We start from the raw sequence: 568,528 nt of genomic DNA, 5'->3' as shown, positions 1-568,528 counted from the left end.
GAGGAGGGGTGGGGGGGGGATGGGAGGAGGGGTGGGGGGGGTGGGAGGAGGGGGTGGGGGGGGGATGGGAGGAGTGTGTGGGGGGGGGGATAGGAGGAGTGTGTGGGGGGGGGATGGGAGGAGTGTGTGGGGGGGGGATGGGAGGGAGTGTGTGTGGGGGGGGGGGATGGGAGGAGTGTGTGGGGGGGGGGGGTGGGAGGAGTGTGTGGGGGGGGGGGTGGGAGGAGTGTGTGGGGGGGGGGGTGGGGAGGAGTGTGTGGGGGGGGGGGTGGGAGGAGTGTGTGGGGGGGGGGTGGGAGGAGCGTGTGGGGGGGGGGGGTGGGAGGAGTGTATGGGGGGGGGATGGAAGGAGTGTGTGGGGGGGGGGTGGGAGGAGGGTGTGTGGGGGGGGGGGTGGGAGGAGTGTGTGGGGGGGGGGTGGGAGGTAGTGTGTGGGGGGGGGGTGGGGAGGAGGAGTGTGGGGGGGGGGATGGAAGGGAGTGTGTGGGGGGGGGGGGTGGGAGGAGTGTGTGGGGGGGGGGGTGGGAGGAGGTGTGGGGGTGGGGGGGGGGGTGGGAGGAGTGTGTGAAGGGGGGTGGGAGGAGGGGTGGGGGGGATGGGAGGAGGGGTGGGGGGGGGTGGGAGGAGTGTGTGGGGGGGGGGGGGTGGGAGGAGGGGTGGGGGGGGATGGGAGGAGGGGTGGGGGGGGGATGGGAGGAGGGGTGGGGGGGGGTGGGAGGAGGGGTGGGGGGGATGGGAGGAGGGGTGGGGGGGGAAGGGGTGGGGGGGGATGGGAGGAGGGGTGGGGGGGGTGGGAGGAGGGGTGGGGGGGGTGGGAGGAGGGGTGGGGGGGATGGGAGGAGGGGTGGGGGGGATGGGAGGAGGGGTGGGGGCGGATGGGAGGAGGGGTGGGTGGGGATGGGAGGAGGGGTGGGGGGGGGATAGGAGGAGGGGTGGGGGGATGGGAGGAGGGGTGGGGGGGGATGGGAGGAGTGTGGGGGGGAGGATGGGAGGAGTGTGGGGGGGGGATGGGAGGAGTGTGGGGGGGGGGTGGGAGGAGGGGTGGGGGGGGATGGGAGGAGGGGTGGGGGGGGATGGGAGGAGGGGTGGGGGGGGATGGGAGGAGGGGTGGGGGGGGATGGGAGGAGGGGTGGGGGGGATGGGAGAAGGGGTGGGGGGGTGGGAGGAGGGGTGGGGGGGATGGGAGGAGGGGTGGGGGGGATGGGAGGAGGGGTGGGGGGGGATGGGAGGAGGGGTGGGGGGGATGGGAGGAGGGGTGGGGGGGGATGGGAGGAGGGGTGGGGGGGATGGGAGGAGGGGTGGGGGGGGATGGGAGGAGGGGTGGGGGGAGGATGGGAGGAGGGGTGGGGGGAGGATGGGAGGAGGGGTGGAGGGGGATGGGAGGAGGGGTGGGGGGATGGGAGTGGGGGGGGTGAACTCACGCACACAAGCTCGCAGCACACGGCTAAGCCTCAGTGGCGTAGCGTGCTGTGGGCATGGGCCCCTGGTGCAAGTCATTCAACGGGCCCCCCACCTCACAGCCCCCCACACACGCTGCTTCGTTAGTCCCACGCCTGGGCCTCTGCGACACGTGCGGTTAACGCTGCAGTTGCACCGCCTGCACACTCGACAGTCGTAGCTGCACCGCTGCCGCCAACCTTTTACATCGCTGAGAACTCTGGCGTGGAAGACGAACCGGGTTGAGTGCAACTCTGGTGCACATTTTAATTGACTGTTTGGACTATCCATGCAAACCCGCGGTTTAAACGCAACATCGTTTCGTTTTAAACGCCGTTTCATAACACGGCTTCGACAGGCAAGGTAGTGACTTGAACACGACTGAGCAGCGTAAGCGGTGCACACTGAGTGGGTTGACTATTGCAGACGGTGAGCTCCCCCCCCATGCCCAATGCGCACCGTGTTTAGCGCAAACGATTCCGCCGACAGCCATCGACGCAGATTTTTGACCATTAATCTCCCTCGTTAGGCGAAGCAACATTCATCAAACACGTTTTAGGTAAAAGAAAATAAAGCTTTATAATATAAACTACCTCCCTTTGGCGTGGCCTATACAAACTGTCGGATAAATGAACTGTTTGAGAAGTGGTTTCCGTTTGAATTATTTGAAAATGTTGCGACGATATTGTTTTCATCCCGTTTTGCCACTGAACCCACCCAACCACCCAGGTCTCCTTTCAAAAAGGCACTTCGTAGTCTGTCTCACGAGGGGCTCACCCGAGCGAATAAAGGGAACGAAAAAACGCGTTTAACACGAGTTCACAGAGAACACTGTCGTGGAATCGGTCACGTCGACGTTTTTCCGGATAAATGTTCTGCCATCCTGAAATTGCGAATCAACGCGGGGCGGATTCGTGGAGCGAGCGACTCAATCCGACCGCTTCCCCAAGACGCTTTGCAGAAACCAGTGATAGGTGACTACTGCCGAGAGAGACAAAGGCGGTCAAGTCATAGGCAGAGGTGATTCAGGGATAAGGACTTGAACCTGGACATGAACAGGGAGTCTACAGCACGGACGGCCCAGACTGTGGGTTAAGCGGCTTCCACTGAGCGAGGCTTTGACTGCCGAGGGGGTCTTTAACAACAAGCCTTGGTTGGTTGCTGAGTTAAGTCGTCACCTCGGTCTCGTTAACCCGGTGGTCTAAGCTGTTGAAATAGCCCCCGTCAACCGGGTCTTCCGATCTCAATGCCCAGTTACCGTCACCACTTGCTTGCGTCTACCTGCAGTTGGGACGGTTGGCTAGGTACGGTGCGAAAGAAGTTCAACGTACATACGTAAACACGCGTCTACGTGCTACTCGTGCATCGTGCCTGTGTGCACGGTGTGGGCTCAGAGGAGGCTTTTAAGTAACGTCCACCGCGAGATGGCCCACCACCTGACCTGTCTTCTGACAGTGCGTGGCCGCGTGTCGGTCATCATACGCAACCGAGCGCTCACATCATCGTCCAGCAGTAGACCATGTGGGAACGGCCACCTAGCAACATTGCCCCCACTACTGGCAGACCAATGTCCACTTGCAGGCCAGTGCTGTGTTCACATTTTGCCACACAGGGACAGCTGCCGGGTCAACCCCCCCACCCCCCCTCCATTTAGCCGGACTGTCATGGGAGACGTGGTATGATCAATAAGTGTCCGACGCTACGGGGGAGCAGGGGCGATGTGGTCAACAACGCTCAACCTGGCCACCTCCGTTTGATTCCGGGCCACGGCTCGCGTACTTGACGAGTGATACCTGAACCTGTGGCATCGCACCCCACTTAAACGACCCGCACCGGCCAGCGTGGTGAAGTATGCTGAAACAACATAAATAACCGGGCAGGGCGTGCGTAGGAAGGAAGGCCATCGTCGAGAGCGGTTTGACAAATGGGATGTGAATCATGTCGATGTATATTCGCACAAGCAGGATGTAATTGCGAAATGATTTTTTTTTAAAAAGCAACAACCATTCATTTATGCACAAATTCAGTTGTTCACAAATTCAACCACCCACAGTGCTACCCTCTGCGCAGTTCACTGTGCATTTGTGCATGCATATACAAGCGGTGAAATGTAGTCTATCATGATATTACAAAATCATATATGCCTCCAGCTTCCTAGCTGGCTGCTGGCTGGGCTTCTCTCGACCCCAACAATCACTGCGGGCCGTTGCCACCGAAGCTAAGCCGGGTTAAGTGGCGACCCGGGTTTTCTGTTTTACAAACATCGAGTTGAATTTAAACCGCAGAAGAAGCTCAGAAGACATGTATAATAGAGTTTGGAGTAACGAATACAGAACACTTTAAATCTGGGAGATCGTTTCTTTTTCTTCAAATCACAATACATATTATCTTGGTATATTTTTTGTTACGTAAAAAAGCTGATTACTTTTAGTACTTCGAGTACAGGATCGTGAGTATGAAAATGACAGCTCTCTCTTATTTTCCATTGCACAGCAATTGCACAACAGGTAACACATGTTATCTTCTGAACATGTCTTCTGAACTTCTTCTGTGGTTTAAATTCAACTCGACGTTTGTTCAACAGAAAACCCGGGTCGCCACTTAACCCGACTTAGCTTCGGTGGCACATGTTACCTGTGACGGCTTTTTTATTTGTATACCTGAATGAATTCGAATATCACTTTGCGGCATTTACAAAATGCACGTTCAACTGTTCGCAAACAGGGTCGTGGATTTGTACCGCAACGTTAGTGCGGATAACAAAATGACTGGGCAGACAATGTTTCTCTTAACGTACGGGTATCTCCACATGCAAAGGAAATATGAAATTAATACATTTCAGAAGCATTGAGTCAAGACAAGCACAACTCTGGACCGGTTTCACCATGCTGTGGTCTCATCAGCAGTTGGAATTCTTGGAATCAATGTTGGTGAACTTCCGATTTGACAGTCAACGACCCTCCCTTCACGCTATTGTTCCTAGTTTGACACAACATTATACGTAACTAAAATAAGTATTCAAGTAGTTTGAAAGAATATAATTTAAATATCCATTGCTATATTCTCCACAACGACGCTCATGATAATTTTTAGTGCGGAAAGGTGATGTGTGCACGTACTACATGTGTATTCATTCAGCTGTGTATACAAATTATACACGCGTTTTGAGTGTAGATATACTTTCTCTGTATACCTGCTAGGTATACGGCATTTTATATTTGCTGCCAATTATATAACTGTGCTGGATACATGGTGTTTGGGGGAGGTGGCGCAATGGGCCCGCACACCGCCAAATTAACTCGGCCACCGATGTTTGACTCCTGAACCACGACTCATCATCAGTGGCGAGTGATTTGAACAGTTCCGACTGGAACTACCACCCCACCTCCCCCCCCCCCCTTCTCACATCCGCAATGACCACCGTGGTGAAGTATGGTCAAATATACCCCGTGATCGATATGGGGGATTGTTTGCTATTTAGGCTGATTATTATTATTGTGTTGTGCCTACATTTCTAATACTCTGCACACAACACCATGTTTGGCGCAAGTGTGGACATAGCACTGTGTAATTGGAGCACACCCGAACCCCGTATGCGCTTATCGATTAAAGATTTTTAACGATTCGTTTAAACTGAAATCGCGTCTCTGTGGATCATTCATCTGATTGCAATACTAATGTAACGCAAGGTTCATGGATGAACGACAACGTGCGCGTGTTTAATACAGGGGGGGGGGTCTCAGTGTTTTAAGTCGTCACCAGTGGATATTGTAGCCTGTTTATAGACTGCCAATGTAATTCTAAATGCACTTCTTCATTTAAAAATATAGCACTCAGTAAGTAGCAACAATACTTACGAAGCAGCAAACGGCGCCAAGCAAAGGATCGCTTGCAAGAAGTATGCAAGGATACAATCTTGGAATTACAGTACAGTATTTGTGGATATAATAGTATTACAAGTTAATATAATATAGTGTGTTGTAATTTCTATATTAAAACTGACTTTTTCTTAATAGCGGTCTGTAGTCAGCGTGTAACGGCAGCGTGTGGAAATCACAGTCAATACAGTAATGCGTATCGACCCTTGTATCAGACTACTGCTGGACGAATGAATGTAAGTTGGAACTTCTTTCTCACCGTACGTAGCCAACCGTGATAATCGGAGGTGCGTCGTATCGGTAAATGGGTAAATAAGTTCGGTATAAATGTGAGTTATTTCACAATTACTTAACCACGCCGGGGGGTTCGTACGGGTCGGTGATGGGTGACAATCTCCCAGGACCGGGTCTGGAATCTCCCGCCACGTCATGTTAATCAAACTCAGGCGATCGAGTTCATAGTTCAGTGCGCTAACCCCTGCACCACCGCTCCTCGCGATCCAACCTTACTGGATTTACGTACTGGGGAATTCTCAACTTTATAATCATTGCGACTATCGAATAAGTGTACCTCCCTGCTACCGATCTCTGCGGCGTTGAGAATATTCGTCGTTTATATATTGGCAAGCACGGCCTGGGAAAACTCACTGATATAAAAACAGTTCTCATATACTGCAGTTTATCGAATGTGTCCGAAAGAAATGTTTACATTTAACGTGATTTACACGGCGATTTTAACAAAATGGACAACTCCATTCCAGCCACGTGTTAGATCCGGTACTGGATTTCAGTTTTCCGCGTCGTCGCAGCGTTCAGATGAAAGAATGGGCGACGTTAATCGATCCGCTGCTGGATGGAAGGAGGCCTCACCAAGCCCAACTCAATGCAAATGTCATCCTGCACCCTGGGCTCGTTGGAAGACCCGGACTGGCGAACATTCGCGTTTGGCCAGTGGGCGACCAAGCTGGCTGGAGGCCGACTTTTTGAACGTCCACACGGTTGAGTTAGTTTTTTTTGGTGGGCCATAACTTTTTTTAATTCGGTGAGACTGATTTAATATTATTACAGCAGTTGCATTTAGTTGTTGTTGATGATGTTGTCAATTACTGACCGTCAGAAGTAGCTATTTTTTTTGCTTCGTGTGTGTGAAGTGAACTTGACTCTAAACCATCACCAACTAAATTGCGGGTGCAAGCCTCGCCATTTGAAAGTGCTGCCTTTTTGCTCGTTAATCAAACGTTCAAATTGTGGACGCGCTGCTTAAGTTAAGAACATTCAATCTAGATTGTATCAACGACTCTAGGACTAGGAGAATAATACAATATATCTACACGCTCGCACTTTACAAACGTAATTTGCGCTCGCCGCTGGTCAACTCGTTGAAGGCAAGCGACCCTTGTTTAGCTTATTATAGAATATAGACCAGAGCAAAGTCTATATTCTCACAACCATTAATGTATAAAGCTATTCGTCGCCGTGTCTGGGACTAGCAAATAAACCCCAACAATTGCATACTTCACTCAAAAGTGCAAAACGTCCTTCTTCTATTAATTTTTGTTAGCAACTTTGAATAACATTTTAACAGACGGGTGTATTTTTATCGTGTGTGCGCGTGTGTGTTAATAACCCTAACAACTTAGATAACAGTATACTCCGTGTCGGTATATACTGCAGCAGCCTACAAAGCCCGAGCCCGACTGCCCGTGAACTTGACACATGGTGCGGTCGGTCTCGCACGGGGTTTGTGGATGGCTCAAGGGGGGGCCTACACCCCCCACGGTCTATATTACAACAATTAATAACCAACTCACATCATCCAAAGCGTCTAGCTCTTAACCCCACCAAACATCAGCATCATCATCAGGAACTGGACAACTCTAAAACCACCCCCCAGTCCCAGCTGCAGCATCACCAGTCTCTCCTCTTCTCTCCCCGCGCGTCGCTCACTCAACTTACCTTGAAATGAGGCGGGGGGGGGGGGCCTCAGAGCCTCGAGTGAGGCGTGGGGGGCCCCTGCCTGGCTGTGGAAGAGCCGGGAGTGCTGCGGCCGCTGCCTTTGATGGGGGGGCCCCGGGTTTTTGTTTTTTTTTGCCGCTCTTTGCCCGCGATTCGATTTTACAGTTTCTGGAATTTGGCGCCGAAATCTGGGGACCGCGGCGAACAGCAGCAGGCCGCGCACGGTGGTGGGTGGGGGTGGTGGGGATGGTGGGTGGGGGTAGCGGGGGTGGTGGGGATGGTGGGTGGGGGTAGTGGGGGTGGTGGGGATGGTGGGTGGGGGTGGTGGGTATGGTGAGTGGGGGTGGTGGGGGTGGTGGGTAGTGGAGGTGGTGGGGGTGGTGGGTAGTGGGGGTGGTGGGGGGTGGGAGTAGTGGGGGTGGTGGGTGGGGGTAGTGGAGGTGGTGGGTGGGGGTGGTGGGGAGGGGTCCAGGACAACCCCTTCATTAGAATCTGGGTCAAGGTCACATCAAAGACAAAGATGAGATATCTCTCCTCCCCCCCCGTGGTCGCCTGGTCAGACCGTCGGTGGCAAGTGCTGGTCGCCGGCACGGCACACGACGAAGGGGGGGGGGGGGCAAAACACCACGCCCGGCCGCCTTTGTCTCCCCGGTGTCGATGTTTACTACAGGTACTCGTTTAAGGCTGAGTCGAACTAGGGGAGGCCCGGGGATTTCGGTTCAGATAATGGTCACCGGTATTGACCCTGAGCGGGAGTCGGACTGGGGTGGCCGGGTTCGTAGGGCTAACCGCTCCCGCAAATATATATACAGAAGACACAAACACAGTCCCCCTGTAGATGTTGCTGCATTGCCGAGCCTGGGAAAAAGTATATTGACTGATGTTTATGATGTCCTCCTGTATGTTGTACTGCTACGTGTGTATGTATGCGTTGAACTTCTTTCGCACCGTACGTAGCTATCCGTGCTCATCCGAGGTGCGGCGGGGGGGGACAAATATATTGAATGTAGTGAGATGCCACTCGCCAATTACTTAGTTTTTAAATTGTAGATAAGGCATTTACGAAAGTATTAAAGTAAAACATTATAATTGCGTGTGATTTAGCTACTGCCCATCTCTGAATTAACACCCGTGCGAGAGACGAGTTGTTTTACCGTGATTTTATTTCGGTGATATTTAAATTTCGGTGTTTTAGTTGTCTATCTGCAGCGTCTGTCCGTGAAGTGAAAGGGCGGTTTGGATTCAAGTTCAGACTGGGTGGGTGGGATGGCCTGGATGTGGGTTCAATCAGAATCTTTATTGAGACTGCAGGTTGGAATCCGATGAGCTATGAAGCGCTTTTTCACCAGGTGTCCAGTTAGGGGCACGGGGTCAGCAAGTTACAACAGCAAAAAAATTTAACTATAAGAGTGCAAAATAGAGGAAATGATAGGTAAGTCACTCAATATAAATACGTTAATTATATTTTGATTTAAAGCTTTCGTGACTGCAGGGATTCATATTCTTGGTTCTTTCGGTAAAGTCACGTAGAAGGGAAACAATAAAATAATAAAAATATAAAACAAATAAATTCTCACGACATTTCGATTGCAACACAAGCAATCATCGGTAAAATCACGTAGAAGGGAAACAATAAAATAATAAAAATATAAAACAAATAAATTCTCACGACGTTTCGATTGCAACACAAACAATCATCATCAGGTGTGAAAACCACAGCACCTGATGATGATTGCTTGTGTTGCAATCGAAACGTGAGAATTTTATTGTTTTATATATTTTTTATTTTATTGTTTCCCTTCTACGTGAGTTTACCGAAGGAACCACAAATGTGGACCAGTTTCATCTGAACTGACCTGTACACAATTAACAATGCAACATATTCATCAATAACTCCGTGGCCTTAAATTTAAATAAATATGCAACATTAGAGGTGACGTTTTGGGAAATTCACCTTCATAGCACATATACTGTGTACACACAAGTGTTCACGTATGTATGTTATATATATATGCTATGCCATTTCCTGAATAATCGATTAGATATTTTTTTTATTTTAGGGCCAGAGTTAATTTTGAATGTTTGTGTGATTGTGCTTGTGCACTGTCAATACAGCATCACCCGAATAATTTGTACAAAAATGTATTTATTTCACACCTCTAGTCAAAGCGTGTACAGTAATTAATGCAATGTTCTTGGGTTATTTTGCTACTTTTATTGTAGACAGGTGTTAATTTTGACACGTAATGTTGATATTCAATTTGACACGTTATTATTATGTATGTAGTGACATCGTTGCACGCCACTATGTGAAGCCGGCCTGGAAGAGGCACGGCGCGCGATCTATCGACATCGCAGACACCACTGAAGATGGATGCAGTACCGGCCCGAACACGCAGTAGATGGCACCACGTGCTACGTGCAGTGCCAGCCCTTACAGGATAGGGTACAAGGGTGCCGGCATCGGAACGGGGTTTCAAGGGGCCATGGCACTCTGGTTGACCCCGGAGGACACGTGACCGGAGGTGTTTACCCGGGGACCCCCAAAGGAGGGGGGCTGGGGTGACCACGTGTCGAGTTGGAGATCCTCCTCGAGGATTCTAGAAGGTGGTCGTGGCTAGGGGCGGAACTAGCCCCACCACGCGGGATATAAGCCGGGCCCCCAGTGGGACCGGCTGCTGTTGTGATCCTGAAGAATCTACGTTCCACGTTCCACGTCGGAGACGAGTCACCAACACGTGGCCCTGGACCCAAGCTGGGGTCCCGTCCATTCGTAGCTACTCCGAGTGTAATTAGTGTAGTTAGCTTGGTGGTCCACCACCATAGGTTGCTATCTGGTGAAGGGGCAGTTACCCCTTCGTGTTAGTGTGTGTTGGTTATTAATAAATGTGTTGCCTCCGAAGAGAACGTCTGAGTCTCCGTTAGAGCCCACTACATATATAATCACGACTTCATGAAAATGTAATCCAAGCGTAGTGACGACTTGACACACTTCTCTTGAGATGGCACTTTATTGAAGACACGTTCACTTGACATCAGGCAGACACCCCACCGCAACAGCCCCGAGTCCAACGCGCATCTCCCCCTTATATACCGACCGAGGCCACGCCCCCCTTCTCGATCATTCTCGCTGACTCGGGACGCTCCCTCTACCGGCAGACTCCACCGTCCTCATCCGTCACCTGACCCCGCTCCATTCTCGAACATTCCCTTCGCCACCAGTCCCTTCGCACTCACAACTGATGCTCCTGTCATTACCTCCCGTGGCCACTAGTGCATTCGTACTGCAGGCTGACTTCCCTGTCATTACCTCCCGTGGCCACTAGTCCCCTCACACCACATGCAGTCTCCATTGTCATTACACAAGCTAACAAGGTTTTCTCTTCAAAATACAACGGCACAAGAGAGTTGTGATGGGCAGTTCTGTTTTTTTACGCAGTCCATATCGCACGAACACACACTGACAAATCCTCATTAGCATTTAAACAATGGGCAAACATTTCGGGCATGGAGCCTTCGTCAGAGCAGAACAAAATGGGAACTTGAACGTATCAACGACCTACACTGATTTTAAAACAGTGAGCGCCAGGTTGGCGAGATTTTAACTACCTCACCTGGTATTCAGGAGGTTGTGGGCGATCCCGACCCTGACGACGCCTGTACATTTGAGGTTTCCATGTCTCTCTCCTCGTGGTCATGTGGATTTGTTTCCGAGTCCTCCGGTTTTTCCCTCCACATATATAATCAACATCACGCGTTTGGAGTATTTGGCTGCTTATATATTTCCACGTGATAAACCACCTTGTTGAGCTATCATTTGTGGCCAGGTCGCTTCTGAAAAAGAGTTACATAGCTCAATGGGCCTTACCTGGTCAAATAAAAATATGTGTTTTAGTTTATTATGATGACCATATGCTTGTCTAGCCAAGCCAGGCGACGGTCGCTTCATCGGTAGCGTGGAGGGATAGCCCTGAGGTCACCATCGAGTCCGATCAGAGGACACTCGTCGGCCATGTGTGGGCCATATGGCCTGTCACTGGCCTTATCCACAGAGTGTGTTGTTGTGTTCACTTTGGCGCCGCGTGTGGAGGTCTGTGGTTACCAGGGTGGACTGGTCAGTGCAGTGGCTTCACTACATTGTCAGCTCAGGGGGTGCAGCAATCGATCAGCCAAGGCCCCAATATTTGATCTGTCTCTCATGGTGGTTGTCAAGGGGGCCCCAACTCGTAGCTTTGGCCACCAGTGAGTGGGGGTGGAGGGGTAAGGGACCCCCTGCCCCCACGCTCGTTCCGCTACTGTGTCAGTGGTATCCAGTTGGACACTTCGGAGGTATCGAGCTCCAGGGTGGCTGCACACGGAGCCTGGTTGGTACGGAACCTGTCGAGCAGCAGGGCCCGTGACTTGGCGTGGTAACTCGAAGCCAGAAAGACGAGCGGCGGGATGGTTCTCACCACACCAACCGTGATTTTCGAGTGGGACTCTCCACGCGTTCACTTTGAGTAGCTCTGTGCGACCGGCCACGGTAGAGTAAAGTGTAGGGCAAGCCAGTTGTGTTGGGAATTATCTCTCACCATACCTTACCATGTTAAGTACAGTATAACCATATTTTATAAGGGCGTGTGTATGAAGGTGTATTGATATGCATATGGTTGCGTTGAATTGGCTTGTGCATAATGACACGTGGCTTCTTACCAGCAAAGTATTACTTTTAACATTGCTGCCTACTTCTGAGCACACGTAAAACCAACTCAACACATTCGTCAAAGGAAATATATAATAGAAGACGTTTCGGGCAATGCCCCTTCTTCATGGCACACAGAGACGCTGCGGAGGTGTTTCGATAAGCATGCTCATTTTCAAAACAAAATCTGAACTGTCAACCCACCTCCAAAGCCGTTTCAAATTAAACTTTGCTCATCATCACTAGCCATCGTCTACCCACTGCTGGATTAAGGTCTCCCAATGCCGTCAACATCTTTCAAGGACTTCTGCTGAAATAAAAATGGACATTGCATTACAAAACTTCAATTGGTGTTCTCATTGCCAAGTGTGAGACATGAACAATATACCACAATAATGTCGCCCAGTGCCTGTGAAACTCCATCGGACAGGGTTCCAGACGTGCCATTGCAGTTGGGTGCGTCTTTTAATCCAGTTGGGGTGTGTGTGTGCGTGTGTGTGTGTGCGTGTGCCACTAAGAGGTGGGGCCTTACCATCAGCCCCACCAAAACTAAGCACCTGCCTGGGTATTTTGTACCATCGGACACTCCACCCCCACAACTCCCAATCGGTGATGGGGCAGTTGTGGAGAGAGTGGAGAGTTTCCCATACCTGGGCAGTGTGCTTATGACCGGCTCCAGTTTATCAGCAGAGGTCTCACTCGGAATCAGTCGAGCGGCAATATCTTTTCATCGGTTGCGTAACGCTGTGTGGAAGCTACCTGGTCTGTCGCTCCGCACGAAGCTTCAGGTCTTCTCGGCCACGGTCATTCCCTCCCGTCTCTACGCTTGCGAAACGTGGACCCCCCTAGTGGAGCATCTTCGCCGGTTGGAAACATTTTGGCTGGCCTGCCTACGATCCATCCTGGGTTTAACCAGGCTGGATTGTGTGAGGAGCTCACAAGTCCTTGAAAGATCTGGGCAAAGTCCCATCAGTGAGCTCCTCCGGCAGGCAAGGCTGCGTTGGCTGGGTCATGTAGCCCGCATGCCCAGCCACCGCATGCCTAAACAGCTTTTGTTCGGCCGGATCGAGGGGGCTAAACGGTCGCGGCACGGGCTAGAGAAGAGATGGAGTGATGTGGTACAGGAGGACGTGGAGCTGAGTGGACTTGCCGATGACTGGTACCAGCGGTGTCAAGATCGGCCTCAGTTGAGGAGGCTCGTGAAGGACGCTACTGGGCAGTTGGAGGCAGTCGCCCTCCAGCAACAACGGAGGGCGGAGGAGCGACGCTCACAACAACGAGCGGAGCGCCGGGTGGCTAAAGCACAGCAAGTTGGTACAGTAGGGGGCAAAGGTGGTGCATCAGCCAGTCATCTCGGTCATCTCGGTCAGTCGACCAGTGGCACCTGCTGGGTCTGCCCCGTGACCTCCTGCCAGCGGGCGTTCGACACTTCACGTGGCCTCAAGGTGCACTTGGCCTGGCACAAGCGTCGTGGTGACGTCACCGCCACTTAGTGGCGAATGGCGGTTGTTGTTGTTGTTGTGTGTGTGTGTGCGTGTGTGTGTTGTGGGGAGCGACCCGGGTTCGATTCCCGCTCACGGCTAAAACCAGTGACGATTATCTGAACCGGTCCTGGGCCTCCCCTAGGTCGACTCAGCCTTAAATGAGTACCTGGTGCGGTGTGTAAACATCGCCACTGGGGAGACAAAGGCGGTCGGGCGTGGTGCTGGCCACCCACCCCCTCGTGTACCGTTCTGGCCTTCATAGGTGCTCGCTAACAGCACTTGCCCCTACAGTCTGTTAAGGCTATACGGGGGATCTTTATCTTTGTGTGGGTGTGTGAACAGATTTGTATAACCTTGCTGACACCGGCCAGCACTTTGGGGTGCGTCTTACATTGCAGAGGACAGGACATATATAATGAAGCGGTCATTCACACCCGTGCGAGAGACTAGGCATGCGTGTGTGTGTGTGATCGGGTTTGATACCGAATATCAAACAGAGCCATGAACAACGGCTACGACAACATCCTGGGCGTAGTGCGCACTGCCACCTCCGATGAGATCAAGGAAGCTTTCTGATCCCATCAAGGAGCATAAACCACCACGCGAGTTCCGGTCATCCTCGCAGCGGCTTTTGGCTTAGCCATTGAACAAAGACGGTGGCCACTGCATCGCGCGCTTTCAGATGCGCTTCTGCGGCCGTCTGGAACGCTCTTCCGATATTAGGAAGTCACTGGAGCTACGCACTTTAAATCATGTAGATTGAAAACTATTTTTTGGAAACTGCTTTTGGTGTTTCATTTGTTGTCTCCCCCCCACCCCCTTCGATTGGCACGGTCGGCTACGTACGGTGCGAAAGAAGACCAACATACAATGAAAGCGCTGTCGGGGCGCGTGCCCTCTGCCCGACGATGGCCGCTACTTCGGCAGTCGTCCTCGTCACCACAGCCGTCGTTGTCGCCCTTGCCTCCCAATGCGCTATTTGCGAGCTCTGCCTGCTCCTTGGCTGTCACAAGCTCATCTTCGGCGCCATCGGCACCCAGCCGGCGGGCGTGGCTGCTGCTGGCACGGCCATCGGGGCCCTGTTCTCTCGCCCCGCACCCTGTCATGTGCACCCCCCCCCCACGGTAGTGCGAGGGGACAATGTGTGGCCCCCACCGCGTGGGTCTCCGCAGTCCGCGCCACCATGTTGCTGCCACCGGGCGGACGCTGCCTCTCCACTGCCACCTCTTCAGCTCAGCTCTCCACATCGTCTGCCTCGCTTTCGTCTTGTTTCTATTTTCTTCTCTTTCTCGATTCCTCTCCCTCCTCTTCCCTTCAACCCTCACTCCATTTATCCATTTTCTCCATTCCCTCCTCGCCCCTCTCTGTATTTCCCACTCACCACTTTTACCTCTTTTTCTCTTCCTCCTCCGACCACCATCCCTCCATCACCCCTCCTCCTCTCCCTGTCCATCCCCCCTCCACACCTCATGCCCCCCCCTCTCTCTCTCCCCCCTTCTCTCTCCCTTTCTCACTACTCCGTTGCATCCCCAACTTGTCCTCTCGTCTCTCCTGTTCTCCCTGTTTTGAAAATAAACCTCCACAATAGAGGCCTACATGTAGGCCTCTATATAAACCTGCAGGTTTATCTGCCTGACAATCTATCAGCAGACTGCTAGTCTTGCTTATCCTCCTTGTAGGTGGAATAGAATGTAACCCTGGGCATATTTTGCATCTCCTTTCCTCTCCGTCATTTGATGCTTCTGAATTTCCAAGCTATTCCAGTCTGGTAAACCTTCATCTGAACATTCGTGGTCTCTCAAAAAAACAAAATAACCTCAAACTTGAAATTGACAAGCTCCGCCCGGACATTGCCTCTGTTATTGAAACTGTGGCTCTCGCATCAAGAGAACATTGACACACTTGGTATCGGTAACTTCAACTCTTTCCAGAGGTCGCAATCGGGTACCCGATACCCGTACCCTACCCGATACCCGGCTACCCGTACCCGGCCGGGTATCGGGTACGGGTACCCTACCCGGCCGGGTACGGGTACCCGTTTGCGACCCTGGTGCGGCCGGGTACGGGTACGGGTAAGGAATCAAAACCCGTTTGCGACCTCTGACTCTTTCTGACGTGACAGACTCTCCAAGGATGGCGGTGGTATTTTGATCTTCGTCCGGAGCGACATCGCAAGTTCCTTACTCAATTCCACCATGGACCAGAACCATTTGAAGCCCTCTCACTGAAAATCAACCTACTTGGCCACCAACATATCATTCTCATGTGCTGTTATCGACCGTTAAAATATCATAGATTTGAGTCACTGCGACTCTTGCAAAGCTCCATCTCAGCCATTCCTGAGGGGGAGTTGATCATCACTGGTGATCCCTCGACTGAAGCCCTAGCACTCATTGACAAATGTAATCTTCCCCAACTCATCTGTTCACCTACGTGACATAACCTGGAAAATCCAGATCGTTCTTCAATTCTGGATGTCATTTTGTTGAACGCTGCTGAACGCTTCGTGAAAGTGGATTCTCTGGGAAACCAGCTTAGTGATCATTCAATCATGTGGTATCAGACACTCAAAGCCACCTAAACTCCTACATAAAATCATCTTCAAACATTCCTTAAAATATTTTATCGTCAGACCTTTGCCCATGACCTTGCCAATTCCGATGTATTCGTTGTTAGTGAGATCTCCACTTTCATACTGCGTGGTCTTTCTTAAGAAAGACAATTTTCTCCAAAGTTGACAAACACATTGCGGTGAAAAATTTCAGAGTTAAGAAAAACTGGCTCCATAGTTTAACCCGGAAATCGCCCAACTCATACGCTCCACAAACACAGCATGGACGCTCACAAAACAAACTAATTTGGACACAACATTTGACCAATCACTGAGTATTAAGGAACCGCTGCACCAAGATAATTCAGCAGGCTAAAATAACGGTGTTTCCCAGACACTGTCTTGGATTCACAAGCTGATCCCAAAGTTTTCTGGAAAGCCAGGAAGACCCCTGAAGGTAACACGGCTGAATGTGGAGTTACCACAAGGCCCTTGCTAAGTAGAAGTTGTCTTACTGATCAAACTGCAATTATAATTTGGTTTAACTCGCACTTTGCATCTGCAGGAAATATCTTCGGCACAGGCCCCTCCCCGTCTAATGGTACACCTTTTGACCCTCCAAATGACCTTTCTAACTCCCTCCCCCACTAAACATAAATTTAAATTCCTACCAATCTAAAACCTTGAAGTCTTAACCATGCTCTCCTCTCTAAAAAAAATGTCCTATGGTGATGGTTCCGATGGCCTGTCCACATTTGCCCTCCATCATATGGCAAACCTCATTGCAAACATCCCTAGCCCGTGTATATTTTTAACCTTTCCTTTCTTAAGGCATCCGTCTCTCTTGAATGGAAAACGGCCTTTGTACATGAAAGCGGTGCTTCGGATGACTCCAAAAACTACTGGCACAATTTATATCATCTCAGGATGTTTGAAAAGATGTTAAAATTACAAATCAACTGATCTTAAAAAAAATACCTTTTTCCATCTCAAGCAATCTGGCTTCAGAGAAACATACAGGGCACATCCACAGTACTCGAAACGAGTGACTTTCCCTTCGCCAGTCTTGAATCTCGTCGTCATCGTGACATCCCCTTTCCCTCGACCTGCCCAGAGCATTTGACTCCTGCAGCACATGATGTAAAGTTACAAAGATTCAAATGCCTACGTTTTTCAAAGTGTGGAAGCAACTGGATCCACATCTACTTGTCTGATCGGTTCCATTCATAAAGTATTTTGTGAAGGCCCGCTTGCTGTTACTCTTGGCGTTCCCGTGATGGTAAACTGTGTTGTTGCATCTGCTCCATCGTGTTCTGCTTCCGCTCACACACACACGTCTCCTTCCAACCATTCACTACCTCGTCATTATTTTTGGTGCAATACGCCTGCATTTTTTGGCGTTCAGGTGGCAAGATGTCATCTCCCTCACCGGGTATGCTACAGGACGTCTCGTGGGTTCGATCCTGATCGTGCCTGCTGTAATATTTGGATTTCGCGTGTTCCGTATCTCCGTGGTAGCGTGGATTTATTTTTCTCCAGTTCCTCCGATGTTGCCCTCCACATTGAGAAAATGCGTTCAGATTATTTGGCTCCTAAAAAAGTTCCCACATGGTTAAGCCTGCTCCATCCCTCTCAACCCATACGGTGTATCCAATATTCTTGTGCAGGGAAATTGAGTTTTCAGGTCCATATGGCTACAGCCATTTAAATTTGTTTAAATTTTTCTTTTTTGGTTTCTCCGTTGTGATGGGACTTTGTAGGATGAACATTGAAATGTATAAGGGCACGGGGTGTCTAATAAGGTCTGAATTGGTCTGTAATAAGGTAGGCACTGATAAGGGGTTGACAGCTATGCAGCTCTGAAGAAAAGATAATAACTCAGTCGTCTTAAAAAAACACTTTTTTATTTAAAATATATTTTTTGTTCTTTACGCATTATTTTTTTGCCTGGAACTCCGACGCGTTCTGTTCCCGATGTTACCCTGCTCCTCCCTATTACTTTGATGTTGGTGTTCAGGGCCGATGCACCACGGATTTTCATTTGCAAACTATCCGGGATTTTCCATGGAACAATAAAAAATGTATGAACGCTGCTGCTGCTGCTCCTGATGCTGGCAGAGGCAGCGTTGATGCTGATGTGTTGGCGATGCACAAACAACAAAACCTGAATACATTCGTCAATAACATCGTGGCTTTAAAAATATACATTCCTTAATAGGCGACGTTTCGGCCAATGGTCCTTCTTCACGGCACATAGAGGCCAGAGAGCTGTGAGCAGAGAGTAGTTGGTGTATAAGTGGAGCCACCAATCATTTCCCACTCCCACCTCTCTATGCTATGTGAAGTAGGCACATTGCCCGAAACGTCGCCTATGTTCACTTTCAAGCCCACACCACACACGCGCGGTGCTATTGTCGAATGTGTTGAGTGTTCTCCAACTACTACGAATGCGTGCCGAGTCTGTAATGTATGTATTATTGTTGTTGTATGTCAACGTTGGGGGATAGGCGAGACCGGAGCGGATTTGCCGCGGTCCCCTGAAGCAGGCCAGACGGAACCATCCAATGGGCGCAGAGGGAGCAGTGCCGCGAGGCGCGCGCGGACGTGGCCGGGCGCGCGCGCCACTTCACAGTAAGAGTCCCCCCCCTCTCACCCCCCTCCCCTCTAACCACCCCCACTCCCTCCACTCCCTCCAACCCCCACCCCTTTACCCCCTCCAACCCCCACTCCCTCCAACCCCCACTCCCGTCCAGCCCCCACCCCTTCTGCCCCCACCCCTTCTACCCCCACTCCCTCCAACCCCCACCCCTTCTACCCCCACTCCCTCCAACCCCCACCCCTTTACCCCCTACAACCCCCACCCCTTCTACCCCCACTCCCTCCAACCCCCACCCCTTCTACCCCCACACCCCCTCCAACCCCCACCCCTTCTACCCCCACACCCCCTCCATCCCCCACCCCTTCTACCCCCACACCCCCTCCATCCCCCACCCCTTCTACCCCCACACCCCCTCCAACCCCCACCCCCTCCAACCCCATTCCCTCCAGCCCCCACCCTTCCACCCCCACCCCCTCCAACCCCATTCCCTCCAGCCCCCTCCACACATCCCCCTCCTTCGCCAGCCCCCAGCCCCCTCCACACCCCCCCAGCCCCTCTCTACCCCACTCTGTGCCCCCCTCCACCCCTCTCCCCCTTCACCCCCTCCACCCCCTCCCCAAGACAAAGATCCCCCGTGTAGCCTTAACAAACTTTTGTGTCAAGTGCTGTTAGCGAGCACCTATGAAGGCCGGCACGGCGTGCGGCAGGGTTGGGCGATTGATGGCCAGAAACTCCACGCCCGGCCGCTTCTTGCAATTCCTCGTGTCCGATGTTTTACACAGCAGGAACTCGACCTAAGGGGGAAGACCCCAGCAGCGATTCAAATCTTCGTCACTGGTGTTGGCCGTGAGCGGGAATCGAACTCGTGTGGCCGTGGTTCGTGACCGCTACACTACCGACCTTTACCCTCCACCCTGGCTGGGCCAACACGTGGCCCGGCCAGCCAGTCTCTCTCTCTCTGCCTTATCAGTGCATCATCGACTTGTAACATCTGTTATCATAATTACACTTTTAATATACATGTAAATGTAGTTTATTTATACGCCTTAATCGTTTTAAGGGTGTGTCTGTTACTCAATAGCCGCTATTAGTGTAACTATTCATATGGCTATTAAAATAACTGGTCTTCAGCAAACTTGTTTAAATTTAATCTTTAGGCTCCACGGTGGAACGTGTTGTCCATTATGTTTCACTCTATCTCGCTGGCCTCTCTATGTGCTAGACAGAAGGGCCATTGCCCGAAACGTCTATGCTTTATTGTAAGATCACATTGTTATTGGGGAATGTTGTTGTTTCTATGCATATCTGTTGCTCTTCCAAAAAACACTTCAGTCCATAACGCTGACCTTAAAATAAATAATAAATAAATACTTTTTTTGTTAATTGTACACCACTGCTAATGTAGTATTAGACATAGTTTGTTTAATTTAAAAAAATCACCTGCTTATCTGCAACAGGCCACCAATCTACCAGACTGACTGGTTCGTCTCATCCATTCTGTGTACTATCTCACCCATAATATCCATACTGCCTGTGTTCAACTACAATGGGGGCCATCCATTGAGTAGGGATGCACAAATCTGTCAAAACTTGACCCCGGCTAGCACCGGCTAGCATTCCAAAAACAATCGGGGACGATTGTGTAACGCTGAGTCCTTGTCCCCTTCCATACCACGCGGCTGGCTGAGATGGCTGGGACACCTTCACAAAGAGGGACCACGAGTGGCTCTTTTAATGGCAACACTTTATTCAAAAGTGCTCTTCTGGGTTGCTTTCGTATCTCTGAAAGGGACCAAGAGACACGACATCAGCCCACACGCCGCACAACGCAACACTGCTTGCTCAATCCCCTCCGTCTTTAGTGTTGCCAACTCTGAAGAGAGCTCCAAAACACGAATCTTTATACAGCTGCCCTAATGTGCGCGTGTGGCTTAGGGTCCAATCCCCGAGTCGCTATTGCGTTACTCTGGCTGCAACATGCTGGTTCGTGCACAATTGTAAAGATCTCTAAAGTCCCCTTAATAAATCAATAATCGGCACAGTGGGGACGCAGAGGATTTGTTGAGAGATTCAGGAAGGGTAAAGAGCTGTAAAATGGGTAAGGAGGGTGGTTCGGAGGAGCTGAGAGGGAGCGTGCGACGCGATTGGTGAGAGGGAGGGGGGGGCCTTGGAAAACCTGGAATGTTTTATAGCCCCCAATCAAGGATAGGGTGTGAACACGAAGTTTTTCCGTGGAGAATATTCCACCTAGTTTGTGTTGTGTGGCTTAAACAATAAAGCTCCCTTGCCAGGTGGACTCCGTTTCACAATTACACGTGAGATTCATCACGTAATTTATTTATGATTATGGGGCAGTTCACTGAATATACCCTTTCACGTCCGTAAACCACTCTGGTGTTAATACACGTTTACTCTTGTAACACTGATTCGCCGTGTGCTTAACATATATAAAAGACTGAAATTCTATAGGCCCGACTTTTTTTATTTGATTGTTGGAAAAAGTGTACTTAATGTCTCCATTACCAAACATGGGGCAAGTTGCCAAAGGCCATGTTTTGATGTAAAGCTGGACCAGCATTGTCTTAAACTCAGTCTCCATTACCAAACATGGGGCAAGTTGCCAAAGGCCATGTTTTGATGTAAAGCTGGACCAGCATTGTCTTAAACTCAGTCTATAACCACACTGATTAAGTCTAAATAACACGAGCAATAATAATACCTTTGCACTGAAAATAAATCAAGGTGACCTGTGTACATAAACACATTCCTGCGGAGGGAGCTGGTAGGAACGTTGGGTTGCTCGGTCAATGGTCAGGGTCAACGGCGGCGTGGTGTATTCCGCAAATATGGCCGACTGTGAGAGTGGGCACAAGTCGGCGTGAGTAGGTTAAACGTTGAGTTTTATCAGGGTACCACGGGGTGACCAGCCACCCCCCACCCAGCCCCGCCCTCCCCACCCAGCCCCGCCCTCCCCACCCAGCCCCGCCCTCCCCACCCAGCCCCGCCCTCCCCACCTAGCCCCTCCCCTCTCCACCCAGCCCCTCCCCACCCTCCCCTCCCCACCCTCCCCTCTCCACCCAGCCCCACCCCTCCCATTTTTTGATGCACGACGGACGGACACAATAATCCCCTGTGGGCTGGTGGAACCAGGTGGTTCCTACCAGTAAAAATGTTATCTACAACAGTGCCACTGACCACTTCCCACCACGGCCTTGTGGACCATCAGTGATTCGCGGGCCACTGGTTGGGAGCCCCACCGAGTTCGACCACGCTCCTATTTGATTCGTTACCCTATGACTTTTATTTCTCTGTGGTCAAAATGCTTCATTGAATACATTCCCTTTCTAACCCTTTAAAAATAGACATTAATTTTCTTTGTTTTAGTGGAGAGACTGTATATATGGAGATGTTGCAACAGTAGTTGACTGATTCACCGTGAAAAAAAATCCGCGCCTCTGATTAGCACGGTTGGCTACGTACGGTGCAAAAGAAGTTGTACATCATAGCTATTTATATTCTCCACATTGACGCGAATTATTGTTTTGAGTTAAGTATTAGGATATAAATTTGTGTGGAACTTGGACCCATTTACAGACCGGGTCTTTGCCTCTAAATTAGGAAGTGAATCGACATTTATTCATGAAAACCTGGCTCTGCTGATTAATTTATTTCACCTTTATTAAACCAGGAAAAAAAAAACCTTGAGGTTAAAAACCTCTTTTGCGATGAGACACTGCATGTCAAAACCGGTCCACAGTACTTGAATAATTGCTGCAAAATGTATGCACTACCTGAAGGCCATGAGACTGACTGTGTTAAATACGCGAGTTATTGTTTACGTCAAGACACGGATGTACGAAGGAGACGTCCATACTCAGTTTTTTTCGGTAAAGTCACGTAGGTAAAAAATAAAATAAAATCACGACGTTTCAGAGGCAAGACAAGCTTATGTCTTCTTGTGTTGCCTCCGAAACGTCGTGATTTAATTTATTTTTATTTTATTTTTTACCTACGTGACTTTACCGAAAAAACCAAAGAGTATCGACCCTTGCAGTCACGAAAACTTCAAATCGTGACCTTGCTTCCCTAGCAAGGGGAAAGGATGGGAGATACATATACTGCATGAATACATCACTGATGGTGGTTTATGCGCACGTGTCGAGGCTGATTGACGTTAAGCGCGTGTCGGCCATCGAGACAAGTTAGCAATGATGACAATCTTCATTGTTGAAAGCGCCTTTGATGCCTCCCAAGGTTCGAGGCCACTTCGCACAAGTTGAGATAAAACAAAGCGGTGATGCGTTCATTATGTCAGGAGTGCACCGCATGTACTTTCGGGAAACGACCAAAAGGAGTGAGAATTGTGTTAAAGGACAGAAGTAGATTAGGAAGCTGTGAATTATAGAGAGGTTACGAGCTACGGACAGTATTAGAATAGGATTTTTTAGAAAATGTATACACTGAATACGAGATTGTTTCAAGTATGCTTCACACGTTTGTTTGGAGTTGTACATTTTTTTCGACAAACTAAAGTTTAAAGTTAAAGTAGATCATTACATAAAAGCAATTACACTTAGATCGATCTCTTTATTAGATAACTTTTTATCGAACAGTTTGTATCACACGTAACATTTTAACGAGATCAGAACGCAACAGACTAAGTTCGTCCCATTTGCAAGAGTGACCGGGGGCATTATCCTGCCAGTAGGGGGCGATGCCTGCTCCTGTGTATAATCCCAACTCAGTAATGTGCGGTGTCATTTAATTTGGCATGTTTAGACCCTGGCGCTGGGACACTACGTGGCCTACTCTTACCAATTACGTCAGGGGATCCTTCAAATTCACTCTGAGTGAAGCAGACGATGCGTGGGTAGTTGTAAGCAGATGCGTGCGGCGGTAGCGAGATGTTAACTACCTCGCTAGGTATACAGGTAGTAGTGGGTTCGATCCCGACCCTGACGCATGCTGCTGTATATTTGGAGTTTTCGGTGTCTCTCTCTCTCCGTGGTCGCGTGGATTTTTCTCCGGGCCCTCCAGACTTTCTCTCCGCATTTAGAAACACGCGTTTTAGAGTATTTAGCTGCAATAAATGTCCACATAAGCCACTTTGTTGAGCTATCATTTGTGATAGCCAGGTCGCTACTGAAAATGTGCTATTTAGCTCAGTGGGCATACCTAGTAAAATAAAATAATTAAGTTTAAAAAAATTGTTATTAAACCCGCACAAATAATCAGACCGGTTGCTGGATTCGTACCGCAAGCCTCGACAGCAAGCGGAGAACGCGCTGCCGCACTGCTGTGATCTTACACGCAATGTCGTTCATTTCTATTCCTTGCAAAGGGATAAATTGACATTGTCTTCTAAAATTGGCTGACTCCACGTTGTCACCACTCCCCCATCCATCGTCCGCCAATGGGACAATCCAACTCGCGTCTGCAATATGCCAATCTCATCAGTCCACGGCTCCACGCTGGTCGCCCTCTCGGGGGATGATCCTTACATAACATTGCTGCCCACTCTGTTACCAGTCTCGTCCAATAACCAACACCTTTCAGAAGTATACCAATGGTGATGCTGCTGGTTGCGTTGGCAGTGGTGCATAAACACAGTACAAAAAGTCAATACATGGCAAAAGACGTCTAATGATGATCAATACATTCATCAATAACACTGCCTTAAAAAATGATATACGAGGCGACGTTTCTGGAAATGGGTCTTCTTCATGGGACACCACGTACTGACGCGTGTGCTATGAAGGACCATTGCCTGAAACGTCGCCACGGTTTTAATTTTTTAAGGCAGTGTTATATTTTGCTGAGTCTTGCAGAAATGTGTCCTACGCAAGTCGATTTTTCTGAACAGTCACTGCCATGTGTCCGATTTGCATTTCTTCTCCGGTTCATAAATGATGCTTTCCAAAAAAAAAACCTGGATTGTAAAAACAAAGCCATTCCTAGTATTAACTCCACATATAAACTATAGAACTCTTGTTCCGTTACAATAGCTCTTCTCAATCAAAGACAGCATAAGAACCCTATCCAGTTACAATACATCCGTTTTGTCCTCAAATTAACCCCATATACGGTACTGTATAACCCTTATCAAATAACACGTGCACATTTACTGTACTGTATCTCAATACACCCATCAAATACAACCAATAGCATGTGGTGTAATCTAGCAGACTTTGTTTAAACAAGTCGGACCTTGCCAATAGGCTCAATCAAATATATACTCAAATGTTAAGAGACATCACAGAGTTCTGCTCGTAACAATTCACCCATCATAGCAGGTTACTGTACCTACATCCAGTCCACGTGCTGTAGAACCCTAAGAACCCTGGCTGAGGGAGAGGGGGCGGGGCGGGGCACCCCCCCCCCCACACAAAACCTCAGACCCCTCCCCCCGCGCTCGTCTCCGACGTCACATCCGCCCGGCGGACCACCATTTCCGGCTGCCCGTGCCCCCCCCTCCGCGTTTGGACTTTGGGCGCCAAAGCGAAGGCGCCTTGCTGAGGCGCGAGTGGCGGAGTCGGTGAGCGCGGCGGCGAGCGACGGAGGCGGCGGCGAGACGCGGCGGAGGAGAGGCGACGACCTCCATGGCGCTCTGCAATGGCGAGACGAAGGTGCTGAAGCGAGCGGGCGCTAGCCGCGGCCTGCTGGCGGAGGCTCGCGGCGGTGCGTCGATTCCACGTGCGCGCGTGTAGGATGCGGAATCGATTCTTGACGACTACGGGGGGGGAATCGTGTTTGTGTCGAACAGCGCGATGTCGATTCCTAGTGAGTGTGTGTGTTCGTCTTGTAGCGTTCACGCGTGCTGCTGCTGCTTTGCGTTGAGGACGCCGGGCGAAGAGACCCTTCTTTGTTCGCAACAGGAGGGCTCAATTATGTATACGTCGATACGAGAATCTTAAGGTGCGAGAGTTTGCATCTTTTTGTTAAAGGAATCGGATCGACGACGGGGCGATTCGCCTGTGCGAGAAGTCCATGTAAAAGACCCCCATCCCCATCTCCACTTCAACCGGCAATGACCAGCTTGGTGAAGTATGGTCAAACCTCCTACACCCCTGCCCCCCCACGGCCGACACGGCGTGGGGAGAAGGGGGCCTTCGTCCTGCAGTCGATTGGCTCTGCACACAGTCCAAGTTAAAGCTCTTGCACGAGATATCGGGAGCCTGTGGACATTTTTTTAAATGCACCTTAAAACCTACTTATACGCTTCCGCTTATTAAACTTTTGGTTATTTTAGTAAATTAATTTTAAAATGTATTTATACTATAATTTGTATGCTGAGTGTCTGCTGCTGCTGTGTCCTGCACAGCGCTTTGAGATCCTTGATGAAAAGCCGCTATATAAATGTAATTATTATATCCACGCGATAACGATTAGAACATTCGTGTCGTGTTTTCCTTTGGGTTTTCACGAAGCCAAGATGCGTTGGCACGGACCACTCGGACGAATCTGGCGAGAGGTGCTCTTCCGCCATCAGTGCAGAGCCAGTAGTGGGAAATTACACGTTACTAGGGCGGGATTTGGGATGGTGGGACCCGTGACGATGTTTCGTTACTTCGCTGCGCTGTGACCTCGGCCCAACCATAGGTTCGATTCACGGACACCGGCAAATAGTAACGGACGATATCTTGAACTGGTGATTGAGATCGTCTTCCACCAAGTCGCACTGACAATGTTGGTGGCGTTTGGTAAAAACAAACACCAATGTACGACACGGCGTGTTGTCGAAGCCTTTAATCCAGCGGTGGATTGACACGAGGGCTGTGAAAACAAAAATTGTGGAGATATTCTTAACCACTGACTGATGTTGAATTCCTGCCGTAGTGCGACTGATCAAACATTGATTGACCACAATGCCTTAGGTCAAAAATTTCAAAGTATTGGACTTCACTACAGCCTAGTACAGTGTAGTATCTTGGTTTTTAAAGTTATATTTTACACGCAGTTGCATTGTTGACAATGATGCCGAAAACGTCCCGATTTATATGGGTGAGCCGGACCTTTCTGCTGGATAATTTTGCCTGCAGAGTAATATTTAGCACATGGATAGTTACTCATTTGTACGTTTTGAAGCCTTCAAATCTTAACGAGGATAACACCGATATCTTTCGCTCTCCTGATATATTTCACAACAAACTAAAATAAACATCCGCTGAAGACGTTTTATTTGGTGACAGCGGCTTAAGCACTCTCAAATGGTCCAGAATTTTTACTTAAATAACAAACAAGAAAATGTAAAAAAAATGTTTTACCAGGATAGGCCCCACTGAGCTATATAGTTCTTCAGAATTGACTTGGCCACAAATAATAGCTCAACGAAGTGGCTTACGTGGAAATGTATAGCAGCCAAATACTAAAAATGTATGTTTCTAAATATGGAGGGAAAATTCGGAGGACCCGGAGAAAAATCCACGCGACCACGGGGAGAGAGACATGCAGCGTTGGGATGGAACCCACAACATCCTGTATACCAGGCGAGGTAGTTAACATCTCACCCTAACCTCGCACTTGTGACGAATGCAAACTGTCTGTTTCAGAGTTGAACTTGGAGCGTGTAAATGGGGCCGCAAGAGAGTCAGTCTCGTGTGCTGTTTAAGGGTTGCGGGTGTCTGCAGCGCGTGATGGAGCTGCGTGAAATCGTTTTCGCTTCGTGTTTATTTTTAAGCGATCGCTTAAATTACAGCAGCGATTATACGGCTGCCGTCAGCCCTCTAGCAGCAGCCGGGCGCACACGCTCACAGGACAAATTGTCTTTCTATTGTGAAGGAATGGACATTTAGTGCTTATCGTGATGGTATCGGGTGACCTGTGTTAAGTGCTTTGTATCTCAAATGATTTACTATTTGTCTGAACTCGGCAGTGTGTCTGTTGTGTGTGCTCGTCTCAGACTTTTGGATGTGGGCTCTGTCTGTCTGTCTCAGATTACTTATGGTTTGCTCTGTGCCCATCTCAGACGATTTTGTGTGCATGCCGCATGTATAAATGAGACACATTGGTGTGCTGTGTACTCCTGTCTCAAACGTTGTGTGTGCTGTGTAACTGTCTCAAATGGTTTGGTGTGTGTGCTTTTGCGTAATGATTAAAGGTCACCCATGTGCTAAATCAAGAGGGCATGTTTTGAGTACAGTATGTTCTGTAACACCACGTGTTTTCATAACGCGAATTGGATATAGCACGTTGAATATATGAGAACTTTTTTTATCACGCGGATGCGAATTTCGATATAACGCGATCGAGTGAACGGAACTACATCGCAGCGCGAGTAGGAATAAGCAGTTGTACGGCTGTCTCAGAGTAGCATCGCACAAGGCATTGGGATGCTGCTGGATGCTTCTAGATGCTACCCATGCGCCTCAGTCTTTGTTTAGCCTGCGTTACGCATCTCACGTGTTATCGCGGACTGTGCTTTAACTATATTATTTATTATAACGTGATTTTTCCATAACGCGGAGTTCTTCAGGAATGCAACAACTCCCGCCGCGTTATAGAAGACCACAAGTGTATTGCTGAAAGTTTTGTGTTGCTGTGTTATCATCCCTCAAGTAGTAATAAAGTCCAAGCGTCTCTCTTCTCAAAGAAGCATTGGGGTGGTGCTCATCTCCATTGAAAGCCCCTGAACCTGTGGTGCTAACTCCATATTTCCTTGGTGAGGGCAAGTCATCAAAAACTGTGGACTTATGTGAAAGGGTTATGATTGTGGCCTGAGCTGGGATTCAAACTGGTGAACCTCATGATTGCAAATCAAATGTTTAACCGTCGTGTGCGAAGTCGGTTATGGTTGTTGTATGGAGAGACTGGTTCATCCAGTGAGAATGTGGAATTTCCACTACCAATGCGGGCGAGCGCTATCCATCATCACTTGTTTCAGCGGGGAATGAATTAATAATAAATACGTGACATGAAAATAACTCGGTTGGGAGTTCCATTGTCTTACACCCAGTTCGATGCGCACATTAGGGTAGTTGTAGGTCATTGGAGGTAACCCTGGCAGAGTCAGTGGGGGGGGGGGGGTGGGGTGGCACGTGCCCCCCTAATGATCTGATCGAAATCCCTAATTTCGATCAGATAATTGGGGTTTGTTAGTAATAAATCGCCATTTTGCGACCCCCACTGCCACTGTGTAGCATATTAGTATGTGCCAGGGACTCTATGAGATGATAGGACAATAGTCTGAGTCGATAAGTGGCAATAAGTAACGGCAAAGCAGTTATAAGTGACTCAGAATTGTGCGCAGTTGCGTATACAGTACACGACTTCCCTGAAGGCATATCTTCAGCGAGCGCGATGCCGATCACACACAGTTCGAATTCGACCCTCGATCGATGGCTGCGCCATCGCCGCACACGTGTCGAATAAAAAGCAAGGGACAAGTCCTTACTTGCTAAACAACTCCTATAATTTTTCATTGCTGGAGGGGTTGCCCCCACTACCTGAAAATCCTGGCTCCGCCATTGGATGGTAAGTGTTATTCATTTTATCATTTGTTTTTCATAATATGGATTTAGAAAAAAAAAGACATATTTTTTATTCTAATCATTCTGATATCGCAGCGCTTGTTTAAATTAGTGCTGGATTTGTTTGGACCGAACAACTAATTCCATTTAAACAAAAAAAAACACATTTAAATTGAAAAGGTTTCTAAACTTTGAAAAACTATTACTTCTAGCCCCTCTTAGACAACTCCCTTCCTTCCGTAATTTTATGTTTTATGATGCTAATTATATTTTAGTTCGAGGCTTTTCTCTTGCCCCCTAAGGGGTTATGACCTGCATCTGGGAAAATGTCTTTATTTTAAAGGGGACACAAAGTAGGTGTATGTCACCTCCAGTACAAAAGCCAAAGGATAGTGATCTATTGTAATGCTAATCTTGCCGCTCAACTCACAGTCACAAGGTCACGAGTTGAAATACCAGGCACAGGTCATCGTCATTCCCATGCGGGACCGAGGTGGAGCCTGGTGTGATTGTGTGGGGATGCCTTCCAATGCCTTGGAGGCAGTGGTTGGTGGGTCACGCAGATATGTGAAGTGCTCGAGGCTGTTGGTTATCTATGAGATTATAGTGTGTTCTTTAACCTGTCAGTGGACCTTTTGAAAGGCGATCCCCTCATGCGTTTGCTTTTCTATGGTACTCTGGATTCCTTCCCCATGCAAAATAATTCTTTAAAAGCAATTGACCAAACTTTCAAGTGCAGGTTCCTCCTGAAAATTAGTACCACTTTGTAAGAAGTCTGTGTTTATTTGGTTTAACTGGCTCCTGTCATAGAGATGTGGAATTTCCATCGCTATCTGAACAATGTAGATGAACTCCGCCCAACATAATTTTCAGAGACTTTGGCTTGTAATAATAATCCGGCAAAATAGCAAATTTTTATATTTCACTTCCATTTTACTTCAGACCCATACATAGTTGCTCATTATGGCATTGCTTTTGCACAGTAAATATATATTGCATACATAATGTTTGGCTTGTGGGGGAACACATTTTAGCTCCCTGCAATCGTCTGCAGTTCTATTAATGTTGATTGCCTTTAAATGTCAGTTGAATTTTTGCCACACATTGTAATTCGCTGTTGATCCCTGGCTTAAATTGTTGCTGGTTGTTCAACAGGTAAGTGCTGCAAAATGTAGTACGTGCCGTCGATAGGAATAATAATGCAATTTGTAACAAGCACATAATTTCACGGAGATAAATGAACTTAACCCTGAGGTGCAGAGCCTAATCCCGTGTCACTCGAAAGACCGGCGAAGGAAGTGAGCATTTAAGTGTCTCTTAAGAGTAGATATAGATTGAATGCTGTGAATGTGAAGTTGTATGAGGTTACAAATGGCAGAGCTACCCTGGAGAAACGACACCTTGGTGTAGAGAGGAGGTTGTGAGTGTCTGTGCGGAGAGTTCTACCATGAGCTGTAATGGGGTGAAGGGAGCGAAGAGCCATACGGTGGACGACAGAAAAGTAGAGACATGGTGGCACAAGCAGCATATCTTGTAACTGACCCTGCCGGCGATGGGAAGCCAGTGGAAGGAGTGAAGCGAAAGTGACGGAATCTAGCCAAGATTGACAGGTGCTGTGGATGACGCAGGCGAGCATAGTTTTACAACCATTGGAGTTTATTGAGGTTACTTGATGAAGATACAATAAGGACGGAGTTGAAAGGTGAGACCTGACTGCTGCAGGAAATGGTATTGCGAATTCAGTGGTGATGAGTGGACATCAATGACGAAGGGCCCTCAGGTGATGGATCCAACATCTGATGATGTGGTTGGTGTAGCTGTCAAAATGATAATGCGGATTTGAGAGTGATGCCAAGGAACTTTGGATGCAGTTGGAGAAATGGATTGCGGAGCCGGCGATCAATATGCTAGAAGGGAGTGTGGACATGGTGAGACTGCCTGGGGCTGACGAGGATGGCTTTGTATTTGGAAGCATTCAAGGTGTGATAGTGGGCCAAGAACCACTGCTGTACGGCAGCGGTGTACTCTTGAGAACCTCTGTAATCCAGAGGTGCCTGTCAAATCGGTTAGAGTGAGAATGGGGGTGGTGAAGGACTTAGCGTGTCAATGTAGCAATGGGAATAATGCAGGAAATTGTGACACATTGTGAAGGGAAGGATATTTATATCTACTGCGTGAAATACTTTGGAATGGCAGAGAGCAACTTTAGTGTGAATAGACGGATGTTTGAGGCAGGAGTAATGTCTGACTTGAGACACAATGTATTGGCTGATAAGACATTTAAAGCGGGCTTAGGTGGGCAATGTCTCTTGAAGGAATGATGGTCCACAGTTGAGAATAATGACAGAGTGTCAGCCAAAGGAGGGAACATGTTCGAGGGGACATCAACTGCAGAAATGGAGTGATCAGCTCTTGTCAAGGAGTTAGGTAGATTTTTTGCGTCAAGAGACCATTAGAAATACTGACGGTTTGGGGGAGACGTACATCCAGCAGTGTAAGACCATGGCTTATGATGATGTTGGTTTAATACCACATTTACACTTATGCAACACTACAGCGGGCTCACAGATGAGTGAGTATGGCGTCATCATCGTGTAACCGGCACTGCAGCTCTGAGGCACCTCGGTCCATGTATTTGTGAGGCACAAATCAATGCTTGTTTGACATCTCGCCTAAACTACAGAGATTGCTCGATTGAGCAGGGGGGGAGGTGTGGGATCATGCTGGCTCGACCCTTACTCGACTACTATACTAACTTTCTCGGTTCCAAATGCGCCCACTGTTAGCTAGATTCCAACAATGCTGATCTCAGCAAGCCAAACCGCCTCGGGACACGACTTAGAATGTGGTGGCGTTGTGGTGAAAACGATATCTAATCAGAAACACATCGAATCAACTGCTTTGTAACGTCGCGTTACGTTATTCTGGGAAAACTCGTGACCTCTCGTTTCAGCGCTTCACAAGCTTGTGAATCCACTAGTGTGCACTGACGAGATCGGGGCAGTCAGCGGCTGCTTCTACACAACACGTGTTGTCTGTTAACTCCTACAACGATGATACGGAGTCTCAAATGGATACGTTTGAGATCTGCCAATATTTGTCGAGTTATGCCTCCATCCAGCAGTGGATTGATCGAGGCTGATTGTGGTGATGAATATTTGTTTTTTATAATATGGAATGAAGTGTATAATTTATACAATACAACTTTTATTTTTATTGTGAAATTGCTACTTCATTAGTATGTTGTACATAACAGTGGAATATGGATAAAATATTTCTATATATGTATATATACAGGCTTCCTGCGCTTTGTGGGTTTGGTTGGTGCGATTTCACGTAAATGTAGCTAACCTATTTATAACCATGATACGCTGTATGCGGTCGGACGCGAGACAATGTGCGTACTGTATGCGCTACTCGGCAGACAGATGTCTCATGCGGTTTCGCTTTGTCTTTTGAGTTGGGCGACTGGTCTCTTGCTACGTATTTCCGCTTTGTGCGCTCTTGTTTTTCGAATGCATCAACTGAATAAAGCGAGGGAAACCTCTATACACAAACGTGTATAGAGGAGAAGATGAGACGGTCTTGAGCCTGACGTTGGAACATGTGTAGTGAGTCCAACTGAGTCGCAGACATTATTCTTCAGAGGCAACACATTTATTGTAACACGTCTATACTAAGGGGTAACTGCCCCTTTACCAGATACAGCCTGGGGTGGTGACCACCCAGCTAACTACACGATACGTTGGAGTTACAGCTACGAAGGGTCGGACCCTCACTCGGGTCCCCGGCCATGTGTTGATGTCTCGTAGGATGTAGAACTTCCAGCTTGTAGACGTGGAGCTTCCAGCTTGTAGACGTGGAGCTTCCAGCTTGTAAAACGAAGCGACCCCGGTCCCTCTCAGGGACCCACCTTATATCCTCCCGGGTCGGGGCCGGCTCCGCCCTTGGCCCTGCTCGCCTTCTCGAGCGTTCTAGCTCCCTTTGGATCCCCCTCGAGTGCTCTCGCCGGACACGTGATCACCCCCTAGCCCCCCCCCACCTGGGGCCTTCTCTGTGGACACTCCAGATCACGTGTCTACGTGGTCAACCAGAGTGCCATGGCCCAGGGCAACCCTGTCCCTGGGCTGCCACTCTCCCGCTTCCCCTTGTGGGAGCCCGCACTCCACGCTATGCGCGGTGCCCGCGCTATCCCAGCGCTCACCAAGCCCCACTAGGGCTGGTACTACACCCGCCTACGGGGTGTACGCGATGACGATGCATAGCACGCCGTGCTGTGCTAAAGCCGGCATCACACAGCAACCCACCCGGTGCTGTCCGCGACGTAAGAACATCGCACGACACGGCCCTCCTGGGCCGGCACCATACAGTGACATCCCCGATGTCACTACACATAAAGGATGTTCACTAGGCCAGGGGTGGCCGATCTATAATAGACCAAGAGCCAAATAGTACCCATGAGTTCTGCAAAGAGCTAAGTGTATATATGTAAAAGTGTGTCGATATTTTTACAGTTTTTGACATCGTACGGGAGACGTTCATTATTCTTTGCTACTATTGGGATAGTGCGTTTGACGTGCCCCTTCGATAGAGCCGCACGTGGCGGATTAAAGACCCTCGTGTGGCTCGGGAGACACCGGTTGGCCACCGCCGCTCTCGGGGTTTGTTGGTTATTCATTCTGAACCAATCGAAAATACTCTAAAATTGATTCCCAGCTGGCCCATATGTGACAAACAGTTTGTCATTCTTCCTAATTGCTTCTCACGCAATTCAGTGCATGTATATGTGAGCATAATCATCCGACTGAATTGATGAATCTGTGAATCGTTAAGGGCCCAATGTCAGGCGGTGGGGGGGGGGGGTTTGGCATATTATTTTTCTCGGGCACATTACATATCTAAAGTGTGATCACCAACCGCTTAGTCACTCAATCTGGCTGTACCCCCCTGCTCTGAAGTGGGGTCCTTTGAAATTGTATCCTATTATGTGTAGGGTTTCTTCGGTTATAAGGCACTGCTTAATGAATGGGGAGGTGAGATTGATTTTAAATGGAGCACGACTGGGGAGGGATTCTCATTAGTACGCCCCGCAACTCGGGCACATACAGTGCGCTTTTCACTGCCGCACCCGCCCAGGATTTCTGCAGCCGCTTTGGAGTGCGTTAAATTGTGCGTGTAGAAGCGTCCAAGGCGTCTGCTTTATTCGTGGCACCAGGCAGCCTTGGGCACTTAAGAGGGGGGAGGTGGGGGAACAAGACTGGATTGTGCTCAACACAGCACACTGCTGGGTCACTGCTTCGCTTAATCTCCAGCTAGGAAGTAAAAAACGTCTACTTGCTCCAACGAATGTCGGGCGGTACTCTTGTCAGCCACCCCGAGCTAGCAGGGGGGGGGGGATTCCACGTTAACATGACGGAGACAGTTTCTCTGCCGGACAAGACAACCCCGCTGTTCGTTTTCTACAAGGTAGTGCTCTGTTTTACAACCCCCGAAGGAGTGATGGGTTTAGTCGACCCCCAACTGGGAAAGTAAACTCGTGTCTTTCTGATTGTGGATTGAGTAGTAGGTTAACCACAGGGCTGCACATAGTGATGTGCCTTGCAGCAGGCAGTCCAGCAAATAGGAAACATATCTTTACAGAGTTAGTTTTTTTGTGTACGTGTACTTCTGACATATTAGGGGTAAACATCTCAAAATGTGACTGTCCCGTGATAGAGTCTAGAAAACTGTGATGGTCTCCAGGCTAAAATAGTGAACACGACTCCTTAGTCTTAATTGATCAATCTTGCATGTGTCTGTGGAGTGTATTGCCAATCCTTTTTAGCAACTCGAGCAAGCACCAGGCCCATTCCTGCTAGGTGTACGTCTCTGGGGTGGCGGTATTTAAACCACACTCTCTCAAAAACTTGTGAATGACTTTATCTTTCTAACCTGTTACCTTAAAATGCGCAACCAGATTTGCAGCACTTGCACAGTTTTTGTAAACATCGTTTACGTCCGTTATTACTAGTTGAATTCCAACTACACGAATTATAGGCGTCAGTGGAATATTGCCAAATCCATTCCTGTATGTGACTGGCTCCCACCATAAGAATGTGGAGTTTCCACCACCCTCACAGTGCCACTTGTAAAGATAATCACCACCCGACACTAAGCTTGAGAAAGGAGACATTTTGACTTTTACATGTCAAAGAGGAGTCGTGAGGACCCGGTGTGTGAAGCTTTCTGGGTTGAACATCATCAGTTCTCCTCCACCGCCCTGGTGGATTAGGGTTTCTGCACACACCATGCAGTCATTTACCATACTTCACCATGCTTGTCAGTGCGGGTTATTGAAGGAAGCGGAGAGGTGAGTTACAACAATGGATTTTGCTGCACTGACCTCCACGTAGCCTTGCAGCCTATAGCACCTGTTGTGCATAGTGGTCAGCCTTCAAGCGCAAACCTTGCTCAACCCGACTTAGCTGCCGATATCTGACGAGATTGGACACATTCCCGGCGAATTGATAACAGGCCTTCCTTTAATAGACCATCAAAAGTACACGCCCAATGGTACCTTTGAGTGTGCTGCTGTGTGGCGCTGTCTCGCAACTCTGTTGGTCTGAGAGCCACCGCCTTCCACAGTGGAGCATGACATTAAGCACGCAAATGGGCAGCACTTTGATGCTTTCGGTCGGTGGAAGTCTGCCCCTACAGTCCTCTGCATGACTGCGATGCAACCTCAAACCCATGCGCCAGATGAGGGGTTGGGATCAATTATCTCGATAGTCCAATTTAAGGCAAGATGGGTCCTTTGCCCCAACAAGCAAAGGGGCAGTGCTAATTTTTGTTGATGGTCAACGGTCACAATTTGACATTCCCATCATAGGGATCAGTTTGCACATCTGACAACCACTGCTGACTTCACACAATCATGTGATTCAGTGGAAGTTATTTTTTTATTAACCGTGGAGAACACATGGCTGACTCGACTGTTGTCCTAGATTTGAACATGATGCAACCTTCCGATTGTGGGTCAAGCACTCTCACAGCTCCACCAGCAGCCATGTTCATATGAGAGGGAGTAACGATGAAGCTCATGCCACCGGGATAATTACATTTTCTCTCATTTTGTTAGTCGTGCGGCCTGCACAATTCTGAACTGCTGCACTGCACATCTCACGTCATGCTCTTCGCTGCCCACAGCCGATCAAAGCCGGTTTATACAGAAGGAAAAGGTTACTTGTAGATAAATTGTGGTGGAACTCACTGTGTCGTGCGCTCCTGTCACAGTGTGCTCCGCCCGTGTAAACAGTTGGTGTTGGAGATTGATGTTTGCCACAGGAGACTGTTCTATCCCAGTGTGTGTAAATCGCTTTATAATGCGGTGAAAACTTGCTTGAACAATTTATCCAGTCCAGTTTTATCGGCAGTGGTCATCCTAAAGAGAGACTGGCCCCTGCCATGGGAATGTGGAATTTACACTGATATCCCAGTGTCACCAGTGGTGATGGAATTGACCCATTCTCCCGTTTTAAGAAGAGAGACACTGACATAAGTTGTGTTACATTTGCATTTTTTTTTTGCCAACAAATGACAAAAAAATATGAATCTGGAAGGGCCTTTTTATATATAATATACTAGTGGGAAGTACCCGGCGTTGCCCGGGTCTTAAAAATATTTCAAAACTACTCTTAAAAATCTAACAGCAGTGCGTACTGACTGTGGTGGTACCTGCTATGATTACAGCAGTGCATACCGACTGGTGGTACCTGCTATGATTACAGCAGTGCATACCGACTGGTGGTACCTGCTATGATTACAGCAGTGCGTACCGACTCCATAGCAGTATATATCGACTGTATAGCACAAAGTACTCACCTGACAGAGTGGCGTGGTGAGGCCTAGTCCCATGCAGAGTCTCTGGCCTCGCCTAGATTGTCCAGCCGGCCGAGGTGGCACCTTGGCAGGTTGGGGCTGAGCTGCTACCACTGACCCCCACCCCCCCAGCGACGATGTCCCCGGCCGCTCTGCAGTAATATCTACGGCCTATAGTGGTAGCATTTAGCGACTGTATAGTAGTGTCGTGGGTTCCAGGGAGACCGGAGACGGAGCGCTTGAGGCAACGCTTTAATTCAAGATAGCTGCGGGATACACAGATCCCTAACACATAGGGGTGGCGGCCCCTCGTCCCGATACCCACGGAGATATAGCTTCGGGCTAATGTGTCCTAATCACTGGGACTACCCTCATGTTCCTCCGGCTAAAGGGGACCTAGAGGGAGGCTATCTGACCCGACCCAGCCAACGTCCTCGGGTCCCGACCGACCACTGGCCCACTCGGTCCCGGCCCTTAGAAGGACGTCGGGTCCCGGGGGTTCCCAGGGTCTGACCACTGGCCCACTACAGCCCCGGCCCTTAGAAGGACGGCGGGTCTGGGGGTTCCCAGCGTCCTAGCCAAGCTGGTCTTCTTTCTTCAGCTTGACGAAGACGGCCGGACTCGTCCAGAGATCCGGCTTTTATACCCGTGGCCAGGTCTCCCCGCCCCTGGCCACGCCCCCCTTCTGGAACTCTCTAGGGGGCTCTGGAATATCTCCCCCAACCCCTCTCTTGGGGTTGTGAGAGCTGAGTGTCCCAATGGCCCGGCTCATCCTGCCTATCCCGGGTTACCACCCCCTATGGACACGTGTGCTACTACAGGTAAGTGTGCATAACAATTCTATATACAATGCCTGACACCGACGCTACAGTAGTAATAACTGCACGCATCGGGGTGGGGGGGACATCACACAGTGAAGAATTAACGTCAGCGTTTAGTGTATTTTTATAGCATTTTTAACGCGAAAGAAAATGTCCCCCTCACTCTCATCGAAAGCGTGCGACTTGACATGGGCCATCCCCCCACCAAAGGCGCGTGAGTTGGTATGGTCGTGCACGCGTCATAAATAAATACATAAATGGAAAGTGCACAAAAATCGCACTAAATCGCTAATTATACAAATTAAAAGTTGACTGATGTGAAAAAGGAATACCGCTTGCTCACCGCGGAGCTTACGGCGTGGTACGTTAATCCCACCGTTGGAGAGGCAAATCGTTCGCAAGCGCGCGAACACACACAAACCCACAAACAGACAATTTTCGACTATTTTACATATATATAGATTAGTCCACTCACAGCCCTGAGCCAGCTTATGACAATTCCTATTACTTTGGCAGGTACCATTGATTCTTTGACCAACCACTGTCAACTTCCTACAAGAGTCAGTTTCTCTGCTTAACCGTGCATGGGCCAGTATCCGTCTCTTCACGGTTATGTTCCAGTGGTTGGAATTTAACATTTCTGTGGTGGGGACCAGTCTAAACTTGTCCATGGAAATTTTTGGTTGATTCACACAGCGACACCTATTTTATGACTCCTGTATACAAAAAGACTAAACATTAAATTTGGTTAATAAAGATTGGAGAGCCGTGCTTGTAGGCAATTATTTTCAGATGATCTTTTCATTAACTTTGGCCTCATTTAAATAGTTCCCCCATCACGTCTTTCATGTAAATTAACTCATTGATTTTTGGGAGTTATTGGAAAGCGGGTCATGCTAATCGCTGTACACCACAATGCAACCATTGTGTGAGAAAGTGGCAAAACTTTGCAAGAAAATTTTATTAATTACTTAGTGAAATGAAAAGAATGTATATAAAACTATAAACGCTCCATTTCTTGGCTGCAGCTCCTCTGGAGATATTAGATAAATGAAACATTTTATCTGATTTATTTTTGCATCATCGAGCTACAGAGCCAGTTGTGGAAATTCCACATTCCCTCGGCAGTGGGCGGTTCCTCTCGAACAACCGCTGTTGATTTTTGCGCAAAGTAAAGTCGGAGCGCCTCCCGGCTCAATCTTGCACTGGGCCGCTCATATCCATTGACGGCCCTAGCAAGTGCCATAAATTCCACATTGCTGTAGCAGGAGCCATTCCCTCCATATTACCACCACACAATTGACTTCCCACGAAGCGCTTCACATTTCATCATCCCCACGGCCCGTGGATGATATTTTCCGAGTCGACCCCCCCCTCTTCCCCCCCCACCAATTGAGACAAGAACCCAGGACCCTCCAACCTGCCAGTTTGAGCACTCCAACCACAGCGTGCCACTTTGCTTCGCCAACAAAACGCTTGTGCGTCGAGACCTCTCGAGCAGACGAAATCCTGAGTCAGTCCCCTGACGATCGGGATGCACTTTTCATGGCAAAAGAGAGAGAGGAGAGAGAGCGTGGACGCCAGCCAACGGCAGTCATGCGCCTCCGCAAACCGATTAGGCGCGGGTCGGTATTTGCGTCTTTTGTGGACACTCGTGTAGTTGTTTGGAGAAAACAGGCGTGCGCTTGACCCCCCGCCAGCCACGATGGGAGTGGGGTTGGCGTGGGGCTGCGTTTATCCGCCTCCACTGCGGCCTCTCTTAAAACGGCGGCCAGGAGAGCGCAGTGGGCACTCGACGAGGAGTCCCGCTCAGTTTATCCTTTCACCACGAGCCCGGGGTTCGGGTGGGGGGTGACGGTGTTCACTCAACGGCAGCTGTTTTGGCATAGGGTAAGCACAACGTGGGAGGTGTGGTATAGAATAGCGATCGAATAGTCATAGAATGTGGGTCAAGAAACTGTGTAAATATTTTCACGAAGGGAGAAGGTTTTGATTGTTGGGCGATGTGTGCAGGATAGAAGAGGAGGGCAAGTTACTGAGACGGGCTTTGGAGGGACACCAAGAAGTCGGCGACCAAGGGGGGAAGACCTAAAGCCAGATAGCAGCGGTGGTGGTGGCGGTAGTGGTGGTGAGACTGGAAGAGCGGCCCTTGGAGATTCGGTGTCGACACTGGAACAGCTAAAGGATCTAGACCAGGGGTCAGCAACCTGCAGCTACAGAGCCCCATGCGGCTCTTTAAGGACCGTCTCGTGGCGATATTAATTTATTGTGACCGCCGTCTCATATTCACGTGCGCTGCGGCTCTTAGAATGTTGGGTTTTTTACCGAATTTGAGAAAAATGGCTGCTCTTGTTTTGGTTACCGACCCCATGATCTTAGCAGAAGGAAGGAAACGTCCGTGTGAGGTATGGTGGGATGAACGTCATTGACCCCCGATGAACCTCTTCCCTTAGTTTAATTTCGTTACTTGTTTAATTCCTCAATTCAATACAATTTTTTGTATATTTTTTGTTTATAATATATTCAGTTATCCTACTAGCACTCTGTAATTAAATTAAACACTTGGAGCTGTCCAATGCTGAGTCGAGCTCCAACACTTCCACGGGAAGTTGATAGCACTGTTTTTATGGAGAGACTCATCCTTTCCATGGCAAGGTGGATCTTCCACCACCTGATAAGTGCTGCTCATAGGGGATGAACGACGAATGATGCTCGTTTGTTCAAAGAGACTTTCAGAAGTATCTGTCTGGAAGTGTCTCTTGTGGAATAAGTGGAAGAGGAGGAGGAGGAACAGTGGCGGGAAGGCAGATACCACACGTGTAGGAATCACAGTATTCTCTCGTTGTTCGCGAGGGATACATTCCGGACAGGCTCATGAATAGCAAATGTCGCGGATAATGATATTTTCATGAATTACCTAAAATAATGACGTAAATAAGCTTTCTATTTCATCACTATCTCATCATTCTGTCTCGTCACATTCTCTCTCATCACTTTTTTTCATTACTTTTTTCATCACTTTTTTCATCACTTTATCTCATCACTTTCTCTCTCTCACGATGCAGTCATGTAGAGTTCCAGATGCGATTTACAGATAGCCAATATCGCGAATAGCCAAGTTCGTGAATAACGAGGAAATGCTGTATATTCACACGAGTGGAAATAACGTGAATTTTACAAACCAAATTTCGTCGACCTGCATTACTCGCGCCAACGTGGACAATTAAAGTAATTCGGGAAAAAAAAGAAGCACGATGCGATTTCTTGTGAAAGGATTGTGTAACGCAGCTCTGCGGTTCGTTTTGTCTCGATGACCTCCATTTCATCTGCTGTTGTGTTCTGTTTGTTCGTTCGTTTCTCAGTCCGCTTGTCATGGTGAGGGTCGCGGCAGCAGCATGTTGAGTAGGGCGGTCCAGACCTCCTTTTCCCCGGCGTCCCCAGGCCAGCAGAGCGACATAGTCCCGCCAGCATGTTCCTGGGCCGGCCCTGGGGTCTTCGTACAGTGTTGTGTTTTTGTGCACCCAGGAAAGCATCGTTGCTGCGTTGGCCACTGGAGCCTTCAAATGTGGCCCGTGTGCTTAAGTTACAACGCGAGTGGCAGCAGCGGGAAGGGTAGAGTGTGACCTGCGAAAAATGCCGTAATCGTCATACAGAGCCAGCCGTGTATAGTCCGAGTCCTCACCTTTAAGCTCTAACCCAAAATCAAAGGCTGGCTCCCAGGTCTTAATACGTATGTATATTGAACGTCTTTCGCACTGTTCTTAAGAAATTAGTTTTCAATACAGAGCTCCAGTGGGTTTCTAATATCAGAAGGAAGAGCATTGCCAACGGCCGCAGAAGCGCTTGAGAAAGCGCGCGATGCAGTGACCTTGTAAATACATCCTGAGCTCGAACTTGAGCCTCGTCCCTATTGGGAGATTTGCATTACCTTGTGGCTATCTCTGTTCACGCTTTTGTTCCCTTCGTTTTCCTGTTTCGCCACCGCCTATTTCTTCATCGAGCAGCGTTTGCTCGCATCGATTTTTCTCCCATTGAGAGTCTGGCTGGCGCTCGTGGTTTATTAGGGTACTAATGTGTGTCATGCATGACAATGCGTTTGCCACGCTTATGTATTTGTTTACATGACCAGGTATACCTATGTGTAAGGGCTCCTGCTAGACGGGGTCCCAGACGATGAATGCCTCGGAGACGAGATATCTGCCTGTACCTGTAGCCGGGCAATAATGCCACATGCCCGTATTGCAGCACTGTGGAGGACATCAGGGTTGGTGGATCGCACAAATGTCGCGAAATTCCCTTCCCTTGGGCACCGAGGTGCCATACCCTGGCGGTACAGCTAATGTGGACCCCCCCCCACCTGTTCCATCAGTATGGGAAAGAGTATTGCCCCCTTGCACAAATCGTTTATTTTTTCTAGGAGTTCCAGTTTCCTCCCATATGTAAACACTCATGAATTGGCCAATAACACCTGAACATATAGATGATTACAGAACTTGGGGGTAAATTTGGTGCTGGATCTCCGCGGAGCTGCCTGACCCGCTTGCCTATTGTTTCTCACTCCTTTGAGTCTGTCTCTGAGAACGAGCCAATACTGTGTGCTTGTTTCGTTTCGAGTTGAAGTTATTACTTATAAACTCTGCGCTGCACAATATTTATGTGCCTCATTTCGTTATGCTTAAAAGGCCACGTTGACCGTACATGAGTTAATGCGTGGTTCTGTGTCTCCAGATTCGGGAGACAATGGCACCATTCGTAGCGAGACCCACGTCTCTACCAGTCGGGAGTTGACTCCACCTGGTTAAAATGAGGGCCCACTTTGTGGGTCGTGAACAGCCGTTGTGGCTTGGGTCAGTGGAATTTCCACCGTTGGCTGAGAATCACCAGTCGAGGCGAGCACCACGCCGTGGTCTTGATCATTTGAGAAGTGAGATCAAATCGAGTGTAGGGCAGGGAAACCTTCAGAGCGGCTGCCTTACAAGCAAAACGTTATCGGCTTGTATCTCGCAGCAGATCCGCTTTTAGCGACCATAACCAAAAGCATGGCTCCGTTTGCCTGCAGGTGGGTTTTGTGCAGATAGACGAGTGGACCCTTGCTCTTTGCTTTTCATACGTTTCCCTGCAACTTGCTCACATCGGAATCCTGTGTGAGAGTCACAGGTGTTGGGAGTTTACGATTATTGGCTTGCTGGCTACGTCCGGCCAATCACAGGTTCCGGGCAGAAATGTCGTAAGTGTATTGGCAACGTTGTTAGCATTACCACATTTCTGTTTATAGCGACACGTTTGCCCCTTGGGTGATATCACATGTACCCCTTCACAAGAGTTGCCACTGGTGTTAAAGCACGTGCGTCTACGGTACTGATCACTTTCTTCCTTTGACATTTAGCGTAAGGCGATCTAAGTAGGTTTTAATTTAGTTACTCACGCACAGCAATAGCGCAACAAGTGTGGCGTCTTGAGACTTGGTGAGGCTTTGCTGGATCATTAAACGAGATTAGGATTCATAATCTATATCAAAAACCACCCTCCACCCCTGCTGGATGAAGGCTTCCCCGAGCCAAAGCCATCTCTCGCCATCCTGCTACTCAACAATCCATCGGGTTCCTCCACACGAGCTCACGTCTTCAGCGGCATTACACCTCTTTGGCACGTGCCATCTTTCGGCTGCCACTCCGTCGTTAGACTTAGCCACCGGCCATCGTCACTTGATGTGAGGCCTGCCCAAGCCCACTTACTTGACCGTAAATATGGTGCCTCCGATTGGTTTGTGTTTGCTAATCCGCGCGTTCCCTGTTTGTTTTAAGTACAATTGCAAGCATGGACCTCCTGTGCTTATTTGTGCACTTTTCAGCTTTTGTTCCATTCTCTTTGTTGGTGTTTCCATGTTTCTGATCCGTATGTCATAGTCAGGTAATACACACACAGTTAAAGGCGCCCAGACTTTGGTCATTAGGTTTTCACGGCCACCAACCATTGAGCAACCTGTCCTGCCCAACGCCACATTTCTTAAAGTATATAAGAGCGGTCCTTAGAAGGTTTAATGTCTTTCTCACGTCATTCTCTCTTTGTCTTCTCACCATTCCCCCCCTTGCCCTCACCAAAAAAAGACAGATCCCCTTATAGCCTTAACAGATTGTTGGGGGAAGTGCTGTAAGCGACCATCTATGAAGCCCGGCACGGCACACGAGGGGGTGGTTGGCCAGCAACACGCTCGACTGCCTTTGTCTCCCCAGTGGTGATGTTTACTACACACCGCACCAGGTAGTCATTTCAGGATGAGTCGGCCTAGGGGAGGCAAAGGACCGATTCAGATATTCGTGACTGCTGTTATTCATGAGTGGGAATCGAACTCGGGTTGCCGGGTTCGTAGCGCAGCGTGCTAACGGTTGCACCACCGCTCCCCACTATGCACACATACACACGCAGGCGGAGGGCGGTGGCGCGGTAGACAGAATGGCGGCGGAGGGTGTGCCGCGGTATGAGGAGGCGGTGGTGATCCTGGACGCAGGCGCGCAGTACGGCAAGGTGATCGACAGGCGTGTGCGTGAGCTGCTCGTGCAGTCCGAGATCCGGCCGCTGGACACGCCGGCCTTCGTGCTCAAGGAGCAGGGCTTCAGGTGCTCGCTGGCAACGCGCACATGCACTCACGCTGCTAGACCCACACTCGCATAAACACATACAGACACAACTGCACTTATGTATTTATGCATGTTGAACTTCTTTCGCACTGTACGTAGCCAATCGTGCTAATCGGAGGTGCACTTACATTGACATACAAAGATCCTCCATTAAGCCTGAACAAACGTTTGAGGCAAGTGCTGTTAGCGAGCACCTATGAAGGCACATGAGGAGGTGGTTGGCCAGATCAGGCCCACTGAGCTATGTAGCTCTTTTTTAGAAGTGACCTGGCCACAAATGAAAGCTGAACAAATTGGCTTATGTGGAAATGTATAGTAGCCAAATACTCTTAACGCACGTTGATTCTAAATGTGGAGGGAAAACCGGAGGACCCGGAGAGTAATCCACGCGGCCACAGAGACACGCAAACTCGAAATATATAGCAGGCGTCAGAGATGGGTTCGAACCCACGACCTCCTGCATACCTGGCGCCCACCTCAAGGGGGGGGGGGGGGGTGATACCCCAAGTGCCTGCCGAACGTACAAATTGAACGCTGGCATCTCTGTACGTTGTTTGTGATGCAGGGCGATCATCATCTCCGGGGGGCCCAACTCTGTGTACGCGGAGGACGCGCCACGGTTTGACCCTGCCATCTTCACGCTTGGCGTCCCCGTGCTCGGCATCTGCTACGGCATGCAGGTGCGTCGTAACTGTTGTTGGCTATATTTTACTGTTCGGGAAACCTGTTGTACCTTTTTGACTCGCCACCCAACTTGGACATCTGTTTCAGATGCTATAAACTATAAACCAAACTATTAACTATTAAAAATTTTACCAGCTATATAGCTCTTTTTCAGAAGCGACCTGGCCACAAATGATAGCTCAACGAAATGGCTTATTGTGTGGAAATGTATAACAGCCAAATGCCCTAAATGCACGTTTCTAAATGTGGAGGGAAAAACCGGAGAGCCTGGATGAAAATCCACGCGACCACAGGGGGAGGGATCGAAATACAAACTCCAAATATACAGCAGGTGTCAGGGTCGGGATCGAACCCATGACCTCCAGCATACCAGGCGAGGTAGTTAACATCTCGCCAACATGGCACCCTGTTCAGATGCTGAACAAGGTGTTTGGTGGCACGGTGCACCGGACCCCGACGCGGGAGGACGGGCAGTTCGCCATCAGCATCGACAACAGCTGCTCCATCTTCCGGTAACGTGGCCCCCACGGGCGCACGCGCCGCCCACACACAGCGGCTTCTGGAAGATCCGTGACCGTGCTTACTGGAAAGCGCAACCTGAATACCCAATCTGGCACCGTTTTACGTGTTACCGATGTCGGTGCACACCATTGCGGTCGGTCGCGTAACCGAGACTCGATATTCTGAAACTATTAAGCGAGTTAATCTTCTATCCTTATGTAGAAGGATCATCGTCCGTACCTTTTTGGTTCTTTCGGTAAAGTCACGTAGAAGGGAAATAAATGAAATAATAAAAATAAAACATAATAAAATATAATTCTCACGATGTTTCGGCCACCAACGCAAGCAGCCGTCCGAAACGTCGTGAGAATTGTATTTTATTATGTTTTATTTTTATTATTTTATTATTTCCCTTCTACGTGACTTTACCAAAAGAACCAAGAAGATGAATCCCTGCAGTCACGAAAGCTTTAAATCGAAATCGTCCGTACCGTTAGCATACTAGTAATTTCTTGGTTGTTACCCAGTGTTAGTTGAGGGGAGTGGTGGCGCAGTGCCGTTGTCACTGGATAGGGAAATTTGGCGGTGCGCGTGAAAATGACTTTACCGCGGATTACAAAAGAAAACCTTGTTATAAAGACGTCAGATAGCACGGGACGTTCACACGAAAGCAGATTGCGTCTACCTCGAAGAGGAGCTCGATGACGGCCTTCTGCCGCTCACTGCAGACTGACGGGGCTGCTGTGTGCGCGCGTTCCGTGCTGTTTGTCCTCGTGTAGGGGCCTGCAGAAGGAGGAGGAGGTGCTCCTCACGCATGGCGACAGCGTGGACAAGGTGGCCGAAGGCTTCAAGGTCGTGGCACAGTCCGGGAACCTCGTGGCCGGTGAGAATCCGCGACGCCGTCGCCCTCCTCCGCGTTTTTGACCGCGCACTTCGCCAGCGGTGTGCGCTCAAGGTCAAAGGCGGTTAGCCAAAGGAAGTGTGTGCGTGTGTGTGCATGACGCCACGTAGGTGGGCTTATTGCTTAACAATAAAAATTCATATCTTTATCTTGTGTTTGTTTGGTCGGAGAAATAATCAACCAGACTTCCTTTAGTGTCATTGCCATCAGCCTTGATCTATTCACTGGTGGCTGAAGACCTCCCCACGCTGCTTGCCAATAATGAACCTCGCTGAAAACCATCACGCGAACTCCGGTCATTCTCGCAGCGGATTTTGGCTACCCATCGAACAAAGACGGCCACCGCATCGCTCGCTTTCAGATGTGCTTATGCGGCTGTCTGGAACGCTCTTCCCTCTGATATTAGGAAGCTACTGGAGCTATGCACTTTTAAACCTCGATTGAAAACTAATTTCTTTTAGAACTGCTTTTTGCATTAAGTTTGTTGCCCTTCAATTAGCATGGTTGGCTTTGTACGATGCGAAATACGTTTACATACATAGAAAGCGATGGCACTCGTACTGACTGATCTCATCACTCCATCTGTGTGGTAGACGTACTCACGAGGGTGTTCCCTCATTTGAATGACAGTCCGTCATTTATCTCAACCACCCGCCTTCATGTTTGCCAGTGATGTGTCCTGCCCGAACCCACTTTTCCTAGTCTACATGACTCTTAATTTGCATATATTATCTGATCCATGTATTTAGTTTTAAACTCTGACCCCGTTGTTTTATTGTCGGCGGCTACAATTCACCGAAATCGGCGTGTGGTTATAAAGCCACAGTGACGAAGGCTGTATTGCTACTGTGAACCATACATTTACAAGTCTATTATTGGAATAAGCAGCACTCGGTCATAAAAATAAATGTGCGGGCAGGCTATTGTAACTCACCGAAAGGAAAGCACTGATGCCAACACACGCTATTGATGTACAGTTTATTGTTTTAAATAACCGTGCCGACAATGTTCTTCAACAGAGTCGTTATTTAACAGCGTGCACTGCTAATTTAACGCTGTCGGCACAAGCATTTTACAGTGTATTTCACGCGCAAATAGTTGCGACAGTTTTGACAACCTACATCCCAGGAAATGCAGCCACTGGCCATCAAGCCATGAGGTCACATGGCCTACAGCTGCCATCGCCAAGCGCATTCGTAAGAATTTGCGGAACGAGTAAATGCCATTTAGCGTCCATGACTCTCCCCTTTGTATATAACCACCCCCTGGTCCGCTCCCATTCGCATGCAGAGTTGCCCCCGACTTGGGTGCCGGTATCCTGCGTTTACGCTCCCCCCCCCCTCCGCCAGGAATCGCCAACGAGGGCAAGAAGCTGTACGGCGTGCAGTTCCACCCGGAGGTGGACCTGACGCCGAAAGGCAAGAAAATGCTGCGCAGCTTCCTCTACGAGGTGGCGGGCTGCAGCGGCCTCTACACTGTGCAGAGCCGGCAGGCCGAGTGCATCCACACCATCCAGCAGCGAGTGGGCACCTCCAAGGTGCTGGTGAGTGACTCGCGTGCACAGAGGTGTGTGGGGGGGGGGGAGGTCGGAGGGAGCAGTCTCGGGCCTGCTTCTAATGGTGACCTGGCCCCTTGATGGATGCGTGGCTACTGAGGTTCCGTGATGTGAGGCGATCGTTCGGGGCGACTTGGAGGGTTGAGGGACACGTGCGAGCACCGTGAGAGTATCGCCCCCCCCAAATTAAACTGGGTTATTTTTAAAGGTAAATTTTATCACAATTGAAGATGTTATGCAATGAGAAATTAATTGATTGCAGTGCACCACTTTGTGTGGGAGAAATGGTCCTGGAAGATAGTCACGGAACTACTGAATTCACTTTTTGTCCAGACTAGGAGCATACAATTCATAACCCTTACACGCAAAGAGTGTTCGGCGCATGGCAATGAAGCCAAATGTTTAGAACTCGCAGACCTGGAATCGGCTGAATTAAGTGAAAAACCTGTATTTACTCTGATGTGCTTCAGCCACCCCTGTGAGTAGGCATTCATAGGCGGTCACTCCCCAACCCCCACCCATCCTCCCATTCATACAACCATCACTGCCACGAATACCATCACCACCTGCACCTCGACTACCAGCACTACCACCTCTACCACCACCAGCGGTACCACTAACATCAACACAACTACCGCCCATGCCTGCAACCACAACCTCTACCACCTACACCGTCGCCATGACTGCCACCGCCACGAGCACCGACACGGCTCTATCAACGCCACCGTCGCCACTCTAAGGCCACACCGGGTGTTTGTGTGGGGGGGCTTGCAGGTGCTACTGAGCGGCGGCGTGGACTCGACGGTGTGTGCGGCTCTATTGAGCCGCGCGCTACCCGAGGAGCAGCTCATCGCCGTGCACATCGACAACGGCTTCATGCGGCGGCGCGAGAGCAGCGCCGTGGAGGAGGCACTCAAGAAGCTCGGCCTTAAGGTTACAGGTCAGTGGGGTGGGCGGACGGGCGGGCGGGTGGGCAGGCAGGTGGGTGGGCAGGCGGGTGGGCAGGCAGGCAGGTGGTCAGTCCGGCTGGCGGGCAAGCAGGGTTGCTGCTATGTCATTTTTCATCATACTATGCGACGCAATGTCAAAGTTTGCGACATGAAGATTATCGCAACGTCAGCTTCCTATAACTGTGTAATTGTACTCTGAAATTTTATTGTACTGTTTTGCTCCGCTATACACACACACAGCATGAGTGGAGATTAATTGAAGGGTAATCGACTGCAATTCACTCCTCTGTTCCCCGTGCCTCCAATTAGCACGGTTGGCTACGTACGGTACAAAAGAAGTTCAGCATACATACACGTAGTGTAATGAATTATCCACCGGGGACCTGCACATGGCGTCCATTCCTTGTTGGACCTCCTCCGTGATCAACATCAACTTTGGGGGAAACAAAGGCAGCTGGTGGGGGTGCGTGGTACTGACTCCTCGTGTGCTACGCCGGCGTTAACGGGCGCTTGCTGGCACCGATGGCGCCGCCGGCTCTGTGTACCCAGGCTGATGGGTGGTGTGCTGTGTCATTGCGCCGTGGCGTCTGTTGCAGTGGTGCGCGCCATGCACACGTTTTACAACGGCACGACGACGTTGCCCATCTCGGAGGAGGACCGCACGTCCCGCAAGCGCATCAGCAAGACGCTCAACACCACGAGCTGCCCGGAGGAGAAGCGCAAGATCATTGGCGACACCTTCGTCAAGGTCCGACGGCTGAGCGCTCGCAGCCTTGCCGAACGATAAAGTGGGGGGGCGGGGGGGGGAGCCTCCGGCAGGGTGTTTTCAAATCCTTGAGATTGAGTCTCTTTGTCGCTGTGGCTGGGTGCCTTTGTGGATGAGAGTACGTCTGTGGAGGTGTGTCTCTACGACTAGGCTGAGAGTCCGTGTGTGGATGAGTGCCTGTGTTAATGAGTTTGTGTGTGGATGTATATGTGTGCATGCATGTTGAACTTTTTTCGCACCGTACGTAGCCAACTGTGTTCATCGGAGGTGCAAATCCGAATATATGTGTGTATGAGTGTGAGGAGCGGTAGTGTAGCGTTTAGCAAGCCATGCCTTGAACCCGGAGACCCGAGTTCCATTTCCTCTCACGGTCAACACCAGTGACGGTTACCTGAACCATTCCTGGTCCTCCACCTAGGTCGACTCAGCCTCAAATTATTACCTGGTGCAATGTTTAAGCATTGTCACTATGTAGACAAAGGTGGCCGGGCTTGGTGCTTTCCACCCCCACCCCCTCGAGCACCATGCCGGCCTTCTAAGGTGCTCACTAGCAGCACTTCCCCCAACAGTGTGTTAAGGCTATACGGGGGATCTTTGTCTTTGTGTGCATGAGGGCCTTTGTGGCCGAGTGTTTGTGTGGCAGCACTGCTGTCAAGTGCACATGGTGTGTTGTGCAAAATATTCTTAAGCATTTGTGACACAGGTGTGATGTGGTGATTTGTTGTGGCTGGCATGCAGTAGTGTGGCTGTGCGCCTATCTGGTTACCTATCCCCCGCGGCTGTGCACGCGTCCGACTCCACGATCGCGAATTTCCATACCAGACGTCATGACGCGTCCGTCACATGTGCCTGCCGTGCAGGTCGCCAACGACGTTCTGGAGGAGATGAACCTCAAGCCGGAGGAGGTGTTCCTGGCGCAGGGCACGCTGCGGCCCGACCTCATCGAGAGCGCCTCCCTGCTGGCCAGCGGCAAGGCTGACCTCATAAAGACGCACCACAACGACACGGAACTCATCCGGCAGCTGCGAGACAAGGCACGGCTCCGGGTGGTGGTGTTAGAGAGGGGGGGAGGGGGGCGCCCGACTTATGCCGGCACAATCGTTCGTTGCTTGTTACCTGCCATCGCACGTCGATTGGAAAACACGCACGTCGACAAGTAAAACGGAGCTGAAGCTGTAATATGTGCGCAAAGAAGCGCGGAGAGGGAGGGGAGCCGTGCTTGGAATTGCACTGAGAGACAGCAAGAGGAAAAACATTGATTGGAGAATGACAAAAGTTAAGAGACATGATGGTGTCTGTTGAGTAACGAAAAACTGAACGTATTCGTCAAGAACACTGCCTTATAAAAGAGCGTATAATCGAGCGGCCAGAGAGCACAATTGTAAATGTTGTGGGTTTACTCTCCAACACACTGATGTAATGATCTCACTCAAAAAACCTTTATTATAGAGAGCACATAGAGAGGCCACAGAGTTACCTCTCTGGCCTATCTCTGTGCTGTGAATAAGCGGCATTGCCCAAAATGTCGCTTAAGCCATACTTTATTTTAAGGCAGTGTTATAAGATTAGGTTTGACCCTTTCTGGCAATAAAACAGGTGTTAAGATGTTAAAACACCAATCTGAAACCTTTTGCAAGGAATTATATCTGCTTAAACCACATATATTCGTGGTGAACATGCATTGTCTTTGAAACTGATTGGTCCACACCAGCTTTCATTAGAGCCTCGTCTCAAACAGACAAGTGCTGTTCCATTGTTTACTTCACCATAGAGAAACTGAGCTTCGATATCACTTATTGCGCCGTGGCAGCGTTGTTGTTGCCGCCGCCGCTCATGTGTCTCGCCGTTACCGTTGCTCACGCTCGTTCCCTGTGCCGCCACCCAGGGCCGGGTGGTGGAGCCTCTGAGGGATTTCCACAAGGACGAGGTGCGGGCGCTGGGCCGGGAGCTGGGCCTGCCCGAGGAGATCGTGTCGCGACATCCATTCCCAGGTTCGCGCCACTATGGCCACCAACATCCGGGGTGCCCGCGTGCATCGGTCAGAAAATTTGGGATTTATGCCGTGAAGGACTGGATGGCTCGCAGATTGGAGAGTGATGAGCTGGGATTTATGCCATGGGGGGCTGGGTGGCCCGTGGTTCCTTTCCCTGCGGTGAGCTTGCTTTTACTGCCGTGCGATGAATGTTGCCCTCAAGTTGCAGTGTGAGTGGGAAAGTGCTGCATCCCACGGTCCATCTGCTCATGATCTGCTTGTGCGCAGGACCCGGGCTGGCGATCAGAGTGATCTGTACGGATGAGGCGTACATCTGCAAAGATTTCCCCGAGACGAATCTCCTCTTAAAAATCATCACGGACTTTGCCGCCAGCATAAAAAAGGTGCGGCCCCCAGCCCTGCCGTTCGGACTGCGCAGCGCGCCCTTCCCACTCGCGTGCTAAGTCTGTGGCGTGGTGCAGGCACGGATGTCAACTCCTGGTCACGCAACAGCTGTGGCATTTGGCCATGGTCCCCCCATAGGGTGCCGCGGTGGCGAGATGTTAATGACCTCGCTTGGTATGCAGGAGGTCGTGGGTTCGATCCTGACCCTGACGCCTGTATATTTGGGGTTTGCATGTCTCTCTCCCTATGGTCGCGTGGATTTTTCTCCCGGTTGTCCGGTTTTTCCCTCCAAATTTAGAAACACGGATTTAGAGTATTTGGCTGCTATAAATTTCCACATCATAAGCCACTTCATTGGGCTGTCATTTGTGACCAGGTCGCTTCTCAAAAAGATCTACGCAGATCTCTCCGTACACCTATCCTGTTAGCGCCCACATTCTAACTCGCCCCTGCCGTCCCTTCCCTTGCCCTCTTGCGTGTGCCCTCGCTCTCCCTCCTCCCACAGCCTCACGCGTTGCAGCAGAAGGTGAAGGACTGCACGACAGAGGACGAGCAGGAGAGGCTGACGGAAATCACAGGACGAAACTCGCTGCACGCCTTCCTGCTCCCTGTCAAGTCCGTGGGCGTGCAGGTCTGTACACACTCACACAAAAGAAGCACACAGACGTTTGTTCATTTGAGTGACGGGGTGTTAATCAGCAGCGTGACATTTTTTTTATTTTGCTATGGGAGACACTCACTCTGGGGTGGGTGCTGGGTTTCAGATGCTAAACTAAAGAGCATGAGCTATTTTTTATTTTACCAGTTAAGGCCCGCTGAGCTAATAAGGCTCTTTTTCAGAAGCGAACTAGCCATAAATGATCGCTCATCGAAGTGCCTATGGGGATAATGATGCAAACTCCAAATACATATTATGTGTTCATGGGGAGGTTGGTGAGTGATCCAGTAGTGGACGGTTTAAGGAGTAGCCTGGTAAATATCTGAAACGCTGCTGGCGAATGACCGAATGGGGCAGTTGGCGGTACTATGTGGTCCATGGTTGGAGATTAGTCACTCCGGAGACGCACTGTTGGCTCGTCTTAATTTGCACATCGGTGTAAGAGATGGACACATTTGCCGTGTGATGTTCTGATGCGGTTCAGCACAGGAGCCTTTTATTAAACTTCGATTTAGCGTGATGATTGGGCATCGGCGGTGTTGTGTTGTTGACGTGGGCACTGGCGTATGGAACAACATTATGGGCAACGTCATAAATCTTTTATGCTTTTGAGACTGGTGGCTATTGGTGCTCTGGTGTAGCCGAGCGGGAGCGAGTATCCTACGACTACCGATGGTAGTTAAGCCTACAGGAGCCTTTGCCACCACAAGAGGGTAGTGGCACCCTGGATAAATAATGGCATTACTCAAGACAGCTGAGCCATCGATGGGTTAACTGCATCCACAAAGGCTGACAGATGAATACCTGCTTCATAATAATTGATTTTTTACCCTTCTATCTGGCAACAAAACTGACACCTTTTTACAAGGAGTCATGTTTGCATATACCGCAATACCTGCAGTCATAAATACAAACAAAAGACATAACTCTGATAATGTGCACTGTCCTTGAAGTTGATTGGTCCACACCCGAGACAGCTTTCCTTAGAGCCTAGTCTCACATGGGTTGGACCAGATGACGCCAAAAGGCGCACAACTCAAAGAACAATGCACCATCAGAGTATGAGAGCTCGGGGCAAGCATCTACACTATGGGAACCTCATTTGCCAGTAAAAATATGATAATTGATTTTTTACTCTTCTATCTGGCAACAAAACTGACACCTTTTTACAAGGAGTCATGTTTGCATATACCGCAATACCTGCAGTCATAAATACAAACAAAAGACATAACTCTGATAATGTGCACTGTCCTTGAAGTTGATTGGTCCACACCCGAGACAGCTTTCCTTAGAGCCTAGTCTCACATGGGTTGGACCAGATGACGCCAAAAGGCGCACAACTCAAAGAACAATGCACCATCAGAGTATGAGAGCTCGGGGCAAGCATCTACACTATGGGAACCTCATTTTCCAGTAAAAATATGATAATTGATTTTTTACCCTTCTATCTGGCAACAAAACTGACACCTTTGACATCAACTGACATCAACTTCAAGGACAGTGCACATTATCAGAGTTATGTCTTTTGTTTGTATTTATGACTGCAGGTATTGCGGTATATGCAAACATGACTCCTTGTAAAAAGGTGTCAGTTTTGTTGCCAGATAGAAGGGTAAAAAATCAATTATCATATTTTTACTGGCAAATGAGGTTCCCATAGTGTAGATGCTTGCCCCGAGCTCTCATACTCTGATGGTGCATTGTTCTTTGAGTTGTGCGCCTTTTGGCGTCATCTGGTCCAACCCATGTGAGACTAGGCTTTAAGGAAAGCTGTCTCGGGTGTGGACCAATCAACTTCAAGGACAGTGCACATTATCAGAGTTATGTCTTTTGTTTGTATTTATGACTGCAGGTATTGCGGTATATGCAAACATGACTCCTTGTAAAAAGGTGTCAGTTTTGTTGCCAGATAGAAGGGTAAAAAATCAATTATCATATTTTTACTGGCAAATGAGGTTCCCATAGTGTAGATACCTGCTTCATAGGTGCGCTCTTCAGCGTCCAACCATCTACGCAGCACCACGCAACCCTACGATGTGGCATCGTTGCCAGCGTTTCTGATGACCTCGACAATCACCTGGCCTTAACTGGTTGTGGCGTGCGTGCTCGCACATGCAGGGAGACTGCCGCACCTACAGCTACGTGTGCGGCCTCTCCTCCAAATGCCCCGTGCACTGGGAGTCACTCTTATACCTTGCCAAGCTCATCCCCAGGATATGCCACAACATCAACCGGTGAGGAACACGGGCCCCTCCACACTAGCACCATTTCATCATGAACTCTCGTGCATGCCGTTGGCTGCTAGGCAGACGGCGTGAGGCTCAGGAGTGGATAGGGGATATCTCTGCACCTCCGATTAGCACGATTTGTTATGTGCGGTGCCAAAAAATTCAACATGCATACATGTGCCAATCTGTTACTGTGAATCTAATAAATAAGACCTCCCTCCCCCCAGCTGTGATTGGATGAATTATCGCGATTCACAGTCACGATTTGTTTAAAAAATAAGATCTTATTTAGTTTTTTGTTCCTATACTGCAGTTGGGTTTCACTGAGCCTATATATATTTAAGTTTGGTTTTAAGTTTTATATAAAACTACCCCTCCTGCACATCTGTGCAAAAGAGCTTTATAGCTCCTCGCATTCCTCCAGTATAAAGATTCTGATTCTGATATATGAAATAGGTGGAAGCTGTGACGCAGTGGTTAGCAAACTGTGCTATGAACTCTGCCAATTGAGGTCGTGCTCAGGGCCCAATGCTTTGTGGCATAGTCGCCTGAAGCCAGATGGTCGTGCCGATGAGTCTGTAAGAGTGGACAAGTACGAGGTACTTGGTGTGTTAACAGCGCAACAACTACGAGGTCTGGCAGAAAGACAAAAAGGCGATTGTGTGGTGCGGTGGCATCAGCGGGATTGGCCGTAGATATGACCTCTTGATCCGCGACTTATCTTTTTTTATTTTACCTGGTAAGGCCCACTGAGCTACATTTTTCAGAAGCAACCTGGCCACAAATGATAGCTCAACGAAGTGGCTTATCATGTAGAAATTTATAGCAAGCAAATACATTTTTTTATTTAATTTTACTAAGTAAGGCCCATTGAGCTATATAGCTCTCTCAGAAGCAACCTGGCTATGACAAATGATTGCTCAACAAAGTGGCTTATCATATCATGTGGAAATGTATAGCAGGCAAATACTCTTAAACGCATGTTGATTCTAAATGTGGACGGATAAACCGTAGGACCCGTAGAAAAATCCACGCGACTGAGGAGAGAGACACACAAACTCCAAATATACAGCAGGCGTCAGGGTCGGGATCGAACCCACGGCCTGCTGTATGCCAGGCGAGGTGGTTAACGTCTCGCCACTGTGGCGCCCCTTGACCAGTCCTTGACCAGTCCTCCCCGACTGGACAGGCCGTGAGTTTTTCCACGCTTTCCTTCGCCACCCATTCCCCCCCCCCCACCCCTCCGCCACTGACCAATGTGCTCGCTGCCCGTCATCGTCGTCGTGTCACCGTGGGCAGGGTGGTGTGCGTGATGGGGGATCAGGTGAGGGAGCCACCCACGGATGTGACGCCCACCTACCTCACCTCGGGGGTGCTCAGCACGCTGCGGCAGGCTGACCACACGGCGCACACCATCCTGAGGGAGTCGGGTGAGCGTGAAGTCGGGTTGTGTGCAGGCGTGGGGCATCTTGCTGGACGCACAACGGCCATTATACGGGCTGGAGTATGTATGTTTAGATTATTTGGTGCCGTAAATTTCCACATGATAAGCCATTTTGTTGAGCTATCATTTGTTGCCAGGCTGTTTCTGAAAAGCTGTATAGCTCAGTCGGCCTTACCTGGTAAAAAAAATAGTTCATACAAAAGATGTATAGGGAAGAACAGAAGTAGATTGGTTGAATAACAGCACCTCCGATGAGCACGGTTGGCTATGTACGGTGCAAAAGAAGTTCATCATACAGCAGTAGCAGCCGTAATGAGTGGTGGGCAGCCAAATGATAATGCAAACTTATGGTACAAAAGGAAGAAACAGGAGAGAAAGTGGGCATATGGGAGATTATTGACATGTATTTGTGCGTGTTTATATGAGTGTTTGTTTTTCAATGTGTGTGCTTATGTGTGTGTGCCGTGCCTCCGATCAATAACGGTGGCGAATATTTTAACTGGACGTGGGCCTCCCCCAGGTCGGCTCGGCCTCAAACGAGTACCTGATGTAGTGTGTAAACATTGCCACTGGGCAGACAAAGACGGCCGGCCACGATCCTGGCCACCCACCCCACCCCCTCGTGTGCCACAGTGCCGACATTTGTAGGTGCTTGCCAAGAGCACTTTCCCCAACAGTCTGTTAAGGCTACACGGGGGGGGATGGATCTTTGTCTTTGTGCCTCCACGCAGGCTACACGAGCAAGCTGAGCCAAATGCCGGTGATCTTGGTGCCGCTGCACTTTGACCGCGAGCCGCTGCTCAAGCTGCCCTCGTGCCAGCACTCGGTGGTCGTCCGCACCTTCATCACCAACGACTTCATGACAGGGACGCCCGCCCTGCCCGGCAAGCACCTGCCTGAGGAGGTGTGCGCCCTTTGTGGGATCGTGAAGAGTGTGCCCGGGGCTTCTCCCGGCAGGCGAGAGGATGCGTTGTTGTTGTTGGACCGAGTCGTGCGACTCGCACGCCCAGTAACACCGCGTGCCCGAGCAGCTTCTGTGTGGCGGGATAGAGAGGGGGGGGGGATAAACGGATGTGGCACGGCTAGAGCAGGGGTCGGCAACCATTCAAAGAAGAAGATTTGATCAAAATAGTTTGAGGGCCGCGTTGCACGCAGAGCTACTTGTACACAAACACAGCAGCAGGTGAACAGCAAGTTGACTCAACAAATTATGACTTAAATATATTTGGTGATGGAATAAGTTGCGTCTATTTAGTTCCCCCCCCCCCCCCCCGAGTTATTCTTTGACAATAACAGTTTGACTGTTGCACATGTTGTAGTCACCAAGACATTCCATCGTGACCCATTCTTATACCATTTTTTAAAATCAATTATCTTAATATTAAATCATGTTTAAGATTTAAGTAAAATATGTATGTTGTTGAACTTCTTTCGCACCGTATGTAGCCAACTGTGAAACAGAGGTGCGGCGGAAGGACAACAGAGGAGATGGGCTGATAGTGGTGCAGGACTTGCAGCTGAGCAGACTTTGCCTATGACTGGTACCAGCAGTTTCAAGATCAGCTTCGATGGAAGAGGCTGGAGGCAGCTGCCCATACAATAGAGGAAAAAGCACTGCATCATCTCTGCCCGAGTAGAGTCCCTCACAAATTTGAACTTGCGACTTTCCAATTGTGAGTTAATCGTTCTGCCACAGTGGCCACTCATTGGAAGGTTGCTCATCCTCTGCTGCCAATATCGTCTCTCTTCCTCCAGCCATCTGTCGACTCCCCTGCTCAAAACCTACATCTTTACCTCTGCCTATGACCGACCGTCTCTCTAAATCAAACACGCCCGCTGTGTCTGTGAAGCATGTTGAGATGCGGTTGCATTTAGACGCTGAATTGTGTGAACAGCTGTGTGTGTGCGCTTTGCCATTTTAGCAGCATTAATATAACGGTTAACGTGGGACGTCCGTCCGGCAGGTGGTGTACAAAATGGACGAGGAGATCCGCAAGATCCCGGGCATCTCTCGGGTGATGTACGACCTGACGGCCAAACCTCCTGGCACCACGGAGTGGGAGTAGCGCCGGCGACGGCTTGAAAATCCTCACCGACTCAATAATAAAATACCACACATTCTCAGGCCCTTTCATTGTTCGAATGGATGTACAGGAGTGCATTGTGTATTTTAGTTTTTAATAACTCTGTTATTATTCTCTTGTCTGTTTTTAAAGTGCAGAGGCAGAGTGAGTAAGGGGGGGGGGGGGTGATTGGGTACGGGGTGAGAGGTGCACACGTGGTGCCTATTATTTTTGCAAACCGCAGAGCTGGGATGGGTACGTGTTTTTTGCCAGTGAGCTTTTTGTTCTTGTGCGCATTGTTGCGCCCCGCTCACCGAGATATCGAACTCAGTGTTTGTCGCGGATTAGTCCCGGGAAAGTCAAGAGGATCACATTTTCTAAATGACGTGGCAAGCTTGACTCTCTATGGTTTTTATCTACAGGACTCATGTTGCTTGTGTCCGCAAAACCGTATGCAGCAGAACATGAGATGGGACGTTTATAAATCTACAAAGTCCCAAACGTAGCGCTGCTGTTCCTGCATTGGCTTTATAAAATATATATAATAAAGTGAATTCAAAAGTGCCGAAAGTTACAGAATGTTCGATGGGAAAATTGAATGTTGCCAAGAAAGACATGGACGCATATAATATTACTTTATCCCCAATTTCGCCTTGCATATCATCATCCAGGCACATATTGTTAGTGAGTGCCTATGAAGGGCCAGCAGGGGTGTTATGGCAAGGACCACATCCACCCTCCTTTGTCTCATCAGTTCTGACCTTTGCAGAGCACCGCGTGCACTGTCATGCAAACCACTGCTCCACAATTTACACGCCCGTTGGAGGGTTGACATAGAAAGCTCGGCTATGAGCATTCCTTGGCAAGTTCAGCACAAATAAATGGCATGTGCCACAGTGTTATTTTCAGGACTGGGAAAGACAAAGGTTGCCAGGGCCTGGCGTGTTGCCACATGCCTGCAAATTGGTGCTTTGAGAAACCATTGCGAGGATTGCGGGGCGACCATGCGGTGTGACGGTGCAGCAGCGAGGGTTGTGTTGTATCCCCGCGTATGCCAAGGGTCTTTTGATTTCGTCCCACCCTGCAAGACGCCCATAATTGGGAGTGACCAAACAGCCCCTGCAGGAGCCTCCGGGAGAAGCTCTCGAGACTCTGGGACTTTCCGTTATAAAATAACATGGTCATCTTTTTGTATTATATTGCTGGTGACATGACTAGTCCCTTGTGTTAACCATGCAAGCCTTAATAGGTGCTCGCTAACATTTTATTGGAGGATCGTATTTCACTCGCATACAGGGACCATGGTTTTGGTAGATGCCCTTAAGGTATTATGGGGTAGGGCTGAACAAAGTTGGTCACTACTGACGCCCTTATTTTGCAAAGTCTTTAATTAATGCTGATTAACAATAAAAGTTTAAAACTGAAAGAAGTCCTGTTATTTATCGTATTGTGATAAATCTATATTCTTCGTTTAGCTATCATGGTTCGGGCGCCACACTGGCGAGATGTTAACTACCTCGCCTGGTATATAGGAGGTCGTGGGTTCAATCCCGACCCTGACGCCTGCTGTATATTTGGAGTGTGCGTGTCTCCCTGTGGTCGCGTGGATTTTTCTGCAGGTCCTTCGGTTTTCCCCTCCACACTTAGAATTAATGCGCGTTAATAAGTATTTGGCTGCTATACATTTCCACGTGATAAGCCGCCACTTCGTTGGGCTGTCATTTGTGGCCAAGTCACTTCTGAAAAAGAGCTACATAGCTCAGTGGCGCCTTACCTGGTAAAATAAAAAATGCTTTTTATTATTTTTGGCTTTTTATAATACAATGGATCTCTGATGCTACCTTTTGAGTCCCTCCACAGGGCACTTGGGTCACACGGCCATGCGTTAACAACGTGCTGATCGTGTGTGGGGTGGGGGCTCACCCAATTGAATTCACCGCAGCTGGAACTACCGAAATACAGGAGGATTGAGTACCGTGACGCGATGTGTCCAAACTGGGGAGGGGGGGTCTACTATCTGTGGAAAGGTTAATCTTATTGCAATGGGAAAGTCATGTTTTATACATGTTACATATACAGGTGGTTTGTTTGGGTAAAGAGATTAATCTTGATTTGAAGCTTTCGTGATTGCAGGAATCCATACTCTGGTTCTTTCGGTAAAGTCACATAGCTAGAAAATAAAATAAATGACGACGTTTCGAAAAATATAATTTTGAAGGCAGTTTATATTTTTTCCGCCTGAGGACGACCGCTTGTGTTGCGATTGAAACGTGATTTATTTTATTTTATACCTACGTGACTTTACCGAAAGAACCAAAGAGTCGAGATAGATTAAGTTTAACCTCGATAGGAAAAAACAGTTCCATTCTACTTCGTTGCACGGAGTAAGTGTTTGCCCCCATCCAGCCCTGTCAGCATTCATTGCTTTTCTTATTCTCCCGTGAGACCATGACAGCTGGGTGCTTGTGAACGAGCAGGACTGTGTCGAGAGAAATACGAGCGATGTATGGAATTGAGTAGAGGTAGAGAGCCATGGAACAAGCTGTAATAAATCACGTGGTGCCGGTTATCCAGTCTCGGCCAAACTTTCTTGCACCGGTACAGGACAAGCATCACCCACCTGCCTTGTCAATCGGCTAAAATACATTGCGAATAAATGATACTCAAGATGAAGAGGGTGTAATCATGACGGAAGCCGCAGCTGCTGCACAGTCGACCTGCAACCTCCAAAGTTTTGCCCGAGCAGTATCCCATCTCCTGGATTTCTCCCTTGGGTTATCGGACTTGTCGAGGCTACTCCCGATCCCGGTCTTGGCAGTCGGCCGCTCCTCCCTTCCTGCACCACCGGCTAGCAAGGTTGGCTACGTACGGTGCAAAAGAAGTTCACATGTCTCACGCAGCACAACCGTTTTTGCCACGTTCTCTTACAGGCGTGTGCATTGCTTATCCCGTTCTGCCACGAAATTCCGAGCATTCATCTGGGACGCCTGTGCTCAAATGCTACAATCGTGTTTTTTATTGTTTTGGATGTATGTACGTACAAGTATGTTGAATTTCTTTCGCACCATGCGTAGCCAACCGTGATAATCGGATGTGCGGGGGAATGACAACAAACAAAACAAGCAGTTCTAAAATATTTTTATTTTTTCATTCTAGATTTAAAAGTGCGTCGCTTTAGTGGCTTCTGAATATCGGAAGGAACAGCGTTCCAGACGGCCACAGAAGCGCATCTGAAAGGGTGCGATGCAGTGACAGTCTTTGTTCGATGGTTAGCCAAAAGCCACTGCGAGGATGACCGGAGTTCGCGTGCTGGTTTATGCCCCTTGAGATTAGCAAGGCATTGTGGCACATTTGTGGCAAGCATTTTGTGTGTAATAAGTGCGGCCTCTCATCCATCCATCACTCCTGACTCACACCCCACCCTTGACTCCGATTAATCTCTCGTCTCCAAAGTGCTAATGAATGATCCTCGGTCATGTATATGTTAAAAACCAGCAACTCTAAACAAAGAACCGGAATTTACCCTCTGATCTTAAGGAATGTGTAACAGCTGGGGGCTTGTTTTCGCACTATTTTCCGGGTCGCTGTATGGTAGAACAGAGTCGGCACGTGGATAGCAGTTACAGCCATATGAAGAGGGTATACTGTATGTGGTGTACCGGGTACATACATTTTCTGATCTTTCTGAAATGAAGACTTGGTTACAACTAACAACATTGCTGTAATGGGATGACTACTGCTCTACCAACATGTTAGAAACATGTACACTACACTGTAAGAGGCTGATATTTTGTCCTGGCCAAATTCGAATCCGAATATGTATTTATACTAGAGGAATATTTTACCGGTACCACCTGAGGTTGCATAGCTTTAGTGGTTCGAATTTCGTTGTGGCCAATAACAGCGAATTATGTGATAAACCATTATCCAAAACTCCACTCTTATTGGTGGTGAGATGTTCGCTACATCGCGCGGTATACAGGAGGTTGTGGGTTCGAACTCGACCCTGACGCCTGTATATTTGGAGTTTGCATATTTTCCCCTCGGTCGCGTGGATTTTTCTCCGGGTCCTCCGAGTTTACCTTCCACGTTTAGAATCCATGTACGTTTAGAGTTATTTGGCTGCGAAAAATGTCCGCGTGATAAGCCAATTTGTTGGGCCATGAATTTTGGCCAGGTCGATTCTGAATAAGAGTAATTTTTCCCAGTGGGCCTTACCTTGTAAAATTAAATAATAATAAAAAGCCTACGTGTTAAACGTAAATTTAAAAATGTGATGTTATTTACAAAGGGCACGACTAAAGTTGTGTTACGTTTGAGGTGGTGCCATTATCTTCTCTGGCCCACGGACTATTCGTCAGTCCTGTGCCGTTATCACCAGCACCACGTGTATGTTGGAACTTCGTTCGCACCGTACGTAGCCAACCGTGCTAATCGGAGGTGCGTTCGCGAGCCGTGCCAACCATTCGCAGCATCTGCAGTTGGAGATCACCGCTGTGGGGCCCGACGGGGTCACCGCTGGAAGAAAAGAAAAGCATCAGCCTCGTCTACTTTTGCTTTAACGAGGTAGAATTATTAATGACGTGTCACGGTTATTAAATATGCAGTATCCGGAGCTGGAACGCGCCACTGCCGGAGCCCAGCAAACCAGCGACTGCCAACCCTAAATCATAGTCAACACAAATAATAGAAGCTGACGAGTCGCCTCCTCCACACATCTGTCTTTTCACGTGATACATACGCGGGGGGGGGGGGGTACCCTACCCTACCCATCTCATCAGCCACACGGCCTTTTGTTGGGAGTGTATAATTTCAGCAGAATTGGTTTCATCCGTGGTTTCGACATTCAGCACAGTGTTGTTATTTCCCATGTGAATTTATATCAATGTAAGAAAAAAATGATCGGCACCACATTAAAGCAGCAGCTCTCACACCTGTGGCCACGGTGACGCTGGAGGGCCGCTCAGGTGAGCACAGGTACGCGGGGGCTGGCCCCCGTAGCTCCCAGGGGCTCGGTTGTGCTCCGCGAAGACGGAGTTCTGGCTTGGGGGTTCCAAACCCAAGTCGCCTAACTGGAGTCGAACCCGCCACGTGGATCTCGGGGGCGACCTTTAACTGGAGCTGTGGGGGGCTCGGCGCTCGGAGCCCGAGACCCCGCGCGTGGAATAACACCCAACACATGGAGCTAACAACTTCGCTCAAGCTGCGAATAGTTGTGAGGTCCAGTCCGTTGATTCCTTCTACGATGGGACACAACTGCCCGGTGGGAAACAAAAATGCACATTCTACGAATTTGAAAACAAATTAAAAGGGAGCAAAAATTATCGCGGCTCAAGCTTAATCTAAATCACAAATGTGAATGTGTTTTTTTAAATCGTTGATGTTGGTTGGAACATCATCCGCCTCGTCATCACGGGAGCTCATGCCGATCTTGGGCTGTCCGAGTCAGAAAAACGGTCTTCGCCTGCATCAGAAATCACGTGTTTTAGAAAATAATGTCGTTATCATGCTCCAGTCTGTTGAATGTTCATCTTAAGTTCAGTCCAAACTCCATCTGGTTTCGATTCCCAGACATGCATTTCGGTCGGCGGTGAAGTCTACGTGTAGATGGATAATTAGGTTAATGAGTTTGTGAAACAAGCCAATGTTTTTTTTTAAACGTAGCAATGGCATATTTTAGAACCTTCGGGTCTTGCTATATCAGGGATACATCAACGACTCTTGCTTTAAAGGCCCATATTGTTTACGTTTCATATGCTTTGCACTCATATCATTTGTTTCTATTGATTGTTGTTGTAACGTTCCGACCCGTCCCTACTGCAAAAGAGCTTTATAGCTCATCGGATATCTGAGGGATAAATAAAGATTCTGATTTTGAAATATGACCTCATCCTGCACCCTCCCAGTAGGCCTTGCGAACCAACCAGCATCAAGGCAGCATCCGTTTAAACAGATCGACCCTGGGCCGGTCTGGGTTTGATGAGCAGCCCCTGTGGATCAATGTTGGGCTGGGCGGTGGAGCCGTCAATCCGAGGTAGCGAGATGTTCACTACCTCGCCTGGTACACAGGAGGTCGCGGGTTCGATCCCCACCCCGCTGCTGCTGTATATTTAGAGTTCACGTCTCTCTCCCCGTGGCCGCGTGGATTTTTCTCCGGGTGCTCCGGGTTTTTCCCTCCACGTTTACGATTAACATTACGCGCTCAGAATATCTGGCTGCTCTACATGTCCGCATGATGACAAGCCACTTCGTTGGCCTTTCATTTGTGGCCAGGTCGCTTCTGAAAAAGATCTGTACAGCTCAGTGGGCCTTATAATAATCAATCAATAAAAGTGCAGTTTTTAGTTTATGCGTCGCCATAGCTGCCGCTAGAGGCGGCTATGGCGCAAAAATACGACGATCGCGAGCAAGAATCATTCTCGTCGAAGGGAGCCCGTTGTTATTGCACGAGATAGCAGTATGACAATGGGAGCAGAAACTGATACAACATCAAAACAGAATTCTGCCACAAGCAATCATGTCACAGCAGGAGTGAGGGGCCGTCCATAAATGACGTCACGCACCTTGGGGGAGGGGGGGGGTCAGATATTTGTGACGATGTGTGACGAGGGGGGGGGGGTTTGAGAAATGTGACGTCACATCAAAATGCGCAATTTTAAATAAATGTAGAATTTATAACACTAATTGTTATAACAACACTCCTACAACATCAGAGTGCAGCGCCACATTAAATACGCACTACAATGACAATAGTTTAAAGCGATTTGAAGCATCTTTTATTTTCAAAATGGAAACATGGTTTTGGGGGGGGGGGCAGAGCTTTATGACGTCATATTTGAGGGGGGGGGGGTCAAAAATCGTCCAAAAATCGCGTTACGTCATTTATGGACGCCCCTTAAGGACGGGGCGTGGAGGGGAACGCAAGGATACGTGGAACAACGGGTGGTATTCACTCTGGACGCAGCAGGCAAGAGTGAGGCTTCGCATTGCGGATACAAATCGCATTTACAGACTGAAATAACCACAACATTTCGACAGGATGCCTTGGGTTGGGGGTAGGGTTGGTGTTCGGGATATGGTTGGTGTTAGACAGAGGTTTGGTGCAGGGACGTGCGGTCAGGGGAGGCAGGGGAGGCAGAGCCTCACCTGTCAAACTCCAATGAAAATAGCTGTTACGAAATGTAAAAAAAAGAATAATCAAATAAAAAAAATATTTAGATTTTTCCACTGATCTGTGTTATAAATGTTATTTCTGTACGATTCCAATCATTTTTATATTAAAAATCGCCAAATTTGCGGAGCTCCGCTGCAAATACAGGAAGAGACGAGAGGTGAGGCAGCGACGAGCTCAGCCTCCCCTCTGATTGCGCAACCCCTCAGTAACTGGATGGAGCGCGGTCAATAAGCGTGTGCCTGTTACCATCTCAGTATGTCACCAATGTAATGTTTGTAGACCCCTTCATTTCATGTCCTCGCCTTCCATACGCCAGGTAACTTATTTCACGTGTGTGTATAAAGATATTTAGGATCGCTGGTCTCGTCATGAAACTGCAATGAAAAAGCACCAGGGGAGGCAGCTATCACATCTGCCTCACGGAGGGGGACGTGTCTAACACGCCCCCCTCGGTGAGGAAACGCCCCCTCAGTGAGGCCACGCCCCCCGCAGTGTGTGAATCTGGCTCTGACACGAGCCAGTGCCTCCCCAGCCATTGACCTCTCAGCACGTCACTGGTTTGGTGTTAGTTCTCGGTTTGCTTGAGTTACAGATTTGGCGATAAGTTTCGGGATACGGATCGGGGGTTCACGATTTGGCTGCAACTCCCCTGTGCGTGTAGTCTGTGACAGAGCAGCAGCAGCAGCAGGCGGGGCGTGTCCACACTCTGGACGCCTGGGCTACGAGGCTGGGGTTGGTGGGCCGCGTTCAGGACGGGGAGGGAGGGTGGCGTGACTCCCTCCTCTCACCGTGCGTCCGTGGCTCGCCGTCGGCTGGGCCCCGATGTTTGTTTCTTGGCGAGGAGTCGGAGTCGTCTCCTTGCAGTGTTTTTTTTCTCCGTAAATGGATGGTTGTGTTCATCCATGCAATGCGTTTTCATTATTTCAGAATGCGATCAAAAGGATATTTAAAAGGACCCAAAAAGGCCCCGTTTTGTAGCTGCTCATTCCGAGCTATGAATGCCCTGACAGTGCCATGGTCATTGTGGTGTTCTACCGTCTGACACTCGTGAGACGAGGCCCCCCCGAAGAAGGAATTTTTAGTGTAGCCCAATCAGTTTCAAAGACAATGCATTTATTATATTATCAGAGTATATTTGTGTTTGCGTGTTCACCACAAGTACCGTGTGTGGTTAATGCAGACTTGATTCCTTGCGAAAGAAAGGGTAAAACCTATTCTTATTTTTTCATAATAAGGATGTTATTTTTTTTAAAGAAATATTTTTTAGAGCGTTGAAATAAATACTTGTGTCCACGAGGGGGCGCTGTGTCACCACCTGAGTTTACACAGGGTACGGCAATACGCTCATTTAAACATGTATCGTTTAATTACAGACACATTTGAGCTGTAAGCCGTGGCATTGTGCAACAAGATCACTGTGAAACTCGAACGCTGATATGTTTTTTTGTAAAAAATAAATCAATCGTGAATTAGTTTTTCACGTTTTGTAATTGCTGCGAACACTTTTATTATATTGTTGCCTCAAGCCAGCGGTTTCACTGCGAGTTCCTCACAAAAGATGAATAACACAAAATAACCCCCCCCCTGTGTGGCGAGGAAAATATCAAAGCACATTGACAGCTCTTGTGGCGCCCTTCATTATGTGCAGTGCTTGGAAGGTTTCACGGTGGCTTTGAGTGAAGTCGCGGTGAAGCAGCGACAATCGATTCCCGAAAAAAACGTTCAGCTGCCTGGACTGACCCGACTCTTCACCTTCAATACACAGCAGCGGAATTTCTGTGTCAGACAAACCCTAATGCCCACCTACAGACCCAACCTCATGCCCACCGACAGACCAACCTCATGCCCACCTACAGACAAACCTCATGCCCACCTACAGACCAAACCTCATGCCCACCGACAGACCAACCTCATGCCCACCTACAGACCCAACCTCATGCCCACCTACAGACCCAACCTCATGCCCACCTACAGACCCACCTCATGCCCACCAACAGACCAACCTCATGCCCACCTACAGACCCACCTCATGCCCACCGACAGACCAACCTCATGCCCACCTACAGACCCAACCTCATGCCCACCTACAGACCCAACCTCATGCCCACCTACAGACCCACCTCATGCCCACCAACAGACCAACCTCATGCCCACCTACAGACCCACCTCATGCCCACCGACAGACCAACCTCATGCCCACCTACAGACCCACCTCATGCCCACCTACAGACCCAACCTCATGCCCACCGACAGACCAACCTCATGCCCACCTACAGACCCACCTCATGCCCACCTACAGACCCAACCTCATGCCCACCTACAGACCCAACCTCATGCCCACCGACAGACCAACCTCATGCCCACCTACAGACCCACCTCATGCCCACCTACAGACCCAACCTCATGCCCACCGACAGACCAACCTCATGCCCACCTACAGACCCACCTCATGCCCACCTACAGACCCAACCTCATGCCCACCTACAGACCCAACCTCATGCCTACCGACAGACCAACCTCATGCCCACCTACAGACCCACCTGATGCCCACCAACAGACCCAACCTTATGCCCACCTACAGACAAACCCTAATGCCCACCTACAGACCAACCTTATGCCCACCTACAGACCCACCTCATGCCCATCTGCAAACAAACCTCATGATCATTTGCAGACCAACCTTATGCCCAACTGACGTCATTCTTATTCTTGGTTCTTTCGGTAAAGTCACGTAGAAGGGAAATAATAAAATAATAAAAATCTAACAATAATATTCTCACGACGTTTCGGCCACAACGCAAGCAGCCGTCCTCGGGTGAAGAACAGAGCTGTCGGAAAAACAGCGTCCTAATGAACACTGCTAAGCTTGGCAGCGTATTTTAAGCTGGGTGGGAGGAGCAGAGAGCCTTGACAAAGGAGTTTACATATCAACAGGAATTTAGCGTCATTCTATTCTAGTTTCATGTGTGTTGTACCTCACGTTTTATAATCTCAGAATGTCTCCGCCTCGGCAGGGCAGGGGTAAAACTCCTTTCATTGAGCACCGGTGGTGACTGGGTCAAGGAAATAATTCCTGGATGAATTGCACTGTGACCTAACAAAGAACAAATCTTCCCACTATGCATTGTGTGAGCTCATTTAGTCGTTAGTTTTGAAAATGAAACGTGTCTGTTACTCAATAGCAACTATTCATATGCAGATTAAATAACTGGTCATCAGAATTAATATTATTAATATTATACTGGTAGGAACCGCCTGGTTACACCAGCCCACAAGGGATTATTGGGTCCGTCGTGCAGGGAGGGGCTGGGTGGGGAAGGTGGGGTGCGGCTGGTCACGCCGTGGTGCCCTTATAAAACTCAACGTTTGACCTACTCACGCCGGCTTGTGCCCGCCCTCACAGTCGGGCATATTTGCGGAATACACCACGCCGCCGTTGACCCTGGCCATTGACCGAGCAACCCAACGTTCCTACCAGCTCCCTCCGCAGGAATGTGTTTAATTCTAATAAAACCCCATGATTTAACGTCTCTAATGATTAATATCCACGTCATCTCTGGGTTCTCTATTTGTGATATGAACTGCCAGAACCGTCGCCTCGTGTATATATATTTTTGACCTTTTAAAGCCACAGTGCAATTTACGAATTTATTAAATGTTTTTTTTGTCATTTGTGCACCACTGCCAACGCAGCAGCAGCAGCATCAATCATCACCGACGACTTTGATTAACGGTGAGAATACTTCCCCTTGGCGGTTCTACAGATTCATACCCACAATGGGCTCGATTGATTTCACTCACAGGTAGCGAGGGGAGTGATGATGGCGTGGGGTGACGGGGGAGAAGGGGGGTTGTGGGACGGAGTGCGAAGTCTGTGAATGTAAAATATTACACATTTGAATTGAAACTGTGAACATACTTATTATTATTAAAAAAGGTTTGGTTTGAACCTATCTTCACAAACTCAGAAGCCTCGGCACTCCCCACTCGGCTACCCGAGTCGTGGGTGGCTGCGTCGGAGTTTCTGTCTGTTTGTTGAAACTCAGATGCGACTGGGGACATCAACTCACTCGTGGCTTAACTGGGGCTCGAACCTTTGTTGTGTGAACTTGAGCATCAAAACGGTGTTAACGTTTGCATTGAACATGAGCACAGAGCGAGTTGTGCGTTGGGAGACAAAACAAGAGTTCTCTCTCTCACAACACACATCCCACGCTACGCTCATATTGTGAAGGTATTGGGCGAAGATGCGTCATCTCCATGCAGTTAGCCAGTAGTACCGACCACATGCCAATAGGGGGCAGAAGAGGGGGGCTGAGCCCCAGTGTTAAGGGACTATGGCCCACAAGCCCAACGGTAACCCCTATGGAGCGGCATGCAGACCCCAGATCCCAGGAGGGGGCTGGGAGATGACGTCACCCCCAGGTCCTGCTGGAAGGTTCGAGAAGGAAGGCGTGGCCGGGGGGGCGGAGCGAGCCACGGCTCCTGTATAAAAGCCGGACCTCTGCACGGTCCCGGCAGTCGTCGTTCGCCTGAAGACTGAAGAGGACTCCTGGAAAGAAGAGCCCAAGGGGCAGAGCCGAACCCCTCTGGCGAGGGTCGGCTCCAGCTGATAGCAGTGAAGACTCAAGCCGCACTCACGAAGGTGGACATTAGTCAGCGGGAGGCGTAATTGTCAGGAGGGGCTACCTCAGCGTATCGGGTGTAAGGGGCCGTTACCCCTTTGTGTGTTACGCAGTTACTGTTCATAAACCGCGTTGCCTCAAAGACACTCTCCTACAGTTATGTACCCACTACACCATCATATGCATTGCATTGCAGTAATATAACATCTACATACAAGCCAGTGGCCAGACCGGCCGAGGGACGGCTTAAAACCTTTCCAAGCCACGACCCCTTTAAAAAACACATTGCACAAGTGACATGGAGCCTCCTTTAGCTACTAAACGAATAAACTATTTTACGAGGTAAGGCCCATGGAGCTTCATTGCTCTTGTCAGAAGCGAACTGACCACAAGTGATAGCTCAACGAAGTGGCTTATCATGTGACATCTCAGGCAGCCAAATATTCTAAACGCGTGATGTTGATTCTAAATATGGAGGGAAAGAACCGAAAGACAAATCCACGCGACCAAGGGGAGAGAGACACCGCAAACTCCAAATATACAGCCGACCCTGACGCTTGGATCGAACCCACGACCTCCTGTATACCAGGCGAGGAAGTTAACATCTCCGAGCCACCGTGGCGCCCTCTAACACACGATCAGTCACTGCCACATCCGTGTTTTCCATCGATATTTGTTTCCAAGTTATTTGTAACGATACCTGCAGCCGCTACAGGCCGCTATATTTACCGCATTGTTTACATATTTTAGATGCAATCGTGGGGTATGGGTGAACGTGGTTGCAGCCTCAACGTGCACCTAGTCTGGCACAATCACCATGGTGATGTCACTGCCGCTTGATGTTGTTGGCTCGTAGCTACACGGATTCGTAACACGCTCGGGACTGGACGCGAGATTTGCTTTTAATGCCAATGCACACGGTCGATCCACTGCTGGATTAGAGGAGCCTCCCCCACACCCTGTGGGAACACGTCGGGTGTATTCGACTATACTTCACCACGCTGGCCGGTGCTGCTTGGCGAAGACGAGGAGCAGAGACGTTGGGGCAAAGCACCTCGCAACAATGGAGGTTTGTGCACCGCCCGCTGTAGACAATGCAGCCCCTGCGAGCCTGTTGAAAGCGCAAGACTATTTGCCATCAAGCGGCAATAGGACATGGAGGGACATCTTCTCGATCCAACGAGAGATGGAGTGGTAACCGTGGATTGGAGAACAAGCTCTGGTTTAAAGACATCATTTCAAACCTAACCCATTCCAGTTCCGATGACGTACGTGCACATCATCAAAACGAAACTGGAAGAAAAGCGAAAATAAAATAACTGTATCCGCACCGAGGCTCCCACAAGGGCGTGTGGCACAGGTTGGCGCCAGCTATCGCAGAGTGCGGTGGTCGTGTCGCCACAGTTCTCTGCGGTGAGTAACGATGTCGTTAACATCAACGGGCGCTGCTACGTCTCTATCACTAAAATGAACGTTTAGCCGCTTGCGAGTTCCGAAATTCAGCGGCGAACGGGGACACCCAGCCTGCAACTTGCAGACCGTCTCGGGATGGGAGAGGGTTAATTGCGAGCCAGTGGGCCGCTTGTGCTGGACGTGTTCGCTTGGAATGGTTCATGACCGATGGCGAAGAACAGCGATACAGGGGAAGCCACGGAACACCGCCGAGAGCAAACACGACTTCGCCATGGGCGGACTGCTGCGTCGCAAGATTGCGATACTGCGAGAGACGGCGAGACCCCTGGGGGGTTGGTCGGAGGTCTACATCCAGCAGTTGATCGATCACGGCCGATGGCGATTTCGATGACGCCGAGATGACTTTGCAAACACACGCGGGACACGCGCGCACATGGCGAGCGAGCGCGCGCAAAGGAACGACGACTCGTCACCAGTCGTGCGGCAGGTCGGTTCCTCTCAACGCGCGTGGGGACGTGAGACTCGTGCCATCCGGGACCCACGCGAGAGCCCAATGAACACACGCAGTCACATCACTCTGCATACACGTCGCATACACGTCGCATACACGTTGCACGCCTTTATGTAAACGTCAACCATAATAAACGCGTTCACAAGTCTCCCCGCCCCGCCCGACATACAGCAATGTGTGTGCGCGCACACCAAGGCAGGAACGCATGAAGACACCGAGTGGCGTTTTGCATCGGCGCGGCTTCGGAGTTGGGGAGGCAACGCGCGAGACACCTCACGCGTCGCGGCGCCCACATCGGATGACCAAAGGCGATTGCCGCCAACGCAGCCGTATAGAGTAGAGCCCCTCCTAGCGACTCGTCGCTTAACGACGGACTTCCATAGAGCCCAATGTGTAGTGTATAGTATTGTAGTGTATAGTGTATAACAGTGTAGTGTATAGTATTGTAGTGTATAGTGTTGTAGTGTATAACAGTGTCGTGTATAGTAGCATCTCCATAGAGCCCAATGTGTAGTGTATAGTATTGTAGTGTATAGTGGTGTATAGTATTGTAGTGTATAGTATTGTGGTGTATAATAGTGTAGTGTATAGTGTAGTGTATAACAGTGTAGTGTATAGTGTATAATAGTGTAGTGTATAGTATTGTAGTGTATAGTGTAGTGTATAACAGTGTATTGTGTAGTGTATAGTATAGTAGTGTAGTGTTTAGTATTGTAGTGTATAACAGTGTAGTGTATAGTATTGTAGTGTATAGTGTAGTGTATAGTAGCGTCTCCATAGAGCCCAATGTGTTCGCTAACCGACCATTGCCCCGTTCATGATGGGCTGTTGTAGGTACAGTAAATATAAATTAATGCATTGACTAAACCATATTTATTTTATTATTATGCGTGTATGTTGTTAGTATCTTCGTGTATTAATATAAATTGTTTGAACATGATAAAGCACGTTTTTTTGGTGAAAAGGGGTAACTTTCGATACGATCGGAACTAATTAAGTATTTAACGTGAAATTCCTCTACTTGCTTAACGACTAAAACACTTAATGACCGGTTTGGTGGAAGCAATTACCGTCGTTAAGAGGGGTTCTACTGCTGTCCTTTCACTTTAGCATCGCCTTTGATTCACAAACACCAATGATAGGAACGACGGAGCCCGCAGCTCGGGGCTAATGCAAAGTGCACGCAGGAGCCCATGTAGACCAGGGCAGCAACTGGAATCGGGCCCAGGTGGCATATCACAATTATTCGTAGCGATTCATTAATATGGCTGGTGCGGATGAATTATGAAGGTGAACCCCACTCACTTGAAATGGGTATCACAGACTTCACCGCTGTTGACCCCGTGAAGAAATGAGAACGAGGAACGCGATGTCATCTCAGGTGGCGCTGACAAGTGAAAAGATGTCTAAACTATTGCTAAACTTTTATTTATATATTTTATCAGGTAAGGCCTCACTGAGCTATGTAGCTCCTTTTCAGAAGCGACCTGGCCACAAATGATAGCCCAACGAGAAGTGGCTTATCGCGTGCAAATTTATAGCAGACAAATACTCGGAACGCACGTTGATTCTAAATGTGGAGGGAAAAACCGGAGGACCCGGAGACAAATCCAGGCGACCACGGGGAGAACACCAAAACTCCAAACATACAGCAAGCGTCAGGGTCGGGATGGAACCCACGACCTCCTGTATACCAGGCGAGGTAGTTAACATCTCATAGCCACCGTGGCGCCCTGGTCTGGTCTCATTGCCCACAGATTTAGTCACTGCCACATGGCGAGAGCTGTAGCACAGTGCTGGATTTTCTTAGGTGAAGCCAGATTACATTACTTGTAATGTAACAAAATTCAGGAATACATTAAGTTCATCAATAGTAATCAAAGGCGGATGGCTTTTCAAGTCGTGCGCCCCACACTGCTGCGTTGCTCAGGCAGGGCTGAAATTCACCGGCGTCTGTCTGGGGTCAATGACCCAGAAAACATTTTTCAAAAACCCGGCACACCGCATCTCAACTTGCGGCCAAGTGGCTCGTGTGCCACCACCTGCTCCAGTCTACCCGGGAGATATCTCCGCACGCGCAACACCCCATCCAGCAAGTGCGTCCATCTCCCCTCCCGTGGCCTGCGAGCCACGCCCCGCCGCCCGACTCCCGAGTCGAACCGGCGAGAATTCAAAGTCCTGCGCTCGGGACCCCACTGGCAAGCGTGAACGTGCAGGAGGCGTGCCCGGCAGCGGACGTAGGTTGCACACGCTGGCTTTACTGAACAACAACAACAATAATAAGTTACAACGGCCGAGAGCCCCCCTCCCCCCCATTCGCTTACCCTGTGGAATATCACCCCCGCCCCGCCAAAAAATCTTCCCTGCGCATGGGACAGTCGTAGGAAATGCAGTCCCTTTTCACACGACACTGCCCGCCATGGGCCCTTGACACGCAAAAACACGGCACGAAGAAGAAGACCGCTCGAACCCACGACCTCCTGTATACCAGGCGAGGTATTTAACATCTCATAGCCACCGTGGTACCCGGTAGCGGTACACACCGGTTTCCCAACCCTCCGCGTAACACCAAGGCGACTTCACCGCAAATCATTGTCGTTCAATAACCCAGTGCTCCCTTGGTAAACTTTCTGAATTTACCTCCAATTCGATTTTAATATAGGCGCAATATACAAACGTATGACAAAACGCGTCATTCTGCCAAGCCAGACTCATCAAGGCACAAGGGTTCGTGGTCGCGCTTAAGGAAATCATTTAACGTCATGGTCTTTGTGGTGCCGACGCACGTGGTCTATTGTTGTGATGGTGGATTTGATGATGATGACGATGAGGACAATGCTGTCGATCGTGAAGGGTTGTTGGGGGCGGTGATGGCCTATTTTGGTGGCGTTGATGGCGAGGTTGGCCGAGGGAGTTCACCGTGGTGCTGCTGCTGCAGGTTGTGATCCAGTCGCTTTTTATAATTTGACGGTGGCAGTGAAAGTGAATCCCAGTGGAAGTGGTGGTGCAGGTTGCTGTAGCATGTTAACAATGACGCTTGCGCATGACACCGGTAGAGTAATTCACTGTTGGTGACGGTGGGTTTGGCAATCCTTGAACTTACACAGGTGATAACAGTGACGCTGCCGCCGCTGTAGGTGGTTGGGGCAGCTGTTGCTGGCGGCGGCGGCGATGACATTGAGACAAAGATGCCATGATCATGTACCAACTTTCTGTTTGGCTATCCATCGAACAAAGACGGCCACTCCATCGCGCGCTTTTAGATGCCCTTTTGCAGCCGTCTGGAACGCTCTTCCGTTTGATATTAGGAAGTCACAGGGAGCTACGCATTTTTAAATCATCGAGAACTGCTTTGTGTGTTTAGTTTGTTGTCCTTCACCCGCACCTCCGTTTGCATGGTTGGCTACGTACAGTGCAAAAGAAGTTCAACATACACACACACACAACACCACCATCACGAACAATAACACCACCACCACCGCGGTCATTATCGTGGCAGCCGCCGCCGCCGCCATCGTGATCGTCGAGGTCCCGTGGTCACCACACGGAGCACCTGTCGGCGGGGTTCATGGGAGTGCCGGGAGCGCAGGAGAAGTGGCGCGCAAACTCCTCCGAGTTGGAGACGGAGCCGGCGACGCGGAGGTGCGATGGGCTGTGCGGGTCGGCGAGCAGCCCCTCGTGAGCGCTCTCCGCCGTCCGCACCGCGCACCACATCTGCGGGGCGACGGCACCGGCAGCATGCAGATGGCGATGGCACCAGGGGAGGGCGGGAGGAAGGGAAGAGGGAGGAGGTGGTGATGGGTGGGAGGCGAGTGCAGAGTCGGGAGGGGGAAGGGAAGGTCACCGTCAGTGTTACGAATTCAAGAGATCGAGCGACTCTTTTGAGTTTCCCTGGCGACAAAACCTTTAAAATAACCAAAAACTCTTTTTATTTTACCAGGTAAGGCCCCATTGAGCTCTTTTCCAGAAGCGACCCGGCCACAAATGGCAGCTCATCGAAGTGGCTTATTGCGTGGAAATGTATAGCAGGAGTCAAACATTTCAACGTGACAAAATCTGGCGAGACTTTCTGGGACGAGGAACATTGCCAGCTGCGTAACAAGCACGTCGGTTAACCGTGAGGAGCCAATAATAGGGACCGCATAACGAGTATGCATACTCTCAGATCAACACAATGTGTGTGTTGAGCTTGTGTCGCGCCCTGCACGTGGCCGACCATGCTAATCAGAGGCACAGGATGGGACAACAAACTAAACAGTAAACCTTTCCATTGTATGTTGTTTAACTGTGGATAACCCAACCAATAATAGGTGCTACATGTTCTCAGATCAACATGATCCATTGTCATTTATATGACGACATAAACCCTCGCCCCTCTGGTCTTCGCACGTGATAGGCCCACGGAGACGACATCACCTTTACTCCCGCTTGTGAAGTATTTCTTCCTGTTTTTGGCCTTAAATATTCTGGCTAATCGACCGATGATGCCGGTTGTTGTGATTACCGGCGAAACGTCGTACCCCGAATTGTAAATGTTGTGGGTTCACTCTCCAACACACCGGTGTGCCGTACTAGTAACGCATTGCCACGTTTTGTTTACGTGACAAACCTCACCAGGCTCTCACAGGGCCATTCGATCTTCTTTCCCTCAGTCGCTTCGGGGTGGATTCATTGACATGCTAATTTCTCTGCTCCAGCAGCTGCCCCAGCAGAGCCACCTCTCTCTCTGCCCAACCCCCCTCTCTCTCTCCAAGGCCTCGACACAGAGGCATTGGGTCTCTGTGTGTCTATGTTGTGTGTCTCTCTGTGTATCTGTGTTGTCTCTCTCTGCTTGTGTGTCTGTCAGTGTCTCCGTGTCTGTGTTTTGTCTCTCTCTCAAATGTAGTTCTACCTGATGACGGTTGCTTGTGTTGCAATAGAAACGTCGTATTCTGTTATTTAATTTATTTATTTCTACGTGACTTTACCAAAAGAACCAAAAAGTAAAACCTTACGAATTTGCAGTGTCGGATGGTGGCGGGTTTAACGACGCATCTATTATTTACGCAACCGAACCCCAAAACAAAACCTCAACTTTATCGTGGATAATATTTGTCACGAAAAGCCCACGACGACCACTCCTACAGCGCCGCGGCCCGCGATGCCTGGCGGCCTCGTGACACCGTTCCCGGGCGCGCGTCAAAAGCATCCGCGGCACCGTCGCACCGCTGGGGTCACACGTGCCGGCCGGGCAGCCTCGTGTCACCTGCGCGAATCCCACGAAGAAGAGCTGCGAGTTGGTGAGTCCCACGCCGGGCAGCAAATCCTCCTCCCCGTGCGAACTCACCCAGCTCTCGTAAGCCTGGCTCACGCGCACAGAGACAGAAAAGTGTTGTTCGCGAGGAGCACCCTATGAAGGCCGGAACGGCACACGAGGGGGTGGGTGGCCAGCACCACGGTGCTTATACACCACACTAGGTACTCATTTGAGGCTGAGTCGACCTAGGAGAAGCCGTGAGTGGGAATCAACTTGGATTGCCGGGTTCGTAGTGCAGCGCGCTAACTCCCACACTACAGTTCCCCATACAGAAATCTACACACATATATACACGAAAAAAACCACGTGACCACGGGGAGACAGAGAGACACGCAAACTCTCCAAATATACAACAGCAGGCATCACCAGGGTCGGGATCAAACCCACGACTTCCTGCGTACCAGGCGAGCTAGTTAACATCTCGCCACTGCGGCAGATTCCCCCCGATTCGTTAATCGCACGGGGCGCACTCGTCCACCGCCCGTCGTCCCCTCCACGTCGTTCTAACCGCCGCTTTGCTCGGCCCACGCACGAGACCCACGCACGAGACCCACGCACGAGGCCCACGCGTGAGACCCACGCACGAGGCCCACGCGCGAGGCCCACGCGCAAGGCCCACGCGCAAGGCCCACGCACAAGGCCCACGCACGGGGCCCACGCACGGGGCCCACGCACGAGGCCCACGCGCGAGGCCCACGCGCGAGGCCCACGCGCGAGGCCCACGCGCGAGGCCCACGCGCGAGACCCACGCACGAGGCCCACGCACGAGGCCCACGCGCAAGGCCCACGCACAAGGCCCACGCACAAGGCCCACGCGCAAGGCCCACGCACAAGGCCCACGCACGGGGCCCACGCACGAGGCCCACGCACAAGGCCCACGCGCAAGGCCCACGCACAAGGCCCACGCACGGGGCCCACGCGCGAGGCCCACGTGCGAGGCTCACGCACAAGGCCCACGCGCGAGGCCCACGCACGAGACCCACGCACGAGGCCCACGCGCGAGACCCACGCACGAGGCCCACGCACGAGGCCCACGCGCAAGGCCCACGCGCAAGGCCCACGCACAAGACCCACGCGCAAGGCCCACGCGCAAGGCCCACGCGCGAGGCCCACGCGCGAGGCCCACGCGCGAGGCCCACGCGCGAGGCCCACGCACGTGGTAGGCCGACTTGAGGCCGCCGTTGTCGGCGATGTTCTCCCCCAGCGTGCGGCGGCCGTCCACGTGCTCCCCGGCCACGGCGAAGGAGCTGTACTGGCGCTCCATGCACGCCGTGTGGCTGTGGAACGCCGTGAGGCTCTCGTTCCCCCACCACGAACGCAGGTTTCCCTCCGCGTCGTACTCACGGCCTGTGGGGCGGGGCGGGCGGGACACGCGGCAGAGACGTCTGTCCCTGTCTCTCCACAACACCTTCGCTGATCTCGTCAAGGAGCATAAACCGTCAAGCCAACTCCGGTCATCCTCGCAGCGGCTTTTGGCCGGCCATCAGCTAAGGCTGTCTTAAGTTACGTGAGGTTAGGCGAGGCTGCGTGTGCGTTAGACTGGGCCGCCAATCCAGGTTTAGGTGAACCGAGTCTGGGTGTGTGGGCTGCTGCGCTACGGCCGGGGGGTGTGCGAGGCGCGTGGCTGGGCCTGGCAGGGTGTCGCGGCACGAGCGCGGCCCTACCCTGATCGTCGAACGCGTGCGTCAGCTCGTGTCCCATCACCATTCCGATCCCACCGAAGTTCAGCGCTCTGCACCGGAACAGGGGACACGAGAACGCACGCACAGATACACACACACACGCACAGATACACACATACACACACGGTTAACTACAAAACACACACACAGTTAACTACAAAACACACACACAGTTAACTACAAAACACACCACACACACGGTTAACTACAAAACACACACACGGTTAACTACAAAACACAAAACACGCACGCGGACAACTACAAAACGTACAGCGAGGGCACTCCGGCACATACGTTGTACTCTTTACAAGTACGCGCGCACGCCACCGAGTCGTACGGACGATGCACTGCTCACTTGGGGAAGTCGCTGCTGTAGAAGGGGGGCTGCAGGATGCCCGCGGGGAATACGATGACGTTGCGGCTCAGCCCGTAGTACGCGTTCACCGTGGGGGGGGTCATGCTCCACCTGGGGGGTGGGGGGCGACGTGGGAACAAAGACAAAGATCCCCCACAGAGCCTCAACGGACTGTTGGGGCAAGGGCTGTTCGCTAGCAGCGCCTATGAAGGGAGCGGGTTGCCAGCACCACGCCCAGCCGCCTTTGTCTCCTTAGTGGCGCACCAGGTACTGTACTCATTTGAGGCCGAGTCGACCTCGGGGAGGCCCAGGACCGGTTCAATTAATCGTCACTGGTGTTGGCCGTGAGTGGGACTCAAACTCGCGTTGCCGGGTTCCTAGCCAAGGGCGCTAATCACTGCACTACCGCTCCCCGGGAACACACGCGCACACGCACACACAAACATCAATCCCTTGTGGAGCCTTCATAATTTTTACTAATTACACTTTTTTTACCCAGGGAATCCTCACCGAGCAGCATGACTATCTTTCAGGAGGGTCCTGCCAAGTTTTCGCAGAAGGGGACGACGTTGCTACTTGTCTTTGTGTGTGGGTGATCCCAATTACCTGTTGGGAACCAAGGCCACAATCCCGGTTCCAAATACCCACTCGTTCCTTGCAGCTCACTCCTCCACACCCCAGCGTCGTCCATCACTCCCTGTCACGACCCGAACCCTGACCTTTATCCTGCACGTGCGTGCATCATGTTGGGTGCCGCGGTGGCGAGATGTTAACTTCTTCGCCCGGTATGCAGGAGGAGGTCGTGGGTTCAATTCCGACCCTGACGCCTGCTGCTGTATATTTGGAGTTTGCGTGTGTCTCTCTCTCCGTGGTCACGTGGATTATTCTACGGGTCCTGTAATTTTCCCTCCACATTTAAAAACACGCGTTTAGAGCATTTGGCTGCTATAAACTTTCACGTGCTAAGCCACTTCGTTGGGCTATCATTTGTGGCCAGGTCGCTTCTGAAAAAGAGCTATGCAGCTCAGTGGGCCTTACCTGCTAAAATTAACAAGTTTCCTCTTTTTTAGTTTCATGCGTGCACGTACGTGCGTGTGCAAGGGTTCGCGCGCGTGCGAGCGCGTACGTGTCTCTCTCGGGAGTTTTCCGCAGTTGCTTGGCCATCGTTCGTGCCGAGAAGTTGAAGAAGCTGAGGACGTTTGCGAAGTAGTCGTCTTCGCTCACTTTGTACTACACGCGGCACAGCAGAGACAAAGGTCACCCCCGTGTAGCCTCACAGACTGCCGGGGCAAGCGCCGTAAAGGCCGGCACGGCACACGAGGGTGTCGCCAGCTCTACACTCACACCTGCCTTGGTTTCCCCTGTGCTGATGTCACACCAGCTGCTCATTTAAGGATGAGCTTACCTAGTTGAGGCCCAGGACTGATTTTCACATATTATACTCCGTGGCCAGTTGTATGTACGTACGTTAAACTCCCCCCTCCTCTACCCCCCCTCCTCTACCCCCCCCCCCTCCTCTACCCCCCCCTCCTCTACCCCCCCCCTCATCTACCCCCCCACCACCCTCTACCCCCACCCCCCGAGTTAAGAAGCGCCCCGCCCGTCAACCGGGCACGGGACGGGAAAGGTGGAATGGAGCGGCGTGGAGCGGCGTGGAGCGGAGCGGAACGGAGTGGAGTGGAGTCGCCACTCACCCCGGTGTAGACGCCGTCCAGCTCCGTCTGGTTGTTGAGGAAGTCGGGGAAGCCGATCATGTCGTGGATCGCGTTCGCCTGGACACGAGACAGAGACCCCCCGTGTAGCCTCAACAGACTGTTGGGGCAAGTGCCGTTAGCGAGCACCTATTGAGGCCGGAACGGCGCTCGAGGGGATGGGCGGCCAATACCACGCCCGGCCACCTTTGTCTCCCCAGTGGCGACGTTTACTACACACCGCACCAGTCGACCTAGGGGAGGGCCCAGGACCGGTTCAGATAATCGTCAGCGGTATTGGCCCGTGAGCGGGAATCAAACTCGGGTCGCTGGGCTCGTAGCGCGGCGCGCTAACCGCTGCACCACCGCTCTGCCCACATACACACACACATACACACACACATACAAACACACACACGGACGCGCGCACTCACACGCAACGTGGTCCTGCCCATTGTGGGCACTGGAGAGAGCCCCCCCCCCCACCCTCCTCACCTTCTGCTTGGCAGCCACTCTGGTCTCTGGATCCATCCACTGGAGCGAGTCCAGGTTGTGCGTGAACGCCTCTCGGATCTCCGCGATCATCTGTTGGGCCTGGGGAGGGGGGGAGGGGTGGAAGGGGGAGGGGGGTAGGGACGGTGAGGGGGGGGGTCCAATGTTTGGACAGTTCTCACAGTTGGCTCCAATTAGCAGCGTTGGCCACGTACGGCGCCAACGAAGTTCGACGCACGTACAACACGCTACCACCAGTGGGGCGTACGGCAGCAGCAGCAGCTGTCGTGAGCTGTCCAGAGGGAGCAGACACAAGGGCCCTGCTGAGGGGGACAGCACAAGCCACGCTGGCGAGGAAAAATCCCGCATCGTGTCAAGCTGCTGCCCCCCCCCCCCCCCCCCCAGGACTAAAACATATTCCCATATTCAGGGTGCTTCAAAAAAATGTTCAGACTTCTGAGAATTTGCAACAATACCGATAGTGCCATATAAACTGTTAACATTTTTTCGAAGCACACTCACATATTCGCAAAGACACGGAAACGAGTTCCGCGTAACGCGCAATGTACACAACATGCAATTCGTGGCATTCGGACGTGTTGACGATCGCTCTTTAACGAGTGCTCTGCTAACAAGAGTGAGCGTGTGAGCGTGAGCGTGGAACGTTTCCGACGACGAGGGGGCCGGAGGTGGTGGGCGGGGGGCGGGGCGGGGGGGGCGGCTGCGTTACGTTGCTCTTGCTGGAGTTGTCGAAGCTGCTGTGGATGAACATGGCGCCGAGAGCGAAGCCCAGCGTGCTGTCCGTGTCCTCCACGCACGTCTGCCAGCGCGGGGTGCACGACGCCTGCTCGCCCACACACGCCACACGTGACACACGCGACACGTGACACGCCACACGACACACGCGACAGGCGACATGCGACACGTGACACACGCCACACGTGACACACGCCACACACGCTAAGCGCGACATGGCACACGTGACACACGTGACACACGTGACACGCGACACGCGACACGTGACACGTGACACACAGAGCAGCGTTTACGAACGTATCAAGACAACCGCTCTAGGGTGTCTTCTCGGGCCGTGCCGTGCGTTGTTTGGCGCGACGTCCACTGAGAGCTGCACAGCCGAGTGACTACACTAACGAGTGGCCTCACTGACGAGTGGCCTCACTGACGAGTGGCCTCACTGACCAGTGGCCTCACTCACGAGCGGGCTCACTCACGAGCGGGCTCACTCACGAGTGGCCTCACTCACGAGTGGCCTCACTGACGAGTGGCCTCACTGACGAGTGGCCTCACTGACGAGTGGCCTCACTGACGAGTGGCCTCACTGACGAGTGGCCTCACTGACGAGTGGCCTCACTGACGAGTGGCCTCACTCACGAGTGGCCTCACTGACGAGTGGCCTCACTGACGAGTGGCCTCACTGACGAGTGGCCTCACTGACGAGTGGCCTCACTCACGAGTGGCCTCACTCACGAGTGGCCTCACTGACGAGTGGCCTCACTCACGAGTGGCCTGACTGACGAGTGGCCTCACTGACGAGTGGCCTCACTGACGAGTGGCCTCACTGACGAGTGGCCTCACTGACGAGTGGCCTCACTCACGAGTGGCCTCACTGACGAGTGGCCTCACTCACGAGTGGCCTCACTGACGAGTGGCCTCACTCACGAGTGGCCTCACTGACGAGTGGCCTCACTCACGAGTGGCCTCACTGACGAGTGGCCTCACTGACGAGTGGCCTCACTCACGAGCGGCCTCACTCACGAGTGACCTCACTGACGAGTGGCCTCACTCACGAGTGGCCTCACTCACGAGTGGCCTCACTCACGAGTGGCCTCACTCACGAGTGGCCTCACTGACGAGTGGCCTCACTGACGAGTGGCCTCACTGACGAGTGGCCTCACTCACGAGCGGCCTCACTGACGAGCGGCCTCACTGACGAGCGGCCTCACTCACGAGCGGCCTCACTCATGAGCGGCCTCACTCATGAGCGGCCTCACTCACGAGCGGCCTCACTAACGAGCGGCCTCACTCACGAGTGGCCTCACTCATGAGCGGCCTCACTGACGAGCGGCCTCACTGACGAGCGGCCTCACTCACGAGTGGCCTCACTCACGAGTGGCCTCACTCATGAGCGGCCTCACTCACGAGCGGCCTCACTAACGAGCGGCCTCACTCACGAGTGGCCTCACTCATGAGCGGCCTCACTCACGAGCGGCCTCACTGACGAGCGGCCTCACTCACGAGTGGCCTCACTCATGAGCGGCCTCACTCACGAGCGGCCTCACTAACGAGCGGCCTCACTCACGAGTGGCCTCACTCACGAGCGGCCTCACTGACGAGCGGCCTCACTGACGAGCGGCCTCACTCACGAGCGGCCTCACTCATGAGCGGCCTCACTCATGAGCGGCCTCACTCACGAGCGGCCTCACTAACGAGCGGCCTCACTCACGAGTGGCCTCACTCATGAGCGGCCTCACTGACGAGCGGCCTCACTCACGAGCGGCCTCACTCACGAGCGGCCTCACTGACGAGCGGCCTCACTGACGAGTGGCCTCACTCACGAGCGGCCTCACTGACGAGTGGCCTCACTCACGAGCGGCCTCACTCACGAGCGGCCTCACTGACGAGCGGCCTCACTCACGAGCGGCCTCACTAACGAGCGGCCTCACTCACGAGCGGCCTCACTGACGAGTGGCCTCACTGACGAGTGGCCTCACTGACGAGTGGCCTCACTGACGAGTGGCCTCACTGACGAGTGGCCTCACTGACGAGTGGCCTCACTGACGAGTGGCCTCACTGACGAGTGGCCTCACTGACGAGTGGCCTCACTCACGAGTGGCCTCACTCACGAGTGGCCTCACTGACGAGTGGCCTCACTCACGAGTGGCCTCACTGACGAGTGGCCTCACTCACGAGTGGCCTCACTGACGAGTGGCCTCACTCACGAGTGGCCTCACTGACGAGCGGCCTCACTCACGAGCGGCCTCACTCACGAGCGGCCTCACTCACGAGCGGCCTCACTCACGAGCGGCCTCACTGACGAGCGGCCTCACTGACGAGCGGCCTCACTGACGAGCGGCCTCACTCACGAGTGGCCTCACTGACGAGCGGCCTCACTGACGAGCGGCCTCACTGACGAGTGGCCTCACTCACGAGTGGCCTCACTGACGAGCGGCCTCACTCACGAGCGGCCTCACTCACGAGCGGCCTCACTCACGAGCGGCCTCACTCACGAGCGGCCTCACTGACGAGCGGCCTCACTGACGAGCGGCCTCACTGACGAGCGGCCTCACTCACGAGCGGCCTCACTCACGAGCGGCCTCACTGACGAGCGGCCTCACTGATGAGCGGCATCACTGACGAGCGGCCTCACTGACGAGCGGCATCACTGACGAGCGGCCTCACTGACGAGTGGCCTCACTCACGAGCGGCCTCACTGATGAGCGGCCTCACTGACGAGCGGCCTCACTGACGAGTGGCCTCACTGACGAGTGGCCTCACTCACGAGCGGCCTCACTGACGAGTGGCCTCACTCACGAGCGGCCTCACTCACGAGTGGCCTCACTCACGAGTGGCCTCACTCACGAGCGGCCTCACTCACGAGCGGCCTCACTCACGAGCGGCCTCACTCACGAGCGGCCTCACTGACGAGTGGCCTCACTCACGAGTGGCCTCACTCACGAGTGGCCTCACTGACGAGTGGCCTCACTGACGAGTGGCCTCACTGACGAGTGGCCTCACTCACGAGTGGCCTCACTGACGAGTGGCCTCACTGACGAGTGGCCTCACTCACGAGTGGCCTCACTGACGAGTGGCCTCACTGACGAGTGGCCTCACTGACGAGTGGCCTCACTCACGAGTGGCCTCACTCACGAGTGGCCTCACTCACGAGTGACCTCACTGACGAGTGACCTCACTCACGAGTGGCCTCACTCACGAGTGGCCTCACTCACGAGTGGCCTCACTCACGAGTGGCCTCACTAACGAGTGGCCTCACTCACGAGTGACCTCACTCACGAGTGGCCTCACTCACGAGTGGCCTCACTCACGAGTGGCCTCACTGACGAGTGGCCTCACTGACGAGTGGCCTCACTGACGAGCGGCCTCACTGACGAGCGGCCTCACTGACGAGCGGCCTCACTGACGAGCGGCCTCACTGACGAGCGGCCTCACTGACGAGCGGCCTCACTGACGAGCGGCCTCACTCACGAGCGGCCTCACTCACGAGCGGCCTCACTCACGAGCGGCCTCACTGACGAGTGGCCTCACTGACGAGTGGCCTCACTGACGAGTGGCCTCACTGACGAGTGGCCTCACTCACGAGTGACCTCACTGACGAGTGGCCTCACTGACGAGTGGCCTCACTCACGAGTGGCCTCACTCACGAGTGGCCTCACTCACGAGTGGCCTCACTCACGAGTGGCCTCACTGACGAGTGGCCTCACTCACGAGTGGCCTCACTCACGAGTGGCCTCACTGACGAGTGGCCTCACTGACGAGTGGCCTCACTGACGAGTGGCCTCACTCACGAGTGACCTCACTGACGAGTGGCCTCACTGACGAGTGGCCTCACTCACGAGTGGCCTCACTCACGAGTGGCCTCACTCACGAGTGGCCTCACTGACGAGTGGCCTCACTCACGAGTGGCCTCACTCACGAGTGGCCTCACTCACGAGTGGCCTCACTCACGAGTGACCTCACTGACGAGTGGCCTCACTCACGAGTGGCCTCACTCACGAGTGGCCTCACTGACGAGTGGCCTCACTCACGAGTGGCCTCACTCACGAGTGGCCTCACTCACGAGTGGCCTCACTCACGAGTGGCCTCACTGACGAGTGGCCTCACTCACGAGTGGCCTCACTCACGAGCGGCCTCACTCACGAGCGGCCTCACTCACGAGCGGCCTCACTGACGAGCGACCTCACTGACGAGTGGCCTCACTGACGAGCGGCCTCACTGACGAGCGGCCTCACTCACGAGCGGCCTCACTGATGAGCGGCCTCACTGACGAGCGGCCTCACTCACGAGCGGCCTCACTCACGAGCGGCCTCACTCACGAGCGGCCTCACTCACGAGCGGCCTCACTCACGAGTGGCCTCACTCACGAGTGGCCTCACTGACGAGTGGCCTCACTCACGAGTGGCCTCACTGACGAGCGGCCTCACTCACGAGCGGCCTCACTCACGAGCGGCCTCACTGACGAGCGGCCTCACTGACGAGTGGCCTCACTGACGAGCGGCCTCACTCACGAGTGGCCTCACTCACGAGTGGCCTCACTAACGGTGGCCTCACTCACGAGTGGCCTCACTCACGAGTGGCCTCACTAACGAGCGGCCTCACTAACGAGCGGCCTCACTAACGAGCGGCCTCACTTACGAGTGGCCTCACTAACGAGTGGCCTCACTAACGAGTGGCCTCACTCACGAGTGGCCTCACTCACGAGTGGCCTCACTCACGAGTGGCCTCACTCACGAGCGGCCTCACTCACGAGTGGCCTCACTAACGAGCGGCCTCACTCACGAGCGGCCTCACTAACGAGTGGCCTCACTAACGAGTGGCCTCACTAACGAGCGGCCTCACTGACGAGCGGCCTCACTGACGAGCGGCCTCACTGACGAGCGGCCTCACTGACGAGTGGCCGCAGTGCACAACAGCGAAAACCGACAGCGGCGCAAACTGCAACGGGCGCAGGCAGCGTCACACAGCCCCATTCGCCCCGGGGACCCCCTCCGCTCCCCGTGAACTTGCAGGCGGCTTCCAAGGGGTGGGGGGGGGGGTGCTCGTCACCTTCGCTCCGAGCAGAGCCTCCAGGAGCTCCTCCCTGGCCTGGCGGAAGGAGCGGCCGAGGCTGAGTGTGAGCTTGCTCACGAGGCTCCACAGCACGTACGCGTTGAGCACGCTGAGACGCAGAGACACGAGGAGACGACGCAGAGACACGATGAAACACGCGGAGACACATTGCGATGCACAGAGACACGCGGAGACACATTGCGATGCAGAGACACGCGGAGACACGCAGAGACACATCCTGAAGACACGTGGCAGTCACATTGGGACGCGCGCTGAGCACACCGAGACGTGGAGACACATTGAGACGCGTGGAGACAAACGGAGGCGTGCGGATGCACACAGGGACAAGTGGAGACAAGCGGAGCTCGGGCAGCACGGGGAAGGGGAGTGAGGAGCGAGGAGCGAGGGGCAGCAGCGACTCCAATTCACGCGGCCCGCGCTCACGCGAAGCCTGCCCACTGCAGAACGGCCCCCTAATTATAGCTATCGGTCACCGCGGGCATCTTAGACCGCACTGATCGGGTACTGGAGGGGATGCACATTTTATCTGGCAACGCGATTTGTATCGCTCAGTCACTTCTGCTTCTGTTCCTGCCAGGGCCTGGTGCGGTGAGAGAGCGAGCGAGAGAGCGGGCGAGCGAGTGGGGAGTGGGAGCGTGGCGGTTCGCGCGCTGCTCAACGAACCCGGCAGCCCGAGTTCGAGTCCCGCTTACGGCCACCAACGCCAGTGATGATAATCTGAACCGGAACTCGGCCTCTCCTCGGTCGACTCAGCCTCAAATGAGTACCTGGTGCGGTGTTTAAACATTCCTACGAGGGGAGACAAAAGTCCCCTATGATGGCCCTCCGCAAGGATACCGTTCCCACACACCAACTCATGGGACAAAGACCCTGCCACTAAGAAGGCCGACACTTACAATCACCTGGGGTCGGTATCCTGCTCAGCCCATCATCCACGGGGAATCGATAAAAATAAATGCCACTTTGCAGGACGTCGATCGGACCATCGGAGAGACTGGCTCCCACCACGGGAATGTGGAATTTCCACCGCTGGCACGGGGCCATCGCCGGAAGCCGAGCACCGGGCCGTTGCTCGCTAGAGCAGCGATGCGCTTTGGCTTTTGACTTGGAATCAGACTCCACACTGACCGGCTCCTCATCATCGTGGTCGTCATGGTCACCTGGTGTCGGTGCGGTTGATGAGCGCCGCGGCGTTCTGCAGGTACGTGGGCGCGTACACGACGAGGGGCTCCGCCGCCGCCAGCGCCACGGGCTCCAGCACGCGGCCAACGAGGCGGTCCCAGCGCAGCGTCGGCGCCAGCTCCTGCGGCGCCACGCACACGGCACGTCACGCAATGCGACTTGCAGACGGCACGTCACGCGATGCGACTTGCAGACGGCACGTCACGCGATGCGACTTGCACACGGCACGTCACGCGATGCGACTTGCACACGGCACGTCACGCGATGCGACTTGCACACGGCACGTCACGCGATGCGACTTGCACACGGCACGTCACGCGATGCGACTTGCACACGGCACGTCACGCGATGCGACTTGCACACGGCACGTCACGCGATGCGACTTGCACACGGCACGTCACGCGATGCGACTTGCACACGTCACGCGATGCGACTTGCACACGCGCGTCACGTGATGCGACTTGCACACGGCACGTCACGTGATGCGACTTGCACACGGCACGTCACGCGATGCGACTTGCACACGGCACGTCACGCGATGCGACTTGCACACGGCACGTCACGCGATGCGACTTGCACACGGCACGTCACGCGATGCGACTTGCACACGGCACATCACGTGATGCGACTTGCACACGGCACGTCACGCGATGCAACTTGCACACGGCACGTCACGCGATGCGACTTGCACACGTCACGTGATGTGACTTGCACACGGCGCGTCACGCGATGCGACTTGCACACGTCACGTGATGCGACTTGCACGCGGCGCGGTAAGCGATGCGACGCGACTCGCAGCACGTCGCACATGGCGCAACAACGCGTTGCGTGCAACACGTTGCTCATAACACGTTACACAACAACGTGCTGCATGCTGCATTACACACAACAGATTACGTACAATGCACACACTGCATAGACCACATGCAGCGCACACAACACGCGTGTTATCGCACTGCAATGCATATGTCTCGCACAACATGTTAGACGTAGTTCATTACATTATGTACAATTCAACCGTCACACACAACAAGACGTACAACAACACGGAGGCAATAACGATGGTAGCCGCCATCCGCCGCTAAGTGCTTGTGCCAAGCTAAGTGCACCTCGAAGCCAAGTGAAATGTGTAAGGCTCACTGGCAGGTCACGGTACAGACTCGGGTGAATGCGATGACCGGCTGATGCACCACTTGTGCCCCCTACTGTGCCAACTTGCTGTGTTTTAGTGGCTGGGCATGCGGCCGACATGACCCAGCCAACGCAGCCTCGACTGCCAGAAGAACCCACAGATGGGCCTGTACCCAGATCTGTCCAGGATCTGTGACCTCACACCATCCAGTCTGGTAAAACTCCGGGACGGATCATAGCCAGACCAGCCTGAATGTGTTCTAATCAGCCCAGATGCTCCTTCAGCGGGGTCCAGGTTCCGCAAGCCCCGTTAAGGGAGGGCATAACTGTTGCTGGGAAGACAGCATACACTCCACATCATATGCCACACACCCAGGACATGTTATGCACGCCACACGCACCGCAATGCGCCGCACGCAGGAAATCCGAATCGGCGATGCGGGGTGCAGGGGGCCGGGGGATGGAAGGGGTGGGGGGGGTCGTGCCGACGTCCCACCTGGAGCTCGGTGAGCGCCATGCGGTGGTAGATCTTCTCGTCGTCGCGCCGCTCCTCCATGGGCACCGTGATGAGCGCCAGCTCCTCCTCCAGGCGCAGCACGGAGCGCGCCGCGGCGCTGGCCGCCGCCTCCTCCGCCCCCAGCAGCACGGCCACGCGCACCATGTAGCCCTCGTAGGCCGCCAACACCTACAGCCACCACGTGGTACAGAGAACCTACAGCCACCAGCACCACGTGGTACAGGGAACCTACAGCCACCAGCACCACGTGGTACAGAGAACCTACAGCTACCAGCACCACGTGGTACAGGGAACCTACAGCCACCAGCACCACGTGACACAGGGAACCTACAGCCACCAGCACCACGTGGTACAGGGATACTACAGCCACCAGCACCACGTGGTACAGAGAACCTACAGCCACCAACACCACGTGGTACAGAGAACCTACAGCCACCAGCACCACGTGACACAGAGAACCTACAGCCACCAGCACCACGTGGTAGAGAGAATCTACAGCCACCAGCACCACGTGGTACAGAGAACCTACAGCCACCAGCACCACGTGACACAGGGAACCTACAGCTACCAGCACCACGTGGTACAGAGAACCTACAGCCACCAGCACCACGTGGTACAGAGAACCTACAGCCACCAGCACCACGTGACACAGGGAACCTACAGCTACCAGCACCACGTGGTACAGAGAACCTACAGCCACCAGCACCACGTGGTACAAAGAACCTACACCTACAGCCACCACGTGGTACAGGGAACCTACAGCCACCAGCACCACGTGACACAGGGAACCTACAGCCACCAGCACCACGTGGTACAGGGATACTACAGCCACCAGCACCACGTGGTACAGAGAACCTACAGCCACCAACACCACGTGGTACAGAGAACCTACAGCCACCAGCACCACGTGACACAGAGAACCTACAGCCACCAGCACCACGTGGTAGAGAGAATCTACAGCCACCAGCACCACGTGGTACAGAGAACCTACAGCCACCAGCACCACGTGACACAGGGAACCTACAGCTACCAGCACCACGTGGTACAGAGAACCTACAGCCACCAGCACCACGTGGTACAAAGAACCTACAGCTACCAGCACCACGTGGTACAGGGAACCTACAGCCACCAGCACCACGTGGTACAGAGAACCTACAGCCACCAGCACCACGTGGTACAGAGAACCTACAGCCACCAGCACCACGTGGTACAGAGAACCTACAGCCACCAGCACCACGTGGTACAGAGAACCTACAGCCACCAGCACCACGTGGTACAGGGAACCTACAGCTACCAGCACCACGTGGTACAGAGAACCTACAGCCACCAGCACCACGTGGTACAGGGAACCTACAGCCACCAGCACCACGTGGTACAGAGAACCTACAGCTACCAGCACCACGTGGTACAGGGAACCTAGAGCTACCAGCACCACGTGGTACAGGGAACCTACAGCCATCGGCACAGAGAAAGTGAAACGCCATCCAGGATTGGACGGCAGCCAGGCAGGAGGAGATACGAGAGGAGAGGTCACGGGGGATTAGCGAGGGAAAGGAGGAACACACGACTTGGGTGACGTCTGCAGGGCAACGATGAGGAAAGTCGAACGAGGAGGGGGGATGGATTCGAGAGGCGAAATATCGAGAGAGAGAGAGAAGTGAGGGGCTCAGAAGCGACTCCTGCAGAGCACCGACACCGAGAGGGGAGTGGGTGGATACGGAGTGATGAAGGAGACAGAGGATGAGCGAGTGGAAAGGTTGAGACTTGAGCAGACAGCACACACACACTTCACAAATCTGTCTCTCGCCGCGTAAATAAGGAAAGTTGTTTTGACACATTCCATCTGCCTCTTGGCTGTTTTATTGCACGCGTGTTTTTGCTTTCAAGAGGGAACGTCGGATGAAGGACAAACTCCTACCTTCTCATTGGCCGTCAGGTTGATGTAATAGTCACGTGACGGCAATCCGAGACCCGATTGGTCAATCTGTTGAGATACAGAGGCGAGAAAACAACGCGCAATCGTTCGGAGTCGCTCGCGATAAAGTCACAGAAATGCCTCGCGAAACATGCCACGTTGCTCCAACGTTGCTCCAACGTTGCTCCAACGTTGCTCCAACGTTGCTCCAACGTTGCTCCAACGTTGCTCCAACGTTGCTCCAACGTTGCTCCAACGTTGCTCCAACGTTGCTCCAACGTTGCTCCAACGTTGCTCCAACGTTGCTCCAACGTTGCTCCAACGTTGCTCCAACGTTGCTCCAACGTTGCTCCAACGTTGCTCCAACGTTGCTCCAACGTTGCTCCAACGTTGCTCCAACGTTGCTCCAACGTTGCTCCAACGTTGCTCCAACGTTGCTCCAACGTTGCTCCAACGTTGCTCCAACGTTGCTCCAACGTTGCTCCAACGTTGCTCCAACGTTGCTCCAACGTTGCTCCAACGTTGCTCCAACGTTGCTCCAACGTTCCGCGTTTCCTGGGCAGTGTTAAGCATTTCTCGGTTTGCTGCAATCGACGACTCCTCAGCAACATTAATCACGCATTCGGTTTGGTATCCGTGCCACTGTTTACAGTGCACGGCTATCATGAAGATGCTGCGGTGATGCTGAAATGACCATCAGGGGATGTTCACCATCCTCCGTGACCAGGGCGGCCTGTCGGACCCAAATCGCGAACCTCCACGGCCAACGGCAGCGGGGGCGTTGCCGCCAGGGTGCCCCACCGGCCGCATGGCCCCCCCCCCTCCCCGCGGGTGGCAGGGTGGGCGAGGCGGCGCCCACCTGCACGATGTTGCTGTTGGAGTGCTTGGCGTCCTGCCCCACGTAGATGGCGAAGAAGGGAGAGGCGCGGTAGGAGCCCATGACGACCTCCAGCAGCTCCTGCAGCGAGTGGCCCGTCTCGTTCCACGTGCCCAGCATGCTCCAGCCTCCCAGCTGCAAACACAGAGATAAGGAACCCGCCCCCCGTGTAGCCTGAACAGGGGCAAGGGTCGGCCACCACACACCCTCATGTGCCGTCCTGGTACCACACCCAGCCGCCTTTGTCTCCCCGGTTGCAATGTCCACGCATCGCACCAGGTACTAATTTGAGGCCGAGTCGACCTAGAGGAGGGCCCCCCGTGCCCCTGCCCCCGTGCCCCTGCCCCACATGCCCCTGCCCCCCGTGCCCCTGCCCCCGTGTCCCTGCCCCCGTGCCCCTGCCCCATGTGCCCCTGCCCCACGTGTCCCTGCCCCCGTGCCCCTGCCCCCATGTCCCTGCCCCCCGTGCCCCTGCCCCCCATGCCCCTGCCCCCGTGCCCCTGCCCCCGTGTCCCTGCCCCCCGTGCCCCTGCCCCCGTGTCCCTGCCCCCGTGCCCCTGCCCCCGTGTCCCTGCCCCCGTGTCCCTGCCCCCGTGCCCCTGCCCCCGTGCCCCTGCCCCACGTGCCCCTGCCCCGCGCGCTCCTGCCCCCCGTGCCCCTGCCCCCGTCCCCGTGCCCCTGCCCCACGTGCCCCTGCCCCCCGTGCCCCTGCCCCACGTGTCCCTGCCCCCGTGCCCCTGCCCCCGTGTCCCTGCCCCCCGTGCCCCTGCCCCCCGTGCCCCTGCCCCCCATGCCCCTGCCCCCGTGCCCCTGCCCCCGTGCCCCTGCCCCCGTGTCCCTGCCCCCCGTGCCCCTGCCCCCGTGCCCCTGCCCCCGTGTCCCTGCCCCCGTGCCCCTGCCCCCGTGCCCCTGCCCCCCGTGCCCCTGCCCCCGTGTCCCTGCCCCACGCGCCCCTGCCCCACGTGTCCCTGCCCCCCGTGTCCCGGCCCCACGTGCCCCTGCCCCACGTGCCCCTGCCCCGCGGGTCACCTGTGTCAGCAGCTGCTGCAGTGGCGCGGCTCCCCGCTGCTCGATGCTTTGCTCGTCCATGCATGCGCGGAAGTAGCGCCGCGCTTTCCCCTGCGCGTCGCCCAGCTCCCGGCCCGCAGCATCCTCCGGCAGCTCTGTTCAACGACCACGACCACCATCGTCATCATCCCCAACACCATCACCACCATCAATGGCGCACCGCCAACGTTGCCATCATCAAAACAAAGATAAAGATCCCCCCCCCTCCCGTTTAGCCTAAACAGACTTTTGGGGCAAGTGCTGTTAGCGAGCACTTATGAAGACCGGCACAGCACAGAAGAGGATGGGTAGTCAACACTACGCCCGGCCACCTTTTAAACACCACACCAGGTACTCATTTGAGGCCGAGTCAACCTACGGGAGGCCCAGGACCGAATCAGATAATCGTCACTGGTGTTTGCTGCGAGCGGGAATCGAACTCGGGTCGCCGGGTTCGTAGTGCAGTATGCTTACCGCTACGACTCCCCACAGCATTAACACACACAGACACAAACACCAAAGTGTGCAATGCATAAGCAGACACGCAAATACAGACCCACGCGCACAAACTCTAAACCTATAGTAATAGGTTTTTACCCTTTCAACTGGTACAAAAACTGACACCTTTATTGTTTGCATTTTGACAGCTTATGTTGTGGTTATTGCAAACATGATGTCTTGTATAAAGGTGTCAGTTTTTGTACCAGTTGAAAGGGTAAAAACCTATTACTATATTTTGCCACTGGTAAAGGAGATGTCTCATAGTGTGAACTCTAAACCTTCCAAGAGACATCACTGCCACATGGCGCAGCACCCTTGACACGGCCACGCGAACCCGTTACAGAAATCCCATCCTCCTTCATGGAGACCCCTCATCATATCTCTATGCGAGCGAGGCAAGGGTCCTGCAAAGTAACATTCGGCAAAAATTCCGAGATGAGCGGTTTCAAAAAAGTTAAATGCCCAGTGAAAACCCACGCGGAGACGCGGAGACCACGGCTCGTTTGTGTCGAGCGACCACACGCCGACTTGCCGTAGCGACATCTCTCGACCGCCGCCTCGCCACCCAGCGGTGCTGGACGGTCCCTCAACACCAGGCCTCCCACATCCAAAGCACTGAATTACAGGCGTGCCCCAACTACACCCAACCAAACTTACATTCGTCAAATTTTTTAAACAAATACATATCATATTTACGTTGTACGTTTTCAATGGGTGATAATCAATGTCCAGGCACTTTCCTGTTGTGGTCGCTCACCTCCCTGCCCCCCCACCACTTCCTGCAGAGGAAGCGTCGCTCCACAATGGTGCGAGGACAGACGCCAGCCTGACCCCCCCCAACAGCGCCCCCACCCCCCCCCCCCACTGTGCCGTTGTCGGTACGGACGACGCTCAGAATCAGAATCTTTATTTACACTGGAGGAGGAATCCGATGAGCTATGAAGCTCTTTTCCACGGACGTCCATTCGGGGGGGGCACGAAGTCAGAAATTTATAACGAACAAGAAAAAAAACAGAACCGGAGTATAGGGAAGGGTAAGAAAATCACTAAAAATATATTTATTTTTATTTTACCAGCTAAAACCCACCGAGCTATTAGCTTATTTTGTCGGAAGCGACCTGGCCACAAATGATAGCTCAACGAAGTAGCTGATCACGTGGAAAGTTGTGGCAGCCAAGCAGCCAAGCAGCAGCAGCAGCGGCAGCAGCGACGGAGCGGAGATTCGCAAGCTGTGCCTGTTAAACGCTTCCAAGTTGAACATTACCGCTGCCCGCAACAGGGAATCGCGATTTGTGTTGCTGGCAGTGCGCTGCTCCATAACGCTGCGTGTGCCGCCTGTGCGGCTTCACGTACACATGCACACACTGCGCGCGGTGTCATCTGCGGAAGAGGAGTGCGTTTTACAAAAGGCACAGCAACGTGATCCCTGCCCATATACAAAACGTCAAAAGCGCACCACATTCATCCATAACACTGTGGCCTGCAACACCCACAATGCACCACATTCATCCATAACACTGTGGCCTGCAACACCCACAATGCACCATATTCATCCATAACACTGTGGCCTGCAACACCCACAATGCATCACATTCATCCATAACACTGTGGCCTGCAACACCCACAATGCACCACATTCATCCATAACACTGTGGCCTGCAACACCCACAATGCACCACATTCATCCATAACACTGTGGCCTGCAACACCCACAATGCACCACATTCATCCATAACACTGTGGCCTGCAACACCCACAATGCACCACATTCATCCATAACACTGAGGCCTGCAACACCCACAATGCACCACATTCATCCATAACACTGTGGCCTGCAATACCCACAATGCACCACATTCATCCATAACACTGTGGCCTGCAACACCCACAATGCACCACATTCATCCATAACACTGAGGCCTACAACACCCACAATGCACCACATTCATCCATAACACTGAGGCCTACAACACCCACAATGCACCACATTCATCCATAACACTGTGGTCTACAACACCCACAATGCACCACATTCATCCATAACACTGTGGTCTACAACACCCACAATGCACCACATTCATCCATAACACTGTGGCCTGCAACACCCACAATGCACCACATTCATCCATAACACTGTGGCCTGCAACACCCACAATGCACCACATTCATCCATAACACTGTGGCCTACAACACCCACAATGCACCACATTCATCCATAACACTGAGGCCTACAACACCCACAATGCACCACATTCATCCATAACACTGTGGTCTACAACACCCACAATGCACCACATTCATCCATAACACTGTGGTCTACAACACCCACAATGCACCACATTCATCCATAACACTGTGGTCTACAACACCCACAATGCACCACATTCATCCATAACACTATGGTCTACAACACCCACAATGCACCACATTCATCCATAACACTGAGGCCTACAACACCCACAATGCACCACATTCATCCATAACACTGTGGTCTACAACACCCACAATGCACCACATTCATCCATAACACTGTGGTCTACAACACCCACAATGCACCACATCTATCCATAACACTGCGGTCTACAACACCCACAATGCACCACATTCATCCATAACATTGAGGCCTACAACACCCACAATGCACCACATTCATCCATAACACTGTAGCCTACAACACCCACAATGCACCACATTCATCCATATCACTGTGGCCTACAACACCCACAATGCACCACATTCATCCATAACACTGAGGCCTACAACACCCACAATGCACCACATTTATCCATAACACTGTGGTCTACAACACCCACAATGCACCACATTCATCCATAACAGAGGCCTACAACACCCACAATGCACCACATTCATCCATATCACTGAGGCCTACAACACCCACAATGCACCACATTCATCCATAACACTGTGGTATACAACACCCACAATGCACCACATTCATCCATAACACTGAGGCCTACAACACCCACAATGCACCACATTCATCCATAACACTGAGGCCTACAACACCCACAATGCACCACATTCATCCATAACACTGTGGCCTGCAATGACAACAAGGCACCACATTCATCAACAATGCCACCCTAAAGAGGAAAATGCATTCATAAGGTGACATTTCGAGGAATGGGTCCATCTTCACGGTTTTCATTCTACGTCCCCCCCCCCACTGCCTACGCAACACCGCCCGCCCTTCGCCCGGCAGACTAGGATATGTGCTTTCAGCAAGGCTCCGTTATATCCAATAAAGCTCCAAGCACCGCGTGGGCCAGATAGCAAACAGTCTAGGGTTTGTGTGTGTGTGTGCGGGGGGGGGGGGGGGTTATGTTTATTTAAATAAGCACTGGAGCTATGCACTTTTAAGTCTATATTGAAAACTCATTTCTTTAGAACTGCCTATTTGTGTTTAGTTTGTAGTCCATCCCCCGTACCTCCGATTAGCTCGGTCGTCTACGTACATACGGCGCGAACAAAGTTCAAAACACGTACGTGACACATGCAAGCCCAAGGGCATCTCAGGAATGCCATATTTTTACAAACAAGGTGAAACTAGACGGCCTCTCCAAGCGGGGCCGCTCCTCTACCCAGAGCCGTTACCGACGAAGCCAAACAAGCGGTCCTCCCCCTCCAGTGCTACAGCCTCTCCGCCCGCAGCACGGAGCGCCACTTGGCCTCCGGTGAGTTCTGCGTTTTTTCTCTCTGAAGTTTGCTGCACCTCCCTCCACCTCCCTCCAAACCCCCTCCTCAAGCCCCGGCCAGAGATCGCGTCCAAAACAACGCGGCGTGGTGGGATCATCAACCAACGTCTCGATCTTCCGCCGCTCTCAAAGCTCCGCCGGATTCGGGTTCTTCGGCGTGCCGACGTCAAGACGGGCCGAGTGGCGCTGCGGGTTGAAGGATTTTGTGGACGACTTTCCCCTCCCCCCCCCCCACCCAATTCCACCGCGATTGTGCACGTTGGCGTCACGAGATGGAAAATAATTTGTTCGTGTTTCTCACAGGGCAGTGCAACCCTTTGTGGTTGGAGAACGTCCCGCAGAAGCGGATACCACAGAGCTAACTCTAAAGATCCCTTCTTCGAGTAGCTGCTGGTACCCACAGTACTACTGCACTGTCTGTGAAAAGAGCGTCATAGCTCATCGGATTCCTTCAGTCTAAATAATTATAATAAGGGCACCGCGTTCCCACCGACCTTGGCACTGACAGTAACGTTCACTATATTAGTCAAACTGGTATTTTACAGAGCTGGAATTTATCCGAATTAAATGAACAACCAATTTTGATGCGAGAATTTGTAGCGCACCCATTGGCGACAGGGCTGCGACCATCAACTCGCATCACACGAGAACCCGGTTCAATCACCGGCAGCTGTCACCTGGATTTGAAACCCAGGACTTGTATCTACACAAAACACTGCGCGCTGCAAGCAGCCGTACGGTACTTATACGTAGGTTCGTACTGCATCGCTCTCCGACGCTTTTTCGAGCTGCACCTTGCGTCGCTCCGACGCTCCTGGAGAAGCTACCAGTGCGCGGAAGGGAAACGTCGGAAGTCGTGCCAAAGGACGCGTGCCGCGGGGAGAGAGTCATGCCAGCGCGTGCGGTGCCAACGCACTAACGGGCAGCACGGCTCGACGCCACGCTGGGCCGTCTCCCACACAAAGCGGCGGCCATTCCCTCGCCCGAGCGGACTCGGCGCTATCTTGAATTTGAGATAAAACCACAAAACGGGGGAAAGAGGCATCGTCTGCCATCCAGCGGGGCTTCTCACCCGACTAGAATCTCTCTCGACTAAGCGGGGAGAGCGATCTCCGTTCGCCACGGCCGCTGTGCGAAGTGCAAAGTGCGTGGGCTCACTGTACACGTGACGACTCTGCATCGTGACGATATTGTCCCGACTAGACATCAGCACTCCCCCCCCCCCCTCACCGCCCCCTCACCCCCCCTCCAAAAACTCTCAATGTCACTGCAGGCCGTGTACACGCACAGAACGCCGTAGCGGTGGCTGTGCGCCAGCATTGTGGACGCGGCGAGGGTTGGTGGGTCAACGCGGTCCAGCAAAAAATGTTGACTGGACCTGTTCTGTCCGTATGGGATGAAGTGTTTCTCTACTCGGATGCGTGGGTTTTCTCTGGGTGCTACTGTTTCCTCCGACATCTAAAAACTTAAATCTTTTCGGCCAATAACGCCTTCGTATATAGCGGACCATAGAGCTTGGGTAATTGTTGGCACCATTTCACCCTCTGGTTGCCTTCCTGCTTGTCTGCGATTCCTCACACCTCTGAGTGACTGCATTGCACGTTCCAGACGGCCGTCTGGAACGCTCTTTCTTCTGATCTTCGGAAGCCGCTAGAGCTATGCACTTTTAAATGTAGATTGAAAACTCATTTCTCTAGAACAGTTTTTGTGTGTTTAGTTTTCTTGTCCTTCCCCCGCACCTCCGATTAGCATGGCTGGCTAAGGACGGTGCAAAAGTTCAACAACTTACAACACACGAGTCGCCCTCTCTCTCTGCGGATACTCTGCGCGCCACAAGTGGATATCATTACGCATCATAATTATTATTTATTCAGTAAATAAATGGGCCAATAACCAGCTGATTCATTAATTAACCGACAAGTCATTTGAGGACCATATAAAGAACTAATGGGTGCCACGGTGGCGAGATGTTTACTACCTCGCCTATTATACAGAATGTTGTGAGTTCGATCCCAACGCTGCCGCCAACATTTTCTCTGGGTCCCCGGGGTTTTTCCCTCCACATTCAGAATCAACGTGCGTTTAGATTATTCGGCTGCTATAAATTTCCACGTGATAAGCCACTTTGTTGAGCTATCCATTGTGGCCAGGGCGCATCTGTAAAGACTTACAAAGCCCAGTGGCAAAATTGTGACCATTTTCTCGTTACCGGTGTTTTGTCCGTTCCTTCCAAACCGAAATTCTGTCTCGTGCCAAAACTGGTTCGGAGGAAATCTTGCGCTGCCGGCGAACGCCGCACAACGAGGGAGCGGATCCCGTCGTCGATGCTTTTGTAACTTTTTTCCTTTGGCTCCCAAAGTCAGGAAGCAAATTATTATTACTTTTCCAAAACAGCACCACGCGACCACCGTCGAAACCGTTTTAAAACACGCGCCGTAATCAATTCAACATGCGGGCTCGCAGAGACACGCGAACGGAGGAAGACACGCGAGGGCGCACAAATACAAAGATCCACCGTATAGCCTTTAACAGGCTGTTTGGGGCGAAGGGGGTGGGGGGGGGCAACGCCACGCCCAGTGGCAATGCTAAATAGACACCGCGCCAGGTACTCATTTAAGGCTGAGTCGACCTCGGGGAGGCCAGGGACCGGATTGAAATATCCGCTCCCCTCGTTATTGTCCGGGAGCGTGAATCGTACGCGGGTCGCCAGGTTGGTAGCGCAGTGCGCGGGGACCACTACACTGCCCCTCCCCACAGGCGTGCACACACAAATACTCACAAAAGCACACGCAAGTAGGCACCAGCGTGCACCTAGGCAGGCATGCGGAGGCACACACATGCACACAAGATCATGCAATGACACACACACACACTGGAACCAAAGCAGAGATCCCAATTTAAGCTCGTTTGCTGTGGATGCCAACGCCGCTAGCGATGGTCCACGCGGGAGGGCGCGTGGCACAGTTTGCTGCCAGCTATCGTAGAGAGCGGTCATGTCGCTACGATTATCTGCGGTGAGCGCAATGTCTTTTAATACAGCGGCGCTACCACGCCTCCATCATTAAAATGTACGCCAAGCCGCTGGCGCAGTCCGAGATTCAGCGGTGAACGGGACACCGACACCACCCTGCAAGTCGCGGGTGTCTCGGAGCGGGGAAGGGTCAAGGACGGCACACGAGGTGATGATGTGGCCAGAACCACACACTCACAAAAACCACACTCACAAAAACCACACTCACAAAAACCACACTCACAAAAACACCATTTCTATCTTTTGTTACACCAATTATTGTTGTACAATCCAAAAATACGACAAAGACATCACGGCGATTACACTCTGCGCTTCTCCAGATGCGGTTATTTGGGCTTGACCACCTTGAATGTGAAACTGCATCATCGTTTTAACGCTGTGGGCTCGCACGAAATTGATTTTTCCAAGACGGAGGTACTCTGCAAACCTACCGGCTACCTTCAGAGATTTGTTCATGAAGCCATCCAGATATATAAACACAAACACAACTTCAACCGAGAGGATGGGTACAAACTGAGCAATCATTGGAAGGACGTTATTAACCAGGTAAAGTCTTAACTGACTGTGATGTTTCCATCCTACCTGCCTATGTCAGCTGTTATTTCCGACTCTCTGTGTGTCTCTCTCTCTCTCTCTATGCCTCTCTCTTAGATCTCTCATACTCACATGCCCTTTGGATTGCACTCATTGGGTTGCACTCATGCCTTTGGATTGCACCACTCTTCGATTTCACATTAACATGCTAATCTCTCACATTAACATCATGCTAATCTCTCACATTAAGATCATGCTAATCTCTCACATTAACATCGCCACTTCCGTGCCCTCGTCGAGGAGGCCGCTCTCCTATCTTACAGTTACATGCTCATTTCTCACGTTAACATCACTAGACCCGGCCACTTCTTTAAAACCCTTGGGCTACACCCATTTAAAACCTTGTAAAACAGTCTGCCGCCTCAGCAGCAGACCATGCTTTCCCACCTGATGACGGATGCTTGTGTTGCGCCCGAAACGTCGTGATTTATTTTATTTTAAACCTACGTGACTTTACCGAAAGAACCAAAGAGTATGAAACTGCAGTTTGTCGCTCCGCGTCTAAATCAGCCTTACGCAAGACGAGGAATATTGTTACGACGATGATGTCCCGTTTCAAATAAATCTTCACCGCAGTCTCTCGACCCTTGAACAGGAGTGTTTGGCTCATCTATTTACACATTTATATAAATGGCTAATGATGTCTGCGACAACTCAGCTGGCGTCCGGTTCCTGAATCGTCGGCTTTGGCTCCGTCGACGAGACACGATGGAGGAAATATCCACGATGTCTTTTGTGAATCGTGAACTTTTAGCTGCACAGCGTCCGCGTAGCCTCCTTCGGTCGAACTGTCAAGGGTTTGAATCTTTTCAGATTTCATTTTTACGAAAGATTTAATTTTACAACTATTACGTAGCTCAGAAAGACACGATGGAGGCAATATCAATGACGTGTTCTAGATTTGAAGTTTTCGTGACTGCAACGATCCATACTCTTTGGTTTTTTCGGTAAAGTCACGTGGGTGAAAAACAACAATTACATATAAATAAACACATTTTTGCTTTATCTTATTTATTTTCTTTTGTTTTCACCTACGTGACTTTACCGAAAAAGCCAAAGAGTATCCATGACGTGTTTATTTAAAAGTGAAATTTTATCTTGGCTTTTATATATATATGTTTTATCGATCTTTTTATTTTATATCTTCTTTATATTATTTGTATCCATCTATATCTTCTCACCATCTTCTACCTATCGTTAGACAATCTTTAATTACAAAATATAAGTAAAAAAAAGTGTGAATCCTTATTTAAGATCTGCTAGATCGGCTTATGTTATGCCGGGAGGGCACGTGTAATGTAATTACTAAATTAGTTGAATCGCCGGGTAGTGATTTTTGTTCACGTGCTGCTTCCATCCTCTCATTTCCCCACGTTTCCATTGATTTTAAAACGCGACACATTACACGCTGGACAAAAACAACCTCGACAAAAGCCACAGGAAAGTACGCTTGGTAACGGCAACACGATTACTCGCCGCTAAAGGAGCAATTACTCCACATTGCTGGTGCCCGCCCCTGGGCGATTTGATTACGGTGTCCGGCGACCGTCAGTGGTGTGGCATGGGTGGCACGGTGGGCCCTGGTGCAAGAAATCATCCGGTTCAATCCCCCCGCTCATCGCAGCCCCGTGGGCCCCGGGTGCAGCCGCACCGCCTGCACACTCGACAAGCCACGACGCCGGATACTGCCTCACAGGGAGCAGCGCAAGCGCAAGCGCCGCACCACCGCGCTGAGGAGCCTCGCGCAGCGCATTCCTGTGGCTGCAGGTGCGCGGTACAGCCGACACCTCGAGCCCACAAGCGTCCGCACCCAGCCCCTTCCCCCACCCCTCGGTACCGCAGTCCCCGAGCGGGCGAGTCAATGAGAGACGCCCCCTCGCTCGCCACCGTTGGCAGGGGCGCCACGTTCACGGTTTTCCGCGAGCCGGAGACTCGGCGCGCCGTTTGTATGCGACGCGACCACAGTTGGAACACGGAGGGACCCGGCTGGAGCGCCTTCACCGAGCGGTAGCGCTGGCGGCGGCCTGGGCCTGCAACACGAGCCGAGCTGGTCGCGGCCGCGTTGGATTTGAGTCGCGTTGGATTTGAGTCGCGTCGGATGTGAGTACCCAGGTGGATGTGAGTACCCAGGTGGATGCGGGAGGGCGACGGGAATCCCAGAAGGTAGGGGCCAAAAGTCAAGTCAAGTTGGAAGTTCAGGACATAGCTCGGCAGGAGAGTGACGCGGTTGTAAGCACACGGAGCAGGTTGTGCCGGCGGGGATTATAATCGCGTAGAACCCACCTGGCGTCACTCTCATTTAAAAAATCGCACGCAATCCCACGGGCGCCACACCGCTGAACACGTCACGAGCGCCGCGCTCGTTCCTCCCGGCCTCCGGCTGCAAGAAGCGTTCCCCTTGATCGCCCCCGGTGACACAACCCGCGAGGGGCGTGACGACGCACGTGAAGCCGGCCTCTTGTGCGCGCACTCGTGGCACGGCGACCGAGTGAACGAACAACAACGGGCGAAAGCGTCAATTGCTGAATGAACGGTCGACTCAACGCAGCGAGCGTAGAACTGAACCACCTACGGAGTGAGCGGACGATCGAGCGACTGATTGAGCGAGAAATGGGCGAGTGAATGACCGAGCGAGCGAGCGGGTGGACGTGGGTACCGAGGAGGTGCTTGAGCGTCGCCTGGTTCTGCCTCCACACGGAGCTGAAGGTGGTCCAGCGCGAGTGGCCGTCGGGGAGGGGGTTGAGGCGCTCCCACCTGCCGCACGCGAAGCCATAGAAGTCCTGGCACGGCTCGACACTGCGGTCCATGGAGGCGAGGACGCCGGCGGCCACGCGCACGCACCTCTCCGACAAACACACCCCTGACGCGCGCACGCACGCACACACACGCACGCACACACACGCACGCACACACACGCACGCACACACACGCACGCACACGCACGCACGCACACGCACAGAGAGACAAAGATACCACCCCCGCACCGTGTAGCCTTCACTATGCTGACCCACTGAGCTACGTAGCTCTTTTTCAGAGTATTTGGCTGCTATACATTTCCACATGATAAGTCCACTTCGTTGAGCTGTCACTTGTGGCCAGGTCGCTTCTGAAAAAGAGCTACGTAGCTCAGTGGGTTTTGTCTGATAAAAAAAATAGTTTTCTTTTGTCAAGTAATTTGTTTACCTTTCCCATACTTTGCTGCACCCCTATCGTGTTTTTTGTATTGTTTGTTGTTGTTGTTGTAACGTTCTGACCCGCCCCTCCTGGACGTCTGTGAAAAAGAGCTTTATAGCTCACAAGATTCCTCCTGCAGCATGAACACAAATTCTGATTATTCCGACTTGTGATTAAGGTCGTGGCGGCGTACGAGGGGGTGGTGTGGCCAGCACCACGCGCGGCCACTTTTGCTTTCCCAATGAGCATTCACCTGTTGGGAACGGAGCAAGAGGGTCATTAGAAAAGAGTGGGGTATCTACAAATGGATCATCAGCCATGGTCAATCCGCTGCTGGATAAGGACCTCCTCCCCAAGCCACTGCCACATCTAACGAGCCTGCGATGTTGCAATCCGCTGGACCCCCCCCCCACACACAAAAACCGATTTAACCGCTCCACCTCCTTTGGTGGGCGTCCTCTCCGACGCGATAAATCGATCAACGCCGTAAAATTGCCCTCTAATTTGTCGCATTTTCCACGGCTCTCGGAATGAGAACGCCGCGTCCGCGAGAGACGGCGCCTTTCGCCGCGTACGTCCGCCGCTCTGCCAGCTCCCCGCTGAGCTGCGTAGCTCTTTCTCAGAAGTGACCTGGCCATCCACAAACGAGAGCTCACCGAAGTGGCTGATTGTGCGGAAATGCATAGCAGCCAAATAGATGCACGTTGATTCTAAATGTGGAGGGAAACAACTGGAGGACGCGGATAAAAATCCACACCACCACGGGGAGAGACACGCAGACTCCAAATATACAGCAGCAGGCGTCAGGGTCGGGATCGAACCCACAACCTCCTGTACACCAGGCGAGGCTGTTAACATCTCGCCACTGTGGCGTCATCGATACACGTGGGGGTGGGTGGGGCACAGCACGAGAATATATCGGAAACAACAAGATTTAGTGAAAGCAGAAATTAATAAAGCATCTCAAAGATACGGCTCGACCAGGCCAAACATGTAAGAAACCACTGTGACAATTGGTTTGCATTATGGGAACATCTCAAATCCCATGGATGAGAGTTTTGGGCCAAATTTTATCTCAGTCTGTGGGGAACTGCACCAAGTTGTTTACCCATCACGCAGCAAAATAATTCTTCACATGTCACTCAAATCCGATCTTTCATAAGCCAAAGAAAATAACCCCTCCCCAGCTCATGTGCTCAAACACAAGGGCAATGGTGCTGTTAGTGAGCAACGGATCTGATAAGGCTGAATAAATAAGCAGACAATGTTTAAACAAGCAGACAGAATATCTGGATAAGGCTGAGTCAGTGGCCGATGAAATAAACTTCTCCAGCCGCACACTGGAACGGCCACCTTTGTCTCCCCACGGCTGATCTCTGTCATACCAAATCGGATAACTCTGTTAGGCTCAGTCTATCGCTACGAGAGCCCCAGGCCGAGTTCAGACGTAAATTGGCACTGGTTGACAGCACCGTTGCCAGAAAGTGAACCAGAGATCGAATGGAATAGCGTATCGAGAATGACGACGGCTCTTTATCAGTCCACCGCTGGATGACGGCATCACTACACCGTATCGGTCATCGGGGTTGTTGGACAAAGACTTCCTCATGTTGATTAGTGCGGAACGGTGCAAACGGGGCCCAGGATCAGTTCAGATATCAATCTCCGCTGACATCAGCGGCGGAAATATTGCAGTATCCAAAATGCCGTGCCGTCTTACAGCAGACAAAACCCTCCATTCTTGCCTCACACACCGTAGGCACAAGCGCTAGAATGAAGTTCTGTCAAGGACTATCACGGGGTGAAGAGTCCTGATAATGGGCTGGCGTGTCCAGCACTATGCCCAGCCGCCTTTGTCTCCCCAGAGCTGACAGTTCACACGAAGGGCACCGGGGACTCACGCAGACCACCGCTCGCGCACGCGCGCACATTTACCCGAGCCGTTACGAGAGCAAACGACAGAATGTTTACGCGGGCCCCGCATGACCGTACCAAACTCCCATGACATCTCGCACACAGCGGCGTCTCTGTCGGAGGAGTCTTGCTCGCAGTCGGGCGCCAAAGCCCCCCCCCCCTCACCCTCGTGTGCGGTCCCATCGTTCACTTATTTCTGGAGCCGTTTCGGAACGGTGGTGAAAAGAACCTCGGCATATTGGTGACAATAACAACAACATCGGTTGTTGTGGCGTTTCCCTTCAGCTCGTTTGTCGGATTTCTCAGTCTACCACTTTGCTACAAAGAGTGTTCTCGAAATATCGGATTAATTCTTCAGAGCTGTAGTTTTCCTTCACAAATCCCCACTTTTCCATGAAGCGAAAATGCAGTGATTTGGGTGATAAATATCGCCTGTGGACCATATCGCAGTGGTAGGCCCAAGGCTTCGTTTCTGCCAGGTCTGTCCGGTCCCAGTGACCCGGAAAAGAATTCCACACCTGGCATACAACATCCAGTATTCCTCTCAATGTGGCTACGACCAGTCATACCAAATCCAGTCCAACCGACGATCCGGAAATAATCCAATGAGATCTTAATCCCTGGCATGGCCTCCTGCACGTAGGGTGGCCACCTGTCATTAAAATTGTGACTACCAGGTCTATGCTTTGTGACCTATGTCTACACAGGCTGGGGGTAACCACTTCTTGTGGTTGTCCCAGGATCGTCTTACAATTAACACCAAGAAAAGACCACTCAAGATGAGTCAAAAATCTCCCCTCTTCATGTATTTTGAGAAAATCTTCTTCATCTCTAACTAAACTAAACTTTTTATTTAACCAGGTAAGGGCCCACCGAGCTATGTAGAGCTCTTTTTCAGAAGCGACCTGGCCACAAATGATAGCTCAACCAAGTGGCTTATCACGTGAACATTTATAGCAGCCAAATACTTTAAACACGTGACGTTGATTCTAAACGTGGAGGGAAAAACCAGAAGACTCGGAGAAAAATCCCTGCGACCACGGGGAGAGACACGCAAACTTAAAATATACAGCAAGCGTCAGGGTCGGGATCGAAACCACGACCTCCCGCATACCAGGCGTGGAAGTTAACATCTCCAAGCCACTGCGGCACCTAGAGGTGGCCTCACGCGGCCGCGGGCCGTATGAAAAAGAGAACCACTAGCCGTGCTGCGTGAAACCGCACGTGCCGTTACGAAATTTAGCAGAAGGCCGATGGGCCGCAGCTTCCACGCCGCTGCCGCCACATCAACCAAACGGCGCGGCCACGCGCTTGGGCCGGCGGGGCGCCCGTTCGCTCGGCACCTGTGTGTCGCGCTCGCCGCTCGCTGAGGCCCCAGCCCAGGCCGGCGATGACGAGGCCCAGCAGGGCGAGCGCCAGCAGCAGCAGCAGCGAGCGCTCGCGCCGGCTCAGCCGTCCTGCCGGCACGCCCAGCCGCGTCGCGGCGCTCGGAGCCGCGGGGGACGGAGGGGAGCGCGACGCGACTCGCGGACTCGACTCCAGCCCACCGTAGCCGGGCTGTGAACACAACGCAGAGACACAAAAAAAGACACAGATCCACCGTGTAAGCCTTCGTTTAACCCTTTCCCGTTGCGATGACGTACCGAGGCTCCCACAAGGCCACGGGATGGCGTGTGGCACAGTTTGGAGGCAGCTATTGTAGACTGCGGTCGTGTCGCTACGGTTCTCTTCAGCAGTGAACGCAATGTGTTCACAAACAGCGGCGCTACACCTCTATAAATAAAATGAATGTTGAGCCGCTTGTGCGTTCCGAGATTCGGCGGTGAACGGGACACCCACCCTGCCGCTTGCAGTCGTCTCGGAGCGGGAAAGAGTTAACAGCCTGTAAGGGGCAAGTGCTGTAAGCAAGCACTGAGGAAGGCGTGGCACGGCGCTCAAGGGGGTGGGGGGCCAGCACCACGCCCGGCCGCCTTTGTCTCCCCAGTGCTGATGTTTACACATCGCATCATGTGCTCGTTTAAGAGTCGACCGAGGGGAGGCCCAAAACCCGTTCAAATATTCTCCACTGTTATTGGCCTTGAGCAGGAATCAAACTCTTCAACAGTCAACTACGGAACAGTGCGAGAGGTTCTTAGCGTGAATTACCAAAGGCGAGACCATCACAAACAATACCAGTTGCACAGGTCAGCTGAGATAATGCTTTTTGTTGTTGTAATTATTTAAACTGCAATTGCACACCATCTACAACTGCTCCGTTGCAACATGAACCCGCTCTCACAGCCACCTGCGCGGTGACACACGGAGAGCGATGGAGGAACCACAGTAAACGCGGAGGCGTCAGGCCAGCGTCGCACCAACAGTTCTAACCAAACTCCGACGTTGGCCCAACGTCTACTGGGTGCGGGACTAATGCGATAGAGCACATGGACACACACAACATGCCCGGCCTCACACCCGTGGTTGTTGTTCCAGGAGCATTATTCATTTATTTCAATCACCTCCACTTCCTAAGGAGTCATCAAGCCTGAGACGAATATCCCACCACCCCGCTGTGTCACGAGAAACCACGGGGATTGAACACAAATCCCATCACGGCTCGGCTGAACGAACTGGCTCGTATACAGACAAAGGTCCCCCGTATAGCCTTTAGCAGTCTCTTTGGGGCAAGTTCTGCTAGATGACCACCTATCACGGCTGGCACGGCACACGAGGGAGGGGGTGGGCGGCCATCACCACGCCCGTCCGCCTTTGTCTCCCCAGCACCGACGTCTACACACCGCACCAGACACTCATTTACGGCTGAGTCGACCTAGGCCAGTTCAAACGTTCACCATTGTTGTGTTATCCACGCAAAAAGGACAAAGATACCCCGTGTAGCCTGTAACAGACTGTTAGGGCAAGTGCTGTTAGCGAGTAGCATCTACGAAGGCCGGCACGGGGCGCACGAGGGGCGGGGTGGCCCACACCACTCCCGGCCGCCTTCGGCTCCCCAATGGCGACGTCTACTACACACCACACCGGGTACTCATTTGAGGTCGAGTCGACCTAGGGAAGGACGCAGGACCGGTTCAGACAATCGTCACTTATCCACACGCACAGAGACACTCAGTGCGCACATCCTATTCAATACAATGCCGAGCAAAACAACCCACACACCAGGAGATACTGCTCAACCATGCCAAGTCAAAAAGCCCCCCTGCTCAATCATTCGTAGTTGCTGCAATCATATGCGCCGCCGGCTGCTCTGGCAGAGCGGTGGAAACTCAAGTGATTATTTTTTTACCGGAGTGAAATTGCTTCAAGCAAAAGCTACCGGGTCCAAGTTAACCTGAGCGACTTGCAGAGGGATTAATGTAACCCTGTTCCACTCAAACGAGACTATAAACTAAACTATTAACCGCCGTTACCTTCTCATTCGTTTCATATTAATTCAAGTGTGGGCGAATCGGTGGGCCAGTGGTTGGCGCATGTCAAGGCGCTCTTCCTCCTCCCTCCCAGCTTAAATAGACGCTCCAAGCCTGGAGTGTGTCATTCAGAATCTGTCTTCTCGACAGACCTGTTCTTCACCTGAGGACGGCTGCTTGCGTTGTGGCCGAAACGTCGTGAGAATGATTTTATTATGCTTCATTTTTAGTATTTTATTATTTCCATTCTACGTGACTTTACCGAAAGAACCAAGAAGATGAATCCCTGCAGTCACGAAAGCTTTAAATCGAAGCACTGACTTCAAATCCCGGCCGTGGCCAACATCACGGAGAAGGTGAAGTTGTCCGAACCGGTCCCGGGCCCTCTCGATATCCGTCAACATCCCCGCGTTGACTGGCGTGGTGAAGTACGGTCAAGCCAGCCCCCCCCCCCGACACGGCATGGGGAAGGCCGTCATCACCCAGTGCGTGAAGTGACAAAGTGGCTGTGAGTTGAATTACAGCTGCAACAAAATGCAGAGCCGTCAACCCCTCATCAGTGCCCTACCTTATTACAGACCAATTCAGACCTTATTGGTCACCCTGTGCCCCCTATACATCTCAACGTTCATCCTACAAAGTCCCAACACAAGGGAGAAACACAAACAAATTGACAAAATATGTTGCCCGTATTGAAACGGCTGTACACCGTATGGACCTGAAAACTCTATTTCCCCGTACGAGAATACGTGGTAAACCGTGATGGGTTGACAGCCATGATGTTTGGAGACGCAAATTCCCTCTTTCTGATCACGACCGGGAATGTCCCAAATCTCCCGGGCTGTGCCCCACGTCGTATTCACCACGGCACATGCCCACATCGCCTCCCGGTTACGCCGCGTGGCATCGGCGCTCAGCGGCTGCAGCCCTGCTGATGAGGACGGGTGACGGTGTGAAGCGACCCGCGACCGCCTCGTTGAGACGAGGGGATTTTTTGGGAAGCTGAAACAGCATCACATTTCCTTTGAATGCTTAAACCTTGATGCCTTAAGTCGCCCATTCGTAAAACGACCTCGCTTAATTTAATTGTGCTCCGTTCTCTCGGCCGAGGGCAGTTTGAGTAAAATCCAGCGTTGTATCGCACTACGGCCCCGACATCTATGCTCCCCGCCGTCGCCAACCCCCACACGGAGCAGCGTGGCGAAATATGGTCAAATAACCCCGCGGTGAACAGCGACATGGCGGCATGTCCCCCCAGACCCAGCAGCGGGCTTGGCAAACGGCTGCACACACTTGCACGTCAGAGACAAAGACCCCCCCCCCCCGTGTAGCCTGAACAGACTGTTGGGGCAAGAAGCTGTTAGCGAGCACCTATGAATGCCGGCACGGCAACACGAGGGGTGGGTGACCAGCACCACGCCCGGCCGCCTTTGTCTCCCCAGCGGGCAATGTTTCACACGCAGCACCGGGTCACTAGTCGAGGCCCAGGACAGGTTCAGACAATCGTCGCTGAAACGTGAGAATCGAACTCGGGAACCACCAGGCTCGTGGCGCTGTGCTCCAACTCGCTCACACCACCACCAGCCCCCCACCCCACGTGTTCACGTCCCACAGCAGCAGAGCGAGGGGAGAAGTCACACAATCGCACAACGCAAAGAACACAAAGAGCACCGCCCCCCTCCATCCCCGTCCAGGCTGCTGGGGGCGAGCGATGTTCCAGCGAGCGCGCCCAATTTAAAACACCACCACCGCCAGGACACGCGTGAGCTCGACAGCACACCTGTTCACCCCTCGTCAGTGCCCTCCCTACCTTGTTACAGACCAATTCAGATCTTATTGGTCACCACGTGCCGCATATCAATCTCAATGTTCATCCAAACAAAGTCCCATTACAACGGAGAACACAACGGAGACAAACGGTTGTTTTGTTTGACCGGCTGTAGGTCGTATGGACCCGAGCACTCAATTCACCTTAACAGGAATTAGGGAGCTACACCCGGTGGGTTGACACGAGGCATGCGGGATGTGGGGCAAAGCGGTAACGCCCGCTCCGCCTGTGCCCTCGCCCCGGGGCTGAGGTTGTCCACCCAACGTGGTGCATCTGGCTCGGAGAGCGGAGGCAGCGCCAAGGGCAACACCAACACCACCCCCACCAACAACACCCCCACCAACAACACCCCCACCAACAACACCACCAACAACACCGCCACCCCCACCGCCACCACCCCCACCACCACCACCACACACACATCAAAGTCGACCTATGAAGGGCCGGCACGGCACACGAGGTGGGTAAGGTGGCCAGAACCACGCCCGGCCGCCTTTGTCTCCCTACCACCGAGACACACACCAACCCCATTAGTCAGAATGAGCGCCCCCCCCCCCCCCGGGAAAGGCTCAACTCAATCGACTCAAAGCAGCAGGGGGAGCGCCATGCCCCCCCCCCCGCTGCTATAACAAAAACATTTAACTAAAAATTAAAAAAGAAAACTCACCCCGGTCAAATGGACGTAGAGGACTTTCTTGGCCATTGCCGACTGCGGAGACGGCGCGAGAGAGAGAGGAGAGAGACACAGAGAAACCTGCTCCTGCTCCTCCCCCGGTGTCTTCAAAGATCAAGTCGCTACTAAAAACGAGGCGTTTCTTGTGAAGGGGAGCCGCGGGTGTGTGGGGGTGACGCTGGCTACACGTGCACCGGCACAGCAGGAACCGCGGTGGTGGTGGAGGTGGTGGTGGAGGTGCTGCAGGGCGCGCGCTCTGTGTGCGCCTGGAGGAAACGGCTCACAGCGCGCGGGCTGCAGTGAGCGCAGTTAAAGCCTCCACCCCCAACACCCCCAGCGCCAACAGCACCACCCCCACCAACACCACCACCAAAACCCCCAGCACCGCCCCCACTAACAGCACCACCCCCAGCACCACCCCCACTAACACCACCCCCAGCACCACCCCCACTAACACCACCCCCAGCACCACCCCCACTAACACCACCACCAACAGCACCACCACCACCCCCACCAACAGCACCACCTCCACCAACACCCCCAACACCACCACCAACAACACCAACAGCACGACCCCCACCAACACCCCCACCACCCCCAACACCACCACCAACACCACCCCCAACAGCACCGCCACCCCCCTCGCTGTCACTCGACACTGCGGAGTGAGCCGCCACCCACTTCCTCATTCCTTCACCTCTGCCGACAACAATCCACCCCCTTTCCTCACTCACACAGCAACACACACACAGCTACACACACACACAGCAACACACACACGCAGCTACACACACACGCAGCAACACACACACGCAGCAACACACACACGCAGCTACACACACAGGCAGCAACACACACACAGGCAGCAACATACATACACACACAGCTACACACACACACAGCTACACACACACACAGCTACACACACACACAGCAACACACACACGCAGCAACACACACACGCAGCTACACACACAGGCAGCAACACACACACAGGCAGCAACATACAGGCAGCAACATACATACACACACAGCTACACACACACACAGCAACACACACACACAGCAACATACACACAGCAACACACACCGGCAGCAACACACACCGGCAGCAACATACACAGCTACACACACACACAGCAACACACACACACAGCTACACACACACACAGCTACACACACAGGCAGCAACACACACACACAGCTACACACACACACAGCAATACACACACAGCTACACACACAGGCAGCTACACTCACACGCAGCTACACACACACGCAGCTACACACACAGGCAGCAACACACACAGGCAGCTACACACACAGGCAGCTACACACACACAGGCAGCTACACACACACAGCTACACACACAGGCAGCTACACAACAACAACCGCCATTCGCCACTAAGTGGCGGTGACGTCACCACGACGCTTGTGCCAGGCCATGTGCACCTTGAGGCCACGTGAAGTGTCGAACGCCCGCTGGCAGGAGGTCACGGGGCAGACCCAGGTGCCACGGGTCGACTGACCGAGATGACCGAGATGACTGGCTGATGCACCACCTGTGCCCCCTACTGTGCCAACTTGCTGTGCTTTAGCCACCCGGCGCTCCGCTCGTTGTTGTGAGCGTCGCTCCTCCGCCCTCCGTTGTTGTTGGAGGGCGACTGCCTCCAACTGCCCAGTAGCGTCCTTCACGAGCCTCCTCCACTGAGGCCGATCTTGACACCGCTGGTACCAGTCATCGGCAAGTCCACTCAGCTCCACGTCCTCCTGTACCACATCACTCCATCTCTTCTCTAGCCCGTGCCGCGCCCGTTTAGCCCCCTCGATCCGGCCGAACAAAAGCTGTTTAGGCATGCGGTGGCTGGGCATGCGGGCTACATGACCCAGCCAACGCAGCCTTGCCTGCCGGAGGAGCTCACTGATGGGACTTTGCCCAGATCTTTCAAGGACTTGTGAGCTCCTCACACAATCCAGCCTGGTCAAACCCAGGATGGATCGTAGGCAGGCCAGCCTAAATGTTTCCAACCGGCGAAGATGCTCCACTAGGGGGGTCCACGTTTCGCAAGCGTAGAGAAGGGAGGGAATGACCGTGGCCGAGAAGACCTGAAGCTTCGTGCGGAGCGACAGACCAGGTAGCTTCCACACAGCGTTACGCAACCGATGAAAAGATATTGCCGCTCGACTGATTCGGAGTGAGACCTCTGCTGATAAACTGGAGCTGGTCATGAGCACACTGCCCAGGTATGGGAAACTCTCTACTCTCTCCACAACTGCCCCATCACCGATTGGGAGTTGTGGGGGCGGAGTGCCCGATGGTACAAAATACCCAGGCAGGTGCTTAGTTTTGGTGGGGCTGATGGTAAGGCCCCACCTCTTAGTGGCACACTCCAGCCTCAGCAGCAGCGTCTCCAACTCCTCTTCTGAATGAGCAGCTATTACCAAATCATCGGCATACATAACGTGGTTGACCAATAGGGAGCCATCCCTTGATCGCACCCGGGCGTCGATCAGCCTCCCATTATATCTGTACCAAATGGTAATTCCCCCGGTACAGCTATTGAAGGCTTCACGAACTACGCAGTCGAAATAGATGTTAAATAATGTGGGAGCCAGAGGACATCCCTGTCGCACCCCAAGGTGTACAGGGAAAGGCTCCGACTCCCGGCCACGTAGTTTTACCCGGGCCCGCTCACCATCATGAAGGTCCTTAATGATCGTGAGCAGAGGGTCAGGGACTCCGAAAGCACGAAGAACAACCCAGAGCCCAGTCCTACTGATGGTATCATAGGCCTTGACCAGGTCAATAAAGCAGAGATGTAGGTCTTTTTGGAATTCCCTACACCTCTGCTGTAGCAGACGGACAGAAAATATGGCATCTGTGCAGGACCGCCCTTTCCTGAAACCACATTGGGGCTCCGCAAGCCTCTCCTCAGCATGCCTAGCAAGGCGATGTTGAATAATCCTTGCCAGGACCTTACCCGGCACACTGAGGAGTGAGATGCCCCTGTAGTTGTTACAGTCTGTGCGGTCCCCCTTCTTAAAGAGGGGGACCACCAGGGCATCCTTCCAGTCCTGCGGAACCCGTCCAGTGGTCCAGACTGTTGTTATGATGTCATATAGGGCAGTCTGTGCACAAACGCCACCCTCCCTCAGCATTTCGCCTGGGAGATCATCTCTGCCCGGTGCCTTCCCTGGTCTCAGACTCCGGATCGCCCTCAGTACTTCCTCAACAGCCGGTACCTCAGCCAGCCACTCACAGGGGGTGACCTCTTCCAATATTTGAGGCACCGCAGCCTCAGCAGGGTTATCCCCACTTTGTGCCATGATGTTTTCCTGGCTGAGAGATTTTCCCTCCCCCAGGACCTCACAGAAATGCTCAGCAAATCTGCAAACCTGTTCCTGGGGGTCGGAGATTGGATCACCGTTTTTTCCTCTAATGATGGTAATAGGTGTGGCGCTGCAGGTTACTTTTTTGATGGAGTTAAATAGTGATTTGTGATCGCGGGCCACTGAGGCAGACTCCATCTCCTCAGCAACCCGCGACCACCACCCATCCTTACAGCGCCTTACGGCTCTCCGAACCTCCGAGCGAAGGCTGCGGTAAACCTCCTCATTCTCTGACGTGGGATGCTGTAGGCGATGAGAGTGGGCCTGTCGATTTTTCTCAATTAACCTGAACACCTCCTCCGTCAGCCAGGGTTCCCGGGGAGGTCTGGACCGCGTACCCAAAGCAGCCATTGCAGCTGCATGAGTCACAGTCTTAAACCTCGCCCATTTACCCTCGACATCAGGTGGAGTGGGGGACGATGCCAACCCCAGCTGCAAGCGATGATGAAATTCTCGCTTGCAACTTTCATCAGCTAACTTAGACCAGGCCACTTTTGGTTGGAATGGGATCCTGGGTGTACACCCACCACCGGAGTGGAAGAATGGCAGGCGCATCTTACAGATGACTAGTCGATGGTCAGAGGGCAGATCAGCTCCACGGTAGGTCCTGGTGTCAAGGACATGGGCTCGCATCCGCTGGTCCGTCACTACGTAGTCCAGCAGATGTTCTTGCTTGGACCCGGCATGCATCCATGATGTTGTGTGGATGTGCCGATGCCGGAAGAGCGTGTTGGTAATTACAAGCCCATGGGCTGCACAGAAATCTAGCAGCCTCCTACCGTTGTTATTGAGCTGATCTGGCCCATGCCTTCCAATCACTCCAGACCAGGTGCCAGCATCATGACCAACTCGGGCATTGAAGTCACCCAACAAGATGACTCTGTCCCGAGTGGCCACTTTAGCCAGCACCTGTGACAGTAGGTCATAGAAAGCGTCTGACTCATCGGCTTTGCCTGCATCCCTCCACGGATGTTCGTCTTCGGTGGGGGCGTAAGTAACCACGACCACCACTCCTCGCCTCTGGTTGATGGGAAGGCGAGCCCAAAGTATCCTGGGGCTTACAGCTTCCCACACCTCACCGCCACGCTCCCACGCCCCCTTCATTCTTTTGTTCAGAAGAAGAGCCACACCCTGTTGTTTGGCAGTCTCCTGCCCCGAGTAGAGGACTGTCCACCCCTCATGGTGGCAGGAGCCAGAACCGGTCCACCGGACCTCCTGAATGCCACAGAGATCCAGGCGGTACCGGTCCAGCTCCCGACAGAGGAGTGGCAGCCTCTCCTCCGCAGTGAGCTACACACACAGCTACACACACACACAGCGACACACACAGGCAGCTACACACACACAGCTACACACACACAGCTACACACACACACAGGCAGCTACACACATAGGCAGCTACACCACACAGCTACACACAACAACCGCCATTCGCCACTAAGTGGCGGTGACGTCACCACGACGCTTATGCCAGGCCAAGTGCACCTTGAGGCCACGTGAAGTGTCGAACGCCCGCTTGCAGGAGGTCACAGGGCAGACCCAGCAGGTGCCACGGGTCGACTGACCGAGATGACCGAGATGACTGGCTGATGCACCACCTGTGCCCCCTACTGTACCAACTTGATGTGCTTTAGCCACCCGGCGCTCCGCTCGTTGTTGTGAGCGTCGCTCCTCCACCCTCCGTTGTTGTTGGAGGGCGACTGCCTCCAACTGCTCAGTAGCGTCCTTCACGAGCCTCCTCCACTGAGGCCGATCTTGACACTGCTGGTACCAGTAATCGGAAGTCCACTCAGCTCCACGTCCTCTTGTACCACATCACTCCATCTCTTCTGTAGCCCGTGCCGCGCCCGTTTAGCCCCCTCGATCCGGCCAAACAAAAGCTGTTTAGGCATGCGGTGGCTGGGCATGCGGGCTACATGACCCAGCCAACGCAGCCTTGCCTGTCGGAGGAGCTCACCGATGGGACTTTGCCCAGATCTTTCAAGGATTTGTGAGCTCCTCACACAATCCAGCCTGGTTAAACCCAGGATGGATCGTAGGCAGGCCAGCCTAAATGTTTCCAACCGGCACACAAACAGCTACACACACACACAGCGACACACCCAGGCAGCTACACACACACAGGCAGACACACAGCTACACACACACAGGCAGACACACAGCTACAGACACACAGGCAGACACACAGCTACACACACACAGGCAGACACACACACACAGATAGAGATCCCTGGTATTGACTGAAACCAAAAACATTATGAAATTATGTTTAGCTGAAGGTTGGAACGGCACACGCCCGGCCGCCTTTGTCTCCCCAGTGCCGATGGTTTTGTTTGACACCTCACCAGGTACACAGTATTCGTTCAAGGCTGAAGTCTACCTAGGGGAGGCCCTGTACCGATTCAAATGCAGCAAATACCCCGGTTCACGTCGGGGATGCGTTCCTGAAAGATGCGACGGCGACGACGAATATCGAAACGGCGTCAATCGGAGCGACGTCCAGGGCGGTGGTGAAGGTGGTGGTTGGAGGTGGTGGAGGTGGTGGTGGTGGGTGGTGGTGGGTGGTGGTGGTGGGTGGTGGTGGTGGGTGGTGGTGGTGGCTGTGGTGGTGGTGGCTGTGGTGGAGGTGGTGGTGGTGGCGGTGGTGGCGGAGGTGGTGGTGGTGGCGGCGGTGGTGAAGGTGGTGGTGGTGGTGGCGGCGGTGGCGGAGGTGGTGGCGGTGGTGGCGGTGGTAGTGGAGGTGGTGGTGGCAGTGGTGGCGGTGATGGCGGTGGTGGTGGAGGTGGTGGCGGCGGTGGTGGAGGTGGTGGCGGTGGTGGTGGAGGTGGTGGCGGCGGTGGTGGTGGAGGTGGTGGTGGTGGAGGTGGTGGAGGCTGAGAGGCGACGGATAACGAGAGCAGACGGACGACGCTGTCAGCGACGTTGAGTTGATTATTGACACCGCTAGCTACCTAGCGCTAGGTCGCGAGCGGTGTCAATAATAAAGTGGCGACGCGCTTGCCAAACGAGGTTAAATCGGGAGACGGGAATCGAACTCGGGTCGCCGGGTTCGTAGCGCAGTGCACAGCACCGGTTGGCAGGAAGGAGGTCATGGAACAGACCCAGGTCGTGCCGTGGGTTTTGACGGACTGAGCTGACTGGCGGATGCAGTCATCTCAACTGCTCGACAAGCACGTGCAGAATAAAGAAGAAGATGCTGCTCGTGTAGCCTTCAACAGGCTGCGGGCGAGCCGTGCCGCCGACACCACCATTGTCTGCCGTCATTCATTGGGCCACAAAACAAATGACGTGCCGAGCAGAAACGGGAATCAATTGTCTATGGAGAGGTGCCAAAAAATGTGTAGGGGGCCGTCCATAAATGACGTCACGCGATTTTAGACGAGTTTTGACCCCCCCCCCATCGTCACACGGCGTCACAAAAAGTCAGACCCCCCCCTCAAATATGACATCACAAAGCTCTGGCCCCCCCCCAAAAAAAATAAATCGCTTTAAACTATTGTCATTGTAGTGCGTATTTAATGTGGCGCTGCACTCTGATGTTGTAGAAGAAAACATTTATCAAAACGTCTATTTAATTAAGTAGAACGTGTTGTCTATATTTATTTAAAGTTGCGCATTTTGATGTGACGTCACATTTCTCCCCCCCCCCCTCGTCACACATCGGCACAAATATCTGACCCCCCCCCCACCCCCAGGTGCGTGACGTCATTTATGTGCGGCCCCTAGCAGCACTTTGGCAGCGATGTTTCTGCCCGTGCGCGTGGCAGCGGTGACGTCCAGGATCTCGGTGGCGGCAGTGTCCGGGGTGTGGTGGCCACGGCGAGAGGGGTTCTGCTGCAGAGAGTTCGTGGACTGTTTTGGGGTATTTCTCCTCCACTGGAGGAGCGCAGACCACAGCGGTCGACTGCGGTTTACTGCCCACTGATGTTGTTCATGGCTGGGAATGTAATCTAGGTTGCCAGGGTCAAAGTGCAGTGTGCAAAACCCCTTACTTTCACACGCACTAACAATGATCAAGATCCCCCGTGTAGCCTTAACATACTTCTGTGGCAAGTGCTGTTAGCGAGCGCCTATGAAGGCCGGCACTGCACACGAGGGGGTGGGTGGCCGACAACACGCCCCACCGCCTTTGTCTCCCCAGTGGCGATGTTTACACAACACAGCAGGTATTTATTTAAGGTCGAGTCGACCTAGAGGAGGCCCAGAACCGGTTCATATCGTGACTGGAGTTGTTTGCCGTGAGCCGGAGTCGAACTTGGGTCGTCGCTGGGTCGTCAGCGCAGCGCAGCGCTAACCGCTGGACCACCGCTCCCCGCACACGCGCACGCAACATCCACAACTCCCTATCCCGACCCAGCCGCCGTCTCTCCCTCCACCCTCAATTGACTCTCCCCTCTTCCTGCCATTGAACACGCTGGATCCGTGCAAAGAATGAGACATTGTGCGTGGTTCTTTTCCGTGCGCCGTTGGGGAACACGCTCGCTCGGGGGTGGGGGGGGTGTGAAGGCACGGCGGCTCCGATTAGCACGGTTGGCTACGTACGGTGCAAAAGAAGTTCAACAGAAGTCATCTCCCCTACCATCACCACCGCGACCACCAACCTCGCCACACCAATCAACAAAGCAACATCAAAACCAGCGGCACGTGACGTATCCACTTCCCTCCCTTCGAAGCTCGGTGTGGGAAATTTCTTCAAAAGTGTCAAGACACCGTTCAATAGCAATCACTATACTCGGCAATGTGGACTCTGCCTTGCACTCAGCTGTCCGGAGTGTTCGTTTAACGCTTCGCCTTGTACTGCAACATCGTGAGTCTATGGCCACCAGATTGGGCAGCACAAACTCACCCCTGTACATTTTATATTGGTCATAACACAAAGACAAAGATCCCCCCCCACATAGTCTTAACAGACCGTTGGGGCAAGTGCTGTAAGCGAGCACCTATTAAGGCGGGCACGACATATGGGGAGGTGGATGGCCAACACCACACCCAGCCACCTTTGTCTCCCCTGAGCTACTGTTTTACAAACCGCTCGAGGTACTCATTGAAGGCAAAGTCGAACGGTTCAGATATTCGTCACCATAGTTGGCCATGAGCGAGAACCCAACTCAGGAGCAGTGTGCTCGGCACTGCGTTACTGCCCCTCAGTCACACGCGCGTACGCACGAACACACTCGCACAAAGTATCGAACGTGGCGATCGTAGACTGTTGGCCGGCACAGCACCTGACGAGGGGGTGGTGTGGACAGCACCACCAATGTCTCTTCAACGCTCATGTTCACATACCATGATGGATACTCAATTAAGGCTGAGTGGACCTAGAGGAGGCCCAGGACAGGTCCACGTTTCCGCTTGCTGCCGGTTATTGAGCAAGGCTGGGAGTCTAATCTTAAACTAAACTAGTTTATTTTACCAGGTAAGGCTCCACTGAGCTGCGTAGCTCTTTGTCAGAAGCCACCTGGCCACAAGTGATCGCTCAACCAAGTGGGTTATCACGTGGAAATATATAGCAGCCAAAGACTCTAAACGCGTGATGTTGATTCTAAATGTGGAGGGAAAAACCGGAGGTCACCGGGTTCGTAGTTTGCGGCAGCGTACCAAGCTATACAACTCTGCTCCGTGCACAGACAAATATTCCCCGTGTACCCACAGGCCAGGTGCTGTGAGCAAGTGCCAATTTACACCCCACAGGTAAACACTCACCCTCGTCATCCACGTACCCACGCACGAAAGGCACCGCAGATTATCACGTTCATAAACTCACACATAAACAAAGATAAAGGTTCCCCAACCTCCAATAGACTTTAACAGGCTGTTGGGCCAAGTGCTGTTAGCGAGTAGCACCTGTGGATGCCAGAACGCCGCACGAGCAGTGCCGGATGAAGCTAGTGCGGGGCCTGTAGCTTACGTTATAAAGGGGCCTTAAATAATAAAAAAACACACGTAATTATTCAAACACAAATGTTTTACTTGCATAGTAAAGTAATTGTATTTTTTTCATTTGCTTTACAACGAGATAATACGACAAATCGCTAACCTTAAACACCCAGTCGTTCATAAAAGTTGAAGGCGGTATTGTACTACAGTAATAGAGCAAGTGCAGAATCACTGAACCGGAATTGATAGCTTGAAAGTGCAGGGCCCGTAGCTACTACTACATGTGTAGCTACTACTACATGTGTAGCTACTACTACATGTGTAGCTACTACTACACGTGTAGCTACTACTACACGTGTAGCTACTACTACACGTGTAGCTACTACTACACGTGTAGCTACTACTACATGTGTAGCTACTACTACATGTGTAGCTACTACTACACGTGTAGCTACTACTACATGTGTAGCTACTACTATATATGTAGCTACTTGTGCTACGAGGATAATCCAGGCACTGCGCACGAGGGGTTTGTGTGACCAGCACCACGCCCGACCACTTTTGTCTTCCCAAGTGGCGATGTTTACACGGCGCACCAGGTACTCATGTGAAGCTGAGTCGACCTAGAGGAGGCCCAGGACCGGTTCAGGTAATCGTCGCTGGTTTTGCCCATGAGCAGGAATCGAACCCGGGTCGCCGGGTTCGTAGCGCAGCGCGGTGACCACTAACACTACCGCTGCCCACTTGCACACGTAACCCTATACACACACACACACAACCCTATACACACACACATGACCCTATACACACACACATGACCCTATACACACACACACACAACCCTATACACACACACACAACCCTATACACACACACACACAACCCTATACACACACACACACAACCCTATACACACACACACACAACCCTATACACACACAACCCTATACACACACAACCCTATACACACACAACCCTATACACACACACACATAACTCGATATACACACACAACCCTATACACACACACACACAACCCTATACACACACACACACAACCCTATACACACACACACACAACCCTATACACACATAACCCTATACACACACATAACCCTATACACACACACACGTAACCCGATACACACACGTAACCATATATACACAGACACAGTGAAGTGAATAACACGCCGACGTACAGGCGACACAAGGGTAGGGGAAACAGAGTGCGCACAGCCGACACGGTGACGCAATGAGGGTGACACATGGGGGGGGGTGGGGAGCGGGTGGGTGGGGGGCATGTGGGTGGGTGGGGGTGGTACCTGTACATCGATGGGGCCCCCCTTGAAGGGATCGCCTCTGAAGGCGCCGTCGTCCACGAGGCTCGAGACGGCTCCCAGCTGAGGGCGGCACGAGACAAAGCGACGATCAGCGTTGGCACGGACGGCCGTGGCCCCCTCCGTCTCCAGCGTTCACACTCGAGGTGCGTTTGGAGCATTTGGCCGCCGCTATAAATGTCCACGCGACCAGAAGCCCGACAGCCTGTTGGAGTCTATTGGGGGTTGGGGAAGCTTTGTCTTTGTCTTTGCGTGAGTTTATGAACGTGGGAATCTGCGGTGCCTTTTGTGTGTGGGTACGTGGGTACGTGGATGAGTGTTTACCTGTGGGGTGTAAATTGGCACTTGCTCACAGCACCTGGCCCTGCGGTCTCTATGGGTACACGGGGAATATTTGTCTTTGCACGGAGTCGCCACGAACTACGAACCCGGTGACCTCCCGTTTTCCCCTCCACATTTAGAATCAACGCGCGTTTAGAGTCTTTGGCTGCTATAAATGTCCACGTGATAAGCCACTTAGCCGAGCCATCATTTGTGATCGCCAGGTCGCTTCTGACACATACAGCTCAGTGAGCCTTACCTGGTCGCAATAAAAAATAAGTTAAGACAAGATACAGTTCTCCGTCACTCCCTCTCCACGAGCCATCATCATCTCTCGCCACTGCCACCCGGCTTGCTGCTCCAACCCCTCTCGTCCTACATTCTCATTTTCCCTCGACCTCCCTCCTCCTCTGCTTCATCGGCTGCCGATCTGTTGCCAATCTCACAGCCGGCTGCCACCTGACTTCCTTCCTAGATGTCCTGCCTAGCTCACTTTGTAAATGGCAATCTGCCATCGGAAATTGAGTTACGAGGAAAGACCCAAAACTCCACAACAGACGCTGCCGCTTGGACGTGAAACATGCGGAGATGCGTTGGCGGAAGTGGCTCGGTGGGTCATCGTGGAGAGATTCCTCAAGTCTGCGTCAATACACTGGGAGTGACAACGTCAAGATCCTGGAATCAAAGCTGGGCTGAACTGTCGAGAGATTCATTTGGGCTCCTGGGTGTTGTGAGTTGACGGTCTCCGACCAGTCAATCATTTTGGATTATTCCAGCTTTGAGCGGTGCCAACCCAGCCAGGTACACAATTTAGTCCGCCTTTGCATTCATTCATTCTCTCATTCATTCGTCCTTCTTCTCTCGTTCGGTGGTGGGTCGATCGGCGTCGTCTAGGCTTTGGCGTGGAGGCTGGCGGGCGAGCGAGCCAGTGGACGGGCTGCTGGTGCTACTCGGTGATCCGTTCTTTCATTTCACTTGGCCCAGTCTGGCGCCGGAGGGGATAAACGTCTTGGACGGATTTTCACGCAGCACGCTGCTTCCGCCGGAGACAAAAGCAGCGTTCATCTAAACGGGGCCTATTGAAGCGACCCCGGACAATGAGCTCTGTGCCAGAGAGCCCCACTCAAGCACTGTACTGGATCCGATCTAGAAGGGAATGGGTACACATAATTTAATACATAGGGCGTACTGGCACTTGTCACAGAAATGTGGAATTTCCACCACTGGCTCAAGGGGCTGTGTTTGGGTTTGATGTCCTTCCCCCGCACCTCCGCTGAGCGCAGTTGGCTACGTACGGTGCGAGAGAAGTTCAGCGCACACGCATATATAATGCTGATGTCAATGTGATACGTCTCCAACTTGTGTTCGCTCTGTAATTCATTAATTTCTTTAGAACTGCTTTTGTGTGTGTTTAGTTTGTTGTCCTTCCCCAGCACCTCCGATTAGCACGGTTGGCTCCGTACGGTGCGAAAGAAGTTCAACACACGCGAAGTACGAAGTTCGTTTAAAAGAAAGACAGTCGACAGCCGAGATAGGGTGCGGCGCATTGCAGGGGTGTGACGACGCATCCGTCCGTGAGTCAACATCGAATCCCAAAAGCTCACGATGCATGCATCTAGCCACGTGTGTGACAATTCATGTGTTTTAATTGCATGCAAATGGGAATGCAGGTGGCATGCAAATGTGATGCCAATGTCACAGAGCCCAGGTGTCGTGCCGCGTGGGAGGGCACGTCGAGACAGCGCGTAGCAGCATCCACCCACCGGTGGCGACCAGGAGAACATCCAACAAAAGTGAGCCCTCCTAGCCAAGACTCCCAGACCATCCTCCTGCCCAGGGATATCTCCTTTCAGTTTCATGTATTAGGTATAGCCCTGTGAGCCATTCGGCTCTTGAATAGGGTGCAACCGCAACAAACAAAAAACAAAAACATGAACAAGAAAACATCTTAAAGTGACTGCGTGAAAACAGAAAATCCAAGAAAAGACAGCTAAATATTGCAGAAAAAGCACCGTACACCAACGCTGTGTGCAAAAATCCCAGTGGGATGCAAGTCAAACAACAACAACAACCACAAGACAACTTAGATTAAGGCCATCAGTCTAACTCCGTACTACAACAAAAAAACATGGCTAAACCAAAACATTTTTCGAAATCACCAAAATAAAGCCATAAAAGCAATGAAACAGTGATCATCGGAACCGTGACTGAATTTTCACAATAAACGACATAAACAACATGTACCACCAGACCCGAGCAAAGCCCCCCCCCCCAAACCATCCCCCTGCCAAGGGTCTCCATTAGCCAAGTCCCCCAAACGAGCCCCCTTCCTCGTGGTCCCTCCTAGCAAAAGCCCCCAAGCGAGCCCCCCCCCCCTTCCTATCCACAATTCTAGACGGAAACGGGTGGCCCTGCATGGCCACGCGGTGGCTCGTGGCTCGCAATGAGAAGACTGTGAGCTCAGATCTCAGGTCGGGCTCCCATTGGTTGACTGCCCTGTTGGGGGTGGGGGGGGTATCAATAAAACGAGTAACACTGCGAGGTAGACTGGGCCCAGCCATGGCACTGTGGAAATGTCACACTGGTTCGTGGCTGCCAATGGAGATGAGTGTGTGTATTTGGAGATGAGCGTGTGTATTTGGAGATGAGCGTGTGTATTTGGAGATGAGCGTGTGTATTTGGAGATGAGTGTGTGTATTTGGAGATGAGCGTGTGTATTTGGAGATGAGCGTGTGTATTTGGAGATGAGCGTGTGTATTTGGAGATGAGCGTGTGTATTTGGAGATGAGTGTGTGTATTTGGAGATGAGTGTGTGTATTTGGAGATGAGTGTGTGTATTTGGAGATGAGTGTGTGTATTTGGAGATGAGTGTGTGTATTTGGAGATGCGTGTGTGTATTTGGAGATGCGTGTGTGTATTTGGAGATGAGTGTGTGTATTTGGAGATGAGTGTGTGTATTTGGAGATGCGTGTGTGTATTTGGAGATGCGTGTGTGTATTTGGAGATGGGTGTGTGTATTTGGAGATGAGTGTGTGTATTAGGAGATGAGTGTGTGTATTTGGAGATTAGTGTGTGTATTTGGAGATGAGTGTGTGTATTTGGAGATGAGTGTGTGTATTTGGAGATGAGTGTGTGTATTTGGAGATGAGTGTGTGTATTTGGAGATGAGTGTGTGTATTTGGAGCTGACATGTCCCTCTCACTCGCTCTTTCTCTCTCTGCCTGTGGTCGCGTGGATTTTTCTCCGGGTCCTCCGGTTTTCCCCTCCACATTTGGAATGAACATCACCACGCGTCGAGAGGATTTGTGCTGCGATACATTTCCACGTGATAATGATGAGCCACTTCGTCGGGGTCTCATTTGTGATGTCCAGGTCGCTTGCGAAACAGATCCACACAGCTCAGCGGGGCCTTACCTGGTAAAATAAAAAAACTAGTTTAGTTTAAGTTTAGACTCCCAGCCTTGCTCAATAACCGGGAAACAAGCGGAAACCTGCACCTGTCCTGGGCCTCCTCTAGGTCCACTCAACCTTAATTGAGTATCCATCATGGAACATGAGTGCGAGTGTTCAGAGCGCTTTCACACTGCTCGGGAGGTCGGGTGGCGACGAATCTTGCCGGTGCGCCGACGACACGGGGCGTTGCCGGCTTCATTCGGCAACGAGTGCCCTCGCCGAGCGGATGAACGGAGATCAAAGCCGCGCGGAATACTCCACGCAACAACGGGTTCTTTGTGCTGCTCTGCAAAGAAGCAAAAGGCACAAAGCGCTCGGAGCGCCGGTTCCGGCGCGTTTGTGCGCGACTCGCCGCGGCACATCTGAGCACGTTCACCACGCGGGGAAGACGTCGCTCCCACGGCGCAGCGACAAGACGGCGGCGTGGCCGCTCACGGCCGCCACACCTCGCGGAACGCGCTCCCGGCAGAGTCACGTTGGCGTCGTGCGCAGATGAAAGTAACGTTTGTAAAGTAAATAAATAAAGTGCCATTTTTTTTTTAAAGCTAACGAATATAATAAACGATTTGACCCTTCGCAAATTGTAACGCCGTGCAGCCTCGCAGCTTTTCGCTCGTGGCTCTCGCAGACGGAGGTGCGGCTCGGAGGGGCACGGAAGCACAGATAAGCAGGAAGGCGGCCACGTGGTGAGCTGATGCCAACAATTGCCCAAGCTCTGCCGTCCTTTTATGTCAGTGATTAATTTGGGAGAGTTTCACACTCTCGGAGCACGCGGAGAAAACCCACGCGAGCGAGGGGGAAACACGCGATTCCCATCCAGACAGAACATTTGGAATGAAAAAATAAGAATAGGGTTTACCATTTCTGGCAATAAAACAGGTGTTAAGATGTTCAAACATCAAATGAATCATGTCTGCGTTAACCGCACGTACTCGTGGTGAACATGCAAACAAACGCGTTTCTGCCGCAAGCTGCGAGCCAGGGTACGGCACCCTCCTCCTCAGCACCCGCGGGAAGTTTCGCAACATTTGTGCGATCCACCAACCCTCGCCTCCGCAGTGCTGGATTACAGCCCGTGCACAGCCACCACCGCCCGGCTACAAATAAGCGGGCGAGATGAGAAGAAGCCGCGGAGTAATGAGGCTCTCCCAGCATGGCTGGCTCTCCCCTCATCAGGCCGCCCCTATCGGGGCTCGTACGGCCTGACCGCAGTCACGCGATGAGGGTGCGAAGGCTTCCCGATGTGCGTCACTGCCATGCAGGTCCCCCAGCTCGCACTGCCCAGCAACTACCGGCACCACAACCACCATCGTCGCCACCGCTCCCACCATCACCTCAACCACCGCCGCTACCACCACCGCCACCACCACCGCTACCACCACCGCTACCACCACTGCCGCAACCACCACCTCAACCACCACCACCGCCACCGTCGCCACCGCTCCCACCACCACTGCCGCCACTACCACCGCCACCACCGCCTCCACCTCCGCCACCGCCGCCGCTCTACCACCACCGCCGCCACCACCACCACCTCAACCACCACCACTGCCACCACCGCTACCACCACCACCGCTACCACCACCACTGCCACCGCCACCACCGCCGGTCACCCCGCTTCTCGCTCCGGCCGATTCCCCCAGCACGGCTCCACTTTGGAATTCCCTCCCATCGCCTCTTTTCCCATTTCGTATGACAAGAATAAGGATAACAAGAATAACCTTTGTTCAACTATAAAAACACGCATTGACTCTTGTCGATTACAACTTTCATCCTGCCGTTAATTGTCTTGGCGTTGTGGGTGTTTGGGCCCCGCGATCGGTAACCGTGAGGAAACTATCCCGCGAGGAGCATAGCGGGGAGCACGGACTCCGTGGGAGGGGTGGACGACGTCTAGTTTCCAGCACGTGGGAATAAACAGTGTCTCCTTTGTATATTTCCCTTCGTGTTGTCCGCCTCTGACATTTTGCAGATTTTTTTTGCTCCGCCGCGGTGGATAACGAAGCATTTTGCTTAGTGTCTTGAGCGAAGGCGCTCTATAAATGCAACAAAAATATATATCCTGCTGCAATTTATTCCATTACGCACCACGCAATTGCCGCATGCAAAACAGACTAAGGGAGGGCCCTCTGTGCTATCCGTGTCACCTCCACGCGACTTTCCCGTGGATATTCCGTGCAATGAAGGGCCATTGTTAAAGACGTTGCCCATTATAAATACGGCTTTTATTTTAGGACCAGACAGCGTGTCTGATGACGAATGTTGTTGAGTTTGTTTTCGTTGACTGCGCTTGTTATTGGTGCTTGTGCACCATCGCCAGCATCGCCGAGCATCGCTGTGCCAGGTATCCCGTGGATAGCGAAGCAGCTGCTGCGGGGACTTCCACGGATTCTCGGGGCATCACGAGGCGTCGCGCAACTCCTCGCGTCTGAGCCAAACGGACAAACGGGCGGTCCTCCCTCTGCTATCCGTGTCATCTGCAGGCGACTTTACCATGGATATCCCGTGCTATTAGGAAGGGCCAAGGTGCCCCACGGATAGCGAAGCCGGTGCTGGGGGGCTTACACGGACAGCTTCTTAGGGAATCTAGAAAACAAAGAAACTTGTTCTGGGGAACGTTACTTGCTGACGCCGTGGACATTAAAATGGTTTTAGTGCCTGTCCACTTGCCCCTATAAATCTGTGAAATTGGAATAAACTAATAAAAATATAGAATAAATAAAGTGGCCAGTCATAATAAAGTGGCCAGTGAAAAAAAAGTGGCCTCTTAAAAAATAAAGGGGCCAGTCAAAATAAAGTCATTACAAAGAAGAAATATGGATAGGGGGGCCACAAGTATTTTATTCTTTGGTTCTTTCGGTTAAGTCACGTCTAAAGATAAAATAATGAATTAAAGTAATAGCGACGTTTCGATTGCAACACAAGCAATCATCATCAGGCATAAGAGAAATAGCAACAAAAATCTAACTAGAAAACTATATACAGACATACAAGCAGACAGACATCACAAGGACACACAGAGAGAGGACACATATCGGCACAGAGAGAGGGGTCGTTTCTGTGACGGTCCCTTAAATATAGGGAGGGGGGCGGGGACGGAGAGAGGGAGGGGGCAGAGAAAATTAGCATATCAATGAGTGGACGGCAACGTGTTGCTGCTGCGCAAGTAAGATGACGACGTGGCACGGCACGCAAGCTTGAAAATTAGGAGAAAGACACACTAAAATTAAATAACCTCGCAAAATATCGAAATGTGATGTAATGCAACACAGAGAGTCGGTCAACACACAATTAACGCATAGCCTGGTTGATTACGTATTTCAAAGATTGCTAAGTTAGAATTTAAGTGTGAAAATTCCAAAGAGAGGACACAGGCAGAGAGAACAAATAGCCAGAGAGAGAAAAAAGATAAGCTTAAAACTTCCCCGTAGAAGTGGTTCAATCTTAATTTTTGGAGCTTTCGTGACTGCATAATAATTGCTGCAGTCACGAAAGCTCCAAAAATTAAGATTTCACAAGTATTTTGTTTACAAATAAAGATATAAATGTACATTTAACTAAATAGGCATGTGGGCTTAAGTAAATACAAAACACAATGCGACACCAACCCAGTGAACGTGGTGCCAATTTTGGGCCAACGCTGCACGTTTCCCGGGAAGGCGTCCAAGCGCAGGGACGTTGCGGACGAGCGGACCGACGTCGGCGGAGCGGTGGCCAAGCGGCCGCTCCGGTCCACGGCCAATGCCATCAGCGCGACCCGGGGGTGGGGGGCGGCCGAGAGAACAAGCCCAAGGGAGATGGTGGAGACGACCTTGCAGTCGCGCCCCTGGGCTCGCCAAGCTGACGGCGGCGGAGCGCGTGGCCTCTCCGCTCTCAAGCGGCGCTCAACGCGAACGCGGCGCCAGCAGCCTCCCCGGCAGTAGCAGCGCCCTCTCCACCCACAGCCGCAGCTGTGCTCAACCCAGAGGCGTAGCGAGGGGGGGGCAGGGGGGTACATATGTCCCCGGGCGCCAAGGTAAAGGGGCGCCAAAATGAGGCTTACAACGTTACATAACTTATTGCGGCGGGCGCGGCAGCCTGAAACTGCTGCACAAATCTACACCTCAACCTAAAAGTTTATATATCCCGCACACACAGCCTACATGTCATGTAATTACATTTTGGTACGCGTGCCTATTAAGAACTTACATGGAAGAACGTCCCAAACAACAGACAGGCGCAGTCTTTCAGCCTTAGTCACTGGTCTGTTTTTTGGTGGCAGTAACTACGACGGCCTATTTTTAGTTCTTATTAGTGACACCACGCTCCAGGCGGCTGCAGCAGCCAGAGCAGCCCACGCACGTTCAATTACATCAGCATGGTTTAAACGCCGACTAGCGAATGAAGAGGAAGTGAATCGTTCGTGGCTATTATATTCACCAATCAATAAAGCGGCTTACTGTTTCTGTTGTCTATTATTTACATCATCGAGTTCACACTCACGAGCTTCGTTTGAGTTAACAAACGGTTTCAACAAGTGGAGAAAGCCAGAAAAACGAAATTCTCATGAAAACAATTCTAGCCACCGCACAGCTTTTACTGCATGGAAGGAAGCCGAACGAAGGATAATTGATGGTACTGGAATTGACGCAGTGGTTCAAGCTCAGATTCATTTGGAAAAACAACGTTGGCGAGATATATTGCAAAGAATACTCACCTGTATTAAGTTTCTGGTTTCACAAAATTTGGCACTACGTGGCCATGAAGAAAATTTGAATGCGGATGAGGATTAAAATGTTGGAAAAATTATCGCGCTGATAAAACTCGTTGCGCAGTATGACCCATTGTTAGCAAAACACGTACAGCACGCAGGAGAAAATCCGGGATCAGTTTCTTATTTGTCACCGGAAATCCAGAATGAATTCATCCACATACTTGCGTCGACTGTAAAGAACCAATTGTTGAGTGATATCAGGAAAAACAAGTACTACGGTATCTTACTTGACTCAACTCCTGATCTAAGACATTGGGAACAGCTTTCTCAGGTCATAAGATTTGTGGATGTGGATTTTGAAACTAAAAAAGTAACTATCAAATATTTTTTTTTAGGTTATATTGATATACATGCAAAAGATGCAGCAAGCCTAGAAAGAGTCATCGTCGAAAGACTTAAATCTGACAACATACCTCAAGCCGACTGTCGGGCACAATGTTATGACAATGCTGCTGTGATGACTGGGTATATATCCGGCCTTCAACAACGAATATGTGACAAAATCACAGAGCATTGTCAACTGTGACAAGCACAGCTTAAACTTAGCAGGAGTACACTCAGCTAAACAGGATCCACATTTCGTCACATTTTTTGGAACAGTTGAAAGTATATATTTGTTTTTCTCTCGTTCAACAATTCGTTGGGAAGAGTTAAAAAAGATGTGCCCATCACAGTAAAGTGGGAGTCTGAAACATGCTGGAGTGCACGATCAGAAGCTGTTAAAGCTATCTATGAAGGACTGGATGAACTAGTAGGGCTGCTAGACAAATTATCGGAGGACGTAACTATAACGCCTGAAGCCAGACGCGATGCAGAACAGTTACAGGCATGCGTATTCAATTTTAACTTCATAGTTTTATTACATTTCTAGAATGTCATTCTTGGAAAAATGTATCGTGTTCAGAAGCGCTTACAGGAATTTTTGGAAAACGGGGCATAGATACAACAGGATCCTACTATGAACTTCAAGGAAGCAGCAACTGATCTTGAATCTTTGGAGCATGAATTTGTCAAGCTTCGTGATGATTTGAGCCAAGTTGCTGTAGAAAACGCCAAAACAAGATGCACAGCCTGGGGGATAGATGTGGACAGAAGAAGATGCCAGGAGAACTGGCAAGAGATGCAGGACTTTCAGCAGAAGAAGAAATTGTGCGCGTTATGAAGAGCGTACTTTATCGACTTCAACAGGAGATGTCAACACGGTTTTTACGACTAAAAGACCTGAAGACAAAATATGGATTTCTGCTGGACGTCAAAACTCTTCTAACCGACATAGATGTCGATCCAATTCGTCTAAATTGCACATATTTTGGAAATTTCTATGACACCGACATCAATGGCCACGAACTTTTCACAGAAATTGGAGATTGCAAAATGCTGCTCAGTAACCGGAATGAAGTTCTACCAGAAACTCCTTTGGATCTTCTTAGTTTTATTGTGTTTTATGGAGACGACATATTTCCGAATTTGCGAATTTTATTAACAATAGCAGTTTCAATTGCAAGCTGTGAGCGGTCATTCAGCAAATTGAAACTTATTTTGTCGTATTTGCGTGCTTCAATGGGACAAGATCGTCTCAGCGATCTTGCTCTTCTTAGCGTTGAAAGAGAAACATTGCAAAAACAGATTTTGATTACATGATTGACCAGTTTGCGACAGTGAAATCAAGAAAAATTAATCTTTTGTAGACTATGTCAACCAGTCTACGACAGTGACTGAGTGAGCCATGTAATATAATTTCTATAAATTTGCTTCTTTAAATACAATGTTTCATTAAAATTTAAATTGTTATTCCTTATTCGATGTAATAGGAAAATGTGATTAAACGGGGGGGGGGGGGGGGGCGCCAATTTTATAGTTCGTCCCCGGGCGCAAAATATCCTAGCTACGCCTCTGGCTCAACCATTCTGGTTTTGTGCCACCCAACCCTCCAACCCCAAATCAAGACGAGTGGTCGCCCACACTGCACAGCTAAGAACACTGGGGCCCCAACACAGAGTGCGCGATCACGTGCGTCGACGCCTTTCGTGTCGGCGCGGCGCTGGGGAGGCGCGTTCCACGCTGCGTCCTCGTGTCGCTTGTCGCCGCGAGGTGGCGCTGACGCTCCCTCGCGCGCACGCTCTCCTCCTGCACGGTACCCACCATGTCATAGCCGCGTCTCCCTGAAAGGTTCGACCGGCCGTCCCTTCTACCCCCACGGGTTGAGCACCGCTGCACTGCCCTATCAAGTGTGCCAGGCTCCCCCCAACTCCCACTTCGAACCAGCCCCCCCCCCCTCTCTGCCACCCCCCCTCTCTGCCACCCTCCCCCCCCTCTCTGCCACCCCCCCCTCTCTGCCAGCCCCATCAGAGTATGAGAGATCATATTTTTTACTGGCAAATGAGGTACCAATGGTGTAATGCTTACCCCGAGCTCTCATACTCTGATGGTGCATTGTCTTTGAGTTGTGCGCCTTTTGGCGTCATCTGGTCCAACACCATGCGAGACTAGGCTCTAAAGAAAGCTGTCTCGGGTGTGGACCAATCAACTTCAAGGACAGTGCATACATTATCAGAGTTGTGTTTTTTGTTTGCATTCCGACTGCAGGTATTGTGGTCAATGCAAACATGACTCCTTGTAAAACAGGTGTCTGTTTTGTTGCCAGATAAAAGGGTAAAAAAACAATTATCATATGTAGAACGCGTTGTCTATATTTATTTAAAGTTGCGCATTTTGATGTGACGTCACATTTCTCAACCCCCCCCCCCTCGTCACACATGTCTGACCCCCCCCCCCACCCCCCGCTAGGTGCGTGACATTATTTATGGACGGCCCCTTAGTTTAGTGGTTAGTCCCCAAGTTCCAATAATGCCACAGTTTCGACTCCGGCGCCTCAACCGGCCCGATCACGGTTACGCAATCGCGCGTGCACACTCTGCCAGCCGCTGGCTCGCTGGGCGAGTGCTAAGAGCGCGAAACCCGACCAGATCGGTCGCCGTGCAAACAACGCCGATCGAATCCGTCGTTCGCGTTCGCAGTGTTCGATGGATCCAAAGTAACAACACATTTCCAGAGAAATAAAAACACTCTTGCTTCCCCTGCGCACCGGGGGTATTGCATTCATTAGACACTCCGCGCCGACCCGCGCGCGAGATCTGCAGCCCGTACAGTAGAGTCACGATCACCAATTCGCCCTGCACGTGCTTTTTTTTTTACAAAAGTGCACGCGCGTGGCCTTCACACCCCTGCCCATTGGTTACCGTCGCTTGCCTGTGCAAACGTGCTGTGGGGGGGGGGGGTAACGCGGCCCTAAGGCGCCGCTACGCGTTTTACTGCCACGCGCGCGTGGGGTCACCGGCCCGAACAACCCACGTGGTGTCCACATTCCGCTCTTTAAAGCCACGGTCGGTGGCGTCTCTTGGAGCCCTGCGGGCCGGTCTCCCGTCGTGACGCATCAAACGACAACGTGACCGGTGCATGAACGTTGAAGCCCAACGAAAGATAACGACGACGACGTCGGCTTGGAACGCGCCGCGTGGAATTCGCACCCCGCCCTCGAACAGAGAGACTCGGAGGCGTGACGAAGAACCACAGACGAGCCGGAAGGCAGCAGCCACGCGGTGAGCCGGCGTCTCATTTCCCCCAAGCTCTGCAGTCCTCTGCATATGAAGGTTGTTACCAGCCAGTTGATGACTCTTCTTGGTTCTTTCGGTAAAGTCACGTAGAAGGGAAATAATACTGGTAGGAACGAAGTGGACCAGACCACCAATAGATTATATATATCGTCCGTCCGTCCGTCCGTGTATCAACATCGCCCCCTACTGCAAACACTTGGCATGACCCTGTCCGACAAGATGGCCGCCCGCTCCCCCTGCGATCTGTGAATTAAACAAGATGGCCGTCGCTTCCGGCGCCTCACGGCGAAACTTTTTGATCGACTGACTATGGGCGAACTCATTTATTCTGGTGGGTGAACAGTGGCGGGGAGGGGTGGAGGAGGAATTGATGATAAAAACAAACTTGCACCATCGTTACAGCTGCCGCGACGAGAGATGTGGGAGGAGAAGCGGCGACCGCTGCCTTGCAGGTGAGAGGTGCGTGTGTGTGTGTGCGCGTGTGTGCGCGTGCGTGCGTGTGTGTATGTGTGTGCGTGTGTGTGTGTGTGTGTATGCGCGTGTGTGTGCGCGTGTGTTTGCGTGCGTGCGTGTGTGTGCGTGTGTATGCGCGTGTGTGTGCGCGTGTGTGTGTGCGTGTGTGTATATGTGTGACTGTGTGCGTGTGTGTGCGTGAGTGTGTGCGTGTCCGGCCCACTCGAGCGGCGTGATGAATGGGCGCTATTGGGCTTCGGATCGTTATTCACGGCGAACTGGAAGCGTAGCAACACAACTTCATTACGTGTGCGTGCGTGCATGTGTGTGTACGTGTGTGTGTGTGCGTGCGGTGTGTGTGCGTGTGTGTGTGTGCGTGTGTACGTGTATGTGCGTGTGTGTGTGCGCGTGTGTGTGCGGTCGATATCCCTGTACCGGTATTAGTATTATTCCTACCAGCCCACCCCGCAGGGTCCTGTTAAAATAATAAAAATAAAACATAATAAAATAATTCTCACGACGTTTCGGCCACAACGCAAGCAGCCGTCCTCAGGTGAAGACTATGTCTGTCGGAGAGACAGCGTCTGAAATGCTTGCATTGTGGCCGAAACGTCGTGAGAATTATTTTATGTTTTATTTTTATTATTTTATTATTTCCCTTTTACGTGACTTTACCGAAAGAACCAAGAAGATGAATCCCTGCAGTCATGAAAGCTTTAAATCGAAATTCAGTTGATGACTGTTTACGTGTGGGAGGAAACCGCCCGGAGAAAACGCATGCGAGGGGGGGGGAGCAACACGCTATCCCATACAGGTGGAACAGGCGGAGTCAACATTTGTCGTAGGGCCTTCTTGCGAACCAGGCCACAGCACCTCAGCGACACCCCCAGGAAGGTAGCTGAGCAACATCGGTGTGTGCGGTGATCCACCAACCCTCGCTGCTGCCTCCACAGCGCCGCGTTGCAGGCAGCCACGTGCAGCGGAGCCACCACCGCACGGCATCTTTGGAGGCTGGACCCCCCCTCACGCGCCCGCCTACCCTACACCCGGGACGGCAAGCCACGTAAATTTGACCGAATTAACGATTCTCAGGGCCGCTTACAACTGCACGTGTGACTTATTACGCTGCCAGTCGACGTCGCGAGGAATGCACCACACGGCCTTGGCACGTCCAGCCGTGCGAGCCGTCACCGAGGGCGCAAACACGTCCCTGTCCGCCAGCTGGGAGGCGGCCCGATTGTAAACGGGTGGGCGCTCTGAACAAAATCTCTTCTACTATTTGTTTTGTTTTACCAGATAAGGCCCCACTGAGCTGTGTTTTTTAAGAAGCGACCCGGCCACAATTGATAGCTCGACGAAGTGGCTTATCACGTGGAAATTTATAGCAGCAGCCAAATAATCTAAACGCGCGATTCTAAATGTGGTGGAGGAAATAACGGGAGGATCTGGAGAAAAATCCACGCGACCACGGGGAAAGAGACACCGCAAACTCCAAATATACAGCAGCAGGCGTCGGGGTCGGGATCAAACCCACGACCTCCTGTATACCAGGCGAGGTAATTAACACCTCCTAGCCACCGCTGTGCCCCTCAATGTAGAGAGTCACCAAACGAGCCTCACGGGATCCCGAGATGTTGATCGGCGGGCCTTCTGAAGTCGTCGACAGTGTCGTGAGACAATCTACTGAAGCAGCAGCCCCTGTATTGCCTCGGCAGACTGTTGCGTAACTGCTGCTAGCGAGCATTTATGAAGGCGGGCACAGTACACCACGGTGTGGGTGGCCAGCACCACGCCTGGTCGCCTTTGTCTCCCTCGAAGCGATGTTTACACATCACGCCAGGTACTCGTGAGGCCGAGTCGACCTAAGGGAGGCCCAGGATTGGTTCAGATAACTGTCACTGGCGTTGATCGTGGGTCGCTGGTTTCGTAGCACAGATCGCGAACTGCTACACTACCGCTCCCCACGCTACAGAACTGATACAGGCCCCTTAATACATAAACCTGTCACTGGTTTATTTACCAATGCCGTATATTGAGTCCCCCAACTCGCAGTGCTCATTGTGATCATCATCATCATCACCTTATATCTGAAAATCGTTCTCTCCAAGTCGAAACCCTGATACGTCTGTGATTGGCCCCTGGTGGCTCGAATCTTTACTCTGGCACGGCGCTTGTGAGAGGCCACTCCCAAGCCTGGGTCATAGGTCATGGCTTACTCGGTGAAGAATGGAAAACAAAACCCCAAATTTTCCCTTAAGCTGCTAACTAAAGTTCAAACGAGAACTTGAAACGTACCCATGCAGCCTGGCATTTACATAGCGTCACCAAATATATAGTTTTAGGCTAATCTAATTATTATAATTGCCACGGTGGCGAGATGTTAACTACCTCGCCTGGTATGCAGGAGGTCATGGGTTCCATCCCGACCCCGACGCCTGCTGCTGTATATTTGGAGTTTGCGGTGTCTCTCTCCCCGTGGTCGCGTGGATTTTTCTCCGGGCCCTCTGGTTTTTCCCTCCACATTTAGAAATATGCGTTTAGAGTATTTGGCTGCTGCTGCTATAAATGTCCACGCGATGAGCCACTTTGTTGAGCTTTCCTTTGTGGCCAGGTCGCTTCTGAAAAAGAGCTGCATAGCTCAGTTGGGCCTGACCTGGTGAAAGTAAAAGTCGTATTTTTTTTGTAGCTGAAAGTTTTATGATAACTTACGTAAAGAAGGCACCTGTGAAGGCACCTGTAAGGAATTGACGTTTTGAGAGTCCGTGGGGCACCATGGCATCCCACGGACCATAACAAAACACAGTCGCTCACGCAACAGGCATTCAAGGTGTCAAGAGTGTCAACCCCGCTCGAGCGAGCTGGACACTTGAAGGTTGCGTCATCGGCTTCATCAGCGTTTACGTCGACCTTGATGACGATTGAAAAAAACGCGAACCTCAAAAAAGTGCCACGATGTTTTTGTTGCCAAAATGTGGTGGTGGTGGTGGTGAGAGCGAGTCTCTCAGTCACAAGAGCCAACGCAGAAGATTCCTGGGGTTTGATCTTCCATTAAGCTGCTCACGGTCCACCCTAAATCGCAACCACTCCATAAACCATGACAGATGCGGACACCTGATGTACTAAATGGAAAGTTTAAAAACTCTCCGGCAGCAGTGGTGCCACTGTGGTCATCCAGAGCAGACCACGAACACAACGTATAACGACGCAATGCCCCGATTCACAAACACTGAAGGAGACATCACCACAGCGGTGCATTCCGCGCTACTCCTGACGCGGTTGTCTGCCGGCTTGACCACCTGGATGTGAAATTGTAGTTGCTGCTCTGCATCTACATCAGCAGAAGCAGGGGAAGGAAGAGCAGTGGTGAAACATTAACTACCTCGCCTGGTTTACAAGAGGTCGTGGGTTCAATCCCAACCCTGAGACCTGTGTTTTTGGAGTTTGCATGTTCTCCCCGTGGTCGCGTGGATTGTTCTCCAGGTCCTCCAGTTTTTCCGTCCACATTTAGAATCGACGTACCGGTTTAGTCGCATCAAAGTCACATTAAAAAAATGTCTGGGAAGTCCGGACACTCACGGCTGCGTCCACAGGACTTCTCACCAGGCGGGCCTCTCGCACCGCACCACACAGCACGGCAACGGCGGAGTGAGCGTGGCATCAACAACAGCCACGCGACGCGCACGCTTAGCTGGGAGACGTGAAAAGTGCAGCAAACGAAAACGCGGAACACCGCGAGAGAGAAAGAGGTGGGGTGGGGGGAGGGAGGGAGAGCAGGGCACGATCGTGCGTGCGAACGTGCAGGCCGGATGGCGTGGGCATGCCAGTGCGTTGCGCATGCCCGCTACTCCAGCGACTCGCAGGCACGGGTTGGTGGATCGCACGCAGGTGGAGCCAGGTGCACGTGCGGACCCCCGACTGGACGACTACGAAGTGACGGTGGCATGCGGTACAGCGGGCAGGTTTCAAACCTTTCTGTGCCGGGTTTGGGAGTTTTCTCTTCGCAAGCGCGTGTATTCTCCGGGCACTCCAGTGTCCTCCCACAAAGCAAAAGATATCCACGTTGGTCAAGCTCTCTGAGCGTAGGCGTCGCACAAACCGTGTCGGGACATGTCCCGACTGTCCCGAGTAGGTGGCGGTGACCTGCTTACAAGGCCACGTCTGCTGGGGACTAACAAACACGTGAGCCGCTGCGAGAACACGACGTCAGAATCCCTCCGCACAGGTCGCACGAGAGCGATGCGAGGAGTCTTCGTATAACACAGCCGCGAGCACAATGGCGGGGAGAAGAAAATAAACCCGTAACATTACGCACTTTAAAATCGGTTGACTGCACCGATGGCTAAACGTGGCTAACTCCTGCGCTCCTCAACCGAGGCAGCGCTTGAGACTCGAGACGCCCCGCAGATGAGCGAACGCCGCAAGCGTGGGTCACAGAGACTCTCCCGAGCGCTTTGCGTCTTCTTGCCATTTGAACTGCCGCTCGCCGTTGTGCAAAAAAGACACCGCGTGCTGAAAACGCACATTTCAGGGAATTGTTTTTTTTTGGAGGGTGCCAGGTTTTTTGTTTGTCTTTGCTTCCCCCGAAGGTCACGGGGTGAGATGCTGTGACGAGGTTGAAAAGGGAACGAGGCGTGCTGTGTGTGACTCGAGCCATGAGCGGCCCGGCGAGTGAGTAAACATTCCAGAGCGCGGTGATGGAGTCTTGCTCATTAAGCGGCCTCATTTTCAGTTGAATACGTTAAACAAAGTTTTACGGACACGTCACTGAATGCCAGATCCATGATTCATTAAATCAAACACGTTAACAATTGTTCGCTTAAGCCTCCCCCCCACTGAATTCACGTTTCCAGCACTGCATACAAAAAATCAGTTCGAAAGAAATGAGTTTTCAATCCAGCTCCAATTAGGAAGCCACTGGAGCTAGGCACTTTAAAAACTCATCTCTTCAGAACGGCCAGGGGCAAACCCCGCCGTGTGTGCACCCTCGACGCCTTCAAACTCAACGGGAAGTATCACATCTGACGTGGACGCCGTGAGGTCCAAGGGCGGGCCCTAGGGACGGGATCTGCACCCAGCAGATGGAGTGACGAGATCGGCTCAAGGTGGATCGTGAGAGATGCCGACGGCTTGGGGAGGCCTCATCCAGCAGTGGGTAGATCATGGCCGACAACGATGACAATGATAACGCCGACGACGACACCAACGGCAACGAATGTGATCACCCTTGCCGACGACCACGCGTGGGGTTTTGTTAGAAATCACGGTCGCGTTTGAAGCGTTACGATTATCACGAAGCCGAAATGGTCGCGTCGGCGTCTTTGGTGAAAGGCTACGGAGCGTAACGAATGTTCAGCTCCCGAATGGGCCGAACGTCGGACATCGATCTGAGCAACGCGCGGCACGACGTGAGAACCAGGTCGGAGCGCCGCGCAGCTTTGCAAACTTATTATTGTACATTTATGGAATTATTATAAGAAATTAATGTGAATCAAAAACCAATTCGTAACAAACGCACACGTTCTTAAGAGAGAATACAAATTAATGCCCGAATCACGGCGAGGACATTAATACCTAACCCAGTAAAAATGGAACGTTGAGGTCAACGTTTTTGGGCCCACGTTGTTAGTCCAACGGTTGCAGCCGCATGCTAACGTTGACCCAACGTTGTGGCGTGTTCACCGGCTCGTTTTCAAGGAGCAAGTGGACTCGAGTCGAGTCGAGTGGACGCGAGCTGGCTCTCCCGTGGGAACCTGGCGTGGCGAGTGAGAACAGCGGCTGAGGGCTGTGTCTACCCAGCAGCGAGGACGAGCAGGGGGAGGGAGAGCGCTGGCTAGGAGATGTTCACTACCTCGCCTGGCATACAGGAGGTCGTGGGTTCAATCCCGACCCTGATGATGCCTGCTGTTTATTTGGAGTTTGCGTGTCTCTCTCCCCGTGGTCGTTTTGATTTTTCTCCGGCTCCTACAGTTTTTCGCTCTGCATTTAGAATCAACATCAGGCGTTTAGAGTATTCGGCTGCGATACATTTCCACGCAATGATAAGCCGCTTCGTGGAGCTATCATTCGTGATAGCCAGGTCGCTTCTGAAAAAAGAGCTCTATACCTCAGCGGGCTTTACCTGGTAAAATAAAAAATAGTTTAGTTTAACATTAGATTCCCAGCCTTGCTCAATAACCAGGAACAACCGGAAACCTGCAGCTGTCCTGGGCCTCCTCTAGGTCCACTCAGCCTTAACTGAGTATCCATCATGGTATGTGAACATGAGCGTTGAAGAGACATTGGACGACGGGGTGTGGTGCTGTCCACACCACCCCCTCGTCAGGTGCCTCATGGGCACTTTCCAACATGCCACTTGGCCCAACAGTCTACGATGGCCACGTTCGATACTATCGGTGTCGAATTAAAATAGTTGAAAGTCGCAGTAGTTTGTAAGAGGTGGCGGAGAGAGAACTTACCCTGCCGTTGACCGTGAGCTCCGACAGCTCCTCCTCATCGTCGCGCGCGGAGAGGCGTCGCGAGAGCAGGCGGCCCAGGGACTTCATGCCGCCAAGTTCTCCGCGACCGGACCTTCACCGCCCCTTACCCCTGCCGCGGCTGCGTGGGCAGAGGGTGGGGTGGGTGGGATGGGGTGTAGGTGGGTGTGGGTGGGTGGCTGTGGGTGGGTACACGCCGACTGAAGTGCTCCACACGCCGCGGTGGTGTCGTCCGCGCACGGCCGATGCGAGCCTGAGAGAGACGAGAGGGCCCACAGAACAAGACAGTGTCAGCGAGTAAAGTCCGTCGGTCGGAAAGACATTGGCGGGTGCCTTTCTGTTGCACCGTGCACACGCACGCACGGAGAAGCCCTCTTGTCGGTCCGCTGCTGGACGAGGCGCTCATCGTACCCGAGTTGGATTGCGCCGGGCCACTGAGCGTACTTCACTGCGCTGGACTGGTCAGTTGGGGTCCGTGCAGGCGGGGAGCATAGACGTGGGAGCATAGTACAGTGCAATGGATTTTGCGGCGTTGTCCTCAGGTGACAGGTGCACTGCCCCGTGTAGCCCCTCATGTAAGCACTCTCCAGGCTCCAGCCCTGCTTAGCTTTCTGAGTCCGCAGGGCGCGCCATTATTATTGTTACGGCTCCAGGTGGTTTGGTCACGGAGGTATGCGCAGAATTGCCTGCGAAGTCAGGCCAGGTAGGTGGCACTGTGGTTATCGCACTCGGCCTCTCATCCTCAGGTTGAGAGTTCGAGTCCTGGGCAGGTGACAACTCGGCCAATCATCCATCCCCACCAGCCTGACGAAAAAATAAATACAGGACTACTTTGTGCACAACTCACAATGCCTGCTGCGGTGGATAAAATTTAGCACCACTTTGTTTGACGTTAACACAAGTCAACCCAATGTGGAAACTGGTCCCCACCATGGCAATGTGGAGTTGCCGGCATTGGCTTAAGTTCGCCAACAGCGATGAACACCCCAAAACACTGACAAAGATAGGGGCGCCTTGATCAGTGGACCGAGTAATTCGCCTCCCAGAGGAGTTGTGACACTACAGCCAAGACCAAGCATGCAAGGCCCCCAGTGCCGGACTAAGCTAGTGCGGGGCCTGTAGCATATGATGTTATAAAGGGGCCTTAAATAAAAAATATATTAAAACACATTTTTAACTGGCACAGTAAAGTTATTGTATTTTTTCATTTACTATACAGCCAGATGATACGACAAATCGCTCACCTTAAACACCCAGTCGTTCATAAAAGTTGAAGGCAGTATAGTACTATAGTAATAGAGCAAGTGCAGAATCACTGAATCGGAATTGATAGCTTGAAAGCATTTAGCGCGGAGCTACTTTTGCCCCCCCCATACCCAGCACGTGCGTGTGTGTATTGCACAGTCGTACGGTGTGTGATGGAGTTTACGGGAGCCACATCCGTTTGCCTCTTACCGAGTCAGAGATGCACACAATAGGAGCCCCGATTCTGCAGAGTAGGCAGAACATGCATGTTGGACTTCTTTCGCACCGTACTTAGCCAGTCGTTACGCAATGTTGTAACAAAGCAGTGGCCAGGACATAGCCTGCGCAACTTCGTGTTCAGAGTCCACACAGAATGCTGAACATCTTTCGCACCGTACGTAGCCAACCATGCAAATCGCTTGTACGACACACACACTAAACATACACACACACATATTAAACATACATACACAAAGACAAAGATCCCCCGTATTGCCTTAACAGACTGTAGGGGCAAGTGCTGTTAGCGAGTAGCACCTATTAAGGCTGGCACTGTGGCACACGAGGGGGTGGGTGGCCAGCACCACGCCGGGCCGCCTTTGTCTCCCCAGTGGCGATGTTTACACACCGCACTGGGTACTCATTTGAGGCCGGGTCGATCTAGGGGAGGCCCAGGACCGGTTCAGATAATCGTCGCTGGTGTTGGCCGTGAGCAGGATTCGAACCCGGTTCGCCGGGTTCGTAGCGCAGCGCGCAAACCGCTACACTACCGCTCCCCACTTACATACACATACACACACATACACACACACACACATATATACACAAATACATACACACACACATACACACATAAATACATACACATATACATACACACATACACCCACATACACACACATACACACACATACAGACACACACATACGTGCCACTTATGAGACACACAGTACAGACACTTAGTACACGCACATAGGCAATATCTGCAGTGTGTATGCAAAGACGAGAGTGCATTCCCGCGTTATTACTCATAGGAGCCGTAGTGTATAGTCTCTATGTGAACATTTGAGAAACATTTAACAAAACTTAAAGGGATAAGATAACGTACAAGCACACACACTGACACACCACTTTACCTGCCCAACAGAGTGCCTGGCAAAGTCACGGAGCCGGGGAGTGAACACTTGCCAGTGAACTCACAGCTCCCCCGGGACCAGACAGACGCGTCTAACCACTTTGACTCAAGCAAACACACATACACACACACTCACATTTACACACACACACTCATATTTACACACACACACACTCACATTTACACACACACATACACACACACTCACATTTACACACATACACACACACACTCACATTTACACACACACACTCACATTTACACACACACACTCACATTTACACACACACATACACACACACTCACATTTACACACATACACACACACACTCACATTTACACACATACACACACTCACATTTACACACCCACTCACATTTACACACACATTCACATTTACACACATACACACACTCACATTTACACACACACTCACATTTACACACACACACTCACATTTACACACACACATACACACACACTCACATTTACACACATACACACACACACATTTACACACATACACACACTCACATTTACACACCCACTCACATTTACACACACATTCACATTTACACACATACACACACTCACATTTACACACACACATGCACACACACTCACATTTACACACATACACACACTCACATTTACACACACTCACATTTACACACACACTCACATTTACACACCCACATATACACACTCACATTTACACACATATACACAACAACAACAACAACCGCCATTCGCCACTAAGTGGCGGTGACGTCACCACGACGCTTGTGCCAGGCCATGTGCACCCTGAGGCCACGTGAAGTGTCGAACGCCCGCTGGCAGGAGGTCACGGGGCAGACCCAGGTGCCACGGGTCGACTGACCGAGATGACCGAGATGACTGGCTGATGCACCACCTGTGCCCCCTACTGTGCCAACTTGCTGTGCTTTAGCCACCCGGCGCTCCGCTCGTTGTTGTGAGCGTCGCTCCTCCGCCCTCCGTTGTTGTTGGAGGGCGACTGCCTCCAACTGCCCAGTAGCGTCCTTCACGAGCCTCCTCCACTGAGGCCGATCTTGACACCGCTGGTACCAGTCATCGGCAAGTCCACTCAGCTCCACGTCCTCCTGTACCACATCACTCCATCTCTTCTCTAGCCCGTGCCGCGCCCGTTTAGCCCCCTCGATCCGGCCAAACGAAAGCTGTTTAGGCATGCGGTGGCTGGGCATGCGGGCTACGTGACCCAGCCAACGCAGCCTTGCCTGCCGGAGGAACTCACTGATGGGACTTTGCCCAGATCTTTCAAGGACTTGTGAGCTCCTCACACAATCCAGCCTGGTTAAACCCAGGATGGATCGTAGGCAGGCCAGCCTAAATGTTTCCAACCGGCGAAGATGCTCCACTAGGGGGGTCCACGTTTCGCAAGCGTAGAGAAGGGAGGGAATGACCGTGGCCGAGAAGACCTGAAGCTTCGTGCGGAGCGACAGACCAGGTAGCTTCCACACAGCGTTACGCAACCGATGAAAAGATATTGCCGCTCGACTGATTCGGAGTGAGACCTCTGCTGATAAACTAGAGCCGGTCATAAGCACACTGCCCAGGTATGGGAAACTCTCCACTCTCTCCACAACTACCCCATCACCGATTGGGAGTTGTGGGGGTGGAGTGCCCGATGGTACAAAATACCCAGGCAGGTGCTTAGTTTTGGTGGGGTTGATGGTAAGGCCCCACCTCTTAGTGGCACGCTCCAGTCTCAGCAGCAGCGTCTCCAACTCCTCCTCTGAATGAGCAGCTATTACCAAATCATCGGCATACATAACGTGGTTGACCAATAGGGAGCCATCCCTTGATCGCACCCGGGCGTCGATCAACCTCCCATTATATCTGTACCAAATGGTAATTCCCCCGGTACAGCTATTGAAGGCTTCACGAACTACGCAGTCGAAATAGATGTTAAATAATGTGGGAGCCAGAGGACATCCCTGTCGCACCCCAAGGTGTACAGGGAAAGGCTCCGACTCCCGGCCACGTAGTTTTACCCGGGCCCGCTCACCATCATGAAGGTCCTTAATGATCGTGAGCAGAGGGTCAGGGACTCCGAAAGCACGAAGAACAACCCAGAGCCCAGTCCTACTGATGGTATCATAGGCCTTGACCAGGTCAATAAAGCAGAGATGTAGGTCTTTTTGGAATTCCCTACACCTCTGCTGTAGCAGACGGACAGAAAATATGGCATCTGTGCAGGACCGCCCTTTCCTGAAACCGCATTGGGGCTCCGCAAGCCTCTCCTCAGCGTGCCTAGCAAGGCGATGTTGAATAATCCTTGCCAGGACCTTACCCGGCACACTGAGGAGTGAGATGCCCCACACAACAACCGCCATTCACCACTAATTGGCGGTGACGTCACCACATCGATTGTGCCAGGCTATGTGCACGTTGAGGCCACGTAAAGTGTCGAACGCCCGCTGGCAGGAGGTCACAGGGCAGACCCAGATGCCAGAGGTCGACTGACTGAGACGACTGGCTGATGCACCACTTGTGCCCCTGACTGTGCCAACTTGCTGTGCTTTAGCCACCCGGCACTCCGCTCGTTGTTGTGAGCGTCGCTCATCCACCCTCCGTTGTTGATGGAGAGCCACTGCCCCCAACTACTCAGTAGCGTCTTTCACGAGCCTCCTCCACAGAGGCCGATCTTGACACCGCTGGTACCAGTCATCGGCAAGTCCACGTCCTCCTGTACCACATCACTCCATCTCTTCTCTGGTCAGTGCCGCGCCCGTTTAGCCCCCTCGATCCGGCCGAACAAAAGCTGTTTAGGCATGCGGTGGCTGGGCATGCGGGCGACATGACCCAGCCAACGCAGCCTTGCCTGCCGGAGGAGCTCACCGATGGGACTTTGTCCACATCTTTCAAGGATTTGTGAGCTCCTCACACAACCCAGTCTGGTTAAACCCAGGATGGACCGTAGGCAGGTCAGCCTAAATGTTTCTAATCGGCGAAGACCTTCCATTAGAGGTGTCCACGTTTCACAAGCGTAGAGAAGGGAGGGAATGACCGTGGCCGAGAAGACCTGAAGCTTCGTGCTGATTGATAGACCAGGTAGCTTCCATACAGCGTTATGCAACCGATGAAAAGATAATGCCACTCGACTGATTTGGAGTGAGACCTCTACTGCTAAACCGGAGCCAGTCATGAGCACACTGCCCAGGTATGGGAAACTCTCCACTCTCTCCACAACTGCCCCATCACCGATTGGGAGTTGTGGAGGTGGAGTGCCCGATGGTACAAAATACCCAGGCAGGTGCTTCATTTTGGTGGGGCTGATAGTAAGGCCCCACCTCTTCGTGGCACACTCCAGTTTCAGCAGCAGCGCTTCCAACTCCTCCTCTGAGTGAGCCGCAATTACCAGATCATCGGCATACATAACGTGGTTGACCAATAGGGAGCCATCCCTTGACCGCACCGGGTATCGATCAGCCTCCCATTGTATCTGTACCAGATGGAAATTCCTCCGGTACAGTTACTGAAGGCTTCACGAACTATGTGGTCGAAATAGATGTTAAATAATGATGGAGCCAAAGGACATCCCTGTCGCACCCCAAGGTGAACAGGGAATGGCTCCGACTCCCGGCCACGTAGTTTTACCCGGACCCGCTCACCATCATGAAGGTCCTTAATGATCACGAGCAGCGGGTCAGGGACTCCGAAAGCACGAAGAACAACCCAGTGCCCAGGCCTACTGATGGTATCATAGGCCTTGACCAGGTCAATAAAGCTGATATGTAGGTCTTGTTGGAATTCCCTACACCTCTGCACATTGAGGAGTGAGATACCCCTGTAGTTGTTACAGTCTGTGCGGTCTCCCTTCTTAAAGATGGGGACCACCAGGGCATCCTTCCAGTCCTGCGGAACCCGTCCAGTGGTCCAGACTATTGTTATGATGTCATGTAGGGCAGTTTGTGCACAAACGCCACCCTCCCTCAGCATTTCGCTTGGGAGATCATCTCTGCAAGGTTCCTTTCCTGGTTTTAGACTTTAGATCACCGTCAGTACTTCCTAAATAGATGGCACCTCAGACAGCCACTCACAGGGGGTGACTTCCTCTTCCAATATTTGAGGCACCGTAGCCTCAGCAGGGTCATCCCCATTTTGTCCCACGATGTTTCCATGTGGAGGGATTTCCCCTCCCCCAGCACTTCACAGAAATGCTCAGCAAATCTGCAAACCTGTTCCTGGGAGTCTAAGATTGGATCACCGTTTTTTCCCCTAATGATGGTAATAGGTATGGTGCTGCAGGTTACTTTTTTGATGGAATAAAATAGGGATTTGTGATCGCGGGCCATTGAGGCAAACTCCATCTCCTCAGCAACCCGCGACCACCACCCATCCTTGCAGTGCCTCACGGCTCTCAGAACCTCCAAGCGAAGGCTGCGGTAATCCTCCTCATTCTCCGACGTGGGGTGCTGTAGCCGATGAGAGTGAGCCTGTCGCTTTTTCTCAGCCAGTTTGAACACCTCCTCTGTCAGCCAGGGTCTCTGGGGAGGTCTGGACCACGTACCCAAAGCAGCCATTGCAGCTGCCTGAGTCACAGTCCTAAACCTCACCATTTTCCCTCGACATCTGGAGGAGTGGGGGACGATGCCAACCCCAGCCGCAAGCGATGATGAAATTCTCGCTTGCAACTTTCATCAGCTAGCTGAGACCAAGCCACCTTAGGTTTGAGTGGGGTCCTGGGTGTACACCCACCACCGGAGTGGAAGAATGGCAGGAGCATCTTACAGATGACTAGTCGATGGTCAGAGGGTGGTAGATCAGCTCCACGGTAGGTCCTGGTGTCAAGGACATGGGCTCGCATCCGCTGGTCCGTCACTATGTAGTCCAGCAGATGTTCTTGCTTGGACCCGGCATGCATCCATGATGTTGTGTGGATACGCCGATGCCGGAACAGCGTGTCGGTAATTACAAGCCCATGGGTTGCACAAAAACCTAGCAGCCTCCTACCGTTGTTATTGAGCTGATCTGGCCCATGCCTTCCAATCACTCCAGACCAGGTGCCAGCATCATTACCAACTCGGGCATTGAAGTCACCCAACAAGATGACTCTATCCCGAGGGGCCACTTTAGCCAGCACCTGTGACAGGAGGTCATAGAAGGCATCTGACTCATCGGCCTTGTCTGCATCCCTCCACGGATGTTCATCTTCGGTGGGGGCATAAGTAACCACGACCACCACTCCTCCCCTCCGGTTGATTGGAAGGCGAGCCCAAAGTAGCCTGGGGCTTACAGCTTCCCACACCTCACAGCCACGCTCCCACGCCCCCTTCATTCTTTTGTTCAGAAGAAGAGCCACTCCCTGTTGTTTGGCAGTCTCCTGCCCCGAGTAGAGAACTGTCCACCCCTCATGGTGGCAGGAGCCAGAGCCGGTCCACCGGACCTCCTGAATGCCACAGAGATCCAGGCGGTACCAGTCCAGCGCCCGACAGAGGAGTAGGAGCCTCTCCTCCGCAGAGAGCGTTCGAACATTCCACGTGGCCACCCGTAGTGGTTTTTTGTTGTTTCTGGAGGAGCCCGAGGGTAAAGATTAAATCTCCTGGCTCCGCCAAATGGAGTTTGGCCAGGAGACGTCATAGACGCCTGTCCTCCCAGGGCCTCCGGCACAAGCTTATTTAAATGTTTCAATCGTGGTTTGGTGGTAATTAATTGAACGTGGAGGGGTTACCAGCCCCTCGCACCCGTCCAGAATCCCCATTTGGCCGCTGTGGTGGTTCCAAATGCCATGAGGGGAATGGCCAATCTAAATTGGCCCTCCCCTCACGGCACTGCCCACCACAGCGTTGCCGTCCGGCACCAACGAGGTAGGGGGTTGTTTTTGCCGGACTCACACACACACATTTACACACACATTCCGGCACAGACTGACGCACACACATCAACACAAAGACAAAGATCCCCCGTATAGCCTTAACATACTGTAGGGGCAAGTGCTGTTAGCGAGTAGCACCTATAAAGGCCAGAACGGTACAAGAGGGGGTGGGTGGCCAGCACCACGCCCGACCGCCTTTATCTCCCTAGTGGCGATGTTTACACACCGCACCAGGTACTCATTTGAGGCTGAGTCGACCTAGGGGAGGCTCAGGACCGGTTGAACTCGGGCCGCCGGGTTCGTAGTGCAGCGTAGCGGTGACTGCTCCCCCAGTGACTCGCTCGCCCGACACGCGCATTAGCACCAACACACTCACTCTCCTGTCTCTTACACTTACTCCCACGCAACTCACACACCAAGACAAAGCTCCCCGTGTAGCCTTTAACAGGCTGTTGGGGCAAGTGCTGTTAGCGAGCAGCACCTATGAAGGTCAGCACGGCGCACGAGGGGGTGTTGTGGCCAGCAACCACGCCCGGCCGCCTTTGTCTCCCCCAGTAGCTATGTTTACTACACACCGCACCAGGTACTCGTTTGAGGAACATTCACAGACTTGTCCACTCTTACACTCTCTCTCTCACACACACACCGGTACGTACACAGACTCACACACACAGGTACGCACACAGACACACACACACACAGGTACATACACAGACTCTCTCACACACACAGGTACATACACAGACTCACACACACACAGGTACATACACAGACTCTCACACACACACACAGGTACATACACAGACTCACACACACAGGTACATACACACACAGGTACGCACACAGACACACACACTCACACACACACAGGTACATACACAGACTCTCACACACACAGGTACATACACAGACTCACACACACACAGGCACGCACACAGACTCTCACAGACACAGGTACGCACACAGACTCACACACACACACAGGTACACACACAGGTACATACACACACAGGTACATACACAGAATCTCACACACACACAGGTACACACACAGGTACATACACACACACACCCTCGCTGTCTCTCTCACACTCGCACGCGCCGTGCATCTGTCGTTACCTGTGGGCGTCCTTCCTCGGTGCCCGCCACGCCGCACACCTTGCGCGGAGCCCTGCCCGCACAGCGCAGTGGCTGGCGGCCGAGTCGAGACCACGACGACGACGAAGACGACGACGTCCTGCAGGCAGCCGACGGCGTGCAGTGGGTGCACGTGGCCAGGTGTGAGTGCGCGCGCGCGTGTGTGCGGGTGTGTGCGTGTGGGTGGGTGTGTGTGTGGGTGTGTGTGCGGGTGTGTGTGTGTGCGTGTGTGTGCCTGCGTGGGCTCGCTGCGGGTCTGAAGTCATAACCACGCGCAGCTGTGTTCCCTGTAGGAGAATGCAGCCTTCACGCACGCAGGGCGCGGGCACACACACAACACACACACACACAACACACACACACAACACACACACAACACACACACACAACACACACACAACACACACACAACACACACACAACACACACACCACACACACCACACACACACCACACACACAACACACACACCACACACACACAACACACACACAACACACACACACAACACACACACAACACACACACACGACACACACACAACACACACAACACACACACAACACACTCAACACACACAACACACACACACAACACACACACACAACACACACACACAACACACACACTCAACACACACACACAACACACACACAACACACACAACACAAACACACACAACACACACACTCAACACACACCACACACACACAACACACACACAACACACACAACACACACACAACACACACACGCATGGGCAGGGACATACACCCAGACGCACATGCACCTACACACACGTAGACACGCAGACATACACGCAGACACACAGACATACACGCAGACACACAGACATACACGCAGACACACAGACATACACGCAGACATACACGTAGACACACAGACATACACGCAGACACACAGACACACACGCAGACATACACGTAGACACACTAAACACCCTCCGTGGAGCATTAACAGACTGTAGGGGCAAGTGCTGTTAGCGAGCACCTATGAAGACCGGAACGGCACACGAGGGATTGGTGGCCAACACCACGCCCGGCCGCCTTTGTCTCCCCGGTGGAGATGTTTACACACATGCCACACATTCATATACACGCATTCACCCACACGATGCATACACAAACAGTCATTCACCGACAACACCCACATGCATACACTCCTACGCTCTTACAAATGGAGAGCCATACAATCTCTTACACACACACAGTACGTGTGGGCAAACGACAAATATCCCCAGCATAGCTTTTAACAGACTGTTGGGGCAAGTGTTGTTTAGTGAGCCCCTATGTAACCTAACACGAGAGAGTTGTGTGATAGGAACCATGCCCGGCCGCCTTTGTCTCCCCAGTGCTGACGTTTACACACCGCAGCAGGTACTAATTTAAGGCTGAGTCGGCCTAGAGGAATCCCAAGACCAAGGGTCCAGATATTCGTCACCGATGTTGGACGTATTAAAAAAAAACGAAATGATGAACGAAGCAAAGTGCTGACTACACCGAGCATCTTCTTGTTTCCACTGATCGTAAAAAAAGAGCGTGAATCGAACTCGGGTGGCTGGGTACAACACGCAGTGCGCTAACCACTGCGCCATCGCTCCCCCCTCCTCCCACACACACACAAGTCCATGTCTACGAGGCCATGCGCTAACCACTGCGCCACCGCTCCCCCCTTCCTCCCACACACACACACGCAAGTGCATGCCTACGAGGCCATGCGTTGTGGGCTGTGCACGTGTTGGCTCTGCTGCTGCTGCTGTTGTGCGATGCGTCTCCTCTGCCCCTACAGCCGGGCGCTCAGGAAACACCTGAGGCGGTGTGGAGTTACTTCTGCGGCGATTAGGAGCTGAGCAATAACAATACCGCGGGTTCCTTCGCATTAAATGGCCAACGTGTGCACACGAGTCACCGCAGGGCATTGCACACGCAGACAAGAGGGGTAAAAGGATTGGGCAATATCCCTTAGAACACAAAACATATATATGGACATCAACAATGAACTCCAGCCACGTGCCAATCCACCGCTGGATTAATGCGGCCTGCCCACGCCGTGCGGCGGTCATGGGTGCTGTTTGACCTTAGGGGCCGTCCATAAATGACGTCACGCACCTAGGGGGGGGGGGTCAGACATTTGTGACGATGTGTGACGAGGGGGGGGGGTGTTTGAGAAATGTGACGTCACATCAAAATGCGCAACTTAAAATAAATATAGACAACACGTTCTACTTAATTAAATAGACTTTTTAATAAATGTTTTCTCCTACAACATCAGAGTGCAGCGCCACGTTAAATATGCACTACAATGACAATAGTTTAAAGCGATTTGAAGCATGTTTTATTTTTTGGGGGGGGCAGAGCTTTGTGACGTCATATTTGAGGGGGAGTCTGACTTTTTGTGACGACGAGGGGGGGGGGGGTCAAAAATCGTCCAAAATCGCGTGACGTCATTTATGGACGGCCCCATATTTATGTTTGACCATACCTCTGTTTGACCATACATCTGTTTGACCATACTTCGCCACCGGTTCGGATAACGCTCGCCACCGATGTTAAACCTTGGCTGAGAATGGAACTCAGGTGGCCGGGGTTCACAGTGCAGCGCGCCCTCACCACTCCACCCGCGTGTGCAGCTGTAGCTGTGCTGCACAGAGCAGCAGATCTGCGCGGGTGACTTGCTCCACTCCGTCATTCCACCCTCCACAGAAGGACTCACTACGACTGCTGCTGCTGCTGCTGCTGTGGATCACTGTACGTGTGTATGTACGTCGAACTTCTTTCGCACCGTACCTAGCCAACCGTGCTAATCGCGGAGGTCGGAAATCACTCTCGTGCCCCTGTCAAATTCCCCCCACCCCCTTACCCTGTTAGTAGCCTGACCCACGCGCCTCTGCGCAGTTGCACCGCCTGCACACTCGATACCTCCGCCACTGGATCCGCTGCATGCGAGGTAAGGAGACCCCCACCACCAGTGGCAGGTAACAGGTGAATCTCTCCCCAGTCTCCTGTTCAGACGCGCGTGACCTGCCCGCCACACGCGCGCGCAGCATCGCACCCTGGGCAGCAGGGGCGCGTCGCTGCCATGGAACGAAACCTTCCGTCTCCGCTGCGACATCGTAAATGATAAAAACACAAGAATAGGGGCCGTATTCTTAGTCACGGCACTTTCAACATAATCATTCGCGTCCTTGTGAAAATGTAAATCAAGTAACTCAGCAATGTCTCTCCCACATACAAAGTAAAGGCATTTCTTCTTTACACAAACCATGAGCCGCACAGCACTCTGGGAGAGCGTAATCTCAGCAGCATCGATTCAAGACCAAGACAACAAATTCGCCCGTTTTCTCATTGAAAATAGGTACATTTCTAAATATCACTGTCCTGGTCACAAAAGCAAATTTTGTGGAGAATAATAGCCATTTTCTGTACTTTTGAGGCATAAGCAATTAGGAAATCACACTTACTACCCAGGAACAAAAAATAAATACATTTGTTAGACAGTGTAATCACATTCTAGATTTTTTCGTGACTGCAAGGATTCATACTCTTAGGTTTTTTCGGTAAAGTCACGTAGGTAAAAATAGAAATAATATAAATAATAATAAAAATAAAATAATAAATCACGACGTTTCGGAGGCAACAAAAGTCTCCGTCATCAGGTGGGACCGTCACAGCTAAATTTACTGTATCACATTTGAATTTGGCAACATAAAATAACTACGATAACATTTTTACTCCATATGGTGACCCAGAACGATATAAAATAACTTTCTAAACTCATTTGATGGTAAACAAAGTGGCTTCCAAATGACGTCACGCCTGCAGAGGCGCCCGTCGAATGTATTTGTATTCGCTTGCAAGTTCCTCGCCAGTGAGGAATACCTCACAGACATGGGCAGTCGGTGAAAAGATCCGAGGTTCATTCTTCATACATTTATTTCTCAATGCCGTGTTGGGTGAGGGCAACGGGGGTACTCGGTTAAAACTAAATGCAACAAGGCGGGGGGGGGGGTAACAGCAGCCAACAAAACTCGGAGGAAGCTTTCGCCACCAATATTTTTCATAACAACAGTTTTTGTGTTAGATCTATTCTGGCAAATCGCCCGATGACGCTGGATGTAATTACCAGCGAAACGTCGTACGGTGGACTGCAGCAGTAACTAATTGGCGTTTTGTTGATGCGACAAATCCCTTACTAATTGGCTGTGTCGAGTATGGTGGAGGAGGGTTACGACGCATTTCTACTTACGCGATCTAACACACAAAAAAACACTTTATTATGAGCCAACAAAATGTTGAGAACCAACTCGCCTAGAGACCCAACCGGAAACATTCGGCTTCTGTGTCTCGAGAGAGAGAGAGAGACCGCATCACATTCACAATTGCCTCTGACCATTCTCTCACAGTAACGATGAAAAATCATTATTAATCGACCCCCCCCCTGCCCCACGTCAACTATGAACTCACCGCGGATCGCAAGGGAGTTTTTGAACGACTAATTTTTGTGTCACCTCGTGGCTTATCACGCACGCGGAGGTGCGAGGACTCGTCCGGATCGCCCCGTTTGTCACTCCGCCGCTGGACGAAGGCATAGCAGTGCAGTACAACCAATGTTGCTGGAGCGCACCGTGCTGATGATCCTGTGTTACAGCCCCGTGTGCGTGGTGGTCACCCATCCGCGGACTGTCCAGGGTCAAGTGTTGCTTAGCTTCCTAGACCTGACGACAGCGAGATCTGACGACACGAATCAAGGATTCGTTAATACAGCTTCTGAGCCATTCATAAAACACGTTCCCCATTTAGGTGCCGTCCTGCATGAGTGTGACCATTTCACAACAGCACAATGAAGAACACACGTTTTATTTCAATAAAAGTCGTGTGCACGCAAAATTACGTTGACAAAAAAAGTGTTGCTGGCTGGATGCATCGACGGACGGTCACGTGGCACAGCTGCTCGTTCAGCATTTTGAAAACAACAACAACAAAAAGACGCGTAACCAACAACGCATTGCATGTATTATATTACACTGCAGGATTAACGCCTAACGTCACGATCACTTGAGTTTTTTATCCCGCCATGCGTAATGGAACAATCCGACGTGCAGCAAATCATCCCTGCAGCGCTTCGGCTTACTGGAGGAATGGGGGGGGGAGAGACGCGGATGAACGGCTGTGACACCACCGCCGGTGCCGATGGTTCCTCTCCCACGACTCATGGCAGGTGGAGCGCAAACGCGCGGCTAAACGACTCGATTAGTGCACTCATTACGCGGGCAGGTGCTGGATGGGTTGACGTGAGTGCAGCTCGGCTGCGATTGCGCCAAGGCTCGAAGCACGGCGGTGAGCACGGCGGTGAGCCGCGCGCCGCGTGGCCGCGAGCCAACTCCCCCGGCCACCTGGCCTTCGGTCACAACCAAAACACGCAGAGCGAGACGTGAATTGTCTCACCCACCCCCACACCCCCGCCACGACCGTCTGTCTGGGGGGACAGCCACGGGGTTTATTGTTCGCTACGGGGAAAGCGCGCCGGGCGGGGGGGGGAGAAGCACAGCTGACTCCTTTGTTGAAGTTGTGATTGCTCCGGTTACCGTGTTCTCCGGGTTATAAGACGCACTAACCACCGTCCCGCTGCATTTACAGTCGGGGGGGGGGGGGTGCAACTTATAATCTGGCAGGTGTGCGTATGTGCCTGACCAGATTTGTTTCAAGTTCAATAATGTGTGGGGGAGCGGTAGGGGAGCGGTTAGTGCGCTTCCGCTTCGAAACCCGGCGACCCGAGTTCGATTCCCGCTCACGGTCAACACCGGTGACGATTATCTGATCCGGTCGTAGGCCTCCCCTAGGTCGACTCAGCCTCAAATGAGTACCCAGTGCGGTGTGCAAACAACGCCACTGGGGAGACAAAGGGGGCCGGGAGTGGTGCTGGCCACCCACCCCCTCGTGCGCCGTGCCGACCTTCGTAGGTGCTCGCCCACGTCACTTGCCCCAACAGTCTGTTGAAGCTACATGGGGGATCTTTGTCTTTGGCTGTATAAGTTAATGGAGGCGTGGCTTTAAGTTTGGGGCGTGTCTCACTTTCCGAAGCGTCTTCTCATCCAGATCACGTGGTGGAAGGATGTGACGTTGGAACCTCGCACCTGCAATTGCACACAGCCACCAGGTGTTGTTGACTCGGCTCAACTTCCCAACTGCGCAGTTCCACAAAGACAAAGATGGCACGGGGAACCGTAGAGGCCGCTAGCGGCCAAGTGCCGTTCGCGAGCACCGATGCAATCCGAAGGGGTGGTGCGGACGGCAGTGTTTTACCAGTGCCGATGCTTACACAGCGCACCCGGTACTCGTTTAAGGCTGAGTCTACCCAAGGGAGTCCCACGGCCGTGTCAGATATTACACACACACAGACAGATACAAAGACGATTGACAAAGAACCCCCCCCCACCCCGTATAACCGAACAGCCTGTAGGGGCAGACTGTAGAAAACAAATCCTGATGACGATCGCTTGTGTTGTGATCTAAACGTCGTAGTTTTTTTTTAATTTTTTGTTATTTTCTTTGAACCTATCTACGTGACTTTACCGAAAGACCCAAAGGGTATGAGGCGTGAATTCAAGAGGCCCAGGATATGATACTCATTTTGTTGGTTTTAAAGCAGTGTAGGTAAGGAGCAAGTGCTGTTAGCGAGCACCTATTAAAGCCGGCACGACTGATGGTGTGTGGGCCAGGCCCACACCCAGCCCGCCTCAAACATCCGAGCAACCGGATGAAAGGTGCTCGTTTATCGGAGCCGAGTCTAGCCGTGCTATTTTAAACGTGCGTTGAAGAATCGTGAAAAAATGACTTTCGGATGGTCCCGTGTTATTTTATTGGCACTCTTACAAATGTACACGTGTTGCGAGACGCGCACGCGCGCACGCACACACGCGCACGCGCATACCTGGCACGGGTTCCAGGCTGTGCACCCCGAGGGGTAGGAGATGCTATCGCGCAGTGCCGGGCGAGGTGGTGGAGGAATGCGTGGATTGAACGGGTCTCTCTGGTTTCCGTGGCATGTGGCGGTGATGATGATGCTGGGCCCCGCTGGGTTCAGGCCCGTGTCAGGTGGAGAGAGAGAAATATTACGACTTCCTCAAGATAAGAAAACCCCCCACGTCTGTCTGTAAATAAATTAACTTTCTGTGATGTTTGAAAACACCACATTCCATTTAATTCGCGATTTTCATCAAGGATCTCAAAGCGCTGTACAGGACACAGCAGCAGCAGGCACTCATCATAAAACTAATGATATTATAAATTAATTTTAATAATTATCCATTCACTAAATTAACTCAACATTTTACGAGCGGAAGCGTATATAAATAGGTTTTAATATTGCATGTTTTAAACAATGTCCACTGACTGATGTCTCGTGGAAGAGCGTTCCATGGTCTGGGAGCTGCACGGTAAAAAATCTCGGTCACCCATAGACCCAAACAATCCTAGACCTGGGAATGCAGAGAGGATGTGCATCTCCCACATCTTAGGGACCTTGAGGGGACATGTGGGTCCAGCATGTGAATGCTGTAGGCTGGTGCAAGATGTTAGTGACCCTACCCATGTTAATGTCCCTACCCATGTTCATGACCCTACCCATGTTTATGTCTCAACCCATGGTAATGTCCATACCCATGTTGAGGACTCGGTCTGTCGGTCTGACTTTCGTCGTCATCCGTACTCTGTTCAACCACCACACTGCAGGTCACAACAGCGCACCAAACGCACCAACCCATCGATAAGGACGCATGATCCATGAGACTCTTCTTGGCATCCACTCATATCCCAGAGTCTCGGCTCAGCTCTGACCCGAGTGAGCCGGCTCAAGGCCACGCTTTACTTGAGCCGGCTGCTCTGAGCCATGGTCCCAGCCATGTACAGGATTTCCATGAGCCTGAGCCGAGCCAAAGCTGAGCCGCTCACTCGTGCGTTAGAGGGCACGCCAGAGCCTAGTCGTGACTAAGGCAGAGCCTCACCTGCCATACTCCAATGAAAATAGCTGTTACGAAAAGTAAAAAAAAAGAATCATCAAATAAAATAAATATTAAGATTTTTCCACTGATCTGTGTTACAAATGTAATTTCTGTACGATTCCAATAATTTTTATAGTCAAAATCGCCAAATTTGCGGAGCTCCGCTGCAAATACAGGAAGAGACGAGAGGCAGCGAAGAGCTCAGCCTCCCCTCTGATTGCGCAACCCCTCAGTAACTGGATGGAGCGCGGGCAATAAGCGCGTGCCTGTTACTATCTCAGCATGTCACCAATGTTATGTTTGTAGACCCCTTCATTCCACGTCCTCGCCTTCCATACTCCAGGTAACTTATTTCACGTACGTGCATAAAGATATTTATGCTCGCTGGTCTCGTCATGAAACTGCAATGAAAAAGCACCAGGGGAGGCAGCTATCACACCTGCCTCACTGAGGGGGACGTGTCTAACACGCCCCCCTCAGCGAGGACACGCCCCCTCAGTGAGGCCACGCCCCCCGCAGTGAGGACACGCCCCCTCAGTGTGTGAATCTGGCTCTGACACGAGCCAGTGCCTCCCCAGCCATTGACCTCACCGCACGTCACTGACGTAGAGTATATCATTTCAACAATTTATTTTCCACGTTATAAAATGATGTCGATCTCTTTATAATTTCGCTCGCAAAATGTTATTTTTTTTGGTCTTCTCGAGACAGACCGCAGGCTCTGGAGATCCACTGAAGGCGACTCGTCTGACATTTAAACGTTCTTAATAAACATTCGTGAACGTGGCGTTTCTATAGCAACGTCCGTAGTGGAATGCGCCGCGCGCGCTGCGAGCCAAGGAGCGCTTTGCCCACCTGTCTGACATTATCGTGTTCTCGTGAAACTCTCCCTTCTCTAAACGCCCTTCTCCATCCTCCACCACACACACGGATCAACAATAATGCATAGCCCCCCCCCCCCCATGGCAAGCCATGTCACGGAGAGGATTCTCATCCCAGCAGTGGATTGACACATTGCTGCACCCTTCTACGTACTGTGAAAGCGTCTGCGATTGTATGATTTGCGTACGATGGGAAATATGTTCAGGAGCTACATTCAAATTGTCGAGGTCTGCTGCTAGCCACGAGAAGGCTTCGATGGAGAGTGCCTGTGGTTTTGCAATTCCTCCCCTTCCTCCGTTGAAGGAGCGCAGACTACACTGGGTTTATTATACGGTTCATAATTTGAGTTGCATGGCCAACAATCGCAAGACTGTGGTTTGTGTCTTTAATTTGCCGCTGTGACGGAGATGTGCGCGTCGGCCTGTCGATGTTCTGACGGGGTTGATGGTTGCACCAGTGGTGAGTGGGTGGGTAGGTGAGTGGGTGGGTGAGCGAATTAATGGGGGGGTGCGTGAATGAGTGGGTGGGTGAGCGAATTTATGGTTACACCAGTGGTGAGTGGGTGGAAAGGTGAGTGGGCGGTGGGTGAATGGGTGGGTGAGTGGGTAGGTGAGTTGGTGGGTGAATGGGTGGGTGAATTGGTGGGTGAGTGGGTGCGTGAATGAGTGGGTGGGTGAGCGAATTTATGGTTACACCAGTGGTGAGTGGGTGGAAAGGTGAGTGGGCGGTGGGTGAATGGGTGGGTGAGTGGGTAGGTGAGTTGGTGGGTGAATGGGTGGGTGAATTGGTGGGTGAGTGGGTGCGTGAATGAGTGGGTGAGTTGATGATTACACCAGTGGTGAGTGGATGGCTAGGTGCGTGAACGAGGTGCGATGGTTGGGTCCCGAGTGAGGTGATCATTCTGGATGGTCGACGTCGTTCCACTGTTCGCCGGCGTTCTTCCGGATCTGGGTGAGATCCGGGCCTTGTCTTGGTGGCGAGGTTCCTTGTTGAGGTCTAAGTTGATGGGTCGGTTGATGGTGTGAGGATGAGAAAACCTCACGCGGTCCGCCTGTTAAATGCAAACTCACGTCATCGAATTGGCCAAAGAGGAACGTGAATTTAAAATCTCATCAGGTCCCAAACCGTATTCATTTTGCAGTATACCGTTGGTCTCTTCTTTTAGGTTATATGAAGTGAGGGTCATTGCCCGAAACGTCGAATGTTAGATATTTTTTTTAAATTTAAGGCCACAGTGTGTTATTGACGAATGTTTTTGTTTGTTAATGAATTGTGCTTGTGCATCATTGCCCACCCAGCAGCAGCATCACCATCACTACCATAACACATTCCTGCGGAGGGAGCTGGTAGGAACGTTGGGTTGCTCGGTTAATGGCCAGGGTCATCGGCGGCGTGGTGTATTCCGCAAATATGCCCGACTGTGAGGGCGGGCACAAGCCGGCGTGAGTAGGTTAAACGTTGGGTTTTATAAGGGCACCACGGGGTGACCAGCCCCTCCCCTCCCACCCCCCACCCAGCCCCACCCTCCCCACCCAGCCCCTCCCCATCCTCCCCACCCAGCCCCTTCCTCCCCACCCAGCCCCTCCCCACCCTCCCCACCCAGCCCCTCCCTCCCCATCCAGCCCCTCCCTTCACGACGGATGGACGGACACAATAATCCCCTGTGGGCTGGTGGAACCAGTGGGTTTCTACCAGTAAAATTGTTCAAATAGCAACGTGGAAGTTCTGGCATCCAGCCACAGGCAGCTCGACGACACAGAGCGAGCGGCTCGCAGTAGCGAGGTTCGCGAGTTCAAATCCTGGTTGACGGAGGGTTGACTCAATTAATCATCCCTTTGTGTGGAAGTCAGATGCGCTTTTGCGGCCGTCTGGAACGCTCTTCCTTCCGATATTACAAAGCCACTGGAAGCTATGCACTTTTAAATCATCTAGATTGAAAACGAATTTCTTTAGAACAGTTTTGTCTGTGTTTAGTTTGTTTTCCTTACCCCGCACTTCCGATCAGCAAGGCTGGCTACGTACGGTGCAAAAGAAGTTCAACATCGCAAATAAATTAGAATACGGCATTTAAAACAAATGACTCATTGACTTGTGGCCACTGTTTCCGTTCAGCGCCTTGATATGTTACCGGAAGTACATATTGACACAACATGCACCCAACTCGTATCGTACATAACCCACAACAATCATCAGTATCGCTGCGGAGAATATAAACAACGTCTAACTTCCCGTATCCGTCTCTCCACATAAAACAAAATAAACAGTATTTTTATATATTTTTCCCTTATACATCCCGTAAGCCGCACACAACTGGGAGTGCATACTTTCGTCCGCATTGTTTCAAGACAATGCTGCTGCAAGAAATGCCATTTTATTTTCTTTACGTGCAGAGTTGCTTATTTATTCGCTTGCACCACAGTAGTTCTAGTCTATGCCTGCGTATGATGGCAGCAGCAGCAGGAATACGTTTAGCAGCGAGATGCCACCAGCCAGTGTCAAGGTCTGCTTGCTGTGCACTGCGAGAGGGCTTCAGGAGAGAGGCAGAGTTCCTGTCGTCTTTCCGTTGCAGGAAGCGCAGACCACAACGTGGTTCGCGATGTGGTCGGTACTTTGAGTTGCGTGGGCCACCTGCCGTACTTCCACGGCTTGTTCTCTCATTTTGGCGTCACCCGCTGTAGCCGAAGCCCCCAACCAGGCTGAGAAGCCAAGCGCAGCTGCGAATCATTGGGGCTGAACGATTTGGGGAAAATATCTAATTGCGATTTTTCAGACAGATATTGCGATTTGATTTGTGATAAAAATGTTTAAAGTCAAGCTTCAGATCAATATTGACTGTGTAATAGATTGAAAACATGTGATGGAACATTACCACGTGATACCATGAAAATATCAACTTCTCTATATATTCAAATGCAAGGATGAGAACTAAAAAGTTATTAATTGCTTCCAACATGTATGTATTTAAAAATATTAATTGAAATAAACTATCAAACATAGAACAATTGTTAAGTTCAATAAATACCGTTATAATAATATAAAAAATTAACAATTCCATTAAGTAAGAGGACTTTTCAAATCGCAAAAAATCGCAGCCTTTGCGATTTGCTAATCGCATTGTTTCAAATTGCGATTTCGATTTGAAATCGATTAATCGTTCAGCCCCAGCTGCGATCGGCGCACTCGTAGCGCTGCACCGGCGCCCCCTGCAGACGAGCAGCGTGAACACCCCCACGGCGTGAACACCCCCACGGCGTGAACACCCCACGGCCACCGCGAACACCCCACGGCTACCGCGAACACCCCACGGCCACCGCGACCACCCCACGGCCACCGCGAACACCCCACGGCCACCGCGAACACCCCACGGCCACCGTGAACACCCCACGGCCACCGCGAACACCCCACGGCTACCGCGAACACCCCACGGCCATCGCGACCACCCCACGGCCACCGCGAACACCCCACGGCCACCGCGAACACCCCCACGGCGTGAACACCCCACGGCCACCGTGAACACCTCGAGGAGAGCGCAAAGAAGATCTACCGATGCTGCCCCGATGGTCTCGCCACACCTCGCCGGAGCCTCCTTCCTTCTGCCGGATCTCGCAGCTGACACTCAGTCGACACACGACCTCCGCGGTCGGGTCTCACTGCCTCCCGTCATCACGCCGGTGGTGGTGGCAGTGACGGCGGTGGTGATGGTGACGGTGGCGGTGGTGACGGCGGTGGTGGTGGTGGTGGCGGTGGTGACGGTGGTGGTGGCGGTGGTGACGGTGGTGACAGTGGTGACAGTGGTGGTGGTGACAACGGTGGTGGTGGCAGTGGTGGTGGTGACGGTGGTGACGGCGATGGTGACGGTGGCGGTGGTGGCGCACGCCTCTAATCTGGCACTGTGTGGGGGGCGAGGGTTGGTAGATCGCACGGATGCCGTGAAGCAACCCTTCCCGTGAGCGCTGAGGTGCCAGCAGCCTGATGGAACGGGGTATTGGCCTGCTCCGTCTGTATGGGATACTGTGTTGCCCCCTCGCATGCGTGGGTTTCCTCCGGGTGGGTGCTCCAGTTTCCTCCCACGTTATAAACGCTCATGAATAACACTTTCATATGTCGAGGGCAGCAGAGCTTGGGCATCGGCTGACCGCGTGGCTGCTTCTCTCCCCGCCTGCTTCCTCATTCTTCCCGAGTCGTTCTCTCTCTCAAACGTGAGCAAATGCTGTGCGGTGCGTTACAGCTTGAAATAATCGTTCGTTCGCTCGTTGCTCAATCCGCTTGTCATGGTGAGGTTCGCGGCCAAGTTTCAATAACACTGATCAACACACTTTTTCTGGCATAAAGTATTCCAACGGTTATAAGGTCATTTTGGGGTGCTGATTCTAAATCTGGCATCAGTTTTTGTCTATCACATCAGGTTTTTGAGATATAAATTATTGCATTTTCAATAAAAACTGCAGAAGAAAAAAATTAAATAAATGTGGATATCTACATAAAATGATATTATAAACACACTATCCTAAAAATACAGTACCATATTTTAACACTAAAGCAGTCACTGACTCGCAACAACTTGCAATCATAAGTGACAGAGTTAATTTCAGGTAAAATCAATGAAAATGGGGTATGCCGATAGCATAAAATGAGATGTGGTAGAGCAAATCTGAGATCAGATTTGGAATCAGCACCCTGAGATTAGTCTAAAACAGCTGCAAAAGTCCAGGCCAGAAAAAAAAGTTTTTTTTGTTGACCAGTGTAATAATAATTTTTGTTGCTTTGAGGGAACACACCTGAAGAGGTTAACCACCGTGGAGATGGAGCGACCAGGACACAGCTGACGGGCGAAAGCGAGATGGAAGATGCGATGGCAAGATCGTGAGGGGTGGTGAAGTCATCATCATCATCCAGAAGCCATCATCCAGAAGCGGATGAATCGGAGAAAATGAATTACCACCGTGGAAATAATAATAATAATACTCATACGTTATCAATTCCCTGCGGCATTTCCTTGAGGAATGTAATGGGATTCGACGACATGTGAGAAAAAAAGTGTGATCGCGGTAAAATAGCGCAAACAATAGCAATTGTGGGGAGCGTAAATTTATTTTTTACAAATAAAACAACAGACCCAACTCTACACAATTTCCACAACCACCTTTATCCCACCCCCAAGACAAACCGTACAAACGTGAATGACACCGCTACCACCACCACCACCACCCAGATTACCCTACGAAAATAGTAAACGCATTGCAAGTTCCTTACGACCACATTTAGAACCGAAGTAGAATCAAGGCGACATCAAAATGAACCGTCAAGAAAATCGGCACCCCACATATTTATTGCAATTTTTTATTTCCGATTGAACCCAAAGCATCCCGGTGTTTTTTTTGGTTTAAGAATCGACATCATTTGGTAGTAGAAGCACATTCAAGGGGCGCGCTCCCACGCTATTGACCGTTGCCGCCGGCCCCACGACTGGAAGGTCATCAACTCAAAGGTCAGAAGCGGGTCGACCCTGCACCACTTTTGGGAGGGATGAATGGTGGATCTTCAGTGGACACGACTCGCCCCCTGCCGGGGGAACGTGGGCATTTTCGCCACGAATGGAGATGTAATAGGTTGAGCGTGGAGATAGGGGCCGTCCATAAATTACGCCACGCGATTTTGGACGATTTTTGAACCCCCCCCCCGTCGTCACACGGCGTCACAAATGTCAGACCCCCCCCCCCCCCCTAGGTGCGTGACGTAATTCATGGACGGCCCCATAGACACTTTGACTTGATCTGAACCCATCGACTCTGAACACCACAACAAAAGCATCTCCCTGGTCGAACGCCAAGTGATTATCGACAGCGTGGTCCAGATGTATTGTGACACCCCCCCCCAATCCAATTCTCTAAAACTTAATGTTTTTAAAGTAAGGTTTATTTAAAACAGAAATATAGAAATTAATATGCGAAGGCAAAAAATGGCTCAATTAATTTGGGGTCACAAGGCATCTGGACCACTCTGTCTATGCACAGCAAAGCACTTTCAGAAGCAAGATAGTGGCAGTGAAGATTCTTTAAAGAGACACTTCCATAAGCGAGTACATCTCCTTTGGAAAGTCAAAAGTGATCGACACCATCAACAGACAGGTCCTTACCACGTCCTCCACTGGCTCTGCGAGGATTTGCCGAGAGAAAAGAGAATCACCCCAGAATGTTGACCTCACTTGGTGCCACAGGGCTGGCTGGGAGTGGATCCAAACCACCTCGCTCCACGCGGCGCGCGGCCACACGAGGCCGACCGCGTCGACGCGGCCCGCAAACCACGTAGTCCATCGCTGATAGCGTCTCAGCTGCACTAGTTGGGTACTGGAAGGGGATAATTTGCCCGATCGACAAATACGAAGGAGGAGGAGACATCGTCACAGCGGTGACACTCCCGCCGCTGCTCCTGACGCGGTTATCTGGCTTGAGCACCTGGATGTGAAATTGTCGACGTTGCCTCCGCAGCTACATCAGTAGCCGCACGAGGAGAAGAAGCAGAAGGAAGAAGAAAAGGAAGAAGAGTATTTCCAATTCTGGCAACAGTGCTGCACTTGTAAGGTGAGGGCGCTGAGCCACTGCTCTCGCTGCAAGCGCCTCTTGCAGGGACGGCGGTGATCGAGCTGTGTGAGTGTATTGGTGTAAAAAAAACTTTATTCTTATTTTACAAGGTAAGGCCCACTGAGCTGTACGGCTCTTTTCAGAAGTGACTCTCACAAATGATAGCCCAATGAAGTGGCTTACCATGTGGAAATGTATTGCAGCACAAATACTCTCAATGCATGTTGATAAATGTGGAGGGAAAAACCGGAGGACGCGAAGATAAATCCACGAGACCACAGGGAGAGAAACACGCAAACTCCAAATCGACAGCAGGCGTTAGGGTCGGGATCGAACCCAGGACTTGCTGCAGACCAGGCGAGATAGTTAACATCTCCGAGCCACCGGTGTTTAAACGTTCTGTTCGGTCCTCAGTAAGGACAAGATTCCCCACCTCGGTCGTACCCTGTAGCTGGCGCTCGGTCGATCTCGGAAGAGTTGCGAGCGTCGCAATCAAAACTTCCCCACAGCTCCCTGAAGTGGAGCGGCGATTGCGCTGCGTGTCCGCGTTGAGCCTGCCGGCGGTGAGGAGGCATCACGGCGGCGAGATGCTCACTACCTCGCCTGGCGTACAGGATGTCGTAAGTTCGATCACGACCCTGACGCCTGTTGTATATTTGGAGTTTCCATGCCTTTGTCTCTCCCCGTGGTCGCGTGGATTTTTCTCCGGGTCCTCCGGTTTATTTCCCTCGACATTAACGAATAGACAATCACGCGCTTGGAGTATTCGGCTACGATCAAATGTTCACGTGACGATAAGCCACTTTGTTGAGCTAGCGTTTTGGACGGCCAGGTGGCTTCTGAAAAACAGCTCGTGGGCCTTACCTGGTAAAATAAAAAAATTTTTGGAGTTTATAGAGTGCCAGGGAGACGGCTCCATCAGTGGCGCTGGCACTGGAGGAGCGGGCGGTCGAGCGGGCGCGTGGGCGAGCGGGCGGTCGAGCGGGCGAGCGAGCCCTCACAGGGTGATGACGCGGTTTTCACGCCGCGCTCGCTCCGCCGCAAACACCAGCAGGTGGCTCTTCAGCGTCTCCCCGGGCCCCGTCAGGATGAGCGACGGCTCCTTCTTCTGTGAAGCAGACGGCATCAATCGTCAGCGTCGTCGTCATTGTCGTCAGCCGTGATTCATCCACGCGAAAGCCGTCGCCATCTCCCGCCGTCTCGCGACGTCGCCGATGCGGCTCGCTCCTGCGCCGCTAACCGATTTCATTGCCCCCGTCGTCTCTGTGTGGAGGGAGTCTTGGACGTGTTCCCACTTTGGCTCCACGTGTTCCCCCCCTGCCGCCTCTCCTTGCTATAACTCTCCATGGTCAAAATCCGTCTTGCTAATGCATCATCGCAGCTGCACTGGGGCCCATGAGCTGGGGCGACGAGAGGTGGGGAGGCGGGAGGGCGCCTTTCCATTCCTAAACCAGGGCCCATGCTCAGGGCCACATTGTAGATATTTTTTGGGGGCCCCTCATTGTATTTTATTATTGTGAGTTATATACGATGGTGAGATGTTAACTACCTCGCCTGGTATACAGGAGGTCGTGGGTTCAATCCTGACCCCAATGCCTGTGTATTTGGAGTTTGTGTGTCTCTCTCCCCATGGTCGTGTGGATCTTTCTGTGGGTCCTCCGGTTTTTCCCTCCACATTTAGAAACCTGTCCGTTTAACACGTAGGCTGTCGCGACCAATATCATTCATAATAGAGGTTCTATTTTTGGGTTAGATCGCGTAAATATATAAATGTGTCGCTAAAACCCGCCACCACCCGACACAGCCAACTAGTAAGGGTTGTCACGTAAACAGAACATGCCAATTCGTCACTAGTACAGCACACCGGTGTGTTGGAGAGCCAAGCCACAACATTTACAATCTGAGTACGACGTTACTGATTACTGAGTCAACGTACATTATGCATGTGCATTATGCGAGCCCTTTGATCTTGTTCTTCCTGTCCACTGTGTGTATTAAAATAGCTGTACCAACGGTAATCCCTCTTGAAGTATGGTGGCCTGTATAGGCATGCATTTAAACAATGTATTATTTGATCATTTGCTTCCACGCAGCACTAAGTCGGTAGCTATCCAAACTGTTAAAATAAATAATAAATACATTTTCACGGTTTTTAACGACACATTTATATATTATGCAATCTAACCCCCCATAAAACCTCCCTCTATTTAGAAACATGTGTTTAGAGTATGTGGTTGCTATAAATGTCCCCATGATAAGCCACTTCATGGAACTATCAATTGTGATAACCAGGTCGCTTCTGAAAGAGAACTACTACACAGCTCAGTGGGCCATACCTCGTGCAAATATATATACACAAAATAAATCGTATATTTATATTTAGTCTTATTGGGGGACCGCCTCAAAAATCCAAAGCCCCCTGGGATGCAGTTCCCCGAAGCCCGTGGCGTTGATGCGGCCCTGCCCCGTGGCGACGGCCCCTGGGGGAGTGCGGCGCTCACGGCCACGGCGGAGATGAAGGCGTCGACGAGGAAGAAGTCGGCGCCGCCGTGGCCGCACAGCCTCGTGGAGGCGGCGGCGCTCGCCGCGGGGTGGTGAGCCGACGACTCCGAGAGGAAGTCGTAGACCCTCACGGGGCCAGCACCCTCGCAGTGCAGCTCCCCCTGAGACGCGGAGACAACGCAGCGGTGGCTATGAGATGTTAGCTGCCTCGCCTGGTACACAGGAAGTCGCGTGACCCTGAGCCTGCTGTATATTTGGAGTTTGCGTGTCTCACTCTCTCCGTGGCGAGATGTTAGCTGCCTCGCCTGGTACACAGGAGGTCGTGTGACCCTGAGCCTGCTGTATATTTGGAGTTTGCGTGTCTCACTCTCTCCGTGGCGAGATGTTAGCTGCCTCGCCTGGTACACAGGAGGTCGTGTGACCCTGAGCCTGCTGTATATTTGGAGTTTGCGTGTCTCACTCTCTCCGTGGCGAGATGTTAGCTGCCTCGCCTGGTACACAGGAGGTCGTGGGTTCGATCCAGACACTGACGCATGTTGTATATTTGGAGTTAGCGGTGTCTCTCTCTCCCCGCGGTTGCGTGGATTTTTCTCCGGGTCCTCCGGGTTTTGTCTCCACATTTAGAATCAACATCGCGCGTTTTAGAGTATTTGGCTGCAGTAAATTTCCACGTGATAAGCCGCTTCGTTGAGCTATCATTTGTGATAGCTTCTGCAAAAGAGCTCGATAGCTCAGCGGGCCTTACCTGTTAAAAATAAAACTAGTTGACAGTTTATAGTCCGTCAGAAATGTTTTGTTTGTTCCTCTGTTTTGATCTCGACGGAAGAAGTGGAGATCATAGAGCTACCTCTAAGATCCCTTCAGGTCACGTCTGGTCCACAAAAACAAACAAAGATCCCCCGTATAGCCTCAACAGACTGTTGGGGCGAGTGCTGTTAGCGAGCACCTATGAAGGCCGGAATGGTACACGAGGGGGTGGGTGGCCAGCACCACGCCCGGCCGCGTTTGTCTCTCTCATGGCGATGTTTACACACCGCACCAGGTACTCATTTGAGGCTGAGTCGACCGAGGGGAGGCCCAGGACGGGTTCCAGTAATTGTCACTGGTGTTGGCCGTGAGCGGGAATCGAACTTGGGTCGCTTGGTTCGTAGAGCAGCGTAGCGCTGACCGCTACGCTGCCGCTCCCCTCTGGTCCACACACAGCGGAGGGCATCGCTTTCCACTCGCCTCGCATATGGGAGGAATGTCTGTCGCGTAACTGTCAAACCGATGGGCAAATTAAGTGAACGAACCAAATTGAATGTGATGCTTTTTTGTGTGCAGTCCGAGCTGAGACCACCAAATCCCTGCCCCTCCAGGCTGCGTCCTGCCTTTGAACCCAGAGACGCAGTGGCCCACCCCCCCCCCCCCCCGTGCTTGTCTGCACTGGGGAGGGGCGCACTTGAACTTGATCAGGGCAGACAAATCCACTCGTCAGCATCGTCAGCCACGATCAATCCACTTCTGGATGAAAGCCTGCACAAGCCGTCAGCATCTCTCCTGATCCACCTAACGCCTGCACTGTCCTGCAATGCAACAATCTATCGAACTATCTCCTGCGCACGAGCTGATTCCATCGCTCCATCTCCACGGTGAACGTCGGCTGCCATTCTGTCATTCGTCTCTACCGTCGCAACATCCGGTGGTCTCCCATACAAGCGCTATCCAGCCCCAACCCTGCTTACCTTCTGATATCTGATGGGACCTGGATGAATGCACACATTAATTAGAAACTTATATATTGTGTATACAGCATTCTACAATACCCTGCAGGTGCTACAGAGGGTGTACACTGAATCTAATTGGCATTGACTGGTACCAGCGGTGTCAAGATCGGCCTCTGTGGAGGAGGCTCGTGAAGGACGCTGCTACTGGCAGTAAGAGGCAGTCGCTTTCCAGCAACAACGGAGGACAGGGGAGCGATGCTCACAACAACGCTCACAACAACGAGCGGAACGGCGGGCAGCTAAAATGCAGCAATTTGGCAGCGTAGGGGGCACCAGCTGATGCGTCTGCCAGACATCTCAGTCAGTCAACCCGTGGCACTTGGGTCTGTCCCGTGACCTTTGGTCAGTGAGCCTTCGACACTTCACGCGGCCTCAAAGTGCACCTGGCCTGGCACGGGCGCCGTGGCGACGTCACCGCCACTTGGTGGTGAATGGCGGCGGCTGCTGTTGTTGTTGTTCACCAATTGTCGATGACTTTGCCGCGCAGTGGCGGCCGTGCGGTTCTGAGTCGGGTGGCTTCAAAGCGCCGCCGGGTCGACAAATTTGAGAAGGAGGGGCTCGAATTCGCAATTTCAGCCGGCCGTGATTGAAAGAGGTGTTCGAGTGCACCGCGGCGAGTTTACGGTTTCAGCCTCGCTCCCTCTCATGTAATGTTGTTTTTCACTTCGGTAATTGGGATCTCTTCCAGCGCTGAGAGCTAAAAATCACGGCCACCGCAAGGTAGACAACTTGGCACACAGTGGATCACCCGCAGCAGCAGCGCAGAGGGAACACCGCTTAACCCTTTGCCGTTGCGAGACGCCTGCAAGTTGCAGGGTGGGGGGGGTCCCGTTCACCGCTGAATCTCAGAACGCGCGAGCGGCTCGGCGTTTATTATTACACGCTTTTATTTAACTCACTCTGGCTGTTGCTGTTGTCGTATCCTCAAATATTGTAACTCAATATGGAATCGACTGCAAACTTGGTATACTTATGTCATACTGATGATAATACTATATTCTATCATTAAAAATAAAAAATAAAAAATTTAAACCATCTTTTTTATACGTTATGTTTCGCCTTGGGTCAAATTGTCCACGCTCAACTCACGTTGGCTGGAAATCACCACGGCCCATCACGCTATAGCAAGCCTCAGGGCCACTTCTTGGAGTCGTGGAGTTCTGCCATTACTCGTACGGTACATTTCATTAAAGCGTGTTTTTAAAAAAAATATTTTTAAATATTACTATTTATTTAGAGAGGCATAGCGCCGTTGTTTTTAAAGGCATTGCTACTCGCCGCAGAGAACTCTAGCGACACGACCGCACTCTAAGATAGCTGGCGCCAAACTGTGCCACGCGCCCTCCCGCGTGGCCTTTTACTTCCGATTCCGTTCCGATGACGTGCACGTACATACACACACGCAGTATACGTACGTCATCGGAAGGGAATGGAAGAACCGACGGCGTACACGCGCGTCATCGGAATGGGAAGGAGTTAAGTGTTCACGAACAACAATCATGACACTCTGATGGAGGGGCGAGGTCGTTGCCTGACTTGCTAAGATGTCCTGGCGGGCTCCAGCAGAGCATCCCTCGCCTCGTCACAGGCCTCCAGAAATTGAGATGCAACACAATTGGTCGTCAATCGTTACCAACAGCGTGCCGTTTCGTGTGCACGTGTGCAGGACCACTGTGCACGTGTGCAGGTCCACTGTGCACGTGTGCAGGTCCACTGTGCGCGTGTGCAAGATTACTGTGCACGTGTGCAGGATTACTGTGCACGTGTGCAGGACCACTGTGCACGTGTGCAGGACCACTGTGCACGTATGCAGGACCACTGTGCGCGTGTGCAGGTCCACTGTGCACGTGTGCAGGTCCACTGTGCGCGTGTGCAAGATTACTGTGCATGTGTGCAGGATTACTGTGCACGTGTGCAGGTCCACTGTGCACGTGTGCAGGATTACTGTGCACGTGTGCAGGTCCACTGTGCACGTGTGCAGGATTACTGTGCACGTATGCAGGTCCATTGTGCACGTGTGCAGGATCATTGCTGGATAAGGGCGTCGCGCGCCGTGCTGGCAGCGAAGGTCATTCGACCGTAGGGGGCCGTCCATAAATGACGTCACGAGATTTTGGACGATTTTTGACCCCCCCCCCCCCTTCGTCACATGACATCACAAAAAGTCAGACCCCCCCTCAAATATGACGTCACAAAGGTCTGCCCCCACCCCCCCCCCCAAAATAAATATAAATACATGCTTCAAATCGCTTTAAACTATTGTCATTGTAGTGCGTATTTAATGTGGCGCTGCACTCTGATGTTGTAGGAGAAAACATTTATTACAAAGTCCATTTAATTAAGTAGAACGTGTTGTCTATATTTATTTAAAGTTGCGCATTTTGATGTGACGTCACATTTCTCAAACACCCCCCCTCGTCACACATCGTCACAAATGTCTGACCCCCCCCCCCCAAGTGCGTGACGTCATTTATGGACGGCCCCGTACTTCACCGCGCTGGTCAGTGCGCGGGGTGGGTGGTGAAGGTGCGGGGCGAGCAGGAGGAAGGTGGACAACGGATTTGTATTCTGCACCGCCCTCTGGTGTGCACGTCGCCCACTGCTCCCCTCTCGTTCGCTCTGGTGGTCGCCCGCCCGCAGACTATCCAGGCTCAACGCCCGCTGAGCCTGCGAAGTCTGACGCGATGGGGGCGCGCTCCCGAGTGATTTGGTCATCGGTGACACGTCTGAATTGGTAATACATTTAAACAACAACAACAATCGCTGACGAAGACCTCGCCTATAAGATGGGCACTTACATAGCTGTCAAACCATTATGAGTGCCCTACCTTATCACAGAACAATTCAGAGCTTATTGGTCACCCCGTGCCATTATAAATCACAACTTTCATCCGACAAAGTTCCATCACAAGGGAGAGACACAAAGAAATCAACATTTTCTGTGCCCACATTGAAACGGATGTTTACCGTATGGACCTGAAAACTCAATTTCCCTGCACAAGAATACTGAGTGAGTCGTGTGGGTCGACAGCTCTGCAGTTCGACGGCATTGATTCAAGCAAACCCGACTGCTGTCGAGACACTGCAAATCGAAACCGGTCCAGAGTTTTGCTCATCTTGAATCGATGCTGGAGAGATTACGCACTCCCAGAGTGCCGTGCGGCTGATGGTTTGTGTAAAGAATAAATGCCTTTACTTTGTATGTGGGAGAGACATTGCTGAGCTACATGATTTACATTTTTCACAAAAACGCGAATGATTGTTTTGAAAGTGCCGTGACTAAGAATACGGCCCCTATTCTTGTGATTTTATAATTTACGATGTCGCAGCGGAGACGGAAGGTTTAGTCCAGTGGCAGTGACGCGCCCGTGCTGCCCAAGGTGCGATGCTGTGCGCGTGTGAAATAAATACTTTGTGGATTTGCTCTCCAACACACCGGAGTGCTGTACTCGTCACGAATTGGCACGTTCTGTTTACGTGACAAACCTTACTAATTGGCTGTGTCTGGTGGTGGCGGGTTTAACGACATATTTATATATTTACGCTACCTAACCCCAAAAAAATCTGTATTATGGATGATATTGGTCGCGAAAAGCCTCCGTGTTAAACTGACGTTCAGCATGCTGACATGCTGCAACAACTCCCACAAGAAGGTCGTGCGGCTCGATGTCTTGCGAAACAAATACTCCGAGCTGCTTTCGTAGAGAGACGGGCGCGTGAAGGAGACGTCCTTTGTGCACTCGTTAATTGCGTTGCTCGATCAACAGGGCTACCGAGGTCTCTTGCAAACGACGGGTGAATTGAAATGAAGCGGATCATAGCCGGTGTAAAAAAAAAATCGCAAATCCTGTCGGACATCGTGAGCTACCACTCGAGAACAGCAGATGTCAGCCGACACCGGGGAACGGCCGTCTCGAAACCGTCGCTTGCTGAAACAAAATAAATGACCTTGCTGCAACGTGTCACACGCGCGGTAGTTCACATCGCGTGCGCATTGTCTGATAATGTACAAATTGTCTTTGAAACTGATTGGCCGACACCAGCGACAGCCTTCTTTCGGGCCTAGTCTCACTACCAGTGTCCCACTTCCAGTGTCAGGCCAGAGAAGACGATGCTGCTATCAAAGCATTTATAGGGGGGGAGGATGTTGCTGCTGATGCTGCTGCTCTGAGTTTGATCCCAATCGAGCGATCTGCAGTGGCATTTTTCAACATTGGGATGTTTTGGTAAATGCAAGTTGAATTTGTGCGGAACGGTCCACGAGTAAGGAGTCTGTTCAAAATAAACACGCCGGTTCCTAAAGAAGTGCCCAGCACGTGCAACGAAACGTCGGACGTCGTGCCGAACAACACGCGGGTACTACCCCCTGAAAGCGCATTGGTTGAGAGCTGCGCTGACCATCGGCCACGTGAGCCTGAGTCAAAGGTCAAAGCATCCCACCCTGCTCAGTCAAGCACAGGGGTAGGGCTCGTATTCATTGGTGACCCTGAGCAGACTGTGGAAATTCCACATTGCTACGGGAAGGGGGCAAAAGTTATCCATCAGAAAACCTCCTTTGACTTTGCACAAAGATATTTAGGCTTAGTAACTTTGGCCATGCGGATGGCTGTCTTAAGATATTTACAGGCAAATTTGCCGATCAGCGATTCAACTTGCCAAATGAGTGCTACTCTGTGGAAGACTGAGAATGGTTGTTCTGTGGCTAGACTAGTCCTCGTCATGGGAACGTGGAATTTCCACCACCGTCACTGCCACTGCCCGTGTGCTCATTTAAGCAGAGAGATGTACACATCTGACCAATACGCTTTCATAGAAGTATGCCGTAACGTCTTGTAACATAATGTTCTCACAGTAAAAACAAATTTTAATCCACCGTTTTTATTACTAATTGTATGTTCACTATCAAGTCATGAGATGAATACATTTCAATTCGAGGCTCTGCAACGTGCAATGAATCACCGTGCACCGCCTCCTTCTAAAGCCACTTCACAGGGTAGTTTTATCCACGGAGCAGCATGCCGCCGTGCCACGCTCAGGAGAGGAGCGTTTTTCCGGATCGCTGATCGACTATTTCAGGAACGTGAAAGCCACAGTGAGAGGGACACTGGATGCGGGTGTTGTACCAGCTACCAGCTACCAGCTGCAGACATATTTAGCGGGACATGCCTGGCCGAAATCAAGCGCGGGTCGCGCGTCAATCGAACCAAAATGTCAAAAATCTCAAAGCCGCAATCAGCCAAATTGCATGGAAACTCGCCAAATTGTGTGAAAACCCAACTTTAATACTGCGCCGAAGACTGAGATCGTAAACATCGCCACGCTTGAGAACCCGGCTTCCTCGTCACGGAAGCCTAAAGCTGGATTTGGGATGTGGAATTTCCACCGCTGGCTGGAGCCGCCAACGGTCATTCATCCACGATGACACGTAAGACTCAATGCGCTGCACCCATCAACCCGGCGACCCAAGTTCAACTCCCGGCCACAGCTCACCCCAAGTCAAGGAGCAGAAGCCATCTCGGAAACTGCGGTCATCATCGCAGCAGCGGATTTTGTCTCGGCCATCGAACACAGACGGCTACCGCATCGCGCGCTTTCAGATGCGCTTCTGTGGCCGTCTGGAACGCTCTTCCTTCCGATATTAGGACGTCACTGGGAGCTATGCACTTTTAAACCATCTAGATTGAAAACTCATTTCTTTAGAGCTGATTTTCTGCTTAGTTTGTTGTCCATCCCCCGCACCTCCCATTAGCACGGTTGGCTACGTACGGTGCCAAAGAAGTTCAACGTACTGTATATTAATACAAGTCGTGAGTGCTATTTAAACCGGTCCTGGTTCCTCCATTCACAAACCAGCATTGACCAAACCGGCACTGGTGGTGAAGTATGGTCAAACAAACCCCTGGAAGGCATTGGGATGCCTTCATTAATCAGTGGCTTGATAAAAGGGCTGTACAGTACATTGTACCATTTCACATTACCGTATTGTTATTGTATCTTGTGACTGTAATCCACATCTAATGCTAAAGAGAGACGCTAGCTAAGCCGGTGCCACGGTGTCAAGATGTTAACTAGCTCACCTGGTATACCAGAGGTCGTGGGTTCGATCCTGACCCTGACGCCTGCTCTATATTTGGAGTCTGCGTGTCTCTCTCCCCGTGGTCGCATGGATTTATCTCCGGGTCCTCCGGTTTTCCCCTCCACATTTAGAATTAACAACATGCATTTAGAGTATTTGGTTGCTATAAATTCCCCACATTATAAGTCACTTCGTTGAGCTATTATTTGTGATAGCCAGGTCGCTTCTGAAAAAGAGCTGCTAAAATAATAATAGTTTGTACTAAATGTACTCTCACGAGGTCTCCGTACGTACGCTGCCTCTCTGTGTGCGCGTGTACGCGCTTGTGCCGTGCGGGTAGTCTAGCGCTGTGCTACGAACCTGGCGACCCGAGTTCGATTCCCGCTCACGGCCAACATCAGTGACAATTATCTGAACCGTTCCTGGGCCTCCCCTACGTCGACTCAGCCTCAAATGAGCCCCTGATGCGGTGTGTTAAAAACATCGCCACTGGGGAGACAAAGGCAACCGGGCGTGGTCCTGTCCACCCCCTCGTGTGCCGGCCTTCGTAGGTGCTCGCTAGCAGCACTTGCCCCAACAGTCTGTTGAGGCTATGAGGGGGATCTTTGTCGTGTGCCGTGCGCCGCACCTGGCGACGAGCGGGGGGTTCTGGGCGAGCGAGGAGGGGGGCGAGCGAGGAGGGGGGGCGAGCGAGGAGGGGGGGGGGGGCGAGCGAGGAGGGGGGGGGGGCGAGCGAGGAGGGGGCGGCGAGATTAGCGAGGGCTTCTTGCCTCTGCAGCGCGATCACAACGGACGGGGATTACCAGGCGGCGACATTCGTGTGACCTCCTCCGCCGGCACGCACGGTCGAGCACGCGGGGTCGTACGCCGCGTGGGAGATTTACCGGCATAGAAAGCCTTCCTTAGGCTTATCGGCAGCGTATGACGGGGGGGAGGGGGGGAGAGCCCTGAGACCACGCGGAGAAGGCAGCGGGGAATCAACGCCTCCGCGGGTCACAGCGGCCGGGTCCCAAATGCGAAACGCTTAGGGTGGGGGTCAGAGAAGGGTCACGTACACGAGTTGTCTAATCCCGCGCTGCCCCGTTCGTCAACCCTTTGGATGAAAGCCTCCCCCAGTGCCCGTGCCAGCCCGTGGCGGTCGTCTGACCCGTACCTTACCGCGCCCGTCATTGTGGTCATGATCATTTTGAGCACTCTATCATCCCAACTCGTGGACGAAGGCCTCCTCGTGCTGTTGACCCGTGGGGGTTGTTTGACCATACTTAACCACGCGCTGCTCGGTGCGGTTTGGTGAGGGCCGCCTACGGCCAGTTCGTACAGTGTACTGGCCAACCGTGTCAGCAGTGAGCGGGTAATCGAACCCGAGTCGCCGACTTCATGAGCGCAGTGCACATCGCAGTGACTGCACCACCACCGATGTGCATCACTGCACGTGCCGCCGTACACAAGACGACGTGGCGAACGGCGGGGCGCAGCGGTTGGCGCTCTGCTCTACGAATATCGGCAAACCTTGAGTTCGATTCCGGGCCACAGAATAATAATAAAACAATAATAATAATGGGCGAGTGATATCTGAACCGGTCCTTGTCGGCCCCCTTCACCCACCCGCGCTGGGCTGCACCGGCGTGATGAAGGATGGCCGGGTAACCCCCCCCCCCCAACGACGCACGTAGTGGATCGACAGAGAAAATAAACAAGGGGATGTCAATGTCTACCCACGGTAGCAATGGGCTATAAGAGGCTTGCGTCCGTTTGGGCATCGATGTCTAAGCGCCGAGGGATAATGGGAGGTAGTCCATGTCTCCACGTGACGCTGATGGGCCACTTCCTAATCGCCTTCCGATATTATGAATCCGCTGGGAGCTGTGCACTTTTAAATCATCGAGATCGAAAACTCATTTCTTGAGAACTGCTTTTTGTGTTTAGTTTGTTGTCCTTCCCCCGCACCTGTCCCATTAACACGGCTGGCGAAGAAGTTCAACATACAGCACAGTTTGTCCTTCTATAACGCCACGTGTTTTCAGGACGAGAATTGGCTATAACGCGATGAATCTATTAGGGAATATTTTTTTTTCATAACGCGGATGCAAATTGAATATAACGCGATCGAGTGAACGGAACGACGTCGCAGCGTGATTAGGGATAAGCGGTTGTGCGGCTGCCTCGGCGTAGCGTCGCACGAGGCAGCGGGATGCTGCTGGATGCTTCTAGATGCTACCCACGCGCCTCTGTCTTTGTTCAGCCTGCGTTACGCATCCCACGAGTTATCGCGGACTGTGATTTACCCGAACTTAAAAAACATAACGCGATTTTCCATAACGCGGTGTTGTTCAGGAATGCAACTACTACTGCGTTGTAGGGGAACACGACCGTACGCACGGATGTGTCACCGCAGTAGAAATTGGATGGGAGTTCCACGTTCGGTTGATATTCACAACCCACACCATCTGCACTTCCGAAACCCGACCGCTACGTGAAGCTGGCCAAGTGCGAGTTCTTGCACAGCCCTTTACTTCTGCCGCGAAACCCATTGAGAATTTGCGAAAATAAACAGGAGAAACGGAATACGCGCGTGCACCACCACACTGACGGGGAATGGGCAAGCTGGCGCTTCGCAAAGCCGCATCACTTACACCTCCGATAAGCGCGCTTGGCTACGTACGGCGCAAAATAAGTTCAACGTAAGCGCGTATGTACGTACAACGATGATGCACAGATGGGTGCCTCGCACGGTTCACAAGTCTCCAACCACGGCAGCGGTCCAGAAGGTCGCGGGGTTCAAATCCCAGTTGGGAGATTGACTCGGCAAATGATCCTACTCGGGGATTTATAGAACGGTGTCCGTTGTTTAGGAAGGCAACAGGTGTTGTGGATAAACTCGCCCCCACTCTGGCAATGTGGAGTTTCCCACACCGGCTCAGGGCCACCAATGGACGTGAGACTGGACCCAGGCTCGTTAGAACAGGCAGGCGTGTTCACTGTAGAATATGCAGAACTGCAACAGCGAGTAGCAATACAGTACTTCACGATGAAAACAAATGTTTGTCCTTTGCCCAATAGCGTTGTGCCGGCCTTCATAGGTGCTCGCTAACAGCACTTGCCCCAACAGTATGTTAAGGCTATAGGGGGATCTTTGTCTTTGTGTGTTTGTGTGCATCCGCGTCGTAACATTTGCCCACGTTTGTGTTCCCCGCCGGGTTGTGTAGTTGGTAATGTCCCTGGTCGTGTCTCGTTGTTGTTGTTTTCTGTGTTGTTGCTTTTTATGTGTTAGGTTGTTGTCCTTCCCCCCCGCACGCCCGACTAGCACGGTTGGCTACGTACGGTGCGAAAGAGGTCGAACAATACATACAACATAGATATTAGTGTAACTGTTCAGATGCCAATTTAAAAACCGGTCATCAGAAAACATTAAAAACAAAATTCTCATCAGGCCGCATGATGCAGTCTCTGTCTCTCTGGCCCCTCTATCTGTGAGCCACAATGAAGGGCCGTTGCTCAAAAATGTCGCCTCTTCTATATTATTGTGATATATTTGTTCAGGCCACAGTGTTGTTATTGACAAATGTGTTAAGTTTGTTGTTGTTTGTGTGTTATGCGCCACCACTGCCTATGCAGCAGCAGCAGGCAGCATCATAACCAGATAAGAGTGTCTACCCGAGCCAGCGTTGTAGTGTGCGTACCACTTCTCCTGGTGCCTTCACAGATGCGTCGATGCAATTTATTTGAAGGAAATAAAAATGTGGATGGCCGCTTTAGAGTTCAAAATTTTTCTCGCAGTTGTGCTCACAGTTATTCGGCTCAACAAACGCAGGTGGAGCGAAACGTCGGATGTCGTGCCGAACATTACGCGGTTAAAAAACGCGCCGGAGAGCTCACAAAGATGCACCGCAAAGTGTATTTGCGTATTTGATATCCAATCGTGTACACCAACACAGGACATCGTGTAACAACCGGTTGACAACTTCATACTGAAGTCAATATATATTTGGTTTTCTAAAACTTAAGATGTCGCTTTCTGACATAATCGTGAATGAGGATATGAGGGCACATGTCGAATTGCAGTATCCAACGGATGAAATGTCGTAAGTATTGTATGTTGTATCCAACAGATGAAATGCCGTATGTATATACGTTAAACTTCTTTAGCACCGCACGTAGCCAACCGTGCTAATCGGAGGTGCGGAAAAAGCACAACAAACTAAACGCAAAATGCAGTTCTAAAAAAAAGAGTTTTCAATCTAGATAATTTAAAAGTGCATCGCTCCCAGTGGCTTGCTAATATCGGAAGGATATTAGTCAGTGGCCCATCAGCGTCACGATGGGTAACCTCAGCGATGCCGCTGCAATAAACCGACCACAGCGGCCGCGTTTTCCGGTATGGTGGAAATCGGGGGATACGCAATCTCATCAAAGCCGTGCCATTCATTCTCTGGCCGACGTCAGCCACGGGCGAGCAACGCCACGAGCCGGAGCGATTTAGCGACGACGCCACGAACCGACAGTCAAAAATAAATTACGAGCGTAATTCGCAACGGGATACTGTGCCGTGTTGACGTTCTCCGTTTTCAATACCGCGCTGCCAATTTCATTTATTTTTAATATATATCCTTGTTTCTCGTCTACATGCAGCCTCCTTGAATTTATATCAAGAGTTAAACGGAGGCGCGTCTCCACTCTAGAACAAGCGGAGTGGTCGTGCCTGCCTCTACCGGCCACGCCGAACCGGTGGTGGATATTCCACTTCGACGCGGTGGGAGGCAGTTTATTTTTAGGTTAGATGACGTAAATATGAATGTGTCGTTAAACAGGCCACCACCCGACACAGCCAACTAGTGAGGTTTGTCACGACGGCTCCCGATCCCTCGCCCGGCGCGACGGATCTCAGAAATGTCTCGGCTCGTCGCCATGAATGACAATTACAGATATTTAAGAATGCGCAATTGAAAAAACGTATAACAATATATACGATTGAGACGTAAAGAAATCATCATCGTTTAAACGACCTTCACGTCTTATCAATGGCTGTCACTACTGCTGAGACGCGGTGTCACCGTCGAACCGGGCCACGGTCTGAATCACCGGTGGAAGCTACCGGTCTCTGAGAGGTGAAAGAAAGTCGCCGTGTAAGTGCAGTTACGCGAGCGGCGTCGATCTACGGCGCGGTACTAAAAGGTGAAACAGCTTCCCCTGCAGACGACGGACATTCGGGTTGAATGAGACCGCACGTATCGACAGGGTAGAAGTTCCTTTATCTTCTCGGCACATTTTTGCGTGTTGTTGGCAAAAGAAAACCACCCCCATCGCGACAACAAAATGGATATTAGACTCGGGCCCTACGGACGCGCTCGCTCGCTCGCTCGGGTGGATAACGGGCGCGTGTTGACGTGCGCGGTGCCCATCATCATCATCACCACCACGCAGTGCGGCTCGGGGAAATACACGGGGAGGCAGAACGGCGGCACACGCAAGGGTTGTCCCTCCAGCGAGTAGACGCACGATTCCTCGCGTCCGTTGGCTGTTCGGAGACACACCCCCACCACCATCATCCCCACCACCAACACCACCACTACCACCACCCCCACAATCATTACCCCCTCCACCATCACCCCCACCATCACCACCCCCACCACCACCACCCCCACCACAATCATTATCCCCACCACCACCACCCCCACCACCATCACTACCACCACCCCCACCAACACCACCACCATCACCCCCACCACCACCATCACCACCCCCACCACCACCACCCCCACCACGACCACCACAATCACCCCCACGTCCTCCACCTCCCCCATAAGCGATGCCCATCTGGCTCGGAGCCCCGTTGCCATGGCGATGGCCCTTGGTTACCCCCCCCCCCACACATCCAGCCCCCCTCCCCCTCTCAGTTTGTCCATCCTCTGCCTCCCCCACTCACACGCGACCCCCTCCACAGCCCCCCCCCCCTCATCCAGCCATCCCAGGCCCCGTCCCCAACGTCTCCACCCTCACGCCTCTCTCCTCCTCCCCCTCCTCCTCCTGCTGCTGCTGCTGCTCCCCGCAAGAGATCAAAGCCCGGAGCGTTTGTCCTGCCGAACGGAGGCGTGGGACGGCGATGCTCGTTCGCCCCGAGCCAGCGGTGGAAATTCCACGTTGCCGTGGCGAGTCTCTCTCGACGGCACGAGCACGATTGACGTCGCCGCGCGGAGCGGAACTGTGGTTGTGTTGGCCCCGGAGGGATCACCGCGACGATTGTCCCCCCACCCCCCACCCCCCAACTGGGATTTGATACCCGTGACCATGCGACTGCGAGCAGAGTTGAGTATCTATGCAAATGTGGCCACTCCTATCGGTGGAGGAGAGGACCCAGCCGCCTAGCCCCCCCAGCCCTCCCAATGCCTAGCCTCCCCAGCCCCCCAGCTGCCCCAGCCATCCAGGGTTCCCAAAGACAAAGATCCCTTGTGTGGCCTTAACAGATTGTTGGGGAAAGTGCTGTTAGCGAGCACCTATGAAGGCCGGAACGGTACACGAGGGGGTTGGGTGGCCAGCACCACGCCCTACCGCCTTTGTCTCCCCAGTGGCGATGTTTACACACCGCACCAGGTACTCATTTAACACATACACACACACATACACAACAACAACCGCCATTCGCCACTAAGTGGCGGTGACGTCACCACGACGCTTGTGCCAGGCCATGAGCACCTTGAGGCCACGTGAAGTGTCGAACGCCCGCTGGCAGGAGGTCACGGGGCAGACCCAGGTGCCACAGGTCGACTGGCTGATGCACCACCTGTGCCCCCTACTGTGCCAACTTACTGTGCTTTAGCCACCCGGCGCTCCGATCGTTGTTGTGAGCGTCGCTCCTCCTCCCTCCGTTGTTGTTGGAGGGACTGCCTTCAACTGCCCAGTAGCGTCCTTCACGAGCCTCCTCCACTGAGTTCGATCTTGACACCGCTGGCACCAGTTATCAGCAAGTCCACTCAGCTTCACGTCCTTCTGTACCACATCACTCCATCTCTTCTCTAGCCCGTGCCGCGCCCGTTTAGCCCCCTCTATCCGGCCGAACAAAAGCTGTTTCGGCATGCGGTGGCTGGGCATGCGGGCTACATGACCCAGCCAGCGCAGCCTTGCCTGCCGGAGGAGCTCACCAATGGGACTTTGCCCAGATCTTTCAAGAATTTGTGAGCTCCTCACACAATCCAGCCTGGTTAAACCCAGGGTGGATCGTAGGCAGGCCAGCCTAAATGTTTCTAACCGGCGAAGATGCTTCATTAGGGGTGTCCACGTTTCGCAAGCGTAGAGAAGAGAGGGAATTACCGTGGCCGAGAAGACCTGAAGCTTCGTGCGGAGCGACAGACCAGGTCGCTTCCACACAGCATTACGCAACCGATGAAAAGATATTGCCGCTCGACTGATTCGGAGTAAGACCTCTGCTGTTAAACCGGAGCCGGTCATGAGCACAATGCCCAGATATGGGAAACTCTCCACTCTCTCCACAACTGCCCCATCACCGATTGGGAGTTGTGGGGGTGGAGTGTCCGATGGTACAAAATACCCAGGCAGGTGCTTAGTTTTGGTGGCCTGATGGGAAGGCCCCACCTCTTCGTGGCACACTCCAGTTGCAGCAGCAGCGTCTCCAACTCCTCCTCTGAGTGAGCAGCTATTACCAGATCATCGGTATACATAACGTGGTTGAGCAATAGGGAGCCATCCCTTGACCGCACCCGGGCATCGATCAGCCTCCCATTATATCTGTACCAAATGGAAATTCCCCCGGTACAACTATTGAAGGCTTCACGAACTACGTGGTCAAAATAGATGTTAAATAATGTGGGAGCCAGAGGACATACCTGTCGCACCCCAAGGTGAACAGGGAATGGCTCTGACTCCCGGCCACGTAGTTTTACCCGAGCCCGCTCACCATCATGAAGGTCCTTAATGATCGTGAGCAGAGAGTCAGGGACTCCGAAAGCACGAAGAACAACCCAGAGCCCAGGCCTACTGATGGTATCATAGGCCTTGACACATACACACACACATACACAAATACACACACACATACACACACGCGCAGATTCTATTCCCCAGACATCTCGGGACGACTTACAGCCGTCTCTCCTCCCCACTCCCCTCCACCCGCGTCGCCGCGGCAACCAGCGGTGACATCACAGGTGACCACGGCAACGGAATAAATAGCAAGGGGGTGATGGAGGGAGGGAGCAGCTCACGCTCCTCACCGCCGCGGGTTTCCCAACCACGACAGCCCCCCCCCACAGCCCCCCCCCCCGCCCCCACAGCCCCCCCACAGCCCCCCCCCCCCACAGCCCCCCCCCACAGCACTCGCACCATCCCGCAGATGCCGCTGGTTAAGGGAGCGGGCGGGAGGGAGACGCCGCGCGTGTCACCATGAAGCAGGGGCGGTGGTGGTGGTGCGGTGATGACAGTGGCGGTGGTGGTGGTGGCGGCGGTGGTGGGGGTGATGGTGGTGGTGGTGGTGGTGGCGGCGGTGGTGGGGGTGATGGTGGTGGGGGTGGTGGTGGTGGTGGGGGTGGTGGTGGTGGTGGTGGCGGTGGTGCGGTGATGACAGTGGCGGTGATGATGATGGTGGTGGTGGTGCGGTGATGACAGTGGTGGTGGTGGGGGTGGCGGTGGTGACAGTGACGGTGGCGGTGGCTGCGGAGCTTCAGCCGATTTCCTTCAATCTGCCGGGCAGTGAGATCCCCTGATCATCACGCCCTGAGCAATTTGCAGACGATTAAAGTGACGACGAATCTCAACGTTGTCGAGCGTGCGTCACAAGATGAGCGTGCGGCGGTGTCGTGGTTGCCCTCCTGCCGCTCGGCGCTACGATTCCGACCGCCTGGGTTCCATTCCCGGTCGCGAACAACGTCAGTGGTCCCGAACCTGCCCTGAGTCTCTCCCCTATGCCAACTCGGCCTTAAATGATTACCCGGCGAGGCGACTGCATCCTTCTCGCGTCCCGTGGCGGCCTCGATAGGTGCTCGTGGACGGCACGTGCACCAAATGAACACGTCGACGAATTTGAGCGTTGGCAACGATCGCGCGTCACCGGGGCTTCATTTCTGTCACCGAATATTGTCCGCCGCTGGTAACGGCAGCCACGACAGGAGGTATACTGGATGCGGTGTGCTGGGACCCCTGACCCGGAGAGACCTGGATGAAACAAAGGCCTGCCTCAAGCACGGAGGGCTGGAGCAGTGACGCATTATTGTAATTACATTACTCAAAGCAGCCACCAGCAATCCAAAATTATCACCCCGCACTTTCAGTGCATAACCAAATTACTGTTACTTAGCATGTGCTGGCTGATTACTTTTCATGATTTGGTCTCAGAAACAGGGGGGGGGGAGCTAAATGATTCCAGAAGCAATTAAAATGTAGATATGATGGCTTTGGCAGCTGGGGTCAATGCAGGCAGGGGCTGCAGACATTGGTTAGAGGCCATGGCACAGCCAAGAGCAATTGTCCTGTGCTGCTATTGCTGGGGTCAAATCAAACTGATGACAGGATATTTTTTGGAAGAAGGAAGGAAGGAGGAGGGAGGAGTGAGAATAAGATGTTAAAAGTACCCGTAATCGTGTTGCCGCGACTTATAAAGCGATGCATTCCCACAGGGGGTCCCCTGAAAAGATTTTGGGAATGGGGCAGCAGAGTCCGCGGCACGGGGTACCGTGCAGGAGAAGTTTGAATGTGCGCGCTGAACGCCAGGGCCACGTTGCGGCAATGAATCAACGTGGAACGCATAGGCCTTACTGACACAGACAACACTGATACACAACATGGAACACGTAGGTCTTACTGACACAGACAACACTGATACACAACGTGGAACACGTAGGTCTTACTGACACAGACAACACTGACACACAACATGGAACACGTAGGCCTTACTGACACAGACAACACTGATACACAACGTGGAACACGTAGGTCTTACTGACACAGACAACACTGATACACAACGTGGAACACGTAGGCCTTACTGACACAGACAACACTGACACACAACATGGAACGCGTAGGCCCTACTGACACAGACAACACTGATACACAACATGGAACACGTAGGCCTTACTGTCACAGACGACACTGACACACAACATGGAACGCGTAGGTCTTACAGACACAGACGACACTGACACACAACATGGAACGCGTAGGCCTTACTGACACAGACGACACTGACACACAACATGGAACGCGTAGGCCTTACTGACACAGACGACACTGATACACAACATGGAACGCGTAGGCCTTACTGACACAGATGACACTGATACACAACATGGAACACGTAGGCCTTACACCATATTGGCTTGGAGCACGGACATGTGATCTTTCTGTATTGTGCTCTGAGTAACCTTGAAGGGGGGGGGGGGGGGCGCAGGGGCTGTGTGGGGGGCAGGGTGGTGGGAGAAAGTGTTTTTTATTGGGGGGCGGGGGGGGCATACCAAGTATGATGTTGAGAACCACTGTGTTCCCGTCTACGACTGCCGTATTCAGCAGGTTCCATCCCAGTGGGGGGACCGCATCGCCGGTACCGAGCCAGCAACAAGCTAACGGTGGCTGTCGTCCTGTCGGCAACAATCGGCAATTGGATGGATTACGTTAAGAAATTGTGACCCCCCCCCCGCCCCCTGGAACGCGGCCGATAAGATTCTGACGACGATATTGAGGACAAGTCGCCGAGAATCGTCGGGCACGCTCAGGCAACGTACAAACTGCGACAGCGCAAACCGGGCAACGCGCAACGGACGAGACGGACAATTGCACTACACTCGGTCCGCCTGTCTCTCGGGGGCAGTGAGGCTCGCAGCCTTCTTGCTCGGACGACAGAGGCTGTGCTAAAGGGGGAAACTGTCCCCCACCGTAGGGATGTGAAATTTACACAATTTACACGACTTACACAATTTACACAACTTGCACGATTTACACGATTCACACGATTTACACAACCTACCCGGGGGCTGCCAAATTGTCTCCCCCGAGTTCACTTTGACTTCAGACAAAAACACAAAGATCCCCCATATCGTGTCTAAACGACTTAAGGGATGAGTGCTGTTAGCGAGCACCTATTAAGGCCAGAACGGAATAAGAGGGGGGGGGGGGTGGCCATCACCACGTCCGGACCATATTTGTCTCCCAAGTGCCGATGTTTACACACCCCACAGGGTACTCATTTAAGGCCGAGTCGACCTACAGGGCGGCCAAAGACCGGTTCGGATAATCGTCACCGATTGTTGGCAGTTCGCAGCGCAAGTGCGCCAACCAGCACGCCAACCACCGCTCCCCCCCAAAAGACGTCAACACCGACGCACGCACGAACTGACGCGTGCTCGCTCACAAGCTGAAGAAGCTCACGGTTAATATCATCGCAAGACCTCGCTCGCCGTACGCGATTCGCCGAGCGTCCATGATCACGGTGTCGAGCCTTTCCCCCCTCTTCCTCCGCAACGTTTCGGAGCCCCACGTGCCCGGCTCGTAACTCGAGTCCTTACAAACGAACGCGTGTAATCGGCGAGGATATTTTTCGGGGGGAAATGTATGCCAACACCAATCGCTTAAAAGCGATAAATGGTTTTAGAGCTGTACGCCATGTTAATAATAATAATAATAGATTCCATCAGGAACGGTGTGACGCGTCATTTATATGGTGTGAAATGACATACCGCCGCATCTGACAAGCTATTAGATCTACGGAGTGGATTGTACGTGTAATTCCCCTAGTTTAACACGTAGGCTTTCGCGACCAATATTATTCATAATAAAGGTTTTTGGGTTCTAACCCAAAATTTGTCGTAACCCTCCACCACCAGACACAGCCAGTATTGTTTGTCACGTAAACAACGCGCCGATTAGTTACTACTTCAGCGCACCGGTGTGCTGGAGAGTAAATCCACAACATTAACAATTGGAGTAGTCCGACGTTTCGCCGGTAATTACAGCCAACATCATCGGGCGATATTCAAAAATAGTTCTGGCAAAATCGCCAACACACCGGTGGGCTGAAGTAGTAACTTGTTTACGTGACAAACCTTATTGGCTGTGTCGGGTGGTGGAGGGTTTCACGACACATATGTAATGAGCGACTTCCGCGACACGTCGTGTAAAGGGTACTTCTTCTTCTTTATTACTCACACTGGGCACAACACAGGCCAACACTTATTCTTCCTCACGCTGAGTACAACACGAGGTATTAACGTCTCTACTGGCTACACGCACAGCCGATCACTCGGCGTGGTCCCACCACCCTCACTCGGCCACGCCGCTGGCTGGCGGCGTGACGATGACAAAGATGGAAGCCACGCAGGAGATCTTCCACGTGGCCGGACGACGGAGAGAGATGTCGTCGAGCAGCGACGCAGCCGGCACCCAAGACCCCGCACACGAGCCCCGAGCCCCGGGTCCGCTCCCCCTTATATCCCCCCAGGCGTGGCTAGGCCCCGCCTCCGGCCACGCCCTCTCATGGAACCTTCGAGCAGGTTCTTGGAGCATCTCGGCTAGCCCCACCTTATACCTTTGCCCCAGATACACCTCCTTCTCCGATTAGTTGTTACTTAACCGTGCCCGTACCCGTGATTCCCCTTCCAGGCCAGCAGGTGTCACCCTGTCATTACACATTTATACTTACGCGTGCGAAACAGCCCGCTTTGCAGGCGTGGTGCGGAGGATGCGACGAAGGGCGCCTCGGCCTTGACAGGACGCCGAGGGGGGCCCTCATGAATGTGCGCGGGGTCAACATTCACCACGAGGCCACACACGAAATGTCAACACGATCGCCGTCCTCGCTTTGTCGCGGCGGGGCCGGCCGAGATTGTGTGCCGGATTCCCGGGGTCGTGGCGGTCAGAGCCCTCATTACGGCTGGTCTCCCCCGGGGGGGGGAAGGAGGGGGGGGGGGGACAGCACCGCCGTGCCACTCCGTATTCGCAAGGTCATGGCGCCGCTGTGGCCGCTGCTCCAATCCACCTGCCTTGAGTTCAAGCCGAACGTCCCATGTGAATTATCACCACGGGCTCCTGGACCTGTGGTGATAATTCCACGTTCCTATGGTGGTGGGTTTGAGCTTTCGTGAGATCACCACGGCGCCGTGGTGGCAAGATGTTAACTACCTCGCCTGGTATGCAAGAGTACGTGGGTTTGGTCCCAACCCTGATGCCTGTTGTGTGTTTGGAGTTTGTGTGTCTCTCTCCGTGGTCACGTAGAATTTTCTCCGGGTCCTCCGGTTTTTCCCTCCACATTTAGATTCAACGTGCGCTTCGAATATTTGGCTGCTATCAATTTCCACGTGATGATAAGCCACTTTGTTGATTCCTCATTTGTGAGCAGGTCACTTCTGAAAAAAGAGCTATAAAGCTCAGTGGGGCCTTGCCTGGTAAAATAAAAAGTTTAGTTTTCGTGAGATCACCACGGTTGCAATTCTGCTGCCTGGGTGTTTGGGGGGTTGCGCTGCGTTGATTCCTGACGTATTTTCGAGTTTTATCCCCGCGTCAATTTCCCGATGATGTCCGACGTTTTGCACTACGTGCTGGGAGATTCATTCATTATCCAGTGCCTGAAGAAGATCCCAGCACACGGAGCGAAAGATCGGCCATCGTGGCGAACAACGCTCTACACAGCCCGAAAACGCCTCAGAGAGCAATGACCACGGGTGACTTTTCGTCAGAGCGGTAATCATCCCATCGAACGTGGATGGATGGGTTGTTGCCCCAGTTGCGATTAGAACATTCTTACTGGAGGTCGAGTGCTCCAACCCAATCGATCCCCCCCCCCTCTCTCCATACCGCCTTGACGCGCAAACTCTAGCAAATCTGCGCACTCCCATTGGCATTTGATGTTCGAAGCGAAATGCGAAAAGAGTGGTGCCCAATCCCTCTTGGTCGCCGCCCCCCCCCCCCCCCCATGAGACGTGGATGAAACAAATCGCTCGAGACGCCAGCAGCAAGAGCGGTCCACGCGAACACTCTCGCAAGAGGTCGCACGTTTGGCGCTACGGCTCCCACGCTGGCTATGCGCGATGAACGATTGAATCTCCGCAACGAGATATCCCGCCGCAAGGCCTCTTCCCATGATCCTCTGTGCGCGTGGCTTTTAGCTCCTGCGCAGTTTCGGCGGTTATATTCTTTTGGTTGGGAGACTTTGATCCGCGTTCGTTACATGTGCGTCGCCATGACGGACAGCGGCGAATTTAAATAAAAAATAAGGAAAATCTCCGCTTCACTTGTTTATCGTTTACTCCGTTGTCGGGAGACTCCCGACAACTTAATCATCATGGCTTTTGTTTTACTGTGCCATGAATATTGAATGTGGATTCCTTTTTCTGGATAACACTGAGGCATTGGGAGGCTTTCCGTTCGTCTCCGTTGCCGTTTCGATGATTTACCGCGAGCAATGTTGAACTCCCCCTGGTTTACGCCGTCAGCCGCGACGGCATTTTCAGCTCCCACCGTCGCTTTCTCCGAACCCACGCACGGCACGCTGAACAATCGCGTACGTTGTCAAAGCGCTTCTCGTTCGCTTCAAATCAACGCTTCGTCGGTGCTGAGCCTTCATTTAATTCAATTGACGGTATCCTCCGGACCAGCATACGCACCCTTGACCCTGGTATTTTAAAGTAAAAGTTGGATACGTACGGTGCGAAAGAAGTTCAACGAACATCCATCCATACACAGTCTTCTGGAACGCGGACTCACTCGTGCATCACCAACTTGCTCCACTCGCACACCGACTCACATCGCGACTGCACTGAACTTCACGCGTGTCCCATCGTTTTCAGCCTTCTGTCAATCTACTGCTGGATGAAGGCCTTCCCCGTGATTTGTTCGCAAACGGGTTTTTTTTTTACCCACGCTTCACTACTCTGATCAGCAGGAGAGTGGGGGTGCAGTGGTTAGCATGCTACACTTTGCACTCAGTGACGTGAGTTCGGATACCAGCCTGCTCTGACCAGCGTGGTGAAGTATGGTAATTAAAAAAATGAACAGAGGACCCGGAGAAAAATCGACACGACCAAGGGGTGAGAGAGACATGCAAACTCCAAATACTATAACAGGCATCGTTAAAGTCGGGATCGAACACATGGCCTCCTGTATACCAGGCGAGGAAGACAATATCCAGCCACTATAGAGACAGAGTGGGTCATACGAGTTGGAAGCTTTGCAGGAACCGGCTCTGATGGCTCAAAGACCCTCCACGCTGCGCCCTGGGGGGGGGGGGGGCACACAGCTGAGCTTGTCACGGGGAGACTGTCAGTCAAGTCGGTCTCGGTTTTCTGCCTCAAGGAGCCAGATCCTTGCTTGTTCCCAGAGCTCTGGAGATACCGCGTGGAAACCCCACGCGTGTCTCCAGAATGGACCTCACGTGAGTCTGACTTTTTGGAAATTGAACCTTATGGCGAGACCCCAGGGTCAAAATCGTAATTAATTTATTTTTGGCGACTCCGTCCCACCGCGCACATAAACGCCGCGACCCACCTGGCGCGGATCATTCTGTTGTCGTGTCCAAGCGCAGCGATGACGAATGCGCACAAGAGCTGAACAAGCGAACGCACTCCATACTCGGGTATGGGCAGGACTACAAGTCTTATCCAAAGCTGCTCAAACTGCCTACACGACTTAAGTCCTTTATTTGTCATCACGGTTTGCATAATACGGTGAAACTGCTCTCTTATCTACATTATTTGTGACCTACCAATGTCTGCAGCCAGGATCAATCGATGACAATCCTATTACCTGCAGATATTTAACAGATGAGATGCGTTGCACCGTCAATTCCTCCTGTTTGATAATACTTCTCTTGTCCGTATACATCTGTGCACTTACGAAGGCATAATTTAACAAGACGACACTTGCCACCATCCTTCAAACCCATTGGTGAAAAAGAGCAGAGTTTTTGTTTACATTATAATATAATGTTTATGCGACAGCCGGGGGCTTATGGGACCCCGCGGTCCCGCCATGAGATTCAATTGTTGAATGTCTCGCACGGATCTGCAGAGGACGACAAACGCGGCGGTGGCGTTGCACGCACGGGACCGCTTCGGAACGGCGGCAATCCGAGGGAGAGCGGAAGGCGCGTGCCGGATCAACGCGGAGGGGGTCGGAGGCTGAAGGAGCCGGGACGCCGGCGCGCGGAGGAGGGATCTCAATCGGGAACACGTCGTTCTGGCAACGTGCGAACGTGAGCGAACGTCGGCGATTGTAGCCGCGCCGCTCGCTTTACCGTCGCAGCGTCCACAAGTCGACGCGTCCGGCCGGTTGGGGTCACCCAGCGCAGTCGCACCGCCTGCTCACTCCGCAGCCGCGCACCGACAACTGCAGCACAAAGAGCCCTCTCGGGAGTGCGCAATCCGAGACGAATAAAAGCCCCAGCGACCTTTATGCGAACACTGCCACACGATCTGCCCAAGTGCTCGTGAAGCGCGCTCAATATTCACGCCGCTGTATAAACGCAGCTCTTCATTTTTACGAGAGGATCCCAAGCGGCTTCACCACCCCCGCCCCCTCCCCCGATTAGGCAACTGCACACAAAGACAGACACACAAAGACACACACAGACACACAAAGACACACACAGACACACAAAGACACACACAGACACACAAAGACAAAAGACACAGACACACACAGAGACAAAGATCCCCCGTACGGCATTAACAGATTGTTGGGGCAAGTGCTGTCGGCGAGTAGCACCGATGAAGGCCGGCACGGCACAAGAGGCGGTGGATGGCCAGCAGCACACCCGGCCGCCTTTGTCTCCCCCAGTGGCAATGTTTACATAACCACACCATTGAGGCTGAGTCGACCAAGGGGAAAGGGGAGGCCCAGGACCGGTATGGATAATCGTCACTGGTGTTGGCCGTGAGCGGGAATCGAACTCGGGTCGCTGGGTTCGTAGGGCAGTGCGCCACACAAAGACACACGCACACAGACACACGCACAAAGACACACGCACACAGACACACGCACAAAGACACACGCACACAGACACACACACAAAGACACACGCACACAGACACACGCACACAGACACACGCACACAGACACACGCACACAGACACACGCACAAAGACACACGCACACAGACACACGCACACAGACACACGCACTCACGCAATGAGAGAGAGAGAGAGAATACACCAGCTGCTCAGCCGCACGCATTAGGCGGCTGGCTGTGAATGCGAGGCGAGCTGGGGGGGGGGACGTCTTCCATCGTGGTTGCTGCAGCGAAGCCTCCCAACGCATCACCCCCCTCCGGCCATCGTCAGGAAGCAGTCCGAAGTGGTGTCCGGTTCGAAATGCCGACCAGATCAGCGGTCGATGTGGCTCAATCGTCTCTTCAGGTTCCAAAGAGTGACGACCGCTTTGTGAGAATCCCAACAGTGCACGCGGGGCTCTCCTTGTATCTTGAGATGGTTGAACGAATAAACGTGCACTTCAGAATCAGGATGTTTGTTCATATTGGAGGAGGAATCCGATGAGCTATGAAGCTTTTTTTTTCCACAGATGTCCAGTTGGGGCAGGTCAGAAAGTTACAGCAACAAACAATACAAATAAAACACGATAGGAGTGCAAAGTATAGGAAATGTAAGCAAATCAGCCAATTTTTTTTTACCTAAACTATTTCTATTTTACCAGGTAAGGCCCACTGATCTATTAGCTTATTTTTCAGAAGCGACCTGGCCACAATTCATAGCTCAACGAAGTGGCTTACCACGTGGACATTTATAACAGCCAAATTAATTAAATAATCTAAACACATGTTTCTAAATGTGGAGGGAAAAACTGGAGGACCCGGAGAAAAATTCCACGCGACCACGGGGAGACACGCAAACTCCACATATACAGGTGTCATAATCGGGATCTTATGGTTAGCCTGGCCCCTGCCACAGTAATGTGGATTTTTTTAAACTACTGGTTCAAGTTCACCGACAAGAGATGAGTGCCACTCTCATGCTCAATAACACGTACGGTACTCGGGTTCCTTAAGAAGCTCCAGCACGTGGAGAGAAACGTCGGAGATCGGCACGACCCGAAATCACAGCGGAGACCCACGCGCTTTGACTCTTGCCTTGCAGTACAATTTGTGAGCTCACTAGAATATCTGTGACCGGTGCACTGGTGCACCATCACCGAGCCACCTCGCCTTCCGACATCACAGCATCTTTGTGTTTCCTTTAAACCACGAAGGATGCTGCTGCCCGAGTATAAGCAGCAAAGCTGGACTTTCATTCCAGAAGTCGCCCGTTCGATTCGATCTAACGGGGCGCTGCGCCAGATGTAACGACGGTGCTAGTTTCTTAAATGCACCACTCCCCCCTGCCACCTTTGTCTACCACTCAGCAACAGTATAAAATGGGTACCCACCATAGTATAATGGTGCCGCGGTGGGTGAGATGTTAACTACCTCGCCTGGAATACAGGAGGTCGTGGGTTCGGTCCCGACCCTGACGCCTGCTGTAGCTGAATATTCGGAGTTTGAATCGCGTGGATTTTTCTCCGGGTCCTCCGGTGTTTTTCTCCACATTTAGAATCGACATCACGCGTTTAGAGTATTTGGCCGCTATGAATGTCCACGTGATAAGCCACTTCGTTGAGATATTATTTGTGGTCAGGTCACTTCTGAAAAGGAGCTAAATCGCTCAGTGGGCCTTACTTGGTAAATAAAACACAGTTTATAAGTTGTTTTAATCGATCGCCAAGTTGCATGTGGTGGGGTAAAGTGCGGGTACCCCAACACTTAGATGATGTCCGGCCAGCGTGGAAGGCTAGGCCAAGTACAAATAGTGAAAGCCAGATCCGTCAGGGGTTTGCGTGAGCAGGCAATTTCAGGGCCGCACCATTGCACGTTTTAAAGTATTAAGCAGTGCTTTCTAATTACTTACAGGCGTAATCAATTGGCTGTGACAGAAATAGACTCGGTACCATGCACACACACCCACTACCACCACCACCACACTCAGGTAACTGCAGTAGTGTAATCGCCAAAGTGGTCTTGTAATATTTATTTCATTTTAAATATTTCACAACGTGAAACAAATGCCCTACTAAACAAAATATACCGACACACACCATGGAACACGTGGCGAACACAAACCACACTGACACACACCATGGAACGCGTGCCTTACTAACACCGCGTTGACTGGAGGTGTGGAGATTTGCCCTCCCTCTCTCTCACTCCGTGTATCGTGCGGTGCTTAGTAGCCTGGGGGAGTGCGGGAGCCGGAGCTGTGGAGAACGGTGGTCTTGACAGGGGGAGTGAGGGGGGGAGAATGAGGTGGGGGAGTGAGGTGGGGGGAGTGAGGGGGGGGGAGTGAGGGGGGGGGAGTGAGGGGGGGGGAGTGAGGGGGGGGGGGAGTGAGGGGGGGAGTGAGGGGGGGTGAGGGGGGGGGAGTGAGGTGGGGGGGAGTGGGGGGGTGGAGTGAGGGGGGGGGTGGAGTGAGGGGGGGGGAGTGGGGGGGGGAGTGAGGGGGGGGGAGTGGGGGGGGGGTGAGGGGGGAGAGTGAGGGGGGGGAGTGAGGTGGAGGGGGGGAGTGAGGGGGGGAGTGAGGTGGGGGGGGAGTGAGGTGGGGGGGAGGAATGAGGTGGAGGGGGGAGTGAGGTGGAGGGGGGAGTGAGGTGGGGGGGGGAGTGAGGTGGGGGTGGGGGGCTGAGAACAATCAGGTTACGAGTAGCCCGTCGTCCCGGCTTGCCGCCTGTGAAACGCGTTTCGCGTTGACTCAACCCGACGCGTTAAATAACAGCTGACATAACGACCTCATTTTCTGTAATTAGCTTACACAACGCCGTTGTTGTGCATTCGAATCAAAAGCCCCGCGCATTTGATTAACGGCTAATTGATTGTCAATTAAGGGACTGCGTTCACGTCGTGTGTATATCACGGCGGGTCAAACATTTGATTGCAAGATGAAAACGCTTCACCTCCACCCCCCCGTGTATTTCAAGACTTAATTCAGATTCCTGGCACCGTGAGTGAATTATTCAATAAATTAACTTTTACACCCCCATTAACGCGCGCGCACACACACACACAAGCGCGTTCTTAGTTAATGCAATTATTGCGATCATTACAACGCCGGTGGTGACAACTCTTGCTCGGCTTTGTTCAACATTAAGCCATATTTATCAGAGATAACGCAACCTATCGTTAATTCTCATTACCTTAATACGTTAATGTTTACAAACCCTGCCGCGGGAACGGCAGCTTTGGAGTGCTATAAAATAATTACTTCGTGGGCGGAGCGGTGGCGCAGCGGTTAGCGCACTGCACGATGAAATCTGCCAACCTGAGTTCGATTTCCGGCCATGCCCAACACCATTGGCGAGTGATGTTTGAACTGCTCCCTGGACGTCGCTTACGCCATTCCGCACGGGGGACCAACGTTGTGAAGTTTGGTCCAAGTATAGCCCCCACGACTGACCCAGCATGAGCAAGACATTCATCCAGTTAGTGCAGTGACCAGGGCCCGTACATTACAATTACATTACACACAATATTATTATAGTCTCCCATACTCAAAAACAAAACTATCAATGTTCTCAAACAAGCAGTGGGGTAACTGTTATGCAACTGTTATCCAAGTCAAACTAAACTGAAACTGTTTTTTTTTATTTAGCCCCACTGAGCTGTATAGCTTCTTATTTCAGAAACGACCTGGCCACAGTTGATAGCTCAACGAAGTAGCTTATCATCATGTGGGAAACTTATATCAGCCAACTACTCTAAACGCGTGATGTTGATTCTAAATGTGGAGGGAAAAACCGGAGGACCCGGAGAAAAATCCACACGACCACGGGGAGAGAGACACGCACACTCCAAATATCAGAGGTGGGACAAAGTCATTGTTATGCAAGTCCAAGTCGAGTCGCAAGTCATCAAATTCATGACTCGAGTCTGACTCGAGTCCAAGTCACATGACTCGAGTCCACACCTCTGCCAAATATACAGCAGCAGGCGTCAGGGTCAGGACCGAAACCACGACCTCCTATATACCAGGCGAGGTAGTTAACATCTCACCACCGAAGTGGATGTTCTAAGCCAGTCATGGAAATTCCACATGCCTATGGCGGGGGCGAGCCTCTCCATATGACAACCAGGCTTCTCACCAGAGGGGAGATGGGCTGACATGAACCTCGGATTGTGAATTGAGAACTCTCAATAAAGAAGGCAAATTTGTGTCAAACAATCAAATCATCACCATCAGTCGTGATGAATCTACTGCTAGATGGAGGCCTCCCCACGTCGCCACTATTTCACGTGGTCCTGCAAACCATTCCGCTCCTGAGAAAAGCGGCAGAGATGTATTGTACTTATGCACTTTGTACTTAAATACTTGCTTTTAGATTATTAGTGACTTGCTTACATTTTATTTACTTTGCACTCCTATCGTGTTTTTGTATTGTTTGTTGCTGTAACTCGCTGACCCGCCCCAACTGGACATCTCAGATAACAAGAGCTTCATAGCTCAACGGATTTCTCCTCCGGGATCAATAAAGGTTCTGATTCTCATTAGCTGATCGCCACGCTCAAAATTCGCGGTGGTCACCTCCTCAGGTGCGTTCCCTCCTTTGGCTGCTATTGCATCGTCAAGCTTCATCGATCAGCCATCATCCCTGTGAGAAATGTTACCATTATTCTTTGGTTCTTTCGGTAAAGTCACGGAGATGGTTCAAAGAAAATAACGAAAAAATGCCCTTCCCAAGACCACATTGATCAACGGTGAATACGATGCCTCTGGTTTGCGTGCGTTCCCTAATCCATGTGTTCCTCATTCTGTCTCTCGGTGTAATTCAAAGCATGCTTCTGTGGTGGTAACAAACAACCAAACGAGACGATGATCCCTTGTTGATTTTTGAGCTGCTAGGACATGGGAGTAGTTTATTCCAACGTCCTCCTCATTAACCCTCCACCACCGACAGGATTGTCACGTTTACAAGGATACTATTTGTACGTTGCCAGTCTACTGATGAAAGTCTGACCAGTAAAGCTCCTCCCCGGTGGCTTAAGACTTTTCATCACTGAATTTAACACCAACACGAGGCAATGAACTCCAGTGGACTGCTTCAGCCGACTGTCCGCACAGTCAGCCGAGGCAATGCAATCGATCCCCGAGTTCATTATCTGACGAAACTCAACGCGGTGTGTGCGAAACATCGTACGCCGATGTTCATTTCAGTTCTGAAAAAATCATTGAGCCTCCGGGTGATACGGAGGAGCGTTCTTGGTTTAGAATTTGAGCAATACATTGGCAACTCATAAATATTATCTCTGTGAACGTGACAATCTTGTCAAGTGGTGGAGGGTTAATGGTAAGAATGTTGGCATAAAACTATTACCACGTGGCCTAACCCAAAGAACAGAGTTTTCTTTTCTTGAAACAATGCTGCTGAATTATACACTGCCAGGAAGCCGTGCGGCTGATGGGTTATGTAAGAAATACTTTCGTTTGTTTACGTGGCGAGACCGATACGTGGATACATATTGTCTGCTTAGTCGAAAAACAAATATTGATCATTGTACGGGCTATGGAATGTTTTTAGCGAAGGAAGGTTTTGTATTCATTCAGGTGGCTCAAAAGTCAATTGTAACATTTTATTCCAGACACTGGTGGCGAAAACAATACCGGTTTTTTTTGTATCAGGGACAACACGTGGACATAATTGCAGCCCGCTTTAATCCAACGGGTTATTATTTATTTAACGAGATGACAGAACACTAAGATTACTGTAATTGTCTCAGGTGTAAGAAGCCTGGGAAATCTGTTCCACAGACTCGGCCGTTTTGTACAATAACGGTAGCCTGTGGGAGCTGCGGTTAAGAGCGCTCCACTCACAGGGTAATTGCCATGGAATGAGTTCGAATCCCATTTAGGGTTTACTTAGGCCATCTTTCCTCCAGGGTAAATCAAATAGGTACCACTTTGTGGCGTCAATTATTATCATCATGCTTGTGTACCCAGGAAAGCCTCACCGAGTCTGAGGACTGTTTTTCAATGAGGGTCATGCCAAGTTTTAGAGTAGGGGTGATGCATCTGCTGTGTGTAATCCTAATTGAGTAATTTGCAGGTAATTTTCCAGAATTGGGATGTTTTGGCCAATACCAGTTACTTTGTGTGCGTATTTTTAGCTATGGGAGGAAAGAGAACCCGGAGGAAACCCATGCAGAACAGGGGGAGAACATACAAAATCTGTACTCTTAGGTTTTTTCGGTAAAGTCACGTAGGTAAAAAAATAAAATTTAAATTAATAAAAGTAAAATAAAATAATATTAATACAAACTCTGCACAGAACGATGCCTCAGTCGGGAATTTAACCCACATACTTATTGCCGTGAGGCACAAATGTTACCACTGTGCCACCCTCCATAGTGGTGATATACTGTAGGAGAGGCATGAGCCCTGCCTTGTGAATGTGGAATTTAAATTCCTGCCTGATCGCGTGCAACGGGGACAAGCACGACCCCACGCCCACCCACGTCCCCCTTTTACCTTTTAGCTTCCAATTCTTCACGCCTTTTTAGTCATTCCCTGCAAGATATTTTCACGTGGCTCTGGGAATTGACACATGGGCTCTGTAAAATCTGGCTCGCTGGAATGGGGGAGCGTGTGACCACTTGTCCGTGAAAATGCATGCGTGGAATCGTAAAGGAGCCTTCATGAAATAGCTTCCCAGAGACGGGACAATTGCACATTAATTAATTAATTATGGAGCAAGCACAATCAGAGGCATTGCTACTCAGAGCCAGTGTGTCTACTGGTGGCCCTTAGCCATTGGTGTCAATTCCATGTTTACCATGGCTCAGACCAATCTGTTTCATCAGCAGCAGCAGCCATGACCAATCAACTGCTGGATGAAGGCCTTCCCCCCAAGCCGCCGCCCATTTTGTTTGTCAAAAGACAAAACTGTCAAAATAGTAATAGTTTTAAATTGTAATGTGCACAATATCTGGTTCACCCTCAAAGAGATGCGAGAAACTACATACAAGTGGGGAAGGCAGTAAGACAGTAAGCATCATCATCAGAAATGCGCTGGTGACGAAGAGTTGTGCCAACCAGAGCATCCGCGTTTCACCGCATTGCGGTGACGGATCTTGAACCCACGAGTCCCTCGGGAAGGCCCGACCGCACGGCGCCACGATGAAGGCTGCATGCTGCGTGAATTGTGGATAACGGATGCGGCCAGGTCCATCCTGCGGAGGATGCCAGGCTTGCAGCAGCTTGCCACCGAGGTGTAGAAAGTCTCAAGGGTGTCGGCGCCAACGATTGCGGTCTACAAGGTGACCAACTCTCAACGAGCTGGCGCCTACAACTGGGCAAGATCTGTTAATGTCCACCACGTGGTTCTCCTTTTATTTATTAATCCTGGAGGGAAAACGGATTGAACTAACGTCACAGACCAGGATTTGAAATGGTAAAGCTGCAACCTCACAGCCCAACAAGCGCTTTGTTGGGCTGTGAGAGAGGAGAAAGAGCCTCAGTCAGAGAGCACCATTGTGTGGACTGTTGAGAGAACCGCGCTGGGAGGAGAGAACACATTGGCTGGCGTCAAGTGATAAGAGGGGGAACGGCTGACAAACAATGTCGTCCTGACGGGCAGCCAGGCGAGGGAGCTCGACTGATGAGATTGGGCCACGCGTGGGAGCGAGCTGCAGCGCTGCAACACGAGGGGCCCAGACATGCTCGTGGTTTTGGAGACATCTTCACCCAGCAGTGGGCAGATACAGCTGAGCAGGTTACGTGCCAATGATGGGGAGGGATGGGGGGTTAAGCAACTAGGACGTTCCGTGAAAAGAAACCGCTGTAGATGCAATCTGGAAGAGGAGATTGTAACGGGTGTGCAAATTCTGCAGGATTATACGAGGGCAGGTCGCCGAGTGATGCAATGGAGAGGTCAAAAATGAAATCCCGATGGTAGGATTTTGTAACAGCGTGGCTGTCCCGCGGTCAGCACATTACGCAATTAAACTAGTGACACGAGTTCAAATCCTGGTCATGGCAAGCATCGAGTAAGATGTGAACCATCCCTGGGCCTCCGCTTCACCAACCCTCACTGATCAGTACGGTGAAGTGTGGTCAAACCATCCACATATCTGACACGGCGTGGGGGAGGCCTTCATCTAAGCAACGGATTGGCAAAGGTGCGGTAATTTTCATATATATTAACATATTATTACGATACTTGGAAACTTCAAACTCATATTTTAAACAAGCATTAACGACTCACGTTGGGGAGACAAAATAATGAATTCAAGCGAGTAACATTCCCGCGGGAGGAGTGGCGCTGAAGGTAATTGCACGGAGCGTACTTTCACGTGAAGAAACTCATGGCAAGCGACGGTGATATCACACCTGCCAGCATGGCTGGAACCCACCTGGGAGGTGGTTACTTTTAACAGCAGCGCTGGCAATAAGCGCAGTGCACATCCATACGTGCATTTGCAATTATCCTAATGCCCTCAATTAGCCGGCTTCCTTCGCTTGCGAAATAAAAAAAAAACAAGCGACGGCTTAGAATGTCAGCCGAATATGCCGCATGCGTGAGGGCACAATGTAAAGCCTGGACCGGATCCCACAAAACACAGAAGGGGATCTCTAAAGAGAATGTCATGTACAGGCGGTCCCCAGGTTCCGGAAACCCCGACTTACGGAAATCGGACCTTACGGAAATGCTCCCATAAATCATGTTAAATCAAATTCAACGCGCGGACATTTTCGCGTTAGCTACCTAAGCGCATTTAGTGCGGCGCGGTGAGATTACGCATGAATACTGCCGAGCGAGGCGTACGGCGGGCAGCCGCCTTACGCCTTGCTCGAGCTTCACTAGGATTAAGGTAAATGGAATTTTTATTTGATTTGGGGGGGGGGGGGAATTGTTCAGTTTCCGACATACGGAAAATTCAGGTTACGGATCATTCTGGGGAACGTAACCCTTCCGTAACCCGGGGACTGTCTGTATTGGCAGGCGATAAGTCGCTATGACCGTCTTTAAAAGCTCCAATGGCCCCATCCAGGCTAGAACTCATACGGATAGTTGGTTCATAAGCTGAAAGTTGTAATCAACTACTTTTTTGTGATCGATTATGTGTGCGCTCAGCTCCCACCTGCCACCACATTCTTCCTCCTGTTCACCACGATTAGACTGGGGGAGGGCTTCGACTGTGTAAGTACGACTACTCGGGCTGCCAACTGTCCTGGTTTTCCCAGGATCATCCTTTTTCAGAGGCAGCTGTCCAGGGGAAATCTTAAGTGTTCCCTGGACACTAAATGCCCTGGTTCTTGTCAGTTGCGTAAAAAAGACACTTTTCAAGACAATGCATGGCATCGCCAAAACCCTGCCTGTCACCCCCGTCCAGCGGCACACGTGGGAACCGATAACCTATTAAGATTGCACTGAAACACTGAGATTGCATTTGCTGGTTTTGGTAAGTTACTTTAGCAGGTGTCATATTGAAGAATATGCATTTCAGCCTTTGCTTACCTCTGTATTAAGCCACCGAGTTGACTGCTGTTCATGACAATATGATGGTGAAATACCCTCTTGTACAAAGCTCACGCAACCACCAAGAACGTGATAAAAAACGTTCCGGCTGAATATACACTGCGCACAAAATGCATATTCTCATCGTACAGCAGCTGTTACAGGCACAGCCAATTGTTATGAACGTGGGCTAATTGACCACGAGACTTCACCACGCTGGTTGCAAGGTGGGCGTAACAAAAAGGACGATTCCGCTACACTGCCCACGTAGCCTATAGCATCCCGTTATGCATCGCGTCTCAAAGTGCGATCCAGGCTCAAGACCTTCCGAGATCGGGCACGCTCCGTGTTGGGGTGTGCGGGTGCCAGGATCGTTTTAGTGCAGGTCTTCGGGGAAACGTTTAAGTAACAAAAAATAAACCCCCTTAGGATTTTATTTAGTTGCGTGGTAATACACCACTCATGACAATGCATTTACATGTAACCAGTTATGCCACTCTTGACTTAAAGCTTTCGTGACTGCAGCAGTAGCTCTCGCTATATTTATTCCTGCCTCAGCAGTCCGCCTACTCTATTTTTTCACCTGAAGACGATTGCTTCTGTTGCGATCGAAACGTCGTGATTGATTATTTTTCTATCGACGTTACTTTACCGAAAGACCCAGAGTATGAGAATCCCACTCTTGTCGTATTGAAATACTCTTCGAATATTCTCGACAGTAATTCGTCGTTCCATTGTCCAAGTGTTTTTATACCTCAAGCGGCAGCCCGAATTCCGAGAGTTAAATATCAACGACAGCAGTGACCTATTTTATTTTTTTCTACCTACGTGACTTTACCGAAAGAACCAATGAGTGCAGCAGTGAGTTAAAGCGATACCAGGACAAGATGCAATGGGGGTGTTTAAAGTGCACACACACCTATTAATTATAATAAAATAATAAGTGAAAAATAACTACATTAAATTACGTTTCGGAGGCAACACAAGTCTCTGTCTTCAGGTGGGACCGTCACAGCTAAATTTGCTGTATTATTTTTTACCTACGTGACTTTACCGAAAAAACCTAAGAGTATGAATCCTTGCAGTCACGAAAGCTTCAAATCTAGAATGACTAAACAATGCTTCTTTTGCCATGTGAGGCCCATTGAGCTATCAGCAACCTGGCCACAAATGATAGCTTGAACTAAGTGGTGGCTTATCACGTGGAAAGTTATAACAGCAGCCAAATGCTCTTTACGCGTAATGTCGATTCTAAATGTGGAGGGGAAAACCGGAGGACCCAGAATACCAATCCACGCGACTACGGGGAGAAAGACACCACAAACTCCTAATACAGCAGCAGGCGTCGTCAGGGTCGGGATCGAACCCACGACCTCCTGTAAACCAGGCGACGTAGTTAACATCTCCCCACCGCAAACTCCTAATACAGCAGCAGGCGTCGTCAGGGTCGGGATCGAACCCACGACCTCCTGTAAACCAGGCGAGGTAGTTAACATCTCCCCAGCCACCGTGGCCACAAGCAGCACAAAGCATTACTGCCCCATTCAACTTTAAGCAATGTGTCACTGCGACGCGTTAAAAAAAGTCAGTTTGGCAGAATTGTCTCGTAAAAACAAAGTCTTAATAATTGTCAGGGGAGGGGGGAGCTGATTAATAATTAAACCGAAGATGCAACGGGGGAAGGGGTTGAGCAGCAAGCAATTAGAAAATGGAGGATTGCCCATGCCATCTGCTCAGCAGAGGCCGCTCTTAAAATGGAGAAGAGGTCAGGGTCGTGTGGAGGGGAGGGGCGTGTGGAGGGGAGGGGCGTGTGGAGGGGAGGGGCGTGTGGAGGGGAGGGGCGTGTGGAGGGGAGGGGCGTGTGGAGGGGAGGGGCGTGTGGAGGGGGTGCGCGCGTGAAGGGGTGCGCGTGCGGAATGGTATCGCCCAAATGGAAGCCCCTCCCCCTGGTGTGTAAGGGGGGGGGGGTCCACACTTGGACTCGTCCAGTTATCGCTGCCAATCAAAGCAGAGGCCGCGTGCGCGCGATTTTTTTTTAGACGTCGGGCGACGCTCGACCGAAAAGGTCACGGGCGTTTCTGCAGGTTGCGCTAATGTTTAACTACAGCTAGCACAGAAACTAAACAACATAATGGTTGTTATTGTTGTACATTTCGTGTCAATATTGCATCAAAATCGCCAGTTGTGCGGGGAGATTTGTGAAATTAAAACATCCCCCGTATGGATGTTACAATTGGAGCGGTGTAGCGGTGAGCGCTACGAACCTGGCCACCCGAGTTCGATTCCCGCTAACGGCCAACACCAGTGACGATTATCTGAACCGGTCCTGGGCCTCCCCTAGATCGACTCAGCCTCAAATGAGTACCCAGTGCGATGTGTTAAGGCATCGCCACTTGGGAGACAAAGGCGGCCGGGCGTGGTGTTGGCCACCTACCCCCTCGTGTGCCCAGCCGACCTTCAGAGGCGCTCGCGAACAGCACTTTTCCAAACAGTCTGTTGTGGCGATGCGAAGGACCTTTGTTTTTCAGTCCGCATACTCCCCGCGACTCTCCCCGTGTGGATGTTCCAGTTGTTGCAGACCACACGTAGCCTCGATGTGCACCGAGCCTGGCACAAAGGCCTTTGTGACGTCACTTGGCGAACGGCGGTAGTGTGGATGTTCCACTTGGTGCATTCCACACTCTCCCCAGCACCCCCGTGTGGATGTTCCACTTGGTGGAGTCCACACTCTCCCCAGCACCCCCGTGTGGATGTTCCACTTGGTGGAGTCCACACTCTCCCCAGCACCCCCGCGTGGATGTTCCACTTGGTGCAGTCCACACTCTCCCCAGCACCCCCGCGTGGATGTTCCACTTGGTGCAGTCCACACTCTCCCCAGCACCCCCGTGTGGTTGTTCCACTTGGTGCAGTCCACACTCTCCCCAGCACCCCCGCGTGGATGTTCCACTTGGTGCAGTCCACACTCTCCCCAGCACCCCCGCGTGGATGTTCCACTTGGTGGAGTCCACACTCTCCCCAGCACCCCCGCGTGGATGTTCCACTTGGTGCAGTCCACACTCTCCCCAGCACCCCCGCGTGGATGTTCCACTTGGTGCAGTCCACACTCTCCCCAGCACCCCCGCGTGGATGTTCCACTTGGTGCAGTCCACACTCTCCCCAGCACCCCCGTGTGGTTGTTCCACTTGGTGCAGTCCACTCTCCTCCATATCGTCAGCAACAGCCGCCGCCCGCGCACCAGCCCCGTCTAACCAAATAAAGCTGTTTACTCGCCTCCCCCCCACTTTATCTGCCCCTTCGCCAAATAAAAAAAAGCAGGGCCCTGTCATTGGGGAATTACTGATATCATTGGCAGCGAGAGAAACATTTTTGTGTGTGGAGTGGAATGTACCACCAGGGTGGCATGTCGAGGGAGCGTGGCGAGACGAGGGGGTAGTCGAGTGTCACCACCACACGATGGACCGGTTTGACTAAACAAATGCCCTTGAATTTTCCTGAGTCGTGTACAGCCTCCACAGAACGCTTCGCACACATAAAATATAAACAGCGTTCGCCGAGACAATGATCGTCTGTGGGTGGATTATCGCATTTGCAAATCTGCGAGCGACGTGTGGCTTCGGGGAGGGCTTCATCCAAACAGTGGCGATACCACGGCTGACGGTTAAGACGTGTAACTAATACGTGTACAGTATTGAGGCATAAACGCAGACAAAATACAACATTTGAAACTAGCGAGTGTTTGTAAAGTCTCCCCCCGGCCACATCGCTTCTCGTCATCATCATCAGCCTCCATAAACCCCTCAACCTTTGCCCGCACCACCAGCGGCCGCCGTTTCCACCCCCGCCCCGGCCGCAAACCCCCCCGAAGAACATTCTAGAAGCCGGTTGTGACTTTATGGTCAGAGCCCAGCCCACACGGAGAGTTGTTTGGCCGGGCGGAGGGGAGTTTGGTGGAGAGCGGCCGAGGGCAGCGTGGGAGGGGAAGGGAGAGCCGTGGGTGGGAGGCGGCGGCGGTGGTGGCGTGAGGATGGCGGGGCACAGAGAAAAGGCGGGAAAGTGGATTTGGCGGGAAACGGAGTTGGCGGGAAAATAAGAATTGGCGCGAAAACGAATTGACGGGAAACCCTCGACCCCCCACCTCCCGCCCGACCCCCCACCTCCCTCCCGCCCGACCCCCCACCTCCCTCCCGCCCGACCCCCCACCTCCCTCCCGCCCGACCCCCCCCCGACCCCCCCCGCCATCCTAAAGTGCATTTCTTTGTTATTCGCCCCCTCAGCTATGAAAATAAATAATGGAGACGAAGCAACCCCCCTCCTCGCCCAGCCCCTCGCCCAACCCCCCCCCTCGCCCAACCTCCCCTCGCCCAACACCCCCCCCCTCGCCCCCCCCCCTCGCCCCCCCCCCTCGCCCAACCCCCCCTCGCCCAACACCCCCCCTCGCCCCCCCCCTCGCCCAACACCCCCCCCTCGCCCAACCCCGCCCTCGACCCATCCTGTTGAGAGGCGTCTGCTGCTGCTGGGGAGGGGCTGGGGGGGGGCTGGGGGGGCTGAACAAAGCGTGGAGGAGGAGGAGGCAGAGGGCGTCGTGGCGACGTTGAGGGCAGTCGCCTCTGAACGCGGCACGACGAGTCCGCTGGTTTACATGGCGAGGGGAGGTGGAGGGGCCCCCTTCCCTTAACACCAGAATCGAGAATATTTATTTTGTATACGACGACCACCTGTTTGTAGCGCATCGGCGTGGCTAACAGCCTCTTGAAAAAGGCTGATTGGTTTTGCATTCACTTGAATGTATTGTTGTTATGAAAGACTGAATTTGCCCTTATTAAGTGCAACTAAGCATGCATTTTCAGCAGTGGTTGGAATGAACCATTGAACTTTTGCACGACCGCGATATCAATCACAATATTGACACCAGTACTGGGTGTATATTCGAAGAGCTATAAATCTATTTTTACAGGTGTCCAAAATTGGACAGATCAGAACGTTACATCAACAAACAATACAAAAAACACGATATGAGTGCAAAGCATAGGAAAGGTAAATAGATCACTTAAAAGACATAAATAAAACTAAACTATATCTATTTTTTTTTATCTTGCCAGGTAAAGCCCACTGACCTATTAGATTATTTTTCAGAAACGACCTGGCCACAAATGATAGCTCAACGAAGTGGCTTATCGCATGGAAATCTACAGCCAAATACTCTAAACGCGTGATGTCGATTGTAAATGTGGAGGGACAAAACCAGAGGACCCGGAGAAAAATCTATGCGATTATGAGAGGCAGAGACACGCAAACTCCAAATATACATCAGGGATCGGGGTTGAACCCAGGCCCTCCTGTGTACCTGGCGAGGTAGTTAACATCTCGCCACTCGTGTCCATGCACTGGGCTAACACCGCAGTGTTACCAGTCCCTTACCGTTACCGGTTTCCTCATGACATAATACTACATTTTAACTTCAAGGTTCTGAATTTGTGGTGTCACCTAGCCTGTCAAATATTTGCAGGACCAAATCTATTTAATCAGTTCGGTCACAGCTGGCCGATGCAATGGTCCTCGGTTAGATGTCAGTAAATGGGATGTTAGATCTGGTCACACAGTTCACGTGGTTTAAACAGCAGACACCGCGCTGCGCTTTGAAGTTGGTGACCTGAGTTCAATTCCCTGCCACTGTGATGAGTGATAATCACTTACAGTGAGTGATGAGCGATAGCTGTTCCTGGGGCCTCACCTTCACCATACCTGATGTGACCATCGTGGTGAAATATGTGGTCAAATCGCTCCCGTGACTGACTAGGCACTGGTATAAGACCTTTAGCCATCAATAGATTGACAATGGGGCTGTGAACTATGCAATTACTGTTAGTGTAATACAGGTAAGTTCATCGGGTGGCAATTCCTATTGAGTATTAAAACATTCAAAGGTACCAACCACAGGACACCAAGCCAACGCGTGACATCCATGCGTGCTGAGCTCCCACCTGCCACCACATTCCTCCTCCTATTAACCACGATTAGACTGGGGGAGGGCTTCGACTGTGTAACTACTACGACTTGGGTTGCCAACTGTCCTGGTTTTTCCAGCATCACCCTTTTCAGAGGCAACTATCCAGGGGAAATCTAAGTCTTTCCAGGACACAAAACGTCCTGGATTTTTGCCAATATCGTAAAAATACACATTTCAAAACAATGCATTTACATGCAGTTGTTCCCTCCTGTTATTCTGAGAGATTCTTCCCATAACACATCCTGGGTTTTTGTTGTTGTACCTTAGAGGTAGAGAAACACGGGTGTGTGTGTGCACATTTGCGTGAGTAACCTCCGTGCTATTTGACTCATCACACATCTGTGTGACCTCCCAAAATAGCGACTGCATTGGCGCAGCAGCCGCTGGGTTGCCGGTGCCCTTTTGCCAAGGCATGAGCTGCAAAGCAGTAAGGGGAGAGAGAGTTGTTTGTCTGAACACCGAAACCAGTTTGGTTCCTCTTACAAGTGCCCACTGTAATTTAGCTACGGAGCAAGTTTTGAATTTGAGGTTATTTTTGATCACCGACTGGCCCGTTGCGAAATATAAATAAATAAACGTTACGTTTAACATTCTTTCTGATGTCGAGCGAGCGAATGTTGTTTTAGCAAACACGGGTGCACAGCGATCTGGTCAACATGTATTCCCGCACACACAGCACTGCTTTGGACACAACCATCACACCACAAACACACTGGCAGAGGTGGGACAAAGTCATTGTTATGCAAGTCCAAGTCGAGTCGCAAGTCATCAAATTCATGACTCGAGTCTGACTCGAGTCCAAGTCACATGACTCGAGTCCACATCTCATAGGTGGGACAAAGTCATTGTTATGCAAGTCCAAGTCGAGTCGCAAGTCATCAAATTCATGACTCGAGTCTGACTCGAGTCCAAGTCACATGACTCGAGTCCACACCTCTGCACACTGGCCCACAACCCACGCAGGACACACGATCCGCGGTGACATTCCGTAAGCCCTTCGCTCCTCCCCGCCCGGAGAGCATTTGAGAAAGTGATCTCTGCTGCGACCGGCCCTGCAGGAGAACAGTAACCAGAGGACATGAAGCCAAACTCCCCATCACCTTGACAAACCGTGGAGGCCAACAAAGCCAGCCAGGCACAATGACCAGGGTGGTTGCACCGCCTTTGGGTGTCTGACACAAACAAAGACAGAGGTCCCCTCGACCCCCGTTTCGCATCAATGCGCACAGACGTGGTGGCAAGTGCTGTTAGCGAGCACCTCCTGCCGTGACGAAGAAGAGAGGGCACGGGGTGGAGTGGCCAGAAAACCATCCTCTGCTGCATTTGCTTATCCCCCGGTGTCGATGTTCATCCACCGCACCAGGTCCTGTACTCATGTAAAGCTTGCGTTGACAACCGGTTCTGATATCACTCACACCCACAATTGCCCCAAGTTGTCTTGCAGACCACAGGGCCAAGAGATGTTAGTGAGGCTGGTACGTAACATTTATGTGGTGGTGTGGCAAGTGCCATGGCGACCACTCCTGCCTCGCTAATCCACCTCACCAGGAATCTGTTGTAGATAATGTAGTTTTATGTCTGTCTTTTGATGTTAGCCCGGGTTGGGAATCAAACTCTGGCCACCACACTCACCGCTCTCCCCATACACACAAAGATCCCCCGTATAGCATGAACAGACTGTTGGGGCAAGTACTGGGAGTGAGCACTTGTGAAGGCCGGAACGGCACACGAGGGGGTGGCTGGTCAGCACCACGCCCGGCCGCCTTTGTATCCCCAGTGGCGATGTTTACACACCGCACCAGGTACTCATTTGAGGCAGAGTCGACTTAGAGGAAGCCCAGTACTGGTTTAGATAATAGTCACTGGTGTTGGCCAGGTAAAATCCTGGTCCGGTAACATCACATTATACTTTTCGATTTAAAGCTTTCGTGACTGCAGGGATTCATCTTCTTGGTTCTTTAGGTAAAGTCACGTCTTCTACGTGACTTTACCAAAAGAACCAAGAAGATTACATTATACGTTAGGGTTAAATAATAAATAAAATGGGTACCACTTTGTGGGAAGTCAATTATAGTCGTGCTCAGGATGGACTTGACCCTACCATGGGAATGTGGAATTTACACCTTTGGCTCAAGCTGTTCCACTAGGATGAATGGCCTCCCCACTTCCTAATTTGAACCGTGAGACATTCTGACTTTTGACTGTGGCTCGTGCACCGAGCCTTTTTTTACTGGCTTTAAATAATTCACAGCTTTCATCATTTAGTTCGTAGCTCTCAGAAAAATTAGATGTCCCGCTACTTTCTGCTTCTGATGGTAATTTCTGGAGGCCAGGGGAGAGGACCAGGCTTCACTGGAATTGCCAATGGCTGGAGGTGTCGCATGTGAAAGTGGTGACCACCATTCACCGCTTGCTGACGGGGGGGGGTGCGTACAGGAGAGAGGGAAAACAAAACCCCTCCTCGTGGCTCGTTCAATAGGGCATTCACTGTACGGGTTTAGTCACATCCCCAGCTGCGTAGTTGTTGTTGTTAAACAGCTCTCGGGCGCAGGCACACTTGGGCGTCTTCGGTTGTTGTTGTAGTGTCGTGGGATGGGTGCGGTCAAAAAGGAAGAGAGGAAACTCCCCCACCACCCGAGCAAACATCAGGCTCTACAGCTCGCTCGCTGCTCGAAAATATTGGGTTCATACAATTTAATTGTAATTCGGGAAATGTGCAGCAGCCCTGAGCAATTACTTGCTCATGCCCCCGCTGGCGGATGGAGTTCCGCAAAAGGAACCCCCCCCACCACCACCCCCCAAAGGGCATTTGGCCTACTCTTCCATGCTGGCCAGAAGTCTTGGAAGAGGTGGGAGTACCCTAAACATTACCTCACCACACGTAACCTGCCAATCAACTGTGGTGCACCGATTTGTACTGCTGGGTGACGAAACCGGCACCATTGTTTCAACTGCGGCACTGAAAAATGTAACATTTGACCTCGACGATTTCAAGTGCAGTGAGTGTAACCATTACACTATGCCTGTGCCCCAATTACAGCTGTTTTGAAGTGATGATGACACTGCGGTTTGAGCTCTGTTTCACGTTGAAAACTAAGAAGGTAAAATCCTGGTCTGGGAGCAACTAATTCCATCATACCTCAGGATTCAATAAAACGAGTACCACTTTGTTGGAAGTCAATACAAGTCGTGCTCTGGATAGCCTTGATCCTACCATGGCGATGTGGAATTTATATCTTTGGGTCAAAGCTGTTCCACAAAGAGGAATGCTTCCCCATTTTCTAATTTGAACCGTGAGACACTGACTTTTGACCGACTCATGTGCATCCAGCTTTTCTTTACTCACTGGCTTTAAATAATTCAAATTTTGGAGCGTTCATCATTGAGTTTGTAGCTCTCAAAAAAATTAGATGTCCCAGTACTTTCTGCTTCTGATGGTAATTCCTGGAGGGACTTACACATTCTATTTACTTCAAAGTAGACTAATACAGTACTGGAATAATGAAAAAGCTTTCCCAGGAAAGCATCAATGAAACTTAAGACTTTTTCATTGGGGTCCCACAATAGGAATTAAACGTCCGTTACCATTAATGAGAGGTTGGCTTCCATGTGTGAGGAAACCAGCGTTGCCATACCGGAGAATCCCCTTGCATACGAGGGGGTAGCACTCAGCATTGACATATCATGGCCACTCCGAACACATTAAAGCCCAGTGATATAATTGTGCAATAGCAGATCATCAGCTCCTCCGATGTGCTTTCAGGTTGTACCATGTGTTGTGAAGCAAGTTGTCCGACGTTCCACTCAAAGTGCTGTGAGTTCACAATGCTGTTCGGTTCCTTAAAAAGCTCCCAGCACGTGGAGCGAAACGTCGGGTCATCGTGCCGAACGGCACGCGGGACAAACTAAATCACAGCAGAGAGCTGTTCTGTGCAAACGTAAGAAGCTACACGGGTGGTAAGTATACTTGCCTCCCAACTCTCTCCCTTGCTTACGAGATAGTTTCCCCGTAAGCTGAAGGTGCATGTATTGTGTCACGTCTGGAATGTTAGCGCAGCGATACAGCAGTGCCGGGAACCTGGGTTTACATCTCAGCAGACGCCGACTGTGTTGAAACCGGGTGACGGCGAGAGTATGTGTGTGTGTGCGCATCACCCATCAATTGTAACTGTTGAACACCTTTATTATGGTATTTCCTTATGTTCGCTTGTAAATGAAGCCTCTCGCTGCGAGCTAGATTTTCGCGGGTTCTGCTGCATCAGACACCGACGGTGATCAGGGGAGAGAGTGAGCCGTTTCCATTCAGTTGCTGAGGAAGCTCCCAGCAGGTGGAGCGAAACATCAGACAACGCGCCGTTCACAACAACACCCAGCAACACCCAGCAACAACCCAGAGACTCATCAGGGAGCCGAGTGTCTCCTTCATTTCAACTTCGGCTGTTGGAGACGGTTATTGCAGTGGCACGTCAATAATCTTAGGAATATTACCAATTTGTGCGCACGATAAAATAATGAAATTACATTTTGCTCTGATTCTTTACTTTATTCCAGGTCTGAGAATTAAACGTTCCAGTCGGATCGCTATGCGATGAACATGCTTCGCAAGGTATAAAGGAAGGCTTGCGCTTAAGCCCGCTGTGTGCTGGTGCCCATTCTCATCACCACGGATGCTAAACTGCAATTAAGGTGCCACATTCACCATTTCTGTCGGGCAGATTTTACGTGAAAAAGAAACCAAACTCAGCGGTATTCTCAGCCAGCGAAAACCAATGAGGTAGATCGCCAGGTTCATCAGTACGTTGATTGACACGAACGGGCTGATTGATGTTAAACGCATTATCTATTCACGCGTCAATTATTCATGAATCTGACGTTTTCCACTGCACAAAATAATACGAACATAGCGATACCCAGCAAGTCACGTGTCTTCATGCGTGTGCGTGTCGTTCTCTGTGGCGCAGTAGTTGGCGAGCTGCATGACGAATCCGGTGACCTGAGTTTGATTGCTGGCCATGGCTCACACATCAGTGGTGAGTGACCGCTGGACCGGTCCTGCCTCTCTGCCAGCGGCCAACCCTTCTAATAGACGGTACCAAACCAGCGTAACGAAGTGTATTCGGACACACAAAATAGGGAGCTATTCATCCAGTGGTGGATTGACAAAAGGGCTGTAAGTACATTATTATTACAGCAATACTGCCCGGTTTACGTCGGGGATGCGTTCCTGAAAGTTGCGACGACGATGACGATAGCGAATATGGAAACGGCGTCAATCAAAGCGACGTACAGGGCGGGTGGGTGGTGGTGGTGGAGGCAACGGATAGCGAGATGCTGCCAGCGACGCGTGTGGGGGTCGAGGCGACGCTAATCAGGTAGCGACGTTAATAATAAAGTGACGACGCATTTGCCAAACGATGTAAAAGGGGGAGACATAAATCGGGGTATTACTGTATTATACACGAGGGAATGCACACACTTGACGTGTGCCTGTGCACATGCAAATGCGTTTAGCAACATTGCACAATCGAACCTTCCACTGTTAGGGGTCATCCGACTGCTATTTGCAAAATGGCCTCCCTGTTAATGAGTGCCAATTGATGAGCTCTGTAAACACGATCGTGCATCTACAACACAAGCCGTGTGCGACACAGTAGCAACTGCACGTAAGAACGCTTATTACGAGCACACGGTTCATATAAGCAACACACTGACATTACACTGGTGGGGAGAAGTAAAGGCAACTTCTGATACAAACACACTGCTTTGGATATAAGCAGAGCTGGCCTTGCTCCCACGGCGTGCGCTTACATCCAGCGCCTACTGTACTCGGGGCATGCTGCTTTGGTGTCATGATGAGCACACTGGACTTGCAATTCACAGCGGTTCCCGGTTTGATTCGATCTCCCGGCACGGCAGAAGCCCCCCAAATAGCCTCTTAGAGAGGGAGCTGGAGTGGAAGATGGCAGCCATCACGCGGCCCCACCTCTGTTCAAGTGAGAAATTGCGACGAAGGCTGATCAACGCGGCGACTGAATATCGATCATCGATCTTCAGGTCTCCAGCCAGAGAGGTGGGGGGGAGCTCTCTATAGCTCTCTCGACCGGAGGCCCGTCCGCTGCTGGTGGCACGAGCAAAGCAACCGCAGGGTTGCACCTTTACCCGATGGGCAATTCAATTGTATCTGTTGCAACTGTTATTTGTTGAGTAATAGGGCTGTAAAACCGATGGTGGTTTCCTAGTTTTAATTTATTTTGGCTTCACCCAACCAAAGATGCCCTTTCCTCCGATAAACCAGGAACATTTTTGCACCTTAACTTTATTTTTTACTGTGATATAGGAACACACGGGACCCCTAAAAGATTTACCATTGTCGGCTCGATGCTCTCAGCTTAAGCTCCCCCTCATTAGGCGTTCCTGAACTGCATAAGTGCTTACTTTAGAATACCCACCGGAGCAGGTTTATTTTTAATACGTAGAATATGAAGAGAGGAAGAGAGAGAAAAACATTAAGAGATCAATAGGCACATTAGGGATGCGCAAATAATTCATGAGCAACAAAAAAAATGATCGCGTTAACGTGGGGTAATCACTGCCAGTATTTAGAAAAAAAAGTGATGTGTGCTGCTTTGAGATTTTTTTTTGCCGAGCATCGCGAGCGGTACAAGTCAGTGGCGGGCAGGCGTGAAATGAAGTGACGCGGGACAAATCGCCGCGCCGACAGTGAGCCGCTTCTCAGTGCTGGGCTGATTGGCAGACCTGATGGGCCAGATGCTCACAAAAGTCGTGGCAGACAGGTGGCTGTGCCGTGTTTCGAGGAGTTGGTGATGAAGTGCTTTGGTCTTCGTAGGTACTCGCTCAAGGTAACTGATGATCAGAGACGGTGAATCTACTCACTTATGACTTCCCTCGCAAATATGGCATTGTTACACTCTACAGCAGCGTACTTTACGTGAAAGTATGAAAATATTCCAGCCGACAGTCTATGAGGCTACAACGGCAGATCCTCCGTCTCTGATGCAGTGCTTTCACCGATTAAATGTTGATCCCCAGTGACCTGGTTTCTGGCTTCCTACCCTTGGCCACCACAAATTCACATCAGCCACAACAAGTGAGCAGTCGACACGTTGCCTGGGACATCGGCACCGCAGACAACGGAGCAGGGCAGGTGTGATGCTGACAGTACCCCACCTCCTCGTATACCATGCCGGATCTCATGGCTGCTGGCTAACGGTGATTATCGGCCCCGGTCACGGGAATGTGGAATGCTCTTCATGGCTCAGGTCCGACAAAGGGAAATATTCATCGCCCCACGTTTATTCGAACAGAGAGACACTTTGCCTCTGGCTTCTTGATCGTGTCTGTGTGGTTTGACGTTGTCCGTTACACTGCAGACAAAGTCCAGGGTGGTCCAGGTGTCTTGCGACATCCAGACCCCTCTAACATCTTTGTTTTCCTTTGCACGTTCACTTATGTTTCATATAATACACCTTACTCGCAAACATTACGTTTTAGACAATTAAATTGAGGTCACAAGACATCTGAACCACCCTGCACACTGCAATGTATTTGAGATGTCCATCAAGTACGTGTTGGAGGCGACACCGCCTATTTAGACCGTGGGCTGAGACCGTACATTTGACACTTTCAAAATATTTCCCAATGAAGACCGTGGTACAAACATTCTGCCGCGCGACACCATCGGTCTCACTCGAGGTGAGGGGGGGGGGCAGGCACCGGGGTGCTCTGGGCTGGCCTCCCGGTCAGCAGATGGCGCACACGAACCGCGTACGAGACGCGCCCGCTCGTGCTGAGGCTTGCCAGGGACTTCCAGCGGTGGCGGTGGGGTTAGCAGCAAAGCGCTGCCACCCTCCACCTCCCCACCTCCCCACCACCCCACCTCCCCACCACCCCACCACCCCACCACCCCACCTCCCCACCTCCCCACCACCCCACCTCCCCACCACCCCACCTCCCCACCTCCCCACCACCCCACCTCCCCACCACCCCACCTCCCCACCTCCCCACCACCCCACCACCCCACCTCCCCACCACCCCACCACCCCACCTCCCCACCACCCCACCTCCCCACCTCCCCACCACTCCACCACCCCACCACCCCACCTCCCCACCTCCCCACCACCCCACCACCCCATCTCCCCACCACCCCACCACCCCACCACCACCACCACCCCACCTCCCCACCACCCCACCTCCCCACCTCCCCACCACCCCACCACCCCATCTCCCCACCACCCCACCACCCCACCTCCCCACCACCCCACCTCCCCACCTCCCCACCTCCCCACCACCCCACCACCCCACCTCCCCACCTCCCCACCACCCCACCACCCCGCACCCGCCGCCGCCGAGTTTCCCTGGCGGGCATCTCCACGTGGCCTGTGCCACTCAGGACATCGTGGACACCCGCTCACGTCCCGTCGACTGTCCTGTGCAAATGCTGCGTCCAACTGGGACTCGCAATCACAGCACTGCTGGGGCGATGACGCGTGATGCAACTCGGCACTTGGCAATGCACGACCCTTTTGTCAATCCACTGCTCGGCGAAGGCCTCCAGTCGCAGGGGTTGTCGTTGTTGTTTGACCATACTTCACCTTTACTGGTCAGTGCGATTTGGTGAAAGGGGAGTGACCCGGAGCGGTTGAGATATCACTCGCTACTCATGTTAGCTGTGGCTAGGAATAGTAATCAGGTCACGGGTTCGCAGTGCTAACCGCTGCGCCACTACTCCCCCCGTATGGTATTATTGTGAGTATATTTTGGACAAGTCAAAGTGTGTGGCCAGTGCTCATCTCCATTTGGCGATCATCCAGGGCCCGTGGAGGAAATTCCTCATTCCCAGAACTGGACCGAGCCGTGGTATCGTCAACACACGAATGTGAACGGGAGATCACCGAAATGACTTTATGTTGTAATTGTAACACTGTCAGAAATGTTTTTGTATCGCTCAATAACCGAGATTAACATATTGCACGAATCTTTATCGTCTGTGCATTGCTGGGGGTCAATGAAACAGAGTGAACATCCAACTAGAGTCATGACCTTACTCTATTAGACAGTTATTACTTTATACTGGTAGGAACCTCCTGGTTAAACCAGCCCACAGGGGATTATTGTGTCCGTCGTGCAGGGATGGGCTGGGTGGGAGGGGCTGGGTGGGGAGGGTGGGGCTGGGTGGGGGGTGGGAGGGGTGGGGCTGGGTGGGGAGGGGCTGGTCACCCCGCGGTGTCCTTATAAAACTCAACGTTTAACCTACTCACGCCGGCTTGTGCCCGCCCTCACAGTCGGGCATATTTGCGGAATACACCACGCCGCCGTTGACCCTGGCCATTGACCGAGCAACCCAACATTGCTTACCAGCTCCCTCCGCAGGAATGTGCTACCGTTAAACTGCAAAGGCATAACTATCAGTTTTACCAGCCTTATACGTACACTAAGGATTGCTTTAGAGGTACAAACGCTTGCCAGTGACTAGTTTTACTGATTAAAATCACCAAACAATGTGCGATGTGTGTGATGTCAAAATAATCTCCTGCCTCTCTCCTACCTAAAACACATGTATTAGTAATATTACGAGTACTACTACAGAGAATTCCCATCAGCTGTAAACAAAACCTGTGCAGACCTTGACAAATCACCAGGCACGTGTCAAGGTGAAGCGTGCTCGTTATATGTCAGCTGCGACACACCTTGGGGGCCGTCCATAAATGACGTCACGCGATTTTGGACGATTTTTGACCCCCCCCCCTCGTCACACGGCGTCACAAAAAGTCAGACCCCCCTCAAATGTGACGTCACAAAGCTCTGCCCCCCCCTCCTCCCCAAAAAATAAAACATGCTTCAAATCGCTTTAAACTATTGTCATTGTAGTGCGTATTTAATGTGGCGCTGTACTCTGATGTTGTAGGAGAAAACATTAATTAAAAAGTCTATTTAATTAAGTAGAACGTGTTGTCTATATTTATTGAAAGTTGTACATTTAGATGTGACGTCACATTTCTGAAACCCCCCTCCTCCTCGTCACACATCGTCACAAATGTCTGACCCTGCCTCCCCCAGGTGCGTGACGTGATGATGGCATCATGGCACACCACAAGGGCTGCATGGGGAAGCCCTTCATGCAGCAGTGGATACGTGATAACTGATGCTCATGATTGCAAAACCAAGAACTCCAACTCAACTGGCCTTGCAACCTCTGTGGACATCTCCGAGCAAAGCTTACTTTATTTACCCGTGGGATCCTCACTCGAGTCTCAATACACTCTCGTCAAGAGGATCCTGCGACTGGGATTGTTTGACAGATGACTTTTGAATGGAAGAAGACAACCCACGTGAGGGGGGATAGCACTCATTTGTAACAATTTCCAGCTAAAGTTGAAGTCGTTAATAATGCAGCTCTTCTCGGGCGAGTCAGTGTTAGTATCCAATAAAGGGTACAAAGACAAAGGGTACAAAGACAAAGGCGTAGGTCTGCTATTGCCCGCTCACACCACTGCCGGCAGGCAAGGGCCTCCACTAGAGAGAGCTCTGGAGGGTATTTGGTCTACTCTTCCACAATGGTCACATGTGTTGGAAGAGGTGGGTAGTACCCAATATTCTACCCCGCCGCACGCGACCTACCGATGGACTGTGGTGTTACCACTTATACGGCGCGAGGGGGGATTTGAGAAACTTGTCCCGTTGCTTCAACTGCCACGCCGGGAGATGGAATCGAACCGGCGACCTTTGGATTGCAAATCCGTTGTGCGAATCATTAAACCGCCGTGGCAGGCTCCCTGTACAGTGCGTATCTCTCTTACCGACATCAGCCCCAAGCAGCCCGTAGAATCAGGCGACGTCTGCGTGGCCACACCCCCACTGTGAATCACTCCGAATCTCACTGCCGCCCCCTCTGAAAACAGACGCTGCTCTGTGCGCAACAGCACCGAGGCCCTTAACGCAGCCTCTCCCTCCCCCGTCCTCATCTCTCCGTACGACACAACGCGGTGCTATTGTCAACAGTCCAGTCGATAGGTAAACGGGCTCTCGCGCTTTCTGCTACTCCATGTGCGGCGTGAGCACGGGGCGCAGGCCCGGTGGCATTCGAGCTCCGTGTCACAACGCGGGCGCAGGTTAATTAGCTGCCCGCCCGTCCACCGCCACCGAGGCGCGCGTGCTCCCTCCGTGAATTATTAAACGTTTCTACGGACGGGCGCTTCCCCGGGGCACCGAGCCCATCTGAGCGCCGCCACCTCTGCGTGCGCGTGTGGCAGGGAGGGCCGCAACAGGCTGGGGCCCGGCTCTCGCTGTTGTTTCCAGCCTCCGACTTTAATTGCCGCTAAATTTAGAGCGGTGCAGCAGGGGGGGTGGTAGAGGAAGGCCCCTCCCCACCGCAGAAAACAGTTCACGCCAAACGCAGTCAGGAATAACGATGGCGGCGATGATCCTAATGGCGATGAGCAACCGATCAATCAATGCCATGTGAGTAACCTTCTCAGAATCTTTTTGTGAGATTGTTTATTCGTTTTGTGAGGGATGCCCTGGGGGTATGTGCTCGGGTCACTCACTGAATTACATTTTCCAGCAAAAGCGAACGCTCAAATGAGCGCGGTGTGGTCCTCGTCATCTTCGTTGGCGGAATTCCACACTGATTTTCAAACCAAATTGGAAATTTTCCATTTTTCAGGGCCACTCACTCCATAGGAAAACTGCTGGTGATTTCCCACACACACATCATACGCACACACCTATGTACACGCCCATGCACACATATACACGCACAGTCTCGTGCACACAAACTCGTGAACACACGCGCGCGTATGTGCGCACGCGAAACTCACATCGCACACTCACTTAAACATAAACATGTAAAAGGGCATGCGCAGCACGACGTCCCTTTGGAGGCTGTCTCACAGCTTCCTCAAACCGTCTCGCTAACAACAAAGCGACATTAATGATACAAATTTTAATTTTCACAAATGCTCGATGGGAGCCCCGGTGTTTGTTGAGTTTAAGACGGCCCTCTCGGTTGATCAAAGTCAAATTGCCAAACTGTTCCGCAGCCTCTCTCGAGTGTCAGTTCTCAGCCAGAGATGCAAATTCCACATTCGTATGGAAAGGGGCCAGTCAATTCACTGGCCAACCAATGTTGACTTTCCCACAAGGTGGTGCACCGTTTTCATCCGCCCGTCAATAGAAGGGCAATTGGCTCACAGCGGGGCCAACCTAATTCCAAGCACTCTACCCACATTGCCCTCCCAGCCAGATTACGTTGCAAGCAGCACGCGGTAGATGCGCGATCCGACACACGGACGCGGCGGCTTTTCCATTTGCACTTAGTGGGGGAAGGAAAAATATTATCTGACACGCATTCCACCGGTCTGCGTGAAAACGGATTTACCGACCACCATTGACACTTTTAATCGAATTATTCGGCGATGCCGCTACTGCCGCCGCTGCTGCTGGGTTGGCAGTGGTGCACAAGCACAATTAGCAAATAACACTCCACACGGTCCGTGTCAACAACGCCGGGGGGACTTAACAGGAAAAATATTTCATTGGTGACATTCCAGGCAATGACCGTATCGGGTGGCGGCGGGTTTAACGACACATTTATATTTTCGCGATCTAACCCAAAAAAAACCCTTTATGTGTTAAAATGGCCCTTCTTGACAGGACTATAAAAAGAGAGGCCAGAGAGAGAGACAAAGTTACGAATAACAGTTGGAGACTGCAGTTTAAATCATGTGGAGTGCCACGGGTACAAAGTTGGCCGTGCAACTAGAGTCGAACGTGTATAATAATAATTGTTGTTTTTCTAAGCACACAGTTTCACTTGAGGAGCGAGAGGCCAGTACAGGAGGATTGCGACCCAATGGAATCCCCGTGCCTGTGTGCATGTCATGTCTCACGTCTGCGAGGCGTCGTGTGCACAGCAGTCTGCTTGGTCGACCGCCGCCGTGCCACCCTTCACTGCCGATGATTTTCACGAGTGCGGCAAGGGGTTATTCAAGGCTATAACCATTCAAAGGCGTTACATGTTTATTTACATGACAGTTGTAGCGTTTGAATCTTGACTTAAAGCTTTCGTGACTGCAGGAAAGACCCAAGAATATAGTTTAGCTATCATCAGTGGTGAAAATGTGAATCGGTCGTGGGATCCCCCGAGGTTGACTCAGCCTCAAATGAGTGCCTGGTGCGATGTGTAAACCTTAGCTGCTTTGAAGGCAGAGGCGGCCAGGCATGGCGCCTGGTCACACCGCCCCCCTGGCGCGGTGGACTGCCCTTCATAGGTGCCAGCTGACAGCACTCGCCCCAACAGTCAGTGAAAGGCCTTAGTGGTGGTCGTGGGGGGGGGGGGCTTGGTCTTTCCATAATCAGAATCTTTATTTATCCTCTAGAAATCCGATGAGTTATGAAGCTCTTTTATACAGCTGTCTAGCAGGGGCGGGTGAAAACGTTACAACAACAACAAACAACACCACTAGGATAGGAGTGCCAAGTAAAGGAATGGTAAGCATATCACTAACAAAAAATATACGTAAACAAGTATATGAACTAAAATTATGTCAGCACACCAATTCCCAGGCTTGAGCAAGGCAGAAACAACAACAGCAAGAACAGCCTCAGACCACCCCAAGACGACAACAACAGTCCCCTCATTGCACATTCAAATTGAATCACCGATGATACTGCGCGGGCGAGGATGAAAGTCACATTCGCAAATCACGTTGCGCGTGCCTTTTCAGTTTCAGTTTCATTTATTAGGTACAACCTTGTGAGCCGTGCGGCTCTTGACTCGGGTGCAACCGCTACAAAACAAAAACATGAACAAGGAACATTTTAAATTTGAGCGCTCGGCGAGCGTTGAACGACGAGGAGCCCAGGCAAGAGAAGGCCCTCGCTGGCACCGGCAAAGCCATCGAGAATTCACCGCCCCCCCACACCCCGAGTCGCCAGTCGCCGCGGTCGTGAGCGCCACGCCGAACGACCGCGGCGTGTGTGCCGATGGCAAGTCCGGCTTTTTGCTAATGATAAAAACAATATCTGAAGGCGCATCGTCGATGAGCGCCGTCGCCGGCCGTCCCTTGTGGGAGGCCCCTGGGCGGCCGGGCGGCGAGCGCCGCTGCGGAGTGCGGTCAGAAAGTGTCCGTGACCGCTCACCGCACACGCACCACACACGCACCACACACGCACCACACGCACCGCACACGCACCACACACGCACCACAAACGCACCGCACACGCACCACACACGCACCGCACACGCACCACACACACGCACACACACGCACCGCACACGCACCACACACGCACCACACACGCACCACACACGCACCACACACACGCACCACACACGCACCGCACACGCACCGCACACGCACCACACACGCACCACACACGCACCACACACACGCACCACACACGCACCACACACGCACCACACACACGCACCACACACGCACCACACACGCACCACACACGAACCGCGGGCAGGGACAGGCACCGCGGTGGCCGTGGGCATCCTCACCCCCCTCCCCCAATATTTTTTTGCGTAAAAGACAAATGTCAATTCAACGTGATTTCCCGCTCATCTTGATTTCCTGCGAGATGTTAACTCCCTCGCCTGGTAAACAGGAGGTCTTGGGCTCAATCCCGATCCTAATGCCTGCTGTATAGTTGGAGTTTGCGTGTTCTCCTCATGGTCGCCTTGATTTTTCTCCGGGTCCTCTGGGTTTCCCCCTCCATATTTATTATCAACATCACGCGTTCAGAGTATTTCGCTGCTCTACATTTGCACGTGATAAGCCACTTCGTTGAGCTATCATTTGTGGCCAGGTTGCTTCTGAAAAAGAGCTGTATAGCTCGGTGGTCCTTACCTGGTAAAATAAAGAAAAGTTTAGTTTCGTAAATGAGCACCGAGGCACATTCCTATGACAGGAGTAAGACGATACGTAGGACTACCGCTGTTGACTTTCCCACAAAGTGGTATTCATTTTATCGACCCTGGTTGGATAATGGGCTGAATCAATCCGCCGAACCAGGAGGACTGAACTTGCAACCTACCGGCTCCGGGCTGCTTGCTGGACCGCTGAGCCACCTGGCAGGCAAAGAGGCACCCACACAATGTTCCACCCCTGGTCAAAGTTAAACAACAACAACAACCGCCATTCGCCACTAAGTGGCGGTGACATCACCATGGTGCTTGTGCCAGGCTATGTGCACTTTAAGGCCACGAAAATGTCGAACGCCCACTAACAGATCACGAGATAAACCCAGGTGCCATATGTTGATGGACCGAGATGGCTAGCAGATACACCACCTGTGCCCCCCCCCCCTACTGTGCCAACGTTCTGCGTTTTGACTGCCAAGCGCTCCGCTCGTTGTTTGTTGTGACGCATACACAGTGTGTGGAGCAGGGGTTGTCTTACACTGTGTATAGTGAGGTTTGTAGGGAGCGGAGGTGTAACGGTTAGCACGCTGCGCTACGAACCTGGCGACACGAGTTTGCTTCCTGCTCACGGCCAACACCAGTGACAATTATCTGAACCAGTCCTGGACCTCCGCGAGGTCGACTCAGCCTCGAATGAGTACCTGGTGCAGTGTGTAAACACCGCTACTCGGGAGGCAACGGCGATCAGGCGTGGTGCTGGCAACCCACCCCCTCGTGTGCCGTGCCGGCCTTCATAGCAGCACTTGCCCCAACAGTCTGTTAAGGCTATACGGGGGATCTTTGTCTTTTATAGCGTGACAAGAGTCACTAAGGACAGCATTAGCAACCACTGTCGACCCGGCCACTGAAATATCTGTAATCAAAGCAATAACCACCAGGAACCATTTGCCATTAGGACACCACCAACTTGCAAAAGTGCTGAAGCTCCCAAGTGGCTTGGCAAGTGGCTTGTGGACAGGGCGGGGGGGGGGCACGCCCGCCCGGCCGAGCCCAGTCCGCATGGGTGTGACCAGCGACCGTTCAACTCCCACAGCCTCCCGGGAAATTTCCAGCGGTGCCATCTGCTGCAAAGTAGATAATATAATTAAACATCCCGTGACTTCATCTGTAAGCGCAGGCCGCGGTGTGCGCTGGTGTCACGGTTCACCACCCCCAGTTAGAAAATCTCCCACAGCCGAATTTGATATTTTTCTTTCTTTTTTAAATCCGGTCCTTGGGTAAAGTTAAATGGGGGCAGTGAATAAAATGAATGCCCTCTGTTTAATCAGGAAAGCCTCAGGACGCTTTTTCAGGAGGGCCCTGAAGAGGGGACGTTTAGCACATTCCATTCATGATTGTTTGCCATATGGTAGGAAACTGGCCCAGAGAGAGAACCCACGCTTCAAGATAGATTCACGGATCCAGTGCTGTGCTGCCATCTCCTGGCCACCTCACTTTTTAAACAAAGCGTTGATTGTTCTCAAGCACTGGCACCGCGATGCAACGGGTTTGCTGGCAGGGTATAAATAAGTGCCTTGTGTACAAGGGAGAATATTGGGTCTGCTCCTGCGCTGTGAAGGAAAGTTTCCCTGCGGTGTCCAAACGCCCGAGCACGATGTAAGACGCCACGGTGGCTATGAGATGTTAAGTACCTCGCCTGCTCTACAGGAGGTCGTGGATTTCATCCCGACCCTGACGCCTGCTGTATATTTGGAGTTTGCATGTTTCTCTCCCTGTGGTCGTGTGGATTTTTCTCCGTTTTTTCCCTCCGCATTTAGAAAAATGCGTTTAGATAATTCGGCTGCTATATATTTCCACGTAAGCCAATTCGTTGAGCAATAATTTGTGGCCAGGTCGCTTCTGAAAAAGAGCCATATACCCGAGTGGGGCCTTACCTGGTAAAATAAAACATTGAAAGTAATTGTTTAGTTTAGAGACAAGGGCGCCTCGCAAAGACGCGGAACACAGCCTGAGCAAAGCTGCTGAGCGCAGCCCACAGACTCGACAGAGAGCCTCAACCAGGAGGTGCAGGGTGGCACTCATCTTCACCGGTGACTCCGACGTGCACACCCACCCACAGCATACGCGACGATCCACACAACTAAGAACCCGTGCCTTAATAAGAGCTGGTTCCTTGCCGATAACGTCAGGCTCAGTGAGCCTGACTCCCTATGGTCATGTAGATATTTCTCCGGGTCCTCCGGTTTTTCCCTCCACATTTAGCATCAACATGTGTTTAGAGTATTTGGCTGCTATACATTTCCACGTGAAAAGCCACTTCGATGTGGCCAGTTCGCTTTGAAAAAGAGCTGAACAGCTAGTGGGCCTTGCCTGGTAAAATACAAATTCTTTCGTTTTAAATAGTTTTAGACTCTGTTGAAGTTGGTCCAGAGTTTTGCTTGTGTTGAACCAATGCTGCTGAAATTAGGCACTTCCAGAGGGGCCAGTGCTGCTCATGGGTTGTGTAAGATATATTTGTATTTATATATTAGGGAGATTGGACAAGGAAGCATTGTCTGCTGATCTATTTTGTCGCGTAACGTGCAACTTATCTGGGCATACGTACACACTCTCGGCGATGAAGAAGGGCCGATGCCTCAACCGTCACCTATTTCTTCGTATTCTTTCGGGCCACGGTGCTTTCTGTGAATGTGTTAGCTGTGCTTGTGCACCACTGCCAACGCAGCAGCTGCAGCATCACAGAATTAAACGTACGTACGTACGTCTGCTTGTTCCGAGAGCTTCTCCCCAACTGCTCCAAATGACGGAGGGAGTCGTTTGAAAGCTTGTGCGGCGAGAGTGAAGGACGTGTGAAGTATGAGAGAATCTGGATTTTGATCCAATAATTCGGCTCGTCGGCTCTGGTGCTCCTTTACCGCTCTACCGTTTGCAATGGCCAGGTGCGTGACGGGAGCCATATTTCAAAATCATACAGAATATAGGCGTGTGCCCTGGAGGTGAAGGGGCCATGTGAGCCACTCAATCTCAATGGTCTCCTCGCGGGCATTTCAGCAAAGCACTGAGCTCGTCATCATCATCACCATCACCATCGTCAATCATCGTAAATGTCATCGGTGGACTACGCTCTGCACTGGTGGTGGTGGTGCTTTCCCTGTGCTACAGTGACAAAGATTGGCTTCGTGGGTCACGCTGAGACAGCGCCCGTGTGAGACACTCACCTGTAGAGGACAACGAGGTATCTGTCGAAGGCAAACGAGCAAGTAGGTTGAATGGCCCATTAAACAATGAATCCGAATATATGGAATCAATTCGTATGGCATTAACTCTTATCCACTCTACCTCTCTGGCCTCCCTACGTGCCAGGCAGAAGGGCCATCGTCTGAAATGTCGCCTAATATATATTTTTCCTTTTAAGGCCACGGTGATTATTGACAAATGTGTCAATGTACAACATTTCTGGAACGATCTTTTACAAGGGAGACATAAAAGCGACAAATCCACAAAACGCAAATTCAAGCTGCACCAACCCCCCGGTGGGGAATAATGCCGAGACGTCCTGCGCACAACGTCCTGACGACCTCTTGAACCCCACGATGGGACCGAGACAAAATCACAGACGCACGCGGCATCAATAAACGCGACGTCCATCGATTCGACAACAACGATGGCGATTACAACGGCGTGATCGCATCCTCGGGCTGCGACGCACAGGGGTCACGTTCTGCGACACGCGAGGGTCACGCAGAACGTGACCCTCGCGTCGCAGAACTCCATCCAACTTCCCTCGGATACAGCTCTTCAACAAGACAAAGACCCCCCCTCCCCCCCCCCACCGTATTGCCTGTAACAGACTGGTCGTGAAAGTGCTGTTAGTGAGTAGTACCGATGAAGGCTGGCACGGGACGCAAGGTGGTCCCCGTGCCCAACACCACGCCCGGCCGCCCTGGTCTCCCCAGCGGCGATGTTTACACATCGCACCAAGTACTCATTTGAGGCTGAGTCGACCTATGGGAGGCCCAGGTCCAGTTCAGATCAACGTCACTGGTGTTGGCCGTGAATGGGAATCTAACTTGGGTTGCTGGGTTCGGAACACAGCACGCTAACCGCTGCGCCACGTGTACACACACACATATAATGTTTCTTGTTCATGTTTTTGTTTGTTGCTGTTGCACCCGATTCAAGAGCCGAATGGCTCACAGGGCTATAACAAATAAATGAAAAAAAACCTGAAAATAACCACAGACCCATATTTACATGGAGGGAGCAGTGGCACCTGTGTTGTTTGTGCACTGCACTGACCAGCATGGTGAAGTATGGTTTAACAACTGCCATAAATCACACTTCATGGGGAGGGCTTCATGCAGCAGTTAATCGACAAAGGTTGTGAATCATAATCACTTAGTATGAACACCGTACACAGACGAAGCCAGGCAACATTACAAATCACACTCTCCGCACGTGAACCGCTACACATCAACCACACCAGACGAGAGTGGAAACGACGGAGTCAACAAATAAACCCCACTGCGCATTTAGATCCATCGTGGGTACGAACGCCGGTGTGAACAGGGTCAGGCGGTGGCAAACAACTTGTCCTGATGCAGAGGCAGCACTGGGGCCACGGCGAGTGAACTGGAGCGGAATCGGAGCCGGCTGCCGGGACCACTCGGTGAAGGCAGAAACAGAGAGAGTACAACGTCCAGTCGGCAGCCAGGGGGGAGGATGTCGCTCACCGACGCTCTGGAAGGCATCGCGACGTTTCCGTGATCGAGAGCGCGGCCCTCGGTTGTCAGCGTCTGCAAACGGTGCCGGGCGCAGAGCGATCGATCGCCGCATCGGTCACGAGGCATCAAGGGAAAGCTCAGAGGCAACTTTTGACCTCAGCCCAGAATCCACCCTCCCTACACCCCATCGCTCCATTTGACACAGCTACACCGCAACACGGTGTGGCGTTACACACACACGCGGTAGCGTGCGCACGCGACTGCATCTCGAGACGCGGCGTGTTCATTTAGCAGAGAGGCGGTCGGTCACTGTCAGGGGAAGAAGAGGATTTGAACAGGTGCGGGCAGAAGAGGGCAGCACGGACGGCTGGAGGAAGGGAGTTGAATTGTCACGTCCAGCGAACGTGGTGTCGCCCTGCCCAGGTCAGCGCGGGGTGCGGGCTCATTCCGCACCTCCAATGAACACGGTTGGCTACGTACAGCGCGAAAGAATTTCAACGTGCATAACATACACGAATGGCAACGCGGTGGAAGTTTCACCCTCGCATCACAGGCGCCAATCTCTCAGGGGGAGGAGGACCGCTGCCGACTCCTCACAACGCAGCAGTCATTCTCCACACGGGGGAGGGACTCGAGAGATATATCGTCGAGCGGGAAACACGGCGTTCCTAATTATAGTGGCGTGTTCCGTCACCTTTGCCGCTGCAAGCGGCGTCCTGTGGTGGCAGGATGCCCCTTGGGGAGCGGTGGCGCAGAGGTTAGCGCGCTGTGCTTCAATCCTGGCGACCTCAGTTCGATTCCCGCTCACGGACAACACCAGTGACGATTATCAGAACCGGTTCTGGGCATCCCCTAGGTCGACTCAGCCTAAAATGAGTACCTGGTGCGGTGTATAAACATCGCCACTTGGGAGACAAAGGTGGCTGGGCGTGGTGTTGGCCACCCACCCCCCCCCTATGCCGTGCCGGCCTTCATAGGTGCCCGCGAACAGCACTTGCCCCAACAGTCTGTTAAAGCTAGAGGGGGGATCTTTATCTTTTGTGTGGTAGTGAGTGCCGGACTAATTCCCATCCTCAAAATCTCCCCTCCAGCTTTCTGACGTGGATACCTCGAACATGAACGCGTTACGCAAAAAAAACTTACAAACCACCGCAGGCCACAAATTACTTGACGATGATGCTGGCGATTCTGCTGCTACTGCTGCTGCTGTGTTGGCAGCAGTGCACAAGCACAAATAAAAACATCAACGCAACCATCAATACCACTGTGCAACCTATAAGGAAAAATATATAATCGGTGACGTTTCAGGCAATGGCCCTTCTTCATAGCCCATAGATTAGCACGGTTGGTTACTTACAGTGAAAAATAAGTGATACATACGAAGAAGGGCTATAGCCGAAAACGTTACTATTATATATTTATTAGATATATTTCCTTTGAAGGTCACACGCAGTGTTCCTAACAGATAAAGGTACGGTAGACACAATTTTACATATCTGACCGTCACAAATTCCACCTAGCCGCCTGTCCGGCGACCGTTACCGTCTACAGATGCTTACAAATCCCAACTCGTCACACGAAGAGTGATGTACAATCTCTTCTGCTATAACACGGTAGATGTTGCGTTCCTGAAGGACACCGCGGTATGCAAAAGTCGCGTTTTAATAAAGAATGTATAATGCAGGGCAAAGCAGAGTCCGCGATAACACGTGAGATGCGTAACGCAGGCTGAGCAAAGACCGAGGCGCGTGGGTAGCATCTAGAAGCATCCAGCAGCATCCCACTGCCTTTGTGTGATGCTACACCGAGGCAGCCGTACAACCGCTTGTTACTACTCGCGCAACTTAGTTCCGTTCATTCGATCGCGTTATATCCAGTTTGCATCCGCATTATAAAAATGTGTTTGTTCATTTCTTAATCCCTAATACATTCATCGCGTTATGTCCAATTCGCGAAAACTACGCGTTGTAGGAGAACAGATTGTCCACTTAATCGAACGCACATTCTCTCGCTTCTAGAGTACAGCAACGCATTGGCCCACGTTCCACGCAGCGACCCATTTGCGCACTACAGTGTGACTGTCATTGTCTAGACATGTTCACAAATACAACATTTTCACATATCTGCCTGCCCAGCAGTCCACCGCAAGTGGAATATGCGGCGTTGCACTCCGAGACATTTTATCCGCGTAAAACATCCGTGTAAGGATTGTCGCGAACTGCTTGAGAGTGCCGTACCTTCAGTGATCTAATTTCTAATCTCATTTTATATTTATAGAGCACCTTCGCTCAAGGATCTTGACCAAGTGAAAAGAAAAAAACGGTGACGTAGGAGAATGATTTAGATAGCAGGGGCGTGCAAGGACTGAGGAATGAGTGACAGCGATAGAGGGGTACTTAGGGATGACGAAAGGGCATAGGGGACGGGAAGGAGTGGATGGACGTCACAATGCAGCAGGGCGGTGATTGAATCGTCACCATCGTGCGCGGTAGCCCCACGAGAGATCTCCACAGCTGTTGTACCCTCCCCCCTCCCCGCACATCCAATTAGCGCATTTGGCTACGTACGGTGCGAAAGAAGTTAAAAATTTAGAGTGTAATCTTGATTTGAAGCTTTCGTGACTGCAGGAATCCATACTCTTTGGTTCTTTCGGTAAAGTCACGTAGGTAGAAAATAAAATAAATCACGACGTTTCGATCGCAACACAAACGACCGTCATCAGGTGGAACTGATACAACAGGAGAACTGCTATACCCACGTGACTTTACCGAAAGAAGCAAAGAGTATACACCAGGGGCGGTTTCTTCATTAGGGCGATTGGGCGACGCACCACCAAGCTCATTCAACCACAGAGTGACGCGAGCCGTTACTGTGCCTCTGGGTATAGTCCAATCAGCGTCATGTCACGTTCTGTGGAGTACCGCCTCTTTTTGGGCGATTTCACTCCGGCTCAGAATCGCCCAGAGTGTTCCAATAGACTTACATTCAAAGATGTTTTTTTTTCGAACGGCGGGCGCTGCAATGCATTCTCTATGGCTTCCGGGAGGGCTCGCACTAACGTGCTTACGTCATCATACGTAAGCACGTTTCAGTCAACAATATTATTTGTCGCCACCTAGTGGAATCTTTAATAAAAGAAACTGAGTGGATTGTAATAATAGTGAGTATAGAAACAAACAAGGAGATGTATTGTAAGAGTCACTTTATTTTTCATTAATATTAAAGAAGTGAAGTTGCCTTTACATGCTTAAGCTGTTAATTTATCCATTGCATGGGTGGACCTTATCCTTATCAATCATCCAGACATTTGCCCCCCCTGAGAAATTTTGCAGGAGCCGCCACTGGTATACACAGTATACATACATACGTGGAGATGCAAAGCCTGGTGTGTGCGCTGTGGGAAATAGCCGCAGTGGGCCGCGAAGGTGCTCGTCTGTTATCGCAGGATGTAATAGTAGCTGTGTGTTGGTGGAGAGTACCGTGGTATTGTAGTTTATTGGTGCATTGCTCTAAAAACTCAAAAGTGATGAAAAATAATAGGGTTTTCTTATTACAGTGGTACCTCGGTATACGTCGTTAATTCGTTTCAGAAGGTAGGACTCATACCAAAAATGACGTATACCAAAGAATTTTTCCCATAAGAAATAAATGGAAAGGAAATAATGCGTTCCAGAGTATAAAAAAATATATTTTATATGGCATATTATACGGCGCCCCCGCACAACCACAGCCTGCAGCATCCCCGAACAACCACAGCCTGCGGCACCCCCCAACAACCACAGCGTGCAGCACCCCCCAACAACCACAGCCTGCGGCACCCCCCAACAACCACAGCCTGTAGCACCCCCCAACAACCACAGCGTGCAGCACCCCCCAACAACCACAGCCTGCGGCACCCCCCAACAACCACAGCCTGTAGCACCCCCCAACAACCACAGCCTGCAGCACCCCCCAACAACCACAGCCTGCAGCACCCCCCAACAACCACAGCGTGCGGCACCCCCCAACAACCACACCCTGCGGCAACCCCCAACAACCACAGCCTGCGGCACCCCCCAACAACCACAGCCTGTAGCACCCCCCAACAACCACAGCCTGTAGCACCCCCCAACAACCACAGCCTGTAGCAGCCCCCAACAACCACAGCCTGCAGCACCCCCCAACAACCACAGCGTGCGGCACCCCCCAAACAACCACAGCCTGTAGCACCCCCCAACAACCACAGCCTGTAGCACCCCCCAACAACCACAGCCTGCAGCACCCCCCAACAACCACAGCGTGCGGCACTCCTCAACAACCACAGCCTGCAGCACCCCCCAACAACCACAGCGTGCGGCACCCCCCAACAACCACAGCCTGCAGCACCCCCCAACAACCACAGCGTGCGGCACCCCCCAACAACCACAGCCTGCGGCGGCCCCCAACAGACTGGTCAAGTAAACCCTCACGATCCACTCGCACAGCGTGCGGTGGGCCTTCATCCAGCAGTGGATTTAAGCACCAAAATAACTCGAGTACTAATGTAATGGACAGAGCACGGCTCTCCCTCAGGGTAACAGTGGATAGAGCATGGCTCTCACTCAGGGCAGCAGTGGACAGAGCAAGGCTCTCCCTCAGGGCAGCAGCGGAGCGAGCGCGGCTCTCCCTCAGGCCAGCAGTGGAGAGCACGGGGGTCCGTCAGGGCAGCAGTGGACGGAGCACGGCTCTGCCTCACTCTCACTCACCCGTCTCCTCTGAGCTGCATGCGATTGTGTGCGAGTCAGTGCGAGTGAGCTGTGTGTATGAGTGAGCCGTGTGTGAGTGGATCGAGCGTCAGCTTTCCGTGGCTGCGTCTCCGGCGCTGTAGCCGTGATGTTGCTGCTTCTCGGGCCTCCGAGGTGCGGGGCGCACCACAACAACACGAAGTGGGCAGCTCGCGGTCACGTGACGCACTTCAACCAATCCGGGGGCATTAATCACAGTCACAGAAGGACATATCTGGGCTATTATATACGTTTATGGGGTTGTATTAAATAATTTAGACACGACTTATTACTAAAATGCATACATAAATTAAAATTAAAATAAAATTTAACATCACTTTACCTTGCTGAGAGGAGTTGATAGCCTACAAGGATGGTGGTGAGGAAGGGGAGGAGGAGGAGATGTTATTTTTTGGAAGGAGAGTCCCCTTCCATTAAAACTACTGTACAGGCAGACTGAGGAGCGGCGCTTTGTTTCAGGCGTGAACGGGGTCTACGCAGGTACGTGGTGACTCATGCCGACCTATACAAGTTCTAGCAAGCGCGTCGTATCCCAAGCAAGACGTCGTATCCCAAGACATTTTTCTCTCGTCAAAACACGACGTATACCAGATTCGACGTATTCCAAAGCGGTCGTATACCGAGGTGTGACTGTATTACCTTTTTTTACCCAGGACAGGGGTCGGCAAGCTGCAGCTCCTTGAGCGGCATGCGGCTCTTTGAAAACTGCTTCGTGGCGTTACTGATTAAGGACCCACCGACTCTTGAAATATTGAGGGTTTTTTTTACCGAATATTAAAGAAATGGCTCTTCTTGTCATTCTGGTTCCCGACCCCTGACCCAAGACAACTCGACGTGAATCTCGTGACTTTTTTCCGGAGAGTCATGCCGAGTCGTTCGCTGCAGGGGGCAATGACTGCCGTGTATATTCCAAAAGAGCAATATTCAGGGTAATTTAAAAAATAAATGGTTATGACACAGACAGTAATAACCAGGGCGGCCACCGGATTTGAACCGTCAAACCTCTACAGCAGGCGGTGAACGCGTTACCGCTGGGCCGTGTGTTTCCATTCTGTGTTTTGTCGACTCAAGTACAGACTTAAATATCCATCGTCTACATTTTTTTCCAGAATAGACAAGTGAACTTACGACCTCATGATTGAGCCTCATACTTCTCTATCGCCCGACAGTATGTCCTGGCCCATTGATTGATGGGCCATTGATTGATGGGCTAGTCATTTTATTTGGGCAGTGAAAAAAATACCTTCCCTGTTATGCAGGTCAGGGGTTCGGCCCTAAACCTCACGCCTGTATATTTGGAGTTGTTCTCCCCATGGTCGCGTAATTTTTTTCTCCGGGTCCTCCGGTTTTTCTCCTCACATTTAGAAACATCCGTTGAGACTATTTAGATTATATTGCTGGTATAAATATCCAAATGATGAGCCACTTTGTTGAGCTATCGTTTGTGACCAGGTCGCTTCGGAAAAATAAGCTCATACCTCAGTGGGCGTAGCCTGCTTGGATTGTGATGGTTAAGTTTTATTTGTACGAATTTGGGTAATTTGTTTACCTTTCTTGTACTTTGCACGACTATCACGTGTTTGTGTGCTGTTTGTTGTTGTAACGTTCTCACCAGCCCCTACTGGACATCTGTGAAAAGGAGCATTATCGCTCATCGGATTCTTCCAGTATAAAACAATATTCTGATTCTGATAAGCGTATTGCTTCCAAGTCACCCCGGCGAAGTGGGAGCATGGGATTACTTTGGTAAACATTTCTTTGGTAATCTTATTACTCCCCATCACAAAGTGTTATTCGCAGCACAGACTGGAAGGCAAACGTGAATCCGTACAGCTGCTGGACGCAAGCAAGCAAGGAGGCCCTGTCTCCCTCCAGTGGCAATCCTGGAAACTGCGGGCGAAACCTCCACGGCATGTCGGAGGGGCCCTGATGGAACAACGGCTGGTGGTCGAGAGGAGCGACGGAATGGCAGCCAAGGGAGAGAAACGCAGCGGAGAGTATGCCCGCCCGCCGCGGGGAGATGGGGTGACGAGATCGGCTCGTGCGCAGGACCGAGACGGCCTGTTGCATCGGGGGGGAGGGGGCTTCATCCAGCAGCGGATAGACCATGGCTGACAATGAGGGTGGTGGGACCCGATGCCATCACGCCTCTGTGCACGCTATACAACCGTGCACTCGTTCATATGCTGCACTACTCAGAATTAGACTACTAATTTATACTGGAGGAAGCCGATGAGCTACAAAGCTCTTTTTCACAGATGTCCAATAGGGGCAGATCAGATCGTTACAACAACAAACAATACAAAAACACGGTTGGAGTGCAAATTATCGGAAAGGTAAACAAATCACTTACAAATATACAAACAAAACTAAGCTAAACATGTTTTTATCTTACTGGTGGGCGCATGCACTAATGGAAAAGCATAATTGTCACGGTTTCATCTCTGCAGTCAATCGCACTGTAACATGAGGGCCGTCCTGACCACACGCCCCGTGGGATTGTAACTGGAAGGTCGCGGGAACATTGGCGTCTTATTTGAGCCAAACTCAGACTCAGCTGCTAAAGCCCCATTGAGTGAAGCAGCTCTGTTACAAGGACGACCACAGGACGAGGCCGTCGGCAGTGGCGGCAGATCCAGGACATTACAGTTACGTGACGCTACACAGAGATCCATAGAGTTGGATGGAGATACTTAGAGTTACGCAGAGATCAATCGACTTGCATAGAGATACATCAAGTGACACAGAGATCCATGGAGTTACACAGATGTCCATAGAGTTACATTCAGATACATATTTACATAGAGATACGTAGAGTTACGCAGAGATCCATAGAGTTACACAGAGATCCATAGAGTTACATTGAGGTACAAAGTTACATAGAGATACGCAGAGTTACGCAGAGATCCATAGTTACACAGACAGACTCACAGACCATGGCCCACGGCCATAGGCAGTGGTGGCAGTTGCAGGACATTTCAAGGGGGAGGAAATGTGCAAACTAATAAGAGCACAAACAACAACAAATAATTCTTTACACAAAACCAAGGCCAGAACTAACTGCAAACAGAATAAACGATAAACAGTGCTTCTATATAAATCAACAAAAGTGTCGTCAATCCCTGTCACAGACACGTGCAAATAAGCCGTGCGCACAGCCTCGAACAAAATGGAGCTCGGCTACAGAGTTGACAGCGATGGTGGCATGGCCTCCGCTTATTAAACCTTTAGTTCATTTCGTTAATTATTCTTAAAATATATTTCTATATTTTTTATGCTGCTGCTGTGTCCTGTACAGCGCTTTGAGATATCTTGATGAAAAGTCGCAAAAAATATAATTATTATTAACAGGGCTGGAGGCGGTGAGTGTGGGATGTTAAGATTGGTCATGACGAGGACATTCCTGGATGTGGGTGGAGCGCAAGAGAAGGCCCTGGTACCAGCCTGAGTTCTCGATATGGTTTTCTTGGTTGCGAGCAGGCCACGGCTGTCGACCCATATGGTTTACTCCGTATTCTTGTACAGGGAATTTGAGTTTTCAGGTCCATACGGCGGTACAGCCGTTTCAATACGGGCAAAACAATGTTTTTGTCTGTTTGTTTGTGTTTCTCCCTTGTGATGGGACTTTGCAGGATGAACGTTGAGATTTATAAGGGCCACGGGGTGACCAATAAGGTCTGAATTGGTCTGTAATAAGGTAGCCACTGATAAGGGGTTGACAGGTATGGCAGGCTATCCTACAAAATGAGGAAAAGCCGTTGTCTAAGCTATGATCGTAAACGAGACGGCATTGCATTGAGCGGTCTGACTCTTCCGCCCTCTGCCATCGCATCACTGTTGACCCCATCTGAACTCTCAGCTGAATTATTTTTGGAGAAATGGGAAGAAAGTTTAGAAACGTCAAATAATTCTACGTACGGTGCGAAAGAAGTTCAACATACATTAGATTAGTAGTGGTATTTTTTCTGCCGTGAGTGTTTTTGACCTAGGTCAAAGGTCATGGAAAGTTCATCATCAATTGCGTGGGTGCAGATCTCTGATGTATTTTCCGTTTGTGCCAACAACCGCCATTCGCCACTAAGTGACGGCGACGTCACCACGGCGCCTGTGCCAGGCCAGGTGCACCGCTTTGAGGTTTGTTGCCGCAATGTTGTTGGAAGGACGTGGGTGCCAAACAACACCCGCGGGCACAACCTAGAAACACACGCCAGGCAAGTTCTGCGCAGCCGCGTAACCAACCCCTCGCTGTGTTGAAGCCACAGGATCCTCTCCCTGGTCGCTTCTTGTGAAAACGAGCCATCACTCAACTCTGTACGACCACATCTATCCCAAGTGAGCAAGCGGGCCAAGTTTAATATATTATGTAAATAATTAATTCGTTTGAGAGAGTAACTTCTGTATAAACAGAAGTAACTGTACGCTCGTATTTCCTTCCCAAAAATATTTTATCCAATCCTTTTATAATTGCGTATTAAAAGCGCGGAATCATGCACGAGCATCTGCTGTGTATTTTTTTCCGCTGGCTGGCAAGGCTCATGGTTAGCAGCCACCGGTCGTTTCTCAAAAAAAAAACTGCTGCCGAGAAAAGCAGGGGGGCAGCAGGAAGCCGCCGCCACCACCACCACCACCGGCCCCACCGCCGCTTGGATGTGGTTTCGCGACACAAAAGCGCGCGACACACACAAAGCATGTGCAGGAGGACTCGGACCCAGCACGGCTTGTAAGGCACCAACCTATTTCCACACCCCCCCGCCCCCCACTGGCTCGTTTCAAAACATGGTTCAATCCCAACCGTCAACCGTCTGTGCAGGAGGCCGCCCCCCCCCCCCAACTGTTAAAATTCAAAAGTTGTTTTTTCCCCAACTGCCAAAATACCATCCTGTCTGGCCCAGCTTGAAGCCACACCGCGCCCCGAGCCGAAACATCTCCACTCAACACCAAAGACAAAGATCCCACCCGTACAGCCTTAACAGACTGATGGGGCAAGTGCTGTTAGCGAGCACCTATGAAGGCCGGAACGGCACACAAGGGGGCGGGTAGCCAACACCACGCTTGACCGCCTTCGTGTCCCTGGTGGGGATTTTTACACACCGCACCAGGTACTCATTTGAGGCTGAGTTGACCGAGGGGGTGCCCAGGACCGGTTCAGATAATCGTCACTCAACACCAGCAACAGCATAGACAGCCCGTTCCCCCTGCCTCTAATCCCATACACAAAGAACACACAACTTGTTTCAAACATAAAGAACACTCCACGATGTGGGGTCGGATCCGTGCGTGCGTCTTCTGCATTGCCTTCGTAGGTGCTCGATAAACAGCACTTGCCCCAACAGTCTTCTCAGGCTATACAGTGGATCTTTGCCGTTGTCTTGTAAGCTGCCTTGCAGAATAAATGGACGCAAGGGTACACCAACCCTTGTTGTTGTTCCGTGTTATTTTAAGTTCCAGTGATTAGGAGTTAACAAAAGAGTGCTCGTTTTTTTTAGAAAGTATCCAGAAGGCAATAGTATTGATTAGACAGATTCGCGCACCGCCACATTTAAATGATTAACCGAGTTTTAAGTTAATCGCTTGCATCGCTGGATTATGAGTTGGCGGCGGCTAGCGGAGGACTTCATCCAGCAGTGGATTGACCAAGGCCGATGATGATGGACAAGTGAAATGACAGCATCTCCTTAATCGTATGATGTGTTACTTCTCTCTGTGGCACCAAGCCAGCGATGGAAATGCCACAGTGGCCAATCTCTTCGTTGAACAATCCACCGCTGACGCCCCACAAAGTGACACTGATTTTACGCACCCCAGAGAGATAATGAGCGAATTCATTCCACTTAGCAGATTTATTTTAAGTGTATTTTGTTTACACAGGTGAGAACCAAGAGACAGGAAATGTCTCTTTTGTAAGAGTGACCTGGCTCACCAAAATGGCAAAAGCAACTACATTCATAAATGTGTCGTTAAACCCGCCACCACCCGACACAGCCAATTAGTAAGGTTTGTCACGTAAACAAAACGTGACAATTCGTTACGAGTGTGTTGTGGATTTACTCTCCAACACGTCGGTGGGCTGAAGTAGTAACTAATTAACACGTCTTGTTTATGTGACAACCCTTACTGGCCATGTCGGGTGGTGGCGGGTTAACGACACATTTAAACTTACGCTATCTAACCCAAACAAACCTTCATCACGAATAATATTGGTCGCGGAAGCGTACGTGCCAAACCAATTACTTGAAAAATTAACCCGTAAAAACAAAGTTTTTCACTATAAATCCTTTATATGCGTGGCGGCTAGAGTCCTCTCGTCCTCTGGCTTGAGATGGCTGCCACCTATGGGTCAGATAATTGCATGGCAGCATTAAGCAATTGGTAATTAAATATCATATTTTTGTCCTAAAAAATGTAAAATTTTGGAATTTTTTTTCACGAACATTAATTGTCACGCACAACGAGTCTGTGTGGAAAATGTCAGCTCGATTAGATCACGGGAAGTGGGTTAAAAAACGACCGAAAGATTTGCACGGTCCTAAGCAAGCAAGCAAGTGAACTTAATATAAAGGATTTAAAAACAACGTTAACTCGTACTGTTCTACACGTGGGTCGATCGGTCCATCACAATGCCCCTTTGCGCTGAATCATAATAGTTGGGTAATTAATTAGTGAGCGGCACGGAGTGAAGTTTTTTTTTCTGCTCATGCTTAAAAAAAAGAAGAAACTTCCAAAAATACCACAGCGACTTTAATCCGGCCCCGATTCTCCCCGCAGAGGGCAGCAGCGTCGGCCACGGTCACTCCGCTTCACCGGCTGAGACTCTGAGCAAACTCCCCTGCTTTGCGTTTGTCACACGCACGTGCAATGAAGAAGGCATCCGCGACCGATATCGCTATATCACGATTGATTCGTGGGTACCGATCGCCGCCGCGCGCCTACAAAGCTGAAAATGTGCGCGCGGTACGCCCTCCTCCAGCAGACGCTGCCAAAATAAATAAGGTTGTCAACGTGAACAAACCCAACAATGGAAATCCTTTAAAACGAATTATGAATCGAACCTCGCCGCGTTTATTTGGGAGATGAGGGCCGTAAACTTTAGCGATGAATGACATCCCTGCCCCAGTTGTTTTTCTCGCATTCAAAAACATTCGTTTAATGTGCGTCCTTCCGTCTGCGCGAGCAATCGAGAGAACTGTGAAGGCCAAGCATTGACACTCGGCCTCCGCGAGAGGTTTTTTAAGTGCGCACTTAAAAGTCCAGCGGGGGGGTTGGGGGGGGTATACTGCTCTCCGCCCGTGGCAGTTAACCAAGACACGAGGCCCTCACAAAGCCCTGGCTGAGCGTGACAATGGATATTTAAACAGGGAGGGGGGGGGTGAATGGCGCTTTCACTGAATACCACACTTAAGGAGCACCCCCCCCCACACCGAGAAAGAATGTGGGGGCTGTAAGTATTTTATCAGGCGAGAGGCCGTACGTGCATGCGTGCGTGTGGACACGGGAGGCACTGTGCCTCCCGCACTGGTGGCTGTGCGGGTGACAGGACGCAGACCCATGGGTGGAAAAAACCCGATTTTTCCAGCGGCAGGCATCGGGTTTTTTCTTTAATACAATTAAACCCGATTTCGGGGAATTAAAACCTGGTTTAATGAATACGAGACTCTGATCCAAGGCTTAGGCTGCTTCCTCGTCGGTGCTGCTATCGTACTCGGAGCCGTCGGGCACGGGGTAGTCGTAGAATGCGGCGGGCAGGTTGGTCTTGATGAACACGAGCTTCTCCACAATCGTGGGCGCCAGTGAGTTCCTTTGCTTGGAATGGATGAAGCCCATCGTTGAGAAGTTGGCGAAGTGCGGTTCTGCAATTAGAACCAATTAAACCGGATTTCTCCCAATCTCAGATGATCGGGTTTAATATAAAAAGGCAATTAAACCCGATTGTAAAAACCCGACCCCGCGAGTCTCGGTGGGTGCCACGGTGGCGAGATGATGTGAACTCACCTCGCCTGGCATGCGGGAGTTTCGTGGGTTCGATCCCGGCCCCTGACGGCTGTATGTTTTGATTTTGTATGCTCTCCCCGTGGTCGCGTGGATTTTTCTCCATTTTTTCCCCCTCAACATTTATAATCAACGTTACGCGTTTATAGTATTTGGCTATAAATCTCCACGTGATGATGAGCCATTTGTGAAAACTGGGTCGTTTCTGAAAAAGACCTAAATAGCTCAGTGGGGTTTACCTGATAAAATAAAATAAAAACTTTTTCATAGTTTAGTCGTAGTGTTGTTGCTACAAAAGCAGCAGCAGCTTGAACCGTGGGGTTCCAACATTCGCCGAGTGCGTGCCATCATATCCAACGCAGCAGCGTGGAGACTATTTGCTTTGGAGAAGTCTCGCATGCCGAGATATCCCAGCGTGTGCGAAAATAGGTTCTAGTTTAGCCGCAGACGGTCTCAGATTCAGCGTTCGGGCAGCTCCGCTTGAGCGATGGCTACGGATCTCATCGGCTGCTGCATACCCAGCGAGCGGCCCATTACAATTAGCACATCATTAACACGTCTCACAGATTTCCTTATCGTCGTCATCATCATCATCAGCCACGATCAATTCTCCACTGGCTGGATGGAGGCATCCCCAAACCGTGCCATCAAGTCCCTTAACTAAAAACGTAACATTTGTTATTTTACCAGGTGATGCCCACTGAACCATATACTGTAGCTCTTTTTCAGAAGCCACCTAGCCACAAATGAACAGTTTATAAACAGTTTATTTAGAATTGTTCTGTGAGCTAAGAAGCTCTTGAATCAGGTTTCATGAACAAAGGAAAAAACTGTAAAACACGTTTGCAAAAGGCCGCATAAAAATTATTAATACAATAAATAAAAACGATAGCTCAACGAATGTGGCTTATTGTGGCAATTTATATCAGCCAAATATTCTAAATGCAAGTTGATTCTAAATGGGGAAGGAAAACTAGGGGGATGCGGGAGGAAATCCACGTGACCACGGGGGAAACATGCAAACTCCAAATATACAGCAGCAGGCGTCATGGTCGGGATCGAACCTACGACCTCCTGCATACCAAGAAAGGTCGTTAACATTTCGCCACCATGGTGCCCCTATATTCCCTATGAAGGGAACTGTTCCATGGTACAACCAGTCGACTTCTCACAACGTGGTACACATTTTTTATCAACCCTGGAGGAATGATGAAATTAGCCAAACTGGCTGGGATTGTACACGCGCACGTGCAGCCCCTTTTGTCAATCCACTGCTGGATGAGGGCCTCGCCACGCCATGAAGGTCGTGGGAGTCATCTGTCGATACGTCACCATGCTGGTCAGTGCGGGTTGGTGAGGGTGGCCGAGAATATATGTCAGCAGAGAGTACAGAACAACGTGGTGGCACAGCCTATATAGCACCCGTTGTACAAGCGTGGTGGTCGCTCATCCGAGCACTACCCTGGCTCAACCCTGCTTAGCAATGAAACGATCAACGCAAATGCTAATAACATTGTGGCATTAAAAGTAAAAAAATACATAACATATGAAGGGCAAAGCTTTGGGCAATGACCCTTCTCCATCGGGCGTAGAAATTAACCTCGGAAGGCTGGTGAGATCAGATGTCTGCTGAATGATTTGGTCATAGGCTGGGTTCGGATTACAACTTACAACTTCACAGTTGGGAGCCCAGCCGATATTGCTGCAAGTGAACCCTGCCCTGGCCACTCAATATTTAACAGGACAGGAGGGTATTGAATACAAAAATACTACTCGTAGGAATACGTTGTCTACTTTAATGGCATAATGGGTGATTGATTAAACAAGCATGACGGTGAACATTCACCCACCCAACTCCAGGCAAAAGTTATTCTTACATTGATTGTGGAGGAGCACACGTGCATTTAGCAAGGGACTGAGATGAGAGCAATCCGCAGCAAAGTATGGAAGTGTGCCTCTTCCTCTGGTGTTAATGTATAATTGGACAGTTGTAACGCACAGAACGTTGTCAATCCACTGCTGGATGAACGCCTTTCCACACCGTGTCAGTCATGGTGGGGGGGGGGGCTATTTGACCATACTTCACCATGCTGGGTCAATGCAAGGTGGTGAATGAGGGGGAGGGGGGGACCCAGGGCAAATCCTTTTCCTTATTCACAACCTTGATATTGGCAAAAAGGGCCCGTGGATATAACTGCTTAACCAGAGCTATTAATGTGTTGGGGTTTGCATTGCCCTTGTACTGTTCGCCTTGTGACGTCCTTTGGTACTGGAGCACCGCTGAGACATGGCCACAAAAAGAGGCCGTCTCCGGTCACTTTCAAGAGCAACGCAAATATTATCAAAGCACATATATGTTCGCATGTTGTTACAAAATGTGGTTTATGCAGACTCGATGCCTTTGTAATAGGTGTCGATTTAGTGTTTGAGCATCTCAACACGTGTATTATTGCCCTCAAATTGGCATACACACAAAGGGGTCCCGTATACATATCTTTTAAGCAATCGATTCTCAGTGAAAATGACCCATGGCCTTCATTGGTGGCCACGAAACCCCCAGGGTTTGTTGGAACACAACACAAACCCACACACTGCTTGAGCGGTGGTGGGGGGCGGTGGTGGGGGGGGGGCTGTCGAGGAGCAAACGCAACTGGTCCGTCAGGAATTCCTCAGCGGGCGAGAATGACAGATACAGTAGCAAGCTCCAGAGGCGTTCAAACCTCTTCTCGAGCCAGTGCTGCTCACACCCAGCCAGCCTGAGCCCCCCCCTCTCACCCGCCTCTCTCCCTCGAGAGAGAGAACCACCGCCAGTGACACGACGTTCCGTTCTGCCCTGCCATCCCACGTCCAGCAGATGGCATTCCATTCAACACGCCGACTCACGCTTAACTTGGACACTCCGACGGGATTGTCCATTATAACTACCTGGCCCGTTGTGTGTGCGGTCTGCGTGCGTGGGTGGAGGCGTGTGCCGGGCGTGGTGCTGGCCACCCACTCCCTCGTGTGCCGTGCCGGCCTTCATAGGTGCTACTCGCTAACAGCACTTGGCCCAACACTCTTTGTCTCTGTGTGCTATGGGAGCGGTGGAGCAGCGATTATCGCGCTGCGCTACGAACCCGGGCGAAGTTAAATTGGTGCTCACGGCCACCAACACCGTTGACTATTATCTGAATTGGATCTGGGCCTCCAAATAGGTCGACACACCGGGGAGGGACTCGAGATGAATATTGGCGAGCGGGACACACGGCGTTTCTAAGTTGAACACCTTTGTCACTGCAAGCGGCGTCCTGCGGTGGCAGGATGCCCCTTGGGGAGCGGTGGCGCAGCGGTTAGCGCGCTCTGCTACAATCCCGGCGACCCGAATTTGATTCCCGCTCACGGTCAACACCAGTGGCGATTATCGGAACCGGTCCCGGGCCGCCCCTAGGTCTACTCAGCCAAAAATGAGTACCTGGTGTGACGTGTAAATATCAGCATTGGAGAAACAAAGTCGGCATGGCTCCGACCTTCTTAGGTGCTCGCTAACAGCACTTGCCCCAACAGTCTGTTAAAGGCTATATACGGTGGGCCCTTTGTCTTTGTTGCTTTGCGTTTAACTCACAACTCGTTTCAATTCCTACTCGGCATACTGCACAGAAGGAGTGACTCATAAGCGCATTAAAGAGATGCTTTCATGTACAGTACAGACATTCAGAATCATTTACAACCCTCCCAGTCAAGTCCCCCCTCGCCGCACGAGCGCAGGGCGGTGGGTGTGGCGTTCATCTTCGCGGTGGCAAATCCTGAGCCACCCGTGGAAGTTCCACATTCCTCTAGCAGAGTGCGATCTATGCGTAGAGCGTCCACTCCCCACAGAGGGATAACCTGGGAAGGGTGGGTACCTCCATGGGGTTGCACAGTGCACCATCGCTGCACACGCTGCCCGGCAACTTTGATGTGAGCAGAGGCCGATAGGTAAGGTCTTATACTGGTAGGAACCTCCTGGGTACACCAGCCCACAGGGGTTTATTGTGTCCGTCCGTCCGTCCGTCGTGAATTAAAAAATGGGAGGGGTGGGGCTGGGTGGAGAGAGCAGGGTGGGGAGGGGCTGGGTGGGGAGGGGAGGGTGGGGAGGGGCTGGGTGGGAAGGGTGTGGCTGGGAGGGGTGGGGAGGGGCTGGTCACCCCGTGGTGCCCTTATAAAACTCAACGTTTAACCTACTCACGCCGGCTTGTGCCCGCCCTCACAGTCGGGCATATTTGCGGAATACACCACGCCGCCATTGACCCTGGCCATTGACCGAGCAACCCAACGTTCCTACCAGCTCCCTCCGCAGGAATGTGTTTAGGCGGCACGTGACTCGTCGTAGCCACAGCCACAGGTATACGCGCCACGGTGGTGAGATGTTAACTACCTCGCCTGGTATAGAGGAGGTCATGAGTTTGATCGCGACCCTAAGGCCTGTATATTTGGATATTTAATGTTCTCCCCGTGGTCGCGTGAATTATTCTCCAGGTCCTCTAGGTTTTTCCCTCCACATTTATAATCTACATATGTTTAGATTATTTGTCTGCTATACATTTCCACATAATAAGCCACTTGGTTGAGCTATCATCTGTGGCCAGGTCACTTCTGAAAAAGAGCTATATAGCTCAGTGGGCCTTACCTGGTAAAATAAAGAGGTTTGTGGATGTGGTGTGCCGAGCTCCGAAATATTTATTTGGGGTCATCAAAACATATTTTCCGGATAGGCACAAGTGGTATGTGAGCCTGGCCGATAAGAAGACAATATGGCTCGACACCTTTCCTTCGTGGCGGGCAGAGTCTCTGAAGCGCTGCCGTGCCATGAGCTGCGACAGAACGGGCCCAGAGTGTGTTGCCTCGGTTCCGCGGGAGGTCCAGAGTGAGCCGAAAGACAGCGGCCCTAAAGTAACAGCGGCACTGGACACGCGGATTGAGCATGCACGACGTGCGATGCGCGGTAGTTGCCAACACCACGACGAGTGAAGAACACCAGACTTCTAGACGCTCCCGTCGTCGCACCCAGATCGTTCACTCCACGACTCCCGCCGCATCGGTTGCGATCAGCGTGGCAAAGGCCGCACGCCTTATTATTTACCTCCCTAGAGGCCGTTAGGCCTCATCGCCCTGGTCACTCGTGGCCAACCGTGGGCAGCATCTAACCCGCTCGCGAGCAGCTCAGGATGTCGTGCGAACACCTCGGAGGAATGACACCGTGTTCACGTGCCCACATTCGTTCACGCTGCCCTTCCCCCCGCACCTCCGATTAATTATCACAGTTGGCTACCTACGCTGCGAAAGAAGTTCAACATACGTATGCGCGTATGTAGCATTGGTTTGGGTGGGGTGCTGCGACACGGATCTCAATTTTAAAGTCGGAGGACGTGGAGACGGGGTTACGGCACTGACGAGAAGGGACAAAACACACCACATTGGGGGCTGTCCATAAATGACGTCTCGCACCTAGGGGGGGGGGGGGTCAGACATTTGTGACGATATGTAACGAGGGGGGGGGGGGGGTTGAGAAATGTGACGTCACATCAAAATGCCCAAGTTTAAATAAATATAGACAACACGTTCTACTTAATAAAATAGGCTTTTTAATAAATGTTTTGTCCTACATCAGAGTGCAGTGCCACATTAAATACGCACTACAATGACAATAGTTTAAAGCGATTTGAAGCATGTCTTTCTTTTTTTGTGGGGGGAGGGGCAGAGCTTTGTGACGTCATATTTGAGGGGGGGTCTGACTTTTTGTGACGCCGTGTGACTAGGGGGGGTAAAAAAATCGCGTGACGTCATTTATGGACGGTCCCTTGGCACTCTGCACTCTTTGTTGCCGGCGGGGTTATTGGTGGCGGGGTTATTGGTGGAGTTTTATTGCCAAAAATGTACATGGCCAACCGTGCTAACCGACGGTGCTGATTGTCCTGCTCTGATGCAGGAGAACAGGCAGTGTGCTTTGTCTGAGCAAAATACACAAGAAGAGCGGTCAACTCATTGAGACATGAATTGATCCTCAAATTTAGCAACAAACTATGAATTTGTCGATCGGCAGGTGATGTAGTGGGGTAAAGTGTGGATACTCCCACCTCTTCTACGTGGAAGAGTAGGCCAAAATGCTCTTTCGAGGGTCTGTCTAGAACACTTTTGATTGGTGGGGGGGCTTTCGCAAGCAATGCCAGGGCCGTACCTTTATTTAAACTATTTAAAAATATATTTTACCAGTTAAGGCCCACTGAACTATCTATGTAGCTCTGTTTCAGAAGTAACCTGGCCACAAATGATAGCTCAACCAAGTGGCTCAAATTCATAGCAGCCACATACTCGAAACGCGTGATGTTGATTCTAAATGTGGAGGGAAAACCGGAAGACCCGGAGAAAGAAACCCACGTGACCACGGAGAGAGAGACACAAACTCCAAATATACAGCAGGCGTCAAGGATCGGATTCGAACCCAGGGAACTCCTGCATACCAGACGAGCTAGTTACCATCTTACCACCGTGGCATATCGCCTAAACAATCGGCGCATCGCGTTCATACTTCCCCGCAATGAGCGAGACGCCACGGGGGAGAGAGCCGCACCGTCGTCCCATTGAAACGAGCCGCACACAAACAACAACACGCACACAACAACACGCACACAACAACACGCACACAACAACACGCACACACACACAACACGCACACACACACAACACGCACACACACAACAACACGCACACACACAACAACACGCACACACACACACACAACACACACACAACACGCACACACACAACAACACGCACACACACAACACGCACACACACAACAACACGCACACACTCAACAACACGCACACACACAACAACACACACACAACAACACGCACACACTCAACAACACGCACACACTCAATAACACGCACACACACAACAACACGCACACACACACAACACACACACACAACACACACAACACGCACACACACAACAACACGCACACACACAACAACACGCACACACACAACAACACACACAACAACACGCACACACTCAACAACACGCACACACTCAATAACACGCAACAACAACAACAACCGCCATTCGCCACTAAGTGGCGGTGACGTCACCACGACGCTTGTGCCAGGCCATGTGCACCCTGAGGCCACGTGAAGTGTCGAACGCCCGCTGGCAGGAGGTCACGGGGCAGACCCAGGTGCCACGGGTCGACTGACCGAGATGACCTAGATGACTGGCTGATGCACCACCTGTGCCCCCTACTGTGCCAACTTGCTGTGAGCGTCGCTCCTCCGCCCTCCGTTGTTGTTGGAGGGCGACTGCCTCCAACTGCCCAGTAGCGTCCTTCACGAGCCTCCTCCACTGAGGCCGATCTTGACACCAATGGTACCAGTCATCGGCAAGTCCACTCAGCTCCACGTCCTCCTGTACCACATCACTCCATCTCTTCTCTAGCCCGTGCCGCGCCCGTTTAGCCCCCTCGATCCGGCCGAACAAAAGCTGTTTAGGCATGCGGTGGCTGGGCATGCGGGCTACATGACCCAGCCAACGCAGCCTTGCCTGCCGGAGGAGCTCACTGATGGGACTTTGCCCAGATCTTTCAAGGACTTGTGAGCTCCTCACACAATCCAGCCTGGTTAAACCCAGGATGGATCGTAGGCAGGCCAGCCTAAATGTTTCCAACCGGCAAAGATGCTCCACTAGGGGGGTCCACGTTTCGCAAGCGTAGAGAAGGGAGGGAATGACCGTGGCCGAGAAGACCTGAAGCTTCGTGCGGAGCGACAGACCAGGTAGCTTCCACACAGCGTTACGCAACCGATGAAAAGATATTGCCGCTCGACTGATTCGGAGTGAGACCTCTGCTGATAAACTGGAGCCGGTCAAAAGCACACTGCCCAGGTATGGGAAACACTCCACTCTCTCCACAACTGCCCCATCACCGATTGAGAGTTGTGGGGGTGGAGTGCCCGATGGTACAAAATACCCAGGCAGGTGCTTAGTTTTGGTGGGGCTGATGGTAAGGCCCCACCTCTTAGTGGCACGCTCCAGTCTCAGCAGCAGCGTCTCCAACTCCTCTTCTGAATGAGCAGCTATTACCAAATCATCGGCATACATAACGTGGTTGACCAATAGGGAGCCATCCCTTGATCGCACCCGGGCGTCGATCAGCCTCCCATTATATCTGTACCAAATGGTAATTCCCCCGGTACAGCTATTGAAGGCTTCACGAACTACGCAGTCGAAATAGATGTTAAATAATGTGGGAGCCAGAGGACATCCCTGTCGCACCCCAAGGTGTACAGGGAAAGGCTCCGACTCCCGGCCACGTAGTTTTACCCGGGCCCGCTCACCATCATGAAGGTCCTTAATGATCGTGAGCAGAGGGTCAGGGACTCCGAAAGCACGAAGAACAACCCAGAGCCCAGTCCTACTGATGGTATCATAGGCCTTGACCAGGTCAATAAAGCAGAGATGTAGGTCTTTTTGGAATTCCCTACACCTCTGCTGTAGCAGACGGACAGAAAATATGGCATCTGTGCAGGACCGCCCTTTCCTGAAACCGCATTGGGGCTCCGCAAGCCTCTCCTCAGCGTGCCTAGCAAGGCGATGTTGAATAATCCTTGCCAGGACACAACACGCACACACACAACAATACGCACACACACAACAACACGCACACAACAACACACACACACAACACACACACAACACGCACACACACAACAACACGCACACACACAACAACACACACACAACAACACGCGCACACTCAACAACACGCGCACACTCAACAACACGCGCACACACAACAACACGCACACACAACAACACGCACACAACAACACGCACACAACAACACGCACACAACAACACGCACACACACAACACGCACACAACAACACGCACACACACAACAACAACACGCACACAACAACAACACGCACACACACAACAACACGTACACAAACAACAACACGCACACAACACGCACACACACAACACGCACACACACAACACCCACACACACAACAACACGCACACACACAACACCCACACACAACAACACGCACACACACAACACCCACACACACAACAACACGCACGCACTCAACACGCACACAACACACATACAACACGCACACACAAACAACACGCACACACACAACACCCACACACAACAACACGCACACACACAACAACACGCACACACACAACAACACGCACACACTCAACACGCACACAACACACATACAACACGCACACGCACACAACACGCACACACACAACACCCACACACAACAACACGCACACACACAACAACACGCACACACACAACACCCACACACACAACAACACGCACACACACAACACGCACACACACAACACGCGCACACACACAACACGCGCACACACACAACACCCACACACACAACAACACGCACACACACAACACCCACACACAACAACACGCACACACACAACACCCACACACACAACAACACGCACAAACACAACACCCACACACAACAACACGCACACACACAACAACACGCACACACACAACACCCACACACACAACAACACGCACACACACAACACGCACACAACACACATACAACACGCACACACAAACAACACGCACACACACAACGCTCGAGTGTCACTGGGACGATGTCCACCACTGCCCTGGCTTTCCCCGTTCTGCCCCAGGCGCTCAAAACCTCGGGGGGGGGGGTGGGGGGGCTCGCGGAAACCCGACACGGCTCGGTGTGTGTAGACAGCTCAGTCACGGCAGCCTCATCTCCAGCTGAGGCTGGCTTGTGTCACAACCAGACAATCATCGCGGCAACGCACGACGAGTGACATTAGGTCAAAGCCGGGGCCCCTATTGTTGTAACACGAGAGGGCGGACACCCCCCCCCCTGTCGGCTCGCAGTGCAGCACAAGCTCAACGCCCCGGGGTTCTCGCTGCTCAAGTGAGCAGCGAGGCGGCGCTCTGGGATTCAATCGTCATGGGGATATTTGCCGAGCCCCCCCCACCCACCCACCTGAGCACCTCTGGCTCAGTGGGACACGGAGGAGCAGAGAGATATATAATTATATTCTCCAGAGCTCTCCGCTCCCAGGGAGCTCCAGCTGAGATGAAGCCCTGGACGACGTTCATCAACGTTGGCGGGCTGGAGCCGGCAGTGGAAATTCCACATTCCTGTGGCAGGGGAAAGTTTCCCCAAAGGCTGAGCGCCGTGTGAGTATCGACCCAGCGCTACCTGTTGTATCGATCTGAGCGGGATGATCAGTCGAGCTGCGAGTGGGATTTGAACTCGTCGCCCGCGAGGTCGCGAGTCAAGTGCTCAATTAGTTAGACAAAAGGTCTCCCTCGTATAGCCTCAACAGACTTTTAGGGCAAGTGCTGTTAGTGTGCACCGATGACTGGGCAGGGTGACACTGACTTATCGGGACCGTGGCCGCGATATCAACGCCACGGCGGGCAGACATCAGCTCATCCCCACGGGGGGGGGCAGTGGCACGGTGGTTGCGCGCTGCGCTATGAACCCGGCGACCCAAGTTCCATTCCCGGTCACTGCCAACATCGGTGACGAATATCTGAACTGGTCCTCAGCCTCCTCTGGGTCGACTCAACCTAAATGAGTACCTGGTGTGGCGTGTAAACATCGCCACTTGGGAGACAAGACAGCCAGGCGTGCTACTGGCCATCCACCCACTTGTGTGCTGTACCGGCCTTCATAGGTGCTCGCTAACGGCACTTGCCCCAACAGTCTGGCGAAGGTTCTTCGTGCGTGTGTGCGTGTGCGTGCGCGCGCACACACACGCACGCACCATGAAGGAGTCTCCGAGAAACACTCTTCAGCCTCTCAGCCTCATTTGAACTCAGCTCACGGCTCGAGTACGCGGGGGCAGCAAGCTGCACGTCATGCCGACTAATGCCGCTGGACTATCCTCAAGTCTCACTCGGTTTTGTTCCGGGAAAAGAGTTTTGCGTGGCCAATTCCTCATTGAGCTCGGCTGCCTGGAGAAAGCCCACGAGGAGACAGCGTTCATGCATCTGTACAGACAGGCCAGCAATCCATTTTCTGTACTCCCACCTAACGGCTGCCTTGTATCGCTCTCTACTGGGAGGTATAAACGCGTAATGATGTTTTACGGTACCTACCGACTCTACCTCACAAGCAATGGATTACAGAAGTATCCATTTGAACAACAAAAGTGAAAATGAACAAAAAAATGAATGTCCAAACTTGGCAATGGCGGCGAGGAATCCACAGGGATGTGGGGTGTGGCACACGAAGCCAACCATACCCGAGCCTTACCCCCAAACCATAACCACATCAGCAAGCCAGACCCATGAAGAAACTATCCAATCAGCCCTCAACTCGAGCTCCACCCCAAACATTAACCCCGGTGGTGTAGCGCGCGGATGGCATGGGCCTTGAGGAATACAATGGGCACCGCCTCCTCAAATTGCCCTCCTTTGCAGCATGGCATCTGGGCACCCCCCCCAGCCCAAGGGCATCAGTGCAGTCCACCGCCTGCACTCAATAGTTTCACCACCAACTAAGCCTAACCTCACCCCTACTGCTTAAACTCGAGACACATTCTCACCTGTTGTTATTTAAGTTTGGTGTAGCTTTAACCACCGTACACTGGGGGACTGATCACTGTGAGGATGATCATTAGAGGGGGGGGGGGGGGTGGGAAAGCTGATCGCTGAAAGGGGCTGATTGCAGGCGGGTGGTTGATCGCTGAGGTGGGGGGGCTCATCGTTGGGTGGGAGTGATCACTGGATGGGGCTGATTGCTGGCTGGGGTGGGAGGTGATCGCTGGGGGGGCTGAACGCTGGGTGGGGGGTAATCACTGGGGGGGGGGGGGGTAACCACCAGGTGTGAAGGTATCTCCACTGGGCCGTCACCACAGAGTTCTTCCTGGGGAGACGCACGGGGCCATCGCTCTCGTTCTGCTGCAGGAGGCTCTAACGAAGTCCGGGACGTCGCGCGCGTCACCCGAGATTGGGAGAACCCCCGTGGGACTCTCTCCTCTCGACACTTCGGCCAAAAGGGACCACTGCCAGAGACTACGTCTGGCAGCGGGTGGCAGTGGCTTCTACAAGTAAATATACTTGACACGTATCCCTGTTTGTTTACATACGAGCGCGATAATCACCCTAATTACATTTCAGTGTTTCATTAACTTAATCGTAATTGGCCTATGAATGAAAAGTAAATTGTCCGAGCTAATTTCACTACAGGAAACGTATTTTATTTAATATTTATTCGTGTTTCTGCAGTATTGACAATTTTTTTTGTTCTGGAAAGCAGGTTATTTATGGTTTTCCCTCTGATGTTTCACTGGCTGGTATTGTTTTTTTCTCTATCTCTGATTTCTATTTGTTTCCTTGTTGCACTGCGTTCTTATGTTTTTACTTTTGTCATTTCGGTGACTCGGGTCACTCTTTAAAATGAGACAAACCCATCCTCGACTCTCCTGAAGTTTTCACCCACCGGAGTTAAACGAAATAAACACGAAACATTGAAAAATTTTCGTTCGCACTTCACGCCGTTAATTATACCGAGTGTGGTAAGCCCTCTCTGAACGCTTCAGGCAATTTACAACATCGGGCCCACGCACTTAAAATCCAGGGACTGCCTTTGGTTTGCTTCCGGCGTTGGGGCCCGGTGGACTGCGCCAGATGTTCGTGGCTAATACCGTACAGTGAGGGAAAAAAGTAATTGATCCCCTGCTGATTTTGTACGTTTGCCCACTGACAAAGAAATGATCAGTCTATAACTTTAATGGTAGGTTTATTTGAACAGTGAGAGACAGAATAACAACAACAAAATCCAGAAAAACGCATGTCAAAAATGTTATAAATTGATTTGCATTTTAATGAGGGAAATAAGTATTTGACCCCTCTGCAAAACATGATTTAGTACTTGGTGGCAAAACCCTTATTGGCAATCACAGAGGTCAGACGTTTCTTGTAGTTGGCCACCAGGTTTGCACACATCTCAGGAGGGATTTTGTCCCACTCCTCTTTGCAGATCTTCTCCAAGTCATTAAGGTTTCGAGGCTGACGTTTGGCAACTCGAACCTTCAGCTCCCTCCACAGATTTTCCATGGGATTAAGGTCTGGAGACTGGCTAGGCCACTCCAGGACCTTAATGTGCTTCTTCTTGAGCCACTCCTTTGTTGCCTTGGCCGTGTGTTTTGGGTCATTGTCATGCTGGAATACCCATCCACGACCCATTTTCAATGCCCTGGCTGAGGGAAGGAGGTTCTCACCCAAGATTTGACGGTACATGGCCCCGTCTATTGTCCCTTTGATGCGGTGAAGTTGTCCTGTCCCCTTAGCAGAAAAACACCCCCAAAGCATAATGTTTCCACCTCCATGTTTGACGGTGGGGATGGTGTTGTTGGGGTCATAGGCAGCATTCCTCCTCCTCCAAACACGGCGAGTTGAGTTGATGCCAAAGAGCTCCATTTTGGTCTCATCTGATCACAACACTTTCACCCAGTTGTCCTCTGAATCATTCAGATGTTCATTGGCAAACTTCAGACGGGCATGTATATGTGCTTTCTTGAGCAGGGGGACCTTGCGGGCGCTGCAGGATTTCAGTCCTTCACGGCGTAGTGTGTTACCAACTGTTTTCTTGGTGACTATGGTCCCAGCTGCCTTGAGATCATTGACAAGATCATCCCGTGTAGTTCTGGGCTGATTCCTCACCGTTCTCATGATCATTGCAACTCCACGAGGTGAGATCTTGCATGGAGCCCCAGGCCGAGGGAGATGGACAGTTCTTTTGTGTTTCTTCCATTTGCGAATAATCGCACCAACTGTTGTCACCTACTCACTAAGCTGCTTGGCGATGGTCTTGTAGCCCATTCCAGCCTTGTGTAGGTCTACAATCTTGTCCCTGACATCCTTGGAGAGCCCTTTGGTCTTGGCCATGGTGGAGAGTTTGGAATCTGATTGATTGCTTCTGTGAACAGGTGTCTTTTATACAGGTAACAAGCTGAGATTAGGAGCACTCCCTTTAAGAGTGTGCTCCTAATCTCAGCTCGTTACCTGTATAAAAGACACCTGGGAGCCAGATATATTTCTGATTGAGAGGGGGTCAAATACTTATTTCCCTCATTAAAATGCAAGTCAATTTATAACATTTTTGACATGCGTTTTTCTGGATTTTGTTGTTGTTATTCTGTCTCTCACTGTTCAAATAAACCTACCATTAAAATTATTGACTGATCATTTCTTTGTCAGTGGACAAACGTACGAAATCAGCAGGGGATCAAATACTGTTTTCCCTCACTGTACATGCAGCCTCCGCAGCTCGCCGAGATGCCGACTTCCATTTGTAAAGTCATTATTGATTTACCGCAGGGCAGAGACACATGTATTATTTACAGGCACAGACAATTCGCTTATCTGGCCAAATGGCAGATAAAAGGATTCAGAAGTCAAAATCCTGGTTTGGGAGTTGACTTGGCCCATCCCATCTCCTGCACGGATAAAGTAACGACACCGTGGTTTAGTTCACAGTGGTTGTCGCGTAGGAAGATTGGTCCAGAAATGTGGAATGTATATCATTTTCACTGAGCTCCGAACAGAGGTGGCCAGCGCAACCAATGCTGCTAAGAGCATGGGGACATCTTGACTTTATAAACGTCCGACACAGCAATTCGTGGTTCTCCAACAGATACATTGCCCTCCCCCACCCCCCATCATAAATAAGTTCAATTTAGAACCATCAAAGAAGATGACCACAGCCCATAACTCGCCACGCTGCTCAGTATGGGCTGGTGAAGATGGGGAGCAGGCATTGGAGCGTAGTACAATACAACAGATTAACACGTAGGCTTTCGCGACCAATATTATCCATAAGAGGTTTTTGGGTTAGATCTCGTAAATATATAAATGTGTTGTTAAAACCCGCCACCACCCGACACAGCCAACTAGTAAGGGTTATCACGTAAACAGAACGTGCCAATTCGTCACTAGTACAGCACACCGGTGTGTTGGAGAGCCAAGCTGTTTCTCCAACAACCCCATGAGAAGCCAATCAAAACCATCACTTAACCATACATAGCAGGTGTTACCAAAAGATTTCCAAAATCTAAACACAAGATCCAGGTCCGATTAAATAAGTACACAAATTCCGTGATCTAATCCCATCTGTGAAGGAGGTCATTCCTGACATGCAATACCCTGGAGTCTACAAACGTAGTTGTACCTGCGGCAGCAGTTACATTGGGGAAACGAAACGACATGTCTCGGAACGTGTTCGCGAACACAAGGCAGATCTGAAACACGACAGAACCAATACCTCTGCCGTGGCTGACCATTGTTATAACGCTGTGGGCTCGCATTATATTGTTTTTTCCGAGACCAAGGTACTCTGCAAACCTTCGGGCTACCATCAAAGGTTTGTTCATGAAGCCATCCAGATATATAAACATAAACATAACTTCAACCGAGAAGATGGATACAAATTGAGCAATCATTGGAAGGATGTTATTAATCAGGTAAAGCTTTAACTGGTTGTGGTTGTTTCCATCATACCCGCCAGGTACTAGTCTATTTTTCCGAGTTACTTCCCCCCCCCCGTGTCCCACACTCAGCTTCCCACTTCTAGCCCCGCCTACTCCCCCCCCCCCCCCCAGCTTCACTTCTTCTCCCCCTAGCGCTCACGCAGCCCCTCCCCCTTCCCCTGCTCCCCCCCCCTCTCTCTCCCCCCTTTCTTACCTATATAACCTCTTGCCACGGCAGCTCTCTCGCCTACTTGAGCATTTTTTCTTGCTGTGGTTGTTCCACCTGATGAAGATTGATTGTGTTGCGATCAAAACGTTGCGATTTGTTTTATTTTATTTCTACCTACGTGACTTTACTGAAAGAACCAAAGAGTATCTTTAATTATATTTACGAGATGTTCAGAGTTTTTGATGAACGAAGAGGTCCTACCGATGTAGGGCTGCATTTGTTTCGTTACATATTGTGCTCATTTGTACGCGGCAGAGCCTATTGTGCTAACTATGGGTCTTAATGCGACATCAGGTTTGTGCATTTTTGGTAGCCCATAAAGTATTGGTGGTTTTGATGCCCTTAGTTTGATCAGGTATTCCTCTTCCTTGGGAATAGATGACTTGGCAATGATTGCCGTTGTTTTACGCTCCAAGGTGGTGGTTGGGTCTCGTTTAATTTTAAGGCAGGTACCTTCATCGAGTAAATCTTTGATTTTATTATCATAGTCCTCACGGGGCATCACAACAGTCGATCGGCCCTTATCAGCAGCAAGAATTTTGATATCTTTATTTGCTCTCAAATCTCTTAAGGCTTTTGCTTCACTGAAGTTAATATTTGTTTTTGACACGTTGCTGTTCTCCATAAATTTGGCAACCTCGTGCCTAGTCATCTCAGCTTGATTATGAGGGAGATGTCTCACTGCTGATTCCACTTCAGCAATGATCTCATCGACAAGCCTTAAGATAATTGAAAGCAAATAAAGATATCCAAATTCTTGCTGCTGATAAGGGCCGATCGACTGTTGTGGCATGGCTCTCCAACACACCGGTGTGCTGTACTAGTGACGAATTGGCCACGTTCTGGTTACGTGACAACCCTTACTAGTTGGCTGTGTCGGGTGGTGGCGGGTTTTAGCGACACATTTATATATTTACGCGATCTAACCCAAAAACCTCGATTATGTACAATACAACTGAACTACCAATAGTTGGCCACTTAGCTCCGCTGCATGGTGATCGCTCATCGAATCCTGCTTAGCTATCAAGATCAGGTGCACTCCTGGTGATCTGTTAGCATTCGGGCTAATTTCACCGTCGTGGAATTATGGTTAGCTTGAAGGTCCCCCATCCGATTGGCTCGTGTCGTACATGGTCAAGACCACCCAGTTGTAAGGACCACTATTCAGTGTAACCACGAGTTGGTGTGTCAGTGTGACCACGTTTTGGTGAGTCTGCGCACCCCTGCTATGAAAAGACCGTGCTGGTTTACACAGCTCATCACAGCGCCTCCCTCCGCGGTCGCTATAAGTGGACATTTGCTGGCCTGGCCAGGCCAGACAGCCGGTCACATTACAGTGCTTATTTTCCCGACAGCTTGGCATGAATGTTAGACGGTAGGCAAACACGTGCTTGAGAGAGCAACGCGCAGCCACGCTGAAGCACTGGGTGGGAAGTGTGGGCTCGGTGAGACGCGCGCCTGTGTGGATTGTGTGTGTGCAGACTGCGCGACGAACCCAGCCACCCGAGTTCGAATCCGACTTACGGCCAACACCAGTGACAATGATCTGAACTGGTCATGGGCCTCGCCAAGGTCGACTAAGCTTCAAATGAATACTTGCTGCAGTGTGTAAACATCGCCACTGGGGAGACAAATGCGGCCGGGCGTGGTGCTGGCCACCCACCCCCTTCAAGTGCCGCGCCGGCCTTCGTAGGTGCTCGCCAACACCACTTGCGCCAAAGTCTGTTAAGGCGATGCAGGGGATCTTTGTTTTGTGCGCAGGTCATCTCAGTCAGTTGATCTATGGCACCTGTGTCTGTCCCAAGACCTCTTACCGGAGAGCCTTCAACACTTGTCGAACGGCGGTTGTTTTTGTTGTGCGCGTGTGATGGTTGGCACAGCGAGGAGCACAGGTGGGTGCATCCGCCAGTAATCTCAGTCAACTCATAGCACCTGGGCCTGTCCTGGGACCTCGTGCCAGCCACGAGTCTCCATAACTTCACGTGGCCTCAAAATGCACCTAGCCTGGCCATATATTTTTGTAAAGGTAAAAAAGGCAAAGGTGCAACCCTGCAATTACTTGGTCAAGCCACCGCTGGTGGAAGAGCCTCCACTAGAGGGAGGGCCTAAAGGGACCGTGAGTGGAGCGTCCATGCAGTGTGGTCCAACAATCACCACGAATTAACCAGCGTGTGAGCGGCCTTCATCCAGCAGCGGATTGAAAGTGGGCTATAGTTGTTTTTGTGATAACAGTATAATACTACAGTGTTTACTTACGCAAGAATAAAAATATTTAAAGATATAATTTTGTTTATTTATTTAGTTTTGGATATTTATCTAGTTTTTTATTATGTTTATTTTTCTTTTATTTCTGTTTATTTATGTTTCGCACGCATATGTTATATAGTTCCTGTAGTTATTTGTACGTACGTTTTTATATTTACTGTAATTATTTGCATGTACGTTTTTCGCCGGCCAAAATAAATGTGCAAGCTAAATAACGGCTCTGCTTTGACATTCGTCCGTTTTGATATTCGTCGATGCTCTGGTCCCGAACCAGGCGAAAGTGCGAGGTGTTCCTGTACAGGCGTCAGGGTCAGGATCAAACCACGACCTCCTGTATACCAGGCGAGGTTGCTATCATCTCGCCACCACAGTACGCCAGTTGAGAGAACCTCTAGCAAGAGACAACTATCGCGCCTTGAGGCGGGGTTTAAACCACACCGCCGTTGTCTACGAGCTACGAGTTACGAACAAGACTGGGCCAGGCGCTCCATAGCAGGGGAGCAACACAAGAGAAAGTGGGTAAAGCAGTCAATCTGCCTGAACGTGGCGCACATTCGCTAGCCCCGCACCTTCCGAGGGAACTGCAGAAAGTAGGAGAGCGGTTGAGTTTGCGTGTTATGATTCACCCCCCCCCACCCACTCGCTCACTGCCCCCCCCCCCCCATCAGCACCCCAGGCCCCTTTCTGATCCAATTGCTCTGATTGAGGGGTTGCAATTCAATCCTGAATCAATTTGTGTTGTTGTCTTGCAATGCAGTGCACGTAAAATCTCGAGTTGCGGCAGAGATTACATTAACTACTTATACACACGGCATATAATCATCATCATCGTCAGCCATGAATTACCCACTGCTGGATTAAAGCTTTCCCAAGCCATCATCGCTATGTGTCACAGCACCACAATGCAACGATCCATCTAGCCCCTGCACACGAGTGTGTTCGCTCCTTTACATGCCACTCCATCGTTCCTCTTGGCCAGCATACCTTCAAGCGACATGTCCTGCTGCTCAAATCCACCTGCTGTTCTTAAACAATAAAAACGATGCCTCAAATTGTAAATGTTGTGGGTTTACTCTCCAACACGCATGTTTTGTTGACGTGAGAAACCTTACTAATTGGCTGTGTCGGGTGGTGGCAGCTTTAACGAGGCATTTATATTTACGTGATAAAACCCAAAATGCTCTATTTTGGATGATACCTCTAGCTTGTGCATGTTCTCGAACGCACGCGTTTCTCTTTTCATCTCTCATTTCAATTCCAAGAATGCACCTCTTCATGCTTCTTTACGCACTTTTAATCTTTTGCTCCATTTGTCAATTCTCGTGCTTCGGGTCCATATAGCAATTGAAAATAATCAATTTTCGAACGCGCGCGATGTTCTGAGGCATGTATCACGAGTGTCAGACTGGATTCTAAGCGATGAATCGATGCACCATACATAACCCATCCTGCTGCTGACGGCATGGCAGCACGTCTGTGCTCCAGTGTTCGTGTGGTGTTACAGCGGTTTGCAACCCGTGCTCTGAACCCAGCAACATAGATTTGATTGCCGACCACGAATGACAACAGTAGAAAGTGTTTTCTGAACCTGCTTTGGACCTCCACTAGGTCAACTCAGCCTTGAATGGATTTTAGTGGGCTAAACCTTGTTAGCCCTTGCCACGCATCGCATATGAACCCACTGTGCTGCTGTTGTGCATTTCCCTTGGATGTGATTACAGTGCTGCGTGCTGGTAGGCAGCGCTGGAATGTCTCCCTTGGTGCGAGTCAACGTGAACGAGTAAGTGATTGGGTTGGTGAGTGGGTAGTTAAGTGGTTAGGTGGGTGGGCGTGTGAGTGGGTAGTTAAGTGGTTAGGTGGGTGGGCGTGTGAGTGGGTAGTTAAGAGGCTTAGGTGGGTGGGCGTGTGAGTGGGTAGTTAAGTGGTTAGGTGGGTGGGCGTGTGAGTGGGTAGTTAAGTGGTTAGGTGGGTGGGCGTGTGAGTGAGTAGTTAAGTGGTTAGGTGGGTGGGCGTGTGAGTGGGTAGTTAAGTGGTTAGGTGGGTGGGCGTGTGAGTGGCTGAGTGATCGGTTCAGTGACTAAGTAGGCGAGTGAGTGAGTGAGCGTGTATGTACATGGAATGTGTTTGTATTATCATGGGTACGTGTTTGCGCACGTGCCCGCCCGCGTGTGTGTGCGTGTGTGTATAGACGTGTACCGCCGCGAACCATCAAGAAGACGGAACGGCCAAACCGAAACGCTGTGAATTTCCTCACAACCGGTGATGTGGGGAAGGCTGGGGCTGTGCAGAAACACTCCGGAGCTGCCTCCATGTGTCTCCGACACTCATTGGTGTTGACAGAGCACAGCGCCGGAACTGTTTTAAGAGCGCGCTGACCCAGGGGAGGCCCGTCACAGATATAGACACCAAGCCCTCGCTGGTGTGAGCCGAGTAAAAATTGAAAGCACTTTGCCAAGACTTTAGAGCAATGCACCAATAAACTGCAATTCCACGATACTCCCCACAAATGCATGGCTACAATTACATCCTGCGATAACAGACGGACGAGCACCTTCACAGTGCACTGCGGATATTTACAAAAGCGCCCACACCAAGCATTGTGCATCTCAAGGTATGTATTATGTATGTTGACCTTCTTTCTCACCGTACATAGCCAACCGTGCTAATCGGGGGTGCAGAGGAAGAACAACAATTAAAACACAAAAAGCTATTCTAAAGAAATTAGTTAAGTTGAAAAGCGCCTGCTGATAGGCGAGAGATATTCGTTGCATATTTCAGGACAAAGCTCAATTCAGGGAACATGTCACATTCGTATCTATTGCGACTGTGAGTGCTGCTTGTTGCTGGCTGCTTGAAATTATGGCCCTTTGGGCCTGTGCTCAGCAGTTTTTTTTATCAACTGTTTCAGTGAATTTGTAAATGGCTCACGAGGCTGACGCAGAGTGGAATGCTCCTGTAGATTCGCGGGGTACTCAAGAGGTTGCTTGCTTGTGCTGAGCAAGTCGAGTGGTACAGGGCAGCGATCACAGCGACAGCAGTGAGGGATTCCTTGCTCTCTACCCTTGCCAATAATGCCATCAGATGGGTCGCCTCAATTCTTACGAGATGGAAAACATTTGTGATTTTCCCCAGATACTTAAGACCACCTTTTCCAACCCACATTGACAAGCGTGGTGGAGTACAAAACAATCACCACCACGATCCGCACGGCAGGGCCCTCATCCGACATCATCATCATGATCCATGGGCAGATAGCCCGTAGTTGTCCACTGCATATTTTGTCGTTTGTTTCCAAATATCCTCAGGTAGTTTACATCTTTCTGGCACCCATCTCTTATGTCAAGCAATTCTCTCTCATCCAGCAGCGGAATGATAAAAGGGCTGTTCGTGCACGGAGGTCAGCCGTGGGAGTCAAATCGCTGACGAAACCTGGCTCGATGGAGAGCACGCTGCCGCCCATCGGCTACCCAGCTGCGTGACAAGCGAAAGCTGCTTACGAAGTAGCTGCTGCATCCCCCCCCCACCCACTTGGCCGAGGAGCCCACTGAAGTACCTAATTGCCTGAGCATGTTAATCAAATTGCATTAGCAAAATATCCCTACCTTGTTTTTTCCTACAGGGCCCTCCTTTTAATTAAGGAGCCCAGGCATGCAAACAGAGGCGTTCAGAAATCCCTACGCTCGGTGCAAATATAGTATGTGTACGTGCATCACCGCGCTGGGGCTGGTGTTGCATGCATGCGTGCGTTTATGGTGTTTTATCCAGAGGAGATGCTGACAGTTTTTTTTTAGGAAGTGTGCGACGTACATCTGTAATCGCAACGCAGCAGCATTTGCAAGCCACGACCTGTGCTGCTACAAGGCCACGGCCACGCGCAAGCAGATCCGGTGGCCAAAGAATGGCCCTGGGCCGTTCCAGCTCGCATCTTGTCCCCACGCTTTGCGAGCCACGAAATCTCCAAGGCCTCGGTCCCTCCCACTATGTCCCCTCCTCCCCACCCACCCCCTACCCCTTTCTAACTCCGCTTGGTTACTTCTGCCTACTGAACCGCACAATTAGTGGCCTTAACGGCTTGCCAGAAAGGCTATTAAAGCAGGAACATGTAGATATGGCATGCAAATTGCATGAACTGTAGGCTCGTATATATGTGTAAAAAACATGTTACTACCATTGCTAAATGCCCATTTCAAATCATGAATCCCTGTATTTTCTTGGGAAGGAGGGGCAAGATATTTTAAGCACAGCACCGTTCATCCTAGAGACTGGCTTAACCACTGCGTGCCAAATCAGCCCACGACTACATTAGCTCTGCACTGCACGCCGCCTGGCACAGGTCAGCATGAAGGACCCACGGCAGCATGGCACTTTGCAATCACGCGAAAGAGCGCAGGGTTCGTAGTCCCCGCTCGCTGCGCCGCACCACAGAAAGGGCTCTTACACTCGCAGGCGCCCGTGGCCTGTGTGAGAGCAGGGTTAGCGAGCGGGGCTCACCAGCTGCCTCATTATTGCAGAACTCCCCCACCGCTCATCGGCGGAGACAGCCGCACACTGGGTCACGGGGGGCGTTGACCAGAACATTCGACTCGGGCACGTCACCGGGCGTGGCCCCACTTGGCTAATGTGCCTCGTAACTCAACACCGCCACGACAGAGGAGATGGATGAGGCATGTTAAATATACAGGGGGACAGCGGTGGTGAAACTCTACACGCCTCCTCTGTCGCCTGTTTTCATAACCAGATATTAATCTTCACATTCACGTGCGACCCAATACAGTGGATCGTACTTTTGGCCGTAGAGAGATACATTTCAAAACACATATCAGTGCACTGCAATTGTAGGTGTACTGATATTGTATTGTCCTTTGTATTCTTGTGCAATTTTTCTATCGGAACAACGGTCTATTTGTTAATATTTAAGTATGGCATTGTATATTTATCAATTAGATTCAAAAGACAGTGACCATTTTGTTTGTGGGTTTACAAATAGCAGTAGATTATCTTATCTTCCGGTTAGATACGTGCAATGCAAAATAAGTTCAACATACATACAAAGCAAAGGCTTTTATTTTCTCAGGCCGTATGAAGGAAAATCGTTATTCCACGATGCAAAACTAACCAGTCGAAACCAACACACCGGCATGTGGGCCACCAGTGGAAGAACCCTGTTCTATGGGAATGGTGTGCTGCTTTGGAACACGTTTTAAAAATTACCAAACACAAACAGCCGAGCGGCTGGAGTTGTTAAAATATATAGCGCTTTCTGGAACCTCGATCCGTTTTTGAGCCACAGGAATGTGGATCTTCCACTGCTGGATCAGGGCGACCAATGGAGATGCAAATGGGCACCAGACCACGAACATTTGAACGGGGCGAGAGCACCTTGTAGTCGCACCACTGCAGAGCGCTCTGCAGTGGTGCGACTACAAGGTGGACGTTAGCTCTTCTTGAACTGTGCATTGGCACGCCGAGCGCCTTGCAATGGTGGTGGTGCGGCATTATGCACCCGCTCAGCCAATAAGCCCACGCGTTCCGTCCATGAATCGAGAGTTCACAGGAAGGTACAACGCCTCCAATTGGTTTGATCTTGATATGCCCACCTTCACTCTCAGCGAGGCAGCTTCTCAGACCGTTAGCGCTCTGGGCTCACGGAACGTTCAATAGAAAAGCGCTCTGGAGCGCTCTGCCCATTGCACTCACCCCAGTTGATGGCATTGTCTGTGGTGCAAAGATTTAAATGTGGTCCCCTGTCAATTATCACCCATTTATGGAGCCTGGCATCTGGGACCCTGGTGCAATTGTACTGCCTACACACACTGCCCACACACCGTGATAGCTACACCACGGGAGATACTCTCGAAATGAGCTGAACGCAGATCCAACGTAGGCTGCCGTGAACGAGTGGAAAATAGGAGACAAGGAAGAATTGGTCAGCACGTGAATTAACTACATTCCCGTGGCAATATTCATTGATTAAATGTGCACACTTATCCAAGCCATTTGCAGGCTAAAGGAATGTCATGGGGAAATCGTTGCATTGACTTGCCATGTCGATACACCAGCACGCTCAGTGACAGTGGAGATGGGGCGTCACGCCGACTCAAACCTCGTCGCTGCTGTCGAAGTCCGATTCTTATATGAGTAAAATTGTACAAATGTGATGCATATTTGCTGAAGAAATCCACATACAAGACATGCATGGTCCGTTTGTCATTCCACTGCTGGATGAGGGCCTCCCCACTCCTGTTGGGGGTTGTGGGGGTTATTTGACCCCACCTCACCACGCTGGTCAGTGTGGGTTGGTAAACATGGGGTGCATAGATGTGGAAACATAGTACAGTACAACTGTTTTTTCTTTTCTACAATGCCCTCTGCTGACAGTGCAGCCCTGCAGCAGCCTAAACCCCTGCTGTACCCAATCAGTATCCATGCTGAAAACTGCTCAACTTTGGGCATGTGTTGAGGTTGGGTGCCGTCCAGATGATTTGTCCAAGGGAAAATTATGTTTCTGTTTCAACACTGATGGCGAGTCTCGTTAAAGATGTTAACATGTTGGCTTGAATTCATTTCATGTAATTATTCCTTAAGTCTCGTTAGAACCACACCTCCGTCCACATCCACCAATGACAGGCATTCCCTGTGCCACACCTCCCCCCCACCACATCCCGACCGCTACGAGGTCACTGTGCCTGCTAATTGGTTGAGGAGTATTTATACTTGCGGGAAATGAAAATATTACTGGCACATTATTATTTATTGGCTACCGCTTATATCTACACAACGTACAGCCTATATTCCCTCCCTGATATTGATACTAAACGCTTGTTAATTGGATTAGCCAAACATCCCAATGCAGGAACCTCCTGGAAAAAAGCGTCTGTGTTGTCCTGAGACTCGGTGAGGCTTTTCTGGATAAAGGGAATTACAACAGCAATGGCAGCACCCAATAAAAATGGTCAACTGAATCAGATAAATAACTTACCTGATCCAAACGAATCCTTTATTTTTGTCTTTGTTTTCAATACAAGTAATATTCTGCCAAATAAGAATTCGTGTGCATATGCTGGGTGGATTGTTTTACATCACAGGATCGCAAGAGATGGTAGCAGCTGGTTAGGCCTTCATCCAGCAGTGGCTTCACACATGGCTGACGATTATGATGATTGTTATGTAATCCAGTGATTTTTTTTGAACGTCAAAAGTCATTATGCTTGGGGGAATTGTGTCAAATAACGAGTTATCGGTATAAACACCCACCTGCCGTGGCAGCGAGGTACTGCAGAAGCGTGTACAGCAAATAGGCTGACGACTGCTGACCCATCTCTGTGGCGCTTGAATTGTCAGCTACTGATGTGCGTGGATTTTCTCTGGGCTACTCTGGTTTCCTCCGAGCCACAAATATAAGATAACTGGCCAAACATCCCACGCAGGACCCTCATGAAATCGAGTCTTGGGGATACCGTGAGGATCATAAGTGAACAAAACGAGTCGCAAATTAAAATAACCATACTTATGTAACGATACTCTTTGGTTCTTTTGGTAAAGTCACGTAGGTATAAAATAAAATAAATTACGACGTTTCGATCGCAACACAAGCGGTCGTCCTCTGGCAGAAAAAATATAATCCAGCAGTGGAACTGCTGAACTAGCTAGTTCAGCTTGTGTTGCGATCGAAACGTCGTTATTTATTTTATACCTCCGTGACTTTACCGAAATAACCAAAGAGTATGGATTCCTGCAGTCACGAAAGCTTCAAATCAAGATTATGTAACGATGGTTGGTTACCCCAGTTCTTGCTTGCCAATGACATAATGGCTTTTGATGGGATGCCGCCCCGTTAAATAATGAAACGTTCAATTAACGTGAAGAGAGGAGACCGGGGTGCGTGGGAAAGTCAGGTGGCAGAAAGGGCGGTGGATAATCCACGCTTGGTGGATCGGTAAAGACAAGAAGACGCAGCGCGGACGCTTTCTGCAGCAGCTTTGGAAGACTTAAGAGTGTCACGGCTCAGCAGCCGACCCAGGGTCATCATCGGCTGACGTCAGCAGGGCCGAACGGAGGGCAGGCACCTCGCCGTGTCGAGGAGGGCAGGTGAGGGAGGGCCACTATCCCCCTTTACTCATTGTAAAATGTTCGTGTGGCTTTTGCTCTAAGGTATGTCAACTTAATGTGCCATGCAAGCATACTTAATGACCGTAAAGCTGACAGTACAATGATTATATGCACGGCGGCGAAGGCGATAGCTTGTTTTAACCTTGAACGAGACAATAACGCACGCAGCTATATTATGACACCGTAATAGGCAATTGGAATGTTTTCCTCGCCGTAGTTATTACCATTTTTATAGCGACGCTTATAGTGGTGGCGATCGCACGAACAATCATTTGTCCAGTAATAATTGTACAATTTAAATTTTAATTGCATACCAAGTGGGACAAAATAAGGCCACGAGGTATTGTGGATATTTTCTGTCGAATTACCATTTTTTCTATGATTAACCGTTAAAATTCTCATTTGAGTCATATATTTGTATTTTTCACAAAAATGTGTTGCTGGACCAGTTAAAAAGGCTTATTCCCCTATTGGAAAGCTGCAGTGGTGTAATGCTAACATACTGGACCCGCAATACAGAGGTTACAGGTTCAATCTCCCAATGCCAGCAGTTGAAACAATGCGGAAAGTTTCTTAATTTCCCCTTGCCTCGCCTCTGTATACCGAGCAGTATAAATGGGTGCACCATATTTAGTCGATCATCAGGTTGCATGAGCTTGTGAAAAGTGTGGGTCCTCACTCCCCCCTTTGCCAGGATGTCTGTTGTATGTGTGTGGGGAGCGGTAGTGTGTAGCGTTTAGCGTGCTGCGCTATGAGCCCGGCGACCTGAGTTGGATTCTCGCTCACGGCCAATACCAGTGACGATTATCTGAACCGGTCCTGGGCCTCCCCTAGGTCGACTCAGCCTCAAATTAGTACCTGGTGAGGTGTGTAAAAAAGAACATCGCCACTGGAAAGACGAAGGCGGTCGGGCCTTCATAGGTGCTCGCTAACAGCACTTGCCCCAACAGTCTGTTCAAGTTATACGGGGGATCTTTGTCTTCGTATGTGTATCCATAATGGAGGGGTTTTTTTTAGGTTATATCACGTAAATATAAATGTGTCGTTAACCCGCCAACACCCGACAGCCAATGAGTATAGTTTGTTTGGTGAACTTCTTTCGCACCGTACATATACATCCGTGTTAATCGGAGGTGTGGGGGAAGGACAACAAACTAAACACAGAGTAGGTCTAATACCAACGAGAAATGGTTCTCTCGAGCTCTCTCTAGAAGGGGCTCTTCTGCCAGCAGTAGCATGAGCAAATAATTGCAGGCGTGCCTCTTTCTATTTTACCTTTTATTTCGCCAAGTACAGAACCCCTTTACTGACAGCAGAGGGCAACCCGTTTTGACTGGAACAAGTCATGGTTTTTAGAGAATTGTTCCCGTGAGTATTCCTCTTCGGGTTCAGACCCGGTCTGTGACGCATCTTCAAATTAAGCATGGAATCACCGAGGGGTAATGAAAAAACTAAAGGGCTCTGGAAGCAACAATAACCAGGCCACATACGCAGACCTGCACCGTCCGGAAAAGAGATCAAAAAGGACAAAACGAGCCAAATCATTTGGCTGGTTTAAAGAAAAAATCCCAGTCAGGCATCCACTCAGTCTATCATCACTCTCTTCATCGTAATCATCTGCTATGATGTATCCACTGCTGAAGGCCACCTTACATAGCTGCTATCCATCACAGATGTCTCAATCCATCTTACTCTTGCACATGAACTACTCTAATCACTCTATCTCTGTAGCAGCTGTCCACTTTGAGTGTGATCTCTCCTTTGGTTGCCACTATTTCACCAATTTCACATATTGCCCATCCTTCAATCTAGTCATGTGACCTACCCAAGCCCACGTACTTTCGAGAAATCAATACAATGTGACTAACTTCAGTTCTCTGATCAATGTTTGTCTTTCCGCTGTCTCTCTGTGTAATTCCCTGCATACATATCTCTGTGCTTCCTAATCTGGGGGGAACTAGGATACATGCAACATTAACCCCAACACCTCATTTTTTTAATATATGAACATTATTTTCTGAGGACTGGTTTGGAAGGCCTATGCAGATCAGGGACGTGCAGTCAGGGGAGTAAGAGGAGGCAGAGTCTCACCTGTCATACTCCAATAAAAATATCTGTTACAAAAAAATAATCAAATTAAATAAATATTTAGATTTTTCCACTAATCTGTGTTATAAATGTAATTTCTGTACGATTCCAATCATTTTTATAGTAAAAATCGCCAAATTTGCGGAGCTCCGCTGCAAATACAGGAAGAGACGAGAGGTGAGGCAGCGACGAGCTCAGCCTCCTCTCTGATTGCGCAACACCTCAGTAACTGGATGGAGCGCGGGCAATAAGCGTGTGCCTGTTACTATCTCAGCATGTCACCAATGTAATGTTTGTAGACCCCTTCATTTCATGTCCTCGCCTTCCATACTCCAGGTAACTTATTTCACGTATGTGTATATTTAGGCTCGCTGGTCTCGTCATGAAACTGCAATGAAAAAGCACCAGGGGAGGCAGCTATCACATCTGCCTCACTGAGGGGGACGTGTCTAACACGCCCACCTCAGTGAGGACACGCCCCTCAGTGAGGCCACGCCCCCCTCAGTGTGTGAATCTGTCTCTGACACTAGTCAGTGCCTCCCCCAGCCATTGACCCCACCGCACGTCACTGATGCAGATCACCGTCACACCCATTGATATAAACTATTAATAAAGGTGACTCGTGGACACTCGCATATTTGTGCCAGCCTCAGAAATGCAAAAATAGGCACACCTAAGTACAATACTTCACCTTTAAGCAATCCGCCAGTCCCAGCACCTTGAGTACTCTCACAGACCAAGTACGTACCCGGCAAGCCAGCCGTGTTTAATTTCCTCTCGGTGCTGTGCGGCGGCGAGGGGGATAAGGAGCACACGGCTCTTTCATTCCAACGATCAGAACGACCCTCAAAGTCTCCTCCATCTCCAGTCAAAAAACCTCCGCATCCGAAATAACAACCTCCAAAGGGCTTTCGAGTGGGGGGGGAAATAAATAAATAGACAAAGTGAGCCTCAAAGACGGACAGGAGAGAGGGACACTATTGGTCGCGGTTCAACATCACAGAGTGCGAGTGCTGTGTGCTGCGTCTTCTTGGCTGCCTTATGGATTCACGTGCAATGCACCCTGAATGCGTATAGTACTCGTCGATGCGAGATCATGCATTCAGGGGTGAGAGCTCACGACGATCTTGAATGCATGACCTAGCATCAACGAGCATTCGAGGTCGTGATGGGCTCTCGACCTTGAATGGACATTTGTGAATATAGTGGACATCTGTGAAAAAGAGCTTCATATCTCATCAGATTTCTCCAGGATAACCTAGCATCGAGGTCGAGAGCTCATTATGGTCAATGCCATTGATACCACCACACCTCATCATCACTTCTTTACTTCTTGCCAGATCCAATAACCGTTGCACAGCCAATAGCGGGGCCTCCAAAGTCTACTCTTCAGGTTACCCACCATCTGCATTGAGATCTACCATTTGCCACTGGCCCCCAGGTCCGTGGCGTAGCGTGGTTGGCTTAGGCCCTGGAATGAAATGGGGCCTGTGGTCCATTTATTATCCTGTCGTCCTAGCCCAGCCCATGGGCCCCGCTGCAATTACACCGCCTGCACACTAAGAGAGCCACGTCACTGCCCCAGGTACAACTCCGGTGCATGTCTCAGAGCCTATCCATGCTTGCAATGCACTGGCTTCCCACATCTACGTTGTAACGACACTGTGTTTTAGTGCAGTGGCTAGCGTATTGCGCTTTGGGCCCGACGACTTGAGTTCAATTGCCAGCCACGGTAGAACCCGTCCTGGGCCCCCTTGCTTCACCAACCCGCACTGACCAACGTGGTTAAGTATGGTCAAACAATCTCTATGACCTACAAGGCACGGGAGACCTTCACCCAGCATAGGATTGACAAAAGTATGTAAATATAAACATTGTGTGCACTATGTATGTACATACAATTGTCGGGCCAACTAAGGTTCAATGGTGTCCATTACTCTATTATAAACAACCAACTCTGAGTATTATATTGAACCACCATGCTTATGACTAATACGGAGAAACAGTTTAAAGGTGAAGTCCTGCAATTGCTTGCTAAGTCCAATGTTGGCAGAAGGGCCATTATTAGAGAGAGCTCTAGAGCCACTCTGCAGGGTACAGAAGGCGAACGTACCACAATGCACTTGTGTGTGCTTCATTTTAACATTCATATTTTGACTGCCAGATATGCAGTCTCTGTTCCCCCCAAACATGAAACAGTATGTGAGCTGTAATCTAAAGTCACGACTAGGCTCTGGCGTGCCCTCTAACACAGCTCAGCTCAGGATTGAGCCGCTCAGTTTTCTTCCAAAGACGCACGAGTGAATGGCTCAGCTTTGGCTCGGCTCAGGCTCATGGAAATTGTGAACATGGCTGGGACCATGGCTCGGAGCAGCTGGCTCAAGTTAAGCATAGCTTTGAGCCGACTCACTTGAGCCAGTGCCAAGCCTGAGCCAAGGCTGGGACCGTGCTCAAAGCAGCCAATTCAAGTTAAGCATAGATTTGAGCCGGCTTAATGGAACCAGAGCCATGCCTCATCCATGAGCAGCTGGCTCAAATTAAGCGTGGCTTTGAGCCACCTCACTTGAGCCAAGCCTGAGCCGAGCCTGAGCCGAGCCATGACGAAGAACACGGGCCTACATCTCTATTCAAGACATTAAATGACAAACTATGAACATGATACACAAAGAGTAGCATGTGCATTGTGGATGAGCACCCCTGCTGGAAAATGTCGTGGTCCTACATTCCTTAGAATCTCTCATGCGCCCAGAGCAGTGAGCAGCCCTCAGACTTTACCATCTTTCAAATTGCAGGGGATTAGCATTCGTTTAAAAACAATTAACCACAAAGGAAGTAAATGTTACTCTATGAAATCAATTACCCCTGGTAATTGTGTAGCAATTATCATAGCAGTTAATAACTAAACAACGAAATACATCCTCATAAAATGTATCTTGCCAGAAACATGAATAAGGATTTGGTAAAGGTGAAAACATTACGATCATAATCTGCAGCCTTGGTAAATCCACTGTTGGATGAAAGCCCCCACAGCCTATTTGTCTCATCTTAATAGTCCACCTCGCACACGTACAGTATCGTGTGTGGCTAAAAGTGTAGCAGTTTAACAATTGTGTTGTTTTACTTTCTGGATTCCCATGAGGTGAACACAATCCCATCAACAAACCATGCCCCGGTCTCTTGTCGCTTTCCAGCCAAAACCCGGCCACCTTTGTCGCCTCACAGACCGACCGCTCTATATTTGCAGAGTAGTTTAGTGGCATTTTGAAGATTAGCAAAGCTCAAACTTACCGATGTATTAATGCCATTTTAATACGTGGGCCATATTAAACATTGCTGGACATTGATGTTTTGGAGACTTGTTTGCCGTTCTACAACCACAGCATTGTACCATGAACGTTAGACTAAACATCCGTTGTTTTGTGTTGTAAAGTGCTGTTATTGTCCGGCTTATACCACATTTTTGTTAAGGGTAGTTGGCCGAAACGTCAAGATCTTTCATTTCACCATTATATACATTCACCGAGGACGGAGTTTGCGGTGCCGGGTGAATTTATTTAAGCATCGTGGGGTCGGTCGACCACGGCAGCTGATGAAGTTACCGAAGCGGCAACTTTTCACCATCAAACATTTGTGTCTTTTCTGAATGGAAAAAAAATTCCCCGGCGAAGGATGATATAGTACAACAACAACAAGTGCCGTATACACGCACGCGGGGGCTGTGTAAGTGATATTTTAATCAGCGCAGTGAGCGATGGGGCTTTCTCTCTGCCATTTTCAGGGCCCTCATTTCGGAGGCAGCGGACGAACGCACTTCGCTTTCCCCCCTCACCACCACCATACCTCGCTCTCCCGACAACGGCGGTCACCCTCCCACCTCCTCCACCACCACCACCGCCCACACCAGAGACGGCCCGGCCCTCCCTTCTGTCTGCTGCCACTGCAGTATTTATTCTGGTCAGGAGTGGAAATGGCGGCAGCACTGCGCCCCACGCGTGCGCTGGTAGTTTTCCACTCCGTCCCCACAGCCCCCACCCTCTCCCCCCACAGCCCCCACCCTCTCCCCCCACAGCCCCCACCCTCTCCCCCAACAGCCCCCACCCTCTCCCCCAACAGCCTCCTCCCCTCACTGCTCTAATCCCCCTGTAGCCCCCACCCCGTCTCCTCTTCTCTCATCTCTGCCCCCCCCCACCACTCCACCGCCTGCAGGCCTCCCCCCTCCTCCCACAGCGCTCCCCCCCACACGCGCACCCCTCCCCCAACCCGTCAGCCCCTCCCCCAACTCCTCCCATCCCCATGGTGCCCCCTCCCTTCCTCTTCTACTCCACCCTTCCCCCAGTCCCCCTCCCTTCCCCCAGTTCCCCCTCCCTTCCCCCCAGTCCCCCCCACCACCCCCAGCCCCCCCACCCTCCCCCGCGGTAACCACGGTAACCGCCTACGTGCCTGGCCCTGGTGGGGGACGAGACGCGAACCACCCGCGCCCCGCCCCCCTCCTCCCCCCTCCCCTCGTGCTGCTGGAGGGAGCCGCTAATGCGCTTCCCTTAACAAATGTGCGGGAGTGCTTTAGCTCCTCCTCTACGAAGAGACCGACGGAGACACCGACACAGAATAAGCAGGTTTATTTCAACGCTTACACTTGGTTAAAGATACATTTTAAATATAATAACACCCCCATAAACAAGATGGTACATCCGAACCGCAAGTCAACATGGTGCCTCTTGCTTGATGGCGGAAGATACCACGAGGCAAAAGTAGGGGGGTGGCTGTGCGAGATGAAGCACTCGCCTTCATCCTCAACACACATCGAATCAAACTGAGCATTCAATTAAAAGACGAACCCAAGCTGCGATACTAATGAAATCACAAAAAGCACACGGTGCTCATCAATTTCAGCCAAACGAACAGGATCACCCCCCCCCCTCTGCGTGGGCTGATGGTTTGGCCAAAGCTCAGTTGTGGTTCATTTCTCTCTCAAAGGGCGGAGGGAGAAGGGAAGGGAGAGAGGGGACGAGAGAGAACGAGAGACGGGTAAGAGAGAGAAAGCATAAAACAACAAAACAAAAAAACCGAAATGATGAACGAAGCAAAGTGCCGACTACACCGAGCATCTTCTTGTTTCCTCTGATCACAAAACAATGATGGGGGAAGAGAGAGAACGAGAGAGAACCCCCCCCCCCACTAGGTCGAGCCTCGTATTCTCGAACATTCTGCGCCCAGCCGCGAGCCAATGGCGCCGCCGCTGCCGCATCGCCGCCTCGGCAAGGCGATGTGGGGGGGCAGGCGGCTGCCCCGTGCGATGCGCAATCTCTCTACAAGGAAACATCTGCAAAGGCCGGCCGCCTCGAAGAGGAGTGGGAGGAGGAGGAAGAAGATGACGAACAACACGAAGAGGCGAATGGTGGTTGCTGCTTTTTTTTGAAACACGAATGACAAATTCCTCGCCAAGGCCCGCCCGCCCCTTGAGAGAGTCATTGAATCTCGATGGGCTCTCTATTCTCTCTGTCGTCTCACCTGGCTTTAAATAAATTATGACAACGATAGTGTGCGTGTGTATACACACATCCGTCTCGACCTTGGGCACACAATCGCACTGCCGCATTACCCTGCACGCCGCCGCCACGATACAGACACGGGATATGAATCTCGTCTCTTCACGAGGCAAGGCTCTCTCACCCCCAGCCAAGCGAGACGCGTCTCCATGGAGGGCTCACCTGGGATGGACACGCGTGCGTGTGTCAAGACCCGTGTGTGGACAGCGGTGGCACACCGCGCTACGAACCCCAACACCCGAGTTCGATTCCAACACCAGTGACAATAATCACGGCCAACACCCGTGATTAATATCTGAAACGGTCGACTCAGCCTCAAGCGAGGATATGGTGCGGTCGTGTAAACATCGCCACACGGGGACGCTGGCCACTCCACCCGCCCGTGTGCCACATGGGTGCTGCTCGCTATAGCAGCACTTGCCCCCACAGTCTGTTAGGGTTACACGGGGGATCTTTGCAACATATAGAAACGGTTGGAATAATCACAAACAATGTGTGGCAGGGGTGGGTGCAGTGTGGTTAGCCCTCTGCGGTTTGTGAACCCAGCAACCGCAGTTCGATCCCACATCACGGCTCACATTAGTGATGTCTGAACCGGTGCTTGGCCTCCAATGGTCAAACTGCCCCCATGACCAGGACAGCAGCAGGGGGAGGAGGTTCCCATCCAACAGTGAATTAAAAGAGGGCTGCATTTGCAAATGTGATTTGCAACTTTAATCCTTGCCCATGGATCTAAAGTTACATTTCATTGAGGAACTGTGTTGTCTTGCTGTTGCCCGGGACTCTTTTTGCTCTCTTTCACAAGCTTGGGAATTTGTGTACAATATTTATACAATTTGAACGTATATACTTTATTTATTTTATGTATTTCTTTTTAAGGATGTTTACCTTTCTTATACTTTGCACTCCAAAGTTGTTGTTGTTGTATCGGAACTTTCTGACCCGTCCCTACTGGACACGTGTGAAAAATAGCTTCGTAGCACACATCGGATAAATATTCTGATTCAGGCATGTGGACAAAATGACAACATACTGTCTTCTAATGACATTTATAATTTCTCATGGAAATGACACATTCCTATGGGTGGTGAGGACTGGTCTCAGCCATCGCTGACTCCATCAAAGCGGGACAGCCTCACTCTGCAATAGTTATTTGTATCAACACCAGACACATTCTGGCTTTGAGTCAACTGTGGTCAGAAGATGAACTCAAGATATCACGTTAAGGAGCATGCCGGTCCACCAACATGGCCATGCAGGAATATTTGTATCGAATTTAATGTACGTTATTTAAAAATGTGCTCATCTCTAGAGTATTTGTACTTTGGCCAGTCTAAAAATAATCTGTCCAAACGGGTTTGCGCTGCAGGGATTTTTTAAAAATGAAACAATGATTTAGATTCGTGCGATAGTTTTGATTTCTCAGGTATGTAAGTTGAACTTCATTCGCGCCGTACGTAGCCAACCGTGCCCATGTGATGACGCAATAGTTTTTGTCTGATTTCTATTCGCTTCATTGCTGTACTTTGTGTTGTTTTTGTATTATTTGTGACCCAGGTCACTTGCAACTGAGACTTATCCTGGTCTCTTTTTGAGTTCTCATCTAGTTAAACAAAATAAACTTTAATTTAATTTAAACTCTCGCAATGCAGCGCTTCGGGCACTGAGATGTGAACCCGACGACCTGAGTTTGATTCCTGGTCATGGCTAGCATCACTGGCAAGTGATATTTGAACTAGGCCTGGCACGACGCCACTTCAATCTGTGCTGACCAGCACGGTGAAGTATGGTCAAACAACCCCCATGACTGACACTGGGTTGCGTGTGGAAGTCTTCATCCTACAATCGGTTGCCAGATCTCGGAAGCTAAACTTAGTTCAGTCTGGATAGTGTCTGGCTGGGTCATCACCATGCACAACAGGTGTTATGGCTGCTGCGGAACGATTTTGTGGGCGGCAGAGGGCAGTGCAGAGAAATACATTGTTGTGCCATAATTGTACGCTTCCAAATATTTGCTCTCAGGCTTCACCAACCCACAGTGATCAGTGGGCAGTAGCGGGTCATAACCCCCCACAAACCACGTGGTGATGGGAGGCCCTCATCCAACAGTTGATTGATAATAGATTGTACTTTATGTTTGTTCTATAACGCTGCGTGTTTTCATGAGACGAATTGGATGTAACGCGATGAATGTATTAGGGAACACGTTTTATAACGAGGATGCGAATTGGATACAACGCGATTGAGTGAACAGGAATAAGCGGTTGTGCGGCTGCCTCGGCGTAGCGTCGCACAAGTCATTGTGATGCTGCTGGATGCTTCTAGATGTGCTTCAGTCTTTGCTCAGCCTGCATACGTATCTCACGAGTTATCGCAGACTGTGCTTTACCCTATATTAAATATAACGCAATTTTTCCATAACGCGTTGTTCTTCAGGAATGGAGCTACCACGTTATAGGAGCACAGGCCGTACTTAGTCAAAACAAGTATTGCCCGGCCATGTCTAAATTAAGTTACGTGTATTTGATGGTATTTTTAGGGCCCTGGCACAGACAGCCCAGCAAGGCATTTGGAGTCATTCAAAATAATGTGGAGTTTACGCGAGTTCACGGATGGCAACGCGCAGCGTGCGGTCTGTGGGCACCAGGCGGTCGGGGGAGGTGTGCACTCGGCAGACGGAATTGCTGGGAGCTGCACCGCTCCTTCCAGATTTCCACGGTTCAAGTGAGGCAAGGCTCGGTTTATTCTGATGCACAATACAGGACACTGAGATACTTAGTCCATGCAAGGCTCAGTGTACACTGATGCACAATACAGGACACTGATCTACTTAGCTCATGCCAGGATCAGTGTACACTGATACACGATACAGGACACTGAGATAATTAGACCATGCAAGGCTCAGTGTACACTGATGCACAATACAGGACACTGATATACTTAGCCCATGCAAGGCTCAGTGTACACTGATGCACAATACAGGACACTGATCTACTTAGCCCACGCAAGGCTCAGTGTACACTGATGCACAATACAGGACACTGAGATACTTAGCCCATACAAGGCTCAGTGTACGCTGATACACAATACAGGACACTAATCTACTTAGCCCATGCCAGGCTCAGTGTACACTGATACACAATACAGGACACTGAGATACTTAGCCCACGCAAGGCTCAGTGTACACTGATGCACAATACAGGACACTGATCTACTTAGCCCATGCATGGTTCAGTGTACACTGATGCACAATACAGGACACTGATCTACTTAGCCCATGCAAGGCTCAGTGTACACTGATGCACAATACAGGACACTGATCTACTTAGCCTACGCAAGGCTCAGTGTACACTGATGCACAATACAGGACACTGATCTACTTAGCACATGCAAGGCTCAGTGTACACTGATGCACAATACAGGACACTGATCTACTTAGCCTACGCAAGGCTCAGTGTACACTGATGCACAATACAGGACACTGAGATACTTAGCCTACGCAAGGCTCAGTGTACACTGATGCACAATACAGGACACTGAGATACTTAGCCCACGCAAGGCTCAGTGTACACTGATGCACAATACAGGGCACTGATCTACTTAGCCCATGCAAGGCTCAGTGTACACTGATGCACAATACAGGACACTGATCTACTTAGCCTACACAAGGCTCAGTGTACACTGATGCACAATACAGGACACTGATCTACTTAGCCTACGCAAGGCTCAGTGTACACTGATACACAATACAGGACACTGATCAACTTAGCCCATGCATGGCTCAGTGTACGCTGATACACAATACAGGACACTGAGATACTTAGTCCATGCATGGCTCAGTGTACACTGATACACAATACAGGACACTGATCTACTTAGCCCATGCAAGGCTCAGTGTACGCTGATACACAATACAGGACACTGAGATACTTAGCCCATGCAAGGCTCAGTGTACGCTGATACACAATACAGGACACTGAGATACTTAGTCCACGCAAGTCTCAGTGTACACTGATGCACAATACAGGACACTGATCTACTTAGCCCATGCAAGGCTCAGTGTACGCTGATACACAATACAGGACACTGATCTACTTAGCCCATGCAAGGCTCAGTGTACGCTGATACACAATACAGGACACTGAGATACTTAGCCCACGCAAGGCTCAGTGTACGCTGATACACAATACAGGACACTGATCTACTTAGCCCATGCATGGCTCAGTGTACGCTGATACACAATACAGGACACTGATCTACTTAGCCCATGCAAGGCTCAGTGTACACTGATACACAATACAGGACACTGAGATACTTAGCCCACGCAAGGCTCAGTGTACACTGATGCACAATACAGGACACTGAGATACTTAGCCCACGCAAGGCTCAGTGTACACTGATGCACAATACAGGACACTGAGATACTTAGCCCACGCAAGGCTCAGTGTACACTGATGCACAATACAGGACACTGATCTACTTAGCCTACGCAAGGCTCAGTGTACACTGATGCACAATACAGGACACTGAGATACTTAGCCCACGCAAGGCTCAGTGTACACTGATGCACAATACAGGACACTGAGATACTTAGCCCACGCAAGGCTCAGTGTACACTGATGCACAATACAGGACACTGATCTACTTAGCCTACGCAAGGCTCAGTGTACACTGATGCACAATACAGGACACTGAGATACTTAGCCCATGCAAGGCTCAGTGTACACTGATGCACAATACAGGACACTGAGATACTTAGCCCACGCAAGGCTCAGTGTACACTGATGCACAATATAGGACACTGAGATACTTAGCCCACGCAAGGCTCAGTGTACACTGATGCACAATACAGGACACTGATCTACTTAGCCTACGCAAGGCTCAGTGTACACTGATACACAATACAGGACACTGATCAACTTAGCCCATGCATGGCTCAGTGTACGCTGATACACAATACAGGACACTGAGATACTTAGTCCATGCATGGCTCAGTGTACACTGATACACAATACAGGACACTGATCTACTTAGCCCATGCAAGGCTCAGTGTACGCTGATACACAATACAGGACACTGAGATACTTAGCCCATGCAAGGCTCAGTGTACGCTGATACACAATACAGGACACTGAGATACTTAGTCCACGCAAGGCTCAGTGTACACTGATGCACAATACAGGACACTGATCTACTTAGCCCATGCAAGGCTCAGTGTACGCTGATACACAATACAGGACACTGATCTACTTAGCCCATGCAAGGCTCAGTGTACGCTGATACACAATACAGGACACTGAGATACTTAGCCCACGCAAGGCTCAGTGTACGCTGATACACAATACAGGACACTGATCAACTTAGCCCATGCATGGCTCAGTGTACGCTGATACACAATACAGGACACTGATCTACTTAGCCCATGCAAGGCTCAGTGTACACTGATACACAATACAGGACACTGAGATACTTAGCCCACGCAAGGCTCAGTGTACACTGATGCACAATACAGGACACTGAGATACTTAGCCCACGCAAGGCTCAGTGTACACTGATGCACAATACAGGACACTGAGATACTTAGCCCACGCAAGGCTCAGTGTACACTGATGCACAATACAGGACACTGATCTACTTAGCCTACGCAAGGCTCAGTGTACACTGATGCACAATACAGGACACTGAGATACTTAGCCCACGCAAGGCTCAGTGTACACTGATACACAATACAGGACACTGAGATACTTAGCCCACGCAAGGCTCAGTGTACACTGATGCACAATACAGGACACTGAGATACTTAGCCCACGCAAGGCTCAGTGTACACTGATGCACAATACAGGACACTGAGATACTTAGCCCACGCAAGGCTCAGTGTACACTGATGCACAATACAGGACACTGATCTACTTAGCCTACGCAAGGCTCAGTGTACACTGATGCACAATACAGGACACTGAGATACTTAGCCCATGCAAGGCTCAGTGTACACTGATGCACAATACAGGACACTGAGATACTTAGCCCACGCAAGGCTCAGTGTACACTGATGCACAATACAGGACACTGAGATACTTAGCCCACGCAAGGCTCAGTGTACACTGATGCACAATACAGGACACTGATCTACTTAGCCTACGCAAGGCTCAGTGTACACTGATGCACAATACAGGACACTGAGATACTTAGCCCACGCAAGGCTCAGTGTACGCTGATACGCAATACAGGACACTGATCTACTTAGCCCATGCATGGCTCAGTGTACACTGATGCACAATACAGGACACTGAGATAGTTAGCCCATGCAAGGCTCAGTGTACACTGATGCACAATACAGGACACTGAGATACTTAGCCCATGCAAGGCTCAGTGTACACTGATGCACAATACAGGACACTGAGATACTTAGCCCATGCAAGGCTCAGTGTACACTGATACACAATACAGAACACATATATACTTAGACCACGCAAGTTTCAGTGTACACTGATGCACAATACAGGACACTGAGATACTTAGTCCATACAAGGCTCAGTGTACACTGATGCACAATACAGGACACATAGATACTTAGACCACGCAAGTTTCAGTGTACACTGATGCACAATACAGGACACTGAGATACTTAGCCCACGCAAGGCTCAGTGTACACTGATGCACAATACAGGACACATATATACTTAGACCACGCAAGTTTCAGTGTACACTGATGCACAATACAGGACACTGAGATACTTAGTCCATACAAGGCTCAGTGTACACTGATGCACAATACAGGACACATATATACTTAGAACACGCAAGTTTCAGTGTACACTGATGCACAATACAGGACACTGATCTACTTAGCCCACGCAAGGCTCAGTGTACGCTGATACACAATACAGGACACTGAGATACTTAGACCATGCAAGGCTCAGTGTACACTGATGCACAATACAAACCAATATTATTAAGCAGCATGTTTTTAAGCAAGTAAACTCTGGACCTGATTCAACTTTGTGGTGTTTTTGCCAATGACCTCTGGCAAACTCAGCAGCAGCAGGTTTAACAAACCTGACTGCTGCTGATGAGACACACAAGGACGAAACTGGTCTCGAGCTTGCTTGCTTGCTTAAATAAATGCTGCTGGACATCATTGATCTGGAAAACAAAGAGGCTTTACGTGTCATTTCACCCATCATGCTCCAGGCAACGCACGCGTACGAGTTCATAAGCTCGTGTTCCCTTGGCGCAGCGTGGCCAATGAAGAACATCGCAGCTTCTGAGGCTTCTGAACATGGCAAGTCAATAGGGAACATTTTTTTCAACTTTTTTTTAATTTGTGGGCAGCTAGGAAGCCTCGTGGTTTGGGTGCTCGCCACAGAGCCAGCTGCACGGGGTCGACGGTTTGATACCTGCAGTGGCAGTGGCTCCTCAATGCAGAAGCTGCATTGAGGAGAGATGGCGGAAATGACAACGTATACAGGCTGCTGCTGTAAAGTGGATGTTTAAAAAGAAATATCCCCCAGGCAACATTTGCAGGTACTGCTGTGTCGGTAGTGCTGCTGTGTAAGCTCTCCGTGTGGTGTTCGGCACGGTCTCCGCGTTTCGTTCCAAATGCTGCGAGCTTCCAAGCGGCACGTGGAGTGAAAGTAACACACACCATGCCAAACTATTTAAACTATTTGTTATTTGACCAGGTATGACCCACTGAGCCATTTAGTTATTTTTCAGAAGCGACTTGGCCACAAATGACAGCTCAACGAAGTGGCTTATCACGGGGGCATTCATAGCAGCAGCCAAAAACTCTAAACGCGTGATGTTAAATTCGAAATGTGGAGAGAAAAACCGGAGGACCTGGAGAAAAATCCACGCGACCACGGGGAGAGAGACACTGCAAACTCCCAATATACAGGAGGCGTCAGGGTCGAACCCACGGCCTCCTGTAGACCAGGCGAGGGAGTTAACATCTTACCACCGCTGTACAGCCCCAAAACACATCGAAGGGCAACATTTCAAAGTGTAGGTCGTGCTGCTAAGTAAATAAAAAACACGAATATTTCTGCCAGCCTGCTGAGCTGCGAGGTGGTCAGGAGATGGCAGTATAAAGCCAATGGGATTGCAACCCATCAGTGCAAACCTTGTCAGTGTCGTCTCCGGAGTTCCCGCGGGATTTATCTGGACACCCAGATTTCCTCCCAAAAATAACAATTGAAAAAGGAATTGGACCATCGACATAACAGTGGCCCTCGTACAAAATGGCGATGGTACTTAATGGAGTTGTCTTGGATGAATAAATGTCCACTAATATCATCACAGTCTAAATACATACAATTTGTGAAAACATTCTTAGAGTACAACTAAATTGTAAAACGCGAATTTCACCTTTCAAACTTTTTGATTACGCAAGAGATAATGAACGTCAGTGTTCTGTCTGACTAAATAGCATTTGATGTAGGCCTCGTTGTGACGGTAACAGTTTACATGTAGACCGTGCCACCGCAGGACAACGGCATTCCCAACTGCACACGCGCAGTGGCTCGCAGCACCCCGCACCCAGCACCACCACCTCGGTGAGAGTGAAGGGGAGCAGTGAAGCTCAGCGTAAGCTTGCGCTGCAGGACTGTGAGCAAATCACCCAGAATGCACCTACGTGTGTGTGTGTTTAACTTCTTTTGCACCGTACTTAGCCAAGCGTGGAAGGACAACAAACTAAACACACGCAAAAAAATGCACCTCGATCTCGGACGATTTCGGCAGCTAAGCAGATTTGAGCCTGGATAGTGCGTAAATGGGGGACTACCGTACACAACGCAAGTGTTATAGGTTGCTCTAGGCCAACGTTCTCGCCAGGTGGCAGTAGAGAAAACTCCATTGGTGTACTGCGCCACAATGGGTGATGCTCATTTCCTGAGCCAATGAGTTGAAATTCCACATTTAGTCAAACCTCATGAGCACCACTGTGACTCCGCTACCAGCAAATAGCCAAGCTGAAATGATGACCCTGTTGGTAAATGTTAAAGAAGCCAGTGAGGAGGCTGGACTCTGCCTCAATCTCCAAAAGACGAAGGTGATGGCGACAGAACTAAACTCATTCAGTCTGGAAAATGAACCAATCGAAGTCGTAAGGAACTTTGTATTCCTGGGCTCCTTGATTGCTGAAGACAGGGAGTGCAGCAACGAGATCAGACGGTGGCTAGTTCTCGGTAGAACAGCCACGTCAGAGCTCAATAAAGATATGGAGAAACAAGGGCATTACCATGAACACCAAGAAGAGACTTGTCAAATCTCCGCTATTCCCTGTTGCCCTAAATGGATGTGAGTCGTGGACGCCGAGATTGAGCACGAGCGAAAGAGGACCGGCCCATTTGAGATGTGGTGCTGGAGAAGAATGCTACGTATGCCATGGACAGCCACAATCTCAAACACGTCCGTCCTGAGAGAGATCGGTCCCACCCATCGACTCGAGACCTTATTTGTGAATCAGAAATGAACAAACTTTTGACACGTTATGAGGACCTCTGGACTAGAGGAATCTGCCTTGCTTGAGAATGGAGAAGTTAGCAGGGACAGAGGTCAACCTCGGAGGAGGTGGATGGACAACATCAAGAACACCGCATTAAAATAACAATCAATGTGCACGAATGCCTGTGATCTGCTCATAAATTATTATCATCGTCTGACCTGCAAATCTCATATTGAAAATGTGAATAATGAAGATGGGGACTATGTATAGAAACAAATCTTGTTTCTCATCTTGTGTATGGAAACATTGCTGAGCTACTACCTCCAACGCCTATCCTGACATTCTGCCTGTTATAATAATAGGGGGTTTGCCCCTTTTTTCTGGCGACAAAAATGGCGTCATCTGGTCGAACACCGTATGAGACTAGGCTCTAAGGAAAGCTGTCTCAAGGACAATGCATAAATTATCAGTGTTGTTTTTTGTTTGCATTCTGACTACAAGAGTATTGTGGTTAATGTAAACATAATTCCTTGCAAAAGGTTTCAGTTTTGTCGCCACAAAAAAGGGGAAAAACCCTATTATTATATGTTGGTACTGGCAAAGGAGGCCTCATGATATATTCTGTTGATCACCGATGATATTCACTCCGAGACTGGTCACCACCCTCTTTCAAATCGGGAGGGAGACTCTGTGGGCCAAGTTGCTCTTTAACGCAAACGCGCATAACCGAGTCCCTCACTTATCCACAGTGTTTATTTGGAACCCAAAAAACATTGACATCTTGGGACGCCCCATTACGCTCAAGTGCGCTATACTCAGGAAACAAATAATAATGGTTAATAATGGTTTAAAACAGTCTGCCTCAGCAGCAGACCATGCTTCGCCACCTGATGACGGACGCTTGTGTTGCGCCCAAAACGTCGTGATTTATTTTATTTTATACCTACGTGACTTTACCCAAATAACCAAAGAGTATGGATTCCTGCAGTCACGAAAGCTTCACATCAAGATTAATAATGGTTCTTACTCATTCTGTGTTCATGCCCCAATTCCATTGCTTCGAAATGTTCTCGGTTTCTCCTCTTCCATTTCATTCACAAAATGATGCTCAGCTATCGATTCTGTGTGATGACTTCACTCGCAATTGCATTTGCCGCAGGTCCTTGCTGGTTACATACTCGTGCAATAATAATAATCATCACGTGAAATCCATTTTAATGTTTCTTTTAAACTTAATTCAACGATGAATGCTTTCTAAAAGTAATTTGACCGAGGCAACGTTGGTTGTCTCCTTCGCCTGGCATGCAGGAGATGTGGGTTTGATCCCGGACCCTGACGATGCCTGTTGCACGTTTGGAGTTTGCGGTGTCTCTCTTTCTCTCCCTCTCTCACAGGGGTCACGTGATTTTTTTTCTCCGAGTCCTCCGGCTTTGCCCTTCACGTTTAGAATCAACATCGCGCGTTTAGATGATTTTTGGCTGCTCCTATGAAACCCCACGTGTGACGATGACATGGGCCACTTTGATGAGCTGTCACGTGTGGCCAGGTCGCCTCTGAAAACCAGCTAATAGCTCAGTGGGCTTTGCCTGCTACAACGAAAAAAAGTTACAGAAAATGTATTTAATTTAATATTGATTTGTGCGTGAGCTTTATGTTCTATTACTTTTTAGAATGCAGTTTTTTTATGCTGCGATTTCTATTTGCTTCATGTCTGTACCTTTACGTAATTGCTTTTTGTAATGTTTGTAATGTTTTTTTTGTAATGTTTGTGCCCCAGGCGAGTGAGACTCGAATCCTGGTCTCTTGACTTCTCACCTGGTAAAACAAAATACACTTGCAACTCTTCAACTTCAGTGGCACGTTTGCTACATTGGCTGTCAATCGACTTGACACAACATTTCCTGCTTAGCGGTTGATTTGTAAACAGGTTTATCAGAAACTGAAGAGGAGAATATTCGAGCTGTAATGAAACGTTGCACCTATTTTGTGACGCTTTTTGCCGATGAAGACGCGGCCCTGCTACATTTAGTTGTTCAGAATTGGGGGTTAAGGTAACTTTACCGTTGAAACCCTGATTTAGACAACTTTCTAGCGACCTCCCTCCTCCATGGCCGAGAAGGTGTAATGGAAGAGCTCATCGGCGCACGTTATCAACCCCGCGAGACAAAAAGCGCACACCGTCCATCCTCCTACAACGCGGGAGTTGTTGCGTTCCTGAAGAGCACCGAGAAATCGCGTCATAATAAATAATATATAATGCAGAGCACAGTCCGCGACAACACGTGAGATGCGTAACGCAGGCTGAGTAAAGACGGAGGCGCGTGGGTAGCATCTAGAAGCATCCAGCAGCATCCCACTGCCTTTGTGTGACGCTACGCCGAGGCAGCCGTACGACCGCTTGTTCCTACTCGCGCTGCGACGTCGTTCCGTTCGCTCGATCGCGTTGTACACAATTCGCGTTGTGAAAAATAAAACAAGCGGCGTAAAAGGAGAAGACTGTCGGTATTTTTGTTGTAATTACTTGCAACACAAACTGCTTCTCATGTGCTCCCCTTGAGCGATAAGGGGCCGTCCATAAATGACGTCACGCGATTTTTGACGATTTATGACCCCCTCGTCACACGGCGTCACAAAAGTCAGACCCCCTCCCCTCCTTAGGTGCGTGACGTCATTTATGGACGGCCCCTAATGGAACGTGGCAGTGCAAATCAAACACATGGACACACACACACAAGACTGCTAACCGCAAGTCGCACGGATGGGAAGGCAATCCAGCAGAGGGTGCACTTTAGCGCAGATTGCTTTTTTAAAGCACATTATTGTCAACGGATTCTTGACTGCAATGGTCTCGTGCATATCCTAAAGCAAATACAACAGACTATCGATTATCCGCGTGCGGTTTATCCGATTTGTGGATTAACCACGCACGTGAAATTTTGCCATCAATTAATAACTCATGGATTTCCCTTAAGCCCAAATCAATAATCTCAAAAGAGTGGCACTACATTGTTCGTCTGGGAATGATTATTACAAGTAACGTGCTTAAAACGAACAAATATGGACTCCAGTTCATCCGAAATCCACGTGATCGCCCCTACAGTACAGGAGTTGCATAGCAGCTTTACAACAGTGGGCGGAGTTGGATGGATGTTGATAGGCGTGGCCCTGCTGTCCACTGAGTGGGCAGACTCTTCTACCCGGGAGAAGGAAAGTGTTATCACTCAGCACGTGCACCGATCAGTTGATCGATATTCGTGGTTTTTGGCACAGAGATCCACGGAAAATTTATATATTGGGATTATCTGCGATTTTGAATTATCCGCGGCCATCCTCCCAGTCATTAGCGCAGATAATCCTGTAAAAATCAACCTCCTTGGCTTTTGACTGGCCATCTAACAACGATGGTCACTGCATCGCACGCTTTCAGATGAAGTTCTGGGGTCGTCTGGAACGCTCTTCTTTCCGATGTTAGGAAGCCACTTTTAAATCACCTAGATTGAAAACGAATTTCCTTTCAGCTGCTTTTTGTGTTTAGTTTGATGTCCTTCCCCCGCACGGTTGGCTACGTACGGTGCTAACGAAGTTCAACACACACACATCATCCGCCATGGTCAATCCACTGCTGGATTGAAAGCTTCCCCGAGCCGCGGCCGTCTCTCATGATCCAGGCGAGCACCTGTAAACACGAGCTGATTTCACTGCTGCCAAGTCGTTCGGTTGATTTCCCCGCAGCGTGGGGATATTTGTGGCTGCTGGAAATGATCAAAGCCGGACCGGTGCATGTTGCGAGATGGACCTGTGAATCTTAACGGGCTTTCAGCGGGATACATCAAGCAGTTGTACTTTATTACTCTGGCATGTGCCGACTACACGCGGCATTGCTTCTGCTTCTGTAAATGACCGGCCCTAAAATACTGTATCCTGGCAAATCGCCCGATGATGCTGGTTTATGTAATTACCAGCGAAACGTCGTACTACTCAAATTGTAAATGTTGTGGATTTAGTCTCCAACACAGCGGTGGGCTGAAGCAGTCACTAACTGGCGCGTTGTTTACGTGACAAACCTTCCTGGCTGTGTCGGGTGGTGCAGGGTTACGACAGATTTATACTTACGCGATCGACCCAAAAACCTCTATTATGAATCATGTATTCTCTCGTTATTTGTGACGGATATGTTCCGGAGATGCTCGTACACAGCACATTGTGCGGATGATAATGAATAACCTTAAATAAATTCGTAAATAAGCTATTAATTACATGAAAATTACGTATTTATTTCGACTCTTTATCTCATCACTTTCTCTCTCATCACTTTCTCACATTACATTCTCTCCCATCACCACTTGACCTCATCGCTTTAGCTCATCAATTTATCTCATCACTTTATCCATCTCACCGATTTCTCGCATCACATTTTCTCTCATCACTTCACCTGATCACTCTCTCTCTCTCTCAAAGCAGTCATGCAGAGTTCCAGATGCGATTCACGAGGAGCCAAAATCGCGGATAGCAAGTTCGTGAATAACGAGGGAATGCTGCGATACTAATTATTCAGCGATGCTGCTGCTGCATCGGCAACGGTGCGCAAGAACAGTCAACAAGACCAAAAACCCAACATGTTCGCTAATAACAATGTTTGGCCTTAAGATATGTTTTTTTTTTTACCATGGAAGTCCAGTTTACCATGGGAGTCCAGTTCACCATGGGAGTCCAGTTTACCATGGAAGCCCAGTTCACCATGGAAGTCCAGTTCACCATGGAAGTCCAGTTTACCATGGGAGTCCAGTTCATCATGGAAGTCCAGTTCACCATGGAAGTCCAGTTTACCATGGAAGTCCAGTTCACCATGGAAGTCCAGTTCACCATGGGCAGGGATCGGCAACCTGCGGCTCAGGAGAGGCGTGCGGCTCATTGGGGACTTCTCCGTGACGTCTCGGATTCACCGCATGCTCTTGAAATCTTTTATTTACTGAATTCTAAAAGAATGTTTCTTCCTGTTGCTTTGGTTGCTGACCCCTGCTCGAGCTTCAGTGTGATGTTATTTTGGTGATTAAGCAAACAGCACAGCGTGTTCATCAAATCCTCAACTATACGAAAGGACGAGGTGTTTGTATTGCGCTGTTTAATGCCTGTCTCTGATAAAAGCAGTGTGTCAGCATTGTCTCTTATCTCTCAATCTGCGTGTGATGGAACTCTGTTGATTGATTCTGTTGTATTGTGACAGTCGATCGGGCGGCAGGGCACTGGGGCGGCGGTGCGGTCGTAACAGCCGCGTCTCGCAGCAATAAGTCCCCGAGTTCGATTGCCAACGCAGGGCATCTTTCCGTGTGCAGTTTGAATGTTCTCCCCTTTTCTGCATAGGTTTCCTCTCGGTTCTCCGGGGCGCCATGGTGGCTAGGAGATGTTAACTACCTCGCCTGGTATACAGGAGGTCGTGGGTTCGATCCCGACCCTGACGATGCCTGCTGCTGTATATTTGGAGTTTGTGGTGTCTCTCTTCTCGTGGCCACGTGAATTTTTATGCGGATCCTCCGGTTTTCCCCTACACATTTAGAAACACGCGTTTAGAGTATTTGGCTGCTGTTATCAATGTCCACGTGATAAGCCACTTCGTTGAGCTATCATTTGTGACCAGGTCGCTTCTGAAAAAGAGTTACATAGCTCAGCAGGGCTCAAATAAAAAAAAACGGTTTAATTTTAGTTCCTCCCAAAGCGAAAGCAATACTATATACTGTAAATGGTATTGGCCAAATATCCCAATTTTGAAGAATTACTAAATTGGGATCACACAGCAGCAACATTGCCTCCGACTGCGAGAAACGTGGCAGGACATTTTTGATGTTTTTTTTTTCCTGGTTGAACAAGCGAAGTAATAATACTAACAGTAATGATAACTTATAATTATTAAGACGGCGCACTCACACAGTATATGTTTCAGTGCTATGAACCTCAACCACCTGAGTTCGAGTCCCAACAACGGCTAACATCAGTGGCGAGTTACATCGTGCGGCGGTCCAGCGTGCCGCCCTTCACCTACCGGCACTCACCAGCTGAGCGAAGTTTGGTCAAACAACCCCCATGGCCGCACGGCACGGGGAGACACCTCAATCTAGTGCAGGGGTGGGGAACCTTTTTTATGCCAAGGGTTCATTTGGATATTTACAACATCATTCGCGGGCCATGCAAAATTATCAACGTGAAAATTAGGCTGTTATATTTGGTCAAACATTTAATTAACTCACCCCTAATGCGATGGCTGGAACTGCTTCTCTTTGGCGAGGCGTGTGATGTTCGCTGGTATTGATGATGTTGCTGCTACTCGCAACTGCTTTTCCAGGATTGCTCCGAGATTCATTGAATTTTGAGTCCCGCCTGCGGTTGCCTTGGCAGGGCCACACCAAATGATTTCGCGGGTCTTAGACGGCCCGCGGGCCGGACGTTCCCCACCCCCTGATCTAGTGGGTGGTATTAAAACAAAGAAGTGCTGTGAACGATGACGTTATTTATTGTCGCTGTGTTACGATTGAATTATCCAGGTGGGAATCTGTTTGCATTTTTTGAAAATCTCTCTTTGCAAACGAGACAAGGTCACGTGCTTCAACAAGTGGACAGCCAAATCAGTGCGGTGTGTCGTGTAGAAGTTATGGTTGTTGTAATAACCGTGCAATGCATATCGCGCACAGCTGGAGAGACAGCGAACTACCATTGCAATAAACTCCTTTGAAAATACAACTAAAGTGTAACATAACAGCCCCCACCCCCCTTCTTACGCAATAACTAAGCTCTTCCTAACAAAGCACGCGAATGTACGCGGCGTGAAGATTCTCAATAAACGCAGCGGTGGAATCGCGCACGCCACGGGTCCTCATCTAGGCCTCGGCAAGGTAAGGTCATTTACCCTTTTTACCGGGTAAAAGGGTAAAGGTAAAGGAGTCGACATGCCAAGGAGTAAGGTAAAGGGTAGGGTAAAGTTAGCTCGGAAGAATTACCCAGTAGGGTAAAGATAGCGCGAAGTATTACCCGGTAAATACGGTGCCTTGTTTACCGCTAGAAGCTCCGTGGCGCAGTCCGTGGCCTCCATTTAATAAGTAATATTTAAAAAACTTTTTTAAAACACACGCTTTAATTAAATGTACTAGTAATGGCAGAACTCCACGACTCCAGGAAGTGGCCCCGAAGCTTGCTACGACGTAAGGGGCCGTGGCCAATTACAGCCAACGTCAGTTGAGCGTGGACAATTAGACCCAAGCCGAAACATAACATATGAAAAAGATTGTTTAAAAAATATATTTTTTAAAGATAGAATATAGTATTATCAGTATGACGTAAGTATACCAAGTTTGCAGTCGATACCACATTGGGAAGTGGGTTAAAATTGAGTTACAAGATTTGAGGATACAATGACAACAACAACAAGCGTGCAAAATTGGAATAATCGAGAGTATTCTATATGAATAAAGCGCTCTACCTATCATTTACCGTTATAAACCTTTTTCATGTGTAGTAGTACCCCAGTAATTACCCTGTAATCGGGTAATTTTTATGGGGTAAGGGTAAAAGGTAGGGTAAAGGTAGCTCGTTGCTTTTGACCTGTTACCTTACCTGCTAAAGGGTAAAAGGTAGGGTAGAGTTATTGTATTGTGGTAAGGTAAAAGGTAGGGTAAAGGTAGGCTCGTTGTTTTTACCTTTTAACTTTTACCTTACCTTGCCGAGGCCTATCCTCATCTGCCGCGGCAGCGTCTCTCTCTCTCAACATGTGTCTGTAATGGGCTCCTCAAGCCGCCCCCCCCCGTTCATACGTTCACAGCTTACGGACCACAGAGAGCCCAAAAGTACAAGCTCATTTGCATTTTTATAGATTTAATAAATCATTTCCCGGCCAATTCGGATAGGCCAGTTCCAGGGCGCCGCCCGCGCCGTGCCCTCTCTCCCTCTCTCTCTCGCGAGAGCGCGAGCATCATTTTAAACGCTAATGGATCTGCGAGCTAAAGGATGGCGACTCTCTCTTGCCCTCTCTCTTGATTGGTAACCTCATTGTATACGGGGGGGGAGGTGGGGATGGCAGCGACATTAAATATTTAATTCCGCGTCTTACACTGGGCTTGATGAAAGAACGTCAACCGACTCGAGCGGTGAACTTTTACAAATGACGCTTACGCCCAAATGGACTCCGCAAACGTGTTTCTATATTTAGTGGGCACTGCGCACGGATTAGGCGCGATGCGGCGGAGAGGGGCGCGTCTCCGTCCGGGAAGACGTCGTCGGCGTTGTGTAGGGACGCTCCCTCGAGGGGTCGGTGGCCCCTGCCACGGAGGGAAGCTTTCAAATACTCGCGGTGACACTCCGGCTGCCGTGCGGCCACCAAAACGCGCCGGCCGTCTGCTGCAAAAGATGCTCTTCAAAACAGGCGGCCATTGTGTGCCGTGTCACGGCTATAATTACAATTTGTACTCAGCTATTCGGCCGGTAGTATGATGCTCAAATGAACATTGAGCTGACTCAAATCTCCCATTTAGAGCACTGCGCCGATGATAGAGATGCCACATTAATATGGTGGAGGGTGACGGGGAGGGGGGGGCTAGTCTTTCCATAGTAAAATAACTTTTAACTTCCAGAAAGTGGTGACCACTTCGTCAAAGCAAGATGCATGATGGGCTGAGTGAACCCTCAAGCGGGAGTTGGATGCGTAACTTTCCGATCGCGAGCCACTGCTCTCTCGCGTCTGTGGCCACCTCAGCCCTGCAGTTTGGGAACATCTTCACAGCCGGGTCCGTCTGGATCAGCGAGCAAGAAAATATGTACACGCCCGGCACACCACGTCCAGTATACCCCTCGCTTTGGCTGTAACTGCGAGTCACGTGCCACCTCATGAACGTTTTTTATTTTACCAAGAAAGGCCCATTGAGCTATGTAGTCATAGCACAACGAAGTGGCTTATCACGTGGAAATGTATAGCAGCCAAATACTCGAAACACACGTTGATTCTAAATGTGAAGAGAAAAACCGGAGGATCCGGAGAAAAATCCACGCAACCACAGAGAAAACATGGAACCCACGATCTGCTGTAGAGCAGGCGAGGTAGTTAACACCTCGCCATCGTGGCACCCTCCTGGGCTCACCTGCGGCCCAGAATACGCGAAGCGAGACGAAGCGTCGCTCGCGCTGCAAGATAATCTCTGTGATTCACCAACCCCACCTCCAAAGTGTCGGAATACTGGCGTGCATCGCCGCCGTGCATCACTTGATTTCCGTCGATGCCCTCCGAGCTGAGGGAGGCACCTGTACAATCTGTTCTCCTCTAACGCCGCGTGCTTTTTTTTCATAACGCCAATTGTGTATAACGCGATCGAACGAACGGAACGACGTCGCAGCGTGAGTAGGGCTGCTACGGCGTAGCGTCGCATGAGGCAGCGGGATGCTGCTGGATGCTTCTAGATGCTACCCACGCGCCTCCGTCTTTGCTCAGCCTGCGTTACGCATCTCACGAGTTTTCGCGGACCGTGCTTTACCGTGCATTATATATTTAGTATAACGCGATTTTTCCACAATGCCGTGCTCTTCAGGAACACAACAACTCCCGCACCGCCCAATGACCCGCGTGCTCCGGATGCCACCGCTGCACCGTACGTACGAGGTGGGCAGCAGAGGGCAGTGCAGCATATTCCACTGTTGCAATGTACCACACGGTACCGCACGGTACCGCACGCTCCCACGTCTATGTTTCGCCGCGCTGACGAGCGTGGCGAAGTACGGCCAAATGACCCCCACGATCCGCACGGCACGGCGAGGCCTTCGTCCAGCAGTCGATGAGCAACGTGGCCGTGCGTGCAGGTTTACATGAAGTGTGCGAGCAAGTAAAGAATCTGGGTGATCATGGCACAACTTTAAACCAGGTTCCTTTTTCTCTCTTTCAGATTTTGAGGGCACTGCTCGTCACCAATGATGGTTCTGAGCTGCCTGTGACAACTCCACATTCAGATGATGGGGCTCAGGCTCTTCATCTCTCACCAATGGGTGCATGCTCTCCAGCTAGTACCTATTTACCCACCACTTTGGGATAACAATGAAGATGATGATGTTGGTGGGTGGAGTCAACCCTCACCAGGAATTCAACTCACAAGGTTCACGGTCCAGGGGCCCAGTCGTCGCTCTCATACACGGGACATCTCGCCTGGAGAACCGGAGCAGAATACATTTTAGCCGATGGGCAGGACCAACTCTCATCAGGAATTCAACTCACAACGTTGACGGTCCGAGTGGGCCCAGTCTCATACACGTGGCCTCTCGCCTGGAGAACTGTGAAAAAGAATCGATTTCAACTGATGGCCAGGATCGCTTTCCCTGTCGTGACACGGTCACTCGTCGCTGGCGGCTACCCCCTCCGTCCGTTGGGGTGGGGATGATTTTCCGCTGGGCTGCCCCGAGCACGCCGGCACACTCGGGACGAAGACAGCGGGGGGGGGGAAGCCCGGCCCCCGACGGCGTAGGCATGGCCCCGTGTCGTGGGCCCCGTATGGCCACCCCGACAAATCGTCCAACGCGGCGATTGTCAGAACGTCTCCGAATACGCCCATGGGAAAGTTCAGCATCATCGTGATCATCGTCGGGTTGTACGATGTGTTACGGCACGTGCTGCCTGCTCGGGCTCCCTTCACCTCTTCCCATCTGTTGTCTCCTTCTCTGCTGCGGGTATTATTAGGCGGCATTGTGCCAAGGCTGTGTCGGCCGTTGTCTGCTTATCACTCCTCTAATTTGCACTCCTCGAACGTGATTTGTATTATTTGGTTGTCGCAAAGTTTTGACCCACCGGTAGTGGACCTCTGTGAAAAAGAGCTTCATAGCTCATCGGATTCCTCCTCCAAGTATAAATAAACATTTTCATTCTGATCTGGTTCTAGGTCTTGCCCTTTCCCCATACAATACGTCCCGGGGTGAGATGCCGTGGCGTAATAATGGTCTCGTATCGCGAGCAGCTAACCGGGGAGTCGGTCTCTCGCACCCGCGTGCAGCGGCGACAGACGGCGTCCGGTTTTTAATGAGACCCACTGCAGTAGATTATCTGAAGGCTGAGGTCGGGTTTAGAACCGGTGACCCCCCCTCCCCCCACCGGTGACTCTGACAGCAAAGTGTGTCGGCCAGCAGCGGGGGCCAAAGATGCCCCGAAAATAATATGCGGTCCCGTGACAGACGGCGAATAGGGGGATTCACGCGTCGTCACGCGGCCGCTCCGCACCCCGCTGTCCCTGAGCGGTCGGCCCGAAGGCTGCGGCGATTTGGCACCCAGCTCACAACGCCGACGCGCAAAATAATTTTTTTTTTGCCAGACCGCAAAAGGACCCCGCAATTCCCCGCACTGAACGGACGCTCCGACGACCTCGAGAGCCGTAGCTGCCACCAGCTGTCGTCGTTCGCCTCGCGGTCCGGAGCCCGCGGCAGGGGCGTACACCGCGGTGCTGGCACGTGACTGACTGCACCGTCCGATTGCCGTCGACGGCGGCGCCGCTGCCGCTGCTGCTGCTGCCGCTGTGCGTTGCACGCACGTTGAACGTCTCTCGCCATCGTGCAGAGCCTGGCGCGCTGATCGGGAGGCGCTCTTGGGGAGCAAGCCAGCGGCCTAACAAGCTCGACAAGACGCTCAAGCTTAATTTTGGAGCTTTCGTGAATGCAGGAATTAATCTTTGGTTCTTTCGGTAAAGTCACGTGTAAAGATAAAATAATAAATTAAATAATAGCATACTACGACGTTTCGATTGCAACACAAGCAATCATCATCAGGTACAACATAAATAGCAACAAAAATCTAACCAGAAAACTATAGACAGACATATAAGCAGACAGATATCACAAAGATACACAGAGAGAGAACACGTATCAGCACAGAGAGAGATCGTCTCTGTGACGAGGCCTTAAATATAACTAATGAAGGCTACCACCACCATCAACTAATGAAGGCCACCACCACCATCCACTAATGAAGGCTACCACCCCCATCAACTAATGAAGGCTACCACCCCCATCAACTAATGAAGGCCACCACCACCATCCACTAATGAAGGCTACCACCACCATCAACTAATGAAGGCTACCACCACCATCAACTAATGAAGGCCACCACCATCATCAACTAATGAAGGCTACCACCACCATCAACTAATGAAGGCTACCACCACCATCAACTAATGAAGGCCACCACCACCATCCACTAATGAAGGCTACCACCACCAACTAACGAAGGCTACCACCACCATCAACTAATGAAGGCCACCACCACCATCAACTAATAAAGGCCACCACCACCAACTAATGAAGGCTACCACCACCATCAACTAATGAAGGCCACCACCACCATCAACTAATAAAGGCCACCACCACCATCCACTAATGAAGGCTACCACCACCATCAACTAATGATGTTGGGAATTCGATCCCCGATTAATCTTGGAGAGCTGAATGGAGTTCAAAAGAACTGTAAAATAAAAAGACGCCTCGTGAAGGATCCATGCGGAAGATCCCCTGGGGTTTGATCTTCCACGAAGTTGCTCATGGTCCACCCTAAACCGCATCCATTGCACAAACCATGGCAGCAGTAGATGTGGATACCTATTACACAAATTAAAAATTGAAAACTCTCCAGTAGCAGTGGTGCCACTGTGGTCATTCAGAACAGACCACGTACACAACGTATAACGACGCAATGCCCCGATGCACAAACACTGAAGGAGTCATCACCACAGCGGTATATTCTGCCCTACTCCTGGCGCGGTTATCTGCTGGCTTGACCACCCTGAATGTGAATTTGTAGTTGTCGTGTCTGCGTCTATATCAGCAGCCGTACGAAAGAAGAATAACTTACGTTACTTCAAACAAATGAAATTACGTGGCAGGATCTCTGACATCCACTTCAACTAAACACTAAACTGTTTTTATTTTACCAGGTAAGGCCCACTGAGCTATATCGCTCTCGATCAGAAGAGAACTTGGCCACAAATGAACGACCAACGAGGTGGCTTATCTTGTGGAAATTTTAGCAGCCAAATACTCGAAATGCACTTTTCTAAATGTGGAGGCAAAAACTGGAGAAGGCGGAGAAAAATCCACGCAACCGCGAGGAGAGAGACACGCAAACTCCAAATATACAGCAGCAGACCTTCTGGTTGGGATCGAACCCACGACCTCCTGCAGACCAGGCGAGGTAGTTAACATCTCGCCAGATGCTAACTCAAGAAGGATGTCTCTGGTGTCGGCCAATCAGTGTAAAACACAATGCCTATATTATCAGAGAGCTTGTATGTTCACCGCAAGTACGTGTGGTTAATGCAGACGTGATTCGTTGCACAAAAAAGGGTTTCTATTTGGTGTTTGAACATCTTAACACCTCCTGTTGGATTGCCCGATGAGATGTCGCCCACGTGATACAATCTCCGACACGTCCGAGATGGTGCACGTTGGTGGAGCCCCACGCTGTAATTTGCACGTCGCGTCTGCCTCCCAAGGGGCAATCTCAAATCCACACAGCGCGCCGAAATGTCTCATCAATTGCCCGGGAGCAACCGTTTAAAAATAAAACGTCTACTCACATCCCGTACCAGTGTCATAGACATACCCCGCCAAAGATCTCATTACAAATGTTCATTCTCTAAGCGGTCGCTGCGCTACGAACCTGGTGACCTGAGTCCGAATACCGGCAACGGCTAACACCAGTTGGCGAGTGATATTAGAACCGGTCTTGGGCCTCCTGTAGGTCAATTCAGCCTTCAATGAGTACCTGGTGGGTGTGTAAACATCAGCAACGGAGGAGACAAAGGCACGTGGTCCTGGTGCTGGCCAAACCTTCCCTTCGTACGCTCTCCCGGCTGTAATAGGTGCTCGCGAACAGCACTTGCCCCAACAGTCTTTGCCTGTGTGTACTACAGCCTCTCTCTCTCTATATATATGCATATACAAGTCTGTGCTGAATGCACGTCCCATTAGGTGACAGAGCCATCGTGACATACGTTAATGACCCATGCACAAAGAAATCACTAAAAGTGTGTATGTATAGAAGATGTATTTGTGTCTATAATAATCATGCCGTGTACTTGAATATACATTTTAAGAGCGATTGTTCAACTGAATTTTGAAGCGGATTGTTATCAACGTTATTTATGATTACATCGAGGGATGGTTTAGAGTCGTTGGTGGCGGCTTAGGGGGTCCTTCATCCATTAGTGGATTGATAATGATGGTGGTGGTGGTGATGATGATGATGGTGGTGGTGATGATGGTGGTGGTGATGGTGATGATGGTGATGATGATGATGGTGGTGATGGTGGTGATGATGATGGTGATGATGATGGTGGTGATGGTGATGATGGTGATGATGATGGTGGTGATGATGATGACTGACAATGGTGATGATAATAATGGTGATGATGATGACGATGGTGATGATGATGGTGATAATATAATGACGATGGTGATAATGACGGTGGTGATAATGATAATGACGATGGTGATGATGATAATGATAATGACGATGGTGATGATGACGATGGTGATGATGACGACGATGGTGATGATGACGATGGTGATGATGACGATGGTGACGACGATGATGACGATGGTGACGATGGTGATGATGACGATGGTGATGATGACGATGGTGACGATGGTGATGATGACGATGGTGACGATGGTGATGGTTCATATTATTTTGAGGAAAGAACAATGGTGCTCACCTGATAAGAGCAAAAGGAAAAGTCGCTCGGGCACAATGGGACCAGTCTCCATTGACAACAACGAGCTGGAGGTGGAAATTCCACATTACTATGGCGGAGGTGGGGGCACACCAGAGAAAAAACACATTGGCTGTGCTTTTTACGACCAAAGGGAGACGCTCGTTTTAAACTACAACCTGGGGGTCGATTGGCTGAGTTGCCTTCCTGCAGTGATCTGAACTTTCCGCTTTCCCCATGAGAGGTTTAATAACAATCGTGCCATCCAGCCGCATACTGTATAGTGGGCACCACGGTGGCTATGAGATGTCAACTACCTCGCCTGGTCTACAGGAGGTCATGGGCTGGATCCCGACCCTGATGCCTGTTGTAGTATTTAGAGTTTGCGGTGTATCTCTCTTTCTGTAGTCGCCTGGATTTGTCTCGGGGTCCTCCGGTTTTTCCCACCACATTGAGAAACACGCGTTTAGAGTATTTGGCTGCTATGAATGTCCATGTGATAAGCCACTTCGTTGAGCTATCATTTGTGGCCAGGTCGCTTCTGAAAAAGAGCCGTATAGCTCAGTGCGATTTACCTGGTACAAGAAAAAATAGCTATCTTAAAATATAGAATTATTATTTTCCACAGTTATGTGTGGAATGAATATCGTGGATCCTGTTAATAAGAATAATATGCACTTAGAAGGCACGTTTAACAAATATACCTGTGGGGATAACCGCCATTTTACTATTCTTACCCGCCGGTAAAAAATTGCAGATAATCCGGTTGGATAATAGGATGAGTTTGGCGTGCAACTCCTATTATCCGCGAATGTATTGCGGATAATAGGAGTGACAATGTAGCATCTGTTACCCGCAGTTGAGCCCCGGCGTGTCTCTCAGCGTTGTCGTGTCTGTGTGTGTTTCAGTGTTGTCGTGTCTGTGTGTGTCTCAGTGTTGTTGTGTCTGTGTGTGTCTCAGTGTTGTTGTGTCTGTGTGTGTCTCAGTGTTGTCGTGTCTGTGTGTGTCTCAGCGTTGTCGTGTCTGTGTGTGTCTCAGTGTTGTCGTGTCTGTGTGTGTCTCAGTGTTGTCGTGTCTGTGTGTGTCTCAGTGTTGTTGTGTCTGTGTGTCTCAGTGTTGTTGTGTCTGTGTGTGTCTCAGTGTTGTTGTGTCTGTGTGTCTCAGTGTTGTCGTGTCTGTGTGTGTCTCAGTGTTGTCGTGTCTGTGTGTGTCTCAGTGTTGTCGTGTCTGTGTGTGTCTCAGTGTTGTCGTGTCTGTGTGTGTCTCAGTGTTGTCGTGTCTGTGTGTGTCTCAGTGTTGTCGTGTCTGTGTGTGTCTCAGTTGTTGTGTCTGTGTGTGTCTCAGTGTTGTTGTGTCTGTTTGTGTCTCAGTTGTTGTGTCTATGTGTGTCTCAGTGTTATTGTGTCTGTGTGTGTCTCAGTTGTTGTGTCTGTGTGTGTCTCAGTTGTTGTGTCTGTGTGTGTCTCAGTTGTTGTGTCTGTGTGTGTCTCAGTTGTTGTGTCTGTGTGTGTCTCAGTTGTTGTGTCTGTGTGTGTCTCAGTTGTTGTGTCTGTGTGTGTCTCAGTTGTTGTGTCTGTGTGTGTCTCAGTGTCGTCGTGTCTGTGTGTGTCTCAGTGTTGTCGTGTCTGTGTGTGTCTCAGTGTTGTTGTGTCTGTGTGTGTCTCAGTGTTGTCGTGTCTGTGTGTCTCAGTGTTGTCGTGTCTGTATGTGTCTCAGTGTTGTCGTGTCTGTGTGTCTCAGTGTTGTTGTGTCTGTGTGTGTCTCAGTGTTGTTGTGTCTGTGTGTGTCTCAGTGTTGTCGTGTCTGTGTGTGTCTCAGTGTCGTTGTGTCTGTGTGTGTCTCAGTGTTGTCGTGTCTGTGTGTGTCTCAGTGTTGTCGTGTCTGTGTGTGTCTCAGTGTTGTTGTGTCTGTGTGTCTCTCAGTGTTGTCGTCTCTGTGTGTGTTTCAGTGTTGTCGTGTCTGTGTGTGTCTCAGTGTTGTTGTGTCTGTGTGTCTCAGTGTTGTCGTGTCTGTGTCTCAGTGTTGTTGTGTCTGTGTGTGTCTCAGTGTTGTCGTGTCTGTGTGTGTCTCAGTGTTGTCATGTATGTGTGTGTCTCAGTGTTGTCGTGTCTGTGTGTGTCTCAGTGTTGTCGTGTCTGTGTGTGTCTCAGTGTTGTTGTGTCTGTGTGTCTCTCAGTATAGTCGTGTCTGTGTGTGTCTCAGTGTTGTCGTGTCTGTGTGTGTCTCAGTGTTGTTGTGTCTGTGTGTGTCTCAGTGTTGTCGTGTCTGTGTGTCTCAGTGTTGTTGTGTCTGTGTGTGTCTCAGTGTTGTCGTGTCTGTGTGTGTCTCAGTGTTGTCGTGTCTGTGTGTGTCTCAGTGTTGTTGTGTCTGTGTGTGTCTCAGTGTTGTCGTGTCTGTGTGTCTCAGTGTTGTCGTGTCTGTATGTGTCTCAGTGTTGTCGTGTCTGTGTGTCTCAGTGTTGTTGTGTCTGTGTGTGTCTCAGTGTTGTTGTGTCTGTGTGTGTCTCAGTGTTGTCGTGTCTGTGTGTGTCTCAGTGTCGTTGTGTCTGTGTGTGTCTCAGTGTTGTCGTGTCTGTGTGTGTCTCAGTGTTGTCGTGTCTGTGTGTGTCTCAGTGTTGTTGTGTCTGTGTGTCTCTCAGTGTTGTCGTCTCTGTGTGTGTTTCAGTGTTGTCGTGTCTGTGTGTGTCTCAGTGTTGTTGTGTCTGTGTGTCTCAGTGTTGTCGTGTCTGTGTCTCAGTGTTGTTGTGTCTGTGTGTGTCTCAGTGTTGTCGTGTCTGTGTGTGTCTCAGTGTTGTCATGTATGTGTGTGTCTCAGTGTTGTCGTGTCTGTGTGTGTCTCAGTGTTGTCGTGTCTGTGTGTGTCTCAGTGTTGTTGTGTCTGTGTGTCTCTCAGTATAGTCGTGTCTGTGTGTGTCTCAGTGTTGTCGTGTCTGTGTGTGTCTCAGTGTTGTTGTGTCTGTGTGTGTCTCAGTGTTGTCGTGTCTGTGTGTCTCAGTGTTGTTGTGTCTGTGTGTGTCTCAGTGTTGTCGTGTCTGTGTGTGTCTCAGTGTTGTCGTGTCTGTGTGTGTCTCAGTGTTGTCGTGTCTGTGTGTGTCTCAGTGTTGTCGTGTCTGTGTGTGTCTCAGTGTTGTCGTGTCTGTGTGTGTCTCAGTGTTGTTGTGTCTGTGCGTGTCTCAGTGTTGTCGTGTCTGTGTGTGTCTTAGTGTTGTCGTGTCTGTGTGTGTCTCAGTGTTGTCGTGTCTGTGTGTCTCAGTGTTGTTGTGTCTGTGTGTGTCTCAGTGTTGTCGTGTCTGTGTGTGTCTCAGTGTTGTCGTGTCTGTGTGTGTCTCAGTGTTGTCGTGTCTGTGTGTGTCTCAGTGTTGTCGTGTCTGTGTGTGTCTCAGTGTTGTCGTGTCTGTGTGTGTCTCAGTGTTGTTGTGTCTGTGCGTGTCTCAGTGTTGTCGTGTCTGTGTGTGTCTCAGTGTTGTCGTGTCTGTGTGTGTCTCAGTGTTGTCGTGTCTGTGTGTGTCTCAGTGTTGTCGTGTCTGTGTGTGTCTCAGTTTTGTTGTGTCTGTGTGTCTCTCAGTGTTGTCGTGTCTGTGTGTGTCTCAGTGTTGTCGTGTCTGTGTGTGTCTCAGTGTTGTTGTGTCTGTGTGTGTCTCAGTGTTGTCGTGTCTGTGTGTCTCAGTGTTGTTGTGTCTGTATGTGTCTCAGTGTTGTCGTGTCTGTGTGTGTCTCAGTGTTGTCGTGTCTGTGAGTGTCTCAGTGTTGTCGTGTCTGTGTGTGTCTCAGTGTTGTCGTGTCTGTGTGTGTCTCAGTGTTGTCGTGTCTGTGTGTGCCTCAGTGTTGTTGTGTCTGTGTGTGTCTCAGTGTTGTTGTGTCTGTGTGTGTCTCAGTGTTGTCGTGTCTGTGAGTGTCTCAGTGTTGTCGTGTCTGTGTGTGTCTCAGTGTTGTCGTGTCTGTGTGTGTCTCAGTGTTGTCGTGTCTGTGTGTGCCTCAGTGTTGTTGTGTCTGTGTGTGTCTCAGTGTTGTTGTGTCTGTGTGTGTCTCAGTGTTGTCGTGTCTGTGTGTGTCTCAGTGTTGTCGTGTCTGTGTGTGTCTCAGTGTTGTTGTGTCTGTGTGTGTCTCAGTGTTGTCGTGTCTGTGTGTGTCTCAGCGTTGTTGTGTCTGTGTGTGTCTCAGTGTTGTTGTGTCTTTGTGTGTCTCAGTGTTGTTGTGTCTGTGTGTGTCTCAGTGTTGTCGTGTCTGTGTGTGTCTCAGTGTTGTCGTGTCTGTGTGTGTCTCAGTGTTGTTGTGTCTGTGTGTGTCTCAGTGTTGTCGTGTCTGTTTGTCTCAGTGTTGTCGTGTCTGTGTGTGTCTCAGTGTTGTCGTGTCTGTTTGTCTCAGTGTTGTCGTGTCTGTGTGTGTCTCAGTGTTGTCGTGTCTGTGTGTGTCTCAGTGTTGTCGTGTCTGTGTGTGTCTCAGTGTTGTCGTGTCTGTGTGTGTCTCAGTGTTGTCGTGTCTGTGTGTGTCTTAGTGTTGTCGTGTCTGTGTGTGTCTCAGTGTTGTTGTGTCTGTGTGTGTCTCAGTGTTGTCGTGTCTGTGTGTGTCTCAGTGTTGTTGTGTCTGTGTGTGTATCAGTGTTGTCTCCATGTGTGTGTCTTAGTGTTGTTGTGTCTGTGTGTGTCTCAGTGTTGTTGTGTCTGTGTGTGTCTCAGTGTTGTCTCCATGTGTGCATCTATCCCAGTGTCTCTATATAAAAATTATTAAGTGCCCTGGCACAAGATTCAGATATTACTTTTATTTGTTATCATTTATATTCCCTTCCGCACGTGATATTCACTTGAGCCTGTAAAACAAAATATCGTTATGCGGGAACATCTTCACAGCTAATGGTTGCAACAGGTGTGTTGTAATTCGTCCGCGCAAGGCAAGGAAGGGAGTGCGTGAACCCAGTTAGGCAAGGGGGACATTTTGTACAAATAGCGGCTGAAGCAGTCCCTGGAAATGTGGATTTGCACCGACACCCACTGATATTAATTATAGCCACTCAGGTGTCACTGCCACTCAGTCACGGAGAACACGAACGACACCCAGACACAACTCCACCTACCACAGCAATTGGGATCAGACCCTGATCGTTCATCACGCAAACCCGATCCGTAACAAAGTGCGTCCCTCCGCCGGTCCGCTGCCGGATGAAGGCCCCCCCCCCCACACCCGCATCGGTCACCGAGGGATGCTTTGACCGTACTTCACCGTGCCCCGGTGAGCGTGAGGCTGACGGGGAGAGCGGTGGGCGGGGAACCGGTTGGGACATCGCTCGCCCACTGACGTTATAGCCAAGGGGTCAAATTCAGGTGGCTGGGTTTACAGGTCGGCGCGCTCGCCACCGCCGCCACCTTTGACCCTTGCGGCGGGGTTTGTGTTCAAGCGGAGGCGTTTGGTCGCGCACCAGGGCTCGCACAGCAAACGGCATCACGTGAATGGTGACAGTTCACCGGTGACCAGGCGTGGCAATCTCGGGGCAGCGTCCCGCACCTCCGATGAGCGCGGTTGGCTACGTACGGTGCGAAAGAAGTTCAGCAAGAAACGAAAACAACTCTGGCGCGACCGCCGCGACGCTGCACCGCGTCTCCTTCATCCACGGAAAGAGAACCACGTGGCCAGGCAGCTCAACGAATGGACGATGTCGTGAAACGGCTGGCAGCCTGAGATGCTTCGATGGGGGTGAATGGCGAAAAGAAAGCTCCCTCTGATCTTGATTTGAAGCTTTCGTGACTGCAGCAATCCATACTCTTTGGTTCGCACTGCAATTGCGCCGTCAGATACACACACACACACACAGACATTGTAATCAACAAATTAAGGGGAGGCCCAGGACCGGTTCAGATACCGACCTCCGATGTTAGCCATGGCTGGGAATCGAACTCAAGCTGACGAGCTCATAACGCCACGTGCTCTAATCACGACGCTGCCACTCACTCCCCTCTCCACACACACACCGCAGATGCACTGTATACACGTGTCAAACAAGTCCGACATCACGACACCCCCCCCCCCAACAGCGCGTGGTGCATGCCAGTAACGAGCACGTGCCTGCCGTAATAAGGGGCCATTCTCGCGTGAGCTGCGGTCGTGCAGGTGGAGGCATTGATCACAGGTCGCCCGGAATGTTCCAGCTTACTGGAAGGGGGCTGGGACTATCCTCACACCCCCCCCCACTACTACCCCACCAATCCTCCTGCTTCTCCAAATGTGGGTCTCTCTGTGAAGGGCAAAAAACTAAGAAAGACAAAGATCCCCCGTGTAGCCTCAACAGACGGGGACAAGTGCTGTTAGCGAGTAGCAACCTATGAAGGGCCGGCACGGCACACAAGGTGGTGGGTGGAACAGCAACCACGCCCGCCCACCTTTGTCTCCCCAGTGGTGAAATTTACACACCGCACTAGGTACTCATTTGAGGCTGAGTCGACCTAGGGGAGGCCCTTGACCGGTGCAGGTAATCGTCACCGGTGTTGGCACGTGGTTATCGTCAACAGTGTTGAACTCGGGTCTCCGAGTTCGTAGCGCAGGACAGCGCCAACCGCTCCACGACCGCTCACCACGCGCTCGCCGATTCCGCCTGGTGACAGCGCAACTTCGGGTGGGTGAGTCACACAACAAAGTCGTCACGAACTCCCCGTGGCCCACGCAGATGAACGCACGCCTCCCATAGAGCATCGAGAGCAGCGGCGCTCAACCTTCGCCGCAACCCCTCCGGCTCTCAGAGAAGGGCATCTCGCACCCCCAGCGGGGTTGCGTGCACCCCAGGTGAAGACCCCCCCCCCCCGGCCTCGAGCAATGCATTTTGCCACCTTCATCAGCTCTTCATGTCCACAGTAGCGATGCCACGACCTGGCTGGAGGTTGCTGAGTGTTGGAACTCATACTTGGAAAGCCGTGAATTCAAATTATATTTTATTTCGCGTTTATATAGCGCCATTTTGCAGGGCGCCTTAAGATGAAATCGGACGGCGTTCAGTGAGGAAGGCGATGGAATGGATGAAGGGACAGGGGTTGGGAATGGAGCTGATGTTGTAGGGGTAGGTAAGGCGGAAAAAGGTGGAATGGGGTGGCGAGTGAGGGTGTCTGATGGGTGCTCGTGGATGAGAGGCGGTGGGGTGTGGGGGACACGCGTGAAGTTGTGAAATGGGCACTGATGAGGAGGATAGGTGGAGGGTTGGCGAGGGGCAGAGGTCTGGTGGCCGGACAGTTGAGCCGATGGAGGAGCGCAGTGTCGGGCTGGGGGAGAGATGTGGCCAGGTGCTCGTAGGAAGCGAGATGTCAGAGCCGGGTCAGGAATTGGGGTCGTTCGGAGGAAGATGGCTGAGGGCTTGACTCGCAACCACACAACGAGAAGCACTCTGCGGAACGTCATCGGTGGTTGTCCTGTGAATAAACTGGTCCCTGGCATGGGAATGTGGAATTAAGGATGCGACTCAAGGCCACTAATGGAAAAGGAGCACCATCCACCCTCGTATGAGCAAGGGGGGCCGTCTCGTTTTTATAGAAAGAAAAAAATTCGCCATTTTTTTTCCTTCTGCATTATTATCTCGACTGTGCCACCGGATTCACGTCATGGGGCAAGAGTGCGTCACAGAGGGGGGTGACGCCGGTCACCATCGCAGCAGCAGCAGCGGCGGCTTTTGGCTGGGCCACCGAACAAAGACGGTCGCTGCATCGCGCGGCGCTTTCAGGTGCGCTTCTGCGGCCGTCTGGAACGCTCTTCCGATATTAGGAAGCCACTGGAGCCATGCACTTTTAAATCATCTAGAGTGACAAACTAATTTCTTTAGAACTGCTCTTTGTGTTTAGTTTGCTGTCCTTCTCTCCGCACCTTCGATTAGCACGGCTGTACGGTGCGAAAGAAATTCAACATACATACTGTACGTACATTATAGACCCGTGACTGTACATGAGATCCCTTCCCGTGATTTATACCACCCACTCTGAGAGCGCCCCTTGCACACACGTGCCCCTTGCACACACACGTGCCCCTTGCACACACGTGCCCCTTGCACACACACGTGCCCCTTGCACACACGTGCCCCGCTTGTCGTAGGGGCTCACTGCACGTTCACTATCAACCCCAACAAGTTTTCATTCCCAGAGAAGATTTATTTCCAAATTTAATTTTTTTTGTGTGAGCAGCCATTGTTGACCGGGCTACAGGGGCCGTCCATAAATGACGTCACGCACTTGGGGGGGGGGTCAGACATTTGTGACGATGTGTGACGAGGAGGGGAGGGGTTAGAAATGTGACGTCACATCAAAATGCGCAACTTTAAATAAATATAGACAACACGTTCTACTTAATTAAAGACTTTTTAAGAAATGTTTTCTCCTACAACATCAGAGTGCAGCGCCACATTAAATACGCACTACAATGACAATAGTTTAAAGCGGTTTGAAGCATATTTTATTTTGGGGGGGGGGGGGCAGAGCTTTGTGACGTCATATTTGAGGGGGGGGGTCTGACTTTTTGTGACGCCGTGTGACGAGGGGGGGGGGGTCAAAAATCGTCAAAAATCGCGTGACGTCATTTATGGACGGCCCCACACTTGAGAAACCCAGTCGGACACACCTGGCCGCTGACACCTGGAGTCGATCCCAGGTTGTCAGTGGTGCTCAGCTCTCCTGACCCCTGAGCCACCGTGCCACCACCCCCCATATCCCGATTTTTGACGCGAATCCCAAGGGGGCAGAGAGGGCACTTTCACTCTACAGGTTGGTCCAGATGTCTTATGACACCCCCCCCCGCCCCCAATTAATTGATTCATAAAAAACTTAACTTATTTCATTTCTGTTTTCACACCCATTGGGGCATACAACAAATATTAACTTCAAGAGAATTACATCTGGACCACCCCGAGTACGATCAGGTGAACCTGAAAAGCCACGTGAAATCACGGCGAGACGACGCGACACACGCTGAACGCCGCTGTGCTGTCCACTCCAGCATTTGACGGGAGATCGATGATGGGATGAGCACAAACATTTCACGAACACTGGAGGCACATTTTTTCAACGTTCTTCGTGTGATGCCAGTAAACCGTGTAAACAATGAGCAGCAGCAGCATGAAACAGCGAGCGGGGAATAACGCCGTAGCGACGCGGACACACAAGACGGAGGTTTTTTTTTCCTAGGTCAATGTCAAAGACAACGCGCGGATAATTATGCGAGCACGTGCGTTTTGGATGTTTTTTGTGCCACAAGTACGTGTGCTGAATGCAGTGGTCGATGCCTCGCCAGAGGGAGCTAGTTGGTGCTTGAGCATCTTAACCGACTCCTGTTTTATGGCAAGAAAGGGGGGGGGGACCTATTATTATTATTTTTTAAAGGTCCCATCGATATAAGACTTCAGAATCAGAATATGTATTCATACTGGAGGAATCCGATGAGCCATGAAGCTATTTTTCAAATCATTCGGGGCGGGTAAGAACGGTACAACAACAAACAGCACACAAACACGATCGGAGTGCAAAGTCCAAGAAAGTCAAACAAATCACCCCAAACTCACACAAATAGAACGAAACCGTCCCCATCCTCGCAGTCAAAGCCCACTGAGGTATTCACTCACTTTCCAAAGGCGACCTGGCCACAAATAATAGCTCGACAAAGTGGCCCATCATTTGAACATTTAGAGCAGCAAAGTAATCGAAATCATCTAAACGTTTCTAAATGTGGTGGTGGTGGTGATGGGGGGGGGGACCCGCGGACGTGGTGGGTTGGGTGTCTCTGCTGCACGTGCATGCGCGCGATGCCAACCCGAGTGCGCGTGCCGCCCTCGCATTCCCACGAGGTGGAGAGTTGGTGCCGGGCGACGCCGGTTACGTAAAAGGGTGGGGGTGGGGTCAGTGTCGCGGGCGGTTACTCATTTACATTTGGCAAGGGCGCGCATGCCGGTGTGGTGGCGTGTCTGTGTGTGTGTGTCTGTGTGTGTCTGTGTGTGTCTGTGTGTGTCTGTGTGTGTGGGGGGGGAGCGGTGGTGTAGCGATTAGCGCGCTGCGCTGCGAACCTGGCGACCCGAGTTCGATTCCCGATCACGGCCAACACCCAGTGACGATTATCTGAACCGATCCTGGGGCCTCTCCAAGGACGACTCAGCCTCAAATGAGTACCTGGTGCGGTGTGTAAACATCGTCACTAGGGAGACAAAGGCGGTCGGGCGTGGTGCTGGCCACCCACCACCTCGTGTACCGCTCCGGCCTTCATAGGTGCTACTCGCTAACAACACTTGCCCCAACAGTCTGCTCAAGACTATACGAGGGATCTTTGTCTTGTGTGTGTGGTGTGCGCAAGGATTTTTTTTTTCAAATTTAAAAATCGGGCGCGGCAGATGTCAGCGGTGAGCGCGCTGCGCGATGGAACCCGCCAACAGAGTTCGATTGCCGCTCACGGCCAACAACACCGGTGGCGATGATCTAATCCGGTCCTGGGGCCTCCCCTAGGTCGACTCAGCCTCAATTGAGTACCAGGTGCGATGTGTAAAAGCATTGTCATTTAGGGAGACAGAGGCGGCCGGGCGTGGTGCTGGCCACCCACCCCTTCGTGTGCCGTGCCCGCCTTCATAGGTGCTCGCTAACAGCACTTGCCACAACAGGCCATACGTGGGGGAGATCTTTGTCTTTGCGCAGGCTTCTTTCAAATTCAAAAGTGGCATTTATTTAACCCATGGCCATCATGACCCTGAGCTCAGCTCCCTCCCCCCCAGCCCAGCTCTGATTGGCTGTGGGGCTGGGGAAGGTGGGGGGGTCCCTACCCGGGTTGCCATTGGGCGATTCAAACGAGGCCGCCACCGACGCCACCACCACCGCCACCACTCATCCCGAATGGCGCCCTCCACCCAATTGTCCCACTGATGCCCCCCCCACCGCCCCAACCTTCCCAAAGCTCCATCCACTGCTGGCTGCCCAGCATCCTCGGGAGAAGCAATAAAATAATAATAATATTAAATATAATAATGTTAATTACATTCAGAGAGTGCGGCTCTTCATCAAGGATCTCCAGGCGCCGGAGAGGAACACAGCAGCCAGGTAAACATAATATTATAAATACATTTTAAGAATCAGTAGCTCCCACTGCCTCTGGCGTGCAGAACAACAAACTCCTGTTCGCGTTCTCGACCACAACACGTTTGAGAATCAACAGAGTTTTGTTACATTTTTTATACTGGAGGAGAAATCCGATGAGCTATGAAACTCTTTAAAAAATAAAAAAACACAGATGTCCAGTAGGGGCGGGGTGTCAGAAAGTTACCACCATACAAAGAAAGCCCGATAGAAGTGCAAAGTATATGTTAGGTAAGCGAGTCGCTAAAAATAAATACAAAGTGCTGTACATCAATTCCTGCCGATTTGTCAACAATGCCAGCTTGGGCAAGGCAGCAAAACAACAACAACAGCAGCAGCATCAGCAGTGCCAGAGCACAGCAAGACGACGCACAATAACAGCGCACATTTAAACTGCAACCATCGACACACGGGTGACGATCAAAGTTGCAAAGAACACTGGCGAATGTGGTTTGTTTGAAGGAGATTCATTCCGCTGGGAAGAGGCAATCGTCGATTTGGAGTGGTGCGTACAAGGTTTCACTTCTGTCAAAGACAAAGATCCCCCGTGTAGCCTTCGGCAGGCGGTTGGGGCAAGTGGTGCTGTGAGCGCCTAGCAGCACCTATGGAAAAGGCTGGAGCACGGAACACTTTCGGTAAAGTCACGTAGCTCTATTTTATTTTATACCTACGTCACTTTACCGAAAGAACCACAGAGGATGGATTCCTACAGTCACGAAAGCTTCAAATCGAGACTAAAAACATTTTAAACTGTAATTGTTTTTAAGTTTACCAGGTCAGATCCCACTGATTCACGTTGCTCTCTTTCAGAAGCGACCTGGCCACAAATGACCGCGTGACGAAGTGGCTCGTCATCATCATCATCATGTGGACACCTAAAGCAGCCAAGTGCTCTAAACTCGTGATGTCGATTCTAAGTGTGGAGGGAAACACCGGAGAACCCGGAGAAGAATCCACGCGACCACGGGCAGAGAGAGAGACACCGCAAACTACAAATATACAGCAGCAGGGGTCGTCAGGGTCGGGGTCGAACCCACGACCTCATGTAGACCAGGCGAGGTAGTCAACATCTCATAGCCACTGCACGAGGGGGGGGGGCACCGCCCCCACCTCCCCCCGCGTCGTCCTCCCCGTTCCGCGCTGCCGTCGTCTTGAGAGCCGCGCGAGGAGTCCGGGGGGGGGGGGGGAGTGGGGGGCACCACGCGGTGGGGGGGGGCACCACGCGGGGGGGGGGGGGGCACCGCCAGCCGCCTTCAATCCGCGCCGCGAGCGCTGTGTTACGCAACGTCAAAGTCGACTGCACCCACACAACGCGTGCTGCGTGTGTGTGTGCGGCTCCAGTTTAACAGCAGAGGTCTCACTCCGAATAAGTCGAGCGGCAATATCTTTTCATCGGTTGCGTAACGCTGTGTGGAAGCTACCTGGTCTGTCGCTCCGCACGAAGCTTCAGGTCTTCTCGGCCACGGTCATTCCCTCCCTTCTCTACGCTTGCGAAACGTGGACCCCCCTAATGGAGCATCTTCGCCGGTTGGAAACATTTAGGCTGGTCTGCCTACGATCCATCCTGGGTTTAACCAGGCAGGATTCTGTGAGGAGCTCACAAATCCTTGAAAGATCTGGGAAAAGTCCCATCGGTGAGCTCCTCCGGCAGGCAAGGCTGCGTTAGCTGGGTCATGTAGCCCGCATGCCCAACCACTCCTAAACAGCTTTTGTTCGGCCGGATCGAAGGGGCTAAACGGGCGCGGCACGGGCTAAAGAAGAGATGGAGTGATGTGGTACAGGAGGACGTGGAGCTGAGTGGACTTGCCGATGACTGGTACCAGCGGTGTCAAGATCGGCCTCTGTAGAGGAGGCTCGTGAAGGACGCTACTGGGCAGTTGGAGGCAGTCGCCCTCCAAGGGAGGAGGAGCGACGCTCACAACAACGAGCAGAGCACCGGGTGGCTAAAGCACAGCAAGTTGGTACAGTAGGGGGCACAGTAGGGGGCATAGGTGGTGCATCGGCAAGTCATCTCGGTCATCTCAGTCAGTCGACCCGTGGCACCTGCTGGGTCTGCCCCGTGACCTCCTGCCAGCGGGCGTTCGACACTTCACGTGGCCTCAACATGCACATAGCCTGGCACAAGCGCCGCGGTGACGTCACCGCCACTTAGTGGCGAATGGCGGCTGCCGTTGTCGTTGCAACGACTCTGCGACGACCTCGTGACCTTGTACGACTTGCGACCGCGTGTTCGTAACAGGGCCTGTTGAGACGAGGGAGGTTCACGTGACGCCGGAGGTCGGGCACGGTGAGAGCGCCGTCCCAGCGAACGCCGCGCTCGGCGGAAGAAAAGGCTTCTCCCCTCCCTGGCAATACCACGGGAGGTGCACAGACGCTCAAACGCCGCATAGACAGCGGTAATGGGGTATCGAGCCTGCGTGGACCGCCGTGCTTGCGGTGAGACATGCAAACGAAAGAGTGCTTTGAAAAATGTCATTTAAACTGCCCGGCCCACGCCAGGGACGGCGTCTGTCGTCGCTTCGCCTCGCCAGTGCCGGAGAGCGGACGGCACCAACACGCTTTGGCGTCGGCGGCGTCCTCGCGCCGTTTGTTCCGCCCGGCACAAAAAGGCACCCGGAGATACCGCGACGAGCAAACTGGCAGGGAACGGTGACGAATGCCCCAAGCGTCACAGCGACCCCGCGCCAGGGCGCGCAATTACGAATCCACAATTTCAAGTGGGCTACTATTGCTTCGATAAAACGTGCGTTGAAATCTAATGATGTCCCATAGTGCAAGAACAATCGCACTCGGAATTATAATTGCGAGTTACGGGAAAACTCTCCATGCGTTGCAACAGTCATAAACAAAAATCCTATAGTTAATGTTTATTAGGCCATCTGTGACTCTACGAGCCTCTGCGTGAATCGATAGTTCTCTATGCTAGTCTATAGGTCTCTATGTGAGTCCATGGGTCTCTCTGCGAGTGTTTGGGCCGGAGTCTGTCCTGGCCGGCAAAACCCGCGAAACATTACCGCACCCGACACACCACGTCCAGTAATACGTCTCGCTACGGCTGTGGCTGCTGGTCACGTGCCACCTGCTCCAGTCCACCGGCGACCTGGAAAATATTCGGTGACAAATGAAGCCCCGTGCAACAGACACGTTGCTTCCTGCGCCTCCAAATGAATGTTGTCCGCTGCCAAAGACAATGTAATGCATTACCTGCGCTCCCGGCGATGGGAGATTCGACCTTCAGTACTGTCATACGTTGGGGTTTATTATGAGGCGCTGCTAACCCGCGTGTGTGCGGAATACACTCAGGAAGCCTCCGAGCAATGCGGAGGCTCCAATGCCTGGCGAGAGAGCGCCGCGGATGGACAACCACGCACGTCACAGCGAGCCAGGCACTCACACCAGCGCCCACAGTGTGGTACGGAACTCCGCAACGTGACACAACCACCGTGAGTTGTATGCTGGAGGTCCTGGGTTCGATCCCGACTGATACCTGCTGTATATTTGGAGTTTGCGGTGTCGCTCTCTCTCTCCCCGTGGTCGTATAGAATTTTCTCCGGGTCCTCCGGTTTATCCCTCCAGATTTAGAATCAACGTCACGTGTTTAGAGTATCTGGCTGCTGCTATCAATGTCCACGTGATAAGCCACTTGGCTGAGCTGTCGTTTGTGGCCAGGTCGCTTCTGAAAAAGAGCTGCATAGCTCAGTGGGGCCTGACCTGGTCAAATATAAACTAGTTTAGTTTAGTTACGAGAGGTTATCTCGTAACGAGTCCGACCATGATGTCCCGTACGTGTCAATTCAAGTTGACGTGTTTTTTAATACGCGCAGACGCTCGTGACGGAGGCGCGTCACAGTGTGGCAATGTTCTATAAGGGCAAAAAAACTGGCATTTGGCACAAAACATATCCGGGGTTATCCTTCGAACTAAAACTAGGCAACATCTAAAACTTTCAAATGTGGGCCCAAATCATCATGATGGCCCAAAAGACTGATTGTTTGCATCCCTAGGGAGGGCCCCGTGCTAAACACAAACACACAATCCCCATCTTCAGTGAACCAAGTCGCCCACTCTGCGACAGGTAACTAGTAACGTGTATCACATCTGCACGTGTGTATGTAGTGACGTAAAAAGATGCCTGAAAAGACTGTTGGGGCAAGTGCTAGCGAGTAGCAGCTACCAGAGCCGGGATGGTATACAAGGGGGCGGGTGGCCAGCACCACCATTGCCAAGAGCCGCTGCTGTGAGGATCAGGCATCATCATCAAAGACAAAGATCCCCCGTGTAGCCTTAACAGACTGTTGGGGCAAGTGCTGTTAGCGAGCACCTATGCAGGCCGGAATGGCACACGAGGGGGTGGGTGGCCAACACCACGCGCGACCGCCTTTGTCTCCCTAGTGGCAATGTTTACACATCGCACCAGGTACTCATTTGAGGCTGAGTCAACCTAGGGGAGGCCCGGGACCGGTTCAGATAATCGTCACCGGTGTTGGCCGTGAGCAGGAATCGAACTCGTGTCGCCGGGTTCATAGCGCAGTGCGCTAACCGCTACACTATCGCTCTATACACACATACACACATATACACACACAAACACACATACACACACATACACACACACACATACACACACACATACATACACACACACATACACACACACATACACAAACAGACGTTGGAGTGGCCCGTGGCAGCAAAGCCGCACGCTGCCCCTCTCGTGCTCTCGCGGGGGGCGGGGGGATGGGGGGGGGGCGGGGGGATGGGGGGGGGCGGGGGGATGTGGGGGTCGTCTCTGCGGCCAGCACGAGACAAACGTCAGCGTGAGCCACAGGGGCAGCGTCAACTCCGACTCATGGCTGACCGCGCTCCGGTGGGATTTGAACTTCGGGGAAACCTCGCGAGGTTGCCTCGAGTCCTCGGGGCTGGAGCGGCGGTCGGCGCCCTGCAAACCCGTGACCCGAGTTTGACTCCCGGCCACGGCCAACATCAGTGGCAAGTGACGTCTTAAAATACCAGGGTCCAGGGTGCGTCTCCTGGTCCGGAGGATACCGTCAATTGAATTCAATGAAGGCTGAGCACCGACGAAGCGTTGACTTGGAGCGAACGAGAAGCGCTTTGACAGCGTTCAGCGAGCCGTGCGAGGGTTTCGGAGACAGCGACGGGGGGGGAGCCGAAAACGCCGCCGCGAGCGGTAAATCACCGATACGGCAACGGAGACGAACGGAGAGCCTCCAAACGCCTCGAGTGTTTTCCATTGAGAAGAGGCAAAAAAAAAGGAACCCGCATTCAATCAATTCATGTCACGGTAAAATAGAACGACGGTGTTATGAATATCAATGTTTCTGTCGCACGAAATGGAGAAAACAGGCGCAAAGACGCCGCTGCGGTAACGGCCCGCGAGGGAACCGTGTCGAAGCATCGCTACAGAGAGCCACCCCCCCTGGGGCCTGTCGGACTATATCGGGGGGGGGGGGTAACTCAATAATCATCAGTCACGAAAAGGGGTTCACAGGAGGCTAAGTAGGAGTAACTGGTGCCGTAAATAAGAGAACGTGGCGCGGTAAGTACCGCTGTACTTACTGTAGTACTTACTGTGGTACTGACTGTGGTACTTACCGTGGTACTTACCGCGGTACTTACCGCGGTACTGACTGTGGTACTTACCGTGGTACTTGCCGCAGTTCTTACCGCTGAGCCTCTACAACGCCACGGCTCCAGGCGTGAGCACGCGCGGTGTACAAGCCGGCCCGGCATCTTCATGCGACGCACGACACGAGCGGCGCGCACGACGCTCGACACGCGACGCGCGAGTGACGTGCTGGAATTGGCACGAGGTGGACGGGGTCGGTGGGTCGCGGCGAGCCTGCCCCGGGGTCACGAGAGGTCGCCGCTAGGCCCGACGTGACGGCCCGGGAGGCGGTGGGTTCAAGCGGCGGGTTCGTGGCATGTCAGCACAGATCGCGAGTACGTACGCACGTACGTACGTGTGTATGTGTGTGTGTGTATGTGTGTGTATGTGTGTGTGTATGTGTGTGTATGTGTGTGTATGTGTGTATGTGTGTGTATGTGTGTGTATGTGTGTGTATGTGTGTGTATGCGCGGGGAGCGGTGGTATAGCGGTTAGCGTGCCGCGCTACGAACCCGACCACCCGAGTTCGATTCCCGCTCACGGCCAACACCGGTGACGATTATCTGAACCGGTCCTGGGCCTCCCCTAGGTCGACTCAGCCTCAAATTAGTACCTGGTGCGGTGTGTAAACATCGCCATTTGGGAGACAAAGGCGGCCCGGTGTGGTGCTGGCCACCCACCCCCTCGTGTGCTGTTCTGGCCTTCATAGGTGCTCGCTAACAGCACTTGCCCCAACAGTTTGAGGCTACACGGGGGATCTTTGTATGTATGTTGTACGTGTGTACAGCTCTCCCGATGTGTTTTCGGATTGCTCCGCGTGCCGTTCAACAACGACTAGTCTGACGTTTCACTCCCACGTGTTGGGAGGATTCTTCAGGAATGGAATGTACACACCTTGAACTTCTTTCGCACCGTACGTAGCCAACCGCGCGAATCGGAGGTGCGGGGTATTAATCAGTGTCCCCTTGCGAGTCTCTCCACGCCGTCCCGCACTGCCGGGCGACACCGCCGGGCTCCGTACCTTGGTGCCGTAGATGGTGGTCTTCCTCACGCACAACTTCTCCGTGAACGCCACCATGGAGAAGCTGGCGGTGGTGCCGCCCTCAAACTCCATGGTCACCACCTGGGAGTGGGGGGGGAGTGGGCACGGTGCGGGGTGAGCGTGGAGTGGAAGAGGGGGCCGCCGCCGCCGCGTGGCCCCCCCGGAGGGTCACGGCGCTGAGCGTTTGATACCGGGGGGGGGATGGGGTGGGGTGTTTCGGCCACCCGTGGTGAAACCGGCCTCTCAAGCGTGGCGTCAGCCCAGTCACCAACGAGTGCACCAAACAAACACGTGACACATTCTATTTTTTACCAGGTAAGGCCCCACTGACCTATACAGCTCTTTTTTCAGAAGCAATCTGGCTGCCGCAAATGGTTGCTCAACGAAGTGGCTTATCACGTGCAAATTTATTGTAGCCAAATGCTCTAAACGCGTGTCATGTTCATTCCGAATGTAGAGGGAAAAACCGGAGGACCCGGAAAGAAATCCACGCGACCACGGGGAAGGGAGACACCACAAACTACAAATATCCAGCAGGCGTCAGGGTCGGAATCGAACCCACGACCTCCTGCATACCTGGGGGGGTAGTTAGCATCTACTAGCCACCGAGGTCTACCAGGCGAGGTAGTTAACATCTTGCCCCCGTGTGCTCCGTTTGGCTAAACCCCAGCTCTGAGGATCAAAGTATCGGTTCGGCGTCGTGCGATGAACCCCGACCCCCTGCGCAGCGCCAGCAGAAAAGCGCCGCCCTCAACCGTGTGGCCCAGAGGTCACCCGAAGGGGTCACGGAGGCAGTTCCACGACCTGCGCTTCCGCGGGCGGTGCTCTTGTGGGGATCTGAACGGATCGTTCGTCTCATGACACGACGCTGCTACGAACCGCCACCACCACCGCCGGAGCGCCGCTCGGTGACCGGACAGACGCGGTGGGGGGGGGGGGGGGGAGTTCGCGAGGCAAAGAGCGCCACGTGTCCAGCACCGACATGAACACTCAGCCGCGCGGATGGCGATGCTGCCAAGAACCAAACGGCTCCGCGGCGAACGAACAAAGCAGAGCGTTGGCACTCCTCGGTGTGGACAGCAAGTCGGGGATCACAAAGAGGACTCCTTAGGGACGTAGATCGGGGACCAGTCCGGGCATAGAGAGGCAGCCGCTAAAGGGCGCAGGGTTCTCTATCCAGGCCGTGCGTGCGAGGGGCGGGCGAGGGCCGCTAAAGAGGGGCGCTGCTACGCCCAAACTCCGAGCGCTGGAGGTGAACGTGACGTGAACGTGACGTGAACGTTACATAAACGTTACGTAACCGGCGCTCGCCGCCAAACCGGCACGCATGACGAGCGCCGGCCCGAGTCGCCCGCCGGCCGGCACGTAAATCCACGGGGGACTCCTCCCGTCGATACGACCGCAGCCGCCGCCCGCCTCCCGCCCCCCTCTCCTCCTCTACCCCCCCCCCCCACCGCCGTCTCTCGCAATGAAGGCGCCGAAATGGCATCGGTCAATAGCCGGCACGTCTGCCCGGCGTGCACGTCGGGCAGACGCGTTCGCCAATCTCGCGTGAGCCGCGTGCCAGCGTAGGGGCACGGCGTCACATGCCCGACGCGCGTTGTAGGCGGAGGCGCGAAGGACGAGGCGTGGACACTCGCGCTAACTCTGGTTTGGACGGATTTAGCGCGAGGCACCCGCGGGCGCTCGCTCGCTCGCCCCGGACCTCGATAGAAGTGAACTCCAACGGCGTTGTCCAGTGAGCCAGTTAGTGACGGTGACGCGAAGGTCGATGGTTGCGCCCACGTGTGCACAAATAGGTCACTGGACAAAGTTAAAGTGGAAACGGAATTAAAATTTGGGGGGCGGGAGGGGGGAGGGGATTAAATCGCGTGAATATAAATGCGTCGTTAAAACCCGCCACCACCCGACATGGGCAATTAGTAAGGTTAGTGTCACGTGACTAAAACGTGCCAATTAGTCACTAGTTCAGCACACCGGCGTGTGTACGTTCTGTTTACGTGACACTAACCTTACTATTTGGCCGTGTCGGGTGGTGTCGGGTTTAACGACACATTTACGCGATCTAACCCATTTGTCGCAAAAGTGAGCGGATGTGCGCGAGATTAAGGACGCGCGACTGCGTGTGACGAGATCGGGTTTGCGAACACCTCTAGCACAGGACAGCTTAGCCCACGCACCAATATCACACTGGGTGCGGGCAGTTGATTGGTCAGGGCGGATACGTGACGGCGACGGTCGGATACGTGACGCCGCACTGACTGTTACTGGCCCTGTTCGGTGCGTCCGTGAGGCTGCTTGCCCCCCCCCCCTTCACTCCGCCGAGCCGAATCAGCCACTCTGGGCCAAACCGCCACAAGGCAACACTTGACACGCGGATGACTTCATGGCGACACCGACAGCATTACGTGCACACGGCGGTCGAGGCTGACGCCGGAGAGAGGCAGGCGAGGGTAGGGAACGCGCCCGTTGGGACGCCGGCCGCGGAGATGGAGCAATGAAATCGGCCGGTGTGCTGGTGGTGCCGGGTGGATTGTTGCATCACAAGACCGTAAGAGGTGGCGATGCTTGGGGGGGGGGGGGGACTTGCCTCGGAGGCTAATTACTACGCGTGTGTACACGTTAGTACACGTGTACCCACGCACGTGTGTTACATGCCATTCACCCGTGTTGTAAACAGCAGTACTGGGAAGACAAAGGCGGCCTACGGGGCGTGGTGTTGGCCAGCCCGCACCCTCGCATGTCGCACCGGCCTTCATAGGTGCTACTCGCTAACAGCACTTGCCCCAACAGTCTGTTCAGGCTACACGGGGGGTGGGGGTGGGGGGGTCTTCGTCTGCGTGTGCGCACCAGGCGCGGTGCCCACCTGATTGGTGGCGACGTCGTTGTCGCTCTCGTAGACGCAGCGTCCGTAGGGGCCCGAGCGCAGGGCGTCCCGCACCGCCCCCACGCTGGCCTCGCCGTCCGGGCAGACCACGTCCAGGGGCCACCCGACGCGGCCCTGCGGCACAGACGCCACCACCCACGCCGCTCCCGCTCAGCCGTCGCCTCCGTCCCGTCCCCCGGTCGCGGCGGTTCAAACAATTCGGCAGATTTCATAAATCGTCTCCCACCCCCCCCCTCCGCAAACCCAACCCAACGACGCCGGAAGTGGCACGAGCCGGCAATTGCAGAGCTGCACCTTTGCAGTTTAACACGCAGCAGCAGCAGCAGCAGGAGGAGGCGTTCGCGACCAATATTATCCATCGTAAAGGGTTATTTTTGGGGGGGTTAGATCGCGTAAATATATAAATGTGTCGTTAAACCCGCCACCACCCGTCACAGACAATTAGTGAGGTACGTCACGTAAACATAAAATGCCAATGCGTTACTAGTACAGCAACACCGGAGTGTTGGAGAGTAAACCCACGACAACATTGACAAGTCGAGCACCGTGACGTTTCACTGGTGATTACAACAACGACCAGCTTCATCAGGCGATTTGCCAGAATTGTAAATAAGTCTTCTTGCTGTTTTTAGTCTTAAATAGAGGGGGTCAAGGTGATGTCATCACTGTGGGCATATCAGGTGCGAAGAGCAGAGGGGGGGGGGCGTAATTAACGCAGTCATATACATGACAATGGATCATGTTCATCTGAGAACATGCGGGACCTATTATTATTATTGGTTGGGTGAGTCACACGCTTCGTCAACGCACAGCGGAATGGTTTTCCCTTTCACCGTGCGGCACGCGCTGCGAGCGAGAGCGGACGAGCTATCGGGCGTGCGGCCACACATCAAGTGAGGAACGCTCTCGCGAGGTCACGGGACAGACCCGAGGTGTCGCGGGTGAACTGACTGAGATCGCCGTGAAACAACAGGCCACGGCTGGTGACAACAAAGACGCCTCGCTGTAGCCTTGAACAGACTGTTGGCGCAAGTGCTGTTAGTCAGCACTGATCAAGGCCGGCACGGCACACGAGGGGGTGGGCGGCCAACACCACGCCCGCCCGCCTTTGTCTCCCCAGTGCTGGTGTTTACCACACACCACACCGGGTACTCACTTCAGGTTGAGTCGACCTAAAGCCAACAAAGACACGCGCATATTTACGATTCACAATTAGTTTTGTTTGCGTTTAACCGCTGCAATGCCTGATGATGCCGGATGTAATCGCCAGCGAAATCAAATTGTCCAAACTTTTCCCTGCTTTGCAACATTCCTCCGGTTCTGCTGAAAAAAAACCCAAATGAATTGTAGGTGTACAGAATTTGCCCACGTGACAGCTGGAATTGAATGGCTTTGTCGGTGATGGGAGGATTATAGTTAATAACTTTACGCTATGCCTGCACTACCTAACTCAAAAGAAAACCATTGTGAATTGTAAATATTGGCCGTGACAGCCCACGTTTAAAATTAACAAATACTCGCTTATCTGTCTCCGTGCAGAGCAGCTCTTGAAAGGCAAAATCTACCGGACATCTGTGAACTACTGGACATCTGTGAAAAAGAGCTCTCATTGGATTCCTCTGGTATTAATAACATATTCTGATTCTGAAACGAAACGCTGCCATCTTCTTACAGTATCTGTTATTTGTTTGTAGACCGCGGTTCAAAAAAGTTAACTTCACCTCCACGCCCCCACAGTGGCCGGGGCGTGCGGGAGAGGCAGGGGAGACAGAGTGAGACCCGGGCTCGTAAGCTGGGCCGCCACTCCACTGGGCCACTGGGCCTCTGAGCCTCCCGTGTCCTGCATCGGCCCGGAAATTAAAAAGGCCTGATGCGAAGAGGACGATTGTTACCTTTAGATTATAATACTGAATTAAACAAAAAAGTTTGAGGGACCGTGCCAACGGTATCCACTTCCTGCCCACTGGAAATCATCGTCACGTGAATATGCTTGGAAAAATTATCCAGAATGCAACACCTTCGCTGATCTCGTCCAGGAACATAATACTTCACGCAAACTCCGGTCATCCTCGCAGCAGCAGCAGCAGCGGCGGCGGCTTCTGGATAACCGCCGAACAAAGATGGTCACCGCATAGCATGGCGCTTTCAGAAGCGCTTCTGCGGCCGTCTGGAACACTCTTCCTTTCGATATTAGGAAGCCACTGGAGCTACGCACTTTTAAATCATCTACATTGACGAAGTAATTTCTACGGAACTGTTTTTCGTGTTTAGTTTTTTGTCCTTCCCCCGCACCTCCGATTGGCACGGTTGGCTATGTACGGTGCCAAAGAAGTTCAACATACTTACGCACATATATAAAGGAATGTGGAATTTCCCTCACTGGCTCTACAGGGCTGTGGACATGACATGAGCGCCAGTGCCTTAATGCTCATTTGTGGAGGAAATCTCCTCTGGCTTTTGGATGCGTGGAACTCATCAGGTCATAGAACCTCAACTCACAACGGCTGCATGCCGGTTCTTATTTGGATTGGGAGGCATCTCAAGCCATCGTCCGTGCAAGGGCCGTGTACATTGAGTACCCCTTTGTTTGCAAAGTTATGACAATTTTCCAAATGTCACTACATGCCTCTGCAATTGTAATGTGGAATTTCCACCACTCATTTAACACAGGGATGCTCTGTGACTTGACCGGCACGTATCTCTGTAAAGAGCCAATCTATCGTACGTGCATTTAAAGAACCCAACACCATTGTGTTACGTGTCAACGGGGTCCCAGAGGAATCCCCTGCAAGTTGAGGTGACCGGATCACAACGACTTAGAATGACGAATCCCTGTTCATGCATTGACGAGTTGTGCTTCATCATTATTGCTCTGGCTATAATTCAATGTCCAGTGCGGTGGATGTGGTGGTGGTGGTGATGGTGGTCCAGCAAAAACAACCCCTACCTCCTCGTGGTGCCAGACGGCAACGCTGTGGTGGGCAGTGCCGTGGGGGGAGGGCCAATTTAGATTGGCCTTTCCCTTCATGGAGTTTGTAACCACCACAGTGGCCAAATGGGGGCTCTGGATGGGTGGGAGGAGCTGGTAACCCCTCCACCTTCAATTAACTACCACTAAACTACGATGCAAAAATGTATTAAGCTTGTGCTGGAGGCCCCGGGAGGACAGGCGTCTATGACGTCTCCTGGCCAAACCCCATTTGTCGGAACCAGAAGACTGAATCCTTAGCCTGGGGGCTCCTCCAGAAACAACAAAAAGCCACTTCGGATGGCCACGTGGAATGTCAGAATGCTCACTGCGGAGGAGAGGCTGCCACTCCTCTGTCGGGAGCTGGATGGGTACTGCCTGGATCTCTGTGGTATTCAGGAGGTCTGGTGGACCGGCTCTGGCTCCTGCCACCATGAGGGGTGGACAGTCTTCTACTCGGGGCAGGAGACTGCCAAACAACAGGGAGTGGCTCTTCTTCTGAACAAAATAATGAAGGGGGAGTGGGAGTGTGGCGGTGAGGTGTGGGAAGCTGTAAGCCCCAGGCTACTTTGGGCTCACCTTCCCATCAACCAGAGGCGAGGAGTGGTGGTCGTGGTTACTTATGCCCCCACCGAAGACGAACATCCGTGGAGGGATGCAGACAAGACCGATGAGTCAGATGCCTTATATGACCTCCTGTCACAGGTGCTGGCTAAAGTGGCCCCTCGGGATAGAGTCATCTTGTTGTGCGACTTCAATGCCCGAGTTGGTCATGATGTTAGCACCTGGTCTGGAGTGATTGAAAGACATGGGCCAGATCAGCTCAATAACAACGGTAGGAGGCTGCAAGATGTTTGTGCAGCCCATGGGCTTGTAATTACCAACACGCTGTTCCGGCATCGGCGCATCCAAACAACATCATGGATGCATGCCGGGTCCAAGCAAGAACATCTGCTGGACTACATAGTGATGGAACAGCGGATGCGGGCCCATGTCCTTGACACCAGGACCTGGGTCATGTAGCCCGCATGCCCAGCCACCGCATGCCTAAACAGCTTTTGTTCGGCCGGATCGAAGGGCCTAAACGGGCGCGGCACGGGCTAGAGACGAGATGGAGTGATGTGGTACAGAAGGATGTGGAGCTGAGTGGACTTGCGGATGACTGGTACCAGCGGTGTCAAGATTGACCTCTGTAGAGGAAGCTCGTGAAGGACGCTACTGGGTAGTTTGCGGCAATTGCCCTCCAACAACAATGGAGGGGTGAGGAGCGACGCTCACAACAACTAGCGGAGCGCCGGGTGGCTAAAGCACAGCAAGTTGGCAGAGTAGAGGGCACAGGTGGTGCATCAGTCAGTCATCTCGGTCAGTCGACCCGTGGCACCTGGGTCTGCCCCGTGACCTCCTGCCAGTGGGCGTTCGACACTTCACGTGGCCTCAAGGTGCACACAGCCTGGCACAAGCGTCGTGGTGACGTCACCAACCACTTAGTGGCGAATGGCGGTTGTTGTTGGTGGTGGGGCGGGAATGAGACGAAACCGCCGAGGAATCGTAGCAATCATCGGACGGCACGTGAGGAGCGATCGATGGAATCGACAATGGATGGGGGGAGCAGGATGGGGGGGGGGCGTTCACGATGGAGCGCCAGGCACCACGGAGACGGCCGCTCCATCAGCAGCAGCAGTAGCTGCAGCATCACGCAGCAGTAGCATGCAGCTGCAGTAGCAACAAGCAACAGCAGCATAAGCAGTGGCACGCAGCAGCAACACGCAGCAGCAGCAACCAGCAGCAGTAGCAACAAGCAACAGCAGCAGGAGCAGCAAGCAGCAGCAGCAGTAGTCGCATGCAGCAAGCAGTAGCAACAAGCAGCAGTAGCAGCAGCAGCAGCAAGCAGCAGCAGTAGCAGCAAGCAGCAGCAACAGCAAGCACAAACAGCAGCAGCAATAAGCAGCAGCAGTAGCAGCAAGCAGCAGCAAGCACAAACAGCAGCAGCGGGAGTAGCAGCGGCGGTAGCGACGGCTTCCCACAAAAGTGGCGGTGATCTATTCACCGCGGAGGGATGAATGAATGAGTCACTCGCACTGCTCCCCGCTGATGCCCACGGACTTTACTACCCCCTCCCCCCCCAGGGCTCCCGTGCGGAGCGCCGCCCAGACGGGTGACCTTTGCCGCCATCGTCGGAGGTCACGGGGAGGAGCGACGGCGTTCGAATTGCACCCCCAAGTGTCTCCCGCGAGTCGAGGCAACGGGCGACGCCATCCTCCGTCGGCTGTCCTAAGCCGGTGATGGAAATTCCACATTCCTGTGAAGGGATCGCCACCGCACCTCTGTCCACACCCAGCGGTGTCGATGGTGACACAGCAGCTGTAATCGTCGATGAGCAGGCTGCTTGTGATGGGGTAAAGCGTGGCTACTAACCACCTCTTCAAAGACGACACGGTGGTTATGAGATGTTAACTACCTCGCCTGGTGTACAGGAGGTCGTAGGTTCGATTTCCGACCCCGAGGACACCTGTGTTTTTGAAATTTGCGTGTCTCTCATCCCGTGGTCGCGTGGATTTTTCTCCGGGTCCTCCGGTTCGTCCCTCCACATTTAGAATCAACATCACGCGTTTAGATTATTTAGCTGCTGTACATTTCCACGTGATAAGCCGCTTCGTCGAGTTATCATTTGTGGCCAGGTCGCTTCTGAAAAAGAGCTACATAGCTCAGTGGAGCCTTACCTGGTAGAATAAAAAAAACTGTTTAGTAGGTTATAGTTTAGTTCAGAGACATCTGTCCAGCGCGGAAGAGTAAACCAAATGCCACTCTCGATGAGGGAGCTCTCAGGAGCTTGCCCCGGCAGTGGCCAGAGTGGACAACTGCGGGGCTGCACCTCTACCGAGACCCAATGAAAGGGATTCCAGTTATCCCAAGAGCCGAGCACCGGTGAATTGCCAGGGAGTGCCACTCGTGGAAACCTGGGTTTATTACACATGTGCCACTTACTTACAGACGGGACACATGCTCAAGCCGTGCACCCGCGCACGCCTACATGGGCGAGCGAGCGCGTGTGTGCGTGTGTGTGTGCACGTGTGTGTGTGTGCACGTGTGTGTGTGCGTGTGTCTGTGTGTGTGCGTGTGTGCGTGCGTGTGTGCGTGTGTGCGTGTGTGTGTGCGTGTGTGTGCGTGTGTGTCTGTGTGTGCGTGTGTGTCTGTGTGTGTGCGTGTGTGTGTGCGTGTGTGCGTGTGTGCGTGCGTGTGTGCGTGTGTGTGTACGTGTGTGTGCGTGTGTGTGCGTGTATGCGCGTGGGGAGCGGTGGCGCAACGGTTAGCGCACCACGCTACGAACCCGGCGACCCGGGTTCGATTCCCGCTCACGGCCAACACCGGTGACGATTATCTTAACTGGTTCTGGGCCTCCCTTAGGTCAACTCAGCCTCAAACGAGTACCTGGTGAGGTGTGTAAACATCGCCACTGGGGAGACAAAGGCGGCCCGGCGTGGTGTTGGCCACCTACCCCCTCGTGTGCCGTGCCGGCCTTCATAGGTGCTCGCTAACAGCACTTGCCCCTACAGTCTGTTAAGGCTACACGGGGAGATCTTTGTCTTTGCGTGTGCGTGTGAGCTCACCCCCATGGCCATGGCCAGGTACTTGGTGGCCGAGTACGCGCAGCCGTCGCTCAGGGCGCAGTCGACGCAGCGGGACGACGCCCCTGGCGGCTGCACGCACGCGAGGGGGCGGCACGACACGGACTCAGAGCGGCCTTCACCCCCCCCCCCCACGTGCCCTCGCCCACACACAGGCACCGGCAATGCAGCGCGCCGCGCGGTTACACGAAACTCTGCATCGCTCTGCACGGTTCCACTCTGCTCTGCACTGTTCTGCACCGTTCCACACCAACCTGCAGCATTGCATTATGGGGTACGTTACTACAATCACAAAACTTATTTGCCAGCGCAACAGGGCAAGCACGGACGCTTTAGAAAGTTCCGTCTGCACGGTGTTTTTGCGCTCATGACCAATGCAGTCGTTAGTTTAATACACCTGGCTTTGCTTTGTGTTCATTCTGAATCGATGGTGCCATTTCACCTTCGTTTCCCGTCGTTTTCTGTCGTTCGGCACTGTGCACGACTGATGCCCTGCGTCACCCATCAGAGTTTGATGATTACAATCTCTAAAGTCACCCTGGCCGCCCGTGCGAGAGGACGAGAGATGAGAGAAGGGAAGAGAAGCAGAGGAAGAGCGTGGAAGAGAGGGCAGCAGGAGAAGCAGCGAGAACGACATCGCAGAGTCCAGAGGCCACGACTGCACCGGAGGAGCTGGGGAGCCGAGGGCACGGAGACGAATGGGGGAGGCCTGTGCCCAGCAGTGGACAGTCACAGACCGCCGACAACAACAGAATCAGAGACCCATAGACTCACATAGAGGCCCGTAGACTCACACAGAGACCAATAGACTCACACAGAGACCCATAGACTCACACAGAGACCCGCAGACTCACACAGAGACCCGTAGACTCACAGAGAGACCAATATACTCACACAGAGACCAATAGACTCTCACAGAGATCCGTAAACTCACACAGAGACCCATAGACTCACACAGAGACCCATAGACTCACACAGAGACTCATAGACTCACACAGAGACCCGTAGACTCACACAGAGACCCGTAGACTCACATAGAGACTCGTAGACTCTCACAGAGACTCATAGACTCACACAGATACCCATAGACTCACACAGAGACCCATAAACTCACACAGAGACCCATAGACTCTGCACAGAGACCCATAGACTCGCACAGAGACCCATAGACTCACACAGAGACCCATAGACTCACACAGAGACCCATAGACTCACACAGAGACCCATAGACTGACACCCGGCGAGGCCGGTACCTGGTGCTCCTTGGTGAAGTGGCAGAGGGCGCCGAACGACGACACCTTGAGGCACCTGGGGACACGGCACAAGCGGGTAGGGCGGAGAGAGCGTCAGCCGGGCCGCAGCCGCCACGGCACGGCACCGCCAGCGATGGGCCCTGGCCACTGATCCACTGCTGGATGACGTCGTCCCGGCTCCTCCGTCTGTGCATAGAACTCCGTGCGGCCTCGAGAAGACAAATGAACGACGAGCGGATATACGACAGGCGACGTTTCGATGCCGCGTCGTACTTCGTGGCGCATCACCCTCGCTGGAGAGCGCTTCACCTCGTGTTATTGTATAGACCGGCGCCTGTAAGAGGGGGGGGTTGGTCAGGGTCTGAGTTGCCGCACGGCCCACACGGCTGCTCTCTGTCCAGGTGGATCAAGTTTCTAGCGGTGTAAGCTGCGCCACTCAAGGTCGCAGCTGTACGAGACGTCGCACCAGAATCAGAATTCTTTATTAATCTTGGAGAAATCCGAAGAGCTGTGAAGCTCCCTTCTCAGATGTCCAGTAGCAGCGGCACGGGGGGGGGGGGGGGGGGTCAGAAAGTTACAACGGCAAAACGAAATGCGGAAAAACACGACCAGAGTGTGAAGTGTAGGAAAGGTAATCAAATTGCAAATTTTTATTTTAACGCAAAATAGATCAAAGAAATGAGTTCAAATTGCCAAGCTTGGCCAAGGCAGCCAAAACGACAGCAAGGACAGTCCCTGAGCACACCAAGCCGAACCCCACCGCCGCACAGCCCCCCCCCCCCCCCCGTGAACACCGCGCACCGTCAGCAGGCTACCCCTGGGGGACATCCCCAAGGCAACCCCCCCACCCTGTTCTGGCCTCTTCCAAACCCTCGTCCTCCCAGAACCTTCTAGAACCTTCTAGAACCTTGTCTCGACCACTGCAATGGTAACCACAACCCCCGCCTGCTCCCCTCTGAATCCTCTGGTTGGATTGGCTAGAGGATTCATCGATCATGGACATATGTGTTGTGTTGTAAATGAGGCAGGTCTTCAGGTAAGGGCTTGCGCCGGTGTATTAACAAGGAAAGTGGTAAGTAAACACCAGGGGTAGGTGTCCTACACGCGGTCCTTCCCGTGGACCCGTGGCTCTCTCTACTGCTAGCCTGCTGGCTGTCTCTTCGCTTTCGTCACAGGGCCCCCCTTAAGTACCCCCAGGTTACATGACGTCATCGCACCTCACAGCGCGTATGACGTCACGTCCCCATACTACTCCTCTACGTATGTACCGTTACGCTGAACGTAGCCGACCGTGCTGATCGCAGGTGCGGTGATTACGACGACGACGACGACTGTAAGAGAAAGTTACCTTGGAGGTCAGCGGTCAACTGTGCAACGATTTGTGAGGGTGGGGGTGGTGGGGGAGCGATCAGCGGAATCATGGGGGTGAGGCCAGGCGAGGGCTCGCGAACCTCTTCCCCCCGAGCCAGTAGAGGACGAGGTCCAGGTCGTGGCAGGACTTGGCCAGGAGCGAGAAGGAGCTCTCGTCCTCCCTCCTCCAGTTGCCGCGCACAAACGAGTGAGCAAAGTGGAAGTGGCCGACCTGCGCGCGGGCACAGGCGGGCACAGGCGGGCGCAAAGTATGGGAAAGATAAACCAATCACTTGAAAATATCTGATTTCAATAAAAAAAATTTTTTTACCAGGTGAGGGGCCGTCCATAAATGACGTCACGCGATTTTTGACGATTTTTGACCCCCCCCCCCTCGTCACACGGCGTCACAAAAAGTCAGACCCCCCCCCCTCAAATATGACGTCACAAAGCTCTGCCCCCCCCCCCCAAACCATATTTCCATTTTAAAAATAAAACATGCTTCAAATCGCTTTAAACTATTGTCTCTGTAGTGCGTATTTAATGTGGCGCTGCACTCTGATGTTGTAGGAGAAACATTTATTAAAAAGTCTATTTAATTAAGTAGAACGTGTTGTCTATATTTATTTAAAGTTGCGCATTTTGATGTGATGTCACATTTCTCAAACCCCCCCCCCTCGTCACACATCGTCACAAATGTCTGACCCCCCCCCCCAGGTGCGTGACGTCATTTATGGACGGCCCCTAAGGCTCCTGGCGACAAGTGATAGCTCAACGAAGTGGCTTATCATCACGTGGACATTCATAGCAGCAGCCAGATACTCAAAGCAATCGAGACAATCTCAACGGATGTTTCTAAACGTGGAGGGAAAATCCGGAGAACCCGGCAGAAAAAAATCCACGCTACCACGGGGAGAGAAACAAGCAAACTCCAAATATACAGCAGGCGGCACGTGTAGCGGCACGTGTAGCGGAGCGACGTCTCTGTGGCTGGCGCCGCACTCACGGGCTCCAGGTGCTGAATGTGCACCACGTCGCCTATGACTCCTTTATCCAACAACTCCTGCACACGGTGACACGCGGTGACACACGGTGACACACAGAGGACACATGGTGACATGGACACACCAACACAGAGACACACAGTGACACACAGTGACACGGACACACGGTGACACACGGACACACCGACACATGGTGACACAGGGATACACAGTGACACACGGTGACACACCAACACATGGTGACACGGACACACGGTGACACACAGACACACCGACACACGGTGACACACGGACGACGCGCGTGCACTCAGTCAGTGTCCCGCACTTCCAATTAACACGTACAGTGTCGGCAGTGACACGTCCCTGTAACCAGACAGCCAAAGGCCAGGAGTCGTGACCCTGTACTCCTCTATTACTGCGTCGATTCACTCCCGCAGCCCCCTTGTCAATCCACTGCTGGATGAGGGCTGCCCCAAGCAGCCCCGCGGGTCGTAGGCGGTCATTTGACCATACTTCACCACTCCCGTCGGTGCTGGCAGGTGAAGGGAGTGGAGGCAAGGGGGGGGGTGACTGTCGACAGATGAATTGTGAACACGCCGATGGCTGGGCGCTGAACCTGGGGATCGTTAACGGAGATCCAGTCGAGCTGCGGTGACAAGCGCGGGGGGGGGGGTCAAAAGTTCAAAGCCAGGCCAGGGGGTGGGCTCGGCCGGTGACGCTTACGAGGCGTCATCCTGCACGCAGGAGGTGGTTTCTGGACGGCCAAAGGACCGATTGTGACCGTAGGATAGGCCCCTTCACGCCTCGCATGTCACGCGACACCACCGTACTTGTGGCGTGCCAAGAAGTGGTTGTCCCTGTGAAGAGACTGGCCCCCGCCATGGCAATGTAGAACTTCCACCGCTGGGTCAGCGCTGCCAGTGGTGACTTGACTTTGCGAGCTCAGTATGAATCCTGCGTAAGTCCACGCCGTTCGCCTGGCCTTCTCAAGCAATTAAAACAGCAATGTGCGCGTGTCTTTGCTTCTTTGATTTAGCGGCTGTAATGAGGCGCTTGCAACATTCCAGCGATTGGGCACCACGTTGAAAAGGCAAAAAGTAACCTACTAAAAGGCACGCTCCAGCCTCACTTTGTAGCGGGAATTGAATGGATATCGGAATAACGGGAGACCAGTCGAGTCATTCGATGACCCGAACCACGCTGACGATGCACAATTTTTTATTCTCAGAATATTTATTTACTAGCCTTTGACCCGTCCAAGGACGGGTGTGTTGCAGTAAATCTGAAGCTTGCAAGCGAAAAGCAGAGCACGACGTGATATTCATCGCATCGATTCGTGTGCAATTTGTAAGGGCGCAGTGACACAGACTATTTCATTTTAAGGTTATAATCCCTTGTTCATCATGACGTCCTTTTTACTTTGATGTCTCAATAGCGTTACGGAGATCACGTGACGTGAGGGTTCTGCCTTTGTAGTGAGGGTTGTGAGTTGACGTTGAGGAGGGGCGAGGAGGCGCCTCGCCCCTCATGTGGAGTGACGTCACCCGCTAATTATTATGAATGGGGAGGGGGTGTCCATTTGGAGGACGTCACCTGCTCATGATTATTAATGAGGGGGGAGGATGCTCCATGTGGAGTGATGTTACATGCTCATGAATATTAATGAGGGGGGCTGGTCGATGTGGAGTGACGTCACGAGCGTTAAGGACAGACTTTTCCTGGGTGATTAGAGTCGGTATGCTGGAGGAATCCGATGAGCTATCAAGCTCTTTTTCGCAGATGTCCAGTGTGCAGAGCCCCGCTCGTGTACCCACGCAAAGGACGACCCCAGGGTGCACTCCACCAGTTTCACGATGTCGCGTGCACCGTTGGAACTCAACTATGAACTAAAACACTATTTTTGCTTCACTAGGTAAGGCCCCACTGAACTCTGTTCCAGAAGCGACCTGGCCACCACAAGTGATCGTGGCTTATCACGTGGACATTTATAGCAGCCACATACTGAAAAAGCACGTTGATTCTCAATGTGAAGGGAAAAAAACAGAGAACCTGGTGCAAAATCCACGCGACCACGGGGAGAACACGCAAACCTAATATATACAGCAGGCGTCAGGGTCGGGATTGAACCCACGACCTCCTGTATACCAGGCGAGGGAGATAACATCTCGCTACCGTGGCAGAAGACAAAGGTGCAGGGCTTGGGAATGGGTCCCCCTGAGCCCAAAACCACCGCTACCGTTGGTGCCGACACCGCCGAGGGTGTCCTGGACTTTCTACACCTCGGTGGCAAGCTTCTGCAAGCCTGGCATCCTCCACGGGATCGACCTGGCCACATCCGTTATCCGCTCTTCACGCAGCATGCAGCCTCAACGTCGTCTCAGCACACCGACCAAGATAAGAGTCGACGAGACTTGTGTGATGCCAGTTGTGCCGTTGTGGTGCCGAGCCGTGGACTCCCCCGCAGTCAAGACTCAAACCGGTTGCGGGCCTTCCTCACGCGGTGTCGGCGCCAGCTCCTTGGCATCGGACGGTTCGACTTTGTTGGCGACATCGAAGTCTCGTCGAGGGACCGGTGTTCCGTCGTCCGGTTAAGTCGTATCCGTTGGTCTGGCCGCGTTGCGAGGACGCGGGGCGACTCTCCTGCTTCTGCCCACGTGGGCGGAGCGCGCCGATCTCCATCGTGGCGCCGTGTGGTCGGGCCTTCCCGAGGAGACTCGTGGCTTCGTCTAGATCTGTCGCGACGCCGGTCTAGCCTTTCGGGAAGCCTCCGACGACGCGGTGGAACGCAGTTGGCCCACTGGGCCTCCGTCGCCTACGGGTTTCCAACGATGACAATGATGATGATCGTACCATGGAATTCCAAAGTCAATAATGCAAAATGTCAGTTGCTTTGTAAGGTCACACAGTTAATGAGCTGAGAGCCTCTCCTGTCGATAAATGAAGACCCCCTCCCTGCCCCCCATCAATTGGATTATTGCCTCTCGTACGATCGATCGTGTTTTGCAGCCGGCACCGTGGCCGCTTCTCCTCATCCAGCAGTGAGGCAGCCGTCAAAGGCGCGTTCCGCTCTAATCCACGACTCTCAGGCCACGTCGAACCTCGATCACCAATTCACTCGGACGCCGCGTGGTCTCAGAAGCTCAGCAGGTGTCGAGCCTGGACGGCGCCTTGGACGGGTGACCGCCGTGCACAGACACGTTGCTTGCTGCTGGAGGCTGTGGCTCTATGCGGTGGGCAGCAGAGGTGTAGGAATGTTGTCCCGTACTTCTATGCTCCCCACAATGTCGCACGTGCCGATGTCGGCGATGTATGGCCATGAACAGGACACCGTCACGGCCACAGCGGCGTAGGAAGGCCCTCGTCCGGCAGGGGATGTTGAAATGGCCGTAGTTTGGCGTGGGGCCCGTCCGTCGCAGCACAGTGCGCACGCAGCAGGTCGTGACGGCACGCCAGACGTGACCCCAGGCATTGCGAGGCAAAGGATCCCGTGGTTCGTGCAGATTTGTCAAAAAACTCCCCCACAACAAGCCGCGCTGTGAGGTGGCCAGGAGAAATGGCAGCGCAGCGAGTGGGTTTGTGAACCCGTGCGTGTGGACACTGGCAAAGCCAGTCGGATCATTGGGGTTTATTAGTATAGCATATTATTACGTGCCAGGGACTCTATGAGATGATCGGACAATAGTCTGAGTCCATAATTGACAATAAGTAACGGCAAAGCAGTTATAGGTGACTCACAGAATTGTGCGCAGTTGTGTATACAGTACACGACTTCCCTGAAGGCATCATCACCTTCAGCGAGCGCGATGCCGATCACACGACGCGGTTCGAATTCGACCCTCGATCGATGGCTGCGCCATCGCCGCACATGCGTCGAATAAAAAGCAAGGGACAAGTCCTTCCTTACTAACATTGCTGGAGGGGTTGCCCCCCCCTACCTGAAAATCCTGGCTCCGCCATTGCGTGCGGACTTATGAGTACTTCTAGATTTGAAGCTTTCGTGACTGCAAGGAATCATATTCTTAGGTTTTTTCGGTAAAGTCACGTAGGTAAAACATCAAAATTAATGAAAATAAAATAAAACAAAAATCACGACGTTTCGGAGGCAACACAAGTCTCCGTCATCAGGTGGGCATCACTTGATGCAGCTAATTCGGCTGTGACGGTCCCACCTGATGACGGAGACTTGTGTTGCCTCCGAAACGTCGTGATTTTTGTTTTATTTTATTTTCATTAATTTTGATGTTTTACCTACGTGACTTTACCGAAAAAACTTATGAGTACTGTCCGCTCGCCTGCGTGGATTGTTTCTGGGTAACTCCGTTAACGCCCGAATGAAAGAGAAAAAAACCCACGTAAAAATTTGATGAACCACAATACCTTGCTGATCTGGTCAAGGGGCAATAACCATCACGCAAACTCCGGTCATCATTGCAGCAGCAGAAGCGGATTTTGGCTGTCTGTTGAAGACGGTGGTCACCGCATCACACACCGCTTTCAGACGCGCTTCTACGGCCGTCTGGAACGCTCTTCCGATATTAGGAAGCCACTGGAGCTGTGCAATTTAAAATGCAGATTGAAAACCCGTTCCTTGAGAACTGATCTTTTGTGTTGAATTTCTTGTCCTTCCCCCGCACCTCCGATGAGCACGGCACGTGCGTCACCACACGTGCGTCACCACACGTGCGTCACCACACGTGCGTCACCACACGTGCGTCACCACACGTGCATCCCCACACGTGCATCCCCACACGTGCGTCACCACACGTACCTTACCACACGTGCGTTACCACACGTGCGTCACCACACGTGCCTTACCACACGTGCGTCACCACACGTGCGTTACCACACGTGCGTCACCACACGTGCGTCACCACACGTGCCTTACCACACGTGCGTCACCACACGTGCGTTACCACACGTGCGTCACCACACGTGCGTTACCACACGTGCGTCACCACACGTGCGTTACCACACGTGCGTCACCACACGTGCCTTACCACACGTGCGTCACCACACGTGCGTCACCACACGTGCGTCACCACACGTGCGTTACCACACGTGCGTCACCACACGTGCCTTACCACACGTGCGTCACCACACGTGCGTTACCACACGTGCGTCACCACACGTGCGTTACCACACGTGCGTTACCACACGTGCGTTACCACACGTGCGTTACCACACGTGCGTCACCACACGTGCGTTACCACACGTGCGTTACCACACGTGCGTCACCACACGTGCGTTACCACACGTGCGTCACCACACGTGCGTTACCACACGTGCGTCACCACACGTGCATCACCACACGTGCATCACCACACGTGCGTACTCTCCCCGCGAGCGCAGTTCGCTGAGGAGCACCGAGTCCTACGGGCAGGCCTCCTCCTCCTCTTGCTGCTCGTGCCAGTGAGCGGTCACCGTGAAGGGGACGCGACGCGGCCAAGGGGCTGACGTTCAGGACGCGACGTTTACCAACCGATTGCCACCTGCGACGGACCCTCAGCGCCGGATGGCGACAAACGTACCGTGTGGGTTCATTCGATGCTGTGCACGAAACGAGGCACTGTGCAAGGCTGCCAAAAGGATCGTGGGATTCGCAAATCTGGTCACGCTTTGCGCAGTGCCCTGTCAAAGTCAGGTCAATGTCAACGCAGTGCGGCGGCATCTGAGCCCGGGGGTGCCACGCGTCTCTGTTTGCGGTGGCTGCGGAGCCGTGGTGGAAATTCCACATTTTGTGCGGCGTGGGCCAGTCTCTCCGTGGAGAGAAAGAAACAAAAGCCACTGCTCACTTCCAAAGACGTGCGATTCGTGCGATTCGTGAGTAGATTGTTCGGCTCTGAGTGGCAGTTTTTGACTGCTGGCAATTTGCTAAATTCTTGTTTGTCAGTGAAGGCAGTGGCCAATGCATCATCATTCATCAGCATCAGCCAGGATCAATCCACTGCTCGATGAATGCCTCCCCAAGCTGTCGGCTAATTTGTAACTATTGATTATAAATTATCTGAACGGCACCACCCCGCCCCACACACTCACGCGCATGTACACACAGCAACAACAGCCACCATTCGCCAATAAGTGGCGGTGTGGCATCACCACAGCGCTTGTGCCAGGCTAGGTGCACTTTGAGGCAGCGTGAAGTGCGGAAGGCCCGTTGAGGTCACAGGACAGACCCAGGAGTGATGAGGTGACTGACTGAGATGCAAGACAAAGACACAAACACATGCACAGCCTCAACAGGCTGTTGGGGCAAGTGATGTTAGCGAGCACCTATGGAAGCCGGCATGGTACACGAGGGGGTGGGGGTCCAGCACCACGTCCGGCCACCTTTGTCTCCCCAGTGGCGATGTTGACACACCTGCACCAGGTACTAATTTAAGGCTGAGTCGATCTAGGGGAGGCTAAGGAACCGATTGTGAAAAATTGTCGCTGGGTTTTGGCCGTGAACAGGATGTCAACTCGGGTCGCGGGGATTTGTAGCGCACTGCGCGAGCCGTGACGCCACCGCTACACACGCCACACGCGCACACAGACAGACACTCGCAGGCACGCAGGCGCACGCCGGCGGTGGCCACTGCTGCTGGCGGCGGCGGCGGCTCACCTTGACTTTCTGCACGGGAGGGTAGTAGCGCAGCACGTGGCACACGGAGAGCATGACGTCCGCGCGCCGGCACGCTGCCACGATCGCCTCGCAGTCACCCTCGCTCACCTGCCGCACGGGGACACACGCACGGCGCTCGCTCCACGCGGACAATGCTGCTGCTGCTGCTGCTGGTGATGTGGGGAGCGGTAGTGTAGCGGTGAGCGCTGCGCTACGAAACCGGCGACCCGAGTTCGATTTCCGCTCACGGCCAACACTGGTGGCGATTATCTGAACCGGTCCTGGGCCTCCCCGAGGTCGACTCAGCCTCAAATTAGTAGCTGGTGCGATGTGTAAACATCGCCGCTGGGGAGACAAATGCGGCCGGGCGTGATGCTGGCCACCCACCCCCTCGTGTGCCGTGCCGGCTTTCATAGGTGCTCGCTAACCAGCACTTGCCTCAACAGTCTGTTAAGGCTATAAGGGGGATCTTTGTCTTTGATGATGATGCCTGATCCTCACAGCAGCGGCTTTTGCTGAGTCATCGAACAAAGTCGGTCACCGCATCGTGCTCTTTCAGATGCACTTCTGCGGCCGTCTGGAACGCTCTCCCTATTAGGAACCCACTGGAGCTGTGCACTTTTAAATCATCTCGATATGAAACTCATTTATTTAGAACTGCTTTTTGTGTTTAGTTTGTTGTCCTTTCCCCGCACCTCCAATTCGCGCGGTTGGCTACGTACGGTGCGAAAGAAGTTCAACGTACATACACACAGAACCGCGTGGTCGTGTCCTTCCTCCCGCCAGATCCAGCAGCTGTTTCGAACTCGACATCCCGACCCCCCAAAGTTTGCTCTTTGGCGATCAAATCCCAGCAGCGCCTAGCACAGGGTGTCAACCAACCTCTGTGTAGCCTTAACAGACTGTTGGGGCATTCCTGTCTGTCACTGCAAGAGCCTTTAGCCGCGTGACAGAAGCAGCGGAACAGCGCGTGGTTGCGTGCGTGTGTGTGCGTGGTTGCGTGCGTGCATGTGTGCGTAGTCGCCCGTCAAATGTATTTTGCTTGTCGTGTGCGACCCTCGCCAGGGGGATCCGTGCCCCTGGCCTCCCCGCGTCCTCTCACCGCCATGGGCTTCTCCAGCAGCACGTGGTAGCCCTTGGCTGCGAAGGCGACGGCCGGGTCCTGATGGCGTGGAGGAGACAGAAGCTTCGAAAAACATTCCACATCTGAATAACCGCCGTCCGTTCACTGGCCCACGAAGTGGCACTCGCTTCATCGACCGCGGCGGTGCGGTGAGAGGTTCATCGTCTCCCCGACCCGAGATTCCGGTTCGGAACGCCTCCGTCGCCGAGTCGAGATTGCGACGCTCGGCCCGAGGCCGCTTCACGACGCGATTCGATACGACCCGACATGGGAGTTAGAAAGCATCTCGACGAGACCGCTGCACGAGAGCGGGGGGGGGAGGGGCACGATAGCAGAGTGGTAATGGCTGGTGGTCGTGGTGGTGGAGCGGGAGTGAGTGGTAGTGGTGGTGGTGGCGGTGGTGGTCGTGGTGGTGGAGCGGGAGTGAGTGGTAGTGGTCGTGGTGGAGCGGGAGTGAGTGGTAGTGGTAGTGGTCGTGCTGGTGGTCGTGGTGGTGGAGCGGGAGTGAGTGGTAGTGGTGGTGGTGGCGGTCGTGGTGGTGGAGTGGGAGTGAGTGGTAGTGGTTGTGGTGGAGCGGGAATGAGTGGTAGTGGTAGTGGTGGTGCTGGTGGTCGTGGTGGTGGAGCGGGAGTGAGTGGTAGTGGTGGCGGTGGTGCTGGTGGTCGTGGTGGTGGAGCGGGAGTGAGTGGTAGTGGTGGCGGTGGTGCTGGTGGTCGTGGTGGTGGAGCGGGAGTGAGTGGTAGTGGTGGCGGTGGTGCTGGTGGTGGTGCATCAGCCAGTCATCTCAGTCACTCAACCCATGGCACCCGGGTCTGTCCCGTGACCTCCTGCCAGCAGGCATTCGACCCTTCAAATGGCCTTAAAGTGCACTCAGCCTGGCACGAGTGCCGTGGTGACGTCGCCGTCACTCAGTGGCGAATGGCGGCTGCTGGTGTTGTTGGTGCTGGTGAAAAGGAGGCTGGTGAAGAGCGGCGGTGACGGACAGGGGGAGAGGAAGGACTCGCGCCGAGAGGGAGTCGGCGGTGACGGACCACAACGGGAAGGGCCCTGCAGAAGCTCGCGGCTGCACGGAAGAGGGAATATAAAAGTGCCGTTAAGTCCGCCACGACGCGACACGACCACTTAGCAAGGTTTGTCACTCGAACAAAACGTGTCAATTAGTTGTGGGTAGAGCACGCACCGGCGTGCTGGAGAGTAAACCCACAACGTTTACACGCCAGCAGACCGGGGTGCTGAACTAGTAACTAACTGGCATAATTGGCACGTTTTGTTGACGTGACAAAGCTTACTGATTGGCTGCGTCGGGTGGTGGCGGCGGGTTTAATGACACATTTATATTGACGCGATCGAACCCAAAAAAAACCCTCTATTATGGATAATATCGGGCGTGAAAGCCAAATACTACTACTCCGTGTTAAACGGGAGAGGAAGCGAGCGCCCACTGAGTGATCGCTGGCTGAGAATTCCCCAACTTCAGAAGCCGAGTTTTTGCTGGAGCTGAGGACAGAGGAAGGGGAGCAGAGCAAGACGGGGGGGGGGAGGTGGTGGGCGGGGGAGACGCGCGGCAGCGGCGAGCCCACGGTGGAAAGTGACCACGGGGCGGTTGATGGTCTCGTTGTTGATCGATGATTGAAGGGAACTGGGTGTTGGTGGTGAGTTTGGTTGACTTTGCGGGCGCAACGTTTGGTTGCCGGGTGCTTTGGAGCAGCCGGAAATTCCACGGCGGTGGACTTGGGCAGGGTAAAGACTGTACGTCACGTGCTCCGACATCAGGAAAACGCAACCGCAGTCGAGAAGCGCTCAAGGAAGCGTGGAGAGGTGCATGCTCGGAATGGCACCGCGAGCGACAGAAAAGCACGTGGATTCAAACTCGACTGAACTATTTTAATTTGACCAGGTGAGGCCCACTGACCTACAGAGATAGTTTTCTAGAAGCGACCTGGCTATCACAAATGATAGCCCAACGAAGTATGGAAATGTATGGCAGCCAAACGCACTAAACGCGTGATGTTGATTCTAAATGTGGAGGGAAAAACCCGAAGGACCCAGAGCAAAATCCACGTGACCACGGGGAGAGAGAGAGACACACAAACTCCAAATATACAGCAGCAGGCGTCAGGTTCGGGATCTAACTCACAACCGCCTGTATAGCAGGCGAGGTAGTTAACATCTCGCCACCTTAGATCAGAGCACACACGGCAGCTGGGGACATTGACGGTTAACAGTGGCCTTGGGCAGGACATGCCACGAGACTGGACCACGGTCAGTGGTGGAGACTGATGGGAGAGTGTGCCAGCATGGAGAGATGTTAACTACCTCACCTCACATACAGGAGGTCGTGGGTTTAATCCCGACCCTGACTGTCGCTGACACCTGTATATGTGGAGTTTGCATGCCTCGCTTTCTCCCCGTAGTCACGTGGACTTTCTCCAGGTCTTCCGGGTTTCCCCTCCACATTTAGAGTCAACACCACGTGTTTAGAGTATTTGGCTGCTTTACAGTTCCACGTGATAAGCCACTTCGTTGAGCTCTCGTTTGTGGCCAGGTCGTTTCTGAAAAAGAGCTGTATAGCACAGTGGGGCCTTGCACGGTAAAAGTAAACGTAGTTTATAGTTTGGTTTTTATGGTGGCAGCCACAGTAAGGAATGCGCCATAAGGTGGAACGTCCACCACAGAGATGGAGCGATAAAATCAGCGAACACAGGAGCTGGACGGATCGTTGCACCCGAAGGACGGTGAACGATGGCAACGGCTTGGGGGGGGGAGGGTGGAAGGGGGTGGGGGGAGAGGGGGTGTTGGGGGATGGTGGAATGGGGTGGGGGGAGAGGTGGGTGTTGGGGGAGGGTGGAAGGGGGTGGGGGGAGAGGTGGGTGTTGGGGGAGGGTGGAAGGGGGTGGGGGGAGAGGGGGTGTTGGGGGAGGGTGGAAGGGGGTGGGGGGAGAGGTGGGTGTTGGGGGAGGGTGGAAGGGGGTGGGGGGAGAGGTGGGTGTTGGGGGAGGGTGGAGGTCTTCATGCAGCAGCGGAGAGACCATGGCCGATCACGACGTTCGATCGACAACGGAGTGTTGCCGCACAGTCGAGGCGAGCTGTGACGACGGCACGGAGCTTCAGCGGCAACAACGGCAGCGTCTTGGAGGAGGAGGCGGAGCAGGTGGTGCACGGGCGAAGCTGGCGCTGCGCGAGAGGGACAGCCAAGGGGAAAGAAGCGAACCCTGCCGGAGCTGTCGGCAGAGGGCAGCGCCCCCCCCCCCCCTCACCTTGTGCAGGCGATCCGGCGTGCAGATGAAAACGGCGTCGGCAAATCTCTCCAGCTCCGCCGCCTCCCTCCAGTCTGCAGCGCCCACACCGACCGCGGCGCGTCAACGTCAGGCGGTCGTCACGGCAAAGAGCTTCATAGCTCACCGGGTTCCTCCCGTGTGAAATACAGATTCCGATTCCTTCCCTCTGCTAGATCCCACGGCTGGTGCGAAGTCGACCCCCGAACCTCCGAGGTCGAGCTCGTACCGTAACCGCACCGTCCCGCCGTTAGGGGCTCCTCCTGCTGCTGCCTGGTCAGCGACCTCTGGGGGTGACCCCGGTACCCTGACCTCCGCCATCCTGGACACGAGTCCCACCCACTGCGACCTCCCGCTGCTGCTGCTTATGGTTATACGCTGCCAATGACCAATCAAAACGAGACGATGATTGTTGTCGTTATCACGGTTGCTTCTGCTGCAATGATGATGATGCGGAAAAGGTGATGTTTCCAGGACTATGAAATATTATGGGACATTTAACCCTTTCCCATTCTTATGACGTACACGTGCGTGCACATGTACGTCATCAGAACAAAAAATAAAATAACTTTATCTGTATCGAGGTTCCCGCAAGGCCACGCGGGAGCGCGTGCGGCACAGTTTGGCGCCAGCTATCGCAGAGTGTGGCGGTCGTGTCGCTCCGGTTCTCTGCGGTGAGTCACGGTGTCCTTAAAAACAGCGGCACTGCTTACGCCTCTCTCAATAAAATGAACGCCGAGCCGCTTGCGCCGTTCCGAGATTCGGCGGTGAACGGGGCACCCACCACCCTGCAACTTATGGGAATAGGTTAATAATTATCTGTGGCACAATATCTGAGTTCGAACTCCGGTCATCCTCATGGCGGCTTTTGGCTAACCATCGAAAAAAACAGACGGTCACTGCATCGCGCGCTCTCAGGTGCTCTACTGCAGCCGTCTGGAACGCTCTTCCTTCCGATGTTAGGAAGCCACTGGAAGCTATGCACTTTGAAACCATCTAGATTGAAAACTCATTTCTTTAAAACTGCTCTATGTTTAGTTTGTTGTCCTTCCCCCGCACCTCCGATTGGCACGGTTGGCTACGTACGGTGCGAAATAAGTACAACATGCGTACATACTGTACTTCAAAGACTCGTTACGCACGGCATCACCGCTGCGTCACCACGTGTCTCTAGAACGGGGACGCAAGAGTCCTGGCTCGAACACGCGCTCAATGTCGCGTGTCGTGAAACCGACGGGATTCGAAAATGTGTTGACAGCTCCGACGTAAATCCATTAATGGCCGTGTCGGTCGTGGGCGTTGTTCGACCATACTTCACCCCGCTGGTCAGTGCGTTTCGACAAAGAAGAGAGCGCGAGGACCGCTTCAGGCATCATTCGCTCCCGACGACGTGAGCCGTGGCTGGGAATTGAACTCTGGCGGCCGCGTTTTATGGCAGCCGTCCATTGTTTTTGTTCATCTCCTCTCGCTCTTGTGGGAAAACGAGAGGGTGACCTCTCCCGCGAAACGAATCCCGCCGGAGACGCGGAAACATCTGGCTCGGCCGCTCGCCCGCGGTGAACGCGTTCGCGAGGAGGCGAGCAACGTGAGCGCTCGTGTCGAACGCGGTGAACGCGTTCACAAGCGAGTGACGCGAGCGCGACGTGAGCACTCGTGTCCAACGCATCCACGAGGCAGCGAATAACAGCGAGATAGAGGAGGCGTTGGTTTTCATTTGTTATCATCAGCGGAGGCAAATCTCTCCGACTTGGAAGCGGAGCGAGACGAGAGGGGGCGGCCTCCTGAGGATGACGACGACCTTATGACGGCACCAACGCTGGGATTGTGGGTAAATTAATTCTCATGGATTTAGAGCAAACGGGGGGACGGTGGGGAGGGGGACACTGAGATTGATGCTGAACCGTGCCGATCCCCACGTGCCATCTCCAATCACTCAAAGTGCCTCTCAGGGAGTGGTGGGTGGGGGGGACAATGGTTTGTGTATTAATCCGGTAAAGCGTTCTCCAGCGGGCTTCACCTCGCAGAGCGCTTCTCTCTCCGCTAACGAACCACCGCCACCACCGCCACCACCACCACCACCGCCACCACCACCGCCACCACCGCTGCCGCCGCCCCCATTACCGTGCCGAAGAAGTGGCCCCTTTTGCAGGAGACGCGCCGCTGTTGTTGATGTTGTTGATGTTGTTGATGGTTAATTACCGGTTCACGAAGCCGTCTTCGCCAGGCAAAAGTTTTCAGTAAATATAATAATTAACCTGTGATTTTTTTTGTTACAAATTTTTTTTAATCTACGATCAGACACCAACAGCTTACTCAATTAAAAAATTCCGTTCTTTTTTATATTAGAAAGAACAAAAAATAATGAACGTAATACTCTATGAGAGGAAGCTCTGCTATCTTTGACCGTTTTCTTGTTATATTCCGATTTGAACATCATAAAATGCGGATTTTTTTCGTTCAAAACCGCTTTAATGGGTTTCACTTTCCTTTTCTTTGCTGCTGAATGCGCTGGAAAACGAAAAAAAACCGCAATCTTATCTTTTGAACGGTACCTGAATGACACCACGCACAAACATGTTTACCGGGCACTTAACATCGAGATTTGGGAGCCTTACAATGAAATATCTCAGATTTTAAGTTCTGTCCTATTGTTTGTCTCCTAAAAGCTACCTGTGTACCAAATGTCAGCCTTCTACCTTGTCGGCAAGTACATACACACACATTAAGGTCTTTATTTATAGAGAAGATAGATTCCTACAACTCACCATCGCCGCAGCTCCCGCAGCCAGCGCCTGCTCCCACCCCCACGCATATTACAGGATAAAGTCGCAGCACCTTACACACCCCCCCCGCACCTCCAATTAGCACGGTTGGCTACGTACGGTGCGAAAGAAGTTCAACGTACGTGCACACAGCACCCTGTACTCAAACCCGTCAACCCCTTGTCAGTGCCCTACCTTATTACAGACCATTTCAGACCTTATTGGTCACCCCGTGCCCCCCTTATAAATATCAACTTTCATCACAAGGAAGAAACACAAACAAATAGGCAAAACTAAATGTGTCGCCCGTATTGAAACGGCTGTACGCCGTATAGACCCGGAAACTCAATTCCCCTGCACAAGAATACGGAGTAGACCGTGTGGGTTGACCGCCGTGTGCACTGCACGGGACAGGCTTCCCTCGCTCCCTACGGGTTCGTTTAGTGCGACTTCACGTTGCGAGGGTAGGTGCCGTGGCTCGCCGGGAGAAGGCAGGAAGGCAGAAATGTTGACTCCGCCTGTTTGGTCCGCACGGGATACAGCGTTGCCCCCTCGCGCGTTTGGGGGGAGAGGGGTTCTTGTCGGATTTCCCCCCCCTCCACATTTAGAGTCGACGAGCGTTTAGAGTATTTGGCCGCTGTACATTCCCACGTGACGATAAGCCCACTTCGTAGGAGCTATCATTGGTGGCGGCCGGGTCGCTTCTGAGAAAAAGAACTACGTCGCTCGGAGGGGCCGTACATGGTAAAATAACAATCGTGAAAAAAAAAGTTTCGTTTAGATTTCGGATTTGGCCCGTGACTGTTCGCTGCACCCTTTGCGCACGAGGCCTCAGGGGTCTTTACCGTCAACATCACAGCAGACAGCGCGCTTCGGTCATCCCTCGTGGAGTCGTGGCCGTGGTAGGAAGCGAAACTCTCCCCCCGTGCCTCCTTCACCCCCGCAGATCGCACCGTGCGCTTGCGCCGGTTTCAATAACCGCGGCTCAAAGCTACTCGGAGTCAGTGCCGGATTATCGTAGAAGATTAAGTAGCTACACATGTCGTAGATAAGGGCCCCGCACCTTTAAGTGCCCGACGCTAAATGCTTTCAAGCTATCAATTCCGGTTAAGTGATTCTGCACTCGCTCTACTACTGTAGTACTATACTGCCTTCAACTTTTATGAACGACTGGGTGATTAAGGTTAGCGATTTGTCGTATTATCTGGCTGTATAGCAAATTAACAAATACAATTGACTTAACCATGCAAGCAAAAAATGTGTGTTTTAAAATGTATCTGTTTTGTTCATTTAGGGCCCCTTTATAACATCATACGCTACAGGCCCCGCACTAGCTTCATCCGGCACTGCTCCGAGTCGGCGTTTTTGGCGAGTTTTTCATGAGCGGTGACGCTTGAATATCGCGCAACGCACGCGCCAGGCAGCGGCGCTTCGCTTTTCACCACAGCGATGTGGGAAAGTGTCGTGTTGTTTGGCGTTCTTTGATTTGCCTTTATTGTTGTGAGTGTGACGAGAGTGAGAGAGTGTGGCGGTGTGTGTTTGTGTGTGTGTGGCGGTGTGAGTGTGTGTGAGTGTTACAATGTGACAGTGTGGTGGTGTGAGTGTTGTGAGTTGTGGTGGTGTGTGTTTGTGTGAGTGTGGTGGTGTGTGTTTGTGTGAGTGTGGTGGTGTGTGTTTGTGTGAGTGTGGTGGTGTTTGTGAGTGTGGTGGTGTGTGTTTGTGTGAGTGTGGTGGTGTGTGTGAGTGTGGTGATGTGTGTTTGTGTGAATGTGGTGGTGTGTGTTTGTGTGAATGCGGTGGTGTGTGTTTGTGTGAGTGTGGTGGTGTGTGTTTGTGTGAGTGTGGTGGTGTGTGTTTGTGTGAATGTGGTGGTGTGTGTTTGTGTGAGTGTGGTGGTGTGTGTTTGTGTGAGTGTGGTGGTGTGTGTGAGTGTGGTGGTGTGTGTTTGTGTGAGTGTGGTGGTGTGTGTTTGTGTGAGTGTGGTGGTGTGTGTTTGTGTGAGTGTGGTGGTGTGTGTTTGTGTGAATGTGGTGGTGTGTGTTTGTGTGAGTGTGGTGGTGTGTGTTTGTGTGAGTGTGGTGGTGTGTGTTTGTGTGAGTGTGGTGGTGTGTGTTTGTGTGAGTGTGGTGATGTGTGTTTGTGTGAATGTGGTGGTGTGTGTTTGTGTGGTGGTGTGTGAGTGTGAGTTGGGGCAAGTTTTGTTAGCGAGCACCTATGAAGGTTGGCACAGCGCACGAGGGGGTGAGTGGCCAGCCCCACGCCCGACCGCCTTTGTCTCCCTCGTAACGACCGCACCAGGTACTCGTTTAAGGCTGAGTCTACCTAGGGGAGGCCCGGGACCGGTTCCGATAATTGTCACCGGCGTTGTTAGCCGTGAACTCGGGTTGCAGGGTTCGTAGCGCAGCGTAGCGCTCACCGCGACAAACCCCCACACAATCACACGCCCTGACACACTCACACACTCCCCCACACATCCTCACACGCCACCCACATGGACCAGTCGTCTCACTCAGTCAACCCATGGCACCTCGGCCTGTCCAGTGACCTCCTGTCAGTGAGCCTTTGACACTTCACGTGGCCCCAAGGTGCACCTAGCCTGGCACGGGCACCGTGGTGATGTCACCTCCACTTCGTTGCTGCGAAGGGCGGCTGTTGCAGTCGTGGCTAGCGAGCTGCACTATGAACCCGTCGACCCGAATCTGGTTCCGGCTCACCATCCCGAATAACGGTGATGATTATCTGAACAGGTCCTGGGCCTCGCCTAGGTCGACTCAGCCTTAAATGAGTACCTGGGGAAACAAAGGCGGCCTGGCGTGGTCCTGGCCACCCCACCTCCTCGCGCGCGGTTCACAACCCTTGCCCCAACAGTCTCTGCTGAAGACTAGGACGGAGGATTCGATGTCTGTGTAGAGATTTGTTTTTAAACATCGTCATCCCTGGTGAAGATAAAGAATTGTGGAGGGGCTCGGAACAAACAATGAAGCAGAAGGGGTGTGTGTGTGTAGGTGAGGTCACGTGGTGTGTGTGTGTGTGTGAGGACACGTGGTGTGTGTGTGTGTGTGTAGGTGAGGACACGTGGTGTGTGTAGGTGAGGACACGTGGTGTGTGTGTGTGTGTAGGTGAGGACACGTGGTGTGTGTGTGTGTAGGTGAGGACACGTGGTGTGTGTGTGTGTAGGTGAGGACACGTAGTGTGTGTGTGGGTAGGTGAGGACACGTGGTGTGTGTGTGTAGGTGAGGACACGTGGTGTGTGTGTGTGTAGGTGATGACACGTGGTGTGTGTGTGTAGGTGAGGTCACGTGGTGTGTGTGTGTAGGTGGGGTCACGTGGTGTGTGTATGTGGGGTCACGTGGTGTGTGTGTGTAGGTGAGGACACGTGGTGTGTGTGTGTAGGTGGGAACACGTGGTGTGTGTGTGTGTAGGTGAGGTCACGTGGTGTGTGTGTGTGTAGGTGAGGACACGTGGTGTGTGTGTGTGTAGGTGGGGACACGTGGTGTGTGTGTGTGTAGGTGAGGTCACGTGGTGTGTGTGTGTGTGTAGGTGAGGTCACGTGGTGTGTGTGTGTGTATGTGTAGGTGAGGACACGTGGTGTGTGTGTGTGTAGGTGGGGACACGTGGTGTGTGTGTGTGTGTAGGTGAGGTCACGTGGTGTGTGTGTGTAGGTGAGGTCACGTGGTGTGTGTGTGTAGGTGAGGACACGTGGTGTGTGTGTAGGTGAGGACACGTGGTGTGTGTGTGTGTAGGTGAGGACACGTGGTGTGTGTGTGTGTAGGTGAGGACACGTGGTGTGTTAATAGGTGAGGACACATGGTGTGTGTGTGTGTAGGTGAGGACACGTGGTGTGTGTAGGTGGGGACACGTGGTGTGTGTGTGTGTGTGTAGGTGAGGACACGTGGTGTGTGTGTGTGTAGGCGAGGACACGTGGTGTGTGTGTGTAGGTGAGGTCACGTGGTGTGTGTGTGTAGGTGAGGTCACGTGGTGTGTGTGTGTGTAGGTGAGGACACGTGGTGTGTGTGTGTGTAGGTGAGGACACGTGGTGTGTGTGTGTAGGTGAGGACACGTGGTGTGTGTGTAGGTGAGGACACGTGGTGTGTGTGTAGGTGAGGACACGTGGTGTGTGTGAGTGTAGGTGGGGACACGTGGTGTGTGTGTAGGTGAGGACACGTGGTGTGTGTGTAGGTGAGGACACGTGGTGTGTGTGAGTGTAGGTGGGGACACGTGGTGTGTGTGTAGGTGAGGACACGTGGTGTGTGTGTAGGTGAGGACACGTGGTGTGTGTGAGTGTAGGTGGGGACACGTGGTGTGTGTGTGTGTAGGTGAGAACACGTGGTGTGTGTGTGTGTAGGTGGGGACACGTGGTGTGTGTGTGTGTGTAGGTGATGACACGTGTTGTGTGTGTGTAGGTGAGGACACGTGGTGTGTGTGTGTGTGTAGGTGATGACACGTATTGTGTGTGTGTGTAGGTGAGGACACGTGGTGTGTGTGTGTAGGTGAGAACACGTGGTATGTGTGTGTGTGTAGGTGAGGACACGTGGTGTGTGTGTGTGTGAGGACACGTGGTGTGTGTGTGTGTAGGTGAGGACACGTGGTGTGTGTGTGTAGGTGAGGACACGTGGTGTGTGTGTGTAGGTGAGGACATGGGGTGTGTGTGTGTGTAGGTGGGGACACGTGGTGTGTGTGTGTAGGTGAGGACATGGGGTGTGTGTGTGTAGGTGAGGACATGGTGTGTGTGTGTGTAGGTGAGGACACGGTGACTCCGGTGCGTGAAACCGGACGGGTGGGATTCACATTCTTCTGGGCCAGCAGGCCGTGAGAGGCATCTTTAAACACAAAGGCAAAGATCCCCCGCATAGCCTTGAACATTCTGTTGGGGCAAGTGCACCTGTGAAGAAGACCGGCACGGCGGCACACGAGGGGATGGGTGGCCAGCACCACGCCCGGACGCCTTTGTCTCCCCATCGCTGATGTTGTTACAGTGCACCACCAGGTACTCGTCTATCCTGAGTAGGCCTCGGGCTATGGCTGCAAATTCATCTGTAGAGTCAGATGAACACTGTGCACCGTGGGTGGGTCACGTGTGTAGAGTCAGATGAACACTGTGGTTGAGATGTTAACCATCTCACCTGGTATACAGGAGGTCGTGGGTTCGATCCCAATCCTGGATTTTTCTCCGGGTCCTCCGGGTTTTCCCTCCACATTTAGAATCAACATCACGCGTTTCGAGGATGTGGCTGCTATAAACGTCCACGTGATAAGCCACTTCGTTGAGCTATCGCTTGTGGCCCAGGTCGCTTGTGAGAAAAGAGCTACACAGTTCAATGGGGCCTTACCTGGTACATTAACACGTTTTGAGTTTTCAATCTCGATTTGAAGCTTTCGTGACTGCAGGAATCCATACTCTTTGGTTCTTTCGGTAAAGTCACGTGGGTAGAAAATATACCTACGTGACTTTACCGAAAGAACCAAAGAGTATGTTGAGTTTTCGTTTTTTTAAATATCTCCAGACCCGCCTCCCCACTGACGCGCACTCTTCTGGGGTGTACAATGATCAAGGAATACTGATGGGCCGCGAGCGTGTGTGGCTCTTTGAAGAGCGGCATCACGGCTCCTCCAGCGGTCTCACATCGCACTCCGCGTGCCTCTCATCCCATCACAAATCACCTTTCGTACGGAGCACCGTGGCTACGGAGCACCGTGCCTACGGAGCACCGTGTGTACGGCCTCGACACAACTAGCAGGTTGATATCAGGTGGCGTTTGGGGCGATGTGGCCCCCTTCTTCACAGCACACACAGAGAGAGACAGAGGCCAGAGAGGTGATTATTTCATTTGTGGAGTTCAGAGGCCAATTGAACGGGGCATTGCTTGGGGGATTTATAGCGAGGCCCAATGGTTTCCCCGCACTCTCATTAAGCCGTGATATCGGTGCACGCTGTGCAGCTTTACTACATCCTACTCCACGGACTTTAAGTGCCACTCCTTGGTGTGGCACTCAGATAATTGTCACTGGGTGTTGACCGTGAGCGGGAATCAAACTCGGGTCGCCAGGTTCGCAGCGCAGCGCGCGAACCGCTACACCACCGCTCCCCACTACACACATATACACACACACGCGCACACACACGCGTACACACGCACACATACACACACACGTACACACACACACGCGTACACACACGCGTACACACGTACACACACACGCGTGCACCCATTACTCTTCAACACTGAAGGGTAGTGCCGGCAGGGCATCATGGGCTGTCATTAAACGCCTCTGCCAGCCCACGCATCGCGCCAAAGTTCGTCTCTGTCGGTTTCAAGGGAGTCCACCAGAGGGCATTTGGCCTACTCTTCCACACTGGCGAGACGTCTCGGGAAGGGACGGGAGCTTTGCCCCGCCACGAGGTGGAGGAGTGGCGGGCGAGTTTAAGAACCTCGCACCGTCGAATCGACCGCCACTCCAGGACAGGGACGGGGATTCAGAGCCTCACCTGACTCCCCTGAGGCAGAGCCTCACCTGACATACTCCAATGAAAATAGCTGTTACAAAAAAAAATATTAAGATGTTTCCACTGATCTGTGTTACAAATGTAATTTCTGTACGATTCCAATCATTTTTATAGTCAAAATCGCCAACTCCTGAGTAACTGGATGGAGCGCGGGCAATAAGCGCGTGCCTGTTACTATCTCAGTATGTCACCAATGTAATGTTTGTAGACCCCTTCATTTCATGTCCTCGCCTTCCACACTCCAGGTAACTTATTTCACGTGTGTGTATAAAGATATTTAGGCTCGCTGGTCTCGTCATGAAACTGCAATGAAAAAGCACCAGGGGAGGCAGCTATCACATCTGCCTCACTGAGGGGACGTGTCTAACACGCCCCCCTCAGTGAGGACACGCCCCCCTCAGTGAGGACACGCCCCCCTCAGTGTGTGAATCTGGCTCTGACACGAGCCAGTGCCTCCCCAGCCATTGACCTCACCGCACGTCACTAAGCTCCAAGAGATCCGGCGACCGCTGAATTGGTTGCAGGCCCAGCGTGCCGACCGTGACACCAGGGGCCACGCATCTCCCCCCTCGAGCAGAAGTCGCGCGCTGGATACAACCGCAATAGCAAATCGTGCTTTGTCACTTTGATCCTTACCAGTGTGGTATCGATCGCTGAATTTGAATGTGGGATTGTAATTGAGGGACTACTGCTGTGATGTTGTGTTGGTGTGGGACTGTTGTTGTTGTTGTTTTGCTGCCTAGCCCAAGCTTGCATTGGGTGTCGACAAATCGGCAGGAATTGATGTACTTACATGATCATTTATTTGTAAGTACTGTATTTATTTTTAGTGATTTGTTGACTTCTCTGAGACTTTGCCCTGCCGCCGTGTGTTTGTTTGCTGTTGCCAACGTTCTGTCCCCGTGCACCCTACGGGGCATCTGTGAAAAAGAGCTTCATAGCTCATCGGATCCCCCCCCCCCCCCCCCCAGGATAAATAAAGATCCTGATTCCGATCTCGACTTAGCCTGGCAGGCGACATCAAGGCAGCGGAGAGCCGGGCGAGCTCCACGCAGCGAATTACCCGCCGTGTTGTGTTCGGTCAGGAGCCAGGGACAAGGTCACCGGAATTGCAACGCGTGGCAGTGTAGCACGTGACGACGTCTGTCTCAGGGCACGTCCATAAATGACGTCACGCGATTTTGGACGATTTTTGACCCCCCTCGTCACACGGCGTCACAAAAAGTCAAACCCCCCCCCTTCAAATATGACGTCACAAAAAATAAAACATGCTTCAAATCGCTTTAAACTATTGTCATTGTAGTGCGTATTTAATGTGGCGCTGCACTCTGATGTTGCAGGAAAAAACATTTATTAAAAAGTCTATTTAATAAGTAGAACGTGTTGTCTATATTGATTTTAAGTTGCGCATTTTGATGTGACGTCACATTTCTCAAACCCCCCCCTCGTCACACATCGTCACAAATGTCTGACCCCCCCCCCCAGGTGCGTGACGTAATTTATGGACGGCCCCTCACCACGCACGCGACGGTGCCTTATATATTTATATATTTACGCGATCTAACCCAAAAAAACACCTGTATTATGTACGTAGGAGTATGTCGGAGCCAGACGTGAGCATGTAGGAGTACGTGGGAGTGTACGTAGGAGTGTACTTGAGTGCACACCGTAGGAGCCGCACGTGTGGGGCACAGCGCTGCGCTGGTGATGGCACTGCGACCCAGCTGAGATTTCGTGGCCACGCGTAACATCGGTGGCAATCGTCTAGAACTGGTGGGTGCCCGGGGGGGCCTCTTGCCCGGTCAATTTGGCCTTCAGTGAATGTGGCAGTGCGCTTTACGTGAAGAGCAAGTTGGCACAGTAGGGGGCACAGGTGGTGCATCGGCCAGTCATCTCAGTCAATCGACCCACGGCACCTGGGTCTGCCCCGTAACCTCGTGTCAGCGGGCGTTCGACGCTTCACGTGGCTTCAACATGCACATGACCTGGCACAAGCGCCGTGGTGATGTCACCGCCACTTAATGGCCAATGGCGGTTGTTGTTTTTGTCGTGTGAAGAGTGCCCTTATCAGGCTAAAACCAAATTGGTTGAGGTTCGGAGACCCGTAGCCACTCGAGGCCATCGCTGCCAGGGCCAAACCTCCCAGCGGCGATAACTACAGCGTGGCTGCCTCCGAGGCGCCCACACGCATATATAGATTGAGTTTTGTACGTTGAACTTCTTTTGCACCGTGCGTAGCCAACCGTGCCAATCAGAGGTGCGGGGGAAGGACAACAAACTAAACACAAAAAGCAGTTCTAAAGAATTTGTTTTAAAAAAATCTAGATGTAAAAGTGCAAAGCTCCAGTGACTTCCTAATATCATTATAGTCATCAGCCATGACCTATCCACAGTTGGATGAAGGCCACAGGCTCGCAATGCAGTCATCCTTCTGTAATCCACGGGCCCGTTTAATCGCCCCACCTCGGTGGCCGTGCCCTATGGTGCGATCCCTCCTTTGGCCGTGACGTGTCTCTCCGGCCCAAGCCCAGCAGGCCACCCCTGGCACGGGAGGCGATTGCTGTTCCGTGCGTCTCAGTGGGTTTGTTTCACCTCCCGGGAGGAACGAGGGTGCAGCAATTTACTTTCCTCAACAGTCAATAATCGCGTCTCTGACTTGATTATGTTCCCCAATCCATGTGCTTGCTCCTCTTCTTGTATTCTCGGTGTAATTCGAAGGCTGCTCATGACCTCGTGTGTGGATCTGTGTTTATTACTCAGGGCAGGCAGCGGGAGTGGAGTCGTTAGCCCGCTGTGCTACTAACCCCAGCGGCCCCAGTTCAATTCCCACTCAGGGTCAACAACCGGTGACGATTATTTGAAGCGGTCCTGGGCCTCCCCTCGGTCGACTCAACCGTAAACGAGTACCCGGTGCGATGTGCAAAACATCAACACTGGGGAGACAAAAGCAGCCGGGCGTGGTGCTGGCCACCCACCCCCTCGTGTGCCATTCCGGCCTTCATAGGCGCTCGCGAACAGCACTTGACCCAACAGCCTGTCAAGGCTCCACGGGGGATCTTTGTCTTTGTGTGTGCCTGTACTCACCAGTGAACACGCTGCTCTTCTCCAAGCCGTGCTCCCTCTGAAACTGCGTTCTTGCGAAGAGTCGTGGGTCCGCGATGCCGACCACCTGCCCCCGCACGCACACAAAGACAAAGATCCCCCGTGAGGCCTTAACAAACTGTTGGGGCAAGTGCTGCTAGCGAGTAGCACCTATGAAGGCTGGCACGGCACACGAGGGGGTGGGTGGCCAGCACCACGCCTAGCCACCTTTGTCTCCCCAGTGGCGATGTTTACACACCGCCACCAGCTACTCAATGTAGGCTGAGTCGGCCTAGGGGAGGCCCAGGACCGGTTCAGATAATCATCACCAGTGTTAACCGTGAGCGGGAATCGAACTCGGGTCACCGGGTTCGTAGCGCGGCGCGCTAACCGCTGCGCCACCGCTCCGTGCGCGTACACACGCACGCAATGCACGCGTCACAATGACTCGGCCCAGTTCTCCCTCACCATTGTTACTTTGCTTCTTTAGCCACGAAAGCTTCGTTGAGTCTCACGACTCCTTTTCAGGGGGGTCCTGCCAAGTTTTTGTCGCAGTAGCCTGGCGATGCTGCAGCTGCCTGTCATCCCATTTGAGTCATTTGCAGACAAATTTGCAGCGTTGGAACGTTTTGGCCAATACCGGTCGCATTCTTACGTTTTTATTTTTTCATCTGCGTTGAGTTTTTTTATGTCGTTTGCCGTCGTTTGTTAATCTCGCTCAGCCAGACGGACGCCGTTGTAGCAAACCGCGCGCCCCGAAGGCCTCCGAGTGAGCCTCACAACGCGAACACAAACCCACGGCTCCGGGTCCGTGGGAAGACAACGACGAGCAAAGCGCAGTGACCATCGGCGGCGCTCGACTCACGCGTCGCACGCTCCACCACCACTGAGAGGCTCTTCTCAGCCGAGACAACAACAACAACAACTACGCGTGGGTGGCGGAGTCTGCGATGATCCCAAACAGATGACTGGTAAAATAAAAAATGACTTAGTATTTATAGTGATTTGATTACCTTTCCTATACTTTGCACTCCCTATCGTTGTGGTTGTGTGTTGTTGTTTGTTGTTGTATTGTTGTTTGTTGTTGTTGTATTGTTGTTTGTTGTTGAAACTTTCTGACCCCGTGCCCCGACTGGGCATCTGTGAAAGAGCTTCATAGCTCATCGGATTTCTCCAGGATAAATAAAGATTCTGACTGGGCAGCTGAACGTCCGAGCAGCTGAAAGTCGCTTCCCAGTAAACGTGCCAACGCTAATCCAGCGACGACGACCACGACCATGACGACGGTATCGGTGATGACGATATTGCCGATGATTAGCGGCTCAGCAGCCCCTTTGGCTCCAATTGCTCTCCAATTGCTCTCTTTTCTCCAAACTGCCAAAACACTTTCATCACGACACACCGCCCCTGCCGCCGCCGCCGCCGATGATGGCGACGATGACGACTACAATGACTTCAAAGGGCTACGGAGTCGCGCCGCGATTGCCGGAGCCCATCCGCTGTGCTCGCGAAACCCCAAAGAAACCCGCGGATGAAATAAGGTTCGAATATCGGGAGCGTCTCTCCTGCTAACGCGACAGCAACAACAACAAAATACGCCCCCGCCCCGCCAACCCCACCACACCACACCAGGCTCTCGAGTTGGTATCGCCGAGCCGAGATTTTTAAGCCCCAAATCGAGGGGAAGCAAAGTGGCTCATGTGTCGTTGGAAACTCGCAAAAATCTGGGTCAAGTCGCGCGCCGCGTGCGTGCATCGGGCGACGGATAACCGCCCAAAGTGCCACCTCACGGCATGGGCCACGCGTCTGCCGAGCGTATTTGCTGCACGCATTCGCTGCCGATGTAAGCCGCTTCCTGCGGTTGCCTGGCCTGGGCCCTGGGGGTTGGCGAGAGGGGGGCGGCCTGCTGACGGAGGTGGCGGAGGTGAGGGAAGGGAGGCTCGTCGGCGTTCGACAAGGGGGACGCACCTCTGATTAGCACGGTTGGCTACGCGCAATGCAAAATAAATTCAACGTGCATGACACATACGGCCAGATAAAGAGGGCAGCGGAAAGAGACCCCGCAAACTCCAAATATACAGCAGCAGGCGTCAAGGTCGGGTCGAACCCACGACCTCTTTGCACACCAGACGAGGTAGTTAACATCTCCTAGCCACCGAGGGCCCAGGTTTTGGGTCCATTCTTGGGGCGGCTCAACCTGGGCCCAGTCGGCCGTGAGGTCGCTCCGGAAAGGAGGCAACAGATCCCACGTGGAGGCAGAAGATCCCACGTGGAGTCAGAAGATCCCACGTGCCTCGCAACAGCATCTTGGCTCCACGACGCGGCAGTGGAGGCCGGGGCTTAGCGGCCCGAGGGGTAAGAGCATCGATGTTTTTTTGGCACAATCAAACTCTCGCGCGAAGGCATTGTGCTCTAATATCCTGCTCACAGAAACGAGGCCATTGTTTGTCGCCGCCATCCACTCCCAACAATGAGCCACTCAATCCCTCTTCCTGCCGTGGCTGCTGAAGCGAATTTGTTCGTTCTCGTCGCTGCCCCCGTGTGCTTTGCTTGCGGGCTGCACGTGCAAACTGCTGATTCGTTACCTCCTGCTGTGGGGTGGAGAACGCAACCACAAGCCACGGCCGAGTGATGTTATGAATGGTGGAGTGAGTGATGGATCAGTGGTGGAGTGAGTGATGGATCAGTGGTGGAGTGAGTGATGGATCAGTGGTGGAGTGAGTGATGTTATGAATGGTGGAGTGAGTGATGGATCAGTGGTGGAGTGAGTGATGGATCAGTGGTGGAGTGAGTGATGGATCAGTGGTGGAGTGAGTGATGTTATGAATGGTGGCGTGAGTGATGGATCAGTGGTGGAGTGAGTGAGGGATCAGTGGTGGAGTGAGTGATGTTATGAATGGTGGAGTGAGTGATGGATCAGTGGTGGAGTGAGTGATGGATCAGTGGTGGAGTGAGCGATGGATCAGTGATGGAGCGGTGGTGGTGCGAGCAATGGATGACACACAAAGACAAAGATCCCCCGCATAGCCTGTAACAGACTGTAGGGACTGTAGGGGCAAGTGCTGTTAGCGAGTACCTATGAAGGCCGGCACGGCACACGAGGGGATGGGTGGCCAACACCATGCCCGGCCGTCTTTGTCTCCCTAGTAGTGATTCTTACACACCGCACCAGGTACTCATTTGAGGCTGAGTCGACCTAGGGGAGGCCCACGACCGGTTCAGATAATGGTCACCGGTGTTGGCCGTGAGCCTAGACTCACTGTTCAGGGTCCTTAGAAACATCCTCCTAAGGTTCAGCCTCCATTTCTCCCCGACAGTCCTCATCTTTGGACACCCGAAGGGCGATGGATCCCAACATCTTCAGGGGCTGGTCAACGTGCTCGTCGGCTATGCCAAGCTCGCCATATACAGGGCGAGGAAGGTGGTCGTGGAGGGGAAACGTCCGGCCAGCAGCCTGGGCATCTTCTGCACTCTGGTCGGTGCCAGTGTGTGGCTGGAGTTCCGGCGCGGCTGACCCACGCCGCGTCGGCCTTCATGGAGCAGTGGGCGCTGGAGGAGGCCGTGTGCTCGGTGGCAGAAGACGGGGAGCTCTGCATGGAGATTATGAGCTACCGTCGGAGGCCGTAGAACTGCGAGGAGTGCTGGGTGTAGATGCAGCACTTGTCGTAGTTTAAAAAAATGTAATAAATAAAATTACATAGAAAACAGGGGGAACATAGAGAGAGTAGGGAGAGAGCGATAGAGAGAGTGGGGGTAGACTTTACTTTGAAACAACTTTTATTGTCGCCAGCAGCAACAGCACTGGAGGTGATTCTGATATGAAATACACAAAGTCACCAGCAAACAAATAAAACAAACGCTATAAATATACGTGCTGTGGTGCTAAATGCACCACACACAACACGAAAGAAAAGTCACGTGGTAGTGGTGGTCATCGCGCACGCCACGGTGACGAGCGAGCGCTTCAGAAGGTGAACACGAGGGTGCCGTCCACGCTGGTACAGAGAGGGGCTTGTCCGGCTCCCCAGAGTTCGAAGAAGAAGTGCACATCACCGACATGTGTGTGGTACGCGTGCTCCAGCCGCAAACGCGCCTTGAGCAGGCCTCCGAACACTAGAAGCACAGAGCAGCCGTCAGTGTCACCTTGCAGCATCTTTTTCCTCGTTCTGTACACCGCCATCTTCGCCTGAGCACAGGCGAAGTTGGCGAGGTCATGGCGCTTGTTAGCCAGATAAGACACCACCCCATATACAAAGCTGCTGTTGTAGAAGGGCACCCCCAGTTCCCTGAAGATGTCCCCCACAAGGCGGAACATTGGTTTGAGCCGCTGGTAGCGTAAGTACTGGTGGGGCAGATCCTCCCTGGCACCGCAGGAAATGCACAAGTCTGTTACCCCTGGCGAGATTCGGCTGAGCCACATGGCCGGTGGCAACGTGCAGTGTGCCAACCTCCACTAGAGGTCACCGCAGCGTTTGGCTACGGGGGACTTGTACATTTGTTTCCACTGAGGGGCAGCTGCAATGAGGGGAGAGAAATGGTCTCTCCATTTTGTGTCTGGTAGGTTGGCCAGGTAGAGAGAGGGGCTAGAGAGAGAGAGAGAGGGGCTAGAGAGAGAGAGAGAGGGGCTAGAGAGAGAGGGGGTAGAGAGAGAGGGAAGGGATCAGGAGGAGCAGAGCGTGCTTCTTCGTGTTGGCGTTTGTGTCTACGAAGAAAGTAGCACAGATTGATTCAAAAAGGGGGGGGGGGCACATAAAACAAATCAAGAAAAAAACCTAAAACACGACATGATGAACAAAGCAAAGTGCCGACTAAACCGAGCATCTGCTTGATTCCTCTGATCGTACAAAAGAGAGGAGATGGAGACTTGTAAACAACTGTTATTGCCGCCAGCAGCAGCACTGGAGGCGATTTCTATATGAAACACAAAGTCACCACCAACAAAAATAACCAAACACAATTGAAAAAACACGCGACGCGCACAACAACAGCGAGCACGTTAGAAGGTGAAAAGGAGAGTGCCGTTCACGCCGATACAGAGGCCTTTTCTGCCCCCCCCCCCAGCGTTCGAAGAAGACGAGGGAGAGAGAGGGAGAGAGAGGGAGGAGGAGAGAGAGTGGGGAAAAGGGGGCAGAGAGGGCGAGAGAGAGACAGAAGGGGCAGAGAGAGAGAGACGGTAAGACAGAGAGAGCCTGAGAGAGGGATACGGGGGGGTGAGATAAAGGTGAAGAGAGGGTAGAGTGAGAAGAGAGAGTGGGAGAGAGGAAGGGGGGTGGGGGTAGAGAAACAGAGGGAGAGCGGGACAGATAAAAGGGGGGAGGGAGGGTGGTGGGGGAGAGATTGGTAAGAGCGCGAGCGAGTGAGATAAGGCAAGAGGGGGAGAGAGGGAGAGAGAACGAGGGTGAGAGATACGAGGAGCGAGCGAGCTTGGATTCCTTCCTCAGGCGAAGCGAGCGCGACCTGCCTGCTGCGAGCCGCGCGTGCAGCAGGGGATGATGATGATGATGACCTTCACGTCGCTCGGGGTCACAGCAAGGTGACGGCTGCCGGCCGTGGACGAGGCCTAGGAACACCGGCGCGCACGCTGCACTTGCAGCTCGCAGCGTGTCGCCCTGGCTGCACGCTGTCACTTGCAGGGCGCAGCGTGTCGCCCTGGCTGCACGCGGTCAGGGCGACACGCCGCACTTGCAGCGTGCAGCGTGTTTTTAAATGTGGAGGGAAAAACCGGAGGAGCCGGAGATAAATCCACGCAACCACGGGGAGAGGGACACGCAAACTCCAAATATACAGCGGCAGGCGTCAGGGTCGGGATCGAATCCACGATCTCCTGTGTTCCAGGCGAGGTAGTTAACGTCTCCTAGCCACCGTGATGATGATGAATATAATGAGACACGCAAATCCAAATATACAGCAGCAGGCGTCAGGGTCGGGATCCAACCCACGACCTCCTGTGTTCCAGGCGAGGTAGGTAACATCTCATAGCCACCCTGGCGCCCCTTCATTACAGGAGCGCCCGATGATTGGCTGGCTGACGGCCGTGTACGTGTAGTCGTCGTGATTATGCTTGCGAGTGTGGGGGTCACAGGTCAACAGGGAGGTCAGCCTGTCAGTGGCCAACACGTGTAACACGCGTGTGTACTCTGCTGTGTGAGTGTACTCTCTGTGTGTGTACTCTGTATGTGTGTACTCTGTGTGTGTGTACTCTGTAAGTGTGCACTGTATGTGTACTGATGAGTTAATGAGTTAATGATGACGTCACCCTGCTGCTGCTCTATATAAGAACGGGAGACCCAGCAGAGCCTCACCATTCTGGCGAATTGCCCGATGATGCTGGATGCAATTACCAGCGAAACGTCGTACAACTCAAATTGTAAATGTTGTGGCTTCACGCTTCAACACACCGGTGGGCTAAAGCAGTGAACTATTTGTCTTTTGTCAACGTGACACATTTTTACTGATTGGCCGTGTCGGGTGGTGGAGGGTTACGACACATTTATAAATAACGCGATCTAAACCCAAAAACGTTGATTATGAATGTATGTGTACTGTGTGTGTATACTCTGTATGTGTGTACTCTGTGTGTGTGTGTAGTCTGTGTGTGTGTACTCTGTGTGAGTGTACTGTGTAAGTGTACTCTGTGTGTGTACTGTGTGTGTATACTCTGTATGTGTGTACTCTGTGTGTGTGTACTGTGTGTGTGTACTCTGTGTGTGTAGTCTGCTGCTGTGTGTACTCTGTGTGTGTGTGTTCTGCTGTGTGTGTGTTCTGCTGTGTGTGTGTACTCTGTGTGTGTGTACTCTGTGTGTGTGTACTCTGTGTGTGTACTCTGTGTGTGTACTCTGTATGTGTGTACTCTGTATGTGTGTGTGCTCTGTGTGTGTACTCTATGAGTGTACTCTGTATGTGTGTACTCTGTATGTGTTTGTGTATTCTATGTGTGTGTACTCTATGTGTGTACTCTGTATGTGTGTGCTCTGCTGTATGTGTGTACTCTGTGTGAGTGTACTCTGTTTGTGTGTGTGTGCTCTGTGTGTGTGTACTCTGTATGTGAGTGTGTACTCTATGTGAGTGTACTCTGTGTGTGTGTACTCTGTGTGTGTGTACTCTGTGTGTGTACTCTGTATGTGTGTACTCTGTATGTGTGTACTCTGTGTGAGTGTACTCTGTGTGTGTACTCTATGTGAGTATGTATTCTATGTGAGTGTACTCTGTGTGTGTACTCTGTGTGCTCTGCTGTGTGTACTCTGTATGTGTGTACTCTGTGTGAGTGTATTCTGTGTGTGTACTCTGTGTGTGTGTACTGTGTGTGTGTACTTTATGTGTGTACTCTGTGTGTGTGTACTCTGTGTGTGTGTGTACTCTATGTGAGTGTACTCTGTGTGAGTGTGTACTCTGTATGTGTGTGTACTCTGTATGTGTGTGTGTGTACTCTGCTGTGTGTACTCTATGTGTGTACTCTGTATGTGTGTACTCTGTATATGTGTACTCTGTATGTGTGTACTCTGTATGTGTGTGTGTGTGCTCTGTGTGAGTGTGTGTACTCTATGTGAGTGTGTACTCTATGTGTGTGTACTCTGTATGTGTGTACTCTGTGTGTGTGTACTCTGTGTGTGCTCTGCTGTGTGTACTCTGTATGTGTGTACTCTGTGTGTGTGTACTCTGTGTGTGTGTACTGTGTGTGTGTACTCTATGTGAGTGTACTCTGTGTGTGTGTACTCTGTGTGAGTGTACTCTATGTGTGTGTGTACTCTGTGTGTGTGTACTGTGTGTGTGTACTCTATGTGAGTGTGTACTCTGTATGTGTGTAGTCTATGTAATTGTGTACTCTATGTGAGTGTGTACTCTGTGTGAGTGTACTCTGTGTGTGTGTACTCTGTATGTGTGTACTCTATGTGAGTGTGTACTCTATGTGAGTGTGTACTCTGTGTGAGTGTACTCTGTGTGAGTGTACTCTGTGTGTGTGTACTCCGCTGTGTGAGCGAGTGAGTGGCCCGCCTGCCCTGCCTCGCCGCTGCCGATTGGCCGCGCTCCGTCCCTCCGTGTGACCCCGAGCTGACCTCGGGGTCACACGGGGTCACCGCGGACTAATTTTCTCCCCGGGAGGTTTGGGGCCCACGGGGGGCTGTGCGTCTGGCCCCGGGTCCAGCTGTTGCGACCGGGCCGCTGCCGCACACTCAGGCGGCCCACGTGCCCTGGGGCCGCCTGCAGCGACACGCGTCTCAGCGTGCGCCTGCCTGGGTGCGGCGCCTGAACAGCGCCACCGGGGAGACAAAGGCGGCTGGGCGCGGCGCTGCCCACACCAAACCCTGCGTGCGTGGCGTGGCGGCTCTCAGAGGTTGCTGCTCGCAGCGCTTGTCCCCAAGAGGAGGCTGTCTGGGCCACGTGGGGGATCTGTGGTACGTTTAGAGTCACGTTGTCAATCCACTGCTGGATGAGGGCCTGCCCATGCCTTGCGGTCACGTGGCGGGGCGCTGGCCAGCGCCTATTGGTGATGGCCAGGTCACTTCTGAATAAAGAGCTGTGTGGCAGTTCGGTAGTGGGCCTTACCTCGTAAAATAAAATAACAAAAATTGTTTGGCGGTGTTTGGTTTAGTTTAATGTTTGATGGCCATGGCCGATGCACACAGTGGAGACGCTGAACAACGCGCGACTTCAATCGCATCGGCCACTGCGGGTCAGCGACCAGGCGCTCGCGGTCACACAAGCGAGCACGGGGGGGGGGGGGGGGGGGGCGCAGTGCTCGTCTCCGCAGTTCTCAGCCAGGGGTGGAAACTCCACCTTGCTGCGACGGAGACCAGGACATTTGTAAGCAACGAGCCTTTTGTTTTTACTTCGCGCCCAGCGGTGCCAATCTTATTGACCGTCGATTGATGATGATGGTGGTGGTGGTGGTGGGCCAAGCGTGACCACAAGAATATGAACTCTAATTGACGAGCCGAGTGCTCTTGCCTCCACGTCACCCAGCCGGACTTGTTCATCGCAGAAGAGGAATCGAATATCCCCCGGCATCTTATCGAGGGCCGAGGGAGAGAGCCAACGCCCCCAATGCTTCTCTCGCACGGGGGTAGCAGCCTGTGCTATGGACCCGGCGAACCTGAGTTCGATTCCTGGCCATGGTTGGCATCACGACCCGTTCCTATGCGTCCGTAGTCATGTGTTGAACTTCTTTCGCACCGTACGCAGCCAACCCCGCTAATCGGAGGTGCCGGTAGGGGGGGGGACAAACAAACCGAACACAAAAAGCAGTGCCCAAAGAAATTAGTTTTCACTCGAGATGTAAAACCCGCGCCGACCAATGCGGTGGATTACGCTCCAACGAAGCCCCACACGACGAATAAGGCACGGGGAGGGGACTTCATCAGTGCACGGACACACGGCTGTGCATTTAACAACGACAAAATGTTGCTTCGACCATCTCTTCCCTTCGACGGCCCGTGTGACGTTCACTCCCAGCACGCGCCTCCGCCCCCGCGCAGTCAACCCGCGAGTAGCCGCCACGGCGTTTTGTTTTGCCCGCGCGAGCGTGGCCCTCATCCTGCTGACGCGCTCATAATCCGTCCCTTGGAGTTCGTAATTAATTGGGGCGCCGCGAGACGTCCGCCGCCTTTTACTGTCGTGCAAAGACAAAGATCGCCCCCCCCCCCATAGCCTTCGGGTCATGAGCCAGAGGCAAGAATTGCAACGCCGCGCAGTGACGGTGACGACGGCTCTCTCGCCACGCGCAGTAGCACCTATGAAGGCCGGCACGGCACAAGAGGGGCTAGGGGGTGGCCAGCACCACGCCCGGCCGACTTTGTCTCCCCAGTGGCGATGTTTACACACCACATCCGGTACTCATTTTAGACTGAGTCGACCTGGGGGAGGCCCAGAACCGGTTCAGATAATCGTTACCGGTGCGTTGGTGGCCGTGAGCAGGAATTGAACTCGGGCTCGCCGGGTTCGTAGTGCAGCGTAGCGCCGACCGCTACGACTACCGCTCGCACAAAGGCTCGGGCCAAAGCGTCCCTCGCGCTCAGCCGCCCCCACACACACGGAGGGGGTGGGTGGTGTGTGGGAGAGGCGCCGCTGAACGAGCCGTGATCGGCGGCGGCTGCGGTGGCGGGGAGCGCTGTCCACGCGCCGCTGCGTCCGTAAAGAGAGACACGAAGCGTGGCGTCCCGATGCTGCACGGCTCGCGGCTGCGCCAGTTAATTGCTAATTTGCATCTCCTGGAGCAGCAGCGACATCAGTGTAACTCGTTCCCAGTTAATCACGTAGGAGGCTTTCACGGCCAATATTATCCGTGATAAAGGGTTTTTTTTGTTAGATCGTATAATATATATTTACGCGATCCCACCCAAAAAAATACTTTGTGGATCACCCTTTCCCGTTCTGATGACGTACATACGTGTAGGTCATCGATTTTTCCGATTCCGTTTCGATGATGCGCACACAATGTACGGAAGAATAAAATAACTTTATCCACACCGAGGCTCCCACAAGGCCATGCAGGATGGCGTGCGGCACAGTTTGGCGCCAGCTATCGCAGAGTGTGGCGGTCGTGTCGCCACGGTTCTCTGCGGCGAATCACGGTGTCTTTAAAAACAGCGGCGCTGCTACGCCTCTCGAAATCAAATTAACGCCGAGCCGCTTGCGCCGTTACGAGATTCGGCGGTGAACGGGACACCCACCACCCTGCAACCTGCAGACGGAAAAGGGGTTAATTGGATCTCGTATTACGCAACTGTCAACTGCAACACGGTATCCATTCGTGCATCGTTCCACTGTAAAACGTAACCGTGAGCTGACCAAGGTTGCCTGCGTCCGATATCAAACCGTGCGTCGTGCACGTGGCACCGACCAGTAGCCCGATGCCGTTCGAGTGAAATCTGGTAAGCGACTGCGCTCAAATGCGGCGACAGTTAAATGGCCCCAATGAAAACCAATCTATCTCTCCCGAGGGTCCGGTGAAATTAAATTACCGAACGGTGCGTCACGTCGGGGCGGTGCGGGAGGGTGCCACGGTTTCCGCGCCACTGCATTCACACACAGAGTACACACACACACAGTGTGCTTTGGTGCCATTGCCGGAGAGAGCGGCGGGCACAGCGGTTGGCGACTCCGCAGTAAGCCCAGCGACATCAGTTCAACTCTCGGCCACGGTCAATTTCCGCGGCAAATCGTCTGCGAACCGGTCCTGTTGATGCGAATGCACAGACCAGCAACTGCGTACACTGAGCTACGTAGCTCTTTTTCAGAAGCGACCTGGCCACAAATGATAGCTCAACGAAGTGGCTTATCACGTGGACATTTATAGCGGCCAAATACTGTAAATGCACGTTGATTCGAAATGTGGAGGGAAAAATCCACACGACCACGGGGAGAGAGATACCATCAACTCCAAATGTACAGCAGGCATCAGGATCGGGATCGAACCCACAACCTCATGCATACTTGGCGAGGTAACATCTCCTAGCCACCGAGGTCTACAAAAGAATGTAGACCTGCTGGCTAATGTTGTATACACACCACACCAGCTCATTTAAGACTGAGTCAACCGAGGGGGGGGAGGCCCAGGTCCAGTTAAAAAAAAAATGTTCTCACTCTCCGCAGTCGTCAGGCCGCCGAGATCGCAGCGCTGCGCTAACCACTGTCGCCACCACTCCGCATAACCACATTTTAGCCAAATTTGCACACCACAAATGTTACTCAATCGTGTATTACGCACGGCAAGCGACGATCGCCCGCGCCCCTACGGGGCGGACTCACAGGCCCGGGACCCTACGGGGCGGACTCACAGCCCGGGGCCCTACGGGGCGGACTCACAGCCCGGGGCCCTACGGGGCGGACTCACAGCCCGGGACCCTACGGGGCGGACTCACAGGCCCGGGACCCCACGGGGCGGACTCACAGCCCGGGGCCCTACGGGGCGGACTCACAGCCCGGGGCCCTACGGGGCGGACTCACAGCCCCAGGACCCCACGGGCGGACTCACAGGCCCGGGACCCTACGGGGTGGACTCACAGCCCGGGGCCCTACGGGGCGGACTCACAGCCCGGGTCCCCACGGGGCGGACTCACCGGCCCGGGGCCCCACGGGGTGGACTCACAGCCCGGGGCCCTACGGGGCGGACTCACAGCCCGGGTCCCCACGGGGCGGACTCACCGGCCCGGGGCCCCACGGGGTGGACTCACAGCCCGGGGCCCTACGGGGCGGACTCACAGCCCGGGTCCCCACGGGGCGGACTCACCGGCCCGGGGCCCCACGGGGTGGACTCACAGCCCGGGTCCCCACGGGGCGGACTCACCGGCCCGGGGCCACACGGGGTGGACTCACAGCCCGGGGCCCTACGGGGCGGACTCACAGCCCGGGGCCCTACGGGGCGGACTCACAGCCCGGGGCCCTACGGGGCGGACTCACAGCCCGGGTCCCCACGGGGCGGACTCACAGGCCCGGGACCCTACGGGGTGGACTCACAGCCCGGGTCCCCACGGGGCGGACTCACAGCCCGGGTCCCCACGGGGCGGACTCACCGGCCCGGGGCCCCACGGGGCGGACTCACAGCCCGGGGCCCTCTCGCGAATGAGACTTCCTCCTCAACGTGCCCCGCCTCTTCGAGCTCTCGCTGGTCAAGCGGAGCAAAATGAACCTGAACCACAGGGCGCGGAGGCGCGCAAACACGGAGAGCCACCAAGTGACACGGCTGCCGCCAACACGGCCACGAGACGAGGGGGGGGGCGGGGTGGAAGGTGGGGGGCAGCTGGGGGGGGGCACTCGAGCGGAGCGCCGTGCCAACAGCGGGCCCTGGTCCGCACAGCAGCTGGCGACACCACGTGCTGTCATTTGTGAATAGCCGGATGGCTTCTGAAATAGATTAAGTGGGATTTACCTGGTAAGATAAAAACAAAAACTGCTTCGTTTTATTTGTATGTTTTTTTATAAGTGACTAGTTAACCTTTACTGAGCGCCCCTGTCGTGTTTTTGTATTGTTTGTTGTAACATTCTGACCCGCATCTGTGAAAAAAGAGCTTAATTGCTCATCTAATTCCTCCAGTGTCAATAAACATTCTGATTGTGATGCCTCCCGCTGCCCATGCCACGACCGCACCGCTGCTGCTCCCGCGAGCCACTGGCCCGACCACGGTGGCTTATCGGTCGGTACCAGTGAAGGTGAAAAACGCCGACAGTGGTTTTCGCGAGGCGCCCTATCTCTAGATCACAACTTTGTACGATAGCAAGGTCAGCGTGGTAGCTATTTGTGAGAAGCGTGCCGCTAAAGAGAAGGACCGCGGTGCGTTTGATAGGGAATATTGCTTCCGGTAAAAACACAAAAACTAATGTGATATGAAACATCCATGGAAAATGAAAGTAAATAGTGAACGTGTCCATAAACAGCTGGTATATACGCTAAGTTATCTGGCAATGGTGGACACTGCTCATGGTGGACACTGCCCGTGGTGGATACTTCACATGATGGATCATGCCCATGGTGGACACTGGTAACATTTGTCTCCCCCGGGGGTACCAGCCAAACCCCCCTTGGCTCGCGGGATAATACCGGCAATGTCCACGTTGTACCGCCACCCCGCACTCCACCATCCACGTGGGGCTCACTTCCCGCCGATCTGCAATTCAATCCTCGCCCCGGAGAGGGCGCGTGCTGTGTGGGGAGCTCCCTCCCTCTCGCTCTCTGCCTATCTCTATCTGCCTCTCTCTGTCTCTCTCTGTCTCTCACGATCCGCGGGGAGAGTTCACCCCGGCGGTCGTCGCTCGGCCGTGAGTGCCGGGCGCCGCCAGGTCGCGGTTCCGATTTCACAGACGATGTCTCGTGATGCAGCTCCGTAGCCTGACCTTGTTCAAACGGGGCGGGCTAAGCACCCTCCGGCTCCCTCGACGGTACGGGGCTGACGCCCTAGTAATTATCGAATTGTTGGGCCAACTTTGGGCCAACTTTGGGCCACTGTTGGGCCAACGTTGGGGCAACGTTAGGCCACTGTTGGGCCAATGTTGGGCCACTGTTGGGCCACTGTTGGGTCAACGTTGGGCCCCTTTTGGGCCACTGTTGGGCCACCGTTGGGCCAACTTTGGGCCACTGTTGGGCCAATGTTGGGCCACCGTTGGGTCAACGTTGGGCCACTGTTGGGCCACTGTTGGGTCAACGTTGGGCCCCTTTTGGGCCACTGTTGGGCCACCGTTGGGCCAACTTTGGGCCACTGTTGGGCCAATGTTGGGCCACCGTTGGGTCAACGTTGGGCCACTGTTGGGCCACTGTTGGGTCAACGTTGGGCCCCTTTTGGGCCACTGTTGGGCCACCATTGGGCCACCGTTGGGCCAACTTTGGGCCACTGTTGGGCCAATGTTGGGCCACCGTTGGGTCAACGTTGGGCCACTGTTGGGCCACTGTTGGGTCAACGTTGGGCCCCTTTTGGGCCACTGTTGGGCCACCGTTGGGCCACCGTTGGGCCACCGTTGGGCCACCGTTGGGCCAACTTTGGGCCACTGTTGGGCCGCCAATGTTGGGCCACCGTTGGGCCACTGTTGGGCCACTGTTGGGCCAACGTTAGGCCACTGTTGGGTTAAAGTTGGGACACTAGCATACAATGACGTAGTGGTTAGCACATTGCCCTGCGAACTCGGTTAACATATTAGTGGCGAGTGATATCTGAACTGGTCCTGGCTGCCCCCTCCTTCTCCAACCATAGCACCAAATCCGCACTGACCAGCACGGTGAGGTACGGTCAAACAACCCCCGCCACGTCCGACGCGGCATGTGGAGGCCTTCGTCCAGCAGTGGATTGGCAACGCGATGCGTGCAATGGAAGTGGCCCGTGGTTACAGCGTCACCCGAGCGCCGGGGCCGCCAGGTGTGGGGTCCTCGTTCTTTTGTTTGGGCAACAAGAGCCACAGGTGCGCAGGGGTGGGCCGCCCGCACCAAAGACAAAGACCCCCCCCCCGCCGCCACCCGTGTAACCTTAACAGCCTGTAAGGGGCAAGTGCTGTTAGCGAGTAGCAAGGGCTGGATGGCTGAAATGGCGAGAGATGATAATTAACCGGTGTGGTGTGCGATAAGAGGGTCCCAGCTTGGTTGAAGGGAAAAGTGTGTAGTGTATAGTGTAGTGTATAATGTAGTGTATAGTGTAGTTTCTAGTGTAGTGTATAGTGTAGTATATAGTGTAGTGTATAGTGTAGTGCATAGTACAAGACGGTGGTGAGGTCGGTGCTGTTGTATGAGGCCGAGTGCTGGGGCACAAGAAAGAGGGAGGACCAAGCTATGGCAGTCGCAGAGATGAGGATGTTGCGATGGATGTTGGGTTCAACAAGGAAGGACAGGGGGTGAGAAATGAAGAAGTGAGAGGATGACTCAAGGTGGTGGAAGTCACAGAGAAGACGAGAGAGAGAGGAAAGGCTGTGGGTGTGGTTCGGTCATGTGGAGAGACAACAGGAAAATAATGTGGGTCAGAAGGTGAAAGTGATGCAAGTGGAAGGAAAGAGATCAAGAGGAAGGCAGAAGAAGAGGTGGGTGGGCGATGTGGTGCGATCGGACACGGTGGCCCGAGGAGCGGAGAGAGAGACGGCGCAGGACAGGGCAGCGTGGAGAAGGTTGGCAGGGACAGCGGAGCACCTCCACGTGAGTGGGACAGACGCGTGGAAGAAGAAGAGCGACTATGAAGGTCGGCATGCCGTCACACGAGGGGGTGGGGCGGCCAGCACCACACCCGGTCTCCCACGTGTCCCCAGTGGCGATGTTTACGACACACCGCGCCAGCTGCTCGATTTGAGGTTGAATCGACCTAGGGGAGGCCCAGAACCGGCTGGTGTTGGTATGCAGGTCATGAGTTCAATACCAACCCGAATTGGTGAGATGTTAACTACCTCGCCTGGTATGCAGGAAGTCGTGGGTTCGATCCCGACCCTGACGCCTGCTGTATATTTGGAGTTTGCGTGTCTCTCTCCCTGTGGTCGCGTGGATTTTTCTCCGGGTCCTCCGGTTTTCCCCTCCACATTTAGAATCAACATCACGCGTTTAGAGTATTTGCCTGCTGTAAATGTTCACGTGATAAGCCACCACTTCGTTGAGATATCATTTGTCATAGCCAGGTCGCTTCTGAAAAATAGCTCCGTAGCTCTGTGGGGCCTTACCTTGTAAACAAAAAAATAGTTTATTTTATAATTTGTATACACGATTTGAACCTCAGGGTATAACTCATATTCTAACAATAACTTCTCCAATTCCCACAACGGGGTCAGAATTAGGGTGGGGTGGGTGGGGGTGGTGGGCGGCTCAATGTGGAATTTTCACCGCTGGCTAAGGGCAGTCGACGCAATGAAGCGACACATTCGCATATCTCGCGTTGGGTCAGGCCCACACGTTTTTGACTTTTCCCGTTTGCAGGCGTGACGACCGAGGACCCGAGCAAGTTGCCAGCTCGCTCATTGCACGTCACAAGCCTTCGGCCACAGAGAGATTTGCTCGATCCGATTGTTTCACTTTCGGCCTCGGCCATAAACCGAGCGAAGGAGAGATCTGCCGGCGAGCTGCCTCCGACCCGCGCGGCGGAAAAGTGACGTGAATGAACGCGTACGCCTAACGCGGTCGGCCTGGGGAGCCCTTTTATTAAGCGGGCCGTGCGTGAGGGAGGCATTAAGAACGGGCCGTCTCGTTCGTAGGAATGAAAGTAAAACGTCCGCCCGCGTGTGTGTGCGTTGAACTTCTTGAGGAACCGTGCGGAGCCAACCGTGCAAATAGTTGCAGTGGGAAGGACAACAAATTAAACACAAAAAGCAGTTCTAAAGAAGTGAGGTTGTCAATCTAGATGATGATTTAAAAGTGCATAGCTCCAGCGGCTTCCTAACATGGGAAGGAAGAGCATTCCAGACGCCTGCAGAGTCAACGTCGTCTCGAGATTGCCGTGGGGCGCTCATCACCGCCGGCGACCCTGAGCCAGCAAAGTCAACTCCACGTTCCTGCGGGGAGGATCGGTCCCCCCCACAGGACGGGCGAGGTTGACTTCCCAGCGAGCGGCGTTCATCCCCTCGAAGATCCCGGAGGGACGAGGGCTCGACCCCCGACGGGGGATTCAGAGCGAACGTCGCTCAGCGTCGCGCGATCGCTGCAGCAGTTTCACGGTTCGAGTCCGACAGGCCGCCCTGGTTATCGCTGCTGGAGCCCAACCCGTGAAATACGACGGTGTTGCCCTGCTTGACGGTGGATGTTCACGATCCAACGACGTCGTTCGGAATAGCGGGCCACTCTGTGCCGGTGTCACGGTCCAAATTTTCCCCACTGACAAATTTACGCGATTGGGACTTACACATAACAGCAGCATCGCCCCCTACTGTCAAACTACTACCGACTATGTCCATGAAACACGGCAGGAGGGCCTCCCTTCGTGATGATCGCCTTGCGCTATGGGAACGACGGCGCGTTTACCTCGGATTAGCTACGCACGCTGCGAAAGAAGTTCAACATACGTATGTACAAATGTGCGCCATTGAATTTAGACCAGGATCAAACTAAAAATGGAGGACCACAGAAATCGTGTTGGATTACTGGTAATCGCGCTCGGAATTCTGATGACCAGAATGCATTACCCCCCGACACTGCATTGTCATTGCAAGTGGCCAGCCAGGTATGGCTCGGTTAAAGATTATGACCGATGCCCTCCTCTGCAGAGGCAGGGGAAAGCAGTGACATTCATGGGCACAAGGCGGGACTTTTGTTTACATACCAGGGCATATGAGTGGCCTACGATAAAAGAGTCGTAACATTTACTTCTGGACCGAGGCTGCAATTGGCACGGCTGTTACCCAGTAAACACTGTGGGCTCATGTTATCTACCTCGCCTGGTATGCAGGAGGTCGTGGGTTCGATTCTGACCCTGACGCCTGCTGTATATTTTAAGTTTGCGCGTCTCTCTCTCTCCCCATGGTCATGTGGATTTTCTCTGGGTCCTCCGGTTTTTCCCTCCACATTTATCATTAACGTGCGTTTAGAGTCTTTGGCTGCTATAATTTCCACGTGATAAGCCACTTCGTTGAGCTTCTGAACAAGAGCTACATAGCTCAGTGGGCCTTACCTGGTAAAATAAAAAGAGTTTTAGTTTAATAGTTTGAGGAGACAACTGCCATCGTATAGCACGGTGGGTGGCGAGCAACCAGCGGCACATGGGCCACGCGGGGCACCCGTGCCGCCCCGCGTGGTGGCCTGGCCTCAGTGCGTCTCGGGCAGTGGCTCTCAGAGTGCGGTCCCCGCGACCACCGGCCGTCACAATTTCACAGGCTTATGACGGCGACCCACTGTGGGCATATTCACAAGAACAGAAATACGATATGTGGCCGGGTGGCTCAAGACGTTGCAGCGCTAAGCTCGCACCGCTGAGATTCTTTCGTAAACTAAAACTATAGAAAATAAATATTTTTATTTTATTTTGCCAAGTAATGCCCCATTACTTATCAAAAGCGGACGTGGCTATCACAAATGACAGCTCAACGAAGTGGCTTATCGCGTGGAAATTTATAGCAGCCAAATACTCTAAACACACGTTCATTCTAAATGTGGAGAGAAAAACCGGAGGATCCGGAGAAAAATCCAAGCAACCAGAGAGAGAGAAAGAAAGAGCCACCCCCGAATATATCACAGGTCTGTGATTAAACCGGGTTATGAAGTGCACTAAGCTGACAGCCTTGGCCCAGTCACTAACGGCTATGTAAAAAACCATCGCATTAAATGTTGGTTCTGCATTTAAAATGGCTAAATGCCAGCTCTGAGAATGACTAAGTTCAGTTTGACTGTCAAGCGCATTGAAAATCAGGGAGCATGAAAGTGCTACCCCTCTGCTGCGTGGACCAGAGGCAACTTAATGGGATCTCAGCAGTAGCTCTGTGAAATCCACTTCCGTGGGCCGCCCTCTAATGCGACGGACACCTAAATGGGTCCTCCGTCTCAAGACGCGACGCCGATGGCGCAATCGGGATAGATTTGGGGCGAGAGATGAAAAACGTAAAGAATAAATATAAAGTGGTACAGTAACTGCCCCCTCAAAGTATCGTCACCAAAAATATTGAAGAAATAAACCTGAAGGGGCGTACGACTTGTCGAGACAAATCGACCTCTGGGCCGTCAGCGGACACCTTCACGTCAGGGAGATTCAGAGAGGGACGTTCAACGTTGAGGCTGCGGTGGCCCGGTGGGAGAGGGACGAAGAGACAAAGACCAACAACAACAACAACCACAACAACAACAACCACCACCACCACAACAACAACACGATAAGGACACGACGAGACACAGGCGACGCCACCGCCACAAGTTCATCGACCACGGCGACTCCCTCTGCCGTCGTGTCCCAACTACCCCAGCACCCAACAACCCCAGCACCCAACTACCCCAGAACCCAACAATCCCAGCACCCAACAACCCCAGCACCCAACTACCCCAGCACCCAACTACCCCAGCACCCAACTACCCCAGCGCCCAACAATCCCAGCACCCAACAATCCCAGCACCCAACTACCCCAGCACCCAACTACCCCAGCACCCAACTACCCCAGCACCCAACAATCCCAGCACCCAACTACCCCAGCACCCAACTACCCCAGCACCCAACTACCCCAGCACCCAACTACCCCAGCACCCAACTACCCCAGCACCCAACAATCCCAGCACCCAACTACCCCAGCACCCAACAACCCCAGCACCCAACAACCCCAGCACCCAACTACCCCAGCACCCAACAATCCCAGCACCCAACTACCCCAGCACCCAACTACCCCAGCACCCAACAACCCCAGCACCCAACTACCCCAGCACCCAACTACCCCAGCACCCAACAATCCCAGCACCCAACAACCCCAGCACCCAACTACCCCAGCACCCAACAATCCCAGCACCCAACAATCCCAGCACCCAACTACCCCAGCACCCAACTACCCCAGCACCCAACTACCCCAGCACCCAACTACCCCAGCACCCAACTACCCCAGCACCCAACAATCCCAGCACCCAACTACCCCAGCACCCAACAATCCCAGCACCCAACTACCCCAGCACCCAACTACCCCAGCACCCAACAACCCCAGCACCCAACTACCCCAGCACCCAACTACCCCAGCACCCAACAATCCCAGCACCCAACTACCCCAGCACCCAACAATCCCAGCACCCAACTACCCCAGCACCCAACAATCCCAGCACCCAACTACCCCAGCACCCAACAATCCCAGCACCCAACAATCCCAGCACCCAACTACCCCAGCACCCAACTACCCCAGCACCCAACTACCCCAGCACCCAACAACCCCAGCACCCAACTACCCCAGCACCCAACTACCCCAGCACCCAACTACCCGAGCACCCAACAATCCCAGCACCCAACAACCCCAGCACCCAACTACCCCAGCACCCAACTACCCCAGCACCCAACAACCCCAGCACCCAACTACCCCAGCACCCAACAACCCCAGCACCCAACTTCCCCAGCACCCAACTACCCCAGCACCCAACAACCCCAGCACCCAACTACCCCAGCACCCAACTACCCCAGCACCCAACAACCCCAGCATCCAACTACCCCAGCACCCAACAACCCCAGCACCCAACAACCCCAGCACCCAACAACCCCAGCACCCAACAACCCCAGCACCCAACAACCCCAGCACCCAACTACCCCAGCACCCAACAACCCCAGCACCCAACAACCCCAGCACCCAACAATCCCAGCACCCAACTACCCCAGCACCCAACAACCCCAGCACCCAACAACCCCAGCACCCAACAATCCCAGCACCCAACAACCCCAGCACCCAACAACCCCAGCACCCAACAACCCCAGCACCCAACAACCCCAGCACCCAACTACCCCAGCACCCAACAACCCCATAACCCAACTACCCCAGCACCCAACTACCCCAGCACCCAACAACCCCAGCACCCAACTACCCCAGCACCCAACAACCCCAGCACCCAACTACCCCAGCACCCAACAACCCCAGAACCCAACTACCCCAGCACCCAACAACCCCAGCACCCAACAATCCCAGCACCCAACTACCCCAGCACCCAACAACCCCAGCACCCAACTACCCCAGCACCCAACTACCCCAGCACCCAACTACCCCAGCACCCACCGCCATCTGTGGACCCGGCTGCCCCTGACACCGCGACTTAGGCACGGGGGATGGAGGATGAACGGGGGGGGGGGGGTCCCACGCCCCCACCAAGGGAGTGGCTTTTAAAGCCCCCCCTGCATTCATTCGTGTGCTAAATCCACGGGGGGGGGGGGGGGCTCAGCTTTCCGACCCATCGCCGGTCGATGGCAGCTTGTAGGAGCGGGGGATTTTTGAGAGGTGGGGTAGGAGGAGGGGTGGGGGGGAGAAGTGGGGGAGGATGAGGCTCTGTCGGGGGCGGGGGGCTGCAGAGCGGTTCGGATCAGCCAGCAGCTGCCACACGATCGCCTCGCCTCTGATTGGCTCGGCTTTATGACGCGAGCCCCCCCCCATAACCACGAGCGGGAGGGGAGCCTCCTCAGCCCCCCCCCCCCCGCGCCCCCCCCCCATGTGTTCTACCTTTGTTAGTCCGTCACAGGGGGGGGCGGGGTGCTGAACCGCGTCGCGGTAACGACTGCTGGTTAGGTCCCAATAGCAGAGGGGTTTATAGGGTTGTCTTTGTGTGTGTGGTGTGTGTGGTGTGTGGTGTGTGTGTGGTGTGTGTGGTGTGTGTGTAGTATGGAGTGTGTGGTGTGTGTGCTGTGTGTGTGGTGTGTGTGTAGTGTGTGTGTAGTGTGTGTGGTATGTAGTGTGTGCTGTGTGTGTAGTGTGTGTGGTGTGTGTGGTGTGTGTGTAGTGTGTGGTGTGTGTGTGTAGTGTGTGTGGTCTGCGTGTGTGGTGTGTGATGTGTGTGTGTGGTGTGTGTGGGTGTGGTGTGTGTGTAGTGTGTGGTGTGTGTGTAGTGTGTGTGGGTGTGGTGTGTGTGTGAGGTGTGTGTGGTGTGTGTGAGTGTGGTGTGTGTGTATGTGGTGTGTGTGTGTATGTGGTGTGTGTGTGGGGTGTGTGGTGTGTGTAGTGTGTGGTGTGTGTGTGTGGTGTGTGTGTGGTGTGTCCTTTATTTAGGGGCCCATTAAATTTGGCGTTATAGCCCCCCAACCCCCGCCGACTCATGTTAGAACACGGGGGGGGGGGTCCCTTGTCGGTGCAAGAAAACAGTCAAAGTGTCTCCTGCCCCAGAAGGCAGTGCGAGGCGTTCTCGCTTCCTGTTGGAGGCCTGAGCCAAGTGGTGGAAATTCCACATCCCCATGGCGGGGGCCAGTATCTCCAGCAGCACAACCGTTGTTGAGGTCTCACAAGGCCACCCTTATTTTTTTCTGTGCGAACTTTTTGGCAGTATCCAAAACGATGAAAAATAAGCATATGTTTTACCCTTTCTGGCAATAAAACACAAGGGTACGCACGGTTAATGCAGACCTGATGCCTTGCAAAAGGTTTCTATTTGGTGTTTGAACATCTTAACACCTCCTGTGGTATTGCCAGAAAGGGGCAAACCCCGTTCTTATTTTCCACCGCACTAGTTGTGTCGACCGGCGAGAGGTCGACGATCCCGGCAGTGACTCTTATTTATTCCGATGCTCGCTTTGATGCTTCTCCTCCTGCGCTTTGCCAGGTCTCTGTCCCCAAGCAGAGAGCTGCGTTACTGCGACCCTCCCACGTCACGACGAACGAAGAGGGCTTGACGCATCGACAGGAGCCTGACAGACGGCGCGAACGAGACCCCCCCCCCCCCCAGACACTCGCTCAAGACCCTGGCGCACGCGATCTCCGGCTGTGCGGTGCGTCAGGGCGTGCCGGGGACGACCGGTTGTCCTGCACGTGCCGCCGGAGGAGGAGGTTGCAGAGTGGCTCTGTGGCTATGTGGGGGGGGGGGGGGGTTGACGGCCACTTAAAAATAACATTTATTTATCTATATTTCGTAAATGGATCTGGTGTCTTGACTGTGAGAAGTCGCGTGAAATTCGCTAAACTAACACTCGCTCGAGCCAACGCCAGCACCGCCAAAGTGATTGCACACCCACCCTGCCCTCCCTGCCTTTTCCGAAATTGCATTTGTCAAAACGTCAGCGAGCAAAGTCACGCAGACGGAATTGCCGTTCATCTCGACCCTCCCCCCCACCCTCGACCCACTCAAAGCAAGGGGCAATGGGTCCTTTGCAGATGTGATGCCAGAGGCTAAGGTCAAGGGATGTCAGACAAACCGAGGTCCCACGTTTGATTCCTGGGCAGCTGCCCGTGATTAAGCCGTCTTCTCACGTGCCGTGAGTCTGTGGTCTTGGCGCGGTCACCGATGGCTGCAGAAAAGGCAGTCGCATTGTGAGAAACGATGAACAAATATGTTTTTATTTTACCAGATAAGGCCCACTGAGCTATATGTACCTCTTTGTCAGAAGTGACCTGCCTATCACAAGTGACAGCTCAACGAAGTGGCTTATCACGTGGGAATTTATCGCACCCAAATACTCTAAACGAGTGTTGATTCTAAACCTGGAGGAAGAAAATCCACGCGACCACGGGGAGAACACGCAAACTGCAAATATACAACAGGCGTTGAAGGGTGGTGTTTAAACCTACGACCTCCTGTGTACCAGGCGAGGTAGTTAACAATCTCGCCACTATGGCGTCCACATGTATGTTGAGCTTCTTCTAGCCAACCGTGCTAATCGGCGGTGTGGGGGAATTAAGACGCCATATAACCAATACGACTGGTCATGCAACCCAAACTATGGACCACATAGTATGTAATTGTGGTCTGCGCTCCATCAATTGAGGACACAAACTCTCTCCTGAAGCCCTCTCGTCGTGGCGAGTAGCAGACCTCGACATTGGCATTTCGTTCCTGAATATATTTCCATACGTGAAGAATAGAATCCAAAATATGCTTAATATTTTTCATACATATTTGTATTATCAATAGTGACAGAAAGTCCATAATTTATTTTCATTCACATTTACGATGGATTGACACTTCATCGGGGTGCGCAACGCACAGTTCGGAGTTCGCGGGTTCGAATCCCTGTCAGAGAGGGCCAACTCAGCCCATCATCCCTCTGGAGCCAATAAAACATCAGTTCCTACATCCAACACGTAGCAGTAGGCTTTTACTACCAATATTATCTATGACAGAGGTTTATTGGGTTAGATCGCGTAAATATGCGTCATTAAACCCGCCACCACCTGACACAGACAATTAGTAAGGTTTGTCACGTAAACAAAATGTGGCCAATTCGTTACTAGTTCAGCACGCCGGTGTGTTGAAAGTAAACCCACAACTCTAGTGCTGAACGAATTGGCAAAGTTTTGTTTACGTGACAAACCTTACTAATTGTCTGTGTCGGGTGGTGGCGGGTTTAACGACACATTTATATTCACGCGATCTAACCCAACAAAAACCTTTCTCGTGCAGTTCCTCCGTGTTGGAAAGTTCGCAACCATTTAACTTACCAAGAGACCGGCCTACAACGCAGAAATGTCACTCTTTCACCACCCTCATGGCCACCAAGAGATGAACGCTGCCATCAACCACGCTCGTGTTTGAGCAGAGACACGATACGTACCCTCGGCAGGCTACGCGGGGAGTGGATTAATCCTGGGAGATCACAGCTTGTAGAGGGGTGGCTTCCTTCTCAAAACAAATGGCATTATTTCTGTGCACCATGTATCCCGTCCCCTCTCTCTCGCGCGCGCGTGCACAAGAAAATCCGTTTTACTGCGTCCGGGGCAATAATGTAACACAAAGGACCCTTCAGTCCAACACCCTGATAGACGGGGAGCGGTGTTTCACAGCCCGCCGTGTGTATGGCACAGTTGTCCGTCTGCAATAAACACTCGCTCGGTGCAGCGCTGCCAAACGCATTCCGGCGTGTTAGGCGTTGTCCTTCGCACGGCGTGAATCCCCGCGCAACCGGTTTAACATTTATAAATATGACTCATTACACGTCCATTCGGCGGGCTGCTAAAAATGATTTTTTTTAAATAAACACATCCCACCGGGGGTAGATATCTGTAAGGAGGAGAAAACAAATCCTTCCAGCGCAACGACGCCTCCGGCTGCAACGTGTCGGTGGTGGGGGGGGGCCATCCGTCTCGTTGGGCTACCGCCGTCGGAACAAAGCACGGGGTGATCCACCGGCTCCTGCAGGGGAGAGTAACTTACAAACAACAACAACAACCACCACCGTGCTGAGAGAGAGAAGAGGGAAGAGAGAGAGCTCTGGGGCAAGGTGGCTCAGAACGCCGAGATGAGGTTCAGGGTTGCAATCCGCGTAGCCGCCTTCCAATTAAGAGTATGTGGCTGCTCTACATTTCAACGTGATGATAAGCCACTTCGGTGAAGTATCACTTGTGGCCAGGTCGCTTCTGAAAATATCTATATAGCTCAGTGGCCCTTTCCTGGTAAAATAAATATAGTTTAGATATTTTTATTCATAAATATAGTTTATGAAATGTGGCTGAGTTGATGGTCTCAGCGTGATCACCGCTTGTTGACCACTTATTGTTGTTGTTGTTGTGTTTAGTTTGTTGTCTTTCCCCCGCACCTCCGATTAACGCGGTAGTCTACGCACGCTGGTGCGACAGAAGAAGTTCAACACACAAACATCTGAGACCTTTTTGCCAGTATAACAAATTATATAAAAAAAAAATAAGAATAGGTTTTACTATTTCTGGCAATAAAAAAAAGATGTTAAGATGTTTAAACACCACATAGATACCTTTTGCAGAGCATCGCGTCTGCATTAACCACATATACTTGAGGCAAACATTCTCTGATAATTATACATACAATAACATATTTTATTACAACTCGGGATGTTGCACTCTTTAATATGTAATCAAATTTTCCACATTTAAATGAGTCACGAACAATTTGCATCTTTAAGTTTGCTTCGGACATCCAATTACTTTGGATGTAAATGTATGGGGATATTTATTTATTTATCAATTTTGTCAGGGGTAATTTTCACATTTACGACCTGTCATACGATGCTGCTAACGCCATAGCTTTGCGAAAGACACCACGGGATCTTTCAAATACACTGAACAGCATAGAGCAAGCTTCGGTGATTAGAATAATAATTACTAAGTCACCCAGGAAAGCCACACTGAGTCGTCTGGCTCTTTTTCAGGAGCTTTAATGTTAAGATGCTTTCAGCCAATTATCGACGAGTTGCGTTTATTATACGTGTGGCAGGAAACCGAAGCACCCGCAGAAAATCCACGCACGCGAGGATGGGGGGAGGGGGGGGCAACACTCTATCCCCATACAGATGGATACAGATGGCGATTCGTCCACTTGCTGGCCACGGCACCTCCTCGACATCCACAGCATGGGAGATGCACAACATTATCGTGCGGTGATCCACCAACCCTTGCTCCCTCCACAGTTCTGGGTTACAGGCTCGCTTGCGTAGCGACGATCAATCCTGGTTGGGGGTTGACTCAGCCCATCATCCCTCCAGCATCGATAAGATTCATACCAATTTGTGGTGGAAGTCAACGGTGATTGCCCTATGGAGAGAATCGACCCTGCTATATGAATGTGGGATTTCCATCACCGGCTCAGGGCTGTGAACAAGCGGTGATCAGCGCTTCAATGATAATTTTATCAGGGATTTACTTTCGGCTTGTTTTGGTGCCGAGCTGCAGCGCCAGCTCCAACAAGGCGCCGCACGTGGCCCAGGGGCGCCCTGCCCAGTCGCCACCGCGACGACGCCACTGCAGGGCTACATCAACGTCACGTGACGGTGACTTTCAATTGCAGTATATTTCTTTCGTCTCATTGATGAAAGCTTCAAACCCATTCCGCAACCGGTGCTTTAAAGTGGTTGTTCAACGCCCAAGCAATGTGTTCAGCCCTTTGTCAATCCACTGCTGGATGAAGGCCTCTCCATACCGTGCGCCGTTATTTGCCCATACTTCGCCACAGTGTTCAGCCTGGGTTGGTGAAGGCAGGGAGCATTACTGTTTAAGTGCAGAAGTACAGTATAACAATGGATTTTGCTGGACTGCCCTAGCTCCACAGCCTATAACACCTGCTGTGCATGGTGGGTGACCATCCAAGCACTATCAAGCCTCTAACTTGCTTCGAATCCAATAGACAATGAGATCAGGTGCATTCCTCATGATTTGATCACGACCTGTTCAGTATAAAGTGTATACAGGAACAATTGGAATGCACAGCCAGACATCAAATGTGAAAACGGCACAACTGTGAAAGTACAACGTTGCAATACGCTGCCCTGACGAATTCCCAAATATATTCAGGAGGCCCATGGCAGCTGGTACTCCACGAGGGGTCCCCCAAGTCAAGGCCACTGCCCCATTTACCCACTACCACAATTCCAGCTGTTGATGTCCCCAATTACTTTAGTATTGTTATTGTTGTTGTCTGAATCTTACACTTGTTTACCCAGGAGGACCTCACTGAGTCTCAAGACTCAATTTCATGAGGGTCCTGCCAGGTTTTCTCAGCAGGGGGGATGTGTTGCTGTGAAATGTTGAGTTATTTGCAGGTATTTTTTTTTACATTTAGATGTTTGTCCAATACCAGTTGCACTGAATGTTTTTTGTTGTTTTGTTTTTTATTGTTTGGGAGTTGACCGGAGGGTCCGAAGGTAACCAACGCAGAACAGGGGGGGGGGGGGGGCGGGGTAGAATGCACACCAACTCTACGCAAAAAGGTGCCTGAGTCGGGAATAAAACCCGGGCCCTCCTTGCCGTGAGGTGCGAGCGCTACTGCCCTGCCGCCCGCGCGGACAACGAATATGGATCCTTAGCGGCACGCAGGAGGCAGGTGACCCAGAGGCACAAGCGTGGCACCCGGAGGATAGACACCAAGCCCAGGACCTCCAGTCGATTAGTGCGGTTGGCTACGTACGGTGCAAAATAAGTTCAACATACATATGTACAGACGCTGGGATTTTGTAAGAGCAGACTATGGAGATCGGGTGTTACCTCTGCAACGGCTGCGGGACCCTGGCAGAAGGAAGCGATGGCGAGGTGTGGTGGTAGCATCAATGGCATTGGCCGACAATTACATCTTGATGATGAAATGTTGAGTATAAACAAGCCGCTGTGCCTCAGTAATTGCTTGCAAATGTTAAGTATAGGAAACTGAATTAAAAACAACTCCAAGGAAACATTGAATATGGAATTTCCACGAATGTGAGTTCTTGTAAAGGCAGCTTTTTGTACAAGCCCTGTGCTTCACTATGGCGGAAGAAGTCTTACGTTCAAATTGGCCACGCACGCCGGAGAAGTTTCTGTCCATTGTGTATTCACTCGAATGTGACACGCACACAGTCAGCTGTTATATATATATGTTAATCTAACAAATGCACGCAAGAGCCAGAGAAGACGTTTCAATGCGACCGACTTTATTCAACTGGATGGACACACGAGGTTCATTACCTCTTTGGCAACGACAACGCGGCAAGGGGAAGTTACGTAGAAGGGAGCAACTTTCTCGATTTGTTTTGTAACTGGCCTCGTTTCAATTTTCAAAATGAACTCAGCTGTGACACGGCAGCACAAGGGAGGGGAGGTTTATTACTTGTAAGAGAGTCCTATAAAACCAAACTATACTGAACTATGTTTTATTTTTAGCCAGTAGGCCCCACTGAGCTATATAGCTCTTTTTAAGAAGCGACTGGGCCACACATGATAACTCAACGAAGTCGCTTAATATGCGGAAATTGATAGCAGCCAAATATTCTAAATGCGTGATGTTGATTCTTAATGTAGAGGGAACAACTGGAGGACCCGAATAAAAATCCACACGACTACGGGAAGAGAGAGAGACATGCAAATTCCAAAGATACAGGCATCAAGTTCGGGATATAACCCACGACCTCCCATATACCAGGCAAGGTAGTGAACATCTTGCCACCGTGGCGCCCCTCAACAACTATCGACCACAACTTTAAGCCAGTAAAGCCCTCAACATCAACTCTATGGCAGGCGGGAAACTTTTGCACATTTGCCACGTTAAATTTCCACTCGGCCACAGCTGGAAGCGAACCACTGGTTCAATTACAAGTGCTCTGATAAACTGGGACACCCAGGGCCAAATTCGCGTAACGTTGTTGGCTGTCACTCTGCCGGACACTTTTTGGAAGTCCCAACAGCAATAACAGTCCATTCGGCAAATGGACGTATTGGCGGTACACAAGTGCAGCATAACACACCGGTCTTCATAAAACAATTCAAAATCTAAATTTGAATCAGCAAATCTATTTATCGGTCTTTAATTGACCCTGTCGCCAAGTTTGACGAGATTCGGAGGTTCATTCAGTCTTCTGAGAGTTGCTAAAAAAGGTCGATATTGACCGTTGATTTGGGTCCGTTGAATCGAGGAAACGTCCGACCAAGTCTCGGGCACGAGTCAAAACACAAAGCCAATCGTCATCAGACTGCGAAGCTTCCTGTTCAGCCGCTCATAAACATTCATCTTCCGACCGCTTCGACATCACGAGAGCTGATTTTGACGCAACCCGCAAGATTTTCTGACCTATTGATGCAAATTGTGTAAACATTTGCATTTTTTTTATACCGCACACCACCGGTTAGACCGCGGCAAGGTAAGGTAAAAAGTAAAAACAACGAGCCTACCTTTACCCTCCCTTTACCTTACCACAATACAATCACTCTACCCTTACCTTTTACCCTTTAGCAAGGTAAGGTAAAAGGTCAAAAGCAACGAGCCTACCTTTAACCTACCTTTAACCCTTACCCCCCACAAATTAACCGATTACAGGGTAATTCGTCATTGTCGTCGTCCTCGGACGAACGACAGGCAATAAGATCCTGCGCCGCTCCGGCCCAGTTAGACGGGGCCTTCAGGCAGCTGGCCACGATCCACGAGCGCAAGCACATGGACTGGATGAAGAGCGTCGGCGACAGCGATTGGCGAACGCACGTGAACTCCCGCCCGGCTCCGCTATTCGCGCGTGCGCTGGGAGTTGACGTCGCTGGCACTCCCAAGTAGTCGCAGGCCATCTTGTAGTGGGCAGGGAGCAGCTCTTTGCGGGGAGACCACCACTTCATTACGTCAATGAAGGCGCTGGCGGTCGTGACGCCCATGCTCAGAAAACGATCGACTTCATCGCCGTCGTCGATGGAGCTACCGACGTTGCTGAACAGGGTGCTGAACAGCGACCCCTCCTCCATATGGGCAGCGACTGCCGTCGGCGGGATCGCGAACACGTCCGAGTAGCGATGCTGCAGGACAGAGCGGATCGTGGCCTTTCGTGTAGCCAGCTCGTCTTGGTCTGACGTTATCGGTAGCTGTGGATTCAAGTAGGATGCCACAATGGCGGGTTCCTGAACCAGGAAGTCGCGGTACCGCACCGGCTCGGCCTTCATCCCCGTCGTGGTCAAAGACTCATCGATCGGTCTAAGAGTGGCTTCACCGCGATCGCAATGACGGACCAGGTGCTCCATCGTCACCGGCACAAGATCCAATGTCGACTTGCGGTCCGCTGCCAACGAGGTCATGACCTGGTGCAGCATTCGCAGGAATGCTGTCACGCCCTCGATGTTTGCCCACTGCAGTTCAGAGAAAGCACCGACGCCGATCACATCCTGGAAGCGTGCCATGATAATGTCCAATGGGACACGCTTTTTATGGCATCATCGCCCATGTCAAACATCGAATTCCACCTGGTCAGCGAGTCCTGGTGCGTCGGCTCCTTGTTGGCGAGCTTGGCGATCTCAGCCACGCGGCGGTACGACTACCAGACGACCTTGTTGCGCCTGATATTGACGAACGCGTTGCGCAGTTCGGCGTTGGTTGATTTGATCAGTTTGAGAAAATTGGACGATGCCGATCTGGACCGAATGATCCGTGCAGCGAATATGGTGGCAAGCCCGCAACTTCTCATATGCGGCGTCCGCATTGACCAGGGCGAACAACGTCTTGACAGCACTGATCACATTGGAGCCATTGTCGCTGGTGACAGCGAGCAGCTTGGTCGAGACATTGCGCCCGAGGCTTTGGAGGTGCTCAAACAGAGCAGTGCCAATGCGCTTGCCGACACCCCTTCCGGACTGCACATCGAGGATCGTCAGCAGCATGGATTTCGAAGCACCAGATTTGGGGTCGATCCAGTGCACCGTGACCATCCAAAATCCCTTCAGGTTGCGGTTCGACCACCCGTCGATGGTGAGCGAGATGGCGACGTCCAGGTTGGCGAAGAAAGCCCCGACGATGGGCAGCATGATGGCGTGATGCTCGACAATCCTGCGAATGATGGTGCGTGTCGACGGGCCCCGTATCCCTGTGTCAATGTATGGACCAAGGTCTTGAACTTGTCGCTGCCGGCGGCTTGGATAACATAATCAACCAACACGTTCACAAACTTTACCAGGAGGCGATCGGGGATTGCTGGCCGGCTCAGCGTTTGCTGCATTAGGCGGCTCGCCGACGCCGTCGTCCCGACCTCGCTGCCTGGGGCGAGCACGTTGTGCTTCTTGAGGTGGGCTTTATACCCCGACACGTTCGTGTGGGAGGAAAACCACTTGCGGCAGTGCACGCACTGCCGCTTTCCTTGCTGCACATGGGGATCACCCTCCATCCAATCGTGCGTGTGCTCCCACGGGAACGCATGCCGCTGCCTCTTTCCATTGCTGTTTGCAGCGACCCCGAAAATGCCGTTGCTGGCATCCTCGACCTCATCCACTACCTCAAGAACGTGGTCCATCTCCATCTGGTCCGACATCAATGATTCCAATTTAAAATGGAGGCCACGGACTGCGACACGGAGCTTTTAGCGAGCTGTAAACAGGGTATTTACCGGGTAATACTTTGCGCTACATTTACCATACCGGGTAATTCTTCTGCGCTACCTTTACCCTACCCTTTACCTTACCCCTTGGCATGGTCGACACTTTTACCCTTTTACCCCGTAAAAAGGGTAAATTACTTTACCTTGCCGAGGCCTACCACCGGCGTACCGCCAGTACGTTCAAATGGCCATTCACGTAGCGTGTGATCCTGCGTAAGGACGACCCCATTCCGCCACTACTCGTCACACGGTTGCGTGAATGGGGCCGGAGTGGGCAGGGTTAGAAACGTGCATTGAGATTCGTTAGATTATTTGGCTTTGTCGAGCTATCAATTGTGTCCAGGTCGCTTATGAAAGATAAATGAATACCTCAGTGGGCTTTGCCTGGATGTGGATTGTTTCGTTTTATTTGTTTGTTTTTGGATTTGTTTGCCTTTCCTATAAGCTGCACTCCTCTCGTGTTGTTGGCGTTGTTTGTTGTTGTAACGTTCTTACTCGCCCTGACTGGACATGTGTGAAAAAGAGCTTCATAGCTCATCGTATTCCTTCAAGTATATGTAAACATTCTGGTTCTGTTGGGTGAGGGTTCAGGGTAAGAGACTAAACTAAACAATGATTTATTTTACCACTGAGCTGTGTGTCTCTTTTCCAGAAGCGACCTGGCCAACGAAGCCGCTTATCATCACGTGGGAATGTATAGCAGGAGCCAAATAATCTAAACGAGTGATGTTGATTCTAAATGTGGAGGGAAAAACCGGAGGACCCGGAGAAAAATCCACACGACCACGGTGAGAAAGAGACACCGCAAACTCCAAATAAACAGCAGCAGGCATCAGGGTCAGAATCGAACCCACGACCTCCTGTAGACCTGGCGAGGTATTTCACATCTCGCCACCGTGGCGATGGTGGGTCCTTCTGGCCTCTACCCTCGGGGGAAACGTTTCCCCTGCCAATCACGCGCCATGGAGGGGTTGTGGTTGGGTTGGTGGTGGGGGGGCATTGCTGCTCATGCCGCACAAAGTCGCGCCCTGCGTTGGGCTGCTGCCTCCCCAATTATCCGCTGCGGTTTCCACTTCTTTTTTTCCCTCAAAATTATTTTACGCGCCAAAATGCAGAAGGGGGCGTTTTGTTGCTTTAAACCTTTATATGTATATTATTTTGCTTTTACGGCAACCTGGCCGAGTTTGAGGAGACACCCGTACACGTGAAAGGGTGAGACGATGTCGATGATGGGTGATGATGAAAACTCCGCAACGAATTTTGGCACTCTAAGTCTCTGTAACGTTACGGTACAGTGCTTTATCCCCCCCCCCCCCTGTGGTTCCCACACAACTTGGTATGTCCTGGCCAGGAGCCAACATTATGGCGGGAAGCAGGGGGGCCGCCCGGACTGTGCCATTGTTGGAAATATGGGGGGGGGGGTGGAAGAGTTCAAAGACACACGGCAGAACACGTGGACTGATACGAAGCAATAACGGCCCATTGAGGCGCGGTAAACCTTGCCCCACGTGTCACCCTAAGGTCCACAACCACCCGGTGGCACGGCGCATCTCACAACGTTACTGACGGTGGCAATCAGGGTTGCCGACTCTGACTGAAGAAATTCCGGGAGATGTTTTTTTTTAAATTGTTAACGATAATAATTTGGGCGGAGTGAGGGGGTCCATTACGGTAGAGACTCCCCGGCCAATCCGTCCCGCATTAAGTCCCAGAGCTGTCAACCCCTTGTCAGCGCCCTACATTATTACAGACCAATTCAGACCTTTTTGGCCACCCCGTGCCATTATAAATCTCAACGTTCACAAGGGATAAATCACAAACAAATAAGACGCGTTTTTGTTGCCCGTATTGAAACGGCCGTGCGCCGTATGGTCGTGAAAACTCAATTTCCCTGGACCGTATGGGTTGACAGCCATGAATTAATCCCTAAGGTGGCATTCGTGGGCAGTCCACCAAAGCTTGCAGCCCTCGTTTAACTGGACAGAAGGAATATTCCACCAGAGCAACCTGAAACACCGCAAGCACTCCCCTCCACCAGGCCCTCTGCTACAACACCCGAACCAAAGACGGAGTTTGACTTCTATATTTGGGGGGGTGCAGGGGGTTCGCTTTGTCCCTCAGATTAGGAATATAACTAACGTATATTTTAAAAATCACAATTGTAAACTACTGAAAATACATTAATAAAAGTATCCAGTTTTGGGGGTGAGGGAAGGGCTGCCCCTCCCCCCGTGCCCGCCCACGTCCCAAACTCTGCCAGTGCCGGGCCAAAGCGTAATTCGCAATTGCCCCGTGATATTCGCCCTACGGGTTTGTTTGCTTTAAAATAAAAACGCTGCAACATCTGGGCAACATTCAGTGACCCCCCCTCCTTTTCTGGGTGGAGGGGGGGCGGCCAACAACATCGGCGGAGTTTGCGGGGGGGGGGAAACGCCCCCCACAAACTGGACACCTCCATGAATTAAATTTTAAGTAGTTTGTAATTAATATTTAAAACAAATATGCCCCCGCGATTTCTAATGCGACGGACAAAGCTAACCCCTGACCCCCCCACCCACACCAAATATAAAAGTCAAACTCCGACTTTGGGCCAAAACTAGAGCAACCCCCCCCCCCACCTACTCATCCCTATTCCAAGAGAATAAAAACATCGTCCGTGTGTTTGGTAGCACACACACTCACGCGCACAGCCGATGAATTTCCCCCGTGAGAGCGGCCGGGGGGGGGAAATTCCCTGAACGAGCAAAAACCCCGGGCCATCATCACCGACTGTGGCAAGGTTTCGTAGTACAAGTGCCTTGTCGTCGTCGTCGTTGTCACGTCGTTTTTTTATTTCGGGGGAAAGTTCACCAACCACGATGAGCTTTAAAAAAAAAAACATCTCGTTTTAAACGACGACCCCGGGTCAAAACAGTTGATACGGCAGCAAAGTGGTTGTTAAATGTGGCAAGTGACATTGAAGACCCAGAACGCGTGATAACATCAGTGTCGAGAGCTTGAGAGAGGCAGGCATGAATCTACACTACAATTTTTAAACGAAACTTTTTTTTTAATGTTTCCATGTAAGGCCCAATGAGCTATGTAGCTCTTTTTCATAAGCGGACCTGGCCACAAACGATAGCTCGACGGAGTGGCTTATCATCGTGTGGAAATGTACTACAGCCAAATACTCTTAAGCGCACGTTCACTATAAATGTGGAGGGGAAAATCGGAAGACCTGGAAAAAAATCCACGCGACCACGGGGGGAGGAGAGAGAGACACACGCAAACTCCAAATATATAAGAGGCATCGTCAGGGTTGGGATCGAACCCACGACCTCATGTATACCAGGCGAGGTAGTTAACATCTCCTAGCCACCGAGGTGCCCTAAATGTGAAGGGAAAATTTTGGAGGGAAAAATCGGAGGACCCGGTGAAAAATCCACGCAACCACGGGGAGAGAGAAAAATCCACGCAAATATACAACAGGCGTCAAAACCACAACGGGCGTTAGGGTCGGGATCGAAACCACGACCTCCTAGCATACCAGGACGAGGCAGTTAACATCTCGCCACCGCGATATCAAGCGGCGAATGGTGGTGGCTCGCGCGTCACGCGCACAGCCAGCAGCCACCTGCCTACAGCAGCCCCCTAGTGGACGTGAACGCCAGCGCAGGCGTGCGCACAGCGGCGCATCGTGCAAGATACCCCCCCCCCACCCCCGGGGCTCAAACGAACGCTGGGTGGTGCCAATCTATAAACTAAAATATACACTGTGTTGTTATTATACCATCTGAGGCCCAATGAGCTGCTACCTAGCTATTTTTCAGAAGCGAACTGGCCCATCACAAATGATAGCTCAACAAAGTGGCTCATCATCATCGTGTGGAAATTTATAGCAGCCAAGTACTCTAAACGCGTGATGTTGATTGTCAATGTGGAGGTAAAAACCACGCGACCATGGGGAGAGAGACACGCAAACTCCAAATACACAGCAGGCATCAGGTTGGGAATCGAAGCCACGACCTCCTGTATACCAGGCGAGGTAGTTAACATGTCGCCACTGAGGTGCTCATAATGTTTCTTGGAACCCGGGATTTCATAAATCTTGGTGAATTTTTTACGACATCTTTAAGTGTGAGGGTGGCCTTGCTTAGGCAGCATCCTCCAGGTAGTCCTCACGTGGCAATGTATAGCAGCCAAATACTCTAAACGCGTGTTCAATCTCCATCGGAGGCCCTTGAGCCAGTGCTGAAAATTCCACATTCCTCTCGCAAGGACCAGCCTCTTGCACGGCGTGCCCGCTTGCGATAAGTTCCCACAAAGTGGTGACCGACTCAGTTGACCCGGCAGGGTCTCTGTTGAGTCGACCGCTATTGTTGGGCATTTCTAATTCTGCCGCGACCAGACGGGTTAATTTCTCACTATTTTTTTCAGCAGTCACATGATTTGCAACTTGGATCCTTACCTGTGTAGTGGCATAGTGCTGTCTGCTGGCGAAAAATGGTAACTGCGGTGTACGGCAATATTGAAGTCAGCAGGCCACGATAGACACGAGAGGGGGACATCTGTGGGAAAGGTCTCGGGAACTCACTAGTAGGTTCCAGAGAGGAGGCGTGGCCAGGGCGGAGTGAGGCCACGCTGAGGGTATAAGAGCGGCCCCTGTGAGGGACCTCGTGGCTGTTGTTGGAGTGAGATCCTCGTCGTGCTGCTCAAGATCGTCGCCATCGTCGCTGTCATCTTCACTCGACATTGCGTTGCTAGATAGTTGTTGGCTGTCGCGGTTCAGCACCGTCAGTGTTAGACGTTCAGTGTTATGTAGAGGCTAGCAACAGTAATAGTGTGTACCCACGTAGAGTTGTGTATAGGCGAGCGTCTGTCGAGTGTGTACCCATGTAGAGTGTGTATTATACCGATGGTGCTCGTTAATAACAGAAGTGCCTCCAAGTCTTACTGCCTCCGAGTTAAGTCACTACATTTGATGTCCGAAGTGCTAAGTGTATCGATAGTTCAATGTTAGTGTGCCATTTTATTGATAGTCTTTGTGTTATCTTGGTTTGGTCTGGGACTGTTTTGTTATTTTTGCTGCCTTGCCCAAGCTTGATAAATCGAACTTATGTAATAATAATAATAAAAAAGATGTATTACCCTTTTCTCGATTTTGGCACTCCACTAGTTTGTTTTTGTATTGCTTGCTGTTGTAACTCGCTGACCCGCCCATACTGGACATCTGTGAAAAAAAGAGCTTCATAGCTCATCGGATTCCTCCTCCTGTCGAAATAAACATTCTGATGATTGTGATCCGAGTGTGCAGGCGGTGCAATCCCACCAGGGCTCATGGGTACGAGGGAGCAGGGTCAAGGTGCCGGGAAGGGGGGAAATTGAACAGGAGAGTTGTGGGATGGGGTGGGGAGGGGCTGTTGTATGCACTATGTTGAACTTCTTTCACACCGTACGTAGCAAACCGTGCTATCCGGAGGTTAAATTCCTTGCGCCAGGGTCCATGGCAACCACGCTACACCGCTGTTCAAAATCGCAATCTTCATTTAGGCTGCAGGATGAATCTGATCAGTTACGCAGCTCTTTTTCACCAGACGTCTAGGTAGGGGCACGGGGTCAGCGAGTAACATTCACGGGGTCGTAACGTTCAGCTCCGCTTCACGGGGTACGGAGCACGTTTGGTGCTTCTCCCACACAGCAATTATGGAGCGCTACCCCGCATCCCAGGGTTCCGATCGCTGCTCTACGCAGCAATGTCGCAAAACTCCTCTCTCTTGGGCACCGAAGAGGTGCCCATACGCTGGCCCGCCAGGAGAAGGCGGTACGGCAAAGTCCGGACTAATATCGTCCGTCCCTTCTGTACAGGATAGAGCGTTGCTCCCTTGCACGCGTTGGTTTTCTCCAAGTGCTCTGGTTTCCTCCCAAGTGCATGAGCACCCATTAATTGGCTGAAAACATCTTTCATATACGGAGGACTGAAGAGCTTGGGCAATTGTTAGTACCGGCTAACTGTCTGGCTGCTGCCTTCCAGCTTGACTGTGTGGTTGCTCAGCGATTGTGAGAGATGCGACTTGCATGACTGACCATGCCGCAGGTCAGTTATTATCCTGACATTACAATGGTGGGGGAGAAGGTAAAGGGGGAAACTTCTGTAGCAAGCACACTACCACTTCTGGTATAAGCACCAATGGCCTAAATCCAAAGGTCCCTGCTTACCGCACGATACGGATTATAAGAACGCAAATCAAATCTGGCAGTTGCCTGATGAAGCTCATTGTTATTACTGGCAAAAAGTCGTACTCAGATTGCAAATGTTGTGGATTGCTGTCCAACACACCGGTGTGCTGTACTCGTAACGAATTGGCTGTTCTGTTTACGTGACAAACCTTACTAATTGGCTGTGTCGGGTGGTGGCGGGTTTAACGATAGATTTATATATTAACGCGATCTAACCCAAAAAACCTGTATTATGGATCATATTGGTCACGCACGCCTAGGTATTAAACTAAGCACCCACAAGACTTTGCTTTAAAATACAGGGGGGGGGGACGTTTGTCGCACAATCCTGAGAATACGATAGGAAGCACTTTCCACTGTACTGTATCATCATGTCCGCTCATGTGGCTCACCTGCAAGTCTCCTGCCAGGTCAGGGGACGGCAACAACCTGCGGCTCCTCTTGACGGAACTGCTTCGTGACGTCGCTTATTCAGGGTCACCGTCTCGTGTGTTCATGTGCATTGCGGCTCTTGAAATATTGATTTTGGTTTTGGTTATGCACACGGTCTACGCTAGGCGCGCGCGGTGGGTCTACACCAAGCGTCTAGAGAAACAGGGGTTGGGGTATGAGTGTAACCTGGGCCCATGTACAGGGTGCATTGGCTGTACGTGCACTGCTCAGTGCTAGGAGGCTATATCTTCTGTGTTGCTTAAACAAAACCAAACTATTATTATATTACCAGGTAAAGGCCGACTGAGCAATGTAGCTTTTTTTCAGAAGCGACCTGGTCACAAATGATAGCTCAACGAAGTGGCTCTTCGTGTGGAAATGTATCACAGCCAAATACTCTAAACGCGTGTTTCTAAATGTGAAGGGAAAAAAACGGAGAACCCGGAGCAAATTACAAGCGACCACAGGGAAAACATGCAAATTCGAAATATACAGCAGGTGTCAGGGTTGGGGTGGAACCCACGACCTCCTGCATACCAGGCGAGGTAGTTAACATCTTGCCACAGTGGCGCCCTATATACCTGGAATTTAATACCAAATCTTTCAGAAAATGCCCAATCTGGTCAGATCGAGTTCGCTTCCCACTCATGGCCAACATCAGTCCTTGGATGGGCTACCACCATGCAGAACATAGTTTGGTGTGCCGCAAAGACTGTGCAAGCTCGAGTGTGTGTGTGTGCCGTGGGGAGCGGTAGCGCAGCGGTAAGCACACTGCGCTACAAACCTGGTGACTCGAGTTCGATTCCTGCTCATGGCCAACATCAGTGATAATCATCTGAACTGGTCCTTGGCCTCCCCTAGGTGGACTCAGCTTTAAATGAGTTCCTAGTATAGTGTGCAAACATCGCCACTGGGGAGACAAAGGCGCTCGGGCGTGGTGCTGGCCACCCACCCCCTTGCATACCGTGCTGGCGTTCATAGGTGCTCGCTAACAGCACTTGCCCCTACATGCTGTTTAGGCTATACGGGGAATCTTTGTCTTTGCCATGGGGTGGAGGTTGAGAAGCACTGGATTAGATAACACGGGGGCTGGATTAGAGTGCCAGCTGACTTGAAATGCGTTTTCATTACAAATCAGTTAAATTATTTGTTCAACGTTTCCACGCGCGTTTAAACACTGGAGGCCAAACGGTTTAGGAGGATTGAAGCACACCACGTGTTCCTCGCGTAGACACATGCTGATTTTAAAGCATATTTCTGATTCCAACAGTGACACCGAAAAATTGGCCATCAACTCTTCATGTGCACATGTAGCAAGCAACACAAAGGACAAACATGCCGTGGAGAGTCAAAGTTAAGCGGACAATGACATCCGAAATGCGTGAGAATAGTCTGCGTTTCTCAAACAGGGCTCTAGGCTAAGGTGGCATTGTCAACAATGTGTGGGAGAATATTGCTACACTTGTGACAAAACAACGGAATGCACTTTGGATACGCACAGGGGGCAAACTGATCCCAGAGGCGGAGAGAGACGATCATAGGCAGAGAAAAAAAACTAAACAAGGAATATTATTTGCAATGCATCATAACTGAATCTGTTTACGTCTAAGAAAGACACTGAAGGTTGTGACTTCCTTCCGTTTTTATCCCACACTCATCTATTCTTTGCAAACGTGCAAGCCTGCTGCAAGTCACACGGTGGCGAGATGTTAACTGCCTCATCTGGTTTACGGGAGGTCGTAGATTCGATCCCGACTCTGACAATGCCTGTATATTTAGAGTTTGCATGTTATCCCCGTGGTTGCATGGATTTTTTTCTGGGTCCTCCAATTCTTCCCTCCACATATAGAATCAACATGCGTTTAGAGTTGCTGCTATAAATGTCCACGTGAAAAGCCACTTGTTTAAGCTTTCATTTATAGCCAGGTCGCTTCTGAAACAAAGCGATCTTGCTCAGTGGGCTTCACCTGGTAAAAATAATAATTACTCATGACATTTTTATTTAAAACTTTTGTGACTGCAGGAATTCAGACTCCTGGGGTCTTTCAGTTACTTGTGTTGTGATCGAAACGTCGTGATCTATTATTTTTCTATCTACGTGACTTTACTGAAAGACCTAAAGAGTACTGATGAAATACGCATCATAGTGCCACCTGGACAGATTTCACAACGGACCTGTATCATCAATTCTAGATTTGAAGCTTTCGTGACTGCAAGGATTCATACTCTTAGTTCTTTCGGTAAAGTCACGTAGGTAAAAAATTAAATTAATAAAAATAAAACAATAAAAATCACGACGTTTCGGAGGCAACTCAATTCAATCGAGTGTCCAATAAAATATTGATTTAATCTTGACTTAAAGCTTTTGTGACTGCAGGAATTCACATTCTTTGGGTCTTTCGGTAAAGTCACGTCGATAGGTTCAAAGAAAATAACAAAAAAAATAACAAAAAACAACGACGTTTCGATCACAACACAAGCGATCGTCATCAGGAGGAAAAAAGATGATCGCTTGTGTTGAGATTGAAACGTTGTTATTTTTTTGTAATTTTCTTTGAACCTTTCTACGTGACTTTTCCGAAAGACCCAAAGATTAAAAATATTGATTTAACTCTGTTGGAGATTACATAACCAGAACGTGAACGCAATCGTCTCAAGCAGCAGTGCTCTTTAAAAGCACTGTGGTCTCGCCCACAGACCCGCACTGACGGTCAATAAAAAATACTTGGTTCTTAGAAATGAGCAGTGGCCCCCAAAGCACGCAAGCAGGTGGAAGTGAACTGCAAATTTGAAAGGGTTCTCTAAACAAACTTGAATATTTCAGGGTTTTTTTTCTCACTATAACCTCATGAGGTGTTCACCAGAAATGTAAAACGTTAACATGTTTTTGCTTACTCCAAATTATATTCCAATTGCGCTTTTGGCACAGTGTGGCAACTGTACCGTGCGGTTAGCATGGGTATCTGATACAAGGAATTAGATGTGGGGGGTCCCCGTCTGCACCCCCACCCCTCTTCATAGCCTGGCACCTCAGCCCCTCTGGTCCGTGGACTCCGGTGCAGTAACACCGCCTGCACACTCGGTAGCTACGCCGCTGTGCCACGTCGCGACATGTGGAATTTACATTGAGAACTCGCCCATCGTGAGTGTGAATTTACATTGAGAACTCGCCCATCGTGAGTGTGAACTTACATTGAGAACTCGCCCATCGTGAGTGTGAATTTACATTGAGAACTCGCCCATCGTGAGTGTGAATTTACATTGAGAACTCGCCCATCGTGAGTGTGAATTTACATGGAGAACTCGCCCATCATGAGTGTGAATTTACATGGAGAACTCGCCCATCGTGAGTGTGAATTTACATTGAGAACTCGCCCATCGTGAGTGTGAATTTACATTGAGAACTCGCCCATCGTGAGTGTGAATTTACATTGAGAACTCGCCCATCGTGAGTGTGAATTTACATTGAGAACTCGCCCATCGTGAGTGTGAATTTACATTGAGAACTCGCCCACCGTGAGTGTGAATTTACATTGAGAACTCGCCCATCGTGAGTGTGAATTTACATTGAGAACTCGCCCATCGTGAGTGTGAATTTACATTGAGAACTCGCCCATCGTGAGTGTGAATTTACATTGAGAACTCGCCCATCGTGAGTGTGAATTTACATTGAGAACTCGCCCATCGTGAGTGTGAATTTACATTGAGAACTCGCCCACCGTGAGTGTGAATTTACATTGAGAACTCGCCCACCGTGAGTGTGAATTTACATTCAGAACTCGCCCACCGTGAGTGTGAATTTACATTGAGAACTCGCCCATCGTGAGTGTGAATTTACATTGAGAACTCGCCCATCGTGAGTGTGAATTTACATTGATAACTCGCCCATCGTGAGTGTGAACTTACATTGAGAACTCGCCCATCGTGAGTGTGAATTTACATTGAGAACTCGCCCACCGTGAGTGTGAATTTACATTGAGAACTCGCCCACCGTGAGAGTGAATTTACATTGAGAACTCGCCCATCGTGAGTGTGAATTTACATTGAGAACTCGCCCATCGTGAGTGTGAATTTACATTGAGAACTCGCCCATCGTGAGTGTGAATTTACATTGAGAACTCGCCCATCGTGAGTGTGAATTTACATTGAGAACTCGCCCATCGTGAGTGTGAATTTACATTGAGAACTCGCCCATCGTGAGTGTGAACTTACATTGAGAACTCGCCCATCGTGAGTGTGAATTTACATTGAGAACTCGCCCATCGTGAGTGTGAATTTACATTTAGAACTCGCCCATCGTGAGTGTGAACTTACATTGAGAACTCGCCCATCGTGAGTGTGAACTTACATTGAGAACTCGCCCATCGTGAGTGTGAATTTACATTGAGAACTCGCCCATCGTGAGTGTGAATTTACATTGAGAACTCGCCCATCGTGAGTGTGAATTTACATTGAGAACTCGCCCATCGTGAGTGTGAATTTACATTGAGAACTCGCCCATCGTGAGTGTGAATTTACATTGAGAACTCGCCCATCGTGAGTGTGAACTTACATTGAGAACTCGCCCATCGTGAGTGTGAACGAGCCTGGACGGTGATGTCCCGTTTAAAAAAAATCTCTCATCCGGGGCGACGCCTGTGATCCAGAAATGTCGAGGTGAAGGTCGGTGGATCGCAAGAATGTTGTGAACCATCGAGGTCCCATACCCTGGCTTTGCCAGAAGGCGGTACAAAGGATGTCGACTAATCTCCGTCTGATGAAAAATAGGAATACGTTTTTACCCTTTCTGGCAATAATACAGGCAGCGTTAAGATGTTCAAACACGAAGGCATCAAGTCTGCATTAACCACACACTGAGGCAAAACATCCAAACAAACATGCTCTCACAATATATGCATTTGTCACTGAAACTGATTGTCCTACACCAGAGACAACCTTCTTTATGGCCTAGTCTCACCAGTGTTCGACCATGAACGCCAACAGGATCAAGCAGTGATACAATCTCCATCTGTTCCATCTGTATGGGATAGAGTGTTGCTCCCTCGCACGTCACCCCCTACTGCGAGAAAAACTTGGAAGGACCCTCCTGAAAAAAACAGTCTTGAAACTCAGTGAGGCTATCCTGGGTAGACAAGCAGATAACTTGAATTGTTATCATTGCCTGGTGTATTTTTCGTCAGGTTAATTGTATAGGGGAGTAAACACGTGTCTGGAGGAAGTCCCCGCGCATGAGTGGAGAACGCTCAACGATCCACTGCAGAGATGATGGCTGATCAAGACGTCTGCATCCATAATAGAGGATTTGTTTTGTCGGGTTAGATCGCGTAAACATAAATGTGTGATTAAACCCGCCACCACCCGACACAGCCAATTAGTAAGAATCAGAAGAATAAGAATATATATGTATCCTGGAGGAATCCGATGAGCTATAAATCTCTTTTTCACAGATGCGTCACGTAAACAAAACATGCCAATTGATTACTATTTCAGCACATCGGTGTGTTGGAGAGTCAACCCACAACATGCACAATTGGAGTACGACGTTTCGCTGGTGATTACAACCAGCCTCATCAGGCAACGGCCGGAATTGTGAAGAAAGTCCTCCAGTTTTGGTCTTAAATAGAGGGGTAAAGATGATATCATCACTGTGGGGATATCAGGTGCGAAAACCAGAGGTGGGAGTGGGGGCTTAATGTAATCAATGGATTTGTGTTAATCTGAGAAAAAGACGTCTGTAGCCTGCCGTTTCGGTAGAGGCCGGTCGTTGCTTTCCGCGTCACGGCACAGACCGTTGACTCTCCCCCGTGTCTGACAGCGCTCACGGCACAGACCGTTGACTCTCCCCCGTGTCTGACAGCGCTCACGGGGCATTAAGCCCCACGCGGCCGCCAACGAGGCCCCGTGCATCCATGCTGCCTTGTCCTACGAGGACATAACGGTTCAAGTGCCCCACCACTGAACTAATTCCGGAAATTCAGTTCAGAAAACTAAATCTCCATATACCGCGTAGGCCTCGGCAAGATAAGGTAAAAGTTAAAAGGTAAAAACAACGAGCCTACCTTTACCCTACCTTTTACCTTACCACAATACAATCACTCTACCCTTACCTTTTACCCTTTAGCAGGTAAGGTAAAAGGTAAAAAGCAACGAGCCTACCTTTACCCTACCTTTTACCCTTACCCCATACAAATTACCCGATTACAGGGTAATTACTAGGGTACTACTACACATGAAAAAGGTTTATAACGGTAAATGCTAGGTAGAGCGCTTTATTCATATAGAATACTTTCGATGATTCCAATTTTACACGCTTTTTGTTGTCGTTGTTGTTGTCGTTGTTGTCATTGTTGTCGTTGTTGTTGTCGTCGTTGTCGTATCCTCAAATCTTGTAATTAAATTTTAACCCACTTCCTAATAATGTGGTATCGACTGCACACTTGGTATACTTATGGCATACTGATGACAATACTATTTTCTATCTTAAAAAAGATATATTTTTAAACAATCTTTTTCATTTGTTATGTTTCGGCTTGGGTCTAATTGTCCACGCTCAACTGACGTTGGCTGTAATTGGCCACGGTCCCTTACGTTGTGGCAAGCATCGGGGCCACTTCCTGGAGTCGTGGAGTTCTGCCATTACTAGTACATTTAATAAAAGCGTGTGTTTAAAAAAGTTTTTTTTTAATATTACTTCTTAAATGGAAGCCACGGACTGCGCCACGGAGCTTTTAGCGGTAAACAAGGTACCGTATTTACCGGGTAATACTTCGCGCTACTTTTACCCTACCGGCTAATTCTTCCGAGCTACCTTGACCCTACCGTTTACCTTACCCCTTGGCATGTCGACACCTTTATCCTTTCTCTTTACCCTTTTACCCGGTAAAAAGGGTAAATTACCTTACCTTGCTGAGGCCTAATACCGCGCCCAGATAATTACCCTAGTAGTGCCATCAATCAGTCGCGCTATTAATCAATAAACTAAACTATTAAACTATTTTTTTTATTTTACCAGCTCAGGCCCACTGAGCTATATAGCTCTTTTTCAGAAGCGACCTGACCACAAATGATAGCTCAACAAAGTGGCCTATCACGTGGAAATATATAGCAGTCAAATACCCGAAACACGTTTCTACATTTTGAGGGAAAAACCGGAGGACCCGGAGAAAAATCCGCACGACCATGGGGAGAGAGAAACACCGCAAACTTCAAATATACAGGCTTCAGGGTCGGGATCGAACCCACGACCTCCTGTATACTGGGTCGAGGTAGTTAACACTGCAAATTCATTGTGCCGCAAACATTTAGAGCACGAATCAAAATTAACTTTGTGACGGTCACTGAATGCCTCCTTAATTAAATTTCAAAAAATTACAAAGGGCAGCTGTCCATGGAGGAGCACGGGATTGGCCAAAGGGGGCTCACCAGGGAAAAATCGTGGGAAAAGGGGGCGAGGAAGTGAAGGGCGGGCCAGGGGTGGGTAAGGAAGAAGGAACAGCGTTGGTGAGGAGGAGGAGGGAGAAGGAGGGAGGAGGAGGGATGAGGAACCGAGAACCCTGCAGGTCTTTGAACAAAGAAGCGTCCTACGAGTGCGGGCGCGTGAGGGCAACACAAATAACAAGATTGCCTCCCGTGGACTTCATTTCAATATTATATTGTTAACATTATTAAGTAATGGTATTATACGCACGATTAAATGCGGCAATAACCTCGGGCAGCGAGTTCGTTCCCCATCTTTCTATCCACCACCGCTTTTCATAACTGATTTAGTTCATGTTCACAATGTGTACACGTGCATCACAACGTGATGTATCAGGCCCACACGTTGCCTCACCACCTCCTGCCCTGTACGTCGCTCTGATTACCGTCGTTTCGATATTCGTCGCCGCAACTTTCAGGAACGCAACCGACATACTCCGGGGTATCGCCGTATTTGTATTTTCAGCACAATAATGATTTTGAATCAATTGTTGTTACGTCCCCATGATGCTACGCAAAACGGCACAGCGCACTGATATTACATGTGAGTAACACACATGTAAATAAACAGACATGAGTTGGGCTATCCGCATATATGCATAATATAATTAAAATTATCAGTCCTCAGTCCATCAATCTGTGAGCCCCCAGGGCAAATGTTCAACGCACGTAGAGTATAAAAGTAGGCATAACGGACTTTCACTTCTTAGTTTTTGGGGGGCAAATTCTGCAAGCTCCGTCTCTGCGAATCCCGGCCTTAAAACGCGCTCGCGAGATCAACCAACGTGCGTGCGTCTTGTGGTGCACGGACAGGCGGGTACGCGACGCCGCGGGTGGGGACACGAGGATTGAGTGGGTGTCACAAGCGTTCGCAGAAAACCGGCGGCCGACTGCAGAACGCAGTGGTCGAAGTTTGAATAAAACTAAAAGCGGAATCCCTTAATGTTTGGTGCGGAATGCGGATTCGGATCGGTGGCACTCTGAGAACGGCACCGAGCCAGTGATGGCTGCGTGTCAGAGTGCTGAGCCAGCAGCGTGGAGACCCGCCTGGGTTGTCTCAAAGCGTGGCGCGCTACACTTACAGTTACCATTACACCGCTCCGATGGAGATCCACAATGAAGGTGAAGCTGGTGGATGTTGAGTAGCAGGGTGCTCTCAATGTTACAATAAGTGGGTGAATGCCAACATATGTGCATGCCAACACATGGGCGTGGCGGTATTCATCTTCGTCTGAAGCCCCCCCCGCCACCTCAACCAGAGTTGGAATTCCACATTCCTATGGTCAGACCAGTCCATTCATAAAGAAACCCCAGTTGACTTTCCACCAAACGGAACCTGTTGTATCGGCGCCGGGAGATGATGAATGAGAATATTTACTTATACTGCAGGAATCCGATGAGCTATAAAGCTCTTCTTCACATATGTCCAATAGGGGCAGTTCTGAATGTTACAACTACAAACAATACGAAAACACGAAAGGACCGCAAAGTATAGGAAAGGTAAACAAATCACTTTTAAAAAAATATATACAAATAAAACTGAACAATTTTTTTTATCTTACCGGTTAAAGCCCACTGAGCAATTAGCGTATTTTCAGAAGTGACCTGGCCACAAATGATAGCTCAAGGAAGTGGCTTATCGTGTGGAAATGTATATCAGAAAAATAATCTCTTGTTCTTCCACACCTCTGTCCCACTCACGTGGTGGTGCTCCGCTGTCCCTGCCAACCTTCTCTACGCTGCCCTGTCCTGCGCCGTCTCTCTTTCCGCTCCTCGGGCCACCGTGTCCGATCGCACCACATCGCCCACCCACCTCTTCTTCTGCCTTCCTCTTGATTCCTTTCTTTCCACTTGCATAATTTGCACCTTCCGACCCACGTAATTTTTCTGATGTCTCTCAACATGACCGAACCAGTAGTAAAATTATCTAAATAATCTAAACGCATGTTGACTCCATCAGAAATGTGAAATCGCAACCCGTGGACCGGGAATCCAGCAGGCGATAACCACGGTGCTACCCAGTTACCGCTACCGCATATTAATTTGTGCTACCACAAGCCGAGTTCTAGACATCTCCGAACCGCAGCCTTAACCTCATCTCCAAGCAAAAGTCAATTTGTAATCGTCAGATCCAGACGTGCAATGATTTAACCCCCCAGCGATTCACGATTCAACTCTGAAGTCAACTGTTTGTAAAGCTCACCAACTACGGTTGAAATGGCTAATGCATTAGCTCTGTCCGTCTGTCTGTCTGAAACGTGGAGGCATGATAACTGTGCGAGATATTATCCAGTGTGAATGAAACTCGAGTCTAACGTCGTGTTGCTATTATTAGGGACTTACCCTGTATAAAATTGGCCAAATTGTTCGATCGTTTGCCCGAAACTTTGGGAAACAAAAAAAAACAGCGCTAAAAGTCTTTGGAACAAGTTGAAAACCCTAACGCTAAGCCGATGTTAACCGCAAATTTTTATAAACCGAAACTAAAATTGTAATGTTTGCTCTGGAACTAAATAAACAGGGAATCGGTTGCAGGTTGCACCAGTCATTTTTATTTTCGCTTTGTTAACCGGGGGGTGTTAAAAGTGAGATTGGCCACGTTCCCTCAGCCAAGTTCACTGTCATCGCACTCGCGGAAACATTTGTCGGGGTCCCTCGGTGACAACTGTCGCAAGGAGGAGGTTGGAACGAGGCTGTCACGAGGCTGTCACGAGGCTCGACAATGTGGGGGACGCTGCTGCAACCGGCTCATCGAGAGACAGGAGACTCCTCCGATGGAGCGACCCAGCCACCACAAGTGATAGCTCAACCAAGTGGCCAATCGTCACCGTGTGGAAATGTACGGCAGCCAAATTCTCTGAACGCACGTCGATTTTGAAATGTGGAGGGAAAAACCAGAGGACCCGGAGAAAAATGCACGCGACATGGGCACATGCGCATAGACAAATGAACACAGACAGACAACCAAGGCAGGACTAGAGTCGCCAAATATTGCCGATGAGTAGAAATGTATTTTATCTCAAAATTTCATCGTAAAATGTACATTTTAGGGCTTATCGATAGCGTTACCTTTACAATCTTCCCCACTAACGGAGTAGTTGCGTTCCTGAAGAATACCGCAAGTGAGCTGTGACGTCACATCTCTGTCATGTCACCCGCATGCGGAAGCGTCATGCAGTGTGCCTGCTGACATAACGCATCCCCCCCGAACCCTCCGCGAGTAAAGTGCCATACAAATGTGTTGCAGGTCTAAGGTGTTCTTCGCGCAGCATTGCTTTATTTAACAGGGGTGGGGAATGTCCGGCCCACGGGCCGCACAAGACCCGCAAAATCATTTGGTGTGGCCCTGCCAAGGCAACCGCAGGTGGGACTCGAAATTCAATAAATCTAGGAGCAATCCTGGAAAAGCAGTTGCGAGTAGCAACATCATCAATATCAGCTAACATCACACGCCTCACCAAAGAGAAGCAGTTCCAGCCATCGCATTAGGGGTGAGTTAATTAAATGTTTGACCAAATATAACAGGTTAATTTTCAAGTTGATAATTTTGTATGGCCTGCGAATGATGTTATAAATATCCAAATGGCTCTTTATTATTAATGTCGTTTACTGCCGTACACACCCTGAAAGTTGTGATTGTCTGCAGCAAGCGCGTGTATGTGTATCTATGGACGCGCGCGCGTGTGTATGTGGGGGGAGCGGTAGTGTAGTGGTTAGCGCGCTGCGCTACGAACCCAGTGACCCGAGTTCGATTCCCGCTCACGGCCACCACCGGTGACGATTATTTGAACCGGTCCTGGGCCTCCCCTAGGTCGACTCAGCCTCAAACGAGTAACTGGTGTGGTGTGTGAACATCGCCACTGGGGAGACAAAGGTGGCCGGGCATGGTGAATCCAAGTCCCGGGCGAAGCCGGGTAGTAAAGCTAGTATAATATAAAGCACAATCCGCGATAACACGTGAGATGCGTTTGCAGGCTGAACAAACACCGTGGGTAGCATCTAGAAGCATCCAGCAGCATCCCAATTCCTTGTGTGATGCTACGCCGAGGCAGCCCTACGACCGCTTATTCCTACTCGCGCTGCGATGTAGTTCCGTTCGGCCACTCGCGTTATATCCAATTCGCATCTGCGTCATAAAAAAATACGTTCCCTAATACATTCATCATCGCGTTATATCCAATTCGCGTTTTGAAAACACGCGGCGCAATAGGAGAACAGACTACTTATGGGACAACTCCTTCAGAGCCGAATCAATTCCAGTTTACATTCCGAATCCAAAACTGAAATCTGACCGATCCCAAATCTTTATTTGCTTGACATGAAAGGCACAAAAAAACTATTTTCCATTGCAATAATTTCTCTCAGCCTAGGGTTGGCCTTGGATTGGCTCAGATATAATCTGCCACTGGGCTCTGCAGAATATGATGATCAAGTTAAGATGAGAGCAACCCACGCAGAGCGAATTCAAATAAAAAGCAGCATTTTTGAACGGAAATAAACGTTGTTTTCCTATTCTATTGCGCCTGCAAACTGTTGAAGCCATCATTCTACCACTCTTTGACTACTCCGACGCCGCTTGAAAATCAGCTACCAATGAAACACAGCTTAAACTAGCTTTATCATTCTACTCTTCGATTTGCACTGGATGTACCATCAAGGACCTGAATGTAACTTTCTGACCCGCCCCGACTAGACAGCTATGAAAAAGAGCTTCATAGCTCAGCGGATTTCTCCAAGATAAATAAAGTCTGATTCTGAAGGCCATTAACATTAAAACACATTCCTGCGGAGGGAGCTGGTAGGAACGTTGGGTTGCTCGATCAATGGCCAGGGTCAACGGCGGCGTGGTGTATTCCGCAAATATGCCCGACTGTGAGGGCGGGCACAAGGCGTGAGTAGGTTAAACGTTGAGTTTTATAAGGGAACCACGGGGTGACCAGCCCCTCCCCACCCAGCCCCACCCCTCCCACTCCCCACCCAGCCCCTCCCCACCCTCCCCACCCAGCCCCTCCCCACCCAGCCCCTCCCCACCCAGCCCCTCCCCACCCTCCCCCTCTCCACCCAGCCCCTCCCCACCCTCCCCTCTCCACCCAGCCCCACCCTCCCCAACCAGCCCCTCCCCACCCTCCCCTCCCCACCCAGCCCCTCCCTCCCCACCCAGCTCCTCCCTCCCCACCCAGCCCCTCCCTGCACGACGGACACAATAATCCCCTGTGGGCTGGTGGAACCAGTGGGTTCCGACCAGAATAACGCCGAACTTAATTCATAATGACAGCAAATAACTCTAGCCAGACTTAATCAATTGAGCATTTATTATAATGTAACACACTCTCTTCAATCAACCCGTATCACTCATTCATTATTATTCTAATCCCCATAAAGATAATGAACTAACCCTATTTAGCAATTAACACTTTACTAGAATAACAATGCCATTAAAAATCCAGCTTTATTATGAACGCGCAACTCCGATTACCACAGTGGACTACGTAGGTGCGAAATAAGTTGAACATACATACAACACAAAATAGTACACCTTAATTCTGTATAATTAAGGAAAGCAGACTTTCACCCACACCGCTAAACAGATGCACCTTATTAAAATAATGTAACCTGCCAATCACAACCAATCAACTCTAATTACTATTCTGGATCACGTGCACGATTGTGCTGGTGACGTATTAGGGCAGCTCCACACAAGAGCAAAGCTGCTGCTATCACCTGATGGAGCTGGATATATAACCTCCATCAGAACGTCTTCGGAATAAAATTGTTAAATTTTAGCTTGGTTTTCAACATTTCGGCTTGCTGAAAAATGAAATCGGTTGGTATATATACCCACGTTGACAACCTGATTTGATTGGGATCTGTCGGGTGGTGGAGGGTACAGCTGGAAATTGGCATTATCATACCTGTCAACCCCTCATCAGTGCCTACCTTCTTACAGACCAATTCAGACTTTAGTGGTCACCCCGTGCCCTTATAAATATCAAAGTTCATCCCACAAAGTCTCATCACAAGGGAGAAACACAAATAGACAAAAAAATAGGTTTGCCTGTATTGAAACGGCTGTATGCCGTATGGACCTCAAAACTCAATTTCCCTGGACAAGAATATGGAGTAACCCTATGGGTTGCCACCGTATGCATTATACGGATACGATCTAACACAAAAGTAATTATGAATCAATTTTCCACTTGTGCTCAAGGGCCAGGACGCTGGAATTAAAAAATATTGCACGAACAAGAATTGCACCGTAGGTAACTGATTTTAACTCTGCATGGTAACTGTTAACAATCACGATGGTAACTGCGATTAACTCTGTCGCCATGGCAAGCCATGGTAACTGTTAACTTTGACACCGCAGTAACTCGAGCTCTCATCATAATCATCCATGATCTATCCACTTCTGGATGAATTACTCCCCAAGCCACCGACACCTCTCCCAGCCTTGTGATGCAGCAATCCAGTTCGATCGTCCACAGGAGCTGATCTCTTCACTCCATATCCACGGTGGACGTCCTCTTTGGCTGCCACTCTCTCTATAGCCCGAACATCTGCCATCAACCCTATTGGCAACATGTCCTATCCAAACCCACTAATTATTTTAACATTTAACCCTTTCCCATTCTGTTGACATAAGTGTATGTCAGAATAAAAAAAATTAACCAAAATCTTTATCGGTACCGAGGCTCCCACAAGGCCATGCGGGAGGGCGCGTGGCAGTTTGGCGCCAGCTATTGTAGAGTGTGGTTGTGTCGCTACAGTTCTCTGACATGAGTACGATGTCTTTAAAAACAACGGTGCCACTACGGCTCTCTAAATAAAACTAACGCTGAACCGCTTGCACGTTCCAAGATTCAGTGGTGAACGGGACCACCACCCTTCAACTTGCAGACGTCTCGGAGCGGGAAAGGGTTAAGAAGATGTCGCTCACTCTAAATCCGATCCACGTTGCATTCACGATATTGTACAGCGTTTAGAATGCATCATCACTGACACATCGCTATTATGAGCCTGTGTGATGCGTGCAAGAATTCTCGTCACCGGTGCGCTCCGACTAGGGAATTTGGCTCCTTATTCGGCAAATAAATTAAGATTCGTCCAATCGTGAACGAGTGCCGACACTGGATCGAGCCTGGATTTGGATTGATCCCATTGCTACCTAGAAACGTAATCGTTCAAGTAAAGAATGAAGTATGTAGTTGGTGCAGGTTGGTGAAGGCGGGGAACATAGACGGTGAAGCTTAGAACTATAGAACAACAATGTATTTTGCCTTTGCTGACCACGGAGTCTCACAGGAGCCGATAACACCTGTTCCATTGAGATGGTCGCCCATCCATGCATTATCCAGGCTCAACTCTCCTTAGCTTCACAGATCAGACAAAACGAGGTGTATACTGGTGGATTTCGTCAAAAGGCTGGAGTCAAATACAGGAGTGATGGCGCGGCGCAGTGGTAACACAGCAACAAGAACCTGGGTTTGATTCCCGACTCGGGCGCATTTCTGCGTAGGAGTGTGTATGTTCTCCCCCCCTGTACTGCATGTGTTTATTTTTTCCGGGTTCTCTGTTTTATTTTCCCATAGCAAAAAACACATTCCTGCGGAGGGAGCTGGTAGAAACGTTGGGTTGCTCAGTCAATGGCCAGGGTCAACGGCGGCGTGGTGTATTCCGCAAATATGCCCGACTGTGAGGGCGGGCACAAGCCGGTGTGAGTAGGTTAAACATTGAGTTATATAAGGGCACCACGGGATGACCAGCCCCTCCCCACCCAGCCCCACCCCTCTCACCCCCACCCTCCCCACCCAGCCCCTCACCACCCAACCCCTCCACACCCTCCCCACCCAGCCCCTCCCCACCTTCCCCACCCAGCCCCTCCCCACCCTCCCCACCCAGCCCCTCCACACCCTCCCCACCCAGCTCTTCCCCACCCTCCCCACCCAGCCCCACCCTCCCTCCCCACCCAGCCCCACCCTCCCCACCCAGCCCCTCCCTCCCCACCCAGCCCCTCCCTGCACGACGGACACAATAATCGCCTGTGGGCTGGTGTAACCAGGAGGTTCCTACCAGTAAAACATACAAAGTAACCATTATTTTAACGTCTCCAATGCTGAAAAATTCCCTGCAAGTTATTCAACAGGGCTATAAAACATCGCCCTCCTAATGAGAATGCTTGGCAGGACCCTCTTGAAAGAATCGTGAAGACTCATTGGGACTTTCTTGCGTAAACAAGTGTAGCAATGATAATACACGTGGGCAGGACGCTACAGAACTTGATGGGTGACCACTGGAACTTGACGGGCAATTCCCTTTTGTGTGACACTTTTCTGGCAGAAATAACTCCACGTTTACCTTCATGCGCTTTGGAAAGTCCAAGGCGAAGAAACTGTATCCGCGCCCCCGGTTTCCTCCTCCGATCACGAGGACCGTCACGGGCACAGCCTCGCCATCTGAAACCCACAAACGCCCGTGAATTTACAGTCACGCGTAGCATCGACTCCGTCCGGGTTTTTTTTCTTGTTTCGCTTGTGCCGTACAGCTCTCCTGATATGTTTTTGATTGCTCCGCTTGCCGTTCAACAACGACGTCTGACGTTTCACTCCCACGTGTTGGGAGGATTGTTTAGGAATCGAATGTACGCATGTTGAACTTCTTTCGCACCGTACGTAGCCAACCGTGCTAATCGGAGGTGCGGGGGGGAAAGACAACAAACTAAACACAAAAAGCATTTCTAAAAAAAAAAATTCAATCTAGATTTAAAGGTGCATTGCTCCAGTGGCTTCCGAATATCGAATATTTTTTTTATAGGTTTTACAACACAAATATGTGCATTGCGTGTACAAAACTCTCGGGCCTATCCAGACCACCAGTTCAAAAGCACTGAATGTGTAGTAATTTTATCTCTTAGATCACAGATTGAATGAGTAAAGGTACACTGATTTTTTTTCCAATTAGTCCTCTGTTGACTTCGTGCAAGATACACGACAGAGTCTTAAACACTTTTAATAGAATCATGCCTGGCATATTCAGAACCCACTTTGCTATACTACTCCCTCTGTGGCAGCTTTCTGTCTGGCATACAATCTCCATAACCTCTTTTTAAACAAAAAACTATTCTATTTTTACAAGGTAAGGCCTACTAAGCTATGTAGCCCTTTTTCAAAAGCTACCTGGCCACAAATAATAGCTCAACAAAGTGGCTTATCATCACGTTGAAATTTATAGCAGACAAATACTCTAAATGCATGTGCATGTCGAATCTAAATGTGGAGGGGAAAACCGGAGGACCCGGAGAAAAATTCACACGACCGCGGGAAGAGAGACATGCAGACTCCAAATATACAGGTCAGGCTCGAAGCCACGACCTCCTGTATACCAGGCGAGGTAGTAAACATCTATCCAGACCCGACGTAGCTGACCTACCTGAGATCCCGCCAAATCATTACCCAAGTTGCCAAGCCCATGCACACAGTTTGGCTATCTCGGGCAGTCAGAATAATTATCGTAAACACGGCACGTTTTGTCAAATGTTTGAAGGGTGGTCGTCACGTCAGTGATGTGTAAGCGTTGCCCGTGATCGGGACTCATGAAATGTAACTTTAAGATTAATGTTTAATAAAAAATCACCACTCAAAATTCCTTGACCACTCCAAGCTTCAGAATACACTCAGCTTTGCGGCCACCCACACCCAAGGATGACATTTAGTTTTATCCCCAACGTAAACAAGTCCCCTTGAGAGTGCCACGGCTCGAAATACAGAATTATATCCTTCATCTGACACAAAAACATATTTTAAAAAATTCCACTTAAGAGTATAAAGTGTAACGTTTATGGGTAAATAAGAATATTTATTAAGTATAATTTTTTTACTGGATATCTGTGGGAAAAAAAACTATCGCATTCCTCCAGCATAAATATTCTGATTGCGACCATGACGATGCATGATTATTTACGATGCGATCTGGGTTCAAACTCATCACCATCATCACCACCACCATGAACCACTGTGACTCGCCACTGATGCACGGCCCCTTTAGACCGCCCCCCACACCCCGACTACCTCCACCCACAACTACCCCCACCCCCACCACCGTGACATCACGTGACCTGCTGCATCCGGGATCTTGAGCCTTCTAGAATCGGCGTCATCGGCGCTGGGAGCCGCCGCGCCCGACATGGCGGGTCGCGCGCGCGCACGCGGCAGGCACGCGCACGAGCACCACGCTCGCCACTCTCGCCTCGCTCGCTCGCCACGCTGCAGACGGGCCGGGGGGGAAGGCGATCACTGGCGGGGGACCGCTCGAACCTTGCCGCGCTGAACGTGGCGGCGCGGGTTAAAGGAAACAACGGGTGGGGGGCGGGGTCGTGGGGTGGGGGCCGCGGTGGTGACGGCGGCTCGCCCTCGAAACCCAAGAAACGCGCCTTGCCATTTCCGGTTTGCACACGGGCCGTCGCGCCGCCACCGGAAGTCGAGAAACCCCCACGTGTTTTTTTGTTCCCGTTGCTATATCGGCATCGCGCGTGTGGTGTTTTTTTTGTAAGCGCTTTGTCGGCCTTTATCATTGCCGTCGCTTTTACGCGGGATTCTCCGGTCGCCGCGCCAATTCCATTTTTAACTTCGATGGAATATTTTTTGGCTAAATGAGAAATGATTGGTCCGTTTTGCGCCGCCTCATTTGCATACCGCGGTGGGGGCGCGGCGCGTCCCAATGGGGGCTCGGCGACGCCCACACCCCTGGCCGCAGCCAATGGGCGCGAGCCTCGCTGACGACACGTGACGTATAAAAGGGCGCTGCGCGATCGGCCCGGGCTCTTTAAGTGACAGCGCCGTTTCGCTGTCGGCACGTGAGGAGCCGGGCTCTGGGTGCTCTCGCTGTGGTTTCATTAACTCGCTCAGCGCAAAGCGGCTCAAAGCAATCCCGTAGCGACAACCCGGCGAAGAAGAACAAGACGCGAGAGCAGCAGCCATCACCAGCCGCCAGCGCAAGAAAGCTTCAATCGGCAGCAACTTGCTATAAGCAAACAGCAAGCTTCGGCGATAACCAATTAAGCTAATTGGCTGCACGCAACGAAGAGGAGCCATGGCTGATACCGCGGTTGACACCACGACTGAGACAGCAACGAAGGTATTTGTTCTTTTTGCTTCAGTATGCGAGGCCGCTTTTCTCTCGTGGTGGCGTCCTGTGTGTGTGCTGTGTGTGTGTATTGTTTGTAACGATGTGGCTATCTGTCAGCTTTGCTACACGCGCTACACCTGCGCGGGTGGGTGGGTGGTGGGGTAAATGCCATTCTGAAATGGAACCCTACGTACCCAGACGGGTTATTACGCGACGTACAAGCGAAGCGTCCGGAGGAGAGGCTCCACAATAGTTTTGTGAACGACGAAAAGTGAAGAGTTTGGGAGCGAGGCGATTGGCGGACTTTTCCCTACTTGCCGCTGCTGTGGATTCATACATTCGTGGTCCTGCTTCTTTAGGAGGGGGCTTTTGTGAACACCACCTTCCACCACCAACGCGCGCTATTGAAGTGCGCTCGTTTTGGAGCTCGCTACCACCCGCTTATAGACTTTTATCCGTAGGTTTGAGGGTTTTGTAAGTGTTATGGGGGTGGATGCGGATAGTTGGTGGGTTATTTCTGCGTAATGGAGTTTGTGTGGTTTCAATGGGTTTGTTTTAAATACGAGAACGTTTTGCGCGCGCCACTCCACGTGGCCCGGTCTCCGAAGACAAAGATCACCCGTATAGTCTTCAGACTGTTGGGGGGCAAGTCCTGTTAGCGATCACCTATTAAGGTCGGCACGGCACACGGGGGAGGTGGGTGGTCAGCACCGCGCTCGGCCGCCTTTGTCTCTCCCCCCCCCCCATGCCGATGTTTATAACACCGCACCAGGTTACAAATTTAAGGCTGATTCGACCTCGTGGGAGGTCCGGAACTGGCTCAAGATATTCGCCACCGATGTTGGCTGCGAGCGGGAATCAAACCTCGTGTGGCCGCCGATTCGTAGCGCAGCGCGCTAACCACTGCGCCACCACTCCCCAACATGCCCCGCGTCTCCACTCCTCGCTCGCCATGCTGCACGAGAGGGCACGTTGGCGTATTCATACCACACTGCGTACACGACAGCCGCTAGCTACTACTACAGGCACTATACCGCATGCAAGTACGCATGGCACGCGTGCTATCTATATAGTGTGCACACTTGTTCAGGTTAATTAAACACAAGTTTGAATTAACGTGTTTCAGCCTCGTTCGCATTGTGTAGAGGTCATCGTTTGCGGTCGGGTCCCAGTGGCTTGTTGGAGTTTCTGCGGGGAAGTCCGCGTTTGGGGAGTACTCGTGGGGGGGGGGGTCTCTGTGTGACGGCGGCCGCTCGCTTGGTACTACGGGTAGAAGAAGACGAAGCAGCGCTGCGTGGTGGGCGACAGCGGCGCTCTGGGCGCGCAGGTGCAGCGGCACCGGCGGCGCGGCTGTCACCGGCGGCAGCTTTGCTGCCCCCCCCCCCCGCAAAGGCTTGCAGCGGTCGTAGTGGCAGCCGTGTCGTGTGTGGTGATGGTGTTTTAATTCTACACTGTAATCAACGCGGTGTGCTTGTTGACGCAGTGAGTAAGTGGCGAGTGAATGTTAACGTGGGTGGTGGTGGTGCGCACACTTACAATGTTGTGTTCGTCCTTGGCTTCTCAATGTGTGGTCCGCGTGCATTTACTACGGTGGAGGCCACCAACCCACACGCAGCTTCCAACAGGGACGTCTCGCCCACTCCACAGTGGAGGAGGCCCCCCTCCCCACCACGACGCCCCCCCCCCCACGTGTAACTTTAAATTCGCTTTCCCGCGTAAACCCAACGCGAAAATCGCCACCACCCCCCCCCCAGTTAGCGATGGGTTTTTCCCCCCTTCGCGCTCGATGTGGCGCTGCTGCTGCGATGTGAGAGAGGCATGTGCGCTGGGTTCGTGGTGCAAGGGGGAGCACACCACACACACACACCACACACACACCACCACACACACCACCAGACACCACACACCACCAGACACCACACACCACCACATACACCACCACTACACCACACACATACACGCATGGTGCACGCTTTAGTAGAGTAGTCAAACCCCCCACGTTTAAACCTCCCCCCCCCCATTCGTTTGAGTTAGAGATGGGGGCGGAGAGAGAAATGATAATGATGATCATAAATTGTTTCTACTTTAAGCGGCCTTTCTTTTGTTGTGGCACTTGACGACGGTCGACACATTGCATCGCGTGTGATTGTTACTAAGCACGGGTTTGCATTGTGCGCGCGTCTGTGTACATAAATAGGCGCTCGCCAACACACCGCGTATGCAATACAGAGCACGTGTATATGCTGTGTCATACATGTAGTCGGAGAGAGACAAAGGCGGGCGGGCGGGCGTGGTTTCTGGCCACAACCACCCAGCTCATTGCGCCGTGCCGGTCCTAAATAGGTGCTCGCAAACAGAACTCATTCTCCCAACCGCAGCGTGTACGGCTCACGGGGATAGACATTTGCTTTTGGCTGTATAACACAACACCCACACGCGGGGCTGTGTGCCAGTCTCGTACTCCCATAGACTTGCATTGACGAAAGTGCGCGCTCAGTCACCAACCCCGACCACTGCGCTGGTGTGGCCGAGTTCGACTCGGGGGGGGGGGGGGTCACGTTCAGTCGATTCCGTGGAGGCGAAGAAGTGTTGGAGCAGGCGGCCCGTGCCGACACCGCGTGCGCGAGTTAGCCGTGCGCAGGGGGGGTTCATGTGCGAGTGCACACCGAGTGAGTGAGTGTGGTGGTGGCCGTGCCTGACGGCGTGTCTGGTACAGAATGTCTCTTGTTCCTGTGGCGCTTCTTGTTGTGTGCGTGTCGGTGCCGCGCGAGTCAGTCGAGAAGCAGTCGCGCGAGTAGCAGCTCTACCACGGTGGTGGTGGTGGTGCCGCGGGCTTGTTCCTGGCGGCGGTGCTGAATCTGTCGTAGCGCAGATCTGTCGGCCCCAGACACGCGGCCGGTGGTCGTCTCTCCCCCTCTGTGCGCGCGGACTCCCCCCCCCCCCCCCAGAGGCTGGGTCCCATTAGTGGCGTCTGGTTCCTCGTGGGGCTTCCCGCCTCTTGTTAAACTTCATGTATCCACCACCCAGGGAGACCACCCCGTGTAACATTGACTACCCCCCCCAAAACCTTCCCTTGGAAGAACCTCCCCTCTAAAAATCCTATCTGCCCGTGCGTTTGTGGAGCGAAACCGGCCTCATTGGACAAACTCTCTCCCCACACGCGCGCCACTAACGCGGTGTGGTATGGAGGAGCGCCAGGGGTAATAGCGAGCCGCATTAGTTGACCACTGAACGTGTACACCGGCACGCATGACGGGGGGGGGGGGGTCCCATATTTAACCTCGCCACGAGTGTCCGTGCCCTTTATTCGGCCACGGCGGCTGTATTCACGCAACCGAGCAAAGTGTGAGCGCCTCTTTATTGACTTGTAACACAACCAACATCGCACGTCTGTCGCCCCCACCTTTCTCATCGTGAGTAGCGTGGGGACGAGGGGTCAGGGGGGGGGCCCCCCTATTTATTTGACCGCCCTGTGCGTCTCAAACGTCGGGTGGACAATCGCCCGCCCGCCCGCCGTGTGTTCTGGCCGGCCCCGCTCTGGCTCGCTCGCTGCCGTGCGCCGTCAACCCCGCGGGTTTGACATTGCTGCAAGGCAGCAGCGGGCGCGGCGCGTGGGTGCTCTCTGCAAGCCGCGTACCGGGGCGCTTCTGCAGCTGCGGTGTCGTTTTGCCGCCCCCAACGCCATCGGCAGGCATCCTCTTCTTGGGCGCGCTTGCAATTCAACTTTTGTTGTTGGCATAGAATACACGTGCCCCCCCCAATCGGTTTTTGTTGGGTTTACCCCCCCTTTTTTAGGTAGAACAAGTGGTGTGTGTGTAGCATCGCGCGCGAGCTGTGTGTTGTTCAAGCGGTGTTCACGTGGCCCCCGCTGGGGTAGTGGGAGATTTGCGTGGAACTTCTTTATCCGCGACTTGGCGGCGGACCACCGAATTCGCGCAACGTTTAATTTGTGTTGCCACCGAGCTGATAATAGGAATGTGGGTAACCCCCCCCCCCCGCGATTTTCGCAGATAATAGGATTCGCAGATTGAAAAAATATACATCGCTTGCGATTGTAGTGAACATTTGCGGATATTCGGACAAATTCCCTCTTTATCCACGGTTATCGCGGATAAATGGATAATAGCGGATTTAATGGGATGGTGTATAATCTGTCGAATTATCAGTTATATACTCACGGGGTTTTTAAATACATTTTAATTGTAAAGGTTTTTAAATTGTTAATGGGTTTTTTTTCCCGCCAATTGCTTAGGGGGGGGGGGGGAGGGGGGGGGTTGGTGCTGGGGTCGTAGCGCACAGCCCAGGGGCGCAGTGGGCGGTTTCGCAAAAAAAAAACTCCTTCCAATGGACAAACCCCCGTGGCCTCCACTACCCACCCACCTACCTCGCTCGCTCGCTATTTAAAGTAAAGTGAACGAGAGAGAGGGAAAAACACGCTCGCTTAAAAGTATTTAATGTCACGCAGCCTTGGGGTTGTCTGTTGGCCCGAGTCGGGGTGCAGGAGGGGGCGGTCTCATCTCGCCTAAGAATCGCCAAATGTTGGGAGACCCTGGGACAAAAATCAGTATTGCAAATGGGACCAATTTGCTCATTAGCTTTTGTGGCACTTAATAGAAACACATTTTAAATGTAAAAAAAATCTGCTTGGGGTACAACTAAATTTTCACCTTTATTGTAAATGCACGACAGTTCCAGGGGAGAAGCCTCGCTTTTTTTTAAAGAGTAGTTTCCTACATTGGCATGTTTGGCAGATGACTTTTATGTGAACGCTTTAAGTGTGTAAGGAAACCACCACCGATTCCATCATATGGGCAACTCAAATAATGGCTCGGGCAGGTCGGCCACCACCACCAACCCCGGCTGTTATGATCCAAAAAAAAAACGCGGTCGCATCTCCTCGTCTGCTGCGTGAGCCACCAACCCCCGTCCAAAAAACGCGGCTTTAGTTTTTCTTAACACAAGCAGCGCTCGCTCCCTCGCTAGTTCGCTCAGTAAAAGCGCGCACCACGCCCGGTCCTTTAAAGGGCTCGCGTCTCCAGCCCTGTGAGAAAGGAGCAAAAAAGAATCTCCCCCCCCCCCCTTGTGTGTGTGCTGCGCTATTGGCCGTGGTGGCTGGCTGGGTTGGGGAGGAGGAGGTGGTTGGTGGTGGTGGGGGGGAAGAGTCGAGGTGGTCGCTTCGGTTTAGTGTGGGCGGGCTGCAGAGACGCGCGGGCCGGAGCCGATTGGCCGACGGTGCGCGCTCACCCCCCCACCACCACCGAGCCGCCGCCTCGGTGTGGCGGCGGCTCGGGGCGCGACCATCTGCGGCCTCCCTCCCCACCTCCCCCCCCACGTCAACCCCAACGCTGCTCTCGATAATGGTGGGGGGGGGGGCAGACGTGCACCCGGGCAACCCAACCCTCAATGGGGGGGGCGGCCCGTGCCATTGTCCCACCGCCGCAGCAGCAACAGCGGCGGCAGATTGGACCCCGGCGGCAGATGTCGCCTTTGTGTCGACGAAACCCGATGCTGCCCCGAGCGGCCGCCCGCCCGCCGGCTGCAATGGCAGCGGCAAGCAGCCCCCCCCCCTCCTCATCGCCCTCGAACAATGATGTTTATTGTTCGGAGTAGCGATCCTTTCGAGAGGAGCCCGCGAGCGTTTTGTCAGCGCCAATGATGAAAAAAAATAAAGGCTTTGTTTCAAAAAAAGAAAGTTTTTACCCCCCTCCCTTTGCCCAGACGTGAGGTTAATTTAAACAGGTGCGTCAATTGCGCGGGTTTTTATGAATTTCTGGCGAGTTGTACGGGGGGGGAGGGGGAAGGGATTTTGTGACTGGGCGTTGGATATAAACGCAAGCTTGCGGGAGAGTAAGCAGTGTGTTTACCAAGAGGTCAACAGTTTCGTGACAAAAGTTAATATAGTTTTTGCCATTGATTTCTATGAATTGCACCTGCATAGGAAGTGTCCGAATCGTAAATGAATCCACGCTGCTCTCGGCATGCCGAGACCCACCCTTAACACGGCCGTTGCGATTGTCCTCGCCGCAGGACCTCAAGGACCTCAAGAACAAGAAGGAGGAGGTGGTTGCCGAAGAGGAGGACAGCCAAGATGCCCCCTCCAATGGCGCCGAGGTAACTCCTGGGACCAGCCCCGCGCTGGTATCTCTCGCGCAGCCTCTCATTTCCCTGACCACTCGTGCACCCCGTGCCAGGGTGCCCCCAACACATGACCTCTCTCTAACCTCCATTCCACATTCTCGTGTGCAGGACGAGAATGGAGAGGGAGACTCTGAAGAAAATCCAGAGGATGTGGACGAGGAGGAGGAGGCTGACGAAGAGGGTGAGTGGTGCAATTACAAATCTCTTTCCCGCTTGTATTCGTGTTGTGCTGTTGGCAAAAAAAACCTTGTTGAGAACATCCATTTGAGATTGTCATGGTCGCTCGCCATCACCTGTAGATTGCTGTCTTGAAACTGTCACCCGAATACTGTTGACGTTTCTTTAATACGCCTCAACCTCGCCTTCTTTTAGGGCCTTGAATGGGCTTTTCATATAGCAATAAAAACCTATCTTTTTCTCACCTTGCAATACTGGGAATTGACATGCCTAATATAAAACAGGGATTCTTGTGCAGTCATGGGTGACCTGGCTGAGATGGTTAACTCTCTCTGCTATGCTTGAGAACCCGGTCTAATCACGTGTGGCTGAAACCCAGACACCACAACCCAACTAATTGCTCCAACACGGCAATTATCCACCACCTCCCCGCACTCAACATGACTCTCCTCCCCTCACAGGGGACGCTGATGAAGTAGACGACGACGATGACGACGAGGAAGACGACGATGAAGCGCCCTCAAGTAAACGTCCAGCGGAGGAGGATGAGGTACTGACGGCTGCGTTGGGAGCACTGTGGCTCTGCCATGGGGTTGTGGCGGGGTGGCGTCAGCTACGTGGTTGGGAGTGTTGAGGCTGTGTGCGTGCACACATGTCTGTTGGTCGCTATTTAAATCGTGGGAAGGCTGCCCCCTGTTGCAACTCCGCTGGCAATTGATGCAGACGCAACAATGTACGGCAGCTCCGCCGAGGGCTAATGCCGAGTCAATCGCAGTCGGCGGCAGTGCGGTTGGCTTGTCTGAACCGTCTTCGCGTGTTAGGTGCGCTGTTGACTCTTGGACTAAGAATTGTCTCTTCTCTACCCCCCTACCCCGTGTCGTGTTTCAGGATGAGGCGGACAAAAAGAAACAGAAAACTGAAGACAACGGTGATTCGGTGGAGTCTTAAGGGGGGAATACTGGGAAATAAAACTAAATTGGGAGGGGGAAAAGGAGAGGAGTGGGGGGGGATTTGGTTCCCTTTTTTGCGCCGTCCAAAACCTGTTCCCCTGCCCCCCCCCCCGCCACTGCTAGGGCTACCGAGTAGTGGGTGCATTTCTCTTTGTTGGTTTTTTTTTATTGGCATAGTCTATATTTTTAAAAATAACAATAACCAGCCCACACTGGAGTTGCTGCAGAATTTTTGTTTAAAAAAAAAAGTACACCTTCCACCATCACCCCTCCCCCCCCTCCTGATTTTAGAAACGTTTTCAATGAAATAAAAAAACGACACAAATGCAAATAACAAAAAGGGTTTTTTTGTATACCTATTTATTTTATACCACAACCGAGGGCTCTCGATCTGCACAAAAAAGGGACGTTGGGAGGTGCAGTCAGAGGAGAAGGGGTGGGGGGGAACGGGGTGGGAGATGGATTTTGTTAGGAGGCGGTGAGAGTGGATCCGCGATGCAGCCCCAATTTACCCGGTAGCCCCTGCGGGGGGGGGGATGCCATGCCCCTCTTAATTTTTTTTGTCCGTCCCTTGCTTTTTATTTGGGGGGGGGGGTTAAGGAAAGGAAAAAACTAAACTTGTATCATTCCTTTAATTTTTTATTTTATTTCTTTTCTTTATGTAAAGAATCAAGTAGGCTAAACTTGCGTTGGGTCGTGTTATTGGAAACACGGGCCAAAGATGTTTTTAAGTACTGTCGTTGAAAAAAAAATCAGGCCCAACTCCTGTGTGAAACAACAACCAACAACAAAAAGAATGGTTTTCTTTTGGATGTATTTGTAATGTAGTCTGTTAATAAAATTTGACAAAACGCCGTGCTCTGTTCTTCATTGTGAATTGCACAATAACACTGCCCCAATAAAGTCCATCAGAACATCACAAGCCCGCAACGCTGTCCATCTACACTGACAAAACGCCGTGCTTCCTGTTCTTCATTGTCAATTGCACAAAAACACCGCCCCAATAAAGTTGGCACCAAGACTCCCGTCAGAACATCACAAGTTCCGACTCCGTTGCCCGTTCCCCGCTGGGGATGGGCAATGTGAAATCTTCCACCACTGGATGCAATCCTGCCAGTGAAAGATGAAATACTGCACGATGCACATTTTGCATACCAAGTGAAAACTTTTGACGCGTTTGTTTAAACTCGCTATATAATTAAGTTCACGTGAGGGTTTGTGGAATGAGACGCGTTATTAAATACGTCTTTAGCTGCGTGACATCACTGGAAAACAACTCCCACCATCTTACAAACCTCGGTGGCCATTTTATGTTTGCCCATGGAGTGAGATACGTCTCGCTTTGTGTTGGGGGGTGGGGGGCACTCGGTACACCGGCCGTAAGGCCACTTGCCACAAGAGTCGCCCATTGCCCTCGCAATGCGGACAGCACAGAGGCATCGCGCCTCGCCAGGTGTCGTGGGGATTTCCATGGATGTGGGAATTCTCGTGAGATGGGGGGGGGGCCGTCGATGAATGGCGATGACTCCGTGTGTGGCCGCTAGCGGGCGCCATGCCGCAGTGTAGACTGCATCGACAAGGTTATTTAAACACGAGGGTGTTTGTCACTGCAGTAGGCGTGGGCCCTGGCACGCACTCGCACGAAGCCAGTTCCGACTTCCTAGCAGCACTCGGGGCTGCACGTATTTGTTGTTGGACGCAAAAGCGGTAGTGGATGGCCACCCAATGGGAAGGGGGGGGGGAGAGACAAACACGGTCCGGGTGGCTGGTGTGGTGTAATGTCGACCATATCGCCCCCCTCGCCTTGCTGTTCGGGGCTCGCAAGGGCCTTGCGTCCACATCGAGGCCCCCCACGAGGTCCCCGGAGTTGCCGATGCGTGGCGCAGTCCATGGGCCACGACAAACGCGCGCGGTAGTGACACCCACGGCACCACCAACAACAACACCGCGGTGGCGGTGGTGCTGGAAAGCGAGTAGCCGTGATGAACAACATTACCGTGCGGATCTCATAGCAAGGGGGGGGGGAACCGCGCCTGGGTTCGAATCCCGACTTTAGGGCTGGGGGGGGGGCTTTCCGCGTGGAGTTTGGACGTCTGTGCAAATAAAACAATTGCTTTATAGCTCCTCGGAATCCTCGAGTATAAATTAAGATTTCTCATTCTTGTATGCTACCCCCCCCCCTTTTTTCTCGCCGTGCTCTGCACGTGTTGCCTCCGCGTTCTCCCGATGCCAAACAATCAACTCCCGTGGCCGCTCTTGGGCGACGAACATCCCGATGCTGAGAAATTCCCTTCGCAATGACTCCCTTAGGGGATTTGCAGTTTACAGCACGCGCTCCATGTACTGCATATACAACATCACCGCCCTCCGCCCCCCTCTAATTGCCGAAAACTTGGCAGGACTTTCAAGAAGAATAAAAGAAAAAGAGTCGTGAGACTGCGAGACCATTCCGAGTCGGCAGTCGTCACCACTGACGAGCGCGTGGTTGAGTGGCGCACGTGGACTCGGACTCTATACCGCAACACGTGCTTGCGTATAGTAGAGAGCGTGTGTGTGTGTCAGCGTACTGCGCACATGTGTTGACATGTGCACACACGTGTGTAGTTGTACACACGGTCTGTGATGACACGAGAACACAACCGCCCGAGTTAAATTCCCGGCACGCGGCTCATGGAAGTGGCGAGTGATACCTGAACTAGTCCCTGAGTCAGTGTATGACACACACTGACACGCCAGCACTGTAGAGTAGTACACACGTGTAGAGGTGTGGCGTGTTACACGTGTACAGGTGTGTGCGGCGTGTTACACGTGTACAGGTGTGTGCGGCGTGTTACACGTGTACAGGTGTGTGCGGCGTGTTACACGTGTACAGGTGTGTGCCGTGTTACACGTGTAGAGGTGTGGCGTGTTACACGTGTACAGGTGTGGCGTGTTACACGTGTACAGGTGTGGCGTGTTACACGTGTACAGGTGTGTGCCGTGTTACACGTGTAGAGGTGTGGCGTGTTACACGTGTACAGGTGTGGCGTGTTACACGTGTACAGGTGTGTGCGGCGTGTTACACGTGTACAGGTGTGTGCGGCGTGTTACACGTGTACAGGTGTGTGTGGCGTGTTACACGTGTACAGGTGTGTGTGGCGTGTTACACGTGTACAGGTGTGGCGTGCTACACGTGTACAGGTGTGTGATTAGTAGTACATGCATGTGTGAGTAATCTGGTACACGTGTCTGTGTGAGAGCTGGTGGACACGTGTGTGATTAGTAGTACACGTGTGATTGGTGTGGTACACACGTGTCTGTGTGAGAGCTGGTACACGTGTGTGATTAGTAGAAACGTGTGAGTGATCTGGTAGACACGTGTGACCGATCTGCCTGCCTGCAGACCTCTACGCTGCTGTAATTCCTGTAGTTCGCGTTATTCAACTGTCTCAGTTGCTTTGTTGCCACAAGAACGAGAGGCTATTTGTGGACACGTTTGGTTGGTTCCAAACGTTTCTCCCTGTGACTCACTTAATTATGATGCGTGTACAGTACAGCCCTCTTGGCAATCCACTGCTGGATGAGAGCCCTCCCCACGCTGTGCGCTTTCGAGGAGGTATTTAGTTTTTTTTGCCATACTTCACCACGCTGGTCAGTACAGGGTTGGGTGAAGGCAGGCAGCAGTCGTGGGAGCATAGAACGTACAGCACAATCGTCGAGTTTCGTCGCACTGCCCTTTGCTGCTGCTCACCACATACCAGCTCCGGATGATGACAAACACGGGACAAACATCGCCAGCATCAACATCTCGGGGATGGTGAGTCGGGGTTGCTTAAATGGGCGACCACCGTGCATAACAGGTGTTACAGCGCCGTGGGGTGCACAGTGTCAGCCCAAGGGCAGCAGAGGTAGCAGACTCCATTATTGTACCGTACCGTAGGAGTTCTATGGTCCAACACCTATCACCCTGCCGTCTTCACCGACCCGCCACTGCCCTGGCGTGGTCAAGTACGGTGACGTTACGGGGGGGGGGGGGGGAGGCCGCTATCCAGCAGTGGAGTGGCTGTGTATATGTTGACGTCTGGGCGGTGACACTGCCCAGGGGTGGCGCGGTCGTCGTTTGCTGCGGAGGTTCGCGGGTTGAGATGTAGAGCGGCCGCCCCGGTTAATGGTGGCGGGTGTAACAACCAACGCAATTCTATGGGCCGTCCGCTTCACAGTTAACGTTCAACTACAACAAAAACAAATCCATAATACAGGGTTGTTTTTTGGGGAGGGGTTTAGATCGCGTAAATATACATGTGTCGTTAAACCCGCCACCACCCGATACGGTCAATTAGTTAACAAACAAAAAACCCTGTATTGTGGATATTTGCCGCGAAAACCTACGTGTTCAAACAAACAAATCCCTTGACATCATCCGCAAGAGAAATCGTTATGTGCCGGCGCCGTCAGGGTAGAACATTTTTTCCCAATCTCGAAAATGACACAATTGGGGTTATACGCGGCAAACATCACCCCCCCCCCCCCTATTGGCATATTAATACCCCAGTTTCACTCATGCAAACGGTGCTCTCATCCTGGGTCTAGTCAGTCCTCGCTCACCTGGTTGAAACTAAATCAGAGTCTATATTTAGACTGGAGGAATCCGATGAGCCATGATGCTCTTTTTTCCACAAGTCCAGTCGGTAAATACACTGAAATTGACTTGGAACGACCACCGATGAAGCTCCAGCTACTTGCGTGTCCGGTCCTGGCTGGGCCAGTCAGTGCTTATGTAATGGAAATAGAGACTGCATGCGGTGTGAGGGGACTGGTGGCCACGGGAGGTAATGACAGGGGCATCAGTTGTGAGCACGAAGGGACTGGTGGCTAAGGGAATGTTCGAGAAGGGAGCGGGGTCAGGCGACGGATGAGGACGGTGGAGTCTGCCGGTAGAGGGAGCGTCCCGAGTCAGCGAGAATGATCGAGAAGGGGGGCGTGGCCTCGGTCGGTATATAAGGGGGAGATGCGCGTTGGACTCGGGGCTGTTGCGGTGGGGTGTCTGCCTGATGTCAAGTGAACGTGTCTTCAATAAAGTGCCATCTCGAGAGAAGTGTGTCAAATCGTCACTACACGTTGATTGCTACGATCTCCCTCATTTACCGTACTCACGGCACACGAATTTAATTTGTGAGCTGATGAGATTTTGGGCGAACGGCCAATATTCAGCTCTTCCCTCTCCTCCTTTCGGCGAATGTAATGAGACGGAACAAATGCGAAAGAGACAATACATTGGGGTAGATAAGACAGGAAAAACGTGCTCGCACAAACAAGACGAGCGAGATCTATCATGCTTGTGCGTGCTATTTAATTAGCAATGGCGTTACGTTTCAAGCTTCACGACTTCTGGGTAATCAACAGGGTACTGTCGCTCTTGTCCCATGACCAATAGCCACCGAAATGCGCCCGACGTCGACAGATATCAGAATGTCATTCATACTGGAGGAATCCGATGAGCTACAAAGCTCTTGTTCATAGCTGTCCAGTAGATTTAAAGATCCTGGAGAGTGTTTGGATGGGCCGACCAGGATGCACAACAGGTTGCTATAGACTGCGGGGGAAACGCGGTTGGGCAGCCGAGACCGGTGCAGCGAAACTCATTGTTGTACTGTACATCAGAGGTGGGACAAAGTCATTGTTATGCAAGTCCAAGTCGAGTCGCAAGTCATCAAATTCATGACTCGAGTCTGACTCGAGTCCAAGTCACATGACTCGAGTCCACATCTCATAGGTGGGACAAAGTCATTGTTATGCAAGTCCAAGTCGAGTCGCAAGTCATCAAATTCATGACTCGAGTCTGACTCGAGTCCAAGTCACATGACTCGAGTCCACACCTCTGCTGTACATCTATGCACCCCGCCACCACCACCATCATCATCGAGATGGGACCCACAGAGGAGACCCGGTAAATAATTTATTGATGGCGATGATGATGCTGATGCATCATGTGCTTCTGCCAATACATCGTCTTGATTCATAGCATGTTTTAAAATCGTGCAATCCTTAATCTTGGCACGTGCATGAGCGAGCCATCACAATGGCCCTGTACACACACTGACCGCACGCACACGCGCAGTGTCGCGGGTGGCGGGTTACAAGCCGCGTGATTATACCCGCAGCTGCGTCCAATTCACAGCAGTTGAAGCGAGAGCACTTTTTTCCCGGGCTATTTGTCTTTTGTCGTGTTTGTTGACTCTCTCTCTATGCTACTCGGCCGAAGGTCGCTTTTATTGTCGCATAAAAGCGGACGGAGGGAGGGGGGAGATCCTGAAATAACCAACAATGTCATTATTATTATCCAGGAAACAAAAGCAGACTCGGCGACTCCCAAGACTCATCTGGACGAGGATGCTGCCGCGGGGAGGTTTAACCAATTCCTCTATCGGAGTGTTAATTAATTAGTGTCGGATCCAATTAAATAAATCTTGCCATTTTTGGACCACCTCCCTCTTGGGACGTCCGTAGATCCGCCTCTAGTCACAGGCCGATGGTGGCCATTCCACGTTTCTACGGCCGAGGACGGCCTCTGCACAACAACAACACAGCAGTCACTTCTAGCGCTCATGACTATAGCGAGCCCGAAGGAGATGATTGAGCAAGGTCACCCTGACCTGGATAGTAACTCATACGTGCAATCTCACACTGTGCAGCCGTTTGACGACGGTACACGTTTAAAATGTAAAGGTTATATAATGTCCCTTCGCTCACGCGGCCTGTTAGCAACTCAACGCGCATGCGCCCGTGTGACGTCTCTAAGGCTAAGCAGGCGCTGAGCCTGCGTAGCAGCGCACGGGTCACGTGGGTCGCCGTGCACGCCGTGACGTCATAGGCGGCCTCGAAGGCCACGTGACGGCCACGTGCGGAGGAGCAGCAGACGTGCAGAAATTTAAATTGTTGTACTGCACTTCTATCTCCCCCCCCCGCCTCCACATCTTCGCTAACCCCCCCCCACTTCACCCCACATTAACCAACGGATACTGACCGGTGTGGTGAAGTATGGTCAAATTAATAACCCCCACATGGTGTGGGGGCTCAATCCACCAGTGGCTTGACCAAGTGCAATACGGTTACACGTGCGTGGTTGTCGCTCAGTATCTAAGGAAGCGCGTTGTGTGCACCGAGTGAAGAGTTTCCGCCGGTTCACGGTGACGACTCTAAAGTTGGCTGGATGCGTTGTTGTTGTTGTGACCGGCGGGGGGGGGGGGAGATGCTTAATCGAATAATCATAATAATTGATTAATGATACCGATTCGTAGAGCTGATCATGCACGCCACCGATGTGTTTCGACTCGTTGAGTGTTGTGGAAAGAGCGGCGTCGCAGTGGTTAGCGAACTGCGGCTGTTGTACTTGGCGACCTGGGATGGATTCCCCCCGGCCATGGCTACCATCAGTGGCGAGTGATATCTGAATCGGTGCCGTGAGTCCTTCACTACCAACCCGCACTCACGGGCGTGGTGAAGTATGGTCAAACAACCGCCCCCGCCACGGCGAAACACGGCCCGACCTTAATCCAGTTGTGGTTTACAAAAATATATATAAATCGCGGTTGTGGAACACGCCAAGCGGCCGTAACAAACAGCACGAGTATTAAAGGTGTAACAGGCAACACCGTCATGGGTGATGACAACGACGAGTAATAATGGTTTGACGCGATTCCTTCCATCCACTGATTTTAAATCGATTTTTTTCCAGAATCAAAATATTTATACTGAAGGAATCCGATGAGCTATAACGCTTTTTTTCCCATAGACGTCCACCATGAATTGCGAGGGAAGGAATTAATTAATGAACGACGAGGCGGCGGAACGAAGTGGGAATGAAAGATGCTGGCGGGGGGGGGATTGGGGGGGGGAAATCACGTGCCACGCTACAATGGAGGGTCCCCAGCCCCTCCCCCGCCCCACCCCTCAGCACGTACCACCTCCCCCGCCCCCCTCCCCCAAAGCCGGGTAATAAATAATTAATCACAGCGTCACGTGACGCGGCGTGGGCGCGCAGTCCCCGCTTGAGCCGCTGGGGGGAGGGTTGGATGGATGGGGGAGGGATAGGGGAGGGGGGATGGGGGAGGGGGGCTGGATAGGGGAGGGGGATTGGGGGACGGATGTGGGATGGATAGAGGGGGGATGGATGTGGGAGGGGTGGATGTGGGAGGGAGAGGGGAGGGGTGGATGTGGGAGGGCTGTGTGGGTGAGGGGAGGGGTGGGGGAGGGCTGTGTGGGTGAGGGGAGGGGTGGGGGAGGGCTGTGTGGGTGAGGGGAGGGAGTTGGGGAGATGGATGGGAGAGGTGCGACTTGTCCGCGCCAGCCTTATCCAATGAGACAATTAGACCCCATTTAGAGCGCCATTGTCTCTTGCAAGGGAGATCGGGGCGGCCGTTGTGTTGCGTGACACTTAAGCGAATGACAAAACCGGTAAAAGTCGGTTTGCTGTACGTATAGAAATGTATAGCGATTAACGCGTTTAGCTTTTCAACTCAAAAACAGAGAGGCTGATGCCCCGTGGTGTAAAAAGGTTGGCGCAATAGACTTTCCATCCGGTTCGATTCCATCTCCTGGCGCTGCAGTTTAAACAATGGGGACGTTTACATCATGAGGCCTCCTTTGCCAGTAACAAAATATAATAATAGGGTTTCCCCCCCCTTTTTTTCTGGCAACAAAACTGAAACCTTTTTTACAGGGAATCATGTTTACATTAACTACAATACTTGTGGTCAGAATGAAGGAAATCTGTCTCTGGTGTGGACCATCTTCTTGGTTCTTTCGGTAAAGTCACGTAGAAGGGAAATAATAAAATAATAAAAATAAAACATAATAAAACAATATGGACCAATCAATTTCAAGGACAATGAAAACATCAGAGTGTGTTTTTTTTGTTTACATTCTGACCACAGGTATTGTGGTTAATGTAAACACGATTACTTGTAAAAAGGTTTCAGCTTTGTTGCCAGAAAAAAGGGGTAAAAAAACTATTATTAATGGGTACGTTTCTTGAATGCCCTATAGCCTCTGTCCCACCTCGCAGTTATACATTGATACGCCACAGTTGATCGACAGGTGTGGTGGGGTCAAAGTGTGGGTAACGCTTACCTGATCCATCCGCACCTCCAATTAGCACGGTTGGCTACGTACGGTGCGAACGAAGTTCAAGATACATGCAATGCCCGGTCAGTGTGGAAGAGGACAACAAATACCCTCTTAGCGGAGTCCCTCCATCCAGCAGTGGCGTGAGCCAGGCAGGGCAGGGGTTGCACACTTATCTTGTATTTACCCCGTGGCATTCCGCCGTGCGGTTTGTTCGTGCTGGCCAATGGGTGACCTCATTACTACACTTCCACTGGAATTGATTACCGCTTCCTGGCTTCCAGAATCGATTCTGAAAAAGGTTACCGGTTTGCGGGTTACCCTTTCACAACCCCAGTACAGTAGCGGACGCGTCATTATAATAACATTCACGACATGTATTCATATACAGGCATCATAACGTTTCAGTTCGAGAAGGAGTGGTGGCGCAGTTGTTGGCGCACGGATCAATGAACCCGGCGAACTGACAATTAGCCGTCTGAACCGGTGCAGCAGTAGACCGATATAGGTTTGCTAAATTATTAGAATTACAAAGTGAGATCGATAAAATTGGTACCGATTTGTGGGAAGCCGCCACTAGTTGTTGCTCATGGAAGCCCTGATGAGCACAGCCCCCCATACTGGTTTCACCAGGTTCGTGGTTTGTATAAATCCGACAGCTGTCTCACATCAGCAGTATTAATTGATACGCCACATTACATGAATTCCACATTACATGCACACAGCACACAAAGATCCCTCGTAAAGCCTTAACAGGCTGTTAGGGCAAGTGCTGTTAGCGAACAGTACCTAGGAAGGCCAGCGCGGCACACGAGGGGGTGGGTGGCCAAACACCACGCCCTGCCGCCTTTGTCTCTCCAGTGGGGATGTTTACACACCGCATCAGGTACTCAGCGCAGCGCGCTAACCGCTGCACCACCGCTCCCGCACACAATACAACGTGCATTTATATCGTGTTTACATTTCACCGCATCTCAAGATGCTGTGTACAAAAAAATGGGCATATTATCAGAGAAAGGTGGTCAGCTATAGGTAGCGGGAAATATGAAAGTATTTAGCCTGGGCTAGAACAGGGGTTTAATGTAGTCGATAGCACGGGGAGCTGGGGGGAAGGGAGTTACAGACATTGAGGGTCGCAGAGAAGAATGAGTGACCCTCATGCTAAATTTTGACGGGCGCTTTCAACAGAAATCTTAGCCGGAGTAGAGAGTGCTGGGGGGGGGGGGTAAGACGAGAGGTGGGAGCAGGGCCATCAATAGGGGGGGGGGGGCGCCGGGACAAAGCACTCAACTAAACTTTATTATTATTATACCAGGTAAGGACCCACTGAGCTACACAGCTCTTTTTCAGAAGCCACACTTGATAGCTCAACGAAGTGGCTTATCACGCGGAAATATATAGCAGCCGAATACTCTAAACGCGTGTTTCTAAATGTGGAGGGAAAGACCCGAAGGACCCGGAGAAAAATCCACGCGACCACGGGAAGAGAAACGCGCAAACTCCAAATATACAGCAGCAGCAGCAGACGTCATGGTCGGGGTCGAACCCACGACCTCCTGTCGAGCAGGCACCATGTGCCCCCCCCCCCCAATGCCTTGAAACTAAACCATAACTATTACACCTGACTCCGTGACGTCGAGGCGCGGGGCCCGGGCGGGAGTGGTAGGAGAATGTGTGGAGGGTCGTCGTGGGAGATGGGCAGACAGATGAGAGGTAGGAGATGGTGTGGAGGGTCGTTGTGGGAGGTGGGCAGACAGATGAGAGGTAGGAGATGGCGTGGTGGGTCGTCGTGGGAGGTGGGTAGACAGATGAGAGGTAGGAGATGGCGTGGAGGGTCGTCGTGGGAGGTGGGCAGACAGATGAGAGGTAGGAGATGGCGTGGAGGGACGTCGTGGGAGGTGGGTAGACAGATGAGAGGTAGGAGATGGCGTGGAGGGTCGTCGTGGGAGGTGGGTAGACAGATGAGAGGTAGGAGATGGCGTGGAGGGTCGTCGTGGGAGGTGGGTAGACAGATGAGAGGGAGGAAGGTAGGAGATGGCGTGGAGGGTAGCATCGTGAGACGAGAGAAGTGTGTGTGGAGGGTGTAGAGTGGGGAGCGGTAGTGTCGCGGTTAGCGCGCTGCGCTATGAACCTGGCGACTCGGGTTCGATTCCTGCTCACGGCCAACACCGGTGATGATTATCTAAACCGGTCATGGGCCTCCCCTAGATCGACTCAGCCTCAAATGAGTGCCTGATGCGATGTGTGAGCATCGCCACTCAGGAGGCAAAGGCGGCCGGGCGTGGTGTTGGCCACCCACCCCTTGGTGTGCCGTGTCGGCTTTCATAGGTGCTCGCTAAGAGAACTTGCTCCAACAGTCTGTTAAGGCTAGACGGGGGATCTTTGTCTTTGTAGTGAGATGAGAGGCGAGAGATCGGCAGGTTTACTGGGTACATGTCAGACGAACCCAAAATGTCTTTAATTGCTGAGTTGTGATGAACTGCATGGGAGGCGCGGTATCCACGATGGGTAGTGATGATGACGTCTCCATGATATGTCTTGCACGTCATTCGCGACCAAAGTGACATGGAGAGCAACCTCATTGTTTGCAGCACAACCAATCCAGCTTAACGCTTCTTCTTTCTTCCGGAAATCCAAAACAAAGGGCCACGATTGCTGCCCCGGATAAGATTCAGACATATTTGAGTTCCATCAACAATTTGGTGGTGCAGCAGTGCTTTGCACACCGTGCCTACGAACCCGGCTGTTTTGAGTGTTGATTCCCTTCCACGGGTTGAATCGACCCTGGAAAGCCGATGCCACTGGATGCGAACTCATATGAATGAGTTTTTGTTTGTAAAAGCCGAACTGTTACCACTACAGTGGTCATTGTTGTGTTCAGGTGGGTGACTGTGATACAATTACTCGATTTAAATAACGTTTCTGGTGCTTTCTATTCAGCCCATTCATTACCTGTGTGCGGTTAACACAATGGTACCCACCCACGCCGTGAATAAGTGATTAGCCGATTGTCTCGTGGAGAAACTCGCCCCCGCTACGGATAGGAATGTGGAATTTCCACCAGTGGCTCGGGTCGCGGCGCTACGCTCCGTCGAGTTTTGGAACACTTTAACCTCATGACTACAACACGGATGTAAAAATAAATGTATTATTTGGCCAGTTAAGGCCCACTGAGCTATATAGTTATTTTTCATAAGCGACCTGACCACAAATGACAGCTCAACGGAGTGACTAATCGCGTGAAAATGTATAACAGCCAAATACTGTACTCTAAATTAGTTTTTTTTTATGTGGAGGGAATACCCGGAGGATACCGAGAAAAATCCATGCGACCACGGCGAGACACACAAACTCCAAATATTACAGGCGTCAGGGTTGGGATCGAACCCACAACCTCCTGTATACCAGGCAAGGGAGTTAACATCTCACACTCGAGAACTCACGAAAACCCGTTCCATGGCACCTTTCACACTTATAAACTAAGGATCTCTCTACACTCTATTCCAAAGTATTGCATAGGGATTTCCTGAATTATATTTATCTCTCTTGCCGCCGGCAAGAAGAGTGCTTATGCCTGCATGTCTCCCCAGGATACAGGACACACAGACCTCTATCTGCCGATAGCAACATCACCGGAAAACGAAATGCAGGACGCAAAATGGTCTTATTTGTATCTTTAAAAGAACCCTGTGAACTTCACGTCCTCCACAATCATATTCATGATGTAGTCGCCTTCGCTTGGAAAGCTCATCAGCCATCCCAGATCTTCAGTCCTCCCCGGTGTTGGCCATGTTTGAGATTTTGCAGCTGGCGTCACGGCGAGGAGATGGAGCGATGGACATCGGTTCGAGTACACGTGATAGGTGTGGATTGTTGCATCCCCTTCATCCAGGGGTGCAGTTATCATGGATGACTAAGTCCCCAGATGTGCTTACAACTAAACCTTGACCAGTCATCCCAGTATCCTTGACCTGAACCAGCCAGATCTCATCAGATCTCGGAAGCTAAGCCGAGATAAGCCTGGATAGTGCTTGGGTGGCTGACTGACCATCATGCACGAAACAGGTTGTTAAAGGCTGCTGTGGGGCAGCCAAACTATATTTTATTTTAGCAGGTAAGGCCCCACTGAGCTATGGAGCTCTTTTTTCAGAGGCGACCTGGCCACCAATGGTAGCTCAACGAAGTGGCTTATCATGTGGAAATGTATAGCAGCCAAATACTCTAAAACGCGTGTTTCTAAATGTGGAGGAGTAAAAAAAAACGGACCCGGGAGAAAAATTCACGCGGCCACGTGGAGAGAGACACCGCAAACCTCAAATATACAGCAGGCGTCAGATTTGGGGTCAAACCCACGACCTCCTGTATACCAGGCGAAGTAGTCAACATCTCGCCAGCAGTGGGCAGTGACACGAGAAATTCCGTACGGTACTTGATGATGCTCCCCACGTCCAAACCTAAATGCTCCGGCGCCTTCACAATCAAATTAACCCAATCCCATAACAAACCGCACGGCGTGAAGAGGCCATCGAACCCAGCGGTGGGATCAACACAAAGGGCCTCGGCCGTGCGTGGACCACGCCCCCTCGCGTTTCTATTGGTCGACTGCCCCTCCACCCACCTCAACCCCACCCCGCGGCAGCGATCACGCCGACAGCACGCGCAATCACCTCGCGTCCCCATTGGCTGACGACAAATCCGACCGCGCCCCACCATTGGCTGACAACAAATGTGACCACGCCCCCCACCCTCACCCGCCAGAGCCCTGAGATGGCGTCTGGCAGTGAAAATGGAAGCCTGCCGTAGTTTTTAATCGCTTAAGCAAACGCAGCTGGGTTAATATTCCCCCCCCACACACACACGGCCCGCCATGGGAACGCGGAATTTACACCACCCACTCACTTTTTAATGTTTACAAGTATAGTATAGATGTGTATACGTTTCTGTACGCTTCACGATATGGCGTGTTTACATTGTGATCCATTTAGAGACACCCCACCACAATCAGGTCGACATCAAAATCAACATTTTCATTAAAAGCTACGCGTCACCCATTAAAAAACAATTTTATCGCTCCTGATACAGTATACAATTTCAACACTGCCCCACTGGGAAGAGATCATTAAGTAGTGTACCCATACATTGATCTCCCCAGTACAGTACATCAAATCACAATTTGCATATTAACACACGTACTGTTTACACATAAACAGTTCCAGCGGGGTTTAGCATACATTGCTGCCGACACAAATGCAGATCGTATCGCTTGATACTCCCTTGACAAGGCAGTGTCCGTGTTCATGGAAGGAAATCCCCCAGATTCGATGCCGCCGCCACCACCACCACCACCAATGCGCAGGAAACTGGCGGCGCTAAGAGCGATGGACCCTCTGGGGCTGCGGCACAGAACGACATTGAGTCTTGGAGGAGGAGGAGGGGGTGGGGTGCTAAACTATACAACATGCACATGTACAACTATAATACAATACAGCGGGGTGGATGACGATGGTTGGTTGATGGGAGGGGTGGTGGCAGGGCGGCGTTCGCCCTCCTCCTCCAACCCCTCTCACGGCCATCGCACCACCACCAGAGTCGTGAATGGGATGGAGTCCATAGAAGCTGCTGCTGTTGTTGTTGCTGCTGCTGTGTGAGTTGATGGTGGAGGTGGAGGACTCCCACCACCACCAACCACCACCACCACCATCGCCTCCCCCCCACCACACACAGCCCTGGCTGCGATAAAAGCCCACTGCCACCGCTCCGCTTCTACTCACTCTTCCAAAAAGCCTCACGGATGAATTGTCTCTCTCTTTCTCTGTGTGGGTCTTTGTGTTCTTGTGTGTGTGTTTGTTAAATCACGGACATGTTGTACCACAATTTGCCTGCAGCCAAGACAATCACCACCGTGGTGGTGGCGGCGGCGGCGTTTGGACCAAGCCATGTCCAGGCGTCACATTGTGAAGCCGCCGGTGGCTTCAAGTTAAGCTTTTTATTTTATTTCATAAACGTCTATTTATATATATGTTGTCGGCGGTGAAACGTCCCGTGATGGTTCAGGGGGTTGTGGTTCGAGACTTGGGTTGTGAATGTGGCCGGGGCAGAGATGCAAGTTCCAGCGGCGACGAAGGGATGCTGATCCAGGACCTTATTGTTGTTATATTCATAATTATAATTAGCTACAATTATACTCGTATGTATTGCATTGTAAAGTCGTCCGTAATGAGCTCTGTCGAATGATGCTAATGGTCTATTGTGCTTAAATATATGCCCGTGTGATATTTAAATGCATTTAAATTCACGTAATGTATATTTAAAAGTGTAACTTGCATATCTAACACGTTGCTTTATTAAACTACGTGCATTTTAACTAGGCTCTTTAATGTGACATTTATAGAAACCGCAATGTAATCGAGAACGTGTAAGTAAAGAAACAATGTACACATGTTTGCTGTATATACATTATCGTCTTGCATGCAATTGCTTGGAGACTGGTAAGTTTGTGGTGTGTAAAGGGTGTTCAGCTTGTTTTTAATGCTAATTTTACAAACATGTTATTCTAATACTGCAGTGGAAACATAAGATGGCAATTCGACTTAATACGCCTAAGTGAGGAACCTAACACTGTTGTAGTCACAAACGCTGAAATCGTACCACGTTAGAACCTAAAAAGTTCTATTATCTTGCTCTGCGAATGTGTAATGTTTTAAATGTACAGTACGTTGGCTCTTGTTTTACCAATTAAAACTTGACATGGGACATTTTATACTGCACATGTGCGGATCGGGAGAGGCTTTTGTAAGCTGTGGATTAGACAAAGGGAGCCGCGAGTACAACACAAGTCTATGAAGTCATTTTATCCACGTGGTTTTTATTCCTCTGGATATTTTTTAAACCCATTTCTTCAACATAGGAGACACAACAAAGACAACATATCCCACGTGTAGCCTTGACATACTATTGGGGGCAAGTGCTGTTAGCGAGGGGGTGGGTGGACAACCACGCCCGGACGTCTTTGTCTCCCTCGTGGCGATGCTTACACGACCGCTCCGGGTACTCATTTTGAGGCTGAGTCGACCTAGGGGCGATCTCGACACGTATAACAAGTCACTGGCGTGTCCGTGAGCGGGAATCGAACTCGGGTGGCCGCAGTTCGTAGCGCTGCCCCCCCCCAAGAAGCAAGGACGTGTACACGCGACCACGTGCGCCTCACACACGAGGACTCGGCGCGGTGTGTAAACATCGCCACCGGGGAGACAAAGGCGGCCGGGCGTGCTGTTGGCCACCCACTCGGTGTGCCGTCGCCGGCCTTCATAGGCGCCAACTCGCTACCCAGGGTTTGGCCCCACCAGTCTGTGTACAAGGCGCTGTAACACGTGTGTAACACGTGTGTGTGGTGGTCTTTGTTGTGCTCGGTAATGGCGGAGCGCGCGAGTCTCTCCCCTCGTCCTTGAGCCTCGCGCGGGGGGCGGGGCGCAGGGGTCGCGCGCGGCACAAACAGCCCCGCCCCGTCGGCACCGCGGCGCGCCATTGGCTCGCGCGCGGGAGCCAATCGCAGCGCGACGTGTGTCCGCAGTGGCGGTGGGCGCGCGCTCCGATTGGCTGGCTCCGGTTTTAAAAATAAACGGCTTTTTTTTCAAACCCGCAGGGGGATGGGACAGGTGGGGGTGAGGGGGTTGGAGGGGTGGGGGTGAGGGGGTTGGAGGGGTGGGGGTGAGGGGGTTGGAGGGGTGGGGGTGAGGGGGTTGGAGGGGTGGGGGTGAGGGGGTTGGAGGGGTGGGGGTGAGGGGGTTGGAGGGGTGGGGGTGAGGGGGTTGGAGGGGTGGGGGTGAGGGGGTTGGAGGGGTGGGGGTGAGGGGGTTGGAGGGGTGGGGGTGAGGGGGTTGGAGGGGTGGGGGTGAGGGGGTTGGAGGGGTGGGGGTGAGGGGGTTGGAGGGGTGGGGGTGAGGGGGTTGGAGGGGTGGGGGTGAGGGGGATTGAGGGGTGGGGTTGAGGGGGTTGGAGGGGTGGGGTTAAGGGGGATGGAGGGACGGGGGTGAGGGGGATGGAGGGGCGGGGTGAGGGGGATGGAAAGGCGGTAGTGAGGGGGATGGAGGGGCGGGGGTGAGGGGGATGGAGGGGCGGGGGTGAGGGGGATGGAGGGGCGGGGGTGAGGGGGATGGAGGGGCGGGGGTGAGGGGGGTGGAGGGGCGGGGGTGAGGGGGTTGGAGGGGCGGGGGTGAGGGGGGTGGAGGGGCGGGGGTGAGGGGGATGGAGGGGCGGGGGTGAGGGGGGTGGAGGGGCGGGGGTGAGGGGGATGGAGGGGCGGGGGAAGATGGCTGTGTTATTGAACTCGGTCCACAGAGTTGAAGATTCACCAACACCACCACCACCGCTTGGTGTTTGTTGAACTTCTTTCGCACACGAACATGGAGGCACTTGATCCTCTTCACGTGTTTACAGCCCTATCGAGCCAGCGAGGGAAATTCCACATTCCTCTGGGTGTGTTGAACTTCAAGGACAGTGCTTATCATTATCAGAGTTGTTTCTTTTTGTTTGCATGTTGACTGCTTGTGTTGTGGTTATTGCAAACATGATCCCTTGTATAAAGGTGTCAGTTTTTGCACCAGTTGAAAGGGTAAAACCCTATTACTATGTGTTGAACTTCTTTCGCACCGCACCGTAGCCAACCAGTTCCTAATCGGAGGCGCTGGTGGGAAGGAGAACACCTTGCACACACACACAACGCTTCACGTCAGCGTGGTGGAGCGATATCAAACCGGTTTTCACGCCTTCACCTCCCCCCCCAGGTCAACCCAACCTTGGGTCGACTCAACGAGTACTGTGCCAGCAATTGTCCGCCCCCCATGGAGTGGAGTGGGGGGGTGGAGTTTGTCGTGCGCCGTGCTGACCTTGGGGGCCATCCATCGAGTCGGGACGCACAAATCTGTCACAACTTGACCCCTACCGCCCTCCCTGGACGCACGCGGACTTTACCCCCCCCCACCTGCGTGCGTGTGACGCCCCCCACAAATCCTATAGAACGGCCGATATTGAATCCACGCAGAAACGATAAAGGATTAATAATATTCACGTGTTTCAGCAAACAGATCGTCCACCGCCGGACTATCTAACTCATTTGAGGGCCAATGTAGACAAATTATTGTCGAGGCTTCAACCCCCCCCAGTTTCCTATGCGCACATTGTCAGTAGACCCCCCACACTCAAGCAGACGCATTTGGGTTAACCCCCCTCCATGCGTACGTACTAAATGGCCTCTTAATAGGTGCTCGCTGACTTGCAATTCTCTCTCTGTGTGCCCCCCAACACGTGTTGGGGGGCACACAGAGGGAGAGAGTGAGTGAGCAAGTCACTACAGTCGCAGGACGCATTAAAACCATAAACATTACCTCATCAGCACCAAGCGTGTTGTCATTTAAATGAATGTGTGAACAGCAGCAAGGCCAATAAGGCAAAGTAAAACAAGTTTAATGCGTGGTCGCAGGCTTACGCAACCAATATTATCTACAACAGAGAGTTTTTTTGTTATATCGCGTAAATATAAATGTTTGTTGTTAAACTCGCCACCACCCGACACAGCCAATGAGTGAGATTTGTCACGTTTCAGTATTTTCAGTTTCATTTATTAGGTATAGCCCTGTGAGCCATTCGGCTCTCGAATCGGGTGCAACCGCAACAAACTAAAATATGAACAAGAAAACATCTTAAAGTGACTATGCGCAAACAGAAAAATCCAGGAAAAAACTGCAAAGCCTTCCAGAAAAAAGCACCGTACACCAACGCTGTGCAAAAATCCCAGTGGGATGCAAGTCAAATAACAACAATAACCACAATACAACTTAGATTAAAGCCATCAGTCTAACTCCGTACTACAACAAACAAACATGGCCAAACCAAAAAACTTTTCGAAATCACCAAAATAAAGCCATCAGCAATGTAACAGTGATCATAGAACGTGCATAATTTTTTACTGGGTACGCTTCAACAACAGGACAGGTTCCCCCCACTGGGTCGACTCAGCCATAAATCAGTGGCCCCGTTGCGTCGTTGGCGAGCACACGAGGCTGCCCGGCCACAGCAAACCCCGAGTTGCCTGTTAGCAGCCCTAACGCGTGGATCCACTGCTGGGTTGAGGGTCTCTCCCAACACACCGCGATGGTTATTCAAAAAGATAAAACATTTCACCGTGTTGGTCAATGCGTGCGGTATGGATAAGGGTGCTGCGGTGGCTATGAGATGTTAACTACCTCGCCTGGTATGAAGGAGCTCGTGGGTTCGATCCCTACCCTGACGCCTGCTGCTGTATATTTGGAGTTTGCGTCTCTCTCTTCATCACGGTGGCTATGAGATGTTAACTACCTCGCCTGGTATGCAGGAGGTCGTGGGTTCGATCCCTACCCTGACGCCTGCTGTATATTTGGAGTTTGCGTTTCTCATCATCACGGTGGCTATGAGATGTTAACTACCTCGCCTGGTATGCAGGAGGTCGTGGGTTCGATCCCTACCCTGACGCCTGCTGTATATTTGCAGTTTGCGTCTCTTTCATCATCACGGTGGCTATGAGATGTTAATTACGTCGCCTGGTATGCAGGAGGTCGTGGGTTCGATCCATACCCTGACGCCTGCTGCTGTATATTTGGAGTTTGCGTTTCTCATCATCACGGTGGCTATGAGATGTTAACTACCTCGCCTGGTATGCAGGAGGTCGTGGGTTCGATCCCTACCCTGACGCCTGCTGTATATTTGGAGTTTGCATCTCTCTCATCATCACGGTGGCTATGAGATGTTAACTGCCTCGCCTGGTATGCAGGAGGTCGTGGGTTCGATCCCTACCCTGACGCCTGCTGCTGTATATTTGCAGTTTGCGTTTCTCATCATCACGGTGGCTATGATATGTTAACTACCTCGCCTGGTATGCAGGAGGTCGTGGGTTCGATCCCTACCCTGACGCCTGCTGTATATTTGGAGTTGGCGTCTCTCTCTCATCATCATCACGGTGGCTATGAGATGTTAACTACCTCGCCTGGTGTGCAGGAGGTCGTGGGTTCGATCCCTACCCTGACGCCTGCTGTATATTTGGAGTTTGCATCTCTCTCATCATCACGGTGGCTATGAGATGTTAACTGCCTCGCCTGGTATGCAGGAGGTCGTGGGTTCGATCCCTACCCTGACGCCTGCTGCTGTATATTTGCAGTTTGCGTTTCTCATCATCACGGTGGCTATGAGATGTTAACTACCTCGCCTGGTATGCAGGAGGTCGTGGGTTCGATCCCTACCCTGACGCCTGCTGCTGTATATTTGCAGTTTGCGTTTCTCATCATCACGGTGGCTATGAGATGTTAACTACCTCGCCTGGTGTGCAGGAGTCGTGGGTTCGATCCCTACCCTGACGCCTGCTGTATATTTGGAGTTGATCAAACTACCCTAACCCTAAGATGTAAATGTCACCCCTAAAAAAAACCCCACGTAAATAACTGCGTAAAAAATGTTCCGGTAATATGAATCATTTTTTATTCGCGACATCTAGAAAGATAAGCGATTGCGTTTTGTAACAATGGGGGGGAGGGGGGCTGGTTGGTTCGCGGAAATGTTTACATCGGGCTGACGTGGTCCGCGAGCCAAAACAAGTTTGAGAAACACTGCCCGAGACGGCCCAAATGTCTCACCATGTCTGGCGTGCCGCTTACCCATTTCTTTTCAGAGCTCGAAAGGGGCAATCAACTTGTGGTGCCTTGGGTTAAACAGGCAATTTCAGTTTCAGTTTTTCAGTTTCATTTATTAGGTTTGGAGTGACTCCGGGAGTAACTGGTCTTTCAGCGACATTGCCTGACAATGCAGCGCTCTGCTTGAAGTTAAATTAGTTGGTGATGCTGCTGCGTTTGTATGTGGGTTAAACTTATTTCGCACCAGACGTAGCCAACCGTGTCAATCTGCGGTGATGCACAAGAACAGTTAACACAAAAAAATGGGTTGAGTTTATCTGCTTGAAGTAATTCTGAAAATATATTTTATGGCCTCATTAAATGATGTCGATCGTGTAATTGGGACTTAATTGGTAAATTAATTATTCGCCGGGATGAAACCAAAATCAACGTACAGGCCCCGTTAACAAACGGTGTATTACAGTCTTTGTACGTGTACAGAGTGGTTGAATGACAACACGGGATTTGGTGTGTTCATAAGGTCATCGCCTGCCATCTAGAGGTGCATCTGGGTCATTGTAGAAATGAAGGTTTCAAGTCCCATGTCCCTCTAGTTGGTTAAATAACGTGAAGTCAAATTGCACCCAACGAGCAATGGAACGGCAATCATAAGCACTGGCGTTCCTTACATTCCACATTCCTATGGCGGGGCCATAGGATAAGCACTATATTCGTGGTAAAACAAATATGTAAATAGCCAAGTCTGTGAAGGTCACCAAGACAGCTCAAACATTCACGCGTTATTAAACAGGCACTGTGACTTCACGCCCCCGTCAAGAGACTGATCACTACCGTAATTCCTAAGCCAATTTGGTTGCATAACAACATTCTGACACGATGCGGTAATTTGTACAAGAACTAGCTAAAATGGTGTTGCTCTTGTCGAAATGGAACAGCCAGTGTCTCGATCATGCACAAACGAGGGCAGAGTGGTATTCATCGTTACTGATACTCTCAAGCCTGTGGTGGAAATTCCACATTTTTGTGACGGGAGCCTACAGTCTATCTTCATCCTGGAATAGTTCCCACTCACGTGGGGTCTGCTGCCCCCTGCTCCTCTTGCGCCACTCGTTTCTATCGTGGGCTATCTCAACGTCTACTCCACAGTCCTTCATATACTGGTTCACTACAGTCATTCAAATCACCTCTTTATAGGCCTATTTTTCCGTTTCTGCTCTGGTGCTTCAATGTTGATCTTACACATTGTCCGGCTTCCATCTTCCATGGAAACCATGGTCAGCATTTAACTGGATCCACACAAACCACAGATTTTGTGGATATCTGATGCACAAGTGGAATATAGAAGCCATTTCTTTCGTGTATGCATGTGTGTGTTGCACTTATTTTGCACCGTACGTAGCCAACCGTGCTAATCGAAGGTGCAAACTGTGCCAATGAACACCAAGACATGGAATCATACAACGTCACACTGCTCCAAATATATACTTAAAGGTAGTCTATCAGCAAATCACCAACTCTTCTAGTTTCAACTTATGAGCGAATATTAATAACTTATGAACATATTGTTCTCTCGCGGATCCTCCACTTTCCAGACATATGCGTCCTACGTAAATATTGTATCGAAAGGCTGTAATTCTCATCACAATACATTTGCTCACAGAAAGGAAGTGTATTATTCTTGTTGGTCAAGAGGTATTCGCTTTGAATAATCATACAAATGTCAAGTTTTTCCAACGGAAAGTACTGGCCTGCAAGACTTAATTAAAACGCTTCCTCTTGGCATTGCATTAGTACAGTTCCAAGTCATATTGCTAGTCGCTTTCCATAACAGCCATGGAATTTAGAGCCCTTCATCAATCTACACCTAGATGAACGGCCTCCTCTGTGTAGATCATGGGGATTGTTTGACCATACTTCACCACGCTGGTCAATGCAAGTGGGTTAGGTCGATTAGCGGCTGTGAACAGGTGGTGGAAACTCCACATTCCCATGATGGGATTCAGTCTCTATACAGAACAACATTGACTTTCAGCCAAGTGTGCTGCAACTTTACAAGGTAGTGGTTATTTAATCGACCATGGATAGTCATAATGGGGAGGGGGACGCAAAACCCTAGTTAGGATTAGAACCCGATAAGGGACAACCCTTTGACCTCCCAAACCTATAGAAATAATGGCCTCCATAACAGTGCCAAATTTCCACCACTGACTCAGCGCTGGCCGATTGAAAAGGACAACTCCCCAACCTATGCAGACAGACTCGGAGGCCAACCGAGATTCCAAATTCAATGAGCAGCATTTGCACAATTTCCATTTCTCTGCTCTTCTGTAATTATCACCGTCCCTCGTGAGGTCATTTTGTGGGAGTTCAACTGTGGTCGTCCTGCGGATAAACTGGTCCTCGCCACAGAGGCAATGGGGAATGTTGAACTCACAACGGCTCGCCCCGGACTCGCAAACCAGGAGAGCAGGGACCAGGATTTGTCTGTCCGTCTCGAAATAAGCATGGGGCGTGAGTAAACTAACTGACACCGCAGGGACGAAAGCATAATTTGTAACCGTTAAAACACCCCGTTTATTGCGCAATATTAATTAAAGACCCTTGTGCTCGCTCTCTGCAATAACGATGTTTTTTTATTTTGTTATTAAACTATAACATATTTATTTATTTATTTTACCAGGTAAGGCCCACTGAGCTGCTATGTAGCTCTTTTTCAAAAGCGACCACGGGGCCATCATCACAAATGATAGCTCAACGAAGTGGCTCATCACGTGGAGAAAACCCCCACGCGACCAAGGGGAGAGAGACACGCAAATTCAAATAGCAGCAGGCGTCAGGGTCGGGATCGAACCCACGACCTCCTGTAGACCACGTAAGTTAGTTAACATCTCATAGCCATCGTGATGATGATGATGATGATGAGAGACGCAAACTCCCAAATATACAGCAGCAGGCGTCAGGGTCGGGATCGAACTCACGACCTCCTGCATACCAGGCGAGGTAGTTAACATCTCATAGTTATCGTGATGATGCTGATGAGAGACGCAAACTCCCAAATATACAGCAGCAGGCGTCAGGGTCGGGATCGAACCCACGACCTCCTGTAGACCAGGCGAGGTAGTTAACATCTCCGAGCCACCGTGGCGCCCCCATTGTTGTTGCTCTGCTGGTGCACCACGGATCAAGGGGGTCGTCATGCATGAAAACAAACCAAACAAACTCAATCTCAAGCATCGTCATCAGAGTGTAATGACAGGGTGCCACCTGTCGGCCTGAAGGGGTAATCGCGGTTATGGGTATATGACGTAATGCCTAATTATGAGGGGGGCGTAACTGGGGTCAAGGTGATGCCGGAGTCAGTTGAAGCTCCGGGAACCTGCTTGAAGGTTCTGGAAGGGGGCGTGGCCGGAGGCGGGGCTTGGCTGCACTGGGGCGTATTTAAGGGGGACCGAACCAGAGGTTCGGTGCTGTGGCGGGTCCTGGGTCCTGGCTGCGTCGCTGCTCGCCGTCATCTCTCTTCGTCGTTCGACCACGTGGCCGATCTTCTGCAAGGCTCTCATCGTCGCCATCGCTGCGTTAGTCGGACAGCTGCGTAGTTGGACGCCGACGATGGGGTTGTGTGATAGGTTCGGCGATGTGCAGCCGCGTTACATAAATGTATCGCCCAGTGTGTTCCTAATAAATAAGAAGCCTTCTAGATGAAGTGTCTCAGAAGCCGCTCACTACAAGAGTAAGGGCGGGGGCGGGGGGGCAAGATGGCTTCGACAATATCCAGGCAGGGATTTAATTTGACGAAGACACTCCAGAGAATTAAAATGAATGTCGTGCACTTGCTTCGGCGACCTGGGGTCGTACGGAAAGTGACCGCCAGGGGCGCCCCGCGAGGGTGGCCGTGTTGACGCCAACCCGCGTGCGAATTGTTTAACAGCCCCGAGGCAAGCTTGCAGACTCAACAACGACGGTGGTGGGAACGCACGCTGGAATTAATGTCCTCCAGTTTTTTTTTTATGCAAACAGTAATATTCCTCCCTCCCTTCCTCCCTCCCTGAAAGGTGTGATGACAGATATCGAAACGACGTCAATCAGAGCGATTTACAGGGTATTAGTGGGTCGAGGTGACGTAAGTGTGGGGTCGAGGCGACGCAAACCAAGTAGCTGTGTTAATAAAGCGACGACGTATTTGCAAAACGACGTCAAAGCGGGTGTTGTAAATCTGGTTTATACTGTCTCACGACTCAGGAGGGTCATGTCGAGTGTCTAGCAGTAGGGGGCGACGATTGCTGTGTACTTACAGAATAATTCCATAGGACAACTTCCTGGTGATTTTGTAATTTGAAAACAAATGGGCCATAACGCGAAGGACAATCGCAGGATCTTTAACTTCCACTGTGAGACAGACGGCGGCGCCTATGTCACGGTTAATAGGCCCTCGGTTCAGTAGGGATAAGGGTGCCACGATAGTGAGATGTTTACAACCTCGCCTGGTATACAGGAGGTCGTGGGTTCGATGCCGACCCTGACGCCTGCTGTATATTTGGAGTCTGCGGTGTGTCTCTCTCCGTGGTCGCGTGGATTTTTCTCGGGGTCCTCCAGTTTCCCCCCTCCACATCGCGCGTTTAAATTATTGTTTGTCTGCTCTAAATTTCCACGTGATGATGAGCCACTTCGTTGCGCTATCATTTGTGATAGCCAGGTCGCTTCTGCAACAACAACAAAAATAGCTATATAGCAGCTCAGTGGTGGGCCTTACCTGGTAAAATAAAAACAAGTGATGTTTAGTTTTAGTTGCGTTTAGGACATGGACAACAACAAACGGGTTGAGTCACGTGTGACGAAACTCGTTCGTGGGCAGGATTGATGCATGGTGCAAAGGCCGTCACGTGCTCGAGACACTCCCAAGCTCAGCGGGCGTTGAGGTATCAGAGACGGTGGGCAGTACAGCGAGTAGGTTATACGTATCCTGTACTGAACAGCGTGGTACAGATGTCTTGTGATCCCTCCCCCCCCCATTAAGTTATCTAAAGTTTAATATTGTTTTGTATACCAATGGGGTGCGGAAACATAAATCATGAATGAATAAGGAACAAAAATGGTAGGGGTCATTTAATTGCAGGATCACAAGACATCTGGACCATGCTGTCAATATTTCAGTTTTTTTCCCTTCGTCTTCTTCCACTAAGCACCCCGGTTTCTCATCACATCCAAAGCTGACACTCGTTACGAGAATGAGGCTTTCCAGTGAGACTTTTATGGGCAAAATAAAGGATTGTAATCACAATAAGAATAACATTGGCATCATCTTATGGGTAGAATGGCCGCACCAATGGGAGGGTAGTGGGTTCATTAAACACATGCTTGACTTAGGAGGCAACATGTCTATTCTCTGACCACAACGGGGTAACTATATAAACGTACAATGGGATAACTATATAGTAGTAACCACCACGGGGTAACTATATAACCGGGTCAGGTCAGTTAACACACTGCCTGACCCACGATGCCGAGCGTGAAGACCGGACACCGAAGAGACGTATCACGGCGGGTTCCATTCCAGAAGACAGCCCTGATCGGCTCTCGGGACCTCCCTTTTATGCCCGAGCGTGGCCTGGCTCCGCCTTTGGGCACGCCCCCTTCTGGATCCTCCCAGAAGATTCTGGCCCATACACCACGTGTCCCTCTCGCCACCTTTGGCCCACATTCTTACCCTGTCCTGGTCACGTGCCCTCTGGGGTTCAACCAGACTGTCACGTCCTCAACTGCCCCCTCTCTGACAGTCACCAGAACCATGTCCCCTAGGACCCCCTTCCACGCTATAACATACTCTGGTGTCAGAGAGAGGCTCTAACATTCGCAGTTCTCTTTATTGTCAGCCAACACTGGTATAAACATGGGCATTTCCGCTCCTTTTCTATTATGTACATCCACAGTTACTTGTGCAACACGTCCCTGACCACGAGTCCATTCATCCCACATTTACTTGCGCACAAACAGCATAACAAAGAGCGGCTTAATCGTATCTAATTCATTTACCCACCCAGCAATATAACAAACGCAGTAATTGACCACTTCACAACTCCTCCTCCCCCGCTGCCCTTCCTGGCTCCTCCCCCCTCAACCACTATATAAGGTACAGATATTTTGATGTGACGGTTTCACCTGAAGACGGTGTTGCCTCCGAAACGTCGTGATTTTTATTGTTTTATTTTTGTTAATTTTAATTTAATTTTTTACCGACGTGACTTTACTGAAAGAACTGAGTATATATTCGCAGTTCCACTCTTCTATCAGTAGCTAGCGCTAAACGCCGTAGTGACCCAATTTCACATCACTACAGGTCCAGGAGTGGCTTGGCTGCGAATGAAGATCCTCCGTGCATTTTCTTTGGTTGGCTGAGCAGAGATACACTCCGACTCGACCGTGATTGCTATTGACGCAACGTCACATTTAGTGGGCCCTCTCGCTAAGACGTCAGGCACCAGAGTCTCGTGTATGTACAGGACGTTGAACTTCTTTCGCACCGTACGTAGCCAACCGTGCTAATCGGAGGTGCGAGAGAAGGACAACAAACTACGCACACAAAAGCAGCTCTAAAGAAACGAGTTTTCAGTGTACATTTAAAAATGCATTGCCTCCAGTGGCTTCCTGATATCGGAAGGAAGAGCTTTCCAGACGGCCCCAGAAGCGCATCTGAAAGCGCGCGATGCGGTGACCACCATCTTTGTTCGACGGTTATCAACAAGCCGCCGCTGCTGCTGCTGCTGCGAGGATGAGCGGAGTTCGCGTGATGGTTCATGCTCCTTGACGAGGTCAGCAGGGTACTTTGGTTCATTTGTGGCGAGCACTTTGCGTGTAATGAGTGAAAGCACAGAGGTACGAATAAACTCATAAAGTACTTATTGAACAAAAACGAAACGTGCACTCCGACGACTGAAAGCCACGTGCGTTGCCGCGTCTCCGAAACGAAATCTGCGTTGTAGTGGAGGCGGGCAGCAGTGGGCGCGGAGCTGCTGGAGGGCGAGGCGCTCACCTGCAAAGTGCGTGGATGTGAAAACTCACAGTCGCCCCCCCCCTTTTGCGACTGTGCACACCCCCCGCTGACTTGCCGAGTGGGGGGCCACGTGTTCCCCACCCACTCGAGATCCACTGTGGACACATTTACACTTTCCAGCCATTTGCACGCTGCTCGTTGCTCGCTGCATGAACCTTCATTTGCATTTCCACAGCCATACCCCGAATTACGTACCCCTCTTTAGCGTCGTTTCGCAGATACGTCGTCACTTTGTAATTAATGCCGCTACCTGATTAGCGTCGCCTCGACCACCGCAACTCACGTCGCTGACAGCGTCGTCCGTCCTTACTCTCGCTATCCGTCGCCTCTCAGCCTTCGCCTCCTCCACCACCCACAACCAATGTGCGTCGCTCTGATTGACGTCGTGTCGCATATTCGTTGCCGCACCTTTCAGGAACGCATCCCCGACGTAAACCGAGGTAGTGCTGTATCTGGCGATGGAGAAGGGGGACTGGTGGTACAGTGGTTTGCGCGCTGCGCTACGAACCCAGTGAAAAATAGTTACATTCCCACCCGCAGCTTACACCGGTGGTGCTGAACCACACTTTCACCTACCTGAACTGAACAAGTAGGGTCAGGTAAACCCTGCCGCTGACACAGTGATAACGGCTTGTACACAAACCAATATTGGAATCCTCTTTCCAGTCAATGTTTAGCAATCGGAATATTTGCCGGTAGGACACGAATTAGGCAGGTGTGCTCACCAAGCCTGGCTCGACATCATTGTCATCGCTGTAGGGCGCCTAAATATCTGCCTCCTTCCCACGCTCACATGAGCATTCGCATGTGGGGAGGAGGAGTGGTGCTCATTGTATGATGATGATGATGGAAAAATGATGATGGAGAAATTATGGTAGAGAAATGAAGATGATTATGGAGATATGACGATGGAGAGAAGACGACAGAGATATGACGATGGAGAAATTGATTATAGAGAAATAATCAGGACCTCCTATTAGCACGGTTGGCTACGTACGGTGCGAAAGAAGTTCAATATATACACACGCGTTTCCTGAGTGGAATTGCAAATGAATACCCATTTGTCACTGACTAGAGAGCTTCACCAAAACGGACGAAGACTGAGGCAGCAGTAGGTGTAAGGAATGTTTATTAATTACGGCCACGTGATTTGATGACTGATCATGATCGGAGTGAATACATATGGAGGAAGGTGGAATATTCACTGGCACCGCTGAGTACTTATATTTACCTCGCCCGGCAGAGAATTGGCCATATACCACCAGTCCCGTTTAATTTTGCACATTTCATCATCCATCATCATCAACTCCATCATCCCTCTATGGTAGATAAAATAGCGACCACCTGGGGGCAACACGTGGGGCAGTTGCGTCACGGGGCAGGTGAGAGACGGCAATGACTCGCAGGGTGCGGGGTTTCATCCAGCAGCGGATAGGTCTTAAACGTCGAGCGCGAAGGGGCGTTCTCCCCATGCGGCTCTTTGTCCTCTCATCTTCACGGAACTTCTATAGCGCCTTAACGAAGGCGCTTAACACTGAACTAGCAACGCCGCCAATGACCAATGTGATGGTGGTGATGAGGTGAATGAAATAGATCGGAGGAAGCAATGGGCGGCGAATCCGTGGCGCGTGATTTCGGTGAAAGAAGCGACATTGATGAGAGTAAATGAGGATGAAGGGATTGGCTGTGGGTTAATGGGCGATGGCCATGTAATGAGAACATGAAGAAGGAACAGTGACGTTGGTGCTGGTTATAAGGGGGAGATTGAGGGGGGGAGGGTCGTGGGGTGAATTAGGGAGCAATAAGTGAGTTTTGAATGAGCGGAAATTCGTGATCGAAGGTGACTGCTTAATGTGGAGGGGAAGTTTGTTCCAGTGAAGGGGTTAATGGGGGCGAAGGCCGTTTAAATTGTTTTAAATGTTACACGTAATTTAACGTAAAAGATAATTGATGAAATATGACGGGGGAATGGGTCGCTATGGAATGTCTTGTGGTGACGACAAAATGTCCAATAGTCGAGCTGTTACTGTTAAGGATTAACTAAGGGGAGGAAAACAAACGAAACAGACTCACCTATTCTGTTTATTTAAGTCAGAATGTGTTTGTCATCTGCTGTGTACCAGCTGCCGTGTTTGTGTACAAAGTAGCTCTGCGTGTGATGCTGCGGCTCTCAAAATATTTTTGGTCAAAGACAATAAAACCCCTCTTGGCCTCGAATCACTGCACCAGATTGAATTAAATTATGACGTCACCCTGCTGCTGCTCTATTTAAGACCGGGAGCAACAGGAGAGCTTCACCATTCTTGCCCGATGAAGCTGATTGTAATTACCAGCGACACGTCGTACTACTCAAATTTTAAAATGCTGTTGATTCTCTCTACAGCACACCGGTGGGCTGAAGAAGTGAATTATTTTGTCCTTTGAAAAACGTGACACATTTTTTACTGTTTGGCCGTGTCGGGTGGTGGAGGGTTACGACACATTTATAAATAACGCGATCTGACCCAAAAACCTATATTATGAACAACAAACCTCAATAATAACAACAACTATTATTATCTTCTTCTTCTGCGAAAGGTCGCCGACCTCTGCTCACCGATCGTCAAAGTTTCTGTGGCGCGCTCATCCATTTGGCCGGAATTGAGCTTCTCGTCGTCTCGCGTTGCTTTGTTGTGTGACCGCTCCTCGTAGCCGTGGGAACACGACGCACTGCCGGGGGCTGCTTGAGACGAGACGGACTGTCAGCTCTCACCTCCACCCCCCCCCCGTGTGTCCCATGGCCTTGCAGCATCACACCACCACGAGCAGAGTAAAATAGAAGTAATATTTAAAAACAACTCTTTTTTTAAACACGCTTTTATGAAATGTACCCTACTAGTAATGGAAGAACTCCACGACTCGAGGAAGTGGCCCCGAAGCTTGCCACAACGTAAGGGGTCGTGGTGATTTACAGCCAACGTCAGTTGAGCGTGGACAATTAGACCCAAGCCGAAACATAACATGTAAAAAATAATGTTTAAAAATATATTAGAATTTTTTTGATAGAATATAGTATTGTCATCAGTATGACGTAAGTATACCAAGTATTCAGTCGATACCACATTGGGAAGTGGGTAAAATTGTAATTACAATATTTGAGGATACGACAACAACAGACAGAGTGAGTGAAGTAAAAGCGTGTAAAAAAAATAAAAAAATATATTGAATCACGCGCGCTCTACGCATCGCTCCTCCTTGACAACTGCCGTCGAAGGTCAAAGTTCCTCCCATGCTCGCATGGGCAGCAACTCGTCTCTCCGTTGGTCGGTGGTGGAAATTCCACATTGCCAGGGCGCGACTGCAGTGGTGGCGTCAACTCGGATTCGAATGCGTCACGTGGCTGCAAGCATCGTCTGATCGACCGTCCACATCACCTAATGAGGTTGAGTAAACGACGAGATTGATTGCAGGTTCGCAATCGCTTAACGAGTTACTTTTGAGGATGGAATATTAGATTCAGCTCCCTGCCACGAACTAATTATTTTAAGCTATTATATTTCATGTCGGTTGGTCTCAGCTCGTGAGTTGACGAAGTACAGTCAAATGTAAAACATGAGCAACTTCAGATGGTTTGGATATGAAATCTCGTCGGTAATTTGTAAAGTACACATACGTGTTGTGAACGACTTCCGAGACGCGTCGAGTAGAAGGCTTCTTGTTTATTAAAAAGCACACGGGGCGTTCATTGTGTAACGCAGCTTCACATAGGCGATCCTAACACGTAGCCCCATCTCCGACCTCGCTACGCTGGCTGTCCGACGAGCGCAGCAACGGCGACGGAGAGAGTCTTGCAGAAGATCAGCCACGTGGTCGGAGACGAAGAGATGACGGCGAGCAGCGACGCAGCCAGGACCCAGGACGCGCAACAGCCCCGAATCTCTGGTTCGGTCCCCCTTATATCTGCCCGGGCTCGACAAGCTCCCCCTCTGGCCACGCCCCCTTTCCAGAACCTTCGAGCAGGTTCCCGGAGCTTCTCGACTGACTCCGCCTTTCACCTTTACCCCAGATACGCCCCCTTAATACGGCATTATGTAATGCAGCCATGACCATAATTACCACTCCAGGCTGACAGGTGCCACCCTGTCATTACACATGTATATCGCATACAGTAAGTCCCCGGGCTGCAGAAGACCCGACTTACGGACATTGGACCTTACGAAAATGTTCCCGTAAATCAAGTTAAACCAAATTCAATGCGCAGAAATGTTTGCGTTAGTTACGGAGGCACAAGTAGTGCAGTGCGCTGAGATTGCGGATGAATACCGCGAAGCGTAAGGTGGTGCAGCATCTTCCCCAAGCCAGGTAGTGTATAGCCGCTCTGCACTCTTAGAGCAGCTATGCCACAGTCTCGTACATTTCTATTGATATTTTCTTCATTTTAAGTTAATTTCGTGAGTTATTTACTGTGGGTGCTTTATTTAACACAATTACACTTCGATTGGCTACGGTCTCAACCGGGCCTAGGCTAATGCACGATAAATAAACATTCGGAAGTGACCGCTTTCTGTTAACAATTCATTTGAAAATGTTTCGTGGTATTCATAAACAATTGGATACAGTATATGTTCCATTAGTTTAATTATGGGTTGTCTCGATATTCTATTAAAATGAAAGAATCATAGAAAGCGCAGATCATATGTACAGCAATACGCAATAGAGGTAGCAATAGAAAATTGACGACATCGCGATACGGTACTGACAGAAAACGAACCTAGTAATCGGGTAGAGGAGGCACAACTATTTTTGGCTATGGGATTTTATCGTTGATTTTGAGGGAAAATTGTTCAGTTTTTGATATATGGAAAATTTGGGTTATGGATTGTTCTCGGGAACTTAACCCTTCCAAAAACCGGGGATTGCCTGTCCAGATTTCCCTCGCTGTACACGGTAGTAGTAGTAGATCTAGTAGTAGTAGATGTAGTAGTGGTAGATGTAGTCATAGATGTTGTAGTTGTAGATGTATTCGTAGATGTAGTAGTTGTAGATGTATTTGTAGATGTATTAGTAGATGTAGTAGTATATGTAGTAGTAGTAGATGTAGTAGTTGTAATAGGTAAATTTCTAAATATCAATGTCCTGGTCACAAAAGCAAAGTTTGTGGGGAATAATAGCCATTTTCTGTACTTTTGAGGCATACGCAATTAGGAAATAACATTTACTACCCAGGAACAAAAATTGTGTTACATAGGGTAATAAAACGTGAAATAGTTCATCCCACAGAATGAAATTTTTTTTTTGCTAAATCTAAGGCATCAAACCCTCCCAGGTTTTACGGATGACCACAACCCTGGGGCATCCTTACGACCAGTAGTTAAGGAGACATGGTTCCTACGAAGACATTGGCACGGCAAATTTAGTTGCAATGTATTGTTAACGCCTCCTCATGTAAATATAATTATGTATATTAAATCACATTGAACTAAATGTAAAGGATTCTTCGGTTCGCTTTGATGTTGTATTACTTGGTAGCCAAGGTGCTATACAATGCAAGTGTAATGACGACTTGACACGCTTCTCTCGAGATGGCACTTTATTGAAGACACGTTCACTTGACATCAGGCAGACACCCCACCGCAACAGCCCCGAGTCCAACGCGCATCTCCCCCTTATATACCGACCGAGGCCACGCCCCCCTTCTCGATCATTCTCGCTGACTCGGGACGCTCCCTCTACCGGCAGACTCCACCGTCCTCATCCGTCACCTGACCCCGCTCCATTCTCGAACATTCCCTTCGCCACCAGTCCCTTCGCACTCACAACTGATGCTCCTGTCATTACCTCCCGTGGCCACTAGTGCATTCGTACTGTAGGCTGACTTCCCTATCATTACCTGCCGTGGCCACTAGTCTCACACCGCATGCAGGCTCTATTGTCATTACACAAGTAACAAAACCTGGGCGGACTAGTTGATTGTGGCGAGATGTCATTCACAAACAGGCGAGCAGCCACGGGCATTCTGCTCTTCCGCAGGTAATGGATCATTCATAAGTATGGGATTTCTCCAAAGACAACCGCTTGCAAATGCGTTCAAAGTTCGTTCAAATCCAAAATAATTTGCTTAGAGACGCAGACGGCACATCCCTTGCTTGGTCCATGAGCCTTACAGCTTGGTTCGCGAGCCTCTCGGACCAAGATGTAAGACACTGTCAGTATTGGCCCATTATCGTCTTGATTAGAAAGAGTCTTAACTTATCTTACTTTATTTTATATTTTTTAGAGCTCCTTTAGCTCAAGGCGCTTTACGTAGTTTTGAAAGTGGCAATAAAAATGTAGTGATTTTGTTGGCAACGGCTGAGGAATGAGTGACCATAACAGAGGGCACGTGGGGGTCACGAAAGGGCTATAGGGGAGGGATTGGACGTAGTGGAGGGGCAAGGGGAGAGGAAGGGAATGGGCGATGATGGAGAAGAGGTGAGGCTTTGAGAGAGGAACGAACGGAGGTGGAGGACTGCTTAGTGGCATGTATGTATGTTGAACTTCTTGTGCACCGTACATAGCCAACCGTGCTAATTGAGAGGTGCGAGGGAAAGGACAACAAGCTAACACACAAACATCAGTTCTAAAGAAATTCGTTTTCAAAGTAGATGATTTGAAAGTGCATAGCTCCCAGTGGCTTCCTAATATCGGAAGAAAGAGCGTTCCAGACGGCCGCAGAAGCGCGCGATGCAGTGAATGTACAGGGGGAGTTGGTAGTGGGTGTCGGCGTGGCTGCGTCTTCTCACGATAAACACTTCGAGTTAGTTTTTAGCCCGTGGATTGCGTCCAGGCAGAACTTCCAGGAGAAGAAGGGGGAGGCTGTTAACTTAAATTACCTCCATGGTGAACAGAATGGCTGGGTGTTGAGAAGTAATTTGACTCGCATCACTACTCAGTCTAATCAGTGTATACAAGCGCCATGGTGGCGAGATGTTAACTACCTCGCTTGGTATAGAGGAGGTCGTGGCTTCGATCCCGACCCTGACGCCTGCTGTATATTTGGAGTTTGCGGTGTCTCTCTCCCCATGGTGGTCGCGTGGATTTCTCTCCGGGTCCTCCGGTTTTTCCCTCCACGTTTAGAATCAACATCACGCATTAAGAATATTTGTCTGCTATAAATTTCCACATGACGATAATCCACTTCATTGAGCTATCATTTGAGAACACCAGGTCGCTGCTGAAAAAGAGCTACATAGCTAAATGGGCCTTACCTGTGTAATAAAGCACTTCCACGATGACTGTAGACTTTTTATTAACAATTACTGCACAGCTTTGCGCTCCCTTGTCCGCCGTTGCGGCGCATCTCTCTCTGTCTTCTCACGCTCGCCGCTGGCTGGCAGCTCGCGAGGAGTAGAGAGGGCTTCGCTGGCAGAGGTCGCCAGCCACGTAGCCGGTGGCGAGACGAGGTAGACGAAGATGCAGTCTGAACTCCAGGCTTCCCACACCGACCTCGAGTCCTCTCGCTGCCTCTCCCTATATTGCTCTCGACTTGAGCGAGGCTCGGCCTCTAGCCACGCCCCTCGTAGAAACTTCTCGACGCTTCCCAAACATACCCACGAGCTCCGCCCATTGAACCCTTTCCTCTGATTATGATATGAGTAACCCAGCAGTGCCTGTGCAGCCCTTCGTCGTCCCTTAGGTGGCGCTCTCTCATTACACCTGGTAAAATAAAAAATAGTTTGGTGAGTTATGTTGCTTAGTTAAGTTGGTTGGTTAAGTTGGTTGGTTATGTTGCTTAGTTATGTTGGTTGGTTATGTTGTCTCTTCCCCCATGGTCACGCCAGTTGCCGTCTCAGTGATCGGCCTCACTCTGCACCATCCTGCCCACTCTCCCCCACCATGATGAAAAAGACGATTAGGGTTTTACCCTTTCTGGCAATAAAACAGACGGTGTTAAGATGTTCGAACGCTAAATAGATTTCCAATTTGCAAGGCATCAAGTGTGCATTAACCACGCATACTTTGTGGCAAAACACGCAAACCAGCATGCTCAGTTTAACACGCAGTAGGCTTTCGCGACCAATATGATCCATAATGGAGGTTTTTGGGTTCAGTTCGCGTAAATATAAATGTGTCGTTAAACCCGCCACCACCCGATACGGTTCAGCACTACCGGTGTGTTGGAGAGTAAACCCAAAACATCTGCAATTCGAGTGCCGTGACGTTTCGCCGGCAATTACAACGACCAGCATCATCAGGCGGACAGCCAGAATAGTGGAGAAATCCTCCTCCTGTCTCGGTCTTAAACACACGGGGGTACATGTGACGTCGTCACTTGTGAGCCAATCAGGTGCGAAGGCCGGGTGGGGGGTGGTTAATGTAGTCATATAAATGACAATGGATATCTATTACTGGTTGGGTTATTCATAGGGTAATCAACATAGCTAAAGTGTTTAACACGTAGGCTCTCGCGACCAATATTATTTATAATAAAGTTTTTTGGGTTAGATCGCATAAGTATAAATGTACCGTTAAACCCGCCACCACCCGACACAGCCAATTAGTAAGAGATTTGTTACTTAAACAAAACGCCAAACAGTTACTGCTTCAGCCCACCAGTGTATTGGAGAGTAAACCCACGACATTTATTATGAATCGCTAATGTGCACGTGCACGATGCACATACATTATGCGTGCACCACCACCACGCACGCCATGCATGCACATCCTGCCGTCTTTGTGTGCAAGGAAACGCAATACCTGTTAGTGGCTGCTCAGTTAATCATCATCGACGTGGAGGCATGCAGTGAAACAGCGTAGTATTACTTGATAATTCCCTTCCAAGAATCCCTAAGCCTGTAGCTATCAGAACGGTTAAATTAGTTTTTTTATTTATCTCAACTTCAATGGATTATATAATTAGTCTTGAGCAGTAGTAACTAGTTTTGCACAGAACTGCAACATTATCCAAATCAACTGATTGTCCTTGTTGGCACGCGTGTTCTGCCACTGCCGACAGTTGTGTTTGGGAGTACTTAATATTCCTTTGGTGTTCTTTTCGTCTGCTCTGATAATATATTTGGCATTGTCTTTGAAACTGATTGGCCTACACCAGAGTCAGCGGCCTTCTTTATAGCCTAGTCTCACTCACCAGAGAACGCCAAAAATCGATCAGCACAAAGACAACGCAATAGCAGAACACTCACAGCTCGGGTCGAGCAGTGATATCTATGGGATACATTTTTTGGATACCGTCAAAAAGGTCCCATAGATACTCTCCCACCACCCATTGCGACCGATTCTTACCGCGACTACCTCTGCAACGCCCCCCCCCCCCTTCTTCGCGCCACCCAACCTACTCTTCACCCAGACTCAGAATCTTTATTTATACCGGAGGAGGAATCCGATGAGCTATGAAGCTCTTTTGTTTTGTGTTTGTTTTGTCGTCACTCACGTCCAGTCGATGGACTCCCTTCTGCTGCCCGCGAGCCGAGTGCTGCCCCACGCAGTGCCACGCGCCCCGCCCGGCACAAGGCGAGGCTACCACTGGGCAGCGGTGACCTTCAGCTAAAGGTCACCGAGTTCCACGTCTCTCTCTCTCTCGCTCCTCTCTCTCTCGCTCCTCTCTCTCTCTCTCGCCGTTCCATTGCGCGGTGGCCCCGGAACTTCTAGATTTGAAGTTTTCGTGACTGCAAGGATCCATACTCTTTGGTTGCTCATTACCTTGTAAAATAAAACAAAAATGTAGTGGTTAGTTTAGGTCCATCCAAAAACACGTTGAGTATGACAGGAATGTAACACGTAAGCTTTCGCGACCAATATCATCCATAATAGAGGTTTTTTGGGTTAGATCGCATAAATATTTACGTGATCTAAATATTTACGCGATCTAACCCACACACCTCTATTATGGAAGGAATGTAACTGCCAGTCACGCTCTCATGAATGCGTTGAGGAGGCAGTGAACGAGAAATCAGATGTACGATATTTTTTGATTGGGGAAAAATCATTACTCCACTTGGATACCCAACAAAAGCCTCAGCGACATCGCCCCAAGCAATGGGGCGACGATTTGCTGCTCCCGTTGTCGAATCCCCAGGGCGGGGGGGGGGGGTAAGGGGCCGTCCATAAATGACGTCACGCGATTTTGGACGATTTTTGACCCCCCCCTCGTCACACGGCGTCACAAAAAGTCAGAGCCCCCCTCAATTATGACGTCACAAAGCTCTGCCCACCCCCAAAACCATATTTCCATTTTGAAAATAAAAAATGCTTCAAATCGCTTTAAACTATTGTCATTGTAGTGCGTATTTAATGTGGCGCTGCACTCTGATGTTGTAGGAGTGTTGTTATAACAATTCTATATTTATTTAAAGTTGCGCATTTTGATGTGACGTCACATTTCTCAAACCCCCCCCGCCCCTCGTCACACATCGTCACAAATGTCTGACCCCCCCCCCAGGTGCGTGACGTCATTTATGGACGGCCTCTAACTTGACGTGGCCCATTTCTCAAATGTCGCAACAATGTTGGACCATGACGCCGGCACAGGACGACGGCCCTCGCTGGCGAATGACGCCATGGGGTCTTTGCCGTCCGCAGTGAAGCACACAGCAAAGACAAAGATCCCCCGTGTAGCCTGCAACAGACTTCATGTTCTTTGGGTCTTTCGGTAAAGTGACGTAGATTGGTTAAAACAATATAGCAAAAAACTACGACGTTTCGATCGCAACGCAAGCGGTGGTCATCATTTAGTCAAAATTACGACGTTTCGATGACTTTACGAAAGACCCACATAATCTGAATGACTGCAGTCACGCTGTAACAGGCTGTTGGGGCAAGTGCTGTTAGCGAGTAGCACCTGTGAAGGCTACTGGCACGGCACACGAGGCGGTGGGTGGCCAGCAACGACGCCCGGCCGCCTTTGTCTCCCCAGTGGCGATGTTTTTACACACCGCATCAGGTTCTCATTTGAGGTTGAGTTGACCTAGAGGAGGCCCAAGATAATTGTCACTGTTGTTGGCCGTGAGCGGGAATCGAACTCGGGTGGCCGGCTTTGTAGCGCAGCACGCCAACCACTGCGCCACCGCTCCCCACACGTACACAGACACACACAGACACACACACAGACAGACACACGCAGACACCGCAGTAATACTGGTAGGAACCTCCTGGTTACACCAGCCCACAGGGGATTATTGTGTTCGTCCGTCCGTCGTGCATCCAAAAATGGGAGGGGTGGGGCATGGTGGAGAGGGGACGGTGGGGAGGGGCTGGGTGGGAGGGTGGGAAGGGGCTGGGTGGGGCTGGGTGGGGGGTGGGAGGGGTGGAGCTGGGTGGGGAGGGGCTGGTCACCCCGTGGTGCCCTTATAAAACTCAACGTTTAACCTACTCACGCGGCTTGTGCCCACCCTCACAGTCGGCCATATTTGCGGAATACACCACACCACCGTTGACCCTGGCCATTGACCGAGCAACCCAACGTTCCTACCAGCTCCCTCCGCAGGAATGTGGTAATTGTTAATTATCGCGGCGTGAATCCCACATACACAGGTGTCTGTCTCCAAGCCGCGTGTCCGCCGTGAACGTGAGGCATTAACCGCGCCACAGCGGTACCCGTGGGCTGTTGGGGAAAATGCGATCTAGGACGTGAGCGTTCATTTCCCAGCGTGCAATTCTGGCAACAAAAATAAAAGTGTTCTTCGTCTCGGTGCCGCCGTTTCGCCACCTCTCTCACGGCAGACGCAGCGAATGTTGTCGGGCGCGAGCAAAGTGCCACGCACGCCGAAGACAGCAGGGGACATCAAACAACGAGACACACGTCACCAGCGGCGGGGAAACTATCCAGCCGCGCGCACACACGACGCCCATCGGTCCACTGCCAGCAGCATCGTAGCTGCACTAATCGGGTACTCTAGGGCTGTGGTTCTCAACCGCGAGGGGGGGGGGATACATGGATCCCTGGGGGCTACGTGGCAATGTCCCGGGAGGGGGGGGGAAGAGGGGTACGTGAGGTTGGTTTATACATGTGTGAAATTATATCATGCACGAGAGTCACTGGTGAATCATCATGGAAGAATCTGGTAATATACAATAACCACGATGAAATGTAAATCCACACGGTGACCTAGAACGATATAAAAGCCCTTTCTCCACTCGTTGGTCGTACACGAAATAACGTCGCCCATGCAGAGCGTCCGCTGACGTTCGTTTATTCGCTTGCGGTTACACGCTAGTTATGATGACGCTTACACAACGGGCAATAGGTGAAAATATTGACGCTCATTATTCATACATTTATTTCACAGAACCATGTTGGGTCAGGGCAAGGGGGGTACTCGTAAAAAAAAAAAAATCAAAAAGAAGTTGAGTACTCACTGAGCCCAGGGCCACATGTTCCACTCCAGCAAACACACAGCTTCTAGCCAGAGCGCGCTCACCGACTCCTGTAGCTGCGAGAGTATTTATTTATTCTCGCCCGTTGCAGCTCGTGTCATTGTTGAAGGCTCTCCTTAAATGTGCCGTGAACAAGGGGCATTGCACGAAACGCTGGTGATTATATCTATTGTATTTTCCAGGCCACATTTGGTAATGCTAATGTGGTCTTTATTGGACCCTTAGGGAGAAAATCCCACAGGCCACAAACGTGAATAAAAATCGATGGATTGCCCCATCTTTAACGATAATGAAATAGCCGCTTTAGAGTGCTCTCTATATAGGTGTCCTAATAATGGTATTTAAGACGTGGTGAATATCTGGTGAAGACACACGGAGTGGCTCGGCTCAGTTGTGGTCTAACGATGCCGCCTGCTGGTAGCTTTGTAGAACGCAGTCTAGGGCAGAATAATGATTTCAGATCCAGGACCGTACTTTCTATACTGGGCCACACAGATAACTAAACGAAAGTATTCATAATAAATGTTTTTGGGTTAGATCGCGTTATTAATAAATGTGTCAACCCTCTACCACCCGACACGGCCAATCAGTAAAAAAAGTGTCACTTTGACAAAGAGTAAATACTCGTAGGTTTTTTCGGTAAAGTCACGTAGGTAAAAAATAAAAAAAATAAAAATATAATAGAAATAATAAAATAAATAAAATAATAAATCACGACGTTTCGGAGGCAACACAAGTCTCCGTCATCAGGTGGGACCGTCACAGCTAGATTTACTGTATCAAGTGAGGAAAAGATCCAAGAGACAAGCTCTTAAATACAAGTTAATGGGGAGGGGAGGGGCTTATCTGAATGTGGCAGCCAGGGAATGGAACGGTGGGGGTGGGGGGTAATACCCATCGCTTTCACACTCACATCTGCTGCTGTGTCCTCACCGAACTCTAAACAGATTTTATTTAAAGCTAGCCTATCACTAATCTCGGAGAGAATAAGGTTACTCCGATCTCAACTCGAGAATTTAGACAAGACTCTTACAAACACATTTAATGTTAACACAAAAAATGTCCCCTTCTGATTGGAACCACGTTGACAACATGACTGCTGCTTCTGCTGACTCACTGTCAACCAAATGCAAAGCCAACCTGATTTCTAAATTTATAATTTTATTTCTATTATTATTTCTATTATATATTTTTTATTTAAATTTTTTACCTACGTGAAAACCTAAGATTATCAATCCTTGCAGTCACGAAAGCTTCAAATCTAGAAAGGACAAATGGATCCACAACAATTTACAATTTGAGTAGTACGACGTTTCGCTGGAAATTACATCCAGCATCTTCGGACGATTTGCCAGAATAGTGAAGCCATCCACCTGCTCCCGGTCTTAAATAGTGCAGGATGACGTCATCATTGTTGTGGAATGTGGGGAGGGGGGGGGGCATTTGAGGGGGGGGAAGGTGGGGATGGGCGGCATGTGTAGAGAGGGGGGGGCTTGTGGAGAGGGGGGGCTTGTGGGGAGGGGGGGCTTGTGGGGAGGGGGGCATGTGGGGATGGGGGGGCATGTGGGTAGGGGGGGCATGTGGAGAGGGGGGGCATGCGGGGAGCATGTGGGGGGTGGGGCATGTGGGGATGGGGGTCAAATGGGGAGGGGGCACGTGGGGATGGGCGGCATGTGTGGAGGGGGGGGGGCACGTGGGTAGGGGGAGCATGTGGGGAGGGGGGGCATGTGGTGAGGGGGTATGGGGGGAGGGGGGCACGTGGTGAGGGGGGGCATGTGGAGAGGGGGTCATGTGGTGAGGGGGGGAGGCACGTGGGGAGGGAGGCATTTGGTGAGGGGGGGCATGTGGGGAGGGGGTATGGGGGGAGGGGGGTATGTGGTGAGGGGGGGCATGTGGGGAGGGGGGGCTTGTGGTGAGGGGGGCATGTGGGGAGGGGGGCATTTGGAGAGGGGGTCATGTGGTGAGGGGGGGGCACGTGGGGAGGGGGGCATTTGGAGAGGGGGGGCATGTGGGGAGGGGGTATGGGGGGAGGGGGGCATGTGGGGAGGGGGGGGGGCTTGTGGAGAGGGGGTCATGTGGTGAGGGGGGGGGGGGCACGTGGAAATGGGGGACATGTTTGGAGGGGGTGCATGTGGTGTCCCTCCCGGCCATATCTGGTGCCAAACACAACTCCACCACTGGCAGCCCTCGTTATTTCTCGTCCACAGTTGATGCTCCATTTGCCACTACACCTGCTAGTGAAACAGCTTATAGCCACTTCTACACTCCATCATTGTATCCTTTTAAACCAGATCTTTGTCCTATTACTTCACCAGCACTCCTTCCTAACCTAATTCTGCTCTTTAAAATGTCACCATACGTAAGCAGCTGCTATTCGTCCAAGGTTCGTCGCTCTTCATCCATTCACAGAAAATACTTGTGCAAACTATTCATTGTACTTTTCTTATTTCTGGGAGGTATTGAGCTTCAACCTGGCCCAAATGTAAAGAACTAATTTAATTCTGTAGATTTTTCTGGCAGAAAAGGTGTTGGTGTTCTACACGTCAACATCAGAGGGCTTGTGATTAAATTAAGTCAACTAAAACTAGAAGTGGCAAATCTGGACGCGGACATTTTCTGCAATACAGAAACATTTCTCACTCCGGCCGTCAATGACTTGCAGATTACGATTGACAACTACAACCTTTTTCGACTTGACCGAGGGTCTAAAGGAGGTGGAATTGCCATCTATGTTCGTAGTACTATCGCATGTTCACCAGCTCATTCCTTGTTAAAGAAATATTGCTTTGAAGGTCTGGTTCTCAGAATCACTCTCCCTAAAAATCAACAGATATTGGTAGTGTGCTGCTATAGACCGCCTAGTGGTAAGGATGTTGAAGCTGGGACTGCACTGAGGGAGCTTCTTGGGGGCCTTCCTAAAGGTGAAATCATTTGAATGGGTGATCTCAATTGGAATTGGCTAAACCCGCCGGCCGTGGCCACAAATTTTGCAGATGAATACAACCCATTTCAATTAATAAATGTCCCCACAAGACCCAACCTAAAAAACCCGGGACAGTCATCTCTGCTTGACGTCTATTGACAAATGCCCCTCACAATTTCGCGCTGACTGGTGTTCTGGGTAATAACCTAAGTGATCACTCCTTCATATTTGGGGTGAGATCATCAGCCAGACTCAAAGCCCCCCCTAAATTGGTTGAGAAGCATTCCATGAGACGCTTCAGCATTTAGGCATTTACTAATGATGTGCTTCACTCGGATATTGACAAGGTCTGTGAAATCCCCAACCTGACTACGGCTTGGGAGACCTTCAGGTAGACGTTTCTCCAAATTCTTAACAAACATGCTCCGTTGGTTAGATTTAAAACTAAAGGCAATCGCCCACCATGGTTTGATCCCTTGATTACTAAGCTCATAAAAACTAGGCACAAGGCTTGGGCATGTGCTCAGAAAAGTAATTTGGTCCATGACCGGCTAGAATACAGGATTTTAAGGAATAAATGCGTAAAAAAAATACGGCAGGCAAAAAATGCATACTTTTTCTCGACTCTCCTGGAATCACATGGAAATGCCAGGACCTTCTGGAAAACAATCAAAAGTATCGAAAAGGCATCTAACACAGATAATCTGCCCGTTCAGCTTAACCGAAATGGGGAATATTTTTCAGAGCCCCAAAAAATAGTTGACAATTTTAACCTTCATTTTTCTGAAGCTGGTGACCTTGTATGCGGACAACAACCAACCAATCCTAAATAAACAAGAAAATATGGACACCTGGACAAACTATATACACAAGCTCTATGGCGCCGCGAGAACAACTGCAGAAAAAGACCAACAGATGTCGAAAGACGCTCTACACATTTTAACATCAGAAGTAGAACATGCAATCAAAACAGCTAAGTCAGGCAAAGCGTGCGGGCCCGATACAATCCATGTAGAATTGCTCAAACTATTAGACAGTAACAACATACGACAACTGACTAATTGGTACAATCAAATATACAATGGCAATAAAATTCCATCCGACTGGCTACAATCCATCTTTGTGGCCATACCAAAGAAAGCAACAAGCCGGAAATGCGAGGACTACAGACTGATAAGCTTGATGAGCCACGTGCTGAAAGTCTTCCTGAAGGTGATCCAACAGCGCATACGCTCCACATGCGAAAATGCATTGAAGAACACACAGTTTGGCTTTTGCAAAGGACTAGGCACAAGAGAAGCAATCTTCTGTCTACAGATACTACTACAGCGATGCTACGAACATCAGAAAGAAGTGTACATCTGCTTCATAGATTACGAGAAAGCCTTTGACTCAGTCGACCACGACCGACTAGCAGCTCTATTAAAACAACTGGGACTAGATGAAAACGACATCAACTTCATCATTGCTCTTTATTGGAAGCAAACAGCCCAACTCCGATATGACAACGAATTGACAGACCCAACACCAATACAAAAAGGTGTACGACAAGGCTGCCCACTTTCACCCAGTCTTTTCAACATCTACTCGGAGCAGATTTTTGATCGAACACTAGCAGATAAAAACATTGGTATTAAAGTCAATGGACAATACATCAACAACATCAGGTATGCCGACGACACTGCACTGCTGGCCGATTCGGAACAAGACCTACAACAAATCTTGGACGAGGTTGCCACAGAGAGTCAAATATGGGGCTTACGAATTAATAAAAAGAAAACAAAGGTTATGAAGGTCAGCCGAACTACAAGCGAAATAACAATCAAGCTTGGCAGCGAAAAATTGGAACAAGTACACCGATTTAAATACCTTGGTGTAATCATTGACGATCAGTTGAACCATGAAGTCGAAATCAAGAGCAGAATTGAACAAGCAAGGCAAGCATTTATTAAATGGAAAACACTCCTTGCAGACCGCCACTTGAGTACATCACTGAAACTGCGCACACTGAAATGCTACATCTGGTCAATTTTGCTGTACGGAGTAGAGACGTGGACACTGACAACAACAGCAACAAAAAGGGTCGAAGCTTTCGAGATGTGGCTGTATCGAAGAATGCTGAAAATCCCATGGACAGCCAAAACCACCAATACACAAGTTCTGCAAGATATGGGCACTGACAGGCAACTGCTGAAGACCATCATTAGCAGGAAGTGTTACTACCTAGGCCACATTTCCCGAAACGACCACAAATACCAGCTATTAAAGCAAATCCTGGAAGGAAAAATCGAAGGGAAAAAACGACCAGGACGGCCAAAAACGACATGGCTCAGTAACATCAAAACATGGCTACAATTAACAACAGCAGCACAAACTCTACACGCCGTGCGAGACCGGGACCAATATCATCGTGAAGTCGCACACGCCGTTAGGCAGCACTGAAGAAGAAGAGGTGACCTTTTTGATAATGTATTGGGAGTCACCCCTGTCCATGAAAATTCCTACACCCCTGTCCAAACATTAAACGAATTTAGTTTCTAGCCAATCCACGAAAGTAATGTTCTGAAACAACTGTCCTACCTCAAAGGGTCCTCCTCTACCGGAGCAGATAGTATTCCCGTCTTTGCTCTGCTAACTGTTGGTCAACTAATATACAAACCTATAGCCCATATTTTCAACCTGTCCATCAAAGAAGCATCAGTACCTCTAGAATAGAAACATTCATATGTTCGTCCACTTCACAAAGGGGGTCCTAAAGATGATCCAAATAACTACCGACCTATCTCAATTTTGTCCCCGTTGATGAAAATTTTAGAAAAATTATTGAACTACCAAATTAGCAGTTTCCTGTCCGCCAACAATATATTACATCTAAAACAATCTGAGTTCCAAAAAAAAATACAGCACCACATCCGCTGCATTAGACTCTCTGAATCACATTTACAGTACTAAGCCAGTCTTTTTCTTGACTTATCCAAAGCCTTTGATACAGTCGACCACAACACCCTGCTTAGTAAACTAAGTTGCCTCCGTTTCTCCAAACACGCAGTAGAATGGTTAAAAAAATTACCTCTCTTTTCGCATCCAAACTGTACTCACAGATGGTTGGAAGTCAAACAGTGTTAAGATAACAAAAGGGGTTCCACAGGGTTCCATCCTCGGCCCCCTCTTGTTCTCTCTTTATGTAAATGACTTGGGCACTGAACTGGATTATTCCAGGGTAAATCTTTTTGCAGATGACACGATACTGATTACTGCTGGCCGCTCTCTGGATGACGTGATTACTAAGCTCCAGGGTGATTTCAGCAATCTACAACATCAGCTAGTTGCTCTTAAACTAGTCCTGAATACCTCCAAAACCAAGGTGCTATGCGTCTCACCAGGACTAAAGCAGGAAGTTATTTTTCCCCAATTACATTCCTTAAATAATTATCAAATAGAGCAAGTCAAGATCTATAAGTATCTTGGGGTCATTCTTTATTCAAAACTGAATTTTGAAAATCACATTGATTATATTGGTAAAAAGACAAAAATAAAAATTGGTTTTCTGTATCGACACAAGCACTGCTTCCCCCTTATGTTCCGTTTGGAATTGATAAAAGCTACCATACTGCCTCTACTTGATTACTGTGACATCGTGTATAAATCAGCCCCAAGTACTGTACTGAAGAAGCTTGACTCAATGTATCACTCGGCCTTAAGATTTGCATTGAACTGCCCATATAGGACTCACCACTGTGATCTCTACATTGGGTCAAACTTAACATCTCTCAATGTTCGACGGCTTGTGCATCAGATCTTATTTATTCATGATGTACTTACAAAAAGATCCGCAGATTACCTGCTGGATCTCCTCTCTGTTTCAAAGAACAAATTTGACCTAAGGTCAGCTTCACATTCCCTATTGCCGTACAAATACTGGAGGAAGGGCCTTTGCTATTGATGCCCCCAGGGTCTGGAATGATATTGCCAATAAACTGCAACTTGAATCACTACCTATGACATCTTCACTAAAAACTGCTCTAGAGGAGTTGTACACCCCTAGCTGACACTGCAATTCAGTGGCCTACAATACAATGTTTCGCTCCGGATGATCGCTGTAAAGTATAATCTGTGGTTTGATTTAGTGTGCTGATCTTAAAGGTGCATTGAAAAATGTTCATACTCCGACTGATGCTCCTGCTGTTGTGGAGTGACTCATGCAGCCAGCTGTGGCTGTAGGGTCTGGTAGTACATGTTGTTTACGTCGTTATTTGTGAAAATTCGGTCACAGTTTCTATGATCACTGTTTCATTGCTTTTATGGCTTTATTTTGGTAATTTTTGAAACGTTTTTTGGTTTGGCCATGTTTGTTTGTTGTAGTACAGAATTAGACTGATGGCCTTAATCTAAATTGTCTTGTGGTTGTTGTTGTTTGACTTGCATCCCACTTGGATTTTTGCACACAGTGTTGGTGTACGGTGCTTTTTCTGCAACATTTTGCTGTCTTTTCTTGGATTTTCTGCTTGCACATAGTCACATAGTCACTTTAAGATGTTTTCTTATTCATGTTTTTGTTTGTTGCGGTTGCACCCGATTCAAGAGCCGAATGGCTCACAGGGCTATACCTAATACATAAACTTGAACTTGATGTGGGGAGGGGGCATGTGCGGAGGGGGGGGACGTGGGGACGGGGTCATGTGGTGAGGGGGGGAAACGTGGAAAGGGGGGGGCATCAGGGGAGGGGGTGCATGTTTGGAGGGGGGGCATGTGGGGAGGGGGGGGGCATGTGGGGAGGGGGGGGCACCCGTCATTCCGGTACCCACTTCGGTGTGGATTTCGTGACCGTCCCGCGTTGGATCGAGCTGCAGGACGTGGAGAGCCGCCGCGCAGCGATGGGTCCCACTTCACCTTCTCGCGCTCGTGCAGCAGATGGCGCCGTGGATTCTTCTTCGGCCCCTCTGCCAAGATTGTTCAAGCGCGGCCCTCTCTATCATTCTCTATCATTCACTTTATTTCACTTACTCCGAGGGTGGCCACGCTGAGTCGTACAGCTCTTTTCTAGGAGTGCCATCAATTGGGTTTTATTGTTAAGACGTTTTCAGTCAATTAAAGGATGCACGTGTGTTGAACTTTTTTTCGCAACCGTACGGAGCCAACCGTGCTGATCGGAGGGGCAGGGCAACAACCTAAACTTCAAAAATAAGTTATAAAGAAATGAGTTTATCAATCTAGATAATGTAAAAGTGCATCGCTTCAGAGCCTTCCTGATATCGGAAGCAAGAGCGTTCCAGACGGCCGCTGAAACGGCGCATCTGAAAGCGCGCGATGCGGTGACCGCAGTCCTTGTTAGCCGCCGCTGCTGCGAGTGTGAGTCGTGTCGGTCTCTCTCGCGATGCTCGCGGTGCTCCCTGGGTGCTCTCCTTGCGATCGGAATGTCGCGAGGTTCACATTCGGCGCGGGTGTACACGCGTCAGTGTGCTTGCGTCATCGGGCTCGTGGTAGGGTGCTCGGCTCACACCTGCAAGGTGCGTCTATTGTTCAGGCCACAGGTAGAGTGTCAGCTGGACCCATCATGCTCTTTGGGGGTCGATAAAATTGGTACCACTTTGTTGTTGCCTTTTTTGTTTTGGCGGGCTTGCCCCAGCCACGTGAATGTGGAATTTCCATTTGCGGCTCGTGATCATAACATGAGACGATGAGAGCCTTGCCATGGTCATTTTAATTCACACAAAACGACGGTGACAGGGGCGAAGTGAGGCAGAATGCCACCTGCGCCAAAGTCAAATACTCGAGCCCTTCCCATTGAAGGTAATGACGTAATAAATAAACACCGTGGCAATTCACGACAGCACACAGCGTTGTTCGGTGTGGTCGCTGGCAGTCAAGCGGACCCGCCAGTGTGGTTTAAACGTTCCTCTGGGATTATGAATCACCGCGTTAATTATCGCCGCCGACCTCGCTCTCGTTAAAAATAATGCCGCTACATCAGTTGGCTTAGCCAGGCAGTGTGCGGCTTTTCATTAAAATAATAAAAAATTCGAATGCGTTCCCTTCACGAAGATCACCCCCACCCCTCCCCCCCACGAATGGCTCACTAGCAACTCGTGTGATGTGTTCGGCCCGGGCAGGTGGCAGGGCACCCGTGCGTGCGTTAGCGGCTTTTCACGCCGAGGCCAAGGGCGTCCGTTGCCCGCAGCTTTGGACTCGCGCTCGGAACGTCGCGGGGTTCGGTTGAGTCGGTTCGTTCACTGCCGAGGACCACTTTGGTAGATCCTTAAGAGTTGTCGTTTTGTTGTTTTGTTTGAACGATGAAGACTTGCTCTGCGTTATGAATTTAGAACTTCCACTGCCATCGGCGCTGCCGCCGTGAGATGTTAACTCCCTCGCCTGGTCTGCAGGAGGTCGTGTGTTCGATCCTGACCCTGACGCCTGCTGCTGTATATTTGCAGTCTGCGTGTCTTTCTCCCCGTGGTCGCGTGGCATTTTTACTCCGGGGTCCTCAGGTTTTTTTTCGTCCACATTTTTAATCAACATCACGCGTTTAGAGTGTTTTGCTGCTATACATTTCACGTGATGATAAGCCACTTCGTTGACCTATCACTCGTGATAGCCAGGTCGCTTCTGAAAAAAAACAGAGCGATGTAGCTCAGTGGGCCTTATCTGATAGAAATTGATAAATACCAATTTTTTGTTACACGTCCGGAATATGGAGACACTTTAGTGACGGTTACTTCGCAGCGACCATTTGTCTCGCGCACTTCTTGACGCGAACGCGATGCGCGTGCCGGGAATTGTCGAGCCGTGATTTCATGCAAATCGGCCTCGGGTGGCGGCGAGGTTTGTTGTTGTCGTCGTCGTTGTTGTTGCTGCTTTGCATCCCATTGGGGCTCCTGCACCCAACGGCCGCTTGAGGGTGACCGGCAAAGGCACCGACCCGACCGACCGACCCCGCACTCGGCCTCCTGCACTCCCGCGGCCTCCCATCGGAGGGGCAGCAGCACCAGCAGACCGGGAGGAAGTTCTTACTTTTATATAAAACAGGGGACGGATGGATATCTATTGAACTTATTTCGCACCGTACCGTAGCCGACCGCGCTAATCTTAGGATGACGATGATGACGATGATGAGAACCCAACTCAACCCCTTCAACTCTTGATTTCGTTTGCCTCTTGCAGCACGCGTTCGTGGGTTTTTATTTTACAACGTGAGACTCACGCCACTCGTTGCACGACTGCATCGCCTCGCACGAGAGGGGAGGAAGAGTTACGAGAAGTATGCCAGGCAGGCGGGCAGGCGGGCGGGGAGGCGGGCGGGCAGGCAGGCAGGCGGGCAGGCAGGCGGGGAGGCAGGCGGGGAGGCAGGCGGGCAGGCAGGCGGGGAGGCAGGCGGGGAGGCAGGCGGGCAGGCAGGCGGGGAGGCAGGCGGGGAGGCAGGCGGGCAGGCAGGCGGGGAGGCAGGCGGGGAGGCAGGCGGGCGGGCGGGCGGGCGGGCAGGCAGGCGGGCAAGCAGGCGGGGAGGCGGGCAGGCGGGCAGGCAGGCGGGGAGGCAGGCTGCAACAATGGGCGCGAGCGCTTTTGCGTCCTGCGGGATTACGGGGGTGGGGGTGGTGGTGTGGGGTTGTGGGGGGTTGGTGGTGGGTGGTGTGGGGTGGTGGTGTGGGGATGGTAGGGGGGTGGTGGTGTGGGGTTGTGGGGGGTTGGTGGTGGGTGGTGTGGGGATGGTAGGGGGGTGGTGGTGGGGGGGTGGTTGGAGCGAAGCCGCGCTGGGCTGGTCTGGCCACCATCATCTCTGGCGAGGCCACGGGTCCCACAGCTGCCTATCTCCCTACCTCCCTCGCCGGCCTGCCCGGGGGTGGGGGGCTTTCTGTCGGCCCTAATTAACTTAAACATTGACCCTGCAAGGGGGACGGGTAGGGGGAGTCGAACCCTGATCCCAAAGGCTTCACTGCCTCGGCTGGACTTTATTTAACACGCCACCGGGGGAAAACATATTTCTTGTTTTGCTTCTTTTGGGTTTTTTTTTCTGCGCGTGTGTTCGCTCACGAGTACAGTAAATCCCACAAGAATGTTAGCAGATGCTGCCTGCCCATCGTGGTGTGAGCGGTGTTGGGGGGGGGGCGGTGGTGCAGTGGTTAGCGCGCTGGGCTAGGAATCCGGCGACTGTGAGATACGATTCCCGCTCGCGACCGATCACTTTGGCGAATATTTGAAACCGATCCTGGGCCTCCCCTCTACGTCGACTCAGTCTCAAATGAGTACTTGGTGCGGTGTGTAGTAAACATCGGCACTGGGGGAGACAAAGGCGGCCGGGCGCGGTGTTGGGCCATCCACCCCCTCGAGTGCCGTGCCGGCCTTAATAGGTGCTCGCTAACAGCACTTGTTCCGATAGAGTTTTAAAGGCTACACGGGGGATCTTTGTCTTTGTATGTGTGTTGGCGTATTAGTGTTTTAAGAGGGGCTCGCTAACTGCACTAAAATCCTAAGGGATGGAATTATTGTAGGACGTAAACAAATTTGACAATGCCGCTCAATCATTGTTGTCTCATCTCATTCGCCCTTGAGGTCAAAGTGAAAGCGCCTCCTCAACGCTTTAATAACCCCGCGGGTTATTAAAGCAGCCCTGAAAACATTGGTGGAAATTCCACATTCCTACGGTGGGGACCAACATTCTGCATGAAACGACCACCATTAACTTTCCACGAAATTGTACAAATGTTGTAGTGACCGCAGAAGGAGTCGAAGCTGACTGGGATTTGCTCCTGCAACCTTGCAAATGTAACTTGCAACAGCGCCACCCAGCCGGATGTTCCAGAATGCACGCGCCGTTGTCTGCACGAACTGTCGTGAGCTAAGCGGAGTGGAGCCTGGGCAGAGCTTAGATGGGCGACCAGGGTCATAGGCATTGCCGGATTAGCCGAATAGCAAAAGTAGCTACATAATGCTACGGGCGCCGCACTTTCAAGGGCCCCGCGCTAAATGCTTTCAAGCTATCAATTCCGGTTCAGTGATTCTGCACTTGCTCTATTACTAGAGTATAGGCTGTGTGGCTACGTTGATGCCGCAACATTCGCGGTTGTACTGCACTTCTACGCTCCATGTCTATGCTCGCAGCCTTCACCAACTCCAACTGACCAGCGTGGTGAAGTATGGTCAAACAACCCCCGACTATCCGCACGGCACGAGGCGGCCCTCATCGAGCGGTGGAGCGACACGCACATCTTGGGCGAATATCGAGCAGTTGTTGCCTCGTGGGGATAGACTGGCCACGAGGCCACAGGCAGCGTGGCGCTTCTGCCCAACGAGTGGCTCGGGGCCACCGCAGTGGCGAGACGAGCGGTGGAGGAGGCGACTCCGTGAACCCGCGGGAGTGGCCGCGCCTCCCACCGCCCATTCGCGCAATTAACCCGACGACGACGACGCGCTCCGCACGCTCCGCATGGCATGCGCCTCGTGCCGTGCGCTCAACTTCTTTCGCACCGTGCATAGCCAACCATGCGGGGGGCTGGGGGGGGCTGTAGCCGCTCCACGCAACCCGACCCGCCCGATGACCAGCCCGGCTTTAATTTAGAAAAAAGCAAACAAAAGAGACAGCCAGCCGATGGGTGCCGCAGGCCCCGAATCGGCGGCGAGCCGCGAGCCGGGCGCAGTCACCCGGCGGGGATCAATATTGACTGAGCACGCCGTCGTCCGTTTCGATTGTGCGCGCGCGTGTCACTTCCTTGTCACCCACCACCCACCGCCGTGTATTTGTGTGCGTGTGAGAGAGAGAGAGGGTTGTTACACCACACTTAAGCTGACACAACACCATCAATAACGCAGCACTTAAGGGTGGTCGCGTGTTGCTCCGGCGTCCTGCTGAAGGAAAAAAAATGCAAAGGCGAGAGACTGAGCGAGATGGAGCGAGCGAGAGGGAGGGAGGAAAATCAACACGAGAGAGAGAGAGCGAGAAAAAATGCCGGGCCCATTCCTCCGCCGCACGAGCTGCCGCCGCCGCCGCCGCTGATGACGATGGATGACGATGATGGTGACCGCGCGCCTTGCAGCGGTGCCGGATTTGCCCAACAATAGCCGCTGCGATGGGAGACAAATCGCGGCGGTTGGGCACCTTCGAGTTTGTAAGTCGCGAATTCACGCAAAAAGAAGGCGCCCCTCCTCGGTGGGCGGGGCGGAGGGGGGCGAGAAGGAGTCATGCGAATTTTGCCAAGCAGCGGGGTTCGCGTGACCTTTGCGGGGACGTCAACCGCCTGGCTATGGAGGCAGCCACCTGCCCGCGTGAGCAGATTCCACCGATCCGTGACGATCTCTCTTCGGGTTCGGTGGACTGTCACACCACCACCAGCACCACCAGCACCTCGCTCGCTCTCTCTCACATCGGCCCTCACCCGCTCTGCTGCCGAGACCTTTAACCCGGGCCTACCGTCGCGGGGCCTGTAGCATATGTTAAATAAAGGGGCCCTAAAACACACACACATATTAAAACGCAAAAATGTAACTTGCATAGTAAAATAATTGTATTTTTTCATTTGCTTCACAGACAGATAATACGATAAATCGCTAACCTTAGACACCCAGTCGTTCATAAAAGTTGAAGGCAGTATAGTACTATAGTAATAGAGCAAGTGCAGAATCACTTAACCGGAATTGATAGCTTGAAAGCATTTAGCACGGAGGGTCTTTGGAAGTGCGGCACTGCCCTCATGATGCACACGTGGAAAAATAAAATAAATAAACAACTCTCCAGTAGTAGTGGTGCCACCGTGGTCATCCAGAACAAAGACCGTACGACGTGTGACTACGCGATGCCTTGATTCACGGACACTGAAGGATGAGAGACATCATCACGGCGATCCACTTAAAACTCCGCTGCTGCTACTCCTGACGCGGCGAGCTGCTGGCGTGGCCACCTTGAGTGTGTCACTTGCATTTGGCACCATAGTTCGTGGTGCCAAATGAGCGAAACACAGCAAAACGAACCTCCGATGGAAAGGTGACAATTACGGAGTTGCAGCGGCCACGGTAGCGAAATGTTAACTACCTCGCCTGGTACACAGCAAGCCGTGGGTTCGATCCCGAACGCTGACGCCTGCTGCTGTATATTTGGAGTTTGCGGTGTCTCTCTCCTCGTGTGTCGCGTGGATTTTTCTTCGAGTCCTCCGGTTTTTTCCTCCACATTGAGAAACACGCGTTTAGAGCATTTGGCTGCGATATATTTCCACGCGATAAGCCACTTCGCAAGGACTATCATTCGTGGCCAGGTCGCTTCTGAAAAAGAGCTATACAGCTCAGTGGGGCCTCACCTGGTAAAATAAAACATGTTTTCTCGCAGTGTAGTTCTTGCATGCCACGTTCTGCACTTTGTTTATCTGCGTGTCGATCATCCACCACGCTGTGAGTGTGCCTCCTCGCAGCTGGGCTCAGCGCTAAGCTCACTCGAAGTGTTTCCCTGATCGACTGAGCTCTGGGGGGTGGCACTCCCCCCTCTCGTCTGTCTGTTGACCTGCGTCAGCGGTGGAAGTTCCACATTCCTGAACTTGAATGGGGGGGGGCGTTATTCCCAGAGAACAACAAATCCTGGCCTACCCCCTACAGAGTTTCTGATGCCATCACCCTCAGAGCCACGAGGGTGAGGGCCACGTGAAGTCAAATAGAAATCCATACAATTTTTTTGGAGGAAGTTAGATTTTTGGGTTAGATCAAATGGAAACGTGCGGTGCACGAATATTCGCTCGTGGTGCAAGCGCCGCCGATCGTGCAGAGATCATAACCCGCCCCCCCCTCCTCCTCCCGTCACTCGCCATCGCGGATCCATCGCGGGGCGGCCAGCAAAGCGCGGAGACTCAAGACGAGGACCTCCGCGGCTCAGGTTCAAGTGGCCCCCGACACGGCCATTACGAGCCGAGCGAGTGTTGCTCTCTCGGCAACGCTCGTTAGCAGCACCCCGTCGGCAAGCCGAGGCTCTGTGCAGCACCAGCGCCCCAGCGCGTCGCTGCACACTCGGAGTCCCCTGTCGTCCATGACGGATGCCAGAACGCACTCGCTCCACCCGCCCGCTCCACCTCTCACTCCGCCCGCTCACTCCACCACTCACTCCACCCATCATCACCGCAAGAGGAAGCCAACATAAGGAGGTTGTCAAAGATCAAGGCGGCACAGCGGTGGAGCGGCACAGGTGGTACACCTGGCAAGTTGTGTCAGGTGACCCACACCACGTGGTGGGGTACCTGGCAAGTCGTGTCAGGTGACCCACACCACGTGGTGGGGCACCTGGCAAGTCGTGTCAGGTGACCCACACCACGTGGTGGGGCACCTGGCAAGTCGTGTCAGGTGACCCACACCACGTGGTGGTGCACCTGGCAAGTCGTGTCAGGTGACCCACACCACGTGGTGGTGCACCTGGCAAGTCGTGTCAGGTGACCCACACCACGTGGTGGGGCACCTGGCCAGTCGTGTCAGGTGACCCACACCACGTGGTGGTGCAACTGGACAGTCGTGTCAGGTGACCCACACCACGTGGTGGTGCACCTGGACAGTCGTGTCAGGTGACCCACACCACGTGGTGCTGCACCTGGCAAGTCGTGTCAGGTGACCCACACCACGTGGTGCTGCACCTGGCAAGTCGTGTCAGGTGACCCACACCACGTGGTGGGGCACCTGGACAGTCGTGTCAGGTGACCCACACCACGTGGTGGGGCACCTGGCAAGTCGTGTCAGGTGACCCACACCACGTGGTGGTGCACCTGGACAGTCGTGTCAGGTGACCCACACCACCTGGGCCTGTCCCGCGACTTCCCGCCAGCAGCGAGCCCTCCACACTTCAGGTGCACCTAGCCTGGCACACGCGCCGTGGTGACGTCACCGCCACTTAGTTGAGAACGGCGGTTGTTGTTGTTGTATGTGTGCGTGTGCACGCGCGTGGAGCGGTGGCGCATTGGTTAGCGCTCGCGGCCAACAGCGGTCAAAACTATCTGAACCGGTCCTGGTGGACTTCCTTGGATCGACTCGGCGTCAAATGAGCACGTGGCTGCGGCCTGTATACATCGGCATTGGGGAGACAAAGGCGGCTGCCCGGGTGTGGTTCTGGTCACCCCCACAGTGTGTCCGTTCGGGCCTTTGACGAGGGCGGTTGAGGATGTCGGGAATTTCACGGCGGTGCAACGATTTGGGAACAAGTTTAAAGAATCTTCTTCTTAGGTTTTTTCGGTAAAGTCACGTAGAAAGTAAAATAAAATAAAAACAAAAATCACGACGTTTCGGAGGCAACACAAGTCTCCGTCATCATGTGGGACCGTCACAGCCAGATTAGCTGTATCAAAGAAGCGAACTTTGGCAACTTCCCTAAATCTACTCTCTCTGGCCGTCGTCTCGCTCGGGTGCCCTGGGGTAGGCGAGCGGTTATACCTGGGCTGTTTAATTACCGCAGACAATTGGGAAGCATTGATTCGAGCGCTCGGCGGTGAAGACGTAAACCCACGGACTGCCATCGCCCAACGAACACCTGGCGATTATCGTGTCACGAGATTAATCCTCGGCTTAGGGGATTCTTGCCAAAACTGTGCACCCGCCCAGACATCCGTAACATTTTATTTTTATTTATTTTATTTTCAAACCGCCCCTTGTCACCAATCCGAACGTCGGTGATCGTGGGGGCCCTGCCGTGTTCGCGAGCGAGTTGCAGAGGCGGCACGGGTGAACGGCCGAGCGAGAGCGCTCCCACCGACCAAGAAAGCGTGGACTGGAGCCTTCAGCAGCAGGTGCTGGTTTGCTGGAGGAGGGATTGCGTCGGGGCTAGTGGAGTGAGACGAGAGGGGAGAGGGAGCTGTGCAGCTTGGATCTTACTGCTGAGAAAGGAGATAGAACAACGTAAAAACGAAATCCCATATCGGGTAACTCGTCAGCACCGCGGCATTGTGAGCCTAATCCCTCTCTCTCTCCCCTCCCTCTCGGGGACTGTTTATCTCCTCGTTATCTCCTCGTTATCGCCTCTTAGCTGCCGTTACAACCACTCGCCGCAATCGCCCGTGCCACGCGATTCTGCATCTGATGTTGAGGACACATCTCGCAACTGGCTGACTTCCGCCACCACCATTAACAACATCAACAACAACAAACTCCAGCCGCAGTTCGCCACTCGATAAGCGGCGGTGATGTCACCACGGCGCTCGTGCCAGGCTAGGTGCACTGTGAGGCTATCACGTGAAGTCAGGTGACGGACCATCAACACCACCACAAACAAAATCACCATCAACTCCACCCATGCCAACCATGACTGTTACCGCCACCACCACCAATCAACTCGAATGACTCCATCACCACGACCACAAAACATCTAGATTTATATCACCAGCACCATAATCAAGGCCATCGCGAGCATGACTACACCCTAACAACCACCACCACGCCACACGATGCACCTAACGTCAACGGTAGAGCCGTAACATAGTTTTGGGGCACGTGTTGTTAGCGAGCAACTATGAATGCCGGCACGGGACACAACGGGGTAGTCTCCCCAGTGGCGATGTTCACTACACACCACACCAGGTACTCATTTGAGGCTGAGTCCACCTAGTGGAGGCCCAGGACCGCTTCAAATAAAATCGTCACCGGTGTTGGCCGTGAGCGGGAATCGAACGCGAGTCTCTGCCGGGTTCGTAGGGCAGCGTGGCGCTAACCACGACACTACTGCACCACCACCACCACAACCATCACCACCACCACAACCATCACCACAACCATCACCACCACCACTAACTACGTGGTGCGAGCTGCAGATCGCAATCGCCATCACCGCCGCCGGGGGGTTGTGCAAAATTGCGCCATTGTATGTGGCGTCAACGTCGAGGAGGAGACTTTGCGGGCGTCAGGTTCATCATCAGCAACAGCACCAAACAATCTGAAACATTCGGGGGGGAGGCATTGGAGGAGGGGCCCCCCGCCCCTCCCCCACGGGTGAGAAAGGAATCGCCGTAATTAAGCTGTCAGACGGACGGGGGGCGGGGGGCGGGGGGCCGTTGCCGACGAGCGAGCGCCGTGCCCTCTCCTCCTCCTCCTACTACCCCGGGGCCTCCGACGCCGTTCGCGGGGCGAGCGGCCCCGCACGTCCCGCGACGAAACCACCACCACCCACCACCACAAACCACCACAACCCTCACCACCACCACAACCCTCACCACCACCATCCACTACCACCACAACCCCTACCACCACCCACCACCCCCCACCACCAGCACAACCCCCACCACAACCCCCACCCCGCACCACCACAACCCCCCACCACCACAACCCCCCACCACCAACAACACCCCCACCACCACAGCCCTCACCACCACCACCACAATCCCCCACCACCACCAACAACCCCACCACCACAAGCCCACCACCACCGACGCGAAACTCTCTACCGCCTGTAAATGAGGCCACAGAAGTCACGAAAGACTCCCCAGATACAATCTCACTGCCATTCTCCCCGCCCTCTCATCTCACTCCACTCCCCTCCACGCACTCTTCTGCCTCTCCCCTCTCATCTCACTCCACTCCCCTTCACGCACTTTCCTGCCTCTCCCCTCTCATTTCACTCCACTCCCCTCCACGCACTCTCCTCTCTCTCCCCTCTCATCTCACTCCACTCCCCTCCACGCACTCTCCTGCCTCTCCCCTCTCATCTCACTCCACTCCTCTCCACGCACTCTCCTGCCTCTCCCCTCTCATCTCACTCCACTCCCCTCCACACACTCTCCTACCCCTCCCCTATCATCTCACACCACTCCTCTCCACACACTCTCCTACCTCTCCCCTCTCATCTCATCTCACTCCACTCCCCTCCACACACTCTCCTGCCTCTCCCCTCTCATCTCACTCCACTCCCCTCCACACACTCTCCTACATCTCCCCTCTCATCTCACTCTACTCTCCTCCACGCACTCTCCTGCCTCCCCTATCTCATCTCACTCCACTCCCCTCTACGCACTCTCCTGCCTCTCCCCTCTCATGTCACTCTATTCCCCTCTACGCACTCTCCTACCTCTCCCCTCTCACTCCACTCCCCTCCACGCACTCTTCTGCCTCTCCCCTCTCATCTCACTCCACTGCCCTCCACGCACTCTCCTGTCTCTCCCCTCTCATCTCACTCTACTCCCTTTCACGCACTCTCCTGCCTCTCCCCTCTCATCTCACTTCACTCCCCTCCACGCACTCTCCTATCTCATCTAACTCCACTCCCCTCCACGCACTCTCCTGCCTCTCCCCTCTCATCTCACTTCACTCCCCTCCACGCACTCTCCTGCCTCTCCCCTCTCATCTCACTTCACTCCCCTCCACGCACTCTCCTGCCTCTCCCCTTTCATCTCACTCTACTCCCCTCCACGCACTCTCCTACCTCCCCCCTCTCATCTCACTCTACTCCCCTCCACGCACTCTCCTGCCTCTCCCCTCTCATCTCACTCCACTGCCCTCCACGCACTCTCCTACCTCTCCCCTCTCATCTCACTCCACTCACCTCCACGCAATCTTCCTCCATCAAACCAACACTTGCTGTTGAAGGCTCCAGTCCACGCTCTCTCGCTCGTTCTCTGGTGCCGTCTCTGCAACTGCCTTCCTCCCAGCCTTCCGTGCTGTCAACTCCTCGCTTCTGCCCGAGCCCAGCTGGCAGACTTTCATTGCCTACGACCAACGGGCCCGAGATTCGCGCCCTCACCCAGACGCGGAATAAATCCTTCACTGACGCAATCGCGAAACGGTGGCCTCGTTGATATGGGGCACACGCAGTGCCGGATTATCGTAGTAGTAGCAAAAGTACCTAACAATGCTACGGGCCTCGCACTTTCAAGGGCCCCGCGCTAAATGCTTTCAATCTATCAATTCCGGTTCAGTGAGTCTGCACTTGCTCTATTACTATAGTACTATACTGCCTTCAACTTTTATGAACGACTGGGTGTTTAAGGTTAGCAATTTGTCGTATTTTCTGGCTGTATAGCAAATGAAAAAATACAATTACTTTACTATGCAAGTAAAAAAATGTGTTTTAATATTTACGTGTTTTTCTAAGAAATGTAGGGCCTCTTTATAACGTCTGCTACAGGCCCCGCACTCGCTTAATCCGGCATTGGGGAACACGAGATGCAAAATCAGAATCGGAAATATCGACTTGTCCTAGAAAAATCCGATGAGCTATGAAGCACTTTAATTTTATAGATGTCCAGTCAGGGGGGCGTTTCAGGAAGTTAGAACAACAAACAATGCAACAAAACACGATAGGAGGGCAAAGTATAAGAAAGGTACTCATAATCAACGTTTTTGGGTTTAGATCGCGTTATTTATAAATGTTTCATAACCCTCCACCACCCGACACGACCAATCAGTAAAAAGTGTCACGTTGACAAAAGACAAATAGTTCACTGCTTTAGCCCACCGGTGTGTTGAAGCGTGAAAGCAGTGAACTATTTGTCTTTTGTCAACGTGATACTTTTTTACTGATTGGTCGTGTCGGGTGGTGGAGGGTTACGACATATTTATAAATAACGCGATCTAAACCCAAAAACGTTGATTTTAAATAATATTGGTCGCGAAAGCCTACGTGTTAAACTATTGGAAAGGTAAACAAAATATACAAATAAAACGAAACTAAATAAAATAATATCTTACCAGGAAAAGCTCACTGACCTATTAACTTATTTTTTTAGAAGCAAACTGGCCACGAATGATAGCGCATGTGGAAATATATAGCAGCCAAATACTCGAGACGCATGTGGAAGGCGATACGGTAAACGCTGCGTGGGTGAAATTTACTTTTGGGCGATATTCGTGAAGCAAGCAATCAACTGGCTTGCGTGCTTGAAGTATGATGAAGTAACCCCACACGACCCGCACGCCGGTTCGGGAAGGCCATCACTTAGAAGTCGATTGACGTAAAGGCCTCACGCGTGTGCGTGAGCCGAGTGTCCTGACGCCCAGGGATCAGATCCGGCCACACGGAACCCGGCACGAGCTGCGGCGTGGTTGCTGCTGCTGCTGCTGGATCCGGAGTCGGCAACCCACGTGCGGTGGCTCTTTAAGGACTGCAGTGGCGGCTCTGGAAATTCGAACAAAAAAAATGTCTCTTCTCGTTATTTTGGTTGCTGTGACCCCTGACCGTGGAAGTGGAGTTCACCATGGGAGTCCAGTTCACCATGGAAGTCCAGTTTACCATGGAAGTCCAGTTCACCATGGAAGTCCAGTTTACCATGGAAGTCCAGTTCACCATGGAAGTGCAGTTTACCATTGAAGTCCAGTTCACCATGGAAGTCCAGTTTACCATGGAAGTCCAGTTCACCATGGAAGTCCAGTTCACCATTGAAGTGCAGTTTACCATTGAAGTGCAGTTTACCATTGAAGTCCAGTTCACCATGGAAGTCCAGTTTACCATTGAAGTGAAGTTTACCATTGAAGTCCAGTTCACCATGGAAGTGCAGTTTACCATGGAAGTCCAGTTCACCATGGGGAGGGGCGGGGAAATTGCGGCTCCAGAGCCGTATGCGGTGGCTCATTAAGCAACTGCGTCGTGAGGTCGTTTAGTAATGGACCACCCCCACCACCACCGTCTCGTATCACCACCACCACCGCCTCGTATTCACCACCACCACCACCGTCTCGTTTCCCACCACCACCACCACCACCGTCTCGTATTCACCACCACCACCACCAACCACACTGCTTCCGTGGCCCTTTTAAATATTGGCTTATTTTGTTGTTATTGCAAATAAGAATAAATAAATAAACCCTTGTTATTCTGGTTGCTTGCGACCACGTGTGCTGGATGGAGTCCTCTGCAACGTGGAACCGCGCCCCCCCCCCCGCACGTCGCGCACTTGTTGTGCGGACGCCGAGCCGGGCCAGGCTGCGCGTGCTGATTGTATCGCTCCGTTTCCTCCGCGTGTCCCCTCGAGCGCGTTCCCCCACCACCACCACCCATTGAGATGCGTGCAGATTTGTCCATCAACTTGTGATGGGTTCGTAACGACGTGCCAAGTAGCACACCGCCTGCACACTCACACGCACTCACTCAAGCACAGACACAGATCCCCATTATCGCCGACGAACACTCGTGGTGACAAGGGCTGTTAGCGAGCACCTGCGAAGGCCGGGCGCGGCACACGAGGAGGGGTGGGTGGCCAGCACCACGCCCGTCTGCCCGGCCGCCTTTGTCTCCCCAGTGGCGATGTTTACTACACGACCGCACCAGGTACTCAATTGAGGCTGAGTAGACCGCTACACTACCGCTCCCCACACACGCAGACACACGCAGACACACACAGCCACACACAGCCACACACAGACACACACAGACACACGCAGACACACGCAGACACACACATAGACGGACAAAAGACAAAGATCCCCCGTATAGCCTGAACAGACTGTTGGGGTGAGTGCTGTTAGCGAGCACCTTTGAAGGCCGGAACGGCACACGAGGGGATTGGTGGCCAGCACCACGCCCGGCCGTCTTTGTCTCCCGAGTGGTGACGTTTACACATCGCACCAGGTGCTCATTTGAGGCTGAGTAGACCTAGGAGAGGGCCTAGGACCGGTTCAGATAATCCTCACTGCTGTTTGCCGTGAGCGGGAATCGAACTCAGGTCACTGGGTTCGTAGCACAGCGCGCTAACCGCTACACCACCGCTCCCCATAGCGAACACCAAACAGACGAAACCATGCACCCCCCACACACACTCGCGAACATATCACGACAACAATCTCCGATTTTTCTCTACAGAATATAACTGCTAGAACGAATTCTGTTAGCGAGCACCTATCCAGGCCGTCAATGTGGGTTGGGTGTGTGGGGAGGGTATCTAGGTGTGTCTGCGGGTGTGTGTGTGGGTGTGTGGGTGTGTTCATGACCGGCTCCGGTTTGACAGCAGAGGTCTCACTCCGAATCAGTCGAGCGGCATTATCTTTTCATCGGTTGCGTAACGCTGTGTGGAAGCTACCTGGTCTGTCGCTCCGCACGAAGCTTCAGGTCTTCTCGGCCACTCTACGCTTGCGAAACGTGGACCCTCCCCCCCCAATGGAACATCTTCGCCGGTTAGAAACATTTAGACTGGCCTGCCTACGATCCATCCTGGGTTTAATCAGGCTGGATTGTGTGAGGAGCTCACAAATCCTTGAAAGATCTGGGAAAAGTCCCATCGGTGAGCTCCTCCGGCAGGCAAGGCTGCGTTGGCTGGGTCATGTAGCCCGCATGCCCAGCCACCGCATGCCTAAACAGCTTTTGTTCGACCGGATAGAGGGGGCTAAACGGGCGCGGCACGGGCTAGAGAAGAGATGGAGTGATGTGGTACAGGAGGACGTGGAGCTGAGTGGATTTGCCGATGACTGGTACCAGCGGTGTCAAGATCGGCCTCTGTGGAGGAGGCTCGTGAAAGACGCTGCTGCTACTGGGCAGTTGGAGGTAGTCGCCCTCCAATAACAACGGAGGGCGGAGGAGCGACGCTCACAACAATGAGCGGAGCGCCGGGTGGCTAAAGCACAGCAAGTTGGCACAGTAGGGGACACAGGTGGTGCATCAGCCAGTCATCTCAGTCAGTCGACCCGTGGCACATGGGTCTGCCCGTGATCTCCTGCCCGCGGGCGTTCGACACTTCACGTGGCCTCAACGTGGACATAGCCTGGCACAGGCGCTGTGGTGACGTCACTGCCACTTAGTGGCTGAATGACGGTTGTTGTTGTTGTTGCTGTGTGGGGGCAGGGTAGGTACCCCAGCAGGCGACTGTTGTCTCTCTCTGCAGTTGGTGGCCACACACGCGGCAAGGCTACAACTCTGAGCCCGTCTCGTGAGAGATTCAGTCAACTTCACACGACCCGGCGAAGCGCTCGGAAATGTTCCCCAGTGGCACGGTCCTAATAGTCAAGCGCGTTTACAAAATAACGACCACGACTCACAGACATGTATTGGCTGCATCTAAGGCGACCTAAAGAGGGACCAGCGTAGAAGTAAGAAAATAATGCACGTCGAAGAAGACAACTTGATAATGATGCAGTCAGTGACGAGATGGAAACCGGCACTATTTGGACGCACATTTAGGATGGACAGCTCCCCCCTCGCCCCCTCCCCCACGCCCCCCTCCCCACACGCCCCCTTCCCCGCGCCCCCTCCCCCGCGCCCCCCTCCCCCTTATCTCCAAGGCTGCTTGCTGCTTGATGCCTCCCGCCGCTCGCAGGGACTCCACGTTCTCGTTTTGAGGCCAGCGCCTGCAGAGGAGGCAAAGACGGGCGCAGCCTTGGCTGGGGCACAAAGGCAAAGGTGCCCCGTATAGGCTGCAGGGGCAAGTGTCGTGAGCGAGTAGCACCTAATGAAGGCCGGCACGGCACGCGACGCGGTGGGTTGTCAACACCGCGCCGACCGCCTTTGCCTCCCCAGTGGCGATATTTTTACACATCGCACCAGCTACTCATTTTGAGGCTGAGTCGACCTAGGGGAGGCTCAGACGCGGTTCGGATAATCGTCACTGGTGTTGGTGGCCGTGAGCGGGAATCGAACTCGAGTCGGCCGGGGTTCGTAGCGCAGCATGCGACCCGTTCCACGACCGCTCCCACAACATTTTGACGCACAGGCCCAGGTGTTTGCAGAAACCACGTTGTCTGTTCCATCATCATCATAATTCTACCTTCTGCTGCTGCCGGGTGTGTTTCCGACCCACCTGCCCCATTACAAACCCCAGCCATTGTGCCCGCGAGGCACGTAGCACACGCAGGGCGCATTGCCACCACGCGCGGTGGCAATGCGCTCTGTAGCACACGCAGGGCGCATTGCCACCACACAGGGCGCACCATCCGGCCGTGGTGCGTGGCGCTCCCCGCGTGCCGGGCTCCCTGCCTTCCCGTTGAGACGGCGGCGCATTCCGTCGAGGTGACGCGGCGCGGCTCGGTGGAGGCGTCGCTTTTACTCGCCAAGGTCAAGGAGGTCACACGAAAGGTCATCTCACGGCCAGTAAGCGCGGGAAAAGCCGCCGCGTCTCGCCATCGATTCGGCTAACGATGCCTCCCTTGAGTGATCCGCCCACTCTGGGCACACGGGACGCATGTCCGGTCTCGCCAGGCCTCGGAGGCTAAGCAAGGGTCGAGCCTGTCCAACGCTTGTAAGGGCGATCCACCGTGGGATGCAGCATCCCGCGTTGCAGTCGCCGCGCGGCGACCGTTCCGGGCAGGCGCACTGCAGCGAGATCCGTTGTTCTACTACACTTCTATGTTCCCGCGTGTAATGCCTTCCCCCCGCTCCTCCCCCGCCCGCGCTTTCACCAACCTTGACAGACCGGCGTGGTGAAGTATGGTCAAGTAACCCACGTGCCGCCAACGGTGTGCGGCGGGGCGGGGAGGGGGCATCCATCCAGCAGTGGTTTGAGAAAAGGTGCCGCGTGTGCGTTTATTAAATCGACGAGATGATTCGCGTTGGCTACGTCCATACAAGGCCACTTGCCCAGCCACATGATACACGCTCATAATAAAGGTTTATGGGTGAGATCGCGAAAGTTGAAATGTGCCGCAACCCTCCACCACCCGACACGGCCAATTGTCGCGTTAACAAAAGGCCAATTAGTTACTTTTTCAGCCCACCGGTGTCTTTGAAGAGTGTATCCACAACATTTAGAATTATACATGTTGTGGATTGGCGTTTTGTTACACACACATACACACACATACACGCGCGCGCATCATATGGGGGGCACCCCCCTACATAACACTGGCTGAAGGCCTTCAACGATATTTTTCACGAACTCGTCACGCGCGAACCTGTCACGTGTGACCTTGCAGCACGAGCACGCGCGCTGGGCGCGTGCGCCAGTGGGCGACCGTCTCCTCGCCCCCCTCCAGCCCCCCCCCTCTCTCTCTCTCTACCCTTGCCGTGACAAATGCGCCAGCCTCATTGAGTGAGCGTCTTGCCGCGTTTTCCGCTGCTGCTGCTGCCGCTGCTAAGTGGCGCCCCCCCCCCCCCCACATTGTGCCCGCGCCACGCGCCCTGTGACACTCGCGGCCGTCGCGGTGAGACGCCGCACTCGGGCAAAGACCGCGCTCACGTGTGTTGCATATGCGTGTGCGTGTGTATATGTGTGTATGTGTGTGTGTGTACGTTTGTGTGTGTGTGTACGTTTGTGTGTGTGTATGTGCGTGTGTATGCTTGTGTGTGTGTATGTGTGTGTACGTTTGTGTGTGTGTATGTGCCTGTGTATGTTTGTGTGTGTGTGGATGTGTGTATGACTTGGTCAAGGCCGATGATACCATCAGTGGGGAGCGGTAGTGTAGCGGTTACCGCTACGCTACAAACCTGGCGACCCGAGTTCGATTCCCGCTCACGGTCAACACCAGTGACGATTATCTGAACCTGTCCTGGGCATCCCCTAGGTCGACTAAGCCTCAAATGAGTACCTGGTGCGCTGTGTAAATATCGCCACTGGGGAGACAAAGGTGTCCAGGCGTGGTATTGGCCACCCACCCCCTCGTGTGCCGTGCTGGCCTTTATAGGTCCTCGCTAACAGCACTTGCCCCTGCAGTCTGTTAAGGCTATCCGGAGGATCTTTGTCTTTGGTGTGTGTATGACCTGCTAAAGGCCTATGATACCATTAGTAGGATCGTGAGCAGAGAACCGGGGACTCCTGACTCTCGGAGTCCCTGACCCTCTGCTCACGATCATTAAGGACCTTCATGATGGTGAGCGGGCCCGGGTAAAACTACGTGGCCGGGAGTCGGAGCCATTCCCTGTACACCTTGGGGTGCGACAGGGATGTCCGCTGGCTCCCACATTATTTAACATTTATTTCGACCACGTAGTTCGTGAAGCCTTCAATAGCTGTACCGAAATAATTTCCATCTGGTACAGATACAATGGGAGGCTGATCGATGCACGGGTGTCGTCAAGGGATGGCTTCCGATTGCTCAACCATGATTCCCACTCACGGCCGACACCGGCGACGATTACCTCAAGAAGGGTTCCGGGCATCCCCCTGGGTTGACTCAGCCTCAAACGAGCGCCTGACGCGCTGTGTAATCATTGGCCGCTGGAGAGACAAAGGCGGCCGGGTGCGGGTCCCGGGCCACACCCCCCCCCCCCGTCATGTGCCACGTGTGTTCCTTAATTGCTCGCTCTCACGGCACTTGCCTCAGCAGTCTGCCGAAGGTTACACGGGCGATCTTTGTCTTTGTATGGACTCCGCATTAGCGAAGTCGCCGGAATGCGTCTGATCGCGGAAGCTAAGCGGGCGTTGAGCCTGGCCAGTGGCTTGGATGGGCGACCAACTCTCGCTCGCAGCTCAGATTGTTGTGCTGTGCGACGTTGTCACGTCTATGGCCCCCCCGCCTTCAGTAACGCTGACCACGGCGTGAGACCACCTCAATCCGTCAGGTAGCGAGTTCAATCCCCACTCTGGGGAGGGACACCTCGTCGTCATGCGAACGTGGAATTTCCACTTTGCGAGCTTAGGCGCTGTCGGTGGAGATGCCGTTTAATATCCACGTGCAGTCAGGTCAATGTGTGGTGGAAGTTCCACGTTCCTATGGTGGGTGCCAGGCTGGCCATGGGACATAGGACTGACTGAGTGATGAATAGGGCAGACTGAGTGATGAATAGGACTGACTGAGTGATGAATAGGACTGACTGAGTGTTGAATAGGACTGACTGAGTGTTGAATAGGGCAGACTGAGTGATGAATAGGACTGACGGAGTGATGAATAGGGCTGACTGGGTGATGAATAGGACTGACTGAGTGATGAATAGGACTGACTGAGTGATGAATAGGACTGACTGAGTGATGAATAGGACTGACTGAGTGATGAATATGAATGACTGAGTGATGAATAGGGCTGACTGAGTGATGAATATGACTGACTGTGTGATGAATATGACTGACTGAGTGATGAATATGACTGACTGAGTGATGAATAGGGCTGACTGAGTGATGAATAGGACTGACTGAGTGTTGAATAGGACTGACTGAGTGATGAATAGGACTGACTGAGTGATGAATAGGACTGACTGAGTGTTGAATAGGACTGACTGAGTGTTGAATAGGGCTGACTGAGTGATGAATAGGACTGACTGAGTGATGAATAGGACTGACTGAGTGTTGAATAGGACTAACTGAGTGATGAATATGACTGACTGAGTGATGAATAGGGCTGACTGAGTGATGCATAGGGCTGACTGAGTGATGAATAGGGCTGACTGAGTGATGAATATGACTGACTGAGTGATGAATATGACTGACTGAGTGATGAATAGGGCTGACTGAGTGATGAATATGACTGACTGAGTGATGAATATGACTGACTGAGTGATGAATATGACTGACTGAGTGATGAATAGGGCTGACTGAGTGATGAAAATGACTGACTGAGTGATGAATATGACTGACTGAGTGATGAATATGACTGACTGAGTGATGAATAGGGCTGACTGAGTGATGAATATGACTGACTGAGTGATGAATATGACTGACTGAGTGATGAATATGACTGACTGAGTGTTGAATAGGGCTGACTGAGTGATGAATATGACTGACTGAGTGATGAATATGACTGACTGAGTGATGAATATGACTGACTGAGTGATGAATATGACTGACTGAGTGATGAATAGGGCTGACTGAGTGATGAATAGGGCTGACTGAGTGATGAATAGGGCTGACTGAGTAATGAATATGACTGACTGAGTGATGAATATGACTGACTGAGTGATGAATATGACTGACTGAGTGATGAATATGACTGACTGAGTGATGAATATGACTGACTGAGTGATGAATATGACTGACTGAGTGTTGAATAGGGCTGACTGAGTGATGAATATGACTGACTGAGTGATGAATATGACTGACTGAGTGATGAATATGACTGACTGAGTGATGAATAGGGCTGACTGAGTGATGAATATGACTGACTGAGTGATGAATATGACTGACTGAGTGATGAATATGACTGACTGAGTGTTGAATAGGGCTGACTGAGTATTGAATATGACTGACTGAGTGATGAATATGACTGACTGAGTGATGAATATGACTGACTGAGTGATGAATAGGACTGACTGAGTGATGAATATGACTGACTGAGTGATGAATATGACTGACTGAGTGATGAATAGGGCTGACTGAGTGATGCATAGGGCTGACTGAGTGATGAATAGGGCTGACTGAGTGATGAATATGACTGACTGAGTGATGAATATGACTGACTGAGTGATGAATAGGGCTGACTGAGTGATGAATATGACTGACTGAGTGATGAATATGACTGACTGAGTGATGAATATGACTGACTGAGTGATGAATAGGGCTGACTGAGTGATGAAAATGACTGACTGAGTGATGAATATGACTGACTGAGTGATGAATATGACTGACTGAGTGATGAATAGGGCTGACTGAGTGATGAATATGACTGACTGAGTGATGAATATGACTGACTGAGTGATGAATATGACTGACTGAGTGTTGAATAGGGCTGACTGAGTGATGAATATGACTGACTGAGTGATGAATATGACTGACTGAGTGATGAATATGACTGACTGAGTGATGAATATGACTGACTGAGTGATGAATAGGGCTGACTGAGTGATGAATAGGGCTGACTGAGTGATGAATAGGGCTGACTGAGTAATGAATATGACTGACTGAGTGATGAATATGACTGACTGAGTGATGAATATGACTGACTGAGTGATGAATATGACTGACTGAGTGATGAATATGACTGACTGAGTGATGAATATGACTGACTGAGTGTTGAATAGGGCTGACTGAGTGATGAATATGACTGACTGAGTGATGAATATGACTGACTGAGTGATGAATATGACTGACTGAGTGATGAATAGGGCTGACTGAGTGATGAATATGACTGACTGAGTGATGAATATGACTGACTGAGTGATGAATATGACTGACTGAGTGTTGAATAGGGCTGACTGAGTATTGAATATGACTGACTGAGTGATGAATATGACTGACTGAGTGATGAATATGACTGACTGAGTGATGAATAGGACTGACTGAGTGATGAATATGACTGACTGAGTGATGAATATGACTGACTGAGTGATGAATAGGACTGACTGAGTGATGAATAGGACTGACTGAGTGATGAATATGACTGACTGAGTGATGAATAGGACTGACTGAGTGTTGAATATGACTGACTGAGTGATGAATATGACTGACTGAGTGATGAATATGACTGACTGAGTGATGAATATGACTGACTGAGTGATGAATAGGACTGACTGAGTGTTGAATATGACTGACTGAGTGATGAATATGACTGACTGAGTGATGAATAGGACTGACTGAGTGATGAATAGGGCTGACTGAGTGATGAATATGACTGACTGAGTGATGAATATGACTGACTGAGTGATGAATAGGGCTGACTGAGTGATGAATATGACTGACTGAGTGATGAATAGGACTGACTGAGTGATGAATAGGACTGACTGAGTGATGAATAGGGCTGACTGAGTGATGAATAGGACTGACTGAGTGATGAATAGGACTGACTGAGTGATGAATAGGACTGACTGAGTGATGAATAGGACTGACTGAGTGATGAATATGACTGACTGAGTGTTGAATAGGACTGACTGAGTGTTGAATAGGACTGACTGAGTGATGAATAGGGCTGACTGAGTGATGCATAGGGCTGACTGAGTGATGCATAGGGCTGACTGAGTGATGAATAGGACTGACTGAGTGATGAATATGACTGACTGAGTGATGAATAGGACTGACTGAGTGATGAATAGGGCTGACTGAGTGATGAATAGGGCTGACTGAGTGATGAATAGGACTGACTGAGTGATGAATAGGACTGACTGAGTGATGAATAGGACTGACTGAGTGATGAATAGGACTGACTGAGTGATGAATAGGACTGACTGAGTGATGAATAGGGCTGACTGAGTGATGAATAGGACTGACTTAGTGATGAATAGGACTGACTGAGTGATGAATAGGACTGACTGAGTGATGAATAGGACTGACTGAGTGTTGAATAGGACTGACTGAGTGATGAATAGGACTGACTGAGTGATGAATAGGACTGACTGAGTGATGAATAGGACTGACTGAGTGATGAATAGGGCTGACTGAGTGATGGATAGGACTGACTGAGTGATGAATAGGACTGACTGAGTGATGAATAGGGCTGACTGAGTGTTGAATAAGGCTGACTGAGTGATGAATAGGACTGACTGAGTGATGAATAGGACTGACTGAGTGTTGAATATGACTCACTGAGTGATGAATAGGGCTGACTGAGTGATGAATATGACTGACTGAGTGATGAATAGGGCTGACTGAGTGATGAATAGGACTGACTAAGGGCTGACCTTGGAAGCGGAGTTATTGGCGAGTGGGCGAACCATCTCTCCCATCCCGCCTCGAGAACCCGATCGGTGCAGCTCAGATCGCTCGCCAGTGACGAGATGCGCGTCACTTTGCGGGCCACGTGGCGCTGTGGCCACGGGGCCGACCCCAATGTTCACCCCGCGCCTGCCACGTACGACAACCCACAGCCCCAGCGGGTGCAGTGAGACGCCGTTCACTCCACGTCGGGGAGCGGCGCTGCGCTACGAACCCGGTGACACCAATTCGATTCCCCCGCTCACGGGTCAACACCGATGGCGATTATTGATCTAAACCGGTCCTGGGCCTCCTTCCCTTGGTCGAGTCAGCCGCTATTGAGTAGCTGGTGCGGTGTGCAAAAACATCGCCGCCAGGGAGACAAAGGCGGCCGGGCACGGTGCTGGCCACCCACCCCCTCGTGTGCCGTTTCGGTGTTCAAAGATGCTGCTCGCAAACAGCAACAGTCTGTTAAGGCTACACGGGGGATCTTTGTCTTTGTGTGTACGTGCTCACGAACAGCGCTTGCCCCAACTGTCGGGTAAGGCTACACGGGGGATCTTTGTCTTTGTGTGCACGTGCTCACGAACAGCACTTGCCCCAACAGTCTGTTAAGGCTACACGGGGGATCTTTGTCTTTGTTCACTCCACAAAAGTCTCGCTGGGAATGTCAAGATGTACGCGCGTGTGTGTGTAAGGGGTTATTTTGCTGTGTTTATGTTTTAAGGAATGTTTTCTCTCTCTCCCCTCCCTCTGACCCTCTCTCCATCTCGCTTCCAACTCTCAGCGTCATCCTGCAATCCCTGTCCCCCCCCCCCCCAGGGCTCGAGCGGGTCAGCCTCGCCGTCGGCTCACGCTGTTTGCCTGCCAGATAAAGATCTCATTCGCCTGCCAACTTGTGCGCCGAGTGTTTGTTTGAACCCCTCGGGACGCGTCGCTGGATCCGCGTTGCATGGGGGAGGAGGAGGGGGGGGGGCTCCGAGGGGGGGGGGGGTGCCCCCCTGTAGTCTCTGATGCTGTAGCGGCTGCTGCTGTAGCTGCATGAGGATGGCGGTGCCGATGGGACAGCAGAGGTGGCGGCGGCTGTCCTCACGGACGCCTCGGCGGGGAGTTGCGCGCGTTGTGTGGCGTGCTGTGTGGCGTGCTGTGTGTGTGCTGTGTGTGTGCGTGCTGTGTGTGTGCGTGCTGTGTGGCGTGCTGTGTGTGTGCTGTGTGTGTGCTGTGTGCCTGCTGTGTGTGTGTGCTGTGTGTGTGCTGTGTGTGTGCTGTGTGCCTGCTGTGTGTGTGCTGTGTGCCTGCTGTGTGTGTGTGCTGTGTGTGTGTGCTGTGTGTGTGTGCTGTGTGTGTGCTGTGTGCTGTGAGTGTGCTGTGTGCTGTGTGTGTGCTGTGTGTGTGCTGTGTGCTGTATGTGTGCTGCTGTGTGCTGCTGTGTGCTGTATGTGTGCTGTGTGTGTGTGCTGTGTGTGTGTGCTGTGTGTGTGATGTGTGCTGTGTGTGTGCTGTGTGTGTGATGTGTGCTGTGTGTGTGCTGTGCGTGTGTGTGCTGTGTGTGTGCTGTGTGCTGTGTGTGTGCTGTGTGTGTGCTGTGTGTGTGCTGTGTGCTGTGTGTGCTGTGTGTGTGCTGTGTGTGTGCTGTGTGTGTGCTGTGTGCTGTATGTGTGCTGTGTGCTGCTGCTGTGTGCTGTGTGCTGTATGTGTGCTGTGTGTGTGTGTGCTGTGTGTGTGTGCTGTGTGTGTGATGTGTGCTGTGTGTGTGCTGTGTGTGTGCTGTGTGTGTGTGCTGTGTGTGTGATGTGTGCTGTGTGTGTGCTGTGTGCTGTGTGTGTGCTGTGTGTGTGCTGTGTGCTGTGTGTTGTGTGTGTGCTGTGTGTGTGTGCTGTGTGTGTGCTGTGTGTGTGTGCTGTGTGTGTGCTGTGTATGTGCTGTGTGTGTGCTGTGTGTGTGCTATGTGTGTGCTGCGTGTGTGTGCTACGTGTGTGTGTGCTGTGTGTGTGCTGTGTGTGTGCTGTGTGTGTGTGCTGTGTGTGTGCTGTGTGGGTGCTGTGTGGGTGTGTGCTGTGTGTGTGTTGTGTGGGTGCTGTGTGTGCTGTGTGTGTGCTGTGTGTGTGTGTGCTGTGTGGCGTGCTGTGTGGCGTGCTGTGTGCTGTGTGTGTGTGCTGTGTGTGTGTGCTGTGTGTGTGCTGTGTGTGTGCTGTGTGTGTGCTGTGTGCTGTGTGCTGTGTGTGTGCTGTGTGTGTGTGTGCTGTGTGCTGTGTGTGTGCTGTGTGTGTGCTGTGGGTGCTGTGTGCTGTATGTGTGTGCTGTGTGCTGCTGTGTGCTGTATGTGTGTGCTGTGTGTGTGTGCTGTGTGTGTGATGTGTGCTGTGTGTGTGATGTGTGCTGTGTGTGTGTGTGTGCTGTGTGTGTGCTGTGTGCTGTGTGTGTGCTGTGTGCTGTGTGTGTGATGTGTGTGTGCTGTGTGCTGTGTGTGTGTGCTGTGTGTGTGCTGTGTGCTGTGTGTTGTGTGTGTGCTGTGTGTGTGCTGTGTGCTGTGTGTGCTGTGTGTGTGCTGTGTGCTGTGTGTTGTGTGTGTGCTGTGTGTGTGCTGTGTGTGCTGTGTGTGTGCTGTGTGTGTGCTGTGTGTGTGTGTGCTGTGTGTGTGCTGTGTGTGTGCTGTGGGTGCTTTGTGCTGTGTGTGTGTGTGATGTGTGTGTGTGCTGTGTGTGTGATGTGTGCTGTGTGTGTGCTGTGTGTGTGTGCTGTGTGTGTGATGTGTGCTGTGTGTGCAGTGTGTTGTGTGTGTGCTGTGTGTGTGTGCTGTGTGTGTGCTGTGTGTATGTGCTGTGTGTGTGTGCTGTGTGTGTGCTGTGTGTGTGCTGTGTATGTGCTGTGTGTGTGCTGTGTGTGTGCTATGTGTGTGCTGCGTGTGTGTGCTGCGTGTGTGTGTGCTGTGTGCTGTGTGTGTGCTGTGTGTGTGTGCTGTGTGGGTGCTGTGTGGGTGTGTGCTGTGTGTGTGCTGTGTGGGTGCTGTGTGTGCTGTGTGTGTGTGCTGTGTGTGTGTGTGCTGTGTGTGTGTGCTGTGTGTGTGTGCTGTGTGTGTGCTGTGTGTGTGTGATGTGTGTGTGTGTGCTGTGTGTGTATGTGCTGTGTGGGTGCTGTGTGCTGTGTGTGTGATGTGTGCTGTAAGTGTGCTGTGTGTGTGTGCTGTGTGTGTTTGTGCTGTGTGTGTGATGTGTGTGCGCGTGCTGTGTGTGTGCGTGTGCTGTGTGGATGCTGTGTGCTGTGATTCTCCCCGCTGCCACGGCTGCCGTGGTGGTCGCGAGCCTGTTTGGTGGAGCGCTCGGTCACGTGACAGTGACGACGTTCCGTGCACGGAGCTGGAATTTCGGCATATTGAGCGGGACAAGTCAAATGACTGATTGGGGTTGCCGAGATCGTCAAACACCCACTGCACCTGGGAACCTCGGCTTCATCACGGTGGCTAGGAGATGTTAACTACCTCGCCTGGTATGCAGGAGGTCGTGGGTTTGATTCCATCCCTCACGCCTGCTGCTGTATATTTGGAGTTTGAGTGTCTCTCTCTCATCATCATCATCATCACGGTGGCTAGGAGATGTTAACTACCTCGCCTGGTACGCAGCAGGTCGTGTGTTCGATCCGGTCCCTGACGCCTGCTGCTGTATATTCTCTCTCCCCGTGGTCGCGTGGATTTTTTTCCGAGTCCTCTGGTTTTTTACCCTCCACATTTGTGAGCAACATCACGCGTTTAGAGTGTTTGACCGCTATAAATGTCCACGCGATAAGCTATCGCTTGTGGCCAGGTCGCTTTTGAAAAAGAGGTTTTTTTAAATTAATCATAGTGGGCGGCCGAAGCCTGGATTCAAACCCAGGATCTTCTTGCTCTGACACCCAGAGCGATGGACATATTTATTAATTACTATATTTGTTTTAATTTTTGTTAAAATCGACTCCCACATGACAGATGGGGCTGAGTTGACTCACCGCTCCCCCCCCTCTCTCTCTGTCGACCGGGGAACTCTCCCGACGGTCGAGGAGTCGGAGAGAGCCTCTGGGCGAGAGCACCGCGCCGTGGCCGTGGGGGTGCTGCTGCTGCTGGTGGTGGTGGGGTGCTGCTGGTGCTGCTGCTGGTGGTGGTGGTGGTGGGGTGCTGCTGGTGCTGCTGGTGCTGCTGGTGCTGCTGGTGCTGACTGCTGCTGCTTGCTGCTGCTGGTGGTGGTGCTGGTGGTGGTGCTGCTGGTGGTGGTGGGGTGCTGCTGCTACTGCTGCTGACTGCTGCTGCTGACTGCTGCTGCTTGCTGCTGGTGGTGCTGCTGCTGGTGGTGCTACTGCTTGTTGCTGCTGCTGGGGACTCTGGCGCAGTGCGATGCGTTCGCTCCATCGTGTTGGGGGGGGGGGGAACAAAAATCGCCTCGTCCAACGCGCGCCCCAAGAGGTCAGAGAGAGTTAGTTGTATTAATTAATTAATGCGCTGTTATTTAATTAAAGTTTTTATTTATTTATTATGCGGCTGCCTAGAACGGGGTCAATGCCAACGCCGATACCCCGCCCATTCGACCACTCGGTGACGGTGACGTCACCCGGCGGGAGGGGGAGCCTGTGCCAGGCTAGGTGCACCTTGAGGCCACGTTGAAGTGTCGAAGGCTCGCTGAGCACGTGGTTGGGGGGGGGCACCGCAGGCCCATCACGCACGAAGAGCAGTGCCGGATTATCCTCGTAGTAAAAGTAGATACACGTGTAGTAGCTACTACATGTGAAGTATTGGAAAATGACGGCAGGAAACTCCTTGACGGGAACACACTTCTTTTATTAAATCTTGACTTGTAACGATACAACGCGTGGCCTCTCTTCTTCACAATGCGGTCACCATACAACGGTACAACTCGTGACCTCTTCTCTCCGCCCTACGCTTCTCTTGACTCTCGTAGATTCTGTGCTGCTGACTCTCTGTGCCTCGTGTAGACTCCGCGCCTCGGCTACACTCTTCTCTCGTCTCGTGTAGACTCTGCGCCTCTGCTACACTCTTCACTCGTCGCGTGTAGACCTTACGCCTCTGCTACACTCTTTACTCGTCTCGTGTAGACTTTACATCTCTCTCTGGCTACACCGTATGCATACTCGGCTCGTGTAGACCTTTCTCTCTCTCTGGCTACACCGTATGCATACTCGGCTTGTGTAGACCTTTCTCTCTCTCTGGCTACACACTATACATCGCTCAGCTCGTGTAGACCTTTCTCTCTCTCTGGCTACACACTATACATTACTCAGCTCGTGTAGACCTTTCTCTCTCTCTGGCTACACACTATACATTACTCAGCTCGTGTAGACCGTTCTCTCTCTCTGGCTACACACTTATACCTTACTCTCCTCTACTCTCCATTACTCTCCTCTCCGGGCTCTATCTCTGCACCTTCGTCTTCATTCTTAGATGGTTCCACTTCTCCCCTCTACTCCTCTGTGCATCACCTTATATATCTCTTCCTCCCGGGAGACGGAGCGGATGCGGACCTCAACGTCGGCACCGCTCCTCAGTTACCCAATCACCACGCGCTATCTCTACGATCCGTTTTCCCCCCAGCGCGTGTTTCCACTCCCCGACCAATCACACCGCGCTGCCCCCCGATCACTCCCTCTCAGCGCATCACCGGCACACAGCCAATCAGCAGCACTACCCCCACCCGCGCACTGACGCCTGCTCCTCCCCGTCAGCGCGCGTCACCACACACACACCCGTACATACGCGCTGGCACACAACGTATACACCCAGCGCGTATCACCACTACATCACCCCCTCCCACATAGCTCGCAGCCGGCCCGGCTGCTAACAACAACCAACCGCAACGATAAGACGACAACCAAACAAAAAAAACCCTGTAACCCCCCAGTGTGCCCCGTAACATAACAACAACAACAACAACTATGTACAGATTGACAATGAACACGAAAAGCCAACAATAACACAATACAAACAAATTCCAAAAAACGAACGCGCCCCACGTCCCTGCGACTACACGCAGTGACGAGGCGCTCCAACTGCCCCGACTCCTCACGAGGCAGGTCACGCAAAGTAGCACGACCTGGCGCGAGTCCGTCTGGCTGGTCCGTCGTATGGGACGGGACACTGACGACCGTCCGGCGGTTCCGGCTGCTCCAGACGGCGCGGAACGGGCCTGAAAGGGCCGGCCCCGCCGCGGAGATCCGGCCGCCGGTGATCGGCAGCTGTCAGTTCCGAGACACCTGGGAGCAGATCAGGCGAAAATACGTGTGGATCAGGCAGAGACATTTCCCCCTCTGGGTCGCCGGTCACGTCACATGCCCGGCCATCACGACACAAGGGGAGGGCATATGGAGGCGAGAACGGTTTCAGTCGGGAGGGGTGAACGTACCAACGGCGCTTTCCCCACTTTATCTGAACGCACTGGGGCCGTGCAACGCGCACGACCTCCACGGGTCCCCTCCACGGTCTCAACAATTTAGGCGACGTAGCCAAGGGTGCCTTAGGGCAATGCAGCCAGGCCCTGTCACCTGGTTTCCATTCGTGCATGGACACCTTCCGTGCCCGCAACCGTTCATTAGCAATTTGGCGAGCCCGCGAATTAAGCCGTGCGGCCTCCCTCGCCTCTGTCAGCTTGTGAATATTAAACTTAATATGTTCTGCCAATTTAGAATTAGTTCGTGGAGCGGACAGGCCAAGTTGCGTTTCCATTGGCGGGTCAGCTTCCCGACCGTACATCAAATAGAATGGGGAAAACCCCGTAGCTGCATGGGGGGCCATTCTATACGCGGCAAGGACTCCCGGGACCTGCAGGTCCCAATCTACATGTGCCTCGCACACCTGCTGGCACAGCATGGAAGTCAAAGTTTTGTGGAGTCTCTCCACCATCCCGTCTGTCTGCGGGTGGTACGGGGAGGTACGCACCTTCTTGGTACCCAACAGATCGCACACCTCTTGCAACAATTTACTCGAAAAATTTTTACCTTGGTCGGTCAGCAGGCGTTCGGGAGCCCCCTTGTCCAGGACATAGCCCTGGACGAAGGCGTCCGTCACAGCCGCTGCCGACTGGTTAGCGAGAGGCCACGCCATAGGCCATCGGGTAAAGTATTCGACCCCCACTAACAAATATTTATTCCCTCTCGGCGTGACTGGGAAGGGCCCCAAAATATCGAGTGCAACGAGCTCGTTGGTACGCGAGACCTGAATAGATTGCAGCGGTGGATTAGCTGCCACGGGCGGTGGTTTACGCCTGGCGCACTCAACGCACCCCTTCAGAATATTTACCACATCACTTCCCATTCCCGGCCAGTAATAGTCACGCTGAAGCAGGGCAAGCGTCTTGTTAACTCCCAAGTGCAAGAGGCGTTCGTGTGCCGCCAAGACAACCCTCCCCCTCACAGCGGAAGGCACCACGAGTGCGTTCCGCCGGGACAAACTGTCCCATCTCAATAACATGCCCTGCTCAAGTACATAGGAGCCGGTACGCTCCTGGTCCCCCTCGGGACCCCCAACCTTGCGGCGCAATGCTAGCAGCGAGCTGTCCGCCATCTGGAGACGGCCCCATTCGCTGAGCGACAACGAGAGCAGCGAGTCCCGACCCTGAGAGGCAGTGGAATCATCCACGATCGGTGCGCCCGCTGTCGCAGCCAGTACCCCCATCGCCCCCGCAAGCGTCGGTTTACAGCGCGCCGATCCCGACAAACACGCGCATTCATCACAAGGCAACAACCGCGACAAGCAATTGGCATTTGTGTGTCGCAACCCCTTACGGTACGTAGTCGTAAACTGATAGTCCTGGAGGACTTCCAACCAACGCTACAACTGGCCCGAGCGTTGGGCGACCCTCAATGAATACTGTAGCGCCGCGTGGTCCGTTCGGACCGTAAAGTGACGACCATAGAGATATGGCCTAAACTGCTGCACAAAAAAGACAATGGCAAGCAGCTCGCGACGGGTGACGCAGTAGCGCTGCTCCGCCGGAGACAACACCCTACTACCGTAGGCGACAACTCTTTCGACACCCCCAACGACTTGGGATAGCACCCCCCCAATGCCCGTGTTGCTAGCATCCGTGTCCAGCAAAATCGGGATAACACAAGGGTGGGGCACCCACCAAGGCGTCCCGGAGGGAGCGAAACGCGGCCTCCTCCTCCGGTCCCCATTTGAACTTCACTCCCTTCGCCGTTAGAGCGTGCAAGGGTTTTGCAATAGTGGCGAAGTGCTCAACGAACCGCCGATAATAAGAAGCAAACCCGATGAAACTACGCACGTCGGAAACAGACGTAGGTGTCGGCCACGAACCGACACAATCCGTCTTCGCGGGATCGGTGGAGATCCCCGAAGAATCGACAATGTGACCCAAGTATCTAACCGACTTCCGAAGGAGGTGACATTTGGCCGGTTTAAATTTCAGCTTAGCCGATCGCATTCGCAAGAACACCCCTCTCAATCGCTGGAGGTGTTCTTCAAACGTTTTACTGAAAACAATGACATCGTCCATATAAATCAAGCATGTATCCCACTGTAAGCCCGACAAAACCAACTCCACAAGTCGCTGAAACGTCGCTGGAGAGGAGTGAAGTCCCATGGGTAACCGGTTAAACTGGAACAGCCTCCCTGGAGTCCGAAATGCTGTCTTAGGTTTCGACTCTTCGTCGAGCGGCAACTGCCAAAACCCCGATAACAAATCAAGAGTCGAAAAATATCGCGCACCAGACAATGCATCGAGGGACTCATCCATCCTGGGGAGCGGATACGCGTCAGCCACAGAGATCTTATTCAGGCGACGGAAATCAACGCAGAATCGCAGGGACCCGTCCTGCTTCTTAACCAGCACAATAGGCGCTCCCCACGGGCTAGAGGAGGGCGAAATAATATCGGCTTCTAGCATTTCGTTAACAGCCGACTGAACGTGTTCCTTCTCCACGGGACTCAGTCGGAAGGGATTTAGCTTGACCGGCGCCGCATCGCCCGTTTCAATGTGGTGGTGCAACAAATCCGTGCACCCAATGTCATACTTATGTTTACTGAACACATCAGAGAATTCTATGAGCAACTCGCGCAGCGCACCCAACTGCGCCGCCGACAAATCGTCCGAGGCGGCGCATAGCGAATGGACCCACTCAAGGTCTTCCCTTGGCTCAACGTTCCGCGCGGGGCTCGAGCCCACCTGCGCAACCAACCCATCATCCACAGGGACCCGCGCCGCATGAGCCAGCACGGTGCCCTGCGGAATGACAGCTGGCCGCGACCCCGCGTTCAAAACCATCACAAACGGATCCCTGTCAGCCCGCACCAAAGTGTGAGCCACCGATAAATCAAGACCCCCGACAGCCTTGTTAGAAGGACCCAAAAGCATACTCTGTTCCGAAGCCTCCCTCACCCATGGTTTCCGCAACCGGAGGGGAATCAACATCTTTGAACCCGGGGGCACTTGCACGGTCTGTGTCGCCACCGCTTGTATCGTAGCGCACGCCGTCCGAATGTCAGTAGGGCTCGTCAAAAATGAAATCCGACGACCCGAAGGCAGTTCAATGCATCGTTGATCGATAAGAATTTTAATAGGCATTTTAGCCAAAAAATCAGTGCCCAAAAGACACGGAACTGCCAAAGAAGACGAAACGAAAACGGGTCCCGACAATTTGATATCTCCAATGCAAATGGACGCCCTAACCTGACCGATAATGCCCAACGATCCCCCATTAGCGGCGTAAAATGGCACATCCACTGGAAGCAGCGGACGACATTGGACTGGAAGAATATTATAAATGAGGTCCGATATAATAGTTGCCGATGCCCCCGTGTCCACTAACACCCTAATCTCGACCCCATCAATAGATCCCGTAACAACGGACGAACCCGCCGAAGCAGCCACAATTCTATGCCCCAATTCCGCCCATTCAATGTCTCCCTGGTCCCGGCCGAACCCCCCTCGCCGAACCGAATCCCCGAACCTTAACCGGCCCTCCTCCGCCGCAACGCGGCGTCCCATGTGTGCCGAATAAACAGGCCGAGCGTGTGAGGTGCCGCGACTTGCCGGGGAATGTAGAGATGACTTGGGCTCTCGGTCGTCGTCCAGCCGAGCTCCCATGGCGCGCTGGCGCGGAGCGCGGCACCCGGACGCCACGTGGCCCCGGAGGCCGCAGTTATAGCACGTGACGAGGGTCGGAGTAGATCTTGGTTGCTCCGACTTTCAGCCCGATCGCAGAGGCGACCGGGCCCCCGGCCTCCAGTCCCCTGGTCGTCCCGTGGCGAACGCCTCCTCTCGTGGGCTGACGACTTGGGGTTCGGTGACCACCGAACCCGGGGCTGCGACGACAGCAATGTTGCAACCAACGCCTTGTTTCCGTTGTAGGGCCTCGTGCGCTTGAATACTCGTGGCGACTCTCAAAGAAGAAATATCAATCTCGTCAGCTGTGTTGATAGGGACCCCCAGGTCCTGCGCCAACTTAAGCAGCTGCTCCAAAACCATCGCGTCTTGACCCTCCTCGTCCATCCGAGGGAACGCAGCATCAGCAAGAGCCAGCAACGCCGTGCGATAGGCCAGCGCGGTCTCCGTGGCCGCTTTCCGTCTTGCGTAGAAATGATGGCGGCACGCCGAGGGAGGTCCGTAGACCCTGGCCAACAAACCCAGCGCATCCTTCAGCGTGGAGCGGTCCGACTTCCGTGCCGACCTGAAGGCCGTGAGCGCGTCGTCGTCCAGCATGGCGGGCAACGCCCGCAGCGCCGTAGCATCGGACCACGCTGACATCTCTTGATGCGCCAAAAACCTTCGCTGAAATTGGCCCCAGTCTCCGCCTTCCGCCTTGAAGGCTGACAACGTGGGCAGACGCTGCTGAAAAATGAAGTCATCCGCCTCGTGGTTCCTCTCCGCCTCTCCGTCGGTGTGTAAGATGGCGGCTCCAGCGGCAGACGTAAAATGGCGGACCCCCTCGCGCGCTGATGACGTCGATGCGCGCGCTTGGGAACCCACCACCACGTGGCGCTCGCCGTTCCCGCCAAAAGTAGGCCCAGGCGCCATGGCGGGAATCCCCCATTCGTTTTGGCAGGAATCTGCGGGGCGACCTTGTAAAATGTCCCCCACCGTCCCCGCTCCTCCCGACGAGCTGATCTCCGCCAAGATGGACGCGGCGGCGAGCAGCAGCTCCGCCAGTCGGGAGTGCGCCTCACGAAGCACGGCCACGGTCTCCGGTCGCTCGCCCGGCGCCGTCGACGGATCCTGGGCAAGTCGTCCTCCTCGCCCCCCGCCACCAGCGGCCCCGAGTCGTCCAGGTTTTCCTCGCGGTCAATCCCGTGGGTCCTACGGGTCTTCCTTGTCTCCATGCTTGGAAGCCCGTTTCACTTCTGACGCCAGATGAAGTATTGGAAAATGACGGCAGGAAACTCCTTGACGGGAACACACTTCTTTTATTAAATCTTGACTTGTAACGATACAACGCGTGGCCTCTCTTCTTCACAATGCGGTCACCATACAACGGTACAACTCGTGACCTCTTCTCTCCGCCCTACGCTTCTCTTGACTCTCGTAGATTCTGTGCTGCTGACTCTCTGTGCCTCGTGTAGACTCCGCGCCTCGGCTACACTCTTCTCTCGTCTCGTGTAGACTCTGCGCCTCTGCTACACTCTTCACTCGTCGCGTGTAGACCTTACGCCTCTGCTACACTCTTTACTCGTCTCGTGTAGACTTTACATCTCTCTCTGGCTACACCGTATGCATACTCGGCTCGTGTAGACCTTTCTCTCTCTCTGGCTACACCGTATGCATACTCAGCTCGTGTAGACCGTTCTCTCTCTCTGGCTACACACTTATACCTTACTCTCCTCTACTCTCCATTACTCTCCTCTCCGGGCTCTATCTCTGCACCTTCGTCTTCATTCTTAGATGGTTCCACTTCTCCCCTCTACTCCTCTGTGCATCACCTTATATATCTCTTCCTCCCGGGAGACGGAGCGGATGCGGACCTCAACGTCGGCACCGCTCCTCAGTTACCCAATCACCACGCGCTATCTCTACGATCCGTTTTCCCCCCAGCGCGTGTTTCCACTCCCCGACCAATCACACCGCGCTGCCCCCCGATCACTCCCTCTCAGCGCATCACCGGCACACAGCCAATCAGCAGCACTACCCCCACCCGCGCACTGACGCCTGCTCCTCCCCGTCAGCGCGCGTCACCACACACACACCCGTACATACGCGCTGGCACACAACGTATACACCCAGCGCGTATCACCACTACACATGTGTAGCAGCTACTACACATGTAGTAGCTACTACATGTGTGGTAGCTACACAAGTAGCAGCTACTACACATGTAGCAGCTACTACACATGTAGTAGCTACTACATGTGTGGTAGCTGCACAAGTAGCAGTAGCTACGGGCCCCGCACTTTCAAGGGCCCCGTGCTAAATACTTTCAAGCTATCAACTCCGGTTCAGTGATTCTGCACTTGCTCTATTACTATAGTACTATACTGCCCTCAAATTTTATGAACGACTGGGTGTTTCAGGTTAGCGATTCGTCGTTATTAGCTGGCTGTATAGAAAATGAAAAAATGCAATTACTTTACTATGTAAGTAAAACATGTGTGTGTTTTAATATTTACGTGTTTTTTATGTATGGCGCCCTTTATAACATCACGTGCTACAGGCCCCGCACTAGCTTCATCCTGCACTGACGAAGAGGGGGGGGGGGGGGCAGCGACAGCACGGCCACGACTCAAGGTCGCGGGGAGAGGCGCCTCGCTCGAAACGTCGCGACGGAGGAGGATGACGGGAGGGGGTGGGGGGGAGGGTGACGGGAGGAGGATGACGGGAGCGGGGGGAGGAATTCCCGGAGCGGCGCGGAGGGTGAAGAAGCCCAAGTGGAGGTGCGTGGATCAACAGCGTTGGGGACGAGTAGCCGCTGGTTCAGACAGGCGCCTCGTGACCTGCGGTGTGGTGAGTGGGTGAGGAGTTGTGTGTGGGGGGGGGGGGTGAGCGCGCTGCACGCACTAACGAAGCTGGCCGCCCGAGTTCGATTCCCGCTCGCGGCCAACACCGGTGGCGATTATCTGAACCGGTCCTGGGCCTCCCCCTAGGTTGACTGAGCCTCAAATGAGTACTTGGTTTCGTGTGTTAAAACATCGCCACTGGAGAGGTATAGGCGGTCGGGCGTGGTGCTGGCCACCACCCCCCTCGTGTGCCGTGCCGGCCTTCATAGGTGCTCGCTAACAGCACTTGCCCCAACAGTCTGTTCAGGCTATGTGCGGGATCTTTGTCTTTGGGTGAGTGGGTGAGTGAGTGGGTGGGTGAGTGGGTGGGTGAGTGGGTGAGTGAGCGGGTGGGTGAGCGGGTGGGTGAGTGGGTGGGTGAGTGGCTGAGTGAGTGGGTGGGTGAGTGGCTGAGTGAGTGGGTGAGTGGACGAGTGGGTGGCTGAGTGAGTAGGTTAAACATCAAGGGGAAGAGTTCATGGGAGCGGTGTCACCCCGTGACGCTTCGTCGTGAACTCCACCGTCACTCAGCGACGGCGATCGAGCGCAGAGAAAGTGCTCGCTTGAGACGCGCACTCGCCGCTCGCCGCTCACCGCTCACCGCAGCCGCTCGGGTTTCATCGCTGCGCTCGTCCGAGTCGCGTTCCGCCCTCCCGTGCGATTCACGCAGACCGCGATGAGAGACAAAATAACCTTCAACTCGTTACGCGGCCGCCACCGCACAAGGTTCGCTCCTCGCTCTCTTTTTAATAAATGTTTTCTCCTACAACATCAGAGTGCAGCGCCCCATTAAATACGCACTACAATGACAATAGTTTAAAGCGATTTGAAGCATGTTTTATTTTGGGGGGGGGGGGGGGGCAGAGCTTTGTGACGTCTGACTTTTTGTGACGCCGTGTGACAAGGGGGGAGGGGAGCGGGTCAAAAATCGTCCAAAATCGCGTGAAGTCATTTATGGACGGTCCCTTAGCAACATCCGTGTGTGCGGTGATCCACCAACCCTGGGGTGCAGGCTGCCACGTGCAGCGTCGCCAGCGCACCGTGACGCTGCTTCATCAGCCCAGAGCAGCCGCACAGAGCCTCAGCACTGCTTCGTCTGCTTCGTCTGCTTCGTCTGCTTCGTCTGCTTCGTCTGCTTCGTCTTCTCGTGCGGCTACTGATGTAGATGCAGAGACAGCGACGACGATTTCACATCCAGGTGGTCAAGGCAGCAGACAACCGCGTCAGGAGCAGCAGCAGAGCGCACCGCTGCGATGATGTCTCCCTCGTGTTTGCAGGCATTGCGTCGTGATACAGAACAGGACGTACAACAGGACGCATCCTGTCGACGTCTCACAGAGGGGCTGGCTGCCCGTGCCTGTGGGTCCTGGAGGGCCTGGCTGGATGGAACCCTGTGGCTACTATGCCATTCTTGCGCCTGCTCGTGGCAGCAGCAGCGAGGTGGTTCACTGAGAGACAAAGGGGGCACGCGTGTGAGAGAACACACGCAGGGTAGATCCATCATCATCACCACGATTATCCAACCAGCAGTAGGTAGACCATGATCATGGTGATCACACTTAGAGACAGAGTGAACACGCGTGTGAGGGAACACACGCAGGGTGGACGCAGCGCCCCCAATGCACGCGTGTCTGTTGATCTTACTTCGCACCGTAGACCTCCGTCCAGCAGTGGATCGAGCACGACCACGGGCGCGCTGCTCCGTACACCGCGGCAGTGGGGGGGGGGGGGGGGCTGGCGCCCTTCACGAGCCACGTGCCCCCCCCCCCAAACATTCGTGCCACGTGGCCCCCCCCCCCCCAACCATTCGTGCCACGTGGCCCACTGCCGGTCACACACCCTGCTGGGGCGGCTGCCAGGGGAGAGTTGGAACGGGCGGCCGTTTCTTTAGAAAGTCCGCAACGTTCCTGCTCGGTTTAATGCGTGCAGTGCGGCGCTTAGAGGGGAGGGAGGGGAGGGAGGAAGGGAGGGGATGGATGGGAGGGAGGGAGGGGAGGGGAGGGAGGGGAGGGGAGGGAGGGGAGGGGAGGGAGGTCAGGCAGGTCCCTTCGCTGCTATAGTGCTGGTAGCGCAGCAGCAGGGGATCTGGTGATGGGTTTTTGAGGGTGATTTGTTTTCTTATTGGTGTCTATGAACACAGTAACACACAATGGGGCTAATGTTACACGGGAAACTCGCGTTATATCTTTGATTAAAAGAAAAATACAAACAAACGACACGATGAACGAAGTAAAGTGCCGAAAGACTGAGCATATTTCTCGTCTGATCGTTTAAAAAAAAAAGGAGGGAGGGGAGGGGAGGGGGAGGGAGGGGAGGGAGGGAGGGGGAGGGAAGGGAGGGAGGGGAGGGGTGGGAGGGATGGGAGGGGAGGGAGGGGAGGGAGGGGAGGGAAGGGAGGGGAGGGATGGGAGGGAGGGGGAGGGAGGGAGGGAGGGGGAGGGGAGGGAGGGATGGGAGGGAGGGGGGGAGATTCACAATCAGCAGCGGGGTGGCTGAGCCCCCGGAAGGGGCAGGAGGGGAGACGTCTCCGGACTCCGCTCGAGTCTCGCCAGGCGACCTCCTCTCACACCACGAGCCCAGCCACCGGCTCCAAGCAGTGCCGGACTAAGCTAGTGCGGGGCCTGTAGCATATGATGTTATAAAGGGGGCCCTCAATAAAAAAACGAGTTTTGCATTTTACATTCATACATCATCATCATTATCACCACCACCACCATCATCATCATTATCACCATCATCATCATTATCACCATCATCACCATCATCATCGTCACCATCATCAGGTATCAGCATCATCACTATGATCATCATCGTCATGTATCCACATCATCATCATCATCACCATCATCATCACCATCATCATCATCTGGTATCCGCATCATCTTCATCAACAGCTACTGCTGCTGCCATGTTTTGTGCAGTGGATGCGGTTCAGGGGCTTGTGGGTCCCAGAAGCTTTCGGGGGCAGGGGGGATGCGGATTCTTCACCAGGTGGCTTCCGCTGACCTGCTGTGTCACTTCCTCGTGAATTACATTCGGACTATGAACAGCGCTGGCTCAGTGCTGAGCTCCCCTCCTCTGCCCACGTAGAAAGACGACCGCCTCAAGCTGCCTTGACCGGAGAGTCCGCGCAGCAGCCTTGAACGCCTCCAGTAAATCACCAGGGGGACGCGAATAGAGTGACAATGATGCACCCCCCCCCCGTTCCCTTCCCTTGCCCCACTCATTGCGCAGAAGATGAAAGCTTGTTTAAAAATAATTGTGATTGGAAAGTAAAAAGTAAATAACCCCACCACCATCGCTGCCACCAACTCTGCCACAAATAGGTCAGTGCCGTCGCGGAATATATGTGTGTGCGCGTTATTATGAATCGCCGTTCGAGGCGGTGCGTGGATGTCAGCTCTTAGCGCCAGAGTGTTCGTCTTGATTTCGCCCGTTCGTGCTATTTCCGTTGAAGTTAATGTGCGTGAGAGTGCGCGTGTCTGTACGTGTCGGTGTGTCTGTCTATGTGTGTGTCTGTCTATGTGTGTGTCGGTGTGTCTGTCTTTGTGTGTGTCGGTGTGTCTGTCTTATGTGTCTGTCTATGTGTGTGTCTGTGTGTCTGTCTATGTGTGTGTCTGTGTGTCTGTCTTTGTGTGTGTCGGTGTGTCTGTCTTTGTGTGTTTCGGTGTGTCTGTCTTAGTGTGTGTCTGCGTGTCTGTCTATGTGTGTGTTTGTGTGTCTGTCTATGTGTGTGTCTGTGTGTTTGTCTATGTGTGTGTCTGTGTGTCTGTCTATGTGTGTGTCGGTGTGTCTGTCTATGTGTGTGTAGGTGTGTCTGTCTATGTGTGTGTCTGTGTGTCTGTCTATGTGTGTGTCGGTGTGTCTGTCTTTGTGTGTGTGTCTGTCTATGTGTGTGTGTGTCTGTGTGTGGGGAGCGGTAGTGTAGCAGTTTGCGCGCTGCGTTACGAACCCGGCAGAGACCCGGGTTCGATTCCCGCTCACGGCCAACACGGTGACGATTATTTGAACCGGTACCGGGCCTCCCCTAGGTCGACTCAGCCTCAAATAAATACCTTGTGCGGTGTGTAGTAAACATCGTCACAAGGGAGACAAAGGCGGTCGGGCGTGGTGCTGGCCACCCACCCCCTCGTGTGCCGTCCCGTCCTTCATAAGTGCTACTCGCTAACAGCACTTGCCCCAACAGTCTGTCCAGGCTACACGGGCGATCTTTGTCTGATTAGCAGTTGTAGCGCGCCCGGGAGCGCACTTGTGAGCCGAGATTCATTTCCGTGCACTCAGCCCGAACGAGACGAGAGCCAAAATTATCGTGAAAAAATTCGACATTAGTTTGCCAATTCGGGTTGGCGGGGGTATGGATGGGGGTGGTCAGTATTTTAAGTGCCGTGCGCCGGGCGCGTATTTTTAAACTCGATCTGACTTCGCCATCCAACGCAGCCCGCGGCTGCTTCGCAGGAGATGGGAGCGAGACATTTCCTCCCCCCCCCCAACTCGTCCAAGCGACGGCGACATTCGCGCGAGCGCGCGAGGTTCGTCGGAAAGATGCACCCGGGGTGAGATGTATTTCTGGTAATTGTTATGTTTGAGTTATTTTCAATTATCGCGCGGTTATCGCATTTATGAGGCGGCTCCTCCGTCCGCGGGCGGGGTTGTGTTCGGGTCGTGATACCACGTGGCGTTCGGTGGGATGTCCGACGTTTCGCTCCACCCCTCCCCTTCCTCCCCTCTTACCCAGGACCACTGTGCCAAAGAGCGTACGCGGTCGGGCCACGAAATAGCGATCACAAGCAGCAGCAGTGGCAGCAGCAGCAGCAGTGGCAGCAGTAGCAGCAGCGGACTCAACACGTCCCGTCTCTCTACTGCAGGCAGCCAGCCACCCGTGGTCAGAGCACCCACGTGGGCTGAGTGGAGGATGTTCGTGGGTTCACGTCGATATCCTCACCTCACCATTGGGGGAGGAGGGGTTGCTGGGTCATTCAGTGAATATGACTCTGCCAGAACAAGTCAACCTGTGCACGTTGCTGTGGCGTCAAATGCTGCGCCGCCATAGAAATGTGGAATTTCCACCACCGGCTCAATCCACCGCTGCGTGTACGTCTTCGCCTGAGCACAGGCGAAGTTGGCGAGGTCATGGCGCTTGTTTGCCAGGTAATGCACCACCACCTAATACCACCACCCCATATACGAAGCTGCTGCTGTTGTAGAAGGGCACCCCCAGTTTCCTGAAGATGTCTCCCTAAAGGCGGAACATTGGTTTGAGCCGCTGGCAGCGTAAGTGAAGAGAGAGAGAGACACAGCTGGACAACAATTCCCGATTCACTTAAACCACTTCTCTTCTTGCTTTCGTGCGGCCGCCGACGCAGATGCAGAGACGGCGACCACGATTTCACATTTCAGGGCGGTGAAGCGAGCGGCGAACCGCGTCATGGAGCAGCAGCGGATCGAGGGGATCGCCGTGAAGACGTCTCGTCCTTCAGTGTGCGTCGCGTCCTCGCGCGCCGTATGCGGTCTCCGTTCTGGATGACCACGGTGGCACGCACTGGAGAGTTTTCAAATTGTCCACTTGTGCATCAGGGTGCCCGCGTCTGCCGTGGTTCACGCAGTGGGGCACTCTCCCCGCTACAGCTGGGAGAGTGCCCCAGTTGTCCATCCGTGCGTCGCCAGGGTGATCCGCGTCTGCCGCTGCCACGGTCTGTGCAGTGCGTGATGCGTGGCTTTTAGGGTGGACCGCGAGCAGCAGCCTCGTGGGGAAGAATAAGATCCCCCAGGGGGGGGGGTCTTCTTCTTCTTCCCCAGGGGGTCTTCTTCTGTCTCTGGCTTCACCACTCACTCCAACGGCGACTCTGTCGTAGCGCCTCTCGTTCTGTGTAACATCAGACGAGGTGCACAGTCTTCATCTGACTCTACTCACGTGACCCACCCACGGTGCACAGTGTTCATCTGACTCGACTCACGTGACCCACTCACGGTGCACAGTGTTCATCTGACTCTACACACGTGACCCACCACCCACGGTGCACAGTGTTCATCTGACTCTACTCACGTGACCCACTCACGGTGCACAGTGTTCATCTGACTCTACACACGTGACCTACCAACGGTGCAGTGTTCATCTGACTCTGCACACGTGACCCACTCACGGTGCACAGTGTTCATCTAACTCTACACACGTGACCCACCCACGGTGCACAGTGTTCATCTGACTCTACACACGTGACCCACCCACGGTGCACAGTGTTCATCTGACTCTACACACGTGACCCACTCACGGTGCACAGTGTTCATCTGACTCTACACAGGTGACCCACCCACGGTGCACAGTGTTCATCTGACTCTACACACGTGACCCACTCACGGTGCACAGTGTTCATCTGACTCTACACAGGTGACCCACCACCCACGTTGCACAATGTCCATCTGACTGTACACACGTGACCCACTCACGGTGCACAGTGTTCATCTGACTACACACGTGACCCACGCACGGTGCAGTGTTCATCTGACTCTACTCACGTGACCCACCCACGGTGCACAGTGTTCATCTGACTCTACTCACGTGACCCACCCACGGTGCACAGTGTTCATCTGACTCGACTCACGTGACCCACTCACGGTGCACAGTGTTCATCTGACTCTACACAGGTGGTTGATTTAGACTTGATTCCTTGCAAAAGGTATCCATTTGGTGTTTAAACACCTTAACACCTGCCTGTTCATTGCCATAAAGGGTAAAACCTATTCCTTATTTTTCATATTTTGATACCGGAAAAAAGGTCCCATGATGTAGCTGCTCACTCGGAGCTACAAATGCTCCGGTACGTGTGGTGGCATTGTCTTGGTGCTGTTCGCCTTTTGGCGTTGTTCTCTGGTCTGCCACTGGCGGTGAGACTAGGCCAAAGAGAAGGCCGCTCTCTCTGGTGGAGGCCAATCAGTTTCAAAGGCAATGCTCCGCCCACTTACCCTTGGGTTGAGCCCAGAGGTTGCAAACGGGTTTTAATTCCTTACCCGTACCCGGCCGCACCAGGGTCGCAAACGGGTACCCGTACTCGGCCGGGTACGGGTAGCCGGGTATCGGGTAGGGTACGGGTATCGGGTACCCGGTTGCGACCTCTGGTTGAGCCCACCAAAATCCGATATAAACTCTTGTTGCAGCAGCTCTTTCTCCTAAGTCAGCAGTTATCCTGCTGTATCTGTTCCACCTGATGACTGTCGCTTGTGTTGCGATCGAAACGTCGTGATTTATTATTTTATACCCACGTGACTTCACCGAAAGAGCCAAAGAGTGTTATGGCCCGTTGGGTTAAAGCCACTCGTGTGGTCAGCGCTGTGCGCTAAGCGTCCACGGCACCTCACCAGGGTCACGAGCAGCACCGCACGCGTCCCAGAGAATCTGAGAGGGGTCGCTCAAAGGCTGTCACGTCCGCTGTTGGAGCCGCGAAGAAACGACAAATTGGGAAGTTTCATTTCAGGGGCCGCCTGGACTCAGCGGAGGGAAAGGTGGTAGATGGGGCTAGGAGATGTTAATTCCCTCGCCTGGTATGCAGGAAGGCCGTGGGTTCGATCCCGACCCTGACGCCTGCTGTATATTTGGAGTTTGCGGTGTCTCTCTCTCTCTCTCACTGTGGTCGCGTGGATTTTCTCCGGGTTCTCCGATTTTTTCTTCTACGTTTAGAATCAACATCACGCGCTTAGAGTATTTGGCCGTTTTGCATTTCTATGCGATAAGCCACTTCGTTGATTTATCGTTTGTGGTAACCAGGTCGCTTCTGAAAAATAGTGGGACCTTACCCCGTAAAATTAGTTTAGTTCGAGTGTAGAGCGCTGCAGTTTTACAGCCTTGGTCAGTTTCTCCACAGGGACGAGAATTAAAACCGCTGCCGACATCCGTTGCTGGCGATGGTTCGACTCGTCCCGGCCAAGGTGGCCAATATCCGGCAGCCTCTTTCTTGGGCCATGCAGACCGATCCCGCCGTGTCGCTCGGCAGGACAGAACACTTCACCGGGGGGGGGTCTCGTGGAACAAAGTGGGGGGGGGGGGGCTGGGGGGGGGTCTCGTGGAACAAAGTGGGGGGGGGGGGCTGGGGGGGGGTCTCGTGGAACAAAGTGGGGGGGGGGGGCTGGGGGGGGGTCTCGTGGAACAAAGTGGGGGGGGGGGCTGGGGGGGGGTCTCGTGGAACAAAGTGGGGGGGGGGGGGCGGCTGGGGGGGGGTCTCGTGGAACAAAGTGGGGGGGGGGCTGGGGGGGGGGTCTCGAGGAACAAAGTGGGGGGGGGCTGGGGGGGGGGGTCTCGTGGAACAAAGTGGGGGGGGGGGGCTGGGGGGGGTCTCGTGGAACAAAGTGTGGGGGGGGGCGGCTGGGGGGGGGTCTCGTGGAACAAAGTGGGGGGGGGGCGGCTGGGGGGGGGGTCTCGTGGAACAAAGTGGGGGGGGGGCTGGGGGGGGTCTCGTGGAACAAAGTGGGGGGGGGGGGCGGCTGGGGGGGGGTCTCGTGGAACAAAGTGGGGGGGGGCGGCTGGGGTGGGGGGGTCTCGTGGAACAAAGTGGGGGGGGGGCTGGGGGGGGGGTCTCGTGGAACAAAGTGGGGGGGGGGGGGGCTGGGGGGGGGGGTCTCGTGGAACAAAGTGGGGGGGGGGGCTGGGGGGGGGGTCTCGTGGAACAAAGTGGGGGGGGGCTGGGGGGGGGGTCTCGTGGAACAAAGTGGGGGGGGGGGGGGCTGGGGGGGGGTCTCGTAGAACAAAGTGGGGGGGGGGGCTGGGGGGGGGTCTCGTGGAACAAAGTGGGGGGGGGGGGCTGGGGGGGGGGGTCTCGTGGAACAAAGTGGGGGGGGGGCTGGGGGGGGGGTCTCGTGGAACAAAGTGGGGGGGGGGCGGCTGGGGGGGGGGGGTCTCGTGGAACAAAGTGGGGGGGGGGGGCTGGGGGGGGTCTCGTGGAACAAAGTGGGGGGGGGGCTGGGGGGGGGGTCTCGAGGAACAAAGTGGGGGGGGGGCTGGGGGGGGTCTCGTGGAACAAAGTGGGGGGGGGGGCTGGGGGGGGGTCTCGTGGAACAAAGTGGGGGGGGGGCGGCTGGGGGGGGGTCTCGTGGAACAAAGTGGGGGGGGGGGCTGGGGGGGGTCTCGTGGAACAAAGTGGGGGGGGGGCGGCTGGGGGGGGGTCTCGTGGAACAAAGTGGGGGGGGGGGCTGGGGGGGGTCTCGTGGAACAAAGTGGGGGGGGGGGCTGGGGGGGGTCTCGAGGAACAAAGTGGGGGGGGGGGGCTGGAATCGATTTGCATCACGGGCAGCAGGAGCAACTCGTGTTGCCCGTGTCGCTGTTGATCACGTGCTTTCTCTAGTCCACGTGGTTCCGCTTCCTGTCAATGGTGCTTCGAAAAACAACAACAGCAACAACCATCATCATCACCCGTGGCAATTTCCATTTTGAATCCGGCCTCAGCCTCCCCTAGGTCAACTCAGCCCTAAAATGAATAACAGCACCTACGTCCGTCGCGTCGGCATCAGTGGCATGGCGAAGGCGCTCTGCCTAATGGGCGCTTTACTAACAACACTTAACCCAAGAGGCTGGGGCTAAAAGGGAGATCTTTGTCTTTGCATCGGTATGTGTGTGTGCGCGTGCATGCCGAGTGCGACAGCTTGTGTGAGTGTTCGCATGGGTGGGTTTGTGTGTGCGTGCGCCTTCAAGAGTACGTGCAGGCCCGTGTGTTCTGGGCGTGGTGACAAAGTGGCTTATCCACTGCTCTACAATCTCAGTGACCCACATCCGCTGCCGGGCCACAGATAAAATCGGCGATATCCGAGCATGGGCCTGGGCTCTCGGTAAGTGCGCGGAGCAGCAGCAGCAGACAGTCGTGTGATGTGCTGGTCCCAACAGATGCTCAAGACCGACAGCCGTCCACGACAGCCTACAGAGGATCTGTCTTTGTAAGGAGAATATATAATAGGTGACATTTCAGGCATTTGAGCGTCACGGTGGCGAGATGTTATCTGCCTCGCCTGGTATGCAGGATGGTCGTGGGTTCGATTCCGACCTTGACGCCTGCTGCTGTATATTTGGAGTTTGCGTGTTTCTCTCCCCGTGGTGGCGTGGATTTTTCTCCGGGTCCTTCGGGGTTTTTCCCTCCACGTTTCATAGTATTTGGCTGCAATAAATGTCCACGTGATAACAAGCCACTTCGTTGAGCTATCATTTGTGGCCAGGTCGCTTTTGAAAATAAACAAGCGATGCTGCTCAGTGGGCCTGACCTGGTAAAATAAAAACGTTTTTTTTTATTTCGTTTAAATTAGTACCTGGCTGCTTAACCCGCAACTCCGGTACGCGCGGTTGGCTACGTACGGTGCGAAAGAAGTTCAACATACACAAACCTTGCTCCCCGAGCATTCACCACGCGGTCCGGCGAGCCCAGCTTCGAGCGTGCACGCTGAGCCCTGACGACCGTCACGATGCCTCGTTCGGCGTTCCCCGAGACTCGCGGCCTTAAGCAGCATCAGGGCGCCTCGCTGTAGCGCTCGAAGCATGAGCCCTTCACCACGAGCCTTGCCCGCGTGCATGTTTGCACGTTGCATTTCTTTCGCACCGTACGTAGCCAACGGCGGTAAACGGAGGAGCCTTGAGACTCGTCCACGCTGGCTTGCGTGGCAAGCGGAACCAATGGACAGGCGCTGTGGGGCCCCAGGCTTCATACCCTCGGGTGGGAGGCCGGAATTCGAAGCCAGGCGTTTGACGCAGGTAACACCGCTCGGGGTATTGACTCCCTCCCTCGCCCCCTCTCCTCTCCTCCCCTCCCTCCCTACCACCCTCGCTCGCTTCCCCCCCTCCCTCCCCTCCCTCTCAACCTCCCTCCCTTCTTTCCCCTCCCCGTAGCCTCCAGCCCGCTGGCCACCACCTCAACCCGCGACGAGACGCCGAGCTGACATTATTGTGCGAAAGGTGACAGAAGTGGCACCTGGATACAAAACAAAATACAATAAAATTTCTCTCGCGGCCCGATAGCCATCGCGTCCCGCTCCTCGGGGCTGCTGCGGTGGGAGGGGGATGGGCTCCTTGTGACGTCAGCCCCGGGCAGGCATTGACGTCAGAGGCGGCGCTGCGGTAGCCGGCCGAGGCGACGAGTTAAACATCTGCGGGTTTTTTTTTACCGCACGAAGAACGCGAACAAAGGAGTCCAAAATCCTCGTCGTCACCGAGACTCTCTCCTGCACGCACGTCCAGAGGCGCGCCGCCGCCCTCTCTCTCTGTCTGTCTCCCGTAGCCAAACGCTGCGGTGACCTCCAGTGGAGGTTGGCACACTGTACGTTGCCACCGGCCATGTGGCTCAGCCGAATCTCGCCAGGGGTAACAGACTTGTGCATTTCCTGCGGTGCCAGGGAGGATCTGCCCCACCAATACTTACACTGCCAGCGGCTCAAGCCAATGTTCCGCCTTTTGGGGGACATCTTCAGGGAACTGGGGGTGCCCTTCTACAACAGCAGCAGCTTCGTATATGGGGTGGTGCCTTACCTGGCTAACAAGCGCCATGACCTCGCCAACTTCGCCTGTGCTGAGGCGAAGATGGCGGTGTACAGAACGAGGAAAAAGATGCTGGAAGGTGACACTGACGGCTGCTCTGTGCTTCCAGTGTTCAGGGGCCTGCTCATGGCGCGGCTCCGGCTGGAGCACGCCATGTACCACACACATGTCGGTGATGTGCACTTCTTCTTCGAACGCTGGAGAGCCGGACAAGCCCCTCTCTGTACCAGCGTGGACGGCACCCTCATGTTCACCTTCTTAAGCGCTCGCTCGTCACTGTGGCGTGCGCGATGACCACCACCTCGTGACTTTTCTTTCGTGTTGTGCGCGCTGCATTTAGCGCCACAGCGTGTGGATTTATAGAGTTTGTTTATTTGTTTGCTGGTGACTTTGTGTATTTCATATTGGAATCGCCTCCAGTGCTGTTGCTGCTGGCGGCAATAAAAGGTCTTTAAAAGTAAAAGTCTGTCTCTCTATATCTCTTTCTGTCTCTCTCCCTGTCTTTCTCTGTCTCCCTGTCTCTCTGTATCTCTCTGCGTCTCTCTGTGTCTCTCTGCGTCTTTCTCTATCATCTCTGTCTCTCTCCGTGAGTCCGGCTGGAGCACGCATACCACACACATGCCGGTGACGTGCGCGTCTTCTTCGAACGCTAGGGATGGGGGTTGCGAAGAAGGCATCTGTATCGGCGTGAACGGCACCCTCCTTTTCACCTTCTAATGTGCTCGCTCGTCTGCTGTGGCGTGCGCGACCACGACCACGACCACCACCACCTGGAGTTGTTGTTGTTGTTGTGTGCGGAGCGTCCAGCGCCACAGCGCGTGTGTTTTATTGTGTTTGTGTTATTTGTGTTGCTGGTGACTTTGCGTTTTGTATCAAAATCGCCTCCAGTGCTGCTGCTGGCGGCAATAAAAGTTGTCTAAAAGTCAAAAGTCTCTCCGTCTCTCTCTCTGCTTCCATAAGAACGCTCCTTGCGCCGACATAAATGGGGGGGGGGGTAGGGTGGAGTCGCCACGTGGTGCGGAGGATCATCATCGTCGTCATCATAATCTTCGTCATCATCATCGATATCGGCTCCTGGAAGGCGTCTGAGGCTGCTGTTCGCGTGCCGCACGGCAATGCACCTCGTGGTTCGGGGACGATCGCGAGGCTTTTGATCAGCATCACAATATTGATTTATACTGCAGGAGGAATCCGATGAGCTATACAGCTCTTTGTTCACAGATGTTCAGGAGGGGCACGGGGTAAGCACTTTAGAACAACAAACAAGGCAACAACAACACGATACGAGCAGTGCCGGATTACCCGAGTAGCTACAAATGCTACAGGCCCACACTTTCAAGGGCACCGCACTAAATGCTTTCAAGCTATCAATTCCGGTTCAGTGATTCTGCACTTGCTCTATTACTATAAACTCGCCTTTTGCCCGTCCAATGACGAAAAGCAGACCACGACGTGATATTAATTGCATCGATTCGTGTGCAATTTGTAAGGGCGCGGTGACACAGACCTGTTTCATTTAAAGGTTATAATCCCTTGTTCATCACGACGTCCTTTTTACTTTGATGTCTCAACAGCGTGACGGAGATCGCGTGACGTGAGGGCTGTGAGTTGACGCCGAGGAGGGGGGAGGAGGCGCCTCGCTCCCCCCATGTGGAGTGACGTCAGCCGCTAATTATTATTATTAATGGGGGGTCCATTTGGAGGACGTCACCTTATAATGATTATTAATGAGGGGGGCTGTTCGATGTGGAGTGACGTCACCTGCTCATGGTTATTAATGAGGGGGGCTGGTCGACGTGGAGTGACGTCACGAGCGTTAAGGACAGACATTCCTCTGTAATTATAGTAGGTATACCGCCTTCAACTTTTATGAACGACTGGGTGTTTAAGGTTAGCGATTTGTCGTATTATGTGGCCGTATAGCAAATTAAAAACTACAATTACTTTACTGCGCAAGTAAAACATCCGCGAGAATAGCTTTTCCTCTTTTTCCTGGCAACAAAACAGCTGTTAAGATGTTACAACACCAAACTTAAACCTTTTACAAGACTGGTGTGGACCAATCGGCTTCAAAGACAATGCATATATTATCAGAGTATGTTTTTTGTTTGCATTCTGACCACAAGTATTGTGGTTAATGCAGACATGATTCCTTGTGAAAGGTTTCAGTTTGGTATTGTAACATCTTAACACCTGTTTTGTTTTCTTGGTTCTTTCGGTAAAGTCACGTAGAAGGGAAATAAGAAAATAATAAAAATAAAACATAATAAAAGAATATAATAATAATATTGTTACCAGAAAAAAGGGGAATATATATTCTCATATTTTTGTACTTGCAAAGGAGGTCCTAAAAATTCGTATTTTAATATTTATGTGTTTTTTATGTAGGGCCCCTTTATAACATCATATGCTCCAGGCCCCGCACTCGCTTCATCCGGCGCTGCATACGGGTGCAAAGTACAAGAATGGTGAATCCACTCACCCACACGCACCACTCAACACTCGACGACGGGGAGCACGGCAGACGCGCCCTCATTCCTACACAGAGCGAGGGATTTTGCCGGGGGGGGTCGGAAGATTCGGCTCCGGCGATGATCCACGCTGCGGTCACAGACGCGGGGTCTCGCCAGGCCACTGGCTGTGGCTCTGAGTGGCGAACTTTACACCGGGACGAGGGTGGATTGTCACCGCGGTCGCCTGAGAGAGAGAGAAAGTTTATTCGGAGGACGTTCAAGAAGCTCAGTTTAACACCCAGTGGGAGGAGACTTTCGCGACCAATATCCATAATATAGTTTTTTTGTTCAGTTAGATCGTGTAAATATATAAATGTGTTGTCAAACCCGCCACCACCCGACACAGCCAATTAGTAAGGTTTGTCACGTAAACAGAACGTGCCAATTCGTCACTAGTACAGCACACCGGTGTGTTGGAGAGCAAATCTACAACATCTACAATCTGAGTACGACGTTTCGCCAGTAATTACAACTAGCTTCATCAGGCGATAGCTGTGTCGGGTGGTGGCGGGTTTAACGACACATTCATATTTACGCTATTTAACCAACCCCCTCCACCCCTCCCCCCCCCCCCCCAAATCTAGATTTTCTTAAATAAGCTGTCTGTAGATTGTTGTTGTTGTCTTGGCTTTACTCGTAGTTTCAGCAAAGAAGACATTTGAAAATGGCCCCGTGAAGAGTTCTGTGCATCCCAGCGGTCTCCTTGTCAACGGGGTCTCGCCTCGAGCGAGGCCGCTGAATTGCACTCGGACACGGCACTGCGTGCAGAGTCAGGCGCGCACGCAGCGCATCCTCTCGTCGTTGCCGCGTGTTCGGCCACACGACGCGATCATCCCAGCAGCAGCAGCATCAGCAGCATCAGCAGCAGCAGCAGCAGCACCAGCAGCAACAGCAGCAGCAGCATCAGCGTGCTGCTGCTGCTGCTGGCCACGTATGGAGCGCAGTGCCTCGCTGCTGAGCTCGTCGAGGAGCGCAAACCCATCGTCAACGCGAGCTCGCCCGGGCATCCCCTGAGCAGCAGCATCAGCATCAGCAGTGCTGCTGATAATGCTCGCCCGGGCATCCCCTGAGCAGCAGCAGCATCAGCAGCAGCCGCGGCTTTTGGCTGCTCGCCGGCGCGCTTTCAGATGCGCTGCTTTCTGCGGCCGCCTGGAACGCTTCTTCCATGCCGATATTTAGGACGCCAATGGGAGCTACGCTGAACTTCTAAATCATCATCGTCATCTATACTCTTTGGTTCTTTCGCTAAAGTCACGTGACTTTACCGAAAGAACCAAAGCGTATGGATTCCTGCAGTCACGAAAGCTTCAAATCACGACATCGTCATTAAGATTGATAATCTCATTTCTTTAGAACTGTGCTTTGTTTGTTTTGTCTTTAGTTTTTTATTGCTCTTACCCCCGCACCCTCCGAGTAGCCACGGCTGTGGCTACGTAGGATGCGAAAAAAGTGAAGCATCGTACACACGTCAGGGCTGACACAACGCACAAGACGCTATCGGTCGGTGCGATCGGCAACCCGCACAGACGTCAATCGTCTCCGTGCTGAGAGCTTGGGGCCAGACTGTGGAACAGACTGTGGAACAGACTGTGGAACAGACTGTGGAACAGACCGTGGAACAGACTGTGGAACAGACTGTGGAACAGACCGTGGAACGAAGCAGCACGCAGCAAGATCCCAGCACGTGGCGCGAGAGAACACGCCGGGCGGGGGGGGGGGGGGGCACGGGTTGGGGAGGGGGCGCATGGGTGGCGGGGGTGTACGGGTAAGGGGTACGGGTGTAGGGTTGACACGGGTGGGGTTGGGGGGCACGGGTCTGGGGGTACACGGAGGGGGGGGGGGGCACGCGAGTGCAGGGGTCGCGATCTCTCACGCAGACCGCGCGTTCCCCGCACTCGCTCGGCGCGCATTCCTCCCGAGAGCCCCCCACCTCCCCCCACCTCCTCCCACCTCCCCCCACCTCTCCTCACCTGCCCCCACCTCCGTTTCGTTTGAGCTGTGGCGAGCGATGGAGCGAGCGCGCGCGCGCTTTGTCTAAAACCGCAGCGCCACTCACTCCACCACAGCCATCGCCCCGCCATCATCTCGACGCGTGAAGGGGCATTGTGCCACGGCTGGGGCGGCCTGGGGCGGCCTGGGGTCGTTGGGGCGCGACGGGGTTGAGGGTTTGGTGCTGCTCGTGAAGAAGAGACGCGCGGGAGATGACGAGGGAGAGAGAGGGAGAGAGATACTTTTTGACTTTTAAACAACTTTTATTTCCGCCAGCAGCAACAACACTGGAGGCGATTTGGATACGAAATACACAGTCAGCATCAACAGGCAATAGAAACGCGCTTCACAACACGCGCGCCACGCACAGCACGAGAAAGCCACGTGGCGGTGGCCGTCGTCGCGCGCCACGCCGACGAGCGAGCGCTTGAGAAGGTGACAAGGAGGGTGCCGTTCGCGCTGGCACAGAGGGCTCTTCCAGCCCCCAGCGCTCGAAGGAGACGAGAGAGACGAGAGGGAGAGGGGGAGAGAGACGAGAGGGAGAGGGGGAGAGAGCGCGGCCCCCATGCACGCCGCCTGCCTGCGCCCTGACGCAATCGGCTTCAAGGTGACCGGGTCGCCCTCATCGCTAGACTACTTATATTAGTAAAACAAAACAAAAATTTGCCCGTGTGAGTTTCCGTTTCTTTTTGTTGTGTTTCTTTGTGTGTGCGTGTGTGCGCTAAACCGCACCTCCGATGGGTACGGTTGGCCGTGTACGGTGCGAAAGAAGTCCAACGCAACATGCGTAGACACGTCGCCCCCGCGTTGGGAGGGCAGTCCCCGCGAGAATGAAGGGCGCAGAAACCCCCATTCTGAAATCGCTTCAATAGTCGATTTGTCCGCGCCAGGGCGACCATTCATATTGCCGCGTCACTCAAGCCAGAGAGCTGCGATGATCGTCAGAGTAACACAAATTATCGGACCGAAGTGAGGATGAGAAGTGTTTTTTGTTGTTGTTGCGTCTGAGTGAGTGTTTGTGTGCAATAATTCGTGACCGGGCTGAGAACATCGACTCGCCAATCGCGGTTTAATTCGCGGGCGGCTGAAACTTACACAAAACACACTGTTACACAACACGCAACTCATCCCCTACACAAAACACACCGTTACACAACACGCAACTCATCCCCTACACAAAACACACCGTTACACAACACGCAACTAATCCCCTACACAAAACACACTGTTACACAACACGCAACTCATCCCATACACAAAACACACCGTTACACAACATGCAACTCATCCCCTACACAAAACACACTGTTACACAACACGCAACTCATCCCCTACACAAAACACACTGTTACACAACACACAACTCATACCCTACACAAAACACACTGTTACACAACACACAACTCATACCCTACACAAAACACACTGTAACACAACACGCAACTCATACCCTACACAAAACACACTGTTACACAACACGCAACTCATCCCCTACACAAAACACACCGTTACACAACATGCAACTCATCCCCTACACAAAACACACCGTTACACAACATGCAACTCATACCCTACACAAAACACACCGTTACACAACATGCAACTCATCCCCTACACAAAACACACCGTTACACAACATGCAACTCATACCCTACACAAAACACACCGTTACACAACATGCAACTCATCCCCTACACAAAACACACCGTTACACAACATGCAACTCATCCCCTACACAAAACACACCGTTACACAACATGCAACTCATACCCTACACAAAACACACCGTTACACAACACACAACTCATACCCTACACAAAACACACCGTTACACAACACGCAACTCATCCCCTACACAAAACACACCATTACACAACACGCAACTCATACCCTACACAAAACACACTGTTACACAACATGCAACTCATCACCAACACAAAACACACTGTTACACAACACACAACTCATACCCTACACAAAACACACTGTTACACAACATGCAACTCATACCCTACACAAAACACACTGTTACACAACATGCAACTCATCCCCTACACAAAACACACTGTTACACAACATGCAACTCATACCCTACACAAAACACACCGTTACACAACACGCAACTCATCCCCTACACAAAACACACCATTACACAACACGCAACTCATACCCTACACAAAACACACTGTTACACAACATGCAACTCATCACCAACACAAAACACACTGTTACACAACACACAACTCATACCCTACACAAAACACACTGTTACACAACATGCAACTCATACCCTACACAAAACACACTGTTACACAACATGCAACTCATCCACTACACAAAACACACTGTTACACAACATGCAACTCATACCCTACACAAAACACACTGTTACACAACATGCAACTCATACCCTACACAAAACACACTGTTACACAACATGCAACTCATCCCCTACACAAAACACACTGTTACACAACATGCAACTCATACCCTACACAAAACACACTGTTACACAACACGCAACTCATCCCCGACACAAAACACACTGTTACACAACAGGCAACTCATCCCCTACACAAAACACACCATTACACAACACGCAACTCATACCCTACACAAAACACACTGTTACACAACACGCAACTCGTACCCTACACAAAACACACTGTTACACAACACGCAACTCATACCCTACACAAAACACACTGTTAAACAACATGCAACTCATACCCTACACAAAACACACTGTTACACAACATGCAACTCATCCCCTACACAAAACACACTGTTACACAACACGCAACTCATCCCCTACACAAAACACACTGTTACACAACACACAACTCATCCCCTACACAAAACACACTGTTACACAACACGCAACTCATACCCTACACAAAACACACTGTTACACAACATGCAACTCATCCCCTACACAAAACACACTGTTACACAACACGCAACTCATCCCCTACACAAAACACACTGTTACACAACACACAACTCATCCCCTACACAAAACACACTGTTACACAACACACAACTCATCCCCTACACAAAACACACTGTTACACAACACACAACTCATACCCTACACAAAACACACTGTTACACAACACACAACTCATCCCCTACACAAAACACACTGTTACACAACACACAACTCATACCCTACACAAAACACACCGTTACACAACACGCAACTCATCCCCTACACAAAACACACTGTTACACAACATGCAACTCATACCCTACACAAAACACACTGTTACACAACATGCAACTCATCCCCTACACAAAACACACTGTTACACAACATGCAACTCATCCCCTACACAAAACACACTGTTACACAACACGCAACTCATAACCTACACAAAACATACTGTTACACAACATGCAACTCATCCCCTACACAAAACACACTGTTACACAACATGCAACTCATCCCCTACACAAAACACACCGTTACACAACACGCAACTCATACCCTACACAAAACACACTGTTACACAACATGCAACTCATCCCCTACACAAAACACACTGTTACACAACACGCAACTCATACCCTACACAAAACACACCGTTACACAACATGCAACTCATCCCCTACACAAAACACACCGTTACACAACACGCAACTCATACCCTACACAAAACACACTGTTACACAACATGCAACTCATCCCCTACACAAAACACACCGTTACACAACACGCAACTCATACCCTACACAAAACACACTGTTACACAACATGCAACTCATACCCTACACAAAACACACTGTTACACAACATGCAACTCATCCCCTACACAAAACACACCGTTACACAACACGCAACTCATACCCTACACAAAACACACTGTTACACAACATGCAACTCATCCCCTACACAAAACACACCGTTACACAACATGCAACTCATCCCCTACACAAAACACACCGTTACACAACACGCAACTCATCCCCTACACAAAACACACTGTTACACAACACACAACTCATACCCTACACAAAACACACCGTTACACAACACGCAACTCATCCCCTACACAAAACACACTGTTACACAACACGCAACTCATACCCTACACAAAACACACCGTTACACAACATGCAACTCATCCCCTACACAAAACACACCGTTACACAACACGCAACTCATCCCCTACACAAAACACACTGTTACACAACACGCAACTCATACCCTACACAAAACACACTGTTACACAACACGCAACTCATCCCCTACACAAAACACACTGTTACACAACACGCAACTCATACCCTACACAAAACACACTGTTACACAACACGCAACTCATCCCCTACACAAAACACACTGTTACACAACACGCAACTCATACCCTACACAAAACACACTGTTACACAACACGCAACTCATCCCCTACACAAAACACACTGTTACACAACACACAACTCATCCCCTACACAAAACACACTGTTACACAACACACAACTCATACCCTACACAAAACACACTGTTACACAACACACAACTCATCCCCTACACAAAACACACTGTTACACAACACGCAACTCATACCCTACACAAAACACACTGTTACACAACACGCAACTCATCCCCTACACAAAACACACTGTTACACAACACGCAACTCATACCCTACACAAAACACACTGTTACACAACACGCAACTCATCCCCTACACAAAACACACTGTTACACAACACGCAACTCATACCCTACACAAAACACACTGTTACACAACACGCAACTCATCCCCTACACAAAACACACTGTTACACAACACGCAACTCATACCCTACACAAAACACACTGTTACACAACACGCAACTCATACCCTACACAAAACACACTGTTACACAACACGCAACTCATACCCTACACAAAACACACTGTTACACAACACGCAACTCATCCCCTACACAAAACACACTGTTACACAACACACAACTCATACCCTACACAAAACACACTGTTACACAACACACAACTCATCCCCTACACAAAACACACTGTTACACAACACACAACTCATCCCCTACACAAAACACACTGTTACACAACACGCAACTCATACCCTACACAAAACACACTGTTATACAACACGCAACTCATACCCTACACAAAACACACTGTTACACAACACGCAACTCATCCCCTACACAAAACACACTGTTACACAACACACAACTCATACCCTACACAAAACACACTGTTACACAACACACAACTCATCCCCTACACAAAACACACTGTTACACAACACGCAACTCATACCCTACACAAAACACACTGTTACACAACACACAACTCATACCCTACACAAAACACACCGTTACACAACATGCAACTCATCCCCTACACAAAACACACTGTTACACAACACGCAACTCATACCCTACACAAAACACACCGTTACACAACACGCAACTCATACCCTACACAAAACACTCTGTTACACAACACGCAACTCATACCCTACACAAAACACACTGTTACACAACACGCAACTCATACCCTACACAAAACACACCGTTACACAACATGCAACTCATACCCTACACAAAACACACTGTTACACAACACTCAACTCATACCCTACACAAAACACACCGTTACACAACATGCAACTCATACCCTACACAAAACACTCTGTTACACAACACGCAACTCATACCCTACACAAAACACACTGTTACACAACACGCAACTCATACCCTACACAAAACACACCGTTACACAACACGCAACTCATACCCTACACAAAACACACCATTACACAACACGCAACTCATCACCTACACAAAACACACTGTTACACAACATGCAACTCATCACCTACACAAAACACACTGTTACACAACATGCAACTCATACCCTACACAAAACACACCGTTACACAACATGCAACTCATCACCTACACAAAACACACCGTTACACAACATGCAACTCATACCCTACACAAAACACACTGTTACACAACATGCAACTCATACCCTACACAAAACACACCGTTACACAACATGCAACTCATACCCTACACAAAACACTCTGTTACACAACACGCAACTCATACCCTACACAAAACACACTGTTACACAACACGCAACTCATACCCTACACAAAACACACCGTTACACAACACGCAACTCATACCCTACACAAAACACACCATTACACAACACGCAACTCATCACCTACACAAAACACACTGTTACACAACATGCAACTCATCACCTACACAAAACACACTGTTACACAACATGCAACTCATACCCTACACAAAACACACCGTTACACAACATGCAACTCATCACCTACACAAAACACACTGTTACACAACATGCAACTCATCCCCTACACAAAACACACCGTTACACAACATGCAACTCATCCCCTACACAAAACACACCGTTACACAACATGCAACTCATCCCCTACACAAAACACACCGTTACACAACATGCAACTCATCACCTACACAAAACACACCGTTACACAACACGCAACTCATACCCGACACAAAACACACCGTTACACAACATGCAACTCATCCCCTACACAAAACACACTGTTACACAACACGCAACTCATACTCTACACAAAACACACTGTTACACAACATGCAACTCATCCCCGACACAAAACACACTGTTACACAACATGCAACTCATCACCTACACAAAACACACTGTTACACAACATGCAACTCATACCCTACACAAAACACACCGTTACACAACATGCAACTCATCACCTACACAAAACACACTGTTAAACAACATGCAACTCATCCCCTACACAAAACACACCATTACACAACACGCAACTCATCACCTACACAAAACACACCGTTACACAACATGCAACTCATCCCCTACACAAAACACACCGTTACACAACATGCAACTCATCCCCTACACAAAACACACCGTTACACAACATGCAACTCATCACCTACACAAAACACATTGTTACACAACACGCAACTCATACTCTACACAAAACACACTGTTACACAACATGCAACTCATCCCCGACACAAAACACACTGTTACACAACATGCAACTCACACCCTACACAAAACACATTGTTACACAACATGCAACTCATACCCTACACAAAACACACTGTTACACAACACGCAACTCATCCCCTACACAAAACACACTGTTACACAACACGCAACTCACCCCCTACACAAAACACACTGTTACACAACACGCAACTCATCCCCTACACAAAACACACTGTTACACAACACACAACTCATACCCTACACAAAACACACTGTTACACAACACGCAACTCATCCCCTACACAAAACACACTGTTACACAACACACAACTCATACCCTACACAAAACACACTGTTACACAACACGCAACTCATCCCCTACACAAAACACACTGTTACACAACACACAACTCATATCCTACACAAAACACACTGTTACACAACACACAACTCATACCCTACACAAAACACACCGTTACACAACATGCAACTCATCCCCTACACAAAACACACCATTACACAACACGCAACTCATACCCTACACAAAACACACTGTTACACAACATGCAACTCATCCCCTACACAAAACACACTGTTACACAACACGCAACTCATACCCTACACAAAACACACTGTTACACAACACGCAACTCATACCCTACACAAAACACACCGTTACACAACATGCAACTCATCCCCTACTCAAAACACACCGTTACACAACACGCAACTCATCCCCTACACAAAACACACTGTTACACAACACACAACTCATACCCTACACAAAACACACCGTTACACAACACGCAACTCATCCCCTACACAAAACACACTGTTACACAACACGCAACTCATACCCTACACAAAACACACTGTTACACAACATGCAACTCATCCCCTACACAAAACACACTGTTACACAACACGCAACTCATACCCTACACAAAACACACTGTTACACAACACGCAACTCATACCCTACACAAAACACACCGTTACACAACATGCAACTCATCCCCTACACAAAACACACCGTTACACAACACGCAACTCATCCCCTACACAAAACACACTGTTACACAACACGCAACTCATACCCTACACAAAACACACCGTTACACAACATGCAACTCATCCCCTACACAAAACACACTGTTACACAACACGCAACTCATACCCTACACAAAACACACTGTTACACAACACGCAACTCATACCCTACACAAAACACACTGTTACACAACACGCAACTCATACCCTACACAAAACACACTGTTACACAACACGCAACTCATCCCCTACACAAAACACACTGTTACACAACACACAACTCATACCCTACACAAAACACACTGTTACACAACACACAACTCATCCCCTACACAAAACACACTGTTACACAACACGCAACTCATACCCTACACAAAACACACTGTTACACAACACACAACTCATACCCTACACAAAACACACCGTTACACAACATGCAACTCATCCCCTACACAAAACACACTGTTACACAACACGCAACTCATACCCTACACAAAACACACCGTTACACAACACGCAACTCATACCCTACACAAAACACTCTGTTACACAACACGCAACTCATACCCTACACAAAACACACTGTTACACAACATGCAACTCATACCCTACACAAAACACACCGTTACACAACATGCAACTCATACCCTACACAAAACACACTGTTACACAACACTCAACTCATACCCTACACAAAACACACTGTTACACAACACGCAACTCATACCCTACACAAAACACACCGTTACACAACACGCAACTCATACCCTACACAAAACACACCATTACACAACACGCAACTCATCACCTACACAAAACACACTGTTACACAACATGCAACTCATCACCTACACAAAACACACTGTTACACAACATGCAACTCATACCCTACACAAAACACACCGTTACACAACATGCAACTCATCACCTACACAAAACACACTGTTACACAACATGCAACTCATCCCCTACACAAAACACACCATTACACAACACGCAACTCATCACCTACACAAAACACACCGTTACACAACATGCAACTCATCCCCTACACAAAACACACCGTTACACAACATGCAACTCATCCCCTACACAAAACACACCGTTACACAACATGCAACTCATCACCTACACAAAACACACCGTTACACAACACGCAACTCATACCCGACACAAAACACACCGTTACACAACATGCAACTCATCCCCTACACAAAACACACTGTTACACAACACGCAACTCATACTCTACACAAAACACACTGTTACACAACATGCAACTCATCCCCGACACAAAACACACTGTTACACAACATGCAACTCATCACCTACACAAAACACACTGTTACACAACATGCAACTCATACCCTACACAAAACACACCGTTACCCAACATGCAACTCATCACCTACACAAAACACACTGTTAAACAACATGCAACTCATCCCCTACACAAAACACACCATTACACAACACGCAGCTCATCACCTACACAAAACACACCGTTACACAACATGCAACTCATCCCCTACACAAAACACACCGTTACACAACATGCAACTCATCCCCTACACAAAACACACCGTTACACAACATGCAACTCATCACCTACACAAAACACACTGTTACACAACACGCAACTCATACTCTACACAAAACACACTGTTACACAACATGCAACTCATCCCCGACACAAAACACACTGTTACACAACATGCAACTCACACCCTACACAAAACACATTGTTACACAACATGCAACTCATACCCTACACAAAACACACTGTTACACAACACGCAACTCATCCCCTACACAAAACACACTGTTACACAACACGCAACTCATCCCCTACACAAAACACACTGTTACACAACACACAACTCATACCCTACACAAAACACACTGTTACACAACACGCAACTCATCCCCTACACAAAACACACTGTTACACAACACACAACTCATACCCTACACAAAACACACTGTTACACAACACGCAACTCATCCCCTACACAAAACACACTGTTACACAACACACAACTCATACCCTACACAAAACACACTGTTACACAACACGCAACTCATCCCCTACACAAAACACACTGTTACACAACACACAACTCATATCCTACACAAAACACACTGTTACACAACACACAACTCATACCCTACACAAAACACACCGTTACACAACATGCAACTCATCCCCTACACAAAACACACCATTACACAACACGCAACTCATACCCTACACAAAACACACTGTTACACAACATGCAACTCATCACCAACACAAAACACACTGTTACACAACACACAACTCATACCCTACACAAAACACACTGTTACACAACATGCAACTCATACCCTACACAAAACACACTGTTACACAACATGCAACTCATCCCCTACACAAAACACACTGTTACACAACATGCAACTCATCCCCTACACAAAACACACTGTTACACAACATGCAACTCATACCCTACACAAAACACACTGTTACACAACACGCAACTCATCCCCGACACAAAACACACTGTTACACAACAGGCAACTCATCCCCTACACAAAACACACCATTACACAACACGCAACTCATACCCTACACAAAACACACTGTTACACAACACGCAACTCATACCCTACACAAAACACACTGTTACACAACACGCAACTCATCCCCTACACAAAACACACTGTTACACAACACGCAACTCATCCCCTACACAAAACACACTGTTACACAACACGCAACTCATACCCTACACAAAACACACTGTTACACAACACGCAACTCATACCCTACACAAAACACACTGTTACACAACACGCAACTCATCCCCTACACAAAACACACTGTTACACAACACACAACTCATCCCCTACACAAAACACACTGTTACACAACACGCAACTCATCCCCTACACAAAACACACCATTACACAACACGCAACTCATCACCTACACAAAACACACTGTTACACAACATGCAACTCATCACCTACACAAAACACACTGTTACACAACATGCAACTCATACCCTACACAAAACACACCGTTACACAACATGCAACTCATCACCTACACAAAACACACTGTTACACAACATGCAACTCATCCCCTACACAAAACACACCATTACACAACACGCAACTCATCACCTACACAAAACACACCGTTACACAACATGCAACTCATCCCCTACACAAAACACACCGTTACACAACATGCAACTCATCCCCTACACAAAACACACCGTTACACAACATGCAACTCATCCCCTACACAAAACACACCGTTACACAACATGCAACTCATTACCTACACAAAACACACCGTTACACAACACGCAACTCATACCCGACACAAAACACACCGTTACACAACATGCAACTCATCCCCTACACAAAACACACTGTTACACAACACGCAACTCATACTCTACACAAAACACACTGTTACACAACATGCAACTCATCCCCGACACAAAACACACTGTTACACAACACGCAACTCATACCCTACACAAAACACACTGTTACACAACACGCAACTCATCCCCTACACAAAACACACTGTTACACAACACGCAACTCATCCCCTACACAAAACACACTGTTACACAACACGCAACTCATACCCTACACAAAACACACTGTTACACAACACGCAACTCATACCCTACACAAAACACACTGTTACACAACACGCAACTCATCCCCTACACAAAACACACTGTTACACAACACACAACTCATCCCCTACACAAAACACACTGTTACACAACACGCAACTCATCCCCTACACAAAACACACCATTACACAACACGCAACTCATCACCTACACAAAACACACTGTTACACAACATGCAACTCATCACCTACACAAAACACACTGTTACACAACATGCAACTCATACCCTACACAAAACACACCGTTACACAACATGCAACTCATCACCTACACAAAACACACTGTTACACAACATGCAACTCATCTCCTACACAAAACACACCATTACACAACACGCAACTCATCACCTACACAAAACACACCGTTACACAACATGCAACTCATCCCCTACACAAAACACACCGTTACACAACATGCAACTCATCCCCTACACAAAACACACCGTTACACAACATGCAACTCATCCCCTACACAAAACACACCGTTACACAACATGCAACTCATTACCTACACAAAACACACCGTTACACAACACGCAACTCATACCCGACACAAAACACACCGTTACACAACATGCAACTCATCCCCTACACAAAACACACTGTTACACAACACGCAACTCATACTCTACACAAAACACACTGTTACACAACATGCAACTCATCCCCGACACAAAACACACTGTTACACAACATGCAACTCACACCCTACACAAAACACATTGTTACACAACATGCAACTCATACCCTACACAAAACACACTGTTACACAACACGCAACTCATCCCCTACACAAAACACACTGTTACACAACACGCAACTCATCCCCTACACAAAACACACTGTGACACAACACGCAACTCATCCCCTACACAAAACACACCGTTACACAACATGCAACTCATCACCTACACAAAACACACCGTTACACAACACGCAACTCATACCCGACACAAAACACACCGTTACACAACATGCAACTCATCCCCTACACAAAACACACTGTTACACAACACGCAACTCATACTCTACACAAAACACACTGTTACACAACATGCAACTCATCCCCGACACAAAACACACTGTTACACAACATGCAACTCACACCCTACACAAAACACATTGTTACACAACATGCAACTCATACCCTACACAAAACACACTGTTACACAACACGCAACTCATCCCCTACACAAAACACACTGTTACACAACACGCAACTCATCCCCTACACAAAACACACTGTTACACAACACGCAACTCATCCCCTACACAAAACACACTGTTACACAACACGCAACTCATCCCCTACACAAAACACACTGTTACACAACACACAACTCATACCCTACACAAAAGACACCGTTACACAACACGCAACTCATCCCCTACACAAAACACACTGTTACACAACACGCAACTCATCCCCTACACAAAACACACTGTTACACAACACACAACTCATACCCTACACAAAACACACTGTTACACAACACACAACTCATACCCTACACAAAACACACCGTTACACAACATGCAACTCATCCCATACACAAAACACACTGTTACACAACACACAACTCATACCCTACACAAAACACACCGTTACACAACACGCAACTCATCCCCTACACAAAACACACCATTACACAACACGCAACTCATACCCTACAAAAAACACACTGTTACACAACATGCAACTCATCACCAACACAAAACACACTGTTACACAACATACAACTCATACCCTATACAAAACACACTGTTACACAACACACAACTCATACCCTACACAAAACACACTGTTACACAACATTCAACTCATACCCTACACAAAACACACTGTTACACAACACGCAACTCATCCCCTACACAAAACACACTGTTACACAACACACAACTCATACCCTACACAAAACACACTGTTACACAACACACAACTCATCCCCTACACAAAACAAACTGTTACACAACACACAACTCATACCCTACACAAAACACACCGTTACACAACATGCAACTCATCCCCTACACAAAACACACTGTTACACAACACGCAACTCATACCCTACACAAAACACACTGTTACACAACACGCAACTCATACCCTACACAAAACACACCGTTACACAACACGCAACTCATCCCCTACACAAAACACACCGTTACACAACACGCAACTCATACCCTACACAAAACACACTGTTACACAACACACAACTCACACCCTACACAAAACACACCGTTACACAACATGCAACTCATACCCTACACAAAACACACTGTTACACAACACGCAACTCATACCCTACACAAAACACACTGTTACACAACACGCAACTCATACCCTACACAAAACACACTGTTACACAACACACAACTCATACCCTACACAAAACACACTGTTACACAACACGCAACTCATACCCTACACAAAACACACCGTTACACAACACGCAACTCATACCCTACACAAAACACACTGTTACACAACACGCAACTCATACCCTACACAAAACACACTGTTACACAACACACAACTCATACCCTACACAAAACACACTGTTACACAACACGCAACTCATACCCTACACAAAACACACCGTTACACAACACGCAACTCATACCCTACACAAAACACACCATTACACAACAGGCAACTCAACACCTACACAAAACACACTGTTACACAACATGCAACTCATCACCTACACAAAACACACTGTTACACAACATGCAACTCATACCCTACACAAAACACACCGTTCCACAACATGCAACTCATCACCTACACAAAACACACTGTTACACAACATGCAACTCATCCCCTACACAAAACACACCGTTACACAACATGCAACTCATCACCTACACAAAACACACCATTACACAACACGCAACTCATCACCTACACAAAACACACCGTTACACAACATGCAACTCATCCCCTACACAAAACACACCGTTACACAACATGCAACTCATCCCCTACACAAAACACACCATTACACAACACGCAACTCATCACCTACACAAAACACACCGTTACACAACATGCAACTCATCCCCTACACAAAACACACCGTTACACAACATGCAACTCATCCCCTACACAAAACACACCGTTAAACAACATGCAACTCATCACCTACACAAAACACACCGTTACACAACACGCAACTCATACCCGGCACAAAACACACCTTTACACAACATGCAACTCATCCCCTACACAAAACACACTGTTACACAACACGCAACTCATACTCTACACAAAACACACTGTTACACAACATGCAACTCAACCCCGACACAAAACACACTGTTACACAACACACAACTCACACCCTACACAAAACACATTGTTACACAACATGCAACTCATACCCTACACAAAACACACTGTTACACAACACGCAACTCATCCCCTACACAAAACACACTGTTACACAACACGCAACTCATCCCCTACACAAAACACACTGTTACACAACACACAACTCATACCCTACACAAAACACACTGTTACACAACACACAACTCATACCCTACACAAAACACACTGTTACACAACACACAACTCATACCCTACACAAAACACACTGTTACACAACATACAACTCATACCCTACACAAAACACACCGTTACACAACACACAACTCATCACCTACACAAAACACACCGTTACACAACATGCAACTCATCCCCTACACAAAACACACCGTAACACAACACGCAACTCATCCCCTACACAAAACACACTGTTACACAACACGCAACTCATCCCCTACACAAAACACACTGTTACACAACACACAACTCATACCCTACACAAAACACACTGTTACACAACACACAACTCATACCCTACACAAAACACACTGTTACACAACATGCAACTCATCCCATACACAAAACACACTGTTACACAACACACAACTCATACCCTACACAAAACACACCGTTACACAACACGCAACTCATCCCCTACACAAAACACACCATTACACAACACGCAACTCATACCCTACAAAAAACACACTGTTACACAACATGCAACTCATCACCAACACAAAACACACTGTTACACAACACACAACTCATACCCTACACAAAACACACTGTTACACAACACACAACTCATACCCTACACAAAACACACTGTTACACAACATTCAACTCATACCCTACACAAAACACACTGTTACACAACACGCAACTCATCCCCTACACAAAACACACTGTTACACAACACACAACTCATACCCTACACAAAACACACTGTTACACAACACACAACTCATACCCTACACAAAACACACCGTTACACAACATGCAACTCATCCCCTACACAAAACACACTGTTACACAACACGCAACTCATACCCTACACAAAACACACTGTTACACAACACGCAACTCATACCCTACACAAAACACACCGTTACACAACACGCAACTCATCCCCTACACAAAACACACCGTTACACAACACGCAACTCATACCCTACACAAAACACACTGTTACACAACACACAACTCACACCCTACACAAAACACACCGTTACACAACATGCAACTCATACCCTACACAAAACACACTGTTACACAACACGCAACTCATACCCTACACAAAACACACTGTTACACAACACGCAACTCATACCCTACACAAAACACACTGTTACACAACACACAACTCATACCCTACACAAAACACACTGTTACACAACACGCAACTCATACCCTACACAAAACACACCGTTACACAACACGCAACTCATACCCTACACAAAACACACTGTTACACAACACGCAACTCATACCCTACACAAAACACACTGTTACACAACACACAACTCATACCCTACACAAAACACACTGTTACACAACACGCAACTCATACCCTACACAAAACACACCGTTACACAACACGCAACTCATACCCTACACAAAACACACCATTACACAACAGGCAACTCAACACCTACACAAAACACACTGTTACACAACATGCAACTCATCACCTACACAAAACACACTGTTACACAACATGCAACTCATACCCTACACAAAACACACCGTTCCACAACATGCAACTCATCACCTACACAAAACACACTGTTACACAACATGCAACTCATCCCCTACACAAAACACACCGTTACACAACATGCAACTCATCACCTACACAAAACACACCATTACACAACACGCAACTCATCACCTACACAAAACACACCGTTTCACAACATGCAACTCATCCCCTACACAAAACACACCGTTACACAACATGCAACTCATCCCCTACACAAAACACACCATTACACAACACGCAACTCATCACCTACACAAAACACACCGTTACACAACATGCAACTCATCCCCTACACAAAACACACCGTTACACAACATGCAACTCATCCCCTACACAAAACACACCGTTAAACAACATGCAACTCATCACCTACACAAAACACACCGTTACACAACACGCAACTCATACCCGACACAAAACACACCTTTACACAACATGCAACTCATCCCCTACACAAAACACACTGTTACACAACACGCAACTCATACTCTACACAAAACACACTGTTACACAACATGCAACTCATCCCCGACACAAAACACACTGTTACACAACATTCAACTCACACCCTACACAAAACACATTGTTACACAACATGCAACTCATACCCTACACAAAACACACTGTTACACAACACGCAACTCATCCCCTACACAAAACACACTGTTACACAACACGCAACTCATCCCCTACACAAAACACACTGTTACACAACACGCAACTCATCCCCTACACAAAACACACTGTTACACAACACGCAACTCATCCCCTACACAAAACACACTGTTACACAACACACAACTCATACCCTACACAAAACACACCGTTACACAACACGCAACTCATCCCCTACACAAAACACACTGTTACACAACACGCAACTCATCCCCTACACAAAACACACTGTTACACAACACACAACTCATACCCTACACAAAACACACTGTTACACAACACACAACTCATACCCTACACAAAACACACCGTTACACAACATGCAACTCATCCCATACACAAAACACACTGTTACACAACACACAACTCATACCCTACACAAAACACACCGTTACACAACACGCAACTCATCCCCTACACAAAACACACCATTACACAACACGCAACTCATACCCTACAAAAAACACACTGTTACACAACATGCAACTCATCACCAACACAAAACACACTGTTACACAACATACAACTCATACCCTATACAAAACACACTGTTACACAACACACAACTCATACCCTACACAAAACACACTGTTACACAACATTCAACTCATACCCTACACAAAACACACTGTTACACAACACGCAACTCATCCCCTACACAAAACACACTGTTACACAACACACAACTCATACCCTACACAAAACACACTGTTACACAACACACAACTCATCCCCTACACAAAACAAACTGTTACACAACACACAACTCATACCCTACACAAAACACACCGTTACACAACATGCAACTCATCCCCTACACAAAACACACTGTTACACAACACGCAACTCATACCCTACACAAAACACACTGTTACACAACACACAACTCATACCCTACACAAAACACACCGTTACACAACACGCAACTCATCCCCTACACAAAACACACCGTTACACAACACGCAACTCATACCCTACACAAAACACACTGTTACACAACACACAACTCACACCCTACACAAAACACACCGTTACACAACATGCAACTCATACCCTACACAAAACACACTGTTACACAACACGCAACTCATACCCTACACAAAACACACTGTTACACAACACGCAACTCATACCCTACACAAAACACACTGTTACACAACACACAACTCATACCCTACACAAAACACACTGTTACACAACACGCAACTCATACCCTACACAAAACACACCGTTACACAACACGCAACTCATACCCTACACAAAACACACTGTTACACAACACGCAACTCATACCCTACACAAAACACACTGTTACACAACACACAACTCATACCCTACACAAAACACACTGTTACACAACACGCAACTCATACCCTACACAAAACACACCGTTACACAACACGCAACTCATACCCTACACAAAACACACCATTACACAACAGGCAACTCAACACCTACACAAAACACACTGTTACACAACATGCAACTCATCACCTACACAAAACACACTGTTACACAACATGCAACTCATACCCTACACAAAACACACCGTTACACAAAATGCAACTCATCACCTACACAAAACACACTGTTACACAACATGCAACTCATCCCCTACACAAAACACACCGTTACACAACATGCAACTCATCACCTACACAAAACACACCATTACACAACACGCAACTCATCACCTACACAAAACACACCGTTACACAACATGCAACTCATCCCCTACACAAAACACACCGTTACACAACATGCAACTCATCCCCTACACAAAACACACCATTACACAACACGCAACTCATCACCTACACAAAACACACCGTTACACAACATGCAACTCATCCCCTACACAAAACACACCGTTACACAACATGCAACTCATCCCCTACACAAAACACACCGTTAAACAACATGCAACTCATCACCTACACAAAACACACCGTTACACAACACGCAACTCATACCCGGCACAAAACACACCTTTACACAACATGCAACTCATCCCCTACACAAAACACACTGTTACACAACACGCAACTCATACTCTACACAAAACACACTGTTACACAACATGCAACTCAACCCCGACACAAAACACACTGTTACACAACACACAACTCACACCCTACACAAAACACATTGTTACACAACATGCAACTCATACCCTACACAAAACACACTGTTACACAACACGCAACTCATCCCCTACACAAAACACACTGTTACACAACACGCAACTCATCCCCTACACAAAACACACTGTTACACAACACACAACTCATACCCTACACAAAACACACTGTTACACAAGACACAACTCATACCCTACACAAAACACACTGTTACACAACACACAACTCATACCCTACACAAAACACACTGTTACACAACATACAACTCATACCCTACACAAAACACACCGTTACACAACACACAACTCATCACCTACACAAAACACACCGTTACACAACATGCAACTCATCCCCTACACAAAACACACCGTTACACAACACGCAACTCATCCCCTACACAAAACACACTGTTACACAACACGCAACTCATCCCCTACACAAAACACACTGTTACACAACACACAACTCATACCCTACACAAAACACACTGTTACACAACACACAACTCATACCCTACACAAAACACACCGTTACACAACATGCAACTCATCCCATACACAAAACACACTGTTACACAACACACAACTCATACCCTACACAAAACACACCGTTACACAACACGCAACTCATCCCCTACACAAAACACACCATTACACAACACGCAACTCATACCCTACAAAAAACACACTGTTACACAACATGCAACTCATCACCAACACAAAACACACTGTTACACAACACACAACTCATACCCTACACAAAACACACTGTTACACAACACACAACTCATCCCCTACACAAAACACACTGTTACACAACACACAACTCATACCCTACACAAAACACACTGTTACACAACACACAACTCATCCCCTACACAAAACAAACTGTTACACAACACACAACTCATACCCTACACAAAACACACCGTTACACAACATGCAACTCATCCCCTACACAAAACACACTGTTACACAACACGCAACTCATACCCTACACAAAACACACTGTTACACAACACGCAACTCATACCCTACACAAAACACACCGTTACACAACACGCAACTCATCCCCTACACAAAACACACCGTTACACAACACGCAACTCATACCCTACACAAAACACACTGTTACACAACACACAACTCACACCCTACACAAAACACACCGTTACACAACATGCAACTCATACCCTACACAAAACACACTGTTACACAACACGCAACTCATACCCTACACAAAACACACTGTTACACAACACGCAACTCATACCCTACACAAAACACACTGTTACACAACACACAACTCATACCCTACACAAAACACACTGTTACACAACACGCAACTCATACCCTACACAAAACACACCGTTACACAACACGCAACTCATACCCTACACAAAACACACTGTTACACAACACGCAACTCATACCCTACACAAAACACACTGTTACACAACACACAACTCATACCCTACACAAAACACACTGTTACACAACACGCAACTCATACCCTACACAAAACACACCGTTACACAACACGCAACTCATACCCTACACAAAACACACCATTACACAACAGGCAACTCAACACCTACACAAAACACACTGTTACACAACATGCAACTCATCACCTACACAAAACACACTGTTACACAACATGCAACTCATACCCTACACAAAACACACCGTTACACAACATGCAACTCATCACCTACACAAAACACACTGTTACACAACATGCAACTCATCCCCTACACAAAACACACCATTACACAATACGCAACTCATCACCTACACAAAACACACCGTTACACAACATGCAACTCATCCCCTACACAAAACACACCGTTACACAACATGCAACTCATCCCCTACACAAAACACACCGTTAAACAACATGCAACTCATCACCTACACAAAACACACCGTTACACAACACGCAACTCATACCCGACACAAAACACACCTTTACACAACATGCAACTCATCCCCTACACAAAACACACTGTTACACAACATGCAACTCATCCCCTACACAAAACACACCATTACACAATACGCAACTCATCACCTACACAAAACACACCGTTACACAACATGCAACTCATCCCCTACACAAAACACACCGTTACACAACATGCAACTCATCCCCTACACAAAACACACCGTTAAACAACATGCAACTCATCACCTACACAAAACACACCGTTACACAACACGCAACTCATACCCGACACAAAACACACCTTTACACAACATGCAACTCATCCCCTACACAAAACACACTGTTACACAACACGCAACTCATACTCTACACAAAACACACTGTTACACAACATGCAACTCAACCCCGACACAAAACACACTGTTACACAACACACAACTCACACCCTACACAAAACACATTGTTACACAACATGCAACTCATACCCTACACAAAACACACTGTTACACAACACGCAACTCATCCCCTACACAAAACACACTGTTACACAACACGCAACTCATCCCCTACACAAAACACACTGTTACACAACACACAACTCATACCCTACACAAAACACACTGTTACACAACACACAACTCATACCCTACACAAAACACACTGTTACACAACATACAACTCATACCCTACACAAAACACACCGTTACACAACACACAACTCATCACCTACACAAAACACACCGTTACACAACATGCAACTCATCCCCTATACAAAACACACTGTTACACAACACGCAACTCATCCCCTACACAAAACACACCGTTACACAACACGCAACTCATCCCCTACACAAAACACACCATTACACAACACGCAACTCATACCCTACACAAAACACACTGTTACACAACATGCAACTCATCACCAACACAAAACACACTGTTACACAACACACAACTCATACCCTACACAAAACACACCGTTACACAACACGCAACTCATCCCCTACACAAAACACACCATTACACAACACGCAACTCATACCCTACACAAAACACACTGTTACACAACATGCAACTCATCACCAACACAAAACACACTGTTACACAACACACAACTCATACCCTACACAAAACACACTGTTACACAACATGCAACTCATACCCTACACAAAACACACTGTTACACAACACGCAACTCATCCCCTACACAAAACACACCATTACACAACACGCAACTCATACCCTACACAAAACACACTGTTACACAACATGCAACTCATCCCCGACACAAAACACACTGTTACACAACAGGCAACTCATCCCCTACACAAAACACACCATTACACAACACGCAACTCATACCCTACACAAAACACACTGTTACACAACACGCAACTCATCCCCTACACAAAACACACTGTTACACAACACACAACTCATACCCTACACAAAACACACCGTTACACAACATGCAACTCATCCCCGACACAAAACACACTGTTACACAACAGGCAACTCATCCCCTACACAAAACACACCATTACACAACACGCAACTCATCCCCTACACAAAACACACTGTTACACAACACGCAACTCATCCCCTACACAAAACACACTGTTACACAACACACAACTCATACCCTACACAAAACACACCGTTACACAACATGCAACTCATTCCCTACACAAAACACACTGTTACACAACACGCAACTCATACCCTACACAAAACACACTGTTACACAACACGCAACTCATACCCTACACAAAACACACCGTTACACAACATGCAACTCATACCCTACACAAAACACACTGTTACACAACACACAACTCATACCCTACACAAAACACACCGTTACACAACACGCAACTCATCCCCTACACAAAACACACCATTACACAACACGCAACTCATACCCTACAAAAAACACACTGTTACACAACATGCAACTCATCACCAACACAAAACACACTGTTACACAACACACAACTCATACCCTACACAAAACACACTGTTACACAACACACAACTCATCCCCTACACAAAACACACTGTTACACAACACACAACTCATACCCTACACAAAACACACTGTTACACAACACACAACTCATCCCCTACACAAAACAAACTGTTACACAACACACAACTCATACCCTACACAAAACACACCGTTACACAACATGCAACTCATCCCCTACACAAAACACACTGTTACACAACACGCAACTCATACCCTACACAAAACACACTGTTACACAACACGCAACTCATACCCTACACAAAACACACCGTTACACAACACGCAACTCATCCCCTACACAAAACACACCGTTACACAACACGCAACTCATACCCTACACAAAACACACTGTTACACAACACACAACTCACACCCTACACAAAACACACCGTTACACAACATGCAACTCATACCCTACACAAAACACACTGTTACACAACACGCAACTCATACCCTACACAAAACACACTGTTACACAACACGCAACTCATACCCTACACAAAACACACTGTTACACAACACACAACTCATACCCTACACAAAACACACTGTTACACAACACGCAACTCATACCCTACACAAAACACACCGTTACACAACACGCAACTCATACCCTACACAAAACACACTGTTACACAACACGCAACTCATACCCTACACAAAACACACTGTTACACAACACACAACTCATACCCTACACAAAACACACTGTTACACAACACGCAACTCATACCCTACACAAAACACACCGTTACACAACACGCAACTCATACCCTACACAAAACACACCATTACACAACAGGCAACTCAACACCTACACAAAACACACTGTTACACAACATGCAACTCATCACCTACACAAAACACACTGTTACACAACATGCAACTCATACCCTACACAAAACACACCGTTACACAACATGCAACTCATCACCTACACAAAACACACTGTTACACAACATGCAACTCATCCCCTACACAAAACACACCATTACACAATACGCAACTCATCACCTACACAAAACACACCGTTACACAACATGCAACTCATCCCCTACACAAAACACACCGTTACACAACATGCAACTCATCCCCTACACAAAACACACCGTTAAACAACATGCAACTCATCACCTACACAAAACACACCGTTACACAACACGCAACTCATACCCGACACAAAACACACCTTTACACAACATGCAACTCATCCCCTACACAAAACACACTGTTACACAACATGCAACTCATCCCCTACACAAAACACACCATTACACAATACGCAACTCATCACCTACACAAAACACACCGTTACACAACATGCAACTCATCCCCTACACAAAACACACCGTTACACAACATGCAACTCATCCCCTACACAAAACACACCGTTAAACAACATGCAACTCATCACCTACACAAAACACACCGTTACACAACACGCAACTCATACCCGACACAAAACACACCTTTACACAACATGCAACTCATCCCCTACACAAAACACACTGTTACACAACACGCAACTCATACTCTACACAAAACACACTGTTACACAACATGCAACTCAACCCCGACACAAAACACACTGTTACACAACACACAACTCACACCCTACACAAAACACATTGTTACACAACATGCAACTCATACCCTACACAAAACACACTGTTACACAACACGCAACTCATCCCCTACACAAAACACACTGTTACACAACACGCAACTCATCCCCTACACAAAACACACTGTTACACAACACACAACTCATACCCTACACAAAACACACTGTTACACAACACACAACTCATACCCTACACAAAACACACTGTTACACAACATACAACTCATACCCTACACAAAACACACCGTTACACAACACACAACTCATCACCTACACAAAACACACCGTTACACAACATGCAACTCATCCCCTATACAAAACACACTGTTACACAACACGCAACTCATCCCCTACACAAAACACACCGTTACACAACACGCAACTCATCCCCTACACAAAACACACCATTACACAACACGCAACTCATACCCTACACAAAACACACTGTTACACAACATGCAACTCATCACCAACACAAAACACACTGTTACACAACACACAACTCATACCCTACACAAAACACACCGTTACACAACACGCAACTCATCCCCTACACAAAACACACCATTACACAACACGCAACTCATACCCTACACAAAACACACTGTTACACAACATGCAACTCATCACCAACACAAAACACACTGTTACACAACACACAACTCATACCCTACACAAAACACACTGTTACACAACATGCAACTCATACCCTACACAAAACACACTGTTACACAACACGCAACTCATCCCCTACACAAAACACACCATTACACAACACGCAACTCATACCCTACACAAAACACACTGTTACACAACATGCAACTCATCCCCGACACAAAACACACTGTTACACAACAGGCAACTCATCCCCTACACAAAACACACCATTACACAACACGCAACTCATACCCTACACAAAACACACTGTTACACAACACGCAACTCATCCCCTACACAAAACACACTGTTACACAACACACAACTCATACCCTACACAAAACACACCGTTACACAACATGCAACTCATCCCCGACACAAAACACACTGTTACACAACAGGCAACTCATCCCCTACACAAAACACACCATTACACAACACGCAACTCATCCCCTACACAAAACACACTGTTACACAACACGCAACTCATCCCCTACACAAAACACACTGTTACACAACACACAACTCATACCCTACACAAAACACACCGTTACACAACATGCAACTCATTCCCTACACAAAACACACTGTTACACAACACGCAACTCATACCCTACACAAAACACACTGTTACACAACACGCAACTCATACCCTACACAAAACACACCGTTACACAACATGCAACTCATACCCTACACAAAACACACTGTTACACAACACGCAACTCATACCCTACACAAAACACACCGTTACACAACACGCAACTCATACCCAACACAAAACACACCGTTACACAACACGCAACTCATACCCTACACAAAACACACCATTACACAACAGGCAACTCATCACCTACACAAAACACACTGTTACACAACATGCAACTCATCACCTACACAAAACACACTGTTACACAACATGCAACTCATACCCTACACAAAACACACTGTTACACAACAGGCAACTCATCCCCTACACAAAACACACCATTACACAACACGCAACTCATACCCTACACAAAACACACTGTTACACAACACGCAACTCATCCCCTACACAAAACACACTGTTACACAACACACAACTCATACCCTACACAAAACACACCGTTACACAACATGCAACTCATCCCCGACACAAAACACACTGTTACACAACAGGCAACTCATCCCCTACACAAAACACACCATTACACAACACGCAACTCATCCCCTACACAAAACACACTGTTACACAACACGCAACTCATCCCCTACACAAAACACACTGTTACACAACACACAACTCATACCCTACACAAAACACACCGTTACACAACATGCAACTCATTCCCTACACAAAACACACTGTTACACAACACGCAACTCATACCCTACACAAAACACACTGTTACACAACACGCAACTCATACCCTACACAAAACACACTGTTACACAACACGCAACTCATACCCTACACAAAACACACCGTTACACAACATGCAACTCATACCCTACACAAAACACACTGTTACACAACACGCAACTCATACCCTACACAAAACACACCGTTACACAACACGCAACTCATACCCAACACAAAACACACCGTTACACAACACGCAACTTATACCCTACACAAAACACACCATTACACAACAGGCAACTCATCACCTACACAAAACACACTGTTACACAACATGCAACTCATCACCTACACAAAACACACTGTTACACAACATGCAACTCATACCCTACACAAAACACACCGTTACACAACATGCAACTCATCACCTACATAAAACACACCATTACACAACACGCAACTCATCACCTACACAAAACACACTGTTACACAACATGCAACTCATCCCCTACACAAAACACACCATTACACAACACGCAACTCATCACCTACACAAAACACACCGTTACACAACATGCAACTCATCCCCTACACAAAACACACCGTTACACAACATGCAACTCATCCCCTACACAAAACACACCGTTACACAACATGCAACTCATCACCTACACAAAACACACCGTTACACAACACGCAACTCATACCCGACACAAAACACACCGTTACACAACATGCAACTCATCCCCTACACAAAACACACTGTTACACAACACGCAACTCATACTCTACACAAAATACACTGTTACACAACATGCAACTCATCTTCTACACAAAACACACTGTTACACAACACGCAACTCATACTCTACACAAAACACACTGTTACACAACACTCAACTCATCCCCTACACAAAACACACTGTTACACAACATACAACTCATACCCTACACAAAACACACCGTTACACAACACACAACTCATCCCCTACACAAAACACACTGTTACACAACATACAACTCAGACCCTACACAAAACACACCGTTACACAACACACAACTCATCACCTACACAAAACACACTGTTACACAACACACAACTCATACCCTACACAAAACACACTGTTACACAACACACAACTCATACCCTACACAAAACACACCGTTACACAACACACACCTCATCCTCTACACAAAACACACTGTTACACAACATACAACTCATACCCTACACAAAACACACCGTTACACAACACACAACTCATCCCCTACACAAAACACACTGTTACACAACATACAACTCATCCCCTACACAAAACACACTGTTACGCAACACGCAACTCATACCCTACACAAAACACACCGTTACACAACACGCAACTCATCACCTACACAAAACAGAGATTTGGGTCAGTGGGTGTCGGGTGAGCGGTGGTTGAACTCTGACCCTGCCGGTCACCTTGCTCCTTGAGCCGTTTGGCTGCTTGGCGATCCGGCAAACTTGTGTACTGCGTACAGCATTTATCATCGCCATCGAAGTGGGTTCATCATCATCATCGAAGAAGTGGATTCATCATAATCGAAGTGGGTTTATCATCATTGAAGTGGACAGGCCAAGTGGAGACAATGCCTTCAGTAAAGTTCATGCTCTCGCAGAAAGGCACAAGAACACCGATGGTCGGCCAGGGTTTATTTTGCTGTTTAGCCAAGAAGATCCCCCGAATTGTGATGATACACCGTCTCGCGCAGGCACACACACGCGGGGGCCGTGACGGCCGGCGATCATCCGTCGGGCGGCCCCACCACAGCAACTCGGCCACTGTCCCGGCACCACCCTACCCCCCTCCTTCTCGCACAATTCGCGCGGCTGCGTTTTTTTTGCTGTCGTTGAAAGGAAAAAAAAGCCGCAGCGACTCCCACGCGGAGCTGCAACCGGCGAGGAGTGAAGACGCAGGGGCGAGAAACCCGAATTCCACTTCGCGCCCAATGCCACCACTCCCCACCACCACCACTCCCCACCACCACCACCACTCCCCACCACCACTCCCCACTACCACCACTCCCCACCACCACCACTCTCCACCACTCCCCACCACCACTCCCTACCGCCACCACTCCCCACCGCCACCACTCCCCACCGCCACCACTCCCCACCGCCACCACTCCCCACCACAGACAAAGATCCCCCGGGCAGCCTCTAACAGGCTGCTGGGGCAAGCGCTGTGAGCGAGCGCCTATGAAGGCCGGCACTGTGGCACACGAGGGGGTGGGTGGGTGGCCAGCACCACGCCCGGCCGCATTCGTCGAGCCAGTGGCGATGCTGACACACCGCACCAGGTAACTTGTTTGACGCTGAGTCGACCTCGGGGAGGTCCAGGACATGTTCCGATAATCGTCACTGGTTTTGTTGGTCGGAGCGCAGCATAGTGCGCTAACCACTGCACTACCGCTCCCCACCACCAACACCCACCACTACCCCTCCCCACCACCAACACCCACCACCACCACCCACCACTACCGCTCCCCACCACCAACACCCACCACTACCCCTCCCCACCACCAACACCCACCACTACCCCTCCCCACCACCAACACCCACCACTACCACTCCCCACCACCAACACCCACCATTACCACTCCCCACCACCAACACCCACCACCACCACCCACCACTACCGCTCCCCACCACCAACACCCACCACTACCCCTCCCCACCACCAACACCCACCACTACCCCTCCCCACCACCAACACCCACCACCACCACCCACCACTACCGCTCCCCACCACCAACACCCACCACTACCCCTCCCCACCACCAACACCCACCACTACCACTCCCCACCACCACCACCCACCACTACCCCTCCCCACCACCAACACCCACCACTACCCCTCCCCACCACCAACACCCACCACTACCACTCCCCACCACCAACACCCACCACTACCACTCCCCACCACCAACACCCACCACTACCGCTCCCCACCACCAAACACCCATCACCGTCTGAGGTGCGGCCGCTTCAACAGCGCTGCACCGCCCCCCAGAGAGCAGCGGGTCTCAGCCCGGGGGACGAGTGGGGGGTGAGGGGGGGCGGAGGCTGCGGCATGGATACCGTGCAGGAGAAATGTGGAATATGCGTGGAGATCGTCGGTGCCACGTTGCGGCAACATAGCAAGCTGATGTACAACGTGGAGCGCACGGCTTACTAACACGCAGCACACTTACACACTAGATGCAAAGTATACCTTACCAACACAAAACACACTGATACACTGATACACAACATGCAACGCATGCCTTACGAACACTAAACACACCTATGTGCAACGTGGACCACATTGCCTTACTAACACCGCATTGACTAGATTTGTGGACACGTGGTCTCTCTGTGGCCTTCGTGACCTGGAGAGGGGGGGGGGGCAATCAAAGCAAACAGGTTGAGAACCTATGCTCCAGAAGCTTGTGGCACCAGGGGCCGGTGGATCACGATAGGATGGGAGTCTTTGTACATATGTCGAGGGTGCTTACTCGTCGATGAAATGGTGTTTAGACGGGGAGTACAGCAAGCAGGTTTATTCACGAAATATTTATTGGGATTATTTTATGTTACTTAAAAGAATAACTCCGCTGGGTGGCACGGCGAGGGTGTGGTTGAGAGTCGCGGTCGCGAGGTCGCGGGTTCAAATCGCACTTACGGTCCAGCATAGCCAATCATCATCACCCTGTGGGCCAATTGAACGAGTCCCGATGCACGCAGCACTGTAACGAACCTCACCGTGCGTATCGGAGGTGCGGGGAGTGATCCTCGCCACGACGAAGTGGACTTATCACCCGCTCGACTTCTGCCCGGCACAGGTCCTCAGTGGGTGCGAGAGCCGCTCCCAGTGCCCGGTCGATGGCGGGGGAGAAACTTTCACCTTGACCGATCGAGCGACAGAATCCCCCCCGCCCCCTCCTCTGCCGAGTGGCTGTGTGCGGGACACGGCAACCGCCCTGACGGGACGTAGCCCTCACGGCGTGGGAGAGGAGAGCGCTCTTGGGGAGTATTTGCGGCTACGGCTTCCTCCCCGGGGGCCTCAACTTGAGACGGCAGCTCGCGGGGCTAATCCCCGATTTAGAAAGTGGCGGTGTAAATCTGGGCGGTTAAACGCGGAGGTGATGCGCCAGCTGCGCGCGCGTGAATCGTCACCGCCACCACAACCACCACCATCACGTCTCTCTTTCTCTCTCTCGCTCGCTCTCTCATTCTGTGAATGGATTATCGCGAACTCTTCGAGCGGCTTGGTGGGACGGGGCAAACGCGAGGGTCGCGTTATTTCGGTCGCGTCCAAGCGGCTATTTGCGGAGTGAGGGTGGAAAACGCCAAACGGCGGCTGCCCTTTTTTCACTGAGCTCTGGCGAATCTCAAAACATCCGCCGCGAGTGTCCCTCTGGCGGGGCCCCAGTCTGGTGGACACCCCCCCCCCCCCGGTTTGGCGGGGTCACGGTTTGGCGGGGTCACGGTCTGGCGGAGTCACGGTCTGGTGGGGTCACGGTCTGGCGGGGTCACGGTCTGGCGGGGTCACGGTCTGGTGAGGTCACGGTTTGGTGGGGTCACGGTCTGGTGGGGTCACGGTCTGGTGGGGTCACGGTCTGGTGGCGTCACGGTCTGGTGAGGTCACGGTCTAGCGGGGTCACGGTCTGGCGGGGTCACGGCCTGGTGGGGTCACGGTCTGGTGGGGTCACGGTCTGGTGGGGTCACGGTCTGGTGGGGTCACGGTCTGGTGAGGTCACGGTCTGGTGGGGTCACGGTCTGGTGGGGTCACGGTCTGGCGGCGTCACGGTCTGGTGAGGTCACGGTCTAGCGGGGTCACGGTCTGGCGGGGTCATGGTCTGGTGGGGTCACGGTCTGGTGGGGTCACGGTCTGGTGGGGTCATGGTCTGGCGGGGTCACGGTCTGGTGGGGTCACGGTCTAGTGGGGTCACGGTCTGGCGGGGTCACGGTCTGGCCAGGTCACGGTCTGGCGGGGTCACAGTCTGGTGGGGTCACGGTCTGGCGGCGTCACGGTCTGGCGAGGTCACGGTCTAGCGGGGTCACGGTCTGGCGGGGTCACGGTCTGGCGGGGTCACGGTCTGGTGGGGTCACGGTCTGGCGGCGTCACGGTCTGGTGAGGTCACGGTCTGGCGGAGTCACGGTCTGGCGGGGTCACGGTCTGGTTGGGTCACGGTCTGGCGGGGTCACGGTCTGGTGGGGTCACGGTCTGGCGGCGTCACGGTCTGGCGGGGTCACGGTCTGGCGGAGTCACGGTCTGGTGGGGTCACGGTCTGGCGGGGTCACGGTCTGGTGGGGTCACGGTCTGGCGGGGTCACGGTCTGGCGGGGTCACAGTCTGGTGGGGTCACGGTCTGGTGGGGTCACGGTCTGGCGGAGTCACGGTCTGGCGAGGTCACGGTCTGGCGGGGTCACGGTCTGGCGGGGTCACGGTCTGGTGGGGTCACGGTCTGGTGGAGTCACGGTCTGGCGGGGTCACGGTCTGGCGAGGTCACGGTCTGGTGGGGTCATGGTCTGGCGGAGTCACGGTCTGGCGGGGTCACAGTCAATTGGATCCCCCCTAGGTCTGGTGGGGTCACGGTCGTCGTTTGCACAGTCAGAAGTGGCGAGTGTTCAGATACCGGTTTGAGCATTGAACTCAGCCTATCAGCCGTCCAGAGATTTTTTTTCTCTCCAATAAAGTGCCATTTGGTTGAAGCACGCAATAGCTTTCCCAAGCCTGGCCTGGTTGGCAAGTTGGGATTGTGGTCTAGGATGTGTAGTAGTGTTTTAGTGCCACTTCTTAATTTGATTATTAATTTTAGATTTTTGTTTGCTAGTAGGGGTTTGATTGACTTGGTAGCGGCTGTACAAGGTGGTTCAAAAAAATGCTAACACTTCCGAGATTTGCAACAATACCACATAGACATGTGCCTCCGGGCTCTGGAGACCACTTGGATAAGACTCCAGGCACGCGTTGACAATGATGGCGAACAAGTGGAGACTCTTTGACTTTTTGAAGCTATTAACACAAAATTGTTATCACGTTACAGTTTATTATCCATTCTTTTTCCATGAAAAACGACAGTCCCAAATAAGAGATTACATAGTCATCCTCTCAGCCGACAAGGGCAAAATTATTTTCAGGTTGTTGAAGAAGTCTGTACACAGAGGCGTAGCTAGAATATTTTGCGCCCGGGGACGAACTATAAAATTGGCGCCCCCCCCCCCCCCCCCGTTTAATCACATTTTCCTATTACATCGAATAAGGAATAACAATTTTAATGAAACATTGTATTTAAAGGAGCAAATTTATAGAAATTATATTACATGGCTCACTCAGTCACTGTCGTAGACTGGTTGACATGGTCTACAAAAGATACATTTTTCTTGATTTCACTGTCGCAAACTGGTCAATCACGTAATCAAAATCTGTTTTTTCCAATGTTTCTCTTTCAACGCTAAGAAGAGCAAGATCACTGAGACGATCTTGTCCCATTAAAGCCGCAAATACGACAAAATAAGTTTCAATTTGCTGAACGACCGCTCACAGCTTGCAATTGAAACTGCTATTGTTAATAAAATTTGCAGTGAAATTCGCAAATTCAGAAATATGTCGTCTCCATAAAACACAATAAAACCAAGAAGATCCAAAGGAGTTTCTGGTAGAACTTCATTCTGGTTACTGAGCAGCATTTTGCAATCTCCAATTTCTGTGAAAAGTTCGTGGCCATTGATGTCGGTGTCATAGAAATTTCCAAAATCTGTGCAATTTCGACGAATTGCATCGACATCTGTGTCGGATAGAAGAGTTTTGACGTCCAGCAGAAATCCAAATTTTGTGTTCAGGTCTTTTAGTCGTAAAAACCGTGTTGACATCTCCTGTTGAAGTCGATAAAATACACTTCATAACGCGCACAATTTCTTCTTCTGCTGAAAGTCCTGCATCTCTTGCCAGTTCTCCTGGCATCTTCCGACGTCGCCTAATTCTTCTGTCCACATCGATCCCCCAGGCTGTGCATCTTGTTTTGGCGTTTTCTACAGCAACTTGGCTCAAATCATCACGAAGCTTGACAAATTCATGCTCCAAAGATTTAAGATCAGTTGCTGCTTCCTTGAAATTCATAGTAGGATCCTGTAAGCGCTTCTGAACACGATCAATTTTTCCAAGAATGACATTCCAGAAATGTAATAAAACTATGAAGTTAAAATTGAATACGCATGCTTGTGTAGTGAGTTACACCTGTAACTGTTCTGCATCACTTCTGGTTTCAGGCGTCATAGTTACGTCCTCCGATAATTTGTCTAGCAGCCCTACTAGTTCATCCAGTCCTTCATAGATAGCTTTACCAGCTTCTGATCGTGCACTCCAGCGTGTTTCAGATTCCCGCTTTACTGTGATGGGCACAGCTTTTTTAAACTCTTCCCAACGAATTGTTGAACGAGAGAAAAACAAATATATACTTTCAACTGTTCCAAAAAATGTGACGACAAGTGGATCCTGTTAAGCTGAGTGTACTCCTGCTAAGTTTAAGCTGTGGTTGTCACAGTTGACAAACAATGCTCTGTGATTTTTGTCACATATTCGTTGTTGAAGGCCGGATATATGCCCAGTCATCACAGCAGCATTGTCATAACATTGTGCCCGACAGTCGGCTTGAGGTATGTTGTCAGATTTCAGTCTCTCGACGATGACTCTTTCTAGGCTTGCTGCATCTTTTGCATGTATCTCGATATAACCTAAAAATTATTCTTTGATAGTTACTTTTTAGTTTGAAGATCCACATCCACAAATCTTATGACCTGAGAAAGCTGTTCCCGATGGCCTAGATCAGGAGTTGAGTCAAGTAAGATACCGTAGTACTTGTTTTTCCTGATATCACTCAACAATTGGTTCTTTACAGTCGACGCAAGTATGTGGATACATTCATTCTGGATTTCCGGTGACAAATAAGAAACTGATCCCGGATTTTCTCCTGCGTGCTATACGTGTTTTGCTAACAATGGGTCACACTGAGCAACGAGTTTGATCAGCGCGAGAAAGTTTCCAACATTTTTATCCTCATCCGTATTCAAATTTTCCGCGTACCAAAATGTAATTACATGACATGTAGGCTGTGTGTGGCGGGATATATAAACTTTTAGGTTGAGGTGTAGATTTGTGCAGTAGTTTCAGGCTGCCGCGCCCGCCGCAATAAGTTATAATGTAAAGTTGTAAGCCTCATTTTGGCGCCCCTTTACCTTGGCGCCCGGGGACATATGTACCCCCCTGCCCCCCCTAGCTACGCCTCTGTCTGTACATGAGCCAGATTTTACAGGTAGGAACAACAGGTTGTGAGTTTATTTAAGAAGTCTGTACATAAGCCTACTTCTAGCCCCAGTGGTCTAATGGATAACGCACTGGCCTCCTTAAGCCAGGGATTGTGGGTTCAAGTCCTACCTGGGGTTGCTGAGAAAAAGCTGTTCATTTTGTAAAATCAAGATGTCAAGTTTACGAATCTGATCATGAAAAACCCAAATGGCACTGTGCCAAGAGAAGATAGTTTTAAATCAGTGGACGTTGGTGACAATTATCAACATGAATAAAACAGAGGGGACGAAAGGGGAAAAACATATAATTTGTTTTTATTGTGAGTTTATTGAAGAAGTCTGTACATAAGCCAGATTTTCATCATGCTACTTGTAGCCCCAGTGGCATAATGGATAAGGCACTGGCCTCCTAAGCCAGGGATTGTGGGTTCGAGTCCCACCTGGGGTAACTAAGCAGCTAATGTGCATTTTGCAAGGTGAATATTTATACAACATGTGGTCATTTCACTAAGTTTACAAATCTGATAATGTAAAACATCATGCCACTGTGCCTTTAGAAGAGAGTTTGAAATCTGTGTACTTTGGTGACAATTATCAACATTGATAAAGTAGAGAGGAGGAAAGGGGAAAATACTTATCCATTTTGCAGGTAGGAACAACAGTTGCACACTGCCCACCAGGGATTATTTGTCTGTCTGTGGTGCATTGCCACGCCCTCGATTTGTATTTCATAGAGCGCTTCGGGCCGGCTCAGCACCGCGTGACACGGATCGCACGAATGCGCTGTCCAACCAAGTTCCTACCTGCCCACTCTGAAGGAACGTGTTTATTGTACGTGGTTTTGTCCAAGATGACAGTGGCATTGCCCTTGTCGGCTGAGAGGATGACTATGTAATCTCTTATTTGGGACTCTCGTTTTTCATGGAAAAAGAACGGATAATAAACTGTAACGTGATAACAATTTTGTGTTAATAGCTTCAAAAAGTCAAAGAGTCTCCACTTGGCCGCCATCATTGTCAACGCGTGCCTGTAGTCTTCTCCAGGTGGTACCCAGAGCCCGGAGGCACATTTCTTGTGGTGTTGTTGAAAATGTTCAGCAGTGTTAACATTTCTTTGAAGCGCCCTGTATAACGGTGACATACTACGTATGTGTGTATTTAATTATTTATTGTGTACCTGGTGCTCTAACTGCTGTGTAAAAAGTCACGTGTAGAAGCATTCGCTAAATAAATTACATGCGCATGTGGTAGACTTGGGCCTGGTTTTCAATGAAGGTTTTCCTGAAACCGAACGGGGTTCAGTGCCTACCCAGCCACACACCACGCTCACAACCACCCAGCCACACACCACCCTCACAACCACCCAGCCACACACCACGCTCACAACCACCCAGCCACACACCACGCTCACAACCACCCAGCCACACACCACCCTCACAACCACCCAGCCACACACTCACAACCACCCAGCCACACACAACGTGCACAACCACCCAGCCACACACCACCCTCACAACCACCCAGCCACACACCACGCTCACAACCACCCAGCCACACACCACCCTCACAACCACCCAGCCACACACTCACAACCACCCAGCCACACACAACGTGCACAACCACCCAGCCACACACCACCCTCACAACCACCCAGCCACACACCACCCTCACAACCACCCAGCCACACACCACACTCACAACCACCCAGCCACACGCCACGCTCACAACCACCCAGCCACACGCCACACTCACAACCACCCAGCCACACACCACCCTCACAACCACCCAGCCACACACCACCCTCACAACCACCCAGCCACACACCACGTGGGGCTAGAGAACTGCCTGCGTCACCGTCAGCGGCTCTCGCTTCTTGCGTAGCGCGGGCGACAAAGGGCGCCCCCCCTCCCCCCGAGTGCAAGAGACGATACGAGGTGAGGGGGGGGGCTCGCGTCCACTCTCCCCTTTCGTAGCCCGGCGCCTCAGGGCCCCCCTCCGGAACCGTGCGCCCCAGAGCAGTTGCACCGCCTGCGTACTCGCTTAGCGACTCCGTGCACACTCTCCAAGATTTGAAAACCGCGACCCGATTACGATCGTGAGCCGAGCGCTCCGATCGCCGTGGTGCGGCCGTGTGGTCATCCAGAACCGAGGCCGTACGACAACAGCGGACGCAATCTTCAGATCCAATAACAAAAAAACAATACGAATGTAATAACTCGCTGTAGAAGCGGGCAGACAGCCACCAGAGACACACTACCACGTGGCACCCGGAGCCCCACTCGCGCGTGGCCCCTCTCTCTCTTCGTTCCGTGTCTGACCCCGTGTCTCTCCCCTTATTTAATGCCTGGGTCACGTGGTACACTCCAGCCAATCCTCAATAGCCAGCGCCGAATGTTCCAGATCCCCCATCAACTCCCGGGACCACGCCCCTGACTTGTCTTCCCATTGGCTGAGGCCAAGACCAGCGAAACCAATCACCTAGCTGACATCCCGTGATCACGCCGAGGCCATGCTCCCAGGCTCTCCCCCCATTGGCTGTAAAGCGGGACCGGCAAAGCCGATCACCACGTGAATCCGACATAGGCTCTTATTACATCACCCCCCCCCCCCCTCCCGGTGAAAAAGTCAGTCGTCTCGGCTGGGAAATGGGTGACAAGCCGATTCCATAAAATTGCTTATTAGGGCGTCAAAGACGCATTAACCATGAAGGGGCGAAATGGGCGTCTATGCGCCGAACAAAGATAAAATTCACCCATGAATAAACAGACATACATTAGGGCGCCCCTGCAGCGCGGTAATCAATGCTATCGAAACGGAAGAGATTTTGACCGCGTACGCGACGCGGGACCCTCTCCGCTTCCTGCGCACGGTCGCCTTGCCGCCGGATCAACAGGAGGTGGTTGGCATGAAGAAGAAGAAGGAGGATTTCCGATTTCGGTCGTGTCCAGGTCAGGTCCCGTTGGAGGAGGGACGGCGGGGGTCTCATCAGCCCTCAAAACCTGTTCATCTGTGGGTGGCACAACAAAGTCCCGCTGGGGATCAACGGGCGAGGCAAGCGGCATATTCGGCACAGCAGACCCCGGCAGGTCAACAAGTGGAGATGAGGTGTCGGCACGTGGTTCAACGTAGGGTTTGAGTCGCGACGAATGGACGTACCACCGACGTTTTTCGTATTGGACGCGAACACTCTGTGGGTTCCGAATGTCCACCAACGTCACAGGCCCCCGCCAAGGCCTGTGCAATTTAGGGGATGTGCCCACCGGCACCTGAGGGCAGTGGAGCCATGCCAGATTGCCCACCGATCAGGGCATGTGGGTACGCGATCGACGCGCACACCTCTCGTTCCTTGCCTGCGTACGGGCCGTCGCACATCTGGTGGCCTCTCGCGCCTCTGTAACCCGTTCAAGCAAGTCCCGTACATGATCAGGCAAGGAAAGGGACGGCTGTTTCCTCGGCGTACCGAGTTGTACATCAATGGGGGGTACGTTCTCACGACCATACATAAAAAAAAATGGCGAATATCCAGTGGACGCGTGCGGAACCATGCGGTATGCCGCTAAGACGCCCGGTATGTGCAAGTCCCAATCGGTCTGCTTTTCACTCACCGTGTGACAAAGCACAGCCGAAAGGGTGCGGTTAAATCGTTCCACCATGCCGTCCGTTTGCGGATGGTAAGGGGAAGTGCGGATTTTCTTTGTGCCCAGCGCATCGCAAACATCCTTGAGCAATTTGGAGGAGAAGTTACGTCCCTGATCTGTGAGCAGCCTCTCGGGTGCTCCTTTATCCATGACATAACCATTCACGAAAGCATCGGTGATGGACGCGGCCGTCTGGTCAGGCAGAGGCCAGGCCATAGGCCAGCGAGAAAAATATTCTACCCCGACAAGAAGGTATTTGTTGCCCCTAGCCAATGGAGGGAACGGCCCGAGGATGTCCAGAGCAACTAATTCGTTTATACAGGATACCTCAATGGAACGTAATGGCGGCACATAATGTTTACGAGGCGGTATCCTCTTCGCACAATCATGGCATGACCGGACAAAGTCGTTGACGTCTGCCGTCATGCCGGGCCAAAAGAAATCCTTCTGCATTGCGGCCAAAGTCTTCTGCACGCCGAGGTGCATTAGTTTGTCAGTGTGCAGAGCACGAAGCAGGTCATGGCGAAGGGATGTAGGCACGACCAGGCGTGGTCGGTCAGGCCCCGGAACATCCGCCACTTTCATCCCGCCAATTGAGCTCTCGCTTTCCCGATCAATTTCCGCAGCAGAGCCAGAGAGGCATCGGCCTCCTGCTCGCGTAGCCAAACCAAGTGCGGCAGCCGCAGGGTGTCATCAGTATCCACTGGCACATCCTGGCCGTCCTCGTTTGACATCGCCCCCATAACCGGACAGGGCGAGGTAAGCGGCGCCCCACAGCGGTGCCCCACAGCGGTGCATACCCATCAGACAAGTGCACGGGGGAATGGGTGGTAACCTGGAGAGTGCGTCCGCATTGGCGTGGCGAGCACCCTTGCGGTACGTGATATCGAAGGAAAATTCCTGCAACGATTCCAACCACCAAGCCAATTGGCCTGATGGTTGGTCCAATTTCAACGAGTATTGCAAAGCCGCGTGATCAGTGCGAACAAGGAATTTCCTTCCATATAGGTACGATCGCCAAAAGTTCCCGCCTTGTCACGCAATATCCTGTTTCTGCCGGGGACAGAACCCTGCTGCCGTATGCAACCACTCGTTCAACTCTGTTCAAGGATGAACGGCTGGGAAAAGTCTGGGTAGTCGAGCGTAGGCACCGTGGTGAGGTGATCCCGGAGCGATTGAAAAGAGCATTCCTCCTCCGGACCCCATTTAAACCTTTGATTTTTGCCCGTCAGAATATGCAGTGGTTTAGCCAGTGTGGCAAAGTTCTTAACAAGCCGGCGATAGTAGGATGCAAAGCCAATAAAGCGCCGAACGTCACCCACCGAAGTGGGTGTAGGCCACTCTCGGACACATCGCGTTTTATGAGGGTCAGTGGACACGCCGTCCGAACTGACAATATGACCCAAGTAACGGACGGAGTGTTGCAAAAGGTGGCATTTATTTGGTTTAAACTTTAGGTCAGCCGACCGCATCCTCTGAAAGACAGTCTCCAGGCGTTGGAGGTGTTCCTCGAACGTGCGGCTAAAAACGATAATATCGTCTAAATATATGAGGCATGTCCCCCACTGTAGTCCCGCCAGTACCAGTTCCATCAGGCGTTGGAACGTCGCCGGAGCCGCATTTAAGCCCATGGGTAAGTGGTTAAACTCAAAGAGGCCTTGTGGCATACGGAATGCCGTCTTGGGTTTTGACGCGTCATCGAGGGCGAGCTGCCAAAAGCCGGATGACAGATTGAGGGTGGAGAAAAATTTTGCCCCTGACAAAGCGTCCAATGAGTCATCCATCCGTGGTAAAGGGTATGCGTCCACCACGGATATCTTATTCAACCGGCGGAAATCTACGCAAAATCTCGTCCCACCATCCTTTTTCTTAACCAGTACCACCAGCGCGCCCCACGGACTGTTGGACGGCGAAATAATATCCGCCGCCAACATATCGTCTACCGCGCCGCGCACGTGTTCCCTTTCTGCAGGGCTCATGCGATGCGGATGCATACAAATCGGAGGTGTTGCACCGGTGTCAATATGGTGCGACAAAAGCGACGTACGGCCGAGATCCAAATCATTTTTACTGAAAACATCAGCATACTGTAATAACAACGAATGCAAAGCAGTCCTCTGCGCGTTTGATAAAGATGCATTTTCCCCGCACAAGTCCGCGATCCACCGTACCTGTGAACAATCGCGTGGCGGTCCATCGGTGGGTGTTTTAATTTGTGGCTTTCCGTCAAAAGTGGCGAAATCGGTAGTGGCGTGAGCAAATACCGATCCAGCCGGGACAACGACCCGGTCGGGTCCCCCATTCAACACCTGTATGAACGGGGCCTGACCCGGCCGTACGATTGTTTGGGCCGCCACCAAGGAAAAAGATTTAGACACCGAATTCGACGGGGATAATAACACACCCATCATACCATCCTTAACCTGAAGGGGTTTACCGTAACGCAGCGGGATAAGCATTTGTGAGCCTGATGGAACTTCTACTGTGGCAGCGACCATGGCGTTAACAGCATTACCCGGTGGCGAACGGTCCAGCAGGGAAGGCAGGAACGACGTCCTACGACCCCCCGGCATTTCTAAACAATCCTGGTCGACCAGAATCTTAAGTGGCATGCGGCGCAAGAAATCGGTGCCTAATAGGCATGGGACGGCCAGTGAGCGCGAGATCAAGACCGATCCTTTGGTGGTAATATTACCAAAAGCAATACGCACATCGACTTGACCGAAAATACCCATTAACCCGGCGGATTCGCGACATGGGAATAGACAAAAGATGAAAAATAACATCAGAAATGATGGTGGCAGACGCGCCAGTGACAACCAAAATACGGACGTCGATGCCCTCGATGGTACCCCGTACCGTCGACGAACCCGACGCCGCAGCCACAACCCTACGAGCCAATTTTTTCCATTGTGTAGTAGAGCGTGGTAATGACACCGAAGAATCACAATTATCATTGGAAGTGCAACTACGTGTGCGAGTGGATGAATGATGTGACACGACCTGCCGGGTGTCCGATTTGCGCCAACTCGCCCGAGGGTGTCGCGGCTCCAGCCCGGCGGAGGAGATGGAGGCCCACTCGGCGGAAGCGGCGAAGGCAGAGGTCGGCAGTGGCAGTCGCGGGCAAAATGGCCTCGTCGGCCACACTTGAAGCACGTGGCCGTCGTCGGCCGGCGGTCGGTCGACCCGGCCCCCGCACGTGGTCGGCTCACGTAGTCACCACTCCGGTCGTGCAGCCGCCGTCTCGGCATTCAGTGCGGAACAGCAGCTACCACCTCGTCGTCGCCGGAGTCGTCGGAGCAGTGGACGACCCGTCGTGGAGACCACCCTAAAGGTGGGCCGTCGATTTCAGGTTTCCCCGTCCATGCCGCCATCTGATCCCAGCGCTTGATGTTAAATTTAGCGTCCAAGCAGCGCGCCACCCATCGCGATGTAAGCGGTTCATGGCCGCATACCGGCAGCGAGATGTTGAGTTCCTGGGACAGCTCCAGCATACGGGAAAGGATGAGAGGATCGAGGTGATCAGCTGTCGCGTCGGGGTAAGCGGCCATGGCCAACGCCACCAGCGCCCCCCGGTAAGCCAAGGGTGACTCCTCCGATCCTCGACGACGTGACATAAATTTTCTCGTGGCTGCCGTCGGTGGGTCATAAAACTCCGCCATTTCTGCGAAAGCATCACGAAGCGTCTTCTTCTTGGACGCCGGGATGGATCGGAAGACCGCCAGGGAAACATCGTCCAGCATCGTGGGCAGCGCTTCCAGCGCCTCCGCCTCCGTCCATCGCACGGATCTGAAGGCCGACTTAAAGCGCCACGTAAAAGCACTCCAATCGCCCCCGGCGATAAATTCCTTAATCTGTGGAAGCCGATGTTCGCGGTGGCAGGCAGACGCCGCGAGCGTCTCCACGTGCGCTTCCCGCGTTCTGCGCGTCTCCGACAAAATAGCGTCCGGCGGCCGCGTGGTGGCAGCCTCGCGCAAGATGGCGTCGAAAGGCTCCGCCGCCGCCGCCCCCTCCAAGATGGAGGCCTCCCCCCGCGTGGCAGGAGCAATGGCGGACGTCGTTTCCCGCCGAAGATCCTGGTCCTCGGCATCGAGCTGAACCGCAGGCGGCCGACCCAGGCCCGTAGAGGACGCGACCGCCGTCACCAGATTGAGCAGAATCGCGCGGAGCGACTCGATCTGCTCCGCCATCAGCCGCCATCCTTCGTCCGCCCTTGAGGTGGTTGCCTCTTCCTCCCGTGGGCGATGAGCGGCGTCGAGGAGAGCGAACGTCGGAGGCAGAGGAGCCGTAGCTCCTAGCAGATCGTCGTCGTCCATCTCCACAACTTCCTCCGATGGATGGCCGGGTGGGTTCTTCTTTCTGAGGTGCTTGGACATCTTGAAGATCGTCCAAACGGTCCCAGAAGAACTTCTGACACCAATGTAATAACTCGCTGGAGATGGCTTGTAGAATCGGTCATTTTATTTGACTTCTTGCAGTTCACAAACACTCCCCGTTGCTGGCAGGCAACGGGAAGCGGGCAGACAGCCACCAGAGATACACCACCACGTGGCACCCGGAGCCCCACTCGCGCGTGGCCCCTCTCTCTCTTCGTTCCGTGTCTGACCCCGTGTCTCTCCTCTCTCCCCTTATTTAATGCCTGGGTCACGTGGTACACTCCAGCCAATCCTCAATAGCCAGCGCCGAATGTTCCAGATCCCCCATCAACTCCCGGGACCACGCCCCCGACTTGTCTTCCCATTGGCTGAGGCCAAGACCAGCGAAACCAATCACCTAGCTGACATCCCGTGATCACGCCGAGGCCATGCTCCCAGGCTCTCCCCCCATTGGCTGTAAAGCGGGACCGGCAAAGCCGATCACCACGTGAATCCGACATAGGCTCTTATTACACGAAGATGGAGACATCGTGGCGGTGACGATGCACTACTCCGCACTGCTTACGACGCGGTCATCTGCTGGCTTGGCCACCTTGACTGTGAGATTGTGAGTGTGAGATTGTGAGTGTGAGATTGTGAGTGTGAGATTGTGAGTGTGAGATTGTGAGATTGTGAGTGTGAGATTGTGAGTGTGAGATTGTGAGTGTGAGATTGTGAGTGTGAGACTGAGTGTGAGACTGTGAGATTGTGAGTGTGAGATTGTGAGATTGTGAGTGTGAGATTGTGAGTGTGAGATTGTGAGTGTGAGATTGTGAGTGTGAGATTGTGAGATTGTGAGTGTGAGATTGTGAGTGTGAGATTGTGAGAAGCCGTCGAGGGCTATCGCCGCGCCTCGCGGGTTTCTTGAGCTGCGAATTTTAAATAAAGAAAATGTGTTTGGTCTGCTGCTAGCGCGAATTCTTGCGGCTTTAGCATCAAGGGGTTCCTGTGAGCCACCACTCCTCCCCCAGCAACTTGGAGAGAGGAGAGAGAGAGAGTGACACGGGCGCGCGAGTGTGAAGTGGGTGAGTGTGAAGTGGGTGAGCGTGGGGTGAGTGTGAAGTGGGTGAGCGTGGGGTGAGCGGACGTGAAGTGGGTGAGTGTGAAGTGGGTGAGCGTGGGGTGGGTGAGCGTGGGGTGGGTGAGTGTGAGGTGGGTGAGCGTGGGGTGGGTGAGCGTGGGGTGAGCGGACGTGAAGTGGGTGAGTGTGAAGTGGGTGAGTGTGAAGTGGGTGAGCGTGGGGTGAGCGGACATGAAGTGGGTGAGTGTGAAGTGGGTGAGCGTGGGGTGGGTGAGCGTGGGGTGGGTGAGCGTGGGGTGGGTGAGCGTGGGGTGAGCGTGACGGGAAGTGGGTGAGTGTGAAGTGGGTGAGCGTGGGGTGGGTGAGCGTGGGGTGGGTGAGGGTGAGGTGGGTTGGCGTGGGGTGGGTGAGCGTGGGGTGAGCGGACGTGAAGTGGGTGAGTGTGAAGTGGGTGAGTGTGAAGTGGGTGAGCGTGGGGTGAGTGAGTGTGAAGTGGGTGAGCGTGGGGTGAGCGGACATGAAGTGGGTGAGTGTGAAGTGGGTGAGCGTGGGGTGGGTGAGCGTGGGGTGGGTGAGCGTGGGGTGGGTGAGCGTGGGGTGGGTGAGCGTGGGGTGGGTGAGCGTGGGGTGAGCGGACGTGAAGTGGGTGAGTGTGAAGTGGGTGAGTGTGAAGTGGGTGAGCGTGGGGTGAGTGAATGTGAAGTGGGTGAGCGTGGGGTGAGCGGACATGAAGTGGGTGAGTGTGAAGTGGGTGAGCGTGGGGTGGGTGAGCGTGGGGTGGGTGAGCGTGGGGTGAGCGTGACGGGAAGTGGGTGAGTGTGAAGTGGGCGAGCGCTTCATCTGCGATGCGTCTCTGGGGCAGAGAGAAACGCAGGCCGAGCGCGCTGCCCCCCCCCCCTCAAATCCACCCACTGAAATGCCCCAAATCCACAGCATGAAGAGACATCCGCAGCGAGAAGCACCACCGACGGAGCTGCTGGCTGGGGGGGGGGTCAGCCCCCCCTCCTCCTTCACCTTTCTCTCCTGAACCACCGCTGAGACGAGGCTCAAAAGAAAGCTGTCTCTGGTGTGGACCAATCAGTTTCAAGGACAATGCATATATTATCAGTGTTTTTTGTTTGCATTCTGAACACAAGTATTGTGGTTAATGCCAACATGATTCCTTGTGAAAGGTTTCAGTTTTGTTGCCAGAAAAAACGGGAAACCCTATTCTTATATTTTGGTACTGGAAAAGCAGGTAAAATGATGCAATTGTGTGTTATTTTACCATTTCTACCCCGTTCGAGCAGAATATCCAGAAATGGTAAAGTTATGTCAGCTTCCACTTCCATGGTGAACAGGATGGATGTTGAGATGATTTAGAAATGCGTTCAGTGTATCTTTGCCGTGTGGCCAGACCACCAATGTGTTATTCACATTTCTAAACCAATCAGATGGTTTTAGTGTGGAGAGAAAAACCGGAGGACCCAGAGAAAAATCCACGCGACCACGGGGAGAGAGAGACACGAAAACTCCGAATATACAGCAGCAGCAGGCGTCAGGGTCGGGATCGAACCCACGACCTCCTGCATACCAAACGAGGTAGTTAACATCTCCAAGCTTCCACGATGATGAAGTGAGAGAGAGAGAGACGCAAGCTCAAAATATACAGCAGCAGGGTGCCACTCGAGGTCGTCTCCCGCTCACGGCCAACACCGGTGACGATTACCTGAACCGGTCCTGGACCTCCCCTGGTCGACTCAGTACCTGATGCAGTGTGTACATCTTCACACCAGGAAAACAAAGGCGGCCGGGCGTGGTGCTGGCCACCCTCCCCCTCGTGTGCCGTGCCGGCCTTCATAGGTGCTACTCGCTAACAGCACTTGCCCCAACAGTCTGTTAAGGCTATACGGAGATCCTTGTCTTGTTTGTTCTAAATGCATTTCATTACAATCCTAGTGCCCTGTTTTCTTACTCGGGCAATGACTGCGAATTACAAACTTAAAACATATTTCACTTGCATCGAGTAAACATAGGAAATGTAAATTAATGCATTAAAATCCATAAATAAAGTAGTTTTTGGGGGTTAGATCGCGTAAATATAATTGTGTTGTTAAACCTGCCACCACCCGACACAGCCAATTAGTGAGGTTCGTTACGTAGACAACTAGCGCAGAGGAGCAGTGTGAGCAACCATGAGGGGGCGAACAGAGGGAGGTGCGAGCGAGTTGACAGTCAAGGATGACGTCATGTCACGGGTGCTGTATGACGTACCCTTCGGGAACAAAGGCGGGTCCGAGCCAGGGGGAGGAGCTGCCAAAGGGGGTACTGAAGGGGGCTACCCCGGGACGAAGGCGTGGTCGTTGTGGGGAGCCAGGGCTAGGATTGGCTGCAAGGGGTCTCTCCCGCCTCGTCACCGGGCGGTGTTGGATGAACCCCCACTCCGGGTAGACGAGTGGGAGAGCTCAGGGAATAGTCGAGAACAAGGTCCCGAGTACGGAGTCAGGATCGGCTGAGAGAGGGTTCCCGAGTGAGAGGATAGCCGAAGGCAGGACCAGCTACTGGGGAGAGTCTGGGGTGAAGGACCAGATCGAGAGCACCGACCTCTGGTGTGAGTTTGAGAGTTGAGTGCAGCAGTGTTCAATAAACGGCAACAGCCCTTCGAGCGTTCCTCGTCTGCGCATGGTTCTACTGCACAACACGAGTACAGCACCACCGGTGTGATGGAGAGTAAACCCACAACATTTACAATTCGAGTGTCGTGATGTTTCGCCAGTAATTACAACCGGCATCATCAGGCGGACAGCCAGCATTGTGGTAGAAATCCTCCCCCTGTCTCGGTCTTAAATAGAGGGGGGGGGGGGGATAAATGTGACGTCGTCACCCGTGAGCCAATCAGGTGCGAAGGCCAGACGACGGGGGGGGGGGGGGGTTAATGAATGCACACGAATTACAACGAATATCCACTACCGGGTGGGTTATTCATCTTCATTCGCCTGTCCGCCTTTGACGTCAGGAGGTGGGAATTTCTCGCAGCCCCCATTGCGAGCCGACCGTCGCTCTTCGGTGGTTGCCGTTGGCTCTCCGCGACGCCTTGGGTCGATCAAAGGGGGAGCGCGTTAAGGGTGTTGCTTTAGTTCTGGTTCGATGGCAAACTTTCGCTCGCGATACCAATGTTCACTCACGACCGAAGGCTCACGCGTCTGCCCCCACTTCCAGACATCGAAACGATCCCTGACAGGTTTAAACCTTGCTCTGTTCTGTCGGGGCAAAGGTTAAACAAACGTGCGTGGTTTTAGCGAATGCTGAACGCTGACACGGCGTTTAACTGCCCCCCCCTCCGATTGTAGCACGCGTCCTGTATTCTTGGCTTCATTGTAACAACCTTGCAGGTTTGCCTTCAAGAAATGTTGATGCGCGGACACACCGCACGTCGTCAACTAAACCCAGGGACATGCGGTCCCCACCAGACGCCTTTCACCAATATCTACGGGACTTTTTTTTGGCCGTATCAAAGTGTGAAAAAATATTGTTCACCACTGGCTCAGGAACCACCAACAGGGATGAGGACTGCCCCAAAGCAAATCCTATAAACAGACATCAAACGAGCACAGGACACGCTGGGTCACCAGATGGCAGAAGGCTAACAGGCGACTTGCGTGGCCTGCTGGAGCAAATGAGTTCGTTTTGGATCCGAGCTTCAGCTACTGCTGGCGAAATCGGGTTAAGTCGAGCGAATTGATGGTCCCCAGCCTCGATGAATGCACGCACTGCGTGTAGCAACCGCCCCATACGGGGTAGACTGAAAGGACTGCGCGTCATCTCGCGCGGACAACAGAGACCCGTACACGCTACCTCTCTCAGCAGTGGTTCTGCAATGTCACCTTCCGTGGGCTATTTCTTCTAACTGGTGGGGTCACAATGCTCCTTCAAGAGCTGCGGACAAACACTTCTTCGTCTCGTGGCGCGACACTCGTGCGGATAATACATTTGTATTATTTGTATTATCTATTGTGCACGCCTCTCGGGTTTTTGTTGTATTGTTTGTTGACGTAACTTGCCCATCCTGTGCCTCTATTGGACATCTGTGAAAAAGCTTCATATCTAATCGGATTCCCCCTGCAGTCGACACAAAGATTCTGCTTCTGATCAATTGGAATTGGGTAAAACACGATGCTACCAAGAACATATGATGCACCAGAAACAGTGAAAATAACATCATTCATTTTATTACCG

The 568,528-nt window shown here is 51.5% G+C and overlaps 4 protein-coding genes and 1 non-coding gene across 11 annotated transcripts; 3 read left to right on the top strand and 2 right to left on the bottom strand.

Moving 5' to 3' along the window:
• The first annotated feature begins 25,018 nt into the window (after positions 1 to 25,018).
• Positions 25,019 to 61,020, top strand: GMPS (guanosine monophosphate synthase). 5 transcript variants are annotated; one of them, XM_078869523.1, is made up of 17 exons: positions 25,019 to 25,212; positions 28,145 to 28,244; positions 44,157 to 44,347; positions 44,934 to 45,048; positions 45,467 to 45,564; positions 46,333 to 46,436; positions 47,804 to 47,997; positions 48,784 to 48,949; positions 49,556 to 49,707; positions 50,586 to 50,759; positions 51,611 to 51,716; positions 51,986 to 52,101; positions 52,608 to 52,733; positions 54,879 to 54,994; positions 56,288 to 56,418; positions 57,164 to 57,336; positions 58,397 to 61,020. In XM_078869523.1, the coding sequence occupies exons 3-17, from the start codon at positions 44,184 to 44,186 to the stop codon at positions 58,496 to 58,498; spliced, it is 2,037 nt and encodes a 678-aa protein (XP_078725649.1). In that variant the 5' UTR covers positions 25,019 to 25,212; positions 28,145 to 28,244; positions 44,157 to 44,183; the 3' UTR covers positions 58,499 to 61,020. The 5 variants fall into 5 exon arrangements, with proteins under 5 accessions (XP_078725649.1, XP_078725651.1, XP_078725648.1 ...); XM_078869525.1 differs by having other exon boundaries at positions 28,142 to 28,244; XM_078869524.1 differs by lacking the exon at positions 25,019 to 25,212 and adding an exon at positions 26,977 to 27,077 and having other exon boundaries at positions 28,142 to 28,244.
• Positions 61,021 to 72,285: 11,265 nt separating this feature from the next.
• On the bottom strand, positions 72,286 to 152,450 carry LOC144942691 (endothelin-converting enzyme 2-like). 3 transcript variants are annotated; one of them, XM_078869518.1, is made up of 20 exons: positions 152,093 to 152,450; positions 142,719 to 142,989; positions 123,655 to 123,732; positions 108,503 to 108,716; positions 104,728 to 104,931; positions 94,212 to 94,345; positions 93,165 to 93,317; positions 92,309 to 92,374; positions 90,370 to 90,558; positions 88,721 to 88,863; positions 87,537 to 87,648; positions 82,465 to 82,578; positions 81,738 to 81,836; positions 81,246 to 81,323; positions 80,678 to 80,781; positions 79,552 to 79,662; positions 79,179 to 79,246; positions 78,671 to 78,861; positions 77,464 to 77,559; positions 72,286 to 75,932 (listed from the first exon to the last, which is right to left on the bottom strand). In XM_078869518.1, the coding sequence occupies exons 2-20, from the start codon at positions 142,803 to 142,805 to the stop codon at positions 75,756 to 75,758; spliced, it is 2,418 nt and encodes an 805-aa protein (XP_078725644.1). In that variant the 5' UTR covers positions 142,806 to 142,989; positions 152,093 to 152,450; the 3' UTR covers positions 72,286 to 75,755. The 3 variants fall into 3 exon arrangements, with proteins under 3 accessions (XP_078725644.1, XP_078725646.1, XP_078725647.1); XM_078869520.1 differs by having other exon boundaries at positions 142,719 to 142,857; XM_078869521.1 differs by lacking the exons at positions 123,655 to 123,732; positions 142,719 to 142,989; positions 152,093 to 152,450 and adding an exon at positions 113,059 to 113,329.
• A 14,297-nt stretch (positions 152,451 to 166,747) lies between these two features.
• Positions 166,748 to 411,207, bottom strand: LOC144942697 (putative oxidoreductase YteT). Its single transcript, XM_078869534.1, has 14 exons — positions 410,951 to 411,207; positions 409,195 to 409,292; positions 354,917 to 355,001; positions 342,548 to 342,621; positions 339,270 to 339,329; positions 338,168 to 338,275; positions 331,569 to 331,625; positions 330,664 to 330,794; positions 329,213 to 329,267; positions 327,942 to 328,031; positions 321,345 to 321,479; positions 318,458 to 318,559; positions 170,095 to 170,256; positions 166,748 to 168,701 (listed from the first exon to the last, which is right to left on the bottom strand). The coding sequence occupies exons 1-14, from the start codon at positions 411,018 to 411,020 to the stop codon at positions 168,591 to 168,593; spliced, it is 1,338 nt and encodes a 445-aa protein (XP_078725660.1). The 5' UTR covers positions 411,021 to 411,207; the 3' UTR covers positions 166,748 to 168,590.
• Positions 411,208 to 411,450: 243 nt separating this feature from the next.
• On the top strand, positions 411,451 to 420,079 carry LOC144942699 (uncharacterized). The gene is made up of 5 exons (XM_078869538.1): positions 411,451 to 411,969; positions 417,988 to 418,071; positions 418,207 to 418,279; positions 418,737 to 418,825; positions 419,164 to 420,079. Exons 1-5 carry the CDS (start codon positions 411,925 to 411,927, stop codon positions 419,221 to 419,223), a joined length of 351 nt encoding a protein of 116 aa, XP_078725664.1. The 5' UTR covers positions 411,451 to 411,924; the 3' UTR covers positions 419,224 to 420,079.
• Positions 420,080 to 555,615: 135,536 nt separating this feature from the next.
• TRNAR-CCU (transfer RNA arginine (anticodon CCU)) lies at positions 555,616 to 555,688 on the top strand. The gene has a single exon. It is a non-coding gene; the product is annotated as a tRNA-Arg (tRNA).
• Positions 555,689 to 568,528: the final 12,840 nt, after the last annotated feature.

The sequence above is a fragment of the Lampetra fluviatilis genome, chromosome 28, assembly GCF_964198595.1.
Source record: "Lampetra fluviatilis chromosome 28, kcLamFluv1.1, whole genome shotgun sequence".
Lineage (NCBI taxonomy): Eukaryota > Metazoa > Chordata > Hyperoartia > Petromyzontiformes > Petromyzontidae > Lampetra > Lampetra fluviatilis.
Note: the sequence above shows the minus strand (reverse complement) of the source record. Positions and strands in the feature narration are given on the sequence as shown.

Coding starts and splice junctions, on each gene's coding strand:
- GMPS (XM_078869522.1), top strand. CDS start 25,186: ATGGCGCTCTGCAATGGCGAGACGAAG. Junction 47,998..48,783: donor TGGGCACCTCCAAGGTGCTG/GTGAGTGACTCG, acceptor GGGGGCTTGCAG/GTGCTACTGAGCGGCGGCGT. Junction 57,337..58,396: donor GCAAGCACCTGCCTGAGGAG/GTGTGCGCCCTT, acceptor TCCGTCCGGCAG/GTGGTGTACAAAATGGACGA.
- LOC144942691 (XM_078869518.1), bottom strand. CDS start 142,805: ATGAAGTCCCTGGGCCGCCTGCTCTCGCGACGCCTCTCCGCGCGCGAC. Junction 82,579..87,536: donor AGGCTCTGCTCGGAGCGAAG/GTGACGAGCACC, acceptor GTGGGCGAGCAG/GCGTCGTGCACCCCGCGCTG. Junction 79,247..79,551: donor TACAGCAGCGACTTCCCCAA/GTGAGCAGTGCA, acceptor GTTCCGGTGCAG/AGCGCTGAACTTCGGTGGGA.
- LOC144942697 (XM_078869534.1), bottom strand. CDS start 411,020: ATGTCGGGCGCGGCGGCTCCCAGCGCCGATGACGCCGATTCTAGAAGG. Junction 338,276..339,269: donor TGCTGGAGAAGCCCATGGCG/GTGAGAGGACGC, acceptor CCCGTGCGGCAG/GTGAGCGAGGGTGACTGCGA. Junction 170,257..318,457: donor CCACCATCTACGGCACCAAG/GTACGGAGCCCG, acceptor TCCGCGTCTCAG/GGGGAGCTGCACTGCGAGGG.
- LOC144942699 (XM_078869538.1), top strand. CDS start 411,925: ATGGCTGATACCGCGGTTGACACCACGACTGAGACAGCAACGAAG. Junction 411,970..417,987: donor CGACTGAGACAGCAACGAAG/GTATTTGTTCTT, acceptor TCCTCGCCGCAG/GACCTCAAGGACCTCAAGAA. Junction 418,826..419,163: donor GTCCAGCGGAGGAGGATGAG/GTACTGACGGCT, acceptor GTCGTGTTTCAG/GATGAGGCGGACAAAAAGAA.